At 43.5% G+C, this 417342-nt stretch overlaps 3 protein-coding genes, 2 non-coding genes and 1 pseudogene across 25 annotated transcripts; 5 read left to right on the top strand and 1 right to left on the bottom strand.

Moving 5' to 3' along the window:
- The first annotated feature begins 18971 nt into the window (after positions 1-18971).
- Srsf4 (serine and arginine rich splicing factor 4) lies at positions 18972-53558 on the top strand. Its single transcript, XM_004671265.3, has 6 exons — positions 18972-19144; positions 40032-40174; positions 41631-41743; positions 48729-48943; positions 51732-51821; positions 52062-53558. The coding sequence occupies exons 1-6, from the start codon at positions 19038-19040 to the stop codon at positions 52882-52884; spliced, it is 1491 nt and encodes a 496-aa protein (XP_004671322.1). The 5' UTR covers positions 18972-19037; the 3' UTR covers positions 52885-53558.
- A 30918-nt stretch (positions 53559-84476) lies between these two features.
- Positions 84477-88878, top strand: Tmem200b (transmembrane protein 200B). 10 transcript variants are annotated; one of them, XM_045149504.1, is made up of 4 exons: positions 84477-84524; positions 84830-84946; positions 85855-85972; positions 86547-88878. In XM_045149504.1, exon 4 carries the CDS (start codon positions 86568-86570, stop codon positions 87486-87488), a length of 921 nt encoding a protein of 306 aa, XP_045005439.1. In that variant the 5' UTR covers positions 84477-84524; positions 84830-84946; positions 85855-85972; positions 86547-86567; the 3' UTR covers positions 87489-88878. The 10 variants fall into 10 exon arrangements, 9 of the variants coding, with proteins under 9 accessions (XP_045005439.1, XP_045005441.1, XP_045005438.1 ...); XM_045149506.1 differs by lacking the exon at positions 84477-84524 and having other exon boundaries at positions 84737-84946; positions 85883-85972; XM_045149503.1 differs by lacking the exon at positions 84477-84524 and having other exon boundaries at positions 84737-84946; positions 85855-85941.
- On the bottom strand, positions 88277-395448 carry LOC101605199 (delta-type opioid receptor). 12 transcript variants are annotated; one of them, XM_045149488.1, is made up of 24 exons: positions 395222-395255; positions 352104-352453; positions 214262-214722; positions 210365-210574; positions 208859-208963; positions 204946-204988; positions 195154-195229; positions 191891-192109; positions 179478-179565; positions 176218-176370; positions 171959-172056; positions 170597-170769; positions 157271-157470; positions 152483-152539; positions 152273-152314; positions 151277-151339; positions 144358-144534; positions 142104-142154; positions 110125-110553; positions 108628-108756; positions 96445-96546; positions 94330-94410; positions 91572-91676; positions 88277-91009 (listed from the first exon to the last, which is right to left on the bottom strand). In XM_045149488.1, exons 1-23 carry the CDS (start codon positions 395236-395238, stop codon positions 91578-91580), a joined length of 3423 nt encoding a protein of 1140 aa, XP_045005423.1. In that variant the 5' UTR covers positions 395239-395255; the 3' UTR covers positions 88277-91009; positions 91572-91577. The 12 variants fall into 12 exon arrangements, with proteins under 12 accessions (XP_045005423.1, XP_045005424.1, XP_045005433.1 ...); XM_045149489.1 differs by lacking the exon at positions 142104-142154; XM_045149498.1 differs by lacking the exons at positions 352104-352453; positions 395222-395255 and adding an exon at positions 314916-315019.
- Positions 107713-107841, top strand: LOC123461333. The gene has a single exon (XR_006637620.1). It is a non-coding gene; the product is annotated as a small nucleolar RNA SNORA33 (small nucleolar RNA).
- Trnaa-agc lies at positions 158811-158883 on the top strand. The gene has a single exon. It is a non-coding gene; the product is annotated as a tRNA-Ala (tRNA).
- Positions 271242-279637, top strand: LOC101610973 (annotated as a pseudogene).
- Positions 395449-417342: the final 21894 nt, after the last annotated feature.

Raw genomic sequence — 417342 nt, 5'->3', positions numbered from 1 at the left:
GGAAAAAAAAAGAAAGCTAGGAAGGAGAGTCAATACCATCTATTAGGAGAGAAGAAAGATGCTCCCTCTGCCCACACGGGGTGTCTTCCTTAGATGTTTGCAATTCTTTCATATCATTGAAGTTGTTTGCTCATTTGTTTGTTTTTGAGGCCTAGGCTGACCTGAAACTCACTCTGCACCCTTGAACCCTTGAACTCACAGCAATCCTACCTCACCTTCTGAGTGCTGGAGTTAAAAGCATGTGCCACCATGCCCAACATCATTAAGGTTTTGTTGGGTTTTTTGTTTTTTTTTGAGGTAGTGTTTCACTCTCAGGATAGCCTTGAACTCACGGCGATCCTTCTACCCTGCCTCCCAAGTGCTGGGATTAAAGGCGTGTGCCACCACAACTGGCTGATCACTGAGGACCACTGAGAGAGGTGATGTGAGTTGTTTCAGCTTACACGACACACAGCAAAGTTGGCACTGAAAACCAGGTCCTGGCCTTGTCTGGTCACCAAAGCAGATAAGCCTAAGTTTTTGGGGGGGCCTCACAGTTGGCCTTGAGGTGCTCTTTCCTCAAGACTTCCTGATTTGATTCTTGACATGTTGCCTATCATTGACATGCCAATAAGAGAGCTCAGATCTCATTGAGTCTAGCTTATGCTGAAGCAGGGAAAAAGAGAACACAGGACCTGTTGAGGTAGTCCAGGTGAGAGAACATATATTCATTTAATAACTTCTGAGGGACAGAGACAACTCGGTGATAATGCATGCATTTGCATGCCACAGCCCTAGGTTTAGTCCTCAGCACCATGTTAAAAAATATCTTGGGGAAAAGCCAGGCGTGGTGGCACACACCTTTAATCCCAGCACTCGGGAGACAGAGGTAGAAGGATCACCAGGAGTTCAAGGCCACCCTGAGACTACATAGTGAAATCCAGGTCAGCCTGAGCTAGAGTGGGACCTTACCTCAAAAAAAAATAAATAAATCTTGGGGGCTGGTGATATGGCTTAGCACTTAAGGCACTGGCCTGGAAAGCCAAAGGACCCAGGTTCAGTTCCCCAGCACCCATGTAAGCCAGGTGCACAAGGGGGCACACAATCTGGAGTTCGTTTGCAGTGGCTGGAGGCCCTGGCATGCCCATTCTCTATCACTGTCTCTCTCTCTCTCCCTATTTCTCCCTCTTAAATAAATAAAATTAAGTATTTTTTTAAAAAACTATTTTAGGGCTTGAGAGGTGGGTCAGTGGTTAAGCCATTTGCCTGAAAAGCCAAATGACCTGGGTTAGATTACCCAGTGCCCACAAAAAGCCAGATGCACAAAGTGGTATGTGCATCTGGGGTTCATTTGCTGTGGCAGAAGGCCCTAGAGCACCCATTCTCTGTCAGTCTCCCTTCTCTCTCTGCTTGAAAATAAATAATCTTAACAAGAAAGAAAGAGAGCTGGAAAAGATTGCTTAATGGTTAAGGCTTTTGCCTGCAAAGTCAAAGGGCTCTGGTTCAATTCCCCAGGACCCATGTAAGCCAGCTGCACAAGGAGTTGCATGCATCTGGAGTTCATTTGCAGTGGCTGGCGGCCCTGGTGCACCCATTCTTCCTCTCTCACTCACTCTACTTCTGTCTCTTTCTTTCAAATAAATAAAATATATTTTAAAAAACAAGTTGAAAGAAAGAAGATAGCAGTTGTACAATATGTTTTGGGTTTTTGTTTGTTTGTTTGTTTGTTTTTGATTTTCCAAGGTTGGGTCTTGCTCTAGCCCAGGCTGATCTGGAATTCATAATACATAGTTTCAGAGTGGTCTCGAATACATGGCAATCCTTTTACTGTTGCCCCTCAAGTGTCAGGATTAAAGGTGTGTTTCACCATGCCTGGAAGTTCTGCAGTATTTAAAAACAAAAACTATCTTGATTTTTTAAAAATTTTTTTATTAACAACTTCCATGATTATTAAAAAAAAAAATCCCATGGTAATATCCTCCCTCTCCCCACCACTTTCCCCTTTCAAACTCCATTCTCCATCATATCCCTTCCCCATCTCAATGAGTCTCTCTTTTATTTTTATGTTATGATCTTTTCCTCCTATTATGATGGTCTTGTGTAGGTAGTGTCAGGCACTGTGAGGTCCTGGATATCCAGGTCATTTTGTGTCTGGAGGGAGTATGTTGTAAGGAGTCCTACCCTTCCTTTGGCTCTTACATTCTTTCTGCCACCTCTTCCACATTAGACTCTGAGCCTTGGAAGGTGTGATAGAGATATTGCAGTATTGAGCACTCCAGTCACTTCTTTCCAGCACCATACTGCCTTCTGAGTCATCCCAAGGTTACTGCCATCAGAAAATAGAAGGTTCTCTACCAAAAGTGAGAGTAGCATTAATATAAGGGTATGAATATTAAGAGAAGTGTTTACTGAGCAGTTTGATAAGCATAACATTTAGCCAGACAGCAGCAGACATTATACCCCTAGTGCTCATGACTACCCCTGTTTTAACTTTTCAGTATCAGGGATGTATTCCCGCCCATGGAGTGGGCCTCTAGTCCAATTAGAGGGCAGTTGGTTTCTACCATGATAGACGTGCCACTATTGCACCCATTGGCTCATTTGGCCTGGCTGGCCACGTATAAGGCTTGCAGTGTCCACTGTTGAGTATCTTCACTAGTGATTTCTCTTTCTCCCATTGAACTGCATGTAGAATACCTTCTTCCAGCTTTCTGTCAGCTGGTCTATATGGAGGAGGTTATCAGCTCAGTTCCAGCAGGATTTCTCAGTGGCCTTGCAACCCAAGTATGTGGAGTCTTCAGCAATAGGGTCTTACCATCTATTCCTGGTGGGAACCCAAGGGCCTCAGCAATGGCCTATAATGTTTTGGGGGCATCAGGGACCTCCCTGACCAACAACTCACTGAAAGGTATCCCATCCCTGGCACTGAAAATTTTCTAGCAATCTACAGCTCCTGAGTGTTCCATTGTCCAAAAGAGTAGGTTTCCATATGATTTATTTATATCCTCGTAGATTTTTATTAGTCCGCCTTCCACCTTTCCTTTACTCACTCTCTTCCCCTGACCTTACTTGGGCCTTTTCACCCCCATTAATCTATTCTTCTACTTACATATATACAATACCATACTATTAAGTACCTCCCTCCCTTCCTTTCTCTTCCCTTTATATCTCTTTTCTAACTTACTGGCCTTTGCTACTGAGTTTTCTTCCTACTCACACAGACATCCAATCATCTATAGCTAGGATCCACATATGAGGGAGAACACGTGGTGCTTGGCTTTCTGGGTCTGGGTTACCTCACTAAGTATAATCCTTTCCAGATCCATCCGTTTTCCTACAAATTTCATAACTTCATTTTTCTTTACCGCTGAGTAGAACTCCATTGTATAAATGTGCCATATCTTCATTATCCACTCATCAGTTGAGGGACATCTAGGCTGGTCCCATTTCCCAGTTATTGTGAATTGAGCAGCAATAAACATAGTTGAGCAAGTATCTCTAAGGTAATGAGATGAGTCCTTAGGATATATGCCTAGAGTGCTATAGCTGGGTCATATGGTAGATCTATTTTTAGCTGTTTTAGCTAAATGGCTGGACCAGATTGCATTCGCACCAACAGTATAGAAGGGCTCTTCTTTCTCCACATCCTCACCAGCATTTATGGTCATTTGTTTTCATGATGGTAGCCAATCTAACAGGAGTGAGATGGAATCTCAACATAGTTTTAATCTGACTAGGGATGTAGAACATTTTTTTAAATATTCATTTGCAAGAGGAGAGAGAGAAATATGGGAATGCCAGAACAAACTCCAGAAATGCATGCAATTTTGTGCAACTGACTTAATTTGGGTTCTGAAGAATTGAACCTGGACCATCAGGCTTTGCAGATAAGCACTTTTAACCCCTGAGTCTTTCTCTAGAACCAAAAAAAAAATTTTTTTGCTTTGAGATAAGCTCTTACTCTATTGCCCAGATGATCTTGAATTTCCTATTCTCAGCCTTCTGAGTTGCTATAAAAGGGTACCATCACTATCAGTTGTGTCCCTCTTGAACACATTATGTGAAAGGTGCTGTGAAAGTGCTAAAATACAACATGACCCGTGCTACCCACAAGCTTACATTATAAGAGAAGAGAAAGATGGTGGCCAAATGAATAAACAAACTAACCACCGATGATAGCAAGTTCTGTGGTAAGAAAAACAGCTCTAGCTGGGCATGGCAGCACACGCCTTTAATCCCAGCACTTGGGAGACAGAGGTAGGAGGATTGCCATGAGTTCGAGACCACCCTGAGATTACATAGTGAATTCCAGGTCATCCTGAGCTGGAAAAAGACCCTACCTTGAAAAAAAGAAAAGAAAAGAAAAACAGCTCTATCATAATTCCAAAAGTACTTGAAGATGGGTGTGATGGTATACGCCTTTAATCCTATCACTCAGGAGGCAGAGGTAGGAGGATCACCGTGAGTTTGAGGACAGCCTGAGACTACATAGTTAATTCCAGGTCAGCCTGGGCTAGAGTAAGATCCTACCTTGAAAAAGAAAGGAGGGGCTGGAGAGATAATTTAGCAGTTAAGATGCTTGCCTATGAAACTTAAGAACCCATGTTCGATCTCTCTCCAGATCCCACATAAGCCAGATGCACAAAGGTGACACAAGTGCAAAGTCACACATGCGCACTAGGTGATGCAAGCATCTGGAGTTCAATTGCAGTGGCTAAGGCCCTAGTGCTCCAATTCCCTCCCTCCCTCTCTCAATTTGAAAAAAAAATAAATGTATTTGCACTTGAGACAAGGCAGGTGTTGTAGACAGTTCCACTTACTGAGGTGAAAAATCCAAACCAGACAAGCTTAAAGATTCTGACAAAGTTCCATCAATGGTAGAAGACGCTGCTTATGTCCATACATTCAAACAGAGAGAAAAACTGGAGCAAGCAAAACACGAGCACCAGCACACACAAACTTGCAAGAGTACAGACCTGCTCTCTCACACTTTTGGGCTGGAGTCAGATCTGCCCCCAAACATATCTTAAGGCTGGACTCCACGATCAGCCGGAGGCTGATCCTCCAACCAGGGTGCCAGAGATCTAAGTTACAACTTTAATTTTAACACATGAGTCAATGGGGGACGTACATCCAAACTACCACAACAGGTAAGGAAGGTGTTGCTGTTACCTTCACCTTGCTAAGACAGAGCACCCAACCAGAAGCAGCTTATGGGAGGAAGGAATTTATTTCATGCTTCCAGTTTCCAGGGGAAGCTTCATCATGGTGGAAGAAGCTGGCTTCATCCACAGCAGAGAGTGAATGAGAACAGCCATAGCACAAACTGGTTCCAAACACAATGTAGGGCTTGATTTAAGATCTTCCGCCCGTGACACACCTCTTCCAGCAGGGCTCACTGCCTATTGGAGACTTGAGTAGAAAGCATAATCTTAATACAAAATACCTGAGGCTATGGGTGGGGATATTTACATTCAAAACCACCACAGAAGATGTGAGGCCTGCAAAAGAAGCCAGCCATGAGACAAGCAGAGAGCAACACCCATAGAAGCCCTGCTTTGTGAACACTATGAGGAAGTCTTCTGTAGACTGGGAAGGGGTAATGGAGAGAAGGGGTGGACCCTGTTCTGTGAACATTATGAGGAGGTCTTCTGTAGACTGGGAAGGGGAAATGGAGAGAAGGGGTGAACCCTGCTCTGTGAACACTATGAAGAGGTCTTCTGTAGACTGGGAAGGGGGAATGGAGAGAAGGCGTGGACCCTGTTCTGTGAACACTATGAGGAGGTCTTCTGTAGACTGGGAAGGGGAAATGGAGAGAAGGCGTGGACCCTGCTCTGTGAACACTATGAGGAGGTCTTCTGTAGACTGGGAAGGGGAAATGGAGAGAAGGCGTGGACCCTGCTCTGTGAACAGTATGAGGAGGTCTTCTGTAGACTGGGAAGGGGGAATGGAGAGGAGGCGTGGACCCTGTTCTGTGAACATTATGAGGAGGTCTTCTGTAGACTGGGAAGGGGAAATGGAGAGAAGGCGTGGACCCTGTTCTGTGAACACTATGAGGAGGTCTTCTGTAGACTGGGAAGGGGAAATGGAGAGAAGGCGTGGACCCTGCTCTGTGAACAGTATGAGGAGGTCTTCTGTAGACTGGGAAGGGGTAATGGAGAGAAGGGGTGGACCCTGCTCTGTGAACAGTATGAGGAGGTCTTCTGTAGACTGGGAAGGGGAAATGGAGAGAAGGCGTGGACCCTGCTCTGTGAACAGTATGAGGAGGTCTTCTGTAGACTGGGAAGGGGTAATGGAGAGAAGGGGTGGACCCTGCTCTGTGAACAGTATGAGGAGGTCTTCTGTAGACTGGGAAGGGGAAATGGAGAGAAGGCGTGGACCCTGCTCTGTGAACACTATGAGGAGGTCTTCTGTAGACTGGGAAGGGGGAATGGAGAGAAGGGGTGAACACTGCTCTGTGAACACTATGAGGAAGTCTTCTGTAGACTGGGAAGGGGGAATGGAGAGAAGGGGTGGACCCTGCTCTGTGAACACTATGAGGAGGTCTTCTGTAGACTGGGAAGGGGAAATGGAGAGAAGGCGTGGACCCTGCTCTGTGAACAGTATGAGGAGGTCTTCTGTAGACTGGGAAGGGGGAATGGAGAGGAGGCGTGGACCCTGTTCTGTGAACATTATGAGGAGGTCTTCTGTAGACTGGGAAGGGGAAATGGAGAGAAGGCGTGGACCCTGCTCTGTGAACACTATGAGGAGGTCTTCTGTAGACTGGGAAGGGGGAATGGAGAGAAGGGGTGGACCCTGCTCTGTGAACAGTATGAGGAGGTCTTCTGTAGACTGGGAAGGGGGAATGGAGAGAAGGGGTGGACCCTGCTCTGTGAACAGTATGAGGAGGTCTTCTGTAGACTGGGAAGGGGGAATGGAGAGAAGGGGTGGACCCTGCTCTGTGAACAGTATGAGGAGGTCTTCTGTAGACTGGGAAGGGGAAATGGAGAGAAGGCGTGGACCCTGCTCTGTGAACACTATGAGGAGGTCTTCTGTAGACTGGGAAGGGGGAATGGAGAGAAGGGGTGGACCCTGCTCTGTGAACAGTATGAGGAGGTCTTCTGTAGACTGGGAAGGGGGGATGGAGAGAAGGCGTGGACCCTGTTCTGTGAACATTATGAGGAGGTCTTCTGTAGACTGGGAAGGGGGAATGGAGAGAAGGGGTGGACCCTGCTCTGTGAACACTGTGAGGAGGTCTTCTGTAGACTGGGAAGGGGAAATGGAGAGAAGGCGTGGACCCTGTTCTGTGAACACTATGAGGAGGTCTTCTGTAGACTGGGAAGGGGAAATGGAGAGAAGGCGTGGACCCTGCTCTGTGAACAGTATGAGGAGGTCTTCTGTAGACTGGGAAGGGGTAATGGAGAGAAGGGGTGGACCCTGCTCTGTGAACAGTATGAGGAGGTCTTCTGTAGACTGGGAAGGGGAAATGGAGAGAAGGCGTGGACCCTGCTCTGTGAACACTATGAGGAGGTCTTCTGTAGACTGGGAAGGGGGAATGGAGAGAAGGGGTGGACCCTGCTCTGTGAACAGTATGAGGAGGTCTTCTGTAGACTGGGAAGGGGGAATGGAGAGAAGGGGTGGACCCTGCTCTGTGAACAGTATGAGGAGGTCTTCTGTAGACTGGGAAGTGGGAATGGAGAGAAGGGGTGGACCCTGCTCTGTGAACAATATGAGAGGTCTTCTGTACACAGGGAAGTGGGAATGGAGAGATGGGGTGTACCCTGCCTTGTGAACACTATGGGAAGTCTTCTGTAGACTGGGAAGGGGGAATGGAGAGAAGGCATGGACCCTGCTCTGTGAACACTATGGGGGGGGTCTTCTGTAGACTGGGAAGGGGGAATGGAGAGAAGCGGTGGATCTCTAAGTATTTACAGGAAAGAATAAGGCACGCCTGATCGTATTGTCGACCTTTGACACTATGCTGCTATTCCATCTACAGAATTCTGGAGAAAGCATCTTGGAAAAAGGCCTTCACTTCCTGCTCTGTGATGCTCTTTCTTGTCTTTCCAAAGCTTGAACAGACTATGACAACCAAAGTTAATGGTAGTTCTTAACAAAATTGTGGCTGAGTGTACACCTTTAATCCCAGCTCTCGGAATGCAAAGGTAGGAGAATCTCTATGAATTGAACGCCAGCCAAAGACTAAATTGTGAATTTCAGGTCAGCCTGTGCTATAGTGAGATCCTATCTCAAAAAATAAAAGTTCAAATAAAAGGGCTGTAGAAATGTCTTAGCAGTTAAGCACTTGCCTGTGAAGCCTAAGGACTCTGACTCGAGGCTTCATTTCCCAAGACCCACATTAGCCAGATGCACATGGGGGCACACACGTCTGGAGTTTGTTAGCAGTGGCTGAAAGCCCTGACGTGTCCATTCTCTCTTTTTCTCACTCTGTCATTCTCAAATAAATAAATAAAAGTAAACAAAAAAAATAAAAGGAAAAGATTACATTTTAAAAAATTAAAAGAAAAATCAAAAATATTTTATTTACTTATGTGAGAGAGACAAAGAGTAGGGCATACCATGGCCTCCTACCACTTCAAAGTAACTCTAGATGCATGCACCACTTTGTGCATACGGCTTTATGTGGGTCCATTTCTCCAGCCCTTCATGTCTTTTTAAATTCCAAGTGATTTAAAGATTGCTATGTAGTACTTGGGCTGCAAAGCCACTGAGAAATCCTGCTGGAACTGAGCTGATAACCTCCTCCATGTAGACCAGCTGACAGAAAGCTAGAAGAAGCCATTCTACATGCAGTTCAATGGGAGAAAGAGAAATCACCAGTGAAGATACTCAACAGTGGACACTGCAAGCCTTATACCTGGCCAGCCAGGCCAAATGAGCCAATGGGTGCAATAGTGGTACATCTATCATGATGGAAACCAACTGCGCTCTAATTGGACTAGAGCTCCATGGGAGGGAATACATCCCTGATACTGAAAAGTTAAAATGGGTAGTCATGAGCCCTAGGGGTGTAACATCTGCTGCTATCTGGCTAAATGTTATGCTTATCAAACTTCCCAGTAAGCACTTCTCTTAATATTCATACCCTTATATTAATGCTACTCTCACTTTTGGTAGAGAATCTTCTCTTTTCTGATGGCAGTGATCTTGGGACGACTCAGAAGGTATTATGGTGCTAGAAAGAAGTGACCTCAGTGCTCAATACTGCAATATCTCTATCAAACCTTCCAAGGCTCAGAGTCTAATGCGGAAGAGGTGGCAGAAAGAATGTAAGGGCCAAAGGAAGGGTAGGACTCCTTACAACATGCTCCCTCCAGACACAAAATGGCCTGGATATCCATGACCTCACAGTGCCTGACACTACCTACACAAGACCATCATAATAGGAAGAAAAGATCATGACATCAAAATAAAAGAGAGACTGATTGAGATGGGGAGGGAATATGATGGAGAATGGAGTTTCAAAAGGGAAAGTGGGGGGGGTATTACCATGGGATATTTTTTATAATCATGGAAATTGTTAATAAAAATTTGAAAAAATAAAGATTGCTATATAGGGCTGGAGAGATGGTTTATCACATGCACACAAGAGGGAACACATGTCTGGAATTTGTTCACAGTGGCTGAATGAAGGCCCTGGCATGCCCATTCTCTTTTTCTCTCTGCCTCTTTCTCTCTCTCTGTCTCTTAAAATAAATTTTAAGCTGGGAATGATGGCACATGCCTTTAATTCCAGCACTTGTTAGGCAGAGGTAGGAGGATCACTGTGAGTTTGAGGCCACCCTGAGACTACGTAGTTAATTCCAGGTCAGCCTGAGGTAGAGTGAGACCCTACCTCGAAACAAACAAACAAACAATAAATAATTAATTTAAATAAATAACTTAATTAATTAAAAAAAGATTGCTATGCAAAATTTAGCTTACAAGTATGAGAATACCTAGGGCTGTGTCTTAGTGGTAGGGTGCTTATTTTGTTCAAGGCTTAGTTTGATTCTCAACACCAGAAAAAAAAGAGAGAAAACTAACAATAAACCAGGTTTTCTATATTTTTGTTTGTTTGTTTGTTTTTCAAGGTAGAGTCTCACTGTAGCTCAGGCTGACCTGAAATTCACTATGTAGTCTCAGGGTAGCCTTGAACTCATGGTGATCCTCCTACCTCTGCCTCTCAAGTGCTGGGATTAAAGGTGTGCACCACCATGCCTGCCAGGTTTTCTATTTTAAAAAAAAATAAAGAAACGGAGGGGGGGCGGGGGTGTCACTGATTCAGCTAGACTAGCCAGCAAGCCTCACAGATCATCCTGTCTGTCTCCCAAGTATTGACTTTACAGGTGCCCACTGCCCTGCCTGGCTTTTTTGCTTGTTTGTTTATTTTTGGTTTTTTGAGGTCTTGCTCTAGCCCAGGCTAACCTGGAATTCACTATGTAGTCTCAGGCTGGGCTCAAACTCATGGCAATCCTCCTACCTCTTCCTCCTGAGTTCTGGGACTAAAGGTGTACGCCACCACACCCCTGCCTGGCTTTTTACATGGGTGCTGGGAATCTAAACTCATGTCCTCATGATTGTGTGGCAAGCACATTTCCAACTGAGCTATCCCCAAATCCCTAGTATTTAAATTTCAACTATGACCTCCTAATGAACTTATACACATGTTTACAGTAGAAACTCATTACAGTGACAGGACAAGGGTATTTTCTCAAAATGTTATAATAAGAATTGCTAGTAATAATAATTGTGTCAGGGCTGGAGAGATGGCTTAGCAGATAAGGTGCTTGCCTGCAAAGCCAAAGGACCCAGGTTCGACTCCTCAAGACCCACATAAGCCAGATGCACAAGAGGGCACATGCATCTGGAGTTTGTTTGCAGTGGCTGGAGGCACTGGTGTGCCCATTCTCTCTCTCTACCTGCATGTTTCTGCAAATATCTCTCTTAAATAAATAAACAAAATATTTTTTAAAAAGTAAAGAAAAACACCTCAAAAAGGGTATGGTGGCCCACACCAGTATTTGAGAGTCTGAAGCAGAGGGATCAGGAGTTCAAGGCCAATTTCAGCTACATAGTTGCAAGCCAGCCTGGGCTACATTAAGACCCTATCCAACACAATGAAAACAATCCTCAGACTGAGGAAGGCATTTTGAATCATGACACAAAATTGAGAACAATATAAAAGGACAAACTCAGCCCGAATAAATCTTAATTATTTTATTATTATTATTATTATCACTATTATTATTATTATTGGTTTTTCAAGGTAGGGTCTCACTGTAGCCCAAGCTGACCTGGAATTCACTATGTACTGTCAGACTGGCCTTGAACTCCAGGATCCTCCTACCTCTGCCTCCGAGTGCTGGGATTAAAGGCATGTACCACTATGTCTGGCTAAAAATAATTTTGCATGACCAAAAAGAAGCAATATTGGGCTGGAGAGATGACTTAGCAGATAAGGCACTTGCTTGCAAAGCCAAAGGACCCAAGTTTGATTCCCCAGGACCCACTTTTAAGCCAGATGCACAATGTGGCTCATGAATCTGGAGTTCATTTTTAGTGGCTGGATTTTCTGGTGGGCCTGTTCTCTCTCTCTCAAATAAATAAATAAAAATAAAATATTTTTAAAATGATATTGCTGGAGACTCCACATGCTTGGACTGCAAGGGCACTGGGAAATCAAGCTGGAGCTGAGCTGAAAACATCCTTCCCATAGACTAGCTGATAGAAAGCTTGAAGAAGCTATGCTGCATGCATCCCTGTGGGAGAGAGAAGTCATCAGTGGAGATAAACAATAGTGGACATTGCAAGCCTCAAGTTTGGCCAGCTAGGCCAAATGAGACAATGGGTGCAGTAATGGCATGTATGTTATAGGGAAAACCAACCGCTCACTAATTGGACTGGAGGCCTGCTCCATGGGAAGGAATACATGCCTGATACTGAAAACCTATGATGGGGAAAGTCATGAGCCCTAGGGGTGTAATGCCTGCTGCTGTCTGACTAAATGCATATACTATGCTCACCAAACTGCCCAGTAAGCACTTCTCTTAACATTCGTACCCATATATTAATGCTACTCTCACTTTATTTTTCAAGGTAGAGTTTCTTTGTAGCCCAGGCTGACCTGGAATTAACTATGTAGTCTCAGGGTGGCCTAGAATTCACAGCAATCCTCCTGCCTCTGCCTCCCAAGTGCTGGGACTAAAGGCGTGCACCACCACACCCAGCTCTATTCTTACTTTTGAGTTAGAGAAGCTTCTGTTTTCGGAGGGTAGTGACCTCTGAGATGACTCAAAAGGCTCCATAATGCTGAGAAAAAGTGACAGAGGAGTGTTCAGCACTGAAACATCTCTATTACATCCTCTAAGGCTCAGGGTCCATTACGGAAGAGGTGGCAGAAAGAATGTAAGAGCTAAAGGAAGGGTAGGATTGTTTACAATGCAGTCTTTTAGACACAAAATGGTCTGGATATCCATGACCTTGCAATGCCTAGTACTACCTACACAGGGCCCTCATAATAGGTGGAAAAGATGATGATATTCAAAAATGAGAGACTAATTGAGAGGGGGAAGGGATATAATGGAGAGTGGATTTGTGAAGGGGAAAGTGGAGGAGGGGAGGGAATTATGGTTTATTGTCTATAATTATGGAAGCTTTTAATTTAAAAAATGTTTAAAAAAAAACAAAGAAAAAACTTGCTTGGAGAGCTGGAGAGATTGCTCAGTGTTTAAGGCACTTGCTACAATACCTAAAAATCAGAGTTCAATTCTCCAGTATCCACGTAAAGCAAGAAGCACAAGATGGCTGGAGTTCATTTGCAGTGACTGGAAGCCTAGGCATGCCCATTCTCTCTCTGTCTCTGCTTGCAAATAAATAAATAAAATATTTAAATTTGTTGGGAGGAAAAAGCAGGGCTGGAGAGGTGGCCTGGCAGTTAAGGCGCTTGCCTGCAAAACCAAAGGACTCAGATTCAATGCTCCAGGACCCATGTAAGTCAGATGCACAAGGTGGCTCATGTTTGTTTGCAGTGGCTGAAAGTGCTGGCACACCCATTCTCTATATGCCCCCCCTTGAATAATTAAACAAATACATAAAAATAAAAAAAGCTAAGCAAAGTCGAAAGTCAACAAACTGGGAGAAATATTTTCAATTCATGCAATGAAGTGTTAAATGTTAGTGTTTTTCCTTACATAATGTGCTTCTATGAAGCAACTCAGTAAAAACCAAAAAAAAAAAAAAAAAAAAAATTCATACGTCTTGTACGTGAAGAGGCTCATGCTCTCAAAATAAGATAATTACAAAGTAAATGGCATAGAGATACCATTTTAAGCAGATTGGCAAAATTCAAAATGTTTGATAACATCATGCAGATAAACATATAGAAAAAGGCACCTATGAAATACTGAGCAATAGATCTCAGAATTGTCCATGCTATGATGGTGCATGTTTGTAATCTCTGCACTCAGGAGGCTGAGGTAGAAGAATTGTCATGAGATTGAGGCCTGCCTGGGCTACAGAGTGAATTCCAGGTCAGCATGAGTTGTCAAAAAAAAAAAAAAGAAAGAAAGAAAGAAAGAAAGAAAGAAAGAAAGAAAGAAAGAAAGAAAGAAAAGGAATTACACATGTGTGGTGGTTTGATTCAGGTGTCCCCCATAAACTTAGGTATTCTGAATGCTAGTCTCTCCAGCTGATGGCAATTGGAAATTAAAACCTCCTGGAGGTGGTGCATTGTTGGAGGTGGGTTTAAGAGTGTTATTGCCAGTTTCTCCATGCCAGTGTTTGGCACACTCTCCTATTGCTGTTGTCCACCTGAGGTTGGTGAAGGGGTGTGGTGGTTTGATTCAGGTGTCCCCCATAAACTTAGGTGTTCTGAATGCTAGGTTCCCAGCTGATGGATATTTGGGAATTAATGCCTCTTAGAGGGCGTATATTGTTGGGGGAGGGCTTATGGGTATTATAGCCATTTTCCCCTTGCCAGTGTTTGGCACACCCTCCTGTTGCTGTGGTCCACCTTATGTTGGCCAGGAGGTGATGTCCACCCCCTGCTCATGCCATCGTTTTTCCCTGCCATCGTGAAGCTTCCTCTCAAGCCTATAAGCCAAAATAAATCTCTTTTTCCCAGAAGCTACTCTTGGTTGGGTGATTTCTACCAGCAATGTGAACTGGACTACAACAGGGGATGATGTCTATCCTCTGCTTGTGTTGTTTTCCCCTGCTGTAATGGAGCTTCCTCTAAAATCTATAAGCCAAAATAACCCTCTTTTCCTCATAAGTGCTCTTGTTTGGGTGATTTCTACCAGCAATGTGATCCTGACCACAACAGTAAAGTGGTACTGAGAGTGGGGTTGCTGCTAGACAGCTGACTGTGAGGCTTTGGCCTTTCAGAGCTGATTTTCAAGAAGAATGTTGAAGGATTTGAAACCTTGGCATAAGAGACGCCTTGAAGTGCTGCAAGTACAGCTTGATGGACTATTCTGGTCAGAGTTAAAAGACCTGAATGTAGCCAGCCATGGTGGCTCACACCTTTAATCCCAGCACTGGGGAGGCAGAGGTAGGAGGATCACCATGAGTGAGTGTTCAAGGCCACCCTGAGATCACATAGTGAATTCTAGGTCAGCCTGGGCTAGAGTGAGAGTCTACCTCAAAAACACAAAAACAAAACCAAAACAAAAGACCTGAATGTAGTAAGGACTATGGCCTGTGAGGTTTGCCTTATAAGGGTGAGAAAGAGCTTTGCTTGGACTGGGCTAGAAGCAGTTTGTATGAGAGGCTTAATGTTATATCTGTGTCCTGAGAACTTGTACAGGGTTGCTTTGCATAGAAATGGACTGGTGTGTGCAGAGGGATATGGCACAGAAAGAAATCTTTGTGCCAAAACTGCTGCCCATTCATTTGCAATTATATGAGCGATTACAACCAGTGAGATTGGGCCAGCTGACCTGCACTGGGGCAATGGGAAGGATGCAGACTCTTTTGAAGGGGCTTGAGCGCTCAAAGAGTGTCCTGTTCTTCAAAGTCTGCTTTATCCCTGTTAGGTCAGGACAAAATGGAGTCACCCAGGACAGTAGGAGGGTGACAGAGGAGTCATCCACATTCCTCAATAAATTGTCCAGCCATTGTCCCTCCCCTGCCTAACAAGTCTCCACGTCTAGATTTACTGCTCCCCTATCTCTCCCTGGGTTACTTCTGGTCTCACCCTATGGCTAATGTAAAGAGCAGAGATTTACTGCCTCAACAAAGAAATTCCTTCCCTTTCTCACCTTCCCCCAATTGAAAAGCCTATAAAGCCCACTATCTGTAACCCCAAACTGACTGCACTCTTGAAAGTCAGTCCTGGCAGCTGTGTTTTCCCCATGAATATAAACTTCCATCTTTGCCTCAGAGTGGTCTCCGTGGTCCTTGGTCACTCCTGAACCTTACAATCCCCTCCCCCCCCATTAATAAATTGGCACCCTACCTGGTATTGTGGAGTATAAGAAATACAGGAAAGAGAGGGTCATTGAATTTGCAACACGGTCTTGTGTTTTGGAAACAGACATGGGCAGTGTGAAGCAGGTTTTCTAGATGCCTGCATGGAAACCCAATGGAGCAATGAGGATGGACCATGGGTTGTAGTGAATGACCAGTGGAGATGCTGGGATCCACGAGATGGCTGCTAAGGAGAGCTGCCAACTCTGGATGAAGTTTTCCAGAACTGTGAGTAGCTTAGCTGGAGGGGTGGAATTGGAACTCCAGAAACTTGTTGCTGGTTAGAATTATCAGACTTGGAGACTTGTTTCTGACTAGAGTTGTTGGACTTGGAACTACAGAGTTTGATGTTTGCTCTGTTTTAAATCTTGTATTGGATTGAATATTTCTTTGCTATATCCAATAACATCTTTTGCAGTGTGAATGTGTATTCTGTGCCACTATGTTTTTTTGGGGTGATTTTTTGGTATTATGGCTCAGTTAAAAGATCTTGGATTATGGGAATGCTTGAACATCATTAGAATTGATAAAAAATATGAGGACTTTGAAATTTGGACTGGCTGCATTGCACTTTACATCATGGATGGTTAACAGTTTATGGAAGCCAGGGGTGGAATATGATGGTTTGATTCAGATGTCCCCCATAAACTTAGGTATTCTGAATGCTAGTCTCCCCAGCTGATGGCAATTGGAAATTAAAGCCTCCTGGAGGTGGTGTATTTTGGGGGGCCAGCTTATGGGTGTTATAGCCAGTTTCTCCATGCCAGTGTTTGGCACACTCTCCTGTTGCTGTTGTCCACCCTCTGCTTATGTAATCGTTTTCCCCTGCCATGAAAGAGCTTTCCCTTGAGTCTATAAGTCAAAACAAACCTCATTTTTCCCATAAACTGCTCTTGGTTGTGTGATTTCAACCAGCAATACGAACCTGACTGCAACAACATGCCAAGCTGGGCATGGTGGAGCATGCCTCTAATCACAGCACTCAGAAGGCTGAGGCAGGAGAATTGTCATGAATTCAAAGCCAGCTTGGGCTACATTGAGACTTTCTCTCAAATAATTCCAACAACAGCATGCTCACACTTTGACCCAAATGGACCTACATACTGGAATAATCCTACATATATGAATATGCAAGATTACTCACTGGAACAATTCTAATAGCAAAAGGTTGGCAACCCATCTCAGTTTTTCACTAGAGCACTGGTTATATAAATGACTTTATATAAAATAGTATACTGTGTTTAATCCCAACACACAGGAGGCAGAGGTAGGAGGAGCACTGTGAGTTTGAGGCCACCCTGAGACGGCATAGTGAATTCCAGGTCTGCCTGGACTAGAGTGAAACCCTACCTCGAAAAACTAAAAAGTAAAAAATTAAAAAAAAAAATTGTTGGGCGTGGTGGTGCATGCCTTTAATCCCAGCACTTGGGAGGCAGAGGTAGGAGGACTGCCCTGAGTTCAAGGCCACCCTGAGACTCCATAGTGAATTCCAGGTCAGCCTGGGCTAGAGTGAGACCCTACCTCAAAAAACCAAAAAAATAAATAAATAAATAAAATAAAATAAGTAAAAAATTTAAAAAATAGTATACTGGGTTGGAGAGATGGCTCAGCTGCTAAAGTGCTTGCCTGAAAAGCCTAATGAATTCCCCAGTACCAACATAAAGCCAGATGCACAAAGTGGTACATGCATCTGCAGTTCATTTGCAGTGGTTAGAGGCCCTAGTGAGACCATTCTCATCCTCTCTTTCTTTCTCTCTCCTTTCAAAAAAGTTCCTTATTTATTATTATTATTATTTGGTTTTTTGTGGTAGAGTCTCACTCTAGCACAGGCTGGCCTGGAATTCACTATGTAGTCTCAAACTCATGGCGATCTTCCTACCTCTGCCTGGGATTAAAGGCATGCAATACCACGCCTGGCTAAAAATTTTTAAATAGCATATCATGAGCCATAAAAATAGTCCCGAGTCACCTTTTTGTGCTCATCTGCAATTATTTTCAAAATACATGATGATAAGTTAAGGCATGGCGATGCAAATTTATAATCCCAATTTTTGGAAACTGAGACAGGAGGATATGGAGTTCAGTGCTAGCCTGGACATAACAAGTCCCTAGCTTTAAGAAAATAAGCCAAAACAGCATGCAAGTGACCTACATGATGTGGGTAAATTAATCTCTGGAGGGATGTTGAAGGGATTGCCTCTGGGAAGGAAAGGTGAGTATCCTGACACTTTGTATCACATAGTTATCTTTTCAAAACATATAAATACAAGCAAAAAAATAAAACCTCTTCGTGGATCTAGGCAAAGTCAGAAGGGAGCAAATAATTATTGAGCTCCCACATACCCCCCCCAAAAAACACTTTCACTTCCATGTCCCCATTCTGTTATCCTGTTAATACATTGGCATGTGTAAAATTTTTTTGTTGTCGATTTGTCTTTTCGAGGTAGGGTCTCTAGCCGCTCAGGCTAATCTGAAACTCATTCTGTAGTTTAGATTGGCTTCGAACTCACGGTGATCCTTCAACCTCAGCCTCCCGAGTGCTGAGACTAAACGGCGTGCACCACCACGCCCGGTTTTAAAATTCCAATTTTTTTTTTTTGTTTTTTTTTTGTTTTTCGAGATAGGGTCTCACTCTGGTCCAGGCTGACCTGGAATTAACTCTGTCATCTCAGGGTGACCTTGAACTCATGGCAATCCTCCTACCTCTGCCTCCCGAGTGCTGGGATTAAAGGCGTGCGCCACCACGCCCGGCTTAAATTCCAATTTTGTAGGTTAGAAAATAATTTGTGTGTCATACTTAGTCTAACACCCAAAGTACTAGCATTCTTCTCCTACTTCCATTTGAACAGTGTTCTGTTGTTAAAATAATCTTTAGGCTGCAGACGTAGCTCTAAGTGATAGAGCACTTGCCTAGCATGCGTGAGGCTCTCGGCTCGCAAAATAACTGATGATAACAAACTTATGTTTATTGAGCTCTTAAAAGGTGTGACCTGACACTACCAAATGCTTTGCGTACCTACGGTCAAAACAATCACTATTCCCCTTTGAGAAGACAGAAAGAGGTTCAGAGCCACCGTGCGAAATGAGCCCAAGATTAGGGGTACCCAAATTTCTGAAAGCCATGTTTAATTACAAGCTGCTCGGAAGCCGAAACCACTCCCAGGTTCAAAGGACAAAAGCAGTACCACCAGCCCGCCGCGCATTCGCAAGGACACTTCCGGGAAGCGAGGCCAGGCGGCGCGCTGCGGAAGGCGATGCCGACGCCACGCCGATCTCGCGAGAGGACGCGACCTCGCGAGCTGTCGATCACCTGACCCCGCCCCACGCCAGCGCGCCCCCGAGGAGAGCCCGCCTCCCGTCGTGGCCAGGCGGGAAGCGGACGCGCGCTCTCTCCCGTTACCCTCGGCCAGGAGGGGAGGGGGGAAGAGGACGCGGGAAGCAGAGGCGCGCGCTCTCGAGCTGCGTGCTCGCGTACGTCGCCCGGGTTCGGCTGCGTCCGTCCCGCCAGTCGTCCGTTGCCGCCGTCGCCGCCGCCGCCGCCGCGTTCTCGCTTCGCAGGCCGCCGCCTAAGGGGGGGCCGGTGCCAGCCGCCACTTGCCGCTGCCGTGATGCCGCGGGTGTACATCGGCCGCCTGAGTTACCAGGCCCGGGAGCGCGATGTGGAGCGCTTCTTTAAGGGCTACGGGAAGATCCTGGAGGTGGATCTGAAGAACGGGTGAGGAGGACGGAAGAGGGCCCGGTCCGGGGCGGGGGGACCACAGGCAAGCCCCGGGCGGTGGCAGGGAGGCCGTGGGGAACTTGAAGGGGCGCCTGCTCGGCGCCGAGCTGCTGAGGGGCCTCCGCGCTCCGGCTCCGCCATGGTTGCGGCGCCTCGGGGGCCCGGCTAGGCCCGGCTCCCACTGCGCCTGCGCGGGCGGGGGTGGTGGAGGGATAATGGGAACAGTGGCGAGAGAGGCTCGAGCGGGTCAGGAGAAGAAGGCCCGGGTTGGGGCTGGGGTTCTGGGTGCCCGAGGCCTGGATCGTCTCTGGGTAGACCTAGACCTTCCCGGCTCTAAGGGCTGCTGGGAATAGACGGGGTTTCCTTCTGCCTTCTCACCTCTTCCCCCTACAACGCGTCTTTCCCGGAGACAGGAACTCCGCTCCCGAGGGGAGGATCTTCCTAGGCTTTGCGTGTGCAGCACTTTTTTATTTTTTAATTTTTTTTTTTTTTTGAGGGCGGGAGACTCTAGTTTTGAGTAGTGTGGTGACAGTTTCGAAAGTATCGTCTTGCCGCGCTGGAAGCCTTTCGTGTTCTTGTGCGAGGAGTCAAGTCTTAGCTCTTTATCTTGAAAAGTCCGTGCAGAGTTTCCATGCTGTGGTTTCCGTTCTCCAGCTTGCACCCCACCTCCCAAATTGCTGTTGTAGAATTTGTGAAAGGGCAGTGGCCACCCTGGCTAGTGTGTGCATCAACTAGTTGATGCAGGTTGACGCACATCTGAAGTTGCTAACTTACTGCTTCTCCCTTAGATCTGTATTTATATTCTTAATTTGCTTTGTCAAAGCAAGGCTAGCCAGGGCTACAAGTTTTAGGGAGAAGAGATGAATCGTCAGGTCTGGAAGAAGATAGGGAAGCTGGGAGCTATGAAGTGTTAGGTAGGACTTGAGAGGTGTAGGTATTAAAAAAAAAAAAAAAAAGTTGAGAGACCTAGCAGGGTTGTGGTGGCGCACGCCTTTAATCCCAGCACCCGGGAGGCAGAGGTAGGAGAATCGCTGTGAGTTCGAGGTCACCCTGACACTATGTAGTGAATTCCAGGTCAGCCTAGCCCAGAGTAAGATACTACTTCGAAAAACCAAAAAAAGAGAGAGAGAGAGAGAGAACGAGGGGAAATATTTAGGACAGTAAGCCTTGGTGTTAGAGGAAATGGCGTTTTAAAAGCAACAAAACCTACTCTCTTAACAGGTCTGACACTTGAGAAGTTAAGAAAGATACCTTAGGTAGTATAACTTGCATATTTGAGGGGAAATGGGACCTAACTGTTCTCAGGTTGTCTGGATTTCAAAAACCATTTCAAATTGACTGTAAGAATCACCTTGCTGAGGGCATTGACTTCAAGAATACTGATCTAGAACAGGCGTGGTGACTCAAAATGCTTGGAATCCTAGTGCAAGCAGATGGCCAGGAGTTTAGGACAGCCAGCCTTGACTACAGAGGGAGACCCTACCTCAGAAACAAAGAAAGAATGAACATTGAGTTAGCATAAAAGGATTTGAAAATAACTCATTTCGTATAGCAGAACTTTGAGTTCTTAAGTAATATGTTGATAAATAAAGTGAGGAGTTATTAGGAGACATATCACACATGTGAGAGTTTAAACTCCCGGTTTATTTTCAGAGCCCAAGTTGACAGAATAATTTGTGGGGAAAGCATGGGTTTTGAAGGGATAGGCCTGAGTCAAAAATCTGCCTCCAAGCTGGGTGTGGTGGCACACACCTTTAATCCCAGCACTTGGGAGGCAGAGGTAGGAGGATCACCGTGAGTTCGAGGCCACCCTGAGACTACATAGAGAATTCCAGGTCAACCTGAGCTACAGTGAGACCCTACCTCACCCCCCCCCAAAAAAAAATCTGCCTCCAGCACTAGTATCTGTGCAGATTAATTTGCTGAACCTTTTTTCTCATTCACATGGAAAAGGTCAGCTAGAAATGTAAAGCATTTAACATACAGCAATAAGTGGTGGCTCTAATGAAAGAGATTTGAACACAATCATTAGGGACATCTCAGGTTGTTAGTGTTTGGTAATAGTCACTACGGTGCTAAATGAATTGAGGGAGGAGGCAGAATAGTAAGCTTGTGAGTGTGCTTTGAATCAGAGAATGCCTGCTCTCCCTTTAAACTCTGGCAAGTAAAATTTGGAATGGTTTGCGTGGATAGATGTGCTTAATGTGAGCTTGAAGAATGGATTGACTAGGTCTTGAAATGAATAAAGATAAGTGATAGGGAAGACTTCCATGGGGATGAAGAAGTGGTCCAGTAAGAACCAATTGTGAAAAATAGTCTTGCTTTAACTGAAGGGCATGAAGGATCTAGAATTTTTAAAAAAAAATATTTATTTGCAAGCAGAGAGAGAAAATCAATGGGTCTGCCTGGTCTTCTTGCCATTGCAAATGAACTCCAGACACATGAACCAATTTGTGCATCTGGCTTTACACAGGAATCAAACTCTTAGTTTTTCTGGGAATGAACCTAGGCTTTGCAGGCAAGCTCCTTAACTGCTGAACCATCTCTCTCCAACCCAAGGATCTAAAGTGTTTTTGTTTTTGGTTGTTTGAGGTTGGGTCTCACTCTAGCTCAGGCTGACCTGGAATTCACGATGGAGTCTCAGGGTGGCCTTGAACTCACGGTGATCCTCTTACCTCTGCCTCCCAAATGCTAGGATTAAAGGTGTGCACCACCACCCCAACTTTTTTGTGAAATCTTAACAACTGTTTCCACTTCAGTGTTAAAATTTTAGACCCTTATGAGGAGTGTGGTGGTGCACCTTGAAAAATTAAAAAAAAAAAAAGATTTTACAAAAAAATTCTAAACTGTGAGTGGAAATTCAAAGGCTCTGAAGGAAGAATGGAACGACCCAGGAAATACTTAGACAAGAGGGATGGTTTTAGGACCCTAACCATCTCAGTTGTCTTTTTAAGGAACTGTTGTTTGTTTTTTTGAGGTAGGGTCTCGCTGTAGCCCACACTGAACTGGAATTCTCTATGTAGTCTCAGGGTAGCCTTGAATTCACAGTGATCCTCTTACCTCTGCCTCTCAAGTGCTGGGATTAAAGGTGTGCCTGGCAGGAACTGTTCATTCTTAATACTGGTAGCCATGGCATGCATGAAATCCACTATTGTAAGTCAAGGTTGAAAGGAATGAGAAGGAATTTCAGAGATCATAAGACCAGTGGGACAGTCACCAAGTGGCACACAGTATGACTTAGCATCATTCAGGAACATTATAGAGGAAATTAACTTGTGAGGAGAGAAGCAATGGTTAACACATTTCAAGCAGGAATTGTCTGCACTATATGGCAAAAATGCAGAGAAGTCAAAGGAAAGGGAAAAGGTGACACAGTGTAAATGTATATGTAAGTTTACAGCTTGGACCATAGTAGTGGGTAGTGGAATTCCTTAGAGAAGCATATTTGAACATATCTGGGTTGATTATTAGTCATTGACATTCTAAAACAGCTGGGTTGGAGAGATGGCTTAGTGGTTAAGGCACTTGCCTGTGAAGCCTGAGGACCAAGGTTCAATTCCTCAGAACTCATGTAAGCCACATGCACAAGGTAGCGCATGCGTCTGGAGTTGGTTTGCAGTGACTAGAGGCTCTGGCACACCCATTTTCTCTCTCAAATAAATAAATAAACAAAAATTGAAGTTGTAAAGGAGGGCTGGAGAGATGGTTCAGTGGATAAGGCACCTGATTACAAAGCTTAATGGCCCAGGTTCAGTTCCCCAGTGTCTGTGTAAAAGCCATCTTCTCAAATTGGTGCATGCATCTGGAGTTTGTGGCTGCTACAGGCCCTGGCACATCCACCCTCCCCCCCCCCCCGCATATGTATATTCCATAGCAGATTTTTGGATGAATGAGGTCTTAAAGAAATGTTGATAAATTCCAACTTATAAAGTGAGATTTATTAGTACTTGTGAGGCAGATGGGGGTTGTGTGCAATGTTTAGAATTAGTTAGGTGTGAAATACTTGTCTAATGAAAATTGGCCAAATGAAGAAGCAGATGCCCTCTCCACATGAGATCTAAAGTCCAGGAAAGGGTTCTGTGGGTTATCTTAAGGACTGGGAAAGAGGGCATCCTTAGTCTAACTTGCTCCTGCTTTAGAGAATTTCTAGACAGATGGTTCTCTTGGAGACCACAGACACAATGTAGTCAAAATGACCGTCCAAGATCCCAATAGTCTCTCCTACTGTCCTACCTGCTGCATTGTGCAGCTGGAGCCACTGTGGGCCAAGGCCTGGCCTGGAGAGGTTCTTCAGGGTGTGTTGAGGAAGCAACACTGTTAGCATCTGTTAACAGCCTATCTGCTTTTTTGGTAGCTTCCACTGACTTGGACTGTAGGTGGAGAGAGAGAGTGAGTTTTCTTACCCATTTTATTCTGTAAAAGTTTATAGATAGTTTATTTTAGAGAGAGGGGAAGGGCAGATAGAATAGGCATGCCAGGGCCTCTAGTCACTGCAAATGAACTCCAGAAGCATGTGCCACTTTGTGCATCTGGCTTTCCATGGATACTAGGGAATTGAACCCAAGTCCTTAGGCTTTTCAGGCAAGTTCCTTAACCTCTGAACCATGTTTTTTTTATTAATAAATAATTTTATTTTTTATTTTTATTAATAAATTTTCTTGTAAATGATAGAAGCTTGGATTCTTTTTGTTTGGTTGGTTGGTGTTTTTTGTTTTTCAAGGTATGGTCTTGCTCTAGCTCAGATTGACCTGGAATTCACTATGTAGTCTCAGGATGGCCTCAGACTCATGACGGTTCTCCTACCTTTGCCTCCCAAGTGCCACGCCATTACGCCTAGCTTGGGAGGCTTTTAAAGTCCCAAAATTTCCTTTTGCCACAAAAATCTTGTGGTTGCAGTTAATTTTTATGTATTTTAGTGAGTAAAATGTATTACATCCTCAGATGATTTTTTTTAACCTGCTTAAGTAGCTAAGAGCAGCCCCCAACTTACTGAGACAAACATATTTGTTGTTTTGGGGGAGGTCTTAGGTAGCCCATCCTGGCCTTGAACTCCTGAGCTTGCTTTCATCTCCCAAGTGCTAGGATTACAGGGATAAGCTATCATGTCTGGCTGAGGTTTTCTTTTTTTAGTTGGTTAAAATCATGGATGAAAACACTGAAGGGAGGGCTGGAGAGATGGCTTAGCTGGTAAGGCACTTGCCTGCAAAGCCCAAGTACCCAGGTTTGATTCCCAGGACCCAAGTAAGCCAGGTGTACATGGTGGTGCATGTGACTTCAGTTCATTTGCAGTGGCTGGAAGCCCTGTCCCACCCATTCTCTCTCTCTTAAATAAGTAACTTTTTCTTTTTTTGGTTTGTCAAGGTAGGGTCTCACTAACTTTTTCTTTTTTTAAAGGGAGCATAAAGGAGGTCTAGTTAACTTAATCTTGCAGGTTAGGAGTTTTCTGGTCAGTTGAGGCACCTCCAGGTGACAGGTAAATGTTTTTGCATTATACCACAATGCAGCAAATCACACACTCTCCCTGAACAAAGCCCAGAGCTTTGTTCATAGGCCATCTGCCAATTTTAAAAATAATGTCCTTTGTGAACCTACATATACCAGGCATTTGAGTCCATGTTCAGAAAGGTAAAGCATTTGGTTATACATTAATTTTATGATTAGAGAGAGACTAAAACATAGTTTTTGTTTAAAGGACCGTTTGAATTAACTTTATACGTAGCTAAAATTAAAAACCCAATTTTCGCTGGGCATGGTGGCTCATGCCTTTAATCCCAGCATTCGGAGGCTGAGGTAGGGGGATCACTTTTGAGCTAGATGTCAGCCAGGGCTCAGGTGAGACCCTACTATGGAAAAAAAAATCTTAATTTGTATTTTAGTTTTTCAAAATAGGACTTTAAAAAATAATTTATTTGAGAAAAAACATGGGCATGTCAGAGCTTCTTGCCACTACAAACTCCAGACACATGCACCACTTGGTGTGTCTGGCTTTATGTGGGTACTGGGGAATCCAGCCTGAACATCAGGCTTTGCAGGCAAGTGCCTTTTGCCACTGAGCCATCCCCCCATTTTTATTTCAATTACAAGATTACATGTCTAATTTAACAGGGACAGAAAGTTATCCAGAGATGACACCATCTGCAGTTTGAGCACATGGTTTGACTTTCTTCACACTTGTATGTTTCATCCATGTACATACATTGCTTACATCTCTCCCACCTCTTTGGTTTTTCAAGGTAGGGCCTCATTCTAGCCCAGGCTGACCTGGAATTCACTAAGTAATCTCAGGGTGGCCTCGAACTCACGGGGATACTCCTATGTCTTCCTCCCAAGTGCTGGGATTAAAAGTGTGTGCCACCACGCTAGGCTTTTTCCCACCTCTTTTTTTTTTTTTTTGGTCAACCATCCTGGGGTCATGCTCTACATTATTTGTAAGCTGCCTGTTTGCCTAACAGACTGGCCCTCTTTAGTCATTCAGTGCTCCAACTAACTACAACAGTTTGTTTTGTTTTGATGTTCTAGAGAATCCAAGCCAAGGCCTCAGTACATGTGAGGCAAGCACTGAGCCACTCCCAGCCCCTGGAGTCTGGTTTTAGAATGACTACATAGAATGCCCAATCATAAATGCAGTTTTTTGTGCATAGTTAAAAACTGGGTTGGAAGACATTCCACTTATTGGGTTTTTTCACTATTTTATACATATATAGCACTAGTGAGTAGCCTTTATTTATTTATTTACTTATTTTTGTAGTTTTTTTGAGATAGGGTTTCGCTGTAGCCTCAGGCTGGCCTTGAATTTACAGTGATCCTCATACCCTCTGCCTCCCTAGTGCTGGGATTAAAGGCATGCACCACTATGCCTGGTTGTGAGTATCCTTTATGTAAGTCTTTTTGCATATTTCTTGTTAGTACCTCAGGACAGATTCCTGAAAGTAGACATTTGGAGTCAAAAATGTTTATATTCAAAAAAATTTTTTTGAGGTAGGCTGTCACTCTAGCCCAGGATGACCTGGAACTCACTCTGTAGTCCCAGGCTGGGCTTGAACTCATAGCAATCCTCCCATCACACCTGGCCTAAAAATATTTATTTACTTGAGAAGGAGAGAGAATGTGTGTATAGGCACATCAGGGCCTCTTGCCACTTCACAGGAACTCTAGACACATGCACCACTTTGTGCAGCTGGCTTTATATGGGTACTGAGGAATCAGACCTGGGCCAGCAGGCTTTGCAAACAAGTGTCTTTAACTGCTGAGCCGTTTCCCCCAGCCCAGATAAATACATTTTTATGTCTTCCGTTAGCTATTGATTTCCATTACTTTCTAAGCAAATAGTATTGTTTTAACTTTATTTTTATTTATTTATTTGAGAGAGAAAGAGGGAGAGTGAATGGCTGTGCCAGGGTCTCCAGCCACTGCAAATGAACTCCAGGTGCATGTGCCACTTTGTGCATCTGGCTTACATGGGTCCTGGGGAATCAAACCGAGGTCCTTTGGCTTTGCAAGCTAAGGCTTTAACTACTAAGCCGTCTCTCCAGCCCCCTTAAGTTTTTTTAACCTGCTATGTTTAAGAACCTATTTTTCTAAATTCTCAATGAAACTTTATCATAAATTTTTTTTGGTTTTTGTTGTTGTTGTTGTTTTGTTTTTTAAGGTGGGGTCTGACTCTAGCCCAGACTGTCCTAGAATTCACTCTGTCATCTCAAGGTGGCCTGGAACTCGTGGTGATCCTCCTACCTCTGCCTCCCAAGTGGTGGGATTAAAGGCGTGCACCACCATGCCTGGCTCCATAAGTTTTTAATACTGTGATTTTTTTCATTTAAAATCATATATGAGAAAGTTAATTTTGCTGCCTTTAAGATTTATCCATTTAGTCTGCCAAGCATAACAGTAAAAAACTTGTTTAAAAGTAATTTTTATGATTGATTGGAAAATAAGTATAGGTTCATTGTAGATAATGTAGACAATAAACAAATATAAGTATAAAAGATAAAATTTGGAATTTTCAGAGTTGAATACAGTGGCATACTCATGCAGTCCTAACATTTGGGAGGCTGAGGCAGGAGGATTATGAGTTCAAGGTCAACCTAGGATATCTACAGAGACTCTGACTCAAAGAAAAACAGATGAGATCTTATGTTCTTTTTTGGGGGGGGGTTCGAGGTAAGGTCTTGCTGTAGCCCAGGCTGACCCAGAATTTTCTGTCTCAGGGTGGCCTTAAACTCAAAGCAATCCTTCTATCTCTGCCTCCTAAGTGCTGGGATTCTGCTTTTTCTCCTGTAGTTTTTTCTCACATTGGAATCTTCCTTGTTGGTTGCCTAATATTCATTGTGTGGCTGAATCTTGATTTATATAGCTATTTTTCCTAATTTGTCCTTCATTCTGGTTTGCATAAATGACCTTGTTGTTGGCTGTCATGTGCATAAAACTTGCATTTTTATTATTTTGTTCATACTATATGTGGGGTTTGTTTTTTCCACGTAGGGTCTCATTCTAGCCCAGGCTGACCTTGCACTCATCAGTAGCCCCTGGCTAGCCCTGAACTCACAGCAGTCCTCTTACCTCTGCCTCTCCAGTGCTGGGATTAAAGGCATGTACCACCATGCTTGGCCTTATTATATGTTACTTTTATTTCATGAAGTAAAATTCATTAGTCACAGCAGAAATAGGCATCTTCAGGGCTCTCAAAACATAGAACTGCAGCAGTTTATGTGTGCAGCAGTGTCAATGAGCATCAATTAGTGTTAACATCTTTGCTACTTGAGTTTGGGCATGGTGGAATGCAACTGTAATCTCAGCTACTCAGGAGGATTGCTTGAGCCCAGGAGTTGGGGACCAGCCTGGGCAATGTAATGAGACCATATGTCCGGAAAGAAAGGGAAGAAGGGAGAGAGAGACAGCAAAGGCAGATGGCACAAGCCTATAGTCCAAGTGCCTTGGGAGGTGGAGGCAGGAGAATCTGGAGTTCAAGTTCACCCTCAGTTACATAGTGAGTTTCAAGCCAGCCCTGTGCTACATGAGACCCTTTTCCAAAAAACATATATGTGTTGAGGGGGAGGCAAGCACCAGATTAAGCAATATTCTATCATTGTTTCATTAGTTCTGTGTGGCTGTTAAAAAAATGTGATTAACTTTGTTACTTTTTCAAGACATGAGTAATTTTAGATTTTTCTGTCATTTTGAGAAGTCAATCCCAAGAAATGACTGTATTTTAATTATGTTTAAATATTCCCAACATAAATTGTCCTAGCTCCAGGTCCCTCCTTGGTGCTAGATTCCTGGTCAGTTTTTATAAGAATAGATATCACATGTCAAGATATTTTAAACCCTCCATTTAATATCTTGTTCTTCCTTTCCTCATTGAAGTGATAACATGAATGAAAGGGCCACATGCAGTACTTGTTCCTTCTTAAAGCACTATGTAGCCTGGGTAATTAAATGAGGCTTGGGTTCTCAGTTTGGAGGCTTTCAGGTAATTGGAACAAAAACTGAACTTTGCTTCTGGGAAGAAAGAAAAGGTGCTCCATACACATTTTTAAAAAATATTGCCAGGGTGGTGTTTATAAATTAGTGACCTTACACTGAAACCTAAAAAGTGAAGAAATACTAAAATTATGCATTGGCTTGGTCTTTCAACTGACCATATCTAAGCAGTGTACAAATAAGTGTTGTCCTTAGTTTGTGCTAAGGGAAACCAAGGTGTGTGTGATTAAGCAACAAGCAGAGAGAACAGAGTGAATCCAGTAAACTTAAGATCCCTGGTACTTAACGTGCCAGCTACAGCATCAGCAACGGCAGTCAAGTTCCTCATGCTGCTGCTCCAGATGGTGGAGTCCTGTCCTTTCAGGACTTACCTCCAAGGGTGTAAGTGTAGTTGCATTCCCTGGCCTGTGCAGCCTATAGTCCTTGCAGAGGCGTCCAAGGAGCCGACAAGTTACTGCCAGAAGTGAGGCAGGTGTGGTACAGTCTATAATATTAGCCTTGAATGGGGACTACTAAAGTAACCGTCCTTCTCAGGTGCCTGTCATGGCCACCTGGGATAGGATGTGTGCCAGCATATGTTCTCTGTCTTTTGTTATCCCTAAGTGCCCTGGGCTTAACACGACGTCCTGAAGGTGAGGGATCAGATTGTGCTCTGAATTTGCATGCCCCCCCCTTTTGGTTTTTCAAGGTAGGGTCTCACCCTAGCCCAGGCTGACCTGGAAATCACTATGGAGTTTCAGGGTGGCCTCGAATTCATGGCGATCCTCCTATCTCTGCCTCCCAAGTGCTGAGATTAAAGTTGTGTGCCACCACGCCCAGCGACTGTATGTCCCTATTTTAAGGAAAGGCTCTGCATGACTTTCCTGTGTGCCTAAGTGAAAGTCTCCCAGCCTAGGGGTATGATACTTGAGGACTTGACAGCCTTGTCTTTAGGCCATTATGTCAGAAAGAGACCTCCAGGCCATAGAGAGAGGGGGAAGATACAGAAGTCACCTTGCATGAGAAGGGGTGAGCAGGAGGCCTGGGCTAGGGACTTGAGAACAGATTCATGTGGGTGAAGTGAAGCTGATGGTCCATTAATGTTAAAAAGAATTTGAATTTTTTGTTAAAAGAGTGAAGTGAGACTGGGGAGATGGCTCAGTGTGTAAAGCACTTACTGTACAAGTGTGCTGACCTGAGTTCAGATCCCCAAAACCTGCTTGAAGCTGGATTTAGCAGCCAGCTCTGTAATCCCAGCCCCCCTGTGGTGAAATGAGGAAAGTGGTGGGAGTTGGGAGTTTCCTGAAGCTCACAGACTAGCCAGTGAACAAGAGATCTTGCCTCATAGCAAGTTGGAAGGCAAGAACCAACCCTTAGGTTTATCTCCACCCATACACTGGTACTCAAAATATCTCTCTCTCTCTCTCTCTCTCTCTCTCTCTCTCTCTCTCTCTCTCACACACACACACACACACACACACACACATTTTTAAATTTTTTTAATCTCAAGGAAAATGCATCCCAGGAAATAGTATGGGAATTGGAGTTTCTAAACAAAATTAAAATGAAAAAGAAGAAACAGACTGCCACCCCAAGGGGAGTTAAGAGAGATATGTAAACAGTCAAGATGTGTCAAAGAACCTTTCTGAGGCTTTAACACCTGGCAGTCTGCTTTTGTGTTGTTGAGAGGTGTCACCTGGCTTTGGTGTAGAATGGAGTAATATTGTTGGCTGAGTATAAGTCTTTGGTTTTTTGTTTTTTGGTTTTTGTGTTTTGTTTTTTTTAGGGAGTAGAAGGTACAGTGGTGCTGTTTCATATCCTGGGAGTTGCACTCACAGTTGGTACTATGAGTTCTTCGGTGTTATTTTCAGTGTGTGGTTGCATCTTCATGAACTTCGGTGTCTTAAATGTCAAAAAACTGAAATGGGTACATATGGGATTATATGCCCACCTTTAAGAAAAGCAGCCTAATTGACTTTAGGATATCAAAATTAGGGTTAAGGAAGATGACTCAGATGAGGGCCTGAGTTCAGATTCCAGCACTCTCATGGGCATGACAACATGGTCTGGAGAGGTGGAGAAAAGAGGATTCCTGGGGTTTGCTGGCTAGTTAGTTTATCTAAACTGGTGAATTACAGGTTTAATGAGAGACCTGGTCTCAAAAAATAAGGTGGAGCTAGAGAGATGGCTTAGTGGTTAAGGTGTTTTTGTCTGCAAAGCCAAAGGACCCAGGTTTGATTCCCCTGGACCCACATAAGCTACATGCATCTGGAGTTCATTTATAGTGGCTGAAGACCCTGGCATATCCATTCTCTCTCTGTGTGCCTCAAATAAGTAAAATAAAATAAAATGTAAACAATAATAAGGTGGAGAGCAGTTGAGGATGATATTTTTGACCTCTAACATGTGCACATACTACATACACGTAAGAGATTTCAAAATAATACATTTAGGTATGATGACATGATTTGATCCACAAACTTTTTACACATATGTTCCTTTCTGGATAGTCAATATTTTCTAGACTAGGAATATGGCCACAGCCTAGTTTGAGTCAAATAGCTAAGTAGCTTAGCAAACAGCCCCTTCTGTGGCTTTTTGTTCAGTAGATTTTGTTTACTTGCATGGCGGGGGTGGGACGCACTAGGGCCTCTTGCCACTACAAACAAATGCCAGAGACTTGTGATACTTTTATGTGCATGGCTTGGGAATTACACCCAAGCCAGCAGGATTTACAAGCAAGTGCCTTTAACTACTGAGTGATCTTCCCAGCCCCAGATGTTTGTCTAGCTTTGATATTTATTGCTTTTCTCTTTAACATTGTTGGGTATCAATCCCAGCACCTTACACCAAACTCCAACCTACTGAGTGTATTTTTAAAAATAGTTTTGGATGATAGCAAGTTGGCATATAGGCTCTGGAACCATTATAAAGTAATACTTCAAAAATAATGATTATTTCAGTTTTTCTCACCTCAGTATGAGAATATTCTATTAGGGATGGGTTGGTATCTGCAATGTGGACTTAGGCCAAGGGCTCAAACTTGGCTATTTCTTGGTTATTAAGTGTTTTTCTACAAATGGTTTACTTTGTGGTTATATTTGTTTCTTTACAATGACTGAATACCTGAGCGAATCAACTTAAAGGAAGAAAGATACATTTTGGCTCACTTTTTTAGAGGTTTCAGCTCACACTTGACTAGCTCCATTGCTGTGGGCCTGGGATAAGGCAGAATCTCATGCCAACAAGAGCATATGTGGTTGAGAAAACTGCTCACCTCATGACCACCAGAAAGCAAAGATACAAAAAGGAGCCTGGGACAAGATGTGTCCCCCAAGAACATGACCTAGTGACCTTTGTCCTCCAGTTAGGCCATAGCTCCAACAGTTTCTACCACTTCTGCTACCAGATCATGAATCTGTCAGTGGATTTAACCATTGGATTTGTGATTTCATGGCTGGGATACAGATTTCTTACTAATGTTACCTTCATTTTCCCTGAACTATAAACATTTTGATAGAGCTTTGTTTCCACAAAGTGTTCACAACTTAATAGTATTGACACACAACAGGTAATGAATTTTGGTGTTTCCTTACCATTTACTGTGTCTCATAACCTGTATTTAACGAATACGGGCATTTGCCTTCCACACTAGTATGCTCCTGGATATCGCATATTTCCAACTCTGGTGTTAAGGATTATTTCTTTCCATTGGTTTATAGGAGGTGGCAGAACCTGATGGTAGAATGGAGGGTTGTTTTAGGGCCTGGGTATGAAGAGTCCCAGGGTGGCCAAGTGCCTCTAAGTCTTGGTTTCTTACTTACAATAGCAGTAAATCTTGGAGTTGTGGAAATTGAATGATACAGTGTGTATTGATACACTTAGCATACTAGTAGGGAGGAGTGCTTATTAATTAAAAAGGAATTTGACAAGGAAAGGATCTTAGTGGGATGGAGTGATCATGTTGATCATGTTAATGGCAGTTTGGAATTAAATCAGATGTGTATCATCTGGTTGCTGCTGAAATCTTCATAGTTGGAAGTCTGTAAATCTAGTATTTGACTTCTAACCATTTTTTCTCTTTTACTATTCATGCTTAAATATAAATATTTTGGTCCCAGTCACTATTCTTTGCAAAACTAAGTGCATCCTTAAATCCATGGCATTGGTGGTCACATCACCACAACTAAGGCCACCTCTCTTTATACTGGTCTAGTTTGTGCTAAGCAGTAAAAGCAGACACTACAGGGGTTGAGGTGGGACCTCCAGAATGGGGATTGCACAGAATAATCTTATTTTTCCTCTATTCTTCTAGTCTGTTATGTTCTGAACCCACACATGTTTTCGGAAGGACCAGATGGCTGACTGGCTATGGGAACCAAAAGACGAGTGAAAGTAACCTGGTTGTCTCATACCCCCAGCTTAGAGGTGCTTCACCCTGCCCCAAGACCAGTTTCTTTTTTCTCTGGAGACTTCACCCTGCTGTATCAAAAACTGTGCTACAACCTGGCTTACCTGAGGTTAGATTATCATTAAGTCAAGCAGCAGTGATTATTAAATGAAAAAGATTATTTTCAGGACTGTGGGAGAGAAGGAGAAGCCATCTGCTCTTAAAAGGCTCTGGGACCTCATGGTTTACACCTGGGGATTGTAGAGTCCTGGGTTTGGGTTCAAATCCAGCTCCACAGTGTGAGCTCCTTGACAGTGAGCAAGTTGTTTAGTCTCTCCAAACCTCAGTGTTCTCACTGAATGGAAACGATGATTCATTTTTCATGTTCCTCATAAGAGGAATGAATGAAATGTTACAAATTTGCTATGTGCCAGGCACTGTGTTAAATACCCAACAGATGCTATTGTTGCATAAGACATCATCATAATAAAAATGAAATGAGCACAAATAAGAAAGAACAAGGTTTGAAAAGAAAACCGTTGCCATGTAAAACATAAAATTGAAGAGAGGTGCTAGAGAAACACTGAGGTAATGAGTCCAGGCTATTCTGGGCAAGACTTCCTGAAAGAGGTAATTCTCAAGCATAAGGAAGAAGGATGAAAGGGTTCAACCTGCGTAGTCAGAGGCTCCAAATCAAAACAGTTAGAGACTAGAATGTGATCAGACAGGCAGAAGCAGCCTGAGGGCCTGGCAAAACAAGAAAACTATACACCTGGTGATAGAGCCAATGGGTAACCAGAGAGGAGTAGTCAGGAATGATTACAAGGTTGTTGGGTGTGAATTAGATGATAGGGGTTCTGGAAGAGAGAAGTCATGAGGTAGGTTTTCTTCTTTGAAGGTGGGGAAAGATCAAGTGCAGACTGAGCTGTGGCCAACCGTTTGCAGACCAGGAATCCACACTAGCTCTAATCAGAGAGCTCTTGGTGTGCGGGAACTGCCAGTTTGCCGACGTGAAAAGAGCCCCAGGCTGGGTAATGGTGAGCCCTGAAGTCGCACCCCAGCTCTGCCACTGAGTGAGCACGGGTAAGTCATCCACCTTCTTCAGGTGGCCTTGATGGCCCTCCCTCCTCTGAGACTAAAGAAAGGGAGGCCAGTAAGCCCAGAGCAGCCTCCTTTCTGTCTCAGGATAGAAAAGAATCTCAGGAACCTACTCATTATAGTCGCAGCTTGCTGCTGTGGGCTGTAAACACCCCCATTACTGCACAAGTCAGGTTGCACTCATGATCACTGATGACAAGCAGTAAATGTGACAGTGGTTAATTCCATGGTGAGGACCTGACTGCTGGCGCCCTGGAATGCTGCCAACCTGTGGAATCAGGGCAGTTACACTGTTCTCATTCACAAGCATCTTCTAATTGGCCTTATCTGAACACTAGAGTTGGCTGTAGAACTGGCTTTGTTCTACAGGTTTCCATGTACTTTATGTAGCCAGCAAGAATTACTGTTGCTTACTGTCCCGTCACTGTCTGTCTGTACCTCCTAAGATCCAAGTTGGCTGAAGCCTAGGACCAACACTACTAATTAGTGCTTTGAAAGAAAGCTGTTTGATTCCTGTTTACCAAATGCCATTTCTTTCAGGGCAGATTTAAGGGCTCTGCCCTTAAAATACAGTGCTACTGGCTCTAGATTGAGGGTCCAAGCCACCCGTGGGTTAACCTCAACAGATGAAAATTTTTCCTTGGCTACAGCAACATCCCTAATCCTGACCAGCCATGGAGAGGTTCGGTTCTTACAAGGAAAATGAGTGATGTGGGAATGGCTCACCACATTGGGAAAACAAAACTCACATCCTGCTGATGGTTGGCTGAGGACTGTCATGTCCACATACAAAGAAAAGCATGTGGCACAGTTTTAGAACCAAGGTGAGCAGAGATCCACCGTGGAAAGGGGCTCATTATCCTTATTGCGAGAACGTCCGAGGCATGCCCCTCGGTAAGCATTGTTGGTGGGTGACCACAGTCACACGCATGGAGGCTTGCTTGCCCTGCTCCTCAGCAGGCAAATGTATTGAACACCCCCTTAGTCATATTGGCCCAGTCAGCCATTGACCAGTTCATCCATTTCCAAGCCAGCCATACCCAGTGCTTTTCACCTTTGCCTCACTGTCCCTGATCAGTGAGGACACTTAGAAGATGAAGATGATCCTAAGCCATTCTGGAGAGGATGATACAAACTGTATTCTCTTCAGTGGGGCATAGAGGACAAGGCAGGCCTGGTGGTATTTGGGACCTTTGATATTGATGGGTATTAGGATCAGAGCTAATTTGGCAGTAATATGAGCTTGGGAAGAAGTGTGATTAGCTTTTCTAAACTTGAAGTCTTGGGGTTACCTTAGCATGAAAACCTGTCATTCCAGTTGTACTTTTTCAGAGTTCTGACTGATAACCTGGGTAGTACATCATCTGTGGCATGAGGAAGACTAGAGCATCGCACAGGGATAATAAGAATAAACAAAAGGTTAGAGCAGTCCACAAACTCCACATTGCTTTGATTTGTGGTGTCCAGGTACCTGCATAGACTTGGTGAGAGTCATGATGGTGCGTTTTTGTTGTTTTTTTTTTTTTTTTTTAAGGGAGAAAGTAGCAGCAGCTCTCCTCTTCCCCTCATTCTTTTACCTAAATTTGTCAGGATAGAACAGGACCAGAGGAAAGCACTTTGGGAAAGGAAAAACACTGAAGAAAGGATTTTTTTTTTTTTAATTGAAAGTGCCATGCACTTAATAGGAGGCCCCACTTTTCTATCCTTTCACATACAATAGGGAGAAAGCTTGAAAGGCAGCCATCTGAGTAAGGCAAGGCCCACTGAAGGGCTGTTATAAGAACTTCATCAATCTTTGGTAGACAGGGCTTGCATTCATCCTCCTTGATCCTTCATCCCCTTCATTCTCATACTAAAGTTTTTTGTTTGTTTTTTTTTTTAGGAGAGCAGAAGATTAAAGGTGCCTGCAGTTAGAGAAATTTATCTGTTTGTTTTGTGAGGCTTACTTCACAGTGCCACTCCCCCCAGCAGTATGTGTGTCATAAAGTATGCATACATATGATGGTGTATGTACATTGTATGCATATATATCCCTCCTTGCTTTGATGAAAATTTCCAAAGAAGAGTCAATTTTGAGAGACTAGGTTTGTTTCATGTTATTGCTATAAGGCACAAAGGGTTAATTTTAAAAGCTATTAGTTATAGGAAGAATACTGATAAGATGTTAAATAAAGCTAATAGTGAGACTCTAGTTTTAAAGAATATCTATCATACAATAAAAATTGAGTTCAACCATGTCCTCTGTTGCTGTTGTATACCTTTGGTGCTACCTCTTTCTCTTGGTCCAGAGCTGCAAAATTATAAGTTTAAATTGTCCCTAAGCCAAGGGAGTACAGATCGTAATGTTTATCTATCCTACTTTCACTGTTTGGAGGAACCTTAAAAATACCTAGTATATCTGTCTCATTTCACATACTAAAACCCAAAGTAAAATTATCTAATGATGCTGTTGAGCTTCTGACCCCACAGGGACTAGAGCGCAGGCCAGTACGCACTGCTTCAGTCTTAATGGTTAAGAGTTAGAGCTGTGCCTTTAGACCTCTGACTCTGAATCCAGATCTACTGAGCTTTATATGCAAATTATTTTAACTTGGTGCCTTGCTTTCTCATCTGTGAAACAGTTAAAAGGAGTACTTGACTCTTGGGTGCTACAAATATTAAGTAAGGTCACATTGTTTCAAACAAGAGATTGCTCAATAAGTGTGGGTGACATTTTATTTTTGTCATCCAGTATTCTGTCTTATTTGGGGGACCTATTCACTAGACATACTCAAGGAAAGCAGATCTAAATACAGATTAACAGTGACCTGGTATTTGCTTCATTCTCACAACAGGAGCCCCTCGTGTGGTTTCTCGTATGGTAGGGTAGGATATTTTTGTTCGAATACTCCAAGCCCACCCAGTATGCCAATGGCAGAGAAAAATGACAGTCCAGGACCTGATTTGATCCTTGGTCTGGACTTTGACATTAAAATCTCTGAATAGATTTTACAGCTATTCACAGAGTAATAACTAAAATGGGTTTTTTTTTGAAATAAATTAGACGTTAACTTAGCTGTTTCAATAATTGACTTGGATACCCCCTAAATATAGCCACGAACTGATTCACTTGTTGGAACTTTTTTGAGAGAAATATTAAGGTTGTAGCTGGGTGTGGTGGCTCACACCTTTAATCCCAGCACTTGGGAGGCTGAGGTAGGAGAAGCACCGTGAGTTTGAGGCCATCCTGGGCTACAGAGTAAAGGCTAGGTCAGCCACCTGGGCTGAAGTGAGACCCTACTTTAAGGGGGGGGTCTTAGGGACCAGTTTTTTCCAATATCACAACTTGTCCCTATAACTTGAGCAAGGAGTACAGTATCTTGCTTCAGCATCAGTTTATAGAGCGATTGGTCTGTCTGGGCGTTTTAGGTTTGCATAACTGTGCTTCCCTGAATAGACTGCCACTGCTTTCCCTGAAGGTCGTTGAGTTCTGTGTGCAGTCTGTGGAACAGGATGGGCTCTGAGTCGGGGAATGCATCCCATAGGGGTCTGACAGAAGCCTTACTGAGTATCCACAGCAGCTGGGCATCTGCCTCAGTGGTTCTGCAGAGCTTGGGGTCTTGCATTCTGTAATTCTGTGGTTTGTAGTAATAAACCTTAACTGTTCGGGGGCGGGGAAACAGGGTAGATTTTCCTGTGATGTATTTGTTTTTCATCCTCAGAAGTCAGTGTTCTGACCTCACACTGGATCAGCTGTGGTCACTTAAGGGGTATTGAGCCAGTGCGTATAACTTAGGGAGGGAAGGTCATCTCAGCATGCCCACAGCAACTCTTCTCACTCATTCCTGTACATGGTGCCAAGAGCAGTGATGATGTGGACAGGACAGACTCAGACTGGTCTTGACAGCTATATGAAAAGGCAACACTGTTATTTTTATTTTGTTTTTGTGGATCCCCCTCTCCCAGGGTCTCTAGCCCAGGCTGATCTGGAACTCATTCTGTAGCCCCAGGCTGGCCTTGAATTCAGAAGCAATCCTCCTACCTCTGCCTCCTAGTGAGCGCTGGGATTAAATGTGTGCGCCACCATGCCCAGCTTTCTTTTTCTTGATCATATACCAAAACTAAAGATAAGCCGAAGTAGTGAGCATTGTTTTCTCATTTGCTTTTAAAAAGTTCTCTCTGGAAATAGTATCACTTTCCTGAAGACCCATTTTACCTAGAAAGGAAAAGAGCTGCATTGTATTATCAATTATGAATTTTTGGAGACTAAAGCATTTTGAACATAATGAGTCACTGGGAAGGCTTAACATTGTCAGATATAACAACATGCTCATGACCATTCTATTCTACACATCTGGCCTATGGAAGCATGAAACCACTTTTTAAAGACTTCATAGTCCACATACTGGGCCAGGTGGCTTCTGAATTGTTTTTGAAAAACCATTATCTGTTAAGTAACTGGTGTGTCTGTTTCTTCAGTGAAATTGAGATTTATTGACTCTTAAGTTGGAAGCATTCCACCATCAAGAACCCTCCAAAGCTATGACCTGTACCTTGCCACATTTAATATTGTCACCTTGAGAGTTGGAAAAAAATGCTTTAATAAGGGAGAATTTTGAGTTCTCTTACTTAAAAATTACAGAGAACATTAAGTGCTCAAGAAACTAGAGTAGTCGGACAAGGTGGCGCATATCTATAATCCCAGCGTTTAGGAGGCTGAGAGAGGCAGGGCAACCACAAGTTTAAGACCAGCAAGGGTTCCAAAGGGAGACCTTAACTCAGGGTGGGAGGGACAGACAGACCCTGGAGTTGGTTTTTTGTCATTAGCCAGCTACTTGGACCACTGGCAAGTCGGGTGGACTGTTTCTAGTGTCATCATGCTCAAGTACAGAAGAGCACTGATTACCTATGTGTAGGAGTCTAAGGACATTGCTTGTAACTTTCTTTTTGACTAGGAAGGACCAGAAAGATGATTTCACTTGTTAAATATAGCATTGGTCACAAGCAGGCTCTTCAGCTGTGTTAGACCACACTTAATATTTATAAGGTACCTTACAAATTTTGTGCTTTGTTGTATAAACTATACTCTCTAGTAGACATTACTAGGATTGGGGGGGGTCCCATATGGGTTACATCACCATACAATCTCTCTCCTTGGAAATACCTAGTACTACAATGTAAATAAGCTTGCACACTTATTTAGCTTGTAGATAATTCCAGTCTATTTTATACATCATGGAAATGACCTTGAAATTTCATAGGGAAGCACATAGCTTCAGATTTTTACACCAGTAGTTTCTAGAACAATTCACTTGTGACTGTTTAAGTAGGAGAACAGGAGCTTTAAAAAAGTCTTGCATGTTGTTGGCTGCCCTGGGCAGAGTTACTACAAGCCAGGCTGAGTGTCTCACACATATTGTCATACTAATATATACACCAGCATTTTGGGTACTATCACCTTTTATCATCACTTGACATGTGAAAGTGAAAATTTGGAGAGAGTAAATAATTTAAGAGTTAATATAACAGTGCCTAAATGTAGATCCAATTGTACTCTTAAGATACCACTTTTAAAGTTCAAAAAAGATGAGTCTTTATGTGATGTTTTGAAACAGCAAATATTCAATCTTGGGAAGTTTAGAGAGTTTAATTCTATAAGCCAGGTATCTCTTGGCAGTATTTGATATCTCCAGCTGCTTGGGAAGCAAATGAAGCATTCTGTGTAATCTAGCCAGCCTCCTGCTAGGAAGATAGTGGTCTACTTGAAGAAGTCTCCCTACCTCTTGCAGCTGCAAAGTGTTTTCATCTAATGAGAAGGAAAAAAATGACCCTTAGTGTACAACATCCTTCCCCTTCCCCCCACACCCTGTGCTAAGCATGAAGCTTGTTGATTTCTCTGAAATGTTGGTGATGTTGGGTGTCAAAATGGTGCCAACTGGGCTTTTGTTTGCTCTCTTGTAGGTATGGTTTTGTGGAGTTTGATGATCTGCGTGATGCAGATGATGCTGTTTATGAACTGAATGGCAAAGACCTCTGTGGGGAGCGAGTAATTGTTGAGCATGCCCGTGGCCCGCGTCGAGATGGCAGTTACGGTTCTGGACGCAGTAAGCATTTAAACGGCATATTCACATCAGTGAAATGCCTTTGTTGTGAAGTGTTCATTTTAAAGTATATTTAAATGTACTGATGTTTAAACTGTCTTATCTTTTTTTGTTTGTTTGTTTGTTTGTTTTTGGTTTTTCAAGGTAGGGTCTCACTTTGGCCAGGAATTTATTATGTAATCTTAGGGTGGCCTTGAACTCACAGCGTTCTTCCTACCTCTGCCTCCTGAGTGCTGGGATTAAAGGCATGCACCACCATGCCCAGCTAATTTTTTGTATCTTAAAATGTTGAATTGTAAGCAAACACTTATTCTAGCTTTAATTTTAATTTAAAATAAAAATTTCTTGTTTTAATACTTTCTAAATGTGTAAAGATGTCTGTGTTTGTATAAATTTTTTTTAAATCTGTAGTGTAATGTTTACCTCAGTGTTTTAGTTAGAAGAATCTTTTGAGGCTAAGATGACTGCCTGTTCATTTGCTGACCTTGGGTTACCTTTGAACCTTTGTGGCCCTTGGTTAACCAAAAGCAGGAAGCCATCTAACAACTGCAACCTTTCCCTATTAGACCTGGGTGGTGAGGATCCCAAGGGTTAGATACAGATGAGATTAAACTGAAATAGGTACCTGAAAGTCTTGTTTTCATACAAAATATTAACAGAAAATAAAAATTATAATAATAGTAACTGGCTTAGTAAGCTACTTATTTCTAAATTATTAATTTGTTACTAGTTTTTTTAGTTGTTATTGTTTTGTTTTTTAAGGTAGGGTTTCATTCTAGCTTAGGCTGACCTGGAATTCACTATGTATTCTCAGAGTGGCCGTGAACTCATGGTGATCCTCCTACCTCTGTCTCCCAGGTGCTGGGATTAAAGGTGTGTGCCACTATACCTGGCTTGCTACACTAATATATGCATATTAACTTTAATACAAACATGTATATATAGTATACATAGAACTTAAGTCTTCATGTTTAACTGATAGAGCTTTTTGTTTGTTTTCAAGGTAGGGTCTCATTCTAGATCAGGCTGATCTAGAATTCACTGTGGAGTATCAGGGTGGCCTCGAACTCATTGTGATCCTCCTACCTCTGCCTCCCAAATGCTGGGATTAGAGGTGTGTGCCACCACGCCTGGCTAACTGATAGCTTTTTAAAAACTCTGGTTGAAGGGCTGGGGAGATGGCTCAGTTAGTAAGTACTTGTCCAATAGGCATAAAGATGTGAGTTTGAACCTCCAGCACTCATGTAAAAGCCAGTTAGGACCCAACATTGACCTTTGGCTTCCATATCACTTACATGTGCACATGCAAAAAATAAGTCTTAAGCTGGGCATGGTCATGCACGCCTTTAAGGCTAGCCTGTAGTTTAGGGTGAGGGATTAAATATTTCATAGAGAATATGCGCTGTGTCTTTTCCTCTCTCTCCATTGAAGTAGTTTCATCTGTTTGAACCTTCTCAAGGTGGATATGGTTACAGAAGAAGTGGCCGAGATAAATATGGACCTCCCACCCGCACAGAGTACAGACTGATTGTGGAGAATTTGTCAAGTCGGTGCAGCTGGCAAGACTTAAAGGTTTGGGCCTCTTTAATTTTCTGGGGTAAAATTGGATAGGAATTAGATTAGGAAATAGCCAGGCTTGGTGGCTCATGCTTTTAATCCCAGTACTGAGAAGACCTAAGACTACATAGTGAATTCCAGGTCAGTAGAGTGAGAGACCCTATCTCCAAAAACAACAACAACAACAACAAAACCATTCTATAGTAGTATAAAAGGCCGAAAATTTCATTCTTATTGTACATACATGTAGGACCATTACAAATTTGTATTATGTGAAGTTTTTCTCTGTGGTTAGTGTTATAGGAAGGTACTGGTATGGTCTCTAGCTAACAAAAGATAGATTTAGGCTGGGGAGATAGCTCAGGAGTTAAAGATGTATGCATGCAAAAGATTCCCCAGTGTTCACATAAAGCCAGATGTACCAAATCGTGCATGTGTCTGGAGTTCATTTGCAATAGGCCCTAGTGTGCTGATCTGTCTGTGTATCTCCCTCAAATAAATAAAAATATTTAAAAAAAACCACAAGCCACCATTGTTTCTGCAAGCATTAGCTGTAACTTTCAAATTATGTGAGATCTCTGACTGAAACCATGAGAAGGTGCAGTGTTCTCTGCTGAGCGTGACATTGGCTTTGGGGTTGTTTGTTGTTGGTGTTTTGTTTTGTTTTTTTTTTAATTTTTTTTGTTTATTTATTTGAGAGGGGCAGAGAGAGAAAAAGAGAGAGAATGGGCATGCCAGGGCCTCCAGCCACCGCAAACAAACTCCAGACGCATATGGCCCCTTGTGCATCTGGCTAACGTGGGTCCTGGGAGTCAAGCCTTGAACTAGGGTCCTTAGGCTTCACAGGCAAGTGCTTAACCACTAAGCCATCTCTCAGCCCTAGTTTTGGTGTTTTTTGTTTTTTTGAGGTAGGGCTGACCTGAAATTCACTCTGTAGGCTCAGGGTGGCGAACCTCCAACCTCTGCCTCCTGAGTGCTGGGACTAAAGGAGTATGCCACCACACCCAGCTCTAATTATTTATTTTTTAAAATATTTTATTTTTATTTAGTTATTTGACAGAGAGGGAGAGAATGGGTGTTCCAGGGCTCCAGCAATAGCAATTGAACTCCAGATGTGTACACTCCTTGTGCATCTGGCTAATGTGGGTCCCGGGAAATTGAACCTGGGTACTTTGGCTTTGCATACAAACGCCTTAACTGCTAAGCCATCCCTCTAGCCCGCTTCCCCCCCCCCCCCCCCCCCCCCCCGAGGTAGAGTCTGCTCTAGCCCAGGCTGACCTGGAATTCACTCTGTATTCTCAGGGTAGTGTCAAACTCATGGCAATCCTCCTACCTCTGCCTCCCGAGTGCTGGGATTAAAGGTGTGCACCACCACGTCCGACCTGCTTGTTTTAATTAAAACGTTATTTGACCTTTATCTGAAAATTTTTTCATTATTTATTTGCAAGAAGAGTGAGAAAGAATGGATGTGTCAAGGCCTCTTGCCACTATAAATTAACTCCATATGTATGAACCACTTTGTGCATCTGATTTTATGTGGGTAGTAGAGAATTTGCTTATTTGAGAGAAAGAGAGAGCGTGCACGCCAGTGCCTCCAAATAGATGTGCTGCCTTGTACATCTGGCTTATGTGAGTCCTGGGGAATCGAGCCTCAAACTGGGGTCTTCACAGGCAAACATCTTAACAGCTGAGCCATCTCTCCAGCCCCAGTGTTACCTTGTTTTTTTCACATTTACATATATATTAGTGTTGGTTTTGTTTATTTATTTAAGAGAAAGAAGCAGGGGGGAGCAGATAGAGAGAGAATGAGTGCACCAGGGCCTCCAGCCACTGCAAATAATTCCATATGTATGCACCACCGTGTGCATCTGGCTTACATGGGTCCTGAGGAATCAAACCTATGTCCTTTGGCTTTGCAGGCAAATGCCTTAACTGATAAGCTAGCCCTCCAGCCCTCAGTGTTGGTTTTCAGTCTCAGTAAGGAAGAAGCTTAACCTGTGTGGTCTTAGGACACATGAAAGGATGTTCTGTTTCCTTTCTTTTTGTCTACTAATAAATAAGTCGTCTTTTGCAAAATGAGTGAGTTAAGGAAAGAGTAATTAGGAATTCTTTATATATTCATGTCATCTTCACTTTTTAAATTTATTCACAACAATCTTGAGATGTAGAAATAGTCAATCATATAGTCAGTCTTAGAACAACTGAGACCAGGAGCCTCATTTGCCATTGAAAGCACAAGTTGGGCATTGTGGTCAAGAACTGGAGAGCTGCTCTGTTCATAAGCAGAAAAGACCAGCCCTTCCTCTGGTGTATGGTACACAGAGTATTCAGAAGTTTTTGTTTATTGTTTGTTGATTTGTGAAGTTAGAACCTACTCAGTATACTTAATAGGCTTTAGGCAGATTTACTATTAGGAAAATGAAAATAATAGATATCAGAGCAGATTTCCTAGTTAGACCAGAGGTTCTTAAGCAGGTCCCTTACCTTTGTGCCCTTGTTCCTCAACCTTAAAATAGACTTAATATAATTTTTAAAAATATATTTTATTTATTTATTTGAGAGAGGGAGAGAATGGGCACGCCAGGGACTCCAGCCACTGCAAATAAACTCAACACTTGCACCTCCTTGTGCATCTGGCTTACATGGGTCCTGAAGAATTGAACCGGGGATCCTTTGGCTTTGCAGGAAAATGCCTTAACTGCTACGCCATCTCTCTCCAGCCTAACTATAACTTTTTGCACTAAGAAGGAATTGTGGGCTGGAGAGATGACTCAGCAGTTAAGGCACTTGCCTGCAAAGCTAAAGACCCAGGTTGCTTTTCTAGTACCCACGTAAAGGCAGATGCACAACATGCATCTGGAGTTTGTGTACAGTGGCTTGAGGCCCTGGCATACCCATTCCCCCCCCCCTTCTCTCTCTTTCTCTCTCCCTAAATGTTTGTTTATTTATTTTGGTTTTTCAAGGTAGGGTCTCTCTGTAGCCCAGTCTGAGCTGGAATTCACAATGTAGTCTTAGCCTCAAGCTCATGGCAATCCTCCTACCTCTGGCTCCCGAGTGCTGGGATTAAAGGTATGTTCTACCATGCCTGGCCAAATATTTATTTTTTATAATTTTTTTAAAAAAGGAATTAAACCTAAGGTCTGGCCTGTGTACAAGTGTTCTACCACTGAGCTATGTCCCCAGCTCTTTTGATTTTTTATTTTAAATATTTATTTATTTGAAATGGAGAGAGAGGTAGACAGTACACCAGGGCTACTGCAAACATATTCTAGGTGCATATGCCACCTTGTGCATCTGGCTTTATGTGTGCTGGGAAATTGAACATCCCCCTCACCCCAATCTCCCAGGCCCTGAAAGCAGTCTTTGTAACCACTGAGCCATCTCTCCAGACTCAGATGAAAATTTCTTTTTGGTGGGGGTCGTGTTTCCAAGGTTGGGTCTCATTCTAGCTTAGGCTGAACTGGAATTTCCTATGTAGTCTCAGGGTGGTCTCGAAGTCATGACAATTCTACTTCTGCCTCCCCAGTGCTGGGATTAAAGACATATACCACCACACCTGGCTAAAAATTACTTTTTAAAATTGTTTATTTTTTTTTATGAGAGAGAGAAAACTGGCACACCAGGGCCTCCAGCCACTACAATCGAATTCCAAATGCATGTGTGACCTTGTGCTTTCATCACCTTGTGCATCTGGCTTACATGAGTCTGGAGAGTTGAACGTTGGTCCTCAGGCTTCTCAGGCGAGCACCTTAACTGCTAAGCCATATCTCCAGCACTAAGATGAAAATTTTTATAAAAGGGTACCACTGAGAATTGGTAGTTTAACCTATACTACAGGGTAGGATTAAGATTTCATTTCTGGAAGTTGGGTTTGGTGGTTCACACCTATAAACCCACTACTTGGGAGGCTGAAGTAGGGGGATTTCCATGAGTTCCAAACGAGCCTGGGCTAAAGTGAGATTCTGCCTCAAAAAAAAGCGGTGGTGGTGGTAGGGGCCCTGGAGAGATGGCTTAGCAGTTAGGGTACTTGCCTGCAAAGAAAAATGACCCAGGTTTGCCTTCCCAATACTCAGTAAAACCAGATACACAAAGTGACACATGTTTTCAGGGGCAAGAGACCCTGGTATCTCTCCTCTTCCCCCATCTCTCAAATAATAAGAAATAAATAAATATGGCTGGAGAGATGGCTTAGTGGTTAAGGCACTTGCCTGTGAAGCTACAGACCCAGGTTCGATTGCCCAGTGCCCACATAAGCCAATGCACTGGGTGGCACATGGCATCATCTGGAGTTCGTTTGCAGTAACTAGAGGTCTTGACACACCCATTCTTTCTCTCTCCCTCTCTCTCTCTCTCTCTCTCTCTCTTTTTCTGATAAATAAAATATTTTTTAAATATATTTAAAAAATTTTTTTAATTTATTTATTTGAGAGCGACAGACACAGAGAGAAAGACAGATAGAGGGAGAGAGAGAGAATAAGCGCGCCAGGGCTTCCAGCCTCTGCAAACGAACTCCAGATGCGTGCACCCCCTTGTGCATCTGGCTAACGTGGGACCTGGGGAACCGAGCCTCGAACCGGGGTCCTTAGGCTTCACAGGCAAGTGCTTAACCGCTAAGCCATCTCTCCAGCCCAAATATTTTAAAAATAAATAAAAAACAAGCTTTGAGTTCTTGGATATTCACTGACTTGAGCATTTTGCTTAAGGTCTGTGTATCTCCCTGTGTACATCTGTAAAAGGGAAAGTGATAATTGCATCTCTCTCATGTGGTTATAATTAGGGGTGAGATACTTAAAACATACCTGTCATACAATAAATATTTACTGTTGGTTGTCACTAGTTTGGAAGTGTGTAGTGACACTGGCTCAGCTTTCCTCCAGTAATCCTGTTTCACTTTACCATAGTATTCCTTGTTTTGGCCTAACTGACTAACATTCACAGTCACTGTCCAGTATATCCCATTGTTGATGGCTCCCTGTCTTTTGTACTACTGCAAATAACTTGAATTCTCAACTGTTGAGAAATCCTCAGAAAATATTGCAGTACACACTAATTTGGAAGATTATGTTTAGTAAGAGATAAATATTTCTGATATAGTAAGTAATGAAATACTATAAAAATGCTGTATTCATTCTTCATAAAGATGGTCAAGAATGCACCAAACAGGGCTGGAGAAATGGCGTAGCAGTTAAGGCATTTGCCTGTGAAACCAAAGGACCCAGATTTGATTCCCCAGGACCCACATAAGCCAGATGCACAAGGGGCACATGCATCTGGAGTTTGTTTACAGTGGCTAGAGTCCCTGGTATGCCCATCCCCCCCTCTGATTGCAAATAAATAAATACAGTTTTTAAAAAATGCACCAAACAAAATGAGCTTTGTTGAATATTCAAACCACAATTGTCTTTTTTAAACAAAATACTTTTATTTACTTATTTGAAGTAGAAAGGAGAGAGAGAGAGAGTGAGTAGGTGTGCCAGGGCCTCCAGCTACTGCAAATGAATTCCAGACACATGTGCTACCCTTGTGCATCTGGTTTACATGGGTACTGGGGAATTGAACCTGGGTCCTTTGGCTTCACACACAAGTTCCTTAACCACTAAGCCACCTCTCCAGCCCACGACTTTATTTATTTATTTGACAGAGAGAGAGGGAGAGAATGGGAACACCAAGGCCTCCAGCCACTGCAGATGAACTCCAAATGTGTACACCCCTTGTGCATCTGGCTAACGTGGGGTCCTGGGGAATCAAACCAGGGTCCTTTGGCTTTGCAGGCAAACGCCTTAACCGCTAAGCAGTCCCTCCAGCACCCCATGACTATCTTTAAAAATACATATTTTTATTCATTTATGAAAGAGAGGGTGAGTCTGGGCACACCGTGGCCTCTTGCTATTTCAAGGTAATTCCAGACACATGCACCACTCTGGATGTGGCTTTACATGGACACTGGGGAATTGAAACTGGGACAGAAGGCTTTGCAATTAAGTGCCTTTACCGGCTGAACCATCACCCCAACCACCCTCACAACTATCTTTTGAGTGTATATAAAGTAGTATTGGTTAGTTAACACTAGGCACTAATTTTACCTCCCTTAGTTTATATGTCACTTTAGCCTTTATCTAGCACAGTAGTTGTATTCTCTTATTGAAGCATATTCAATCCTAAGAGAGTGAGGAAGGAAATTTATTTTTGAGGTGGAGTCCCAGTCTAGCCCAGGTTGACCTGGAACATATAGCTCCAGGCTGGCCTTCAACTCGAAGTCATTCTACCTCAGCCTCCCTAGTGCTGGGATTAAAGATTTATACTGCCCAGCCTCAGTTGCCTTTTATACTTTTTAAAGAGATAATATAGCCATTTTAAGTAAAATAGGGGCTAATTTCATGATCCCCTTATAGATGTGTTTATATTTTGTCATTATCATCTATATGCTTTCTGTTATAGTTACATAATGGAATGTAAAAGACCTAACTTAACATAGTGACATGAGCTTCTGCAAACAAAGAGCTGCCACTATAAAATTTAGAAAGTGATAGCTAGGCTGGGCAGGAGGATCAGGAGTTAGTTGAAGGCCATCCTCAGTAATACTGTTAATTTAATACCAGCCTGAGCTACATGAGATCCTGTCTCAAAAAGTGATAGTTAACAGAAAATGTTTATATCCACACATAACTATTTTTAAGGAACAATTTAATGTTACAACTTTGTCTAGTACTCGCTCACTAGACATACTACATACTAGACTAGTGTCACTGTCTGATAGTACAAAGAACCTCCGTATTCTGTAACTTCAGCTATTCAGGAGTCAAAGCCAGCCTAGACAACATAGTGAGATTCTATCTCAGATAGGGAAAAAAGGGGCTGGGGATGTAGCTTAGTGGTATAACACTTTCCTAGTATGTGTAAGATCCCAGGTTCGACACCTGCCACTAGCAAAAGGTAGTTAAGGTTAAACTTTACTGAATCTTTGTGTAAAAGATTCAAGGATTTTCTTCTTTTTCTTTAGGATTATATGCGTCAGGCAGGAGAAGTGACCTATGCAGATGCTCACAAGGGGCGCAAAAATGAAGGAGTGATTGAATTTGTATCTTATTCTGATATGAAAAGAGCTTTGGAAAAGTTGGATGGAACTGAAGTCAATGGCAGAAAAATCAGATTAGTTGAAGACAAGCCAGGTTCTAGACGCCGCCGGTCGTATTCCAGAAGTCGGAGTCATTCAAGGTACAGTTGATTGTCAGTTGTACATTGGCACCTCACAGTAAGTCACAAAAGAACACATAGATGATCCACTGTTGTTCCTCTGTGGGTTCTCAATAACATGATTCCATGTTGTTCAATGACCCAGAACTTTGAACTGAACAATTTATTTGCAAAACTCTTGAGCTCTTATGTCATGAATATAAATAGAAGTAAAGTCCTTTCTCTGAGAAAGGATCAGTGGCCTTTCACATTTTTTCCTGACAGCCTGTTTTTTGGGGTTTTTTGTTTTTTGTTTTTTGTTTTGAGGTAGGGTCTCATTCTAGCCCAGGCTGACCTGGAATTCACTATGTAGTCTCAGGATGGCCTTGAACTCAGGGCAATTTTCCTACCTCTGTCTCTCGTGTGCTGGGATTAAAGGTGTGTGCCACCATACCCAGTTGATAACCTGTCTCAACGCTAGGAAAGGAAACATGGCCACAGGAATCTTGGTTACCTTTCCTGCTACCCTAGCTCCTGAAGAGTAGAGACTGTCATGTTTAAACTGTTCTGCCAACAGTCCAATCATAGCCTCTAAGAATCAGAGGGGCAGTTGTGAGCAAAATAGATCTGATTCATGTCCTCACTGGAGTGGACAGGCAGTAAGCAAATAGTTCCATTGTGACAGATTCACTAAAGGAAATAGACACAGGGCACTTAACCAGCTGGGTCAGTAAGGTCATATAAGCTGAGCCTGGAAAGTAAAGTTGGAGGTAGTGGGTAGAAAGTGATGTAACTTTTTGGCGGAGAAAGTTGTTCAGTTCCCATACATTTATGTTGAAGAACAGGGTCATCTATTGTGAAGGTTTTCCCAAAGTTTAGATTTTACTGATTGTACCACCATGGCAGAGGTTAGCATGTGTTTTTGCATGTGTTTTTTTTTTTTTTTTTTCCCCTATCCCCATATTTCCTATGTACTCATAGCTAGGTGTTACGACATTGAGAAAGGACATGTTTTAGCAGGACTATTTCATTGGTAGTGCTTTTGTATATGGTTCTTGTTGCATTACTTAGGATGTATATGTATCAATATCAGTGAATCCAAGTACCTTCCAAAAGTGACAGGTGATTGCTTTAGGGTCACTGTGGATGAATCTTTGAATGCATATGCATTTGGTGTCCCATCTGTTGCAGGTTGTTTCTATACCTAAGTCAGAAACATCATTTGGGTCTTCAGTCTTTGGTTTTTGTTTGGCTTTCATGTGAACGCACTTTACTGTTTGCCGTATCTTATCTCGTGATCATTTGCAAACATGAAAGTCGAAAGACCAGTTCATGAGTACTGGTGTGTTCCTCCTGGCCTTAGCAGTATTTTGCCTTTTCTTTCCCTCTCCTCACTGCACATGTATACATGCGTGCATGTATGTTTATATTCTTCATATACATTTATGTTGCATTTGAGAATTGTAAAAATTACAACACTTAACTCCTGTATACTTCAGAATATGTCTCCAGGAATAAAAATAACCAGTTCTAGGTTCTCCCTAAGAATGTTAGCAATACATAATGCTGTCAATCACCTAATATCTAAGCCATATCCTTATTTCCCCATTTACTCCATGGATGGCTTTATTATAATGTTTCCAAACAGAATGCAACCTAGCCATGTATGCCAAGAGTTAAGTCTATTTAGCTGGAAAGAGGCCCTCCATTTTGTTTTTTGTTTATTTATTTATTTATTTGAGAGCGACAGAAAGAGAGAGAGAATGGGCACGCCAGGACCTCCAGCCACTGCAAACAAACTCCAGATGTGTGCGCCCCTTTGTGCATCTGGCTAACATGGGTCTTGTGAACCAAGCCTCAAACCAGGGTCCTTAGGCTTCCCAGGCAAGTGCTTAACCGCTAAACCATCTCTCCAGCCCAGGCCTACCATTTTTCTTCTCTATCACATGCATTTTTCTTGGCTTTTAAAAATGCCCTTCCCCTTCTATATTTATGTTTTCTTGGTATTATTGAACTGAGAGACTTATCTCCTGGACTTTCTTAAAGATGGAAGTGAACTCTGGCTAGATCTAATTAAGATGTAGGGTAAATGTTTTTAGCAAGAGTTCTTCATAGGTAGCAGGGTTCAGTAAGATCAGAACATTTCCTCTCTGTGACAAACAAGATGACCTGGGCCCATTTTGTTATTTCCTCCCATTTCTGGGATCATTCATTATTCCAAGTAGAACCAGGAGCTTCCTTGTGTAGGAGGTGTGTGGATGTATGTATATAAAAATTTATTTTAATTTTTTGGTTTATGAGGTAGGGTCTCACTCTAGCCCAGGGTGGCCTTGAACTCACAGCAGTCCTACCTCTGCCTCCCGAGTACGCCACCCAGTGTAGGGTTTTTAAGGAAGCTCTCTGTTCACAGTGAGGAGGAGTCAGGAAAAGGCAGAAGTATTTATAGAAGGGCAAGTTGGGAGGCTCTCGTTTGTTCCAGGTACAGGTGGTGGTGCCTTGCCAGAGAAGCTGCAGAAGATGAAGAGGCAGGTCTCAGGGTAAAAGGAGATTGGATCAAGCACCCCTTTGGCCTTTTATATGAGGAAGGAACTGGCTCAGTCACATTGGCCTCAGTAGAAATAGGGATTGAGTGAAAAAGAGCCAGACCTAGGGAGGGAGTCAAGGCCTCAGGATGGGGAAAAGGTAGGAGTTTGGGGAAGAGCCATCTAGGTGGGATGCATGCAGATGACCTTTTCTGTGGGCCTAGACCACAGGAGAGTTAATGCCTAGATACAGATACTGTCGTGGTAGTCCTTAGTAGCAAGCTTAAAATTTCCTTTTCTCCCTCTAGGTCTCGCTCTCGAAGCAGACATTCTCGAAAGAGCCGAAGCCGAAGTGGCAGCAGCAAAAGCAGTCATTCTAAGAGCCGGTCCCGGTCCAGGTGGGGCTGCCTGCCAGGGGATACAGGACTGACTTGGGGTTTAGCCCTAGGACCCATCTCCCTTCATCCTACCTTTTCCAGTTCCACATTGGAGTTGGGTACAGAAAGCAATCATTGACTAAGGCTACTCGTCATGTTGGGTGGGATATCCCCCTCTCCCCCCATGGCCTCTCCACCTTCTGACCTTTATGAGGTAAGTAGCAAGTTACCTGTCACTCACCCAGCACCCTGTCTCCTTAGGTCAGGCTCCCACTCCCGGAGCAAGAGCCGCAGCCGTAGCCAGAGCCGCAGCCGCAAGAAGGAGAAAAGCAGAAGCCCCAGCAAGGACCGGAGCCGCAGCCGCAGTGTGGACAAGAACCGTGGCAAGAACAAAGACCATACTGAAGACAAGATGCAGAACAATGACAGTGCAGGCAAACCCAAAAGCCGGAGCCCCAGTCGTCACAAGAGCAAGAGCCGGAGCAGGAGCCAGGAGAGGAGAGCAGAGGAAGAGAAGCGCAGGAGTGTGAGCAGGAGCCGGAGCAAGGAGAAGAGCCGCAGTAAGGAGAAGAGTCTCAAGAGTCGGAGCCGGAGCAGAAGTAAAGGAGGCAGCCGGAGCCGCAGCCGCAGCAAAAGCAAGGACAAGAGGAAGAGCAGGAAGAGAAGCAGGGAGGAGAGCCGGAGCCGTAGCCGCAGCCGCAGCAAGAGCGAGAGGAACAGGAAACACAGCAGCAAGCGAGACAGCAAGGCAGGTGGCGGCGGCAGCAGCAGCAAGAAAAAGAAGAAGGATGACACTGACCGCTCACGGTCCAGGTCACCGTCCCGCTCTGGGTCAAAGGAGCGGGAACATGCCAAGGCTGAGTCTGGTCCAAGAGAAGGCCGAGGGGAGAGTGGAGATGCTGGTCCCAACACGGAGACCCGGTCCAGATCAAGATCCAATTCCAAATCAAAACCAAATCTTCCATTGGAATCTCGTTCCCGTTCAAAGTCAGCTTCAAAAACCCGGTCTCGTTCTAAGTCTCGATCCAGGTCTGCTTCCAGATCGCCCTCTCAGTCTAGATCTAGGTCCCATTCAAGGTCCTAACTGGCTACTCCCACGGCTGGAACTACCCAAGAAGTCTTTTGTACATGTTTGGTAGCCGTAGCACAAGTGATTGAAGTAGACCATACGTCACTGCTGTACATTTTTAACTCCCCTAATGGTGTGTCTATAATTGTTAAATCTAAGTGCTTCCTCTCAGTAAAGCCTCCTGGCACCAGGCCTTCCTGCTCGACTGAAAAAAAAAATTCTCTTTGAATCCCCCTCCCCCCCTTACCCATGGCCCACAGTAGAATATCCAGATGCCTTGGCTTTCAGGCCTGGCTGTGCTGCAGGGAGCCCGGTACCTGGACGGCTCGTGAGGCCAGTGGAGTGATGGCATAGGTAGGTATGGTGAGTTCAACCATTTTTGCCCTTGAATTGACGCCCTTTGATGTATGCCATTTAGTGAAAAGTGCTGTCTTCAGTTTCCTACCACTTTGGTTCCCTATTTTTGGACTTAACAAAGTTGTGAATAGCACAGTCGAGGAAAATTGATACCTGCAGTAACCCATAGGAAGTAAACTGTAGAGTTCCATATTCTGGTATTGTGATTATATTGTTTTATATTAAAAGGAAAGAAAAGAATTTTTTTTTAATTTTATTTTTCCCCGTCTTGCAAAGTATAGTGGCCCCTGTTTCCATTAAATTTGAATAAAGACTATTTTTGCTTGACAAAATATCATGGTCCTTGAATCTAAATTGAATTTCCTCGTGTATCTTGGTCTTTCTTTTCTTAGTATAAAAAAGTTCATATGTCTTGCTGTTTTGTCCCTTGGGGTTACTGGTAGTCTGAAGGCAAAACCAAATGAGTTTTCTTATCCAGCAGAATGAAAGCAGGTTTCTTAGAAAATATGCCTCTGAGATTTTCTTAAGGAATTTGTGGCCACTGTGATGAGCATTGAGGCCTTTTGGAAACTCAGAGCATCACCAGTGAGTTCTTCGGAGTTCTAGTTTGTTTTTTGAACTTTTCATGAATAAACCCTAAAATAATCCTTGCATGTACCTACAATGTGGACTATAACAGAACCAGCAGGGAGTGGGATCAGCTGGATGACCGAGTAGTTCTTGCAGTAATTGCTGCCCTGAGACAGTGGTTTCAGTCTGGTATTAGTCTTTGGAACCGGCAAGAGACAGCAAGTAGAGGAAGCTGGTGTGCCTTGTTCATTGTGGTCAGCTTGGGCAGAGAGCTGCTGCTCAGACTGCTGTTCAGGGATTTAGTGAGAGTTGTCTCTGCAAACACAGGCTGTGCTGGAAACATGCACTTCTGGAGCTAATGAGCAACACCATGGGGCCAAGTGGGCATCCTGGGAAGGGAGCAGGAACTTCCTTCAGGCTCAGAGGTGCTGCAGCTTACCTTTGGACATGGCACTGGAAACATGCCTGCTGAAAGAAACACTAAGCCATGGAGTTGGGAAGGCTTAAGGCAGTGCTTCCAGGAACATGGGATTTAACAGCATTAGATAAGCAAGTTCAGCAAGACAGATGGTGGCACCGGAGGCCTTTAGTAGCAGGAGCAAAAGTATGGTCTCAGTGCTGTCAGCACTGGGAACATTGGAAACATTTGGTTAGGTTTGGAGAGAAGAGCCATGCTTTTGGACCTCAGTAATAAAATAACCTGCAGGCTGGAACCCTAATACTTCAGGCATATTATGATAATGCCAGATGATATGGGACCTGGTTAGAAGAGGAAAAACCAACAAGATGTGGCAGAAGGCCTGGAAAAGGAGACTGTTGGGGAGGTGGTCCCAAAGATGAAACCATTCTGAGACAGGGGTCAAGGGGGGATGGGTTGGTTCAGTTTGGAACATCGAATTTCCAGAACAGACCAGGCACTTCGGTTGAGTTTTCCATGCCTTATCTAATAGGATGCCTGTTAACTTATGGCATCAAGGTAAGATGAGGAATCCACCTGTTCAGCAGACCTCTGCTTTCCAGATGAAGATACAGTAAGTATTCCCTCAGTTTATCCCTGTAAAGATGGAGACATTTGGGTATTTTTCTTTCATAAGTAAATATTTTTAGACCCAATTTTAAGTCGACCTAAGGGATTTGTGGCTTAAGACGCTTGCCTATGAAGCTAAGGACCCAGGTAATTCCCCAGAACCCATGTAAGGCAGATGCATATGACACATGTGTCTGGAGTCTGTTTACAGTGGCTAGGGGCCCTGGCATGCTTGCTCGCTCTCCCTATCTCATAAATAAATAATTTTTTTAAAGTCAATATAAGTCCATACAAACAATTCCTTCTGTTTTTGTTTTTCCAAGGGTAAGACTTTAGTCCAGGCTGACCTGCAATTCATTCTGTCTGTCATCCCTTCATGGTGGTCCTCCTACCTCTTGCCTCCCAAGTGTTGGGGTTAAAGGTGTGCACCACCATGTTCAAATTTTTCAAATTACATCCTTAGCTTTGTTCATATTGTAAATAAAGCAAAATTTCTAGAATAAGCAATGTCCCTTACATACTCAACTATGTAAGGCACATTATTCTAACCAAATGAATTCAGCACTGCGATCCTATGAGGATACAGAACTTAATGTGAATGTTGTATTCCCAGTGGTGGATTTTCCAGCAAATTCTGAGTCCCATTTGTTAGATTCTGGATATTAAAAACATAAAGAAGACAGAAACCATCATCTGTTGAGTTTTGGCTATATATAAACACTGACTTCTGTGAGCCACATTCTGTGGTACCAGTCTGTGTTCATTGTTCAGCTAGTCACACAAGGGACTCTCCAAACACCCCTTCAAAATTAAAATGCAGGGCCAGCCGTGGTGGGGCATACCTTTAACCCATAAGGCTGAAGTAGGATTGCCTTGGGTTCAAGGCCATCCTGAGACTACATAGTAAATTCCAGGTTCATAGAAGACTACATCAAAAACAAAACAAGCCGGGCATGGTGGCGCATGCCTTTAATCCCAGGTAGTGATAGAATCCCTGTGAGTTCGAGGCCACCTTGAGACTACATAGTGAATCCCAAGTGAGCCTGGACTACAGCAAAACCCTACCTTGAAAAGCAAAAAATTGGGCTGGAGAGATGGCTTAGTGGTTAAGTGCTTGCCTGTGAAGCCTGGGGACCCACGTTAGCCGTATGCACAAGGGCGCACGCGTCAAGTTTGTTTGCAATGGCTGGAGGCCCTGGCACACCTATTCTCTTTCTCTGCCTCTCTCTGTCACTCTCAAATAAATAAACAGAAAACAAATAAACTTTCTTTTTAAATGCAGTACTTATTCTGGACTCAATGTATTTCCTAGTAAACAAACTGGGTCAAGAATGGAATGATAGATGGAAATTTTACATAAAGGAGATTAAACTACATATTGGTAGTGTCCATAAAGTATTTTGATCAGAACCCCTTCCTATTCCTTTTGTGTCCCCATTTCCACTGGATCCTTTCTTCCCAATTAGTCCCTCTGCTGTATTTTAAAAATACTTTTATATTTATTTGCAAGCAGAGAGAGGAGAGTGAAAGAATGGGCACACTAGGGTGTCCAGCCATTGCAAACAAACTAGCTGCATGTGCCACCTTGTGTATCTGGCTTACGTGGGTACTTGAACCTGGCTCTAGGTTTTGCAGGAAAGTACCTTAACTGCTGTGTCATCTCTCCAGCCTCCATCTTTTGTTTTGTCTTCTGAGGTAGGGTCTCGCTGTAGCTCAGGCTGACCTGGAATTCAATATGTAGTCTCAGGGTGACCTCAAACTCACGATGATCCTCCTACCTCTGCCTCCTGAATGCTGGCATTAAAGGTGTGCAGCACCACGCCTGGTCTGACTTTAATGTTTAAGAGAAAATGGGCGCACCAGGGCCTCCAGCCACTGCAGTCAAACTCCAGACACGTACCACCTTGTGCATCTGACTTAACCTGAGTACTTGGGAATGGAACCTGGATCTTTAGTCTTCACAGGCAACTATTTTAACTACTAAGAGAGACGGGTATGCTAGAGTATGGGCACACCAGAACCTCTTGCCACACTGTAAATGAACACTGTGCCCTGCTTATGTGGGTGGCTTGGAAATTGAATCCAGGCCAACAGGTTTTGCAAGCAAGTGTTTGTAGTCACTGAGCCATCTCCCCAGCCAGGGAACTATTCCCCCCGCCCCCTGCCCAAGGTAGGATGTCGTTCTAGCCCAGGCTGACCTGGAATTCACTATATTCTCAGGGTTGCCTCAAACTTACAGCAATCCTCCTACCTCTGCCTCCCATGTGCCAGGATTAAAGGCGTGTGCCATCATGCCAGCCTACAGAGCTATGGTAGGATGCAGCAAAAACAGTGGATAGAGGAAATATACTATTTAAGGCAGGCTTTTAAAAAAATCCTACTTTTAGCTTAAGGTAGAGTCTCATGCTATAGCCTATGCTGGCCTTAAGCTCGGTGATCATCTTGCTTCAGCCTCCCAAATGCTGGGATTAAAGGTGTGCACCACTAGGCCCAGCTTTTTAAAATTTACATACTTTACTTACTTGAGAGAAAATGTGGATGCACCAAGGTCTGTTGTTGCAAATGAAAATCATACACCTGTTCCACTTGATGCATCTGACTTTACATCGGTCCTAGAGAATCAAACCTGAGCTGGTAGGCTTTATAAACAAGCTCCTTTAGCTGCTGAGCCATCTCCCTAGACCACAATTAAAAGGGGTGGGGGGAGGATCGGCCAGAGAGATGGCTTAGCTGTTAAGGCATTGCCTGCCAAGCCAAAGGGTCCCAGTTCGATTCTTCAAGACCCATGTAAGCCAGATGCACAAGGGGGTGTATGCATCTGGAGTTCGTTTGCAGTGACTGGAGACCCTGGCACACCCATTCTCCCTCATAAGTAAATATATTTTTAAAAATCCAGAGTTGGTTTCTGCTTAGACAAAGTAAAAAATCCAAGGTACAGCCAGGCGTGGTGGTGCATGCCTTTAATCCCAGTGAATGCCAGGTCAATCTGGGCTAGAGTGAGACACCTCAGAGAAGAAGAAAAAAAAAAAAGTAAATGGAGAAAACCAAAAGGTGATTTTTAAAAATTTTTTTTTGTTTATTTTTCTTTTATTTGAGAGCAACAGACAGAGAGAAAGAGGCAGATAGAGAGAATGGGCGCGCCAGGGCCTCCAGCCGCTGCAAACGAACTCTAGATGCGTGCACCCCCTTGTGCATCTGGCTAACGTGGGTCCTGGGGAACTAAGCCTCAAACCGGGGTTCTTAGGCTTCACAGGCAAGCGCTTAACCGCTAATCCATCTCTCCAGCCTCAAAAGCTGATTCTTTGAAAAGAGTAAAACTGATAAACTTGTTCACAGAGTGTCACATGCATCTGGAGTTCTTTTGTACTGGCAAGAGGCTCTGGCATACCCATTACCTCTACCTCTCTGCAAATAGAAATTTTTAAAATATTTTTATTTGCAGAGAGAGAGAATGGGTGTGCCAAGGCTTCCAGCCTGTGCACATGAACTCCAGACACATGCAGTGCCTTATGTGTCAGGCTTACATGGGTCCTTTGGCATTACAGGCAAGTGCCTTAACTGCTAAGCTATTTTTTTTTTTTAATTTATTTGAGAGCAACAGACAGAGAAAGAGAATGGGCGCACCAGGGCCTCCAGCCACTGCAAATGAACTCCAGATACATGTGCCACCTTATGCATCTGGCTTAAGTGGGTCCCCGGGAATCAAGCCTTGAACCGGGGTCCTTAGGCTTCACATGCAAGTGCTTAACTGCTAAGCCATCTCTCCAGCCCCTGCTAAACTATTTCTGTAGCCACTATATGTATATAATGTTTGTTTATTTATTTTTGGTTTTCCGAGGTAGGGTCTCACTCTATTCCAGGCTGACCTGGAATTCACTATGTAGTCTCAGGGTGGCCTCGAACTCTCAGTGATCCTCCTACCTCTTCCTCCTGAGTGCTGGGATTAAAGGCATGCACTAACACGCCTGGCTTTTTTTAAAAAAATAATTAATGTATATATTTGAGGGAGAGGTAGAAAGAGGGCACTCTAGGGCATCCAGCCACTAAATGAACTCCAGATACATTCATAACCTTGTACATCTGGTGTACGTGGGTCCTGGGGAATCGAACCTGGGTCCTTTGGCTTTGAAGGCAAACACCTTAGCTGTGGAAGAGGAGTCATACCCCTGATCCTGTGGCTATTGAAAGAATAATAAAATAATATGACCAGCTATCCCAAAAGTTTGATGTCTGAAATGGACCAAAGACAATTCCTCCAAAGACAATTTGCCAAAACATAGTCCAAAAAGAAATAGATAATTCAAATAGACCTTTGTGATGGTTAATACCAGTTGTTAATAGGCTTTAGAATCACTATTTGAGTGACCATTTGAAGGATTTTCTAGATCAGCTTAATGGAGGTGGGAAGACATCCTAAATGTAGGCAGAGCCATTCCATGGTTTGGGTTCCTGCCCTGCATGAAAAGGAGAAAGCTGGCCCTGAGCCAGCACTCATCTCTACTCCATGGCTCTGAACTGAATGTAACCAGCTGCTTCATGCTGGAGCCACTGTGCCTTTCCCACCTTGATGGACTGTTGTAGCTTTTGTTGCTTTTGTCACAGCAACAAAAAAGTAACTAACAGAGCCTGTCTGAACTTGAGTCAGTAACTTTCTAAATAGAAAGCACCAGGCCACCCATATGGCTCCACTGGTAAATTCTACCAACATTTTAAGAAACTAGAACAGTTCTCTACAATCTCTTACAGGAAATAGAAATGGAAAGCCAGGCGTGGTGGCACATGCCTTTACTCCCAGCACTTGGGAGGTACAGGTAGGAGGATTGCTGTGAGTTTGAGGCCACCCTGAGACTTCATAGTGAATTCTAGGTCAGCGTGAGCTAGAGCAAGACCTTACCTCGGAAAACCAAAAATAACACTTCTTTCTAAGTAATCCTATGAGACTGATATCAGCCAGCTTTTAAAACTAGCAAGGAAGGTGTGGTGGATCACATGTAATCCAAGCATTTGGGAGGCTAAAGTAATGCTTGTCATGAGTTTATGCCAGCTTGAACTACAGAGTGAGTCCCAGCTCATTCTGAGCTAGTGAGACTCTACCTCAAACCAAAAAAAAAAAAAAAAAAAAACTTGCAAGAGGCTCAATGAATGAGGTGCTTGCCTTCCAAGCATGAAGCCCGAGTTTGATCCGCAATGCCCACACAAAATGCCATGTGTGGCAGTGTACCTGTCCTCCCAGTGCTTGGTAGGTGGAGGTGGATCCCTGGATCTTACTAGCCATTTGTGAAGGGCCCTGGTGGAAAGTGTGACTAAGGATAACACTTGGGGTTTTCTTTGGCCTGCACATGCACATATGCACCTACCTATATACATATACACAGCACTACACACCAAAAAAATGCAAGAAAAAGATATGTATCTCTCATGAACATCCACATGAAAAGCCCCAACCAGATACTGGAAAATAGAATTCAGTGATACTAATCAAGTTAGGAAATCTGGAAGGTCAAAGTGTCCATCACACGAAGCTAAAGAAGAAAATGATACAGGCGGAAAACGAATTAAGGATTCAAAAACCACAACCTAGAAACATGGGAACATCCTCAGTTTGAAAGATACACCAGAGCTGGAGAAATGGCTTAGCAGTTAAGGTGTTTGCCTGCAAAGCCTAAGAACCCAGGTTTGATTCTCCAGGTCCCATTGAAGGACTCAGGAACCAGAGGAATGCCATGACAGGCTTCAGAGTCACCAGTAGGCCTAAGTTTCTGTTTCCCAGCAAGGTTTAAATAAGAATTTAACAGTTACTGAAAAAAGATCACAAATTGCTTATGCCATACATTTCTATAGTCATAAGACAAGTTGCTTAAGTTCCTCAAACACACATAGCCAATCACAATAAAGGTTACCTAATCTGTTTGAAATTCCCCTAGCCCCCTGCCATCAGCTCTGCCCCCAGCATCCTAAGCCTATCAGAAAAATATAAGTGCAGTTACTACTTAAATCTACCAATCATGTAACCATTCCCCTACTTCTTTGTTCAAATCCCTATAAAAAACCTGCCCCCTGCTGCTCAGGGCTCTTGTACGGATCCACTGCGTTGGTGAAGTCAAGAGTCCGAGCTTTAGCCTGAAATAAAGCTCCTTGCCTTTGCATATGTGTTTGGTTCTCCTTGGTGGTTGAGAATTGGGCATAACATTTGGGGGCTCGTCCGGGATCCCAGAGATCCTGAGGACCCCCAACAGGTGGAGCTCAGGTTGTCAGCTGGTGTGTTTCTGTTTTTCTTCCTTTTCTTTTTTCTCCCCCCCCCCCTTTTTTTTTTACTTTCAGTTTGCCAGCAAGCCACATCTGCTGCATTTGTAATTCTCTTATTCTAATCAGGTATATGTCCTGGATGGACACACGTAAGGACAGACCTGGAGGAGGCACAAGACGTCCTGCCCCCTCATCTGAGTGGGGGCTGTGTCCTGGACAGAGCAAACCTGCTAATCTGAATGGGGGCTCTGTCCCTGACAGAGCAAACCTGCTGGGGAGACCTGCTCCCATCTGTACTGTGTTTGGCATTATTGAGCTCTCCCCTAAGGACTCAGACCCTTCTGGCCACCACAGATCTGAATCTGTAGCGCGCATCTGGTTTTTTGGGCCCTGTGTGTCTGTGTCTTGTGTGTCTTGTCATTGCCCTAATCCTATGGACATTCCTCCCTTGACTCAATAACATGGGACAGATTCCTTCCTCCCCTTTAGGACTCTGGAAGGATGTCAAAGCAGTTGCCCATAACAACAGGGTAAACGTTAAAAAGACAGATGGATTACATTTTGTTCCTCTGAATGGCCTACCTTCACTGTAGGATGGCCACCAGAGGGTAACTTTCATCTAAATACTATACTTGAGGTTGGAAAAAAATTGTTTTTTGCCCTAGGAGTGGACACCCTTATCAAATCTCTTATATTGTGACCTGGAGGAACCTGATAGAAGAGCCTCTCACCTGGATGAAGTCTTTCTTCCCTTCCTCACCCCCTCTTTTACAGGTGCTGGCAGTTACACCCAAAAGAGACACCAAGCCCACTGCTGAAGCCTCAGCCCCAATTCTTGTGGGAGGCACTGATGAAATGGACAGGGTGGGTGAGTGCTCTCCCAGAGGGACTGGGAGACATTGGCCCATGCGGCCTTGCCTCCATGTCTTTGAGGGCTGGCAGGTTTCGCTTTCTCCTCTATCTTCGGTTCGCACCATCACGCAGGACCAGACATGACGAACTGGCAACTGATGTCTCTTGGCCGAGGCCACTGTTTGGTATTGACTGAAGGCCAGCCATCCTCTGCCTGGACCCCAACAGTCTGTTGGGTGTTAGCAAAAACCCTCTACTTCTCTCTGACACACACACACACACACCACACCACACAAACCGGTAACACATTGACCTCTCAAAAGCCTGTAGGGCAGGATGCCGGCCTCTTAAATTTGTGGACAGGCTCACGCCCGGATCTTTTGGGAATCCCCCGTGTGCTAATCAGCCCTCGGGAATGTTGTCCTCTGGTCTTGGCATTTCTAATCTTTCTCTGTCATGGGTAACATTGCCTCCCACCAAAAAATATATAGAGAGAGATATATCTCAGATTCACAGAATAACAGCTCTTCTGAAAGTTAAGGGAATTAGCCCTCCAGAGGGAGGCAAGCTCCTTTTGGGAAGAAAAGGTCATTCTGGATTTCTGGGCATCCATATGGACCCACATAGCTTATCTGGCTGGGAAATGAAAAGTTCAGGAAGGAAATTTCCCCTCACTCCCTTTAAACAGCAAAACTACAAGCCAGCTTTGCAAGCGCTCCAAGGTGGCTTGGGTCAGAGTCAGATGGCAGACAGACAATGGCGCCTCTGCCCATGCAGGTGCCATGTCTCTGCCTCCTCTCCCAGTGGGCCCCAGCAGGCCCATTCCTTCTTCAGCAGCCTCCCAGTGGGCCGCTTTCAGAGGCCTCCTGGCAGTCCTGGAGCTGCCCTCCCCCTTTCCCCTTCAGGTAGTCAGAATCCTTGGCCTCCCGGCAGTCTTCTTGACCATTACCTCCATGTGTACTAGACCGGACCCCTCGGGAGTGCTGGGAGTAAGGCAGGGCTGATGTAATGTGATGTGCCCCGCCCAGGCACAACAGCACACCAAAAAGCGGCAAGAGGAAAATTTTTTTTTGTAATGTCCTTAAAAGGCCAGGCTGCCTCAAGATAACAATATTGCTTTAGTTTAATGTCTTATTAATATAAATGACATAAAATTGTCTTTAGACTACTCACTTGTTAGTAATAGGATTGATTAATTTGGTATAGTTTTTCATAATAGCCTGGTAAGAAAGGTGGTTAATAATGGGATGAGATAAGTTAATTAAAGAAACTTGAAAAAAAAATTTCAATGTTGGGACATAGAATGCTCATTAAAAATGCTTTTTGAGTGGTACTTAGATAAGAATGTTAAATTATGTAAATGAGGATGTGCGTATATAGCAAAGAATTTTCAGACAAAACCTAAATGCCATACCTAAAGTTAGAAATTTTCCAACTGTTTACAAACTCTTAAGGATACTCTAAAAGTTTTATATAGGGACATAGTCTTAGTCTAAATTCATCTTATATTAGACACAGGTGATGCCTATGCTAGGTGGGTCACAAAGTCATAAGTACAGATGTAATTAGAGGTTTAACCAGGTTACACATAGACAAGAGTCTATCACCTTGTGTTTTGCAAATGGGTAAATTTACTATGTAAAAACAAAAACTTCACAATAGAATAAGGAATGTCCGATGCTTATCTCTCTGCTCTGTAATTTCATTTTGCTCTTGCTTTCCAACATATGCTACTTAAATTCATAAAAAGCTGGACTCTGAAAAAACAGATGGAACCCCCTTTATCTCAGACCCTATGCAAGTTTAAGCCATGTGTCCCCCAGACTCTGACTAGAGAAAAATGGCCACTTGTCTCTGACAAGGAAAAAGGAGAACAGCATATAACTGTGGTTCTCTTTAGTTCTTCTCTTTTGAACACCTAAAGTTACATCTGTTAGATAAAATTTCTCACTAGACAAAATGTTAAATAGGTAAACTGAGTCAAGGTATTTGATCAGGTTATAAACTCCTTACATAAGACAAGCATCAGGCTTACCTAATGTGTATAGCAGGGCAAGGGCCCCTTCATTAAAACATTTAATTGGATTAAATCTAATATTTACCTGATGCCAAGCTTTAATCAGTGGAGAAACTGAGTCTTATGATAAGGCCTCACTCATTAACAGGTCACTGATGCTAACTTGTTATGATTTAAGGGCTATAAAACTGGCTTTAAGACACTCTCAGTAAAGTAAATTATAAAGGCTCACATAGAAGTGGTTAATTTCCAAAGGTAAAGTACTATACCTAAAGACATTGTGACTTTAAAAATAGCTTCTGTCTTATTTATGCTAATTTTATTGAATGGTCATAACTAGGTTTAATCACTTAGGTTTAAATGATTTAATTTCAGTAATGATAACTTTCATCTTCCTGGGATATGTTGGGATAGCTTGTTTAAGCTTTATCAAATTTAGGTCATGAATAAAACAAAATTGTTTTATGTTAATAAAAATTTCTGTGGTACATAAAATCAATAGCTATCAAGTTTAAGCCAAAATCATGGTTTGTCAAATAATGTTTTTTTTTCTTTCAAAAAGATTTATCAAGGGTTATATTAAAATATAGCTAGTTGTTTTGGTTTAAAAAATAATTTCAAGCTCTGTGGTTCTGTTTCCAGTGTTCTCTGGGTAATTTGTACCAACACAGGTATCTGAACAAATCAAAGATGTTTCAAACACAGGTGCTAAGACTTTATACTGTCTTACTTGTCCTTTTCTGACAATTTCTAGGTTAAACTAGTTAGTTTGTAAATCAATTGGTACTGTTTTCAAGACTGATAACAGGTTCTGCCTATATTTATAAATGTTAGATCTTTATTTTATTTTATTTTGTTGTTTGGTTTTTTGAGGTAGGGTCTCACTCTGGTCTAGGCTGACCTAGAATTAACTCTGTCATCTCAGGGTGGCCTTGAACTCATGGCAGTCCTCCTACCTCTGCCTTCTGAGTGCTAGGATTAAAGGCGTGTACCACCACGCCCAGCTTGATATTAGATATTTAAAATGTGAGATGTGCCTACTTTCTCTACCCCATATATAAGGCTTATGCTGCCATAGTACAACTAAAAATTTTAAAGACAGGACAAAATGATTTTAAAAGCCCTTGTGCCATTCTTTAACTAAGTCTATTTCAGTAATCAAATGTGCTCTATATGTACACACATCCAGGCTGGTTTAACTTCCTTTCTGAGTGTGTTAATTACCTAGGTAGAAGCCAAAGCCAACTGGAATCATCAGAGCAAAAGGTGCCAATATTTTGGCCTGTGCTCCCAGGTCAAGAGGCCACTGGAGATGATGGGACACTTCTACACTGGCCCCCTGGTAAGTCACCTGTCTTCCTGAGCAGGGAGGATACGGAGACCCAAACAAAATTGGTGTACAGTCTCAAATAGGAAAGTCACAATTGAGGAGCAATCAGTCCTCCTGACTTCCCAAAGAAGGGAAAACTACTTGACCAGCATGGCCCTGACTTATCCTAACAGACAAAAGACACCAGTAAGCTATGGGGCTACTCCTGGGTCCTTAAAGTCTCTTTGGAGAGCCATTAATGACCTCCAAAATCAATCCTTAATTAAATTTTGGCTGTCTGCATGGTCTTAAACACTCAGAGAGAAATGTATAACCAAAGATTAAAAATATATATATTTGTACAGCCTTTAATGGCACCCAATAACTCTCTATTATCAAGTTTAAATGTTGTGTATATGTTTCTGATAACTCTGCTAATGTTTCATCTGTTTTACAAGCCATGTTGAATGCTACTGTACCATTTAATGAACAGTTCTGGAAGAAAATCTGAGCTAGCTCATCCTCAGATAGTCCTGAGACAATACACGCCTGTCAACCTGAATTCCCTCGACCTCAAAAAGGACCAGTTTGCTGTGTGCTCACTTCTCATTAATTCCTTACTTTTATTCTTTCTCCCCAGTGTTCTCTTCCAAGACTATCTTCCTACACCCTGTGGTTCATTGAAATAGTTCCCCTCTCTGGGAGAGACTCTCTAACTGTAACAAATCCCCACATCATGTCCCATTCAGCAGGAAGTAGCAAATGATGTGATGTCTTCGTCCCAGTCCCCTAAAGCAGTTAGTACGCCTTCTCATGAGAGGGAGAAATAAAAGGGGATTAAATCTACTCTTCCTACAACAAGGAGGACTATGCCAAGCCCTGGGAGAGCAATGTTGCTTTTATATCAAAAATTCAGGTATCATGAGAGATAGCTTAGCCATGGTCTGCAAGAAACTAGAAAAAAGGGCTAAAGCTAGACAGCAGAATCAGAATTGATATAAATCCATGTTTCATTGGTCTCCATGGTCCCCTAGCTGGACCCCTGATTCTATTATTGTTGTTGCTAACCCTTAGACCCTGCATAATCAATGAACTAATCTCTTTTGTCAGGGAATGAATTAACGCAGTACAACTCATGGTGCTAAGAACCCAGTACCATCCTTACAACCTCTTCCCTAATGAAGACCCAAGATTGGGTCCTCTTAAGGTACAAGCAGAGGGGGGAATGAAGGACTCAGGAACCAGAGGGACGCCATGACAGGCTTCAGAGTCACCAGTAGGCCTAAGTTTCTGTTTCCCAGCAAGGTTTAAATAAGAATTTAACAGTTACTGAAAAAAGATCACAAATTGCTTATGCCATACATTTCTATAGTCATAAGACAAGTTACTTAAGTTCCTCAAACACACATAGCCAATCACAATGAAGGTTACCTAATCTGAAATTCCCCTAGACCCCTGCCCACCAGTTCTGCCCCCCAGCATCCTAAGCCTATCAGAAAAATACAAGTGCAGTTACTACTTAAATCTACCAATCATGTAACCATTCCCCTACTTCTTTGTTCAAATCCCTATAAAAAACCTGCCCCCCTGCTGCTCAGGGCTCTCGAATGTGGATCCACTGCGTAGGTGAAGTCAAGAGTCTGAGCTTAAGCCCAAAATAAAGCTCCTTGAATTTGCATACATGTTTGGTTCTCCTTGGTGGTCACTGGGGGTGCCAAGAACTGGGCATAACACCATGTAAAACCAGATGCACATGGGGGCACATGTGCCTAAGGAAAAATAAAAACTTGACAGATAAAACACACAGAGAGAAACAGAATGGGTGCACCGGGGTCTCAGCCACTGCACTCAAAGTCCAAGACGCTTGTGTCACCTAGTGGTCATGTGCAACCTTGTGCTTGATTCACCTTTGTGCATCTGGCTAATTTACGTGGATAGCTGAACATGTGTCCTTAGGCTTCATAGGGAAGTGCCTTAATCAATAAGCCATCGCTCCAGCTCCTAATATTACTGCTGATAAAGGAGATGTTCCCCTAAGATGAGGAACCATTCAAGGGTGCCCTCTTTCACTGCTATTCAGATGAGTGAGGGAAGAAGGAGGGAAAGACAGATTGGGAAGAAAAGGGTAAAAAAATATATTGTGTGCTCCCAGATGGTGTGATCATCTTTGTAGAAAATTCCAAAGACCAACAGAAAATCCCCTGAACTAGTAAGCCATTATAACAAGTAGAACATAAGATTAATGTATTAAATTAAGTTGCTTTCTTCCCAATGATGAACAAACAAGTTGAGTTCCTCCCCCCATCGTTAAGAATGAAGACTACTGTCAGCAGGCTGTAGACATCACTTTGAAGCTCGCACAGTTATTGTGAAGGGACCCAGAGGAACCCTCCAAAGGGACTTCAATCCCATCAATATAGAACTTGGTCTCCTTGGGAAGGAACGAAGGCTTTGGGTTGATAAATGGCGGGGAAACGGAACTGGCTACTGTTTGTACAATCTGTAGTCACCAAGGACGGCCAAGGGTGTTACGCCAGGCTTCCATTACAAGATTACAATATTTTTTTAGGCTCAGACCATAATTTTATTTCTGAGTAAGTAAAATTAATTTAGAACATAATGCCATTATTTTGTACTGTTCAGATACAAACCCTTGTAGTTACGTTATGAAATTGGAGCATGTCATGGATATATAATGAGAGAAATGTAAACCAATCATTTCAAAGGTTACAATTTTTTGGGTCACAAATACACCTACAGAGTTTGGGTGAGGACAGGTGTTCCTGTCAATATCACAAGCCAAGAAAGATGAGCTAGTCCTTGAAAGAAATAAAAGACTGAACTTGCTTCAATTTAGTGGGCCTCAACAGTTAAAGACAAGCATATCAAAGGCTGGGAAGATGGCTAAGTGGTTAAACATGCTTGCTTGCTAAGCCTGCCAACTCTGATGCAACTCCCCCAATACCTAGGGAAAACCATATGCGAAGTAACATATGCATCTGTGATCCTGGAAGCAGTCTCCTGTGGGTTTTCAGCCTGGCCATTCAATTTACAGCAGCAGGAGTCATGTTTCAAAGAAGATGAGAAGACAGACACTTAGAAGTTGTCCTCTGACTTGCACATGTGCCATGGTATGTGATCACACATACGCACAAATAATTTTATTTTAGAATATTTATTTGCAAGCAGAAAGAAGAGAGAATGGGCACACCAGGGCTTCTGGCTGCTGCAGACAAACACCAGATGCATGCACCATTCTATGCATCTGGCTTTATGTGGATACTAGGGAATTGAACCCAGGTCATTAGGCTTTGCAGGCAAGTGCCTTAACCACTAAGCCATCTCTTCAGCCCCACAAATAAACTTTTTTTTGAGGTAGGGTCTTGCTCTAACCCAGGCTGACCTATAATTAGTCTCAGGCTGGCTTTGAACTCATAGCAATCCTCCTACCTCTGCCTCCCGAGTGCTGGGATTAAAGGCGTGCGCCACCACGCCTGGCTCCAAATAAACTTTTTGTTTTCTTTGTGGTAGGGTCTTGCTCTAGCCCAGTATCACCTGGAATTCACTAAGTAGTCTTAGGTTGGTCTCTAACTCATGGCAATCCTCCTACCTCTGCTTCCTGAGTGCTGGGATTAAAGATGTGTGCCACCATACCTGGCTTCAAATAAACTTTTAAAAAAGCATATTTGATATTTATTTGTTAGAGAGAGAATGGGGGTGCCAGGCCTCTGGCCACTGCAAATGAGCTCCAGATGTATATGCTACCATGTGCATCTGGCTTATGTGGACTCTGGGGAATCAAACCTGAGTCCTTAGGTTTCTCAGGCAAGCACATTAACTACTGAGCCATCTTTCCATCCCATTTTTATTTTGTTTTTCAAGGTAAGGTCTCTCCAGGCTGATCTGGAATTCACTCTGTGGTTTTAGGCTGGCCTCAAACTCACAGCAATCCTCCTATCTCTGTCTCCTGAATGCTAGGATTAAAGGCGTACACCAACACAACACAGCTTTTAAAAAATATTTTATCTGGAAGCTGGATGTGGTAGTGCACACCTTTAATCCCAGCACTCGGGAGGCAGAGGTAGGAGGATCACCATGAGTTCAAGGCCACCCTGAGACTCCATAATGAATTCCAGGTCAGCCTGGGCTAGAGTGAGACCCTCCCTCAAAAAAAAAAAAAGATATATTTATTTTAATCTGAGCTGGAGAGATGGTTTAGCAGTTAAGGTGCTTGCCTTTGAAGCCTAAGAACTCATGTTCATATCTCCAGGTTCCATGTAGCCAGATGCCGTGATGCAAGCATGCAATGTCACACATGTGCCACAAGGGGTCTGCACATTTAGAGTTTGCAAGTGGCTGAAGGTCCTGATGTGTCTATTCTTGCTCTCTCTCTTCCTTTCCCTCTCTTTTTCTCAAAAAAAAAAAAAAAAAGTATTTTATTTAAGCCAGGCATGATAGTGCATACCTTTAGTCCCAGCACTTGGGAGGCTGAGGTAAGAGGATCGTTGTGAGGCTGAGGCCAGCCTAAGACTAATTCCAGGTCAGCCTGGTTTAGAGCAAGACCCTACCTCCTACCTCTGCCTCCTGAGTGCTGGGATTAAAGGCATGTGCCAATACACCAGGCTCCAATTTGGGATTTTTCTTTCTTTCTTTTTTTTTTGAGGTAAGGTCTCACTCTAGTCCAGGCTGACCTGGAAATCACTATGTAGTCTCAGGGTGGCCTTGAACTCATGGTGATCCTCCTACCTCTGCCTCCCAAGTGCTGGGATTAAAGGAACAAAACAACAAAAAGAGCCATCATGCCTTGCTTTATTTTGGGATACTTTAATGATACACTAAAAGACTTGTATTGAAAAAAATAGTTGCATTAACACCAAAATTAATAAACCTAATGAAATATGTACAAGATCTAGATGAGAAAAATTATAAAACTTACATGAAAAATAACTAAAGATGTAACTGAAGGGGCTATAGAGATGGCTGAAAGGCATGTGCTTGGCCTGAAGGGATAGTTTAGTGGTTAAGGTGTTTGCCTGCAAAACCAAAGGACCCAGGTCCAAGTCCCCCAGTATCCATGTAAGCCAGATGCACAAGATGATGTGTGTGTCTGGAGTCTGCAGCAGCTGCAGGCCCTGGAATGCCCATTCTCTGTCTCTGTCTTTCAAATAAAATACAAAAAAAAAAAATTTTTTTTTAAGGCACATGCTTGTAAATGAAAGAAAAAGTAATCCTTGTTCATGGGTAGGGTTCAATCTTGTTAGAATGTCATTCTTCCCAATTTGAACATAGAGCCAATACAATCTGAATTAAAATCCAAAGTAATTAGCTGTGCCTATAAGCAAACTGAATCTAAAGTATACAAATAAAGACACAAATAGAAAATAAGAACATTCAAATAATACATTTTTTTGGCTTTTGAGGTAGGGTCTTACTCTAGCCCAGGCTGACCTGGAATTCACTCTAGTCTCAGGGTGGCCTCGACCTTATGGTGATCTTCCTACCTCTGTCTCCTGAGTGCTGGATTAAAGGTGGGTGCCACCACTCCCAGTTCAAACAATACTGAACGATAGAGTCAGAAGACTGATATTGTCCAACCTCAAGGTTTAGTAGAGATTTACAGCAACTGAGACAGTTATTTTGGCTAGAGAACAGATCAATAGAATAAAAAACTCAGAAATGAGCACGCATAGTCAATTGATATTTGGCAAAATGGCAATGACAAATGGTGTAGGGACAATTAGACAGCCACATGCAAAAATCTAGGGGGCTAGAGAGATGGTTCAGCAGTTAAGACACTTTGCAGCAAAATCCTAAGGACCCAGGTTCAATTCCCCAGTACCCACATAAAGCCAGACGTACAAAGTGGCACATACATCTGAAGTTTATTTAGAGTGGCTAGAGACCCTGACATGCCTATTCTCAATCCCTCTCCCTCCCTCCTTCCGTCTCTCTTCCTCTCCCTCTCCCTCTCCCTCCCTCCCTCTCTCTCTCTCTCCCCACTGCTTCTTAAATAAATAAATGATTTTAAAAATTGGGGAAAAAAAAAGAATCTAGGGCTGGAGAGATTGCTCAGTGGTTAAACTGCTTACCTGCAAAGCCTAACAACTCTGTTTCAATTCCCCAGTGCCCCATGTAAAACCGGATGCACAGAGTGGTACATGAGTCTGGAGTTTGTTTGCAGTGGGTGGAGGCCCTGGTGTGCCCATTCTGTCTGCTGTCTAATACTCTCTGCTTGCAAATATATGCAAGAGAATCCCAGTAATGCCTGGTTCCTGCTGTTGGTAAGGGTCTCTCGGCACTAAGTGATCCGTATTGTAACAGAGGACATGAGGGCCCTGGAAGGTTCTCGAGCAAGGTGTGAGGGAAAGCTACAAATTGTGCCAATGTGAGACACTCTGCTGACCTGATCTAACCCTCACCTGCCTGTCCACCGCCCTGTCACCAAGGAGGCTGGAGGCATAGGCAGCTCTGACGAAGGACCTCGCAGGGTGCCAGGAACACTGGTCATCTCCCCAGCTCCGGCGCATCCAGCCACGGTCCAATCAGGCTGTTCTGCATCCCTCGCGGCCTACGCTGCGGGTCCCAGGGGAGGGGCGGGGGCGCCCTGCAGAGGACGTCCTTGCTCCGCCCTTCCACTGGGTGGTGCTGTTCTACCTCACGTCGGAGAGGCCTGCGGGGAACTGGGAGGGAAGGAAGGCTCAATGCTGGTTAACTTCTCAGGACCCTCCCCAACCACGACCCTGGCTCCAATCTCATCTAGTTCCATCTTAGTAAAGGCAGACTGGGTTGTGTCCTGGTCTGCTTTAAAACCAGGCAGTTGCCCGAGGCCCAGAGGAGACAGGAGGGATAAAGGACCAGACTGAACACACAGTATTTTCAGAGCAGGGAACCTGCTGCAGGGATGGTGGCGCATGTCACAGTAAAATTGTCAGAACCATGGGAAGAAACTGGCATGGTGGCACACACCTTTGATCCCAGCACAGGTAGGAGGATCGCTGTGAGTTCAAAGCCAGCCTGAGACTACATAGTAAATTCCAGATCAGCCTGACCCTACCTCAAAAACAAAACAAAAACACACTAGAAAGCCTAGGAAGGAGCAGCGAGAGAGCCCCAGCTGGGCTTTGTTAGTAACGATGCAGCAGCTTATGTTCCGCAGTTTTAACAAGAGCAGCATTCTTTTTTTTTTAAAAAAAATTTTTTTGTTTATTTTAATTTATTTATTTGAGAGTCACAGACAGAGAGAGAAAGAGGGAGAGAGAAAGAGAGAGAATGGACATTACAGAGCTTCCAGCCACTGCAAACTCCAGATGTATGTGACCCCTTGTGCAACTGGTTAACGTGGGTCCTGGGAAATCGAGCCTCGAACCAGGGTCCTTAGGCTTCACAGGCAAGTGCTTAACCACTAAGCCATCTCTCCAGCCCACAAGAGCAGCATTCTAAAGCAGCATGTGTGACAGCAGAAGGGGAGGAGGGGAAGGGGAGGGGCAGGTAAAGACTTTGTGCTTTGCACTCACTGTTTCTGCAAATGCATAAAGTCTATTAATTTTTTAAATATTTTATTATTATTTATTTGAGAAAGAAAGAGGCAGAGAGAAAGAGAATGGGCGCTCCAGGGCCTCAAGCCTCTGCAGACAAACTCCAGATGCATGCACTCCCTTGTGCATCTGGCTTCCGTGGGCCCTGGAGAATTGAACTGGGGTCCTTAGGCTTCGCAGACAAACGCCTTAACCACTAAGCCATCTCTCCAACCCAAGTCTATTACTTTTTGTTGTAAATATTCAGGGAGCAGGGACTGGTGGAGTATACCTGTAATCCCAGTGCCTTGGGAAGCTGAGGTAGGAGGATCATGGAAAGGCCAGGCTGGGCTCCATAGTAAGACCCTATCTCCAAAAGGATATAGGCAAGGGATGTTCAGGGAGTTGCTTCAATTTGCTCAGCTTCCCAAATCCCTCCAGTAATTCCCAGTCTCCCAGCCCTTTGGTAACCCTATTTTAATATCCTGTAGTCTGTGGGTTAAATACAACTATGGGCCACCTGTGGCCCTTGAGCTCAGAAAGCAGCTGGAGAAAACCAACAGAATAGTTCATAATACACAAAGTTACACCAGGTTCACATGCGTGTCCACTCTGGGCCCTTCCATGCCTGTCTCTGCTGGGACACCTGTGCAGCAGAGTTGAGTCACTGTAGCAGGGACTGAAAAGGCTTCAAGGCCTCAACTATCTACTGAGTAGCTCTTCATACAAAATGTTCGCCAGCTCTGCACAAAATAGTCGCTTTAAGCACAGCCTATACACATCATAATGAGGGCAAAGGAAAGATGAGAAGGAACATTATTTTAACCATGCAAATGAACACATGACACATCAAAAAAAGAAATAGAGCGTGGGCTGTGGTCCACTTTACTACCACAACTTTATTGCCAGCAGAGGCCGTGGCTTTGTCTATTTTCAGTATGGAGATCTAACCCAGGGCCTCATGAGTGCTAGGCAAGTGCTGTATTTCTGAGCTACACTACAGCCTTGAGGACTTCTTTTGATTCTCTGTGGAAGCTGGAGGATCTTCTTGGAAGATGGGCAAAGTGGAGGCCACTCATGAGGGCCAGGAGGCAGGCAAGTGGTCAGGCCATGGCAGGAGGAGCCAAGTGGCTACTGGGAAGGAGGCTTTGGTTCCCTTGGGTTCCACAAAAGGAACAAGGCTGGCCTTCCCCAAGGAGGTGTACCATGGGGAGCAATGTAGGTGGGAGGATGGAAGACTTTCCAGAAGGTAACCCTGCCGCACTGCGTGGAGCAGAGCGGTGAGCCAAACACAAGAACTGCCTATGCCACTTCCAGCCACTTTCACTTTTATTAGGGAGAGAATGGGCACGCCAGGGCCTCCAGCCACTGCGCACGAACTCAAGACACATGCCGCCACCTTGTGCATCTGGCTTATGTAGTTCCCGGGAAATCAAACCTGGGTCCTTTGGCTTCACAGGCAAGGGCCTTAACCACTAAGCCATCCCTCCAACCCCAGTTTCATTTTTTTTTTCCTTTTCCTTTTCCTTTTTTTTTTTTGAGGTAAGATTTCACTCTGGCCCAGGCTGACCTGGAATTAACTATGTAGTCTCAGGGTGGCCTCAAACTCAGGGTGATTCTCCTACCTCTGCCTCCCTAGTGCTGGGATTAAAGGTGTGCACTACCACACCCAACTCTAGTTTCATTTTTAATGCTAAAGCCAGCTGGCCAATTCAGTACATGCTTGGTCCAGCCACTCTAGGATCCAAGGCAGCGATCCCAGGGTCAGTCCTCTGAAAGACAGGGCAAGTTAGGAGAAGCTGCTCCTACATTCCACTCCTACATGGAACCCTTGGGGTGCACATGAGCCCTGCCGAAAGACCCAGCAGCCCACAGCAGAAGCAACCCAGGCTTTGCCTGGTAGAATGGCTACCCTGATATGTACTTTTGTCACAAAGTTCCCATCACCATAGGAATAAAGAAACACCAGGTTCAGGAGGCAGCCTGGCTGAGGTGCCCAAGATGGAAAAAGCCACCAAAGGAAGAGAGACTGTCAGGATGGCAATGCTGAGCCCAGCTCTATGCACAAACAATCCAGTCAGAACCAGAGCGGTGTGGACTTAGGGACTCAGGGACAAGCTGGCACCAAGAAAGGGACAAAGGGGCCTCCCTGGGGTTAGCAGCATTCTGTCCTGCCTGGTGGGGATCATCGGTGTATTTGCTTCATGATAGTTTAAGAAGCTGGACACCCAAGTTCTATGCACATTCCTGGAGTTGTTTTGTATTCACAAGGAGAAGCCTTCCAAAGGCCATAAGGATCTAACCTGATCCATTAGGATCACAATTCACTTGACAAATATTTATTTATAAGAGAGAGAGAGAGAGGGAGGGAGGGAGGGAGGGATATGGGCACATCAGGCTCTCTTACCACTGCAATCAAACTCTAGATGCAGGTGCCACTTTGTGTATCTGATTTTACACAGTGTTGCACTCAGGTTTGCACTGCGGGCAGAAATCACCCAACCAAGAGCAGCTTGTGGGGAAAAAAAAAAAAATTATTTTGGCTTGTGGACTTGAGGGGATGCTCCATGATGGCAGGGGAAAATGATGGCATGAGCAAAGGGTGGACATCACCTCTTGGCCAACATCAGGTGGACAACAACAACAGGAGAATGTGCATCTCTGGCAAGAGGAAGCTGGCTATAACATCCATAAACCCACCCCAACAGTTTATTACCTCCAGGAGGTGTTTATTTCCAAATCTCCATCAGCTGGGAATCTAGCCATAAGAACACTTAAGTTTATGGGGGACACCTGAGTCAAGCCACCATCCTTGGGTACTGGGAAATTGGATCTGGGCTGACAGGCTTTGCCAGCAAGTGCCTTTAACCACTGAGCCATCTCTCCAACTCCAAAATTACTTCCCAAGTACTGGGATTAATGGCATGTGGCACCATGCCCAGCTTCCAAAATTACTTTTTATAAAAAGAAAAAGTATGTGTGTGCACACACATGCATGCCAGGGTCTCCTGCTGATACAAATGAATACCTGTCTGGCTTTATGTGGGGTAGCTGGGGAATTGAGTCTGGGCCTTTGCAAGCAAGTCCATTTAACTGCTAAGTCATTTCCCAATCCCTCAAATTTCTTTTTTCCTGTAGATAAAATACAGTTAGAGCTGGGATGCCTTAGCGGTTAAGTAGCTTGCCTGCAAAGCCAAAGGACCCAGGCTCAACTCTCCAGAACCTATGTGAGCCAGATGTACAAGGTGGCACATGCATCTGGAGTTCATGAGCAGTGGCTGGAGGCCCTCACATGCTCATTCTCTCTATCCTCTCTATCTGCCTCTTTCTCTCTCTCTCTCAAATAAATAAATAAAATATTATATATACACACATATATATATACATACACACACACATACATATACATATACATATGATCTTTAATTCACACTTTCCAGTCACCCTGGAAAGTCTACTCAAGAATCACAGGCTATTCCTAAAGAAACACAAATCACAACGACCATGTTATGATGTACTATATACTGGGCCTCCACTATGAAACCCAGAGTGACCAGACCCGGCTGTGAACTTGACCACGGTGTCCCTACACATACACTGCTGGTGGACAGAAACCACCCCCAAAGAGAAGAGGGAAATCTGGCAGAAGTTTGGCAGGCCTCCCTCCTGGACATTTATCTTCGGGTTACAGTGCAAAGCACTCCAGTACAAAGGTGTTTACGCTGGGGTTATTTATAACAGCAAGGTCAGTGGAAACCATCCAAGCCAGACCACAGGGTGGGCTCGTAAATCCAGGCGCCATTCTGCAGCCAGAGTTGATGTGTAATTCACTCACTCAGGGATTCACTCCCACATGCTTCAGTGACTACAGTGCAGACCAAAAAAAAAAGATGAAGGAGAAAGCTACATAGCCTCCATCCGAGTTGACTGTAGTTCTTCCAGTGATTTTTCATCCATCTTAATCCCCCCACACCCCCAGCATCTCTTGGCAAAGAAAACGAAGGAAGATATTTGAATAGCCTCCTGGGGCATCATGGGTAATTCTTCCAAACCAGGAATGTGGGCAAGACCCAACAACTAAATGCATCCAGGCAGGAGTGTATGAACTTAAAAGCTAGAGACACTCTGAAGAGAATCTTCAAGGACAAGGACCCCAATCTATTCTCTCCTCTTCCTCGCTGTGACGTGGTAAGGGACATGAAGCTCTGGAAGTATCAGCAGGAAACCAAGGGGGAGTCCTGCATGGTGGAGCACGCCTTTAATGCCAGCACTTGGGAGGCCATGAGTTGGTAAGCCAGCCTGCGACTACAGAATTAGTGCCAGGTCAGCCTGGGCAAGAGTGAGACCCTGCCTGAAAAACACAAGCAACAAAAAGAGAAAGAGACCAAGGGGATGGGGTCCCTGGAAGGACAGTGTGTTTACTGCCCTTTCCCTGGAGGGCATTAGAGACGAGGAGTGGTATGACTGACCTTACGCAAGATACTTAAACTCATGGGCCAGTTTCCTCATCTGTAGAATGAGGGTGAGGATTCAGACATTTTTCTCTCTCAACTCTGGAAGGCTCTGGAGTCACAGACTTGGCCTGAAGTCCTGACACTGTCCCTTGGTCTTTGTGAGTTGAGGAGTCACCTCATCTCCGAGCTTACAGGCAGAAAGTAACTAGTCACTTGCTTCACCTCCAAGAGCTGACTCAGAGCTGGCCTGACCGGGCGGTGCAGAGGGAGGAGCGGAGCCAGCAGCCGGGAAGAATGTGCCTTTTGACTCGGGCAGTGCGGGTTTGAGCCCTGCTCTGTCACTACGGCGTGAATGTGCATCTCTGAGTCTCAGTTTCCCCATCGGCAGAGCAGGGATGTGCGTAGTGTGCTTCGCTCTGTGGACTTCAGGAGAATGACGCGGTATCCTGTTGCATGGCTTGCAGCAGGGACGGGGTGAGTTGGGTTCGATCCCCAGTGTCCGCATGTCCTGGTCCCCTGGGATTTAGTTACAGCCTAGAGTCTTCCTTCTCCTTTGTCCTGACCTCCCCGAGGGGAATCCGGGTGTCACAGGTTACGTAACGTAAGGTTTGCCAAGAGCCCTGGTTCCGGGTGAGTGGGGGACAGTGGGCGCCGGGGTCACCGCGGTGGCGGAATAGGGTCTGGCCGCCAGGGGGCGCCGCGCGCCCATCGCCCCCGTCCCGCCCGCCCGCGCCTTAGAACCGCGCCTGCTCTGGAGAATCCTTCCTGGGGTGCGGATTCTGCTCTCCTTCCCACTGCCACGGAGCCCACTGTTTCATCAGAAGTGCGGTCTGGTATCTGTGGCTGATCCCTAGCTGTCTTTCAAGAGCCATTTCCCAGCCTCCTGTGGAGCAGACCCAGTTCAGACAAATTACCCTGGGAAGCGAGCATTCTGAAAGTGCGCACTGGTGTTCCAACTTCCCAGCGCATTCCAGAGGTGGGGCTCAGCGAGTATCCTTTTTTAACTCTTAATTTTCTTTTTCTTCGAGGTAGGGTTTCACTCTAGTCCAGGCTGACCTGAAATTCACTATGTAGTCTAAGGGTGGCCTCGAACTCATGGCGATCCTCCTACCTCTGCCTCCCAAGTGCTGGCTGGGATTAAAGGCGTGCGCCACCACGCCTGGCTATTTGTAAATGCTTTTAGTTATTTATTTGAGACACACAGAGAGGCAGATAAATAGGAGAGAGTAAAAGAGAGAGAGAATGGGCACACCAGGGCCTCCAGCCACTGTAAATGAACTCCAGATGCATGTGCCACCATGTGCATCTGGCTTATGTGGGTCCTGGGGAACTGAACCTGGGTCCTGTGGCTCTGCAGGCAAGCACCTTAACCGCTAAGCCATGTCTCCAGCCCCTCAGCGAGCATCTTTAGCCTCAGAAAAAAAAAGAAAAAAAAAAGAAAAGAAAAAAAGACAAGGCAAGTGCCCGGGGCAACAACGCTGAAAGTGCCGGCTGCCTTCCTACTCACCCTGGACAACTAAAGGTAGAGCTAACTTCTACGGAGCCTCTGTGTAGGTGTCTTAGCTGCCTCGGGCAATATCAGCCAGGCCACTTGTTCTGCACTAGAAACTGCGTTTAGCTATGTAACAAGTGCTACTTTCCAAGGACAGGCCAGGAACCCACGACTCCCTTGATGGGGGTCCACAGCAAACAGGCTTCTGGTTGGCCTTACATGTTGCTAACTTTACAAGGCCTGCTCCTCCCTCTGCACCCACCCATGATGCACATTCTACCTTAAGCTCAGAGGGGTCTTGCAGAAATAGGCAAGCCTTGGCTAACTGGCTATATTATGCCCACCAAACTGCCCTCTAAATTGTCATGTTTATACCCATATGTTAATGGTACTCTCACTTTTGGTTAGAGAAGCTTCTCTTTTCAGACGATGGTGACCATTGAAGTGATTAAGAAATAGCCAATGTGGGCTGGAAAGATGGCTTAGCAGTTAGGTGCTTGCCTGTGAAGCCTAAGGACCCCGGTTCGAGGCTCGGTTCCCCAGGTCCCACGTTAGCCAGATGCACAAGGGGGCGCACGCGTCTGGAGTTCATTTGTAGAGGCTGGAAGCCCTGGCGTGCCAATTCTCTCTCTCTTCCTCTATCTGTCTTTCTGTGTCTGTCGCTCTCAAATAAAAAAAAAAAAAAAAAAGAAAAAGAAATAGCCAATGTGCTGTGAAGAAGCGACAGTGGAGTGTTTAGTAGAGACATTATTACACCCTCCAAGGCTCAGGAATCATTGCTGAAGAGATGGTGGAAAGAATGTAAGAGTCAAAGGAAGGAAAGGAGTGCTTTCCAATACCATCTTCCAGAAACAAAGTGGCCATGGCATTCATGAACTCACAGTGGCTGACGCTACCTATACAAGGCCTGCATAATAGGAGGGAAAAAATGATATCAAAACAGAAGACAGACTAGTTGGAAAGAAGGGATTTAGCAAGTGGAGTGTGGTGGTGCATGCTTTTAATCCCAGCACTTAGGAGGCCAAGGTAAAAGGATCACTGTGAGTTCCAGGCCAGCCCAAGACTACATAGTGAATTCCAGGTCAGCCTGGGCTATAGCAAGATGCTAAATAAGAAAAACAAATAATTTTTTTTTTTAAAAGGGATTCAGCAAAAGGGGGATTTGTCAAGGGTAAAAGAAGGGTGGGAGGGGATTATGATCATGGTATATTGTCTAATGTACCAAAGTTGTCAATAAAAAGTTAAAAATAGACAATCTTGGGCTGGAGAGATGGCTTGGAGGTTAAGGTGCTTGCCTGTGAAGCCCAAGGACCCAGGTTCAACTCCCCAGTACCCATGTAAGCCAGATGCCCAAGGTGGCACATGCATCTGGAAGTTCATTTGCAGTGGCTGGAAGCTCTGGTGCACCCATATTCATTTTCTGTCTCTCAAAAGTAAATAATTAAACAAACAAACAGTAGGCAGTCTTCTCTTGAGGTTTCTCTGAGGTTCCTGCTGAACCTCGCTTACTATGAGCATTCATAGAGGGAGGAGAGAGGAGGATCTCCAGAGCCTCTCCAGCTGTGAGCCCTTGCAAGATTCACCTGTTGTGGCCCACAATCACACTTCCAGCCAGCAGCCTGACTCCAAGTCCTGGACACATCACTCAGGAGTGACTTGTTGGGAGCTGTCACACACATCACCCCAGATTTCTGAGAAAACCTCTTACCTATCCTATGCCTTTGGATTTCTTGAGCCTCTCCCTTCCCTCAGTCCTCACTTGATTGGGCCAGGGGAAAATAGCTCACCTAGGTGGAACTTCCAAGAATTTGAAAGCCAGGGCTTAGCAGTTAAGGTGCTCACCTCCAAAACCAAAGGACCTAGACTCAATTACCCAGGACCCATGTAAACCAGATGCACAAGGTGGCACATGTGTCTGGAGTTCGTTTGCAATAGCTAGAGGCCCTGGCATACTAATTCTTTCTCTCCCATAAATAAAAATATACATTAAAAAGACTTTAAGGTCTGGAAGATTAGCTTAGCAGTTAAGACGTTTGCCTGTAAAGCCAAAGGACCCAGGTTCGATTCTCAGGAACCACCTTAGCCAGATGTACAAAGGGGCACATGTGTCTGGAGTTGCAGTGGCTGAAGGCCCTGGAGCCCCCACTCTCTCTCTCTCTCTGTTAAATAAATAAATAAATAAATAAATAAATAAATAAATAAACATAAAAAAGAATTTGAGAGCCAGTACAGTGAGGAAGGGAACTATTCGATCAGAGCTAATTAGTAGCCATAATTGCAGCTGAAGTGCATTGGACACTTTGGGGCTGGGATCCAAGTGCCCTCTCATCCCATCCTCTGAGGTAGGGTATGTCACCACTGGAAGCTGAGACATGTGCCCTGAGGTCATCCGGATGTGACCCCCCCAGGGTCAATCACTACTTCTGCAGCCTTAGGTGGATGCATCCAACCACACCTGGGGACCAGGGACTGTTCCCCCTCTGTTCCCCAACAGTTCAGAGAAGGTGGCTGTTTTCAGTGTCACATTACAGGTGAGGGAATTTTTGGAAAGCCTTGGGGCCCTCTGGGCTTATTACTTCCACACTCCCATTTTGTAGAGGAAAAAACAGGAATAGAGGGCGACCAAGTCATTGGCTGGAGCCAAGTGCTGTGCTGACTTGGAGTTGACTGGCCATGTGACCACAGCAAGCCACACAGGCTACACAGCCCACATCATAAATGGTGCAAAGGGCAGCTTGGGGAGCTGGCGACCAGCAGGCTGTCAGCCCTCTGCTTTAACCATTATTTATTTATTTATTTTGATTTTTAAAAATTTTTTATTTTTATTTGAGTGTGACAGAAGTTGAGAAGGGGGGGAAGGAGAGAATGGGCGCGCCAGGGCTTCCAGCCACTGCAAACAAACTCCAGACGCAAGCAACCCCTTGTGCATCTGGCTAATGTGGGTCCTGGGGGTTTGAGCCTCAAACCAGGGTCCTTAGGCTTCACAGGCAAGCGCTTAACTGCTAAGCCATCTCTCCAGCCCTAGTTTGATTTTTTGAGGTACGGTTATATTCTGGCTCAGGCTGACCTGGAATTCACTATGTAGACTCAGGGTGGCCTCGAACTCATCGCAATCCTACCTCTGCCTCCTGAGTGCTAGGATTAAAGGCGTTAACCATTTTTGCAGAGGCTTCCCTGTCCCCACGAGGACCTTGTTCCCTCTGTTGCCCTCACTTCAGGCTTTCTGCCTCCTCTTCTGTAGGCTCCAGAGAGCTGAGGAGGCAGGAGCTCATTCTCCTTTCACTGTGACAACCCTGCGGCATCCGGGAGGAGCCCAAAGTCCCCCAGCACATACCTTCCGGAGTGGAAGATGGATTCAAGGCTCAAATTCCAGGGCCTCAAAGAGCCTATGCCCTGGATGGGACCTGCAGTCAGCCAGGCATTGAGTGGGTTACCCGGGCAAGTCATTGCTTCTCTCTCTGGGTGCTGGTTTCAGCTTGTATAAAACGGAGCCCAGTGTTTGGGTTCTACTTTTTTTTTTTTTTTTTGCCTATTTTGTCTCCAGTCCTGCCCTTGAAGGACACATCAGAGGCAGGTACAGCGAGAAGGGAATGGGCTACATCCTCTGAGAGATGGGCTTGGGCAGCCTGTTGCTTCTCAAGTGAGAGTGAGGGAAGATGCATTTCCAGGCCTTGCCAGGGCAGGGCTGGGCCAGCTGCCTCTCCAGGGAGGCCTGCTTCCACAGAAAAGCTGACAGGGGAGGGGAAGTGTTTATCACACAGTCTCCAAGTTCCTCCTGATCAGAAGGGAAGGAGCCAGGTCACATGAGCCAGGGCCGATTTGAGTGTGATGAAGGCCTGGGAGAAGGGTGGGGAGGAGAACCCCCAGTGTTCCAACAGAGTTCCCTGGCTAGCCAAACATGTGCAGGGACAGAGCCCCAGGCATGGGGTGGGGGTGCCTCTGCAGGGAAGGTGGGTGAGCAGGAATCCCTGCCTCTCCCAGACAGATTCCTCTACATCCTCATCACCATGTCGACCTCTCAGAACGTTAAGAGAGTTAGAAGACAGGTCAATATCAGGGAAAGAAGACTCTTGCCTCCCTGACTTCACAGCCCAGATGGCTCCTGAGGCCTGGGGGCGGGGGTGGGGGAGGGAGGGAGGAGGCTGTTGGTTGACACCCACTTGGTGGGAGGTGCTCTATGAGCCTCACAGGGCACAGGTAGGTACTCTTCTTTCTTCTATCTGAGCCAGGGTCCAGGGTGGAGATGATGGGTCTGAGTATGGGGGAATCAGGGAGGCACAGGCCTTACACACATTCATCCAGGAGGAGCAAGGCAGACCAGACCTGCTCATGGGAACGGAGGCCCAGTGGGGATCCGGGAGCAGACTCCACTGTGAAAGCAAGATCTCTAGTCACCTGTGTTCGAAGAAGCTGTCATGAAGGGAGCTATGGGATGGAGGGTGGAGGAGGATTGTCCTGGCCGGGGACTGAGGCAAGGCCCAGAGGTTTGAGGGAGCGGGAGGTGGCAAGAGGGACAGGTAATTCATGACAAGCCAGAAACATGCCACATTCTGAAGCCAGAGCACAGAGGGTCCCGGGACCAGCTGATACAAATTAAGCCATCCAAAAGAGTCAGAGTGGGGTGTGAGAGAGGTAGGAACGTTTGTTCAAACAAGAAGGAATTTGGAACTGTGTGGACAGCACGGAGAGCCGCCATTGAGGGCTGCAGGTGGGGTCAGATTCAGAGTGGGAAGACGCCCGGGTCCCAGTCGGCTGCAGATCAGTGAGGACAGGCGGAGGTGGCCAGGTAACCCGGGCTCCCGGCGAGGGCTTGGATTCAGCAGGAGGCCCGGGGCAGGAAAGTGGCCACAGAGAAAGGAAAACTGATTCCAGATGAAGAGCAGAGGGGCCCGTCACGGGGGAGACCCGGGAACTGTCTAGTTGATGAGTCAATCTGGCCTTTGTAGCCTAGGTGGGAAACCCCAATAACCAAGATGGGCAGAGGGGCCTGGGAACGAGGAGATCCACAATGAGGGGCAGCAGGCAAGTGTGTGTGTGGGGTCCCGCAAGTGATCAAGGTGGCCACTTGGAGGTGCGGTCAGCAGGAACAGAATACTGCCTGGGCTTTGGTCTTCCAAAATGCGTCCCCAGGAAGAGCCAAGGGCCCGAATTGCGGCAGGTGTTGGGTGAGGGCGCGGCGGAAGAAGTGAAGCGGAATGGAGGGTCCCCAGAGATGGGAATGGAGGAGGCGGGAAGCAGGAGGCAGGTCTCGCGCAGGGCATGCTCCCCGGCTCAGCCTTGGGGGCCTGAGCCCACCGGAGAAAGGGGCAACGGCCGCGGGCCTGGCTCTCCAGCCCGAGGACGGGGTTCGGACCCTCGGGTCGGGGATGGGCGGGCTCCCCGCAGAGTCCCAGCGCCCCGCCCGGCCCGCAGCCGGCTCTCGTTAGCGCCGCGCCGGGGGACGGGGAGGGGAGTCCCGCGGCCGGCGGGGGATGCCGGTTAATCAATCCCAGGCCGGAAACACCCCGAGGGGCCTGGGCCGCGCCCCGCCCCCCGCATCATGGAAACTGGCCGCGCGCCTGGCCACCGCGGAGCGGCGCGTCCGTCCCTCGGCCGGGCGGGAAGGGGGCAGCTCCAGCCCGCGCCGTCGGCGGGTCGTCTCCGGGGCCTCGGCCGTTCGTGGGGACGCGTCTCCTTGCAGGACTCGGGGCGTCGACTCGTCGCCCCTCGGCGGAGCCCGGGCTGCCGATGAAGACGGCGATGCTGGGACAGTCTCGCCAGGGCCGTGGGTGAGGTCGCGGCCGAGCCTGGCGGGCGCTCGGGACCCCGATGGCGACGGTGCGTGGGAAGAAACGCGGGACCCGGGCCCGGGGCCTCGAAGTCTACGGAGCTGCGTCCTCTGGTCTCCGCCCGGCTGGCCCGAGGGTCCCCGGGGGCGGGGCGCGCGGGGCGGGGCGGGGCCGGGGCGGGGCGCGCGGAGACCCGGGCCAGCGGCGCCGGCAACCCGGGCGCGCGGACTCGGACCCCGACCCCGGACCCGCCCGGGCGCGGCGGCGCCAGGTGAGCAGAGCGAGGCCGGGGCTCGCCCCAACTTTCCCTAACTTTCTCTCTGACCATCCCTCTGGACGGGTCCGCGGGCACAGGAGCCCGAGCCTCCCTCCCTGGACCCCAGTGTGCCCACCGGCGGTGGCGGGGATTCCCCTCCCCCGAGAACAGGAGGCCGGGCCTCGGCCACTCCCGCCACCTAGGACCATCATCGGGTGAGTCTCCAAGTTCGCGCTTCACTCCGCGCCTGCCTGATGCGCTAGGCCCGCGAGCGTGTCCCCAAGTCCAGCCTTCGGTGACCTTTCTGGAGTTGGGACTGGGGCGTCAGTCCGGGTTTGAGGCGGGTAGCCGCTTCGGGGACGGCTTGATGAAGGGACAAGGGGAACGGGCCTCGGCGGCTCCCAGGTCGCGCCCGTGGCTGTGTCCCGAGAGGCTCAAGGCCCAGGGCTGGACCCGGGCGCAGCCTCCGCCTCCGCCTCGCCGATGTGGCCCGCGGGCTGCTCCTCCAGGCCGGGCCGGGCCCTGCGCGGGCCGCGGCGCGGGAACCGCTCGGTGCTAGGCCCCGGGGCCTTGAGCGCTGCAGCCTGAGGCGGGCGGTGCTCCGGGGGACCCCGTGGCCTTCTCCTTCCCGAGGCCTGGCCCGACTCCCCGCGTGGCCACCGTATCGATACCACACGGGGCACAGCGAGGCACCGACTCTGCACCCGCGGAGCCCTCCCTGTTGGGGGGGGGTCCCAGTATGTGCTGCCTGGCCTCCGGGAGGGGCTTGCACGGGGCATCCCGGACCCTGAGGCGCAGGGGCGGTTCTGCCGTGGCCTGGACTCGGCCCACGGAGGCCTCGGGCGGAGGAGGCTGGAAAGGAGGCCAGGCGGCGGGAAAGGGGGTATGATTCATCCCGAGGAGCCCGAATCAGAAACGCCGCAATCTGGGAACAGCCTTGCTTGGGACGACAGGAGAGCCTGGAGGGGAGTCCGTCTGGCGAGGTCCTGTCCCCATTACTGGCAGTCCCCTGCCTCCTACCCCGGACCTAGCCTGGCTGCTGGGGGAGGGGGCCCTCAATCCTGGACGAGTCCGCCGCCGCCTCCTCCTCTTTTGTGACTGGCTGCTCTTTTGGTCTTCCCAGAGTCTAGCTCAAGTCTCTCCTGCTGCAGCTCCAGTGCTGACTGAAGAAGTCTGGAAGGAGGGGGCGGGCGAGGAGAGGCCGTAGTCGGTGAGTGACACCCCCTCCTTCCTACGCTGCGGTATGTAAAGCGCGGTGGGGGGCGGGAGGGGGCGAGAACGGGCGACCCCTGCGGACCCGGGAGGTGTGAGGTTCCCCTGCCCGCCCCTCCCTCCCTCGGGTACTACGGTGCAGCCACGTGCGGGGGTGGGGTCGAGCCGGGCGGTACTTACCGGGAGCCGCCGCTGCCCGGGGCCCACGCTTCCCGGGACCGGGAGCCGCGGGAGGGCGGGGAGAGGACGGCGGCCGGCGGATGCCCGCAGCCCCTTCCTCCTTCCCTTCCTTCCTCCCTCCCTGCGCTGCGCTGCGCTCCGCTCCGAGCGTCGCCCGCGGGCCCCGGCCAAGTCAGGCTGGAGCCGCGCGTCCCTGGCTCGGAGCTCCGCTGCGGAAAACCCGAGCGGAGGCGGCTCCCTGCCTCGCGGCCCGGGGAAAACCCGGGGGTGGCCGCCAGGGATCTCTAAGCGGCCAGGGGCGAGGCGGACCGAGCATCCCTCCTGGATCCAGGTCCTCCCACTCCCCAGCCGCCCGAGCTGCAGCCGCGAACCTCGGCTGGTCCCGTCGGTTCAAGTCCCCGCGTCCCCTCTTTCTCCTCGCAGAGCTCCCCGGACGACCGCGCCATGACGGCCGGGAGCCCCGGAGACCGCGGGGAGGTGCGCAGGAGCCCCGAGGGCCGCGTCTCCCGCCTGGGCCGCCGCCTGGGCCGCCGCCGGCGCCCGCGCTCCCCGCCGGAGCCGCTGCGGGTACGGGCGCGGCTGCGGCTGCGCTCGCCGTCGGGGGCGTTCGCAGCGCTGGGCGCGCTCGTGGTCCTGGTGGGCATGGGCATCGCCGTGGCCGGATACTGGCCGCACCGCGCCGCCGCCCCGGGACCCCGGGCAGCCAACGCCAGCTCGCCCCGGGTCAGCGAAATCCGACGCGAGGGTCGCGGCGCCGGCCGGGCCCACGGGCCACATGAGCGGCTGCGGCTGCTCGGACCGGTCATCATGGGCGTCGGCCTGTTCGTGTTCATCTGCGCCAACACGCTCCTGTACGAGAACCGAGACCTGGAGACGCGACGGCTCCGACAGGGGGTGCTGCGGGCCCAGGCCCTGCGGCCGCCCGACGGCCCCGCCTGGGACTGCGCGCTCCTGCCCAGCCCGGGCCCCAGGACTCCCGGAGCCGTCGGCTGCGCCGAGCCAGACAACTGGGACTTGTCCCCGCATCGGGGAACCTCACCCGTCCCGTCGGTGCGGAGCCTGCGTTCAGAACCCGCCAATCCTCGCTTGGGGCTACCCGCCCTGCTCAACAGCTATCCATTGAAGGGCCCAGGGCTGCCCCCACCCTGGGGTGCACGAACCCAGACTGGCCACGTGATCATCACGGTGCAGCCCTCGGGTTCCTGCATCGAACATTCCAAGTCTCTGGATCTAGGCTTTGGGGAACTCCTCCTGGGGGCCCCAGCAGCTCGGGACTGTGCTCACCGAAGCTGGCCACGGCTGGATCGGCTCAGTCTAGGAGGATATGCCAAACTGGGAGGAGAGCACTTGGGGGCCCGGGTCTGAGGAGCAGGGGACAACCTGCTGTGAGACTGCAGCACAGTTAGCAGGACCGGAGGACCACAAGTCCAGAAGTTAGCAGCTGGTTCAGGCATATCGCCGGCCAGGACGGATGCTCCTGACCACAGAGAGCTGCTAAGGCCTCCTGACCTGCATGTGGGTAGAGAAATGCCAGCTGCACTGGGCTCCATGAGCCCCAGAGGGTGTTTCAGTGTGGAGTGTGGAGAGCAGCAGGACTCAGCCTCAGGAATTTCTTCAGCCCCATATGTGGCCTTAGCCCTGGACAGGTACCTGAGGACTGTAGGTCCGGGCCGGAAGGATCAGGAGACGCACCGGGTGTCTGGTGGGCAAGAATCCCTAAGACTCGGGAGGTAGGTTGGAATGCTTCAGGCCGGGACAAGCCGGCTTCAAGGTGGGAGTGGTGATGTGGTTGAAAACTCTGGGATAATGGGCAAATAGGGTGGGGAGGAACTGAGCCTGTAACTCCCACACCTGAAGCCCTGTCTTCCTGCAGCCACGCGGGATCTGTCCCAGCAGGGCTACCTACTGCCAGAGCCCTGATCCTGAGGTCAGACCCTTCCCCTGGAGGCAGGTCTGGGAAGCCCCTTCTTCACTTCTATCTGGCCTATGCTGCAAAATCTTTCTCCAGTTGGCAGAACACACTTGCTACAACCCTGGAGCCGCATTCTGGCCAGTGTGGCTAGCACGCTTTAGGCAGCAGCTTCAGTTCAGGTCTCCACTCTCCAGGGGAGCTGCTGCTAGAAGAAATATTTAAATATGGGCCAGTTTTAGCAGTCGAGTTTTTTTTTTTTTTTTTAAGTTTATTGAAAAATGCAATACAAGAAGCAAGACCAAATACGTATCTAAACACTACAACCACTTTTCTTCCTATGAAAGACCAAAACAGCAGACCTGATTATTGCCTATTTCACCTAAGGATTTACCAATATGATTCTGCTGCCCGTCGTTCCCATTTTGTCAAGAAATGTAAACAACTACTTGATATGATCCTTAATTTTAAAAAAATTTACAAAGCTCCTTCATTTTTGTCATCAAAATAATACATTTGAGAGAGATTTGTAAAAACAACAAGCCTGGGGCTGAGACCCTAGGCAGAGATTTCCATAAGCGTTGAGGGGTGTCAGCCAGGCCACAGCTCCATGGCTCAATTTTCCAAGGTGGACTGGGTTCTTCAGCTTTCACTGGCTCTGTATCCCCCAGAAAGCACTGCTGGCCTGGGGGAGGGGCAAGACACCCCATGGGTCCTTGGAGTAGGTCCCCTGGGGCTTCAGTTTGGGAATATAGGTCTTGCTTTGTGGGTGGGTGGCAGAGATCTCATGTGGTTTGAAGGAAATCTACTTCTGAAGTAAAAATAAAATTGCAGTGAGAGTTGTTACTGTGGTGTGTCTGAGTCACTTTAGGAAAACTACTGCCAAGCCTCTGACCCTGCAGATGTAGTTTCTCTCCTCCTCACCATTTATTTCTACCTGGACAGAGTCTGTTCTTCACACACACTACTGCAGAAAGAAAGAAAAACACCCAAACAATCGCCATACCCCCAAGATCTGTTGCCAGAGTGAGCGAGAGGGGAAGAGGTCTGGAAGGACATGAGCGTTTGGGTCCAACTTACAGGCAAAGGCAGCAGAGGGGAGGACAGTTTGGCCCCCAGGTCTGAGGTTTGGTGCTGGGAATGGGGCCACACTGATTCCAGTAGCAGAGAACAGTGCTGAATGGACCAAAGCCCACTTCCTCCATCCTCCTCACCCCAGGTTTCAGCCCTGAGCCCCCGCAGCCCCTCCTAAGCCTGTAGAAGCAAGCATATGCTGCAAGCTGGCCTGACAGGAGTTGTAACTTCACAGCCCTCCTTGGTGTGCCTTGGCCCTCATCTTTTCAGACACAACTGCAGCCTGTAAGTTTGCTGCTGAGAGTGGGTCCCCAACCTGTCCCATCACACCTAAGCCCTCCAATCTCTCCTTAGAATAAGCTGCCTATTGGTAATAACAGTCTCATAAGAGCTAAAAGAAAAATGTGTGCACACAAAATCAGTTCAAACCAGCTGAGTTTGTCTACAGAGCATTCAGTTCGTGGAGACTGGATGTGTGCTGCTGGCTAGTGACTTCACTCTTGTCACTGCCCTCAGCCTCCAGCAATTGCTGTCAGTGACACTGTCTAATCTCATGAAGTTCATTTCTGGCCTAGAATTAGGATTCTAAGAAGCTTCCAGGCAGATATGTTTTGGGGAAGCGAGCTGGAGGATTAGAAAGCCCTGCTGAATAAAGATGCCCCCAAATAATCCTTACCATAAATTAGGGACATTGGATCTCCTTTTCTAAGACCAAACAAAAAAAGAAACAAAATCCAAAACCCACCAGAAAATCAAGCCCACAAATCCTGACAGCTAGGGCCGTGAGTGGGAATGAGCACTCTTCTCCCACGGTGTCTTGCGGGGACGGCCATTATAGGACATTAAACACCCTTACTCCGGAAGGATGTCTTCAGGCAGGTGCCTGTCAAGAGAAGGGTCAAAGAACATGACCTCCTCTCTGAACTATGCCCATAATCATGCCACATGAAAGATGGGCACGGGCACCTGCAAGTTCCCTTTAACAGGATCCAACAGAGAGAAGCTCTGTCATTCCCCTGGGTGAAGTGCACACATCCCAAACCTTATTTCTAAAACCTCATTAACTTTTCTTCCCCAAACAACCACTAAAAATGTTCCATTGGTGCTTTTGGCCAAAAGTGCCTATTTTTCCATGAGTTCTAGTCTCCTGAGATGGGAGCATGGGGGAGCGCTTGGCAGAGCCACTGCTTCCGATGAGGTACAAGGGCAGTTGGGGAGGTGAAGGCCACAGATATGTTCAAACATTCACAGTATCAGATATATCTGAAGCAACTTCTCGTGTCTTGGACCTAAAGAAGCTCCAAACAGGAACACTACGGAGGAGGAAAGCAAGGGCGCCTGCTCAGCAGAGGCCTCTGCCCTGCCAAACACCTGGACAAAAAAAGCGTTTCTGGGGTCTGTAGGTCAGGGCACTTGCCCTGACTGACATTCTGATAGTCACATTATTGGCTCTGAGGAAGGATTGGCTTGTGAGTTTCTGCTGTTATCCAAAGGGTATAAAGCTAGGAGAGGAGCGGCTTTGGCCTCCAACTCAGCTGACAGAGTCTCTGGAGGGTCCCAGGAAAGTGTGTGGACCCTGTCGGTGTCTGGGCTGGAAATCAGTGAGGAGAGGCTAGGTTGAAGGGGTTACCAACTACCTCATAAAAAATCAAAACTCTTTAAAAACAGTTCATAGAGTGAAAAACTGAACAATTTCTGGTATCACAATATAGATAAAGGTCCTCCGAAGGATTAGTGGTGTCTAGAAGAATCTCTTGGTATAAATTCCAAATAGAAAATGAAATAATTTTCTGTGGTATGAAGTAATCTTGAAGCCTGATGGCTGACTATTGATGGCTGCCTTCTTTACCATCTGCTGGTTTCTCTTGAATGGGAAAAGGCAGAGGGTGGGAGAGGGGAGTTCCTGGAGGAAAGAAAGAGGCACATTTTAAAGCCGGCAGAGGAGGAAGCTCCCAGTCCCACTGCCAAGTTCTTGTGGCAGTATCAGTGAAGACTGAGCACTGGTGACAAGGGCTGCTTCCAGTCCTCTGTTGGATTTAGCCATGTGTTTGTCTGAATCGCTGGCTCGCAGCTTTCTAGCCTAGCCCCCAGAGCTTCAGCTCCTTTTCCGACCCCCCCACCTTCCAGAAGCTCCTTTTGGTTTTGTCCTCTGGCCTTCCCAGGCTCAGTCTGAGGGTCACTGAGAGAAGAACAGCAGTCAGGGCAGAAGACGAAATGAGAAGCAGGGAAGTGTGAGGACTCCAGAGGAGGCTGAGGGGTACACCCAAGTTTGGATGCCTCTTTCCTATATAATGCCACAGCATGTTCAGGCAGGACACAGAGGACCTGGCTGCTTCGGTTGGACTCAAACACTTGACCATCTCTTCTGCCTTTACCAGGTCCCAGTGTGGGCACCTCTTGTTGGGGGAAGGGCTTTCCAGCGCTAGGCAACTGGCATCCTCCACTGCAGCAGGCATGGCCCTTACCTGAGCTCACTCCTCAGAGATCTCGGTCTCTTGGTGGACGACCACCTTGGTCACTGACATGTCTGGGTGCTGCTCCTTTGCCTCCTTTATGGCTTGTACAAGAACCTGTGAAAGACGAGGCAAAGCCTGTCAGGCCAAAAGCAAGCTGGCTGGCAAAGGCTGGCACAGGTCATTTCTTGGCAGACCAGTCTCTAGCCTTGCCCCATCTGCAGAGGGAGGCTCCTGGACCCATAGCATAGAGGCAGAAGGGACTCAGCAAACTTGGGGATGAGAGGATTCACTAGTTCTGTGTTCAACACAGAGTAATGGGGAAGTTCAGGACAGGAAAGTGCGGAAGTATGCTGCAAAAAGGATGTCTTTGGTTAAAGGAGAAGGGGGAGGGCCTACGACATGCCAGGCACTGGCCCAAGTACAACAGGGATTATTTACCTAAACTTCACAACTGAATGCCTCAGGAGAGCACCCTCATCACAGTCCACTGAATAGATGCGGGAGCAGGCTCTGCAAGTGCGTATAGTTGGAGTTATCAGACTTGTGTCTTTATCACGTTGTCTCTTAGCTCTTGGGATGCCTGTTTGAGGACCTGGAGTGTGGATCACGGCAGAACCACCCCAGAGCAGAGGAGAGATCATAGAAGGACACTGACACCACTCTCCTGGTGCCCTGTCAGAAAGGACTCCAGCTCACGCTGACAAGCTGCCTGCATGCTGGTTCCTAAGGATCATCTCTTGGTGGGATGAGGGGAGGGCACTTTTTCTTCTGGCCTTTTGGCTTCATGAAAGGCATTCTTGGACATGTTATCTCTGCTGGCCCTGTCCCTCCTCCCCAACTCATCTATTCATCCTCAGGCCCAGCTCTGGCTCTCCTGGGTGGGGGGGGCCCACCTCCCCCTCTCTAGGAAGGCCTGCAGCACACTGCTTTTCTCCACAGTGCTTCCTGAAGTGTCTCCTTCCTTAGCTAACGAGGGAAGCACGTCTCATCTTCCCATGAACCTCACTTCCCAGCAGAACCCAAGACCTTGCTGCCTCTCTCAGCCATCAATTATCATTACAGCAGCCGCGAAAAAACAAAACAAAGCTCTGAAGCCCCTCATTTTTTTCTGCAGAGAAAAACTACAGCTCAGAGAAGCAATGCAGGTGGCTCAAGGGCAGAGTTAGGATTCAGACCAGGTTGGCCTCACTCCAAATCTCAGCCTTCTGGCCATGGTCTTGCTGTCTAGTGCTGATGTACCAGGAGTTCAAACCATACCTGGTGCAGTCTTAGAACACAGCAAGACCCACTGAGTCAGGTTGCAAACAGATTGCAGGACCCCCACTTGGGCTTGGCTGCCTTGGTTCTGGGACCCTGAGCACAGTATTCTCAGCTGTAAGTCTCAACCCTGCTGCTACCAAGGGAACCGCAGGCCCTGCAGCTCCCTTTTCCTTTTTTTAAGGCACTCAGCACATCAGCAGAAAGGCCAGAGTTACTGCTTTCACAATCCTGTCAATGATTCCAGAAGAATTTGCATTAAGTCTTTTCCACCCCCTCTCTGCAGCTCTATGGTTCCAACCTCACCCAGCAAAGAACTGGGAACATTAATTCTGACCTTATTATTTGCTAATTGCTTACAGCACACAATTAGCACCTAATTAACATAAAAACATAGAATTTTAGCACCCCAAAGGGCCCAGGAATTATCTGGATCAACCCACTCTCTTTTAGAGAGGAAAAACATCAGAGATAAAGTGATTTGCCCAAGGTCACACAGCAAGTTGGTGACAGATCTAGGACAGGAAGCAAGTTCTAGGTGTCCTGGTGCCTCACCCACCTCCTGTGCTCCCCTGGTCTGCTCAGCTATTGTGGCACTCTGGGGTAACATGGCTGGCGCCTCCTGTTTCTAAATCACCCAACATAGATTTAGGGCACCATTCCTCTTAAATAACTACAGCTGCCCTGACTCACAGCCCACCATGCACAGGCTATACATCCAGTGTGTCACGTGGTCCACATGGCAATCTTCAGAGGAGGCCACTATAACCCAGCTTCTAGCTGAGGAAACACTGGCTCAGAGAGCAAAGCTCCAGTGCAGTAAGAACCAGCACTGTACCTCAGGTTTTTGAGTCCAAAGCCCCATCCCTGTTTTTTCCCTTTTTTGGTTTTTCGAGGTAGGGTCTCACTCTAACTCAGGCTGACCTGGAATTCACTAATGTAGTCTCAGGTGGCCTCCAACTCATAGTGATCCTCCTACTTCTGCCATCTGAGTGCTAGGATTAAAGGCGTGTACCACCACACTCACCTCTCCTCTATTTCTTCTTTTTAAAATTTATTTATTTGTTTATATTTGTGGCAGGGTCTCATTCTAGCCCAGGATGACCTGGAATTCACTATGTAGCCAGGCTGGTGTTGAACTCACAATGATCCTCCTCTCCTAGCCACCTGTGGGCTGGGATTATAGACATGTACCACCATGCACAGCTCTTTATTTCTTTGGGATAGGGTCTTGCTATGTAGCCCAGGATGTGGTGGTTTTTCTGCCTCAGCCTCTTTAGTACTGTGGTCATAGGGATGTGACGCCATGCCCAGCACAAGCTCCAGTTCTTTCCAGTACACTTCCTGGCTTTCCCACCTGCAGCCTCCATCCTGTGCTTTTGATCCCTTTGTTTTTCTGAAGTACAGTGTTTTTTGGAGAAAAGATGGCCAAGAAATCATTTGTAAGCACATTCCTGTGCCCATTAATCTTCCAGCCCTCCCAGGCCCAGAATCTTCTCAGCATTCCCACCTGATCATGGTCAATATCAGCATCTCCTGTGATCACAATTCTCTTTTCAATCCGAGTCTCTGAAATACCACCTTTTACAGTCTGTAACCAAAGGAAGGGGCCATATGAAATTAGCAATACAACAGGAAAATAAAATAAAACAAAGACAAAACAGCTCAGATTATTCTGAAAGATATACTCTAAATATTTGATTCCTGTGTGCTTGTGTGTGTGTGTTTTGAGAGGTCTCACTACATAGATCAGCTACCAAGTACTAGGACTACAGAGTGTATATCCACTCCAACACAGGGTGGGGATCCACATCAGGTTTTAATCTGATGTTGGTACTGCATTCAACAGCTTCTTACCACCTCTTCAACATCTTGGTAGGACCTGATACAATGAGCAAACTTGCTCCCTCGGGTCTCTAGGATCTTTTTTTTTTTTTTTTTTTTTTTTTTTTTTTTAGGGTAGAGGTAGGATCTTTTTTTTCGAGAGGAAAAACATGAGAGATAAAGTGATTTGCCCAAGGTCACACAGCAAGTTGGTGACAAGCTGACCTGGAATTCACTATGGAGTCTCAGGGTGGCCTGGAACTCTCGGCAATCCTCCTACCTCTGCCTCCAGAGCGCTGGGATTAAAGGCGTGCATCACCACGCCCGGCAACACTAGGATCTTTGATACAATGAACAGCAAGACACAGTTCTCTCTACTTGTTCCTTTATTTCTTCTAAATGTCCAGAAGTCCAGCAAGTGAAAACAAGTGTTTCACTTTGTTCATCTATATATTTTCTTTGATTATGTTCAAGATGGAAAACAAATCAGAAGACTATGAACAAGAATGTCACACAGCTTGAAACTGGGAGCTTCTATTTTAAAGCACTTTCATATTATTAATGTCAAAAGATCCTCAAATAATCTCCTAAAGTGGGGGTGGTTTCCATGACAGATAAAGAAAACCAAGACCTAGACACATTACATAGCTGGCTCTCTGTCATCTGTGTGTTATGACAGAACATATATCTGCCCCCACCCCCATGTAAGATGAGCATAGTGGCTCATGCCTATAATCTTAGCACTTGGGAGACTGAGGCAAGAGGATCGCTGTGGGTTTGAGGCCAGCCTGGGCTATAGAAACCCTATCTCACGGCCTGGCATGGTGGTGCATGCTTTTAACCCCAGCAGTTGGGAGGCTGAGGTAGGAGGATCACAGTGAGTTTGAGGCCACCTGAGACTCCACAGTGAATTATAGATCATCCTGGGAGAGAATGAGACCTTACCTGAAAAACCAAACAAACCAAAAAACTCTCACAAAAAACCCAAAACAAAATAGAAACCCTATCTCAAAGAGGTGAGGGGAGTGCACTTTCTTACAGCAAACTTGGATTGCCTCTGGGAATAATTCCAGTTCAGGACATTTTGTCCCCATTCTCTACATTCTAATAAGTCTAGTATTTCAACTTCAAATAGTTTACATGACCTCACTTCAGAGTATGACATAAAAATTATTTATCTAGGGCTGGAGAGATGGTTTAATGCTTAAGGCACTAGCCTGAAAAGCCAAGGGATCCAGGTTTGACTCCTCAGGACCCAAATAAGCCAGATGCACAAGGTGGCACATGTACCTGGAGTTTGTTTGTAGTGGCTGGAGGCCCTGCTGTGCCCATTCTCTCTCTCTCTCTCTCTCTCTCTCTCTCTCAAATAAATAAATAAATAAAAATATTGATCTAACCAGAGATCTGATATGGTTGTATCACAATATCACCAGTGTCTGGACTTTAGCTGACTCTGTGTGCACACACAGGATTTAGAGGGGTGCAGTTATTTTCATAAAGAATATGTTCAGCAAGTGCTATACCCCTGAGCTATACCCTCAGCCCCAGCTGACTTTCAACCTCATCTCCACAGCAACATAGACAGGCAGATGTATAAAAGAGTGGCTCCACGTGGCTTTATGGGTCTACTACCCAGGCAGGGAGACTCTTGGGCTTATTTCTAGTGAAAACAGGGCCTTTCCATTGGGGACACTTGGAATAGTCTGGCTCAGTAGGGATGGAGGTGACAACTTTCGTTTGTGGGCACGTATCCCACTTTCCCTGGGGCGGCAGCAAGCTCGGCAGGTCCCTGCTCTGTTACCTTGGTTATCTGAGTCGTGGTAGTGCTGCTTGTAGTCTCAGATGTAATGGTCTGAGCTGTCAGCAAGACTCCTGGGTCCAAGTCCCCATTGCTGTCATCAGTCTGCAGAAGAAAGCACAAGTCATCATCCTGCAGGGTGCCGTGCGTACAGATGCTGCACATTCTCCAGACCAGGCCAAGCCAGAACTCACTCGGTAGCCCCAGGCTAGCCTCGAACTCCCCTCCCCTCACAGTGATCCTCCAACCTCAGCCTTTCAGAGTGCTGGGATTACAGGCATACACCACCCCTGGTTTTCACCTTACATTCTAATGCAAAAATAGAACCCCCTTATAGTAACCTCTTAATTTATTGCTTAGGTATAAAACTCCTAGAAAAAAGTTGGATAAGCCGGGCATGGTGGTGCATGACTTTAATTCCAGCACTTGGGAGGCTGAGGTAGGAGAATTGCCATGAGTTCGAGGCCACCCTGAGACTACATAGTGAATTCCAGGTCAGCTTGAGCTAGAGTGAGCCCTACCTTAAAAAAAAAAAAAACCAAAAAAAAAAAAAAGTTGGGTAAATAGTTTCCTTAGCACTAGATTGATGAGCTCAGAAAAAGGAGGCAGAGGGGGCGGAAGGGGTAGCTTAACAGTTAAGGCGGTTGCCTGCAAAGCCAAAGGACCCAAGTTTGATTCCCCAGGACCTATGTTAGGCAGATACAGATTTTATTTTGGTTCTGGAGTTCGTCTGTAGTGGCTGGAGGCCCTGGCATGCCCATTTTCTCTCTCCACCCCTCCTTCTCTGTCAAATAAATAAATAAAAATAAAATCAAAAAGGAGGCAGAAATATGGCCCAGGTTTGACAAGTGACAAAGTTACACACAAGTACAGCATCATATAGTTCACCAAAGGCTTTTTTTTTTTTTTTCTTGGCTTTTTGAGGTAGGGTCTTGTAGCTCTGGAATTCACTATGTAGTCATGCCTCATGCTGGCCTTGAATTCACAGTGATCCTTCTACCTCTGCCTCCCAAGTGCTGGGATTAAAGGCATGCACCACCACACCTGGCTTCACCAACAGATTTTAAAACATCTTTATTCATGCTCACACTGGTCCTGTGAAATTAGGAAGGACAGAGACTGACATCCTCCACCAAGAAAACTCAGGCCCAGGGAGGAATGATTTGCCTGAGGACACAAAGCTACTATGTGGCAGTTATGCGCCACCCTCCTACCCCCAGGTAATATCATGCTCTAGCCCAGGCTGACCTGGCCTCAGACTCACAGCAATCCTCCTATATCAGCCTCCCGAACCTAGCAGAGAGAGAGAGAATGGGCACACTAGGGCCTCCAGCCACTGTATCTGGGTACTGGGGAATCAAACTTGGGTTGTCAGTCTTTACAGGCAATGCCTTAACTGCTAAACCATGTCTCTAGCACCACACCCATACCACATTTCTTTTTTTTCTTCTTTTTTTTAAATGGTTTTTCAAGATAGGGTCTCATTCTAGATCAGGCTGACCTGGAATTCACTATGTAGTCTCAGGGTGGCCTCAAACTCATGGTGATCCTTCTACCTCTGCCTGGGATTAAAGGCATGTGCCACCACGCCTGGCTACCACATTTCTTTATACTGTTCAAGACAGGAAACATCAGCTCTTGGTGGCTAAGGCTTGGGTAGATTGGATCATAGGTAAAGCTTTCCAGAAAAAGGGAAGATCCTTCACTCACAGGGCCAATTATGGAGCAGGTTCAGTGTTTAACTAGGACACAGAACAGACAAGAAACTTCTTGTTTGGAAACGGAATTGCGTGCCAGCTGAGACAGTAATGGGCTGTGGAACCTTGAAAAAGTTCTGCCTTCTCTGAACCATAGTTCTCCCTCTTATCTTTCTTTTTTTTTATTTTTCTATTTTTATTTATTCATTTGAGAGACAGAGAGAGAGAAAGAGAGAGGGAGAGAGAGAGAGAGAGAGAGAGAGAGAGAGGGAGGGAGGGAGGGAGGGAGGGAGGGAGGGAGGGAGAATGGGCACCCCAGGGCCTCCAGCCACTGCAAACAAACTCCAGACGCACGTGCCCCCTTGTGCATCTGGCTTATGTGGGTCCTGGGGAATAGAACCAGGGTCCTTTGGCTTTGCAGGCAATTGCCTTAATCTCTAAGCCAGCTTTCCAGTCTCTTTCTTTTCTTTTATTTTCCCTTCCTTTTCTATCCTCCCCTCTCCTTCTTTCTGAGATAGGGTCTCACTCAGATGGTCTTCAACTCCTGATTCTCCTGCATCTATCCCCCAATTGCCAGGATCTTAGTGGTTTTCTCATCTATAAGGCCATACTGTAGTAATGTGCTGTCTGTGCCATTGCTGTAAATCTGCATGCCAGGAGTGCTTACTGCAGAGCCTGTGTCTGCCTCCTGACCATCCCTACTCTCTTTTCTGTCTCTGAAGAAGGTAGAAAATGGAAGCGATACTGTTATGGTTGTCTATTTTTCCACATGGAGTCTCTTCCTTGATCCTCTTACCAATGTTTCCTCAAAATGATACCATGGTTTTACCAATTGTATATAAATGTCTGCTTATCCAATTACCCAGAAATTTCAATATTGTTTATTCAAGATAAGTAAAATGTCCACAAAAGAATGTTTATAGCTTTATTCAAATTTGCCCCAACTGGAATGAACTAAAGTGTTCATCAAGAGATTAAACAATAGGGGCTGGGGAGATGGCTCAGCAGGTAAGAGTGCTTGCTGTGCAAGCATGAGGACCTGAGTTTGATCCCTAGATAAAAGGCTGGATGTGGCCACACATGGCTGTAACCCCAGTGCTGAGAGAATTGCTGGAGCTTCCAGGTCAGCCAAGTCTAACAGAAAAACAGTGAGCTCCAGGCCCAGTGAGAAACTCTGTCTCAGGGAAGTAAGGTGGAAGAGCAATCGAGGAAGACACCTGGCATCCACCTCTGCCCTCACACACATGCACATGGGACACATGCACCTGCGCACATGTGCGTACACTGTGTGTGTGCACGCACACACATACAGAAAGGTAAAATGACAATTGTGGTGTAATCCATCTAACAAAATACTGTTCAGGAATAAATATAAGTGGTTATCAGCCAGATAATAGAAAATAGAAATAGTTACATTAAACAAATTAATAATTACAACAGTAAGCCAGCCAAGGTGGCACATGACTGTAATCCCATCACCCAGGAGACTGAGGCAGGAGGACCATCAATGGGAGGCTGGCCTGGTGTACATAATAAGACTGCAGCTAAAAAACAAACAAACAAAAAACCATAGCCAACCAATGCATGTTGCCTATTATGTGCTGGGCACTTGGGAAGCATGTTATGTATATATATTCATACAATTCTCACAACAACCCTATGAGGTAGAAATGTTGGCCAAGTTTTTTTATTTTTTTACAAATGATGAAACTGAGGCAGAGGACAATCTATTAATTTGACAGGACACTAGAAAGTGATGGAACAGGTTCAAAACCAGGATATCAGTCACTACTCTTTCATGCAATACATCTCTGTATAACATCAATGATAATCAGCTTATGGTTAAATCAAGTCAGATTTGAAACAATGAAACATTTTACACAGCTACTATGTACTAAGAAAATATTATCTTTATTTCAATAATGTTAGAAACGCACTTTCTAGAAGAGAAAACAAAAGCTCAAAGAAATTAAGTGACTTGCCCAAGGTAAAAAAAAAAAAATACTAGTAAGTATAGGCTGGGAGATGGTTTAGTGGTGAAGGTATTTGCCTGTGAAACCTAAGGACCCAGGTTTGATTCCTCAGTACCCACCTAAGCCAAATACACAAGGCAGTGCATGCATCTACAGTTTGTTTGCAGTGGCTGGAGGCCCTGGAACACTCATTTTCTATCTGTCTCTCTCTCAAATAAACAAATAAAATATTTAAGACATCCTACCTTGGGAAAAAAAACCCCACCAAAACTAGTAAGTGTTATAATTAATATCTAAATCTGCTGGGCATGGTGGTACACACCTTTAATCCCATCACTCAGGAGGCAGAGGTAGGAAGATCATTGAGTTCAAGGCCACCCTGAGACTACATAGTGAATTCCAGGTCCCCCAAAACAAAGAACAACAAAAAAGATCTAAATTTAATTCCAAAACCCATGGGTTTTGTCTAGCATGTCTTGTTAACTTTGTATTTCTCTTAAGTGTTAGGATACACACATACACACTTACACACACACATATACATACATACGTGTGTGTATGTGTATTTGGTTTCCTTTTGATTTTATTTTGGTTCATCCTTATACCACCCCTTATCTCCCTTACCCCCTGGTCCCCATCCCTGTTTAACCCTTTTACTACTTATAACCCTATGTCACATGTGTTATACTAACCCTTCACAAATCTCTCTTCTCCCATGGCCCTTCCTGGACTCTTGAGACACTCAATCCAATTTATACTCACTAATCTATAAATTCAAAGCCAGGATCCATATGGTGAGAAAGAACATGGGGCATCTGTATTTCTGAGTTAGTATACCTCCCTCAGTCTGTGCTTTTCCAGTTTCATGCATTTTCCTGCAAATTTAATTTTCCTTTGCAGTTGAATGAAACTCCATTGTGTATGTATACCACATGTTCATAACCCTTTTATCAGTTGATGGTATCTAAGCTAATTCCATTGTCTAGCTATTGTGAATACAGCAGCAATAAATATGGCTGAGCATGTATCTCTGAAGTATAGAGTCCTTAGGGTATATGCCCAGCCATAGCTCATAAGGTAGCTCTATTTTTAGCTTATTTATTTATTTGTTTATTTATTTATTTATTTTTGAGGCAAGCCCAACAGACTGGCCTTTTTTTTTTTTTGGTTGATTTTTATTTATTTGAGAGGGACAGATAAAGATAAAGAGGCAGAGAGAGAGAGAGAATGGGCGCACCAGGGCCTCCAGCCACACTGCAAACAGTGTGGATGCATCCAGAAGTGTGTGCCCCCTTGTGCATCTGGCTAACATAGGTCCTGGGGAATCGAGCCTCGAACTGGGGTCCTTAGGCTTCACAGGCAAGTGCTTAACCGCTAAGCCATCACTCCAGCCCCAGACTGGCTTTTTTTTTTTTTTTTTAATGAGAGAAAGAAAATATTGGTGTGCCAGGGCCTCCAGCCACTGTAATTGAACTCCAGATAGATGCACCATCTTGTGCACATATGCAACCTTGTGTGTTTGTATCACATTGTGGTCTGGCTTACTGGGACCCAGAGAGTGAAACCTGGGTCCTTAGGCTTCACATGCAAGTGCCTTAACTGCTACGGCATCTCTCCAGCTCCTTCCATACTGATTTTTATCAGGCTGCACTAGTTTGCATTCCCACAAACAGTAAATAAGTTTTCCACACTTACCAGCATTTTTTGTATTTTTTTTTTTGGATGCTAGCCATTCTGATTGGAGATAGAATCTCACAGTAGTTTTAATTTGCGTTTCTGATTGCTTGTTTGTTTTTCTAATGTTTCCTTTTCTTTAATAATTTAAAAAATATTTTATTCATTTACTTATTTGAGAAAGAGATAATAAGAATGGGTACACCCGAGCCTTTAGCCACTGCAAACAAACTTCAGACCCATGTGCTATCTTGTGCATTTGGCTTATGTGGGTACTGAGACTCAAACCTGGGTCCTTAGGCTTTACAGGCAAGAGCCTGAACCACTAAGCCATCTCTCCAGCCTCTGATGTTTCCTTTTTTGAATTCTTTGATTATTCCAACTATTAATACTCTCTATCAGAAATACAGTTGGCAAAGATTTTTATACATAAGTACACTGCCTCTTTACTCAATTGACCATTTCCTGTGTTGTACAAAAGCTTTTAAATTTTATTCAATTTGTCATTTGTTGACCTTATTTCCTAAGTGACTGGAGTCCTATATAGAAAATCCTTACCTATATATATCATGTAGTGTACTCACTATGTTTTCATAGTTTCAGAATTCCAGGACTCACATTGAGTCTTTAATCCATATGGAGTTGAGCTTTTTTGCTTTTTTTTTAAGAGAGGGGGTGGGAGAGAGAGAGAATTGGCATGCTAGAGCTTCAGCCACTGCAATTGAACTCCAGACACTTGCACCACCTAGTGGGCACGGGCGACCTTGTGCTTGCCTTACTTTTGTGCATCTGGCTTACGTGAGAACTGGAGAGTTGAACATGGGACCTTAGACTTTGCAGGCATGCTCCTTAATCGCTAATCCATCTCTCCAGCCCTGGAGTTTAGTTTGTTTTTTTTTTTTTTGAATTTTTATTTTTATTTTTAAAAAATTTTTATTAACATTTTCCATGATTATAAAATATATCCCATGGTAATTCCCTCCTTCCCCACCCCCACACTTGGGTTTAGTTTTTAAAAAAGTTATTTATTCCACTCTGGAAATATTTTCAAGGCAGGGTTTCACTCTAGCCTAGCTTGACCAGAAACTCACCATATAGCCCCAGGCTGGCCTTGAACTCATGATGATCCTCTTACCTTAGCCTTCCAAGTGCTGGGACTAAAAACAGGTGCCACCATGCCCAGCTTGGTAGGATATTTCTTAAAATTTTTAATAACATTATATTTATTTATTCATTCATTTATTTGAGAGGGAGAGAGAAAAAGGCAGAGAGAGAGAATGGGCATGCCAAGGCCACTGCCATTGAAAATGAACTCCAGATGCATGTGCAACCTTGTGCATCTGGCTTACATGGGTTCTGGGGATTGAACTTAGGTTCTTTGGCTTTGTAGGCAAGTGCCTTAACTACTAAGCCATCTCCCCTGCCCTTGGTAGGATATTTTTAAGTGACTGTACCCGTTTTCATTTTTTATAGTAGTTATACTCAAACCACATAGGTTTTTGTTTGTATGGCTCTAACTTTGAAAACAATTTTTTTTGAGTCTTTTTTTTCTTCAACTGAGGATTTTGTACATACTAACTAAGTGAGCTCAGACACCCCCTTCCAGTCCTTTTTCTTTTTCTTTTCCCCTGCTTCCCTCCTACCTTTTCTTTTAATTTTGAGATATGTTCTCACTAAGTTGTCCAGGCTGGCCTACAACTTAAGATCTTCCTACCCCAGTTTCTTGAGTAGCTGGAACTTTAGGCCTTTACATCCAGGCCTGGCTAAGGGTTTTTGATGTGTATATGCTACAAAGTTTAAACCCTTCAAACTGGTATACAGTGAAGTCATTTTCCCTCCCACTCCAAATTCATAATTTCAGTCTCATTCATTCATCAGAACCCACCACACTTGTTCTTTGACAAATTATATATTTATGTGTGTGTGTGTATCCTATTTTGATTATGTAGACCCTCTCGTAGTTCCCTCCCATTGAACCCGTTATGCTTTCCACCAATTGTAGATACACCACTGAAAAGAATGACTCTCCCTTCTCCAGAAGTCACTAAGTACTAGTAGCTCCTCAGGGAGGAACGTACTTTTTTGTTTGTTTGTTTGTTTGTTTTTAAAGTAAGGTTTCACTCTAGTCCAGGCTGACCTGGAATTCACTCTGTATTCTCAGGGTGGCCTCAAACTCACAGCGATCCTCCCACCTCTGCCTCCCACGTGCTGGGATTAAAGGTGTGTGCCACCATTTCCAGCGAGGAACACACTTTTTTTTTTTTTTTTCATTCAGCTTCATTTTATTAGCTAAGGTCTCTTTATATAGCACAAGCTGGTCTCAAATTCACAATACTCATACCTCAGTCTCCCAAGTGCTGGGACTATTGGTATATACCACTGTGCGTGTGGTTCACATTTGCTATTTTATTCTACTTTTATTATTTGGAATATCTATCCAGTGAGAGTATACTGCTACTCAAGCCTCCCCATATATAGCTCTTACATACCTGGCTACATATACTGCTGTTTTCCTGTCCACAAATAGTAGTATATGATTCACATTACACTGTACCATACTTGCTCATTCTCAATTTTACCATGTAGATGGTTCTCATCAGAAGTCACACAGAGTTACCTCAATTGGATGTTCCATAACTTATTTAAGCAGCTCTCTACTGACGGACAACTAGGTTGTTTCCATGGTAGTGACAATTTAAAGGGACTCATTCCTTCCCATGCAAGTCATTCTTTCCTACATCCTCAGGCCAATAATGTGCTCAATCACAAAACAATTTTTGTTTCCTTTCTTTTTCAGTTCCCTTCACTGCCAAGCCCTACTCATTAGCGTTTCTTCATTTCTCAATCTTTCTCTTCTCATTCCCTAAGGCTACACTGCAGTTCTTTATAATCATTCCCCAGATCTGCCGTAGTCATAATCCTGTCTTTAGGCCTCTCCTTACTTTAATGTATTCAGCACATAGCTTTAAAAGTCATCTTTTTAATTATGCTACTTTATTACCACCACTAAAAGACTTGTCATTTACCAAATTCCAAATTCATACTGGTACTGAGAAGTGGGATCACTGCTGCTAGAAATCTGACTATGTGGCTTTTGGCCTTTTCAAGCTGATTTGTGAAAGGAATGTGAAAGGATTTGAAACCTTGGCCTAACAGATGCCTTGCAGGGCTGTAAGTACAGCTTGATGGATCACTCTGGTCAGAGTTGAAACACCTGAATGCAGTAAGAACGTTTGGCTTATGAGGGTGAGAGAGAACTTTGTCAAGACTGTGCTAGAAGCAGTTTGTGTGAGAAGCTTGCTGTTATGCTTGTGTCCTGAGAACTTGTGCAGGGTTGTATTGCATAGAGATGGACTGGTGTAAGCAGAGGGATATGGCACAGAAAAAAAAATGAAATCTTTGGACCAAAAGTGCTACCCATTCAGCTACAATTGTTTGAGAGATTATAACCATTGAGATTGGGCCAGCTGACCTGTATTAGGACAAAAGGAAGAATGCACTCTTTGGAAGGGGCCTGCATGCTAAAGGAGGGTCCTGTTCTTCATAGTCTGCTTTATTCCCCCCTGGATTAACAAACTGGCAGCCCACCTTGTATTATGGAGTACAACAGATGCAGAAAAGAGAGGGTCACTGAAATTGCAACAGTTTTGTATTTTGGAAATGGCCAGCAGCTTGTTGTATTACCTGCGTGGAGACCCAGTAAAGATGCCAGGACTATGGGATGGTTGCCAAGTAGAGCTGTCGGCACAGGATGAAGTTTTCTGGGACTGTGAGTAGCCTAGCTAGAGGGGCAGAATTGGAACTCCAGAGACTCATCACTGGTTAGAGTTGTTGGACTTGGAATTACAGAGTTTGATGTTTGCCCTGGTTGTTTTAAATTTTGTATTGGTTAAATATTTCTTTGCTATGCCCAGTGCCATCTTTTGCAGTGTGAATATTTATTCTGTGCCATTATGGCTTTGGAGGGGACTTTTTGGTATTATGACTCAGTTAAAAGACCTTGGACTATGGGGATGTTTGAACATCATTGAGATTGATAAAAACTATGGTAAATTTTAAAGTTAGACTGAATGCATTGCATTTTACATCATGTATGATTATCAGTTTATGGGGGCCAGGTGTGGAATGTGGTGGTTTGATTCAGATGTCCCCATAAATTTAAGTGTTCTGAATGTTAGACCCTCAGTTGGTGGCAATTTGGGAATTGAAGCCTCCTGCAGGCAGTGTATTGTTGGGGGTAGGCCTATGGTTATTACAGCCAGCTTCTCCTTGCCAGTGTTTGGCACACCCTCCTGTTAGTGATGTCCACCCTCTACTCATGCCATTGCTTTCTCCTTCCATGACAGAGCTTCTCTTAGAGCCTGTAAGCCAAAATAAACCTTTTTTTTCCCCCACAAGCTGCTCTTGGTCAGGTGTTTCCTGCCACCAATGTGAACCTGACTGCAACAGTACTCTAGACCAAGTGAGACAGAACGGGGAAGCATACAGTCTGAAGACACCAAGTGCCATGCAGATATCCTTTCACCTAATGCTTTTCCCAATCTTGCAACAGAAGGCACTATTGTCTCTAACTTAGAGCCAGAGATTGGCAGTCTGTTTAACTAACTAGTAGCTACCTGGCTGAGCTAGGATACAAATTCCATCTGTCTTATCGTAAAGCACATGCTGTCACCTTCCATGTGATGCTGTTTATGAAATGTGCTAATACCATCCAGATCATGGGGATATAAAGATGAACTGAGATCCATGTGAAAGCATCCAGCCAGAGCTGCATATGGCTGCCTCCTTGGCACCACGAAGGCCTCAGTCAAAATATCAACTCAGAGCTGGGACATATATCTCAGTGGTATAATATACTTGAGGGCTTGAGACTCTAGGTTCTATACTCAGTATCATTTAAAAAAATCACTTTGGGCTGGAGAGATAGCTTAGCGGTTAAGGCACTTACCTGTGAAACCTAAGGACCCATGTTCGACTCTCCAGGTCCCATGTAAGCCAGATGCAAGGTGATGCAAGTGTGCAAGGTTGCACATGCTCACTAGGTGGCGCACATGTCTAGAGTTTGATTATAGTGGCTGGAGGCCCTGGTGTGTCAATTCACTCTCTCTTTCACTCTCACTCCCACTCTCACTTTCTCGCATAAAAAAAAAGGCCAGTCTGTTGGGCTTGCCTAAAAAATAAAGTCACTTTTATCCAGGTATGGTGGTATATGTCTATAATCCCAGCACTCAGGAGGCTGAGGCAGGAGCACCCCAAGGTCTAGACCAGCCCAGGCTATATAGCAAGTTAAAGGAAAGCCTCGGTTACATAACGAGATTCTGTTTGAAAAATACCACACACAATATTCTTTATCTCTGGTGCTGGGGATCAAACCCAAGCCAGTGTTCTACCACTGAGATACAGCTTCAGCTCCTTTTTATTATTATTATTATCTACCTTATTTAGGTTTCATTAAAGCACTTTTCAGCATCTGAAACTAACTTATACATTTATTTATGGGTCATTGTTTTTGTGGGGTTTTTTTTGTTGTTGTTTTTGAGACAAGGCTTTATAAGGTAGAAATGTGCTAACTTCAAACTCATGATCCTCCTGCCTCTACCTCCCAGTGCTGAGATTATAGATGTGGGTATGCATGTCTGTTTGTTCTTTTCCCTGCCTCTCTCTCCTTACGAAAATGTACCCTATAGAGAATAGGGACTGAGTCTATCTCTAACACTATCTTAGTTTAATATACAAATACTTAATACATACTTGTTGCCAAGATGAATTAACAGCTCAGTTTATATATTCTCCAGTAGGAATAACTTTTGCCTTTTGTATATAAAGATAAACAATTCAACAGAATTTAACTTCCACTCTACTCAAATTACCAAAAAGGAAGTAGAAGTTTCACTGAAGCAGAAAGTAAAGTTAAAAAATAAATTATTAAGCCAGCCAATTGGTCTGCTTATCTCAATGTGTTTCTGCAGAAATGTAGAGAGGTAGCAATACTCACACCATGTTATGAGCCTTAAGGACAGCTGAGGTCTTTAAGATCCCTGAAAATGGCTACAATACCTTAATGTTGAATTCCAGGTCAGCCTGGGCTAGAGTGAAACCTTATCTTGGAAAAGCCAAAAAAAAAAAAAAAAAAAAAAAAAATCTTACGCCCTTAACTCAATACTATGAAGCAGGCACCAACATAAATGGCATCAAAAGGCAATGAAGGCTCAGGGATGTTTCATGGCTTGTCTCAGTGGGAATATGGAGGAGTTGGGGCCGGGACTCAAGCTTGTTTCATGTTTCAAGCCCATGTTCTTAGCCATTATACTAGAGTAACTTTCCCAAATGACTTGGGTACAGCTAAGTAATCAGATCCAGGATATTTTGTCTGCTTCCTTGCTTTTTTGTGCTGGAATTGAACTGAGTGCCTCACACTTGCCAAGCACAGGCTCTCCCACTGAGCTACACCCTCAGTCTCAACAATTTTGCTCTTTTTTTCAAATAGGGTCTCATGTATCCCAAGATGGTCTTGAAAATATAGTGAAGGATGACTTTGAGCTTCTGACCCTCTTACCTCTACTGCTTGAGTGCTAGGATTACAGGTGTGTGTCACCATGCCCAGTTTTATATGGTGCTGGGTACTGAACCTTCAGCTTCTTGCATGCTAGTCAGTCACACCACCAACTGAACTATATCCCCAGGCCCCAAGCATTTTGGGACGTCCTGGGGTCACTAATCTTTTCTCAAAAGAACTGCCCTAGAAATCAGGATATTCCTTGTAGTAAGTGAGTAGAAGCTCAGTGACGGAAGGCAATGTCTTGTTTATTCCAGTCTCTGGTTCTGAAGCATCAAAGTCCTACCTGAGCAGCCTCGTAGGTGATGGTCTTGGTCTCAGTGTGGACAATAGGGACATCTTTGGTTGGGATTTCACTTTTCATAGCATTGGCAGTATCTGAGATGGTGACAGTCTGAGTTTTCACCAGGGGAGGCTATGGAACAGTAAAGAAATAGTTACCAGAGGCTTTCTGAAGGCTGTGGAGAAGTATACTTTCTGACATTGACCTGACTGAAGTGTTAGCTTGAATCAAGTAAAAGGGGAGCTCAGTCTCTGAAGGACCATCTGCCCGAGACTTGAGCATTCCCAAGAAGACCTGACAAGGTGTCACATCATGAGGGATATTAAAAAGAAGCATTACTATAATTACTTTCATAAGCTTAATGGAAAATTATAACATCAGACAGTTTATGACTGGTGATATAAAACACTTCAGACTGACCTTCAGAATTTGAATATAAAAGTATTTGCCAAATAGGAATCACTTTCATTTGTCCCTTGCGACTGTACCATTGTAATTAAGAAAATCAGCCACATTTTCCCCACTAAGTACAAATGGTACACAAAGCAGCAGAGGCACTGGAGTGTATTTCCTTGGAATTCATTAACTTCTTTCAAATCAATGTCAGACTTTTACTTTGGATTTACTGAGAAGAAATACTTTTGGAAAACTGGAATGGTACAAAATCATTTCTACCACCACCTGGTGATTAATCTCAGAATTTCAGAAGAATGACCATTAGTGAAATGTCAAAGGCTTTCTTGTCCACCTTCCCCAAGACTGTAAGTCATCCTAAAACTACCATTTGATTGTGTTAAGGTTAAGTGGCCATCCACCTCAGTACAGGAAGTTAGTGCTTGTGATCATGGAAGCCCCTGGGGGGGGGGGTCAGTGGGAGTGGTGGGCTGACAATCTGTCTATAGTACATAAATTATTATGTGTGGTCTGAAATTTCATTTAAAAAATCAAATAGTACTTAGAAGTACTGGCAATTCTTTGAGCATGGCTCTGGAACATTTAAGGCTCCTCACCACAGAAGTCTCTATAATTCATCTCTTTTCACAGCTCATACTTGAGCAAGGAAAAGATGAACAAAAACCAGCTTCATGAAATTAAACAGCTGGAGCTAACTCCCAAGAGTTTTGTTATCAAAAGATAAAACATTTCTAGGCAAGGAGTTAACTTCTCTGAGTGAATTTCTTTCTTTTTTTTTTTTTTTTTTTTCGAGGTAGGGTCTCACTCTAGCCCAGGCTCACTTGGAGTTCACTATGGACTCTCAGGGTGGCCTCGAACTCACAGCAATCCTCCTACCTCTGCCTCCCGAGTGCTGGGATTAAAGGCGTGCACCACCACGCCCGGCTGAGTGAATTTCTTATAGCAATCAAAGGCACTACTTTTACTCTGTAACTTTGAAACAATGCAGCGAGGCCACAACTCTCACCACCATCACCATTACCACCACCACCACTACCACCTCCTCCACAAAACAGATTCTGGCCCTCTCCCACAGTCAGGTACTACCTGGAAACTTCGAATGAGGGTGGGGAACTGGTTACCCCCACCAGAGTCAAGAAATGATCCGTTTTGTTTTTCAAGGGTCTCTCCTGGTGCCACAAGTTCTTCACTACTGTCTGCCTTTTTGTCACCAAGTTGCAGCTGACAGGAAGCTGGTGTTACTGAGAACATTAAGCAATTGGCCTGTTCCTCCACTCCCATACATTCCCCATTTGGGCCTCTTGGCATCTCCTCAACATCAAGAGAGCCAGCTGCCCCCTGCTCCTTCTCTTCTGTCTCCTTGCTGCCAAAGCTCTGTGGAGACTCCGACGGGGTGGTCATCTGGCTCTTACTAGGAACTATTGACTGCTTGGGGCCCTCCCATTCAGAGGCAGGGAAGGTGGACGACACTTTTGTCACGACAGCCACCTCCTCTATGCGAATGCCATTTACACTCTACAAATGAATGAACACATACAAAAGCAAGAAGATTAGGAATAAATGGGAGAATTATAATGAATTCTGAGAATCAATAATGATTTTTAAGACGACCCTAAAATGTTAATGTTAATATAAACCAAGAATCTTAGCTCTAAAAGGTGATCAAAAGAAAATAATAAAAGCAGTATCAATAAAGCAAAGCAAAGGTGATCCAAAGTAAGTACCGCCTTCACTACACACATCATTAGCTTGAGCAGTTCCAACCGTTATTAATCTGGGAAACAATTTCAATGTGCCTTATACAGTGTCCTACACTTCATAGTCCTTTGAGCTTCGAGATATAACATACTCTTCATACGCAAAGAAGTTACTGTATCATTACTACATATGCAACTCATTATTATGCAAAGGACAATATAGCTTGTGAGTTCATCAAGACACGTTCTTAATGAGCCCGATGGAGTTAGAAAAATCTATCTTCAGACCTCGTGCCATCACACTTGCCTCTGGGGGGGGACTCCAAACCTAGACTTTGGTTGGCAAGGTGACAGGAACTGGGTACTCTAACACGGATGCACTTCAATCATAGTGCTGGTATCAAATATTCTCTCATAAAAGGGGGAAGATTTCTTTGTAAAAAATGACCAGTAGCTGAGATTTTTCTCTCCAGATGAATGGCATAACACCTCTAACTCCTGAATGATAAAAACCCAGGAAACACAGAGTTCCCTCCTGGACTAAATGCCTCTCCCCAAGGGAACATGGAATACATATATATAGCATTTAGTCATAAAATGTTACATAAACAAGTAAGAACTTGAAATTCACCATGCATTTATCTTAGTTTTTAACTAGATTTTTTTTTTTTTAGCAAATGTTTAGCAACATTGATTTTTGACTGCAAAATAAGGAGATGCTCACTCAGTGATTTAAAAGCATAATTTACTGATAAGGACCTATTATATCCCCTTTACTGACATTAGGCTTATACCTAGTATTTATGCTATTTCTTGTTTTGTCAGTTGGGTTTAAATCCATCTCTGGAATAGTCACGTTACTGAAAGCAGATTTTGGCAGGCTTTGAAAATCTTGCTTTACTCGAGGCGCTGTATGTATGCTTCATAGTTTGTAAAAAAGAGCTGCCTGTAAGGCCCTCAGCAGCAGCGGTCAGTGTAACTGCTACTCCTGTACCCGCCATGCTTGGGATTGGCTGTCCTGCCTCCACTGGGAGTTGGATTCCTGCAGCCAAGATGTCAAAGCTGTCAACTATATGCTTTTATGAGAAAGCAATGTAGCCACAGCCAGCAAGTACAAACCTCCCAGTCAGAAAAATAGTTTTAAAATAAGTATGCTGACAACTGGGGATGTGGATAATAGTAGAACATTTGTATAGCATGATCAAGGCCTTGTGTTTGAGCCTCCACACTTTAAAAATAAATAAATATGTAAACATGTACAGAGACATGGTACATTGAAGAGAATTGGGTAAGAAGATACCACTACAGTAGACGGACTTACTCCTAAAACTTAAAGTGCTCTATCTGTAGGAAAAGAAGAAGGAATAGCCACCTGTAGTAAATAAATATGAACTATTTGAAAAAGAACAATCTAACTGAAGCCAAATGTTATGGAAGGTAGGATCTAAGTGTGTTCACCAGAGGAGAGCTGTGAAGAAGCCTCTCAGTTCTCAGATCCCATAAAGAGCATTTTACCATATTACATACCACACAGGAACTTAGTAACAGAAAGGCAGTCTTTTAAGGTCTTCTGCCTTCGACTAGCTTACATATTTGAGTGCTCAAACCCTGTGATAGATATTAAAAAAAAAAAATCACTGCTGTTCCTCATCCTGAACACCAGCCTAAGCTGTGATGACTGTAAACTGATGCTCTCTTACAGACAGCCTGGAACTGAAGAACTCTGGGTCCCTTTTACTCCTCAGTAGTTTCAAATATGCAACTGAAGCTGGGCATGGTGGTGCACGCCTTTAATCCCAGCCATTGGGTGGCAGAGGTAGAAGGATTGCCAAGAGTTCAAGGCCACCCTGAGACTACATAGTTAATTCCAGGTCAGCTGGACCAGAGTAAGACCCAACCTCGAAAAACAAAAAACAAAAAAAAAACCTGAAGAGCATTTTGACCAGGTACAAGCTGAATTCAGATCAGGCAGATCTTTCATTAGCTAATTGTCAATACTACCTATCTCATATAACACTATGAAAGGTGGAACTCAGAGGTTAGTAACAGAGCTGCCTGTCTGTAGAGATCAGAGAGACAAAAAATATTTTTGCTGATAGTTTGTGGATTTCCTCACATTAAAATGTGAATAACAGGCGCCGGGCGTGGTGGCACATGCCTCTAATCCCAGCACTCAGGAGGCAGAGGTAGGAAGATAGCCATGAGTTCAAGGCCACCCTGAGACTACATAGTGAATTCCAAGTCAGCCTGAGCTAGAGTGAGACCCTACCTTGAAAAACAAAACAAAACAAAACAAACAAAAAAGTGGATAACATTTGCTTGTAGTATTCACAGAATCCAATATCTATGAAAAAGCAACATCTATGAAAAAGCTCTGGAAGTTCTAAAGTACCAGACTGGTTCATTTAATCCAACCAAATAATTAGCAGGGCACCTATAGCATGCTAAGGCTTAGGGACACAAGAACAAACTCACTGCTCTGCTATTTGCATGCTGGACTACTTTCTAGGTACTTATCTCAGAATTACTATTGAGAAAAACTGTCCAAAAACAGATAATAAAATGGGCTTTCTCAAATTGCTGTATGCTGGCCTAAACTCTGTGAACAGAATACCAAATCCACTCACATGGAGAGGACCACTAAGGCTTCTCCAAATAATCTGACCGTGACCCATCAACTAAGACCTAAGTCCCTTTTGTTGTTTGTTTGTTGAGACAGAGTCCCATTCTGTTTTTTTTTGGGGGGGGGGGCTTTTAGAGGTAGGGTCTCACTCTAGCTCAGGCTGACCTGGAATTTTCTATGTAGTCTCAAGGTGGCCTCGAACTCACAGTCATCCTCCTACCTCTGCCTCCCAAGTGCTGGGATTAAAGGCTGCGCCACTATACCCGGCTCCGTCTCATTCTGTCTGGTTGGCCTAAAACTCATTATGCAGACTAGGTTGGTCTTAAACCCATGGCAATCCTCCTGCCTCTGCTTCCCAATTGCTGGGATTACAGGTGTGCACCATCATGTCTTGGCAAGAGCCAATTTTGTGTTGGTCTGCTGAAATGATAAGTGACAGTCTGTCATCAAGAAGCTCTTTGTGAACTAAACACTGCTTAGGCCAATACCTCTTCACCCCGAGTTGTCTTATGTTGAGTCAAATTAGATTGATTCCCACCCAACCCCCAAGTATGTATAAAAGAAACCAAAGGTTAGAGCTGCAGCCTCAGTAATCCCATCTCAATGATTAGTCACTGAATACCTAATATGTGGTAATAATCAGAAATAAAAGGGAAGCGGGCAGCAAGTGGATTGGATGACTATGTATAATGCTCTCATATATGACCAAGTCAGCCTCTCTTACAAGCAAAGCACAATAATACAGATGTATGAAAATGTTCTAAATCCACTACTTCATATGCTTACTTAAAATGAATTTAAAAAATCTTCAGTGCTGGGCTAGAGAGATTGCTCAGTGAGTGAAGTGCTTGCCTGCAAAGCCTAAGGACCAGAGTTAGACTCCCCACTGCCCACATGTAGCCAGATGCACAAAGTGTATGCATCTGGAGACCATCTATAGTAGCTGGAGGCTCTGGTGCCCTCATTCTTTCTGTTGCTCTTCTGTCTATCTTTGCTTGTAAATAAATACAATTTTTAAAAAATCTGAAGTACTTAGAAAGGTATGCTTAAAAATACCTAAAACAGTGTTTTATTTGGCCAGATGCATTATCTAGATCAGCATTTAATTTCTTTTACTAGTAAGATAAGAGGAACACTAATACTATTTAACCATGCAGCAGGGGCTGGGCTAGTTACTTCAACATGCTGCCTGCCTTCCTCCCTCTTGTCTTTCTTTCCTTCTTCCCTCCCTCTTTTCCTTCCTCTCTCCTCCTTCCCCTCTTGCCCTTTCATTTCCTTTCTTTATTTTTGAGGTAGTATCGCACATGGTAGCCAAGGCTGAACTAGAACTTGAGGCAATCCTACTGCCTCAAGGCATGAGCTACCATATTTGGCTTCTATTTAATTCTTTTTATTTCTTTGTGCCCCCCCCCCCCACCCGCCGAGGTAGGTTCTCACACCAGCCCAGACTGACCTGGATCTTACTCCATAGTCCTAAGGCTGTCCTCCAACTCACAGTGATTCTCCTACCTCTGCCTCCCAAGTGCTGGGATTAAAGATGTGTGCCACCATGCTTGGCTCCAATTAATTCTTTACAATCTTACTTTATGAATAGTCATTTTCCTTATTTTATCTCATTTTTTTATGTTTTGGTTTTTCAGAGTAAGGTCTTACTCTACCCCAGGCTGACCTGGAATTCACTATGTAGTTTTAGGCTGGCCTTAAACTCTTGGTGATCTTCCTACCTCTGCCTCCCGAGTACTGGGATTTAAGGCGTGCACCACTATGCCTGGCTCATTTCCCTCATTTTAAAGATGAAAGATTAGATCAAATAAGTGAGAATTAGGGTTTACATTCAGGCTTTTCTCTGATTCTAAGTCCTCCTCTTCCCATGGTACCAGAAAGTATTTCAAGCTGGACATGTCTGATTATGCTCAAAAGAATAAACATCAAATCACACTCTAAATTTGAGAAGGACAATGAACGTCCAAAGAACTCTTAGCAGAATCTTTTTTTTTTTTTTTGGTTTTTCAAGGTAGGGTTTTGCTCTAAGCCCAAGTTGACCTGGAACTCACTCAGTAGTCCCAGGCTGGCCTCAAACTCACATAAATCCTCCTACCTCTGCCTCCCTAGTGCTGAGATTAAAGATGTGTACCTCTATACCTGGCCAGAACCTATTCTTAATGGCTGACATTACATTTTTATTTATTTACTTATTTTTCAAGATATCTTTATTTATTTTCAGGCAGAGAGAAATAGAGAGAAGAGAGAAAGACAGAATGGGTGCACCAGAGCCTCCAGCCACTGCAAACAAACTCCAGATGCATGTACCACCTTGTGCATCTGGCTTTATATGGGTACTGCGGAATCGAGCCTGGGTTTTACAGGGAAGCACCTAAACAGCTGAGCCATCTCTCCAACCCTGACACTACATTTTTTTTTTTTTAATTTATTTTTGTTCATTTTAATTTATTTAAGAGTGACAGACAGAGAGAGAAAGAGGCAGAGAGAGAGAGAGAATGGGCGCACCAGGGCCTCCAGCCACTGCAAACGAACTCCAGACGCGTGCGCCCCCTTGTGCATCTGGCTAACGTGGGTCCTGGGGATTCGAGCCTCGAACAGGGGTCCTTAGGCTTCACAGGCAAGCGCTTAACCGCTAAGCCATCTCTCCAGCCCCACATTTTTATTTTTTGTTTTTGTTTTTCAAGGTAGTGTCTTGCCCAGGATGTACTGGAATTCACTATGTAGTCTCAGGGTGGTCTTGAACTCACAATAATCCTCCTAGCTCTACCTCCTGAGTGCTGGGATTAAAGGCAGGTGCCACCATGCCTGGCCTGACATTACATTTTTGTTTTTATTTTATTTATTTATTTATTTTAGTTTTTCGAGGTAGGGTCTCACTCCAGCCCAGGCTGACCTGGAATTCACTATGGAGTCTCAGGGTGGCCTCGAACTCACAGTGATACTCCTACCTCTGCCTCCCGAGGGCTGGGATTAAAGGCGTGTGCCACCACGCCCGGCTTCATTTTTATTTTTTTTAAATATTTTATTTATTTATTTGAGAGAGAGAAAAAAAGAGAGAAAGAGAAAGAGGCAGATAGAGAGAAAGACAGAATGGGCATGCCAGGGCCTCTAGCCACTGCAAACAAACTCCAGATGCATGCACCCCCTTGTGCATCTGGCTTATGTGGGTACTGGGGAATCAACTGGGGTCCTTAGGCTTTGCAGGCAAATACCTTAACCGCTAACCCATTTTCTAAGCCCTGACATTACATTTTTAAGTATAAGAAGATTGAAAAGACAGAAAACAAGGTGATACAGTCTCATGACATTTAATACCCAGAATTTGGCGTATGATTTATCAGTGAAGAACTTATACTGACAGTGTAGTTGCCTTTGGCTACTACCATCAGTAAGGGACACTGGGTTACATAAGACTGCACAACTGCATTAATACCAAGTTTGCCTGGAGACATGGAAGGGATCTTACCAGGAATGTGAATTGATACATGGCTGTGTTTGCACAGCCATAGTGGCAAAACGGCAACATTAAGACTTAAGTGATTCAGAGATTTTGGTGTAGGTATGACTTATATAGACTTCTGGGAGCTACAGGAAGAAATGGGCTACAATTGGCCAGTTGCCTAGACAAGAGTCTGCAGTGATATCCAGTTGGTTTCAAGGATATGAAAAGGAAGGCTATTGAACAAACATTTAGTTAAACAGGAACATCATGAAGGTTATTAATCACATTTATAAAGTCAATGGGTTCTGAGGTGGAGGCAAGAGATCAGAAGTTCCAGGCCATCCTCAGCTACATACAAAGTTAAAGGCTAACCTGGGCTACCCATGTCATTCTCACCCTGCTCCCCACTCCCCCCAAAAAAACCAACTTCTCTTAACTATGAGAACTCAGTACTTTTTGTTTTATTGGGGGAAAAAAATCCAATGGATCTCTTTTTCTAAAAGTTTTCTCTTGAAAACCATTTGTTCAAAGGATGTGCCCTGGTGAGTCATAAATCTTGAAACCCTGTGTATATATGTACCCTGTGTGTGTGTACGTGTGTATGTATGTGTGTATATGTGCCCTATGCATATATTGTATTGCTGTGTTTGTACGTATATGTACTCTTTGTATATATGTATGTGCCCTGGTAAGTTAGAAGTCTTGAAACCCTGTGTGTGTGTGTATTGCCTTGGTAGGTTATAAATCACCTCTGCTTTGACTTACAGGTCCCAGGTAGTAATGTGAGCAGGATATGGGGTGTTTTGCATGTATTTTATGGCTACTAACTAAATTCAATCTAGTCCTTTTCTCTTCAGGTTATTTTTAAGTTAAGAAATTTACATATTTGAAGAGACTATTGGAACAAACACAGTTGTATTTAAAAAACTATCATTCTGGCCAGGTGTGATGGCGCATGCCTTTAATCCCAGCACTTGGGAGGCAGAGGTAGGAGGATTGCCATGAGTTCGAGGCCACCCTGAGACTCCATAGTGAATTCCAGGTCAGCCTGAGCTACAGTAAGACCCTACCTCAAAAAACCAAAAAAAAAAAAAAAAAACAACAAAACCTATCATTCTGGGCTGGAGAGATGGCTCAGTGGTTAAAGGTACTTGCTTGTAAAGCCTGATGGTCTGGGTTTGATTCCCCAGTACCCACGTAAAGCCAGATGCACAAAGTGGCACATGTATCTGGATTTTGTTTGCAGTGGCAAGAGGCTCTGGTGTGCCCATTCTCTTCCCTGTATCTATTGCCTGTCTATTTCTCTCTCTGCTTGCAAGTAAATAAATAAATAATATATAAAAAACTGTAACCCAGGCTGGGCATGCTGGTGCATGCTTTTAATCCCAACACTTGGGAGGCAGAGGTAGGAGGAGCCCTCAGAGTACCAAGACAACCTGGAGGTACAGAGTGAGTTCCAGATCAGCCTGGGCTAGAATGAGACCCTAAAAACAAAACAAAACAAAATAACAGCAACAACAAAAACAAAAACAAAAACAACCAACCACTGCTAAATACCTATCATCCTATAAGAGAGTGAAGTGAAAATCTTATTAAAAATTTTCTATTCAAGCAAAAGTAATTTCTCTCACATTTATTTGGTTACTTGTTCCTTACTTAGCAAAGAACAATTTTACCTTTGGTTGTGATAGAAAACACACACATGTACACACACACACATGCATAAAAAGGAAGAGAGCTGAGGAGATGGTTCACTGATAAAGTGCTTGCCAGGTACAAGTGTGAGTACTTGAGTTTGTATCCCCAGAACTCATGTAAAGCTGGATGCTATAGCATGGGCATCTGTAATCCCAGAGTGCCCAGGGAGAGAAGGGAGGTTGAGGATGGAGAATTGTCCAGAAACTTGTGGGCCAGCTAGCCTGGCCAGTAAAGGGAATGAAGAAACCCTGCCTCAAATAAGGTGGAAGGTGAGGACTGACACACAAAGTTGACCTCTGACCTCCATGGGCACCTGCATTCACACACGTGAACATACATGCCATATATACTCACTCACACAAATACAATACAATGAATTTTAAGAAACTTATTAAGAAAAGGGAGACAAGCTCCTAGTGCTGTTTCATTTTATCTCGCTCGATAGTGAATTCTGTGGGCAGAGGAGTGCTGGGAAATCTGTCAGGACATTTTAGGGAAGCATTTTCAACTCACACCCTAAGTGGATGTCGACATGAGGGAAAGAAGCAAAGGTGCTCTCTCTGAAGACTACACCTTCCTTGATAATGGGTTTAATTCATCATTCACTTTAAAGCTGTGCAGTTATATTTTTCAGCCAGGTGTGGCAACTCATATCTGTAAACCTAAAATTCAGGAGGATGAATCAGGATAGCGAGTTTAATTAAGATCAGCTTGGACTACACATTGAGTTTGAAGCCACCCTATACAGCAAGACCTTGTTTCAGAAAGGAAGGGAGGAAAGAAGGACAATAACTGATAATGGTAAAAAAATTCTTTTATAATAAAAATATATCGCTGGACATGGTGGTACATGCCTGTACTTTCAGCACTTGGGAGGCAGAGACAGGAGGGTCAGCAGTTCAAGGCCAGCCTTGTCTATACCAGATCATATCTTAAGAAAGCAAAAAAATAATGATAACCATAACTACAAAAAAGAAAGAAAGAAGCCGGGTGTGGTGGCACACACCTTTAATCCCAGCACTTGGGAGGCATAGGCAGGAGGATCACCGTGAGTTTGAGGCCAGCCTGAGACTACATAGTGAATTCCAGGTCAGTCTGGGCTAGAGTGAGACCCTACCTTGAAAAACCAAAAAAAAAAAAAAAAAAAAAGAAAGAAGGAACCTTGATAATTTAGTAAGTTTTTTTTCTCTTCCCTTCCCTTTTTCATTTATTTCTGTATTTATTTAGTTTTCCAAGGTAGAGGGTCTCACTCTAGCTCAGGCTGACCTGGAATTCACTATGTAGTCTCAGGGTAGCCTTGAACTCACAGGGATCCTCCTACATATGCCTCTGGAGTGCTCGGATTAAAGGCAAGCATCACCACCCCTGGCTGGATTGTTTTTCTTTTTTTTTTGGTTTTTTGAGGTAGGGTCTCACTCTGGTCCAGGCTGACCTGGAATTAACTCTGTAGTCTCAGGGTGGCCTTGAACTCATGGCAATCCTCCTACCTCTGCCTCCCAAGTGCTGGGATTAAAGGTGTGTGCCACCACGCCTGGCTTTTTTCTTTTTCTTTTTTTTTTTAAAGATAGATAGATAGATAGATAGATAGAGAGAGAGAGAGAGAGAGAGAGAGAGAGAATGTGTGTGTGTGCGCGCGCACACGCAACACATGTGGAGGCCAGGACAATTTTGGGTGTTGGTCCTTGTCTTCCACTTTGTTTGAGGAAAGGTCTCTTGTGTACCCATGTGTACGCCATGCTAGCTGCTAACCTTTGAGCTTCTGGGGGTTCTCCTGTCTCTGCCTCCAATCTTACCACAGGGCTTAGGTGCTTGCTACTGCATCTGGTTTTACATGGGGTCTGGGAATCAAACTCAGGTCATCAAGCTTACATAGCAAGCTCTTTTACCCACTGGGTCATCTCCCAAGTCCTGGTTTTGAAAGTCAATGATGTTGGACTATTTAATACACTTGGGTGGAAAAACAAGTAGCTGAAATTTAAGTAGTAGCTTCATTATATTTTGTTTAATGTTTTTAAAATTAATTTTTATTTATTCATTTATGAGAGAGAGAAAGAGAAGAGAGAATGGGCATGTCAGGGCTTCAAACCATTGCAAACTAACTCCAGATACATGTGCCACCTTGTGTATCTGGCTTACGTGGGTCCTGGGGAATCGAACCTGGGTCCTTTGGCTTTGCAGGCAAATGCTAATCGTTAAGCCATCCCTTCAGCCCTTGTTTAATGTTTTTTAATTTAGAGATGACCAGAGCATTCTTAGGCATGTGAATTAAAAATGCAATTGTGTGTTGAAGAGAGGTTTAGTGGTTAAGGCATTTTCCTGCAAAGTCAAAGGATTCCCAGGACCCACTTAAGCCAGATACACAAGGTAGCACATGCATCTGGAGTTCATTTGCAGCACCTGGAGTCCCTGTTGCATCCATTCTCTCTCTCTCTCTTTCTATCTGCCCATTTCTCTCTCTCTCTCTCTCTCTCTTTCAAACAAGTAAATAAATAAAAATAACATTTTTAAAAATGCTATTGTATCTGTGATTGAATTCCTTATTAAGATTTCTGGGCTGGAGAGATGGCTTAGCGGTTAAACGCTTGCCTGTGAAGAGTAAGGACCCCGGTTCGAGGCTCGGTTCCCCAGGTCTCACGTTAGCCAGATGCACAAGGGGGCGCACGCATCTGGAGTTCGTTTGCAGGGGCTGGAGGCCCTGGCATGCCCATTCGCTCTCTCTCTCTCTTTTTTTTTTTTTTTTTTGGTTTTTCGAGGTAGGGTCTCACCCTGGTCCAGGCTGACCTGGAATTAACTATGTAGTCTCAGGGTGGCCTTGAACTCATGGTGATCCTCCTACCTCTGCCTCCCGAGTGCTGGGATTAAAGACGTGCGCCACCACGCCCGGCTTCTCTCTCTCTCTCTGCCTCTTCTTTCCTGTCACTCAAATAAATACATAAAAATGAACAAAAAAATTAAAATATTAAAAAAAAAAAGATTTCTATTAAGTTTTCTTCTTAGAAATCTGCCTCTGGAACAATAAAGACACTCAAAAGAAAATATTACTCTCTTCTCAAAATCACATATAGGGAAAAAAAATCATATAGGGGCTAGGCGTGGTGGCGCATGCCTTTAATCCCAGCACTTGGGAGGCAGAGGTAGGATCACCATGAGTTCAAGGCCACCCTAAGACTACGCAGTGAATTCTAGGTCATCCTGGACTAGAGCAAGACCCTACCTTGAAAAACCAAAAAATATATATATATATACATATGGTTAGGGATGTAGCTCAGTGGTAGAATACTCACCTAGCATGTACAACATTTTGGATTTGATTCCCGGCATTGCAAAAGAAAAATAAGCCCCATAGTTATCATAGCAATTGGCAATCTAGAATATTAATAATCAAAGTAGCCTTAACTTGATTTAAATAATAGCCTTAGATTAGTGATATTTACTGTGAATCAACATTATCATATTTTATACCTATACCTGGAGCTTTTATTTATTTATTAACTTACTGCTATTTTAATTTTTTGGTGCTTAGGATTGAACCCAGATCCTCTGAGCTACTCTCTTAGCCCTTATTTGTATTTCTTAAAATATTACTTTTGGGGCTGGAGGGATTGCTTAGTGGTTAAGGTGTTTGCCTGCAAAGCCAAAGGACCCAGGTTCAATTCCCCAGGACCCATGTTAGCCAGATGCCCAAGGGGGTACATGCATCTGGAGTTGGTTTGCAGTGGCTGGGGGCTCTGGTGTGCCCCTTCTCTCTCTCTCTCTCTCTCTCTCTCATTCCCTACCTCCCTCTTTCTCTGTCAAATAAATAAATAAATAAAAATAAAAAAATAATTACTTTTGGCAATGAAACATGAACCAGAGCAGTAAAGATATCTAGTCCCTACATGGAAACAAGCACGTCTTGAACATTTCAAGTGGGCTAAGATTATGGAATTAACTAGAGGCTTGTCTTTCAGCTTTTGTTACCAAGTTCTCAACCAGATCTTCAATATATATCTATGTATATATGTGTGTGTATGTATGTATATATGTATATATATGTGTGTGGGTGTATATGTATGTATATATGTATGTGTTGCTGGGGATCAAACCCTGGTCTTTGCCATCAAGCTACATTTCAATACTTGTTCTCAATGTATTTTAGAGAATATTACTAGTTTGAATCTTGAAAAAATGTGATAAAATAATTGAAATTTCTGGCTGTGGTGGCGCATGCCTTTTATCCTGCCCCCCCCCCAAAAAAAAATCCAAAAGGAAAAAGAATTGAAGTAGGCACACCATGTGTATATTTAATTTATACTCATGAGCCAAGATGTTTTGCAAAAACATGAGACAGACTTCACTCCAGCTCAGGGTGACCTGTAATTCACTATGTAGTCTCAGGATGGCCTCAAATTCTTGGTGTTCCTCCTATCTCTGCTTCCCAAGTGTTGGGATTAAAGGCGTGCGCCACCATGCCCGGCCTAGAGTCAGACTACTTTTTAAAAATGTATTTTATTTATTTATTTGAGAGAGAGAAAGAAGGAGAGAGAGAGAGAGAGAGAGAGAGAGAGACAGAGACAGAGAGAGAGAGAGGGAGGGTGAGAGAGGGAGAGAGAATCGGTGCACCAGGGCCTCCAGCCACTGTAAACAACCTCCAGATGCATGCGCCCCCTTGTGCATCTGGCTTACATGAGACCTGGAGAATTGAACAGGGATCCTTTGGCTTTGCAGGCAAATGCCTTAACCACTAAGACAGACTATTTGTTTCTTAAAAATTTATTTATTTATTTGGTTTTTCAAGGTAGGGTCTCACTCTAGGCCAGGCTGACCTGGAATTCACTATGGAGTCTCAGGGTGGCCTCGAACTCACGACAATCCTCCTACCTCTGCCTCCCAAGTACTGGGATTAAAGGTGTGCGCCACCAAGCCTGGCTAAGACAAACTCTTTTTAAGGGATATTTTTGTTGTTGTTTCCAAGGTAGGGTCTTATTCTAGCCCAGGTTGACCTTGAACTCACTCTTTAGTCCCAGACGGGCCGCCAACTCCCAGTGATCCTCCTGAGTGCTGGAATTAAAGGTGTGCACCATCACGTCCTGCTTTAAAAAAATTTTTTTTTGTTCATTTTTATTTATTTATTTGAGAGAGAAAGAGGCAGATGGGGGGGGGGAGAGAATGGGCGTACCAGGGTTTCCAGCCACTGCAAATGAACTCCAGACACATGCGCCCCCTTGTGCATCTGGCTAACGTGGGTCCTGGAGAATTGAGCCTCGAACCAGGGTCCTTAGGCTTCACAGGCAAGCGCTTAACTGCTAAGCCATCTCTCCAGCCCACATCCTGCTTTTTAATGGCTACTATTAAGATCTATGTTCCATGTTAAGAAGGACAACAGGGACTATATTTCTGTTTAGTCATAAGATCTACAATAACTTTAAAGCATAACAGATTCATTACTGTTTCTTTTTTCCTTTAAAAAAATTTATTTATTTATTTAAAAGAGAGAGAGAGAGAAAGAGAGAGAAAGAGAGAGAATGGGCACACCAGGGCCTCCAGCCACTGCAAATGAACTCCAGATGCATGTGCCCCTTGTGCAAATGGCTAACATGGGTCCTAGAGAGGTGAACTGGGATCCTTTGCCTTTGCAGGCAAATGCCTTAACTGCTAAGCCATCTATCCAGACCTTCATTACTATTTCTAAGGTTCCTTTTATCTTTCTATATTGTTATTACTTACACATTTGTTTCCTGAAATTAATATCCCCCCAAAAAGGAGATTTAGTATCTGACCTCTCTAATTACTTTAAACAATGTATCCAAATAAACCATTGTTATCAAAACTAGAGATTTTCACATTTTCTTCAGTTTATTTTGCATTTTGTTAAGTAAATAAAGACTTAAGGCTGGCTTTCTAAGTACCTGCTTAATGGTATAATCAACTCTCTAATGTCACCAAGGAAAGCTGACACATTAAACTTTTATCAGTGCTTCTTTCTATATGTTAGGAAAAAGGGATTCATTAGAATTTCATATACAATCAATATTGATTTAAAAAAAATATATAAGTTTTAATAAGAAAAAGGGAGTGACAGAGGTATGGGTAGGACTGAGGGTAGAAGGACTGCATAGACACATACACCCACAGAGCACATTATCCTTGCTTTGCAAACCCAGTAAGAACTGCTTTGTACTGCAAAGGCCCAGAGAACCAGCAGGAATCAAGGTTATCTTGCTTAAACACAGAAGGAAGATACATAGCAGAAGAGTCCAGCTTCTGGATGTTAGCTAAAGTAAACAATAAATATTACAGTCACTTAAAGTATCAACAACTTCATATTCCCAGATGGTCTGCAACATGCAAGCTAAAAAATATAGACTCCAATCCTGGTAAGATCAGTTAATTGTGAGTGCTATTTCTACATTCTACTCTTCTAACAAAAACATGGAAAGATTATACCTCAGGAAAGAATGGCTTTAAATGCCTAGGGGAAAAGCTTTAAAGAGTCAAACATGCCATTATACATTAATATATTATAAATATTTATAATCTCCCTATTATGAGAAATTATAAATGTTTCCCTTGGTTGTATAACAATCAGTAAAAACATCAACACAGTGATGAAAAGAAAACCAACATTTACTTTAAAAATGCTTTTAAATGAACACTTGCAATAAGAGATAAATCAGACGTGGTAATGACTTCTGTGGTAAAAGCCATGTGTACACAACACATAGAGATGACAAGTCAAGCAACAATCGCCTATTCTTCAGCCAAAAAAGGAAGCAAATGAAGACAGAAGGATAAAAATTGCAGAAAAGAAAAACATCCACTGATGCCCCACCCACAAAAGCTTGATATATGATAGTTGTGGTACACTTTCAATAAAAAACTCAGGCAGCCAGCAGTTTCATAAAGGGCACTGGAATCACAAACACTTAAGGTAGGGATAAACTAACAACAGAATTACCATGTGGCTAGTTAAAATGCTCTTTTCTCTTGAGTGTGCCATTTTTATCATGCAATATATTTCTCTCCATTTTAATTTCTTGCTTGGATATACCCTCACCATCTTTTTATAACTTTGTATACTGTTGGTGCCTAGCTAGAAATATATCCTTGTAGCGTTCACTATTTTTTCCAGGAAACTCAACCATTTTCATGGTTCACTGCTATTTTCAGGTAGATAAGGCTTATATCTGGGTAAAAGAGCTTATTCAGAAGTTGTTTCAGGGATGGAGAGATGGCTTAGTGGTTAAGGTGCTTGCCTGTGAAGCCAAAGGACCCAGGTTTGACTCCTCAGTGCCCATGTAAGCCAGATGCACAAGGTGGTGCATGTGTTTGGAGTTTGTTTGCAGAGGCCCTGGCATGCCCATTCTCTCTCTGTCATATAAATATTTTTTTAAAGTTGTTTAGTTATACTATTTTATTAGAGTTGATAAAATTGTTTGCAGAAAAACAACACACAATGCAGCCTTTCTAATGAAGCCTTTCTTTTACAGATGACAGGCAATGAAAATTTACAGTAACAATAACCCTTCAAAAAATTTTGTTGTAGTGCTGCAGGTTGAACTCTGGGTACATGTTAGGCAACTTTCTACCACTGAGTAATCTCTAGTCCCCTAGACACAGTTTTTATGATTTTCTATATGGTGCTGTTATTAGATTATCCCCAAATAAGTGAATATAAAAGCAAACAGCTTCATAATCCATGCCTGATGCAAAATTTTAACTATTAGGTAATAGAAAATTTTGCCTTTACACTGCACTCACCAGCAAGGGCTCCACAGATCAAATGAGTACTCTTGCACCTGGATAGATCTACAGAAGTCAAAGTGCTTGAGCAAATGTAAAAGGTTATATTGAACATGCCTAAAAGACTAAAAACCTTCGGTGGTCAGTTTTCTTTCATTATACTCGGAAGGGTGGGGGGCGAAACAAAGGAGGAGAAGAAGCTATAACTAGAAAAAATTCCAGTCATCTAAGATGGAACAAAATTAACTTTGTTGGCAAGATTTTACAGAAATACCAATTCTAAAACTGAACAGTCTTCTTTTTCTTTTTCTTTTCTTTTCTTTCCTTTTTTTTTTTCTTGGGACAGATTTTCATGCAGCCCAGGAAAGCTTCCAACTGGCTATATAGCTGAGCATGACTTTGAACTCCTGATCCTCCTGTCTCCACCTCCCAAGTGCTAGGATTATAGGTATGCATCACCATGCCTGGCTTGATTCAAGTCTTTTTGTTTGTTTGTTTTCTGCTTTGTTTTTCGAGGTAGGGTCTTACTTTAGTTCAGGCTGACCAGGAATTCATTCTATAGTCTCAGGGTGGACTCAAACTCATGGCAATCCTCCTACCTCTGCCTTCCAAGTGCTGAGATTAAAGGTGTGTGATACCATACCTGGCTTGATTAAAGTCTTAATAAGTACTTTAAAAATATTACATTATACCCCAATGTGATATCTAGAACACAGTATCTTGATTCCTCAGAACTAAATGTAACAGAAAATGATTATTAGATGGCAACTAGCTTTATCATCCCTTCCTGAAAAAAATGTACAGTCATGAAAATAGCTTTCTGTGGCAACATTTTCATCAAAATGAATATGGCTTTGGAAAAACACTGTAATATTATGAACTTGTAAACAGACCACTTCAAAATGTGGTGTGTTGGTTTAGTAGATAATGCAATATGACCTAGAGCTGTGAGACTAAGTAAGATAAAAGAAGCTTTACCCAAGGTGAAGTAAGACAAAGTGAACCGCCTTCTCTTGACTCCCAATTACAAGAATAAGCTCCCCTCATATCCACTGACGCACACCCACTCCACTCCTTAATCTTCAATATGATTAGAGCAGCGATACTGGATGGCTAATGACTACTGATCTGTTCAGTGCTTTCAAGAAACACAAAAGGCAAATTCAACATGTTAAAATGCTTCTCATAGATGTGACAATTACACACTATAGTGACTGCTTAAATTGGTTAGAAAAAAATCATTTTCAAAAGTAGACATAGAGCCGGGCATGGTGGCACACGTCTTTAATCCCAGCACTCGGGAGGCAGAGGTAGGAGGATCACCATGAGTTCAAGGCCACCCTGAAACTACATAGTGAATTCCAGGTCAGCCTGAGCTAGAGTGAGACTCTACCTCGAAAAAACAAAAACAAACAAACAAAAACCAGACATAAATAAGTCAAATGAGGTCACATAGGTGTGTCTGTATTAGGACTAAGCAGAAGATAATCAACAGGGTCCACTGAGAAGAGTGAAAGCGTGGAACAGCAGGAGACCTTTTCCAGAAAGACTGGCTGCCTGACACTTCCTTGTTGATCAACTGAAGCAGAGTCCACCCTTCTTTCTGATACTGGGTCTGTTCACAGCATTACTGGCTCATTTCCTTAGTGACTATTAGCAGCCAGAATCTGATTTGTAATAAGAGTTATTCATGAAAATCTACATATTAACAAAGCGATGTAAGAAAAATATCAAAGAAAATGTTCCAAAAGAGAAAATCTTGAGCAGATTTCTTTAGGCATAAATATCTCACTGAACTGTTAATAGACAAACAACTTATTCAAGCTGAAGGACCCTGGGCCAGGTGAAAGGGACATGGGTTTGGGGTGTTAGGAAGTTCTTCCACAAGCAGTCCAAGATCAAGACACAGGGAGTAAAGGCACTTTCAAAGTCAGGTGTGGTAGCATAAACCTTTAATCCCAGTGCTTGGGAGGATGAGATTGGAGGACTGCCATGAGTTCAAGGCCAGCCTGAGCTACAGAATGAGTTTCAGATTACCTGGTTTCCAGGTGTGACTCAAGGAACATATCATCTAATTTACTCATAAATACTGCCCAAATAGGCTTTATTTTTTTTCTCCCCGAGGTAGGGTCTCTGTGTGGCCCAGGCAGACCTGGAAATCACTCTGTAGTTTCAGGGTGGCCTCAAACTCATGGAGATTTTCCTACTTCTCTGCCTCCCAAGTGCTGGGATTAAAAGGGTGCGCCACCACACCCAGTTTCAAATTGGCTTTTAATTAACAGCAAAGAAGTCTCTTTACTTTGATAGTGATTAGAAAAAAAATTCTTCCTTTAGATAGCTAATCTTAAAATTTGAACAGCTGCTTGAAATATAAAGGTATATTAAATGTTCAGTGAAAAGTAATTTTACTTTCTTTTTACCATGTTTATATCAAATCTCTAAAACATGGCTAAAGAGAAGGTTAATTTAGAAATTGTTGTTTCTTTATTCCCTAGGGGAAAATGGAGACAGACCCTTTAAATCCTAACAAAATAGGAGGACAGATGTCTTCATCAGTGAGTATGTTAACACAGAGCCACTTGGAAAGGTGACAGAGACCAGGGTACTGTGGTAGTTACTGTATTTTAGATTACAGTTAAGTTGTATCTTGATGTCAGCTTTCAATTTCTAGTCATAAACAAAACAGTACAAAAAGAAAACAAGTAACCAATCAGTTTTATGATCTGTTTCAGGGGTTGGAAAATTATGCCCAGCTGGCCAAATTCCAGTTTTTGTTTTTATATGTCTAGAGTTAAGAAAAACAAATTTTTTAAATTATTTATTTTATTTAAGAGAGAGAGAAAGAATTGGTATGTCAGGGCCTCCAGCCACTGAAGTTGAACTCCAGATGCTGTGCCATCTTGTGTGTATGTGTGACCTTGTGCGCATGTGTCACCTTGTGCATCTGGCTTATGTGGGTTCTGGAGAGCTGGAACTGGGTCCTTAGGCTTTGCAGGCAAGCACCTTAACTGCTAAGAAATCTCTCCAGCCCAAATTTATTTTATTTTGTTTTTCTAGGTAGGGTCTTGTTCTAGCCCAGGCTGACCTGGAATTCACTGTGTAGTCTCAGGGTGGCCTTGAACTTATGGCAATTCTCCTCCCTCTGCCTCCCAAGTGCTGGGATTAAAGGTGTGCACCACCACACATGGCTTAAAATTTATGTTTTTAAATGGACAGGAAAAGTAATATTTATTCATTTATTTTTATTAGTATGCACTAATAAAATTTTCATATCATAAATCAGAAAACAGCAATTTTTAAACCATTCACAATTAAGATGGAAAGAGTCAAAATTATAAGGCAGCCATCCATGGAATGATTTCATGTGTACAAAGGATCCAGAAAAAGGAACATTTAAAATAACCACTGAGGCCACCAAACCAGGGGAACTATAGTCTTATCACAACATGAGAAATCTAGCTTGCAGAAAAATCCCAGCTTCCAGACAAAAAGCAAAGCCAGTCACTCACTAGACTGAACTTATCTAAATAAGTCCTTCCTCACTAGTTACACATTTCCTTCAGGTCTTGTGAAGTGCATCGAGATGTTTCAGGCAAAAAGAAAAAAAAAATAAAAAAGGTTGCACCCTTGGTTCATTTGCGTAGCATCTCCTCCAGTGCGTTTAAGGGACCATTCTGTACTGAGCAGAAATTTTCTGTTGCAAGGAGAAATCCTGTATAGGACAACTGCCAAAGCTATCTCCCTTGCACTGCAGTATTTGGGGTAAATGTGGTCATTATTCTCAGTCTCTTAAGGGACACAGGCCCAAGAGTTGGGAGCATTCTTCAGGGCTTGTGCTGTTGACATACAGTTCCCAAGTTCAGGACCTAGCTGCCATTTGTGTCAGGGCTTAACACACTCTGATGCTGGTGTGTCCTAGTTCTAACCACTGAAAAAGAGAAAAAACTGGGCAGTGACATTTAGAAGTAGACTAGTTAAAAGAAAATAGCGTTTTCTTCTTTGTGCAAGGAATGGCACCTTAGAACAGCTACTCCCTTTCGAAAAGTAGTATTTAGTGACAAAATTATATTAACTTCAAATTTCAGCATCTTAAAGTTGGGATGGAACAGTCACATTGGCTCATGGTCTTGTTTTTGCAACTTTTACTCTCTAGTGGCAAAGTTAAACAGTTGTGAGCCTACAGGTCCTGGAAAGCTACAATGTATACTATCTGACCCTTTACAGGAACAGTTAGCTGACCTCTCATTTACATGATGAAGAAAACACATGGTAGTTTGACATAGTGTTGTTTTTTTTTTAAAGTAGAAACTTTGTATGTATTTAGTGTTTTATATTTTTGTGTTTTGGCCCTTTGAGGTAGGGTCTCATTCTTGCCCAGGCTGACCTTGAATTATTCGCTATGTAGTCTCAGGGTGGCCTCAAACTCATGGCAATCCTCCTATCTCTGCCTCCTAAGTGCTCGGATTAAAGGTATGTGCCACCATGCCCAGCTTAGTGTTTAGTTACTGTTTTTGTTTGTTTTTCAAGGTGGGGTCTCACTCTAGCTCAGACTGACCTGGAATTCACTATGTAGTCTCAGGGTGGCCTTGAATTCTCAGCCATCCTCCTACCTCTGCTTCCCAAGTGCTGGGGTTAAAGGTGTGCACTGCCACACCCGGCTGTTTTTATATTATGTGAAACACAAGAAGAATGTAACAAGTTGCCTTTTGTAGTATATTCCAGATAAACACAAATGCTCCCTTTATGACACCACACTCTAAGATGAGTTTATACATACAGACATATACCAGTCTTAATACTGTGTTCTAAAGTTAAAATAGTTGATTGCTGTCATAAAGAATAAGAACTTTTAACTAGACCAAAGTATAAAACCTCAACAGAGATTGACACTGACCATTTATATAGATGTACTTAAGGTCGCTTAAGTAAAGCAAGGACTGTAGAGGATTAATAAGAGTGTGGTGGTTTGAATCAGATGTTCCCCATCAACTCATGTGTTCTTCATGCCTGGTCCCCACAGCTGGTGGCAATTTGAGAGGTGGCAGCTTGCTGGAGGAGGTGTGTTGTTGGGTGGGCTTAAGGGTGTCACAGGCAGCTCCTCTAGAATCTGGCTCTCTCTCTTTTGTTGTTTTCCACCTGCTGTGGCAGAAGTGATATCCAGCCTTGCTCATGCCATACTTTGCCCTGCCATTATGAAGCTTCCCCTAGACTGTAAGCCAAAATAAAAACTGTCCTCCCATCAGCTGCTTTTGGTCAGGTGCTTTATCCCAGCAATGAGAAGGTAACAATACCAAAGAGAGACATGATTTCTGGGCTCGATATGAGATTTCTAGGCTACTTGAATGTACTGACTGGGCATATGGTGAGCAATCTGGCCCAGATTTATGTCTCAATACAAGACAGTCTATGTGAAAAGTTAGTTTGTTCACTGCCATCTGTAATTAATAATCTAGTTTAACAAATTTTATGATTATATACCAAGTAAGATAGCAGTAGGGATCCAAAAGTAATAGATGGTAGACAAAAATGAACAACCCGAGGCCTCTCACCTTTAAGAATCTCACAGTTTTGAGGAGAAAGGCAGAAATAATAACACATTTTTTTGTGGTGATCTAAACTATAATCAAAATACTAAATAGAAAGTAAATTTCTGTGATTTTATCATATTATACTGGTATACATCAAATCATTTGGAGACTTAAAGTTCAGTTAGATTGTCAGATTGTCAGACTTTCAAATGCAGGCTGTGGTAGCATAGTGTCCTCAAAATAAGAGTAATACCATTTTGTCAAAAGATTTGGACCATAAGAAGTATTCAAGGCTACAAAATTATCCCATTTCTGCTCATCCACCTAAAAAAAAAAATCCAGAGCTGGAGCGATGGCTTAGTGGTTAATGCGCATGCCTACAAAGCCTAAGGACCCAGGTTTGATTCTCCAGGTCCCACATAAACCAGATGCACATAGGGGCGCATGCATCTGGAGTTTGTTTGCAGTGGCTAGAGGCCCTGGCCCATCCATTCTCCCTCTCTTTTTCTCTCCCCCACCTCTCTGTCTCTAATAAATAAATAAACAAAAATAAATCTTTTAAAAAAATCCATGGAGTCGGGTATAGTGGCGCATGCCTTTAATCCCAGGTGGGAGACAGAAATAGGAGGATTGCCATGAGTTGAGGCCCCCTTGGGACTACATAGTGAATCCCAGGTCAGCCTGGGTTAGAGCAATACCCTACTTCAAAAAACAAAAAAGAAATCCAGGTGCCTATGTTATCTTTGAAAAAGCTGGGAATACCAAAAATTTCAAGATATTTTTGAGTGAGAAAGTCAAAGAAAGGGAGGAAGAATGGGACAAGACAGGAAAGGACAGAAAAGCAAGACAGGAAAAGAAAAACAAAAAGGAAAAGAAGCAAATAGACCTAATTAAGTTACAGGTAAGCCTGCAAGCTAGAAAGGAAATGCTGGTCAAACAAGGAAATCTAGACAAAAGACAGGAAAAAGTGGAACATCATGCTAGAAGGAAGAAAGATCTGGATACCAGACAGTAAATTGTCCAAGGGCAAGAATTATGGTGAAAGTCACTTTGAACTACATGAAGAACTTCACTGTGGAAGAAGATAGAAAATTCTTTTATTTATTTATTTACTTACTTACTTACTCTTAATTATTAGCTGGAAGTGGTGGTGAATGCCTTTAATCCCAGCACTTGGGAGGCAGAGGTAGGAGGATTGCCTTGAGTTCAAGGCCACCCTGAGACTACACAGTGAATTAAAGGTCAGCCTGGGTTAGAGTGAAACCCTACCTCAAGCAAACAAACAAACAAAAATTATTGATTTGCACGTGTGTGTGTGGAGGGGTGGTTCAGGATCTGTTGTCACTGCACTACTTTTTGTATCAGGCTTTATGTGGGTGGCTGGGGAATAAACTCAGGCCAGGAGGCTTTGCAATCAAGTGCCTGTTAAAGGCTCAGTGATTAACATGGAGTCATCTTCCTGGCCCCCTCTTCTTTTTAAGTTTTAAATATTTTATTTATTTATTTGAGAGAGAGAGCGAGAGTGAGCATGGTGCACCAGGGCTTCCAGCCACTGCAAACGAATTCCAGATGCATGTGCCACCTTGTGCATCTGGCTTATGTGGATCCTTGGTAATTGAACCAAGGTCCTTTGGCTTTACAGGCAAGCACCTTAACCACTAAGCCATCTCTCCAGCCCCTTTTTTAATTTTTTGAGACAAGGTCTCACTGTGTCACCCAGGCTAGCTTCAAGTCACTATTCTTCCCCCCCAGCTTCCTGAGTTTTAGGATTACTGGCTCTGTGCCATCATGCTCAGCTTGGAAAATACTTTACAGTACCTCTACTCTGGATCAATAAGTGAAACCTAGAAGGAAACAAATTCTGACTGAATATAAGCATGGTATACGGACAAACTCTGAGATGTCTAAAGACATGATGATCTGTTTTAGGAGATTTTTTTTTACTTTATTTTTATGTATTTATTTGAGAGAAAGAGATAGAGAGAAAGAGAGAATTGGCATGCCAGGGCCTCCAGCCACTGCAAATGAACTCCAGATGCATGTGCCCCCTGGTGCATCTGGCTTATGTGGGTCCTGGGGAATCGAACCAAGGCCCTTTGGCTTTGCAGGCAAATGCCTTAACCACTAAGCCATCTCTTGTTTTAGGAGATATTTAAGCCTAGGCTGAAATACTATTTTCAAAATGGTCTCTAAATCTTTAAATAATACTATGCAAAAAAGTCAAATGTTGGAAAGAAAGAGGAGTTAAAGTAAGGTCTTGTCCTATCTTAAAATGTGATCATGCTGTCTCTTTGCATCACTACAATGTACAACACAGTGTGCCTTGGTAGGTGGCAATGGATGGATTTTTTTCCCCCCCTTACTTCCTTTTCTTTGTGTTTGGTTCAGATAGGATTCTGTCTTTCTTTGTAGTGTTGGCGATCAAATGAGGGTCTTATGAATGGTAAGCATACATACTACCAGTGAGCTATATACCTTCTTTTTGAAAGAACAGAAGAGGAAAAAAAGTCAGAGGCTGACCTTTTGTTGAGTTTTGGGACCAGAAGAGAGATCTGGGTCTCTATGATTTTCTCCTCGGAATAATGAATTATTTTGTTATTAGCCCCAAATAGAATTCTAACTATGGCAAAGGGAAGGACACTGACCATCAGGCAAGTCCAATTTTTTTCACATTGTGACACAAGGGTATTGTTATCTACAGTTTGTGCTCAAGAATCACATAATCACCGGGCATGGTGGTGCACACCTTTAATCCCAGCACTCAGGAGGCAGAGGATCACCATGAGCTCGAGGCTACCCTGAGAGTGCACAGTGAGTTCCAGGTCAGCCTGAGCTAGAGTGAAACCCTACCTCAAAAAACCAATAAATAAATAAATAAATAAAAATAAAATCACACAATCAAGTTACAAAAAATTTTCGAAAATGTTCATAATGGGGCTGGAGAAATGGCTTAGTGGTTAAGGCATTTGCCTGCGAAGCCAAAAGACCCAGGTTCGATTCCCCAGAACCCATGTAAGCCAGATGCCCAAGGGGCACATGCATCTGGAGTTCATTTGCAGTGGCTGGATGCCCTGGCGTGCCCATTCTTTCTCTATCTTTCTTGCTCTCTGATTGCAAATAAATAAATAAACAAAATTTTAAAAAATCTTCATAATGATTTAAGTAAATTTACAATTTTGTTTTGGGCCACATTTATAGCTATCCTTTGCTGCATGTGGTGGGATGTGTCTCACATGCTGGAGGTTGGACATGGCTGGAAAGATTATCAATCACAAAATCTGAGAAAACCACTCCTAAGGTGTGTTTCCTCAACAAGCTGCCATCCAGTCATATAGTCAGGCTGTTATTAAAGTCATTTAGGTTTTGACCTGTATTTCTGATGTGTGGGAAAAGTTCATCACTTTCTCGTTGTTTTCTCTTTCTAGTATGACAGAATTTCTTTTACTAAATAACACCCTCCCCCACAAATGATAATTGCTGATCACAGACACTATTCCTTCTCTGCTAGTTCAACCCTATATGGATTCCTAACTAGCACCATACCTTTTTAACCATCCTAACTAGGTGCCTTTTCCTAGTAGTTCAATGGGTTTCTTATTCTGCTCTAGTAAAAGGGAGATCCAAAGGCATGAGAGATATATCAGACAGGTAGATATGGTAATCCCATATACCAGGCAAAACAGAAAAAATGAGTTTCTCAGTTTCTAGCATCAAGATTACAAACAAAGAGGTAGTTTGAATGTTATTTTTTAAAAAATTGCTTTTGCTTGTATGTGTGTGGGTTGCATGTGTGGTGTATGCATGTGTTTGCACCCATGCTGTGTTCCATGTGCTTGCTTGCAGCAGAGTACAATTGCCTGCAGTGGCCAGAGGGGAATGTCAGGTGGCCAGTTCCATTGCTCTTCTGCCCCCAGGGCTTGCCATTTATTTGTGAGCTCTAGTGGTTCTCCAGTCTATACTCTCCTATGGGACTGGGGTTTCAGCCTCATGTGGTCATGGCCAGCTGTTTATATGGATCCAGGGGATTAAACTTGAGTGGTCTATCAGGCGTCCTCAGGTGCTATGCTACACAGGAAGTACTCTTAACCACTGAGCTGTCTCTCCAGGCCCAAAATGAAATTTTTATGTATATATTTACAATATAAAAGCCTTTCTCAAAGCTGCAGAGAATGCTTTGAAGAAGTTTGGGACTTTATAATTTCCATGAGAAGTAACAGGGAGTTAACTCTGCAAAAAAGCTCTGTAGATCTTTACTCAAAACTCTGTGGGGAGGAACGATAAGGAAGTGCCTCATAGTGTTTTTGCCTTTTCTATTTCCTCTCCATAAATCACTGGGTAAAGTATAAGTAGAATTTTTTTTTTTTTTTTGAGGTATGGTTTTGCTCTAGCCCAGGCTGACCTGGAATTTACTATGTAGTCTCAGGGTGGCCTTGAACTCACACCAATCCTCTCTGCCTCTTGAGTGCTGGGATTAAAAGCATGTGCTACCATGTCCAATTTAAGTGTAAATTTTTATTGATAATGTTTTCTAAATAGAATTTCTTTTTGAAATTGATTTTCTAATGTTTAGTGTTAGTAAAGTTTTCTTTATCTACAGGAATTATTACAGAAGGGACTTAAGAAACTTACTAGATTCTAGGATGACAATAGGAGATCTACTCCACAGATAATCCCCATTCTACATTTGGTCAACAGTCAGTGCCTTTCCTCTTTAAAGCTTTTACTAAGAACATAAATATCCGGGTGTGGTGGCGCACGCCTTTAATCCCAGTACTTGGGAGGTAGAGGTAGGAGGATTGCCATGAGTTCGAGGCTGCCTAGTGAATATCTAGGTGAGCCTGTGCTAGAGCAAGACCCTACCTCGTAAAACCAAAAAAACAAACAAACAAACAAACAAAAAAAACAAAAAGAAAACCAAAAAACCCCATAAACAAGTAGTACACATTACAAATGGAATCTTTCATGTTCCAAATGGTAGAACACAAAAGTGGCTAAAAGACAAGTCTAAAATAGACAAGGCATTTCTTTTCAAGTATGCTCCGAGCATATTATATAAGGCTGAATTTATTAAGAGTAGAATAAATTTGTCAAGATTTTCCAAATATTTTATTCATTTGAGAGGGAAAAAGCACATGGGCACACCAGAGCCTCTTGCCACTGCAAATAAACTCTAGATGCATGCATCAGCTTGTGCATCTGGCTTTATGTGGCACTGGGGAATTGAACCTGGGTCCTTAAGTTTTGTAGGCAAGTGCCTTAACCACAGAGCCATCTCTCCAGCCTGGTAATATATATATATATATATATATATATATATATATATATATATATATATATATATATATATATGTATAATTTTTTTTTTTCTGAGGTAGGGTCTTGCTCTAGCCCCAGCTGACTTAGAATTCACTATGTAGTTTCAGGGTGGTCTCAAACTCACAGCGATTCTCCTACCTCTGCCTCCCGAGTGCTGGGATTTAAAGGCATACGCCATCACACCTGGCTCTTTTAACTTTGTAGTTTAAATTCTTAGTCAAATATCAACAAGGAAAAGACAGAAATAAACAGAGCAATTTAATTGCTTACTTCAAAAAAAAAAATCCCACAACTATGTGTCCATTCTTTTTCCTCGACCCTCCCCCCCCCCCCCAACACAGGCAGGGTCTTGCCCTAGCCTAGGCTGATCTGGAATTCACTATGTTATCTGAAGCTGGCCTTGAACTCACAGTGATCCTTCTACCTCTGCCTCCCCAAGTGCTGGGATTAAAGGCCTGTGCCACTATGCCTGGCCTGTCTGATTCTTAATTTCCATCTTTCTAGCCCTCAAAATACCAAGAATTGAACAATTAGAGCCTCTGGTTCCTGAAACATGTTACAGATTCATGGTCATGATGTAGATCTGTCTGCATTTTATTAAGTTCCATAAAAGTAGTTAAGTGAATTCTCATATCACTCTGGAAATGACTCATGGGAAAAGCAAGACAAAATTACAAGACTTGACACTAGTCTGTATTGACAGTTTTAGTCTATAATGTTTTTTTTTTTAACTTACTGAATTGCTATTAAGAAGCAAAACCAGGGCAAAGCCAATACATGGTACTTGTATATGCCTTTGGTACCGAGAATGAAAGGAAATAGGGGAAGAAAGTAGTACTAGTTACAGCTTCATGTTACAAGTGTTGGCAGCATTAACAAAATTGGAATGTCCAGTATTTTTCCTCTGATAACTATGATGGGTTTATGTTTTGAGGTGATATAGCACAGTGTCATTCAATTCAAGGGCTTGGTGTTTTTCTCTGAACTGTTCTTACACTATTTACAAAAGAAATGGCTTCTTTGCCAGGTGTGGTGGCACACGCCTTTAATCCCAGCACTCGGGAGGCAGAGGTAGGAGGATCGCCATGAGTTCGAGGCCATCCTGAGACTCTATAGTGAATTCCAGGTCAGCCTGGCTAGAGTGAGACCCTACATTGGAACACCCTCCCCCGCAAAAAAGACCAGAAATGGCTTATTTGACTGCCAGTAAGGGTCTCAGGACTCTTGCTATACTTCAGAAAACTGAAAAGTACTGTTGGCTTACACTAGACCTTTAATGGATTTGAAATATCTCCAATTCAAAAGGAAACAAGATTCAGGGTGAAGTTTACAATCATTAAAAAAAATTTGTGTACAAGGATGAAAACTGGAACTCCAGAAAATGTGTTTTGAAACAGTTATAAAAGTATTAGTAAAATTCTAAGATTATGTTCTTTTTAATTCCTTTTTTTTTAAAAAAAAAAAAAAGACTTAAAGTAATGCAACCAATGCTATAGCTTCATTTGTTATTTCATTAAAGAAACCTGAAATTTGTATCACAGAGAAAGGGGCACACTTATGATTATCACCTTCTAAGTTACAAAATAGCTTTGCAGTATGTCAGGTGGCCTTGAAATCTCTCTGTTCTTATGAGGCAGTTAATAAATATGCTTATTTACAAAATATTTCTTATAAATACACAGAGCTTATGATACGAACATTATACATGCACACCAGATTTTTAAAAAAATCTAGCCTGGTCCTTGTTTCTTTCATAGTTTTCTGGAAAACTCTATGTTAACAGAGTAGCAGTTTTCAATAAATACCAGAGAATTACATCTATATGTCTATAGAGACAATGGAGCGATACGAGTGGATGTTGAAGGAGAAGAGATTCTTGGTTTTACTGGTTTTTTTTTTTTTTTCACTCTGAGGGCATGTTTTCGCAAACAAAAAGTCTTATTTAGAAAGTTTCATCAATGGAAAACCATTGAGAAGAAATACAAAACATAATAATCTCAATTTGATGACCTCATGAACTCAGAGTTCAAAACAAATAGTTGAGACAGTAACCAAACCACTCAGCTTGGTACATTTAAATGCTATAAAAAGCAAGCTACATGCAAGGTTTTGTTAATATTAAGGTTAAAAAAAAACGGGCTAGGCATCCAAGTTGCATTCTGAAAAGGGAGTGCTCGAATGTACTTCAGGGAATCCTCATAAATCAACATGCAGACAGTGGGCACATACTTGTCACAAGTGAACTTTAACTCACAAAGCCATTGATTAAAAACAATTGATTTCAACACAAGGGTAAGAATAAACAGTTACGAAGTACAAGGAAACAAAATATATTTGAAGCTTACCATAATGGTTAAATATTGCTTCTTATAATTACTTAAGCTTTAGAGAAAAAGCACAGTATTTTAATCCAGAGAAAGGTGTATGTTTATACATAGATCTTGAATAAATCTGTACTCCAGGACTTTTAAAGACAGGTAGAGAAATCTGAAAAATTCAGCCCTGGCTGGAAGCCAAGGGGCACCAGCACCATTTTGCTAAACTAAGACAACAATTTACTTATGAAAAGACAGCATTTAGCCTTTGCAGATCTTATCTACACACCAGGCAGGATAAAGTTATCTATCACTGTTCAGATTAGAAACATTCAGAAAAAGGCCACAGATGTCAAAAGCCCTTTTCCAGAAAAGGCCTTTGAAATACTGATTTGATACTCTAAGAAAAGGAGTGGTTATGGATTTATGAATTAAAACTTTAACACTTTAAGGCTTTTGAAAGGATAGGAAGTTAAATTTTTTCTTAAACCACAGAGCCCATGCCACATAAATGACTATAGAACACTGAGAAAATATCTCATCCAATATTTTCAGTGAATATCCAGATGTGTGTGAGACACTGGAAATGAGGACACAGCAACAGCCAACAGTAAGAACATGCAGGATAGCTCTCAGGAAAGTACCAACCTGCTATATGCTTAAATTTGATTTGTCTAAATGTGTTAAACTTCAGTGCAGAAAAGCTGGCTTGGGCAATCCATTGCTACTCCTTTTTCCTCACAATACATATACTCTACAAAGATCAATATAGTATTGACAGAAAAATGATCACAAGTGCTCCCCTATGCCAGTGAACTACAAGATCAGAGGCATTGTGTACACAGGCGATACACGGTTGAAGCCAAGGACAAACGTTCCAACAGTTTTAGTCCTGGCATTTTAGATGAGCACCCTGTTTTCCAATCACAGAAAGATCAACCACCAAACTGCCAATGCAAGGACCACGAGAAAAGACATCATGAAAGGAATACGAGGAGATGGAAAAGTATTAGGGTAGAGGTGGCACTTTTTGAGAGACTTGTGTTCCTCAGGGATTGGAATAGAAACCTTGGGAAGAATTTCTTCATGTTCTTGCTGGGGCAAGGCTCTTTCAGCAGATCTCTCTTGCCTTTTAAGTTTCTCTTCATCCTGTACTAACAGAGCACGTTCCTGTGTCTGCTTTCACGGTAGAAGATCAAGAAAGACAGAGAAAGATGAACAAAATGACAGATGGAAAATGCTCAAAAGTGATACTCGGGGATGTGCAAAGGATGGAGAAAGACCTTTTGGACACTCTTCATGCTAGCTCCACTTTATTTTGGCCATTTACCTAGCAAAGTTTCTATAACATAGTAGGGTGTTCAACATAAAAATATTTTTATTTATTTGCAAGCATAGAGAGAGGGAGAGAATGAATGGGTACATCAGGGCTTCTTGCCACTGCAAACAAACTCCAGACGCATGCACCACTTTGTGCATCTGGCTTTACATGGGTATTGGGGGAATTGAACCCAGGCTGTCAGGCTTTGCAAACAATCACCTTTAACCACTGAGAAATCTCTCCAGCCCCAATTTTTTTTTTTAAATAAATGAATAATCAGAATACCCAAATGGCCAAAGACTGCTTGGCTTGCCTTAGCTAGATTATTAATTTCCTCTTTGAAAATATTCATGATTGAATTTTTTTCACATATGAAATTTGGATTATTTTTAATTATTTTAGTGCTACCAATCATCAATAAATTGGGTAATGTGAATAATAAAGCATTCTCCCTGCCATAGAAAAGTTAATTTATTTCAAATTAAATGGCAGAATATAAAAAATAATCTTCATATCTCTTCATATAGAGTCAAAAATGCAATAGTTCAGTATGAGAATTAGATTTTGCTCAGGTGAATAAGTCTTAATTTTGCACATGTAAAATACTGCAAAATAAAGGCAAAAAGTATGACAGTTTACAATGTGCCTCCAAGGTCTATCCCAAAAAGAGAGGAGAAAAAGAAAGAAAGAAAGAAAAATACCCCTACCTACAGATCTCAAAAATTGTACTCTCAGAATCATGATGAAAAATAATAATGACCATCATGAAGGTTTATACATTACAGTTAGGAAATACTTTTGGCAATTTTAAGGAAAGTATTTTTTCCCAATTGTCCAGCTGAGAATCTTTCTCCCCCCACAATTCTATATTCTGCTATACATAGTCAAGACAGATGTTATCTATGAGAGGAAAAACTTGGCTCTGAGTTCTCTTAGTTGTGCTAGCCTTCTCTGATCAGTTTGGAAGTTCAACATTGGTTCTTTGCACACCCCTAAGTGATATGTATCAGGGAGAAAGTAGCTAGGGGACTGGTAGCAAAAAGAAAACAGAAAAAGACAGGATGCAAAATTATAATGATTTTTCAAAGAAAAATAAGGTGGGAGAAGAAAGACAACATAAAAAGAATAGGGTATAATTAAATTCATTTTCTCTCTAAATACATATTTACATCTTCATGCAGCTTTTTCAATCAGCCATGCGCCGAAATAAGCAAATTGAAAACTGCAGGTGCTGCAGCCATGAACGTGTGTTAGGCCAAGAGGCTGTGGGTGTGAATTTACTAGTATAGCCAAAAGAAAAGAAAAAATCAGCAGCTGTCCAGTTCTAGGGGATTCTGTGCTTAGTGCCATGACAGGAGCAAATTTTGACTGAGAAGCACAAGTCATATCAGCAGCTTTACCTCGGGCCCACCAACCTTTCTTTCCAAGGGGAGCATAGAGGTTTTCTTCACCTGGTCATACACAAATTACATAACATTCAGTTGCCTCACATTGCAACAATGTTGTCAAAGGTGGGAGAGGTACCCCCAGAGAACAGAAATATTATCCTACTTATAATAAATGGGATATGCCAAAAACAGAATTATCTCAACATAAAAGATTATCACAGCACACTTCTTATTTATTCCACTATTCATTTAGAGGTATAAATACACATATGAAGCTAAAGTTGTTCACATACTCCCCATGGATTTAATTTAGTTTGCAAAAAGTCATTTCTCTAAAGTCCATAGAGAGACACTGCCATCCCAAGACCAGTCCTGAGCTGATTTCTCAAGGGTTTCTATTTAAAGACATAACATATTTTCTGGAAATGGAGACCAATACAAATTTAACAATCTTATTTAAGTTACTTTTTCAAAGTAGCTGAGCAGCTTTTATTACTTGCACAGAGTCTAAAACAAAGCTTCTAGAAAAACATGCCATTACTGTTTGCAATAGGGTTAATGGGCAAGAAAGCAACAAGCTACTTTTTTTAATTTGCAGTACTTCAGAGTTAGTTAGGACATTAAAGATCATCTCCATTAGCAGGTCCAACAAGATAAATGATTTGTTCAAAAACATTCAGTTGAGCTTTGATTAGCCAGGCCCACTGAGTCCAATCAAACCATAACTATCATTGGACCTCTTATTTCTAAAGACACTCCAAAATGAATTATCTGACTGAGAGTGGTGGTCTCACCTAGAAAGTAGTGGTGGTATGTTTCCAGTTCAAAGTTCACGCTACAGTTTACTTCCAGGATGAGGCTGGGAGGCACTGAACAGGAATGCCAGTCCTATCATCTCTGGAAACTACTCAGTTGTCCATAGTTAGGTATGGTCCAGTCTCACTTGTGAAACAGCTTTAACTTTGTTTGGAGAACTGTTAGCTAAGTCCAATCACTTGAAAAAAAAAAAAAAAAAAACCCTATTCTTTGGGGATCAACTTTTATTCCCTTCTCCAGTTCCAGAAACTAAGTCATAAAAATGGATAGTTTGCCGGGCGTGGTGGTGGCGCATGCCTTTAATCCCAGCACTGGGGAGGCAGAGATAGGAGGATCACCATGAGTTCAAGGCCACCTGAGACCACATAGTTAATTCCAGGTCAGCCTGGGCCAGAGTGAAACCCTACCTAAAAAAAAAAAAAACCAAAAATGGATAGTTTATCAAGACTTCTGAAAAAATGTTTTAAAGTTTTTGTTTTGTTTTGAGACAGGGTCTCATTATGTTATTTAGCTCTGCCCTGAGCTCTTAGACTCAAGTGATCCTCCTTCCTCTTCCAGCTTCCTGAGTAGCTGGAACTACAGGCTCATGCCACTCTGGCTAGATAAACCTCATGTTTTTACTGAGGATATCATTTTGCCTTTCTGAACTAGAATTGCTATGGCAGGGGGGAGCAAACACATAACTTAAAAATATGACCAGTCATTAAGACATTGTGATTTTAAATAAATAAATTATACTGGCTAAATATAAAGATTTTTTTAATGAGTTCAAGGTAACATTCAAGATATTTTCACTAAACACACTTATTTATTCTGGCATGGGATTTCTAACATAGGTAATGCCAACATAAAAAAAAGCATTCCCTGACAGGATCTACAGCCTCTTCTAACAGTGACTATCTTGGAAAAAAGACAGAGATAAATTTGTTTCTCAAAAGCTGAAATATAATCATTAGTACTTGATGCTTTTTATTCTCTGTCTCATGTGCCTCCTTGGTTTATTATCTAGTTGTGGGTGATCATTCCAGACATTTCTAAAGTGTACAAATGTTCAAATAAAGTTTTTTAAAAATGTAATTCCTTCCCAATTGTGACCTTACTAAATTTAGCAAACTTTCTGGTCTTGGAAGGCCCATTTGGAATATAAACAAAGCTCCACTGGCTTGTGGTCAATTTATAAACACACACTAGCTGGAAGTATGCAGTTGTAGAGCCAGTTCCCAGAATCTAACCGTCTTCTAGTAGGTCTAAATGGGTCCCACAATTGAACTGAGTTGTATATATGACTTAAAAAGGAAGTGTTTGATTATTAATGCCTGAAAACAGCAACGAACTGTTGAGACACCACTGTGCCAAATTTAAGTTCTAAATTTTCTCTCAGATATAGAATCTTAAAATACAAAAACATTTATTTCATCCAGTCTCACAGTCACATGGAAAAAGTACTCACTCCTTCTCCTGTAGGGACCTGCCCATTGATGTTCAGAGTTCGGAAGGGGGAGTGTGTAGATAAGCGCTTGTCCCATTCGCTAGGCCGCGGTTCTGGTACAGATTCCATGAAGTTCTTCTTGAGCTCACTGATGCTGGCATGATGCTTTTTGATCTCATCTTGACTCTTGTCTAAATCCTACAATTGAGAGGGCAAGGATGCAAAACAAATAAATAATCAGGACAAAAAACATACCAAGGGCATCCATTTATAGAGACTGGGCACTGGCAGAAAACACATCACATCCAGGATAGGCACTACAAATCCCTACTTTCCATTCCAATACCTTGTAGAATTGTTTGATTCATTTTTCTTTTGAACAAAGTGGATGCGATGTAGCATCACAATCCCATAGCTCACAGCAGCTATACTGCCCATAAAGAGCTTGCTCTTTAGTCTTAACTCTTCTTCCCAATATGACACAAACCCAGATCTCCAGCTCCTCATCCCAAGAAAGTAACCCTTGACTCAATTACTGTCAGCATCATAAGGCCTGATTTAGGCTCAGCCCAGGCAGGATGGAGATAGCAATACAGACTGCTGAATGATGGATGTGGTGGGATTTTGGCTTCCACCACTGGCTGCTGACCTTGGAGAGTTGCAATAGCACAGTATACCTCTTTCTACTAAAGACTGCTTAGTTTCTCTATTATTAAGTGGTTAGACTTTTGATATAAGAATTTATTATAGGGGCTGGAGAGATGGCTTAGCAGTTTAACGCTTGCCTGTGAAGCCTAAGGACCCTGGTTCAAGGCTTGACTCCCTAGCACCCACATAAGCTAGATGCACAAGGTGGTGCATGCATCTGGAGTTTGTTCACAGTGGCTGGAGGCCCTGATGCACCCATTCTCTCTGTCTCTGTTGCTCTCAAATAAATAAAAATATACAAAAGAAGAATTTATTATGGGTTGGAAAGGTTGTTCAGTGGTTAAGGCACTTGCCTGCAGAGCCTAATGACCCTAGTTAGGTTCCTTAGTACCCATGTAAATCTAGATGCACAAAGTGGCACATACATTTGGAGTCTGTTTGTAGTGACTGGAGGCCCTGGCATGCCTATTCTATCTCTCCTCTATCTCTCTCTGCTTGTAAATAAAATAAATTAATTAATTAAAAAAATTTTGTTGGGCTGGAGATAGTGTAGTGGTTAAGGCATTTACCTACAAAACCAAAGGACCCATGTTTGATTCCCCAGTACTAAAGTAAAGCCAGATGCACAAGATGGTGCATGTGTCTGGAGTTCATTTGCAGTAGCTGGAGGTCCTGGAGAATAGGCATGCCTATTCTCTCTCTATCTCTCTCTGCCTCTTTCTACCTTTCATCAAGTAAGTATTAAAAAAAGAATTTGTTGGGCTGGAGAGATGGCTTAGCGGTTAAGCGCTTGCCTGTGAAGCCTAAGGACCCCGGTTCGAGGCTCAGTTCCCCAGGTCCCACGTTAGCCAGATGCACAAGGGGGCACACGCGTCTGGAGTTCGTTTGCAGAGGCTGGAAGCCCTGGCGCGCCCATTCTCTCTCTCTCTCTCTCTCTCTGTCTTTCTCTCTGTGTCTGTAGCTCTCAAATAAATAAATAAATAAAATTATAAAAAAAAAAAAAAAAGAATTTGTTGGTAGGCATGGTGGCACACACCTTGAATCCCAGCTCTCAGGAGGCAGAGGTATGAGGACTGCCATGAGTTTAAGGCCAGCTTGAAACTACATAATGAATTCTAGGTTAGCCTTGGCTAGAGCAAGATTCTACCTCAAAAAAAAAAAAAAAAAAAAAACCAAGCAAAAAGAATGTATTACTAAAATTCCTAGTTCCAGTGTCAAAAGTCAATTGCTACTACATCTAAAAAATATACCAAAATGGTTTTTTATTTGTCAATATCATTCCTACAAACTAAAAGCGTTATGACTTCCAGCCCCAGTAAGTTCATTTCATCCCTTAATACAGTTCAAAATGGGAACTTTCTGGGTCTAAGGGTGTAGCATACAGTGTTTACTTAGAGTACACAAGGCCCTGGATTTGATCTGCTCAACAGCCTTGCTACTCCCCTGCCCATTAAGACATGCTTCCAATAATTTTTAATGGATTGAGAATGATAACAAAAGTTTTATCAAATACCTTATCAATTTCCTTGATAATTAAAAATAACTGAGTCATTCTAGCAGCTTTGAGCACAGAGCAGCTAAACTCATAACAGCAATATATTATATATATTATATATATTATATATGTTATATATATTATATATATATATAGAGAGAGAGAGAGAAAGAGAGAGAGAGCGATATGACTAAAACTAAGAGAGAGAGAGAGAGAGAGATATGACTAAAACTAAGGCTAGTAAAGCATAGGCTAGAAATACTCAGATTTATGTAAAAAAGGTATAAATAACTTTTTTTTTTTCTTTCGAGGTAGGGTCTCACTCTAGCCCAGGCTGACCTGGAATTCACTAGGGAGTCTCAGGGTGGCCTCGAACTCACGGCAATCCTTCTACCTCTGCCTCCCGAGTGCTGGGATTAAAGGTGTGTGCCACCACACCTGGATGTAAATAACTTTTTCAAAGGATACCTGACCAAAAAAAGTCTGGTAAGTTTAACTTGAAGACAAAGATTCAAATATTCTTTGTCCAACAAGTCACACATATACACACATGAAAAAGAAAAACCTCACAAGTTTGAGCCTGAAATCACAATATTCTGAGCCCATGATTTGATGAGAACAAAAAGTTTCATGTTTATTATATACCAGAGCAGCTCTGTATCTGAGAAAAGAAAAATGCTAAAAATATCTCCTAATATGATGTGTGAATTTTGGGATTAGTCCTTTTTTGGATTTGTGGACACACAAATGGTCACATTTTATGTCTCATGTATTTTGTTTAGATAAAATTTGTTTAAAAAATGTTCTTCTGAGGATATGACAAGTTTCTACTAAATAAAACTTTATCACAGGGAAATAACATAGAATCAGTGATATATGTGAGAACAGTTTTGATTCTGGAGATATCTGTTCCTAAAATTCATTTACTAGGTTTTTTTTTCTATTTTTGCAAGGTTGATATATGTATATTTGCTTTGAGAGCAAAGACAATCAACCCCAAGGTGTTAAAGAGATGTCTCAGCTGTTAAAGGTACTTGCTTGCTTACAAAGCCTGACAGCCTGGGTTCAATTTCCCAGTAGCCAAATAAAACCAGATGTACAAAGGGGCACACGTGTCTGGAGTTCATTTGCAGTGGCAGGATGCCCTGATGTGCCCATACTCACTATCTCCGTCTCTCTGTGTTTGTTTTTCTCTCTAATAAATACATAAAATATTTTTTAAAAAAGAAAGATGCCAGGTGTGGTGGTACACACCTTTAATCCCAGCACTTGGGAGGCAGAGGTAGGAGGATCGCCATGAGTTCGAGGTCAGCCTGGGCTAGAGTGAGACCCTACCTCAAAAAACCAAAAAGAAGAAAGAAAGAAAACAACCCCCAAACAGCTCCCTTTTAAGAGTATCTTGCTTGCTGAAAAGAAATGTAGGTATATCTTATGTATGTGGGTTTCCCCCAGGTGAAACAACACTTTGTACTTTTGTTGTAGCTGAAAGCAAGGAAGGCACATTTAACTAGCTAAAGAAAAGCATATACAAGTTCAAAGATCCAGTACTGGACTGAGCAATTGAGACCCACCAGTCATATAAACTGCTGTGACCCAGCTCCTCACTAGACATCAAATTTGTATGGGTCATGTATAACTTAGCACATTTGGGAGGATTGAAAGTATGAATGAGGGCTAGAGAGATGGCTTAGAGGTTAAGGTACTTGCCTGCAAAGCCAAAGGACCCAATTCCCTAGGACCCACATAAGCCAGATGTACAAGGTGGCACATGTGTCTAGAATTTGTTTGTAGTGGCTAGAGGGCCTGGCATACCCATTCTCTCTTTCAAATAAATAAATAAAAATAAATATTAAAAATTTAAAGTATTAATGGAGCATAACAAAAATGAGTAAGAGATGCTACAGTAAGCCTACAACTCTGAGTTAGTCTGTTACAGGCTAGTGAATTGTAACTCTTCTTGCCTAGCTTTTGATTGGTATGGAACCTGAGAAAACTAATTTCTTGATAAAACTGGTAGCTTCTGAGGGAGCTGTCTCCATCCTTCTTAGCTGGCTCTGTTGGAAACCTGTGGGGGCACAGAGTAAAATTAAGATCACAAAGGGACTTGTTCCAAATAGAATTTGTCATAGACATTTGCTACAGGTTCTCTCTGGGAGATGGAGGAGGAGGCGGTACATCTAAAAATGAACTCGACCTTATTTGTGCCAGAACAAAGCATTAGTGGAGGTAGGGGAAGAGAGAAGGGGAGGAGGGATGCTTGAAAAAATAATAACTGTTAAGTTGACAGATAACTTGAGAAAACTTCCTTAGTGGGGAGGGACACTTTTTTTTTTTAAATAATAACTAAGGAATGATGGTCACATTATGTCAGGTTAAGTAATTTCTGAAGCATAACATCTTATAATTTTAGCAGCAATCAAACCAAACACTTCATTAAATATGAAATGCTTTCAAAGACAGTTAGTAGTTTTAATTTCAAACACACACTTATTGAGTATTCCTTCTTATGGCCGTCAGTAAAATGTCAGAAAAAAAAACACATCACACACAGGAAGTTTGTGAATCTCAGAAGCCATAACACATCTTGCGGGAACAAATTACAAATATATGATTGGCACCGTAGGTTCCAGTCAGGAGGAAGTCAGGAGTTATACATATTTATAGTTGGGTGATATTACACTGCTAAGAAGATCAACTGACATCTATTGTCTTTTTAATCTCCCAAGACAAGATGATTCTAGTCTGAGATATGGGCTAAAATAAAGAGACCCAGTTTCCAAATTTGAAATATACAAGTGTCTGGTCTTAGAAAATGTCTATTATATGAGAAAAACACATGTAAAGCACTTGGTATTTTGTCTACCATTCAGTATATGATTAATACAGGTGGGCTATAATTTTTATCTTTATTAATGTATTATGCACATAGTATGCATTCAAAATATAGGTATTGACAAAAATGAAATGAGGTTAAACAATTCATAGAGCCTAGATATTAACCAGAAATCTGTTTTTTGTTGTTCTGTATTTTTTTGTTTGTTATTTTTTCAAGGTAGGGTCTCACTCTAGCCCAGGCTGACCTGACACTCATTCTGTAGGCACAGGCTGTCCTCATGCCCACAGCAATCCTCCTATTTCAGCCTCCTGCATGCTGGGATTAAAAGCATATGCCACCATGCCCAGCTTTTTTTTTTTTTTTTTTCTTTCCGAGACAGGGTCTCGTGTAGCCCAAGCTGGCCTCAATTTATTATTAAATAGCCAAAAATAACCTTGACTGCTTGATCCTCCCTTCTTGTCTCCCAGGCACGGTGATTTTAGTCATCATTTCTGGCCAGAGATTTGTTTTTTAAAGGTTCTTCAGACTCTCAGTTTGGAAATATTTACCACATTTAATATATGGTCATCTTTCAGGTCTCAATTAAAATGCCATTTCCCCCAGCATGGTGATACACATCTCTGTAACTCCCTGTAATCAGGAGGCATAAACAGGAGGCCAGCCTGCTATGCAGAACTCTAGACCAGCCAGCGCCAGAGACCCTGTGTCTGAAAGCCAATAAAAAGGAACAACAATAATAAATGCTAGTTCCTCAGCTCTTCCCTGACATCTTACAGGAAATCCTCTTTACTAGAAAAGCACACTATTTATTTCCTATAGTTTTCTTTTTTTCTGATAACTTGTAACTGTTATTGCTCTTTCTTTACTCATCTCTCCTCCATTTCCTACATTGTAAACTTCCTGAAGCTAGAAACCATGGTCATCATTTCTTCTGTGGTTAAATCCCTGTGTAAGAGTTTATACCCATTTCTTATGGTTCTGCCTTGAATGGAATTGTTATATAATATGGCCATCAACTTCTATATAAGAGTTTTTCTGATGTATAAACTACCTTGGTCTCTGTTTTTTCCACATGGAATAATTCCAGTTTCCTTATTTTTTTCCCCATAGAGTTCCTCTAGTCTCCAATTTGTTTTACATTTCCTATGCAATATGGAGCCTTAGGCCAAATAAAGTATAGCTGTATAGGTTTGGTAAAAATATTACCAATATTCAATGTAATAGAAAAAATGACCTTAAAATTTCTATAGCAGGGTGTATATTACTATTTCTGAATAGAAAACTGTAGTTTAAAAGAGTTATATAATTCTTAACTCAAATCCCAATCTCACCAACTTACCAACTCTGTCACCATAAATTACTCACATTCCCTAAGCTTCAATTTTCTCATCTTTAAAATAAAACTTTGACACTCACAGGCTTATTTTTATGATTAAACCATCTTATAGTCACTACTCATTACATGCTAAGCTCTTTCTTTCTTGTATCTTACTTTTTCTCCTGACTTTTCCTCAGTAATTTTCTGTTACATCTAATAGTTTAAGTCCATTCTGAATTATAATAACTTTTTCTACTTTTTCATTCTCTCTCAGTTCAGAAAATGAAAAAAAGTAAACCTGCTTCTTGGGACACAGAAGTTTATAATACTGGAAAATTTAAGGAACTTTTAAGCAGGGATATTTGAACTTTCTGGAAGTGGGTAAAAGAGTGGAACCGTGATACGGTGAGGGAGTTCCAATCATATATTTTTAGATAGTATGAGCGATGGAAACTAAAAAGAATTAGGAGAGGTGGTTGCGGATTTTCATGTTTATCAACATGCAAAAGCATTTTAAACCTAGAATTCTTTCATGCAATGGCATGCAAAACAAAATGCAGCATAGAAGGAAGGAAGGGGGATCAGCAAGGAATGCAGAAGGTTCCAGGCAACCAACTGAAATAAGCTTCAAGTTCATACAAACCTCCAACATTAAATTGCTATGTCTGATATAAATGTTTTCACCATCTAGTCTCTCTCTCTTTTTCTGTGAAAATGAAAAGGGAAAAACAGAAAAGCATAAAAAATTAAAATGTTATTCTTGCGGGGGAAAAAAACTGCAAATTGGCAAACCAAAAAATATTTCAAATTAAATGTCTGCAGTGCAGCATATGCCAACATGAAATGGTCACAGAACCACAAGGACACACAGAGAACATGATTACCAGTAGAAATGGATGACCTTGTTTATGAGCGATGGAAGCTTGTGATGATGTTATTTAAACAGACAGTGCTCCTAGCTTCATTGGCTTCTTACACAATAAGCTGTTTTATGTTCCTTCTTTTTTAAGCCACACTGATGGAATGTGACCTTAAAATAATATATGACTCTAATAAGCTTTGAAACTCCATGCACCATGGGAATGGAGACATACTTTAAAAACATTCAGCTTGTGTGGAGCTGTTTCACACTTTGTAATACTGCAGTACCTAGATTTCTAAAGGAATTTTATACTCAGCTAGCCAACAAATATATTCATCGTGAACTGGTTCATCCCACTCCACAGTTGGGATGCATGAGGCACACAGCAGTCAAACTCACAATCTAACAGTGATGCAAGTTGCTGCTAGGATGAGTTTTATGATCAATGTATATAAAATGTCATCTTGATTCCAAGAATATGATTCCATTATGAAATCATTCTTACAAAGTTTGAATATAAAAAGGTCTGACCCTCACTACACTTTTGTTAAAAGATACTTCCTTACTGAAAAGTTTAATGAACTCTTCCAATCATAGAAGATGCTAGTTTTTTTGTGGGTACATATCTATGTGTACTCACTCATATATATGTTCTTTCAAAGTAACTTCTGGTGAAGAGAAGTCAATGAAAAGGATGGATCACTGTCTTTTTAAGGCACTGTATATCAGCATGAGTGCAATGATGGTGTAGTTTTGTGAAAGTGAAAAACGGCTAACCTTCCTCATTCTTATCAGATCTTCAGTTTTTTCTGCAAGCTTCTGTTTTGCCACAATTCAAAAAAAGAAAAAGAATGACAAAATATTGGCTCATTTAAGTTTGTATGAAACTTTATACAAAAAAGTTGTTTTTTAAAAGAGGAATAGGGGAATAGGAAAAAAAAATTGAGGGAATGGAGGGAAAGCAACAAGTGGCTTGTTGGCACAAACCTGTGTTTGGTCACCATTTGAGGTGGGTACTGTGACCTCGATGTGGGTTTTTTCCACCTACATTTAAGATATAAAGTAGTAAAACATTTTAGGTTAGCAAATTTCTAAGAATAGTGCTATTTCCAAATAAACTGCATCACTGAGCCAGGGGCAAAACATGCTGATAAGTAATCACCATGATGCAGTTTCATGAAGGGGTGGTAGGAAGGGTATCACTTCCAGTAGCTATGTCAATTCATCATCACATTGCCAAGACCAAAGAGGTAATATGGATAATCAAATTATCAAAAAAAAAAAGAAAAAAGAAAAAGAAAATTAAGGTCATCATTGTGTTGATGAAGAAAATATCTTAATACTTATCTATATTAAAATGTGCTTATTTAAAATAATATATGCTTATTTAATATAACAAAGATTGTTTTTGTTTTGCTTGTTTTCATGATCTGGGAGTATTCTAATATTTAAAACAAATTTACTAATGAAGATATCAATATGTAATATACACGATAGAAATAAGTAATTTTTAGTTAAAAATACACATGTAATAAACCACACATGACACCAAACAGATAAATACAAAACATTTTGTTAGTTGATCAATACATTTTAAGAAAGCAGTTTCACTGCTCAGTTTATTACATAACAAAGTATCAAAATAAATTCCATCCAAATTGTAACTGACACATGCAACAACTCCCAGGGCTGATTTACAAATGAGCACACAGGCCTCATTGGCAACAATCTCTTCTCTAGGAAACTGGAACCCATGGTTTGGTGGAAGAACAAGATTTTTATCTTTTATAGTAACAAAAGAACACCTAAGGTTGCCCAAGTAGCTTTGAAATACCTTAATAGTAGTCATTTTTGTATATAGAAATGGGAGTAATTATTTTTAAACTTGACTAGCTTTCAAGAGGAAACAACAGAATGAGCGCTGCTTAAGGCATTGTATATTTCAAAATTAGAAAGTGGATTTTCTTTATTAAGGGTTAAGTCAATCATTCCATATCGTTACATTTTTAAATAGAACCTCATTAACTTGTGATTTTGACATGTTCTTTCGAATCACACACAAAAGCATTACTCTAGTGTACAATGTCATTGTGCTATTTTTTGAATATTGAATATAAAACATAAAATAATACCAGACTTTGTCATACTACCAAATCATTAATACATCCAACTACAGCACTTTTAATAATCAAGAATAATTAACAGACCACTTCTACTCTGAGTCCCATATACTTGCTGTATGGCCATTAACAAGTTATTTAAGATTGTCAGAGCTTAAATTTTCTTACTTATATAATACTGTCTTTTTTTGTTGTTTTATTTTATTTTTTTTTGAGGCAGGGTCTTACCCTAGCCCAGGCTGGCCTGGAAGTCACTCTGTAGCCCAAGCCAGGCTCAAACTCATGTTGATCCTCCTATCTCAGCCTCCTGAGCACTGATATGAAAGGTATGAGCCCCCACACCTGGATACTTTCTCTCTCTCCCTCTCTCTCTCTCTCTCTCTCTCTTTTTTTTTTTTTTCCTGAGGTAGGGTCTCACTGTAGCCCAGGCTGACCTGGAATTCACTATGTAGTCTCAGGGTGGCCTCAAATTAACAGCAATCCTCCTACCTCTGCTTCCCAAGTGTTGGGATTAAAGGCGCGCACTACCACACCTGGCTTTTTTTTTTTTTGCTTTTCGTGGTAGGATCTCATTCTAGCCCATGCTGACCTGGAATTCACTATGAAGTCTCAGGGTAGCCTTGAACTCATGGTGATCCTCCTACCTCTGCTGCCTGAGTGCTGGGATTAAAGGCATGTGCCACTGGCTTTTTTTTTTTTTTTTTTTTAAGATGGGGTCTCACTATGTAGCCCAGACTGGCTTTGAATTCTGATTGCGCGTGCTAGGATTACAGGTATGTGCCAACATATCCAACTTAAATAGAGATAATGTCTTCATAGAATTAGATACAATCTGCAAATACTAGTTTTAAATATTTCATAAAGCCAAATTTCTTTTTGAAACCAGTAACTTCTTTTTTAGTCCTTATTAATCCAATGAGAGGAAACTGATAGCCAGTACTTTAGTTTAAGAATTAAGGCCAAGGGCTAGAGAGATGGTTTAGCAGTTAAGGTACTTGCTTGTGAAGCCTAAGGACCCATATTCTACTCTCCAGATCCCGTGTAAGTCAGATGCACAAAGGTGAGGCAAGTGCAAGGCCACACATGCCCACTAGGTGGCTCAAATATCTGGAGTTAGATTTCAGTGGCTGAAGCCCTGGTGTGCCAATTCTCTCTCTCCCTCCCTCTCTCTAAAATAAAAAATAAAGGCTGGAGAGATGGCTTAGTGATTAATGTACTTGCTTGCTAAACTGAAGGACACAGGTTTGATTTCCCAGGACCCATGTACACCAGATGCACAAGATGAACAATGGAGTTCATCTGTAGTGGCTAGAGGCCCTAGCACACCCAATCTCTCTCTCTGCCTCTCTCAAATAAATTAATAAAAATAAAATAAAAAATATATATTTTAAGAAGTCTAAAAAGCTAGGAACAGTGACACACCTATAGTCCCAGCTTCTAAGGAGGTAAGACAAAAGGATTGCTTGAGTCTAGGAGTTCAAGGCTAGCCTTGGCTATACAGCAAAACCCCAGTCTCGAAAAGAAAAAAGAAATCAAAGCCAAGTGGCAATAGTATTTTTGTGTATGGCCTTACCACTAACATTTAGTGAAATATAGATAAATATGGGGGACAAGTACGGCCTCTACTTCATCAGACTAAGCCCTTGACAAATGAGCCATAGGACAAAAAAACTATACCTATCTGGAAGCTAACCAGTGTTAGGTAAAGAAATTTACATGGTTAGGTTTCTTCATATATATATAATACATGTGGCTTCAAGGAGATGTCAACAGTTACTTTCTAACTCTTACGAATAAAATCAGCTCAGCTTGCCTTAATTTTGCCACTACCATGACAGTAATAGAAGAGGCTTTCAGTTTCATTTCAACCACAAACACCTTGAAACATATGTTTATATAGATTTAATTGGTAAGAAGAGCCCTCCTCTTGGCACCTAAATGAAAAACATACACTCTTCGTTCTACTGAGGTTGCATGAGCAAAGGGTATTTATTTGTGAAGATATGTATGTATGTCTGTTTTATAGGGCAAAAGGAGAATAAGTAAACCAGAGTAATCTCAGCCATTCAGGAAGATTCCCTTGATAATTTCAATAATCCACACTTCGGTAATCAGTAATAAAAAAGAATTGTCACCTGTTCCAAGTGATATACTCTAAGACTAAAACTGGGTAGGTACTCAAAGGCTACACAGAACCTGGTAACCAATGTCAAGGACATTTGGCTAGTTAGGAAAAAAAAGCAAATTCCCACCATTCCCTCAAGAGAATAAAACTGCATATCGTATTTAACAGATTAAAACAATACAGCTGTCTATTGTTCTATAGGCAAATCAGATATTGGTCTGGCTCCAAAAGAACAGGATTAATTTACATGCTAAAGTGAAAATACTTTTAAAGGCTTACCAAACATATATAAATCCAGTTCTTTTTAAGTAACTGCTTCTCATAATTCCTGCAGACAATAATGAGACTTGTATTTACTCTAATAAACCTGGACTAGCACCTCAACTCCATCATGGAATAAATATATTTTAAAGGCTTGTAAACAGAGCTGGAGAAATGGCTTAGTGGTTAAGGGCACTTGCTTGCAAAGCCTGACAGCCTAGGTTCGATTCTCCAATACCCATGTAAAGTCAGATGCACAAGGTGGGGCATGCATGTGGACTTCATTTGCAGTGGCAAGAGATCCTGGTGCACCCATACTTTCTCTCTCGTAAATAAATAAATAAGTTAATTTAAAAAGTTTTAAACATATAAAAAGTTAACCCAGTGTTTGTTTTTTTTTTGGCTTTTCAAGATAGGGTCTCACTCTAGCCCAGGTTGACCTATATAATCTCATGGTGGCCTCAAACTCACAGTGATCCTTCTACCTCTGCCTGCCAGGTGCTGGGATTAAAGGCATACACTACCATGCCTGGCTTAACCCAGTTATTTTTTTACTTCTGGGAAATCTGCTAATTAAACTGATGATTTTTCAACTCAGCGCAATGACTGTGGGTACTGTCAACTCAGAGTTAGAAGCAAGTCAGCAGCATAACCTCTCCTACGTAGTGGATCCTCTTCTTATAAAGCTGCTTAAGATTTAAATAACCACATCCATGTGCATTATGTAATACTCATTCTTTGGAAATGTTCATATATCCATCTTAGGCAATCAAATTACAGTTTAAACAGCCGGGCATGGTGGCGCACGCCTTTAATCCCAGCACTTGGGAAGCAGAGGTAGGAGAATTGCAGTGAGTTTGAGGCTGCCCTGAGAACACAGAGTTAATTCCAGGTCAGCCTGGGCTAGAGTGAGACTCTACCTCGAAAAACAAAACAAAACAACAACAAAAAATTTACAGTTTAATCACAATAGCAGAGCTGACTCTTAGGCAATCTGGAGATTCCTCCCAGAATGAGTAAAACATTCTAAAAGGCAATCACCATGCAGGTGTTCTGTAACCCCAGAGGTCACATGAGATCTTCCTGGATGAACAGCTTGCAGTCTTGATGACACAGTCCTACCCGCATATATAATAGGTTTATGAGCAATGATGCTTTTGGAAAGAATGAGGAAATATAATTTTGTTGGGATTCTAAACAACTCAGCTGTCTTGAAAACCTTTGAAACTCAGAAAGTGGATTAGCTGGACCTGTAGACTGATGACATACCTTCCACACTTCAGTGGGCTCAGGCTCAGGCTGCTCAGGGGACTCTTCTTCCCCTTCCCCTTTCACCTCGACCTTCACGGCTTCCTTTTGTGTTTTCTTGACAGGTGCCTTTGGCCCCATGCCTTCTGTAACCTGACTCTGAGCAATGGCTGGTGCAGACGTGGGCCGAGGACTTCTGTCGGCAGACTCGGCAGCTGCTGCTATGCAAGAAAGAAAAAGGGGAAGAGTAAGTGAAGGCGAGAGCTGCTGTACTACTACAAAGTCATCGTGTGAGACAGTGACCTGGAACACATACAAGTGTTACGGTCCAGTACATACCATACAGAGGTAAAAAACCAAATCATCAGTGCTTTTGCAGTCAACCAATGACAACAGGATAATTAAAGAAAAGCTAAAATGTGTTAATGATTATGTTTCATAAATACTGAATTCAGTGGGGGGAAAGATTAAAGTAAGATGGGCTGGAGAGATGGCTTACTGGATAAGGCACTTGCCTGCAAAGCCTGAGGACCAAGGTTCGATTCCTCAGTACCTACAAAAGCCAGATGCACAAAGGTGCAGTGGCTAGAGGCCCTGATATGCCCATTCTCCCCTTCTCCCCCTTTCTCTTTCTCTCTCTCTCAAATAAGTAAAAATTAAAGAGGATTTTTAAAAAAGGACCAAAGTAAGAAATTTATCTTGTAATCTGTTAGTTTCAAGAACTTGTAATGTAGTCTATGAAGTGGGAAAAGGAGGGTTAATTCAAGCTGGTTCTTCCATGGAGCCTTTTTGCAATAAAGATCTTATTTATTTTTAGGTGATTTCAGGAACTTCAACATATTCTATGAAAAGAATTCAGTCATGTTTTTCTTCAGTGAAGCCTCCTTGGAATGGTTACAAAACAACTTGGTAGATGGCTCTTCTAATAAGACATGTACTACTTTTTGATGCTTGAAGGGCAAATGTTTCAACCCCTGTAGTAATAAATAATTTGAATAAAATAATATGAATCTGAGGCTGGGGAGATTGCCCACTTAAGCATGAAGTCTTGAGTTCAGATTCTCAGTAGCTTCCTCTTACAATCCCAGCGTGCTGGGAGGGTAGAGACAGAAGGCTCCCTGGGGCTACTGGGCTGGCTAGTCTAGCTGAATTGGTGAGCTGCAGGTTCAGTGAGAGACCTTGTCTCAAAATAAATAGGGTGAAAAAAAGTAAGGTGGACGGGGATTGAGATATTTATACTTTGCAAATTCTCTCCTAGAGCCTTACTATACCGTTCCTGTTCTATACTCAGGCTAATTTTCCTCCAGAGAACATTTGGCAGTGTCTGGAGACATTTTTGGTTGTCACAATTGGGAAGAAGAATGAAAGGAGGTGCTGACATCTAGTGCATAGAGGCAAGGGCTGCTGAGGTTGAGATGCCTTGCTTTAGGGAAAAGGCTGTATAGACTGTTCTGAAGAGATAAAAACAAAAACTATTTTCAAAGAATTAACTATTACTTGGGTTTGCAATATTTGGCACCGATGTTTTGTATGGCTTACTTCAAAATAGTCACTCAGATGCTGGGGATGTAGCTCAGTGGTAGAGTGTCTGTCTAGCATGCACAAGGCTCTGGGTTCAATCCCCAGTACCTCAAAACAAAACAAAGCAAACACCAGTTACTATTTCTGGTTTTTATCTTACTTCTTTTAGGGATTAAAAGAAAATATTCATATACTCTGTAGAAAACCTTACTTACCTGATACTGTTTAAGAAAGGATATTTTTCCACATGATTTAAAGTTTCAAATAATAGATCATTAACCTTTTCTGTATTGAGACTTTCAAATCCTGATTCTTTTTTTTTTAGATTTATTTATTTATTAGAGACAGAGAGAGGGAGAGAGAGAGAGAAAGAGAGGGAGAGATAGAGGGTAGAGGGAGAATGGGCATGCCAGGGCCTCCAGCCACTGCAAATGAACTCCAGACACATGTGCCACCATGTGCATCTGGCCTATGTGGGACCTGGAGAATAGAACCTGGGTCCTTAGGATTCACAGGGAAGTGCCTTATCTGCTAAGCTATCTCTCCAGCCCCAAAATCTTGGTTATTTTTAATATAAATCTTTACTTTTTAGAAATCTTTGAATGTGCACATGTGAGTGCAAGAGGACACATGCCACAGCACATGTGTGCAGGTCAGAGGATAACCTCAGATACCGTTCTCACCTTCCATCTTGTTTGAGGCAGGGTCTGTTTGCTATTTGCTGCTGTGTACTCCAGGCTAGCTAGGCATGAGCATCTGTGAATTCTGTTTCTGCTTCCCATTTCTCCATAGAAGTACTGGGATTACAGATGTATGCATCTGCATCTGGCTGTACGATGCATTCTGGGGATCTGAACTCAGGCCCTCAGGTTTATGTGGCAACAGTATTCTACCCACTGAGCCATCTCCCCAGCCTAATTTTTACATTTATTTAAATATTCACTTATTTGAGAGCAAGACAGAGACAAAGAGAGAAAATATGGGTGTGCCAGAGCCTCTTGCTGCTTGCTACAAAATGAACTCCAGACCCATATGCCACTTTACACAACTGGCTTTAAATGGGTACTGGCTCTGTAAGAGTGTTTTTATCCACTGAGCCTTCTCCCTAGCCCTAATGTTCCCAATCTTATTATATACTTTAATTTTTATTTATTTTTTTTTTTGAGGTAGGGTCTTACTCTGGCCCAGGCTGACCTGCAATCCACTATGTAGTCTCAGGGTGGCTTTGAACTCACAACAATCCTCCTACCTCTGCCTCCTGAGTGCTATGATTAAAGGTGTGTGCTACCATGCCCAGCTTTCCTTCCTTTTTAAAGTGATATACCGAACATAATTTATTGTGATACAATTAGACTTATAAGCTAAAATCAAGTAAAAAGTTTAAAGTAAAACGAAGGAATTCCTTAGTCAGAACAGATTGAAATACTAAAATTCATCCACATAACACCAAAAAAGAAATGTTTATTACCCTATACTGAACTTCAGTGAAAGAATTTCTCAGAGAATGCCTAGAAAAATAGCAGAAAACACAGAACCTACTTTATCTCCTAAAAAAATTATTTTATTTATTTATTTGAGAGAGACAGAAATAAGCAGATAGAAAGAGAGAGAGAGAGAGAGAGAGAGGGCACGAGCAAGCATGCCAAGTCTTTGGCCACTGTAAACGAATTCCAGACATATGTGCCACCTTGTGCATCTGGCTTACGTGGGTCCTGGAGAACTGAACCTGGATCCTTTGAGCTTTGTAGCCAAGTGCCTTAACTGCTAAACCATCTCTCCAGCCCCACTTTATCTTTTAAAAAATGTTTATTTATTTGAGAGAAATAGGCAGAACAGAGAAAGAAGCAGACAGAGAGAGTGAGTATGGGCACACTGGGGCCTCTTGCCACTGCATATGAACTCCAGATGCATGTGCCACTTTGTGCATCTGGCTTCATGTGAGTACTGGGGAATTGAACCCAGGCCATCAGACTTTGTTAGCAAAACGTTGAACTACTGAGCCATCTCTCCAGCCCCCTACTTTATCTTTTAATGAAAAAAATCTGTTGCCCTTTTACTAATGGGTGCTCTAAGCCAGTCAATGTAAGAGTGGCAGATGGCACAACAAGCCTAACAAAACAAGGGAACATGACAAAATATTTTGTTCACAGTTGTGTTAAAGTATCATTATACATGTGAATTTATACCTCTTCTAAAAGAATTAATTCAATTTTGCCTGGCATCAGAGAAACATAGCCCATGCTTTTACCATGTGTTATTTTGCCACATGAATTTGGTTTTAATCCAACACTAATATTGCAGAGCCAAACAATTTATGTCTTCAGCATTCCTAGCCTTGGCAATCTGTACTGCACATGGAAAAGTAAGTATAGATGTAGAAATTGATGGGTGGAAACAGAGGTTGGTTCAGAAGTTGAAAAAGAACAGATTACAATGAATAACCCTCACTATGAGGGAAGCAAGGAATACTGGCAAAATCCGAACCATGACTCTTAGGCCCAAGCATGCCTTTTATTTTTCCCTTGTTTTTTTTGTTTTTGATTTTTTTCGAGGTAGGGGCTCACTCTAGCTCAGATTGACCTAGAATTCACTATGTAGTCTCAGGGTAGCCTCAAACTCATGGTGATCCTCCTACCTCTGCCTCTCGAGTGCTGGGATTAAGGGCATGTGCCACCACACGTGGCTTGTCATCTTTTTTTTTTCTGGTTTAAGCTTGCCTTAGTCACACACATGAATGTGACCAAGGGCAAGGAGCTTATCTGACATACCTCAGTTTCATCACTTGTGAAATGTGGCAGATATTAACTCTATTGATAGTTGAGGAAAGTATACTCAATGGATATAAAAATATTTTATGAAATCTAAATATTAATAGCTCCTGATATTATACTTCAGTCCTTATATTTATTTTGTTTTGGATTAGTAATATTTTAAAAGTATGTTTGGTCAAAGATTAATTGTGAACACCACATGCAATTCAAAGGGAAGATCTCACCTGGAAGTCATGGAGAGACAATTTTTTTTTTCATTTTCTCAGCAAGGAGATTATGGACTATGAATCAAAATAAAATATCACAGTAGTGATTGTTTTTCGAAAATAGCTTCATTGAGATATAATTCACATATTATACAATTTACTCATTAAATGCTTTTTTGGTATATACAGCATCTTCAGAGTAGATTTGTTGAAGAGTAGTATTTTTTTAGATGTCTTAGCTCATGGTTAGGGATATAGCTTGGTAGCAGAGTTCTTGTCTACCATGTCTGAGGACCTGGATCTGATCCCCAGCACCAGAAAAGAAAAAAATAATGATGTAGCTGGGCATGGTGGTGCACGCCTTTAATCCCAGCACTCAGGAAGCAGAAGTAGGAGGATCACTGTGAATTCAAGGCTACCCTGAGACTACATAGTGAATTTTAGGTCAGCCTTGGCTAGAGTGAGACCCTACCTCAAAGTAAACAAATAAACAAAAAAAATTATGATATTTTGGGGTTATGGGAGTGGCTTAGTGCATAACATGCTCATAGCTCAAGTTAGAGTACCAGAGTTCAATCCCAAGACCCATGTAAAAATCTGGAAGCCAAGGTGGACTTCTGTAACCTCAGCACTCTGGCACTGACAGTGAGACTAGAGACAGAATTTCTTAGGCGAGTACAGCAAAGAACACCAGAGTGAGAATCCAGAGAGAGAGAGAGAAGGGGTGCACAGGCAGGACCAACTCGTCTTCTGACCTCCACAAATGTGCCATGGCACACACACACATGCACACTCACACACAAATAATTTTTTTAATGATGTTTTGGGGTCTGGAGAGATGGTTTAGTGGTTAAGGTGCTTGCCTGTGAAGCCTAAGGACTCATGTTCGACTCTCCAGGTCCCACATAAGCCAGATGCAGTGAAGCAAGTGCACAATGTCATACATGCACACAAGGAGACACACAAATCTGGAGTTTGTTTGCAGCAGCTAAAGGCCCTGGCATACCCATTCTCTCTCTGCTTCTTTCTCCCTCTCACAAATAAATAACAATAATAAATTATATTTTAGGAGTTGTTGGCCAAGAAGGTCCCTGGTGCCCACAAAACATTACAGACTCTTGTTTTCCTACCAGAACTAGACAGTGAAACCTTATTGCTGAAGACTCCACATGCTTGGGCTGCAGATCACTGAGAAATCAAACTGGAGCTGAGCTGGAAGCTTCCTCCCAGTTGTCTAGCTGTCAGGATGCTGGAAAGAGCTATGCAGCACACAGCCTTTTGGGGGAGAGAATTCATTAATGGTCTTAACCAGCAGCAGTGGATCCTGCAAGCTTTATGGCTGACATGTCTGTTATAGGAGAGACAAACTGCTCTCTAATTGGACTGGAGGCCTGCTCCACAGGACAGATTCATGCCTGGTACTGAAAACCTAGTCAAAAGCCTATAAGCCGGGTATGGTGGGGCACACCTTTAATCACAGCACTTGGGAGGTAGAAGTAGGATTGCTGTGAGTTAGAGGCCGCTCTGAGACAACATAGTGAATTCCAGGTCAGCTGGGTTAGCATGAGTTCCTACCTCAAAAAACAAACCAACAGATAAAGCCTATGGCTGGGTACATAAGGCCTAGGGGGAAAACTAATACTTTTGTCTGGCTAAATGAAAATATTATGCCCAAGAAACTGCCCTCTAAATACTTATGTTTATGCCCATATATTAATTACTCTTGTTTTTGGTTAGAGAAGGTTCTCTTTTCAGGTGGCAATGACCAGTGGGGTGACTCAAAATTCAGCCATACTGCTGAGACGTGAAGTGAGACATCTCTATCACCCCTTCCAAGGCTCAGGTACCATTGCAGAAGAGGTGGCAGAAAGACTGTGAGAGACAAAGGAAGGGAAGGACTGCTTACAATGCTGTCATCCAGCCTTGATATTCATGACCTCACAGTGGCTGACACTATGTACACAAGACCTGCATAATAGGAAAAAATGATGGCATCAAAATAGAACAGCGATTACTTGGAAAGAAGGGATTAAGTGGAGGGGGAATTTGGGAGGGGGAAAAGGAGGGTAGGAGAGAATAATAATCATAGTATATTGTCTATATTTATGGACGTGGTAAAAAAAAAAGTTTAAGAATTGGGGACTGGTTAAGGCACTTGCCCATAAAGCTTAACAATCTGAGTTTGATTCCCTAGTACCCATGTAAAGTCAGATGAACAAAGTGGCATATGTGTCTAGAGTTCTTCTGCAGCAGCTAGAGGCCCTGGGACACCCATTCTCTTTTTCTCTTCCTGCTGGGCATGGTGGTGCACACCTTCAATCCCAGTACTTAGGAGGCTAAGGCAGGAGAATTGCTGAGTTCAAGGCCACCCTGAGACTTCACAGTAAATTCCAGATCAGCCTGGGCTAGAGAATGACCCTACCTCAAAAAACCAAAAGGTAAAAAATGATGCTTTGGCTCTTTAGCCATCTCTCCAGCCTATATTTTACTAATGTACTTGTTAGCTATTAAAACGTTTTGGAGTATATACATTATTTTGTTTAATTTTTAATTTCGGGGGGGGGGGGATTTTCCAAGGTAGGGTCTCGCTCTAACTCAGAGTTGACCTGAAATTCATTCTTTATCTCATGGTGGCCTCGAGCTCATGGCAATCCTTCTACCTCTGCCTCCCGAGTGCTGGGATTAAAGGCGTGTGCCACTACGCCTGGCTTAATTTTTAATTTAATTTTGTTTTTTGGTTTTTCAAGGTAGGGTATCACTCTAGCCCAGGCTGACCTGGAATTCACTATGGAGTCTCAGGGTTGCCTCAAACTCACGGCAATCCTCCTACCTCTGCCTCCCGAGTGCTGGGATGAAAGGCGTGCACCACCATGCCTGGCAATTAATTTTACATTTTTTATTATAGACAACTTCCATAATTATAGACAATAAACCATGATAATTCCCTCCCCCCTTATTTCCCCCTTCACAACTCCACTCTCCATCATATCCCCTCTCCCTCTCAATCAGCCTCTTTTATTTTGATGTCATGATTTTTTCCTCCTATTATGATGGTCTTGTACAGGTAGTGTCAGGCACTGCGAGGTAATGGATACCCAGGCCATTTTGTGTCTGGAAGAGTGCACTGTAAGGAGTCCTATCCTTCCTTTGGCTCTTACATTCTCCTCCTCTATTGCAATGGACACTGAGCCTTGAAAGAGATGTTTCAGTGCTGAACACTCCTCTGTCACTTCTTCTCAGCACTATGGTACCTTTTGAGTCATCCCAGAGGTACTGCCATCTGAAAAGAGAAGCTTCTTTAACAAAAAGTGAGAGTAGCATTGACATATGGGTATGAATATTAAGGAAAATGCTTACTGGGCAGTTTGGTAAACACAGTATATACATTTAGCCAGATACTAGCAGACATTACACTACCAGGGCTCACGACTTCCCCTGTCATAGGTTTTCAGTATCAAGCATGTATTCACTCCTGTGGAGTGGGCCTCCAGTCCAATTAGAGCAGTTGGTTTCCCCCATAACAGACATGCCACTATTGTACCTGTTGGCTCATTTGGCTTTGCTGGCCAAACTTAAGGCTTGCAGTGTTCACTGTTGTTTATCTCCACTGATGACTTCTCTCTCTTTCCTAAGGAGCTGCATGCAGTGTAGCTTTTTCCAGCTTTCTGTCAGCTGGTCAACAGGAAAGAGGTTTTCAGCTCAGCTCTAGCAGGATTTCTCAGCAACCTTACAGCCCAAGCACATGAAGTCTTCAGCGCTAGGGTTTTATCATCTATTCCTAGTGGGAAACCAAGACCTTCGACAATGGCCTGTAATGTTTTGGGGACATCAGGGACCTCCCTGCCAACAACTCACTGGAAGGTATCCCATCCCTGGCACTGAAAATTTTATAGTAACAATCTATGGCTTCTGGGTGTGCCATTGCCCAACAAAGTAGGTTTCCATATGACTTACATTAAAATTTTTAAAAGGGGGATGGAGAAATTGCTTAGTGGTTAAGGCACTTGCCTGCAAAGCCTAAGGACCCAGGTTCCACTCCCCAGATCCCAAATAAGCCAGAAGCACAAGGTGATACATATACAAGGTTGCATATGCACACAAGGTGGCACATGTGTCAAGTTTGATTGCAGTGGCTGGAGGCCCTGGTGTGCCAATTCTTTCTCTCTCTCTGACATGAAAAAAGAGGCTAGTTTGTTAGGTTTGCCTCAAAAAATTTTTTTTAAGTTAGTATTCTCCATTTAAAAAATATTTTATTTTTATTTGTTTATTTGACAGAGAGAAAGCAGCAGAGAAAGTATGAGAGAGAGAGAGGGAATGGGCATGCCAGAGCCTCCAGCAGCTGCAAATGAACTCCAGATGCATGTGCCACCTTGTGCATCTTGCTTATATGAGTCCTGGGGAATCGAACTTGGGTCCTTTAGCTTTGCAGGCAAACGCCTTAACTGCTAAGCCATCCCTCCAGCCCAGTATCCTCTATTTTTGAAAGTCCAGAAAATATAAATATTGGTGGTGATACTTTTAAAAAATATATATATATATTATTTATTTGCAAGAGGGGGCGAGAGAGAGAGAGAACAAGCAAGCATAGCTATACCACGACCTCCTACAGTACACTACAAATCTAGAGGTATGTGCCTCTGTGTATCTGTCTTTATGTGGGTACTGGGGAATTGAACCTGGGTTGGCATGCTTTGCAAGTAAACACCTTTAACTGCTGAGCCATCTCTCTAGCCCCTGTGATATTCTTATACAACTAATAAGTTTTGTTATAATGTTGCCCTTGGCTAGCATGAAAAGGAACTTAGAAGAGGATAATAGAAGGGGAATATGACCAACATGATTTGCTCATATAGTAAAGTTTACAATTAATAAAAAAAAATTAGTCACTGAAGAAAGTGAATGCTGGGCTGGAGAGATGGCTTAGCAGTTAAGCGCTTGCCTGTGAAGCCTAAGGACCCCGGTTCGAGGCTCAGTTCCCCAGGTCCCACGTTAGCCAGGTGCACAAGGGGGCGCACGTGTCTGGAGTTCGTTTGCAGAGGCTGGAAGCCCTGGTGCGCCCATTCTCTCTCTTTCCCTCTATCTGTCTTTCTCTCTGTGTCTGTCGCTATCAAATAAATAAATTAAAAAATAAAAATTTAAAAATTTTAAAAAGAAAGAAAGTGAATGCTTACCTAGAATTTACATGTAACTAAATGCATATACATTCAAATACATACACTTCCAATACTTAAAACACTAACAGATGGACTTAACCACATGTAATAAGTTGAGTTTGTACTATGTTCTCCTCATACCACAACCTCTTCAAGCATATTTATTATAATAAGTGAAATAAAAATAAGCACATTTTTTAAAAAAAGAAACTTAGGGCTGGAGGGATGGCTTAGTGCTTAAGGCATTTGCCTGCAAAGCCAAAGGACCCAGGTTCAATTCCCCAGGACCCACATCAGCCAAATGCACAAGGGGGTACATGCATCTAGAGTTCGTTTGCAGTGTGGCTGGAGGCCCTGGTGCGCCCATTCTCTCTCTCTCTCTCTCCCTCTCTCTCTCCCTCTCTCTCTCTCTTCCTCTTTCTCTGTCAGATAAATAAATAAATAAAAATAAAATATTAAAAGAAAAACTTAGAACTGGGTAAGGTGGTACACACCTGAAATCCCAGTACTCAGGACTGAGGTAAGAGGACTACAGTGATTTCAAAGCCAGCTTGGACTACATACTGAGTGTCATGACAGTCAAGGCTACATAGTAAGACCCTGTCTCAAAAAAACAAGACAAGGGCTGGAGAGATGGCTTAGCGGTTAAGCGCTTGCCTGTGAAGCCTAAGGACCCCGGTTCGAGGCTCGGTTCCCCAGGTCCCACGTTAGCCAGATGCACAAGGGGGCGCACGCGTCTGGGGCTCGTCTGCAGAGGCTGGAAGCCCTGGCGCGCCCATTCTCTCTCCCTCTATCTGTCTTTCTCTCTGTGTCTGTCACTCTCAAGTAAATAAATAAAAAATTAAAAAAAAAAAAAACAAGACAAAACAAAAACAATCTCTTTTAGGCAAACAAAGAAAAGGCCCAAACAGTATAGAAATTTAGATACTAGAGTATTAAAGTGTAAAACTCAAACCTATCACACTAAGAAAAGAGAAGCATAACTTTCACTCGAAGCTGTTTCTTACTAGCACAATTTCTGCCAGTGTTGTATAGGTTCAGAAAACAGGCAAGGGATCAATGGATCCACATTAGAAAACCTACTTGAATCATCAGAGGATCTTTAGCAATATAACAACAAACACCACTGATGCTCGGGTACACGAGATGCTCCCCAGGAGTGAGGCATGACTCTAAGCTTTGTTGTAGAGTTCCAGAGATGAGAAAGAGGTCCTCATGAATCATTTCTCACCAAATGGATGAACTAGTTACTTGGTTGTGTGACCTCACTAAGTTATACAACTCTTTAGTGCTGTAATTTCCTCAGGAGTAAAACAAGAATTCCCAAATGCTTCTTCTAGTATTAAATAGGAAAACAAATTATTTGGAAAGCAAAAAGTGCAATAAAAATGCGAGTTAAAAAAATCCTTGTCATCATCATCAGCTGTTCTGGTGACTTAATTTTCTATCTTAAAGCTGGAACCTGACCCAGTTTGCTCTCCATCTGGTGAAGCAGATGCTCTGAGCAACTGACAAAGCAGAAGACAGTGCTCATGTATCATTAACGCGAAGTTCCCTTACTAAGTGATTTACCTACGTCACCATTGTTATAATGAGAACGGACCCAGTGGAGAAGAATTTGCAGCAGAAATTCTCTCCCTTCTTCCCTCCCTCCCTCTCCATATATATATAAATATATTTTTTTTAAAGAAGGGCTGGAGAGATTGCTCAGTGGTTAAGGCACTTGCTTCTAAAGCCTAAAGACCTAGGCACAATTCCCTAGTACCCACATAAGCCAGATGCACAAGGTGGCACATGTGTTTGGAGTTTGTTTGCAGTAGCTAGAGGCTCTGGTGTGCCCATTCTATGTATCTGCTTCTCTCTCTCTCAAATAAATAAATAAAATATAAGATTTTTTTAAAAAGGAAAAAAAAAACACATTTTGACCAAATTGTTTACTGCAAGAATGCTTGGTTGGTTTGAAAATTAAAAATCTCCAGGTGCAACAGTTCACACCTGTCATCCTAGCACTCAGGAAGAGACTTAGGTAGGACTGCTGTGAGTTTGAAGCCAGCCTGGGATACAGGGTGAGTTCTAGGTCATCCTGGGCTAGAGAAAGACCCAACACTGACAACAAAATAATAATAATTGAAAATCAAAGCAATTCATCACATAAAATAAAAAACAGAAAATAATATATTGATTTATTAAAACCACTAACTCATGATAAAACTCTTGGAAAGCCAGTAATGAAAGAAAACTTCCTAATGAGTTAATACTGAGTGGAAGGAGAGGAAAAGAGAGGGAAAAGGTAGGCAGAAGGAGAAGGAGGAAAAGAAAGGACAGAGGGAAAGGGGAGATAATAGAAGGAAGAAGGGAGGAAGGGGGGAAGGAACATAGATTCCACATAGAGAATTGATCAAATATGAAATGTATACAGTAAAAGTTTTAGAAGAAAATACTGGAGAAGATTTCTATAAGGGCAGGAAAAGATTTCTGAAATAGGATTTAAAGTTCCTTGCAATAAGGGGAAAACTAATTATCTTAAAATTTAGAACTTCAGTTAATTAAAAGATATCCAATAATATTATATGAAGATAGAAGACACTGCTTTTTTTTTCTAGGGTTTTTTTGTTGTTGTTGTTTGTTTGTTTTTTGAGGTAGGGTCTCACTCTAGCTCAGGCTGACCTGTAATTCACTATATAGTCTCAGGGTGGCCTTGAACTCATGGCAATCTTCCTACCTCTGCCTCCTGAGTGCTGGGGGATTAAAGGCATACACCACCATGCCTGGCCAGACATTGCTTTTTATTCACAGCAATATCTCTAGTGGTTAGAATAATACTTAACACAAAGGAAATACAAACCAAATGGCTGAACTAAGTAAAAAATTGGATTTATAATTATACTTCTAGTGGTATTTGAGCCATCACTGCCTTTTTCATTTTTATTTTTATTTATTTTTTTTTTAATTATTTATTTATTTATTTATTTGAGAGCGACAGACACAGAGAGAAAGACAGATAGAGGGAGAGAGAGAGAATGGGCGCGCCAGGGCTTCCAGCCTCTGCAAACGAACTCCAGACGCGTGCGCCCCCTTGTGCATCTGGCTAACGTGGGACCTGGGGAACCGAGTCTCGAACCGGGGTCCTTAGGCTTCACAGGCAAGCGCTTAACCGCTAAGCCATCTCTCCAGCCCATGCCTTTTTCATTTTTAAAATTTAATTATTCTCTCTGCGTGTGGGGGGGCAGGTATACATGTGGAGGTCAAAGGACAACTTTCAATCAGTCCTCAACGGTCCGCCTCATTTCCACAGGCACACTGGGATTCCAGAAGCCACCACAGTTTCCAGCTCTTATGTGGGGTCTGAGGACTTGAGCTCAGGTACTCTGAGTTGTGCAAGTGGCTCATCCATTGAGCCATCTCCCAGCCCTCCTTTTAAGATGATTTTCTTAATTCTGAATTAGACAACAACCCTTTCATTTTGCCATTGAGGTTCTTTGTAAACCTGAGATAATTTAGTTCTACATAACTGTACTTTCAAGCTGGGTAAGGTGACAATATGCCTGCGATCTCGGTATTCAGGAGGCTGAGGCAGGAGGATCATTTGAGGCCAGTCTGAGCCAGTCTGAAAACAAAACAAAACATATATTCTTCCTTTCTCTCTCTCTCTAAATGAAGAACATAAGAAATCACTTAATAATGTCTAATACAAACCTCCATCAAGGCTCCGGGATGCCCGCTTGCTTGCAGTTCTCTCAAAGTGTGGGGCAGGTCTGTCAATTAGAGCACTGGCTTGCCTGGTCTGAGCTTGAGTCCGTCCACTGTATCGAAATTTGGATCCCAGGGCAAGAAACTTGCTTTTGGGAATGGTTTCTGTAGAAGTCAGTCTAAGGGGAAAAGTCATGATAATTTTATATTACATATATTACCTCATTATTATAAGATTGTAGAATTAAAAATCAAATCAAGAATAAAAATATTTCCTAATTCTCATGATTTAATTATATTTTTTAAAAATTTCTAATCAAGCAATCATTGTTTTAGTTCTGTCTTGTTTCAAGCAACCAGAATAATTTAGTTGGAATCTATATGAATATTCTTATATCACTATAGATAATGCTCTATGGTTATATTTTTCTTTCCTTATTTTATTTTTTTGGTGTACGTTCTCACTCTTGCCCAGACTGACTTGGCACCTGTAGTCCCAGGCTGGCCTCGAACTCACAGCGATACTCCTACCTCTGCCTCCCAAGTGCTGGGATCAAAGGTGTGTGATACCACACCCAGCATTATTTTCTTTTTAGTATGTATGTGTGTGCATGTTTGTATTCACATGGTTGCACATGGGAGTGTGTGCACATATACACGTGGAGATCAGAGATTGATAATGGAGGTCTTCAATTGCTCTCTATCTTATTTACTGGCAGAGGGTCTCTCATTGAACCCAGAGCTCCCTGATTCAGCTAGTATAGCTAGCCATTTTGTCTTGGAATCACCTATCTCTGCTTCCCAAGCTGGGATTACAGGTATAAACCACCATGCCCAGTGTTTGCAGGGTGCTGGGGTTCCAAACTCAGGCCCTCAGGCTTGTGTACAAGCAAGTTTTTTGCTGACAGCCACTGCCCTGTCTTATGGTTTTCAAAATGTTCTAAATAGCACTTTAATATTTTTATCACATCTCTGAAATGTTTTCACCATTTTTTAGATACAAGAAACTGAATCTTCTAAAGTTACTTGCTTATGCCACACAGCTGGTTAAGACACTAGGCACTAATACTCTAGCCCAGGACTGATTTTTACTACAGTAAGAGCAACCACAGAAGCCCTAGTAAGCACAGGTGCCCATTCCTCATTTCTGCTTTCCTTCTAAAGCACACAAAAAGGTGCTCTGAGAATGATGAGCCTGGCTTTTCAACTGAAAGGGGTAGAACTGGATTCATTTTGCATTGCTTAAGATGATCTCACCTGAGCTAAATAAAAGTATCAGTCATACACAGAAGAGAATTTCAATAGCAGCTTAAAATAGAAACATGCATAAATAATCTATCCTTGAAAGATACTAAAGTAGAACAATACCTGAAAAATGTGTGGTGTTCAACACAGACTTTCCATAACTTCTTAGCTGCTCGGTAACTGGGGAGTTTGAAGCCAATGGTACTTTCATACTGTTCTTGCTATTAAAAAATACATATTGACAAAAAAATGTAGTATTATTCAACTACATTGACACAAAGCCAGAGACATATGGTGTCATAAACAGGTAATTATAAATACAATGAATGTTATCAACTCAAGGATTGTACAATTTTAAAGTTTTTCTACCTACCAGAAGAAATCTGCTTATTAAGGGTGTTTTTTTTTGTCCCCAAAGCAAGGAGGCCAGAAAATGTATCTTACATTACTTAGACATCTTACTTTCATTCAGAAACACATACATACACACATGTGCACACGCGCGCGCGCGCGCGCGCACACACACACACACACACACACACACACAAACACACATGACATTTTTTCTGATTTATGTTTCAGTCAACTTTTGATTGTCTAGAACTGTTTTTCCTTAGTCATATAATTTGGGACATTAGATTACTCAATAATCAGAGACTGAGATACCCAGTAATTCCTCCAGCCAGTCAGTATTATGCCATAGGAATTACTAATAAGAGTTAAAGATGTTTTTTAAAGACTTAAAGGGGCATTATTAGATTAAGAGAAGAAAGTACAGAGAGCTCCTGCCATGTGGAAGGCAGGAGAGGGTAGGGAGCCCATATAGGAGTAGGGGCCTCCCCAATCTCAGCCCAGCTGAGCTGAGATGAGGAGGCTTACCAGAGAAGGGACCAGGCAGGTCAGGAGAGGTAAAAAGCCAAAATGAGCAGGAGCTAAAGATTTTGCCTGAAACCTTTCTTAAACATATTTATTGGGAATTTTCATATATGAATACTGTAATTTGGTGGTATTCCCAACAGGTTATCTTCTTTTGTCCCCTCCCCTGTCCCTGTTCTACTGAGTGCCCTCCTCTATGGGAGGGATCAAAGGATCAAACCCAGGGCCTCACACATTCTAGGTATCTCTTGGAAATTTTTTTTTAATTAATTAATTTATTTATTTGAGAGCGACAGACACAGAGAGAAAGACAGAGGGAGAGAGAGAGAATGGGCGCGCCAGGGCTTCCAGCCTCTGCAAACGAACTCCAGAAGTGTGCGCCCCCTTGTGCATCTGGCTAACGTGGGACCTGGGGAACCGAGCCTCGAACCGGGGTCCTTAGGCTTCACAGGCAAGCGCTTAACCGCTAAGCCATCTCTCCAGCCCTCTCTTGGAAATTTTAAAGAAAACAACACTTTGTACTTATAATCACCATATTACACAAGAGGTCTCTTGAACTTATTCCCCAATTTTTGAATTATTAAGCATTTTCTTTGTTCCTTTGAATGATCTATGTGTTGCTTCTTTGAGCAAACCATATCCTACCAGGACTTACAGAAACAATGTCCTTTTGGTCTCAGCCTCTTTGTTTGTATGTTGTAAGATAGAAAAGGAAACTGACATTTGTTTCAAGTGTCTATTATTACCAGTAACACTTATGATTGGGTAATATCACCTGGATTTTTATACTTAAAGAAACTGAGGTCAAAGCAGTGATCTCCTCAGTCTCACAACTATAAAAATGGCATAACCATCTGCTCTAGTCAGAGTATTTCACTTCTCAGAACACTGTTGGTTAGAATTTTAATTAATTAATTAATTTATTTATTTATTTATTTGAGAGCGACAGGCACAGAGAGAAAGACAGATAGAGGGAGAGAGAGAGAATGGGCGCGCCAGGGCTTCCAGCCTCTGCAAACGAACTCCAGACGCGTGCGCCCCCTTGTGCATCTGGCTAATGTGTGGGACCTGGGGAACCGAGCCTCAAACCGGGGTCCTTAGGCTTCACAGGCAAGCGCTTAACTGCTAAGCCATCTCTCCAGCCCTTGGTTAGAATTTTTGAGGCTAATGACTTCCCATGTTTATGAATGTTATGTAACACAAACACATTTATTCTGATATCACACATGAAAAATAAGATTATTGAGAAGTAGCATTCTTTTCTTTTTTTTTCTTTCTTTTTCTTTTTTCCCCAAGGTAGGGTCTCCTGGAATTCACTATGTAGTCTTAGGGTGGTCTACAACTCGCAACAATCCTCATACCTCTGCCTCCCAAGTGGTAGGATTAAAGGTGTGCATCACCTTGCCCAGGCATTCTTTTAATTTTTATTTATTTATCCACTTTGAGAGAGAAAGTGAGAGACGAGGGGAGGGAGGGAGAGAATGGGCACGCCAGGGCTCCAGCCACTGCAAACAAACTCCAGACACATGTGCCCTCTTATGCATCTGGCTTACATAGGTCCTGGGGAATCGAACCTGGGTCCTTAGGCTTTGCAGGCAAGCTTCTTAGCCTCTAAGCTGTCTCTCCAGCCCCATTCTTTTCTTTATTGTCTTATCTCTAGTCCCTAGGAGAGTCAGTGGCATAAAAGACCCTAAATAAATATTGGTTGTTTGACTGACTCTAGGGTTTCAAACTTTGAGGGACGTCACTTATTGGTACTTGGTAGAGGTAAGTAATTATGGCATAAAATAGTGCTTCAGAGTTGGGAGTGGTGATTCATGCCTTTAATCCCAGCACTTGGGAGGCAAAGGTAGTAGGAGGATTGCCACCCTAAGAATACAGAGTGAATTCCAGGTCAGTCTAAGCTAGAGTGAGACCCTACCTCAAAAAACAAACAAACAAAAATAAAAGTGCTTCAATGGTAATCTCTACACAAGATTTTTTAGGCTGCACATGCAGAATTTCCAGGCTGAAACACTGAGACACTTTTCACCAGCAGATGGTGATATACACACACACAAGAGCCACCTTACATTAGTGCAGTCTTTCTGTTTACAGCCTTCATAGGCCGTCACATCTGTCCCGAGTCTTTTTAAATTTTTTTAAAGATTTTATTTATTTATTTATTTGAGACAAGGAGGGGGTGGGGAGAGTGAGAGAAAGATAGAGAATGGGCACGCCAGAGCCTCTAGCCACTGCAAATGAACTCCAGACGTGTGCCACCTTGTGCATTTGGCTTACATGGTACCTAGAGAATCATACCTGGGTCCTTAGGCTTTGCAGGCAAGCACCTTAACTGCTAAGCCATCTCTCCAGTCCCTGTCCAGGGTCCTTTGTTCAGTAAGTAGCAGAGAGGAAGTAAGAGCTTTAAAATTTTTAATTTTCTACTGTCTCATGAGAGCTCAACATAAAATTGAAATTGGCCAGGATTGACATGCCTTGAAATTTGACCATCAATTACTAAATTATCTAGTGCAAAGGGCTTTGTTTTGTTTTGTTTTGTTTTGTTTTATGTTTTTGCTAGGTTTCAGAGACAGGTCTCATGTAGCCCAGATTGGCCTTAACTCCTGACCCTATTGTTCCTATATCCTAATTGCAAAGATGACAGGTGTGTGCCACCACACCCAACCTCTAGTACAAAGTTGAACACACAATTCTGATAAAAACCTAGGACTTATACATGAGTTCCTAGGTTCAGTCTCCATAACTCAAATCTAGATTTGACCCTAGAACCTATGTAGATAATAATTTTTAATTATAGAAAGGTTTGGTATTACCACACATGAGTAATTTAACCCCCCAAATAATTTTAAAATATCATGGTACTCAATTAAAAAACATCTTTGCACAGAGATAGCTCAGTGGTTAAAGGCACTTTCTTGTAAAGCCTGAAAGCCTGATGGCCAGGGTTTGATGCCCCAGTAACCACATAAAAGCCAGATGCACTAAGTGGTGCGTGTGTCTGAAGTTTGTTTGCAGTGGCAGGAGGCCCTGGTACACCTATACTCTCTTTCTGTCTGCCTCTTTCTATCTCTCTCTCTCAAATAAATTAAAAAAAAAATTTCCATCAAGTTTTTGCCTGGAGTTGACAAGAAATAAGTCTGTCAATACAGGTTTCACTTTTGGGCATAGTATATCTACTAATAGGAAAAGAAATGTCCAAAGGCCAATAGGAAGAAAGAAAACAAGCATTATAGGACTGATCAAGTTAGAACACAGAATTAACAGCTGGTGAGTAGCTGGTTATAGAGAGGCTTCTTATATGATAGAAGAAGGAAAATGGGAAAAAAGAGATTTTATTCATTCTTAAGGTCTTACTATATAGCTCAGGTTCACCCTGAACTTAAAATTCTTCTGCCTCAGCCTCTTGAGTGCTGGGATTATAGACATCTGCTATTACGTCTGGCTGGAAGGAGTATTTTAGACATTGTGTTTGTTTTCAGAGGGAAGAACCATGCATTTTGTACCTCGCCAGGCCGGATCTTGATGAAAAAGCTGCTACGTTTGTACGAAATCTTTAGCACTTTGGGCCAAGGAAAGCGGTTAATTCTCAACTTATCTTTGTAAACCAAAAGGCCACTAGAGCAGACCCCTAGGATGATATCCACTCCTTCCAAGTCCTGAAAAAGGAAAGCATCAGCATTTCACTCTTGAGCAAAGTGCTAAATACATCATTGGCTATTAAATAACCTGAAGAAATGAACATTCAAAACAATTACAAAGCATTCAATTAAATATGAAGCCTGACCTCACAATCCTAATCCATGGGAGTATAATGTCTAGACCAGAAGACATAACTTCCTGGAGGCCAGAATTTGAGATTATATATGCTACCAAATACACATACGCAATTGTAATCCTATTAAAAATAAAGAGTAATAATTCTTCTAGATATCATGTTAAGAGTGGTTTCTATTCCTGTATAAATTTAGTGTAAGAGAATCTCAGATACTTAAAATAATTGGTTAAGTACATTAAATTATAAATATAATTCCTAAGCCTAGAAAGAACATTAAAGCAAAATGAAGTCATATTTACAATCCTCTTTATTAGGGAAATTAAAAAAGTATTAATCATATATATAATAAAAAAATTTCACCTGGGTTAATCAGATAACTAGCTAAGTAATCAAAAACCAGAGTTAAATGTTTCTTGATTACTTTTTCCTAAAACGAGTGTAGAGAAAAATATTAGTACCTACATATATTATACATAATAATAACAGATAAATATATACTGCTTCAGTTCAAAATCTGTGTAGCTGACAATTTACCAGAAGATGCTTTCTTAAGTTTTAAAAGCCTCTAGGGGTACAATTATCGCTGTCTTTTAATGACGTGATTGGGAGAAAAAACTTGCTTTATAGCATTTTAAAATGGAATATGTTACCTGACTCCTTCACCCACTTCTGATTGACCCCAGCTCCAGCAGGAAATGAAGTAAAACCTAACAACTTTCAGTCCTGGACACACCTGATCTGATGATGCACTGCCATTCTCACCATCCACTCAAGAGACTCAAAGGAGGTACAGAACCCAGCCCCACACAACCCACAGCAGCATCTTTAGAAAAACCATGCACATGGCAGGGGAGTTTTACTAGAATGCATAGAACTTATCCCAGAAATCATCAGAGATATTCAGGCTAAGAAACTCCTGAAAGTCATTCACAGATCCCAATACAGACCAGATGTCCTTTTCTAAATTCCTACCAACTGATTATTCTCACTATCCTGGAATAAATCCAGTGATAGGGTGCTCACTACCCTTTGATGTAGTCCATCCATCTTTGAACAGTTCTGGTGAAAATTTGTCATACTGAGTTAGTTTATTTCCCTATAGGTTCCATTTAACTATCTCTAGGTTTATACCTTGAGGTCATAGTAAAATCTCTAATTCACATACCATTCCATTAATTGATCAATTATTATTTAATTGGTAGCTAGGGTCTCACGTATCCCAGTTTGGCCTTGAAGATACTGTGTAGGGGAGGATAACTTGAACTTCTGATCCTTCTGCCTTCACTTCCCCTGGGATTACAGGCAGGCACTACCAGCCTCACTCTGGGGTGCTGTAGATCAAACCTAGGGCCTCCTGCATGTTTGGCAAGCCCTCTACCCATACTACTCCTATATACTTGAATATAAAGAAAACATCTTTCCAGAATTTCCTTTTCTTTGGGCTAAGTTTCTCTATTTCATTTGATTATTTCTCACTGGGTATGGTTTTGTCTCCTCATCACAGATGCTAGTCAAGTTCCTCGAGGGAGCCCCTTAGCATCTATTACCTTGAGTCCTTTCTCCCAATCTTTGTACCCTCCCCAGCCATTGTAGTAGCTGACAGAAGCCAACCAAATGGCATTAATTATCATTGTTACATGTATCAGGCATAAGGAGATTAAAGCTCAAGTTTCTGATTTCCTAACCCAGTGGTTCTCAAATAAGACACTAGCTTATTCATTCAGCTTCTCAAGCACTAGGAGAGTTTGTTAAAACAGACTGCTGAGTATCATCCTCAGCTTCTGATTCAGTAACTCTGGAATAGGGCCTGAAATGTGCATTTGTAGCAAACTCCTAGGTGATTCTAAGTGCTCTCAGCTCAGAGATCACACTTGGGAACCATCACTCTAGGCCAAAGATTCTCAGATTCAAGTGTGCATTAGAAACATTTGGGATGCTCATTGGGTCTGGAGCTTCTACAGCCTCTTATAAAGCCAGTCCATAAATCTGGGAGGAGCTCAGGAACTTATTTAGTAGACACCCCAGGTGATTCTATTGTAGAAAGTGTTGGCTATGGAATGTGCCCTGCTGCTACTGGGTACTTCAAATGTAACTTTATTTTAGGAAAAGTTTATTTTTTTTCTAGATGTTTACATCTTTTGATCTTTACAATGTTTGGGTTGTAAAAATCTGATGGTGGAAGTGATAAAGGGTAATTCATTTGAGACATCTAAAACTCTTTGTGTGTGAAGTTAAGGTGTGTGTACACATTTATGTGTGAGTATGGGCACACATATGCCATACCTCATACATGTCAGAGGACAACTGTGGGTCTTAGTCTCTGCTTCCTACCTTGTTTGAGACAAAGTCTCTCGTTTAATTGTTCACTATGTTCAGTGGGCTAGTTGGCCCACATGCTGCTGGGCCAATACTCCCGTCTCTACCTCCCTACTTGCCTTACGTGCCATGAGGTTACAGACAGTGCCACTACAGTGCCTAGCTTTATGTGGATTCTGGTAATCTGAACTCAGGTACTCATGCTTGAGTGTCAAACATTTTATCCACTGAGCTGTCTCTCAGTGAGATACACCTAAAATTCTTTTTTAAAAAAAACCCTCTTTTTTTTTACTCTGTAGCTCAGGCTGGCCTTAAGCTCACAGCAATCCTCTTGCCTCATTCTCCTGAGTACTAGGTTAACAGGCATAAACCACCATGACCAGCTTCCTCTTTTCCCTCCCACCTTCCCTTACTTTTTTCTTTGAGACATGGTCTTGCTATGTAGTCTAGGCTGGCTTTGAATTCAAGATTTTCCTGCTTCCTTTCTGCCTTCCTAGTGCTGAGATTACATGCATATTCTACCATCCCTGCCACTATTTCTTTTGAATGTTTTAAAATAACACAGATGAAAGTTAATAATAATTAGGTGAAACAAGGTGACATATGCATGAAGAGACCCAAATCATATAAAGCATATACATGTATGTTAATAAAGGCCATGGCTACCACTACCTTTGCTTTATGAAGATCAACTCCATACATAGACAATTTTTTGGCATTCTCGAGAAATTCCAAGTCAGCCTGAGCTGGAGTCATGGACCTTTGATAGAAAATAAAAAATTCAGTGTTATAGTATAAGCATTGGTGGTAATAACAACTAAGTGTTCGTTGTACTTTATATAAGCAAATAATATACATACTAATATATACATAAAATATATTTCAGAGTAAGTAATTATGAAATATAAATCTTCTCATGACCTATGTATAAATAATTGAAATAAAAAATAAGATTTTAAGGAAACAAAAACTCACCCAAAAAACTATTAGAAAAAAAGTTAATCCTATAAAAATCCTCTTAAAACTACCCATCTATCAAGAGTTCTGTGACCTCACTCTTCAGCCTTTTTCGAAGGCACATAGAAACTCCTCCTACTAATTTTCTTGCCAAGGAGACCAAATTAAATCCTCAGGGGGTGCAGTACAATTTACAATATCCTCTTAGCTGCCTTTTTCTCTCTATATGCCTGAATTGAGTTATTAAGGACATTAAACTACAGGGCAGCTGACATTACTTAACTGGGACTCTTAATGGGAGCGAATTTGATGAAAAGAAAATTCCCGTAACAGATGGTGTCCTGCCCACTGATCTAAACAGAATAAATTGGTTAATAGAAGCACACAGATACTGGGACAGCTTTCTGTTATTAAGATATCTTCATTTTCAGGCACATAATGAACTAGACTTGTTTGAAAACAGCCAGTCTTGCTGTCTAAACATTCACTGTGATGGTTTCTCCTTTAGAAGTTTTCTCTCTTTTGAAAAGTGCTCATAAGCTGTTTCTATTAGGCTTTCAAGACAAAGATATCACTCATAATGCTTCACAATTTGGACCAATTAAGGCTAACTTCACAGTAACAACTAGGCACATCCCTAAGGGGGGAAAACATGGAAATGCTACTTTCCCATAAGACTGTCTCAAGCTATAGAAAGCAGCCGGGGGTCTCTTCATTTAACAAGAAAAGTCTTTTGTGAACTCATCTGTCTTTTCCCCCATTAAAAAGAATAAAGGATTGCTTGGAATAATAACAACTAAAAGGAGGGAGGGAGAGGGAAAGAGAGATAAAGAGTGAGAAATCTTTATACCTTAATTTATTAATAAATCTGAAGGTGAAGACAAAAGGTGGGAGTGGAGGATTAAGGTATATGCAAATGCACAGATTCAAGCCATTCAAAAACATCTAGGGGGAGCATCTCAGGAAACTTTTGTAGTTGTAGTTTTCCTCCATTTATAAGTGGCATATTTTCCTAGTTAAGGTTACTCCAAGTTATTTTATATTTTAGTTTTTCTTTCTTTCTTTCTTTCTTTCTTTGTTTTAGTTTTATAAGACAGGGTCTCATTCTAGCTCAGGCTGAGCTGGAATTCACTCTTGTAGTCTCAGGGTGGCCTCGAACTCATGGTGATCCTCCTCCCTCTGCCTCCTGAGTGCTGGGATCAAAGGCATGTCCCACCATACCCAGCCTATGTTAAGTTTTTATTGTTGTTACTATGATCAATTTTGTGAATAAACAGGCTGTGAGGGATTATCAACAGCTAGCTAGAATTCTTAGTATGAAGCAGTGAGTTTATGTCAGGACTTAAGTCACATTACATGGGCTAGAATCTAGGATGTATGAGTCCATATCTCCCTCTGTCACCTCTATTTGCAGATAAGATAAGCAATAATTTAATTTAGTTTTTGCTGAATCATGAAATGTGACTATTAGGGTCAAATGAGATAATGATTGGGAAACTACGAATGTTTATTACTATTGCAACCTTAATTTTCTAATAATTCCAATGGTTCAACTATACATAGATCATAAATAAAATTATGAATAATAATTTGAAGCCAGGTGTGGTGGTACACATCTGTAATTCTAGTACTTTATGGGTGGAAGCAGGAGGAACAGGTGTTCAAGGTCAGCCTGGACTACATACATGTGATCCTGTATCAAAACTTCTTCCCCTCTCCACAAAAAAAAAAAAAAAAAAAAAAGGAAATTATTTGAATCACTTGAATTTACTGATAACTTTTAAAACATTAATTGGAACAATTATGATAAAAATCATCTCAATATTCATTTTTTTTAACCCTAAAGACACTGACGGATCAATCAATTTGAGTATACATCTATGTATACAGATAAACATGCTTTAAAAGCATTTTAAGGGACTGGGGAAATAGTTTAGTTGGTATAGGGCTAACCTCACAAGCATGAGTACCTGAGTTCAAGCCCCAATATCCACATAAAATGCCAGGTGTAGTGGCATATCCCTCTATTCCCAGGGCTGGGGAACTGAGACAAATGGATCCCTGGGGTTCACTAGTCAGCTAATCTAACTTAGTATGTGAGCTCCAAGCCAATGCAAAACCCTATATCAAAAAAGAAGTTGGGGGCTGGAGAGATGGCTTAGCGGTTAAGCGCTTGCCTGTGAAGCCTAAGGACCCCGGTTCGAGGCTCGGTTCCCCAGGTCCCACGTTAGCCAGATGCACAAGGGGGCGCACACGTCTGGAGTTCGTTTGCAGAGGTTGGAAGCCCTGGCGCGCCCATTCTCTCTCTCTCTCTCTGTCTTTCTCTCTGAGTCTGTCGCTCTCAAATAAATAAATAAATAATTTAAAAAAAAATTAAAAAAAAAAAAAAAGAAGTTGGGCCAGGCATGGTGGCACATGCCTTTAATCTCAGCACTTGGGAGGAAGAGGTAGGAGGATTGCCATGAGTTCAAGGCCACCCTGAAACTACATAGTGTATTCCAGGTCAGCCTGGGCTATAATGAGACCCTATCTCAAAAAAAAAAAAAAAAAAAAAAAGTTGGGCTGGAGAGATGGCTTAGCAGTTAAGGTCCTCTCTCTCTCTCTCAAATAAATAAAATTAAAAAAAAAAAGATGCCGAGCTGGAAGGATGATGTAGCAGTTAAAGCACTTTCCTACAAAGCCAGAGGACCCAGGTTCGATTCCCCAGGACCCATGTTAGCCAGATGCACAAGGTGGCGCATGCATCTGGAGTTTGTGTGCAGTGGCTGGAGGCCCTGGTGTACCCATATTCTCTCTCTCTCTCTCTCTCTCTCTCTCTCTCTTCCTCTTTCAAATACATAAAAAAAAAAAAATTAAAAAAAAAAAGATGTTTATGTTCCTGAGGAATGACATGAGTTTGATCTCTGGCCTCCACAAAGGGCACACACATGTGTTCATACACATACCAATATGCATATACAAACATGCACACCACACACAATAGATAGACAGACAGACAAGATAGATAGAAATAAATAGGCAGATAGATAGAAATAAAATTCTACTGGATCAGGAAAAGGTGAGAAGAGATCTTTAAAACTTTATTACTTAAAAATATTTACATTGAGGGCTGGAGAGATTGGCTTAGCAGTGAAGGCACTTGCCTGCAAAACCTAAAGACACAAGTTTGATTCCCCACTACCCACATAAGCCAGATGTACAAGGTGACACATGTGTCTGGAGTTCATTTGCAGTGGCTAGAAGCTCTGGTGTGCCCATTCTTTTTCTCCCTATCTGCCTCTTTCTCTTTCTCTATTAAAAAAATATTTGTACCTGGAATTTGGCTGATTTTTATGTTATTTATAATTTTTTGCTATAGGGACTTATGTAAGCCCAAGCTGGGCTGGCCTTGAACTTCTGATGTTCCTGCTTCTACCTCCCAAGTATTCAAATTACAGGCTTGTACCACCATGTATGGTTTATGTGATGCTAGGGATTTAGCCCAGGTCTTCCTGCATGCTAGGCAACCACTCTGCCAAGCCCAAAGATATTTGAAAAATTATGATTCAGTTTTTTTGGTTGGGGGGAGGGGTCAAGGTAGGGTACCACTGTAGCCCAGGCTGACCTAGAATTCACTCTGTACTTCCAGGCTGGCCTCAAACTCACAGCAATCCTCCTACCTCTGCCTCCTGAGTGCTGGTATTAAAAGTGTATGTCATTAAACCTGACAATTCTTTTTTTTTTGGGGGGGGGGGTTTTGTTCATTTTTATTTATTGATTGAGAATGACAGGCAGAGAAAGAAAGAGAGAGGGAGAGGGAGAAAGACAAAGAGAGGGAGAGGGAGGGAGAGAGAATGGGCGTGCCAGGGCTTCTAGCCACTGCAAACGAACTCCAGATGCATGCACCCCCTTGTGTATCTGACTAACGTGGGTCTTGAGGAATCGAGCCTCAAACCAGGGTCCTTAGGCTTCACAGGCAAGCACTTAACCACTAAGCCATCTCTCCAGCCCATAAACCTGACAATTCTTTAACGTCCTGTACCATACAAATAATTTTTTCCCAAACCATGGTAAATACCAATACATCACTCCTGAATACTTTGTTGTGTAGATCCTACAAATAAAGACATTATTCTACTGAGTGTCAAACCCAGGGAATTAACATTCATTAAATTTACCCAGGTGTTGCAGAATGATCCATCTTCAATTCATTTACTATTACTCTGGAGCAGTTCTTTACTCCTTCTTTGGCATTAGGTAATCATGAAGCTACAGCCCCAGACCCAGGCCATACATCTCTAACAGGAATATCTCAGAAGTGGTGCTGTGTCCTCACTGCATTTATCAGGTGGTACATAATGTCAACGTGTCCCTTCACTGATGTTCACTTTTATCACTGATACCTGCCAGCTTTCTCCTCTGTGAAATTCCTCTTTATCTGTTTATAAATGTTTTGTGGGCATATCTTTCAAACTTTCTAAATATGCTATGCTTTGCCAAACTTTCACCTTGAATTTATTTATATTAGTATAGATTCATAGATTCCCTCTCTCTCTCTGTTCCTCCATACATACCAAGCAAGTCCTTACCACCAAGCCATATCCCCAGCTCAGATTCTCATTTTACTCAATGCAGTATAATAAATTTTTCTTTATTTTTTATTTCTCTTCCTACTTAAACTGCCTAAGATATAGTCGGTGGGAGCTTCTCTAGTGACATTCTGTGTCCTTCTCAACATTTCTCATTTTTTTTGTGAACATCTCTTTTCAGTATAATGTAGGCTTAGGGTATACAGGTGCACATGTACATGCCTATTTACATTTAGATGTTTGTAACCATCTATATACTTGAAAACATGAAAATGCACTGAAACCTCCAGTTTTTGGTAATTTTTCTTATAAGAGAGGGAGAGAATTGGTGTGATAGGGCCTCTAGCCACTGAAGTTGAACTCCAGATGCATACACTATCTTGTGTCCATGTGCAACCTTGCACACTTGCATTACCTTGTGTGTCTGGCTTACATGGGATCTGGAGAGTCAAACATGGATCCTTACACTTTGCAGGCAAGTGCCTTAACCAATAAGCAATCTCTCTAGCTCTGAAATGTCCAGTATTTTCTTAAAATTTTTTTTTTATTTATTTGAGAGAAACAGGAAGAGGCAGACAGAAAGAGAATGGGTGCACCAAGGCCTCCAGCCATTGCAAACGAACTTCAGATGCTTGTGCCACCTTGTGCATCTGGCTTACATGGGCCCTGGAGAATTGATCCGGGGTCCTTTGGCTTTGCAGGCAAATGCCTTAACTGCTAAGCAGTCTCTCCAGCCCAAAACCTCCAGTTTTAATGCAATACCACAGTGTTCATTTCATTTCTCCCTTTCCATAATTTGTATATCTCTTTACTGGCATATTATCCTTAGTATTCTGACTTTTTTGATTAGTCCTTCCTTTCCTCCACCCCACATAAAATCAGTATCTTATTGTTCCATCTAGATTTTCTCCTCATTCTGCTTGGACTCTGGGCTGCTATCTACACATGAATGCCCTCCTTACCTTACTTGGATCCTGACTCCCAGTGTTAGACCACCGCTTTGGAGGACTTTCTATTCACCCTGCTCACCTGCCCTCCCCTATGGAGCAAGGATAGCTATTAACACTATCAAACACAAAATTGTAAGTTGCACAGTTCTCAAGCATGAACTCTGTAGAGGACAACTTTTCATCACAATGTCACACAACATAAATGTATGCATGCTCTTACAGCCTGAGGGTGGGGGGTTGAACACCTGTGTGTGAGTCTACATCCTACACAGGCTTTACTTCCACAGGGATACACTATGCCTGGCCTCTGAAACCCACCACCGAGTGCCCACATGTGACTGCCTGCCTCATCCACCTGAGCTGTAACTCAAGTCAGACTGTTCTCTAACCCATAAACATCATCCTCATCCTGCTCAGGCCTCAATACCCTAAGGCAGACTGCTCCTTGGAGGGGTCCCTACTTGCTCTGGTCCACCTAATAGTCTAGAAATATTTTTACAATTTTAAAAATCATACACAGTCATTGTCTAAAATTTAGAAGGTATTAAGAGCAAAGAAAAAAAGGGATAGGAGAAAATTTCCCATAATCACATCACCTGTAGATATATGTGTACATTAAGTACAACACATATATTTTCTAAATTAATTTCACCTTAAAATGTAATGATCAGCATCTTTGCTAAAATTTCCAAAACCTCTAAGAACCGTAACAAAATAGTTGGGAGGGGTAAACGTACCACCTAATAATTTACTATTTAGAAGTATTGCATCGTACAAAAGTACCTAACCATGGGCTCTCTGACATGGGTTAACTCTTGTTTATTACAAAGAGAAGTTAAAACACTTTCTCTGTATTTACTTCGGGAAAATGGGATCAGGAGAGCCATTCATTGAGTTCTAGTGTTATGCAATAGCCTTTTAACAATGTTTGTTACATCTCCTAATTAAGGGCTATGATTTCAAATAATTAAGTGGGGACACCTGACAAGTTTACATACCTCCCTAGTAGCCATAATGGAGGACAATTATTTTTAAAGCTTGATTTGCTAGTGTTAATTTCAAGAGTTAATTAGAGCTTCAAACTCCCTTCTGGGCAAAGGGCCACTGCTTCAATTTCCACTTATGTAGACTATCTTCTATTGGCTTGTATTTTTCTTTCCTTTTTTTTTTGGTTGGTTTTTCGAGGTAGGGTTTCACTCTAGCTCAGGCTGACCTGGAATTCATTATGTAGTCTCAGGCTGGCCTTGAACTCACAGCGATGGTCCTACCTCTGCCACCCAAGTGCTAAGGCTTGTACTTTTCAATGCATAGTAAAATGCAGAAGTTTCTTTGGATTGGTTAAAACTCCATGTTGTTGGACATAATGAACTTTTCCATTTGAGTTTCTGCTCATGAAGACTGCCAATCTTTCCAAACAATTACAAGTAAGTTCCATGATGACAGACCTCTAAATTTTCTAGTCATGAAGATCTATTACTGTTTAGTTTATATTTTGTGCCTAATGGAACATCAATTCTACCATAGCCATCTTTCCTTTAAGATTGTTCTATCTGTTTGAGTTTAAATTGTGCCAGGTGCTAAGAATAGTTCTCCAAAGCCAGACTCCCATTTGTTGCTTATAAAATGGTGATAAGAATTATTAGATAAGATTTTAAAATTTAATTGTGCATGTGCATGCTTCATTCATCAAGGTAAACGTGAGAAAGTCATGGATAGAGACAGAGAGAATGGGTATGCCAGGGCCTCTAGCTACTGCAAATGAACTACAGACACACATGCCACCTTGTGCATCTGGCTTTATGTGGGTACTGGGGAATCCAACCTAGGTCCTTTGGCTTTGCAGGCAAGCACCTTAACCACTAAGCCATTTTTCCAGCTTTCTATTGGATTTTTCAACCATTAATAACATGTGAGAAAAATAACAGTGAAGGAGTGAAAATTTAACACTGCTTTCTTTGATATTACTGAAGTTTCTTAGTGGCTAGTTGCAATAATCAATGAAAATGCTTGTATTGATAAATTCATTGTTCATTTGACTGTGTTGCGTTGGTGTACCTTGTGTTTTAAAAGATCTTTTTACTCATATATGATGTCATATATTGATTCATTGACTTAAATCACCCAAATGGTGATGCATTTCATCACACATTATATATTTAAAACCACAGTCATTAAAAATACTGCCAATCCCAGCAGAAAAGTCTTTAAATATTTGGAAGTTGTCAAGGTCACAGTGACACATACAAATTTTCCAAAATTCTTGTTTGTTTGTTTGTTTATTTATTTATTTATTGGTTTTTCAAGGTAGCCCTGACCGACCTGGAATTCACTATGTAGACTCAGGCTGGTCTGACCTCACAGCTATCCTCCTACCTCTGCTTCCCTAGTACTGGGATTAAAGTGTAAGCCATCACACTGGGCTCCTAATTTATTTTTTTTTTAAAGAGGCAGAGTTTTCCTATGTTATCCAGGTTGGCCCCAAAATCCTTGACTCAAATGATGTTCTTGCCTTGGCCTCTGAAATAGCTGGGACTAGGGAAGCATGCCAGTGTACCAAGCTAAACTGATTTTTACTTGAAGTCATGAATTTTGCATTAGCAATAAGTACTATCAGCTTTTTATTTTCCTAAAAGCACTGGCTCATTTCATTTTCAAGGAAAAATAAAACAATAGCCAAGTCCAAATGACCATGTCTTATGAGTTTTTTTAATTATTATATCAAAAAATAATAAGCTGGGGAGATGGCTCAGTGGAAAAGAGTTCTTTCTATGCAAACATGAAGACCTGGTTCATCCAGAGTTCAATTCCCCACCACCTCTATAAGCAGTTGGGTATGAGCATGCACACCTGTAACCTCAGTTCAGAGGTCAGATAATTGCTGGGGCTCACTGGTCATCTAGTATGACAGAAAATGGCAGCTCTGGGTTCAGTGAAAGACTGTCTCAAGGAAACAAGTGGATGAGTGATGGAGGAAGACACCCTACATTCTTCTGTGACCTCCACACGAGTGCATCTGGATACACACATGTGCGCTATGCATACACCACACCAAATTTACTGCATGCATGGCCTATTCACATCACAATTCAATCACAGAAGTTCCTTTCTTGCTGCATACTTATGCAGTATACTTCATGAGTTAGTATGCAAAAAATGCCGTATGTGTACTTCTGGCTAAAACAGAAAATATTAAATAAAAACGTTTAATAAAATCACACTTACTACTATTTCATTAATATTATTTTTGGGTTGGGGAAGTAGCTCAGAGGTAGAGTACTTGCCTAACTTGCAAGACTCTAGGTTCGATCTCTAGCCTCCAGGGAAGAAAAGAGAAAGAAATCCTAAGTAAGTAAACTGGCTTTGTTTATTTTTTAGCTGCCTTGAATACTGGTGAAGAGTATGACTACTAACTGGTACAGTTTAGAACCTTGATTTATGCTCCACTTAGTTTAACATGGTGAAAAGGACAAACATCTTAGAATTATCTTGAAAACAATTTTGACCTTATAGATCCCTTAAGAGAATTTTGAAAACCACCAGTGTCCGTAGACCACTGTGAACAACTGGCAAACTTTTTTTTTTTATTTTAAATTTGTTTATTTATTTGTAAGCAAAGAAGAAATGAGAGAAAATCGGTGCAACTGGCAAACTTTTTTATTTTTGCAAGTGTATGCATGGTATGTGTGCTTGTGTAAGAGTTGAGGTACACATAAGCCAGATGCACTAGGGGCGCATGCATCTGGAGTATGAAGTAGCTGGAGGCCCTGGTGTGCCCCTCTCTCTCTCTCTCTCTCTCTCTCTCTCGCAAATAAATAAATAAAATAAAAATTTTTTAAAAGTATCACCAGAGATAAAGTATCAACCATAATCTGACACTGCTATTTTCCACTGTCTGGCTGTATGGCAGCAGTAAGGCATTTTCTTTTACTAGTTTACTGAACACCTAAAGCTTATACTATGACTAATAAAGTTGAGTTTTAGATTATTAGAAAATGTTCCTCAGCCGGGCGTGGTGGCACACACCTTTAATCCCAGCACTTGGGAGGCAGAGATAAAAGGATCGCAGTGAGTTCAAGGCCAGCCTAAGACTACATTGTGAATTCCAGGTCAGCCTGAGCTAGAGTGAGACCCTACCTGAAAAAGACAAAAAAAAAAAAAGTTCCTCTACAATGAAAACATTCTTCCCCCCCCCCCCCCACAAGGTAGGATCTTGCTGTAGCCCTGGCTGATCTGAAATTCATCATATAGTCTCAGGCTAGCCTTGAACTAATAGCAATCCTCCTATCTCTTCCTCCTGAGTGCTGGGATTAAAGGTGTGCACCACTACACCCAGCTTTTTTGGAACATTGTTTTCTGTTTTTGTTTTGTTTTGTTTTGTTTTTTTGAGGTAGGGTCTCAATCTAGCCCAGGCTGACCTGGAATTCAGTATGTAGTCTTAGGGTGGCTTCAAACTCACAGCAATCCTCCTACCTCTGCCTCCCAAGTACTGGGATTAAAGGTATGCACCACCATGCCCGGTGGCACATTGTTTTTTAAAGCAGGGTTTCATATAGCTCAGGCTCATGACATAGCCTGGGATGACTTTGAACTTCTGATCCTCCTGCTTCTACTTCCAGAGTGCTGGAATTACACGCTTGCACCATCATACCTAGTGTATATAGCACATAAACTCATGAGAGATAGAACCTGGGGCTTCCAGTATGCTAGACAAGTACTCTACAACTGAGCTATATCCCAGCCATTAAAACTGTGACATTCTCACAAATCAGATTATTTAAATTGTTTTTTCTCTTTTCAGTAATTACTTCTGATGTATGTGTATGCATATGTAAATGTTTAGAATCATAACAATATTATAAATAAATGTACTAAAAATGGACTCAAAGACAATAAAATAGCCTTAAGTTACAACCACCAATAAATTAAATATAATGTGTTCAGTGGGATCAGAAAGTAGTACATTGGAATGAATAAGCCCAAATTTAAAAAAGCAAGTTTGGGCAGTTCTCATTAGATATTCATGACTGCAGGGTGACTCTGAAGTTGACTGCTGTGCAGCTTATAGACTTTAAAGTCCTTATGGTTTTTATGACTGAATTATCGCAGCCTACAGGGTCAGTGAGACACTTTCAAAATTAGACAGCCTATGATGATTATTACTGTCAACTTGATTGGATCTAGAATTACCTAAGACACAAATCCCTGAGGGTATGCGGAACAGAGTTTCTAGACTAGGCTAACTGAGATTGGAAGACTCACCCTAAACGTGGGTGGCACCATTCCATGGGCTGGGGTGTAAGATTGAATGAAAAAGAGAAATGAAGCACAGCAGCATTTGTTACTCTCTGCTTCCTGGGTGGGGATTAAATGTAGCCAGCTGCCTCACACTCCTGCCACCATGCCTTCCATACCACGATGGACTGTGAGTTAAAGTCAGCCCTTCCTCCCTGAAGTTGCTTCTTGTCAGGTGTTTTGTCATAACAGCAACAAGGAAAGTAACCAACACAAATCTCAATCAGTGCAATCTGATGGAGTAACCTCAAGGAGAATAAGACAGCTAGAATACATGTGGTTCCCAATGCAAGCTCCTGAAGCCATGTTTTGGATTTTTCTTTGAACAATCACTTTTAAAACTTGATAATGCAACTCATGATAATATATGTCAGGCTGCTAAGTCAAGGCAAGATCCGATTTCCATGTTAATAGACTAAGGTAAGTTGGAAATTTAGCTATACAAAGTCATTCAAATAAACAATGAGTATATAGTAGAAACATTTTTTGTATGTTTTTCTTGACACTAGTATTAGTTAACATTTATTGAAAGATATTACAATATTATATTATGTTATGCACACATTACTTTTCTAAACCTATTTCCAATCACCTATTTCCTATTAGGTATTAATCTAAATCAGACATATAAGGAACCTAAAGTTCAAAAAGTTTCAAGATCAACAAGCAAGAGTTCAACCTCCCCCAGACTAAGTATAAGCCTTTGCTCTTGATTACTATGTTATGGTGCCTCCCAATATTACCAATTATCTTCATTAAAAAAAGCAGTGCAGTTATTGAATTGATTAAGACTTTACAAAATACCTGCAAGGGTATACCAGGCTACTAAGATCTACCAATATGCATAGAATCCAACTCAAAAACTCTTGCTTAGCTAGGTGTGGTGGTTCATGCCTTAACCCCAGCATTTAGGAGGCAAAGGTAGGAGGATCACCTTGAGTTTTGAGGCCAGCCTGAGACTACATAGTGAATTCCATATCAGCCTGGGCTACACCAAGACCCTACCTCAAAAAATCAAAACAACAACAACAAAAAACCCGTCTTGCTCTAAGGATCTCAAGAAAACAAATACAGCATAAGTTTAAAACCTGAAAAAAGGGAAGACAATAATAATAATGCCTATCGTGACTGAGCATCTATTATGTGCATGGCCCCTGTCTATTTTACATGTATTGCTTTATCCTACAGTGCAATGCTCATTATGCTGATGAGAAAGCTAAGGTTCCAGAGGTGACTTGCTCAAACAGTAAAGAAATAAAACATTATCAAGTCATTATTGGCACAACAAATACAGAACGGACCCTGGACAAATACTCACCTGTATGATTTATGTAGTTCCATGACCTTCTCTTCAAGTTCCTTGGTCTGATTTGGAGCCAGTTTAAAATCACTAACATAATCCACGCCATGGAGTTCTGGGTCGTAGTCTCCAAGCTCAGACTGGATAGTGTAAGAGCCTAGTAATGCTAAGGTTGCAAAGGAGCAGGGCAGGCGTCCTGCAATGATATCCTGCCGAAGCTGAAGACATAAATAGTACCTAAAGCCAAAAAGAAAAGATGCTATCATGTCAGCAACAACAACATATAGAAGGGCAAGAAAGATAGAGGGAAGAGAGGAAAAAAATAAGGAAAATATAGAGAGAAGAGAAAAAGTAAATGTGAGATAATATTAATAATTGTTCAATCTAGGCTACTTGGGCATTTAACTATATATTGTAATTATTTCTTTTTTTCTTTTCATTTTTTTGGTTTTTTGAGGTAGGGTCTCACTCTAGCCCAGGCTGACCTGGAATTTACTATGGAGTCTCAAGGTGGCCTTGAACTCACGACAATCCTCCTACCTCTGCCTCCCGAGTGCTGGTATTAAAGGCGTGTGCACCATGCCCAAGTGTAATTATTTCTTATTAAAATTTTTTTATATTTGCTCATGTATTCATGTACATTTACACACACCACAGTCTTCTGTTGCTACAAACAAATGCTAGATGTTTGCATTACTTTTTGGACTGGTTTTATGTAGGTGCTGAAGAATAGAACCTGGGCCAGCAGACACTGTAAGCAAGTGCCTTTAAGCATTGAACCATCTATCTAGCCCTGTAATTATTTCTTTGTGTTTTTTTTTTCATAAAAACAAAAATACCAAAATGAAGTTGAACTCATATAGATAAAAAGCATTTTATTTGGCTTTTTTGGGGGGAGGGGGGGCGGGTTTGAAGTAGGATCTCACTCTAGCCTTGGCTGACCTGGAATTCCCTATGTAGTCTCAGGGTGTCCTTGAACTCATGGCAATCCTCCTACCTCTGCCTCCCGATTGCTGGGGCTAAAGGTGTGTGCCACCATGCCTGGTGCATTTTAGAACAAGAGGAAAAGCTGGAAACATTTGAAGGAGGCAAACAAACTAATGTTTTGCCGAGTGTTAAGTATTAAAGATCATATATGTACATGTTTGAAATTGAAATAATATTTTTTTCAGGGAAGGGTATAGCATCTCAAGTAAGGATGACTACAATCAGGTAGTCCTAGAAAATGGTATGAAGTTTTTACAGAATAATAAGTTTTAAGAGTTTATTTTATTCTTTTATTAATTTATTTATTTATTGGTTTCTTAAGGTAGGGTTTCACTCTAATTCAGGCTGACCTGGAATTTACTATGTAGTTTCAGGGTAACTTTGAACTCACAGCAGTCCTCCTACCTCTGCCTCCCGAGTGCTGAGATTAAAGGTGTGTGCCACCACAGCTGGCTTTAGTCTCTTATTTTAGCAATATGGAAATAAATGAAAATCTAGAGATTATAAACATACCAGCAATCACATTGTCAATGGTAAAAATTAGACTTAGAAAACAGTTTCCTGGGTTGGAGAGATGGCTTAGCAGTTAAATGCTTGCCTGAGAAGCCTAAAGACCCAGGTTCGAGGCTCGATTCCCCAGGACCCACGTTAGCCAGATGCACAAGGGGGCGCACGTGTCTGGAGTTCATTTGCAGTGGCTGGAGGCCCTGGAGTGCCCATTCTCTCTCTCTCTCTCTCTCTCTCTCTCTCTCTGTCGCTCTCAAATAAGAACATAAAAATAAAAAAAAAGTTATAAAAGGAAAAAAAAGTGAAAAAAGTGTGGTAAATTGAATTCCTAGATGCCAAGAAACTGTTTTCTATTTTTTTAAATTTTTTTGTTTATTTTTATTTATTTATTTGAGAGCGAAAGAGAGAGAATGGGTGCGCTAGGGCCTCCAGCCACTGCAAACAAACTCCACACACATGTGCCTCCTTGTGCATCTGGCTAATGTGGGTCCTGGGGAATTGAGCCTTGAACTGGGGTCTTCAGGCTTCACAGGCAAGTGCTTAACCCCTAAGCCATCTCTCCAGCCCTCCCTTTTTTTTTTTGATGTAGGGTCTAACCTAGCATGCACTCTGTAGTCCCTGGCTGGCCTTGAACTCTCAGTAATCCTCCTACTTCTGCCTCCTAATGGCTGGGATTCAAAGTGTATACCATTATGCCCAGCAATTTGACAAACTTTTGCCAAGCATTTACTAGGTATAGAGTTTCATGAAAGATGCCATGGATATAAATATGCACAGTAGAACTCTTTATAATGCATTACTTTTCTTTTTTTTTTTTTGTTAAATATTTTGAAAATTCCAGTAAAAATCATGTGTGTGTACAGGGGAATTGAGATAGGACCTCTTGTAGCCCAGACTGGCTTTGAACTCACTATGTAGCTGAAGATGTCCTTGAACTCCTGATTTTCCTGCCACCACCTCCCAATGCTGGGATTACAGGTGAGTGCTATTACACCCAGCTAAAAATCATTCTCTTAAAATAATTAGTAGGATTTTTTTAAGAATACATGATTCATTACAAATTAAAAGTGCTATTACACCCAGCTAAAAATCATTCTCTTAAAATAATTAGTAGGATTTTTTTAAGAATACATGATTCATTACAAATTAAATGGGCTCAAAGAAAGACTCAGTTCATAAGGATGGTTTAAAACATTAACACTTGATGTTTTTACTTTTATTTTTCATCTCCATATAATGGTAGAGGAATATTAAAAAATAGAATAGAATATAAGCAAATATCCCAGAAGAGCCATTTTCTTCTTCAATAGGTTTGGTAATTCTAACATTTTGTCAAGAGACCCTGCATCAAACACTTTGGACAGGCTGGGCATGGTGGTGCATGCCCTTAATGCCAGCACTCAGGAGGCACAAGGTAGGAGGATAACAGAGAATTTGAGATCAGCCTGAGACTACATAGTGAATTCCAGGTCAGCCTGGACCAGAGCAAGACTCTTCCTTAAAACAAAAACAAACAAACAAAAAACAGTTTGGAAAAATATGGGTTTGGAGAAGTCCCACACTCCACTGGATGTAATTTACATTGATAAATAAGGCTAGTTCTCCTGCCAGTTTCTACAGGTTTAGGCTCATTTATTTATTTTGCAATTATGCCTTGATGTGACCAGAAATGTCCTATTTTAAGCTAACCACCTAAAAGCTCATTTTTTAAAATTCCGTATAGGTAAATTCTCAGAGTTTATAACAAGAATTATTATCACATATTTAACTATGGATCGATTAATTACCTTGTTATGTCTTCTGTTAACTGTGCTGGGTCAGGAGGATAAAACTTCACATTAAATGTGAAATTCCAAGGGACACCTGTCAAAATTAAAAAAAAGGAATTTTATGTTTATGCTTAAGTTTCTAATTGTTAGAAGTACCTGGAAGCTCAAAATTTCTCCTCTTTCTTTCTCTCTCTCTCTTTTTCTGGTGTAACCTGAGTATGTGTAATGTATGCTCATGTATATGAGTATGGCTGTATACATGCCTTGGCACATGTGTGGACAGAGGACAATACCAGCTGTTGGCCCTTGCCTTCCACCTCGTTTGATGTGAGTTCTCTTGTTCACCACCACACTCACCAGGCTAGCTATGCTGTAAGCTTCTGGGCAGCTCTGACTCTGCCTCCTTTCTTGCCCTAGGTGCCCTGGGACTATAGATGCTAGCTTTACATAGGTTCTGAGGATCCAGCCAGAGTCACATACTCATGCTTGCACAACAAGTATTTTACCCATTGTGCTATCTCTCTAGCCCTCAATTTTTTCTTTTTTTTCTGAAATATTTTAACATTTTTCAGGCTTTGTGTTAATTTTTTAAAGCTAGCTTGACATTTCTTTTTTTAAATTTTTTATTATTTATTTATTTATTTGCAAGCAGAAAGAGAGAGGGAGAGGAGAGAGACAAGAGACAGAATGGTTACACCAGGGCCTCTAGCCACTGTAACCCAACTCCACACGTATGCACCTGGCTTATGTGGGTCCTGGGGAACAGAACCTGAGTCCTTTGTTTTTGCAGGCAAGTGCCTTAACCATTAAGTCATCTCTCCATCCCCTTAGTGTTAATTTTTTTTAAAATTATTTCTTAGGTTGGGCATGGTGGTGTATGCCTTTAATCCCCCAGCACTTGGGAGGCAGAGGTAGGAAGATCGCCATGAGTTCGAGGCCACCCTGAGACTCCATAGTGAATTCTAGGTCAGCCTGAGCTAGACTGAGACCTTACCTTGGACCTCCCCCCCAAAAAGATATTTATGTATTACAGAAAGAGAGAGAGGGAATAGGCGCACCAGGGCCTCTAGCCACTGCAAAAGAACTCCAGATGCCTGAATCACTATGTATATCTATCTGGCCTACATGGGTTTGGGGAATCAAACTTGGGTCCTTAGGCTTTGCAGGTAAGTGCCTTAACTGCTAAGCCATCTCTTCAACCCATGTGCTAATTTTTATTTATTTATTTATTTATTGGTTTTTTGAGGTAGGGTCTCACTTTAGTTTAGGTTGACCTGGAATTCATTAAACAGTCTCAGGGTGGCCTCAAACTCTTGGAGATCCTCCTACTTCTGTCTCCCAAATGCTGGGATTAAAGGCATGTGCCACCATGCCCAGCTGTGTTCTTTTTTTTTTAAGAAGACAGTAAGACTTCACTTAGGAAAGAAAAGGGTCTCATTATAAAACAAAAAAAAAACACCAAAACATTAATATAGGAGATATGGCTTAGTGGTCAAAGGACCCAGGTTTAATTCCCCAGGACCTACATAAGCCAGATGCACATGGTGGCACATACTTCTAGAGTTAGTTTGCAGTGGCTGAAGGCCATGGAGCACCCATGCTCTCTTTCTATCTCTGCTCCTTTCTCTCTCTCATAAATAAAATTTTTTTTAAATATTTTTTATTTATTTATTTGAGAGCGACAGACACAGAGAGAAAGACAGATAGAGGGAGAGAGAGAATGGGTGCGCCAGGGCTTCCAGCCTCTGCAAACGAACTCCAGACGCGTGCGCCCCCTTGTGCATCTGGCTAACATGGGACCTGGGGAACCGAGCCTCGAACCGGGGTCCTTAGGCTTCACAGGCAAGCGCTTAACCGCTAAGCCATCTCTCCAGTCCTAAAATATTTTTTTAAAACAAGAGCTGGGGAGAGAGTTCAACAGATAAAGTGTTTGGTGGGTAAAATATGAGGATTTGAGTTCAGATCCCCAGAACCCATGTAAAAATGCCAAGCATGGTAGCATGCCTAAAATCTCAGGGCCAGAGAGTAGAAACAGGAGAATCCACAGGGCCTTCTTGCTAGCTTGTTTTTGGTTTTTCAAGGTAGGGTCCTGCTGTAGGCCAAGCTGACCTTGAATTCACTATGCAGTCTCAGGGTGGCTTTGAATTAAAGGTGGATCCTACCTGTGCCTCCTGAGTGCTCAGATTAAAGGTGTGTGCCACCACACCCAGCTTCTTGCTAGTTTTTCTAGACAAATTAGTGAGCTCTAGGTTCAGTGAGAGATCCTGTCTCAAAAAATAAAGTGGGAGATGAGATGGAGAGATGGTGTGGTGGTTTGATTCAGGTGTCCCCATAAACTTAGGTGTTCTGAATACTAGGTTCCCTGCTGATGGAGATTTGGAAATTAACACCTCTTGGAGGCAGTGTACTGTTGGGGGCGGGCTTATGGTTATTATAGCCAGTTTCTCCTTGCCAGTATTTGGCACACTCTCCTGTTGCTATGGTCCACCTTAGGTGGGCCAGGGGGCAATGTTCACCTCTGTTCATGCCATTGTTTTCCCTTGCCATTATGGAGCTTCCCCTCTAGTCTATAAGCCAAAATAAACTTTTTTTTTCCCCCACAAACTGCTCTTGGTCAGGTGATTTCTGCCAAAAACGCAAACCTTACTGCAACAGTGAAGTTGTTACCAGAGGAGTGGGATTGCTGCTAGACATCTGACTGTGTGGCTTTGGCCTTTTAGAGCTGATTTTCAAGAGGAATGTGAAAGGATTTGAAACCTTAGTCTAAGAGGCACTTTGCAGTGCTGTAAGTATAGCATGATGGACTATTCTGGTGAGAGTTAAGAGACCTGGATGCAGTAAGAACTATGGACTGTGAGGTTTGGCTTATGAGGGTGAGAATAGGCTTTGCTTGGACTGGGCTAGAAGCAGTTTGTGTGAGAGGCTTTCTGTTATGCCCATGTCCTAAGAAATTCTGCAGGGTTGCAGTGTATAGAAACAGACTGGTATGTGCAGAGAGATATGACATAGAAATGAAATCTTTGGGCTGAAACTTCTGTCCATTCAGCTGCAATTATATGAGAGATTGTAATCTTTGAGATTGGGCCAGTTGATCTGTACTGGGACAATAGGAAGAATGCAGACTCTTTTAAAGGGACCTGAGTGCTCAAAGAGTGTCCTGTTCTTCAAAGTCTGCTTTTTCCCCCTCTGGATTAACAAATTGGCACCCTACTCGTTATTACAGAGTATAAGAAATGCAGGAAAGAGAGGGTCACTGAATTTGTTAACAACCCTTTTCCCCCACAAGCTGCTCTTGGTTGGGTGACTGCAACAGATGGTTTAGTGATTAAGGCATTTGCTTGCAAAGCCTAAGAACCCAAGTTCAACTCTCCAGGCCCCATGTAAGGCAGACACACATGATGCAAGAATACAAGGTCGCATATATGCACAAGGTGGCACACATATCTGGAGTTTGATTACAGTGGCTCTCTCTTGCAATTAAAAAAAAAAGTCAGTGTGTTGGGCTTGCCTCAAAATTTTTTTTTTTAAATAAAGTGGGCTGGGAGTGATGGTGCATGTCTTTAATCCCAGCACTTAAGAGGGAGAGGTAGGGCTGGAGAGATGGCTTAGCGGTTAAGCGCTTGCCTGTGAAGCCTAAGGACCCCGGTTCGAGGCTCAGTTCCCCAGGTCCCACGTTAGCCAGATGCACAAGGGGGCGCACGCGTCTGGAGTTCATTTGCAGAGGCTGGAAGCCCTGGCGCGCCCATTCTCTCTCTCTCCCTCTATCTGTCTTTCTCTCTGTGTCTGTCGCTCTCAAATAAATAAATAAATAAATTAAAAAAAAAAAAAAAAAGAGGGAGAGGTGGGAGGATTGCTCAAGATCAGCCTGGGCTTACAGAGTTCCAGATCAACCTGGGCTATAGTGAGACCCTACCTTGGAAAACTAAAAAAAAAAAAGTAGAGAGCAACTGAGGAAGACACCTGGCTGACATTGACTTCTGGCCTTTGTACACACATATGCATGTGTATCTGCACACACACACACACACACACACACAAACTAGACAGACAAAAATCATATGAAGGAAATGATCCTACAGGTCAACTTATTTTCAGCAATGATTTCCAAGTATGATTTATATTCCACTCTGGACCATCTGAAGTCAATGAGTGTTCGTCAGTTTTGCCAACAGTAACTCATGACATCTGGGAATATTCTCTCACATAAACAAAAACATTCTCCCATTAATCTAAGTGAGAATAGGAGATTATTATAGAAATAATTAGAAGCAGCAGGAAGGCTGGACATTGGAAGCATATGGCTGTAAACTGTAATCCCAGCATTCAGGAGGCTGAGGCAGGAGGATCTCCAGTCCAAGGTCAGCCTGGGCAACATATAAAGCTCTGAAACAAACAAGAAAAAGAGGTAGTAATGCATGTGGTCCTTAGAAACTATGGCTCCAGTGCATGCCTTTAAACCCAGCACTCGGGAAGCTGAGGTAGGAGGATTGTTATGAATTCTAAGCCAGCCAGAGACTAATTCCAGGGCTAGAGTAAGACCCTACCTTAAAAAACCAAACAAAACTACCCTCCCAAAAAAAAAAAAAAACAGAAATGAAAAGAAAAACTAAACTATGGCTCCAGTTAAAATACTTTAGGTATAAAAAACACTACACACTGGGTGTGATGGTGCATACCTTTAATCCCAGCACTCAGGAGGCAAAGGTAGGAGGATCGCCGTGAGTTCGAGGCCACCCTGAGACTACATAGTGAATTACAGGTCAGCCTGAGCTAGAGTGAGACTCTACCTTGAAAAAAAAACTACATGGGTTCAATCCTGAGACTTATGGAAATGTGTCCTATTTTTGTCTACAACGAAAATCAGAGATGAATCAAGGTTAAATGGAGGGTACAATTCAATCTTTCCAGCTGACTGTACCTTCATGGGTTTTGCAGTTTGAGATTTGGCTTCCCAAAGAGTAAGGTTCATCTCAGCAATAAATAAGAATGGCTTGTAGGGCTGGGGGATGGTTCAGTGGTTAAAGGTGCTTGTTTGCAAGGCCTGACAGCTCAGGTTCAATTCTCTACCATCCACGTAAAGGCAGATGCACCAAAGAAACATGTGCATCTAGTGTTCATTTGCAGTGGCAGGAAGTCCTAGTGTGCCTATATGTAAACATCCAAACACATGCAAATAAATATAAACAAAATTTTTAAAAAAGAAAGATTTACAATGTGAGTAACAGTAGTACTTACTGCACTCCAGACACTAAGAGAGCTCTCTTGTGTATGTTAAGAGAAACTCAAGAAGATAGGCCCTCCCTTTGACATATGAAAAAACACATGCTTAGGAAAGTACATGGCTATTAAACCCAAGGTTTTCTTATACCAAAGCCCATGCTTTTAACTACTGGGCTTTACTATCTTATTACAAACATCTGAGGGTCAAATGTCATTGTGTTTTATCTCCAAATACCACTTTTATTACTAATCATTGACAAGGACAATATCTGAAATATTTTGAATGTCTTAATAAATGTACACTCTTAAGCATACTAATATATAAGATTCCTTTGGAAGTGGTCAACATTATCCGTCAACATTTGAACTAAAAGGTAAATTTCAGACAATATAAAGCCTAGGCAGAGGCCTAAGGAGATAACTCAGTCAATAATATGTTTGGCTTACAAGTATGAAGACCTCTTCAATCTCCAGAACCCACATAAACATGCCTGGCATGTCTGTCATCCTAGTGTTGAGAAGGCAGAGATAGCAGAGCCCTAGGGCTCACTGGAAAGCCAATCTCATTGGTGAGCTCCAGAGACCCTATCTCAAAAGAAAATAGACAGCCTTCCTAAGGAATGACTCTCAGTTTATTTTAAAATTTTATTTGATTTATTTGCAAGCAGAGAGAAAGAAAAGGGAGGGAGTAAGAGAAAGGGTGTGCCAGGGCTTCTTGTCACTGTAGACTCCAGACAAATGTACCACTTTGTGTATCTGGCTTTACATGAGCACCGGGAAACTGAACCTAGGCCATTAGGTTTTGCAAGCAAGTGCCTTTAGCCACTGATACATCTCTCCAGCCCTATAATTTATTTTAAATGGCATTTAGATTCTTTTTCTAGCAAGATTTTTTTTCTCTTTTTAAGGCAGGGTCATGTAGCTCAGGCTGGCTTGAAGCTTACTACATAGCAGAAGGTGATCTTGAACTCTTTCATCCTCTGCCTCTGTCTTCCAAGTACTGAGATTGCAAGTGTATCACACACTGGGATAAGAAATTTTTAAAATGTACATGAAGAGGGCTGGAGAGATGTCTCAGTGGTTAAGGTACTTGCCTACAAAGCCTAACCACGTAAGCCAGATGCACATGGTGGCACATGTGTCTGGAGTTTGTTTGCAGTGACTAGAGGCCCTGGCATGCCATTCTCACTCACTCTATCTCTCTCTCCCCCTCTGTCTATCTCTAATAAATAAATAAAAATAAATAAAATCCTTAAAAAATACATGAAGATAATTCACTAATCTTTTTCACTCAGCATAAACTACATGTTAACTTTTCTTCCTAAAGAATCCTCTTATGCAATCATATGTTTTTTTAACTATTTTATTTTTTATTCTTTTTTGTTTATTTATTTATTTGAGAGTGGCAGGCAGAGAAAAAGGCAAAGAGAGAGAGAGAATGAGAATGAGTGCATCAGGGCCTCCAGCCACTACAAATGAATTCCAGATGCATGCACCACCTTGTGTATCTGGCTTACGTGAGTGCTGGGGAATCAAGCCTCGAACCAGGGTCCTTAGGCTTCACAGGCAAGTGCTTAACTGCTAAGCCATCTCTCCAGCCCCCTTTTTATTTGTTTATGAGAGACAGACAGAGAGGAGGTACACCAGAGCCTCTAGCCATTGCAAACAAACACCAGATACATGTGCCACCATGTGCATCTAACTTATGTAGGTTCTGTTGAATCAAACCTGGGTCCTTAGGATTCACAGACAAGTGCCTTAACTGCTAAGCCATCTCTCCAGCCCCAGTCATTTGTTTTTGAGTAATATAGAAGATAAAAGTATTCTCATTGATGGGGAGGTAATATGATGGAGAATGGAATTTCAAATGGGAAAGTGTGGGGGTGGGGAGGGAGGGAATTACCATGGGATATATTTTATAATCATGGAAAATGTTAATAAAAATTAAAAAAAAAAGTATTCTCATTGAAACAAGCTAAGAAGTCTTTTGCTTATGTTTTAAATACTCTGAATATTCTTTGTTTTATTTTGCTATGACACAGGGTTTTGCTAGATTGCCTCACAGCTTGTTTGGACTACCTAGTGAGACCTGCCTCAAAACAAACAAAAATTGAGCTTTTATTGTTAAATAGTAAATGTAGATAGTTATTAGTCCAAAATAATGTTTTATTCCTCTATTTTAAGAAAGCTAAGGGCTGGAGAGATGGTTTAGCAGTTAAGCACTTGCCTGTGAAGCCTAAGGACCCTGGTTTGAGGCTCGATTCCCCAGGACCCACGTAAGCCAGATGCACAAGGGGGTACATGCATCTGGAGTTCATTTGCAGTAGCTGGAGGCCCTGGCATGCTCATTCTTTCTCTTTCTCTCTCTTTCTCTGCTTCTTTCTCTCTCTGTCTGTCACTCTCAAATAAACAAATAAAAATTTTAAAAAATTATAAAAAAGAAAGCTAGCTGGGCGTGGTGGCATATGCCTTTAATCCCAGCACTCGAGAGGCAGATGTAGGAGGATCACTGTGAGTTCAAGGCCACCCTGAGACAACATAGTGAATTCCAGGTCAGCCTGGGCTAGAGTGAGACCCTACCTCGAAAAACCAAAAAAAAAAAAAAAAAAAAAAAAAGAAAGCTAAAACAAAGTTGGGTCTTTAATCCCAGAATTCAGGAGGCTGAGGTAGGAGGATCACTATGAATGTAGCCTATGTAGCCTGGGCTACAGAGTGATTCCAGGTCAGCCTAGTCTAGAGTGAGACCCTGTCTCAAGCACATCCATCCATCTATGTATATATGTATGTATGTATGTATGAATGATGATATCATAAGTATTTCAAGAAATAAGTAAGCAATAGTGTTTCGGTGATAAAATTAAAACTTACTAATAATGATGAGTGAATAACAACCATATCACTTTCTAGAAGTTTCTTCAAAAATAAACAAAACTAAAAATATAGCAAGGGCTGAAGAGACAGCTTACCTGTTAAAGGTGCTTGCTTACAAAGCCTGATACCCAGGTTCAACTCCCCAATACCCATATAAATCCAGATGCACAGAATGGTGCATGTGTTTAGGGTTTGTTTCCAGCAATAGGAGGCCCTGGTACAACCACACATTCTCTTCCTTCCCTCCTCCCTCCAATAAATAAATACTTTTTAAATACACAGCTAACTAGGCTTAAACATGATAAACAACTCATCTGTATACCTAACTCATTGAGCCTGTGGCTACAAAATACACCATACATTTTTCATCCCAGAGCACCAATCTGGCCAGGTACTCTGCAGTAAGAAGTGACATTACATTGTAGAAGGGCCAGTGGTAAGCCATTCTTTTCTTTTCTTTTCTGTTTTGATATTTTTATTTATTTATTTGCAAGCAGAGACGAATACAGAGAAGAAAGAAAAAAAAAAGAGAATGGGTGCACTATGACTACCAGCTGATGCAAACTCCAGATGCTTGTACCACCTTGTGCATCTGGCTTTACATGGGTATTGGGGAATCGAACCTGGGTTGTTAGGCTTTGCAGGCAAGCACCTTAACTGCTGAGCCATCTCTCCAGCTCAGCCATTCTTCCTTCTCGACTTTTTTTCTTCCTTATGCTTCAGTTTGGAAAAGGACTGCTGAAAGGGGTGGCAACGAGAAGTAGAAGAGCTTTCCTTATCCTCAAAGGAAGCGTTCTAAGACCCCCAGGGGATGCTTGAAATCCTGAACAGTATTAAGCCTTCTATATACTATATACTATGTTTCCCACTATCTGTCTTGTATCCCATGGCCATTATTAAGTAAAATAAGGCTTACTTGAATACAAGAGCTGAGATATGGCTATGATAGACTGACAGCTACTAAGCAACTAATGTGCAGGGACAGTGTGGATATGCTGGACAAAGGAGTGACTCATGGCCTAGACCAGATGAAGCAGGGCTATACCAGGTTTCATGTGTTACTCAGAAAAGTATGCAATTCATAACTTCTGCATTATTTCAGGAATGTCCACTTAGCATTTTTAGCTCATAGTTAAATGAAATTACAGAGAATGAAACTGGATAAGAAAGAATTACTATGCAGAGGAAAACATGGAGAACGTTAGAACATAGTCATGTAGATGTAGCTCAGTGGTAGTATGATTAGCATGCGTAAGATCCTAGATTCAATCCCTACCACAGAAAGAAGTGAAAGGAGGGAGGGAGGGAAGAAAATAGTCTAGAACAATTTAAAAGAAACAATATCCAATAGCAATCTCCTACTAGTGGGCTACTGCAGATTCAGTCACTACCATGTTGAGATCTGACTCTCATTTCCTCTTTGTATACTCACCTTTGTTCTTTTCCATCTTAAGTTACCTTCATTCATTCCTATCTTTTCCAACTTTGCCTAGTTGTAAAATAAAATGGTCAAGATCTGACCTATATCAGGAGTGTCCACCCCTGCTTAGTTTGTCTTCTATGGAATCTCCTCCTTCCAGGGGAAAGCTTTGTCTCAATTTCAAAGCCATCTGAAATATTCAGGATTCTAAAGTGACAAACTCACAGCCAGAAATGGTTGGAAATCCTTTGACCTACTAAAGGAAAGAAAGAGCTATAAAAAGGTCTATATCCACTTACCTCGAACCTGTTTCTTTATTTCTTTGGCAGAATCCAGCCATGTCTGTAAAAAGAAGAACAGCCATTCACACATAGCTCCAAAACACAAACAACAGAGCACTGGAAGTAGAATCACTGATCATCTTGGAAAAGTGCCTGCTAATTAACCTACATTTCCTCGCAAAGAGCATGTCCATTAATTTTACAAAGCAAAGTGATTTTCAGCAGAGAAACAGGGAACTAGAAACTGGGCTTGAATCCAAGCCTCTCTACATCTTGGCTGAGTTACTACAGGATCTCTGTACCTAAGTTCCCTCATCTATAAAATGAAATCTCAGCAGTAGTACTAGGACTTTATCATCACCTATCTCATAGGGTTATTATTAATATTAAATCACACATGTAAGTCTTTTGTAAACAGCAGATGCGACAATACAAATTCTGTTTATATTATCTGAATATATTATTTGAAAGACTAGTAAAGATCTATAGCAAGGATTAACCAACATCATTCATATCTTAATTTTCTTCTCCAACCCTGACCTTTGGTCTTTTCCAGTTTTTCTGTCAACATAGCCTCTCACACAGTTCATGCCCAATTCATGTTTATTGAATGAATGAATAACTTGTTCCCTGGCTACTCTTGCCCACTGTAATCTTTCCCTTCAATGTTATTCCACTCCCTTTAAGACTCTATACACATCAATGAGGGCAGGACTCCTCCATCTGAGGTGTTGTCCACAAAATAAATGCCCCATTAACATCTTTTATAGGTACCTCTGAGGCAAAAAATTTACTATATTTCTAGAACTATTTAAGCATACTGACTACAAAATACTTACAGAAAAGGATGCTGGTAAAAGTATAACTTGGTGAAAGTCAGGCTTTCATGTATGTACAAGACCACGGGCTTAATCCCCACCACACATATGCACACATACACGAAAGCATAAATACACAGATAAGTAAAGTAACAAGGTGAAGATACAAGAAGTATATCACCAAAATCCCAGAAGCCTTATTCTTATCTCCACCTAAACCTGTTCCCTTCCTCATCCAAAAGATTTAAAGTTGAATTTTAGTGATATTCAGAAAAAAAAAAAAAGTATGGTGTCTCTTCCTCATCTTCTACCAACAAGAAGAGAGTACAAGATGGCCATCACATATGCCCTACAAAAGGACAGGCTTGAACAGTATAATTTTACATTTGTTTACATACCACTTGGCATGTTACAGAAAGGTAGTCAACAGACAACAACAACAGACAAGAGCACAAGAATGGGGACTAGTTTCCTTTTATACCCCTTGCAATTAACATGGAAGATTAGGAAATATTTCTTAATTATAACACATTTAATGGAAAACTATTCAGTATAAAACTTAAGCATATACTTATTGAAGCTCTGTCAAAAAAAAAAAAAAAGCCTGAGTGTTTTCACCTTTGCTTGTTATTTAGACTAAAAAACTTTATGCTGCTATATAGGTCCAAAGGCAACAAAAAAAATTTAAAGCCACCATTGATAAGTTTGTAGAACTTCTGAAAATTGGTTTATACCACAACCCAAAATGCTTAATAAATACTACTTTCTATCTCTTTGGAGAGAATATCTGCTGTCAGAATGCTCCATATTTTCCATTATTTTAAGGAATCTCTCCAGATAATCTAAAGTTTTCAAGTTCCTTCCAGAAAGTCCATGAGCAGTTCTATGATTCTAGGGCTAAAACTCCCACCAACATGGCCCTTAAAAGGCAAACCCAGATTTTTGTCAATCATGTGGGGCCTCCAACATCTGAGCTACCTTATCTAAGTAAGTATTCTTACTTGAACAAGACTAGAAATCAAGGTTAAAAACATCATAACTTTCTGGAAATAAATCAATACATACAGGAATGCATACTTTTATGCTCAATTTAAAGTATTCAATTCCCAGTAGTATATTTAGCCAACAAATGTTTGAGGAATGATTTAATGTGGTTATCAAAAAAGGATCAAACGTTTGTCCCTAAGAAGCTGTCATGGTGCTGTGAGAAATGAGGAGCACCTATACTCTTTTGCTTTCATTCTTACTCTGCTTGCAAATAAATAAATAAAAATGTTCTTTTTATGAAAAGAATTTGCTTGCTCTAGGTGTGATTACTACTATGACAGTGCTATGATAAAACATAAAGTATCCTGAGAACTGCATGGATTTGAAGGAATTTTAGGACATGTTTCTCACTAGTGTCTGAGGAATCTAAACTGACTTTTCAAAGATAAGAGTTAGCCAGACAAAGAAGAAAAGGAACAAAAGAAAGGCACCAAAGTATGCAAGAGAACATGATATGATATATCTGATATATCTGTGTGTAGTTCAGCACAACTTGAGACAGAGGTAAGGAGGAGAGAGATAAAAGTAAAACAAACCATAAGGGCCAGTTCATCGAGACATAGTACTGCATGCTTCATCAGTCTTAGGCAAATAGAAGCCATAGAAGGTTTAAGATAAAGGAATGGCATGAATTAGAAGGAAGCATGATGGGAGATAGGGAGACCAATTAAGAGGCTGCTATTGGAAAGAATAATTGTGGACTAGAACAGTATATTGGTAAAAGGTATAATTTTGAATCCAAGCCTCTTAAATCTTTCTACCATTTATTATCTGTACCTTATAAAAGATAATATTTCTGAGCTCCAACATTTTAGTATGTAAAATTGGGACAAAAACATATTAGGGCTAGACATGGTGGTGCACATCTTTAATCCCAGCACTCAGGAGTCTGAGTTAAGAGGATCTCCATGAGTTCAAGGCCAACCTGGGGCTACAGAGTAAGTTCCAGGTGAGCCTGGGCTACAGTGAGTCTCTGCCTTGAGAAAACAAAAAGGGGTTGGGGAGAAGGCTCAGTAGTTAAAGGTGCTTGCTTGCAGTGCCTGTGGCTGGGGTTCATCTTTTCAGTACCCACATAAAACCAGATACACAAAGTAAAGCATGTGTCTGGAGTTCCTTGTCAGTGGCAAGAGGCCCAGAGGCACCCATACACTCTCATCCTCTCTCTCTCTTCTTTTAATCGCTCTCCCCTCTTTCTCTCATCAACAAATAAAATCATTCGTGTTTTTTTCTTTTTTTTTTTTAATTTTTTTTTTAAATCTATTTATTTATTTGAGAGCGACAGACACAGAGAGAAAGACAGATAGAGGGAGAGAGAGAGAATGGGTGCGCCAGGGCTTCCAGCCTCTGCAAATGAACCCCAGACGCGTGCGCCCCCTTGTGCATCTGGCTAACGTGGGACCTGGGGAACCGAGCCTCGAACCGGGGTCCTTAGGCTTCACAGGCAAGCGCTTAACCGCTAAGCCATCTCTCCAGCCCTGTTTTTTTCTTTTTTTAAAAGAGGGCTGGAGGGATGGCTTAGCAGTTAAGACATTTGCCTGCAAAGCCAAAGGACCCAGTTTCGATTCCCCAGGACCCATGTTAGCCAGATGCACAAGGGGGCACATATGTCTGGAGTTTGTTTGCAGTGGCTGGAGGTCCTGGAGCACCCATTCTCTCTCTCTCTCTCTCTCTCTCTCAAATAAATAAATAAATGAATAAATAAATAAAAATAATTTCAAAAAAGAAAGAAAGAAAAGACAAACATAATGACACATGCCTTTAATCCCAGCACTCGGGAGGCAGTAGTAGAAGGATTGTTATGAGTTCAAGACCACCCTGAGACTAAATAGTGAATTCCAGGTCAGCATGAGCTACAATGAGATCTTACCTCAAAAAAAAAAAAAAAAAAGTAGGCATTTTCTTTTAATGATGAAAGAGCACGAGTAATATGCTTTTTTTAAAGTTAATTTTAGGACTATCTGAAAACTAAGAATAGGTTAAGTCCACTGTGTCTGAGAGGGGCAGGCATAAACACAAACTCAACAATGTAAGAATTAAAACTTTTGGGTAGCATGCAGTCATCTTACCTTAGAGGTTGCATTATCCCAAATAGCTAGGCCAAAGTAGTCTTCTTCCAAAAGATTGAGGTGCTCACATACTCGTTTAAGCAAATCCTGTCCCTTAGCATGTTTCTGCCAAGATATACACATATTACTTAAGGCTTATTCTTGTACTCATTACAAAAAATAAATAAATAAAGTGTTATTTGTCAACTTCTTTTTTTTTACCTTTAATAATTTATAAACTTTCAGATGGCCTCACAGTCTAAGTAGAATAATATGATCTATAAAATTCCTATTCCTCAGTCTGTCAACATACAGAAACAACCTACTTATGGAAACCTTGGAAACAGTACCAATGAAAAACAAATCTTACTTTCTCTATATCCTCTCTATTCTCCAACTCCAATGAAAACATCACATTCTACCTCTCTCTGTGGTCTCATTATATAGCCCAAGGGCCTCAAGCTCTTGATTCTCTTATCTTACATGACAGGATTATAGGCACGTACCACCTGTACCTAACAAAGTATCATATTTGTTTGTCACACATGTTCTATGTGTGTGTGTGTCTCATTGTATGATATCTCCTACAGAATACAATGCTATCACTTATTATGATCAACTAAGTTACTGAATCAATCTGTCAACACTAATAAGTAATTGTGGCTGTGGAAATTATTATACTATCATTTTCAAAATAAATATAAAAGAGAATAAACTATGCTCCAACTCTTTACAATCGCTTTCAGAAAAATGTGTAAAGTAGAATTCTGGGTAGCCTATTGACACTACCTGTTAGAACAGCTATTCCTTAGTGCTGTGAATCATTTTCTTTAACCTAGAAAGTCAAAGCACTTCCAAGCATGGGTACTTACATGCTCATCAATAAAGGTTGTTAACAATCACAATAACTGCTCATAGATTAAGCATCTCATAATTGGCAACTACTGCTCTAGTTAAAAAGAATTAATAGATGCTTTTAACTTACTCTGAAGGAACAAAGAGAAGAAGCAGAATAACTGACATTTTTACTCAATCTGACTCAATTAGTCATTCTTTAATAAACTACTAGAGAATTTTAAGAAATGCCCTTATCTGTTTTGTATTTTTTTCATGCTATCTCATGGGCTAAAGACATATATTAGATAAACTAAATTTAGGGGAACAGAAATAATTATAGATAGCAATTCCTTTACAAATATAATTATAGGGATAGTTGGACCTAATCATAGAAATTGAGCATATCTTAAAATCTAGTCATAGAAAACCATTCTATAGATAAAAATTACTTTTAAAACAAATTATAAAAAATATTATAGAAGTAACATATGATTAAGTGACAAGATTTTGATAGATTCAGAAAAGTGGAGAAATATAAGACTCACTCATAATCTTCCTATGCCTTCATCTTCAGAAAATCACTTTAGCATTTCAATCCACAGAAATGGTGCTTAGAGTGGGTCTTATCAAGGGCAACAGCACATGGAACAAGTGAAAGGGCTCCAGTACTGGCAACTATGATGTACTCACCTCCACCACACATTCATAGACTGTGTCATCCAACAGAGAAACCTTGCAGTGCATGTTTCTATGTCTTCTGACAGACTTCTGGGAAGCTTGGAATTCTCTTTCTGCTTTTGATTCGGGGTCTTCTTTTACTTCTGCTTTGGAGCACTCTTCAATTCCTTCTCCTTCCTTAGTTTCAGAATCTGGATCCTCTCTGTGCTCTTCCTGAGCTGGCTGCACATCCATGATATCACCAAGTCAGTAATAACGACATTTCACCAAAGCTATATATGCATTTACCTATAGTAATAAGTGGTCCTACCAATAAAAATACTAACTGAAGGGACTGGGGAGATGGCTCAACAGTTAAAGGTTCTTGCTTGTAAAACCTGACAGTCCAGGTTCAATTCCCCAGCACAACCATGTAAAGCCAGATGCACAAAGTGGCGCATGTTTCTAGAGTTTGTTTACAGCACCAAGAGGCCCTGGCACACCTATACACACAATCAATCTCTGTCTCTCTCTCTCTCATCCATACCCTCTCTCTCTAAATAAAAATATTTTAAAACATGCTAACTTAAAAAAAAGTGGCATTAATACAAAATTATTTTCTTTTTTGCTCATTTTTTAATTTTATTTATTTATTTGAGAGTGACAGAGAGAGAGAAAGAGGCAGACAGAGAAAGAAAGAGAGAGATGGGCGCGCCAGGGCTTCCAGCCACTGCAAATGAACTCCAGACGTGTGCGCCCCCTTATGCATCTGGCTAACGTGGGTCTTGGGGAATCAAGCCTCGAACCAGGGTCTTTAGGCTTCACAGGCAAGCGCTTAACTGCTAAGCCATCTCTCCAGCCCCAAAATTATTTTCTATAAAAGGTATTATGATACTAAAAGATATGTAGACTTTACTATTGTTGAATTTTTTTCAGGTATAATTCCATCAAGTCATACATTTAAGCACAAATCTATGGTCTTTGAATAAAATACACAAGTTCTAGTTCAAGTACTAACTAAAGCAAGATATGTATTTTTCCCTACATAAAGCAGAAGGTAGAAGGAAGAAGTTAAAACCTTTTGAAAGCACCAGCCTCCTTAAAAAACACATTATTGGGGCTGGGGAAATGGCTTAGTGGTTAAGGCATTTACCTGCGAAGCCTAAGGACTCCAGTTCGATTCCTCAGGACTCACATAAGCCAGATGCACAGGGGCACATGTGTCTGGAATTTGTTTGCAGTGGCTGGAGGCCCTTCTGTGCCCATTCTTTCTCTTTTCCTCTCTCTCTCAAATAAAATATTTTAAAAATATTTTTTAAAAATACATTATTTTAGGGCTAGAGAGATGGTTTAGTAGTTAAGATGCTCGCTTGCAAAGCCTGAGGACCCAAGCTCAATTCCCCAATACCCATGTAAGCCAGATGCATAAGGTGGCACACGCATCTGGAGTTTGCTTGCAGTGGCTGGAAGCAAGTGCCCATTTTCTTCCTCCTCTCCTCCTTCCCTCCCTCCCTTGCTCTCTCTCTCTTTCAAATAAATAAATATATCTTTAAAAAGAGCAGCTTTTTAAAAAATACAAATTTTAGGGTTGGGGAGATGTCTCAGTGGATAAGGTGCCCACTCAAGCCTGAGTATTCTAGTTCAATCCTTCCTAAACCCCACATAAAAATTTAAATAAAAAAAGTAAAGTAACTGGGCATGGTGGAACCCACCTTTAATCTCAGCCCTAAGGAGGCAGAGGTAGGAGGATCACTGTGAGTTTGAGGCCACCCTGAAACTACATAGTGAATTCCAGGTAGTGAGACCCTACCTCAAAAAAATAAAAATAAAAAATAAAAGAACCTAGTCATCAGTTGGATGGTTTAAAAGTATATATTTTAAATTTATTATTTTGATTTTTGAAATAGTCTTACATAATCTAGATGACCTCAAATTTGCTGTGTAGCTAAAGACGACCTTGAGTTCCTGATCATCCTGCCTCTGCCTCCAAAGTGCTGGGATTACTGGCATATGCCACTACAAAAAACAAACAAAAAAGAAAGAAAGAAAGAAATGGAGCTGGAGAGATGGCTCAGTGGTTATGGTACTTGTCTGCAAAGCCTAAGGACTTGAGTTTAATTCCCCAGGACCCACATAATGTCAGATGCACATGGTGGCACATGCATCTGGAGTTCATTTACAGTGGGTAGAGACCCTGACATGCCCATTCTCTCCTCTATCTGCTTCTTTCTCTCTTTTACTCTTTCCCAAATAAATAAATAAAATATAAAACAAATTTTAAATGTAATTTGACTCAGTATTCCAAACTTGAATAAAATTGAATGAATGATAGAGACTAGATAAGGTTTCTTTGTTTATCTTAAAATATTAAGGCAGGGCTGGAGAGATGGCTTAGTGGTTAAGTCATTTGCCTGCAAAGCCAAAGGATCCTGGTTAGACATTCCAGGACCCACGTAAGCCAGATGCACAAGGGGGTGCATGTGTCTGAAATTTGTTTGCAGTGGCTGGAGGCCCTGGCATGCCCATTCTCTCCCTCTCTCTCTTTTTGGTTTTTGAGAGGTAGGGTCTTACTCTAGCCCAGGCTGACCTGGAACTCACTATGTAGCCTCAGGGTGGTCTCGAACTCACGGCAATCCTCCTACCTCTGCCTCCTGAGTGCTGGGATTAAAGGTGTGTACCACCATGCCCAGCTCTTTCTCTCTCATAAATAAATAAAATATATTAAAAAATATTAAGACATTTAGGTCATAAAAAGTTACATAGGGATACCTGGATATATATTGATTTTCTTTGCCTTTACTGGTCATGTTTATTTACTGAGTAACAATAACAAACATTTATTGAGTGCTTACTGTATTTCAGCCTTTATATATTTTTTCTTTTATTCCTCACAATACTCAAAGGAGATGACTATTACTATTTCCATTGTATGGATGAGGAAAGTGATTAATAAAGTGTCACTTTCTATAATTTAAACTCTCTAGTTTGATTTCATAACTTGCATTCACAACTATTAAAATATTTAGCAAATTTTGTTTTTGGTGTTATATCACAAACAAGTACATAATTATGACCTTATCCTAAAATTTGCCTTCAGCACTATGAATATATGAGCAATATGATAAAAATATAATATTTTTAGAAAATTCTAATAAAACTACATAGTTCAAACTTTAGACCTTTCACAGAAACATATAGAGAACTTATACTCTGAACAATGCAGGCAATGTTCACATGCTTCAGAAGTAAGATTCTGAAAATAACTGTTATTCTGTAGGCAGTAAGTCTGAAAATAAATGAGATTCCTAGAAAAGTTTTAGATATGGCAGTAGTATTTTCCCATGTATTTGAGACAAAGGAACAACTCATATTTACTTTAATTACACTGACAAAGTTAAGGCCCCATTGAATTTATGGCACAAATGAAAGAAAGAAGTAGACCTTCTCATCTACATCTTATACTCTGTAGTATGAGCTCACTGAAGACGATGACAGAAACAAGACAGGCATGGCTCAAATCTATCATATACCCCTGGATGGCTTGAATCCATCCCACAGATTTTAATGAAAATTTCCATAAAAGGATAACACTGGCTGATAACAATTCCATTCCTTAAATCCACCAAAGATGAGCTCTAAACTACCTCACTTCTTTTTTGCTTTTTCATTAAAAATATTCAGCCTTTTCCATTATTCTAGCAAAATGAATAAACTCATTTGACACTTTTCTTTCATTTTATTTTCTTTGATTTAAGAGTATACTGATTACATGAATTTCTTTAGAACAGAAAGTCCAAAGCTCTGTGTTATCATTATCTATGCCTAAGTCAACTGGTTCATAAGAAATAAAACCAAATGTTCTTCAAGGAAAACTAAAGTGCATAACCTGATTTCACTGTACTCACCTCCCACACAGCCCCACATCCTTACCTGTGTTTCTGCACTACTTAATGAATGAAGATCCAACGATGGGTCTGTCTTGAGCTCAGGTTCAGGAGCTGCAATGGGGGCCTTTAAAATAATCTCTTCATCAAGGCTGGTTCCAAATTCTAGCTCTCTGTGACCACCATCACCTTTTTCTTTATCTAATTCTACCTCTTTGTCGTCTTCCTCAGAGACCTGAGATTTGGGTCTTTTGAGAAGTGAGGAGAGCAGTCGTGACAGGCCCCTGCTTTCCGATGCCCGCTCCTTGTTCTTGGTCAAGTCTTCGTGTGTAGGAGTGTCTCCATTGGACGCTTTCAGCTTCTGCTCACACTGCTTATCTCCCTCAGCTGCTGCTTGTGAAGCCTCTTCCAGCTGAGTCTCTTGTTGACCTGAGTTTGTGGCTCCCTCACCTTCTTCTTTCTGTTGTTGGTGCTGTGAATTTTCAGCCTCAGCCACTAAGCTCTTCTCTGTTGTCATGATGTTCCTATAAAAAGGAAGGCGAAAAAGGAGAACTCTTAATAAGCAAAATCACTACTGTAAGTGAAACCCAAAAGCACCAAGATGTTAATATATTTAATCACCAAAAGCCAGAATTCCAATCCATTAAACATAAAACTACATTAAAGCACAAAAATATTTTACTTATACATCCTGAATAAATTATTCATGCCTTGAGTCACTTAAGACATACACACTGAGAGATCAGCTTAAAATAATACCCACTGAGAGAGGCCGGGCTTGGTGGCGCACTCGGGAGGCAGAGATAGGAGGATCGCCATGAGTTCAAGGCCAGCCTGAGACTACATAGTGAATTCCATGTCAGCCTAGCTAGAGTGAGACTCTACCCCGAAAAAAAAAAAAAAAAATCAGTTAATAATAATAATACCCACTGAGGCAATCTAATGAAATACATAATAATTGAATTCAATGCTTAGAACTATACATGGCAAATAGTTTTATTCTTTTTGTTCTTTAATATATTTTATTTTTATTTATTTGAGAGAGAGAGGGTGCTCCATGGCCTCTAGCCACTACAAATGAACTCCAAACGCATGTACCACCCTGTGCATCTGGCTTATGTGGGTTCTGGGGAATCAAACCTAGGTCCTTAGGTTTTGCAGGCAAATGCCTGAACCACTAAGCAATCTCCCCAGCTCAAATAGTTTTATTCTAACAGAACTTTATTTGAATATTGTCACTTCAGAGTATTAATCTGAAATTCCAGGATTTGAAGGAATTATTCTCTGTAAAGTTCTCCACACACACCAAGAGATGATTAAACTAGAAAGGTCCCCAGACTTGGGGCTGAAGAGATGGCTTAGTGGTTAAGGCACTTTCCTGCAAAACCTAAGGACCCAGATGCACATGGTGGTGCACATGTCTGGAGTTCATTTGCAGTGGCTAGAGGCCCTGGCATACCCATTCTCCTCTCTCTGCCTCTTTTTCTCTCATAAATAAATAAAAATAAAATAAAAATATTTAAATTTAAAAAGAAGTTCCCCAGTCTTTACTGCCTTCCTTTTTAAAAAATATTTCTTACTGGGCATGGTGGTTCAAGCCTTTAATCCCAGCACTCAGGAGGCAGATGCAGTAGGATCACCATGAGTTCGAGGCCACCCTGAGACTACATAGTAAATTCCAGATCAGCCTGGACTACAGTGAGACCCTACCTCGAAAAACCAAAAAAAATAAAAAAATAAAAAATTCTTAGGATGAATAGACTTCTGTATTAAGAACAACAAATGCAGAATGCTGATAATTTGTTATCAGAGCTGACAATAGCAAGGACAAGTACACAGTTAAAATAATAACACACAAAAGTTTCCTTAGGTTTCATGTTATAATGCCAAATTACATTCCTCTCCTTTCAGAGGTATCCATTTTAAGAAATTTGAGACAATTTTTTGTCTTGTGATAAATATGACTTCAAATGCTCAGCATTTTTGAGAGTAGGAAGTGAAACCATTTCAACAGAAAAATGTGATAGAAAGCAAATGCTAACTCACTTGCAGGGGAGAAGGCAGGCTACCAACCTCACATATTTCAAACTTGTTGATTTCTAGCATTTTTCCCCCTTTTTCAAGGTAGGGTCTCGCTCTAGCTGACCTGGAATTCACTGTGTAGTCTCAGGGTGGCCTCGAACTCATGGCGATCCTCCTACCTCTGCCTCCCAAATGCTGGGAAGAAAGGCATGTACCACCACGCTTGGCAGTTTCTAGCCTTTTTAAAAAAGAAATATTTTTATTTATTTGCAGAGAGAGAGAGAGAGCACACACGCGAGCGAGCACAAGAGAGAATGGGTGCATCAGGGCCTTGAACCACTATAAAAAGAAAAGAAAAAAATACTCTAAATGTATGCACCACTTTGTGCATCTGGCTTTACATGAGTGCTGGGGAAATGAACTCTGGTCCTTAAGCTAGGCAGACAAGTGCCTTAACCACTGAGCCATCTCTCCATCCTGGTTTGTAGTCTTTTGATGTCACAATTACAGCATTATTATGCAAGCCTTACTATAAGAGTCAGAGTACTGTCACACCTAATTTATTAAACAGTAACCAACACATAAGGAGACTGTTTTTATTTTTTATTCATTTATTTGACAGAGAGAGACAGAGACAGACAGATGGTGGGAGGGGGGGAGAGAATAGGCATGCCATGGCATCTAGCCACTGCAAACGAACTCTAGATGCATGTGTCACCTTGTGCATCCGGCTTACGTGGGTACTGGGGAATCAAACCTGGGTCCTTAGGCTTCACAGGCAAGCACCTTAACCATTAAGCCATCTCTTTAGCTCACACAAGGAGACTTAAAACACTGGACATGCTGCTAGAGAAATGGCTCAGTGGATAAAGTGCTTGAGCAAGCTTGATGCTGTGGCAGGTAATCCCAGTGTACTTAGGGCAAGAAGGGAGGCTGAGACAGGAAAATCTCCCAGAAACTTGTGGATCAAGCTATCCCAGTGTACGTAGCAGTGAAAAATACAAGAGACCCTTCCTCAAACAAGGTGAGAGGCAGGAACCAACACCTGAAGTTGTCCTCTGACACCACACACAAAAATGGATGATAAGGCTGACCAGTGATCTGACACTTTGATTCACTGCTATATCTCTAAAAGTACCCCTATCCATCACTCAAAAAGCAGGACTTATAATATCACTGCACCCTCTCCATACTATTTAGACTAAGTAATTTTATTTGTACGTTGACTGTCTGAATAAATGAACTGTAGCTCATTCCCTCCTCAGCTCTTAACATCTGCTGTTATCTCTTCTATGATGTCTTCTCCTAAGTCACTGAAGGCTAGTCTCCTCATCACTGACTCAGCTTTGATGCCACTTTCCTTATACACCCTAACTAAAAGTAGTGACTCTCACTTCCCTAGATAATACCCTCCTAGATATATAATTCTTAGCTTATTCATCCATGTTTTACTGGTTTATCATTCTTTTTCCCTACTAAGTTCAATGAAGACAAGAACTTTGACTGTCTTTTTTATTAATATATATCAAATACCTAGAATAGCACCTGCCATATAACATGTATTAAATAAGTTTTTTTGTATATGTTTGTGCATGTGTGCCATATAAGTGCATTCATATGTGTATGGGCACACTGTGTAGGTGTGTGGGTGCACAGGTGCATGTGGAGGTCAAAGGTTGACATCGTGTCCTCCTCTGTTGCTCACTACTGTATTGTACTGAGGCAGGGTCTCTCACTTGAACCCAGGGCTTATTGATTTGGCTAGTCCAGCTAGCCAGCTTGCCTCAGGGGATCCACTATTTCTGCCTTTTGAGCACTGAGATTACAGGGGGGTTGCACACCACCCAGTATTTATGTGGGTGCTAGGGATCCAAACTTTAGTCCTCACACTTGTATGCCAAGGATTTTTCTGACTGAGCCATCTCTCCAGCCCCTATTAAAAGTTTTTTAAATGAACTAATTTCAGCTGAAAATATCTGATAAATATAAACTTCTAAGGCATTCTCTAAATTTATTCAAGCAAAATTCACTCACATATCAAATACTTGACAAGCACTTTGTACAGGTCCTAAGCTAAGTGTCAGTGATGCAATATAAACTAATGAAACAAACAAGGTCTTTATTGTCAGGAAGTTTACATTCTCAAATCAAATTTAACCAATGAGAAAAAAATGCAACCGAAACCTAGAAGAGCTGCATATACATGGAACAAAGCAGCAAAAAGGGAAAGAACGTATACTGGACATGTTTTCTGTGCCATGCCCCATGTCAGAGGTCATAGCTACATTATCTCAATTAAACTTTTCAAGAACCCTGCAAGGGAAAAGGAATCATTTGGTCTTGTAATTGAGGACATTTCAATTCAAGAAGTACCCTGGGGGCTGGTGATATGTGACTTGGGAAAGAGCACCTGCCTAGCATGTGCCAGGCCCTGGGTTCAATCCCCAGTACAAGAGATGGGGCTCTAAATAAGGCTTATTTCATCCAATCTCCCATTAAGCAGGGTCAGGACTGATTGATACCTAGATGGGAGAGAGTAACCTACCCAAGACAAAACTGCTAGTAGGTGGCAAACCACTAGAAGTGGTACTGAAATAAATAAGCATATGAAAAAAAAGAAAAGCCTTTATGAAGGGTTTTACTGTAATCAACTCTGATTTTTAAGCACTAAAATATTTTATTCAACAATAATATTTAAAGAAGTATATTTTCTAGTCTCATTTACCAAGTCATTGAAATTTCTCTGATCTAATAAATAAGTAACGTGGTCTTTTATAAACAGTGTGCAAAACATCTCCCAACCAATATACATCCTTAATTTTTTACCCTGGAGGCACACTCGTACCTAAAGGAAATAAAATTGTCTTCAATTCCTCTTTATACCAGTAGGCAACCAATATTTCCAATATTATTTTCTTTAACTTCTGAAGGAAGTAAACTTAACACAAAAAATCTGGATGCCAGGGGCAAGAGAGATGGCTTAGTGGTTAAGGCACTTGCCTGCAAAGCCTAAGGACCCATGTTTAACTCTCCAGATCCAACATAAGCCAGACACACTAAGTGACACATGCTCAAGGTTGCATATTCATACAAGGTGGTACATGCATCTGGAGTTCGACTTCAGTGGCTGGAGGCCCTGGTGTGCCAATTCTCTCTCTGTATCTTGCTCATAAAAAACATCTGGATGCCAAACTTCATCACTGTAAGAGAATGATCTGGTTGGAGAGCACCATGTTATTTACACTTCCTTTACAAGAAGAGTACAGCACTACTGCCCATGGATTTTAGATATGGCTTCACCATTCATGGCCTGACCAAACAGAAAAGAAGCCATCTCCATATTGAAATTCTTATTCAACAGACTTAATACCAAATTCTCTCATAAAGCTCTATAAAAACCTATAAACCTTTTATGAAAGTTTTAGCAGATATAAAAATAAAGTCCATTTCTAATAATCCTTTATTACATCTTTAATAAATAAAGGCTATTCTTGTGTTTTCATCTTTTCTTATAGCTTTAAAAATAGAGAAGCTCTCCTCAGGATATGGTTGTAATTGCTTTCACAGGAAAAGGTATCATATCTATAAGAAAGTAGCTGAAGAGGGGTTAAAAAGATGGCCCAGTGGATAAAGCATTTGCTGTGCAAATGTGAGTACCTTAGTTTGGATATCCAGAGCCCACATAAACCTAGTAAGACTGGTGGCAGCTAACAGCTAGCCATGAGTGCATAGGCAGCAATACTATTAGAAATAATTTGAATAAAAGAGAAGTAAGGAAAGAGAAAAGGAGGGAGAATATAAAAATATATAAAAGGAGGGCTAAGTGTGATAGTACATGCCTGCAATAACAGCATGAAAGATTCTGAGGAGGATGGTGAGTTGAAAGCCAGCCTGATAAGACCCTATTGCTGAAGACACCACAAGCTGACAACACAGGAATTTAGAAGGCGCCCAGCTTCCTGGTGGCTACTCCTCATAGTGCTGGAAAGTGCTACATGAGCTGCTGGGGGAAAATGGCCACCAATGTTGTAAACAAGCAGGGGATCCTGCAAGAGACGAAATCAACCAGCCAGACAAGACAGGATGCACCCATTTGTGCAATAGTGGCACTCAAGCTATGCAAGTAACCAGTGGTTCCCCGATTGGGAAATAAGGGTCCCACACAAATATAAACATGCGTATGCCTACAGGCAAAAAAAAAATTTTTTTAAGCTCAAAAAACCATGTTTTGACAAATCAGTGATACATGCAAACAATTTCTTCACATTCCTCAGGATAGGATGGATGACTAGAGAAAGATACAAAGAAGTCAAGCAGCAAAAACAGGATAAATGTCCTACAAACAGGCCCATCCTGTGTAAATGATACTATTATCTTAGATACAATATCCAAAAGAAAGTATCTATTTACTTAATGTCACAAAGAGGTCTTTTGATTTAAAAACACACACACACACACACAAAACAGAACAGCATTGAAGCAAAGTGATCAGCTCCCATTCAGTATCAATCCTAATTCTCCACACCTTAGGAATCATACCCCATCTGCTATCAAAAATACCCTTATTCTAGGGCTAAAGAAATGGCTTAGTGGTTAAGGCACTTGCCTGAGAAGCCTAAGGAGCCAGGTTCGATTCCCTATTACCCACTTAAGCCAGATGCACAAGGTGGTACATGCATCTGGAGTTCTTTTGCAGTGGCTATAGGCCCTGGTGTGCTCATTCTCTCTCTCTCTCTCTCTCTTAATTTTTTTTATATATACTCTTGTTCTAATAGTGTGTATCTGTTATCTTCAAGCAAATCAGATCCTTAAAAATGCCATACTACGCAGAGTAAGAAGGCCAAATGAGATGGCGCTTCTTTTTAGTTAGTTTGTTTTTGTTTTCTGAGGCAGGATATCACTTTACCTCAGGCTGATCTGGAACTTACTCTGTAACCCAGGCTGGCCTTGAACTCATAGTGATACTCCTATAGGCCTCAGCCTCCTGAGTACTAGGATTCAAGGCATGAGCCACCACATGCAGCTTGTTCATTTTTTTAAATCTCCTACATAAGTGTAATCAGTACTCCATTTATGCTTCTTATGTGAAAAACTGTCTAAGAACTGTATTGTTTTGTACCACTATAAAAGTCTCCCTTGCCATCCACATTTAGGGATCAGGTTTAATGATTTAATTATTAACGAGAATCTTCAAATTAGCTCATGGACCAACTATCAATATTTACTAGGTGTGAACCAGGCATAAGGTTTTGGCTTGACTCTTTAAGGTAGACCACATGAGAAGAATACCAAATTCTTAAGCAGATAAGAAGTTAACAGATAACTAATTCTAAAATAAAAAGGCAGGCTGGAGAGATGGTTTAGCAATTAAGGTGCTTGCTTGTAAAACAAAAGGACCCAGGTTCAATTCCCCAGGACCCACATAAACCAGACGCACAAGGTGGCACATGTGTCTGGAGCTCATTTGCAGCACCTGGAGGCCCTGACATGCCGCCCCCCCCCCCCCCCCGTGTGTGTGTGTTTGTATGTCTGTCTATCTGCCTCTTTCTCAAGTAAATAAATAGAATATAAAAAGGCAATAGCTGGTGTTTAATCTGCAAGGTGTTATGGTTGAAATCAGAACTATTTATAAAGAGCTTTCAACTTGAGTGATCAGGAACAGCTACACTGCAATGGTGGCTTTAAGGTTGTTTTGAAGGATGAAGGATGAATAGATGTCAACAACAACAACAACAAAAAAGACTTAAGGTGCAATGTGCAAATGAGATTCCAGTTAGAAGAATTGGCATTAATAAAAATATGAGATCAGAGCTGGGAAGATGGCTCAGTGGTTAAGGGCTTGCTTGCAAAAGCCTGCTAGCTGGGTTTGATTCCCCAGCACTTATGTAAAGCCAGACACAAAACAGCACATACATCTGGAATTTAAGAGACCCTGCACATGAGTGCACACAAATAAGCAAAATTTAAAATATAAAATATGGAACCAACAAGTAGTCCAGAATGGCTAGATTATTATAGTAGGGAACTTGAGGAGATGTGGCTAGAATAGAGTTATCATTTAAAATTAGACTCCAAATGAAATAATAACAGCTATCATTTATTAAGTACCTACCACATGCTACACACTCTTGTAATGCTTTGGCACATTATCTTACAACCATTCTATAAACAGACATTCTCATTTTCCACATAAACAGACATTGAGAGGTTAAAGAATTGCCTCAGTTCAGAGAGCCAAGTCATACTTTATAAAACTGTTAATATAGTACAGGGTGATGGTTTGATTCCAAATTCTTAGGTAGCAATGTCTCTGTAAAACCTGCTTCCTCATATGCTTCTGTCTCTGATTCTCCTGTTACAGAGACCCTATTGCTGAGTAGGTATACACAATCTATTTTAGCCAACATCACCTCTATTTTCACCAGTCCCAAGTCCCACACTCACATACGAACTTCTTCCATGGAGCGTATCTGAAGACGGAACAGGGAGACAGGAAGATGACGGTTTGGAAAATGGCCTGAATATTATGTTAAATAGCTTATCCCAAAAGCACTGGAGCAGGGTGTTGGTGGCATAGTGGCAAGCTTAGCTGCCTTCCAAAATCACAGGAGAGCCACTGAAGGTTTCTAAACAGGCAAGTGAAGAAATAAAGTGCAGATGGACAGAAATTCCACAAATAGTGGGTAAATTCAGGTTACCAGTGAGTAATCACAATAGGAATCCCTAGGGAATCTGAAATCAACACTGGGCAGAGAATTTGAAAAGCTTGAAACTGAGGCTGAAGAATGACTGCTGTCTTCAGTTTCCCTGGGTTATTCTCATTTGAATGCTTCCCATTAATCAAGGCAGATTCATTTCTGATCCTAAATGCATTTTTACAGCTTATTTCCTTGGCGTATCTTACCATCCACATTCTTTGGGGGTTACCCAATATGACAAACAGGTCACAAGAAAAAGGCGGTAAGGTTTTAACTGGGCAGGCCACATTCTAAGTCACCCAGCAAACTTTAACATCACTTCTGAAATAATAGTGGCTAGAACACTCATTTAACTTCTCAGTATATATTTTGAGAATATTACAGTGGCACATGTCTTTAATCTCAGCATTTGGGAGGCTGAGGTAAGAGGATCACTATGAGTTCGAGGCCAGCCTGGGACTACAACGTGAGTTCCAGGTCAGTCTGGGCTAGAGTAAGACCCTATCTTGTAAAAAGAAAGAGAATATTTCAACGTCATAGACATGTGGCAATTTAGAAGCCCTACACTAGTAAGAAAAACAGTCTTTGACTGGACTTTACTCTCCATCCAGAACAGAAACAACCTCTCAGTTCACAGCATTTATACTGCATCCTAAATCTTACATACAGTTCTGGGAACTTGAATGAGAACAGAATCTACCAAACAAAAGAGAACATAAGAATGAAATTTGAAACTATGTCATAAGCTAGATATAGGGATGTTTAGCCTATGAAAAAAAGAATGCAAAAAAGGGTATAATTGTTGCCCTCATAAATTTCAAGAGATGATAATTTCCATGTGATTCCTAAGAGAAGAATTTATGATTCTATTTAAGTTATAAAGATACAATTTTAACTTAAATAAAGTAAAAAAGAAGAAATTCCTAATCTTTAAAGATATCCAGGGCTGGAGAGATGGATGAGTGGTTAAGCACTTGCCTGTGAAGCCTAAGGACCTGGGTTTGAGGCTTGATTCCCCAGGACCCATGTTAGCCAGATGCACAAGGGGGCACATGTGTCTGGAGTTTGTTTGCAGTGGCTGGAGGCCCTGGAGTACCTATTCTCTCTATTTCTATCTGCCTCTTTCTCTGTCTGTTGCTGTCAAATAAATAAAAATAAGAATAAATAGCATAAAATCTGTACAGTATCTACCCCAATCCTACCACATGCTTTAAATCACTTCTAGCAAATTTATAGACACAATGTAAATGCTCTGGAAATAGTTGCTATTCTAAATACTGCTTAGGGACTCATAACAAGACAAAAGTTAGAATTTTACCCCAGTATATTTCTTTCTTCTTTCCCCCCTCCCCCCCCGCCGAGGTAGGATCTCACTCTAGTCCAGGCTGACCTGGAATTCACTATGTAGTCCCAGGATGGCCTTGAACTCATGGTAATCCTACTACCTCTGCCTCCCAAGTGCTGGGATTAAAGGCGAGCACTACACCCAGCTCCTCCAATATTTTTTGAAGTGCAGCTGGTTGAATTCACAGATATAAAACTGTGGCAGACATGGAGGGTAGACTGTATCACCAAAAACATTCACTGAGGAGATGAATGTCCATCTGACATGGATGCCAGGGAGAGGAATCTTCCATCAAGTGGGTCCTTACATTAACTGAACTTGCAGATTCTGTCCAACGCTAACATTTTATAAATAGAAATGAAGGTAAGAAAGAAAACAAAAAGACTATTAGGGTAGTAATATAAATGGGCTATTTTCCAAAGTGTAAATAATGCCAGAGCTACCATTTAGATTAAAGTAATAAGAGGAAACAAAAATAAAGGATAAAAGCTCATTTTATTTCTCTGGCCAGATAATGTAATCTTGTGACATTCTTTTAGACAGAAAGAAAAAAATTAAATATGGAAGTTTTAAGAATATGGTAGAAGATGGCTTGTTTCCCAATAAAATCAATTCTCCCCCAAAACCTCAGGAAAGTATCTTTCCTTTATAATTCAATTTAATAGCACTTCTAGAAAAATAAGAGAGCCAGCAAGGTGGTTTTCTCCCTCCATCCTTTTGAAGTCATTTAGAACTTAAACTACTCTTTATGAGGGCTCATTTGCCATACTGAGTGAATTAGGAATATCACCCAGCATGAACATGCTGTTTTCAACAACTTGGTTTTAATTCACATCATTTCTATGGTGACTAATACCATTGAATCAACTCATTCAAAGACATTTTAAATAAACAAATTCTTACACGTCTCCTAAGAGGACAAAAATGTTCTTTTATTCTCTGAAGAACTGAAGATTGCACTTAGAAAATGTCTGGATATATTCTAGACATGTTCCTCTAGCCCTCTACGAGTATACTCCCAGATGATCACCGGGTAACACTGGAGAAGTGAGGCAAAGAAACCAACCAACCAAACAGAAAATACCACCTCTGGAATGAATTTGACTCCCTTTTTGTGTCTAAGTGTCATTTTAGCCATTTTGGGTGTAAATCTTTATAAAATTAAAATTAAAATTCATTTTCAAAATTTGCAGAACACAGGCTGGAGTGATGGCTTAGTGGTTAAAGTGCTTGCCTGAGAAACCTAAAAACTCAGGTTCAAATCTCCAGGTCCTATGTAGCCAAACACACAGTGACGCAAACACACAATGTTGCACACTGCACCACAGACATGTGTCTGGAGTCTGTTCGCAGTAGGCTGAAGGTCCTGGCATACCCATTGTCTCTCTCTGTCTCTCTACCTTTCTCTCTCAAAAATAAAAATAAATTTTAGCCGGACACGGTGGCACACATCTTTCATTCCTGCACTTTGGAGGCAGAGGTGGGAGGATTGCTGTGAATTCAAGGCTACTCTGATACTGCATAGTGAATTCCCACTCAAAGAAACCCTACCTCGAAAAACCAAAAATAAAAATAAATTTTTAAAATTTGCAGAAACTTTATTGATAGAAGTCACCCTGTAAACTTCAATTACTATCCAGTACTAACTAATGTCCCCAAGGACAAATGAAGTCCCTGGGATAGCTAGCTGTTACAGAGGGATATCTGAATATTATTTTTCTACTTTTTGTATCTGCCTTTAGTAGTTTTCCTGTTTGTTCACTGGAAGAGTTAATTCACATTTCCTGTTGACCTCTCAAGGTGGCTTGCCAATAAGCAGCTTCTAACACCTCCTGTTCTAATATGCTATTGGCTAAACTACTGCTAACTAGGAAACTAAATAGCCATGTGTACTAAAAAGTATGTCTAAAGTAAGAGAAAATGCTAAGGAAGAGTAGGACTGTTTCACATTAGTGGAAACCTTCAATGCATGATTTTTTATTTTTATTTATACATATTTTAAATATTTTTATTTATTTGAAAGAAAATGTGTGTGTGTGTGTGTGTGTGTGTGTGTGTGTGTGTATGGGTGTGCCAGCACCTTCTGCCAGTGATGACAAACTCCAGATGCATGTCCCTCCTACTTTGTGCATCTGGCTTTACATGGGTACTAAGGAATCAAACCCAGACAGTCATGCTTTGCAAGTGCCTTTAAGTGCTCAGCCCCCCACAACATGATTTTATGAAGTTCATTTTAGTTCTTCAAATAACACATCCATTTGCTTTGGGGTTTCCACATTGCTGTGACGGGTTGGGGCTATTAGTTAAGTGACCTTCAGATAAATCACATCAACACAATGACCACTCTTTCTTTCCAGATAGAGATCATAAGTCTTTAATGTCTTTATTTATGTTACATCCATATAAACTCTTTAGCAAGACATAAAACAAGGCATAGTAGAAATTTAGCTAAAAATATAACACTAAGGGAGGAACACCACATAGAAAATTATGTTTTGAAATGTTTTTATAAAATTTATTCATTTGAAAGCTGGGCATGGTAGCACACGCCTTTTATACCAGCACTCAGGAGGCAGAGGTAGGAGGATCACTGTGAGTTCAAGGTCACCCTGAGGCTACATAGTTAATTCCAGTTCAGCCTGGGCCAGAGTGAGACCCTACCTCGAAAAACAAAACAAAACAAAACAAAAAAAATTATTCATTTGAAAGAGAGAAAGAGGCAGAGAGAGACAGAAAGAGAATGGACGCATCATAGCCTCCAGCCACTGCAACACAGGCACCACCTTGTGCATGTGGCTTACATGGGTCCTGGGGAACTGAACATGGGTCCTTTGGCTTTGCAGGCAAATGCCTTAACTGCTAAGCCATCTCTCCGTCCCTGAAAATTCTTAACAGCAAAAGCAAACAAACAAAAAAAATCCTCAGTGTAAATACAAACAAAGCCTGGATTCTAGCCTCAAAATGGTTCTAGCTGAAAATAAATGAATGAATGAATGAATGAATGAATAAATAAATATTTTTAAAAAAATGATTCTAGGACTGGAGAGATAGCTTAGGAGTTAAGACACTTGCCTGCAAAGCCTAAGAGCTCATGTTAGAATCTCCAGGTCCCACATAAGCCAATCTCTAGCACCAACACACATCTATAATCTCAACACTGGGGAAGTAGGGGAGACAGGAGGATCCCTGGGGTTCAATGGTTAGCCCATCTAGCTGAGAAATACCCAACTCCAAGGTCAGTGTGAGAGACTTCTATGTCTCTCTTATTTGAAGGAAATAAGGAAAAAGAGCAATAGAGGAGAAAACCCAACATTCTCCTCTGATCTCTCCACCCATGCATATGGACATACACATCTGCACACGTTCCCCAAACACAAAACATGACAATCATAAAATATACAAAGGCCAGAAGAAAACATGAATATATTCAAGTACATGGAAATTTAAAATGTCACATAAAAACAATATTGGGCCTGCATGGTGGCATACACCTTTAATCCCAGCACTTGGGAGGCAAAGGTAAGACGATCACTGTGAATTCAAGGCCAGCCTGAGACTACATAGTGATTTCCAAGTCAGCCTAGGCTAGGTGAGATCCTACATTGAAAAAACAAAACAAAACAAAACAAAAACTTCGGGCTGAGAAGATGGTTCAGCAGTTAAAAGGTGCTTAGGCCGGGTGTGGTGGCGCATGCCTTTAATCCCAGCACTCGGGAGGCAGAGGTAGGAGGATCGCCTTGCGTTAGAAGCCACCATGAGACCACATAGTGAATTCCAGGTCAGCCTGGACTAAAGTGAAACCCTACCTCAAAAAAATAAAATAAATAAATAAACCAAAAAATAATAATAAAATAAAAGGTGCATGGTTGAAAAGCCTGCCAGTCCTGGTTCAATTCCCAAGCTACTCACATAAGCCAAATGCAAAAAATAAAATAAAAATAAGGTGGCATAAATGTCTGGTATTCACTTGTACTAGTACTTTGTAGTATCAAGAAGCCTGATACACATGTGTGCACATGCATACACACACACACATAAATAAAAAATTATTTTAGGGCTGGAGAGATGGCTTAGCAGTTAATGCACTTGCCTACAAAACCAAAACAACCAAGCTTGATTCTCCAGGACCCATGTGAAGCCAGATGCACAAAGTGGCACATGCATCTGGGAGCCTATTTGTAGTGGCTGGAGCCCTGGTGTGCCCATTCTCTCTTTCTCAAATAAATTAATATTTGAAAAAAATCTTTGGAGTTGAAAATATCTCAGTCTTTTGCACAAACACTAGTAAATTACTTTCTTGTGCTACCTTTTCATTTTTTCCTTTTTGAGGCAAGCCCATCAAACTGGCCTTTTCTAATGAAAGAAAGCCAGAGAATTGATACATAATTGAACTACAGACACGTGCACCACCTTGTGCACAAATTTGCTTATGCATCACCTTGTATGTCTGGCCTACATGAGATCTGGAGAGTTGAACATAAGTCTTTAGGCTTCACAGGCAAGTGTTTTAACAACTAAGTCACCTCTCCAGCCCTGTTGCTTCTCTTTTAAAGACAGTCTTGCCATCTAGTCCAACAGACTTTAAGTTTACTAAGGATGGCCTTAATCTTCCTGCCTTGTAATTCTTCTGTTTCAGGCCTCAGATTGTTGGAATTACAGATATGGGCATAGCTTTTAAAAGTTCATATTACCATGCATGAAAATGTCCAAAATAAAAAATAATTGCCACTGCAAACGAACTCCATACACATGCACCACCATGAATATCTGGCTTACATGGGTTCTGAGGAGTTGAGCCTGGGTCCTTAAGCTTAACCACTAAACCCTCTCTCCAGCCCTCAAATAATTTTTAAAAGGGTTTAAAAATTCTTATAGCATGAAGACTTAGCATGGAAAAGACCTTAATGTCTTAATGCAATCCTTCTGATATCTTCCCTTAGTTCCTTGTTTAAACACTTCTGATGGTAGGGACACATGACAACCTATTCCCTTGTCATGGAAGTTACATAGAAATATCTTCCTCTCCCACAGAGCCCAAATCTGTCTCTATACTTTACACATGCTGGCCCTACTTTACCATCTAATATAAGTCTGCTTCTATTTCCATATAAATAGCTTTCCAAAGCTTTGAAGTGTTCCTTTGAACCACATAAAACTGCCAAAATTTGACTATTTTTAGCTAATAACCTCAGCAATTTCACATGGTTCAACCTAAGATTATCCTGTTCTTCAGTCCTCCCACCACTCCCCTCTCTTTTGCTTTTTCTCTAAGGTTAGGTATCTCTCAAACTGTAAACTGCTCCTTTTATTAAAATGGTTTACCAGTTCCACACAACCCCAGTATCTTTCTTTCAAATGAGGTACTCAGAGCTAAACACATTTTCCAAAAAAGACTGAAAACCAAAAAGTTCTGCTGATATAAGCATGTCTTCATAATCTAATTAAGAACTGAAAACTGAGCAGCCAATTCCCAATAAGGGAGACAGAATGATTCCCGCATTGTAGCTAAAGGAGTGAGAATGAGCACTCAACTGTCCATTCCTCCACAGACATTTTGTGTTAATGAAAATGAAAGCCTCTTCCCCTGTCCAGCTGGCACACTGATTTCGAGATCCTTAAAACACACCAAGTGTATGCTCCACCAGACCTTTGGCCCCTATGATGAGAAAGCTAGCCCAGTTAGCCACCAGTCTTCCTCCCTTTGGGTCTTAAAAATCACTTTCATACGTTTTCCACAGACACTCATAAACTGGAACCCCATTGCAGTTTTCATTTTCCTGCTTTATTTTTTATTGTTGCTTTTTTTTTTCAGGTAGGGTCTCACTCTAGCCCAGGCTGACCTGGAATTCACTATGTAGTCTCAGGGTGGCCTTGAACTCACAGTGATTCTTCTACCTCTGTCTCTCAAGTGCTGGACTAAAGGCATGCACCACCATGTCCAGCTTCTTTATTTTTCTCCGTAACACTTACTACTCTTAAAAAAAATATTTCTAGTGAGCTAACCCAGGCCCAGAGAGCCAAGCGCCACATGTTCTCTCTCATATGTGGATCCTAGCTACAGATGATTGGGCTTCTGCGTGAGAAGGAAAATACTTAGTAGCAGAGGCCAGTAAGTTAAAAAGGAGACATAAAGGGAAGAGAAAGGAAGGGAGGAGGGTACTGAATAGGTTTATATTGTATATATGTAGCTACAATGATTAAGATGGGGAGGTAATATGATGGAGAATGGAATTTCAAAAGGGAAAGTTGGGGGGAGGGAGGGAATTACCATGGGATTTTTTTTCTAATTTTTAAATTTTTATTAACATTCTCCATGATTCATGGGATTTTTTTTTAATTTTTTATTTATTTATTTGAGAGCGACAGACACAGAGAGAAAGACAGATAGAGGGAGAGAGAGAGAATGGGCGCACCAGGGCTTCCAGCCTCTGCAAACGAACTCCAGACGCGTGCGGCCCCTTGTGCATCTGGCTAACGTGGGACCTGGGGAACCGAGCCTCGAACCGGGGTCCTTAGGCTTCACAGGCAAGCGCTTAACTGCTAAGCCATCTTTACAGCCCTCATGGGATTTTTTTATAATCATGGAAAATGCTAATAAAAATTTTTTAAAAAATTAAAAAAAAAATTAATTAATTAAAAAATATATATTTCTAAGGCTGGAGAGATGGCTTAGAGGTTAAGGCACTTGCCTGCAAAGCCTACGGACCCAGATTCAATTCCCCAGGACTCACGTAAGCCAGATGCACAGGGTAGTGGCACATGTATCTGGAGTTCATGTGCAGTGGCTGGAGGCCCTAGTGCTGCCATTCTATTTACACCCCCCCCCCACATTAGTCATGGTTCTCTAGAGGAACAGAACCGATACAATAAATTATATTTAAAATATTTTTAGCCGGGCGTGGTGGCGTACGCCTTTAATCCCAGCACTCGGGAGGCAGAGGTAGGAGGATTGCCATGAGTTCAAGGCCACCCTGAGATGACAGAGTTAATTCCAGGTCAGCCTGGACCAGAGTGAGACCCTACCTCGAAAAACCAAAAAAAAAAAATAAAATATTTTTAAATACTTATTTGAGAGACGGGGGGTGCAGACAGAGAAAGAACAGGAGCAGCAGGGTCTCTACCACTACAAACAAACTCCAGAGGCATGCACCACCTTGTGCGTCTGGCTTATGTGGGTACTGGGGAATTAAACCTGGGTCCTTAGGCTTTACAGGCAAGCATCTTAACTGCTAAGCCATCTCTCCAGCTCCCCCCTGCCAAAATTTTTTTTATTTATTTGCATGAAGTGGGGGTGACTCGTCAGGGCCTCTAGCTACTGTAAACAAATGCCAGGTGCTTGCACCACTTTTTACATAGGTAATACTGTTTTTTGTTTGTTTTTTCCAAGGTAGGGTCTCACTTTAGGCCTGACTGACCTGGAATTCACTATGTGGTCTGAGGCTGGCCTTAAACTCACAGAGACCCTCTTGCCTCCTTAATGCTAGGACTAAAGGCATGAGCCCCACACTTGGCTGGAAATACTTTTTGAAACTGGCTTTATGTGGGTGCTAGGGAATTTAACCTGGGACAGCAGGCTTTGCAAGCAAATGCAAATGAAAACTACTGAGCCATCTACTTAGCTCATTATTGACATCTAGTGCTTTTTTTTTAAGGTTTTGTTTGTTTGCTTTGGTTTTTGGATTTTTTTCAAGGTAGGGTCTCACTCTGGTCCAGGCTGACATGGAATTAACTCTATAGTGTCAGGATGGACTCAAACTCATGGCAATCCTCCCACCTCTGCCTCCCAAGTGCTGGGATTAAAGACGTGCACCATCACACCTGGCTTTTTAAAGATTTTATTTATTTATTTATTTATTAGACGGAGAGAGAGTGTGAGAATAGGCCTCTAGGCACTGCAAACGAACTCCAGATGTATGCACCACTATGTGCATCTGGCTTACATGGGACCTGGAGAATCAAACCTGGGTCCATGTGCTTTGCAGGCAAGTGTCTTAAAGCTAAGCCATCTCTCCAGCCCAACATCCAGTTTTTTATGAGAACACTGTACTAACAAGGCACCTAATATCTAGCTTTTACTTTTTCTTTCTTTTCTTCTTCTTCTTTTTTTTAGTATTTTTGGCCTTTTTTATGAGAGAGGGAGTGAGTTGACATGCCAGGGCCTCTAGCCACTTCAATGGAACTCCAGATGCATGTGCCACCTTGTGCACATGTGCGACCTTGCATGCCTGTGTCACTTGGTGAGCCTGGCTTACATGGACCCTTGAGAGTTGAACATGGGTCCTTAGGCTTTGCAGGCAAGTGCCTTAACTGCTAAGCCGTCTCTTTAGCCTGGCAGCTAGTTTTTTTTTTTAATATTTTAATTGGGAGAGATGGCTTAGCAGTTAATGTGCTTGCCTATAAAAGCCTAGGGACCCAAGTTTGATGCCCCAGCACCCATGTAAAGCCAGACGCACAAGGTGGCTCATGGCATTCATTTGCAGTGGCTACAGGTCCTGGCACACCCATTCTCTCTCTCACTCTCTGTCTCTTTCTCTCTCAAATGACTAAATAAAAAAAATTTTTAGAGGGCTGGAGAGATGGCTGGAGTTCGTCTACAGAGGCCAGAGGCCCTGGTATGTCCATTCTCTCTCTCTCTCTCTGCCTCTGTTATTCTCAAATAAATAAATAAAAACAAAAAAAAATTTAGAGATAAAATAAATAAATAAAAATATTTGAGAGAGAATGGGTGCACCAGGGCCTCTTGCCACTGAACCCTAGATGCATGTGTCACCTTGTGCATATGGTTTTACAAGGGTACTGGGGAATCAAACCAAGGGCAGCTAGCAAGCACCTCTAACCACTGAGCAGTCTCCCCACACCAACATGTAGCTTTCTACTTGGTTTGAGGGGGTTTTATATGAAGGTTTGGTTCTGAGACAGGATTGTATTATGCTGCTTAAGCTGTCCTGGACTTAAGTGATTCTTCTGCCCCAGCCTCCTGGCTATAATACGTATACAGATTTGTATTGCTATCACACCCTCCTTTAATTTTGTTTACTGTTCATCTACCTCACCAGAATGTAAAACTCCTTTGGTGTGTGTAAAAACTTGTCTATGTTATGCATGGTTTCATTCCCTGGTGTTTAGAATGATGCCTCCCAAAGTACTGTTGAACAAATTAAAAAACAAACTGATTTTGATATTCCCCAGGACAAGAACTTTCCTCATGATAAAGGCATGCATTTAAGTAATTCGGTGAAGCGTAAAGAAGCTGTCAGAATACAGACATCCTAAAGAACAGTACAAAATGTCTACTTACAGGCTCATTTTTAGATCCTTCATACTTAGATTTGGATATGTTAACTCCTTTTAGAATAAATCAAGATGGCCAATAATCAATACCAGAAACTTTGTGAGCCAGGCATGAAGGTGTATGTCTATAATCCTAACACTAGGGAGGTTGTGGCAGAGAGGACTATGAGGTGGAGGCCAGCTTAGGTTACATAGGGAAAATCTATCAGGAAGGAAAAGAGAGGAGGGAGAATGGGAAAGAAGAAACTTTTTTTAAAAACAACCCTATTCTTTAAGTCTGTCCTCATACACATGACCTCCAAACCTCTGCAGATTTGTTGCTTTTCTGCAACAAGTTAGTTAGGAATGCCTTCCTATAGTTCTGCACCTCACCTGAACACATTTGATCTTTATTAACTAGAGCAAAACAAAGATATATATCCTTGGTTATTCTGGTTACTTTATTTGCATTTATGCATTCTAAACTCATAGACCATTTGAGGCAATTCATTCACTGTCTTTTGTTGTTATTTGTCTATCTATCTTTGCAGCAGAGTCTCATGTAGCTCAGGCTGGTTTTGAACTAGCTATGTAGCAGAGGATGGCCTTGAACTTCTGATCTTCCTGCCTTCATGTGGTGGTTTGATTCAGGTGACCCCATTAACTTGGGTGTTCTGAATGGTAGGCTCCCAGCTGATGGAGATTTGGGAACTAATGCCTCCTGGAGACAGTATATTGCTGGGGGCAGGCTTATGGGTATTATAGCCATTGTCCCCTTGCCAGTGTTTGGCACACTCTCCTGTTGCTATTGTCCACCTTATGTTGGCCAGGGGGTGATGTCCACCTTCTGCTAATGCCATCATTTCCCCCTGCCATTGTGTGGAGCTTCCTCCTCTAGCCTATAAGCCAAAATAAACCTCTTTCCCCCCCAAAAAAAAAGAAGAAACTTTTTTATTCCTCTTCTAATGCCTTCTAGAGACATAAATATCTACTATCCTAAAGAAAAACATGCACTTATAAGAAAACATCTTCATAATTTTATTACAAAATCCATTACAAAATAATTTGTTAAAGTATTGCATAGTATAGAGCAAAGAGAAAATTAATATGCCATCCCTCATCAAGTATAATATTCGGAAACATTAAAATTTATTCCAAAGATTTCCCCATGCAGCTAAACAGTCTCAAACAAAGGTGGCACTGAAAAGAGCTCAGACTAATGAGCACCACCGCAAACAGCAATGATGCCGAGTTCCCTGAGGATTCAGTTCTGGGTCAGCTGCCTGGAATCTGAGTCAAGAGAGGAAGGATGGCTATTCCCACCTAACCCTTAGGTCATTCCTCTGAGAAAATGGGGTTGTATTTCAATCCTGCCAAGATCATGAACCAACCTAGATGCTCAAAAACCCTGTTACTTCATTCTACATCTGATTCATTTACTTTTCTTTCTCATTTATATACTTTCCAGACTATGACATTATTTTCTTCAGTAAAACTACCCTAAACTAAATCCCACCATAAAATGTTTCAAATTTTTTCTGTAAAAGTAGTCATGGGAGCTAGAAAGATGGCTTAGTGGTTAAGGTGCTTGCCTGTGAAGCCTAAAAACCCATATTCTACCCCCTTCTGGTCCCACATAAGCCAGATGCAAGTGCAAGGTTGTGCATGTGCATAAGGCAGCACACACATCTGAAGTTCAATTGCAGTGGCTGGAGGCCCTGGCACACCAATTCTCTCCCTCTCATTCATAAAAAAAGTTAAAATATTAGGGCTGGGGAAATGGCTTAGCAGTTAAGGTGTTTGCCTACAAAGCATAAGAACCCCGGTTTGATTCCCTAGGACCCACCAGATGCACAAGGGGGCACATATGTCTGGAGTTTGTTTGCAGTGGTTGGATGCCCTGGCATGCCCATTCTCTCTTTCTCTCTGCCTCTTCTCTCTCTCTCTCTCTCTCTAAAATAAATAAATAAAATATTTTAAAAATTAAAAATAAGATGCCAGGAGTGGTGGTGCACACCTTTAATCCCAGCACTTGGGAGGTAGAGGTAGGAGGATCACCATGAGTTAAAGGCCACCCTGAGACTACACAGTGAATTCCAGGTCAGCCTGAACTAGAGTGAGACCCTACCTCGAAAAACCAAAAAATAAATAAATAAAATATTATTTTAAAAAAGTAATTATGGGAGTCAGACATGGTAGTGCATGCCTTTAATCCCAGCACTTGGGAGGCAGAGATAGGCAGATAACCCTGAGTTCAAGGCCACCCTGACACTACATAATGAATTCCAGGTTAGCCTGGGCTAGAGTGAATCCCTACTTTGAAAAACAAACACAAAAAAGAAGTAATTATGGGACTAGGGAAATGACTCAGTGATTAAAAGCACTTATTTGCAAAGCCTGCTGGCCCAGGTTCAATTCCTAAGTACCCACATAATGTCAGAGGTACAAAGTGGCACATGTATCTGGAGTTCATTTTCAGTGGCAAGAGATCCTGGTGTACCTCTTTTTTTTTTTCCTCCCTCTCTCTCTCTCTATCAGTTTACAAATAAGTAAATTTAAAAATAAATAAAAGTAGCTGGGTGTGGTGACGAGGCAAAGATAGGAGGATTGCCCTGAGTTCGAGGCCACCCTGAGACTACATAATGAATTCCAGGTCAGCCTGGACTACAGTGAGACTCTACCTTGAAAAACCAATAAATAAATAAATAAATAAAAGTAATCATGGGGACTGGGGAGAGAGCTCAGTAAGTAAAGTACTTGCCACTCAGGCACAAGGATCTGAGTTCAGATCCCAGCACCCATACAAATTGTCAGGAATAGTGGTGGGTACCTATAATCCCAGCACTTGGGAAGCAGAGACAAGGGATCCCTGAGACTTGCTGGTTAGCTAGTCTAGCCAAATCAGTGAGCTTTAGGTTCAGTGATAAGACCTTGTCTCCAAAGATAAGGTGGAGGGTTAGAGATGGCTCAGTAGTTAAACGCACTTACTTGCAAACCCTGACAGCCCTGATTCGATTTCCTAGCACCCATGTGAAGCCAGATGCACAAAGTAGCATATGCAATCTGGAGTTCATCTGCAGTGGCAGGAGGCCCTGATGCACCCATGCTTGCTCTCTGTGTCTGCCTCTTTCACTTTCTCTCTCTCTCAAATTATACATACATACAGAGAGAGAAGAGGGAGGGAGGGGGAGGGGGAAGGAGAAGGGGAAGGGAAGAGAGAGAGAGAGAATGAGAATTTTTGGTTATTTTGAAGTAGGATCTCATAAAGCCAGATACACAAAATGACACATGTGTCTGGAATTTGCAGTGGCAAGAGACCCTGGAGTACCCATTCATATATTCTCTCTCTCTCTTTCTGCTGGTAAATAAATGACAAATGAAATATTTTTAAAGAATGACATTATGACAGAGTAGATTACAATACCAGATGCAGGGTCAGAAAGAAAACACTGAAAAAAAATACAGCTTCCAGAAAATTCCTCAATACATAATGTTATCCCTACCTCATAATTTTTTTTTTTTTTTTTTTTTTTTGGTTTTTTGAGGTAGGGTCTCACTCTGGTCCAGGCTGACCTGGAATTAACTCTGTCATCTCAGGGTGGCCTTGAACTCATGACGATCCTCCTACCTCTGCCTCCCGAGTGCTGGGATTAAAGGCGTGCGCCACCACGCCCGGCTCCTCATAATATTTTTGCAAGGATTAAGTGAGAAAATGTAAATCATTTAGTATGATAGTAGTAATACTTTGTGAATATTAATTTTATAGTAGCAATTATTCTTCTTTTTATTTTTATTTATTTGAGAGAGAAAGTGAGAAAATGGACATGCCAGGGCCTCTAGCCACTGCAAACAAATTCCAGATGCATGCTTGTGCATCTGGCTTACGTGGGTCCTGGAGAACTGAACCTGGATCCTTTGGCTTTGCAGGCAAGTGCCTTAATCGCTAAGCCATCCCTCCAGCCCACAATTATTATTCTTAAGGTAAAGTAGCCAGGTTTTAGTGATTGAATAAGTAAGTAAGTCATGAAAGAAGAAAATAGTTTTTTGCTATTCCGCCCCCCCCCCCCCAGTACTGGAGACTAAATAAAGGGCCCAGAACATGTCAGGTAAGTGCACTATCACTGAGCTGAATCTTCATCCTATATATACATATGTGTGTGCATATATATGCACATACACATATATGTGTATATATTTTAATTTTGAAACAGAGTCTTGCTAAGTTGACCAACCTTGAAAACATTATATAAACCAGGCAGGCCAAGAACTTGTGATCCTCTGCCTCAGCCTGCAGAATAGCTGGGGCTATAGGGTCTGTGCTATCATACTCAATTGTTATTTCCATTTTTAAAACAAGAAAGTTATGTATCTCAGAAACAAATTCTTTTATTTCTAATTAGTTTTGTTAAGTGTAAAAAGGTATTCTTTGAGCCAGGTGTGGTGGTGCACGCCTCTAATCCCAGCACTCAGGAGGCAGTGGTAGGTGGATCACCATGAGTTCAAGGCCACCTGAGACTACATAGTGAATTCCAGGTCAGCCTTGGCTAGACAGACCCTACCTTGGAAAAAAAAAGAATTCTTTATAGTTTCATTGAACAAATATTACTGGTATCTACCTGGTATAAGCTATTAAGAAAGCAAAGATCTCTGAATCCCAAGGTCATTCATTAAAAATACCTAAATTTTAAGCAAAAGAATAAGAAATATTATATGTGTTAGCATTCACTTAATTTGTCCTATTAAAAAACAAACAAACCTAAAAGCCTGGCGTGGTGGTACACGCCTTTAATCCCAGCACTCGGGAGGCAGAGGTAGGAGGATCGCCATGAGTTAGAAGCCACCCTGAGACTACATAGTGAATTCTAGGTCAGCCTGAGCCAGAGTGAAACCCTACCTTGAGAAAATAAAACAAAACAAAAAAACACCTAAGAAAGCCAGGCATAGTGGCGCATGCCTTTAATCCCTGCACTTGGGAAGCAGAGGTAGGAGGATCACCATGATTTCAAGGCCACCCTGAGACTACAAAGTGAATTCCAGGTCAGCCTGGACTAGAGTGAGACTCTACCCCAAAAATAAAAATTAAAATTAAAAAAACCAAAGAACTTGTGGGGGAAAAAAACATATTCAATTATTGATAGTGCACATTCACACAGACTCTGAACAATGAATGCTAGAACAGATGCAGAAACAAAAGCATTATGAGGCTTCAACTGAGGGGCAGATTTGAATTCTGACAGATCTAAGTATTAACTCAAGTCAGACTCTTCTGAATAGGGAACTTGGTAAATTACTTCTCTAAATGTCTGTCTTTTCATATGAAAAACAGTAGTGTACTTTAAAGAATGCTTGTGAGGATTAAATGTGAAAATACATATGTCAGCTATCATTCTGACAGGAAAACAAGATAAAGTTTTATGATTATATTAACAAACAACAAATGTACCGTTTTATCTAGCAAATTCATTCTGCCTTATTAAAGTGGAATTTATTTCCATATCTATCCTCTAATATTTACCAAGTTTTATAGTAGTGGCAAAATTCAATAGATCAGTAGTACAGCATGAACAAATTAATCAATTATCAAAATAACATAAAATATTTAATGCCAGATTTAAAAATAAGTAGCAGAAGGTGATATCTTTTTCATGACCTCCTGATTCCAAGCGCTGGGATTAGAAGTGTGTGCCACCATGGTCTTAACACAGTACTTAGGGTTTAACCCAGGGCTTAGTACATGCTCAACAAACACTGTACCACTGAGCTACTTTCTCAGCTGATTACCAATTTTAATTAGAAACAAAGCACAATACTTGCATTTGGAGTTTAACAGTAACAGGCCCATGGCAGTTTAATTCTCTAGAGACTAGTCAATATAACTTTTTTTTTTTTGAGGCAGGGTCTCACTCTAGCCTAGGCTGAACTGGAACTCATCCTATAGCACAGGCTGGCCTTGAACTAACAGTGATCTGCCTACCGCAGCCTCCTGAGTGCTGGGATTACAGGAGTTGGACAACATGTGCTAGTCAAATAAAATGCATTATATATCAGCTCCATGTCATTCTTCTCTCTCTCTCTCTCTCTCTCTCTCTCTCTCTCTCTCTCTTTTTTTTTTCTTTTTGTTTTCAAGGTAGGGTCTCAGTCTAGCTCAGGCTGTCCTGGAATGCACTATGCAGTCTCAAGATGGCCTCAAACTCTCAGAGATCCTTATTCTTCTCCCTTAATAAGAGTACAAAAGAGTAACCATAAGCCTTTGTCTATGTCACATATGAACCTCAATTTTAAAGTATCTCTGCATTACTATTTGAAATTTAGGCCCTTTTAACCATCTGTTTTTTTCAGGGCTGGAGACAGAACCCAGAGCCTTGTGCATGCTAGGGAAGTGTTCTACCTCTAACATACATCTCCAGCCCTAAGGATCCTGTCTTAACAATAAGGACCTAGTATTAAAATGTTCTACTGAAAGAGATGGCTCAGCCATTAAGGTGCTCACTTGCAAAGCCTAATGGCCTAGATTCAATTTCCCAGTATCCACATAAATCCAGATGCACAAAGCAGTGCATGCATCTGGAGTTCGTATAAGTGGCAAGAGTGCTGGAATGCTCATATTCATTCATTCATTTATTCCCTCCCCCCTCTACTTGTAAATAAATAAATTTTCTAAATGTTTCATGTTTCTGTTGGACAGTTTGAGCAGCATTTTTTTCTTTGTCATGTTAATTTTTTTTTTACATTTATGTGCAAGCAGAGAGAAGACAGAAAGACAGAAAGCAAATGGAGACACCAGAGTCTCTAGCCGGTGCAAACAAACTATAGATGCATGAACCATTTTATGCATCTGGCTTTATGTGATGTACTGGGGAACTGAACTTGGGTCATTAGATTTTGTAGACAAGTGCCTTATCTGCTGAGCCATCTCTCCAGCCCACTTTTTTTTTTATTATAGTCAGAGGGAGAGAAAGAGAGAGTGAGAATGGTCATGCCAGGCCTTCTAGCCACTGCAAATAAACTCCAGACGCATGTGCCACTAGGTGCATCTGGCTTACGTGGGACCTGGAGAATTAAACCTGGGTCCTTAGGCTTTGCAGGCATGTGCCTTAACTGCTAAGCCATCTCTCCAGCCCTTTTTGCTTTGACAGTCTATACATAAAAGGAAGAGAAAATTAATTATCTAAAAGCAATCAGTCATTGGCAAAATCAGTGGGCAGCTTCATGAAGACTAAAACTATTTCTAATATTCTCCAACTTCCTTCTACATAGTATAACTCACATTAAAGGTGGTACTTTTGGCAAAAATAAAAAAAAATCAGATCTAACGTGTTAGCTGCACCCACAGATACACTGCCCATACCAACTCAAGCTTTAATAAAAAAGCCCCCAGTTGACTTACCCCAGACTAAGACTTCCCACCCATTCTTGGACTTCCCACCTATTCTTCCCATGACATACAGTCTTTCTTAAGCAATGTTGGCTTCATATTTTGCCTGTAGAATTCTTGCTGCTATTTTAAGGACAAAAGTAAGCTACAACTTAACCAAGAAGCCTTCCCTACCCTCTAGCCATGTTGATTTCTCTTTCTTTCCTTTGAATTTAAAGAGTATTTTATTATGGGCTAAGGAGATGGCCCAGAGGTTAAGGCGCTTGCCTTAAAGCCTAACGACCCAGATTGAGACCCCAGTACCCACATAAAGTTAGATGTACGTAGTGATGCATGCATCTGGAGTTTGTCTGCAGTAGCTGGAAGCCCTAGCTCACCCATTTTCTCTTTCTCTCTTCTATCACCCTCTGCATGCAAATAAGTAAAATACATATTTTCTTACTTTTTGAATATTTATTTTTATTTACTTAGAGGAGAGTATGGGTGTGCCAGGGCTTCCAGCCACTGCAAACAAACTCCAGACAGATGCATGCATCACTGTGTGCATCTGGCTTACATGGGTCCTGGGGAGCTAAACCTAGGACTTTAGGCTTTGCAGGCAAGTACCTCAACCATTAAGCCATCTCTCCAGCCCTCATTTTTTTTTTTTTTTTTTTTTTTTGGATTTTCAAGGTAGGGTCTCACTCTGGTCCAGGCTGACCTAGGGTGGCCTTGAACTCATGGAGATCCTCCTACCTCTGCCTCCCCAGTGCTGGGATTAAAGGCGTGCGCCACCACGCCTGGCTAGCCCTCTTTTTTTTTTTTTAAATTTTTTTGTTCATTTTTTTATTTACTTATTTGAGAGCGACAGACACATAGAGAAAGACAGATAGAGGAAGAGAGAGAGAATGGGCACGCCAGGGCTTCCAGCCTCTGCAAACGAACTCCAGACGCGTGCGCCCCCTTGTGCATCTGGCTAACGTGGGACCTGGGAAACCGAGCCTCGAACCGGGGTCCTTAGGCTTCATAGGTGAGGGCTTAACCGCTCAGGCTGGCCTCAGCCTCACAGCAATCCTCCTAACTCTGCCTCCTGAATGCTGGGACTAAAAGCATTGCACTACCATACCCAATTTCAATAAAATATTTTTAAAATATTTTGGTTTATTTTTATTTATTTATTTCAGAGCAACAGACAGAGAGAGAAAGAGGCAGAGAGAGATAGAGAATGGGCATGCCAATGGGTCCTGGGGAATCAAACCTTGAACCGGGGTCCTTAGGCTTCACAGACAAGAGCTTAACCACTAAGCCATCTCTCCAGCCCCCAATTTCAATAAACTATTATTTAAAAGAGTATTTCAGGGCTGAGATGGCTTAGTGGTTAAGGCATTTGCCTGCAAAGCCAAAGGATCCCAGTTTGACTCTCTAGAACCCACGTAAGCCAGATGCACAAGGGGGTACATACATCTGGAGTTCATTTGCAGTGGCTGGAGGCCCTGGCGTGCCCATTCTCTCTCTCTCTCTCTCCCTCTTTCTCAAATAAATAAATAAATAAAATACATTTTTCTTAAAAATAAAAAGGGTATTTCATTAAGTTCTCATTTGCTACCAGACTGTAAGCTCCTTAAAAAGGCAGGGCTTGCTTGGATTTAAGTGTTCGAATCTCTCATAGTACCTAATCAGAGGAACTATATAGTAGGAGCTTAAAAATACTTTAGATGAGCTGGGCATGGTGGCACATGCCTTTAATCCCAGCACTCAGGAAGCAGACGTAGAAGGATTGCTGTGAGTTCAAGGCCACCCTGAGACTACATAGTGAACTCCAAGTCAGCCTGAGCTAGAGTGAGACCCTACCTCAAAAAAGCAACAACAACAACGAAAATACTTTAAATGATTTCTACTATGAATTATCTTATAATAATGTAAATGTTAAACATTAGTTCTCTAATAGTAAAATTTCTTAAGTTCATCTGTGGCTCCGTGTTCATAAAAGAGTATTAGAAATATCAATCAAACCGAGACAATAGAAATTAATTTGTCAAGCAACTTTCCAGAAGACAAATAAATCAACCTGACAGTCCTCGATTTAAACATTTTTGCTCATGGAGACACACAGTGCAGATCTTCTGAATGAGCTGGCAGCTATTGACTTTCAATTCTTAAAAACTAATTTTTCCATACAGCTGTGTTTACTCACAGCATGCCTCATTTATGCTGAAGGTGTAAAACAGCAGAACTGGGATCTCTCCCTGTCGTCTCTTTCTATTTTCTCTTGCCTTTGTTATTTGCCTTTCTGCAGTTTGCTAGCCAAAGCTATAATTAGTACCCCACAGGGATCTATACTTTTCTAATAAAGAACAGCCTACTGCACAATGACATGTGTATACACATAGCCATGTGTGTTCCTAACAAATTAGAAATATTTTACACATGCAAGCTTCCAAAGGATTTTAATAGCTAAATGGGAGCACTTTACATGACAGCTGCAACTGGCTCATAACATTGACTGCAGCCTGATCCGTCCCTCTCTCTTGCTGCATATGCATCTAATTGCAAGAAGGGAAACAACTCATTTGAGACCGAGTAAATTATGAATTCAGTCCCCTGCACAAACCTTAGCAGACCACATTTGTTAAGGAACTATTTTCTGTTCTTACAAAAGCTATATTATTTTGAAATAGTTTACTATAATTTTTCTATAAAATCATAGCTTTCCATCAGATTAATTTAAGACAGTTATAGAAAACAGAGCTGGGGATATGGCACAGAAGAGGAAGGCAGAGTTCAATTCCCCAACATAGCAAAACAACAACAACAAAAAAAACAAAAAAACATGGGCTGGTTAAGGTGCTTGCCTATGAAGCCTAAGGACTCATGTTCCCCTCTCCAGGTCCCACATAAGCCAGATGGCCAGATGCAGTGATGCAAGCGCACAATGTTGCACATGTGCACAAGGGGGCACACAAGTCTGAAGTCAACTGCAGTGGCTGAAGCCCTGGCACACCAATTTTCTCCCCCACCTCTCTCTCTCTATCTCTTGTGCATGCATGCAGGCACATGTGTGCATAAAAAAAAAGGCCAGTCTGAGCCAGGCGTGGTGACACACACCTTTAATCCCAGCACTCAGGAGGCAGAGGTAAGAGGATCACTATAAGTTTGAAGCCACCTTGAGGCTAAATAGTGATTTCTAGGTCAGTCTGGGCTAGAGTGAGACCTTGCCTTGAAAAACAACAACAACAAAAAAAATACGCACATGTATCTGCATGCGCATGCTCTGAATACCGTCCTCCATTCCCTCGCTACATTCTGGTCTCTATTTACACCCATACAACATCCTCAAGCTTCTCCACAGCTTGTCATTAACCTTGTCAAGTTCCCATCTACATCCATAAAGTAAGCAAAGCACAGATAATTAGAAAAGTTTATCATCAGATTGTAAAGGAAATCCAATCTTCAGAAGCTTACTTGCTAAGCATATAATTTAAAGCAGAATTCAAATAGAAAGAGATTTCTCCTTCACTACACTACTAAGAATGAAAATCTCAGCTGGGCGTGGCAGCACACACCTTTAATCCCAGCACTCGGGAGGCAGAGGTAGGAGGATCAAAGTGAGTTCGAGGCTACCCTGAGACTACATAGTGAATTCCAGGTCAGCCTGAGCTGGTGAGACCCTACCTCGAAACACCAACCAACCAAACAAACAACAACAAAAAAAAGGATGAAAATCTTTTCATTCTTGTACAAATGTTTACTGTAACTAGCCTGTGCCTTTGCATTGGCAGTGTACCACTAGTCACACTAATAACTAACTTCATTGCAAGTAAAGGCTATAGACCCTTACAGGCTTTGAAATCTGTAACAAGGAGTTCAAAAGGTCATGTGCATCAACCCTGCCTGTAGGCTGAATTAACTCTAATATATAAAGGCTTATTATCCCTTATCTGAAATGTTTGGGATTAAAAGTATTTCAAGTTTTAGGAGGATTTTGGTATACTTGCATATGTAATGAGATATGCTAGAGAAGAGATCTAAAGCCTAAACATGAAATTCATTTCAATATAGTTTATATTTATAGCCAGCAGGTAATTGTATACAGTATTTTAATAATATTTTTAATTATTTATTTATTTGAGAGCGACAGACACAGAGAGAAAGACAGATAGAGGGAGAGAGAGAGAATGGGCGCGCCAGGGCTTCCAGCCTCTGCAAACGAACTCCAGACGCATGCACCCCCTTGTGCATCTGGCTAACGTGGGACCTGGGGAACCGAGCCTCGAACCGGGGTCCTTAGGCTTCACAGGTGAGCGCTTAACCGCTAAGCCATCTCTCCAGCCCTGTATACAGTATTTTAAATGCACTGACATTTTTACTGTGACATATCATATGAGGTCAGAGGTGGGTTTTCCCTTTGTAGTATTTGGATGCCACTCAAAAGGTTTTGAATTTTGAACTGCATTTGATTTTTGGATTAGGAATACTCAACCTCTACTACCATTCTTCAAATGCACATAGGTGTTGCTATGATTAATAAAATCAAAAATAGATTTTTTTTTTTAAGTGAAGAAAAAGGGCTGGAGAGATGGCTTAGAGATTAAGGCACCTGGCTGCAAAGCCTAAGGACCTAGGCCTGATTCCCCAGTATCCATATAAGCCAGATGCACAAGATAACACATGTGTCTGGAGTTTGTTTGCAGTGGCTAGAGGCTCTAGCATGCCCATTCTCTCCCTCTCCCTCCATCTCTCTTTCTCTCATATATAAATATAGACTTAAAAGATCATATATTGGTTTTATTATGTTTTGTTAACCAACAATTATTAAAATTGTAACTATTATCACATAAAATGTTTTTCTTACAAAGAAACCTACATAATTTAAGTTGAAATATATTTATTATTATTATTTTATCAGAGAGAAGGAGAGAGAGAGAATGGGCACACCAGGGCCTCCAGCCACTGCAGTCGAACCCTAGACACAGGCACCAACTTGTGCATATGTGCGACCCTGTGTGCTTGTGTCACCTTGTGTGTCTGGCTTACATGGAACCTGGAGAGTCAAACGTGAGTCCTTAGGCTTCACAGACAAGTGCCTTAACCACTAAGCCATCTCTGCAGCCCTAAAAATATTTGTATTTATTCACAAGCAGAGAGAGATGGGGGGGGTGTTATGGGACAAAGTGAGAATATGGGTGGTGCCAGAGTCTCCAGCCACTGAAAATGAACTACAGATGCATGTGCCACTTTCTACATCTGGCTTTATGTGGGTTCTGGGCATTGAACCTGGGCTTTGCAGGCAAGTGCCTTACCTGCTGAGCCATCTCTCCAACCCTGAGCTACAGCTTTTAAAATACTTTATTTTATTGATTTATTTGAGAGAGACAGAGAGGGAGAGAATGGGTGTTCCAGGGCCTCCAGCTGCTGCAAATGAACTCCGGATGCAGGTGCTACTTTGTGGATCTGGCTTACATGGGTCCTGGGGAATCAAACTTGGGTCCTTAGGTATCACAGGCAAGCACCTTAACCACTGACCCATCTCTCCCAAGCTACATCTTTATGGGGTGTTAGGGTTTATTAAACCCAAGTCTCATGCAAACTAGGTAAGCACTCTACTAACTGACCTGCATCTCCAGACCTATTATGTTTTTTTAAAAGAATAATTACATGATTATCTTTAGAAAAACAATAAATTATTTACAGCTAAAATGATACAATGTCTTAGATAAGCTTCCAATGACACAGGAACAAGGAAAACAAGTAGTTAGAGAAAAGAAACATGACTGGCCATGAGTTGGTCATTGCCAAAGTTGGGCAATAGGTACTTAGGGTTCATTTTATTATACCACTAGTTGATCTCTGTATATATTTAGAATTAGCCCAAACTTTTACAAGTTTTAAAATATATGAAGTTTAAATGAGACTGACAAATCTGTGGTAGTAACATTCATTCTCATGTATCACAGGAGATATTAAGAAAAGATTCAAAATAAGCTTAAAGATACAAGTCTAAATTTAAGGAAAAAAAGATGGCTAAAGTATTCTTGTGAGCTGTTAAGCTTTCCTGCGTTTTAATTCTCTAAGAAAACAAACACATAATATTTTACCATTCCAGTACCTATGCCCATGCTGATGATTATGTTGACCTCAGACCTCAGCTGCCCAGAGCCATGCAGTAAATGGTTGTGGAGGTTCCACATGTGCTCATTCTTCCATTGAGCCATTCACTTCATCCACTTATTCCTAAATGAGATGATGACGAAACCACAGCTGAGGTCCTGAGTGAAATCTCTCAAACAGTCTCCAGGAAAAGACAAGTTAGATTTTTATCTTCATCTCAAAGTACAAAAATAATTTTTAAAGGCAAAAAAGGAGAAAAACTTCTAGATTATCAGCTCTTATTTGTAAATAACTTTCTTTCAAATATAATAGACAAAATTAGTAATCTAGAAGCCGGGCATGGTGGCACATGCCTTTAATCCCAGCACTGGGAAGGCAGTAGTAGGAGGATTGCCGTGAGTTCGAGGCCACCCTGAGACTACATAGTGAATTCCAGGTCAGCCTGGGCTAGAGCGAAACCCTTTGTACGTACATACATACATAATATTATGTAATATTAGGATTGGGAATGTAGCTCAGTGGTAAAGTGCATGCTGAACATGCAAGAGGCCCTGAGTTCAGTACCCAGCACCCTCCTCCAAATATACTACTAAAGAAATATACCAAAGTAACCAACCCTACTAAAAAATATGCCATGAAATAGCCATATAACACCAGTTATCTTCCTGTGGAGAAATACTGTCCTTTCCTTTTCTGTATTTTTCAGATCTATAACAATGAACATAAAGTACTTTGATAACTATGACCCCTCCCCTACCAAGAAAGGAAAAACTTTTATTTTACCACATCAGGGCCTCATTACACAATTCAATTTGACCCAGTAAAATTCAGGGCTTAATTTAAGTTTTATTCTCCCTGTACCCTTGCTTATATCTCCAATACGAACTAGATACCTTTTCTTACTTCTCTTCATTAGTGAGGAAGCATGCCAGTCTCCATTCATTTGTTGACTTCAATCCTCATGTCATTCCCTAGTTTTAGTTGTTTTGCCTTTTAAGTATAATCTTCTCTATAGCTTCTGATTACAAGAAATAATCATAGCATTTTTTTTTCCTGGATAACTTCCACTTGACCAGGCCAAATTACATTAGCAGCCATCTTCTCATTTCAAGTCTTTACTGACTTGCTCCTATATTACTGCATGTCTCCCAGTCTCCTTCAATTTCAACACATATCACATCACTTCATTCTGAGGTATCTTTTTTTTTCAACCCCTGTGTCTGTATCTCAACACCCATCCATTAGGATAATGTAAAAATAAATTAAAACTCCATATGGTTCAGCCTAATGTTTAAGCTGGTATCAGGTTCAATCTGCTCATAATTACATACAGAAATAGGTTTTTAAAAATATTTTCTTTAGGGCTGGAGAGATGGCTTAGCGGTTAAGCGCTTGCCTGTGAAGCCTAAGGACCCCGGTTCAAGGCTCGGTTCCCCAGGTCCCACGTTAGCCAGATGCACAAGGGGGCGCACGCGTCTGGAGTTCGTTTGCAGTGGCTGGAAGCCCTGGCGCGCCCATTCTCTCTCTCCCTCTATCTGTCTTTCTCTCTGTGTCTGTCGCTCTCAAATAAATAAATTAAAAAAATTTAAAAGAAAATTTCTTTAGCCAGGTGTGGTGGCACACACCTTTAATCCCAGCAATCGGGAGGCAGAGATAGGAGGATTGCCAAGAGTTCAAGGGCACCCTGAGAACACATAGTGAATTCCAGGTCAGCCTGCCAGAGTGAGACCCGACCTTGAAAAACAAAAAACAAAAACAAACAAACAAAAAATAATTTTTCTTATTTGTTTTTTTATATGCGAGAGAGAGAGAGAGAGAGAGAATGGGCACACCAGGGTCTCTAGCCACTGCAAATGAACTCCAGATGCATGCATCTGGTTTACATGGGTACTGGGGAATCAAACCTGGGTCCTTAAGTTTCGCAGGCAAATGCCTTAACTGCTAAAGTCAGTTCTCCAGCCCAGAAGTAGGTTTTTATAAACACATTTCTTCACACCAACAACTCTAATACATTCCTAAGCAAACTAAAGAAGGTTATTTCTCCATTTGGCCTTGCAATAATTAGACTACTAAATGCCTAGTCTCTCCCTTTTTCTTCTTAACAAAATTTCCATATAATTAAGTTCAGAATGTTGCCAACTAAAAGGCTCTCCTTACTGACAGAGGTAGCCAATGAGATATAAATTGAAGCCATTGCCCTTTAGCTTCTGCCCTTCCCCCTACTGCCTTCTTGTCTAGGACACAGATGGCTGGCTTGGTGTGAGCAGCCACCTTGTGACCTTCAGAAAAGAAGCCACATGTTAAGGTTCACAGAACATAAATTTAGGAAACCAAAGCCCTAACTTCATGCTGCCAAGAAAGCTTTTTGTTTATTAACATGCACGTAGATTTTTGTTCTCTAAAATAGATGTATGACTCATATATTCACAGTAAAAAAGTACTTTAGGTATACTTTATCTAAAGCCCAATTATGAACACCTATAAAAAAAAAAAAAGGCAAAACAACTTACTAATCAAGAATCTGGTCCTAAAGTTAGACAAACATAAGCCTCAGCTTGTTCAGCCACAGTTTCTTTATTAAACTGTTGATGGTACTAAGTTGTTCTCATTATTAAATTAAATACTAATTCTCAGCATCATACTTGATGTTACCTTGCAAGGCTGAAAATTGTAATGCATCTTAGTGTGTGGTAATAGCAATTTTGTGTTTGTGTGTGTGTATGCAATAGGGTTAGATATGCTACCAAAATGGCCTCAACTCCTAGGTTCCAGTAGACCTTCTAACTTAGAAAAAACAATAAAATGTTTTGCAGCAACTATCTTTATATATATATATATATATATATATATATATATATATATATATATATATTAAGCTGGGCATGGTGGCACATGCCTTTAATCCCAGCATTTGGGAGGCAGAGGTAGGAGTGTTGCGAGTTCAAGGCCACTCTGAGACTACTAAGTGAATTCCAGGTCAGCCTGGGTTCGAGCAAGAGCCTACCTTGAAAATCCAAGGAAGAAAAAAAAAGAATTTTTTTTTTTTTGTGGCTGAAGGGATGGCTTAAATGGTTAAGGCGTTTGCCTGCAAAGCCAAAGGACCCAGGTTTGATTCCCCAGGACCCACGTTAGCCAGATGCACAAGGCGGTACATGTGTTTGGAGTACGTTTGCAGTGGCTGAAGACCCTGGCATGCCCATTCTCTGTCTCTCTCTCTGTCAAATAAATAAAAATAAAATATTTTAAAAGATTTAAAAAGAATTATTTGTTTATTTGAGAGAGAGAAAGAAGCAGAGAGAGAATGGGCACACCAGGGCCTCCAGCCATTGCAAACATACTCCAGACACATGCGCCACCTTGTGCATCTGGCTAATGTGGGTCCTGGGAAATCAAACCTTGGCCCTTTGGCTTTGCAGGCAAACGCCTTAACCACTAAACTATTTCTCCAGCCCAGCAGCAATTATCTTTGAAGGGAAGACACCAGAATAGTGTTCAACAGTATGGGTGGTAACATCCTAGATCTTAAGTTCTATGGTAGGCTTATAAATATTTCTTTTATTATTATACTCCTTAAACTACACTTTATCTTCCCTATATTTCTTTGTCAGAATCTAGGCCTATAGCCAGGCTGGCCTTGAACTCTCATTCCTCATGTCTGACCCTCCAGAGTGCTGTAATTACAGGCACTCACTCATAGCAGGCTTTGCTCTTTTTTTCCTGAATTAAATATAACATAATAAGGATATAAAAAAATCACAAGAAGGGATACTATTCATTTACATCACTAAAAAAGGAGAGTCTACTCTTGCGATAGTCACTTTGCTGCTTCAGAGGCTTTAATTCACCACTTCTCACCACTAAGCACAAACACAGAGTTGTCCTCAGCAGCTTTCCAAGAACTGTCATTCTGTTGTCTGAGTGTGGGTTAATTTCTTAAAGGAAAACTATTTCCACATAATTTGTGACATATTACACATACCTCTATAGTATGAATAATACTTGTGACAACTGCTACAAGTATTTTTATAAAGAACATGGGAATGTCTTACAGAGAACATGAAAAATAAACACATTTCCCTGTGTAAACACAAATGCATTCTGCTTAGTAGAAGAGCAACATATCTCAAACAATTTAGCTAGTACACAAGAGTTAACATGAAATAACCTAAAATTAAACAGCAAGATTCCCAACCTGTTCTGTGGTATGTCTACAATAACTTATTGTTAACAGCACTCAAATACTGGAAGAACTCCCCAGTTTCATCTAACAAAAAGAAAGTCATTCATCCTTAAGGGATTAAGGAGGCCTGTTTAAGATTCATAATTAAGCAAAGAATTTAAAGTTACACTGAGCCATTAATTTGGCTGCCCCTTTGGAAACCCACAGCTGCTCCATTCCCATTCCTGAATAATTAGGCACTCTCCTTTGTCTCTTTATGTTGCTCTGCCATACTCTGCATATTTGCTATATACACAGGATCTTTCAGCAGTGATGCAGGCTTCATTCTCCCTCTTTCTCCTTTCATCTGCATTTACTTCATTCCACATTAAAAACATAAAGTGCCTGAAGTATTTATTTGTTAACTCCTTGTTTGTCATAAATGTCTTCAATATATCAAACATGTTGTTCTAGGCTAATGAACCCTAAGACAGCCTTGTAAGATTTAAAGCAGTTACCTACTTTCGTGTTTTACTTTTATTCATTAAAGTGACATACTAAATACTGGGAGAAGTATAGATATGAAATAAAATGTAGTTGCTACAGAAATGAAAAGGAGGGCTAGCTCAATCAGTAAAATGCAAGCAGGAGGACCTGAGTTCAATCTCCAGAACCACATTAAAATACAAAAGCAGCCAGGTGTGGTGGTGCACACCTTTAATCCCAGCACTCAGAAGGCAGAGATAGGAGGATTGCCATAAATTTGAAGCCACTCTGAGACTAATTCCAGGTCAACCTGGGCTAGAGTGAAATCCTACCTCTAAAAACAAAAAAACAAACAAAAAAAGCTGGATGTGGTTCATTGGTTTACACCTACAATGCAGAACTGGAAGGTAGAGATGGTGGATCCCAGAGGCTAGAGGGCCAGCCAGTCTAGTAAGCTCCAGATCAATGAGAGACCCTGTCACCCAAAACTGTCTTCTAGCCTCCACATGCAGCAGGCACACACAACATGCACTTCCCTACACACACACACACATACACACACACAGAGGAAGTAAAGAGTAGTCACTATTTCAACTAATCAAGAAGTATTATTTAAATTGTAATTACTTATATAGTATAGGAATCTCAAAATATTACCTAATGGGAATCAATAGACCAAAAACATGAGGCCTAAAATGTCAAATACCCCCACATTTTATACCATGCATCATTATCCTAAATCATATTCACATTTTGTCCAGTTCCAAACCATGGATATCCTATCCTATGGATATATACTATAGCGAGATTCTTGTTTCAAGAAGAAAACTAACTTTATTTATTTATGAATGAATGAATGAGAAAGAGGCAGAGAGAGTGAGAGACAGAATGGGAGCACCAGGGCCTCTAGCCACTGAAAACACATTCCAGGTGCATGTGCCACCATGTGCATCTGACTTTACATGGGTACTGGGGAATCAAACTTGGGTCCATAAGCTTCATAGGCAAGTGCCTTAATTGCTAATCCATTTCTCCACCTACAATAACAAATTGAAATAGACAAACCTTAAGGTCCTTTTCAATTATAAAAACATTCTACCTTGGAGCTAGAGAGATGGCTCACAGGCTAAGACACTGCCTGCAATACCTAATAACTTAGGTTTGATTCCCCAGTACCCATGTAAAGTCAGATACACAAAGTGGCACATGCATCTGGAGTTCATTTGTTAGCTGGAGGCCCTGATGTGCCCATTCTCTCCCTCCCTTTCAATCTTGCTCATTGGAGGCAAAAGAATTAGAAGTTTAAGATCAAAAAACATGGAAAAGGAAAATAGAGGAGAAAAATTATGTCATAGATACAATTCTCTTCAGGAACACATATTATCCAAAATACAATATTCAAGTGATTTCACCAGACAACTAACAAAATACCAAGAGGGATCTCATAATCATAAAGTCTACTGTAGCATAATTAAAGCCAACTTAGGGCTGCAGAGATGGCTCAATGGTTAAAGGTGCTTGCGTGCAAAGCCTGCTGGCCCAGATTCAATTCCCCAGTACCTACATAAAGTCAGATGCACAAAGTGGAACATGTGTCTGGAGTTTGTTTACAATGGAAGAGATTCCAGTGGCTGGAAGCACTTGTGTGCCCATTCTCTTTTTCTCTCTGCCTCTTCCTCTATCTTTCTCTCTCTAAAATTAAAAAAGGAAGAAAATGTTTTTGAAATTTTTTTGTTTATTTTTATTTATTTATTTGAGAGTGACAGACAGAGAGAAGGAGGTAGGGAGAGAGAGAGAGAGAAAATGGGCGCGCCAGGGCCTCCAGCCACTGCAAACCAACTCCAGAAGCATGCACCCCCTTGTGCATCTGGCTAACATGGGTCCTGGGAATCGAGCCTCAAACTGGGGTCCTTAGGCTTCACAGGCAAGCGCTTAACCACTAAGCCATCTCTCCAACTCAAGAAAGAAAATACTTTTAAAAAGGAAAAAAAAATCAGGTGTCTACCAAAGAACTGTTTGGTTGGTGGGGAGGGGAGCAAGAAGAGTCTCACATATCTGGTGTTGATAGTGTTGCCTATGTAAGAATAAGAAATAGCATGGTGCTGAGAAGTGACAGGGGAGTACCCAGCACTGAAACATCTCTATTACATCTTCCAAGGCTCAGGGTCCATTGCAGAAGAGCTGGCAGAAAGAATGTAAGAGCCAAAGGAAGGGTGGGACTCCTTACAATGTGCTCCTCCAGAAACAAAATGACCTGGATATCCATGACCTCACAGCGCCTGACACTACCTACCCAAGACCATCATAATAAGAGGAAAAGATCATAACATCAAAATAAAAGATGGGGGTGGGGAGGGAGGGAATTACCATGGGATATATTTTGTAATCATGGAAAATGTTAATAAAAATTAAAAATAAATAAATAAAAGAGAGACTGAGAGGGGGAGGGGATGTGATGGACAGTGGAGTTTCAAAGGGCAAAGTGGGGGGAAGGAGGGCATTACCATGGGTTATTGTCTGTAATTATGGAAGTGGTCAATAAAAAAAAATTAAATAAAAAATTTTAATTAAACTTAAAAAAGAATAAGAAATAGAGTATTTTTTGAAGTTTTTGTTTTCTTTGTTTTGGATAGTAACAATTGTCATTGCTGTTATCACTACACCTCCATCAAATGAGAAATTTATCCAGGTGTGGTGGTGCACACCTGTAACTCTAGCACTTGGGAGGCTAAGGCAGTAGGACTGCCATGAGTTTGAGGCCAGTCTGGTCTATAATGTAAGTTCCTGGTCCGTCTGTGTCATTATAGTGACACTTTATCTTAAAAAGTTGAGAGCAAGAGATTTGTAAAAGGTCAGAAAACAATAGCAACATATATTACTATCATTATCATCAGAATTATAGTAATTTTAGCTTTGTTTTTATGCCCAAATTTTCTAAAACTGCTTATTACTTATAAAATCATAGGAAATAGCATTTAAAGTCATTTATTTCTATGAGGGTTTTTTTTTCAAAAAAAACTTTGCTAATAATTAGCACCACAGATTAGGTAACTTGACAGGTAACATTTTCTTTCTCTTTTTTTTATGTAGCCCAGGCTGACCTTGAACTTGCTATGTAGCCAACGATGATACTCAACTTCCTGCTCCTTTTGCCTCCACCCCTCAAGGGCCTAGATTACAGGCATCCAACACCATGCCCAGCTTCACTGATACTGCTTGCAACTCAACTCAGTACCAATTTATCATAAACAGTTATTCCTCCAAAGGATATTCATCAAATGAAACCTGTGGATAACCACTATATCTCACTGGACATAAGTTTAATTCTTCTTCATTATTTGACTCCATTTACTCTGTCAATACTTTGAAATATGTTTTGAAAACCAAAATCATTATCTAGTGATTTTTATATATTACCTCAATCATTGGTCAAGACTTTCAGACATGATAAGTTCTCCCTAAGACAAATAAATATTGTGCTTTTATTTTCTAATCAAGCAACACATTAAATATACTAATATGTATTTCCTATTGTATCATATGTTGGAGAGTTATACATATTTTCTTTAACTGCTAAGCCATTTCTCCAGCCCTATAAACATTTTATTTTGGGTACACAACATACAGTCAGTCTATGCATATTTTTGTTTCTCTACTTAGCACCAGAATAACACCTCAATACTAAATATGACAGTTTCTCCAAAAGACTTGATTTTCAAAGATATGCTAAATTTTGAACCAACCCAATATACAAATCAAACTAGATATTTCAATTTTTTCCAAGAAGTACTTCACAATCTATTTTTAGGTGATATTTACCTACTTATTTATTTATTTATTTATTTATTTGACAGACAAAGAGAGAGAGAGAAAGGGAATGAGTGTTTCAGGGCCTCCAGCCGCTGCAAATGAACTCCAGATGCCTGCACCACCTAGTGCATCTGGCTTACGTGGGTCCTGGGGAATCAAGCCTAGGTCCTTTGGCTTTGCAGACAAGTGCCTTAACCACTAAGCCATCCCTCCAGCCCTACTTTCAGGTGATTTTACTATCAGTTACCTAAGTTTTGTCAGGGCACTTCAAATAATTATTCTGAAAGCCCAAAACAGAAAAGAGTAGTTTAAATTTCAAGAATTAAAGCTGGGCGTGGTGGCGCGCGCCTTTAATCCCAGCACTCAGGAGGCAGAGGTAGGAGGATCACCGTGAGTTCGAGGCCACCCTGAGACTACATAGTGAATTCCAGGTCAGCCTGAGCCAGAGTGACACCCTGCCTTGAAAAACAAAACAAAACAAAAAAAAATCTTTTCAAGAATTAAGCTTTTCTTCTAAGGTAAGGTTTAACAGTTGTGGTAGTTAGGCTCTAAAGACAACCACTCCTGTCCAATATTGGAATAACAAGCTTAGGTGAGGTCTCCCAGACAGTATGACAGGATGACTGAAACACTCCAACCAAGGCACTCCAGATGAAAGTCAGGCCATGTTGGATTCTCTGGCTCCAAGTCAGCCATTGAGATTTATACCACACAAAACACAGACAAGCTTCACTCACCCGTGTAACATGAAGAAGAGTCATTTTCACAAAGCTTTTTCCAAAATCCTGATCTCAGATCATGAAAAACAACAGTCTGGGCTTTTTTATTTTGTATAATCTATGTGTGTGTGGTATGTGTGCATGTGTGTGTGAGAGAGAGAGAGAGAGCTCACATGTATGCAGATAGACATCACATGTGTACATGCATATGAAGGACAGAGGTCAATGTCAAATGTCTTCCTCAGTTGCTACCCACCTTATCTTTTAAAATATTTTTTTAATTATTTGAGAGAGAGAGGATGGGGGCACCAGGGCCTCTAGCCACTGCAAACAAACTCCAGACACATGTGCTACATTGTGCATGTAGCTTTATGTTTTTATGGGTACTGGGAAATTGAACCTGAGTCCTTAGGCTTTGTAGGCATGTGTCTTAACCACTAAGCCATCTCTCCAGCTTCCCCCCCCCCTTTTTTTTTTTTTTTTTTTTTTGGTTTTTTGAGGTAGGGTCTCACTCTAGCCCAAGGTGACCTGGAATTCACTATGTGGTCTCAGGGTGGCCTCGAACTCACAGTGATCCTCCTACCTCTGCCTCCCAAGTGCTGGGATTAAAGGCGTGCGCCACCACGCCCAGCTCCCCCCCCCCTTTTTTTTTTGAGGCAGGCATGGTGGTGCACCCATTTAATCCCAGCACTTGGGAGGCAGAGGTTGCAGGATCACCCTGCTTCGAAAATCTAAAAGGAGAAAGACAGAGTCCCTCACTGAACCCAGAGCTCACCAATTTGGCTGGACTTTCTAGCCAACAAATCATAGGGATTCTCCTATCTCTACCTCTCCAGCACTGGGATCAAAGGCGTGTATCACCACACCCAGCTTTTACATGGATGCTACAGATTCTACCTCACATCCTCACACGTGCATGACAAGCACTTTACTCCCTGAGCCATCTTCCCAGCCCAGAACAAAAAGTTGTTGTTGTTTTCCCCAAGGTAGGATCTCACTCTAGCCCAGGCTGACCTAGAACTTATGATGCAATCTTAGGGTGGCCTTGAACTCATGTTGACCCTCCTACCTCTGCCTCCCTAGTGCTGGAATTGAAGGTGTGTACCACCACATCCAGCTAAAATAAAAGTTTTTCAGTCACTAAATTGGAAGTGATAGTAAAAGATAAGTGGCATTAAGGCCTTCTGATACAAAAAAATCCTAGACTTAACACAGCACTTGCACACAAAAGGCAACAATAATAGAGGATGTGGAGAACAAAAAGACATTGCATAATAGTATAATACTAATGCTCAATAATTTAGATTACAATAAGTGACTTAGGAAAGTCTGAATAAAATGAAATGGGAGTTTACTACTGCCCCACCCATAATACAAGGGAGTAGCAAATCTGATCATGCTACAAACCAGTTTTGGTTTGCTTTTCTTAAGACAGGATTTCAATATGTACCCCTGGCTGACCTTGACCTTATAGTCATTCTGCCTCTACTCCCTGGTGCTGAGATTTCAAGTGTACACACCATGAGCACTATGAACCAATACTAAGTTCAGCCAAACCTGAGTTAAGACTTGGCACCCACAATTAATATGCTACATGACCTCAGACAAGTTACTGTACCTTTCCAGGCTTTGCTTTCCTGATGTATAGGCTTATCCTCCCTCCTGCCTGCTTGCTTTCTTTCTTTTCTTCCTTCTTTCCTTTCCTTATTTCTTTCTTTCTCTCCCTCTCTCTCTCTCTCTCTTTCTTTCACAGTGTTTGGGTAGGGCCCAGGATCTCAAGTACTGCTACTGAGTGATACTCCTATTATTCCTTTCTGCTTTTTGTATAGAAGTTTGCTTCTAAGTGATTTTTCAGAGCATATGGTTTATTAGTACTATAACCTATTTTTACTACCAGAAGGGATAAGCAGAATTAAAGTTGACATGAAAGAGAAAATGTACTGAAGGCCTGAAAGAGATTAGTCAGTCTGAAATTGAACAGAGGAGACAAGACATCAGGCTGAAAAATATGAGCCTGTCCAACTCAGATTTGACCTGTTTTACATCCCCATAGTAACACTAACACAAACTAGTTAGCTAAAAATAAGTTTGCATTTGTGTGTGTGTGTGTGTATGTGGTGTGTGTGGTATATTCCTGTGTGGGCAGATGCACCTGTGCACATGAGCATGGAGGCCAGAGGAGGATGTCAGGTGTCCTCCTCTATCACTCTTCTGTCTTGCTTCCTTGAGACAGAATGGTTGTTAAATTCTGTTGAACTTGACCAGATTAGGAATGGAGTGAAAGACATGCCTCTTGGGTGGGTCTGTGAGGGTGTTTCCATTTATGCCACTTTTCAGTTTTTAAAAGTATGTAATTTATTGTAGGAGATTCCTGAATAGCCATGCAGACTACCTATGTGACAACAGTCACAGGGAAGGTGCAATTTATTAGCTGGGCATAGTAGACACTGAAATTCCAGTACTAGGGAGGCTGAGGCAGGAAGATCACAAGTTCAAACCCAACTTGGCCTATATAGTAAATTCTAGGCCAGTGTGGCTAGACTCTACCTCAAAAAAGGGGGACTGCAGGCTGACGTGGAACTTACTATGTAATCCAAGTTAGCCTTGAACTCATGGCGATCCTCCTACCTCAGCCTCCTGAATGCTGGAATTATAGGTGCATGCCACCATGCACAGCTGAGATTTTTTTTTTTTTTGTCTTCTCTGTTTTTTTTTTTTTTTTTTCTTATGGTCTATGGACATTTCCTCCCCTCTGCATAATACAGAGCTGACTCTAGGAGGTAACTGCCCAGTCAAGGACTACAGTCCCCAGAATCCTGTGCACCCAAATGTGACCAGTAAGCTTACCATAGCAATGATGTACATTCCTTCTGACCTGAGGTGGTAGCAAAGCAAGTTTGTTTCACTCACTCTTCTCCTTTCTGTTAGCACCAGGTTAAGTTCAGGTGACTTTGGAAGCCACACTTGTCAGATTTCCATTAGCCTGGGTCCCAGAGAGGCTGTGTGGAGCAGAACATCCCACCCCACCCTGACACAGTACACTCCTCTCACTGTGCACATGGGCAAGAGAGGCCCATGGATCATGACTGAGCCAGACTGCTTCATCTCATCTCCCTTGGAAGAGCTTCCCCCTTGAGGCTGTAAGCCAAAATAAACCTCTTCCCCCCACCTAAAAGGGGGGCGCTGAAGAGATGGCTTAGTGCTTAAGGCACATGCCTGCAAAGCCTAAGAACCCCAGTTCAATTCTCCAGAACCCACATGAGCCAGATGCACATGGTGGCACATGCGTCTGGAGTTCATTTGCAGTGGCTAGAGGCCCTGGTGCACCCATTCTCTCTCTCTCTCTCTCTCTCTCTCTCTCTCTTTCTCTCTCTCTCTCTCTCTCCACCCCCATCTCAAATAAATAAATAAAAATAAAATCTTAAAAAAAAAAAGATGTGATGACACATAACTGTAATGATCAGTTCAAGACCATCCCCGGCAACATACATAGTGAGTTTGAGGCCAACCTGGGCTAGATGAGATTGTCTCAAAAAAAGAGCAAAACAGAAGCAATATGGGCTGAAGAGATGGGTTAGCAGCTAAGGCATTTGCCTGCAAAACCTAAGGACCCATATTTGACTCCAGATCCCATGTTAAGTCAGACGCACAAGGTGATGCAAGTGAGCAACGTCACACATGCATACAAGGTGATGCACATGTCTGGAGTTTGATTACAGTGGCTGGAGGCCCTGGCACACCAGTTCTCACTCTGTCTTGCTCTCACCCTCTCACACAAAATGACAATAATAATAATAAAAATTTAAAGGCCAGTCTATTGGGTTTGCCTCAAAAAAGTAATCTGTTGTGATTTGTTTTCTTATGCTAAATAAATATTGGTTTTCAGTCCTACCCTTGCACTCATAATTTCATATCATTTTTTATTTTAAAGTCTCTGTGCTAGAAAAATGAGTCAGTCAAGTACTTGCCTTGCAAGCATGAAGAACTGAGTTCAATCCTCAGAACCCACATTAAAAAAAAACTGGACATGTGAAGTACACTTGTAATCCCAGTGCTAGGAGAGGTAGAGACACGCAGATCTCTGGGATTCATTGGCCAGTCAGTCTAGCCTGCTTGGTGAGCTGCAGGCCAGTGGGAAAAGGTGGTTTAGCATTTGATGTTTTGTCCTCTGGCCTCCAAATAAATATGTACACACACATGTGCAGTGTGTGCGCGCACGCGCGCGCACACACACACACACACACACACACACACACACACAAAGTCCTTATTGTTTTAAGGACTGATGGAATTTAGACTGCCTCATACTTTTAGTATCATTAGTTAAAGACATGCTTCCCCTTTTTGAGACCTATATTGAAAACAAGCGTCTTTAACCACTTAACCATCTCCCCAGCCTGAGACATATATTATAGATATGTTTTTATGGTTTTTTTTGTTTCTTTTTATTTGTTTATTTTATTTTTATGTTTCATTTCTTTTGTTTTTTGAGGTAGGGTCTTGCTCTAGCCCAAGCTGACTAGGACTTCACTATGTAGTCTCAGGGTGGCCTCAAACTCACAGTGATCCTCCTAGCTCTGCCTTCCAAATTCTGTGATTAAAGGTGTGAGCCAGCACACCCAGCTTGTTTTGTTTCAAGACAGGGTTTCATTCTGTAGCCCAGGCTGATCTGGAACTTGCTATGTAAACCAGGCCTCAAACCTGTGGTAAGGCATGTTTTAAAATCTCTTATCATAGACCATGTATCATAGCTCATGATAAGGTACAGTATACTAAGACATGAATCAAATTTCAGTGAAAGTTAACTTAGAACTTTTGCTTTTTATATATTTGTTTACTTGAGAGAGAGAAAGAGAGGGAGGCAGATCGAGAATGGGTGCACCAGGGTCTCTAGCCACTGCAAATGAACCCCAGAAACATGTGCCACCAGCTTACGTGGGTGCTGGGGAATCAAACCTGGGTCCTTAAGCTTCACAGGCAAGTGCATTAACTGCAGGCAAGCACATTAACCACTAAGCCATGTCTCCAACCCAGCACTTTTGTTTTTTAAAACCACACTCAGTAAGAGAAAAGCTATACTCTTTTCTAAATATATTTTATTTATTTATTTGAGAAAGAGAAAGAGGCAGAGAGAAAGGGAGAGAATGGGTGTGCCAGGGCCTTCAGCCACTGCAAACAAACTCCAGATGCATGTGCCCCTTATACATCGGGCTTACATGGGTCCTGGAGAGTTGAACCGAGATCCTTTGGTTTTTGCAGACAAACGCCTTAACTGCTAAACCATCTCTACAGCCCCAAGTTATACTTTTTTTCCCCCATATTTTGTGTTTCTTTTCTATGAAGAACTGGATATTCTGTAATTGTGATCTCCCTGAAGGGCTGTTGAGACATGGGACATGATCAACATGTAAGAAATGGGCCTGTTAGGACTGGAGAGATGGCTTAGGGGTTAAGGCGTCTGCCTACAAAGCCTAAGGACCTAAGTTCTATTCGTCAGTACCCACATAAGCCAGATGTACAAGGGATGCAAGTGTCTGGAGGTGTTTTTTGTTTGTTCGTTTTTTGGTTTTTTGTTTTTAGGGATTTTTTTTGCGGTGGCTAGAGGCCCTGGTATATCCATTCCCTCTATATCTGCTTCTCTCTCTCAAAATAAATAAATAAAAATAATTTTTTAAAAAAGAAAGAAATGGGAGCCAGGCGTGGTGGCACACGCCTTTAATCCCAGCACTCGGGAGGCAGAGGTAGGAGGATCACCAAGAGTTCGAGGCCACCCTGAGACTACATAGTGAATTCCAGGTCAGCCTGAGCCAGAGTAAGACCCTACCTCAAAAAAAAAAAAAAAAAAGAAAGAAAGAAAGAAAGAAAGAAAGAAAGAAAGAAAGAAAGAAAGAAAGAAAGAAAGAAATGGGTCCTTTCTAATGTTTAGCCACAGACTAGCAAGATACAGAACACCTCTTTTTCTCTGGGCTTTCTCTGCATTTAGAGTAGTGACACCTGCTGAATGTACATTCAGAAAGAAGAGTTAAAAACAGCTTTTGCCACTGAAGGGTAGATATGCATTGTAGGCCAAGAAAGGGAGATACTCCAACAGAAGACCACAAACTGCCCATTATGTGAACAAAAACTGAGAATCAAATATTAAAATTGTGCTTTATTCAGAGGCAACAAGCTGGTAAGCCAAGATGCAATGTCTTTATAGGGTAAAAAAGGGGTGAGTTTCATCTCAAGGGCCACATTATGTAGACACACACTAGTAACTCTGTGCTTATTTTCCTTTTGTATGGCTCAGTCTTTAAGAAAGTATGAAATTTCCAGACTGGTCTCAGCTGTGTACTATATAAGACTGTCCTCTGGGACAGAAAATGAAAGGGAAAGCAGCACTCCCTGAGGTCAGCAAGGGATTCCCCAGGGAAAAGTGAGTCTTTAGGAACAAAGTCCTCGCTGAGGTCTCCAATTACACCACATATGCACACTCTCTTTCTAAAACCAACTCTGAATGACTCTAGTTTTATTTAGTGAAATAAAAAGCAGGGGTTTTTTTTGTTATCAAAGTATAACATTATTATAAAGCCAGATCTGACTCCAAATCCCATACCCTTACTGGCTCCAACATCACACTGACTCCCAAATACTATTAACAGAAAACTGCTTAACAAAAATATGGATTTAAGAAGTTAAAGAGGAAGATGACAGGGGTATTTAGACAAAGCAACATAAATTCTTTGAGGGCTGATGTCAAAGATGAAAATATTTAATTGGGATATATGAAGAGTCATACCTAATACATCACTAGTATTCACTATGTGTTATTCCCCCTTAGGGAAGAAAGGTTCAAAATAGAAAAATGCTATCTCAAGTTCTGGCTTTTGAGGAAGTTCGCGTGAAATGTTATTACAACAGATATCCAACAAGAACAACAACAACAAAAAATCCACGTTTCCTTGTCAAAAATGATTCCATATGAAAACAGAATCCAGAGTAGGGTGGCTATTACATCATTCAGGAATGGAAGTAAAGAACATGCCTTGCATGTGTGAGACCCTGGGTTTGATTTCCAGCACAGGAAAAAATTAAAAGTTCTCTAAATAGAAACACAATATTCACTTCTCCAAAATGTATTAAAGCAAAACTATATGTACTTTCATGAAGTCATTAAACTGCTAAAATACCTTTTATTTACTTTATAAAAATAATACTGTATCTTTTTAAAAAAGAGTCAGGTTTCTTTGGATTTAGGTGCCTTGTGTAAAAGTTCCCTTGTAAAAACACCCTAACGCTAACCCCTTCCTGTTTTTCAACTGTGTATGTTTACTTTCACATCTGCTTCAAAAGATAAAAGCAACAATGGGAACATCAGCCACATTACTGTGTCCTACCAACCAGGAAATGAAGCCCTGAAGCCAGACTTGCTGTGCAATGGGTCTTTAGAACACTCAAGCACAAGCTAGTAACTACACACAAGATAAAAATGATATACTGGGGCTAGAGGGATGGCTTAGTGGTTAAGGCATTTGCCTGAAAAGCCAAAGGACCCAGGTTTGATTCCCCAGGACCCATGTTTGCTACATGCACAAGGTGGCACATGTGTCTGGAGTTCATTTGCAGTGGCTGGAAGCCCTGGTGTGCCCATTCTCTCTCTCTCTCTCGCTCTCTGTCAAATAAATAAATACATAACTAAATAAAAATATTTTAAAAAATTTTAAAAAATTATGTACTTGAATCAAATCCAAAGATCAACACTAGACAAAATCAGATGCTTTCTACATAGCTATATTACACTATATTATATATGTTATATAATATAACTATATAGGCATACAGATAACCAGTTTCAGGAGAAAATGGTAAATATCAAGATGTAGAGCTACAAAGATGGCTCAGCAGTTAAGGTGTTTGCCTGCAAAGCCTAATAAGCTGGGTTTGATTCCCCAGTACCCATGTAAAGCCAGGCACAAAGTGGTGCATGTGTCTAGAGTTCATTTGCAGTGGCTGGAGGCCCTGGTGCACCTATTCTCTCTGTCTCCTCTCCTCTTCTCTCTTCTCCCCTCCCTTTCCCTTCTATTCCCCTCTCCTCTCTACTTCTCTCTTTTCCCCCCTCTCTGCTTGCAAATAAATAAAAAAAATTTTAATGAAAGATACAAAAATTATTCTTCTTAAAAGATTATTCAGGCTGAGCGGGGGGAGGGGGGGGGCATGATGGCGTACACCTTTAATCACAGCCCTCTGGAGGCAGAGGTAGGAGGATTGCTGCAAGCTTGAGGCCACCCTGAGACTACATAGTGAATTCCAGGTCAGTCTGAGCTAGAGTAAGACCCTACCTTGAAAAACAAAAAAAAAAAAAAAAGAAGACTATTCAGGCCGGAAATACGGCTTTGTGGTTAAGGCACTTGCCTACAAAGCCTAAAGACCAAGGTTCAATTCTGCAGGACCCACATAAACCAGATGCACAAGGTGGCTCATGAGTCTGGAGTTCATTTCAAGCAGCTAAAGGCCTGGCATGTCCATCCTCTCTCTCAAATAAATAAGTTAATAAGATTTGTTTAAAAAAGATTATTCTCCCTTGGGGAGTAGAGACAGGAAAATCACTAGGTCTGGTGGTCAGACAGTCTGACTGAAAACATCAGCTCTGGGTTCAATGACAGACTTTTCAAGGAAACAACACAAATGAGTGGTAAAGAACACCTGATGTTCTCCTCTGGCTTCTCTACACATGTGCATAGGGCACAAGCACCTGCCCACACCACACAACACATTATATACACACATGAAAAAAAATAAAAAAATAAAATTATTCTCCCACATATTTATGAAGTCAGATTTTATGAAAGGCAAACAAGAATTACAATTTATTGAAAAATCCTATGCAACAAGCACATAGTAAGGTTTTGTTTTTAACATTACTACATGTTTCCTGTAATATTATCCCAATTACACAAAATACCAAATTCAGACATAAAATGTACTTTCACAATATCACAATTATTAAGAACTCTGGTGTGCCCATTCTCATTCTCTCTCTCTCTAATTAATAAATAAATAAAAGTAAAATCTTAAAAAAAAAATCTCTTATGCCCTTGCTTATGGGCATACTTATCAAGCAAAAACTGTCACAGTAAAGACTGACAGCTTTGAAGCCAATTTTCAGTTACTTGTTGTAAAACTTTTAACAACTTGTTTAACTTTTTAAAAATATTTTTATATATTTTATTTTTATTTACTTATTAGAAGAGAGAGAAAGAAGGGCTGTGCTGTAAACAAACTCCAAATGCATGCATCACCTTGTGCCTCTGGCTTATGTAGGTCCTGGGGAATTGAACCTGGATCCTTTGGCTTTGCAAGCAAGCGCCTTAACTGCTAAGCCATCTCTCCATCCCAAGTTGTTTAACTTTTAACATATTACCTAAAATATAAAGTAGGGTTAATAGCACTTCAAAGAGTTGAGGTGAGGCTTAAATATGGAAATTATAATGACTAAAATGAAGAATATATCTGATGGCTGAGGATGTGGTTCAGTTTGTACAGTTCTTGCTTAACATGCACAAAGCCTTGGGTTCAGTCCCCAACACCATATAAAACTGGATGTAGTGGTACACATTTGTAATCCTAGAACTCAGAAGTTGAAGTGCAACTTGGCTACATATTGAGTTCATGGCCAACCCTGGCTACAAGAAACCCAGGCTAAAGTTTCATTGTCATCAGCTAGAGATATAGCTCAGTGGGTAAAGGCACTTGCTTGCAGAGCTTCATGGTCTGGGTTCCATTCCCCAGTACCCATATAAAGCAAGATGTCTGTTTCTTTTCTTTGTTTTTTTGGTTTTTGCGAGGTAGGGTCTCACTCTAGCCCAGGCTGACCTGGAATTCACTATGTAGTTTCAGGGTGGCCTCAAACTCATGGCGATCCTCCTACCTCTGCCTCCCAAGTGCTGGGATTAAAAGCGTGCACCACCACACCCGGCTGAAAGCCAGATGTCTGTCGTGGCAACAGGACCTGGCGCACATCCATTCATTATTATTCATTCTCTTTTGCAAATGATAAAAAAAAAAAAGTAGGACCCATGTTAGCCAGATGCACAAGGGGGCGTACACGTCTGAAGTTCGTTTGCAGTGGCTGGAGGCCCTGGCATGCCCATTCTCTCTCTCTCTCTACCCCCTTCTCTCTCAAATAAATTAATAAATAAAAATAAAATATTTTTAAGAACTTAAAAAAATAATAAGTAATAAAAATAAAGTTCATCACTTCTCAGCCTCTTGGCTAAGATTAAGTGTAAAAATAAAGTTCTATCCTCAGTATCTCAAAACAAAGTAAAATATTTCATATACTTAAATCATCATAACAACCTTAAAAGGTACAGGCATAGCTTTAGTAAAGTGTTGTAGAGGTTAAAGGAACTTGCCCTGATGGCCACTACTTAAGAAACATAACTAGACTTTAAGGATTAACACCTATATCAAAGCTACAAAACACACAGCACAATGCCTCATAATAAGCCATCAATAAACACTAGCATTATTATTTTACCTGGCCCAAAATAGGCACTCATTAAATACTTGCAAAAATATGTTGAACCAAGAAGAGTCAAAATTTTAAAACAGGTTTACTTGGTGCTTTAGCCATAGGATATGCCTTTTCATGACACAGAGTTCCACTCCTAAGCTTCTCTGTGTATGCCCAGTTGTCTCTACTAACAGTAGAGCACTCAACTCCCTTAGGGAAGAATCATCTCCTCTACATTTTTATGATCACATTTACTCATAGCTCCTTGCATATAACCAACTAATATATATTAAATGGATGACCATGTCATTTCTCTGCTCAAAATACTTCCAAGAAGCCAGGAGTGGTGGCGTATGCCTTTAATCCCAGCACTCAGGAGACAGAGATAGGAGGATGGCCATGAGTCCAAGGCTACCTCGAGACTACATAGTGAATTACAGTTCAGCCTGGGCTAGAGTGAGACCCTACCTCGAAAAAAAAAAAAAAAAAAACTTGGTTTGTATTCATCTTCAGACTCAACTCTGCCTATAGAACCTGCCGCAACATGGCTGTCATTGGGCCTTAGAAGAACCACTTCCAAACTCCCTGGCAAACCTTGATTCTTGCCATGTAGGCCTCTTCAGAGGTAATTAGTAATTGAAGGGAGAAGTCAAGAGCAAGACAATGCCCAAGACAAAAACCACAGCTTCTTGTAGCTTCATCTTGGAAATGAATCCCACTACTTTTACTAAATTCTATTCATGAGAAGTGAGTCCAGCCCACATTCAAGAGGAAAGGGTTACACAGTCATTGAGGAGCAGGGATCATTGAGGGCCATCTTAAAGACTGCCTACATTAGGTAAAAATCATTAAAAATAAAATACACACACACAAACACCTTTTGCCTTTGACTATCTGATATAGTCAGGTTATACATTTACCCCAATGCTAGTCCTGTTTTTATACAGCGTGTGTATGTACTGTGTATGGGTACACATGTGTGCATGTATATGTATGTGGAGGCTAATGGTTGGCATTAAGTGTCTTCCTCAATCTCTCTTGTACTTTATTATTTATTTGTTTGTGTGCATGTGTACAGGTACAGACATATGCACCACTTCTTGCTTCTTTCTGGCTTTGTGTGGCTTTATGCTGGGGAATTGAACCCAAGCCAGCAGGCTTTGCAAGTAAGTGCCTTTAACCATGGAACCATCTCCCCAGTCCCATTTTATCTTTTTTGAGACATGGTCTCCTGCTAAATTCATGACTCACCAATTTAGCTAAGCAGGGGTTCTCCTATCTCTGCCTCCCCATAGGTACATGCCACCATGCCATTCTACATGGGTGATTGGGATTGGAACTCAGGCCTCATGCCTGGGCATCAAGTACTTTACCCACATCCCCAGCCCCCAATGCTTATCTTTTTAATCTTACAAAGTCCCAAAAGAAACATGAACTACCAGACACTTGTGAGCCAGTACTTTATTAACTGTCATAATAAAAATAGTACAGTTAGCAAGGATAGCAACTGAAGAAAAAGAAATAATGAATGGGGCCAGGCATGGTGGCACTCACCTTTAATCCCAGCACTCGGGAGGCAGAGGTAGGAGGATCACCGTGAGTTCAAGGCCACCCTTAGACTACACATTAATTCCAGGTCAGCCTGGACTAGAGTGAAACCCTACCTAGAAAAACCAAAAATAATAATAATAATAATTAATGGGATAAATCTTGCTAAGTAAATTGATTCTGACCATCTTCATATAATTATTATATAAGCACTGTCTTTAAAAGATGGAATGCGGTTGAGATGGTGGCGTAGGAACCATGTCAAAACAGCCTAGGGGAGAAATAGCCAAAAAAAAACAAAACAAACTAGCAAAATACACTCTTCTACTAAAAAGTGAGGTGTATAAGATATTATCAACTATAGCAGAGAAGTAGGAGAGATCCAGAGCGTCTAGAGTCCATAGAAGAAGGCAGAAGCGGCTCTAGCAGCAGAGGCACCAGGTCCACGTGGCCACAGCTGCCAGGCTTGGCCTGAGATGCAGGAAAAGCCAGGTGAGGGGATTCTCCACTCACACAGGCCTGCTCGCAAACTCAAGAAACATGAAGGGAGGACAGCAGGGAAGAACCGAGAAGCGGCTAGTGAGGAAAAGGATCACGTGGACCAGTGGGAGAAGTACGGCTTGAATCGGAAGTGCTAATTGTACCTTCCATGTCAGGATAAGTTATATGTTAAATCTGATGGATGGTCAGATTTCCACTCTTAAATAAGCTATATCTGGGACTTGTCATTTGTTGCTTCCTGATTTATAGAAGATGGAATGGAATTTCATAAAATATCAGTTTTTTTCATTTGTGGGTTTTTTAATTACTTATTTGAGAGAAGAGAGATGGGAGAGAATGAGCATGCCAGGACCTCCAGCCACTTCAAACAAACTCCAGATGCATGTGCCACCCTGTGCATCTGACTTACAGGGGCCCTGGGGAATCAAATTTGGGCCCACTGGCTTTGCAGGCAAATGCCTTAACCACTAAGCCATATCTCCAGCACTGTTTGGTTTTTTTGTTGTTGTTGTTGTTTTCTTTTGAGATGAGATCTCACTCTGTAGCCCAGGCTGGTCTTGAACTCACCTTGATCCTCCTATGCCAGCCTCCCAAGTGCTGAGACTACAAGAATAAACCACCACACATGGCTTAAAATATCAACTTTTTTGTTTGTTTTGTTTTTTTAAGGTAGGGTCTCACTCTAGCTCAGGCTGACCTGGAATTCACTATGTCGTCTCAGGGTGGCCTCAAATTCATGGCAATCCTCCTACCTCTGCCTTCTGAGTGCTGGGATTAAAGGCGTGCGCCACTATGCTCAGCTAAAATATCAGCTTTTTATATTAAAATTAAAGAAACTGCCAGGTATGATGACAATTCCAGTACTTGGGAACTGGAGGAAGAAGGTTCAGGAGTTCAAGGCCAGCCTGGCTACATAAGACCCTGTCAGGACGAAAGAAGAAGGGAAGGAAAGAGAAGGGAAGGAAAGGGAAGGAGGAAGGAAAATTTGGGCTGGAGAGATGGCTTAGGGGTTAAGGTGCTTACCTGCGAAGCCTATAGACCCAGAGTGCCCACATAAGCCAGATGCACAAGGTGATGCATACCTCTGGAGTTTCGTTTGCAGTGGCTGAAGGCCCTGGCACGGCCATACTCTCTCTCTTCTTTTTTCTCTCTCAAATAACTAAATAAAAATACAATATTTGGGGGCTGGAGAGATAGCTTAGTGCTTAAGGCATTTGCCTGCAAAGCCAAAGGATCGTGGTTCAATTTTCCAGGACCCATGTAAGCCAGATGCTCAAGGTGGAGCATGCATCTGGAGTTCTTTTGCAGTGGCTGGAAGGCCTGGCACGCCCACTCTCTCTCTTTCCCTCTCTCACTCTCTCAAATAAATAAAATTTTAAAAAATTTTCAATACAATATTTTAAAAAGAGTTTAAAAGAAAAAGGAAATTAAATAACTTAATAAAAGTTCAGGTCAGACATGATGGCCCATGTGTTTAATCACGGGACTCAGGAGGCAGAAGCAGGAAGATGACCAGGAATTTGAAACCAGCCTGAGACTACAGTGAGTTCCAGGTCAGCCCAAGCTAGAGTGAGACCTCTCTACCTTGAAAAAGGGAGAAAAAAATATCAAAGTTTACTTAGCAATTTAGAATACAAATATAGCTGATGTTAAGAAATAAAATAAAGACCAATTACATATACCTAATGATGAGAAAACTCCATCACCAGAAAAGCAGACCAAAGCTACCTGAACAAAGTAAAAACCAAATGCCACTATAATCCTTATTGTAATGATGCCCCACTGCCAAAGAAAATTTAACCCTGTAGGCCTAATTTTAGGAACAGAGAAAAAATGCAAGGTATCAGATTTAGCAAGAATCCAGGAAAGCCTATGGAGTATAATGCCAAACGGCACCCATTATCTTTCTTTTCTTCCCTAATTTAAAATCTTCCAAATCTGTTTTCAAGACCTGACTTTACCTGCAACCCACAGGATCAATGAATGTCTAAAACCAATGGGAAAAGGATATCTACAATGCCAAAGCATCACCACAAATACAAAGAATCTACATTTACCACACAGAAATCTGGTGGTTACCACTTTAACTAGGTAGCCAAAATTAGTAACATTAATTGAAGAACAGCCTGACATTATGAACTTCCTGATGTGATTCAAAATGCAGAACACATCATCTACGAAGTACTTGTGCCAAAATGTTTAACCTAAGTCTAATCAAACCTACAGAGATAAACTTCCAGTTTACAGGAAGCAAAGCAGATAGGGGGACAAATTAAACAAAACCTACAGGGAACAATCAGGAGAATTCAGAATGGAATATTCTACAAGTCAGCTGGCATCAGACTCATCAAAGTTAATGACAATTAGAGGAGGTAAGTACTTTTTTTTAAATTAAAGAACATGAAAGAAATACAATCAAATACTTTTAAAAATCTAACTGAGGAAAGCTAAATTTTGTTGGATATTGACTGATGTGATAGAAATACTGTTAATTTTCTTAAGTACATAACCATGTGTTATGATGATGTAAGGTAATAGCTTTAGGGCTGGAGAGATGGCTTAGTGGTTAAGGCACTTGCCTAGAAGCCTAAGGACCTGGGTTCAATTCCCCAGCACCCTCATAAGCCAGACACAAGGTGGCACATGCATCTAGAATTCGTTTGCATTGGCTGCAGCCCTGGTGTGCCCATTCTCTCTATCTGCCTCTCCCCCCACCCAATAAATAAATAAATAAAATATTTTTAAAAGATAATAGCCTTATTTTTCAGAGATGTACACTGAAATGTTTGGGGAGTACAAAGTGCCGCAACACCAACTTATTTTTCATGAAAATATCATACATACAGGGAGGGAGGGAGGAAGGGGAAAGAAAGAAGGATGAATGAATCAGAATCTGAAGTAGAGTTAGAATTACAGCCCAGATATTAAATATTTATTGTTCTGAAATTCACACCAGAGTGTGCCCCCTATGTTATAAGTCTAGCTAATGTACTAAACACTATCTGCATGGGAGCTAAATTGGGGTTAGAAGGGCAATAAAAAGTGTGATAATGATTCTTGCTTTTCTAGAAGCTGACAATCTGATTGCAGAGCACAAGTTTTATATGACAAATCTGTCACAGAATACACAAATGCTGGAAGGATTCAGAAGACACCCACAAACCTTCGGAGAATAAAATATCTCTTCTCTAACAAGCTTCTTATTTGTGGCCCCTTTTCCTTAAGAATCTCTCCTTTATCTGTTTAGCAACAACTATTTTCTACCTCACAAAATTATCTTGAGACTATCTAAACATGAAATGAATGCATAAAAAAAGCATGGTTTGCCTGTTTGGAACACAGGGTGTGAATTTAAAAATAAAATACTATTTACATTTCCACTGGAAAAGCTAATTGACAATGTGGATTTTCTTGCCTCCCAAAGCAATTGTGTTATTTCAAGTACTGAAGATGCCAGAAAGCTTGAAAACTTAAAAATAACCTAACAAAGAGCTCATTCCAACACCAGATGGAAAGAAATTACTCCAAAGACACGTGTGTGGGAGGGCATATATAGAGTATCATATGACACCATGCAAAGGTTTATGTAATTACCTGCTTCCATCAAGATTGGCAGTACTCTGCAGGTAGTAAGCTAGCAAAAGCATCAATTCTCTGAATCACTTAAAAAAAGAGAGACAGAGAAAGAGAAAAGGGCAAGAAATAGCAATGGGGTGGTGAGAGAGAAAGAGAAAGGGAGAAAGAGAGGAGGAAGACGAAAGCCTTCCCTGCAAGCTGCCTTCCATGTGTCTATTGCATGCTGAAATAGTTGGCAGGTAAATGTGAGGACTTAAGCCCTTGGAGCCTTTGACAGTTCTGCCTGTGTCCATATGGCTAAAAGCTAAGGGGGAGGGAAGGTAAAAAGAAGGTGAATTTCAACAATCTGTGCTTTATCAAGGTGAAACACTCTTCACTTGAACATATGCAGAACTTCAAATTGGCAAATTAAGACACACACTTGGCACATAAATTAAAATACCCTTTATTTTATACCATCAAGAGTTCATTGTGTTAAAATGATTTGGATAGGCTTACTTAAAAATTGGTGAAGCACTAAGAGTTACATGCCCATCTACAGAACACTGGTATAGTACTACATACATCCACAAATCGTCAAAACCACAAATTTCTATTATACTTATAGGTTACAGGTTTGGGGGTATGTTTTGTTGTTTGGTTCATTTTTTTAAATAATATTTTACTTATCTATTTATTGGAGAGACAGTGAGAAAGAGACAGATATAAAAGAGAAAGAATAGGTACACCAGGACCTCCAGCCACTGCAAATGAATTCCAAACACATGCAGCACCGCCTTGTACATCTACCTGGCTTACACAGGTCCTTAGGCTTTGTAGGCAAGCGCTTTAACCTCTAAGCCATCTCTCCAGCCCATCATTGTTTTATTCTTTTGGTCTTCTGAGATGGTGTTTTGATATATAGCCCTGGCTAGCCTGGAACTCCCTAGGTATATACCAGGCTCGCCTGGAACTTATGACAAGCTTCCAGCCTCCACTTTCCAGTGGATGTGCTACCACATTCAGCTAAACTACAAGTTGAAATTTGATCAATTTAAAATAACCATATAAGGGCTGGAGAGATGGCTTAGCAGTTAAGCACTTGCCTGTGAAGCCTAAGGACCCCGGTTCGAGGCTCGGTTCCCCAGGTCCCACGTTAGCCAGATGCACAAGGGGGCGCACGCATCTGGAGTTCGTTTGCAGAGGCTGGAAGCCCTGGCGCGCCCATTCTCTCTCTCTCCCTCTGTCTTTCTCTCTCTGTCTGTCGCTCTCAAATAAATAAAAATTTAAAAAAAAACAACATATAAATCTTCAACAGAACCAAAAAATTTTTTTAAAGTAAAATAACTTTTAAAGACTGGAAAGATTGCTCCGTGGCTAAGGCACTTGCTTGCAAAGCCCAATGTCCTAGGTTCAATTCCCCAGTACCCACATAAAGCCAGACGCAAAGTGGTGCATGCATCTGGAGTTTGACACTCATTTATATTCTCTCTCTCCTTGCAAATAAATAAGTAAAATATTTTTTAAAAAAATAACTCTACCCTTAGACTACATAGTGAATTCCAGGTCAGCCTGGACTAGAGTGAGACCCTACCTTGAAAAACCCAAAAATTAAAAATAAAACTCTATACTAAAATGTGGTTTAGTACTGAGTTTCTCACTTAAGACTTTTTTTTTTTAATTTTATTTATTTATTTAAGAGTGACAGACACAGAGAGAAAGACAGATAGAGGGAGAGAGAGAGAATTGGCTCGCCAGGGCTTCCAGCCTCTGCAAACGAACTCCAGACGCGTGCGCCCCCTTGTGCATCTGGCTAACGTGGGACCTGGGGAACCGAGCCTCGAACCGGGGTCCTTAGGCTCCACAGGCAAGCACTTAACCGCTAAGCCATCTCTCCAGCCCTCTCACTTAAGACTTTTATGCCATAACCTTTTATGGTTTGATACACAGATCACCAAAATGTAACAAAAGCTTTTTGAGTGAATGTTAATATAAGCACCTAAAATTTCGTTTATACACTGGGGATATACTAGTTCAATGGTATAGCACTTATGAGTCCCTGAGTTCAATCTCAAGCACTAGAGAAAAAGCAAAAAACAAAAGCCAAAACTCAGCCTATGTTTATACTACAATTCAGAAACATAGACGACCTAGTAAAAGTTGGATTTACAGCCAGGCATGGTGGCATACACCTTTAATCCCAGCACTTGGAAGGCAGAGGTAGGAGGATTGCCATGAGTTCAAGGCCACCCTGAGACTACATAGCAAACATAGTGAATTCCAGGTTATCCTGGGCTAGAATGAAACCTTACCTCAAAAAAAAAAAAAAAAAAGTTGATTTACATTAGAAAGATTTTTATGGAGGATTGAAGGCATAAGAAAGTATAAGAAAGTGGGTTCAGCCGGGTGTGGTGCGCACGCCTTTAATCCCAGCACTCGGGAGGTAGAGGTAGGATTGCCATGAGTTCAAGGCCACCCTGAGACTACATAGTGAATTCCAGGTCAGCCTGGACTAGAAACCCTACCTTGAAAAATCAATACATATGTACGTACGTACGTACGTACACACACACACACACACACACACATTGATAGAGATAGAGATAGAGATAGAGATAGATAGATAGAGAGAGAGAGAGAGAGAGAGAGAGAGAGAATTAGATAGGAATAGAGCATCCACTGGTTTTTCCAATCCAGTTTATCAATATAAGCTCATGCATGTTTCCTATCCATTCCATCAGACAATCTTGCCCCCTCCCATCCACTTTGGCAAGATTAATATATCCTACCCTAAGCTCCACTTCACAGATCTCAGAAACAATTATAATCTTTATAAACAGAGATCACACTGGGAGTCAAGAATGGCAGGAAAAAGTCTAAATTGGATGGATGTGACCCAAAGAGTCTTCAGTCATGGAAGGGGAAGATTAAGAATTTAATAAACAATCATGGTTTAATCCATATAAACTTAACTTAAAGAAAATGAAGAGGTAACTGGAAAAAAACAGAAATGGCCTTCATAAAGGCAATAATAATATAAAAAATAAAATGAACATGATGCCAGATTTCAATATAGAAAAGACATTAAGGGATAACAATCTGATTGTAAAGAAAGAAGAAATATTTTTACATCAAGCTCCCAGTTTCTCTACTCAGACTGCATATTTACTCTGGGAGGCTTTGTGGGTAGCTGATGATGGCAAAGGTTATTCAAGTCCTGTCAAGCCATTCCTAGCATTATACTGGTCACACATGTGGTTTATTTATTTATTTATTTATTTATGGTTGCTTTGAGGTAGGGTATCTCTCTAGCCCAGGCTGACTTGGAATTCACTATGTAGTCTAAGGCTGGCCTCAAACTCAATGATCTTCCCACCTCTGCCCCCGAGTGCTGGGATTCAAGGTGTGCGCCACCATGCCAGCTCATGTGTTGTTTTTATTTTTTTAAAGACCTGCCAATTTATTTTCAAACACTCCAAGAAGGTACAAGCTCATTTAAGTAAAAATAATGAGCAGAGCTGGAGAGATGACTCAGCAGTTAAAGATGCTAGCTTGCAAAGCCTGCCTTCCCAATTTGATTCCCTAGTACCTACCTGAAGCCAGATGCACAAAGTGAAGCTTGAGTCTGAGTTTGTTTGCAATGGCAGGAGGCCCTGACCTGCCATCCTTACTCTTACTTTCCTAAATAATATATGATAATAAGCAAAACTAAGTGTAAGCAGACTAATCATAATCAGATTCTCCCACTAAACTCCAAAACTCATCCATGAGACTCCTCCAAATGAGATCGGCACTCAATGTAAAATATCAAAGTTCTTTCTAACACCTCTAAATTCTGAATACTGCTCACTGCTGAGGTTTTTCTTTTATCCTTCTCACTGTGTATTCATTAAATAACAGCAAAGGAAACCAAAATACTAATCTAACTCAGTATGTGCACCAGAGTATTTGTTCTACTGCATTTTACCAAACACACCATGAACTGGCTCATAAAAAGAACACATACTAAGCCACCTGTGTGTGATATACAAAGAAATATAACTGAACAACAACAACAAAAATAACCTAAATATCATAAATACAAAGAAGCAATTACCTTCTGGTAATTCTGTATTCTCTGTAAATAAGGCCTGTAACTGGCCAATACAGAGGACTTCTAAAATTTTCATCTTTTCCAACTTTATTCAGAGGAAGGGAAAAGGTTCTTAAGGAAAAAGTAGTTTGAATTATTGTTGTTTGGCTCACAAACAAAATATGGTGACTGATTTCATGTCTAAGCAATTGGGGAAAAAAAAAAAAAAGTCCTTTAGAGGTAGTGTTAAATCCATTTGACCAATCATGAACTTGATAAGACTCTTGGAAAAATACTCTGGCAGCACTACCAGCACCAGCCTGCTTCTTAGATAACAAGGAAACAGGCTGTGGTCTAAACATATGTGACTCTTGATTTCAGAACCAAACTCATGCCCTGATGGCCACTGATACTTTAAACTCACGAAATCACATCATCAATATTAAATTGGATTTATATATTCAAAAAATAATATACAGCCAGGGAGATGGCTCCATATAGAAAGAGCTTGCAAGCATGAGTACCTGAGCTAGGATACCCAAAACCCACATAAAGCCGGGTATATAGCATGTCTGTAATCCCAGTGTCCTTGCAACAAGAAGATAGGAGAATCACAAGAATCTTGCAGGCCAGCTAGTCTGATGAACAGAGTGGAAAACAATAAGCGATCTTGCCTGAAACAAGGTGGAAGGGGAGGAACAACACTTGAAAGTTATCCTCTAACTTCCAATGCGTGTCATGGCACTCAAACTTAACACACATGAACACACAACACACTAAAAAAATAAACAGAAAGAAGCCAGGTGTGATGGAACAAGCCTTTAATCCCAGTACTCAGGAGGCTGAGGTAGGAGGAGTGCCATGATTTTGAAGTCAGCCTGGGCTAGAATGAGACCCTGCCTAAAAATAAATAAATAAAGAGATAGAACAATATAAGCAAACCCTATCACCCCCCAGCAAAATTTACAGATTACCTATTTTAGATCACAAGCATTTCAAAGTACCTGCTGAGAATTCAAGAAACTTTTAGGCAATATTCGTAACAACTCTGGCACTTTCTTAGGAACAAAAAGGAGGAAATCAAACAGCAACTTGAGTACCCTCTATCTCATAACATGAATTTGCCAGGTGATGACACCTGCCTGTAACTGCAATATTCAGGAGGCTGAGGCTGAAGGATCACCACTTCAAGGTCAATGTGGGCAACATACTGAGTTTGAGGTCAGCTGAGCTACATAACTATAACTTGTCTCTAAATAAACAAATAAAAATAGATAGCCATGGGCTGGAGAGATGGCTTAGCAGTTAAGTGTTTGCCTAAGAATCAAACACTTTCCTGTGAAGCCTAAGGACCGCAGTTCAAGGCTCAATTCCCCAGTACCCACATAAGCCAGATGCACAGGTGGTACATGCATCTGGAGTTTGTTTACAGTGGCTGAAGGCCCTGGCATGCCCATTCTCTCTCTCTCTCTCTCTCTCTATCTGCTTCTTTCTATCTGTCTGTCGCTCTCAAAAAAATAAATAAAAATTAAAAATTAACAAAAATTTAAAAAATAGATAGCCAAAAACTAAGGAATGAGGTGTAGGATAGCTATGTAATTTTTTAAAATATGGAACTTTATCTTATGTTCATAATCTCACCAAGGAAAAGGAAAAAAAAAATAAAAAAGATTATGAGCTTGACTCAGCTACACAGTGAACTCCAGAAGGAGCTCTGTGAGTTCAAGGCTGGCCTGGGCTACTGAGTGAGCTCCAGGTCAGCCTGGGCTGTAGTGAGACCCTGCCTCAAAAAAAAAAAGTAAAAAAGAAAAGACAGGGGCTGGAGAGATGGGTTAGTGGTTAAGATTCTTGCCTGCAAAGCCTAAGGACACAGGTTTAATTCCCCAGTACCCACATAAGCCAGATGCACAAGATGGTGCATGTGTCTGGAGCTCATTTGCAGTGGCTGGAGGCCCTGGAGCACCAATTCTCTATCTCTCTTTCTCTCTCTCTCTCTGCTTGAAAATAAATAAAAGGTTTTTTTTTTTTTTAAAGATAACATAAAAATGTTAAACTGGGTGTGGTAGTACACACAATTAATCCCAGCACTCCGGAGGCAGAGGTAGGAGGATCACTGTGAGTTCAAAGCCACCCTGAGACTGCATAAGTGAATTCTAGGTCAGGCTGGACTAGAGTGAAACCCTACCTCAAAAAAACAAAAAACAAAAAAAAGTTAAGCTGAAGGTGCATACAAGAAAACACCACATTGGTGAACTGGGACATAAAAGTGAAAAAAGATAGGAGGAAAATATATGTAAGTCAGGCTGGGGAGATGGCTCAGTAGATAAAAGCATTTGCTGCATAACCATGAGGGTCTGGCTCATCCTGAGTTTGATTCCCCAGAACGCACATAAACAGCTGGGTATGGCCATGCATACCTGTAACCCCAGTTCTGTGGGGAGTAGAGAATGGAGAATCACTTGAGCTCACTAGTCAGCCAGTCTAATGAAAAACAGCAGCTCCAGATTAAGTGAGACTCTGTCTCAAGGAAATAAAGCAGAGGAGTGATAAAGAATGGCATCTAATGTTCTCCTCTGGCCTCTTCCCTCTTCTCTCCCTCTTTTTTTCTCTCTCTCTCACAGAGAGAGAGGAAGAGAGAGAAAGAAAGAGAAATATATAGGCTATATCTAAACAGAAAGCATTATTATGTCTTTCATAGGAAATAGGAATTATTTAAAATAATTTCTTAGTTTTGTTCTATCCTCAAACGCCAGGACACTTTGCTGTGAGAAGCCATGCTCCCTGGCCAGTACTTGCCTGGAAGACCACCGCCTCTGGGATCGGCTTCACACCCAGCAGCATTTGGGAAATAGCCCCACCTTTGATTGGGACTTTGGATACAAGGAAGCCCAATAACTACTTCCACTGCTGCAGGTGGCACAGGCTGCCTGTCCACTGCAAATACTGGATGTGGGCTGTGGGACATCAAGCCTGTGCACAGGCCTCTATACCAGATCTCCCAACCCTTTGGATGTGCTAGGGGTGGACTTCTCTCCTGTTGCCGTGGCTCACATGAACAGCCTCCTACAAGGTGGCCAAGGGCAAACACACTTGTTCCCTGGGCACCCTGTCTCTTGCTTTAACTTTATGCAGGCTAATGGAAAAATTTTGAGGTCTGTGGCTTCATCTGGTACCTTCCAGCTACTGCTGGACAAGAGTACCTGGGATGCTGTTGGCCGGGGTAGTGTGGCTGGGGGTTTACCAGATGTTATCAGAATGCCTGAGGGTCAAAAATAAATAAATATGATAAATATGATTTGGGTATTTAATAAATATTAAGAACATAGTGAGCTGGAAAGATGGCTTACCTGTTAAGGCATTTGCCTGCAAAGTCGAAGGATCCCAGTTCGATTCTCCAGGACCCACATAAGCCAGATGCACAAGGGAACACATGCATCTGGAGTTTGCAGTTACTGGAGGCCCTAGCGTGCCCATTCTTTCTCTCTCTCCCTCTTTCTGTCTCAAATAAATAAAATATATTTTTGAAAAAACAATATAGTGGTATTGGGGAAACTGAGGCAAAATGGTAAGTACCTGAAGGCCAGACTAAACTAGATAGCAAGCCTCTTTCTCAAAAAGAAAAAACAGACAGGGGAAGAGCTAAAAGAACATATTGGCCCTTAGACCATAAAGAATGAATAAATGCAGAAAACAAACACAAATTCACATGAGATAAAACTATTCTCCTAAGGGAGTAACACCTGCTGTTGTCTGGCTAACTGGATATATTATGCCCACCTAACTGCCCTGTAAGTACTTTTTAAAATGTTGTTACCCATATATTAATGCTACACTCACTTTTGGTTAAAGAAGCTTCTTTTTTCAGATGGTGGTGACCACTGGGATAACTCAAAAGTCACCATAATTCTGAGAAGTGACAGTGGAGTGTTCAGCACTGAGACATCTCTATCACACCTTCCAAGGCTCAGGGTCCACTGCGGAAGAGGTGGTAGAATGAATGTAAGACCCAAAGGAAGGGTAGAACTCCTTATAACATGTTCCTTCAAACACAAAATGGCATTGATATTCATGACCTTACCATGCCTGACACTACCTACACAAGACCACCATAATAGGAGGAAAAGATGATGACATCAAAATTAAAAGAGAGACTAGGGCTAGAAGGATGGCTTAATGGTTAAAGTGTTTGCCTGCAAAGCCAAAGAACCCAAATTCGATTCCCCAGGACCCACGTTAGACAGATGCACAAGGGGGCCAGCCTAAGACTACATTGTGAATTCCAGGTCAACTTGGGCTAGAGCAAGACCCTACTTGGGTGGGGAAAGGGGAACATCACTGGCCATACTAATGAAGCACAAAGCAAATTTGAAGCAAAACAGACAAAAATACATCAAGTTCCTTCTACATAGTACAATTTCCCCACACTTCAAATTACCATTATATGGAACTTTCTTAAGGTAAGAAAACTGAAAACATTCAAGAGAAATAGACATATGAACAGCATGGAAGAAACTGCAAGAACAAAGGTCCAGAGGCAGCAAAGCATGGGTTTTTGAGCAGTTCTACTTGCTAGAGAATACAAGAAATAGGAGGGATAAAATGAAAAGGTAAAAAGGTTATAAAACACTGTTATAATGTTGAAAGAACTCTGGAGTGGTCTGAAGATTAAGAATATTTATTGCTGGGCTGGAGAGATGGCACAGCAGTTAAGGCACTTGCCTACAAAGCCTAAGGACCCAAGTTTGATTCCCCAGTACTCACATAAAGCCAGATGCACAGGTGGCACATGCATCTGGAGTTCGTTTGCAGTGGCTGGAAGTCCTGATGTGCCCATTCATATTCTTTCTCTCTCTCTCTCTCTCTCTCTCTCTCTCTCTATATATATATATATATATATATATATATATATATATCCGACTCTTTCTTTCTCACTCTCTCTCTCAAATAAATAAATAAATAAAATATTTTAAAAATATTTATTGCTAAGACTCAATTCAATTGTACAGAATGAAAAAAAAAGTTTTGCTTAAAAGAATCTGAAGGCAATTTTACTGAACTGGGGCCCAACAATGACGTTCTTTTTAACAATGGTAAAGATATACTGTACTTGTTTCCCAGAGATTTGACTAATTGTTAACTTCTTATAGAAATTTCTGTGAATTAGCACTTGATTCCAAGGCAACCTGATGTTCAGGCTTAATATGCATTTTTTGTGTGTTTGTGTGGTGCTGGGGACCAAGCCCAAATGTCTCGTGCATGCTAGGCAGGTGTTCTCTATCCGTCTACATTCCCAACCTTATATTCATTTTTTGTTTGTTTGTTTGTTTGTTTGTTTTTCAAGGTAGGGTCAGCTCAGGCTGACCTGGAATTCACTATGTAGTCTCAAGGTGGCCTCAAACTCACATCAATCCTCCCACCTCTGCCTCCTGAGTGCAGGGATTAAAGGTGTACACCAGCATGCCTAGCTATATCCATTTTTCAATCTGCCATTTGTTGAGTGCTCACTGGTGCAAGATACCCTCTATACATGGTTTACATTAGCACCTCACGGAATTAGTTATAATACCAAAAAGCTTACAGATGACAACAAATTTACTGCATTTAACTTAGAGAAAAGGAGAATGAAGAGCATATCAAATCTCTTAAAAAAATGGAAAATGCTTTTAAATATTTTTTTTTTTTAATTGGACTGGAGCCAGGCATGGTGGCACATGCCTTTAATCCCAGCATTTGGGAGGCAGAGGTAGGAGGATCACTGTGAGTTCGAGGCCATCCTGAGACTACGTAATGAATTCCAGGTCAGCCTGAGCTAGAGTGAGACTCTACTTCAAAAAAAATTTTTTTTTTGGACTGGAGAGATGGCTTAGAGGTTAAGGCGCTTGCCTGCAAAGCCAAAGGACCAGGTTTGATTCCCTAGGACCCACATAAGACAGTTGCACAAAAGGGCACATGAATTTGGAGTTCATTTATAGTGGCTGGAGGTCCTGGTGTACCCATTCTGTCTCTATCATTATCTCTCTCTCTCTCTCAAATAAATAAAAATTAAAATATTTTTTTAAAAAACAGCTGAATCTAAGCTGGATGTGGTGGCACACGCCTTTAATCCCAGCACTTGGGAGGCAGAGGTAGGAGGATCACCATGAGTTGGAGGCCACCCTGAGACTGCATAGTGAGTTCCAGGTCAGCTTGGGCTAGAGTGAGACCCTACCTCGAAAAAGCAAAATAAATAAGTAAATAAATAACAGCTAATTCTACTCTAACAACATTAGCATGAGAATTACATAAAGGATATGTTTATCCTCCCTGACTAGAAGGCTCAAACCAACTAAAAATTTTTGCCAGGACTAAGAATACAGAAAACAGTAATATGCAAACAGCATGAAATACAGTCTATCCTCAAGAGTGTATAAATCCACTATTATAATTCCCAAGACACAGACATAACCGTTTCTTGCAATTTTCCCTAAAAACAGAAGGAACAAAATAGCAGCTGTGAAATCACCCAGACTACTAAAAACAGCTCAGCATCTCTTAAAAAGAAAAAAAAAGGAGGAGGAAAAAAAAATTCTCATCAGCAACACATGCCAAAAAAAAAAAAAAAAAAAAAAAACCGACATCTCCACAGACTCGTCACTTATGGTAGGTAGGGTATAGTAGGAGAAACAACAGGATGACAATCGCTATCATGTGGCACGAAACCAAAGCACCAGCAATTTGGTTCCCGTGAGAGATCACTTTCCCTTCGGGAGCATGCCTGCTTCCCGGGGTGAGCCACCCCGTTAAGCCCGCTCCCTCGCAGGCACGGCCTGGTGACATGCAGTCCGTCCACAGGTACGGCAGCCCCGCAAGCCGGGGCAAACGCGTCCAAGCCGACAGATGCGCCAACTCAGAAAGGAGGTCACGAAGCCGGGGAAGAGCTTTAAGCCCTCGCTCCCGGGGACGAGCCCCGTGCGGTTCCGGTGGGCTCCCGTGTGTTTTCTGTTCTGCGGATGCAGGTGTCCGTGGCGGGAAGGCCTGGCGGCGCTGCGAGGGCTCCCTCCACCCCGACGCTGCCTGACTTCTGCAGAGCAGACCCCCCCCCACACACACACACACACTCCCCGGGTCACCGGGGAACCGAACACCGTCAGAACCCTGCCAATCTCCATCCAGCCCGCCGGCCGCGCGGTGACTGACAGGCCCGAAGGGACTTGAGGATGCTCGCGTCCCCTCATCGGAACGGCATCGTCCACGCCTAACTTTGAAACGCTGCCGCGGCGGCGGACCGCCACCCCCCCGGCCCCGGCCCCTCTCCTCTAGGGCACCCCCGCCCCCGGGGCTCCTTAGGCCGAGCGTCCCGCCTCCAGCCCCGGGGCGCCCGGCGTGCAGCCCGAAGCCCCTCGGCCGGCCGTGCAGCTCGCGCCCCCACCCCCCCGAGCCCGGGGCCTGCAGGGGGGAGCGGGGGCTGCAGGAGACAAAGGCTGTGGCGCCGCGGCGGCCGCCAGGACCGTCCCCTCGGGGCCAGCGCCGACCCCCGCCCCAGCCTCGCGTGCAGCCGCCGCGCCTCACCCGTAGCTCCCGCGCCGGCCGTGGCTCCAAGTCTAGACGAACAATGGCAGGAGGCGGCGCCGGCGTCCGAGGCTCAGGCCCTCTGCGGCTCGCGGACTGACGGACTAAAATCCACTGGCGGAGGGAGGGAAGCAGGGAGGGAGAGAGAGAGCGCGAGCGAGCGAGCGAGCGAACGAGCAGCCCCGGCGCGCGCCCTCCCGCCTTTCCTCGGAGAGGCGAGGCCGCCCGGCCCGCAGCCCGCCCGGCCGCCCGCGCGCGCCCCGCCCCCTCGCCTCGCCACAACATTGTAGTAAATTCCTATTGGGCCGCGCGGGAGGGAAGGAGGGGGCCGGGCCCGCGGCCCGACAGCTCATTGGCTGAGGCCAAACTTCTTGCTTTTTCCCCTCGGCTTTCTCTCCCCCCCCCACCCCGACCGGTAAGGAGAGAGGAAGGGGGGGGGGGATGAGGGAGGGAAAGGCGAATGGGGGGGGGGGCTAGCTGAGTTGCGCACGCGCAAGTCGAACCCAGTCTGGCGCCTGAGACCTGGTATTGCCAGCTCCAGCAGCGCCCGCGTGGAGAATGAAGTGGCTAGTGCCCAGAACCACAAGGTGAGGCTTTTCCTCCCAAAAGCTGAGATTTGGGGACTTCGGGGGGGGAGGGGCAATGGAACCAGGCTCCCCACAACGGATTAACACCCCCGCAAATACCCCTAGTAACCTCAGGGACGTAAATCGCTCAACTCAGGGCCTCAGTTTCCCCGTCCACTTAGCTTGACCATTCTATAAGACCTTTCCTCTCCTGGCAGCTACATGTAAGGCATGAAATGGAAGTGTTTAAGTGTTGAGACAACACCATGACTTCTCACCTGTCTTCTACACTTTAGGTTCTCCCAGTTCCTCTCTGGAACACTCGAAGTCATAAAAACCAAGCTTCCATGGTCTGATCTCCAGATGAATTCAAGGTTGCTCTGAAAATTGACTAGTGTGTATTTATTTCTCTCCAGAATTTTTCGGAGGCCCCTCGACCCTTTTTATACTTCCTGTCAGGCTAGTGTCAGAACACACTTCAGGCCCACAGAGCAGGAAGAAGTCTGGTTTAACACATACCCAGAAGGTATGACAGGTTCTGGCATTTCATTTTAGAGATAATGAAACTAAAGCAGAGAGACTTGGCCCTGCCAGGATCAGAAGCCAAGCAATCTGACATCAGAGCTGGCACATGCCAGCTAGACTGTCTCCTGGTGTGTCTAATCAGAGCCCCCTTTCTGATCTCAGCTCCGATTCTGCAGTCAGGCTGTCCAGGTTCAATGCTCGGTCTCAAACCCTACCTAACCATTTGGCTTTCTGTGGACCTCAGTTTCTGACCCCATAATAGGTAAAACAAAGGGTAGGAGTAGTGGTGTATGCCTGTTATTCTAGCAAATAAGAGATGGAAGCAGGAGGATCAGGAATTCAAGGCCAGCCTCCACTAATACAGTGAGTTCAAAGCCAACCTGGGCTACATGAGACCCTGTCAACAAAAGGAAGTTGGAAATAACAGTCTCATCCCATAGAGTTACTGTAAGAATCAAAGTAGCTGGGCGTGGTGGCGCACGCCTTTAATCCCAGCACTCGGGAGGCAGAGGTAGGATCCCCATGAGTTCAAGGCCACCCTGAAACTACATAGTTAATTCCAGGTCAGCGTGGACCAGCGTGAGCCCCTACCTCGAAAAACCAAAAAATAAGTAAATAAATAAAATAAATAAAAGTAATGTGCTGGAGAGATGGCTTAGCAGTTAAAATATTTGCCTGCAAAGCCAAAAGACTCAGGTTTAATTCCCTACATAAAGCCAAATGCACAAGGTGGCACATGCTTCTACAGTTTATTTTCAGTGGCTAGAGGCCCTGGCGCACCCGTCCTCTCTTTCTTTCTCTCTCTCTCAATCAAATAAATAAAAATTTTTAAAAAAGAATCAGGGTTGGAGAGATGGCTTAGCTGTTAAGGCACTTGCCTGCAAAGCCTAAGGATCCATGTTCCACTCCCCAGTCCCACATAAGCCAGATGCACAAGGTGATACATATGCAATGTCACACATGCACACAAAGTGGCACATGCATCTGAAGTTTTGATTACAGTGGCTGGAGACCCTGACATACCAATTTTCTCTCTCTCTCATTCTCTCTTGCTCACTTGCTCCCTCTCAAAAAAAAAAAAAGCCAATCTGTTGGGCTTGCCTCAAAAAAAAAAAAAGAATCAAATTAATTAGGCTGTGGAGATGGCTTAGAGGTTAAAGAACTTTGCTTGCAAAGCCTGATGGTCCAGGTTCAATTCACAGCACCCATGTAAAGCCAGACACAAAGTGGCATAGGAGGCTGTCATTCGTTTGCAGTGTCAAGTGACCTTAGCATGCCTATACACACAAATGCAAATAAATAAAATTAAAAATAATCTAATTAAGTGTAAAGGGATCAGAAAAGTGCCTAATACACAGTAAAACCTCAGTAAATCTTAACTTTTTGTATATGTGTTTGTGTTTGTGATATATAGATGGGCATGGACATGTGGGTTGGCCATAGTGTCCTCTTTTTTTTAATATTTATTTTTATTTGAGAGAGAATGGGTGCACCAAGGCCTCTAGTGGCTGCAAATAAACTCCAGATACATGCTCCACCTTGTACATCTGGCTTACATGGGTCCTAGGGAATTGAACCTGGGTCCTTTAGCTTTTCAGGCAAATGCCTTAACTGCTAAGCCCTCGTAGTGTCCTCTTTATTGCTCTTCTGTCTTATTTCTTTGAGAAAGACTGTATCACTGAAACTAGAGTTTGCATTGATTTCCGTTAGACTGGCTGACTGAGAAACCTCAGTGATCCTCCTGTCTGTGCCTGCTTCAGTACTGAGGTTATACATGTGTGGCCATGCTTGGCTTTTTACATGAGTGCTGAGGATTGAAAGCAAGTCCTCATGCTTGCTCACTGAGCCATCTCCCCAACCCAGTAAATGTTAATGATATCATTACTACTTGGAGACTAAATATTGACTGAGAGGTATATGAGTGGCCAATAATATAGTTGTTAAAAATCCAACTGCTGCTGGGTATGGTGGCACACACCTTTAATCCCAGCACTCGGGAGGCAGACATAGGAGGAATGCCGTGAGTTTGAGGCCACCCTGAGACTGCACCCTGGGATAGAGCAAGACCCTACCTTGATTAAAAAAAAAAAAAAAATCAACTGCTATTAGGTCAGAGATGAGTATAATATCTGTTTGAAGCATCATAAAACCCCTTGAGGACTATCTGACTACCCTATTTGAAACAGCCATCACTCACACACCCTTGCTCTGCTTTAATTATAGCACTTTTCATAGCATTTACCCCTCCTTAACTTCCTACTATATATTTGTTTATTTCCATATTGTTTATTTCCACATCTCTAAAATTGTCAGAATCTAGACCTACAAGACTGGAGCTTGGAGGAACAGGGACTTTGTTCCTCTTGTTCATTTCACAGAACACTATAGACACTTTAAGTGTTGCTAAACAAGTGAATGGTTTGTCCCTGTTTTATTAATAAGGAAACAGGCTTAGAGATTTGGCCAGCATGTACTGTGGATAAGGCACCTATTCTTAAATACTCTGATCCTCTGCTTCAAACCCTCAGGTTCAACTGTGCTTTTGATTAGGGAGCTATGGTTTGACCACCTCTGGGTCTCAAAGGCTTCCTTCACCTATTCGACAGGGAAATCTGGAACCACGAAAGATGAACACTGAAGATCAATCCCCAGATAAATGACCACTTCCACCACCACCACATTACCCAGCAAATTCAGATTCATGAAATATAGCCAATGGCACAGATTTAAGGACTCTTGAATGAATATATAGAATTTGTAACATTTAATAACCACCATCCTGAAAATAAGGAGAGGCCTTGGGCTAGCAGAAAAGGCTGGGCACAAGGCAGGTGTAAACCAGTGGTAGATTCAGAGTGCCACATAATACCGCACCAGAATCTGTTGATCTTGATATTAGAATTTCAAAGTCCAGAATTCTAGTACTGGCTTTTAATTCTTAGCTCAGAGATGAAAGGACCTTGCTAACTGTAAATTATTATCCACACACAAGGGGGTTTCGTTATTAATTAAACACCATCACCTGTTAACTAAGTGTCCTATCTCTGAGAGTGGCTGGGCTCATCCTATATGGGGGGCTGAGAATATAAATAACATCCATTCTGAAGACAAAGAAACTGTCCTTTACTCCTGTACCCATCTGCCAACCCAGACATTCAGTCCCAGCACACCCTACAGAGGCTGCCATTAGGTAACAAGAGCAAAGGTCCAAAGCACCGTCTCTGAGGCTAATTTTCTAGGCAGAAACACTTGGGCTCCATGCTCACATCTGGATGGCGGCTGTGCCATGCTCCAAGGCTCAGGACAGGGTCCCTAGGGGCCATCTCTACTCCGCCTGCCAGCTGAGCCCACTACTACCTCCCTCACCACCACCACCACCCTGCTTCTTCCTGGGGAATACAGACCCTGCTAGTTGCCTGTTAGCCCCTGCAGCAGTCAGGGGCTCAAAGAAAAAAAAAAGCCAGCATTAAAGGGTCTTAATCCTTCCTGGTTGTAAACTGAGCTCCAGTGAAAGCAAACACCAGCTGCACAAAAGAGGGTGAAATTAGATGGCAAAATTAGGCGCTGACCAGTGGGGAAAGTCAGTGAGGGTGGACAAGGCCTCTGATGACAGGAGATGTGACTGGAAGAAAGAGGGGGTAACAGTTGGACTCTGAACCGTATCCAAATCTGGGGCATGGGAGGATTAGGGACACAGCTGGCCTGAAACCCTGGTGATAGGGCGCACGAAAATGTCCAGCAATTGTGATAGGCAGTAATAGATGAAGGGTTTTGAAAATGTGGACCCATCAGCAAAATGTTCTAAACAGTCACTACTGAATGAAAGGCAGTCCTAGAAGTCAGGCTTGGTAGTGCAGGCCTGTAATCTCAGCATTCTGGAGGCAGAGGCAGGAGGATTGCTGAAAGTTCAAGGGCAGCCTGTTCTATATAGTGAGTTCCAAGCCAGCCAAAACAACATGTGAGACCCGGTCTAAAAAGTACTACAAGTATAGGAAAAGTTGAGTTTTCTGTCATGCCCACAGTGCAAAACTGCAGTCACTTTAGACTTTATTTATTTATTCACTCATTCATGTAGCAATGCTAGGGGTTGAAACTAGTGCCTTACACAAGCTAGGCAAGCACTCTGTGACTGAACTAGAGCCCCAGGCTTCTTTTTTACTTTTTTGATAGGATATCATTCTTTAGCCTAAGGTCGCCTCTAACTCAAGACAATCCTCCTGCCTCAGTCTTCCAAGTGCTAGGATTGCTTTTTATTTTGTGACATGGTCTCTCTAAATTGCCTGGGCTGTTTTCAATTTTAGTCTTCCTGCCCTAGCCTCTGTAGTTATCTAGGATTAAGGCTTGTACCACCAGGCCTGGCTTTTTCAGACCTTTTAAACACAAGTGATAAACCACACAAGCTATAATGGGATGGAAATTACTATTCATGCAGTGAAATGTCTTTCCAGGGGATTATTTTTATTAGCAGTACTTGAATTATTCATAAAAATTTTAGAAAATATAGTTAAAGAAGAATATAGTTAAATAAGTTTATAAATCACCATAAAGTCACCAATCAGAAATAACTGCCATCAAAAAAATAAAGAAGGGCTGGAGAGATGGCTTAGCGGTTAAGCACTTGCCTGTGAAGCCTAAGGACCCTGGTTCGAGGCTCGGTTCCCCAGGTCCCACGTTAGCCAGATGCATAAGGGGGCGCACGTGTCTGGAGTTCGTTTGCAGAGGCTGGAAGCCCTGGCGCGCCCATTCTCTCTCTCTCTCTCTATCTGTCTTTCGCTCTGTGTCTGTCGCTCTCAAATAAATAAATAAAAATGCTTTAAAAAAAAAAATAAAGAACGAACTGCCATCAGCCGGGCGTGGTGGTGCACATCTTTAATCCCAGCACTCAGGAGGCAGAGGTAGGAGGATAACCATGAATTTCAGGCCAGTCTGAGAATACAGAGTGAATTCCAGGTCAGCCTGGGCTAGAATGAGACCCTACCTTGGGAAAAAAGAAAGGAAGGGAGAAAAGGAAAGGAGAAGAGAGGGGAGGGGAGGGGAAGAGAGGAGAAGAGAGGAAAGGAAAGGAAGGAGAAATGATTGTCATCAATGTTCTGGTGAGACACCTTTCCTTCAAGTATCTTTCTTACATATACATGGTTTTAATTACAAAAATAATATGAAACAGGGTGTGGTAGCCCACGCCTTTAATCCCAGCACTTGGGAGGCGGAGGTAGAAGGATCGCCGTGAGTTCAAGGCTACCTTGAGACTACATAGTGAATTCCAGAGCCTGGGCTAGAGTGAGACCCTACCTGGAAAAACAAAAACTAATAATAATAATAATATGAAATTAGGCCAGACATGCCTTTAATCCCTACACTTGGGAGACAGAGGTAGGAGGATCACTGTGAGTTTGAGACCAGTTTGGGACGACAGAGAGAGTTCCAGGACAGCCTGAGCTAGAGTAAGACCCTACACCTTGGGGGAAAAAAAAAATCAAATTGCTATACTACAGAACCATAGTAACAAAAACAGCATGGTACTGGCACAAAAGCAGACATGTAGATCAATGGAACAGAATAGAGGACCCAGATGTAAGTCCGGATAGCGATAGCCACCTGATATTCGATAAAAATGCCCAAAATACTCATTGGAGAAAAGACAGCCTCTTCAGCAAATGGTGCTGGGAAAACTGGATATGTATCTGTAGAAGGATGAAAATAGATTCTTCTCTCTCTCCATGCACAAGAATTAAGTCCAAGTGGATTCAAGACTTTAATATCAGACCTAAAACTCTGAAACTGCTAGAGGAAAAAGTAGGGGAAACCCTTCCACATATTGGTCTTGGCAAAGACTTTCTGAATATAACCCCAATTGCTCAGGCAATAAAACCACAGATTAACTGCTGGAACCTCATGAAATTACAAAGATTTTGTATGGCAAAGGACACTGTGAATAAAGCAAAGAGGCAACCTACAGAATGGGAAAAATCTTTGCCAGCTATACATCTGATAGAGGATTAATATCTAGGAAATACAAAGAACTCAAAAAAATAAATAATAAGAAATAAAACAAGCCAATTAAAAAATGGGCTACGGGGCTGGAGAGATGGCTTAGCAGTTAAGCGCTTGCCTGTGAAGCCTAAGGACCCCGGTTCAAGGCTTGATTCCCCAGGACCCACGTTAGCCAGATGCACAAGGGGGCACACGCATCTAGAGTTTTTTTGCAGTGACTGGAAGCCCTGGCATGCCCATTTCTGTCCCTCCCTCCCTCCTTCTCTCTGTCTGTCACTCTCAAATAAATAAATAAATAAAAATAAACAAAAAATATTTTTAAATGGGCTATGGAACTAAACAGAGAGTTCTCAAAACAAGAAATACAGATGGCATATAAGCATCTTAAAAAATGTTTTACATCCCTAGTCATCAGGGAAATGCAGATTGAAACTATGTTGAGATTCCATCTCACTCCTGTCAGATTGGCTACTCTCATGAAAACAAATGACCATAAATGCTGGAGAGGATGTGGAAAAAGAGGAACCCTTCTACACTGTTGGTGGGAATGCAGTCTGGTCCAGCCATTGTGGAAGTCAGTGTGGAGGTTCCTAAGACAACTAAAAATAGATCTACCATATGACCCAGCTATAGCACTCCTAGGCATATATCCTAAGGACTCATCTCATTTCCTTAGAAGTACATGCTCAACCATGTTTATTGCCACTCAACTCAAAATAGCTGGGAAATGGAACCAGCCTAGATGTTCCTCAACTGATGAGTGGATAATGAAGATATGGCATATTTATACAATGGAGTTCTACTCAGTGGTAAAGAAAAATGAAGTTATGAAAATGGATGAATCTGGAAAGGATTATACTAAGTGAGGTAACCCAGGCCCAGAAAGTCAAATTTCTGATTTTCTATACTAAAAATGCAAAATGTTGCAATTTCATTTGCCTTATCTTAATGTTTTTTTTTTTTAATTTACACTACATTGTTTGGAACTAACTTTTTTTGTTTAACAATATATTGCAAACATTTCCATTGTATTTTTAATATTTTATATTTATTTATTTATTTATTTATTAGAGAGAACATACACACATGAGAGAGAGGGAGAGAGTGAAAGAATGGGCACACCAGGGCCTCTAGCCACTGCAAATGAACTCCAGAGCCATGCACTACTATGTGTATCTGGTTTACATGGGTACAAGAGAATTGAACCTAAGTCCTTAGGTTTCCTAGGCAAGCATCTTAACCACTAAGCCATCTCTCCAGCCTCTGCATTGTTCTTTTTAAATATTTTATTTATCTATATAAGAGAGAAAGAGGTAGATGGGGAGAGGGGAGAAAGAATGAACACACCAGGACCTCTAGCCACTGCAAATGCACTCCAAGATGCATGTACCACCTTGTGCATTTGGCTTACATAGGAACTGGGGAATTGAACCAGGGTCCTTAGGTTTTGCAGGCAAGCACCTTAACCACTAAGCCATCTCTCCAGCCCATGCACTGTGTTCTTTTTTTCACAATGCCAATAGATGTTCTATAGTTTAGTTAATCCTAAAAATGTTATGTTGCTTCCCATTTTCTTCTTTTATAAAGGATACTCAACAAATATAATGTTTCCTACATTATACTTATGATTTTCTTTTTAAGATGCATTGAATATAGCACATTTTTTTTCTTTTATTACATATAAGGTTGACTGTTCTGTCATTTCAGAGACAAAGGCAAAACAAACTAGTAGGTATAGTACTTTGATAGGGTACTTTGCTCTTCATGTTTAAAAATGCAGCTTAATCCTTTTTCTCTGTCTTTGTCTCCCTCTCTCAAATAAATAAAAAAAAAATTTAGTGCAGCTAAAGTTTTGACCTCTTTCATAGAATGCATTTTATTTATTTATTCATTTATTTATTTATTAGCAGAAAGAGAGAGACAAAGAATGGGCATGCCAGAGCATCTTGCCACTGCAAATGAACTTCAGATGCATGCACCACTTTGTGCACCTGGCATTATGTGAGTACTGTGGAATCGAACCCAGGCCATCAGGATGTGTAAACAAGCTTCTTTAACCACTGAGCCCATGGAACATACTTTTCGTACAAAAAAAAAAATCTACAAAGTTTTCTGTGTAACAATAAAAGCAAAAGTAAATGTGATTAAAATCTGTATGTTGAAGTTCCCAATGGAGATAGCTCAAGAAACAAGGGGCAAAATGGGAAGGAAGTCAAAATTTGAGAGAGGACCCAGTGGGCAGTTGCTAAAACATTCCTATAGTGTCTAGACCGGGGCTACTTAAATTTTTCTCCACTTATGACCCCCTCTTCACCCAAGAAATTTTTAGAAAATATGGTTAAGTAAGAATATAATTAAATAAAAATACTACATGCCCTTGGGTAGATGTAAATGTCTATAAAATAAATAATAAATAAAATAGTAAAACATTTATATAAAATAAAATTGGTTTGCAATTTAAACATTCACTGATAATAAGTAATAAGGAAATTTATTTTAAAGCAACTCTTTTTATTTATTTTTTTTTTTTCTTTGAGGTAGGGTCTCACTCTAGCCCAGGCTGACCTAGAATTCACTCGGTAGTCTCAGGGTGCTCTTGAACTCACTGCAATCCTCCTACCTCTGCTTCCCAAGGGCTGGGATTAAAGGCATGTGCCACCACACCCGGTTAAAGCAATTCTTTATTATACATAAGTTTACTATTTATTAGAGACAAAACCTAATTTGCATACTACTGGATGGAAGTCCTGTTTTCTTTTATAAAGAATTCAATTTGGGGGCTGAAGAGATAGCTTAGTGGTTAAGGCATTTGCTTGCAAAGCCAAAGGACCCCGGTTCAATACCCCAGGACCCACATAAGCCAGATGCACAAGGGGGTGTATGCGTCTGGAATTTGTTTGCAGTGGCTGGAGGCCCTGGCACGCCCATTCTCTCCCTCTCTCTGCCTTTTCTGCCCCTTTCTCTCTCTCTCAAATAAATAAATAAAAATAAAAAACTAAAAAAAATTTTTTTTAAGAATTCAGTTTTGGCTGGATATTTGAAACTACAAGACAGAGCATCTGCAACATTTTTCAGAGTTGATACACATTTTGATTTTATAATTGTCAGTGCTAAGACGGCTGCTTCTTGTAAATACATACTACAAAAAGGAAGAAGAATGTTTAGGACCATTTCAAAATTGTTAGGACTCCTATCTATCATAATCCCAAGCCAAAATTTATCTAATGATTTTTTTTAAATGAAACTCAAGCCAGCAACTCAAATAGCAATTTTTAAAAATCAAACATTATAACACAATCCAATCCAAAGATATACTGATCGAGGTGAGAGGGGACTTTAAAGGAGGAACTACAGTAGAACATGTTGGCCTCAGATTTGCAGCAATCCACTTGCCTCTACCTTCTGAGTGCTGGGATTACAGGCATGTGTCACCATGCCTAACTGAATATTCTGTTTTTTGTTTTTTGTTTTTTTACTTTTATTCATTTATTTTGTTTATTTATTTGAGAGCGACAGACAGAGAGAGAAAGAGGCAGGGAGAGAGAAAGGGCGCGCCAGGACCTCCAGCCACTGCAAATGAACTCCAGACACGTGCGCCCCCTTGTGTATCTGGCTAACGTGGGTCCTGGGGAATCGAGCCTCGAACCGGGGTCCTTAGGCTTCACAGGCAAGAGCTTAACCACTAAGCCATCTCTCCAGCCCTGAATATTCTGTTTTGATACTTACATGCTAAGGAATGATGATAGAGACATATTAAAAGTCTTTGTAATTATACCATTGTGTTTCTCTAGGAGCAGAAAACTTGATATGCAGCAAAAAATACTGCAATACATAGCACACAATAGTCTCAAGTCTGAGCCAAGGTGTTTCAGGCAGCATTTGCTGGTATTGTGTGACATGTCAGCATGCATAGTGCATTATGTTGTATGCTGCACTGCACCCAACCAAGGCTGCAGTGAAGCCACATGATATAGCACAGGCAAGCGCTGCCAGAAACACCTTGAACTCATTAAACATTTGGTTTTGAGTTGATTTTTGGTTACTGAGTGTTCAGAAGCCTTTTACTAGTGCCAAATTTTTCTTAAGACCTACATTCAGTTATACTCCACTAGACAGGGTCACAGCCCACAAAAGCTGTGCTCTAGATTCACCAAATGCTAAAACTAGCTAAGCCTTAGAGACCATCAGGCCTAAGTTGGCCACTTTTAAATAGACTGAGCAATGGCTCTAAAGATTGGAAGGTATCTGCCCAAAGTTACATAGCACAGTAGTGGCAGAACCCAAATTTGAACCCACATCTTCCAACCCTTACTATAGGATTCTGTTCACAGGTATTTTTTCCAAGTCTAGCTACATTTAATCTACAAAGCTAGAGGTCTTGTTAAATTCTACAACCAAACAAGAAATTCTACAAGCAGCCAGATATGGTGGCACATGCCTATAGTCCCACCACTGGGGAGGCTGAGACAAGAGGATAATGAGTTTCAGGCCAATTGGGATACACAGTTAAAACTGTCTCGAAATGTAAATAAATAAATAAATGAAAAAAATCTACAACCATAAAACCTAGGGATATCTCAGCTGAAAGAGGCCTTCGAAATAATGTATTATTAGCCTGGATTGATGGTGCAGGCCTACAGTTCCAGCTACTTAGGAGGTCTCGACAAGAGGATAGAAAGTTCAAGGCCTACCCTGAGACTACACAGTGAATTCCAGATCAGCCCGAGCTAGAATGAGACCCTACCTCAAAAAAAAAGAAAAGGCAGCTCAGTGGGGCTGGAGAGACGGCTCAGCAGTTAAGGCACTTGCCTGCAAAGCCTAACGACCCAGGTTCAATTCCCAGTACCCATGTAAAGCCATTTGCACAAAGTGGTGCATGCATCTGGAGTTCATTTGCAGCAGCTAGAGACACATATTCTCTCTCTTTGTTTACAAATCCATAATTTTTTTTATTTTTATTTTTTAATTTTATTAGCATTTTCCATGATTATAAAAAAATATCCCATGGTAATTCCCTCCCTCCCCACCCCACTTTCCCCTCCATAATTTTTTTAAAGCTGCTCATGGGAAGAAAGGATTTACCTTGGTCTACAGAGTTGAGGGAAAGCCTTATTGTTGGTGGCAGGGGAAAACATGGCATGTCAAAAAATCCTGGGGGTCCTGGAGAGATGACTTAGCAGTTAAGGCACTTGCCTGTGAAGCTTAAGGACTCAGGTTTGATTCCCCAGTACCTACATAAGCCAGATGCACAAGGTAGTGCTTGCATCTGGAGTCCATTTGCAGCAGCTAGAGGTTCTGGCTCACCCTTTCTCTCTGTCTCTCTTGTCTATCTCTCTCTGCTTACAAATAAATTTTAAAAATTATTTTTTTAAAAAAAGAAAGAAAGTTCAAGGCCTGGCTGGAGAACTTAGTGAGATCCTGCCTCATTGTTAAAAAATGTGGCACATGCCTTTAATCCCAGCACTTGGAACGCAGAGGTAGGAGGAATGCCATGAGTTCAGGCCACCCTTAGACTATATAATGAATTCCAGGTCAGCCTGGGTGATAGCAAGTCCCTACCTGGAAAAAAGAAAAAGAAAAACAGAGTTGAGGCTGTAGCTCCATGATAAGAGTGTTTATCTAGCATGCACAAGGCCCTGGGTTCAATTCCAAGTACTGCAAATAGTAATTATAATAATTTATTCTGGAAAATAGTAACAACTGGGGCTGAGTGGTAGAGATTTTGCCTAGATTGTGCAAGGCCCTAGTTTTGATTCCCAATACCCACCCCCCACACACACACACGCACATATAAATCCGAAAATAAGCTAAGCATGGTGGCACACACCTGTAATTCCAAAACTCAGGTGGCTGAGATCAAGAACAGCCTGACTTACATAGATCTGTCTCAACCTCTGTGCTGACCCCCCCCCCAAAAATCTAAAACTAGAAACAACTGCATTTATGAGAGATTTAGCATGTATTGGGCATATCCTATTGGACATTATTGCATTTAGCACAATAGCAACTCTGCAAAGTATAATTACACATGAAGAAACGACAGTTCAGACTGTTAGGTGACTTGTCCAACACCATACAGTTTAAATCAGGTCTGTTTCAAGCCACCATCCAGAAATGGTATGAATGGCAGCTATCCCAAGACCCAAGGGAGAAACTGCTGTCGCTGTTTCTGATTCTAGCCCTGGGACATCTAAAGAGGAGACTAAGACCTGGCCTCTCATGACCCTCCTCAATCCCTTTCTCTCACCAGCTGGAGGGAGCCCAGTGACCCTGATCCAGCAAAGCCTCCAGATCACTCCAGCTTAACCCACTAAATCCCTCTCCCTAAGGCAGGGAACTCACATCCTGGAGGATTTCCCAAAAAACAGAGAGAGAAGTCCCATGCTACCTGCTAGCAGAGGCACTTCTAAAACTGTCAGCCTAGCCAGCCCTCACCTGGGATAGGAATGATATAGAAGAGAAGATATAGGGAGTAGAAAGGATTAGGGAGTAGAGAGGATTAGGTAGCCAGAAATGGCCATGTTTGACTTGCCCTAAGAGCCTCCAAAGCTGCTGGGGCAGGAACAATCCCTGAGCTGCCTAGACAACACTCAGCCTACCTCAATTTCCAAGTGGCTGGGGGCATGCTAGTAGAGACAGAAGAAATAACGAAAGCACCTACAAATAAGATAAACCTTCAATCAGCTCTAAGTTTACTCTATGACTCTGGGCAAATCACTTACACAGCAGTGGCAATCATAGCACAGAGATGGCAGAGCTCAAACTTGAACTCAAGTTTGCTGGCCCTTAATACAGAATTCTCTTCACTGCCTTGTTTGTTTGTTTGTTTGTTTGTTTGTTTGTTTGTCTTTTGCTCTAGCCCAGGCTGACCTGGAATTCACTATGTAGTCTCAGGGTGGCCTCAAACTCAGTGATCCTCTGACCTTTGCTGGGATTAAAGGCATGCACCACCATGCCCGGCTTCACTGCCTTTTTCCAAGTCGAACTACAGTCACTCTCCAGAACAAGAGACCATACCAAATTATACAGCCATAGAACTTAGGGATAGCTGAGCTGGAAGAAACCTTAGAGATAATTTGCACACACACACACACCAAGGCATGCACATGTCTCCCCCATCAACATGATGACATACACACACACACACAATTAAAAATATAGGTGGTGCATGCCTTTAATACCAACACTCGGGAGACAGAGATAAGAGGATCACCATGAGTTCAAGGCCATCATGAGACTACATAGTAGATTCCAGGTCAACCTGGACTACAGTGAGACCCTACCTTGAAAAAAAAACTAAACAAACAACAACAACATAATTATATATAATGTATTAAATATATATTGGGGAGCGACTGAGGAATACGCCAGACACTGACCTCTGGCTCACACACACCTATGAACATTCACACCACACACACATACACATGCAAAACAAAGTAGAATTGGGCTGGAGATGTAGCTCAGTGGTTAGAGTATGTGCCTAGCATGTATACAGAACTGCATTCACTCCCCAGCCCCAAAAACAAGAAGAAGAAAATACATTAGATGGCTAAAGCACCACCATACCAAGCAAAAGTTCCTTTAAAAACGTTTTAGGAGCTGGGCGTGGTGGTGCACACCTTTAATCCCATCACTCAGGAGGCAGAGGTAGAAAGATTGCAGTGAGTTCGAGGACACCCTGAGACTCCATAGTGAATTCCAGGTCAGCCTGGGCTAGCGCAAGACCCTACCTCGAAAAAAAAAAAAAAAATTTAGGGCTGGAGAGAAGGCTTAGCAGTTAAGGCACATGCCTATGAAGCCTAAGGACCCAGGTTCGATTCTCAGGTCCCATGTAAGCAAGATGTACAACGGTGGCGAATGAGTCCAGAGTTTATTTGCAGTGGCTAGAGGCCCTGGAGCGCTCATTCTCTCCCTCTCTCCCTCTCTCTCTCCCTCTCTCTGACTTTAATAAATAAATAAAAATAAATCTTAAAAAAATAGGGCTGGAGAGCCGGTCATGGTGGCACACACCTTTAATCCCAGCACTCGGGAGGCAGAGATAGGAGGATCGCGGTAAGTTTGAGGCCACCCTGAGACTACATAGTGAATTAATTCCAGGTCAGCCTGATGACCCAGAGTGAGACCCTACCTTGAAAAACCAAAAAAAAAAAAAAAAACCACATAGGGCTGGAGAGATGGCTTAGCGGTTATGGCACTTGCCTGCAAAGGCTAAGGCACTACGTTTAATTCCCCAGTAAGTACCCACATAAGCCAGATGCATAAGGTGGTACATGCATCTGAAGTTTACAGTGGCTAGAGGTTCTGGTGCACCCATTCTCTCTCTCTCTCTTTCTCTCTGCCTTCTTTCTTTCTCTCTCTCAAATAAATATTTTTTTAAAAACTTGCCAGGCAAGGTGGCGCATGCCTTTAATCCCAGCACTCAGGAGGCAGAGGTAGGAGGTTCACCATGAGTTCAAGGCCACCCTGAAAATACATAGTGAATTCCAGGTCAGCCTGGACTAGAGTAAAACCCTATTTCAAAAAAAGAAAAAAAAAAACTTTAAAAAACATTTTAAAATACAGGCATGGTGATGTATGCCTTTAATCCCAGCAGTGGTAGGAGAATCACTGTGAGTTCAAGTCCACCCTGAGACTACATAGTAAATTCCAGGTTATCCTGGGCTAGATCAAGACCCTACCTCAAAAAATAAAAAATATATAGTTATAAGCAGAGACAGATAAAGAGAAGAGAGACAGAGCCAGATATAGTGGCGCACACCTTTAATCCCAGCATTTGGGAGGCAGAGGTAGGAGGATCACAGTGAGACAGAGAATGGGCACACCAGGACCTCCAACAGCTGCAAACAAATTCCAAACACATGTGCCACTATGCATCTGGCTTTACATAGGTACTGGGGAATTGAACCTGGGTCTTAGGCTTTTCTGGCAAGTGCCTTAATTGTTGAGCCATCTCTCCAGCTCCCCCCCTTCTTTTTAACAGGGTCTCACTAAGTAGCCGAGGCTAGTCTCAAGCTCTGATCCCGTGCCTCAGCCTCCTGAGTACTAGGATTATACCACCATGGCTTTACCTGAGTAGGACTTTATTTTTTTCTGTGCAGAACTTTTAAATCTGCTATCAACCACACAGGAAGATTCCTCCAGTCGAGGTGCAAGCCTCCCTGGAAAAGAGGATTTCCATCAAGCCCCTCCTTACAGGCCTGGGGAGGCCAGCAGGAGTGAGATGAGCCTGTGCACCACAGTAACAGTCTCCAGCATCAGCTCACAGATGAGCAATGGCAGGAAGACACTGTGGGGTTCTGAGGCGAGGAGGAGAGATTGTGAGGTTCTGAGGCAAGGGGGCCTGGGTTCAAAGCAAAGCTTCACCACTGACATGCTGTATGAGTTCAGGCACATCACCTCCTGCCCTTCCTTATCTATAAGGTGGGATGATGTGTCAACCTCAGTGCCATCTGCTTTATATGTGCTGTGTCACTAACCCTCCACAACAGCCTGCTGAAGAAGGTATTACTGGAACTCCCCTTTTACAGACAAGAAAGCAGAATTCAGAGACGTGGGAAACTTGCCCAAGACCACTCGGCTAGGAAGTGTCAGAGCTGGCATTCAAACCCATCAGCCTGGTCCTACTGCTAATTATTCCCACGAGGGTCTCTGTAACAATCCTAGTAAGGATGACATACTGAGGTACTTCACCCTCGTTCTCTTAGTAAACCTTTCAACAGCTCTATGGAGAAGATACAAATATCTTCACCACATTTTCTAGCTTTGGGAACTGATATCAGAGAGGAGAAGTAATTACCCCAACACTCCCCAGCTAGGAAAGAATATGGCTAATGTCTAACTGCAGAACCCAGTCCCTTGCCCACTACACTATCCTGTGGCTATGACCCAGTGAAGAAAGGCGGCCCACACTTATCTCGGTTTGACAGATGAGACAGCCGAGGCCCAGCAGGAAGTACTGATGTGCCCAAGGTTACTCAGCAAGTCAACAGCTAAGAAAAACCCAGGCTCTTAATCTTTTTTTTTTTTTTTTTTTTTTTACAGTGCTAGCGATTGAACTCAGGGCATTGTCCATGCTAGGCAGGTGGTCTACATTACTGCTTAGCTACATCCCAGCACCAGGGTCCTAGTCTTAAACCCAAAGTCATTTTCTCCACCTATAATAGCTGAGTCTTGAGCATCTGAAAATGTACCTATCCTCTGAATGTTCATGAGAATCAGGACCCTGACTACAACCAGGCCAGGTCTGGAGGACAGAGGGTGTGAGGAAGAAACTTTGCAGAACACTGTCCAGGAAGACTGTAGCTGAGCTGGTGGTGATCCACGAGCCCCTAGCTTCATCTCCCTAAGTCTTGGGCTCAGAGCTGGAAACTGGGTACCCACTGGCTAGCACTGCTCTGGGCTGTGATTTCTGCTGAAAAACAGAAAGCTCCCCCCTAGTGCTCAGCCTATAAGTGCTAATTACCAGTAATGACATAATAACCATTGTGGGGCCCAACAGTCAAACAGCCCCAACTAGAATTTCTGCATAGCTCAGGCTCTGGAACAAAAAGATTCTGGGCACTCCAACTGAAACTGATGCCCTGGCAGAAAATGTCAGTTGACCCAGCAAAAAGTATTATCAGGCCATGGAGAGGGTGATGAGCATTCGCTTTCTCCTTACAATTCATCAACATGCTCATGTGGTTATTTATTGAGAATCTACTATGCACCTAGCACAGTGCTAAACCCAGAGAGGAAAGGAAATTTCATTGAATGTCATCACTTCACCACAAATACTTATGAAGTACCTATTATGTGCCATATACACTCTCCAGGCACAAGGGTGTAACACTACATGAGACAAAAACCACCACCATCTCCAAGCTTGTATGAGGGGGAACTGATAACCAATAAAAGGTAGCAAGCATGTCAGGGCTGGAGAGATGGCTTAGTGTTTAAGCGCTTGCCTGTGAAGCCTAAGGACCCTGGTTCAAGGCTCGATTCCCAGGTCCCACGTTAGCCAGATGCACAGGGGGGCACACATGTCTGGAGTTCGTTTGCGGTGACTGGAGGCCCTGGCGTGCCCAATCTCTCTCTCTCTCTCTCTCTCTCTCTCTCTCTCTCTCTCTCTCTGTCTATCTGCCTCTTTCTCTGTCACCTTCAAATAAATAAATAAACATAAACAAAAATAATTTTAAAAGGTAGCATGTCAGAATGATAACTGCTATAGAGAAAAATAAACAAGGAAGGAGATTGGGAGTCCTCAAGAAAAAGAATGGTGTTTGAGTTTTAAATAGGATAGTCAGAAAAGGCCTTTCTAAGAACCAAAACAACAACAACAAAAAAAAATTAACCCAAAATCCCAGGAGGTTAGACACTAAGCCCAGAAGGAATTTATAGAAGGTAGAGTGCTCCACCAAAGGGCCAGCAAGTTCCACCCAAAGGATGCAAGCATGCCTGCCTGAGATAATACATCCACCCATGAACAGAGCTGAGGAGAAGGCAGGCAGACTAATCACTGACTGTGTGTTGAGACTTAAGCTTAGGATGAGAATGGAGGTAGTAACATTTTGCTGTTTTCCTTATTGAACGAGGAGCAAGAGATTTAAATGCTCTCCTCTAGAGAGCATCACACTGCTAGAGTGGGCACGTCTGTCTGACTTAAGCTTATGCCTCTCCCCTCTCTGCCCCATTTCTGGAAATCCTCAGTATGAATTGGATGAAGGACTGAATAAATGCTGTTGAGGGGATGTGCCCTGAATTTCTCAATGAACTGTTTTCTGACAGGTCCCTCCTTCTGGCCTCTACTGGCCATAGAATAGCCACAGTAATAATCCCAGTGTGTCAGCTCTGGATTAATACTTCACATGAGTTAATAATGCCACCCTGAAGCTATCCTGTGAGAAGGTAGTACTAGCTTTCCCACTTGGCAAGTGAGGACACTGAGAGGCACAGTGAGGTGGCACAATGTGGAGTCTGCATGCTGGTGAGTAGTAGGCTGGGACTTGAACTGAGGCCTGCCATCTCCCCCACTCCTGCCTAGCATGTAGCAGAAACCTCAGACACCAGTTCATCTCCTTTTTTTTTTTTTTTTTTTTTTTGTTTTTCAAGGTAGGGTCTCACTCTAGCCCAGGCTGACCTAGAATTCACTATGGAGTCTCAGGGTGGCCTCGAACTCACAGCGATCCTCCTACCTCTGCCTCCCGAGTGCTGGGATTAAAGGCGTGCACCACCATGCCTGGCTTCTTCTCCATTTACAAATCAGAAAACAGACTCAGGGAGCACAGTGACCTTCCTAAGGTCTGATAGTGGACCAGGGTCAGTATTACTTCCAACCTGCTCCATTTTGGGCCATAGACTAGGTTTTCTCTTTTAAGCCTATTTTCTAGCCTCTGCAGAAGCCTATAGTTCCTTTCCAAAAAATGTACGTGCAGTGGTGTCCAATCAGAGACTGCAAAAGGGAAAACATTTTGAGTAAGTCTAGTGTGTCCCAGCCAACTGGAGGAGGAAAAAGATACTGAGTGGCTGGCTTTAAAACCAGTCTATCAGGTTCTGTTTGTTCAATAAGAAACCGTATCAGTTGGATGTGGTGGCACACCCTGTAATCATAGCTATCAGGAGGTCAAGGCATGAACACTGCTGCAACTTCAAGGCTAGCCTGGTCTATATAGCGAGTGCCAGGCCAGTCAAGGGTATATAGCAAGATCCTCTCTATAAAAAATAAAAAGAGCTGGGCTTGTTGGTGCACGCTTTTAATCCCAGCACTCAAGAGGCAGGAGTAGGAGGATCGCTGTGAGTTCAAGGCCACCCTGAGACTACAGTGAATTCCAGGTCAGCCTGGGCTAGAGTGAGACCCTACCTCAAAAAACCAAAAAAACAAACAAACACCAAAAGAGACCAATAATAATAATAATTAATAAATAAATAAAATAAAAAGAAAGCCGAGAGGCAGAGGTAGGGGGATGGCTGTGAGTTTGAGGCCACCCTGAGACTACAGTGAATTCCAGGTCAGCCTGAGCTAGAGTGAGACCCTACCTCAAAAAAAAATAAAAATAAAAAATAAAAAGAAGCTGCACATGGTGGTGCATGCCTTTAATCCCAGCACTTAGGAGGCAGGTAGAAGTTAGAGGATCACTGTGAGTTCGAAACCAACCTGAGACTACCTAGTGAATTCCAGGTCAGCCTGGGCTAGAGTGAGACCTTTCCTCAACAAACAAAAAGAGAGTGCAAGAAGGAGGAGGAAAAGGAGTAAAGGGGGGTGGGGATAGGAAAGAAAAGGAGAAAAGGAGCCGCTGCTGCCATGTCAAATTCCAAGTCCCCAGACTGGGAAGTTTCTTAAGAGACAGCAATTTGCTAGGCAGGCAATTCATCCCATAACCTTAGCTCTCAGAGGCTGAGGCAGGAAGACTGCCACGAGTTCAAGGCCAGACTGGGTTACATAGTCAGGCACAGCAGTTAGGGAGGCAGTGTCAGTAGCAACCCACTCTCAGAAGTCACTTTACGGCGCTTTATCCTCCTGACTGCCAGTCCTCAGAGCAAAATCAGCCCCATCCTCCAGCAGAGAAAACTGAGAGATAAAGCCAGAACCAGAACACCTATACACACCCATTCCAGTGACAGAGAAGAGTTCAGAGACCCAGATTCCCCAAGTGGCCTTGCACCACTGGTCACCATGCTATTTGGAGGATCCCACTATTGCACAGAGACAGACATGGTGGCTAGCCACTCTGTATGACCCTGGAAGCTGGGGGATCCAGTCTTGTGATGGCCACAGCCTCCAAAGATATGGTGCACCATACCTGCTCTTCTCCCCAGCACTACAAAAAAGGACCTCCCTTTGGCTTCCCACCAGGAATAAATGGCAAGACCCTATTGCTGAAGACTCCACATACTTGGGCTGCAAGGCCACTGAGAAATCCTGCTGGAACTGAGCTGATAACCTCCTCCATGTAGACCAGCTGACAGAAAGCTGGAAGAAGCCATTCTACATGCAGTTCAATGGGAGAAAGAGAAATCACCAGTGAAGATACTCAACAGTGACACTACAAGTCTTATAATTGGCCAGCGAGGCCAAATGAACCAACGGGTGCAATAGTGGCATGTCTATCATGTTGGAAAGCAACTGCCCTCTAGTTGGACTGCAGGCCCGCTCCATGGGGGGGGGGGAATGAATACATCCCCAATACTGAAAACTTAAAACAGGGGTAGTCATGAGCCCTAGGGGTGTAACATCTGCTGCTGTCTGGCTAAATGTATATATTATGCTCATCAAACTGCCCAGTAAGCACTTCTGTTAATGTTCATACCCTTATATTAATGCTACTCTCACTTTTGGTAGAGAACCTTCTCTTTTCAGATGGAAGTGACCTTGGGATGACCCAGAAGGCGCCATGGTGCTGGAAAGAAGTGACAGGAGTGCTTAGCACTGCAATATCTCTATCCACCTTCCAAGGCTCAGGGTCTATTGCAGAAGAGGTGGCGGAAAGAATGTAAGAGCCAAAGGAAGGGTAGGACTCCTTACAACATGCTCCCCCCAGACACAAAATGGCCTGGATATCCATGATCTCATAGTGCTTGTCACTACCTACACAAGACCATCATAATAGGAGGAAAAGATCATGACATCAAAATAAGAGAGAGACTGATTGAGAGGGGGTGGGGATATGATGGAGTTTCAAAGAGGGAAGTGGGGGGAGGGAGGGCATTACCATGGGATATTGTTTATAATCATGGAAGTTGTCAATAAAAAAAAATTGAGAAAAGGTAAAAGGGCCTCCCAAGAAAAGCTCACACCTTTAATCCCAGTACTGAGAAGGCAGAGGTAGGAGGATCGCTGTGAGTTCAAGACCAGCCTGGGCTAAGGCTGTGTAGGAGTTCCAGGTCAACATGGACTACACTACCCCCAGAAAAAAGAAAAAAGGGGCCTGATTATCAGCTTGGTGGGGGACCAAGCTACAAATATCCCAAATGTTTGTCCCTGTTTCCTGACTACTGCTGGCTTTGGCCTCCAGCCAGGGAGGGTCCTCTAGGGTAGGGGACACAGGGTGCTAGACCTCAGGACTAAGAGTACTTGGGCCCAAGGCCAAGAGGGGTAAGGGGCAGGAGGGGAGCCAGTTTGGCAGTGGTCCAATGACCCCTTTGGAGACTTCAGCTTGTTTCTTAATCTTTTCCTTCCTTTGTGGCCAGATCTGGCTGCCAAGAGAGCAAGGGGAAGCAGTGGGTGGGGACAAGGAGGTGGAGGAGTCCAGAGATGATCTCATGAGAGCTCCTGTTTGTGGGTACACATCCATGTAAACAAGACCAGGCAGTCTGCAGGGCTCACCTCACACTGAGGCAGCACCCTTCCCTCTGAGAGAGACCTGCTGTCCCCATTTCCCTGAGGTAGAAACTCAAGTAAGTGTCCGAAGGCCACACAGCTTGTCGATGGCCGAGCTGGCAGGGAACCCAAGCTGCTGACTTCTCTCAGGGAGCCACTGAGTCTGCCCGGGAGACTCACTGGATGGGAGATGAAAATGGGGAAAGGCAGAGAAATGGGGGAGAAAAAGGGTGAGAAAGACCCTGGTAGTCTTAGAGAATAGGAGTTCAAGAAGAAGAGGGGAGCTAGTGGCCATCTCCAAAGTCTCACATGGTTAGCCCCACTCTCCTGGCCAGCCTCATCCCCATCACTGCCTTGCCCATCTGCTCCATTTACACTGGGTGACTGTCCACCCTGAGCATCTATTAGGCTCAAGCCTTTACACATGCTATTCCCTGTACCTAAAAGGTTGTCCCCACCATAGCCACCTAGAGAACTCTGCTCCCTTTTCTCCTGACACCTAAAAGGAGTTACCCACCTGCCACCCTAGACTCACTGTGTACATGACAGACAGGAATTTGTGGGGTCATCTCTGTGCCCCCAGAATCAAGCCCAAGCCTATTCTCAATAAAGATTTGATGTCTCTTATCACTGAATCTTTGAAGCAGGCAAAACAAGGTTTTTGTGTCCTCACTCAAGATAAGGAAGGAGCAGAAGAAATGGCTCAGTGGATAAAACATTTGCCATGTGAGTATAAGAGCCTGAGTTCAGATCCTCAGAACTCACATAAAACTGAATATGGTAGAGCAAGCATCTGCAATCCTAGTACTTCTACAGTAAGATGGCGAGTGGGGATAGGGGAATCCCAGGAAGCTCATAGACCAGCTAGCCTGGCATAAGCCACAATTAACAAGAAACCTTGCCTCCAACAAGTTGCAAGATCACCAACACTTGATATTGTCTCTGACCTCCACATACACATGTACATGCCCACACTTACACACACACAATGCAAAACAGCAAGGGGGCTAGAAAGATGGCTCAGCATGTAAGAGTGTTTGTCACACAAGTACAAGAGTCTGAGAGAACCTGATTTGTCCTGAGTTTAACCCTGGCACCCACATAAACACCTGAACATCCATGGATACCTGTAACCCCAGTCCTGACTGAAAACAGTTACAGGTTCAGTAAAAGACTCCTCAAGGAGACACACAGATGGGCTATAGAGAAAGACACACCATATTCTCATGTCACTACACATATGCACACGGGACATGTATATCTGTATACACATGCACCAATTACACACACGTACAAAAAAAGACAAGGTAAAGGAGGGTAAATCAAAAGACCACTTGATATTTGTTGACACTAACTGGCCAGGAACACAGCCCCTGCCAGTCCCCCACCTCAGAGAGTTCTCATCTCTCCAGTCCATCAATTCTTTTCTTTCTTGCTTGCCCATCACAGGTCATCATCATGTCCTTGCAGCTCCACCTCCTACACAGATCTTGCATCCGCTACTGCTCCACAGCACGGTTCCAGGCCTAATGGCTCAGCATTCCTGCCCTGGACAGCTGGCTCTGCCCCTGCCCTCCCTGCTTAATATCCAAGGGCTCCCCACTGTCCTTGGGTCTCCTGAGCCTGTCTCTCCAGGGGCTTTTACCCGGGTGTTGGCCCTGGCTCTGTACCCTGGTATACATACTTCCTCCCATGAGGAATGGCCTTTCTCCTGGTTTCTGCTACCTACTCAGTCGTCAGTGTATCAAAGGTGGCATTGGTGGTTTCCTGATCTTCCCAGTTAGATTCAGCTCCCAGAGAGCAGGGGAACAGAACCTATACAGATTCATCTCTGGCTCCATGCCAGTACAGGTTCTGGCACAGAGAGGGCACCCCAGTGCAGATAGCTAGGGAAGGGAGGTACAGTCTTATTTCCATAGAGCCACCTTCCTCCTTCTACCTTAAGGTGCCTTTTGGACCTGTTAGACTAGACTGCAATTCACCTGTCCCAAGCAGTACCCTCCCAGATCTGCTTTGTCCCAAGAGGGACATCTTTACAACCCTAGAGTGATACCTGTAATTGTAATAATAACAATAGTCATTACTGCCATTTATTGGGTTCTCACCATGTGCCTTATTATCTCATCCTCACAAAAACCCAAAGAGGGAGAGAGGTTCTTTTATTATCCTCATTTTACAGATAAGGAAACTGAGGCTCCAAGAAGCTAAGTATATTGCCTAAAGTTACACAACTGTAAGCAGTCAATGCTGGGTTCAAAGCCAGGTCTGTCTGACCTGCAGCCACTGTGCTGCTCAGTCTCCTCCTGCTTTCTTTTCTCTCTTCTTTAGAAAACACCAGCCAGGCGTGGTGGCACATGCCTTTAATCCCAGCACTTGGGAAGTAGAGGTAGGAAGATCGCAGTGACTTCAAAGCCATCCTGAGACTACCTAGAGAATTCCAGGTCAGCCTGAGCTAGAGCAAGACCCTACGCCCCCTCAAAAAAAGAACACACCAGGGCCTGGATGGGAGAGGAGTGTGTGTGTGTGTGTGTGTGTGTGTGTGTGTGTGTAAGAGAGAGAGAGAGAGAACTTACTCATCCAGCAAATGCCCTAGTAGCTCCCACCCCCACTTCCTTGCAGGAGATAAGAGAGTTTTACACTAAGAATTTAGGCCTTGGGGTCAGCAGACTTGGGTCTGAGCCCTAGCTCTCTTGCTAATAACTGGATAATTCTGGGTAACTCCACTTATCCAGTGCCAAGTCCTTCATCTACAAATGGGAATAATAATGTCTAACTCAGAGAGGAAGACTTGAGATAATGTGCCTAAAACAGTAGACAGCCATCAGCCTAGTGTACAGGAAACATGCTAACTGGAAACAACACACACAGTGATGAGCTTTTCAGGACCCCTAGGACTAGAGGGACACACCTCTCCAGGGCCCTTCCAGTAGCTGAACAGTCATGGCCAGTAATGCCAATTTGTGGTGTTCTAGTTAAATAATTCTCTAAGGGAAATGTTTTTTTATTAATCCTATTTCACAGCTGGGGCAACCAAGGCAGAAAAGGGTGACTGAGCCAAGTCACCTAGTAAGAGTGGCCCAGCTGGAACCTCCACTCAGCCACATTCACCTCAGGCAAAGCCCAGCCCATATTTCCAGTCTGCTGGGAATCCAGGGGCTCCTCCCCTGTGGATTCTAGTCACAGCTGAGTGGAAGGTTGAAACTGGGAGCAGACAGCCAAAAGAATCCGGCTGGGTGTGGTGGCGCACACCTTTAATCCCAGCGTTTGGGAGGCGGAGGTAAGAAGATCGCTGTGAGTTCGAGGCCACCCAGAGATTACAGAGTGAATTCCAGCTCAATCTGGGCTAGAACAAGACCCTACCTTGAAAAAGAAAACAAACAAACCAAAAAAAGCATTTCCCTTAGTCCCTTCCAGAACAAGCCCAGGTCTAGAAGAAGCCATAGAGCCACCTTCCTCCTTCTACCTTAAGGTGCCTTTTGGACCTGTTAGACTAGACTGCAATTCACCTGTCCCAAGCAGTACCCTCCCAGATCTGCTTTGTCCCAAGAGGGACATCTTTACAACCCTAGAGTTGTAAAGTATTGAGAAGGCCCATGCTAGGCTTCACCCCCGCCCCCCATAAGAAAAGCACCATATGTATGTCACAGACAAGACCTTTAAGATTCAGAGAAGTTCACCACTTGTTCAAGGTCACACTATGGCAGTGCTGGGAAAACAGAGTTCCTCCTCACACACCTGCCCATTTCAGCTCAAACCTTCCCAGCTGCCCTGTCACCAGAAGGCAAAAGGCTCTGCCGCTCCCTCCCAAAAGGTCCACTTGCCTAGATCCCTCGCTCTGCCTCACTCAGTTCAGAGGACCTCTTAGAGGTCACGTTCACAGCCTGCATGAAATTCACAACCTGGGAGCAGATGGGGTCTTAGGTTTCCTAAGCCACTGTGATAGTAGGCACTGTATGTCCACCGGCCATTTAACCTATCACAAAGCCCATGACTGGGTGCCTTAACACATGTCTTTGAGAAATTCACTGAGAAATACCCACTGAGAAGCTACTATGTGTCATTCTATCCTTGATGCTGGAGACAAATGAACAAAAATCCCTACCTTCTTGGGCCTGAGGAAAGGAATAAATACAACTGATGTCTGGAAGGTATTAATATTCTTATTTTATAGATGTGAAATCCATCTGTAAGTGGCAGAATAAGGATCCAAAGACCTTTGGATCATATCACCCAAAAAAATCACTACCCATTGTGTCCAGTATAAGGAAAGAATATTAGCCCAGTTATGATCCTAACTTCATAGATTGTCTTTTCTCTGTACTTCTGCCCCTACCCTGGGGCCTCTCTCCTCACACCTCCCAGTGACCTCGGTGCCGCAGGACAAGCATCACAATTGCACTCGTGGGAGTCAGTAAGTCAAAGCAGTACTCACCCAGAAGCAGCCATCGTGGTCACACAGACAGTCAGGGAGAAGCCGAGGAGCCATCACCGCAGCGGCACATGGAAGCAAAGGACAGAAGTGAGACACCCAACACAAACAACAAATGAACTCTTTAGAGCCTGAGCAGGAGGGAGCTTCCCAGCCCCCACCTCTGGGACCCTGCTGGCCAGACACCACTGAGTCAGCAATCATCTGGTAATCCACCCTGGGCTCATCAGGCTTCCCAGAGCCCAGCCCCATGCACTGCTGGGTACAGTGTGAACACAGACAGGGTCCCTGCCCTGAGGAACCTACAGTGCAGTGCAGGGGCAGTCACGTGAATAATTACTGAATGACAATTATGAGTACATCAGGGAGGACACGTGAGCACCTGGGGTTCAAATCCTGCCTCCATCACTTATGGCTTTACCATTTGTGCTACTGGGCTATTTCATAACTTCTCCATGCCTCATTTACTTACGTGGGGGGTGGTTATTCATGTCCCCTTTGCCACGTTGGTGTGAGAATTATATGAGTTCATATGTGTAAAACATTGGGAACAATGCTTGCTATGCAGTAAGCTGTTCATAATGTGTGGCTACTGTAATTACAGGGGCTTGTGGGCAGGGGTTTTTGGAGGGACCTAGCGTGGGTAAGTTGACAATGCTGCTATTGGGACCAAATGAGAAAATGAAAGGAGAAATCTGAGCACAAAGCCTGGGCACAGTAACTCCTCTGTCAATGCCATGTTGATCTTAGGGCGTTTTCCAGCACATCCCCACCATGAAGCGCTGCAGCAAAGGGCTTGTCAGAAGTGTATCCTCCCCACAAATACACCAGAATTGCAGCTTTGGGCTTGGCTCTACGAATGTTTTGTCTTTGACCTTCACAATAACTCAGGTTACAGACATAGGTGAAGTTGTTCCTGTGCCCATTTTACAGACAAGGACAATGGGGTGAAGGGACTCCTCTGCATGCCCTTGGATGGGGGGGGCATCATTTCACATCTACAAGCCTAGTGAAGAGGTCAAGCCAAGAATCCCATTCTCATCTACCTGGGGTTTGATCTCCAGTTTTTCCGATGTGTTTTCCCTTAGTAGCACTAACTGCATAGCTCAGACAAGCCTTGGAACTCCTTCATCTGAAATTTTTCATCACCAAACAGCCACGCCAGGATCCAAGCTGTTCCCAACACTAAGCTCTTCCTCTACAGGCTTAGTCACTGGCACTGTGACCCCTGCTCTGCCCCTTTACCCTGTGGCTGACCTCTGCCACTAAGCATAGTTTACAAGTCAATTAAAGTCACATTTTACAGATGGGAAAACTGAGGTCCAAAGTGAGCACCATAACCTAAGATTACCTTTCAGTGCCCAGCTCTTGTACCCGGACAGTAGTTGGAAAGGTCTGTCCCTCTGGATAAACTGGTGGTGGATAATTTGCACAAATCCTCTACCTTCAGCCCCAGTCTGTCGCTAGCTCCCCAGCATGAACATCCCAGAGCTCTGAGCTTCCTCCAGCAGGTCCTCAGGCAACAGTAAATGGGAACCAAAAGACCCATAGAGACTCCAGGCTCATCTCCCCTCTCCACTTCAGAGAGAGGAACTGAAACCCAAGAAAAGAAAAAAGAATCCACAGACTATGAAGGGATAGAACTCTGCCCCCCTGTGGCAAATGTCAGATTCTTTTTTTTTTTTTTATTAGAGACAGAGAGAGGGAACAAGAGAATGGGTGTGCCAGGGCCTCTAGCCACTGCAAATGAACTCCAGAGGCATGTACCACCTTGTGCATCTGGCTTATGTGGGACCTGGAGAACTGAACCTTGGTCTTTAGCAAGCGCCTTAACTGCTAAGCCATCTCTCCAGCCTGCACACATCAGATTCTTAGGCTCTGGAGAAATTCTGAACATCACCACCACCACCCCTCACACATACCCTCCCATTGAACTGACCCACTTACAAACCCGACAGATCTTAACCACTATGACCTGGGAGTGAGCCCTTCCTGAGTATGCTCTTCAGTCTGTGGCTGGCAAAGCTGGATATGGCACACAGTAGGTGCTTGGGAGGCTTAGGGAAAAACAAAATAATGTTTCCTGCTCTCACCCTCAGGATCCCCTCAAGGACTCTCCTTGTACTTCCGCTCCTACTCCCTGTCCCCAACCTCTATTTCACCCTGCAGCCCAGGTCCTATCAGCTGGGCCTGGCTCCAGCCCACAGAGCTCTCTGGGCCTCCACAGCGTCAGCATCTTCCCAGCTGGGCTGGGATGTTCCTGCCAGGCCAGCCAGCCAGGCTCCTGGCCAGGGTCCACTCTGCAGAGAGGGTGCTTTCCCTGCCCTTCCAGGACCCCACCATCAGCGGGTGGGAAAGCCTGGGAGTCTCGACATCTGAGGCCTACCAAGGGAAGCCAGCCTGGTCTAGACAGTGTAGGAACGGGTGGATCAGGAGACTGCTGGGCGTGGGCCCTCCTGGCCTCACTGAGTGCCACCCACACATCCAGCCACACCACCAGCATGTTGCTGAAACCTGGAGACACTGCCTGATTCTCTTATATGCACAGAGTTTCCTCGGGCTTCCCCATTCCCTTCCCACCTCAAAACACCCCTAACTGGCCTGTTCTCACTCCTGCTACCAGTCTGTTCCCTGCAAACTTAGTGCTTCCTTTGATTCTGCTAATGCCTGGAAGGTCCAGATTACTGACTGAGGGGTGAAGTGACTCATGCAAGGTCACATAGCTGGGATGTGGCAGGGCTAGGACTCAAACCCGGTTCTACTGCATGCAAAACCTACAGAGCACTGATATCTCCCTCTCTGTTCCCTAGTTTTCGGTTCCCTTTCTGCCCCAATCTTGCACCTCCTTCTGCGGACTCCCTTCCCCCATTTCTAGTCAGAGTTAATAATTCCCACCTCACAGCTGCTCTAACACTTTTATTTTGTCTGTACCCAGTAGCAGCAGGCACCACAGGCTGTTTGCTGCAGAAGTTATTTCTGAGTTGTCATCTGTCTCTCTGACCCTGGGGAGGGCCTGGATGGCAGAGTGACCCCAGTAAGGTGCTCCTTACACCTGATGTCTATCTCTTATATATTTCCACGTCCCTCATCACCATGCAAAAGACTCCCTGTCCTTCCCCTATGGGCTCCTCCCACACCAGCTTCTGGACAACATCCATCCCCCAGGACTGGAATTGGGGTGGAAAACAGGAGCTTGCTGTAGGGGAAGGGGGTGCCCTATGCCAGTGCTCTGGCCCCTCTCTCTTCCCTTCAATAGTTGAGGACCTGACCCTGATATGGCACCCAGGAAGCTCTCCCAAGGACCTCCAGCTGCCCTAAACTCCAGCCCCAACCAAGCCTCCGCCTTCGGGAGAAGGCTCCGAGGGCAGAGGAGGGGTCACTTGCAGGAAATCCTTCTCAGGGACCTGGAATAACCCATCCAATTCTCCAGGGAGAGTCCTCCCCTATCCCTTCTGGGCAAGCTCAGGCTGAGGTCCTTCAGGACAAGTCCCCGCCTCCAACTTGCAGGACAGGAAGGGTCCGAGTGCTACCCCCAAGAGGTGGGGCCTGCAGGATAGTGCAGGTGGAGGGTGACCCTACTCTTGGGGCAGGACGGAGAGGTGGTCGCACGCAGGGAGACTAGAGATGAGGATCGGGAAGGCTGGGGACTAGAGCGAGCAGAAAGAAGCCTGATCCCGACCAGAGGCGGGGGACCAGAGGCAGAGGGAAGTCCCCCGAGGTTTCCACGCAGCCTGGGAGGGAGTGCGTGGGGCAGCGCGGCGACGCGAGGGCCACCCTGGCGGACAGAGCGGGCGCCCGCGCTCGCGGGTCTCTGGGTCCGCAAACTCAATTACGTAAGGGCCGGCGCGGGGCTCGGGGCGGGGGGTCTCTCCCTCTGCGGCGGCGGGGCGGCCGGGCTGGGGCTGCGGCGCTCCTCGGGGACTCGCCTGGGGACACCCGAGTCTAGTTCCGGGCCCGAGCTCCTGGACGCCAGAGCCTCCCCGAACTTTGAGACGCCCAGACCCCCTGTGGATCTCAAGTTCAACCCTGCAACCCAGGACCTCCGGAGCCAGGTCCACTGGACCCCTGGACCTCCCGGCCTCGCCCCTCCCGGGACGGCCTGGACCCTCGGGAGCGAGCTCATCAGTCCCTCACCTTGACCCTTCCTCCCAGGGACCGGGGGTCACCCTGCCCCCCCCCCCACCAGGCGGTCCAGGCTCACCTGGGCTGCACAGGGCAGGGAGCTGGCCGGGCCGGGCCGGGCCGCGTCCTCGCTGGCGGCCGCTCTCGCCCTTTAAGAGGTTCCGGCCACTTTGCCCCGCCGGGGCCCTCCACCTGCACTGACAGAGCAACTCTGACGCCAGGCCCCGCCCTCGTCCCAGGAGGCCCTCTGATTGGTGCAGACAGCTGCCAATCTGCGGGGGACCCGGCGGAGGAGCTCCAGTGTCGCAACCGGGAAGGGGCGGGGGCTGCAGGTGAGGCCTGGCGGGCCCGCCTAGCCCCCCGCTGCGCCTGAGCGACACCCCGGGGGTCAGAGGAGGAGAGGGCATGAAAGTTCCTGGATTGGCTGGGGCGGCCGCTGACGTCATACGGCGAAAGTATGAAGCAATTTGCCACGTGGTGCTAGCCCTATGGGTACTAGGTTGGAATAGGGTTAGTCAGAGGGGTTCTAGGGAAGTGACCTTGACGAGGCTCACTTGGGTTACCCGTCACACCACTAGGTCTTGTGTGACCTTGAACTAGCCACTTCTCTGAATCTGAATTTCCTCCACTATAAGTCTTTCCACGTTTTCTTGAGAATTACTGATAATCACAGGCCTGGCACCCAGGAAGACATTTGGTAAACGTGGGCTCAGGCTTCTCTTGTGACTTTTTTTTTTTTTTTTAGATAGGGTCTCTCTCTAGCCTAGGCTGACCTGGAATTCACTATATAGTCTCAGGTAGGCCTAGAACTCACCGTGATCCTCCTACATCTGCCTCCCAAGTGCTGGGATTAAGGGCATGTGCCACCATGCCATTTTGCCCCTCTTCTAGATGATTCTCCTGGTGGTCCATCCAAGTCAGACCTAGAAAGAATTTATGTGGTCACTGGCCTGAGACCCTTCCCTTCCATCTCATTTCAGACCTGCTCTTGCTCACATAGTACCAATGTTGGGAAGCTTACCATCTCTCCATGTGGATTTTTATCCTAAACCATCCCCAGACTTCAAAAGCTCTTCATGAGATTAAGGCCAAATCTGCCTTAGGATTTCCCCTACAGAGGACAACCATAATCCCTATTCCGAGTAGAGGAATCACAGGATCATAAAGTCATAGAAAAAGCAATCAGTACCAGAGAGCCCTGGACAGCTGTCTCTTCTTTAAAAATATGGGGAAACTGATGCCAGCTGAGGGCAAACAAATTCCTATGACTTTAGTGATCTTCCTAGTAGATGGGCTCTGAAATGTGCCCTCAGCCTGTCCCCAATGATTTCACTTACTCTACATCTCTTTGAGAAACCAACTAACTCTCCAAGCCACTTTCTTCCCTCTGTAACATCAATCAACAAAAGCATTTCCCTCAAGGGTCATGTGCTGAGAGCACAGCCTGTCCCAGGGTGAGCCTCTAATAAGAGTAAGCATTTATTATAACTATATGATGTTATTGTTGTTTCAGTACATAAATGAATTTTTAAAAACGACAAAATTTGAGCTGGGCATAGTGGTGCATGCCTTTAATCCCAGTACTTGAGATATAGAGGTAGAAGGATCACCGTGAGTTCAAGGCCACCCTGGGACTACATAGTGAATTCCAGGTTAGCCTGGGCTAGAGTGAGACCTTACCACACCCCCCCCAAAATTGTTTTTTTGTCCCCCAAACTCACTGAGGCCTTTTGAGTCCTGTCCTACTTTAGACTTCAGAACTTTGGTCACTGCCTACAAGGACACATAAATAAACAGAGGAGGGCTGATCTGAGTATGTAGGTCTGGGGTGTGTTGTCATGGAGAAGCCTCAAATCTTTTAACCAGAAATCTACATACATGAAACCCCTTTAGTCCTGGTTGTGTAAACCACACAGGGAAACCTGGCTCAAACACACACACACACACACACACACACACACACACACACACACACACTCAGGCTCCAAGCAGTTTGAAGCCTCTCTCTTGCCTTCAATGCATACCTATTCACAGGGCAATACAAGCCAGATATTAAGAGCTAAGGACTTGGAGGCAGTGCTCTGTGCTTACCTAAGTGTGATACCTTTGCCTAAGTCTCTTCTCCTATGGGGTAAAATAGGATTAAAAATAGTACTAAACAGCCATATATGGTGACACATGCCTTTAATTCAGCACTCGGGAGGCAGAGGGAGGAGGATAGCCACGAGTTCGAGGCCAGCCTGAGACTACATATTGAATTTGAATTGAATCCTGGATTAGAATGAGACCTTACCTGGAAAAGCCAAAATAAAAATAAAAATAAATAATAGTACCAACCTTATGTAGAATTGTCATGATGATTAAATGAGAGCATGTGAAAATACATATGCAAATACTCAATAATGGATCTAGCATTGTTTTGAATTGTTCACACATTGTATTCAGACACCCAAGAGACAGCAGGTTGTGAACTATTTCATTTGGTCCCTGCAAACAAGGTCTCCTCAGCCTACCACCAGCCATCCCTGACTTCAAGGACTGAGAAGAGGAAATCCCCAGCACTGGGGTGGACAGGGTTATTCTAAAGAGCAGTCACAGGCCCCGCCCCTCCCTGTGGAGCACGTGGCTCCAGCTCTGCTGGGCTGAGCTGCCTGTGGGTGACTCAGCAGTGCCCATGTCTGTCCTAGCCTGATAAGTGTGTGTGTGTGCGCGCTATGCTGAAGTGTTTCTGAGTTTGTGCCTGGATAGTACATTTGAGAATGTATTTGTAGTCTTCTATATGTCTTCTGTCTGTGTTTGGTGCACCTATGAGAGCGAACCCATGTTTGTGTAGAAGGGTTTCATGTTTTCTATGCGCCCTATAAATAGGTCCCCTCCTCCAGGCTATGAGGACTCAGGGAGCTCTGCCCTGCCCCGAGAGCCTTTCTGGCCAGACACCTGTGTGTGCTTCATATTGAGAAACTGTGTGGACATTTTGTTATCAATCACTTTGTGGAGGTGGGGCGGGGGATACTGTCACTACCTTGAGTCCAGTTCCCTGGCAGGAGGAGATAGCTGACGTTCAGTGGCCACTATTATTTTATGTGCATCTGCTCATTTTATCTCATTGACGTCTTCCAGCCAAAAATGTTGGAGGCTCAAGGGAACTGAAGTGATGACACAAGGTCACATAGTTCTAAAGTAATAGAAGTGGGAAGGTGGCAGGCAGGGACAGTTTTCTCCCCCACGCCCAGGCTGAGCATTCAGGCTGCTGGGGCCTGTGGGCAACTGATAAGCTTGGTGAACAGGAGAGGGAACCTGTTTGTGTCTGCTGCCCTCCACCTTGAGAAGGTCTGGGCCTCCACTGACTCCTTATCCTGCCAGAGCCTGGGTGCTGTCACCAGCTTCAAGTGGCTTGAGCTGGGTGATAAAGGGGACAGGGAACAGACATGGGGGAGGAAGATGGTGACATGTGGGTGTACATATATGGAAACATCTGTTTCTTCAACAGGATTTCATTAAGTACTTTTTTTATAATTTTTTTTTTTTTTTTGAGACAGGGTCTCATGTAGCCCAAGCTCACTATGTAGCCAAGGGTGACCTTAAACTTCTATTCCTCTTGCCTCCACCTCCCAAGTGCTAAGATTTCAGGCGTGTGCCACCACACCCAGTTTATGTACTGCTGAGGATTGAACCCAGGGCCTCATGCATGCCAGGCAAACACTTTCCACCTCAGCCACAATCCCAACCTCCATCAAGCACTTTGTTAAAGGTTAACCCATGCCAGGCATGTTGGCGCACGCCTTTAATCCCAGCACTTGGGAAGCAGAGGTAGGAGGATCACCAAGAGCTCGAGGCCAGCCTGAGACCACATAGTGAATTCCAGGTCAGCCTGAGAGCAAGTAGTGAGATCCTACCTCGAAAAACAAAACAAAACAACAACAAAAAGTTAACCCAGGGCTGGAGGGATGGCTTAGCAGTTAAGACATTTGCCTACAAAACCAAAGGTCCCAAGTTCAATTCCCCAGGACCCACATTAGCCAAATGCACAAGGGGGCGCATGCATCTGGAGTTCATTTGCAGGCTGAAGCACCTATTCTCTCTCCTCTTTCTCTCCCCTCCCCTTTCTCTGTCAAATAAATAAATACGAATAAAATATTATTTTAAAGTTAACCAAGGGCTGGAGAGATGACTCAGTAGTTAAAGGCACTTGCTTGTAGAGTCTAACAGCCCTGGTTTGATTCTTTTTTAAAAAATTAATTAATTTATTTATTTATTTGAGAGCGACAGATACAGAGAGAAAGACAGATAGAGGGAGAGAGAGAGAGAATGGGCGTGCCAGGGCTTCCAGCCTCTGCAAACGAACTCCAGACGCATGTGCCCCTTGTGCATCTAGCTAACGTGGGACTTGGGGAACCGAGCCTCGAACCGGGGTCCTTAGGCTTCACAGGCAAGCGCTTAACTGCTAAGCCATCTCTCCAGCCCCCTGGTTTGATTCTTAAGTACCCATGTAAAGCCAGATTCCCAAAGTGGCACATGCATCTGCAGTGACAAAAGGCCCTGGTGCACCTATACTCACTCTCTTTCTGTCTGCCTCTTTCTCCCTGTCTCTTTCATAAATAAATAAATAAACCAAAAATGCCAGTCATTGTGGCACATGCTTGTTATCCCAGAATTTGGTAGACTGAAGCAGGAGGATCAGTTCAATATCATTCTTAGCTACATGTGAAGTTAAGGCTAGCCTGGTTTAGATGTGATCATACACATAGGAGATGGCTCAGCAGGGAAGGGCACTTGCTTGAGACTGCTGGAGTTCGATTCCCAGCATCCATGTAAATAGCTGAGTGTGGCCATACATATGGGTAACCCCAGACTTGTGGTGAGTAGAGATTAGAAAATCACTGGGGCTCAGTGGTCAGCCACTGAAACCAAAAAATGATGACTCCAGGTTCAGTGAGAGACTTCGTCTGAAGACAACAGATGGGTGAGTGATAGAGGAAGACAGCCTCTAATGTTTTCTGCCCTTTGCAGTTGTGCATACCACATCCACATACCACACATACACACACACCACCACCACCACCACCACAGATACTATACACACATACCAAGAAAGAAAGAAAAATAATGTTAACACTTAAAAACAAACAGAAGTTAACCCCTCACCCACTCAAAAAAAAGATGAGTTCAGTGCCCTGGACCTGTGTCCCAGCACTTTAAGAAGATGGCTTGAGCCTAGATCTTCAAGGCCAGCATGAACAAGTTAGTGACACCCTGTCTCGAAATGAATGAATGAAGACTGGGCGTGGTGGCCCCCAGCTTTAATCCCAACACCAGGAGGCAGAGGCAGGAGGACTGCTGTGAGTTTGAGAGCAGCCTGGGACTAACTGGTGAATTCCAGGTCAGCCTGAGCTAAAGGGAGACCCTACCTTGAAGAAAGAAAGAAATCCACGAGGTGTGGTGGTGTATGCCTATAACACTAGAACTTAAGAGTTAGATGCCATATGACCCAGCTATAGCACTCCTAGGCATATATCCAAAGGATTCATCTCATTTCCTTAGAAGTACATGCTCAACCATGTTTATTGCTGCTCAATTTATAATAGCTGGGAAATGGAACCAGCCTAGATGTCCCTCAACAGATGAGTGGATAATGAAGATGTGGTACATTTATACAATGGAGTTCTACTCAGCGGTAAAGAAAAATGAAGTTATGAAATTTGCAGAAAAATGGATGGACCTGGAAAGTATTATACTAAGTCAGGTAACCCAGGCCCAGAAAGCCAAGCGCCACATGTTCTCCCTCATATGGGGATCCTAGCTACAGATGACTGGGCTTCTGTGTGAGAATGAAAATACTTAGTAGCAGAGGCCAGTAAGTTGAAAAGGAGACATAAAGGGTGGAGAAAGGAAGGGAGGAGGATACTTAATAGGTTGATATTGTATATATGTAATTACAATGATTGTAATGGGGAGGTAATATGATTGAGAATGGAATTTCAAACGGGAAAGTGTGGGGGTGGGGAGGGAGGGAATTACCATGGGATATATTTTATAATCATGGAAAATGTTAATAAAAATTAAAAAAAAAAAAAAAAAAAAAAAAAAAAAAAAAAAAAAAAGAGTTAGATGCCAGCCTGGGCTACAGAGTGAATTCTGGGTTAGTGTAAGCTAGAGTGAGACTCTGCTTCAAAAAAGAAAAGAAGGGCTGGAGAGATGGCTTAATGGTTAAGGTGCCTGCCTGTGAAGGCTAGGAATGCTTGTTTGAATCTCTAGATCCCATGTAAGCCAGATGCAGAAGTGATGCAAGTATGCAATGTTTTACACATGCGCACAAGGGTACGCACACATCTGGAGTTCATTCACTGTGGCTGAATGCCCCTAATGTGCCCATTCTCTCTCTCCCCCCTTCTCTAAAAAATAAAAAATATTTTTTTAAAGGAAAAGAAAACAAAGACCATACATAGAAATGTTGAACAATATCCCACTCAGTCCAAGGGAGGAACAGGGACTCAACCAAAGGCATGGGGGAGAAGAAGAGGAGGACAGCAGTATGACTAGAATCAACTGCAGGCTTGAATCTTGTCACTCACACAGTGTCTGGCTTCCTCCTAGCCTGTCTCTTCATCAATCAAATGAGGTAATGGCTCTCGTCCTGTCTGCCTGTGCATTTGTGCTGTGAGCTGCTCCCCATAGGAAAGGCACACCCCTACTGTGATTTGTGTGGTTCACAGCTCCTGTGAGGAGGGCCCTGGACAAATCGCATATTCAGATCCCAAAGAGGAAAGCTGGTCTGGACGAGACGCCTTCCAGCTAGACTTTGAAGGGTGACTTTACCGCATGGAAATGGGGAAAGACATTCCAGGTGGATGCACAGAGCAGAGACTTGGAAGCAAGAGAGTGAAGGTGTATTTTTTTGGGAACAAAGCATATGTTGTATATTTGAAGCAAGGAGTAAATCAAGGCTGGGGGGATGACTCAGTGCATAAAGTGCCATAGACTGGGGTTTGGATCCCCAGAACCCATGTAAATGCCTCTAAACCCAACACTGGGGAGGCAGAGACAGAGGATCGCTGAGGCAAGCTGGCTAGGAAGACTAGCCAAATCAGTGAGCTGTGGGTTCAAGTGAGGGACCCTGTCTCAATAGATAAAGCGGAAAGCCATTGAGGAAGGAAGACACTTAATGTCAACCACTAGCCTCCACACGTAGATACACACATGTGCAAATATACTCTCTCTTTCTCTCTCTCTGACATACACACACACACACACACACACACACACAAATTAATTATGAGACCAAACTGTAGACTGTCTCAAGCGTCAGGCTCAGACACAGAGGGACAGATTTGGTACGGCTAGGAGGTCTTTGAAGTAGTTACTGGGGGAAGAGAGGGAAGAGGGCGACTTGGTAGTGAGCAGTGAGTCAGTAACTCCTTCCCCAAGAATATGCACTGGAAGAGTGGGACAGATCCTCAGGATGGCATCGAGGTGGGCAGGAAGCTGCAGAGCCCCTACAAGGGACAGGTAGTAGTTGACAGGAAGGGAGAAAAACCAGAGTGACCCAGAAAGGCCTCATAACAGGGGCACTCAGGGTATCACCAGCCTACAGTGAAGAGCTCTGAAAGGCCTCACTTTACAAGAGTAACTGGGTGTGCTGCAATGGGAGGCAGGAGCCACTCCTGCCAGGAGAACGCATTCCCAGGGGATGTCATCTTTAAAGCTCCTGTTGAAACAGTAGGGGTTTCCAGTCAATGGTATATACAACTGTCAGGAGCTTGGCCCACCTGTTCCCATGATGAGATGTCTTTTCCCCTTATTCTCATTCTCCCCCTCCCTCTCCCTCTCCCTCTCCCTCTCTCTCTCTCTCTGTCTCACTTTAATCCAGGCTAACCTGGAACTCACTCTGTAACCCAGGCTGGCCTCCAGCTCTAACCTCAACTTCCCGAAAGTTGGGATTATAGATGTGAGCCATCACACCCGGGCGAGATGCCCTGTTTTATGGATGAGTAAAATAACGTGAAATTCGTGTGGCGACCAACACACAACCAGGAACGTCCAGACTTAAACTACTCCGGGGCTGGAGGGCCGGCAGGAGCTGTTTGGGGGTGGCTGGGGTTCCCGCGCAAGGCCGGGACAGGGAAAGGCGGTGTCTGCTGCCGCCTGGCGGCCACGCAGCCGCGAGCGCAGAGGCGCGGAGCTGAGCGGTTCTGCGGCCCAAGATGCGGGGTGCCACATCTCAGCCCCAGAAACCCCGAGGCTTTGAGCAAACCCGGTCAGTGTGGAGCCACGGGCTGCGGTGGCAGAGGGTCTTTCAGATGGGACTGTCCTACATGGGGATCCCCAGTTCACACTTGCTATGAGACCCCGAGCAAGTCCCTTATCGGGTCCCTCAACTCTTCTCAGTGCCCTTCATGGCTTGTAGCTCAGTGGTGGAGCATGTGGTTGGCCATTCACTATCAACTGGGCTTGATATCATCGGAACAACAGAGAAAAGGAGAGGGAGATAGAGAGTAGAGAGACCCGTTATGCAGCTCCCAAATTGTGGGATAAGTAGCTTCTTTAAGAAAAAGAATGCAGGGCTAGAGAGATGGCTCAGCAGTTAAGGTGATTGCCTGCAAAACCTAAGGATCTGAGTTAAATTCCTCAGTACTCATATAAAGCCAAATGGACAGGGTGGCTCAAGAGTCTGGAGTTTGTTTGCAGTGTCTGGAGGCTCTGGTGCACCCATTCTCTATGTGCCTCTTTCTTCCTCTCTCTCTTTAAGAAGGAAGGGAGGGAGGAAGGGAAGAAGGAAGGAGGGAGGGAGAGTGGAAGGAAAGAAGAAAGAGAGAGAGAAAATGCATATACTTGTAATCCTCACACTCAAGAAGCTTTGCTTGAGGTTGAGGCCAGCCTAGGCTATATAGTGAGCCCCTGTCCTCCATCCCTCCACCCCAAAAGGAATGCAGCTGAGAATGATAACTCATGAGACTACAAATCTCAGCATTTGGGAGGTGGAAGCAGGAAGATCAGAAGTTCAAGGTTTTCCTCAGCTACAAGTTCAAGATGAGCTTGGGTTACATGAGACCCTGGACTCAAACAAAAGAGAGAGAGAGAGAGAGAGAGAGAGAGGGAGGGGGGGCGAGAGAGAGAGAGGAAGAAGAAGGGAGGGAGAGGGAGAGGGAGGGAAGGACTGGGGAGAGGGCTCAGCCTCTAACAACACTTGCCGCTGAAGCACGGGGTCCTCTCAGGCCTGAGACCACTACATTTGACTCCCCAGATTCCATCTAAAAAGCTGCACATAGCCATGAACCCCAGGTCATTGGCGAGCAAAGACTGGAGAATCACTGGAGCTTGTTGGTGGGCAGCAGCTCTGCACTGAAGGAGAGACCAGTCTCCAGGAGAGAAATACACAGTGAGGAGGACACCAACATTCCCCTTACACATGGGGCGCGTGCATCAGCACACATGTGCATATACCACACATCATACATGTACACTCTATACACACACATATAAAAGAAATAAAAAGTCAGGCATGTAGTGGCGGTTGTAAAGCTTTAAATGTGTTTATTATTTATTTGCACATGTATTTGTATGTGTGTATGGGCACGGATGTGCCACAGTGTGCATGTGAAGGTCAGAGGACAACCTCGGGATATTTCTCCTCTCCTTCCACCTTCTTCAGACAGAATCTTTCTTGCTGCTTCCAGATTCTCTTGGCTCCAACTCCCATTGTCAGAGGCACCCAGGGAGTTAGGCTCTATGCTGAGGAATTAAACTCAGGCAAGCAGACTTGCAAGCAGATGCCTTTAACCTCTGGGCTATATCCCTAGTCCCCCCTAATTTTTTGAGGGGGAGGGACAAGGTCTCATCTAGTCCAGCCTGGCTTTGAACTCGCTAGGTAAGTTCGAATGACCTAACTTTTTTTTTTTTTAGAGAGAGTGGGAGAGAGAATTGGCAAGCCAGAGCCTCAGCCACTATACTTGAACTCCAGATGCCTGCGCCACCTAGTGGGCATGTGTGACTTTGTGCTTGCCTCACCTTTGTATCTGGCTTATGTGAAATCCTGAGAGAATGACCTAACTTTTGATACTCCTGCCTCAGTCTCCCAAATGCTAAGACTACAAGCATTTACCACCCATTCCTGGCTATCAAACTCTTTTTATCATTTTATTTATTTACATGTATGTGTATGTGGGGGGGCACTTCAGGGTTTCTTGGCACTGTAAATGAGAGCCAGATGTTTGCACCATGTTTTGCATCTGGCTTTACGTGAGTGCTTAGGACTCAATCCCAGGATGGCAGGCTTTACAAGCAAGCACCTTTAACAGCTGAGCCATCTCTTCAGCCCTGGTGATCAAACTTTTAACCACCGAAACCCAGTGTAGAGCACAGAGGGAGGCAGGTTGCTCTGAGTAAAGCAGAGAGCATGTGAGCAGCGGGGATGGGCGGTGAAGGAGTCTATGTCCTCCACTTCCCCTTTCCTCACTCATCCCACCCACCGCCTGGGTTCTATCAGCTCCCCTAAAGAACCATGACTTGCATCCGTTCTTTCCAGCTCGTTGTTTTAGCAGATGAGAAAAGTGAGGCCTGGCAAGGACAAGAGACTAGACCACGGTCACAGAAGCAGGTTAGATTCAGATCCTAGCCGGCTTGACTCCAGATCTGAGGTCTCTTTGCTCAGCTTCCATACTGGATGGTGGGATCTGAACCCTCCCTTCCCAGCTCCAACCATTATGCCCTGCTCAGTCACCTGAATCCTCATCCACTCTCCATCCAAGGAGTCCCCAAAGCCCTTGGGAGTGGGGCAGGGAGGAAGGGACCTATCTGGAGCCCCACACTAGAATGAAGACATGGGCTAGGCTGCTGTCTGCCTTGTTCATTGCTTATATCCTGAGCACTGGCAGATCATGATTGATTCACACACACAGCTCACAGGGAAGGGGAACTTCTTGAGAGATAGTCCCTCCAGGCTGACCTCATCCTCCCTTGTGTGTGTGTGGTCGTCTCCTGACCCCCTAGAGGAGGAGACCTGAGCTTGGCATGGCTTCCTGCAAGCCTTTGCAAAAATTCTCAACTTGGCTGCTGCTTCTCTTTTTCCTAGCATAGCTCTGTCAAAAGAGGCTGTCATGAGAGTTCTGAAAAGAAGAAATACAGATGGCATATAAACATCTAAAATAATGTTCTACATCCTAGTCATCAGGGAAATGCAGATTAAAACTATGCTGAGATTCCATCTCACGCTTGTCAGAATGGCTACCATCTTGAAAACAAATGACAATAAATGCTGGTGAGGATGTGGAAAAAGAGGAACCCTTCTACACTGTTGGTTGAATGCAATCTGGCCCAGCCATTGTGGAAATCAGTGTGGAGGCTCCCAAGACAGCTAAAAATAGATTTATCATATGACCCAGCTACACCACTCCTAGGCATATACCCTAAGGACTTGTCTCACTACCTTAGAGATACTTGCTTAACCATGTTTATTGCCACTCTATTAACAATAGCTAGGAAATGGAACCAGCCTAGATGTCCCTCAAATGATGAGTGGATAATGAAGATGTGGCACATTTATACAATGGAGTTCTACTCAGCAGTAAAGAAAAATGAAATTTTCAGGAAAATGAATGATTTGGAAAGGATTAAACTTAATGAGGTAAGCCATGCTCACAAAGCCAAATATCACATGTTCTCTTTCATATGTGGATCCTATCTACAAGTTATTGGACTTCAATGTGAGTTGGAATAAAACTCAGTAGCAGAGGCCAGTAAGTTAGAAAGGGGATATAAAGGGAATAAAAAGGGAGGGAGGAGGTGACTTAATAGGATGGTATTGTATATATTTAAGTAGAAGAACAAATTAAAGGGTACAAAAAGGCCTAAATGAGGTCAGGGGAAGAGATTGAGTAAAGGAAAGGTGGAGGGAGAGCTAATCAAAATCTAAGAGGATATGAATAAGTCATATGGAAACCTACATTTTTTGATAATGAACAACCAGAAGCCATAGATTGTTACTAGGAAATTTTCAGTGCCAGGGATGGGATACCTTCTAGTGATTTGTTGGCCAGGGATGTCATTGCTACCCCCAAAATGCTACAGGCCATTGCTGAGGCTCTTGGTTTCCCACAAGGAATAGATGGTAAGACCCTATTGCTGAAGACTACATAACTGAGCTGCAAGGTCACTGAGAAATCCTACTGGAGTTGAGCTGAAAACCTCCTCCATGTAGACCAGATGGATATTCATGCAATTTTGGAGGAGCATGTTGTTAGGAGTCCTACCCTTCTTTTGGCTCTTAAATTCTTTCCACCACCTTTTCTGCAATGGACCCCGAGCCTTGGAAATTGTGATCGAGATTTCTAGAAAGCTAGAAAAAGCTATGCTTCATGCAGTTCAACGGAAGAGAGAAAAATCACCAGTGGAGATACCCAACAGTGGACACTGAAAGCCTTAAGTTTGGCCAGTCAGGCCAAGTGAGCCAATGGGTACAATAGTGGCATGTTTGTTATGGGGGAAACCAACCACTCTCTAATAGGACTGGAGGCCCACTCCATGGGAGGGAATACATCCCTGATACTGAAAACCTACCACAGAGGTAGTCATGAGCCCTAGGGTTGTAACATCTGCTGGTGTCTGGCTAAATGTATATACTGTGCTCACCAAACTGCCCAGTAAGCACTTCTCTTAATATTCATGCCCATATAGGAATGGTACTTCTCTTTTCAGATGGCAGTGACCTTGGGATGACTCAGAAGGCACCATGGTGCTGAGAAGTAACAGAGGAATGCTCAGCACTGAAATATCTCTATCACACCTTCCAAGGCTCAGGGTCCATTGTGGAAGAGGTGGTAGAAAGAATGTAAGAGCCAAAGGAAGGGTAGGACTCCTTACAACTTATGTTTGACTCTCCTGGTCCCATGTAAGCCAGATGCACAAAGTGACATAAGCACAAGGGGGTGCACGCATCTGGAGTTCGATTGCAGTGGCTGGAAGCCCTAGCCCACCAAATCTCTCCTTCTCTCTCTCTCTTTAAAAGAAAAAAAGGCCAATCTTTTAGGCTTGCCTAAAAACATTTAAAAATAAAGGGGAAAGTGTCAGGGGGGAGGGAGGGAATTACCATGGGATATTTTTTTTTTATAATCATGGAAAATGTTAATAAAAATTTAAAAATTAAAAAAAATAATAATAATAAATAAAATGCAAATGATACAGTTGTAATGGACAGCAGAGCTGGACACACAGAAGGTGGCTATCAATGATCACTGGTAGTTGTGCTCACTGCCTCTCTTCACCCTGGGCACTGTCCTCCCTCATTCATGCTCCTTGTTCAGGAGAGGCTTCCAGTGGGCAGGAGGTAGCCCAGGCATGTGAACGAGCTGTGAAAGGACAGTGTAGTGTAGGGTGCCAGTACAGGCTGTGGCCTGTAGGTGGCAGCAGTGCCTGTGAAATTAAAGCCAAGCTATTCCTTTCATAACACAGGTGTACACATGAGTATTGCCCAGTGACGTACATGTATACAAAATACATTGTGTCCTTTGAACATTAATATGCATTTTCAGATTAGCAATATATACCTTAGGGCCAAGAGGATTACCCAAATATGGAGTGTGTGGGGAACATGTGTGCACACAATGTGTGTGTGTGTGTGTGTGTGTGTGCGCGCGTGCGTGTGACATAGATTATGAATAGGTGGGCCTATTTGCAAGTGATTGTAGCACATGGATAACCCCACCACAGTGCAGTGCCTCTAGGGCCCTGGAACAGCCACTGAGGGCTCTGGAGTGGCCTGGAGGACCCCCAGATTAAAACACACACACACACACACACACGCACACACACACACACAAATATACGTGATATATTTTTTTCCATGTTTATCAGGTTTCTTGCCCTCTTTTTTTTTGATGTAGGGTCTTGCTTAGCCCAGGATGACATGGAATTAGTTTCAGGGTGGCCTTGAACTCACAAAGCTCCACCTGCCTCTCCCTCCAGAGTTCTGGGATTAAAGGTGTGCGCCACCACTCCTGGCAGGTTTCTCAACTTTCTCTAGTTAGCATTTCTTTTTTCTTTCTTTCTCCTCCCTTCTCCTAAAATTTTCTCTTTCTTTTATTTATTTATTTTTTTAACTTTTTATTTTTATTTATTTAAGAGGGAGAACGAGGCAGAGGAAGAGAGAAAGAATGGGCGTGCACTGTAAATGAACTCTCGATGCATGCACCACCTTGTCCTGGGGAATTGAACCAAGGTCCTTTTGCTTTCCAGGCAAGCACCTTAATCACTAAGCCATCTCTCCAGCCCTCTTTTTCTTTTTTCTTTTCTTTTTACTTTCTTTCTTTCTTTCTTTCTTTTTTTTTTTGAGGTGGGTGGGGTCTCACTCTAGCCCAGGCTGACCTAGAACCTAGAATTCACCATGTGGTCTCAGGATGGTCTTGAACTCAGTGATCCTCCTACCTCTGCCTCTGAGAGCTGGGATTAAAGTCATGCACCATCACACCTGATTTTTATTTTAGTTTTTATTATTTTATTTTATTTTAATTAATTTATTTATTTATTTGAAAGAGAGAGAGATAGATGACAGAGAAAGGGCGTGCCAGGGTCTTCAGCCACTGCAAATGAACTCCAGAGGCATGTGCCACCCTGTGCATCTGGCTTATGTGGGTCCTGGGGAATCAAACCTGAGTCCTTTGGCTTTGCAGGCAAGAGCCTTAACTGATAAACCACCTCTCCAGCCCTCTTTTTTGGGGTAGATTTAATTTTTTTTATTTTTATTTTTTCAAATTTTTATTAACAACTTCCATGATTATAAAAAGTATCCCATGGTAATGCCCTCCATCCCCCCACTTTCCTCTTTGAAACTCCATTCTCCATCATATCCCCTCCCCATCTCAATCAGTCTCTCTCTTATTTTGATGTCATCATCTTTCCCTCCTATTATAATGGTCTTGTGTAGGTAGTGTCAGGCACTGTGAGGTCATGGATATCCAGGCCATTTTGTATCTGGGGGGAGCACGTTGTAAGGAATCCTACCCTTCCTTTGGCTCTTACATTCTTTCCACCATCTCTTTCGCATTAGACCCTGAGCCTTGGAAGGTGTGATGGAGATATTGCAGTGCTGAGCACTCCAGTCACTTCTTTCCAGCACAATGATACCTTCTGTGTCGTCCCAAGGTCACTGCCATCTGAAAAGAGAAGCTTCTCTTCCAAAAGTGAGCATAGCATTAATATAAGGGTATGAACATTAAGAGAGGTACTTACTGGGCAGTTTGATGAGCATAATATATACATTTATCCAGACATCAGCAGATGTTACACCCCTAGGGCTCATGACTACCCCTGTTTTAAGTTTTCAGTATCAGGGATGTATTCCCTCCCATGGAGTGGGCCTCCAATCCAATTAGAGGGCAGCTGGTTTCCACCATGACAGACGAGCCACTATTGTACCCGCTGCCTCATTTGGCCTGTCTGGCCAAATAGAAGGCTTGCAGTGTCCACTGTTGAGTATCTTCACTGGTGATTTCCTCTTTCTCCCATTGAACTGCATGCAGAATGGCTTCTAACAGCTTTCTGTCAGCTGGTCTACATGGAGGAGGTTATCAGCTCAGTTCCAGCAGTATTTCTCAGTGACCTTGCAGCCCAAGTATGTGAAATCTTCAGCAAAAGGGTCTTACGATCTATTCCTGGTGGGAAACCAAGGGCCTCGGCAATGGCCAATAATGTTTTGGGGGCATCAGGGACCTCCCTGGACAACAACTCACTGGAAGGTATCCCATTCCTGGCACTGAAAATTTTCTAGCAACAATCTATGACTCCTGAGTGTTCTATTGTCCAAAAAAGTAGGATTCCATATGATTTATTTATATCCTCTTAGATTTTGATTATCTCTCCCTCCACCTTTCCTTTACTCAATCTCTTCCCATTACCTCACTTTGGGCCTTTTCACCCCCATTAATCTATTCTTCTACTTATTTATATACAATACCATTCTATTAAATACCCCCTCCCTTCCTTTCTCTTCCCTTTATGTTTATTGTTAATTTAATTAATATTATTAACTTTTATTTTGGAAGAGAGAGAATAGGTGTGCCAGGTGGCCCCTTGTGCTCATGGGCAACATTGTGCACTTGTGTCACTGTACGGCTAGCTGTATGAGACCTGGAAATGTGAACATGAGTTCTTAGGTGTTACAGGCAAGCACCTAAACCACTAAGCCATCTCTCCATCCCTATTTTAATTTTTATTTATTTGCAAGCAGAGAGAGATAAATAGAAGAGACCGACAGAGAGAGAACGGGCACGCCAGGGCCTCTAGTCACCGCAAATCAACTCCAGATGCATGCGCCACCATGTGCATCTGGCTAACGTGGGTCCTGGGGAATCAAACCTGGGTCCTTTGGCTTTTGCAGGCAAACGCCTTAACCACTAAGCCATTTCTCTAGCCCCCATTTTAATTTTTTGAAAATATTCTATTTAGAACTGGAGGTATGGTATAGTGGTTAAGGCGTTTGCCTGCAAATCCAAAGAACCTTGGTTCGATTCCCCAGAACCCACGTAAGTCAGATGCACATGGTGGCGCATGCATCTGGAGTTCATTTGCAGCTGTTGAAGGCCTTGGTGTGCCCATTCTCTCTTTCTCTCTCTCTCTCATAAAATAAATTTTAAAAATGAAAATACTTTATTTATTTTTTTTAGGTTTTTTGAGGTAGGGTCCCACTCTAGCCCAGGCTGACCTGGAATTCACTCTGTAGTCTCAGAATGGCCGTGAACTCACAGCAATCCTCCTACCTCTGCTTCCCAAGTGCTGGGATTAAAGGTGTGCACCACCATGCCTGGCTAATATTTTATTTATTAATCTGCAAACAGAGAGAGACAGAATGGACACACCAGGGCCTCTTGTCCCTGCAAACAAACTCCAGATGCATTTCCACTTTGTACATCTGGCTTTATTTGGGTACTGAGGAACTGAACCCAGACCATCTGGCTTTCAAGCAAGCACCTTTAACCACTGAGCCAACTCTCCAGCCCTTACTTTATTTTTGAAAATCTTGATAACCTATCCCAGGCTGACCTCAAACTCAAGGGAGCCCTACTACCTCAGTTTCTGGAAGTTTGAGATTACAAGGATGGGCCACCATGCCCAGCTTTTTCTGTGGCTTTGTGAGTGTATGCATATGCACACATGTGACGATCAGAAGACAATTCTTGGAGTGTTGGTCCTCACCTTCCCCCTTGCTTGAGATGGGGTCTCTCTTTTTGTTTTGCAACTGTGAATGCCAGACTAGCTGGCCTGTAAACTTTGGAGTTCTCCTGATTCTGCCTCCCACTGTCAGAGGAGCATTGGGATTCCGGTCTTGTGAGTTACTTGCACCCAGCTTTACATAGGTTCTGGGGATCTGACGCCTATAGTCAGGCTTCTGCACAAGTGCATTTAACTACTGAGCCATCATCCCAGCTCCCTTCATGATCTCACTACGCAGTCCAGGTTGCCTTGGAACTCTGACCACAGCCACCTGAGTGCTGGGATTATAGACACATGCCACCACACTTGGCCCAAGCACAAGTGACTTTAATGGGAGGCCAAGAAACCCCATAAATGTTACTGAACGGGAGACAAGCCCTAATGTTCCTTCCCATTGGTCTTTCCTTTTCTCTTGAGAGCAGCAGAGCCCATGTGCTGTGATGCCCTCAGCCTCCTGGGAGACAGCAGGTGTTGGTCAGGGCTGACAGCAGTTGTGGGAGCGCAGCTGCCCTAGAGAGGCAGGGGAGTTGGCCCACCGCAGAAGTCTGCTCTCCTGCTCCACTTGTCTGAGAACTGGCCGCTCTGGGCTGGGCTTTGCAGTTCCCTTCCTCCCTCCAAGCCTGAAGATGCAGGCAGGCAACTTTAAACTTAGACCTCTAGAGGACCGAGGGGACGGCTAAGTGGTTAAAGGCGCTTGTTTACAAAGCCTGCCAGCCCTGGGTTCAATTCCCCAGCTACCCATGTAAAGCCAAATAGGCATTCATTTGCAGGCACAAGAGACCACAGCATACCACTCCCCTTGCACATAAACAGACTTCTAGAATCTCTTATTCTGAGGGGGCCTGAGAGGTTATCTGGGGGCTAATGAAGGTTAAAGGCAGTGTGTTTCCCCATTAACAACAATGCACCCCAGTTACCATGCATAGCTGCTGTCTCACTGGGTCTGCAGCAGAGTCCAGGCTATCATAGCTTTTATTTTAGTTAGTTAGTTTTGTTTTTTTCAAGGTGGAATCTCTAGCCCAGGCTGACCTGACATAACTGTTCATCCTATGCTACAAAAGAGAAAGTGAGACCCAGAGTGATCGTACACACATGATGTTTCTCAGAGCACACAAAGGTAAAGTTAAAAAAAAAGTCTGGGCTGGAGAGATGGCTTAGAGGTTAAGATGCTTGCCTGTGAAGCCTAAGGACCCATGTTGGATTCTCCAGGTCCCACATGAGCCAGATGCACAAGGGGATGCCAGTGCACAAGGTCACACATGCACACAAGGTGGCTGGCACATGTGTCTGGAGCTTGATTACAGTGGTTGGATGCCCTGTCGTGCCAATTCTCTCCTTTTCCCTCTCTCTCTCTCTCTCCCTCTCTCTCTCTCACATACACACACACACATACACAAAGGCCAGTCCATAGGACTTGCCTCAAAAAATAAATAAAAGATTTAAAAAAAAAACAAAAACATCAGGTTGGAGAGATGGCTTAGCAGTTAAGGTGTTTGCCTGGAAAGGCTAAGAACCCAGTTTCAATTCTCCAAGACCCTCATAAGCCAGATGAACAAGGGGGAACATTCATCTAGAAGCCCTGGCATGCCCATTCTCTCTATTTGCCTTTCTCTCTCTCAAAATAAATAAATTAAATTAAAAAAAATCTTGCTGGAGAGATGGCTTAGTGGTTAAGGTGCTTGCCTACAAAGCCAAAGGACCCAGGTTCAACTTCCCAGCACCCACATACACCAGAAGCATATGGTGGCACATGCATCTGGAGTTTGTTTGCAGAAGCTGGAGGCCCTGGTGTGCCCATTCTCGCTACATCTTGCCCCCCCATGCCTCTCTCACGCTCTAAAATAAATAAGTAAATAAAGATTTAAAAACTGAGCTGAAGAGATGGCTTAGTGGTTAAGGCACTTGCCTGCAAAGCCTAAAGACCTAGGTTCAATTTTCCAGGTCCCACGTAAGCTAGATGCACATAGTGGCACATGATCTGGAGTCCATTTGCAGTCACTAGAGGCCCAGGCACACTCATTCTCCCTCTCTCCCTCTCTCTGTCTCTAATAAATAAATTCAAATTCAAATTCAAAAAAATCACCACACACATACTTGCACAAACATCTAGCTGTTCTTGTACATACTATGCAAACACACACCTTCAGAGCCATCCTTCCCAGTCTTGTTTGTTTGTTTTTGGAGGTAGGGTTTCATTCTAGTCCAGGCTGACCTGGCATTCACTCTGTAGTCTCAGGGTGGCGCCAAACTCACGGTGATCCTCCTACCTCTGCCTCCCAAGTGCTGGGATTAAAGGCGTGTGCCACCACACCCAGCATCCATCCTTCCCAGTCTTAAGTGAGAGTTGGTTCTTGGAAGAGCTAAGAGGTCTTGATATCTCTTTGACCAAAGAGAGTCTGCCTCTGAGCAGGGGGCAGCTTGCTGGTCCTGCAGTCTTCACTGAGGGTTGGGGCAGGGTGAAGGGAAGCCTGGGGTAGGGCGAGGCGGGGATGTTCCAGGTCCTGAAGGGTGAGTCACATGTGGTGTAGAGGCAGATCTGGGTTAAGAAGTGATTCCTTTTCAGAGTTACTTAGTAACCAGCAGGGCCGGAAGTACTTGAGGGAGATAAGAAGGGGTTGGAGAAGCTGTCTTGGGGGCAGGAGTTTCCAAGGACTGCCTTTAGTGCACAGTGGATGCTATGGCCAATGGGCAGGTGACTGAGACGCTGGAGGATTGGCAGGGGATGGGAAGAGAGAAATGGAGCCAACAGGAGCCTCGTAGGCATTTAGGCTGGACAGGGCCTGGGGATGGGGTAGAGAAGGGACTGAGCTTAGGGAAGGGGAGAGGCAGAACCAGCTGCTGCTGAGGCAGGCTAGGGAGAGGCTACAGCTGCCCTCGTGTCTCTCCTCCATCCAACTGGGTTCCTAAGGACTGTACTTATCTCTCTGAGGCAATGTTGCCCTCACCATGGGCTAGCAGCTCTGTCATCCACTCACTAGGGGACCATGAAGTAAGGGGAACAAAAGAAACAACCAGCCAGGCATGGTAGCACATGCCTTTAATCTCAGCACTCGGGAGGCAGAGGTAGGAGGATCACCGTGAGTTCGAGTCCACCCTAAGACTACATAGTGAATTTCAGGTCAGCTTGAGCTAGAGTGAGACTCTTCCTCAAAAAAACAAAAAAAGGAAGAAAGAAAGAAAGAAAGAAAGAAAGAAAGAAAGAAAGAAAGAAAGAAAGAAAGAAAGAAAGAAAGAACTAGAGGGCCTAGGAGATGACTCAAAGGTCAGAGGTGCTTCCTTGCAAAGCCTGCCAGCCCAGTTCAATTCCCCAGCACTCACATAAAGTCTGATCCAAAGTGATCAATGCCAAAGTGGCACAAGTCTGTGAGACCAAAGCCTATGACAATGGGAGGTAGTGTCAGAACAATCCTAAACTGGGAGTCAGACTCATTTGCAGCAGCAAGAGACCCAGAGACCTTTGTCTTAAAGAAGGTGGAACACAGACAGCTCCACTAACCTCACCTCCACCCATATAGACACCCCTACACAATGTACATAGAATAAAATTAATTTTACATAAAGAAACAACCAGAGATGCAGTTACCAAGAACAGTGCTCCCTTTATTTGGAAAACAAAAGGTTGAGTCTTGGTACTAGGATGGGATCTGGGAAGGGCCAAAAGCCAGGTGTGTGAGGCAGCCTTCGTGGGTACCACACCTGCCTCCCTCACTCCCCAATTACAATCATCACCCCCACCCCCAACTCACAAATACTTTCCCATCTTTGGACAAATATACTGTGGGTTTTACTAGCAGATGTCTGTTTTTGGTCTCAAGGAACATGAGAGAAATAACTCTGCTCTCCTCTAAGATGGCAGAAGCCTCAGAACCCAACTCATACTTCCGCCCCTCCACTGGGAAGGGGCAGGGAGGATGAGACATCTGGAATAGGGGACCAAGAGTTGAAACCACACTCCTCGCCTCCTGTCTTGGTTGGGATTCTTCGAGGATGAGTTCCATCAGATGGGTTCACTCGCATGAATACCTGCCAAGAGATTCATCCCCATGACTCAATTGCTTAATTGTTCAGGGATAGGTCTGCAAGGCCACCAGGGACCTCTCTTCTCTTCTAGGCTGTCCTTCATTCTTAGGAACTGGGGAGAAGATATCCTCTTGAAAGCTGCTTTTCCAGTGAAGGTCCTCCTGGAACTCAAGGAGACACTTACAAGAGAAAGTCCTTTGCTGCAGAGCCACCCATGGCATTAAGAACCAGGAGGACAGGGTGCAGTGATGCATGCCTGTGACCCCAGCACTGCTGAGGTGGAGGGAGGAGGATCCAAGCTCCAGACCATCCTGAGACGTGTAGAGAGACCTTGGACAGAAGAAAGCCAAAGAGAGAAAGGAAACAAAGGAAGGAAGGAGAAGGAGAGAAAGAAGGAGAGAGAGAAAGGAAAGAAGGAGAGAAAGAAGAGAGGAAGGGAGGAAATGAGGGAGGGATAAAGTTGCCGATACAGCTCATCCAGCGTGGTGGTGCACTTACGCCTTTAATCCTAGCACTTGGGAAGCAGAGGTAGGAGGATCGTCATGAGTTTGAGGACAACCTGAGACTACATAGTAAATTCCAGGTCAGCTTGGGCTAGAGTGAGACCCTGCCTCGAAAACCAAATAAATAAATAAAAAGATAGTTCAGTGTTAAAGTGCTTGCCTGACAAGCATGAGAACCTTAGTTTGATCCCCAGTACCCATGTAAAATGACAGGAGTGGTGACGCAAACCTATAATCCCAGCACAAGAAGAAAGAGACAGGTGGATCCCTGGGCCTCTCTGGTCTAGCCTAATGAGTGAATTCTACACCAATGAGAAAACCTGTCTTAAAGGAGGTGGATACCCAATGTTGTCCTCTGGCCTCCACATGCACTCACATACACATGTACCCACACACACATGCATCTGCGCACACACAGAGAGATACACATAAAAAAGAAGAAGGAGGGCTGGAGAGATGGCTTAGTGGTTAAGGTGCTTACCTGCAAAGCCAGAGGACCCAGGTTCTATTCCCCAGGGCCCACATAAGCCAGATGCACAAGTTGTCACATGCAGCTGGAGTTCATTTGCAGCCATTGGAGGCCCTGCCATGCCCATTCTCTCTCTGTCTCTCTATCTGCCTCTAGTTATCTGCCTCTCTCTCTCTCTCTCTCTCTCTCTCTCACACACACACACACATAAAAATATAAAAATACAATACAATGAAAAAAAGAGCCAGGCGTGGTGGTGCATGCTTTTAATCCCAGCACTCGGGAGGCGGAGGTAGGAGGATCGACAAGAGTTCGAGGCCATCCTGAGACTACATAGTGAATTCCTGGTCAGCCTGAACCAGAGTGAGACGCTACCTCGAAAAAAATAAAAGAGAAAGAAAGAAAGAGAAGCCAGGCATGGTGGTATACACTTTTAATCCCAGCACTTAAGACGCAGAGGTAAGAGGATCACTGTGAGTTTGAAGCCATCCTGCCACCCTGAGACTACGTAGTGAATTCCAAGTCAGCATGGGCTACAGCAAGACCCTACCTCCAAAAAATAAAAAAAGAACAATAACAACCAGAGTGAAGGGGAGGAGCATAATGTATAAATAATCTAAACATGAGAAACCAAAAAGTTCCATTTACTGGGCACCAGGACGTCATTCACCTACTCTGTAGAGTAACTACCACATGCCAGTTTGTCCCACTTAAGAGTGATGGAAACTTTCATGACCATATCACACAAGGCCCTTCATTCACACCTTCTTTGTGTGTGTGTGTGTGTGTGTGTGTGTGTGTGTGTGTGTGTGTGTGTGTGTGTGCTGGGCCTGCGCTATATGTGTGTGTGTAGATGCACATGCCCCGTGTCTATCTGTTCGGGCTCCTCCTCTATCACACTCTTATCTTTTTCCCCCACGTCAATGTCTCACTGAACCTGAAGCTTATGCAGTATTTTTGGTTAAATTGGCCGGCTAGTGAGCTTCAGTGATTTTCCTGTCTCTGCCCCCTTGGTGCGGGGGTTATAGGCATGCATAGTCATACACTACGGACTGGAAATCAAACTTGGGTTCCTATGCTTACACAGCAAGTGCTCTTACCTGCTGAGCCATCTCCACAGCCCTCACAACCTCTTTCTAAATCTCAATTCTTGCCATATAAACTTGTTTCATTTTTCCTAATATTTATTTGCTTACAAGAAGAAAGATGAGAGAAAGTATAGGTGTACCAGGGCCTCTAGCCACTGCAAATGAAGTCCAGATGCATGTGCCACCATGTGCATCTGGCTTACATGGGTACTGGGGAATTAATCTCAGGCCATCAGGCTTTGCATACATGAGCCTTAACTGTTGAGCCATCTCTCCTGTCCTTGTTTTATTTTCTTATTTTTGTTTTTTCCAGGTAGAGTTTTTCTCTAGCCCAGGCTAACATGGACTTCACTATGTAGTCTCAGGGTGGCCTCAAATTCATGGCAATTCTCCTACCTCTGCCTCCCAAGTGCTGGGATTAAAGGCGTGCGCCACCATGCCTGGCCCTTGTTTTATTTTGATAGTTATTGTTTGAGACAAGGTCTCACTCTGTAGCCCGGGCTGGCCTCAAATGCATGGCAATCCTCCTGCCTTGGCATCCCAAGTTCTGGGGTTACCAGCATGAACTTCCACAATGTTTTTTTTTTAATTAATTTATTTGTGAGGGAGAGTGAGAAAGAGAGAGAGAGAGAGAGAGAGAGAGAGAGAATGGGCACACCAAAGCCTCCAGTCACTGCAAACAAACTCCAGACACATATGCCACCTTGTGCATCTGGCTTATGTGGGTATTGGGGAATCGAACCTGGGTCCTTAGGCTTTGCAAATAAGCACCGTAACCACTAAGCCATCTCTCCAGCCCCACAATTTGTTTTTTGAGACATTGTCTCTCCTTGCAGCCCAGCTGTCCTCACACATGAGATCCTCTGGCCTCAACTCCCTGTATGCTGGAATGACAAACTTGCATTTCCATACCCAGCCACCAGTTCAGCTGTCATCCCTGATTGAGGCAATGGACTCAGATTGAAGTGTTTGTTTGGCCCAAGGTCACACAACAAAGACATGACAGGCAACCAAAATGTTGTAGAGCAAGCAGGTCTTCAAGGCAGGGAGGGACAGATGGGAAAAGGCATGACAGTGTCACAGCAGTTCTTCAGGAGGCTCACATGGGCCACCAAGGTGACGAGGCAGACTCCGGCTGAGGGAACACTGTCTCTGTGGCCTCTGTGTGCCGGGTGAGTCTCCCCAGGGCCCTCTGAGTTTTCACTTGGGAGGCCAAGGGAGGAAAGCAAAGGAATGGAGCTGGCAGACCTAAGATGACTCTTCTCTGGGCCAACCATGAACAAGTTGTGTGGCCTTGGTCAGCCATTCCTTTCCCTGAGCCTGGTTCCTCGTCAGGACCATGCCGAGTTTCTCTGTGCAACTAGGTGCAAGTAAGTGGTGCCTGTCACCAGCTACGTGTCAGCATCACAACCACCTCTCAGAGCTGGGTGTGAAGACACTAAGAGCAAGAGCTGGGCACCAAGGCTCTCCCTGGTGGTGGTACTGGGACTAGACCCCAGCTGAGCAACCTTCCAGGCCCACCACAGCTTCGCTGTGCCCATCCTGAAGATTCTCACCAGTCTGTCAGCTCCACCTTGAGTCTTCAAGCTGCCTGTAGTCAGAGCCTCAAAACTACCATGCTGGTCTCCTGATCCCTATCTGCAAGTTCAGGGTGAGGACCAGGTCCTGATTGTCCTCCATCACTCCTCCCAGAAATGAGCACTACCTGCCTAGTGCCCAGGAGCAAAACAAAGGAATAAACAATGCATAAACAAATGATGAGAGCCGGGTGTGGTGATGCACACCTGTAATCCCAGCACTTGGGAGGTGGAAACAGAAGGCTCAGACCTTGAAGTCATCCTAGTAAGTTTGATACCAGCCTTTCTGAGACCCTGTCTCAAAATCAGCAAGAAATGGCTGGAGAGACAGCTTAGTGGTTAAGGTGCTTGCCTGTGAAGCCTAAGGACCCAGGTTCAATTCCCCAGCTCCCATGTATATACATATTTTATTTTATTATTTTTATTTATTTGGAGGGGGGGAGAAAAAGGTAGATAGAGAGAATGGGTACACCAGGGCCTCCAGCTCTGCAAATAAACTCCAGATGCATGTGCCACTTTGTGCATCTGGCTTTCATGGGAACTGGGGAATTGAACTTGGGTCCTTTGGCTTTGCATGCAAATTTTGTCTTAACTGCTAAGCTATCTCTCCAGACCCCCAGATCCCATGTAAGCCAGATGCCACATGGTGGCGAATGCATCTGGAGTTCATTTGCAGTGGCTAGAGGCCCTGGTGCACCCATTCTCTCTCTCTCATAAATAATAAATACATTTAAAAAAATAGCAAGAAGCCAGGCATGGTGGCACATGCCTTTAATCCCAGCACTTGGGAGGCAGAGGTAGGAGCATCGCCATGAATTCGAGACCACCCTGAGACTACATAGTAAATTCCAGGTCAGCCTCAGCTAGAGTGAAACTCTACCTCAAAAACAACAATGAAAAAGAGCAAGAACTCAAAAAGGAAAGGAAGAAAGGCATGGAAGGAGGAAGGAAAGGGAAGGGGAGGGGAGGGGAAGGGAGGGAGGGGAGAAGAGGGGAGGGGAGGGGAGGGGAGGGAAGGGAAGGGGAGGGAAAGGAAAAGGATGGGAAGGGAAGGGACAGGAGGGAAGGGGAGGGGAAGAGAGGGAAAGAAGGAAGGAAAGAAGGAAGAAAACTGTGTTTTAGGGGTATTTTGAGCAGTAGGGCCAAATCCTAGCAGAAGGGTCACTACTGTCTATAGACTCTTCAGAGTCATCAGAACTGGTTTTGTCCAGATCTGCTCTAGATTCAGAATGTGTTTCGGTTATCAACAGGGGGCCTAGTCTGTTTTACTTGTTTTGTTGTTGTTGTTTTGTTTTTCAAGGTAAGTTCTCACTCTAGGCCAGGCTGATCTGGAATTCAGTATGTAGTCTTAGGCTGGCCTCAAACAGTGATTCTCCTATCTCTGCCTCCCTAGTATTGGAATTAAAGTTGTGTGCCACCACACCTGGCTATTTAAGGTTTTTATTGCATGTGTATGCATGTTCATGTGGGGGGGGCACATGTGTGTATAAGTGCCATGTGTTTGTGGGGGGGGGGCACATGTCTGTGTAAGTTCCATGTGTTTGTGTGGGGGCCAGAAGTTAACACTGGGTGTCTTTCTCAGTAACTCTCCGCCTTATTCTTTGAGACAGGATCTCCCACTGAACCTAGAGCTCGCCACTTCTGCTAGACTAGCCAACCAGTTAGCCACAGAGATTTAGTCTTCACCTCCCCAGTACTGGGAAGACAAGCACATACTACCACGTGGGCTCTGGATATCTGAACTCGGGTCCTCGGGCCTTCATGACAAGTGCTTGGCCCACTGAGCCAACTCCTCAGCGTGGGTCTTTGGGTTGAGAGGCCTAGCGGGGGCCCAGCTTGGCTCTTGCTGCACCAGCTCCTCCAATGTGAGAGGCATTTCAAACTCCAACTTAAGTAAACCTCTTCAATTACAATCAACTACAGCCACCTAAGGAAGCCCATATTGGGGGCCTACTACGTGCTCGGTAGTTGAGTAGGCACTTGGCTTGCAATACCTAAGCTTTCAGAAAGGGCTCGTGGGAGTGAAGCAAACTGCGGATGACCAAACTGTTAGCGAGTGACCAAGAATCTTACTAGACACCAGCACATCCGTATTGGAGGCTGACCCATCCTTGTCTCAGGTTTAAGAGGAAACAGAAGCTGAGGGGGCAAATTCCTTGCCTGCTTCACGCAGCCACTTAACTTCCGAGCTTTCACATCCACACTTGGGAGCTTAGCAGGCCATGTAGGAAACTGAACTTGAGGCTTCTGGTTTACTCCCATCACCCTTCTGCCCTTCCTGCCCCCCCCCCATTCTCTGTATGATACTTGACATCCATCACTCCCTCCTCCTGGGAACACCCTCCTCCTCCAGTTTCCATGGCAACACACTCTTCCCTTCCTCCTCCTGCAGCTTCATCAGTTTCAGGGGGAAGCAGGGGGATTCCCATTCTGGGTCACTGCACCCCTGAAATCCCAACCGCATTTCCCTGTAGGTCTCTAGCTCTGACCTTGAGCTCCAGTTTTGCTTTTTACCCACAGCTACTCCCCTTGTGCTCAGAGCTTCCCAAGTGACATTAGATACATTACCTAATTAAATAAAATTAAATTCTCACAGCCACTGCATGAAAGTCCACTGTGTAGATGAGAAAGCTAAGATCAGATTCTAGTTTTCCCCCATGACTTTTCTGACATCAAGGAGAAGTTAAAAAAAAAACAACTGTAGGACATTTTTAAACCAGGGGCAAAAGCTTCCCTCCCACCTCCTGAAGAAAAAAAGGAATGGAAATTTTGGGGGAAAGAGACCTACTTCGCAGTTTTCAGAACCCTGTGATAATCTAGAATTACACTGTCAATTTGGAGCTTTAAACATGCATTGTGCACAGTACATTTTGAAAGGCAAAGATTTGGAGAGCTTCAAGAGGAACAAAAGTTCATAGAAATTTGCCCTTTTCCTTCAGATTTTTTTCTGTTTTGTTAAGTTTTCAAAAACCTCATCCCAAGATTCCAGTTACTAATGTCTGCCTGTTTTAATGATGCCTGGAATTCACAGCAAACTTGGACCTTGAAATTTTCTCTGAAATTGTCCTGGCCTGAGTTCTGTCATTCCTGACAAGTTCTGTGACCCAGTGGCAAGTGGCTTGACTTCTGTGAGCCTCAGCTTTCTCATCTAAAATGGGGATACTGCTACTTTCCCCACTAGCATGTCAAGAGGGTCTGTTGCGTTAATTTGCATAAAAACACTTGTCCTGGAGAGATTAGATTACCAGTTAAGGCGCTTGCCTGCAAAAATAAAGCCTAAGGACCCAGGTTTGCTTCCCCAGTACCCACGTAAAGCCAGATACACATGGTGGCACATGCATCTGGAGTTTGTTTGCAGTGGCTAGAGGCCCTGGCGCGCCCATTCTCTCGCGCGCGCTCAAACAAATAAACCAATAAATAAACATAAAATACTGGTACTCTTGGTCAGCTGTATCCCTAAGAAAAGAAAGCACTTGTCATTGAATACAAGGGGCAAGCAAGAGATCCTGTCTCAAACAAGGTGGAAGGAGAGGTTCAACACCCACAGGTTGTCCTTTGACTTTAATACGTACACAGTGGCACGCGTGTGCACACACCTATACAGAAATAGAAGTGAGGACTGGCCTGACTGACTCAGGGGAGCCCTGTGCCCCACTGCTCAGGACTCTCGCATGCAACTTAAACATACCCATGCTTTTGAATGCACAGTTCTCTCCTCTCAGTGACCCTTTAAAGCCCTCGGACCCTCCCACCTTTTATAGACTTGCTGCAAACATGTTTTTAGTTCAAAGCTAGAAAAAGCACTTTCCTGGGACATACTCCCTGGGGCTCCCTCTCACAGTACATGAGATGAAATTGTGTGTTTATGATTTATCTCCCAGAATTGGCTAAAGCTTTTTCTTTAATTTTTAAAAATAATTTAATTGATTTTTTATTTATTTGAAAGATGAAAGGAAGAAAGAAAGAAGGAAGGAAGGAAAAAGAAAGAAAGAGGCAGATAGGGAGAGAATGGGAACAACAGGGCCTTCAGGCCCTGCAAATGAATTCCAGACACATGAGCCACCTTGTACCTCTGGATTACATGGGTCCTGGGGAATCGAACCTGGGTCCTTCGGCTTTGCAGGCAAGTACCTTAACCACTAAGCCATCTCTCCAGCCCTGACTAAAGCTTTTTCAGGTCAGGGGGACATGTCTAACTCATTTCTGCGTCACGGTATCCACAGTGAATAGCCAGGTAGGAAGTGGATTTCAATATATTTGCATGACCTTCAATATGTATGGTGTAGCCCTGGTCTGTGCCACCCCAGCTGACCCTAGGACAAACATCTATATCAGAAGGGATAAAAAGAGCCAGGCATGGTGGCACACGCCTTTAATCCCAAACACTCTGGAGGCAAAGGTAGGAGAATCGCCATGAGTTTGAGACCACCCTGATAGTGAATTCCAGGTCAGTCTGGGCTAGTGTGAAACTCTATCTTAAAAACCAAAAAATAGGGCTGGAGAGATGGCTTAGCGGTTAAGCGCTGGCCTGTGAAGCCTAAGGACCCCGGTTCGAGGCTCGGTTCCCCAGGTCCCACGTTAGCCAGATGCACAAGGGGGCGCACGCATCTGGAGTTCGTTTGCAGAGGCTGGAAGCCCTGGCGCGCCCATTCTCTCTCTCTCCCTCTATCTGTCTTTCTCTCTGTGTCTGTCGCTCTCAAATAAATAAATAAATATTTAAAAAAAACCAAAAAATAATAATAATAAGGGATAAAAAGCAGCCTGATCTCAGTGAGCATGGTGGTGCAGAGGCATGAAGATCAAGAAATAGGTTAGGCAAGGCGTGGTGGTGCACACCTTTAACCCCAGCATTTGGGAAGCAGAGGTAGGAGGACTGCAGTAAATTAGAGGCCACCCTGATACTAAACTGTGAATTATAGGTCAGCCTGGGCTACAGTGAGACCCTACCTTGAACCCCCCCCCCAAAAAAAAGAAAAAAGAAAGAGATTAAGGGGCTGGAGAGATGGCTTAGCAGTTAAAGCACTTAACTTGCCAAGCCTAAAGACCCATGTTAGATGCTAGACTCTCCAGGTCTTGTGCAAGCCAGACACACAAGGTGATGCAAACGTACAAGGTTACACTTGTGCACAATATGGCACACATATCTGGAGTTCAATTGCAGTGGCTGGAGGCCCTGGCATGCCAATTCATTCTCTTTCTTTCTCATTAAAAAAAAAAAAGGTTAAGAGCCGGGCGTGGTGGCGCACGCCTTTAATCCCAGCACTCGGGAGGCAGAGGTAGGAGGATTGCCGTGAGTTCGAGGCCACCCTGAGACTCCATAGTGAATTCCAGGTCAGCCTGGGCTAGAGTGAGACCCTACCTCGAAAAACCAAAAAAAAAAAAAAAAAAAGGTTAAGGTAAGGTCATCCTTGGCTGCACAGTGAGTTTAAAGCCAGCCTGGGCTCTGTCTCACAAAAATAAATGGGGGCTAGGAAGATGGTTTAAGGCTCTGCAAGCCTGCCAACCCTAACCATAGCACTGGATGCAAAGTGGCTTCACCAATGGGAGGTAGAGTCAGGAGAATCCCAAAGCCTGTGTGCCAGCTCATCTGTCCTTCCCAGCAGCAAACAAGAGGGATCCTGTCTCAAACGAGGTGGAAGGAGAGGACTAACACCCCAAGGCTGTCCTCTGACCACCACATATACTCAGTGGCGCACATGCACCTATATACCTATAAAACACACACAAACAGAAAGTGAGGACCAACCTGAAAGTTGTTCTCTGATATCCACACACATACCATGGCACCAATGCCCACACCTCCTGCCAAGTAAATCAAACTTAAAAACAAAAAGCACAGGAAAAAAGGCAGCAAGCTATTTGCCTGCAAAGCCAAAGGACCCTGGTTCGATTCCCCAGGACCCATGTAAGCCAGATGCACAATGGGGTTCACACATCTGGAGTTCATTTGCAGTGGCTGGAGGCCCTTGTGTGTCTCCTCTCTCCCTCCCTCCCTCCCTCTCTCTTCTCTCTCTCTCCTCTTTCTCTGTCAAATAAATAAAATAAAATATTTTTTAAAAAGCAGCAAGCTGTCATACCCACAGGAGATGGAAGTGAGCGGGGTTAGGATAGTTCTAAAACATACTTGTCCCAGGCAGAGACAAAGGGGCCACACTCCTTGCAAGAAAAATACACCACCCTGGCTCCAGTGTCACCTGCTTCAGGAGTCTGCCCTGATTACTTGTTTAATTATTGATTAATAAAAAAACATATAATAAAAAATAGTTAAGACACTTGCCTGCAAAGCCAAAGGACCCAGGTTCGATTCCCCAGGACCCATGTAAGCCAGATGCACAAGCTGGCACATGTGCCTGGAGTTTGTTTGCAGCGGATGGAGACTCTGGCGTGACCATTCTCTATCTGCCTCTTTCTCTCTCAAAAAAAAAAAAAAAAAATTAAGCCAGGTATGGTGGTGCACAACTTTAATCCCAGCATTCCAGAGGCAGAGGTAGGAGGATCACTGTGAGCTGAAGGCCACTCTGAGAAGACATAGTGAATTCCAGGTCAGCCTGGGCTAGAGTGAGACCCTACCTCGAAAACCAAAGTGAAAAAAAGAAAGAAAATTAGTGCGAAGATTCCACATAATGGATGTCTAACACTGCTCCCTGCCTTGATGACCACATTCAAACAAAAATCTCTATGGTTACAGCGTCCATCTGGGTGGGTGGTGAGAATTATTTAGGTGGATGGCTGAACAGGGCAGGTCTCTGTAGTGACCAGCAGCATACCACATCCCAGGTCCCAGGGGAGTCATTTCCTGGAGGAATATCCCCAGGTCTAGAGTTTTTAAGAGACTTTACTCTGAGAAGGGGACAGTGCTTTACCCACTGGGGGGGGGGGTTAATGCTAGCCCCCAACCCCCTGAAGGCTGGTTCAGTCCTAATGGAGTGACAGCCTCCCAGTTTCTATTCCAAAGAAATGGCTGTCAAAGGGTAAAGAGGTGTATCGTCTCTCTTTTCTTTTTCTTTTTTTTTCTTTTTTGTTTGAGACAAAGACATCAATTTCTCTCTGTCCCAAAAAGGGAAGAAATTTAAATTTGTTTTTACAAGGATGTCAGCAGGCTGCTTCAATAGGGAGTCAAGGGAGCAGTGCTGAGGCAGTGGGGGGCAGGGTTAGGGGAACAAGGACACTGGCAATGGGTAAAGCAAAGATCTGGAGTGCCTGGGTAGGTTCCTATACTCGAGTCTGGATGGGCACACTCTTAGCAGCTAGAGAGGGGCAGCTGGAGCAGGCGGGGGGCCTGGGAGCGTAGGGACAGGGGACACAGGGCCACGGCAGCATTGCAGTGACTTGTAGAGGCCTTCCTCCCCTTCAAAGGCAGGCCCCTTACATGGACAGCTCCAGTTCCTGATTGGCACTGACACCGGACACAAGGTGGGCGGCCAGATGCTGGGAGAAGGGGACGGGGTTTATTTCAGATTCTTACTAAGAGCCTACACTGGTACTTCTGATAATCCCCACCCAGTACAAGGCACTATGCCTGAGCCTCGCATTGGGTGGGCCTTTGGGATTCAGTACTGACCGCATACACCGGAACTCTGGGGACCCTCAAAAGCATGTGCCCTCACCTTTAGGAGCTAACATGTACACAGAACCCCAGCCCTCATCTTAGCCCACCCACCTCCACCCTTTGATACAGAGGTTCGTTACAGCTAGAGTTTTGGAGCTCTGGAATCTTCTCATTCCTTCTTGAGCCTCAGGGCCCCTATTAGAACTCCATTCTGGGGACCCTAGGCAACACAGGCCCTATTCCACTCCTCTATCTTGGAGCCACTGACTCTGCCCCACTGACTTGCCCCCAGCACCATAGGGACGCAGGGTTGTTGACACTATTCAATGCAGAGACATTCATGTCCCAAGGAAATCAATGTTCTCTATGTTTTTCCCAGATGGAACCCAGGGCTTCACACATGCTAGATAAGCACCCTTGCACTGAACCACATCCCCAGCCCTCTTTACTTCCTATTTTGAGACAGAGACTCACAAAGTTGCCCACGCTGGCCTTAAACTCATTCTGTAGTCCAAGCACGCCAGCCTCTTGCCTCAGCCTCCCCAGTGGCTGGGCCACCAGGCCCCGCTAACATTCCTTTGATAAGAAGTCAAGTTGGACATAGACCTCAGTGAGTCCCGCCCCTTTGCTGTAACTTAGCGAGAACCGGGACTCTTCCAAAGTTGGGGCTCCATGCCCCTGCCACAGAGGGGCCCTTATTGTCTGGTGACTAAATCTTAAGCTGCGAAGGTCTGGCTGCCCACGTGCCTCGCACCACGGAGGCCCACACTTGCAGCTTGATTCTCAAGCCGCCATCCCCACCACTGATCGTCCCGAGTCCTCAGGTCTTAGACTGGACCCCAGTGCCCAAAAGCACTGGAGAACGTAGGTCCCAAGCCTGAGGCTGCGCCCCACTGGAGAGGCCTTCAGGGGTCCAGTGTTCAGCCACAAGTACCATTCCCTGGATTCAGTAGCTCGGGCCGTCCCAATCCTCCCCAGGCAGAAGCCTCCCTCCGCGCAGGTCCTCCGCAGGAAGCCAGCGGGAGGCCAGCCCCGTGCACAGACGCCCCGCGCCCCCGCCCAAGACCCTCGACTTCGCTCAGGCCGCAGCGCCCCCAGCAGGGCCGTCGGAGGGAGTGCAGGCGGAGACGCGCTCGCGGGCCGTGGCTTCGCGCGCGCGGCGGAAGCTGCCGGGCTCGGGGCGGCCGCAGGGCGCGCGGCAGAGCTGGCGGAAGCAGCGCTTGAAGTTCTCGTCCAGGAAGGCGTAGAGCACGGGGTTGAGGCTGCTGTTGGCGTAGCCCAGCGCGATGCACAGGTGCAGCGCGGCCACCACGAGCGGGTCGCGCCGGTCGATGTCCACCAGCGTCCAGACGATGACGAAGATGTGGATGGGCGCCCAGCACACCACGAAGGCGCCCACCACCACCAGTACCATGCGCGTGATGCGCCGCAGGCTGCGGTCCTTCTCCTTGGAGCCCGACAGCAGGCGCACGCTGCGCAGGCGCAGCAGCATCAGGCCGTAGCACACGGTGATGATGAGGATGGGCACCACGAAGGCGAAGAGGAACACGCAGATCTTGGTCACCGTGTCCCAGTACCAGCTGGGGTTAGGGAACTGGAGCATGCATACCACTGCTCCATCTGGGTGAGGGGAGAGGGAAGGGGTGGGGAAGTGGAGGAAAGACAAGAGGAGGTGAGGGGTCTGTGTGACTAAGAGCCCCATCTGCTTGACAACCCTTGTAAGGGGGTTGGTTTAGGCAAAGTGATTCTAATAGCGGGGCGTGGTGGCGCACGCCTTTAATCCCTGCACTTGAGAGGCAGAGGTGGGAGGATCGCTGTGAGTTCGAGGCCAGCCTGAGATTACATGATGAATTCCAGGTTGGTCTGGGATAGAGGGAGAACCTACCTGGAATAACAAAAACAAACAACAAAATCCGATGCTTCTGCCTAGAATGTCCTTTTTTGGTGAACGCCTATCCATTCTTAAAGACCCCAGAATCGGGGCTGGAGGGATGGCTTAGTGGTTAAGACGTTTGTCTGCAAAGCCAAAGGACCCAGGTTCTACTCCCCAGGACCCACGTTAGCCAGATGCACAAGGGCGCACATGTCTGGAGTTCATTTGCAGTGGCTGGAAGTCCTGGCATGACCATTTTCTCTCTCTCTTTCTCTCTCTCTCTCTTCCCCTCTTTCTCTTACAAAGACCCCGTAATTGGCCTATATCTGTGCCTCTCCTGGGTCTTTATGAGCCTGTCTTGAGTGGCTATAATAACTTACCCCACCCCTCTAATGCCAACCATTGTGTTACCACAACAGAACCCTGCATCAGAACCCTACCCATTTTTTAAATTGCTCCAGTGGGTCAATACTGAGGATTTATTCAAGAGCATGAGTTATGAGCAAGACTCCAGCCCTGTGCACAACGTGACCTTGGGCTTGGAACCTGAGTTCTGAGAGAAATGGGTGAGGGACCCATAGAGAGTGATTGTAGTATATGGGGTTGGCAGAATCTCCAGGGATGGCTGAGTCTAAGGCCTTCGTTGTATAGATGGCAGAACCAGCCCCAGAAAGCTACGGCAGCGAGGAGGCCCATCTGGCTGAGCCTCCAGCAGGACTGCAGTTAATGAAGTGTGAACCGAAGGCTGACAGTGAGGACTAGGGCCCCGCTGCTCAGTGAACACCAACTGTTCCCAGGCTGTAGAAGGGCATCAGGGACCATGCCCTCGTGAAGGTCAAGGTAGCCAAGAAGTCTCCCATCAGGTCTCTTCTCTTTTCCCACCCACAGCACCAGAGCCTCTGCCAACCTCCACCTAAGGGACCAAAAGGAGCATCAGACCTGAGGGCTGGAGTCTTGAACCCAAGCCAAGTTCCATCAGATGTCTGACTGTGAGACCCAAACGGAACCATCTCTCTTACCTCTTTTCCTTTTTTGCTTCAGGCTGCTAAGCCTGAATGTGATGTAAGTGACAATGATCCAGGATGAAGAGAACTTCTCAGTTTTTTCTCCCTCCCTCCTTTCCTTTCTTCCTTCTATCCATCCAGAAAAGGTCTCACTATATAATCTAGGCTGAATTTGTGATTCTGTTGTCTCAGCCTCCTGGGATGACAGGCATGTTCCACACTTGACCTCAGTTTTCTTACAGTTGAAGGGAGGTAGGTGTTCCTACCTGGTTTACTCCATGGGGCTTCATCATTTGCAGCTGCTATTTATGGGGCCTTGGCTAGGAGCCAGGCTTTTTCCTGAATACTCTGCACATATCATTGCATTCAACCTCCATGCTCCAGGAGCTGGTGTGGTCAGAGTGAGCTGCTAATGTCTTACTCGCCCTTCCAGCCTACATTTGTCACTTCCTTACATCAAGGTGGAACATGTGACCAGCTATTCTTAGGAAGAGTGGATTCTAACATTTAAAAGCAGTTATACTTTCTCCCTACACCAGACACCAGCAGTGGAAGATTCAGGAACCCTCACAGGGCCTGAGTTCCCATTACTATGTCCCTCCTCCTCACTGTGGATTGTGATGGAGTTAGAAACTACTGTGTTAAGCCCCTGAGCTTTGGGCATGCTTGTTGCAGCAGCTATAGTGGACAATCCAGGTCGTTCCTATCATGATTATCCTGTACTCCAAGAGAGGCACCTGTCTAGAGGCCATTCTCTAGACCTCATTCTGGCTGATGGTTTTCTTTTTCTTTCTTTTTATGTTTTTGTCTTTGTTCCCCCCCCACACACACACTTCTTTTTTGAGATATGGTCTCCCTCTAGCCCAGGCTGACCTAGAATTCACTATGTAGTTTCAGAGTGACCTCGAACTCACAGCAATCCTCCTACCTCTGCCTCCTGAGTGCTGGTATTAAAGGCATGCACCACCACACTCAACTGCGTTTGTTTTTGAGACAGGGTCTCATGTAGTCTAGAAAGGCCTCAAACTGGTTATGTAGCTGAGGCTGGCCTTGAACTCCTGATCCTCCTACCTCTACCTCCAGAGTGCTGAGATTATAGACGTACATCACCACTGAGTTCATGTGGTGCCAGGAGTCAAACCCAGAGTCCTATGCATGCTAGACAAGAACTTTAAAGATGAGCTATAGGGGTTGGAGAGATGTCTTAGTGGTTAAGGCATTTGCCTGCAAAGCCTAAGGACCCAGGTTCAAGTCCCCAGTACCCCCATAAGCCAGGTGCACATGTGTCTGGAGTTCATTGGCAGTTGCTAGAGCCCCTGGAATGCCCATTGTCTCTCTCTCTCTCAAATAAATAAATAGAATGTAAAAAACTAGCTTTATTCTCAGTTCTCCTTTGTTTTCACTTTCTCTCCTTTTTCTCTCCTTCCTTCCTATCTTCTTTTTTGTTTCCTGCAAGTTCTTACTTTGCAGCCTAGTTTGGCCTTGAACTCCAGCTCCTCGGGACTCAGCCTCCCAAGTGCTATGTTACAGGCATGTATATAATCATGTGGTTTTCAACGTGGAGTGAAGGGGAGTTTACAGCGGCCTCTGCTTCTCACTGGTCAGTAACATTCATAACCCAGTGGTTATCCATCCATTTCCCTATATCTATACAGTTCTGACCAGCCAGCCACCTAGATATATGTCCACATACACACAAACAAGCCATTATAAATTCCTTCTGGCCAGCAGCGTATTTGACCATTGAGTCATTCATCCTCACCCATATACCACCACTGGCTTGGAAGACAAGTGTCTACCACCCACACATACCACTGGCTGACTATCCTCCCTCTAGCCATCCCCCTCCTTTCATTACTGGCAAATCCATACCCTCACTGGTGACCATCCCCATTCAACCCAGTAAATGCCCTGAAAACCCCCAGAGACCCAAGTGCTGCCTCCTGTGGTCAGAGGCCCTTGCTACGACTGCCTTTCTCACTCACCCCGGGGTCGGGTCACAGCCATGACCATGATGGGGACCCCAACACCTGAGGCCAGGATCCAGATGCAGATGTTGATCAGCTTGGCCTTGGCAGGTGTTCGGAAGTCTAGGGCCTTGACGGGGTGGCAGACAGCAATGTAGCGGTCCACGCTCATCATAGTGAGTGTGAAGATGCTGGTGAACATGTTGTAGTAGTCGATGGAGAGCACGGCCTTGCAGAGCAGTTCCCCGAAAGGCCAGGTCTCCATCAGGTACTTGGCACTCTGGAAGGGCAGCGTGCTGGTGGCGAGTGCATCAGCCAAGGCCAGGTTGAAGATGTAGATGTTGGTGGCCGTCTTCATCTTAGTGTACCTTAGAAGGAAGAGCAGGGCAGTTAATCCACTTCACAGATTGCAGTTTCTTTTGTTGCTGCTGTTTTTTTGAGGTAGGGTCTCCCTCTAGCTCCAAGCAGACCTGGAATCACTATGTAGTCTCAGGCTGGCCTCAAACTCACAGCGATCCTCCTACCTCTGCCTCCCAAGTGCTAGGATTAAAGGCGTGTGCTACCACGCCTGGCTCTTTTTTTTTTTTTTAATTGTTTATTCATTTAAGAGAGCATGAGGGAGAGAGAGAGAGAATGGGTTCATCAGGGCCTCTAGGCATTAAAATACTTTTATTTGTTTGAGAGAGAGAATGGGCATACCAAGGCCTCTTGCCACTACTGCAAATAAACTTCAGATACAAAAAAAAAAAAAAAAAAAAAGGGTTGGGCTAGAGAGATGGCTTAGCGGTTAAGCGCTTGCCTGTGAAGCCTAAGGACCCTGGTTCGAGGCTCAGTTCCCCAGGTCCCACATTAGCCAGATGCACAACGGGGCGCACGCGTCTGGAGTTCGTTTGCAGAGGCTGGAAGCCCTGGCGCGCCCATTCTCTCTCTCCCTCTATCTGTCTTTCTCTCTGTGTCTGTCGCTCTCAAATAAATAAATAAATAAATAAATTTTTAAAAAAAGGGCATGGTGGCACACGCCTTTAATCCCAGCACTCAGGAGGCAGAGGTAGGAGGATCACAGTGAGTTCGAGGCTACCCTATGAGAGAACATAGTGAATTCCAGGTCAGCCAGAGCTACAGTGAAACTGTACCTTGAGAAACAAAAAAAAAAAAAAAAACCTCCAGATACATGCACCACTTTGTGTATCTGGCTTTATGTGGGTACTAGGGAACTGAACCCAGGCTGGCAGACGTTTTGCAAGCAAGGGCTTTTAACTGCTGAGCTATCTCCGCAGCCTCATAGATTTCAGTTTCTATGAAACTCTGGAAAGTGAAACGACTTATCCAAGGTCATAGAAAAGGTGGCAGGTGCCGGGCATGGTGGCGCACGCCTTTAATCCTAGCACTTGGGAGGCAGAGGTAGAAGAACTGCTGTGGGCTCAAGGCCACCCTGAGACTACATAGTGAATTCCAGGTCAACCTGGGTCAAAGTGAGACCTTACCTCAAAAAAAAAAAAAAAGAAAAGATGGCAGGCAAGCAGGCATGGTGGTGCACTGTAATCACACTATAACCACTGTAATCTGTAATCACAGCACTCAGGAGGCTGAGGTAGGATCTCAAGTTCAAGGCTAGCCTGGGCTACATGACAGCCTCTCTAAGATGCAGGTGCACATCTGTTAAAGCTGTCTGTCCACGATGGCAGAGGTTTTTTGGGGGGGGTTAAAAAAGAAAGTAGGGGGCTGGGGAAATGACTTAGCAGTTAAGGCGTTTGCCTGTCAAGCCCAAAGACCCCAGTTTTATTCCCCAGGACCCACATAAACCAGATGCACAACGGGTGCATCTGGAGTTCGTTTGCAGTGGCTAGAGGCCCTGGCACGCCCATTCTCTCTTTCTCTCTGCCTCTTCCTCTGTCTCTCATTCTCTCAAATAAATAAATAAATATTTTTTTAAAAAAAAAGAAAATGGACTCATTTGTCCTCCAAAACCAGCATCTGTCCCATTCCTTCTCAAAATAGCTGCTATTTGCTCTAGGGCTGGAGCAGCAAAAAGTTTTTGCTCAAAGCTAGCAGAAAATGGGAGTTTGGGGAAATGTGTCTTCAGTGGGGTGTGGATCACAGCTGTGTGGGAGGCGGTCTCAAGCCCACAGCTGACTCGTCTAATTTCTCTGCTCTTACACAGAACAATTCGAGGCTGTTCTTTGCCTGCTATTTTGATTTGTGAAGGATCCTTCCATTCCCAGAGGGGGCTGGGATGCTGGGAAGTAAGAACTGAGGCGGCTGGAGCTGGCCCACAGGCGGCCGGAGGTCAGGGGAGTTTCCCTCTCGCTGGCCCACACCGCAGCCACAGCCTGTGCTCGTGACCTCCTTAGGTTCTTGTCTCCAGCTGCAAGCCAAATCAGACCCCACTCCTGCTCTCTTCCCCAGCAACTGGCCACAGCTCCTTCTGTATTTCACAAGTTGGCCCCAACTATCTTGTCCTTGACTAGTGTCCCCTGCCACGCACTGGCCTCTTCACTATTCCTTAGACATGTCAAGCCCAGTGCATCTCGGAGTCTGTAGACTTGACATTCCTTCTGCCTGCAACCCTTATCCCCAACATTTCGCATGCTTTCCACTTCACTTAATCCCAAACCCTATTCATACGCCACCTCCTCCAAGAGGCTGTCCTGGTCACCCTATCTTAAGCTGCTGTAGTCTTCTTTTCTTCAGACTGGCCTTTTTTAAAAGATATATTTTATTTATTTATTTGATACAGAGAAAGAGGCAGAGAGAGAGAGAGAGAGAGAGAGAGCAGAAGAGAATGGGCATGCCAGGGCCTTCAGCCACTGTAAATAAACTCCAGATGCATGCGTCCCCTTGTGCATCTGGCTTACGTGGGTCCTGGAGAATCGAACTAGGATCCTTTGGCTTTGCAGGCAAATGCCTTAACCACTAAGCAATCCCTCCAGCCCCAGACTGGCTGTTTTATGTGTGTGTGAGAGAGAGAGAAAGTGAGAGAGAGAACTGGCACACCAAGGCCTTCAGCCACTGCAGTCGAACTCCAGATGCGTGTGCCCTCTTGTGCACATGTGCGACCTTACGTGCTTGTGTCACTGTGCATCTAGCTTACGTGGAACCTGGAGAGTCAAACATAAGTCCTTAGGCTTCACAGGCAAGGGCCTTAGCTGCTAAGCCATCTCTGTAGCCCTCCAGTCTGCTTTATACTATGAACTACCACCTCACGTTATCACTGACATCTTATCTTCCACTGGGCTCTCTGGCTCATGCAAGCTCCCTGAAGGCAGGGGACCATGTCCAACAGTGCACAGTCGACTCTTAAGCATGTGTCATAATGGTGTCTTGTTCCAGGGCTCATAGGTCTCCAGGACACAGGCAATACCTGCTTTCCCCCAAGTCCAATATGCACAAGAGTCATGCCGCCAGCTCTGAAAGGGGGATCTGCTGTGGTCATTGTGCAAAAGAAAATTCTCTGGACCCACATAAAAGCCAGACACAGAAAGTGGTGCATGCATCTGGAGTTCATTTGTAGCAGCAAGCGGGCCTGGCAAGAACATACACACATGTACAAATAAATGCATATAAATTTTCTTAAACTCAGGGTCTACATTGGTTTATGTGACATGGCTGTCTCACTATGTTGCCACGGCTAGGGTCACTCTCGGGTCACTCTCTCTTTCACCTTAGCTTTCCCAGCTGCTGAGGTTATGATATGTACGCTGTGCCCAGTTTTCTGTTTTCTTTTTTTTTTTTTTTTTTTAGGTAGGGTCTCACTCTAGCCCAGGCTGACCTGGAATTCACTATGGAGTCTCAGGGTAGCCTCAAACTCATGGCAATCCTCCTACCTCTGCCTTCCGAATGCTGGGATTAAAGGTGTGAGCCACCATACTCCACTTTCTTTTTTTTTTTTTAGGGTTTATATTCTTTGTAGATAACTGTTCACTTCTGAATAAAAGAGTATAGTAAAATTACATTTACTTTCTAGTACAGGTTTTTATTTTCCTGAAGTTAATAATTACTTCCTTTTGTTGTGCATGTGTTTTGTTTTGAGATGGGTCTCATGTTGCCCTCAGACTTCCTATGTAGCCATGGATAACCCTGAACTTCTGATTTTCTACCTCCTAAGTGCTGAAATTACAGGCATGCACCACCTCACCTAGTATTTTACTGTGCTGAGGATCAAGTCCAGGTCTGCATGTATGATAGGCAAGCACTCTATATTAACTGAGCTACATCCCCAGCCCTTGGGTTTTTATCCTTTTGAAAACATTCTTTATTGAGAATAAGTGTTATTTTTAAATTTTTGATTATAAGGGCATTACATGTAGTTAGTTTTGGTTATCCCTTCCCCTCTCCTCTCCCTTCCCCCCTTCCTTCCACTCACTCCCCATTCAGTCCCCTTTGACTGTCACTAAGACCCTCCCTATCCTCCCTTGAAGCCTCTTTTTTCCTCCTGTAGTGTGCCGGTCTGATTCAGGTGTCCCCCATAAACTTATGTGTTCTGAATGCTAGGTCCCCAGCTGGTGGCAGTTTGGGAATTGGAGCCTCCTAGAGGCAGTGTATTGTTGGCAGTGGGTTTATGGTTGCTATAGCCAACTTCCCCTTGCTAGTGTTTGGCACACTCTCCTGCTGCTGTTGTCCACCTGATGTTAGCCAGGAGGTGAGGTCCACCCTCTGCTCATGCCATCATTTACCTCGGCCATCATGGAGTTTCCCCCTCGAGCCTGTAAGCCAAAATAAACCCTTTTCTCCCACAAATTGCTCTTGGTTGGGTATTTCCTGCCAGTATTGCAACACTTCCCTCTCACAGGCCCTTTTCTAGTTTCTGGGAGTCTCCATACTCTCACTCCAATAATTGATTTTGTTTTCTTGAGAAAGGGTCTTATGTAGCACAGGCTAGCCTTGAATTCACTATACAGCCACAGATGACTTTGAACTCCTGATCTTCATAAGCCCATTTTCCCCAAGTGCTAGGATTACAGGTATGGACCATCATACCCAACTTTAATTGCTTCTTTTTTTAATGATTTTTAAATTTTTTATTTATTTATTTGAGAGAGAGACAGAAAGAAGCAGATAGAGAAAGAATGGGTGCATCAGGGCCTCCAGCCACTGGAAACGAACTCCAGATGCACACACCACCTTGTACATCAGTCTCACATGGGTCCTTTGGCTTTGCTGGCACATGCCTTAACTGCTCAGCCATCTCTCTAGCTCCTTAATTGCTTCTTTTTTCATTTGTTTAGTTCTATGTACATATTACAAAATCTCATCAAACCCAGCAGCAGATCTGTAGAATGCTTTTCTGTATGTAGAGAGACACGTAATCTATGTGTTTGTCCCCTATGTTTTCCTAGGGATCAGCTTTCCAGGCCCTCCCTCTCCCCAACACTGGTGCTTGGGAGTCGCACTCCAGCCTCTTCCATGACAGCACTTGTTTCCTGGCTGGGAAGTCTCCACCTGGGCTTATGCCTTCATTTTGGTGCATCCTGTAGTCACTTCCTGAGAAAGGGTGTAGAGAAGGCAAAGTTTTTATTCCCTTGTCTGAAGGCATCTTGATTCTAATGTCTTTTTTTTTTTTTTGATTGTATATAAAATAGGAGGAAATAATTTTTTTCTTTTTTTTATTAACATTTTCCATGATTATAAAATATATCCCATGGTAATTCCCTCCCTCCCCACCCCCACACTTTCCCATTTGAAATGCCATTCTCCATCAGAAGGAGGAAATAATTTTTAAAAATTCATTTCAGAGAGAGAGGCAGCAGCAAGAAGCCAGGGCCTTCAGCCACTGCACACTGCACTCCAGATGCATGTGCCCCCTTGTGTGCATTTGTGACGTTGTGCGCTTGTGTCACTGTGCTTACATGGGACCTGGAGATTCAAACATGAGTTCTTAGGCTTCACAGGCAAGTGCCTTAACTGCTAAGCCATCTCTCCAGCCCTCAAATGAATTTTTTAAAAAGCATTTTAGTTATGACTCCCTCATCTCCTATCTTGAAGTGTTACCACTGAAGTATTTTAAAACATTTTGATATCTGATGGTTTCTAGGTAATCTGTCCTCCTCACCCTAAAACTTTCAGAATCTCCTCTTTCTTCTAGGTAGTATGACATTCCATCACACCCTGCTTTGGGGTGGCTCGTTTCATCTGTACTGGGTCCCCTCTGTCCAAAGACTCATGTCCTTATATGAAATGGTCTTATCTGATGTCTTTGGTAAATTCCTTTCTTTCTGCTTTACCTTGAATCTCTGGAAACTGTGAGTCAGATATTGGTCCTCCTGGATTGATCCTCTAATTTTCTTATATTGTATTTTTGTTATAGCCACTGGAGAATTTCCTTTTCATTATCTCTCAACTCTTCTATTGACTTTTGAAAAATTATTTTGACTCTTGTGTTCTATTTTCCCAGCGTGCCCTTTCTTCACTCATTATTCCTTCTCTCTGTAGCACTTATGGCATCTTATTTCACAGGCACAATATCATCTCTTAACTCTCCAGGTACACCGATAATCTTTGTTTTGTGTTGTGTTGTCTTCTGTTCTGTGTGGTCTATGTGCTTCAAGTGTCTTGGCTTATATGTTTGCTTTTATCTCCTTTTTTACCCTGGAGACTGCAAATATCTGGTGAGACATGACTAAAGATCAATTTTGTATGTTGTTTTTTTTGAGATAGGGTCTCACTGATTTCCAGCTCAGTTTGGCCTTGAACTCATGGCAATCCTCCTACTTCAGCCTCCTGAATGTTGGGACTAAAGATATGTGCCACCACTCCAAGCAATATTATTATTATTGTTGTTGTTGTTATTATTATTGGTTTTTCAAGGTAGGGTTTCACTATAGCCTAGGCTGAACTGGACTCTGGGTGGCCTTGAACTCACAGTGATCCTCCTATCTCTGCTGCCGTAGTGCAGGATTAATTTTGGAATGAAGCCCTGAACAAGTAACTGGCAAATGTGTGTGCACACATAAATAAATAAACACATATGTGTGTGTGTGTGTGGATCCTGACAACTTGTGGGCCTTGAGATAAGAGCTTGTACACTGCAGGCATATAAATATAAATATCAGCTTCTAAAGGTCTCTGTCCTCCCGTCAGTGTCTCTTGCTTCTGCTGTCAGGATTCTGGTTTCAGAGCTCGGCTTAGGCACCCCATGCCCAACAACATTTTCAATTTGGTACTTCCCTTTGCCCCTTTCTGTGTCTGTTGACCCTGGGCCCTGAACTTACTCCAGGTTAACTTCTCCAGGGAGAACCCCTGCGTCACCCTTCCCATCCCTCGTGCTGAAGGGGAGGCCAGCCCCTGACACCGTCCCTCATTTAACCCATGGGCCCAGGTGTCAAGATGTGTGTGCAACCAAACTCTGCATCCAGAACTCCCAGCATGCCCTGTGCTCTCTGCTCAGGCTACCATGAGGACATCTAGCCCTTACTTGGCCAACCTATATAGTCATGGTACCTCCTGCACTGAGGCCAGGACTAGGCCCAGGGTGGCCTGGAGGAGACTGAGAACAGCATCCTCACCACAGAACCACACCTGGGCTGGTATGAAAACCCAGAGAACAGCAGATGACTCCTCACCTGCAGGAAGAGACCTGAGAATGGAGAAGGTGATTTTACTAAGATGGGGTCTAGCCAGGTATGGTGATACACACCTGTAATTCTAGCACTCAAGAAACTGATGTAGGAGGATCACATATTTGGGGCCAGCTTTGGATACATAGTAAGATCCTGTCTTAAAAAAACAATAATGGGGCTGGAGAGATGGCTTAGTGGTTAAGGTGCTTGCCTGTGAAGCCTAAGGACCCATGTTCGACTCTCCAGATCCCACGTAAGCCAGACACACAAAGGTGAGGCAAGTGCAAGGTCTCACATGCCCAATAGGTGGCGCAAGCATCTGGAGTTTGATTACACTGGCTGGGGTCCTGATGTGCCACTTCTCTCTCTGTCTGTCTTTTTCTCTAAATAAATAAATAATAAAGCCAGGCACAGCAGCACACACCTCTAATCACAGCACTTGAGAGGTAAAAGTAGGAGGATCACCATGAATTCGAGGCCACCCTGAGACTACACAGTGAATTCCAGGCCAGCCTGGACTAGAGTGAAACTCTACCTCAAAAAAGAAAACAAAACAACAACAACAACAAAAAACCCACAATAATAAAATAAAATAAAAATCCAGGCAGGGTAGCAGAGAGTCCTTTGGCTTCACAAGATGCAACAATGTGGGGCCCAAGAGTTCCACTGCTCCTTCTACTGATCATCTCCTGCCCCTGATCAGTCCCACACCTCACCCTGCGCAGCTCGGTTCTTCTCTCTCTGTTTTATTTTATTTATTTATTGGTAGGGTCTCACTCTAAGCCAGGCTGATTTGGAATTCACTCTGTATTCTCAGGGTGGCCTCAAACTCACAGCAATCCTCTCTTCCTGAGATTAAAGATTGCTGAGATTAAAGGCATGCACCACCATGCCCAGCTCTCTCTTTCTATTTTCTTTCTCTCTCTCTCTCTCTCTCTCTCTCCCCGTGGTACTGAGGGATTGAACCCCAGGGCTACATGCTAGGCAAGTTCTCTACTGCTGAACTGCCTCCCTAGCCCCTCAGTTACTTTCCCACTAATCACCCCTCACCTTCCTTGATGTGTCTTGACCTCCTTTGGAGAAGATGAACTGAGGTGAAGTGACTTTCCTAGGATCATGTGAGCAGGAAGCAGCAGAGGTGGCATTTAATCTTGGCATTCTAGTGACAACACCTAGTAACCATGTTGTACTACTGCCCCTCTGTCCTGTACCTCTCATTGTGAAAAAGCCAAGGAATGGCCTTAGTATAAATTGAGTTCTATCTACTTAGCCACGCGATATTGATCTGTCCAAGCACTGAGTCAGGGACATCAGAATGATGATGACAGACACCATCCACCATTCAGTGGCAAGACACTCACTTTGTGAGCATAAGGCCCTGAGTTCATCCCCTGCAGTGAAGGAGGAAAAAATTACCCATTGGACCTGACCCAGGGGGTGAGGACAAGAAAGCTTTTGCTGAACCACTATGGACTCTGTGATGCTTTTAGGAAACCTTTTGCTTTTTATCTAAGTCAACATCCCCATTAGCTCATCGTAAATTATGCAGCTGCTGGGGCTCTTGCTCCTAATTACCCATCTCAGCTCTCTTCCTTTACTTAAAACACCAAGAGGCCGAGCATGTTCGTTTCTAAGCCCTGAACTCATTCCGTCAGTGAGACTACAGGAAGACTGGAACCACTGCTATTAATTTTCCTTTGCTTTAATGGAGATGGGATGTGTTCTGTGAGACAGCCAGAGACACATTCGATCCCCACATGTCCCAGGGCTCTGGGGAGCCAGGCTTCTTAGATGAATGTCCAGCCTCATGCAGACTGGCAGGTACACCCCTTGGAAGATATTTTCTCCCCAGGCACACCCAGAGTGGCTGGTCAGAGTGCCTGACATCCTGATGCCAGGAGCCCAGAGGAAGGTCAGTGCCCTTCCTTCTCTATCTGAGGCGTCCTCAGACTGCTCTGGCAGCTTGGGTGGGCTGTTTGCTTTCTCGGAGCAATATTCTCAGAGCATCTTTTCTTTCACAAACTAGGCACTATGCCAAGAGCAGTGGATGAGTGATCTCGTTTCCTCCTCACTACAGCCTTGAGTTAATTCTGACCTCCTGGGCTCAGCTCAGAAGGCTGAGGAGAGAGGATTACAAGTGTGATTACAAGCCTGGGCTATACAGTGAGACCCTGTGTACAAAAACAAATACCATCTATGGTGGTTTGGATGTAAATTGACCCCCATAGTCGCATGTGTTTGTGATGGAGCCTCACACTTGGTCTCCAGCTGACAGAGCCTTTGGGAGGTGGAGCCTTGGAAGGTGTGTGTCACTAGGGACAGGCTTGGAAGTTTATTAATCCAGCCCATTGGGGGTGCTCAGAGATCGGCTCACTGAGACTACTTCCTTCCTGCTGCTGTGAAAAGATGTGATGTCCCAGCTGCCTGCTCTGCCAGGTCTTCCCTGCCAGGATGAAACTTCCTCTTGAATCAATCAGCCAAAATAAACCTTGTCTCCCATAAGCTGCTTCTGGTTGCAGCAATGAAAAGGTCAACTACTACAGAAACCTGCTGGGTGTGGTGGCTCAAGTCTATAATTCCAGCACCTGGGAGGCTGAGGCAGGATGACTGTTGAGAGCACAAGGCCAACCTGGCCTACAGAGTGAAACCCGGTGTCAAAGCAAGAATGCCTAAATCCCAGTACTCAGAGGAAGAGGTAGGAGGGTCACCTGTAAGTTTGAGGCCAGCCTGGGATGACAGAGTGAGTTCTGGGTTAGCCTGGGCTAGAACGAGAAACTGTTGAGAAAAAAAAAGAGGGCTAGAGAGATGGCTCAGCAGTCAAGGTGCTTGCCTAAAAACATAATGATCCTGGTTCAGTTCTCTAGTACCCATGTGCAGCCAAATGCACAATGTGGCACATGCACCTGGGGTTTATTTGTAGCACCTAGAGGCCCTGCTGTGCACTTGCTCTCTCTCACACACAATAAATAAATATAAATAAACCAAAAACCAAAGGACTGAAGGAAGGAAGGGAAGGTGGAAAGAGCGAGAAAGAAGAAAGAAAGGAAGGAAAGAAGGAAGAGAAGGAAAAGAGAGGAAGAAAAATCCTATCCTCCATCCACCAGTGAGCTATACAGGCCACCCAAAGACGCACAGCTAGAAAGGAAGGGACCAGTGACTCAGATCTCTATGATTTCCAGAGTGCTAGAATCTCAGGGCTTGCAGCTCGGATGTTCACTTTGCCGCGTGCCTCAGCTGCTCAGGCTGGGGGCGAGGCTCAGGCTGGGGCTGGCAGCAGGACCACAGCATCCCAGCCAGCTATTGCTCATGGGTCTCTGTACCCTGCTCTGGTCTGGGTAACAGCCTGCTCACTGCTCAGGCGTGGTGAGACTTACAAACATCAGAACAATGTCATAGCAGACAGAGAGGCCCAGGGGCCAAGATAAAAGGTCAGCTCAGAACAAAACATATACCTCTGTCAGGTTTATGGTAGTCACCATGTCAGGGTTTTCTCTGGCATGATTTATTTCTTCCTTGCACCTCTGTTCTCATTTGCTTCCAGTAGATATTAAACACTTACTTACTGTGTGCCAGACATCAGAATGAGCCATTTACATCATTTAATCTTCACAGTACTCCACAGGGTAGATAGCATTTATTATCTTTAATTTATAGAGCGGTAATGAGGTTGCAGAGTCCAGAAGAGATGCAGCAAAGACTCAGACCCAGTACTCTTCCCTGAAAGCCAACACTTCTTTTTTAAAAAGAAGGAAAAAAAAAAAAAAAAGAAGAAGAAGAAAAGGGAGCTGGAGAGAGGGCTTAGCGGTTAAGGTGCTTGCCTGCAAAACCAAAGAAGCCAGGTTTGATTCCCCAGGACCTACATAAAGCCAGAATGCACAAGGTGGAGCATGTGTCTGGAGTTCGTTTGCAGCGGCTAAAGGCCCTGGTGTGCCCATTCTTTCTCTCTCTGTCTCTCTGTACTTGCAAATGAATTCTAAAAAATTATCTATTTGCAAGTAGAGAGGGCAAGGGAAATGGGTGTGCTTCTTGCCACAGCAAACGAGCTCCAGATGCATATGCCATTTTGTGCATCTGGCTTTATGTGGGTACTGGGGACTTGAACCTGAGCCATCAGGCTTTGCAAGCAAGAGCCTTTAACTACGGAACCATCTCTCTAGCCCCAGGCTTCCTCTTGACTTCAGTTTTAACTTTTCTCATGTGGGCTCAGTGAACTCTGTGAGCTCCTCACACCCTCTGTGACAGTTAGGTATAAAGCTACCCAAAGGCAGAAATGGCCCTTGTCTTACTCCTATGAGCCTGGAACCGCCCACAGTACCTTGCACAAAGCACGGGCTTAGCACACACTATGGAGTAAATATATGCCAATGTGTCTGTCTTCCACACTAGGCTGGAGAGTAAAATGATCGCCCTGTTCCCTGTGGATCCAACAGTCAGCACAAGACCAGGTACAGGGACCCATGCTGTTCACCGGTGGATGCCTGGGTAAGGGTGTCAAGGTTCCCCAATCCTCAGAGGTACATAGACTGAAGAGCTCAAACCAGGACCTCTCTTTCCTCTTTGTGCCTCCTTTCTCTCTTCTCCCATCCTCAACCTGGGCCTCCTCGAGGCCCCTTAAAGTCCCCTGGGCCCTTGCAGGTGGTGAGGGAAATGTTCACTAAGATCATTTATCTGAGAGAGCTAATTGGAAGTTAGCTGAATGGAGGTGGTGGAATTTATCCAGAGTGGAGGCAAGAGACCGAGACAACAGCATCAACAGTCAGTCTCAACAACCTTGTGGAACCCCGTGATGCAACCAGAACACAGTGGCTTCAGCCTGGAACAAACCCAGTGTGGACCGCTGGAGTACTGAGTATTAATATTATTCCTACATGATTTTAAACACTCAAATAATAGCTGTTTACTAGAGAATATTTAAACAATCCAGAATAATTTCAGAAGTAAGATTTAAACACCAGTGCTAGGTGGGGCATGGTGGTGCACACCTTTAATCCCAGCATTTGAAAGGCGGAGGTAGGAGGATCGTCGAGTGTTCAAGGCCACCCTAAGACTACATAGTGAATTCCAGATCAGCCTGAGCTAGAGTGAGACCCTACCTCAGAAAACCAAAAGAAAAAAAAAAAAAAAACAGTGCTAATATTACAGACTGTCATCTGGATATCATACAAACATAAATGTCATCTTAAGTAGGAACTTGTTCTGATACTGTTAACATAATTCTCTCAAAAGATAGGTTGTGACCATATTTCCATATTCATAGATACAAATTAATATAACTTTGTGTATTGCTATCATAGTTCAGGGTTCAATAATCTTTTTCTGCACAGGGCCAGGGAGTAAATATCAGATAAATATCTGAGTAAATGTTACAACTCCATTAGTTCTCTGACACATATTCTTTGGGCTTTTGGTAGGATCTCACTATATAGCTCAGGCTGACCTGGAATTCACTATGTAGTCTCAGAGTGGCTTCAAACTCATGGTGATCCTCCTACCTCTGTTCCTCTACCTCCTGAACGCTTGGATTAAAGGCATGTGCCACCAAGCCTGGCATCTGTGGGCTTTTTTATTGTTGGTTTTAGCTTGTTTGTTTGAGGCAGGAACTCACTCTAGCCCAAGGTGACCTAGAACTCATTATTACCCTGGCTGGCCTCAAACTCCCAGCAACCCCCTTACATCAACCTCTCAAATACTGGATTATAAGTGTGAGCCACCATACCCAGACTTTTGTTTGTTTTTATAAGCCTATAAAAATGTAAAAAGACTTTTTTTTTTTTTTCTGAGGTAGGATCTCACTCTAGCTCAGGCTGACCTGGAATTCACTGTGTAGTCTCAGGGTGGCCTCAAACTCATGGCGATCCTCCTACCTCTGCCTCCCAAGTGCTGGGATTAAAGGCTTGCGCCACCATGCCCAGCTATAAGAAAATATTTCAAACATTTTTATTGACAAGTTCAATATATAGGGACAATATATCATAATGTAAATCAAAATTTTAGTTCAAGAACTATACACAACCAAGCCATGGTATGACAGGACATACCTGTGGTCCCAAAACTCAAGCCTGAGGCTGGAGGATCATGAGCTCAAGACCAGTGTAGGCAGACATAGTGAGACCTGGTCTCAAAAAGCCAACAAAAGGGGGCTGAGGAGATGGTTCAGTGGTGACTTACAAGGCCTGTGGTCTGGTTCAATTACCAAGCCCCTCACATAAAGCTGGAGGCAAAACTTGGCACAAGGTTCTGATGTTCATTAGCAGTGGCAAAAGACCCTGATGAGTGCACGTGTGTGTGCACACATACATGCAAATGCATAAATACTTACGCTGGGCTGGAGAGATGGCTTAGCAGTGAAGTGCTTGCCTGTGAAGCCTAAGGACCCCAGTTCAAGGCTCAATTCCCCAGTACCCATATAAGCCAGATGCACCTACATGCACCTGGAGTTCATTTGCAGGGGATGGAGGCCCTGGTGCGCCCATTTTCTCTCGGCCTCATTCTCTCTCTGTAACTCCCAAATAAATAAATTAAATAAATAAAAAATTTAAAAATTATGCTATCATAAATAATGCTGTGATAAACATCTCTATGTGCACAACTGTTTGAAAGTTTACTTTGGAAAGTTTCTAGGATCTGGAGAGAGAGTTCAGCAGTTAAGGCACTTTCTGGCAAAACCTAACAACCCAAGTTTGATTCCCCAGTACCCACAAAAAGCCAGATGCACAAAGTGGTGCATGCATCTGGAGTTCATTTGCAGCAGCTGAAGACCATGGTGTGCCCATTCTTTCTGTCTTTCTTCTATTTCTGTCTGCTTGCAAATAAATAAATAAATAAAAATATTTTTTTTGAGGCAAGCCCAACAGACTTGCCCTTTTTTTTTTTAATGAGAGAGAACAAGAGCTAGAGAGAGAGAGACAGAGAGAGAATTGGTGCACCAGGGACTCCAGCCACTTTAATCAAATTCCAGACACACGTGCCACCTTGCTTATGCATCACCTTGTGTGTCTGGCTTACATGGGATCTGGAGAGTTAAACATGGGTCCTTAGGTTTCACAGGCAAGTGCCTTAACTGCTAAGCCATCTCTCCAGCCCAATAAAAATATTTTTAAGTATTTTTTATTTTTATTTGTTTGAGGGGGGATAAGCAGAGTGATGTACAAGCATGAGAGAGTTTGAGCCCCAGCACCTACACAAAAAGCTGAGCATAGCTACACATGCCGGTGAGGCCCCAGTGCTGAGGGATTCAGGGAGAGGATTGATGGGGCTCCTTGCTCAGCCAGTCTAACTGAAAAACAGGGAGCTCCAGGTTCAATGAGAGACTGTCTCAAGGAAATAAGTCAGAAAAGCATGTATGCATGCATCGGCATGTACACACATGCATGCATGCACACACACACAGTAACCAAGCATCATGGTGATGTACAACTAAAATCCCAGGACTCAGGACCCAGTAAGATCACAGCTACTTTGAAGACACAGCAAACGTTTTTCTTTTTTAAGGTAGGGTCTCACCATAGCCCTGGAATTCACCATGTAGTCTCAGGGTGGCCTCAAACTCACAGCAATCCTCCTACCTCTGCCTCCTGAGTGTTGGGATTAAAGGCATGTGTGCCACCACACCCGGCTATCACAGCTAATTTGAGACCAGCCTAGTCAACATAGCAGTTTCAGGCTAGCCTCGGCTACATAGTGGGACCCTATCTTGTAAAATAGCAAACAAATAGATAAACTAAATAAATAGACATAACTCTTTTCCCTCCCACAAATGGGGAAAATGGTTTCTGGAAAGTGCAGATGTTAGCAGTCCACACTTCTGAAACCAGAGAGGTACTTTTTTTTTTTTTAATTTTTATTAACATTTTTCATGATTATAAAATATATCCCATGGTACAGAGAGGTACTTTCAAGTGTGCTCAGTGCACACTAGCTAGCTGTGAAAATGGCTACTGGCTGCCTTCTCAGCACCTTGTGGCAATTCCTTGGAACCTATCTTGGTTTGTCGTTGTGAAATATGTGAACTGTGAATCCAGTATGTAAATCCTCCACCCCCTTCTGAGGCCAAGGAAGGTCTGAGAGGCAGCAGTCTCTGCCAATGGTATGCAGGCCTGGAAAATAGGTGAAGCCATATTTAAAAATAAGATAAAGTTTGGAAGCTGGAGAGATTGCTCAGTGGTTAAAGCAAAGCCCAATAGCCCAGGTTCAATTCCCAAGTACCCATGTAAAGCCAGATGCACAATGTAGCACATGCATGTGGAGTTTGTTTGTAGTGGCTGGAGGCCCTGGTGTGCCCATTCTCCTCCTCCTCCTCCTCTGTCTCTCTCTCTCGTGCACTACCTCTTTTGGTTCCAAGACAGAGAGAGAAAAAAAAAAAGCAAGCAAGCAAGCAGGCAGGCTGGAGAGGTGGCTCAGTGGTTAAAAGTGCTCGCTGGAAAAGCCTAAGGACCCAGGTTCAATTCCCCAGGACCCACATAAGCCAGATTCACAAAGGTGGCGAATGCACCAGGAGCTCATTTGCAGTGGCTGGAGGCCATGGTGCAACCATTTGCTCTGTCTCGTAAATAAATAAATAAAATATTTGAATCTGCAGTACTGGAAGAGAATATGACATCACTGAGGTTAAATGTAGCCTTGTACTTTACAGATGGGGAAACTGAGGCCTATAGAGACAACCAGTTGCATGTCAAACAGAGAATGAATTCTCCTGACTTCTGGGAGGCCAAGATTTTTCTGCTTCTTCTCCCGCAAGCTAAGTAAGGCTCGGGTGATTCAAGATCCCATCCAAGACTTCAGGATTCCAGGCAAAGCCGCAGGCACTTAACAGGCGCCCATGACCAACATCTACCCACAGTAGGTCCGTGGTTGGAGATTATCACACACAACCATCACCTTACCCTCACCACCATCTGAGCCTCTCCACTCACTCACACGAATTCTGCCAGACTCTACCGTGACGCTCACATGCATCATCTCATTTAATCACTCCACAACCTACGAAACCGCTGCTGTTACTCAACCTTTATGGAGGAGGAAAGTAAGCCTTAGTGGGTAGACTACATTGAATTGTCCAGGACTCCACAACCATCTGGGACCTCACATGTGACCTTACTGGGAAGTCAGTGCTTTGCAGATGTGACTATTTATAATGAGGTCATACTAGATTAGGGTGGGCCCTAAACTCAAAGGGACTAGTATGTCTTTTTTTTTCTCCCCAGCACTGGGCTAGAAACCAGGACCTTGTACATACCCTTAATAAACACTCTACCTCTGAGCTGTAGCCCCAGCCCCCTAATATTCCATTTTCACTTTTTACTAGCATATATTACACATAATAATCTGTTGGGGTTTTTTTTGTTGTTGTTTGTTTGTTGTTTTTTGGTTTTTCAAGGTAGAGTCTCACTCTAGCCCAGGCTGACCTGGAATTCATTCTGTATTCTCAGGGTGGCCTCAAACTCAAGGCAATCCTTCTACCTCTGCCTCCCAAGTGCCGGGATTAAAGGCGTGCACCACCACACCTGGCTAAAAGTCTGTTTTAGTATGACATTTTCTTCTTCTGTTTTTGGTTTTCCAAGGTAGGGTCTCACTCTAACTCAGGCTGACCTGGAATTCACTATGAGTGCTGGGATTAAAGGTGTGCACCACTACACCCAGCTTTTATTATGACATTTTCATACACACACAGAGATATATTTTTTTGAGGCAAGCCCCAACAAACTGGCCTTTTTTTATGTGTGTGTGTATGTGAAAGAGAGAGAGAAAGAGAATATTGAATGCCAGGGCCTCCAGCCACTGTAATCAAACTCCAGAAGCGTATGCCACCTTGTGCACATGTGCGACCTTGCATGCTTGTGTCACCTTGTGCGTCTGGTACATGGGAGCTGAAGAGCTGAACATGAGTCCTTAGGCTTCACAGGCAAGCGCCTTAACCACTAAGCCATCTCTCCAGCCCTATATGATGTGTTTCGATCACAGCCATCCTGTCTTATCCTCCTCCCATTCTTGCCAATCCCTTTCTTCATCCCAGTTAGTCTCCTTCATCATCATATCTTTTCTTTTTTTGGCTACCCAATGAGTTGCTTCCAGGAGTGTGTGTACCTTACCAGTGGCCACACCACTCAAGAGGATGTCTCTCCCTTCCCCAGCAACCATTACTTGCCTATGTTGACATGCCCACTCTCTTTTTTGAGAGCAACAGACAGAGAGAGAAAGAGGCAGATAGAGAGAGAGAGAGAGAGAATGGGCATACCAGGGCCTCCAGCCACTGCAAACGAACTCCAGACGCGTGTGCCCCCTTGTGCATCTGGCTAACGTGGGATCTGGGGAATTGAGCTTAGAACCGGGATCCTCAGGCTTCACAGGCAAGCGCTTCACCACTAAGCCACCTCTCCAGCCCGACATGCCCACTCTTACCCAGGTCGCATGCTGGTAACCACAGGCGCTGTGAGCTCATGAGGGCAATGGGCCTTGTCGCATCCAGAAGACAGCATTCCACAGCACCGCACCCCTCCTCTGGTTCTTACTTTCTTTCTGCCTCTTCTGGGTTGTTTCCTGTACCCTCCTAGTTGGTTTTTTTTGTTTGGTTTTGGTTTTGGTTTTTGTGTTTTGAGGTAGGGTCTCACTTTAGCCCAAGCTAACCTGAAATTCACTATGTAGTCTCAGGGTGGCCTTGCACTCACAGGGATCCTGCACACCCGGCTCCCACCTAGGATTTTTACAGGACAAAGAAAGGATGCACAGAGAGGAACACAGACGGAATGTGAACATGTGAAAACAGAGGGAAAAAATTTATAGCGATAGAACTGCAAGGCAAGAGATGGCAAGGATCGTCAGCGGCCAGAAACTTGGCGAAGGAAGGATTCTTCCCCGGAGTCCAAAGGAAGGAAGGTCTTGCTCACACCTTGAGTTCAGGCCGCTAGCCTTCTGAAATGGTGGTCTGTAGACTGCATGTTTTACTATTTTTCTACTGTTGATGCGATTTTAATTTTTTTTTTAATTTAACAGAGAAAGAGGGAGAGGGAGAGAGACAGAGAAAATGCGTGTGCCAGGACCTCCAGCCACTGCAAACAAACTCCAGACACGTGCACCCCCTTGTGCATCTGGCTAACATGGGTCCTGGGGAATCAAACCTGGGTCCTTTGGCTTTGTAGACAAATGCCTTAACTGCTAAGCTATCCCTCCAGCCCTGCTATTTTAATTTTTGCTTATGTATTTGCATGTATGTGTATGGGTGTACTTCAAATAACACCAGATATTTGTACCACATTTGTTTTTTGGTTTTTCGAAGTAAGGTTTCATTGTAGCTCAGGTTAAGCTGGAATTCACTATGTAGTGTTGCCACTTTTTGTGTCCAATTTACATGTGCGTCTTGGGACTTGAACCTGAGCTGGCAGGCTTTGCAAGCTAGCACCTTTAACCAAACAGCCATCTTCTTAGCATATGTATGTATGATTTATTTGAGGAGAGAGTGAGTTTGTAATGAGCGCACCAGGTCCTCCTGCTGCTGTAAACAAACTCCAGATGTATGTGCCACTTTTTTCTTTCTTTCTTTCTTTTTTTTTTTTTTTTTTTTTTTTTGAGGTAGGGTCTTACTCTAGCCCAGGCTGACCTGGAATTCACTATGTAGTATCAGGGTGACCTTGAATTCATGGAGACCCTCCTACCTCTGCCTCCCAAGTGCTGGGATTAAAGGCATGCACCACCACACCCGGCACATGCACCGAGTTTACATGGGTACTGGAGAATTGAACCCAGACCAGTAGAATTGCTAGCAAATGCCTTAACCACCAAGCAATCGCCACAGCCCCCGTTTTGTTTTCTAGACAGGTTTTTCACTCTGTAACCCAGGCTGGCCTCACATTTGCTTCTGCCTCAGCCTCCCAAGTGCTGGGATGACAGGCCTGTAAACTGCACAATGGTGAAGGTATATACAGGCTTACTGCGGACCATTACCCCTCCTGGGTGACATGGGTGTGCTTATTCTCCCATTGGATCTGCATAAACACACAGGGAGCCGGGCAGAGCAGGGAGCATCACGACAGTCCGCAGGTGGGAATGCTGAGTGAGGCTTAGAGAGTCATTTACCAGAAGGCCCACAGCGAGGCCTAGCAGGCCCTCTCCAGGACCCTGGGATTCTGAAACCCACACTCCGAGCTACTACTTACCTTCTTCCAGTGTCAGGTTTAATCCCTTTGTTTTTCAATGAAAGATTAAAGAGGACCAGTTACAGCAGTTAGCACAAAGGCTCTGTCCACTGCCGGGGAACAAAGAGCTTCAATAATGCAACTGCCAGCGGTCTGGGTCCAGCTGGGTCTCCCTCTATTTGCAGACAAAAGGTGATTGCTCTCCCAATGGGCAAAACAAGCCCAGCTGGGCAGTAAGAGCTTCAAGCTGTGTCCCTGCCCACCATTTAACAGGAGTGGCAAGTGGCCAGAAATTAATTAGCTGTCTTGGTTTTGGCAAAGCCTGAGGAAGGAAAGTGGTTAATTATAATGAAGCCCAGTGAGCCTGTCACAGAGAAGATTAAGGCCTGGGACATGGGAATAAAGGACTCCTGGGTTGAAATTGAGTGGGCAGGCCAGCCAGGCCACATTCAGCCATAACCAGGCCGGAGTCTCTCTCACTCAAGGAGTTCTTCATCTTCCTGGCCCTGCTTCTGCTTAAGGACAGCTGGCCTGGGGGAGCCAAGGGGCAGCCAGACACAACGGACACTGCTAGAGAGCAGGCACATCAACACCTGCGCTTCTGGAAAGCAGGGCACAACCTCCCTACAAAGCCCTATGTAAACTCGCCACGTGACTGCCAGATTCCTCCTCCCCCCACCTACTCATGGGGGCAGAGAGACAGTACATGGGTGCTCAGGGTGGGGCTCAAAGGGAGAGTGGTTGCCCAGCCTGCAAGAGCCCCAGGATTTGATACTCAACACTAGGAAGGAAGGGACAGAGGGAAGGAGGAAGAGACAGGACACAGTCCCTGCTCAGATAGGAGACACCCAGCACACTGTTGCCAGCTGTTGGAGGAGGCACCCAGGAGGAAAGACTTAGGAAGCCAGTGACAAGAAGCTTAGCCAAGGAAAACAAAAAGAAAGGGGTTACTTTGAAGAGATGGCACCCAGAAGTTCCAGCACATCTCATTTCCCTCTCGTCTGGCACTCAAGGGGTTTAGACCTCAACAAGCTCCACAGAGGGAATCCTGATGACAAAATTCCAGTGAGATCTGTATGTTTTTATTTTTTTGAGGTAGTGTCTCACTCTAGCCCAGGCTGACCTGGAATTCACTATGTAATCTCAGGGTGACCTCACACTCAAGGTGATCTTCCTACCTCTGCCTCCTGAGTGCTGGGATTAAAGGCGTGCGCCACCACGCCAGGCTCTAATTAGCTATTTAAGAAATACTTAGAGATGCCTCCTTAGGGTGAGGGACTAGACTAGGAACAGGATAGAGGATAAATGCAACACACTTCCTGACGTCCAGGAGCAGCTAGAGAAAGGGAGAGCCAACAGAAAGAGCAAGGGCACCATGATGATGAAACAGCTGCTTCATGACCTCCGATTTTTCTGTATGTCTCTGCTGTGGTTTGAATGTGCCCCACTGGGCTTTGGACCTTGGCAACTAATCCCCATTATGTAAGAACATGGGGGTGTGGTATATATGATGTGTGGTATATGCATGGGTGTATCGATGTGTACACCCCATGTCCATGCATGTGAAGGCTGGGAGAGAACATGGGGTGTGTATGGGATGTGTGATGTGTGGTACATGCATGGGTGCGTTGATGTACACACCGCATGTCTGTGCATGTGGAGAACAGGACCACTATCCTTCTCTTATAGCTCATCTGCGTTTTCCTTGAGACAGGGTCTGTCCTTCCATGAGGAGCCGCTGCCTGTCAGTAATCCCTAACAGTTCTTCAGTCTTTGTCCTGCCCTGTGGACTGGGGCTACAGCCATGCATAGCCGTGCCCAACCTTTGTATGTAGGTTCTGGGGAGTCACACTTGATGGTCTTTGGCCCAAGAGGCCCTCATGTTTACATGGCAAGCACTTTTAACAGATAAGCCATCTCTCCAGTCCTCCACTGACTTTTAGCAAAGATTATCCCTGATCATCTATGGGAGCCTCATCTAATCTGGTGCAAGTCCTTAAGAACAATGCTGAGACCCCCCCCCCAGAAGAGGCACTCTCCTGTGGACGGCAACAGCTGCTCTTGCCAGGGTTCCCAGCCTGGTGGTCTGCTCTTCTTTTTTGATTTATTTTATTTATGTGAGAGAGAAAGAAGCAGATAGAGAGGAAGAATGGGTGCACCAGAGCCTCTAGCTGCTGCAAACAAACTCCAGATGTATGCGCCACCTTGTGCATCTGACTTATGTGGGTTCTGGAGAATCGAACCTAGGTCCTTTGGCTTTGTAGGTAAGCACCTTAATCACCAAGCCATCTCTCCAGCCCTGGTCTGCTCTTCTAATATCAGGATAGCCTGTACGGACCCTTTAGCTGCAGAAACCACTTCCTGGACTGTGGCCTACCAACTCCTTCACTGACAGGAGCAGAACTAATACAGACACAGAGCCCCTGCTCCAGGTTAAAGCCAGGGCCACCAAGTCAGTCTCCTCCCTCAGAAAAGGGCAAAAAGGCACTGGGCTGGGCTGCCGGGGGTCAGGATGGTGAGGGGCAACATGGCAGAATGGTGAAAGTGCACACTCTGCAGTCACACACTTACTGATGAGGTATCCCAGGGCCAACATCCTTCCCCTGGGCCTCTGTCCTCACCTGTGACACAGGTGCATCAAACTGTTGCTGCCTTACAGGAGCATCATGAAGATCAAATGAGATTTTGCAGGTCTTCTGTACAGAGCCCATTTTTGCCATACATGTAATTTTGGGGATCACGATGTGTCCTTACTAGCTGCCAAGTGAATGATTCAGTCCTACAATTCTATGTAAAATTAATGCCCAAAGTTTATCATTCGTGGTCTCTGATATCTAGATATGACAGCCTGCCTAACCTGCATCCATCTATGGGACACTTGGGGTTTTCTTTGTTTTGTTTTGTTTTGGTTTTTTAAAATATTTTTTATTTAATTTCATTTATTTATTTGAGAGAAAGAGAGAGAGGCAGATGGAGAGAGAATGGGTGGGCCAGGACCTCTAGCCACTGCAGATGAATGCCAGACATATGTGCCCCTTGTGCATCTGCTTTACATGGGAACTGGAGAATCAAACCTGGTCCTCTGGCTTTGCCGGTGAGTGCCTTAACCACTAAGCTGTCGCTCCAGCCCTTAAATTATTTTTATTTATTATTTATTCACAAGCAGAGACAGTGTGTGGTGCCAGGGCCTCTAGCCACTGGAAACAAACTCCAGATGCCTGTGCCACTGTGCATCTGGCTTTACATGGGTACCGGGGAATCAAACTCAGGTCATAAGGTTTTTCACATAAGTGCCTTAACCGCTGAGCCATCTCTCCAGCCTGGACACTTGTTCTAAGTGTGTGTGTGTGTGCGTGCTCACGTGAGTATGAGGTGCACATGTGTGCCTGCCTGTATGAGAAAGCCAGAGGCATCATTCCATAGGCCACCTTTTTAAATATATGTATTTTTTATTCATTTATTTGACAGAGAAGAGAGAGAAACAGAATGGGCACACCAGGACTGCCTGTCATTGCAAACTCCAGACTCATGTGGCACTTTGTGTGTCTGGCTTTACTTGGGTACTGGGGAATTAAACCCAGGCTGGCAGGCTTTGCAAGCAGGCACCTTGCAAAGAGAGGTAGCTCAGTGGGTAAAGTGCTTGCCTTATAAACATGAGGACCTGAGTTTGATCCCCACAGCCTATGTGAAAATGGTGGGCATGGTGGTGCCCACCTGTAATCCAAGAACTGGGGAGGCAGAGACAGGAGGATCCCTGTGGCTTGCTGGATAACTAGTCTAGCCTAATTGGTGAGCTCTAGGCCAATGAGAGACTCTGTCTCAAAAAAAAAAAAAAAAAAGTGGACAGGAACTAGTATGGACAGATTCCCATTTTGTTCTCAGAGGAAACTGTGACCCAAAGAGATAAGATCCTCACACAGGAGTGTAGATCAGACAGAGCTGGACCCACAGCCAGACCTTCCACAAAGCTCATGGACTCATGGAGACTCCAAGCCTATGGTAATACTGAGCACTACTTCTTCTTCTTCTCCTTCTTCTTCTTTTTATCCAAGGTAGGGTCTCACTCTAGTCCAGACTGACCAGGAATTCACTACGTAGTCTCAGACTGGCCTCAAATTCATGTCAATCCTCCTACCTCTGCCTACCAAGTGCTGGGATTAAAAGTGTGTGCCACCATGCCACGCTTAACTATTTATTTATTGCAAGGAGAAAGAGCAAGATTGGGCACACCAGAGCCTGTAGCCACTGCAAACAAACTCCAGATGCATGCACCACCTTGTGTATCTGGCTTATTTGGGTACTGGGGAATCAAACCTGGGTCATTAGGCTGTGCATGCAAGTGCCTTAAACGCTGAGCCATCTATCTAGCCCCCTCTGACTGCCAGTTTCTATGGACAGAAATATGATACCAATCTCACAGGGTTGGGAAAGCTGGATGAAATAATGTACACAAGGTGTTTGGCACACAACTGACCCATGGGTCAGCCCGGGAGAAGCACAGCTATTCTGAGCTTAGTGTCAGCCTGCACCAAGTCAACATACAAGGCTTTGCTGAGGAGCTCTGTGTGATCTGAAGTGACAAGGTCCGCAGAGGCAGAGGGCAGGACAGCTCCACTTGCAGAAGTGGAAAATCACCAGATGAGAGGCACTTCCTGCACTCTGAGAAGATAAACTTTTGTAATCAAGGGAAGCAGATGCACTCTGTGGGGCCTGCAGGGGCATCTGGCCTGGGCAGAAGTAGCAGCTCCACTCTTGGCTTGATCCCTGTCTCTGGGTCCCATGAGCTGGGCTGCCAGGCCACAGGCATCTTACTGCAGAGGGCCAGAGCCTGCGCTAAAGCCATGCAGGCATCATCTTTCTTTACTTTCTTTTTTTCTTTTTTCTTTAAAAAAAAAAAAAAAAAAAAAAAACTTTTAGAGAGACAGAGCCAGAGAGAGTTGGCACACCAGGGCCTCAGCCACTAAAATCAAACTCCAGACGCTTGTGCCACCTAGTGGGTATGTGCGACCTTGTGCTTGCCTCACCTTTGTGCATCTGGCTTACATATGGGATCTAGAATCAAACATGGGCCTTTAGTCTTCACAGGCAACCACCTTAACCATTAAACCATCTCTCCAGCTCTCCCTTTACTTTCTTAAAAAAAAAAATATTTGCAAGCAGAGAGAGAGAATGGGAACACCAGGGCCTCCGGCCACTGAAAATGAACTGATGCATGCACCACTTTGTGCATCTGGCTTTATGTGGCACTGGGGAATCGAACCCGGGTCATTAGGCTCTGCAGGCTAGCACCTTACCCACTGAGCCATCTCTCCAGCCGCTCCCTTTACTTCTGTGTTTGCTGTTCCCTCTGCCTAAAATGCTCTTCCTCCCAACAACGAGCCCTTGTCTCTTCACCATCCATAGCTCTGCCGCCGCTTTCTGCCCAGGCCTGTCTCAGCTTCTTACATTGCTCGTGGCTGGCCCTGTGCAGAGTTGTCAATTGTTTCTCTTTTCCTCCCTCAAATGGCAGCCCATGAGGACAGGGACTATGTCTCTGTCACTAGTGCTCCTAACTACCTGGAAGTGTGTCTGACTCTTAGAAGTTGCTGGCAGGGGGTTGCCGTGGGCTTGTGAAAAAAGCTGTTTTCCTATCCTCCCCATTTCACAGATGAAAACCTCAGGCTCAGTTCACTGAGCCCGAGACCTAGATATGAACCTGCAGAGATCACGTTAACTGAAAAGTTAATGAGGTGGAATATGGCTAATCTTTGCAAAGGCTAAGCCTGGGGACATGGAAAACTATGAGCCCTGGGTAGAGTTTCTTGAAGGAGGGAAACTCACAGCTTCTCCAAAGATTTCCTGATGAAATAAACAAACAACTAATGATCTGATCTGATGCAAACTCGTGATCTGTCTTAGGCTCTGACTCCCCATAGCTTTGACTGCCTAAATCTAAGTAAAAGCTATGAGTACAGTCAGTGGGGGAGTGCTCACGCTCAAACTCATCTCCCTGACCCCCCATTAAATCATATTTTGCCTGTGGTGTGCTCATTTCACTTTTATCCAAACACTGCTGGATGATGTACAACCAGGCACAACAAGACATTTAGCCAAACATATCGCTGGACAGTGAACAATATGAATCATCCATCTGCCTCTGAAGGTGGGGCCCTTTCCCAAGAACTTGGAGTTCTGTGGACCTGTAAGGTGGCATCAGCAGCCCTTAGGTTAGGCTGCCCTGTGCAAGAATCTACTTCTGGGCTGGAGAGATGGCACAGTGGCTAAAGGTGTTTGCTTACAAAGCCTGCCAGCCCAGGTTCAATCCTGCAGTACCCATGGAAATTCAGATGCACATAATGGCACATGTGTCTGTGGCAAGCGGCCCTGGCATTTGCATGCCCATCCCCTCTTCTCTCTCTCTCTCTATCTACAAATAAATAATTATTTTTTATTTTTAAAATATTTTACTTAGTTATTTACTTGAGACAGAGAGGAGAGAGAGAAAGAGGCAGAGAGAATGAGCATGGCAGAGTCTCCAGCCACTAAAAGTGAATTCCAGGTGCATGCACCACTTTGTGCATCCAGCTTATGTGGGTACTGGAGAATCAAACCTGGGTCCTTAGGCTTTATAGGCAAGCACTTTAACTGCTAAGCCACCTCTCCAGCCCAAATAAAAAGTTTGGCTGGAGAGGTGGCTTAGCGGTTAAGCACTTGCCTGTGAAGCCTAAGGACCCCGGTTCGAGGCTCGGTTCCCCAGGTTAGCCACGTTAGCCACGATGCACAAGGGAGTTCGTTTGCAGAGGCTGGAAGCCCTGGCATGCCCCATTCTCTCTCTCTCCCTCTATCTGACTTTCTCTCTGTGTCTGTCGCTCTCAAATAAATAAATTAAAAAAAAAAAAAAGATCTGGGCTGGAGAGCTGGATCAACAGTTAAAGACATTTGCTTGCAAAGTCTGACTGCCCGGGCTTCAATTCCCCAATACCCACATAAAGCCACATGCACAAAGAGGTACATGCCCTGGGAATTCGTTTGGAGGTGCAGGATGCCCTAGCAAGACCATCCTCATTCTCTCTCTTCTTGCAAATAATTAAAGAAAAAAGAGGGGCTGTAGGAATGGCTTAGCAATTAAGGGACTTGCTTGTAAAGCCTAAGGACCCAAGTTTGATTCCCCAGTACCCATGAAAGCCAGATGCACAAGGGGGCGCACGCGTCTGAAGTTCATTTGCAGTGGCTAGAGGCCCTGGCATGCCCATTCTTTTTCTCTATCTGCCTCTTTTGCTCTTTCTCAAATAAATATTGTTTTAATTAAGTGAATAAATAAAAAGAACAGCTGGGCATGGTGGCACATGCCTTTAATCTTAGCACTTGGGAGGCCAAGGTAGGAGGATCACTGTGAGTTCAAGGCTACTCTGAGCTCTCAGGATAATTCTAGGTCAGCCTAGGCAAGAGAAAGACCCATCTTAAGGAAAAAAAAAAAAAAAAAAAAAAAAAAAAAAAATTACTTTTTTGGGCTGGGAATGTAGTTCAGTTATACATTGTTTGCCTAGCATTCACATAGCTCTGGGTTTGACCCCCAGCACCACACCAGGTGTAATGTTGCACAACTGTTATCTCAACCCTTGGGAGGTGAAGGCAGGAGGATCACAAGTTCAAGGTTATCCTTAACTATACAGTAAGATGGAGGCCAGCACGAACTACATAAAACTCTGTATCAAAAATAAAATGAGGGCTGGAGAGATGGCTTAGCAGTTAAGCGCTTGCCTGTGAAGCCTAAGGACCCCGGTTCAAGGCTCGGTTCCCCAGGTCCCACGTTAGCCAGATGCACAAGGGGGCACACGCATCTGGAGTTCGTTTGCAGTGGCTGGAAGCCCTGGCACGCCCATTCTCTCTCTCTCCCTCTATCTGTCTTTCTCCCTGTGTCTGTCGCTCTCAAATAAATAAATAAATAAATAATGAACAAAAAATATTTTAAAAATAAAATAAAATAAAACTAGGATCACCAGGCGTGGTGGTGCACGCCTTTAATCCCAGCACTTGGGAGGCAGAGATAGGAGGATCACTGTGAGTTCAAGGCTACAGTGAGACTACATAGTGAACTCCAGGTCAGCCTGGACTAAAGTGAAATCCTATCTCAAAAAGAACAAATAAATAAATAAATAAAATGGATGGAGGGATGGCTTAGTGGCTAAGGTGCTTGCCTGCAAAGCCAAAGGACCCAGGTTCAATTCTTCAGGATCCACATAAGCCAGATATACAAGGTGGCACATGCATTTGGAGTTCATTTGCAGCAGCTGAAGGCCTTGATATGCCCATTCTCTCTCTCTCTCTCTTTCTGTCTCTCTAAAAAAATTTTTTTTTTTTTGGTTTTCCGAGGTAGGGTCTCACTCTAGCCCAGGCTGATCTGGAATTCACTCTGTATTCTCAGGGTGGCCTCGAACTCATGATGATCCTCCTACCTATGCCTCCCAAGTGCTGGGATTAAAGGCATGTGCCACCATGCCTAGCTCTAAAAAAAATTTTTTTAATAAAAAATAAAATAAAATGAGGGCTGGAGAGATGACTTAGCAGTTAAGGTGCTTGCCTGTGAAGCCTAAGGACCCATGTTTGATCCTTTTCCAGATCCCACGTAAGCCAGATGCACAAAGGTGAGGCAAGCACAAGGTCACACATGCCCATTAGGTGGTGCAAGTGTCTGGAGTTCAATTGCAGTGGCTGAAGCCCTGGTGCATAAATTCTCTCACATTTACTCACTCTAAATAAATAAATAAAATAAAATAGGGGCTGGAAAGGTGACTCAGTGGCTAAAGGCACTTGCTTGCAAAGCATGCCAGCCTGGATTCAATTTCAAAGCCATCATGTAAGCCAGATGCAAAAAGTGATACAAGTGTCTGGTGTTCACAGCAGCAGGAGGCCCTGGTGCACCCATACATGCAAATAATAAATAATAGTAAAATAAAATAAAGGTCCAATTTTTTTTGAGGTAGGGTCTCACTCTAGCCCAGGCTGACCTGGAATTCACTATGTAGTCTCATGGTGGCCTTGAACTCACAGCAATCCTCCTACCTCTGCCTCCTGAGTGGTAAGATTAAAGGCATGTGCTATCACACCCAGCTTAAAGGACCATTTTTTATGCACCCAGGTTCTATTTCCAGCCACCTCTGGCTCTTCCTGAGCTCAGATGGCATGAGGTGTGCAGAGATGCAGGAAGAAGGGCAAGTGATTAAGAAATATGAGTCCTCTTTAAAAAAGAGAGGAAGGAAGGAAGAGAGGGTAGAGAGCAAGGGAGGGGGGAGGGAGGGAGGAATGAAAGAGAGTCCCAGGTCAGCCTCAGTTGCTAACTCAAAAGACACAGAACCTCTTTGGGTTCAGCTTCTTCATCTGTGAGTGAGAGGGGACTAACCTGACCACAAGGATGGCAGAAGCCAGAGCACTGGTTAATTGTGGGTTCTGCACTCACAACTCTCTCCTGTTTGCAGTTTGATCTGGGACTGAGGGCATGTCTTATCATTCTCTGAGCATCTGGTTTCCTCATCTATAAAATGGGGGCAATGACACCTCCTATCAGTTTTGTGAGGACATATAGAATAAAACATACAGAGTGCTTGGCACAAAACAAATGTCCAATCAAATGCAGGTTGATAAATCATTCTCTATGCTTCAAAGCTCCCTTCAGAGGCGGGAGCGTCCCCCTCCCCATGTGCGTTTCTTGTGACCTCACGGGACTTTGAAATTGAAGTTCTTTCTACTTAAGACAGACTAGGAAAGCTATGGGAGGCAAGATTCTCTTCGTGCATACCCGTCCTGGCCAGAGACAAAGCTGCTGATTTCTACAGCTGCCCTGGGAGCTATAAATCAGTAGAACACAGCCCGACACCCCATCCCACCCTACTCCCCCCCACCATAACTGGTAATGGGGCCCGCTACAGCGTGAGCAATGGTAAATTGCTAATTTAAGCCTGGGCTTTCTGTTCTAACCAGCGATTATGCCTCTTCCTGTGCATGTTAGGATATTCTGGGTAGCCAATTTGATTTCGAGGTCCCAGGATTCTGAGGCTAATGAAATCATGCCTTGCCCTTGCCTTTCAACGTCCAGACATCTGGCAGCAGGTGTGGAGGCACCGCATCCAAGACGCTTCTTCCAGACTCGGCTGTGGAGAGAGCGGCCTGAAATTATGCTTGCTTTATCTTTTCTTCACCTGAACCCCTATTGTCAACCCTCCACGGAGGGGTTCTTGGCATCTGTTTGCATACCTTCAGTGATGGAAGCTCCCTGAATTACACAGCAGCCCAAACCTTCTTAGAGAGCTTTGAATGTGAGGAAATTCCTTAGAGACGTAACGGGAGATGTAGACAGCCATATGTGTTCAAAAGTATTCACCGCAGCAGTCTTTAGATTAGCATAATACTGAACATAACAGAAATTCCCCAACAGAATCCATTCATATGATATGCTATCAAAAATGATGGTTTTGAGCTGGGTGTGGTGGCACATGCCTTTAATGCCAGCACTCAGGAGGCAGAGGTAGAAGAATATACCTGTGAGTTCAAAGCCAACCTGAGACTATATAGTGAATTCCAGGTCAGCCTGGGCTAAAGTGAGACCTTACCTTGAAAAACACAAAAACAAACAAACAAACAAACAAAAAGATGGTTTTATGGGGTTGGGTTTTTGGGGTTTTCTTTTTTTTGGTCTAGAGTATTTTGTTTTGTTTTGCATTTGTGTGCAGTGTGTTAGTGTGTGGCCCCACACATATGTATGGGGACATGTGGTATGTATGTGTGCAGGTCACATGTGTGCAAGGGTACATGTGGAGGTGTATGTGTATGGGCCACATGTAATGGGGTACATGGGAAGTTTCTGTGTGTGGGTCACACGTGTGCATGGGTACATGTGCTGTGATTTGTGTGGGTCAAAGGTGTGCATGAGCACATGTGGAGGTGTGTGTGTGTATCACATGTATATGGGTTTGTGTGGTGGGGTGATCACACATGTGCATGGGTACATGTGGAGGTGTGTGTGTGGATCCCATGTATATGGGTATGTGTGGTAGGGGGTCATACATGTGCATGGGTATGTGTGGAGGTGTTGTGTGGATCACATGTATATGGGTATGTGTGGTGGGGGATCACACATGTGCATGGGTATGTGTGGAGGTGTGTGTGTGTGTATCACATGTATATGGGTATGTGTGGTGGGGTGATCACACATGTGCATGGGTATGTGTGGAGGTGTGTGTGTGTATCACATGTATATGGGTATGTGTGGTGGGGTGATCACACATGTGCATGGGTATGTGTGGAGGTGTGTGTGTGGATCACATGTGTATGGGTTTGTGTGTTGGGGGACCACACATATACATGGGTACATGTGGAGGTGTGTGTGTGGATCACATGTGTATGGGTTTGTGTGTTGGGGGACCACACATATACATGAGCACATGTGGAGGTGTGTGTGTGTGGATCACATGTATATGGGTTTGTGTGTTGGGGATCACACATGTGCATGGGTACATGTGGAGGTGTGTGTGAGGGTCACATGTATATGGGTATGTGTGGTGGGGTCAAACATATGCATGGGTACATGTGGAGGTGTGTGTGAGGGTCACATGTATATGGGTTTGTGTGCTGGGGGATCACACATGTGCATGGGTACGTGTGGAGGTGTGTGTGAGGATCACATGTATATGGGTATGTGTGGTGGGGTCAAACATGTGCATGGGTACGTGTGGAGGTGTGTGTGTGTATCACATGTATATGGGTATGTGTGGTGGGGGACCACACATGTGCATGGGTACATGTGGAGGTGTGTGTGTGTGTATCACATGTATATGGGTTTGTGTGGTGGGGTGATCACACATGTGCATGGGTACATGTGGAGGTGTGTGTGTGGATCCCATGTATATGGGTATGTGTGGTGTGGGGTCATACATGTGCATGGGTACTTGTGGAGGTGTGTGTGTGTATCACATGTATATGGGTATGTGTGGTGGAGGATCACACATGTGCATGGGTACGTGTGGAGGTGTGTGTGTGGATCACATGTATATGGGTTTGTGTGTTGGGGGACCACACATGTGCATGGGTACATATGGAGGTGTGTGTGTGTGTATCACATGTATATGGGTATGTGTGGTGGGGGACCACACATGTGCATGGGTACATGTGGAGGTGTGTGTGTGGATCCCATGTATATGGGTATGTGTGGTGTGGGGTCATACATGTGCATGGGTACGTGTGGAGGTGTGTGTGTGGATCACATGTATATGGGTATGTGTGTTGGGGGACCACACATGTACATGGGTACATGTGGAGGTGTGTGTGTGTGTATCACATGTATATGGGTATGTGTGGTGGGGTGATCACACATGTGCATGGGTACATGTGAAAGTGTATGTGTGGGTCACATGTGTGTATGGATGTGTAGAGGCTGGAGGTTATCATCGAGTGTCTTTTTTTTTGTTTTGTTTTGTTTTTGTTTTTCAAGGTAGGGTCTCACTCTAGCTTAGGCTGACCTGGAATTCACTATGTAGTCTCAGGGTGGCCTTGAACTCATGGTGATCCTCCTACCTCTGCCTCCCAGTCTGGGATTAAAGGCGTGTGCCACCACGCCCAGCCCTGAGTGTCTTTTTAAAAATATTCTTTTATGGGCTGGAGAGATGGCTTAGTTGTTAAGCATTTTCCTGCAAAGCCAAAGGATGCCAGTTCAATTCTCCATGACCCACATAAGCCAGATGCACAAGGGAGCACACACATCTGGAGTTTGTTTGCAGTGGCTGGAGGCCCTGGCACACCCATTCTCTTTCTCTCTCTATCTGCCTCTGTCTGTCACTTGCTCTCTCAAAATGGATAAAGTTTTTAAAAATTAATATTTTTTATTTTTATTCTTTTAGAGAGAGAGAGAGAGAATGGGCCTGCCAGGGCCTTGACCAACCACAATCAAACTCCAGATGCTTGTGCCATCTACTGGGCATGTGCAGCCTTGTTCTTGCCTCACCTTTGTGCATCTGGAGAGTTGAACATGGATCCTTAGGCCTCACACACAAATGCCTTAAGCGCTAAGCCATCTCTCCAGCCTTTTGGGTGCCTTCTTGTTCTGCACCTTTTTTACTGAGGGAGGGTCTCTCATTTGAGCCAAAGGCTCACCAATTCGGCCAGTCTAGCCAGCCAGCTTTTCTCTAAAGATCTTTTGTTTCTGCTCCGTAGCACTGGTATCCTAGGTAGGCTGCCACACCCATCCAGCATTTATATGGGCTCTAGGGATTCAAACTCAGGTCCTCACACTTGTGTGGCAAGCATTTATTCACTGAATCATTTCCCCAGCCCTTACTTTTTTTTTTAATTTGCTTATTTGAGAGAGAGAAAGAAGGCAGTTAGAGAGATAGAATGGGCATGCCAGGGCCTCCAGCCACTGCAAACGAACTCCAGACTCAAGTGCCACCTTGTGCATCTGGCTTACGTGGGTCCTGGGGAATCGAACCTAGGTCCTTTGGCTTTGCAGCCAAGTGCTTTAACCACTCAGCCATCTCTCCAGCCCCCCAGCCCTTACTTTTGTTATTGTTTTTATTTGTTTTGTTCTTACTTAGGTTGTTATTTGTTTTTTTGAGATGGATCTCACTCTGTAGCTCAGTCTGGCCTGGAACTCACCATGTAGCCCATGCTGGCCTAGGACTTATAGCAATCCTCCTGCCTTAGCTTCTTTACTGCTAAGATTACAGGCACCACCGTGCACAACTAAAAAAATCATGTTTTAAAGAATGTGTGAACCCCAGCACTCGGAGGCAGAGGTAAAAAGATGGCTATGAGTTCAAGGCCACCCTGAGACTACATAGTGAATTCCAGGCCAGCCTGGACTACCTTGAAAAACAAAACAAAAAAAAAAATGTTTGATAGGACAGTGTGGGCCTTCATCTCAGAAACAAAGAGAAAAAGAAAACTGGGGCTGAAAGATTCTCAGTGGTTAAAGATGCTGGCTTACAAAGCCTGATTGCCCCAGTCAAATTCACCAATACCCACATAAAGCCAGATGCACAAAATAACACGTGTCTGGAGTTTGTTCTAGTGTACTCACTCTCTCTCTCCTCACAAATAAATAAATTTAAAAAATTTAAGACATTGTACAAAATACATACACTGTGATCATAATTTAACTATGTGATCCTGTTTTTATAAAAATGCATGTGTGTGTGTGTGTGGCAGGAAGAGAGATGAGAAAGAAATATAGGCAAATGAAAAATCTTTCCACTGCAGTAGGATTACGGGTAACACCTGCCTCTGCTTAGCCTTCCCCACATGTTCTGAAAAAACTACCTCGTTATCTTTAATTGGAAAAGAAATTTTCTAATATTGAGCTGATAAAGTTTCCCTGTATCATAATAATGCTAGTGCTTCTGCAGCTAATAAATCAGTGATAAGCAGGTGCTGCTCCTCTCCTCACAGCCGTAATTCCAGAAGATGCTGTGGGATGCTACCAAATGCCGGGGGCTGTGCTGAAGTCCTTCCAGTCACGCCTTCTAACCTCAGAAAGGTGATATATGTATTGTTCAAGCTCCCTCTCTTAGTGAATGTCAGAGCTGGGTTGTGAGTCTAAGGCAGTCTGGCTCCAATGCCCAGATTCTCAACTGCTGTGATCACATACAGAGGTCTCAGAAATCTGCCCTTTTCCCCAGCCTGATTCCCCTCTTCTCAGTCTAGACACCTCCAACCTTGACCTGCACTTTCCATGCAGTGGTGGCCACCTGAAGCAGAATACATGGTTTGGGTTTGGGCTCAGAAAGACTTGGGCTTAAGCAGGACATGGTGCATGCCTATCATCCCAACACTCAGGAAGGGAAGTAGAGGCAGAAGGATCGGGAGTTCAAGTTCATCCTCCCACTACATAACAAGTCAAGGCCAACCCAGGCTACATGAGACATTGTCTCAAGACTAAACAAAATCTACCTCTCCCTCTCTCTCTTTATCTCTCTCAAAACAAACAAATAAACAAAAACCAGATCTGAGCCCAAGTCTCCACTTCACCCCTCTTTTAAAAAACAAACAAAATGGGCTCAGCATGGTGGCACACGTCTTTAATCCCAGCACTTGGGAGGCAGAGGTAGGAAGATCGCCGAGAGTTCAAGACAACCCTGAGATTACATAGTGAATTCCAGGTCAGCCTGAGCTACCATGAGACGCTACCTCAAAAAAAATGTGGGGGGTGGAGAAATGGCTTAGCAGTTAAGGCATTTGCCTGTGTAGCCAAAGGAACCCAGTTCGATTTCCTAGGACCCATGTAAGCCAGATGCACAAGATAAAAGCATGTTTCTGGAGTTTGCAGTGGCTGAAGGCCCTGTTGCACCCATTCTCTCACCCCCCCCCACTTTATCTTTCCCTCAAAAAAAAAAAAAAAAAAAAAAAAACAGGGCTGGAGAGATGGCTTAGTGGCTAAGGTGCTTGCCTGTGAAGCCTAAAGACCCATGTTTGACTCTTTAGATCCCACATAAGGCAGATGCACAAAGGTGAAGCAAGCACAAGATCACTCATCCCACTAGGTGGGGAAGCATCTGGAGTTTGACTTCAGTGGCCCTGGTGCACCAATTCTCTCTCTCTCTCTATATATATATATATATAAAATTTTTTTTTAATGGGGGGAGCTTGGGCTGAAGGGTTGGCTTAGCAGTTAAAGTGTTTGCCTGAAAAGCCAAAGGACCCAGGTTCAATTCCCCAGGACCCACATAAGCCAGATGCACAAGGTAACGCATGCATCTGAGTTCATTTGCAACAGCTGAAGGCCCTGGCACTCCCATTTACTCTCTCTCTCTCTCAAATAAATTAAGTAAAATAATTTAATAAAAAAATAAAACAGCCAGGAGTGGTGATACACGCCTTTAATCCCAGCACTCAGGAGGCAGAGGTAAGAGGATCACTGTGAGTTCAAGGCCACCCTGAGACTACATAGTGAATTCCAGGTCAGCCTGAGCTCGAGTGAGACCCTACCATGAAAAAATATTTTTATAAGTAAAAAAAAAAGGCATGGTGGCATACGCCTTTAATCCAGCACTGGGGAGGCAGAGGTAGGAGGATTGATGTGAGATTGGGATCAATGTGAGTTCGAGGCCACTCTGAGAAGACATAGTGAATTTCAGGTCAGCCTGAGCTAGAGTGAGACCCTACCTGGAAAAAATAATTAATTAAAAAATATTTTTTTAATTTTAATTTGTTAGACACAGAGAGACAATTGGTATGCCAGGGACTCTAGTCACTGCAAACAAACTCCAGACACATGCGCCACCATGTGCATGTGGCTTACATGGGACCTGGAGAACAGAACCTGGGCTTTGCAGGCAAGTGCCTTAACTGCTAAGCCATCTCTCCAGCCCCCAAAAATATATTTTTTAAAAAGAACTCGGTAGGAGGCAGAGCCAGCATTTGGTAGAGAGAAAAGCCAGAAGAGATACACAGCTAAGGAGAATCAAGGGGCAGAGGAATCACACAGCCTGAGACTATCATCTGGAAGCAGGAAGGCTGGGGCTGGGAGAGGTGGGAACAAGGTGTGGTGCCAGCCTGATGAAACCTGGATCTGGGAAGCAAAGGGCTACAGAACAGATGAGAAGCCCACAGGGAAGAACCTGGGTCCATTCTCCTGCCTGGGTTCTGGGGCATGTAGCCAGGGAGGCCTGGTCCTGTAGAGGCAAGGGGTCATCTTCCAGAAACAGTTTAAGACCTCACACTGCACCCCCACCCAGAGGGCTGCCATCTGAGATGTCAGCCCAGTAGCTGGCCCTGGCTCTTCGCAGGAGGAGCTCCTGAGTGAGCTCTGAGGACCCCAAGTCCCTCCTGGAGTGCAGGGGCAGGGAATGCTGCTTCACCTTGTGCTGCAGCCAGGTTCACATCGCTGGCAGAAATCACCCAAGAGCAGCTTTTGGGGAGGGGGGGGCAAAAGGTCTATTTTGGCTTACTGGCTTGAGGGGAAGCTCCATAATGGCATGGGAAAACGATGACATGAGCAGAGGGTGGACATCACCCCCTGGCCAACAGCAACAGGAGAGTGTGCCAAACACTTGCAAGAGGAAACTGGCTATGATACCCATAAGCCCACCCCCAACAATACACTGCCTCCAGGAGGCATTAATCCCCAAATCTCCATCAATCAGCTGGGAACCCAGCATTCAGAACACCTAAGTTTATGGGGACACCTGAATCAACCACACCCTGGGACCAGGTGTCCTGAGAAATCCTGCTCAGGATTCTCTGGAAGCCTCCTTCCAGGAACTGCAGGCTGTCTGCAAAGAGAGAAATCCCCAGAGGTTGGGATGAATGACCTCCTCAGCTGGCCTGGAGAGAAGGGAAAGAGCTGGGGGTGGTGGGGGGGGGGGGGAAACTGAGGAAAACAAAGTGCTTGATGATCTGACATTTAGGGTGTCAGCTTCTTTTCCCAGGCCTTCTCCAAGCCACACTTCCCTGTCTGGGCTCTGCACTCATCTTTTGCCTTAGCTGCCCAGTCCCCAATGTCTTCCCCCAGGTGAGAGGCCAGCTCCACTGTCATGGGCTCCCCAAGCCCTTGGCATAGCTACATACCTCAGCCTTTTAAAACTTTATTTTATTTTTATTTATTTTGTTTATTGTTTGTTTGTTTGTTTGTTTGTTTTTCAAGGCAGGGTCTCACACAAACTGACCTGGAACTCACTCTATAGTCCCAGGCTAGCCTGGAACTCATGGCGATTCTCCTACCTCTGCCTTCCAAGTGCTGAGGTTAAAGATGTGTGCCACCACACCCGACCCTTTTAGTTCATTTTTAATTAATTTATTTATTTGAGAGAGAGAGAGGCAGACACAGAGAGAGTGAGTAGGCTGCGTCAGGACCTCCTGCTACTGCAAATGAGCTCCAGATGCATGCGCCACTTAGTGCATTTGGCTTTACATGGATACTGGGGAATCGAACTCAGATCATTAGGCTTTGAAGGCAAGTACCTTAACCACTGAGCCATCTCTCTCCAGCCCATATCTCAGCATTTTGAGAAGAGGTTAACACTACTTTCCCTTTTCCTCACCTTGGTATCTTAGCATCTAGCACAGGGCGGCTTTAGAACTTCCTAGAATAAGGGGGGCGGGGGGTTCGTGGTGGCACACGCCTTTAATCCCAGCACTTGGGAGGCAGAGGTAGGAGGACTGAGGCCACCCTGAGTCTACATAGTAAATTCCAGATCAGCCTGAGCTAGTGCGAGACCCTACCTCGGAAAACAAAAATAACAAGAACTTCCTAGAATACAACCCCTTGTTCTCAAAGGGTTTTCAGCTTAAAAGGCTCAGATTTCACACTTCATCTCATTTGAGTCTCACTGAGCCTGGCTGCGTCATCATTCCCGCTTTAGAGAGGGGAAATGAGCTTCAGGGAGGTGAAGGCTTGCTCACATATGCAGCAAGCCTGTCTGGCTCCAGAGCCCCAGCTTTCACTGCACGCGACCCTGATATCCTTCCCCGACTCTTCCTTTGCAAACATTCCCCTGCCTCGCAGACTGCCTAAACTCAGAACTGACAGGAGGAATTCATTCAACCAACCCAACCATGTGTTTGTTGGTTGTGCCAGGCCTATGTGAGATACCAGTGACTTGCACACCAGTACTTTAAGGAGGAGTCCTTAAGAACATTTAAGAAGCATTTCTCCATCCTGGGCTCCATCTTCCCACTGTTCTAGGAACTTTCCCAGCAGAAGACAAGTCCCAGAAAACTCCTCCCTCTCAGCTCCCATCATTGCCTGCCTGCACCCCCCCACCCCCCGCGCCCGCACACACAAGGGCAGTAGCCTAAAATGCATGGGACTGAATGACCTACAGGATTACAGTCCTCAGATTTCCACCACACTCTGAGGATCCTAAGACAAAAGGAGGGACAGAGATTCTGCCATGCAATATATTGTTGCCTATTCCAGGCAGTTCTGCAAAAACTTCTGGACCTAGGGCTGGAGAGATGGCTTAGCAGTTAAGGCACTTGCCTGTGAAGCCTAATGACCCAGGTTCAATTACCCAGTTCCCACATAAAGCCAGATGCACAGGTGGTACATGTGTCTAGAGCTTGTTTGCAATGGCTAGAGGCCCTGGTATGGCCATTCTCTCCCTCCCTCTCTCTCTTGCTCTCTCTTTTAGAAATAGTTATTTATTTATTTATTTAAGAGAGAGAGGATGAGCCAGGCGTGGTGGCGCATGCCTTTAATCCCAGCACTCGGGAGGCAGAGGTAGGAGGATCACCGTGAGTTCAAGGCCACCCTGAGACTACAGAGTTAATTCCAGGTCAGCCTGGACCAGAGTGAGACCCTACCTCGAAAAACCAAAAAAAAAAAAAAAAAAAAAAAAAAAGAGAGAGAGAGAGGAAGAAGTAGAGGGAGGTAGAGAGAGAATGGGCATGCCAAGACAACTCCAGATGCATGTGCCACCTTGTGCATCTAGTTTACATGGGTCCTGGAGAATTGAACGTGGGTCCTTTGGCTTTGGAGGCAAATGCCTTAACTGCTAAGCCATCGCTCCAGCCCTAAACCTTTTATTTTATTTTATTGGGGGGGCTGGAGCGATGGCTTAGCAGTTAAGGTGCTTGCCTATGAAGCCTAAGGACTCATGTTCAACTCTCCAGGTCCCACATAAGCCAGATGCACAGTGAGGCAAGCGCACAACCCACATAAGCCAGATGCACAGTGAGGCAAGCGCACAAGGTCGCACATGCGCACAAGGGAGTACATGAGTCTGGAAATTGATTGCAGTAGCTAGAGGCCCTGGCATGCCAATTCTCTCTTGGTGTCTCGCATAAAAAAAAAGGTCACTTGGGCTGGAGAGATGGCTTAGTAGTTAAACGCTTGCCTGTGAAGCCTAAGGACCCCGGTTCGAGGCTCAATTCTCCAGGACCCGCATTAGCCAGATGCACAAGGGGGTGCACGCGTCTGGAGTTTGTCTGCAGTGGCTGGAGGCCCTGGCGCGTCCATTCTCTCTCTCTCTATCTGCCTCTTTCTCTCTCTGTCGTTCTCAAATAAATAAATGAAAATGAACTAAAAATTAAAAAAATATTTTTAGAAAAAAGGCCATAAAAAAAAAAGGCCAGGGTCTGGAGGAATGGCTTAGCAATTAAAGCGTTTGCATCCAAAGCCAAAGGACCCTGGTTCTATTCCTCAGGACCCATGTTAGCCAGATGCATAAGGGGGCACACACATCCAGAGTTTGTTTGCAGTAGCTGGAAGCCCTCGTGTGCCCATTCTCACTCTCTCTCTTTCTCTCTCTCTCCCTCCCTCTTTCTCTGTCAAATAAATAAATAAATGAAAATAAAACGTTTTTTAGGGCTAGAAAGATGGCTTAGCAGTTAAGGCACTTGCCTGCAAAGCCAAAGGACCTTGGGTTGATTCCCCAGTACCCAAGTAAGCCAGATGCACAAAGTGGCACATGCATCTGGAGTTCGTTTGCAGTGGCTTGAAGCCCTGATGCACCCATTCTCTCTCTCTCCTTACACACACACACATGCTCTACCTCCTTCCCTCTCTCAAATAAATAAATTAATTAAATATTTTAAAAATAAATAAAATAAAATATAAAAAAATTTTAAAGGCAAGTCTGTTGAGCTCACCTTAAAAAAAAAAATCTGGATTCTGGATCTAGGTCATAATACCAGGGTTCAAGCTGTAGACTTAGTACTGGCTATGGTATCTAGGAACAAGTCATCTTACCTCTCTGAGCCACAGATCCCTCTTTTTTTTCTGTGAAATGAGTGGAGAAGGTGGTGGTGATCCAAATGCCTTTTTCACAGGGTCGGAAATGAGGATGAAATCATTCAACCCTGGGACAGTCTTATAGATGGCTGTCCAGGGAAAACATGGGGACCTATGGGGACAGCTGTGCCCACCGTACACATCTGACAGCTGGATTTCAGAAAGGTTGGCTAGCAATGCACCTAGCAGGCTAGGCCCAGAAAAAGCAGAAGGCTCAATGGTGGTGTGGAAGTAGTATTGTTAGCCCGGCAGCCCCAGGGAGAAGGCTGAAATGGGAATACATAGACTCAGTTTTTCCCAGACTGGAGTTCCTAGAGAATCTGGAACTCTCCAATTCTAGCCACTCTTAGGCCTACCCTGGATCTGTGCCTCCCTCACGCTCCCTGCTCGGCCTAGCACTGGATTCTGCAGGATCCCCAAAGTCCTTCCTCCTCTTTGCATGGACAGTTTTCATTTACGCGGTCCAGGCACTGGGCCAGCTGCATATGCTGGCATATGCTTTCGCACTGACACCTCACAAGAATCCTATTGAAGAAGCTTCTATTATTACTCCATTCCATAGATGAAGAACATGAGGTTCCAAAGGGATTTGACCAAGTCACAGAGCCAGTCTGTGGCCGAGCAAGAATTAATGCACAGGGGCTGAGTGGTTAAAAGTGCTTGCTGCCTGAAGACTGGAATTTACATCCCCAGATCCCTGACACACGTAGCACACACACACATCTGTAATGCCAACGCTTCTACTGCAATGGGAGGTGGAGTTGGGAGAATTCCAAAGCTCGGGGGCACCCTGCTTGACATTCACAGTGCCAAAACAGCAAGAGAGACCCCGTCTCAAAACAGACTGAAGGCGAGGACCAGCACCCCAAGGTTGTCCTCTGAATTCCATAGGCAGGCTATTGACACACACATGCCCACAGATAAACACACACAAGAATTAATGCTCAGTCGGCTCATCTTAAAGCCTACAAAGCAAAAAGAGCACTGACAAAAACACAAGCCCTCCCTATGCTTGGGGGAAGTCTTCCCACCGTGGCCAGTGTTAACTCACTGAAAGAGCACATGGAAATCCTATGCCCTCTACTCCTGGGGAAGCAAAATTGCCTTTGAGATCATCCATGCCAGAGACCGGACACCCCCACAATACACAGTCATCCAATGCTCCAACACGCCACACTATCCTGCAGAGACCCCAAACTCTAGAATTCATACTTTCCAATAAGAGGAATGATTCCCTATTTTTCCTTTGGGAAACTGAGGCAGGTGGGGGGAACAGGACCTGGAACTCAGTGACTTTGTTGCAACCAAAGTTCACATCTTCAACCTCAGCCCCTGATCTATCATAAACCACAGAAGACTAGAGCTGTGTCCTCAGTAAACCAATGGGAGACCCATTCTTCCAACCAGTGACAAATAACAGAGCTCACTTTATTTATTTATTTTTTTAGAGCCTGCTTTTTCTTTTCTTTTCTTTTTAAATATTTTTATGTACTTTATTTGCACAGAGAGAGAATGAATGGGTGTACCAGGGCCACTAACCACTACAAACTCCAGATGCACACACCACTTGGTGCATCTGACTTTATGGGGGTACTGGGGAATATAACGTGGGTCCTTAGGCTTAGTGGGCAAGTGCCATAACTGCTGAGCCATCTCTCCAGCCTTTATATTTTATTTTATTTTTAGACAGGGTCTCATTCTGTAACCCAACCTGGCCTGAGACTCCCTATGTAACCCAAGCTGGCCTCCAAGCCACCATCATCCTGCCTCTACCTCCCCAAAGCTGAGATTACAGGCCTCCCACCACCATGCCAGGCTAACAGCATCTTTCTTGTTGAATGATGGGAGTCCTTCTCAATCCTCTTTGCCCATGGCTGAGCTGGCAGGATCAGGTCAGGAGGGTACAACTAGGGCAAGCTGATGGTGTTACAGATTCTGAGATGACCCCAGCACTGTCCACCGATGTCAAGATGAAAGCACAAACTCTACTCTGGTATGAAAGACTTGGAGGAAGGAAAGAAAGAAGGGGAGGGGCCCTGGTGAGAACAGCCTGCTAAGAATCATACCCACATTTCCTGACCACATGGCCACTGGGGAAAGGATCAGAGGATCAAATGGCTAGACCATAGGAACCATGGGCTCTATTGGTGACCACACAGAGCACAAAGACAAGCGCCCAAAACCACTCTAGTTCACTCTTTTCCCTTGGGGTTTCAGCGATCCCACAAGAAACAACACAAACACTCATGCAGAGGAACAAAATGATCATCTGGAACAGCCATACACCAATACAGCGACCCCAAGAGATATCAAATGCCACCTGGGAAGTGTCCCCACAGCATGGAGCAGACATCCAAGAAACCATCTCCAGTGCCTGTCTAGTGCCCACACTCAGCTGTCTCCCCTCAGAGCCCTTGGCACTGTGTAGAACACCTCCGCCCACCCGTTATGAGGTTTCATTGGGCCAAACATATACTGGTCTTCTCAAAGTCACCCACTCACAGATTTGTGACTGACACACAAAGTGTTGCCAAAGTGTCCCACATGCCTGATGCAAAAGCAAAGGGATGCCAACAGAAAATTAAATGTCAGGCAGGTGCAAGCTTCCCATCTGGAAGGAAATGGCCTGCCCACTGGGCCCTGTAGAAAGCGCCAGAGGAGTCCCGGGTTGGGATCCAGGTTCCAAATCCCCGTTGCCCGCGGTCCTCACCCACCCGGTCCCCGGGGCAAACCCAAGCCCACAGCCTGACTCACCGGACGATGCCGAACATGACGAGCACGTTGCCCAGTAGCCCCACGGCGCACACGGCCGAGTAGAGCGCGGTGATGGCGATGGCCAGGGCGAGGGACGAGGCGCTCCGGGCGCCCGGGGGCCCCGACGCATTGGCGCCGGCGCTGGGGAAGGCGCTGGGGTCCGCGTCCGAGGCGTTGGCGAGGAGCGAGGGCTGCAGCTCGGCGCGGGCCGAGGGGACCGGCTCCATGGCGGCGCGTCCCTCGCCGGCGTGCGCCCTGGGCGCAGGGACCCCGCGCGAGGTTGCGCGCAGACAACCGAGGCCGCGGCCCCGACGCCGCGGGTTGCAGCGCCGCTCGGCTCTGCTCGGCGCCTCGTCCGTCCGTCCGTCCGCCCGCTCGCCCGCTCGCTCGCCGCGCCCGGAGCGCTGGGAGGCAGGGGCGGCTGCGGGCTCCTCGGACGCGCCCGCCGTGCGCACCACGTGGGCCGGAGGCGGCCGCCAGTCTGCACCCGCGACCGGGGGCGGGCGCTGCACCACCGGCTCCGAGCTGGGCCGGGGAGGCCCCCCACTCCCTAGCTCGGCTCGGCCGGCTCCAGGGCGCCCTCACCTCCCCACGCCCTTGCCACGCTGGAGTCAGAAGAACCTGGATGCGAATCCCGCCTCCCGCCTCTGCTCGAGCGAGGGGAGTAACCTTGAGCAAGTCGTTAAAGCCCTCTCGGGTTCATCCACGATATCTGCAAGATGAGGAGAAATCTCCCTGCCTCCCTCGGACGATTTTGGGGAGATGGAGTCAAGAATTCACCTGGTCTTTTGCTTAAAACTTTCAGTATTAGCCATTCTACGTCCCGTCCCCCCAGTGGACCAGAGGGAAAATGGATAATAAAATCAGGTACAGCCAAGCATGGTGGCGCGCGCCTTTAAAAGTCCCAGCACTTGGGAGGCAGAGGTAGTAGGATCGCCGTGAGTTCGAGGCCACCCTGAGACTACACAGTGAATTCTAGGTTAGTGTGGGCTAGAGTGAGACCAGACCTTACCTTTTCGAAAAACCAAAAAATGAAAATAAAAACTCAGGCACAACTCCAAGAAGAGACCACTGGGTCAATAAGGAATTGCACATAGGTGCAATCTTCCCTTACCAAGTGTCACCACTAGTTGGGACAGTTGGGGGTGTTTTATTGGGAATACGACTTTCCTCTTTTCTTTAATTTATTTATTTTTGGGTTTTCAAGGTAGGGTCTCATTCTAGCCCAGGCTGACCTGGAATTCATTATATAGTCTTAGGGTGGCCTCGAGCTGCCTACTGAGCGCTGGGATTAAGGGCATGCGCCACCATGCCTGCCCAGCAACTTTCCTCTTTGTTACTAAGCTCTGCACTAGTAGGATGGTCCGGTAATAAATAAGGGAAGCCTTAAATAGAAAATGAGAGCCTTTAATACTAGCACTTGGGAGGCTGAGAGGTAGGAGCATCAAAGTGAGTTCAAGGTCAGCCTGGGCTAGAGTGAGACTCTGCCAGAGAGATGGGAGATGCTAGCTCAGTGCCAGTATTAGTGCACCCCATTCAAGAGCTCCCCAGATATTCTGAAGCCGCCTAATGTGAGAACCAGGTACCATTGGGATCCACTGGAGTGGAAACCCAAATGCAGTCCCTGCTTCCTGGGGTTTGCAGTCCAGTAGGGGAGAGAGAGAGAGAGACCGCTTCTAAAATCGTACAAATGAAGAAATCCACCTTAAGGAAAAGGGGCAGGTCTATGAAACCCAAAAGTCAGAACCGTTCCCCTGAGGAAATGACACTCGGGGTGAGATATGAAGTTGGGGGCAGTGAAACTACCTTAGGGAAGAGACCAGAGAGCACCATTCTAGACAAAGGAACCACTTGTACAGAGGCCCTATGATCAGAGGGACAGGATGGAAGACAGCCAAGGAGGGGAGACAGCAGGAAGCACAGGGAAAAGGGATGAGGCAGTAGGCAAGGCCTTAAATATCCTCTTAAGGAGGACACTTGCTGTGTAAGAGCCAGTGGAAGGAGGACACGGCTAATTCCTCCTTCCCACATCCTTCCTCAGACCTGACCTGATCAGCCCGGATCCAAAGCCATCCTTCTCCTGAGGGTCTCCAACCTTTCCAGAACACTGGTTTTCATTGGGTCTCCATTTCTGTTTGCCTCAGATCAGAGAGGGCAATGACATGCCAAAGAAAGAATTTCATCCAAGTCCACTTTGGTCAACCAATGATTCTGTTGGGGTGGCTTACAGGAGATAGGTCACGGGATATTCACAGGAGCATGAATGATTTTGGCAGTTGCATCACCAAAAAGCCCACCCTGCTGCAGATGACAACTGAGAGAAAGCTGTGTCATTGGAGTACCCTAACTTGCATGCAGTTACATCACTACAGAGTCTTCCTCTGTCACCCCAACACATCAAGTGTTTACTGCTCATATATACCAGAGGTGGTACAGCATGAATCTCTCATAAGTTTCCATTTCCTGAGTCTTGTTTCATAAGCATACCCCTCCCTCCTCAAGGGAATTTTTTAAAAAGAAATTTATTTATTTGAGACAGAGAGAGACAGACAGAATGTGCACACCAGGGCCTCCAGCCACTGCAAACGAACTCTAGATGCATGTGTCACCTTGTGCATCTGGCTTACATGGGTCCTGAGGAATAGAACCTGGGTCCTTTGGCTTTGCAGGCAAGCACCTTAACTGCTAAGCCATCCCTCCAGCTGGGAATTATTTTCTTTTGTCTTTAAAAAAGTATTTTGGGGGCTGGAAAGACGGCTTAGTGGTTAAGCACTTGCCTGTGAAGCTTAAGGACCTTGGTTCAAAGCTCTATTCCCCAGAACCCACGTTAGCCAGATGCACAAGGGAGTGCACACATCTGGAGTTTTGTTAGCAGTGGCTACAGGCCCTGGCACGCCCACTCTCCTCTCTCTCTCTCTCTCTTTCTCTCTCGCCCTCCCTCTTTCTCTCTCTGTCTGTCACTCTCAAATAAATAAATAAAAATAAACAACGAGGGCTGGAGAGATGGCTTAGCGGTTAAGCACTTGCCTGTGAAGCCTAAGGACCCTGGTTCAAGGCTCGGTTCCCCAGGTCCCACGTTAGCCAGATGCACAAGGGGGCGCACGCATCTGGAGTTCGTTTGCAGAGGCTGGAAGCCCTGGCGCGCCCATTCTCTCTCTCTCCCTCTACCTGTCTTTCTCTCTGTGTCTGTCACTCTCAAATAAATAAATAAATTAATTAATTAAAAAAAATAAACAACGAAAAAAAAATTTTAAGTATTTTGGGGCCAGGCATGGTGGTACATGCCTTTAATCTCAGCACTTGGAAGGCAGAAGTAGGAAAATTGCCAAGAGTTTGAAGCCACCCTGAGATAAAATAGTGAATTTCAAGTCAGTCTGAGCTAGAGCAAGACCAAAAAAAAGGGGGGACCAGGGCTGGAGAGATGGCATAGTGGTTAAGGTGCTTGCCTGCAAAGCCTAAGGATCCATATTAACTTCCCAGTACCCACATAAGCCAGATGCACAAAGTGGTGCACGCATCTGGAGTTTATTTGCAGTGCCTAGAGGCCCTGATGTACCCACTTTCTCTTTCTCTCTCTCCCTGTCTCTCTCTTGTCTCTCTCATATCAATAAATAAATAAAATACTTTTTAAAAAATATTCATATGGCTGGAGAGATGGCTTAGCAGTTAAGCACTTGCCTGTGAAGCCTAAGGAACCCAGTTCAAGGCTCCATTTCCCAGGACCCATGTTAGCCAGATGCACAAGGGGGCGCACTTGTCTGGAGTTTGTTTGCAGAGGCTGGAAGCCCTGGTGTGCCCATTCTCTCTCTCTCTCTCTCTTTTACACACACACACACACACACTTTCTCACTCTCATGTAAAAAAAGACAGCCTCTTGGGCATGCCTCAAAAAAAATTTAAACTTCCAAACTAGAGAGATAGCTTAGTGGTTAAGGCACTTGCCTGCAAAGCCTAATAACCAGAGTTCAATTCCCCAGTACCCACATAAAGCCAGATACACAAAGTGGAGCATGCATCTAGATCTCATTTGCGGCATTTGGAGGCCTTGGTGTGCCCAGTCCCTATCTCCTCTATCTCTCTCTGCTTGCAAATAAATAAATAAAACTACTTTTTAAAAATTAAACTTTCTGCCAGGTGTGGTGGTGCACATCTTTAATCCCAGCACTTGGGAGGCAGAGGTAGGAGGATCACTGTGAGTTCTAGACCACCCTGAGACTACATAGTAAATTGTAGATTAGCCTGGGCTACAGTGAAACCCTACCTTGAAAAAAAAAAATTAAACTTTCTACTTAAGTCCCCAGCAGACAGATCCTTGCTAGAGGGGGAATGTCACTGGTGGCACATTTTCTTTCCAAGGTAGTGTCTCACTCTAGCCCAGGCTAACCTGGAATTCACCATGTAGTCTCAGGGTGGCCTCAAACTCATGGTAATCCTCCTGCCTCTGCCTCCCAAGTGCTAGGATTAAAGGCACGTGCCACCACACCCAGCTTGGTGGCAGATCTTAGAGTCCAGCCCTATGGTGTGTTTGGAGGTTGATCAGATTCTAGCCCAAAAGTATGGAGAGAGCAGTTTTGAACTCTGGTAGTTCGTGCTTGCTCATGGTGCTGGCTGTTGGTGGTATCTCTTTGTTTGGGTCTCTGAAAGGCAGCCAGCTTCTGCCATTGGTGATACTCCCCAGACTCTGTATGCCTGAAATAGACCCATTCCTCCCATAAACTGTGTCTGGCTGGATGTTTATCCCAGCAATGTGGAGCTGACTACAACACAAGCAGAGAGAGAGAATGAGAATGAATGAATGAGAATGGACATGCCAGGGCCTCTTGCTGCTATAAACTCCAAGATGCATGCACCACTTTGTGCATCTGACTTTACATGGGTACTAGAGAATCAAACCTGTGCCATCAGTCTTTGTAAGCAAGTGCCTTTACCCCAGATCTGTTTTGTTTTGTTTTGTTTTGTTTTGTTTTGTTTTGGTATAATCTTGGTTGGCCTGGAACTCACTATGTAGACCAAGCTAGCATTGAGCTTGAGGTGATCTTCCTGTGTCTGCCTCTTGAGTGCTGGTATTACAGGCATGAGCCTCTCTGTGCCTGGCACTCAAGGGAACATTGATAAGGATTGTTTCAGTCAAGTGGAAACTGCTCTACACCCTACACATTACACTGATCCATGCACTGCGGTAAGTAAGCATCAACATCCTAGAGTAGATTTGATTGTTATCATTTTTCAGATTAAAAAAAAAAAAACTAAGGCTTGGCATTCAGTTATCCCATATAGTACCTATTGGTGGTACCTTCTTGGAGGGACCAGACCCAAATGATCCTGGGACCTAGGAGAGAGAATTGGGGTCACACTGAGTGCTTAAGAAGTACCATTTAGGGCTGGAGAGATGGCTTAGCAGTTAAGCGCTTGCCTGTGAAGCCTAAGGACCCTGGTTCGAGGCTCAGTTCCCCAGGTCCCACATTAGCCAGATGCACAAGGGGGCACACGCGTCTGGAGTTCGTTTGCAGTGGCTGGAAGCCCTGGCGCACCCATTCTCTCTCTCTCCCTCTATGTATCTTTCTCTCTGTGTCTGTAGCTCTCAAATAAATAAATAAATAATGAGCAAAAAAAAAATTAAAAAAAAAAAGAAGTACCATTTAGGGGGATGGAGAGCCTAACGACCTAGGTTCAACTCCCCAGAACCCATATAAGCCAGATGCTCATGGTGGTGCATGTGCCTGGAGTTTATTTGCAGTGGCAGAAGGTCATGGCACATCCATTCTCTCCCTTCTTCCTTCTATCTCTCTAAAAACATCAATACAATATTTATTTATTTTTATTTATGTATTTAAGAGTGACAGACAGAGAAAGAAGCGGTGAGAGAGAGAGAGAATGGGTGCTCCAGTGCCTCCAGCCACTGCAAACAAACTCCAGATGCATGTGCTACCTTGTGCATCTGGCTTATGTGGGTGGGTCCTGGGGAATCTAGCCTTGAACAGGCAAGCACTTAACCACTAAGCCATCTCTCCAGCCCCTACCATATTTTTTTAAAAAAGAAAAAGAAAAAAAATAAATGTCACTTTGGGCTGGAGAGATGACTCAGTGGTTAAAGGCACTTGCCTGTGATGCCTAACAACCTGGGTTCAATTCCCAGTACCCATATAAAGCCAGATGCACAAAGTGGTGCATGTATCTAGACTTCATTTGCAGAGACAGGAGGCCCTGGCATGCCCATTCTCATTCTCACTCTTGCTCTCTCACTTGCTCTCACTCTCCCACGACTTGCAAGTAAGTAAATAAAATATTTAAAAAGAGAAAAGAAACATAATTTGGATGATAAAGATCCTAGAAGAAGATTGGGATGGAATGATATTGAGGTTTCTGACCCCTAAAGTGGGAGGCAATGATCCTGGTTCTGTGAGTAGCAAGACAGGTCCCCTCTGGCATAAGTCATTTAAGCTTCTTTCCCCAAAAGAATATGGCCAGAATTCCTAAACTCACCCACCTCTCCATTCTGTCCCACACTCAGCAGCTGTCCTAAGCCCTTTAACCAGCTACAGCAAACCTCCATCCCCAGGCTTTCCTCCTCGACCATCTGAGGACTTGTGAGGCAAGATTTTTGCTATGATCACATAATGCTGTTAAACACCACCCCACCCTCATTTCAAAAAGCCTAGCATGGCCAGAGACTTTTGGAGAAAGGAGAGAAATTAGGTGAGACGGGGAATAAAGGGGCTACTTTTTTCTTTTGGCTTCCTTTACTCCTCCGATAAGCCAAGTATACTCCTACCTCAGAACATTTGAAAATTTTATTTCTTCTAATTGGAAGGTCAGGTCACTTCCTCAGGCTATCAATATCCATCCTTCAGCTTCATTCCTGGGTTGGGACTCAAACTCAATGGTAAAGTGCTTACCCAGCAGGGGTGTGGCTCTAGGTTGGATTGCCAGCACCTCAAAAGATAAATTAGTGGCCAGGTATGATGGCGCATGCTTTTAATCCCAGCACTCGGGAGGCAGAAGTAGGAGGATCACCGTGAGTTCGAGACCACCCTGAGATTACAGAATGAATTCCAGGTCAGCCTGAACTAGGGTGCGACCCCACCTCAAAAACCAAAAATATAAATAAAGATAAATAAATTTGAGCTTCAGAGATGGCTCAGTGATTAAGGTGCTTGCCTGCAAAAACTTGACGACCTGGGTTTGATTCCCCAGTACCCACATAAAGCCAGATGCACAAAGTGGTGCATGTGCCTGGAGTTTGCCATGGTTAGATGTCCTGCTATGTCTATCCCCTCTCTCTCATAAATAAAAAAATAAATAAATAATATTTGGGGCTGGAGGGATGGCTTAGCAGTTAAAGTGCTTGCCTGCAAAACCAAAGGACCCAGGTTTGATTCTCCCACGTAAAGCCAGGTGCACAAATTGGCTCATATGTCTGGAGTTCGTTTGCAGTGGCTGGAGGCCGCGACAAACCCATTCTCTCTATATATCTGCCTGTCTCTCTCTCTCAAATAACTAAATAAAAATAAACATTTAAAAAATAAATACATAAATATTTAGGGGATGGAGAAATGGCTCAGTGCATCAAGTGCTTGCAGCCCAAGCATGAGGACGAGAGTTTGGGTCCCCAGCAGCCACGTGAAAGCCAGACACAGTGGTGAAGGTCTTTAATCCCAGCATGCCGACCTGGCAAGATGGGAGGGAGAGACAGGAGACTCAGAAGCTGTGGGCCAGCTAGCTCAGCAGTGAACAGCAAAGGGAGCCCACCTCAGGCAACGTGAAAAGCAAGGACTGACATCCGGAAGTTGTCCTCTGGCCTCCGTGGCAAACAACCAAGAGACCCCACTTCGAGGAAGGTGGACAGGGAGGGCACAATTGTCCTCTGACTTCCACATACACCATGGCACCCATGCCCCTGCATGTGAGCACACACACACACACACACACACACACACACACACACATACACACTCATCATACCACCCATATACAGACACAAAGATGAAAGATAAATAAATACTCTCAATTCCTTGGTGAAATCTTCACTGACACCTTCACACCCACACACATCCCTCCAGCTAGGCATGCCCCTCGCCCTTTGCTCTCCTAGCCTCACTTGCCTCTTCTCTTCTCTACAAAATTTCCCATGTTTTTCTCTGTTGTCAGCATTGAAGGAATTTGATTTTTGTTGTTTGTTTGTTTCTTTTGTTCTTTGTGTGTGTGTATGTGTGTGCATGCGTGTGCACGCGCGTGTGTGAGCTTGCTAGGGTCTCTTGCTGTAAACAAATGCCATATGCTTGGGCCATCTTTTGCATAGTTTACATGGGTGGCTTAGTTAATTAAACCTCAGCCAGCAGGCTTTGCAAGCAAGCGCCTTTAGCCATTCCCAGGGCCAGCATTGCGTTTTTGTGCCATACCTTCACAGTAGCTCTTTGATGGGGGTCGGGGGGGGGGGCACAATGGTGGAACATGCTTAATCTATATCCTAAGAGCACATTTGTACTTCATTCCATAAGAAAGAGTCTGAATGTATGTATTCGAGGCAGCTCAGAACATGCATACTGCTGTCTGTTCTAAGTTAATATTAAATCTAGATGTCACCGTAATGGTGGTTCAGGAGGAACATGCAAGACCAGGTGGCTGTACTGTTTTGCAAAGCCTCCTCCTGCTGCACAGAGAGAGACAATAGTGAGGGAAAGTGGAATTCTCTCCTGCAGCTGGAGCTCAAGGTCCTAGGGTCAATCCCCAGTATCGTTTAAAAAAAAAAAAGTGTGCTGGAGAGATGGCTTAGCCATTTAAGGCACTTGCCTGTGAAGCCTAAGGACCCAGGTAGTACATGTATCTGGAGGTCGTTTGCAGTGGCTAGAGGCCATGGCGCACTCATTCTCTGTCCCTCTTCATTTGCCTCTTTTCTCTCTCTCTATTCCTCTCTCTCTCTCTCTCTCTCTTAAATTAATAAAATAAATAAATAAGAAGTGAGGGTCTGAGGGATGGCTTAGCGGTTAAGGCGTTTACCTGCAAAGCCAAAGGACTGAGGTTCTATTCCCCAGGACCCACATTAGCCAAATGCACAAGGGGGCATGTGCGTCTGGAGTTCATTTGCAGTGGCTGGAAGCCCTGGCGCACCCATTCTCTCTCTCTCCCTCTTTCTCTGTCAAATAAATAAAAATAAAATATTTTTTTAAAAAAAGAAGTGAGGACAATTGATTCTCTCCATTGTTGGGTTCTGAAAACTCAGATACAACCAGCTGTGGATCAGAGGTAGTTTTTGTTGTTGTTGTTGTTTTTAATTTATTTGAGAGAGAGGAAGAGACAGAAAAAGAGAGAGAATGGGTATACTAAGGCCTCTAGCCACTGCAAACAAACTCCAGACGCATGCACTACCTTGTATGTCTGCTTACTTAGGTCCGAGGGACTTAAACCTGGGTCCTTTGGCTTTGTAGACAAGTACCTTAACCACTAAGCCAACTCTCCAGCCCAGAAGTAGTTTTTATATATATTTTTATTTTTATTTATTTGAGAAAAAGAGGCAGAGAGAGAGAGAGAATGGGCATGCTAGGGCCTCCAGCCACTGCAAACGAACTCCAGATGCATGCGCCCCCTTGTGCATCTGGCTTACGTGGGTTCTGGGGAATCCAGCCAAGGTCCTTTGGCTTTACAGGTAAGTCCTTTAACCACTAAGCCATCCCTCCAGCCCCAAAAGTAGTTTTAAAAAGAGGACTGGAGGAATGACTTAGCAGTTAAGGTGCTTGCCTGCAAAATCAAGGGACCCAAGTTCAATTTCCCAGGACCCATGTGAGCCAGATGCACAAGGTGGTGCATGTGTCTAGAGTTCGTTTGCAGTGGCTAGAGGTCCTGGTGCACCCATTCTGTCTGTCTCTGTCTCTCTCTCTCTCTCTCAAATAAATAATTAAAAATGAAAAACAATAAAAATAAATAAATAAAAGAGGGCAGGAGAGATAGCTCAGCAGTTTAGGTGCTTGCCTACAAAGCCTAAAGACCCAAGTTCCATTCCCCAGTATCTACATAAGGCCACATGCGCAAAGGCCCTGATGTGCCCATTCTCTCTCTCTCTTTCTCTTTCTCTCTCTCTCTTAGCTGGACATGGTGGCTTATACTTTTAATCCCAGTACTCAGGAGGCCTAGGTAGGACTGCTGTGAGTCTGAGGCCAGCCTGAGACACATAGTGAATTCCAGGTAGTCCACCTGGCCTAGAGTGAGACCCTACCTCAAAATACCAAAAAATAAATAAATAAATAAAAAAGAAAGAAAGAAAGAAGGAAGGAAGAAAAGAAATGCATTTGGGCCAGGAAAGATGGCTCAGCAGTTAAAACCACTTGTTTGCAAAGCCTGATGACCTGGGGTTCAATTCCTCAACCACCACATAAAGCCAAACAGGTGTTCGACTGCAGTGGCAAGAGACTGGCAACATGCGCACGCATGCAAGCATGCATGCACGCACGCAAATAAATACTCTCTGAATAAACAAAATTCACTGGATGTGGTAGTACATGCCTTCAAACCCAGCCTTTGGGAGGCAGATGTACAAGGATTGCCCGTGAATTTGAAGCCACCTTGAGAGTACATAGTGAATTCCAGGTCAGCCTGGGCTAGAGCGAGACCCTACCTCAAAAACCAAAAAATCAAAATGCGCATTGAGGCTTTTTTTTCTTGTCTTTATTTCCTAAACATTACAACTATTTATGGAGCACGTGCACTGTATTATATGATGCTGTGTGGCACTTACGCTGCATTACGCGGCATTATGCACTATGTATTATGTGACACTGTGTGGCACTTACGCTGCATTACGCGGCATTATGACACTATGTATTATGTGACACTGTGTGGCACTTACGCTGCATTACGCGGCATTATGACACTATGTATTATGTGACACTGTGTGGCACTTACGCTGCATTACGCGGCATTATGACACTATGTATTATGTGACACTGTGTGGCACTTACGCTGCATTACGCGGCATTATGACACTATGTATTATGTGACACTGTGTGGCACTTACGCTGCATTACGCGGCATTATGACACTATGTATTATGTGACACTGTGTGGCACTTACGCTGCATTACGCGGCATTATGACACTATGTATTATGTGACACTGTGTGGCACTTACGCTGCATTACGCGGCATTATGCACTATGTATTATGTGACACTGTGTGGCACTTACGCTGCATTACGTGGCATTATGACACTATGTATTATGTGACACTGTGGCACTTGCGCTGCATTACGCGGCATTATGCACTATGTATTATGTGACACTGTGTGGCACTTACGCTGCATTACGCGGCATTATGCACTATGTATTATGTGACACTGTGTGGCACTTACGCTGCATTACGTGGCATTATGACACTATGTATTATGTGACACTGTGGCACTTGCGCTGCATTACGCGGCATTATGCACTATGTATTATATGACACTATGTGGCACTTACGCTGCATTATGAGGCATCGAGCTAGGTGGGTGTGACCCTAATACCCACTCTCCTAATTGCTACACTATGCCCCGTACCCCCAGAATAAAGCCTAAAAGGTCACCCTAGCATGGTGTCTGCCTCTGCTCACCAATTTTTCCCATGGTAGAAGGGGTGAGTTCCTGGAAGCTCAAGAAATATTTGAGTCTGGGTCTGAAGATATGACTCAGCAATTAAAGGTGCTTTCTTGCAGGCTGGGCATAGTGGTGCACGCCTTTAATGCCAGCACTTGGGAGGCTGAGGTAGGTGTATTGTCGTGAGCTCAAGGCTACCCTGAGACTACATAGTGAATTTCAGATCAACCCTACCTTAAACTCCCCCCCCCCCAAAAAAGGGTGCTTTCTTGCAAAGCCTGCCTGCCTGGGGTTCAATTCTCCAGCACCCACATAAAGTCAGAAACACTTGCAATGCACCATTATTCAAACCACCATTAAAAGTGGTGCATGTGGGCTGGAGAAATGGCTTGGCGGTTAAGCACTTGCCTGTGAAGCCTAAGGATCCCAGTTCAAGGCTTGATTCCCCAGGACCCACATTAGCCAAATGCACAAGGGGGCGCACGCGTCTGGAGTTCATCTGTAGTGGCTAAGCAGCCCTTGCACACCCATTCTCCTCTCTCTCTGTCTCTCTTTGCCTCTTTCTCTCTCTGTCTTTCGCTCTCAAATAAATAAATAAATAAACAACAAAAATTTTTTTTAAGAAGTGGTACATGTGTCTGGATTTCATATGCAGTGGCAGGAGGCCCTGATGTGCCCATTCTCAGTCTGTCACTCTTTCTCTCTCTCTCTCTGATAACAAAAAATATTTTTGAAAAGGAGATTCTTGAGTGTGTCTTCATTTGGGGGACAGAGTTAGGGATATGTTTTGAGGTTTGGGGGTTTTTTTATTTTTATTTTTTTGATTTTTCGAGGTAGACTCTCATTCTAGCCCAGGCTGACCTGGAATTCACTGTGTAGTCCAGGGTGGCTCCAACTCCTAGTGATCCTCCTACCTCTGCCGAATGGAGTACTGGGATTAAAGGCAAGCGCCACCACACCCAGCAGGGACTTGTGGGGGTTTTGTTGTTGTTGTTTTTGTTTTTTCAAGGTTGGGTCTCACTGTGGCCCAGGCTAACCTGGAATTCACTGTGTAGTTTCAGGGTGGCCTCCAACTCATAGCAATCCTCCTATTTTAGCCTCCCAAGTGCTGGGATTAAAGGCGTGTGCCACCATGCCCGGCTTGTGGATTGGTTTGTTTGTTTTTTTTTAATTTTTATTTGTTTGAGAGAGAGAATGGGCATGTCAGGACCTCCAGCTGCTGCAAACCATTTCCAGACACATATGCCACCTAATGCATCCAGCTTACATAGGTCCTGGGGAAACAAACCTGGGTCCTTTGGCTCTGCAAGCTAGTGCTTTAACTGCTCAGCCATCTCTCCAGCCCCAGAGATAAGTTTTTGAAACAATGCCTTACTATACATGGCAGGCTTGCCTCTCGCTCACAATCCTCCTGCCTTAACCTGAGTGCTAGAACTGTAAGCATGTACCAGCGCGCCTGGCTCCATCCCCACTCTTGCTGGAGCACCTCCACGAGCTCCACATTTGAGTTACTGAACAGTCGGGGCTACGCTTGGGGTTGGTCTCCATCCCTGACTTCAGGGAAAGGCAAAACCAAAACCGGATGGGAAACGCGGGGCCACCCCCAGGGCGTCAGGCCGTGTCAGCAGCGGAGAAACAGAATCAATGAAGGAGGCAGAGCAGAAAGGAACTCCCTGGGGAAGCTATTTAACAATTTAGTACGTGGGAATGTGGCTCCCACCTGCCAAAGAGACAGATCTGCCTGATGGAAAATGCAGCAGCTGCCTTGCCTCCCCTGGGCTGCCTTTCAGCCTGCCTCCATCTGGGAGCCCCAGGAGGGGGGAGGCCCGTCAAGATAACCATAAAATAATGTCCACTTACGTTTGCAAAGTACTTTCGACTTTCCAGAACACTTCCAGATGAGTGACTTCATCTTCTCTTGATACCCTCCAGATATGTGAGGAGCTCCAGCTACCGTCCTATAGTGAGCACGATGAGCATCTCGGGAGCCTGAGTGGGACCCCTGAGTACATCCAGCAAATGTGTGAAAGACGCGGGCCGGGCACCAACCATCCAGTTGTCCAAGGTAGAAACCCCAAGCTTCCTTCCTGGCCGTTCTTTTTCTTTGTCACCCTCTACACAGCTGCCAAGTGCAATTCATCCCTCTTTTGTAAACCTGAATCTCTTGTTCAAAATATACATACACACACACACACACACACACACACACACACACACATGTATGTATGTATGTATGTATGTATGTATGTATGTATGTATGTATTCCAAGGTAGGGTACCAGACTGACCTGGAATTCACTATGTAGTGTCAGGGTGGCCTTGAACTCACAGCAATCCTCCTACCTCTGCCTCCCAAGTGCTGGGATTAAATAGGCGTGCACCACCACTCCCGGATACTCCTGCAATCATTCTTTATTCTTACTGCTGTCATCTAGTCCTGGCACAACATCATTTCTTCTTGAAACTACTGAATAGCCACTGAAATGGTATCCCCACATCCAGGCTTGCTACCATCAAGCAGTCCCCTGACTACGGGATTTCTTCTCTCTCCCTCAGGGGCTTCTGCCACCTGTAGTTCTCACACTATGTTCCAGCCAATATCAGCATTGCCTAGTTCGCCACACTACTCACTTCTCTCACCTCCAGTTTTGTTTTGTGTGTGTGTGTGTGTGGTTTTTTTTTTTTTTTTACAACTGTAAAAGATTCAGTTTATTTTTTTTCCAGTAAACACTTCAGAGGTCAAACTTAGAAGAGCTATCCCAACTTGACTGATGACAAAAAAAGACTTCTCAGATACATTCATTTAAAAAAAAAAAAAAAGTGCTGTCTGCCTTTTCTTGTCTCTGAAATAGTAATGTCACAAGAAGAGACGAGCCAACTGGCAAATGTCCACGAGCAAGTTCACCTCCAGTTTTATCTGAGTGGTTCAAAGGCAGGCTTTGGCCCTGCAGGGCTTGGATTTGAACTCTCAAGCACATCCTCTCATTAGTTGCATAAATTTGTGCACATTACTTAACTTCTACATGTTTCATACATATAATTTTAAAAAAAAAGTGTGTGTGGGGCTGGAGAGGCTCAGCAGTTAAGGTGCTTGCCTGGAAAAGTCTAACGACCTGGGTTTTTTCCCCCAGTACCCATATAAAGCCAGATACACAGAGTAGTACATGTGTCTGCAGTACCTTCACAGCAGCTGGAGGCCCTAATGTGCCCATTCTGTCTGTCTCTTCTATCTCTCTGCTTGCAAATAAATGAACAATATTGTTCTCATTGTGTGTATATGTATATATTTCTGCGTGCATGTTCATATGTATGAGTGCAGATGTGTACATGCCATGGTGCGATGTACAGGTCAGAGGACAGCTTCAGGTCTGTTGTCCTCACCTTCCTCCTCATTGGAGTCAGGGTCTTTTCTGGTTCACTGGCCCCCAAGCTTCTTAGGAATTCCCCTGTTTCTATCTCCCATCTCTCTATATATCTATATATGTGCTGGGATTAGAGAAGCCCACCATAGCTTTTGGCTTTTACATGGGGTCTACAAGTCCAAACTCAAGTACTCATGCTTGCATAGCAAGTGTTTTATCCACTGAGTCATTTCTCTAGCCTTCATACATTTTATTCATAAAATGGAGGACAAGCCAGGCATGGTGATGCACACCTTTAATCCCAGCACTTGTAAAGCAGAAGTAGGGTCACTGTGAGTTCGAGGCCACCCTGAGACTACATAGTGAAATCCCGGTCAGCCTGGGCTAGAGTGAGATCCTACCTTGAAATACCAAAAACAAAAAGGAGGACAAATGTGTCTACTTTACATTGCCATCACGTTGGCAGTGCTCAGCATGTGTTACTTTTCGCTGTGGGACACTGTATGGCATGACTTTAGCCCTCTGTTATCTAACACACCTCCATCACATCTCAGTGAGATGCCAACTCTTTTCCTGTTCCCAGGATTAGTTTATGTCACTGTGCTTGGGCACATGTCTCTTCTGAAGTCACAGTTTCCTGGCAAGACACTTCATCCAGGGGGGTTTCTACAGAGGCAGATGGATTGAATGTAAAATGTCCTCCATACCCTCGAGTGTTTGGAATTAAGCTTCTGACTCAGAGCCCAGCTGGTGGAGCATTTGGGAGGTGGAGCCTTGCTAGAGGAGGTGTGCTGTTGGGGACGGCCTTGGGGTTGATTAGTCCAGCCCACCCACTGGGTGTTCAGCGCTAGCTCATTCTTATTGTTTCTCATTCTTTTCTCCTTCTCCCTCCCCTGCTCTCTCGCTGCCTACTGTGGATAAGTGAAGTTGTCAGCTGGTTGCCATGCTTTTCTCTGACCCGATCCAAATAAACCCTTTCCTCTCATAAGCTGCTTCTGTCTAGGTGTTTTCTCCCAGCAAGGAGAATGTAATTGCTATAGCCTGGAAGGTTGACCTAAAACAGAACAAGGACAGAGAGTGGGATTCTCTGAGAAGATGAAAACAGTGAGTTACTAAGTTCCTTGAGTGAAGACTCTGATAGGTGCTAAAAGCCTAGGGAAAGTTCTGCATCGAGTTCAAGATCAGTAACAGACCAGAGACCTTCTCCTGCTTTCCCTCATTCCCCCACCTACTACTCAGGATTCAATCTAGGGTCTCTTACATAGTGAACAGATGCTGTATCACTGAGACCCATCAACAGCCCAGCTTTTGAATGTACCCTGGGTCTTGGGGGAAAAAAAATTCAGAAATAACTTAAATGGATCAAATGTCAAAGAATGAGAAATGGGTTGACCAGTTGTCTGGAGCTCTTCACTACCCATGAGCTTCTTATGTTGTATTTCTTGGAACGTGTGAACTCCAAAGCAGCAAAAGGACTCCACACCCTCCACTCCACTTTACAAAAGTTGACAGGGAACTTACCCACAATCTTCATGGGTGGAGAAGAGGCAGAGCTCATGTGATTTATTATTATTATTGGTGATAGTATTTTGATGTGGTGGTGCTGAGGATTGAACCTATAGTCTTGTGCATGCCAGGCAAGCATTCTGCTACTGAGATGCATCCCTAACTTTTATTTTTTAATTTTTTAAAAATATTTTATGAGCCGGGCGTGGTGGCACACACCTTTAATCCCAGCACTCAGGAGGCAGAGATAGGAGGATGGCTGTGAGTTTGAGGCCATCCTGAGACTACATAGTGACTTCTAGGTCAGCCTGTTTGGGGTGAGGCCCTCACTTATCCAGCGACTAGCACCGCGCCCGGCAGTCCGCACCGTGGCCTCCATCTCCAAGCTCGCCTGCATCTACTCGGCCCTCATCCTGCACAAGGTCGAAGTGACCGTCACGGAGGACAAGATCAATGCCCTCATTAAAGCAGCCGGTGTGAATGTTGAGCCCTTTTGGCCCGGCTTGTTTGCAAAGGCCCTGGCCCATGTCAACATTGGGAGCCTCATCTGCAACATAGGGGCTGGTGGGCCCGCTCTCTCGGGCGGTGCTGCGCCCGCAGGAGGCCCTGCCCGCGCTGCTACCGCCACCCCAGCTCAGGAGAAGAAGGTGGAAGCCAGGAAAGAAGAGTCCGAGGAGCCCGATGACGACATGGGCTTTGGTCTTTTTTACTAACCCTCTTGTCACACACTCAATAAAAAGTCTGTTGTTGGTCAAAAAAAAAGGTGGGGGGGTGTTGAATGGCGTAGCGGTTAAGGCTTTTGCCTGCAAAGCCAAAGGACCCAGGTTCAATTCCCCAGGACCCACAGGGGGTGCACACTTCTGATTTTCCTATCTTTAAAATTTTAGTTGTACTATGGTAGTATATAAGCCTTATATATGAGGTATAGAAAGTAGACATATCTTATATTTTAAATATCTAAATATTTAAGATTTATAAACACAGGCAGAACCTGTCACCAGTCTTGAAAACAGTACCAATTGATTTACAGACTAACTCATTTAACCTAGAAATTTTTAGTATCTGTGTTTGAAAACATCTCTGATTAGTTTAGATACCTGTGTTGATACAAATTACCCAGAGAACATTGGAAACAGAACCACAGAGTTTAATAATTTTTTAAACCAAAACAGCTAGCTAAATTTTAATATAACCCTTGATAAATCTTTTTGATTTTGGCTTAAGCTTGATAGTTATTGATTTTATGTACCACAGAAACTTTTAGTAACATAAAACAATTTTATGTTTTACCCATAACTTAAATTTGATAAAGCTTAAGCAAGCTATCCTAACATATCCCAGGAAGATGAAATTTATCATTACTGAAATTAAATCACTTAAACCTAAGTGATTAAACCTAGTTATGACCATTCAATAGAATTAGCATAAATAAGACAGAAGCTATTTTTAAAGTTACAATGTCTTTAGGTATGAGTACTTCACCTTTGGAAAATAACTTCTATGTGAGCCTTTATCTTAAGAATAGTTAAAACCTTGATGAAAAGAGGAACCTAATTTACTTTACTGAGAAAGTCTTAAAGCCAGTTTTATAACCCTTAAATTATAACAAATTAGCATCAGTGACCTGTTAATGAGTGAGGTCTTATCATAAGACTCAGTTTCTCCATTGATAAAAACCTTGGCATCAGGCAAACATTAGATTTAGTCCAATTAAATGTTTTAATGAAGGGGCCCTTCCCCTGATATGCACATTAGGTAAGTCTGATGCTTATCTTATGTAAGAAGTTTGTAACCTGGTCAAATACCTTGACTCAGTTTAACTATTTAACTTTTTGTCTAGTGAAAAATTTTATCTAACAGATGTGACTTTAGGTGTTTATAAGAGAAGAACTAAAGAGAACCACAGTTATATGTTGTACTTTTTTTTTCTTTGTCAGAGACAATTGGCCATTTTGTCTCTAGTCAGAGTCTGGGGGACACGTGGCTTAAACTTGTATGGGGTCTGAGATAAAGGGGGATTTATCCGTTTTTTAAGAGTCCAGCTTTCCATGAATTTAAGTAGCATATGTTGGAAAGCAAGAGCAAAATGAAATTACAGAGCAGAGAGATAAGCATCCTGACATTTCTTATCCTATTCTGAAGTTGTTTGTTTTTACATAACAAATTTACCCATTTGCAAAACACAAGGTGATAGACTTTTGTCTATGTTTAACCTGGTTAAACCTTCAATTACATCTGTACTTACGACTTTGTTACCCACCTAGCATAGGCATCACCTGTGTCTAATGTAAGGTGAATTTAGATTAAGACTATGTCCCTATATAAAACTTTTAGAGTATCCTTAAGAGTCTGTAAACAGTTGAAAAATCTCTAACTTTAGTCATGGCATTTAGGTTTAACCTGAAAATTCTTTCCTACATACACACATCAGTCCATTATAAATTTAACCTTGATTAAACTCTCTGGGACTGGGCAGCAGGACACAGCCAGCCCTTATGCCAGTAGCCCAGTTCCAACAAAATCCTCTGCAGTCTTTTCTTTCCCTTAGAAAGCTCATAAGCCAAGCCTTGAAGTTCAATGTTGTTTGCACTTAGCATTCTTAGAGTCTCATCAGAATAGTTCATAAAATTTGGCTTACCACTCCAAAAGACACCTTCAGTTGCAAGCACCAAGTCCATGCCTATTCCTCCAAAACAAAGGTTCCAAAAGATTAACATCCACATGGTCAGGTTCATCTCAGTCCACTCCTTGGTACCAAGTTCTATACCAGACAGCTTCAGGTTTACTGAGATGAACTTCCAGACCAGGCATAGTTATGGAGGAAGGGATATTTATTGAAGCTTACAGATCCAGGGGAAGTTCCATAATGGCAAAAAAAAGTTGGCCTGCCTTCACAGGCCCAAGCAGCAAGAGAGAGAGAGAGAGAGAGAGAGAGAAGCACAAGCCTAAAGGTCAAAAGGCACACAGTGTGTCCACTAGGGACATATGACCCATTCACAAATACAAAAGCCGCAGATGCAGCTTGCTGGCCAACCAAAAGTGAAAGGAAAGAGAAAGAGAACAAAGAGATGTTGACAAGCAAGTCCAGGTTATAGAAGCAAAGTTTAGCACATTAAGTATGAAGACTGCCTCATAACTCATGAGGGTACACTCACGCGCACATGTACACCGATTGACCTCCTCAACAAGAATGCCTCACATGGGGCACTAGTCTGCCGGGTTCCCAGAGCCCCACATTGGACGCCAGAGGCCGGGCTCCTCCTCAGCTGGTAGGTAGTGCTGAAGAGGGGCCAGGCCCGCTTGTTCCTCCCCAGGGGTTGAGGAAGAAGGGATGAACGTCAGATGACTCAGAACCTCCTAGTCACCGGAGAAAAACCACACTGAGTCAGGAGTCTTGTCGAAGCAGGAACTCACTTTATTGTTACAAGCAGTTGCCTATATAATGTTGAGAATGAAGGTGGGGATTTTAGGATGGGGGGAGAGGTAAGGGCCAATAGTAAACTGTGACTATTGAAATGATAATTCCAACTCCTGCACAGAAGTAGCAGGCCAGAAGCCATTAGGCGTCTTGCTGAGTCATAGCTGGCCAGAGGCAGATCACCAAACCTTAGCTAGGCTCAGAAAGTTCCACTAGGCTTCACGCCTGGGCCTCTCAAGGCCCAACAAACATGGTTTGAGCAAGTATCTCTAAGGTAATGAGACAAGCCCTTTGGATATATGTCTAGGGGTGGTATAGCTGGGTCATATGGTAAATCTATTTTTAGCTGTCTCAGGAACCTTCACACTGATTTCCACAGTGGCTGGACCAGATTGCATTCCCCCAACAGTGTAAAAGTGTTCCTCTTTTTCTGCATCCTTGCCAGCATTTATGGTCATTTATTTTCATGATGGTAGTCAATCTGACAGGAGTGAGATGGAATCTCAATGCAGTTTCTTTTGTTTGTTTTTTTTTGTAGGGTTTTTTTTTTTTTTTTTGTTCTGTTTTGTTTTTTGAGAGTGACAGACAGAGAAAGAGGCAGAGAAAGAGAGAGAGAAAATGGGCATACCAGGGCCTCCAGCCACTGCAAATGAACTCCAGATGGGTGCACCCCCTTGTGCATCTGGCTAATGTGGGTCCTGGAGAATCACACCTCGAACTGGGGTTCTTAGGCTTCACAGGCAAGTGCTTAACCACTAAGCCATCTCTCCAGCCCTCAACATAGTTTTAATCTGCATTTCCCTGATGACTAAGGATGTAGAACTTTTTTTTTTAGATGTTTATATGCCATCTGTATTTCTTCTTTTGAGAACTCTCTATTTAGTACCATAGCCCATTTGATCTCTTATTATTTAATTTTTTGAGCCCTTTGTATATCCTAGATATTAATCCTCTGTCAGATGTATAGCTGGTGAAGATTTTCTCCCATTCTGTAGATTGCCTCTTTGCTCTGTTCACAATGTCCTTTGCGGTACAAAAACTTTGTAATTTCATGAGGTCCCAGTGGTTAATCTATTGTTTTATTTCCTGAACAATTAGGGTTATATTCAGAAAATCTTTGCCAAGACCAATATGTTGAAGGGTTTGTCCTACTTTTGTCTCTAGCAGTTTCAGAGTTTCAGATCTGATATTAAGGTCTTTGATCCATTTGGACTTAATTCTTGTGCATGGAGAAAGAGAAGAATCTATTTTCATCCTTCTACAGATACATATCCAGTTTTTAGTTTGTCAAGCTAGGGTCTCACTCTAGCCCACACTGACCTGCAACTCACTATGTAGTCTCAGGATGGCCTTGAACTCATGGTGATACTCCTACATCTGCCTCCCAGGTGCTGGGACTAAAGATGTGAGCCACCAAACCCAGCTCAGTTTTTGGTTTGGTTTTTTTTGTTTGTTTGTTTTTTGAGACAGGGTCTCCTACACCAGGCTGTCATCAAACTCACTATGTAGCCAAGGTTGATCTCAAACTCTTGATTCTCCTGCCTCTACCCCCCAAGTGTTGGGCATGTGCCACCACATCCAGCTCAACCCTTCTTTGTTGACTCTGTGGGTGAAAATGATCCAAATTTTGCACCAACCCATCCCTGGGATTTAGCAAGTTTTTGTTGTTATTTGTTTGTTTGTTTGTTTGTTTTTGGTTTTTTAAGGTAGGGTCTCACTTTAGCTTACACTGACCTAAAATTCACTCTGTATTCTCAGGGTGGCCTCAAACTCAAAGCAATCCTCCTACCTCTGCCTCCTGAGTGCTGGGAGTAAAGGCGTGTGCCACCACGCCCGGCTTAGCCAGTTTTATGATGCCAAGTCCTGCCCTGGAACTGAGTCACATGTATCAAGATGAAGGATCTGCATTTGTCTGGGATGGAGGGTGACGTTGGGAAAGATCTAAAAAGATTAGAGGAGTGGTGAGCACTAGAAGGGAAGGGACAGTGTTATGGTTTATATTGACTGTCAAGTTGACAGGTCCTGGACTCACCTGTGAGGGACTATCTGGATTAGGTTAACCTCTGCACTGTCTGTGAGGGATCATCTTCATTAGTTTCATTGAGATGGAGACCCACCTTAACTATGGGCTTGGGCCCATGGGCAGGGGTCCTGGATGGAACATAAAGAAGAGAATGGGATGAACAGTAGCATTTATCCCTCTCTGCCTCCTCACTGTGAACTGAATGTGAGCAGCTGCCTCAAGCTCCTGCCACCATGATTTCCCAGCAAAGAT

This window comes from Jaculus jaculus, chromosome 5 (genome assembly GCF_020740685.1).
Source record: "Jaculus jaculus isolate mJacJac1 chromosome 5, mJacJac1.mat.Y.cur, whole genome shotgun sequence".
Lineage (NCBI taxonomy): Eukaryota > Metazoa > Chordata > Mammalia > Rodentia > Dipodidae > Jaculus > Jaculus jaculus.
The sequence above is the reverse complement of the archived record's forward strand: the minus strand, read 5'-3'. Positions and strand labels throughout refer to the sequence as shown.

Coding starts and splice junctions, on each gene's coding strand:
- Srsf4 (XM_004671265.3), top strand. CDS start 19,038: ATGCCGCGGGTGTACATCGGCCGCCTGAGTTACCAGGCCCGGGAGCGC. Junction 41,744..48,728: donor GCAGCTGGCAAGACTTAAAG/GTTTGGGCCTCT, acceptor CTTTTTCTTTAG/GATTATATGCGTCAGGCAGG. Junction 48,944..51,731: donor AGAAGTCGGAGTCATTCAAG/GTACAGTTGATT, acceptor TTCTCCCTCTAG/GTCTCGCTCTCGAAGCAGAC.
- LOC101605199 (XM_045149488.1), bottom strand. Junction 151,340..152,272: donor ATCTGATAAGAATGAGGAAG/GTTAGCCGTTTT, acceptor TCATTTTCACAG/AAAAAGAGAGAGAGACTAGA. Junction 110,554..142,103: donor GAAAGGTTGGTGGGCCCGAG/GTAAAGCTGCTG, acceptor ATTCATTTGTAG/AGTGTAAATGGCATTCGCAT.
- Tmem200b (XM_045149504.1), top strand. CDS start 86,568: ATGACGGCCGGGAGCCCCGGAGACCGCGGGGAGGTGCGCAGGAGCCCC.